Genomic DNA, 576716 nt, shown 5'->3' with positions numbered 1-576716 from the left:
TCTTGTTGTTGCTTGATTGTTCTTTTCTGGTTCTTGTGATATGCCAAAAGAGGTAAATACTAAAATAGCTGGTTTTATTTGGCTCACATCTTCAGGAGAATGGACTTTTGTTTATCTATCTATCTATCTATCTATCTATCTATCTATCTATCTATCTATCTATCTATCTATCTATCTATCTATCTATCTATCTATCTATCTATCTATCTATCCATTCCGATTCGATTCGATTTATATCCCTCCCTCCCTGCAAAAGCAGGCTCAGGGTGGCTTACGTGTTCATGAAATATTAGAATATTAGTTTGGACTAAGTAAGGTCCCAGTAAATGTTCTGGAACTCAGGAACTTCTAGATCCAAGTCTAAAACTTTAAACACTGCATTGAGCTGGCTCTTATGAAATATGGCAAGGGAGAAAAAGTCTGCCAACTGTACAAGTACAAAAGTAGAACTAAAGTCTGTTTCACTGTTGTCTTAAACAAGCTGTCTGCTGCCATCATTCCCTATTATTATCCTCTCTGCTTTTATGAGAGTCACTGCTGTGATACTTAGGGCTTCCACTTGGAAACAAAAAAAAAATTAGAATCCAATTATTGTCACATATAAAGCAACTTTGCTTTATTTTTTTTAAATGGAGTTTTATCCAAACCCAGGATTTGTCAGCCATGACTGACAAGTTAATTAATTCCTCAGACATAGAGAGGAACAAAAAAAAAAAAGCCCACCACTTTTTAAGGTAATCTGAAGGAAACAAGAACAAAGCAAATGCAACATTGCACAATTACTACAAAGGCTACAGATCTGTTAATAGTTACAGTTCCAATGTTGCCATGTCTCTCTCATGAACTTTGCTCACACTCCTATTTTCAGGGGGGGAACTCTATGTAATATCAATTATTCTGTAATTACTTAGTATTTTGTAAAAATCAAAAACAGTGTTAACTCAAAGCATGTGCAGTTAACAATTGCATGAGAAGGGTACTGTTATCTTCAGAGGTCTTTTGTAGAAAAATAGGTGGTGGAGCTCATCTAGGGATTGTTATGCAGCTGCACTGACTATTCAATGGATAAGGAGGTGGAACTCTCAGAAGAAGAAGGTGGAACTCTCAGGAGGAGGTGGAACTCTCAGAAAGGTTCAGGAGCTGCACTCCTGTGAGTTCCCACTGAATCCGAGGCTTGGTTATCTTAACTTGGGACTCTGTAAGTGGGATGGTACAGTTTTTATCATAGATTTCATGGAATCCTTTAAATGTCAACTTTAGGGCTGGCATCTGGATTTCTAAAATAGTTCTGCCGTGCAATCCTAAACAGAGTTATACTCCTTAAACTCACTGAAGTCAGTTGACTCAGATGGGTGTAACTCTGCTTAGGACTGCACCGTAATTTTTTCTCCTGTCTGAACTAGGGCTGCCAGCTCTAGGCTGGGAAATACCTGGAGATTTGGGGCCCCCTCAAGGATACACAGTTGATCATGTCCACCAAGTGTTTTTAGACAGGGGTGTTGAACTCATTTGTTATGAGGGCCAGATCTGACATAAATTAGACCTTTTTGGGCCAGGCCATGTCAAGCCAGGTCATGTGTGTTCCTTAGGGTTTGTAGAATCTTTCGGGCTCAAGTGCCGTGTTCTACTGGAGAAAGTTTTCCTTCCAGATGTTTCGTTCTCAGCTGTGGAGAACATCCTCAGTGGCGTTGCAGCCTTGGCTGCTGTGCATTGAATGGGGCCAGGGCTGCTGTACAACTGGGGATTTGTCCTAATGTGGCTACATTGGGGATGTGTCCTAATATGCAAATAAGTTCTTGCTAAAAAAAAAAGCCTGGTTATATTGAAAACCATTTAACTCCTTAGATTTTTTCTCTATACTTTTGAAGCCATTTCCAAGCCTCAGTCATTTATTGATTTGAACCCACCCTGTTAAAAAGGTTTACAAAAGGAAGAGAGAAATGGCACCAGAACTGGGACAGCACTATCCTGTGGCATACTGATACTGCAAGCTGTTTTAATGAAGTTGCTTTCAAAAGTATACGAACACATTTCTGTGATAGCAATGGATCAGTTTAACCCAGAATTCTCAGTTAGGCTGAGTGTGGTTCATCCTAAAATTACTGATAAAGAATTAATGGATGCTTTTGAATGAATATGGTGCTGTAAGCAAGTTTAAAAGAACCTGGGGTATTGAATTGCAAGACTGAGTATTTCATTATGTGAATACAGTAAAAGGTGTGTGGCTAAAATGATAAGGTCTGAATGTAAATGGTTTCAATTAAATGGCAAATGGATTGTGTTTCCTATTGCGTTAGGGAAAATACCACAGAGTGACACTGTTAACACTGGAAGGGAACCTGGTCACTGAAACAACAGCTAGTATTTTACCTACACGACATTCAGGGAGGGATGCATTTTCCCCTTCAGCACCTCAAGCTCAGTCTACATGAATCTTCACTATCCCTGAAGAGGTTCATTGAATGGTAGTTTGAAGTAATTTCACATATACCAAGGCATAAAGGTGCTGCCATTTATTGATTAGAACCCCCACTCCCCCCAATTAGAAAGGGTTATGTGAAGAAATTCATTTTGAAATGTGCAAAACCTCCACTTGGCATTTTAGACTTTTCTTGGCAGATAACAGGCAGGAGAGCGAGAAAGTGCAATTGCTTTCCAAACTTACCTCAACCCACCTTCACAAATGCTAACAGGTCTAGACAATGGGATGGTCAAGTTCTCCCTTCTCCCTCCCTTCAAGCAGGAAATAGAGATCTGGAAGAATTAAATGCTAGAGGGACTCCAGGAAGAAAATACCTAGACTTTTAAGGGAAAGCTTCTCTGCCCTGGTTCGACCTGGTCAATGGGTGGAGAAACAGATATGATTTTTAAAAATGTCTTTGCAGCAAAGAGGAAGTCTCTTTTCTTTTGGGCACTGCATCCATGAGAGCCAACAGACTTCTTCACTGAGAAGGCAGCCATTTTGGTAGGGTTGCCAATCCCCAGAAGGGGTCAGGGGATCCCCTGGTTTGGAAGCCCTCCCCCCACTTCAGGGTTATTAGGAAGCGAGGAGGGGGCAATGTCTTCCGGGCACTCCTATACTTTATAGAGACCAATTCCCATAGGCTATAATGTAGAATTGATCTGTGGGTTTCTGGAGCTTTGGAAGTGCTATTTTTTGAGGTAGAGACACCAAATTTTCAGCATAGCATCTGGTGCCTCTTCTCAAAACATTCCCCAACTTTCAAAAAAATATTGGACCAGGGTCCAATTCTATGAGCCCCAAAAGAATGTGCCCCCGTCCTTCATTATTTCCAAATAGATGGAAGGCATTTAAAATGCATAGTCCCTTTAAATTTGATTGCCAGAACCCCAGAGTTTAATCATGCTTGCCACACCCTTGCTCCTGGCTCCACTTCCAAAGACCCCAAATATTTCTTGAGTCAGACCTGGAAATCCTACATTTTTTCCATGTGCTCACCTGGAGAGCTGGAAAAAGCTTCAAGGTAATGGAGAGAGGGACAGAGGATTTGCATTTTATCCATTTCTTTTGAACCCCTTACTCAGTTTGGTGCTGTGCTAAAAGTATGCATGTGAACATTTTGATCCTGGTAGTGGTTCTCTGTACCACAAAGACCTCCACCATCTTGGACATACTATTTTAAAAGGACTGCCGGGGGGGAGAAAGTCATTGGACAAGCAGCTATTCCTCGGGAGGTGCACAAGGTGATAAATGGTCCCCATCATGACCATGTGTGGGAGACAAGCGGTTTTTCATTTTAACATGAGGCAAGGCTTCAGAATTGTGAAGGGAAGCCGGCCTAGGAGTCCTGACCCTCCCAGTGGGCAATTCCTTACAAAGGTCAGGTGGTGGTGGTGGACTACCTGAGAGTGAAAGAAAAGCCTCTCCAGGTGTTGAGAAAAACCTTGGAGAACAGGACAGATTAGAACCTGCAGACCTAAGCATACGCTTTGGGTATATCAAAATATATTCTTAAACAATATGTTGGTTCTAATGACATCCTGTTAAACGAAATTTCCACCTGAAATGTTGAAGAGTTGCTATTTGTTATGCATGACCTCACTCCTTGACATTTTGTGGTTGGCTCTGCCTGTTGTGGCAGCCATTGCACAGGCTCAGAAAAGTTTGGAACCCTTGCACTACATGGAAGTGCCCAGGGCACAGGTAAGGTAGTACATTTGTCAGCCCAGTTAATTCTAAATGTCTTTTACAGATTTAGGCTTATATAATCATTATTAAGGCTGTCAGGTCCAACTGAAGAAATACTGGGGACTTTGGGGGTGGAGCCAGGAGCCTTTCCCATTCCCTAAAATATGTAAATAAGAATACAGCAGTGCAGTTTTCCAGAAAACAGTCTTAATTTCCTCCTCCTCTTTTTTGCCTTCAAATGGTCCCCCAGTAGCTGCACTTCCATTAAATGAAAGTGAACATACACTCACAAAGCAGCTTTCATATCCTGCTGAGATTTAAAGGCACACACACATTCCAAAACACAAAGAGTTTGCAAGCTTCTTCTAAACCTGCTATGATCTAAATGTACATCATGGCTGTTGGGGTGGGGCTTCCCCCCCACTGGCCAGCTGGCTGGCAGCGGGGTGGAGCCTGCAAAAATGGGGGATCCCCCGCCCAGATCTGGGGGCTGGCAAGCCTACATTTTGTGCATTTTACTAGACATCCATATGCAGCTAGAATTAGGTGGCTCCTCCTCTCAAGATTCCCACTGTCATTTTTTGGAGGCGCTTGAACAGTTTTGCTAGTTAAAAGTGCCTTATTGATGGTTTGTGATAGCTCAGCTGGTAGCTACTAGATATACTTAAACTACTGAGTTCAAAGTGAATTAAATGGCTGGTGATTTAGAATATAGCCAGCAAGAAGAAAGGTAGCTGAATTGTCTAGATAGACGGTTCCCAAAGTATGCTGTTGCTTTTCGGGAATTGATACTGCTCTGTGGCCTGCTGGCAAAGTTTGAGTAGCTGACTGTTCCCCAGGGCTAACTTGTATATTCAAGAATTAATTCACACAAAATATAAATACATTACCCAAAGACAGCAGATTTCTGTAAAGAGGACTGTCCTGTCAAGGAAGGAAGGGAGAGAGAGAGAGAGAGATTTAATAATGCTACCTAAGAAACTCCCTAGTACCAGAGCAATAGAAAATCATAAACAAGATTCTTTTCAGAGTCAACATATAATCCCACAGATAACTGCCAATGCAAGGGACCTACTTACATCTACAGTGCAGCGTGGATAAAAGGCCCCAGAAGGCAACACCAGGGGAAGGCCTTGGGCTCTATGCCCTGTCGTTGGCCATCCAGAGGAACTGCTTGGCCACTGTGTGAGACAAGATGCTGGACTAGATGAACCACTGGCCTGATCCAGCAGGGCTCTTCTTATGTTCTGTTCTTGTGGAAGATCCTATTCTGTGAGCAGCGAGTTGCTCCTCTTCAAGCATGTCTGCTATGTTCTTCCAGGAAAGCACTTCTGTTTGTTGAACAACAACAGCAGATGCAACATCTAAACAAACTCAAAGAAAGATCTGCCCAAAGGTAAGGCATTAGGTATAGGAATCATACTGAAGCACACCCCATCTATACAATTTAATTTATAAGTCTTTGTAAATCACCACTATCCCATCTAGAGGGCTGGAAACTTGAGAGCTCTAATCCCACTCAGATCTGCATTTCCTAGGACTATCTGCACGGAATCAAAACTGTAGTTTAGGATAAAGTAACTAGGGAAACTACGATTCTTGAAAGAAATTGCAGTTTAACAATAGACACACTTTACTAAAACATGGTTGAGGCTTGGCGAAGACTTGATTCATTTCTTCATTCCAGAATTCTGCAAGAGACATAAGAGTAAAGCCGTGTTATTGTTTTAGAGCGCCTCTGATTATCTGCACATTCTACCATCTTCCACAGTTCTGCTACCTAATTCCTCTGCATATATAGACAAAGGCTCTTAATGGAGCCATGGACATAATACCATATTATCTGGTATCATCTCAAAGTCAGTATTTTTCAACTAAGTCAGTTCAGATGTTCACTTGAACTTATTCTCAGTAAGAAAGCATTCAGAGCATTGTCATACTTTGTTGTCAATGATGCCAATAGGATAATGCAAAGTGTTAAGACTACCTTCATGCACATATTATACCAGCAAGTTAATTATTTGCACCAGCAAGTGTTAGAAATGCTACCAGCCCATGCCAAATATAGACAGTTACTACAAGGCAGTGGCGTAGGGAGGGGGGGGGGGCGGGGAGGGCGGCTCGCCCCAGGTCTGGGGGGCCCCCCGCATTCCCAAGGGGGGTCCCGAAAAATGCGCTGCCTCATTTTTGGGGCAGGGGGAGAGAGAGAGAGCGAGAGCAAGAAATGTGTGAATCATTTGCTTCTCCCCGAGCCTCCTCTTCGCTGCGGCTGCTGCGTGTGAGAAAGCAGGGAGGGGGAGGAGCCGCCCGCCGAAGGAGGCCGGGCTAAGGCCAGCAGCGGCAACAGGGGACGCCTGTTACTGTCTCTTTAAGGGCTCTCCGGCTGGGGTGGCGCTTTTGCTCTCTTGCTCAGGCTCCCTTTGATATTAATAGTGTTGGTGTCTTGAAACTGACGTAATGCGAGGAGACTGAGGTCCTGACAAGCGATAACATTTCTGATAAAGCGCTGATCGCCTTGCAATCTCCCCCCCTCAAAAAAAGCCTTCTCTTCCCCCCCCTTCCCCTCTCTCTTCCTCCTCCTCTTTTGGGGGGGGCTTGTTGTTTCCACTAGAAGCCAGCCTGCTTCTCTCTGCCTCTCTCTCTCTCTCTGCCTCTTTTATAAACATAGCCGGGCACATCCAGGTCCTCCGCTCCTTCCCTCTAGCTACGCCCCTGCTCGAGAGGGGAGACCATCATGAAAAGTAGTAAGTTTGCAGTGGAGGGGGGCATCTGTGTTGTATATGCAACTTGCTGGGATGTTGGGGGGGGGGGGGATATCCCAAGTGAAGAAAGGCATTTGGTGTTTAGTGTTTTTATAAAATTGGGAAGGAGAGCGAGATTACTCTCCTGGTTGCCTTCCTTCTCTCTCTCTCCCCCCACCCCTCTTCCTGGAAGAGGTGATGTCTTGGTGGGTGATTACATCTTTTTAAAGGAGTTAAAACTTTGACTGCTGAAAGGCCGGACCCCCTGCTCAGTTCTCCAAGGGCTGCTATAACTTACTTTTGTCTAGCTTCTGACCACCCCCCCCCCTGCTTACACTTAGAATCTATGTGACAGATTTCCCCCCTCCCTGTGCCTTTTGAAAGAACTGAATGAATAGAGAGGTGAAAACTTTTCTAATACTTTTAAGGATAAGAGATTGATTGCAGGGTGCAGATAGGGACTTGTGAAAGAGAAGGAGAGGGGGGACATTGTGGTTTGTTATTAAAAACTCCAGGAAGGAGAGTTTGGTGGAGTTGGGGAGGGGGCGTGCAAACTTGACACTTTCTGCCCCATGGGTTGCCCACAAGTTCAGGGCACAAGGGGAACAGCTGGGCCAGCAGGCTGCTTGTGGCATTTCTCCCTGTCACATGGTGTGGTGGGGTAATCAGGTTATCAATCACATGACCTAGATCACGCCAGCAGTGCCATCTTGGGGGGGGGTTGCCGCCCCCAAAGTGACACCACTTCATGTTCCCCCCCCACAAGTGGTGGCCATTTTGGGGAAGTTACATCACTTCCTGTTTCCAGCAGGGCTCCCTCGCAAGTGGTGGCCATCCTGCGGAAGTGACATCACCGGAAGTGACATCATATCCTGTATCTGGCGGCGTGCACACACATAGGGGGGCCCACATAAATCTTGGGCCCCAGGCCCCCAAAGCCCTAGCTACGCCCCTGCTACAAGGATAAGCATCCTGGTGGGCCCTGGTGCGTTTAACAGCAGCTTGATAAGTTGGCAACCATTGGGATCATTTCATAGAAAAAGAAGTGCCGGAGCTCATTAGCACAACTCATTTGCATAACTCATTTGCATATACCAGACACCTGACAGCACCGGAAGGTGTACTAAATTATATTAGCTCAGCATTTACCTTAAAATGCTTCTTGAATTATAATTGTTATAACAAGACCTTACTCCTGTCATACTTTTAAAATTACTTTCTCTTATGTGGCCACAGTGGCATGATATTGGATTTATATCCCACCCTATACTCTGAATCTCACAATCTCCTTTATCTTCTTCCCCCACAACAGACACCCTGTGAGGTAGGTGAGGCTGAGAGAGCTCTTACAGCAACTGCCCTTTCAAGGACAACTCCTGCAAGAGCTACAGCTAACCCAAGGCTATTCCAGCAGCTGCAAGTGGAGGAGTGGGGAATCAAACCCAGTTCTCACAGATAAGAGTCCACACACTTAACCACTGCACCAAACTGGCTCTCAGCCTGGCCATCTGTTTGCTTGATATGTTTTAGTTATTTTCCCATTTTTTGTGGTAAAAAATATTAGAAAGGTTGTCAAATCGTAGAGTTCAGGAAAATTCTCACAGGGGGTTTGAACAATGGAGCCCAGAAGCAAGTTTTTTTTTTGGGGGGGGGGGGAAGAAAGAAAGAAAGAAAGAAAGAAAGAAAGAAAGAAAGAAAGAAAGAAAGAAAGAAAGAAAGAAAGAAAGAAAGAAAGAAAAGAAAGAAAGAAAGAAAGAAGGAAGGAAGGAAGGAAGGAAGGAAGGAAGGAAGGAAGGAAGGAAGGAAGGAAGGAAGGAAGAAGGAAGGAAGGAAGGAAGAAAGAAAGAAAAGAAAGAAAGAAAGAAAGAAAGAAAGAAAGAAAGAAAGAAAGAAAGAAAGAAAGAAAGAAATACAATAAAATGTAGAGCTTCCAGAGCTCTGCTCCTGTGAGCTGCTGCCCAAAATGAGACCCAGCAACCATATTTTTTATATCCCCACTCCATTCCTAGAGGAAGAGAAGAGGAAAAGGCCCATAAGGCTGAGATTTAAGAGACAGAGCAGTAATGATTTTGGAATTTTTCCATTCCTTAAATTAAAAGATGCGAGAACAATTAGCCAAATGAACTACAGCAATTAAAACCCAATTACACTATGCCATCACTAGCCTCTTCTAGCACATATCCAAAATAGTAGTGAGAGTGTTATCTTACCGTTTATTAAAAATATTTTTTTCTTTAAATTATTTTATGAACTATGTTCCCTAAAGGCTATCTACACAGAATTAAACCTTTAGCTTAGGATGAAGATAAATGCCAGTAGTAGAATCTTTCAATTACCACATCTTTGTTTCAAAGGCTTCACATTAATTGTGTTATAGACTCATAGAAAATGAAGCCAGTTTTTAACAAGTCATGATTTAAAAAACCCTTAATGATGGCCCTGCTATTATTCTTCAATTTCCTTGGAGCTGTGTGTGCAATTTCCCAATATAGTAAATTTTCCCTTAATATTAAGACTTCATTTTCCTTCTGGCAGTTTTCATCTTCTTATTGCAGTTTGGAAATATGATATCCAATATTATATTTAAACCGCTTGCCACATCTCTTGAAAACAATCTTCAGTTTAAGACTAGGTGTAAAAAGTAGACATGAGATACTGATAACAGTAGATTTAAATACTGGCAATGTCTATAGGAGAAGTAATCACATGCACTCTACTATACATAATAACATTCTGGCAGTTGTCTTGGGATCACATAATTTTGCCAGGTGAATGGCTTGGAACAGGACCGAGGTGGAAGCATCATTCATCTGAATCAATTCTTTCACATGGGTTGGCTCAATTTCCATGATGGCAGTAGCCAATTTTTAATACCAGTGGTAGTAACAAAGGCCAGATAGGATCTGCCCCATCCATGACGAAGATGTATTTGTTACCAAATGAATAAAAGCTTGCAAGAGCCATTATGCCACCAAGTCTATTTCAGAAAAGTATGTAATCCAAGTTAAATAGCTTACCTTTAATGTTGTATTTGGATAACACAGATATAGCCCCAGTTTTCCTCACCAATTCTGGCTAAGGGGCATTTGCTTACAGTTCATTTACAGCAGCTGTCATGGCTGATCCACACATAGAATTAGGGATGGGCACAAACCAGCTCACAAACTAAAGTTTGTGGACGCCGCAGAATCTGATTTAATGTCCACAAGATTAAGAGATGGTAATGTCCAAAAATGTCAGGAGGAATGGGACCCTATTTATAAATGGGTTAAAAGTAAAGGTTTTGGCATGGAGTAATAATATTTTCCCTTTGTTTTGCAAACCCTCTCCATCTCCTAGTGTGTTTGAGTGGGTGGTTGTATAGTTGTTAGATTTATTATTGTGTTTTGAATGTATTGCGCATTGAAGTGTCATGAATGCTCTGGTTTTTTTTCAATGTATTGCGCATTGATGTGTTCTTGAATGTTTTGTGTTTGTAATTTTGATAATGTTGATGGTATTTGTGCTTGTTCTATGTCCATTTCTTGTGTGTCAATGTGTTTTCACTTTTTGTGTGTTAATTCCTTTTCTAATAAAAACCCTTTAAAAAGTTTTTTTTTAAAAAATAAAGTTTGTGATGAATTTTGGCCAGTTCATGGTTCGCAAACTTTCTACTTTCAAGCTGTTCACAGAGGTTTGTGTTGATTTGTGAATGGTTGCATTCCAGGCAGACTATCTCCGCTCAATCTAAATGTTTATAAAACTTCAAAACAACAGGGGGCGGAACTTGGAGGGCACGTAGAAGAGCATCTGAAGGAGATCACCTGCAAGTTTGGTGTCTCTGGTTTGCACAGGATCTGTTCTATATGCTCCTGAACTGCCTGAATCTGTAAAAATGACCAACTGTCAACCTCCTGAACCTGCACCTGCCAAAATGACCACCTGCCAATGACAGGTGCAGGTTCAGGATGTTCAGGAGTGTATAGAATGGTTCCTGTGCAAGCTAGAGACACCAAATTCACAGGAGACCTCTCCCATATGCTCCTCTACATACCCACCAAGTTTGGTGTCTCTAGCTTCCACAGGAGCCATTCTACTGGGCCATGAACCTCATGAACTAAACCAGTTCATTCGGCAGCTAAATTCCATGATGGGCACACCACAAACTATCAACTGAACAGTATTTTCCTGGCTCATGCCCACCCCTATACAGAATATCTGATAGCTTCTACTTTTGTTGCTGCCTCTGATGTTATATTTGGCAACTATGCACATGAAACTGATGTTTCTTCTTTGCAGCCATCTTTAGATATTCCCTGATCAGCAGGAAAACAGCCACAAGAACTATTACAAGCATGCCTGAAAGAATTCCTAAAGGATTCTACCACCCTTACGGCTTCTAGCTGTTGCTTCCAGGAGATGGCTATGATGGCAGTACTGATAATGGAGAATTCAGTGGCAGAATATACACATGTACCTTTTATTTAGTTTGAAAGCTAGTTCTGTATTCCATTGCCTTTACATTTCACACCATTCTAGAAGGTTCAATCCTCATAGATCACTGTGGACACTAAAACCCATATGAAAGTAACATTCTGCTCATTTATAGACTTTTAAATTTTTCATGCAGCAATGAAAATGTCACCTTAACTTTCACGCACATGCTTAAATGTGTAAGATTTCATCCCTAATAATCTGCACCTTTCAGCGAAAAGATCAGGAAGCAAATCACCAAAGACTTGCTACGGCCTTTTCTCCTCAGAAATCAATGCCTTCAGCCAAAGATCCAACTGCTCGAATGGACTGCATAGAAAATCAATTTAAAACAGTTAAATTACAATATCGATTGCTTGCTGGTTAATGGTGTCCACAATTGACATTCTATTTAGCTCACTTTAACCTCGCATTATTATATTATGGGCCATTTTCTGCCTTCCTTGGTTTGCCAAGTTTAGAATGTACATTACACTTTGCAGAATGCAGCCCATGTCAGCACTGCCACTTTCAGCTAATAATTCCCATACAGTACAACTGACCCAGCAACTCACACTATAGTTACAGACACTTCCAGTCTATAACTGTAACTTCTGGCAGTTACATAAACTTCTGGCATAAACTAAATTTTAAAGTTGCCACAAGGATTTAATGTATTAAAAAGGGAGAAAGGGGAATAAAAAAGAAGAAAACAAAGCAGTTGCTCCGTGAAACTTTTTCTAACTGGACAAATTACCATAGAAACCTGGCAGGGCTTTTTGACTGATGTTCTACTGTAGTAGAATTGGGTTCCTGCAGATAAACCTGAGAGTGTCCTGGTTTATTTTCTCCCCTAAACTACAGTAAATTCTTAAGTAGATTTGAAAACCCTTGCTCTGGTAAATAGTCAGAGGCAAGCATCATAAATTTATAAGTTAAGAGACTGAAGGGAAAAAAAAATTCTGGAAAGATAGTTTTCACACACATCCCCTAAATTGCCTCAAAGTTTCACCTTAATGCGGCATTTTGAGATGAATTTGGAAATTCTTCCTCAGGCAAAAACATGTGAAGAATGCAGAAAGAAACAATTTCTCTAAGGCAGTGCTCTCCTTCCCAGCCCAGAGAGGGTGGCCCAACCAATTTAACTTAGTAGTGGCCTTCAGATGATTGCTAAAACAGTTAATTTGAAGCCTGGTGGGTGGGCATTTGGTGGCAGGTCAGCAGTTTTTCCAGATCTGAATGTGCTTTTTTTATGTGTGCACTTTTAAACTGTGTGCTGTTTTTAATCTTACAGCTGAACTATGTTGTTTCCCCCCCCCTCCCCTGGCAGAATGTTGTTGCTTTGTTAGTTGCCTTCAGTATAAGCAGATAAGGCGGGATACACATATTTTCAGTTAATTGATTTAAGGCCACCCCATCGCTATTGACTCAGAGTCCGATATAAATGCCCTGAGCTCCTTGGCAGGGTTACAAGTATGATGGATTAATTTATCAGAAGCTATGAATTATGGTTAAATGGAACTACCATGTATAAAGAGTGTAGGGATGCTTCACCAAGACTCCATGTTCTGACCACTAGCACTGCTGTGGATGTGGAATAATAGAGACCATGGATCACATTTTCTTATTTTGTGAATGGATAATACTCAGAAGCCTCTGGATTACATCTATCCCTAGAATCAGCTGCTTGTCAAATCTTGAGTGATCTCTTTTTTTCTGGCAGACAGCAATCTGGAAATAACACATTATTTTGCCAAATTCTCAGCACTTGTGGTTTCTTTATGCCTTTACAGAGGAGGTTCTTAACTTGCTATGCTGTATTCTAATGTCCACTGCCTTCTGTTTTACCTTGTATCTGTACTGATTTTGTTCAAGATCTTTTGTAAGAGGAACATAATAATCAAGGAAAGGATTTTGGCATAATCTACAAAAGGATAGCATTCATCTCAATTTTGGCATATCTACAAAAGGATAGCATTCATCTTATTCCTGATGTATGAACTTGCAGAGGTTTCTGGCAGGCTACTTATGAAAGACTACAGCAGATGAATTACTGGACTGGTTTAGCAAGACAATTCTTATGTGGAGGGGAAATGTGAAACACTGTTAAAGTGATGTTTCAAGGGTTGCCAGTTTGAACTGTTGAACTAATTGTATCGTAGAGAAAGGCTGCTTTTAGTTGCCAGGCATTTCTGTAGTAATAATGTGTTGCAGGAAGATCAAGAATTGGAAACCAATCTAAGAGGATTACAAAAAAAAGTTTCCTTCCATTATATTAAAACTTTTAGATGAAAAGTGCCATCACATTCACGGAAGTGTGACAGCTACATGAAAAGGCAGTCCTTAACAACAGATGCCACTGAGACAAAGGCAATGCCAATAGATTAAATGGTTTCCAAACTGTGCAGATTGGGAGGAAATATAATTGACATTGTCTCAAGGAAAAAGATAAAGTCCTGGCAGATTACATTTCCTGAACCTCTACTGATCTCAACCAATTGGTTTCTAAGACCATTTTTTAAAGATAAGGAATCATGTGGGGTGGGAGAGATTTTCAGCATTGTTACTAAGCAAAAGAAAGAGAAAGTGTGACACTGAATGTATCGGAGTGAAGGGAATGTATTTTTAAGCAATAGGAAAGCATTATTTAAATCTGACAGGGAAGAAAAAAGAGAAAGTTGCCTGTTGAAAGAATCTCAAATCACAGTGGTAAATGTGTTTCAATTGTTCCTGTTGATAGATGTGCCTCTTTCTTTTCAGATAGGTTAGTAGAATGGAGATAACTTTTGCCTGCATTCATTAGTCACAGGTTCAGAATGTACTGCCTGCCAGAGAGTGAGAGAAGAACAAGACTATGTGTGTGGGGGTGGAGAATTAAGCAGCTACAATTTAGCAGCTGCAATATTGGCTTGATATCAGTGGGGGAGGCGTTGCCATAGATATTTGCCCTTGGTACCCTGACCTGGATAGCCCAGGCTAGCCCATTCTTGTCAGATCTTGGAAGCTAAGCAGGGTTGTCCCTGGTCAACAGACCACCAAGGAATACCATGGTCACTATGCAGAGGCAAGCAACAGCAAACTATCCCTGAATGCCTCTTGCCTTGAAAACCCTAGAGGGTTGCCACAAATCAGCTGTGACTTGAAGGGGGCAGGGAGTGCTGATGGCTCATTTTCTTTCCTCAAATCTCACAGACCCTTTTGACTTATTTGGTTAACATATCCAACCAAAGTGAAGTCTGTGAGCCACTCTCTTAACCTATTTAATTTTTATGAACTATTTACCAACCATTGATCCAAAGATGCCCAAGGCAATGTAGAAGTTAAAATCAGACAAGAAGTTTCCACTGCATTCAAATTAACATCCCAGCAATGGAATAAAAGGAAACTCCCTCCCTCTTCAATCCAATTCAAAGGTCTTCTGGCAGAAACAAGATTTGGATTCAGAACAGAATACATGTAGAGATACCCACAGCCTCACCAACAAGGAGAGATCTATAGTTTGGGGATCAGTGGCAAAAATACCCCCTCACTCGCCCCAACCAACATAACCTCAGTGAAAGCCACTTCCCATACGAAAACACTCTTCATGGATCTCAGAACCTGCATAGGTAGATTCAGGTGGATCCCTTAGATACTCCAGGCCAGATCTGGTTAGAGCTTTAAGGGACCAAATGGGTGACCAGAATCCAGCCCACATTTCACAGATGAAGGACCATGCATATGACATCCCAGTTCTCATACCAAGGACCATTTCATAAGTCCCCACTACCATGATATTACACTTTTCTGCTGGGGTCACCATAAATCAGCTGTGACTTAACAGCAGATTACACACAAACATGAAATGGGAGATTTTGACATGGCACCTGGTTGATCATGCACAGATGCAGTTGTTTGTTTGTTTATTCAAGACCTACTTTGCCACCTTTCCACCCAGTTAGGCCCACAGGGTAATGAACATTTAAAAAAAAGATCAAATCATTTAGTCAATTAAGTAATTAAAATATGGAGAAAATTATAAAATAATTCAAGTAAAACACACAAACAACATTAGGAGGATCCGCCCCACTGCCCCTTTTTGTGCTTTTGAAAACTATTTTCTTAAAATGTATGAGTTGCTAGAATTTTAGTTCTTTATAGTTCAGTTCTTTCTCCAAAACAGCTTATCTACTGTCAATTGATAAAAAGGGGAGGGACAGTTCTTTCTGATCACCCAAAAATGTTATGTTGATGACAGGGGCAGCCCTAGGGTGCATGGTGCCCTAGGCAAAGCCCCATCCTGCTGCTCCCCTGCTGCCCACCACCTCTTCCGCAGTGCCTGCCCCACTGTCCACAGCCTTCTGCCCCCTGCAGGCTGTGAGCAAAGCCATAGGAGAGTGGGGAGAGCACCTGGCCAGCGTGTAGCCTCTGCAGTGCTCAGAGAAGTTCCAGAAAGAAGGCAAAGTGATGCATGCTGACCAGGCTCCCCCTCTACCCTCCTCCAGATTTGCACACAGCTCACGGCTCGTGGGGGGTGGAAGGGTGTGGGTGGCGGTGCAATGTGGGCTCTGCTGGGGAAACTGAATGGTGCAGTGGGACATTTGCCTATGGCACTGGGTCAGGAAGTGGGGGATGGCCAATTTGGTGTTCCCCTGGCCTGGCACCCTAAGCAAACCTAGGAGATAAGGACTGTAGTCAGGATGGGAGCTGGAAGGAGATTGAGTGGAAAATTGGATCCACCCTAGCGATTTAATAGGAATTGTTACAAATAGAAACTTTCCTTGACCAAGACTTCAAACATATAATTATATTGGAGGGGGGGGGATACCAGCATTTACCACAAAGACTCCCACTGGATGAGAGCTGCAGGTGAATGTGCACACTTTTTTTTTTAAAATTCAATTTTGCTCACATGATCTAACCACTCTGTTTTTTGTTGGGGATGCTTCACACGTACACGGTATACTTACACATACACAGGTATGGACTAGTATACCCTGTACACCAAGAAGTAGGGAGTGTGGGATTGTTCTCATACCTCATTAAATGTGAATATACACGAGAGCTGTGTGTGAACCATAAATACAGAGACCAATTCGCTAGCATTAATTGTGTCAAAAGAAAGGATACATTTTTAATTTTAAAAAGCATTTTTTTTTTTTGTAAATCATGAAAATGCCATTATGTTCTATGATGGTGCATCATTTGAGTTTCCAGAATCCCATTAATAAAACTTTAATGAACTGACATTAAAGCAAAGCACAAAACAGATAGTGCCATGGTCTGCTAAATATTAGTGCTGCGTTCGGAGTGCTAATCAGTGACATGAAAATCTCAACTGAGCACAAAGCTCCAATGATTTTCAAAAGAGAATTATTTACTGTGGCCTTTTTAATGCAACTGCAAGAAACACAGAATTTAATTTGTTGGTTATTATGTGAAATGACGTTCTTTTTATTAATGTTTACAATCTGTTTTCAGAAAGAGTCATCCATTTTTGCAGCACATAAAAATCACAAGTGCATGGTAAATACATTTGAAGCACTACTGAAATCTGGCCAGATTGTCTACTAGCTTTACTGTACAAGGAACCTCTATGGCCACATTTCACACTGTGCACAAGTGTGTTTGATCTGGTAAACAAAGGCTAACAGCTTGATATTTTATAGAGTGACTGGCCCACCTAGAGTTAATTGTATAGCCACTCAACATCAGTTAAGGAGACACCAGAGATGTGTGAAACCTTACACACAAAAGTTTGGTTTAGTTTTTGCATTGCTACAATGTGCCCTATTCTCCTGGAAAGGAGTGACACATGGAGTGCCTCAAGGATCTGTCCTGGGACCTGTTTTGTTTAATATCTTCATAAATTATTTGGATGAAGGAATAGGGAGAATGCTCATTAAATCTGCAGATGATACTAAATTGGAAGGGGTCGCAAATACAGCAGAAGAAAGAGACAGGTACAAGATGATCTTGACAGGCTGGAAAATTGGGCTGAAACAAATAAAATGAATTTTAACAGGGATAAATGTAAAGTTCTGCATTCAGATAGGAAAAAATCAAATGCATAATTATAGGATGGGGGAGACTTGTCTTATTCGTCTTATATGCAAAAAGGATCTAGGGGTCTCAGTGGACCATGCAACTGAACATGAGTCAGTGTCCAGATCACGTGAAGTGATGGTATCGCTTTATTCTGCTCTGGTAAGACCTTACCTAAAGTATAGTGTTCAGTTTTGGGCACCACAATTTAAGAAGGATATAAACAAGCTGGAATGTGCCCAGAGGAGGGCAATGAAGATGGTGAGGAGTCTGGAGACCAGGTCTTATGATGAAAGGCTGAAGGAGCTGGGTATGTTTAGCCTGAAAAGGAGACGACTGAGAGGTGATATGATCACCATCTTCAAGTACTTGAAGGGCTGTCATATAGAGCAGGGGTCCCCAACCCCCAGGCTGTGGACTGGTACCGGTCTGTAGTGTGTTGGCAACTGGGCCACACAGCCCCACTGCCCCCCCCACAGCGACACACAGCCTCGCTTTTCCACCCACCCCCATGGCACTTTCTCCTCTCTCCGTTTGTACAAGTTTGAGGCTGAGGAAGGCGCCGGTGAAGCACCACCCCTGGGTCTTTAAAGGCTGATGCCTCCCCACCCCTTGCCAATCAGGTGATCGGCAGGAAAACTGCAGCAGCAGCATGAGTGACTGGCTGAAAAAGCATCACAGGGGGGCCAAATTTGGTGCCCTCAACCTGACAGCCCTGGGGACAAAAAGGTTGGGGACCACTGATATAGAGGACAGTGTGGAGTTGTTTTCTGTTACCCCAGAAGGTTGGCCCAGAACCAATGAATTGTAATTAAATCAGAAGAGTTTTCTACTATACATTAGGAAGAACTTTCTGACAGTTAGAGCACTTCCTCAGTGGGACAGGCTCTCCTTTGGAGGTTTTAAACAGAGCCTGATTGCCATCTGACAGCAAAGTGAACTTAGTTAGAACATGGGAGGGATGGCAGGAAGGCTTGCATTGGTGCTTGGTTATTGTGGCCCTTTCTTACATGCTCAGGGAAATGCTGTTTTCCACTTTAGGGTCAGACAGCAATTTGCCCTCCTAGTCGGAATAAAGAGGCAGACACAGAATATTGGGAAATGGGCCACTTTATTTAATTAACACAATTAACACGGCAAGGGCAACCTACGGTGGGACAAGCCCTGGGGTCTTCCTCAGACCCCGCCAAGTCCCACGAAGGGCGAGTCACCCTGCCCCCAGCACGAGCCATAAGATTCTGGCTAATGCCAGGCCGGCCAGGCCAAACCCTCCTCAAAACTTCTGCCCCGATACCCAGAAGGAGGCTAATCTAGGAGGAGGCATGAATACGATACGCATTATACAGCATTGAGCCGTAAAGCCCATCTGCCGCTCCTGCGTATCGACTGCACGCACAGGTGCAGTTGCCTGGGTGCTCACCTGCAAGGTATAACCCCCTTGCACCTTCTGCCACCACCAATGCCAAGCCTCTGCTTAGGCAATGGCGCCCCACCGAGCAGCCAAGGCTGCCCGAGCCCTTGCCGAATGTCGCCAAAGAAGGCCCGATTACCCACATCGGCAGATGAATCACATCTGGCCGGCACTGTACCCCCATACCCTTCCTACCTGGGAAAGAAGGAAGGCACCCAGACCTTCGCCAAGGCCACCACAGGGCCAGATACGCCTTCTGTCAGGCCTGCTCAACCCTGCCGGGACCCGAGCGTCCAGCCAGACCAGTATAATAGGCGCCCGGTTAGTCGGACTCCAGGCCACCCCCACACGATGGCCTGGAGCTCCAAAACCAACTTAGCAAGAAAAATGGGGGGGGGGGAGCTGCCCTTCCATCCCGATCATTCCCCAAGGGGAATGCAACAGAGGAAGGTACCCAGACCATCCACCGAGGCCACTACAGGGCCAGGTAAGCCTACCGTCTGGCCCGCTTAACCCCCAGGCCAAAGCAGACAGCCAGACTCTACCGCTAAAGTGGCGGGCAGATGAGTCAGGCTCCAGGCCACCCCCACACGATGGCCCAGAGCTCCACCACCGGTTTCAGAGAAAAAAGGGGGGGAGAGGCTGTTCCGCCCACCCCGATCATTCCAACCAAGGTGAATGCGACAAGGAAGGTGCCCAGACCGACCCCAAGGCCGCCACAGGGCCAGATAACACTTCCGTCCAGCCCGCCGACCCAACCAGGCCCGAGCAGCCAGCCAGACCCCCGATAATTGAAGCCCGAGGGGCGGACGCCGGCAACCTCCGCACTATAGCCCAGAGCTCAGCTATCGCATTCACTAGCAGTGGGAGCCGCGGCCCACTCATCCCATCGGCGCCCTTGTGTTCCGCCACGGCCCGCGCACTCGGCACCGAGACTGCTGCTGGCGATCTCCTGCATAATGGGCCGCCCCAAAATCATATGGACCCCGTACGAATCAGCCTCCCTTGGTGAGACACCCACCTTTGATGGCCAGACCTGGAAAGCCCACTGGTGCAGCGGGGACGTGGCCCCCATTTGGCAAAATGGTAGCCGACCTTACACCAAGTCGCTCCCCGCTTAACCCAGGCTAGACGCCTGAAATGACTTAATGGGGGTGATTCTGTACACTCCCCCCACGAACCCACAGCGTTGACATTTTCAACGTCGGCCGCTGCCCCCGCTCAGGGACAAATAAGCAACAAGCGCCCAAAACCACTGATCCGGTGGATCGCCAACCTGCAGCCCAACTCTTCCAAATTGATGCCGCCAAATGGCGCACCGGCCTACCAATCGAACCGGGCAGCCAAAACGATCTCTGCCTGACTGATGCTGAAACAGAAGTCAGTGCGCCTGCAGAAAAATCATGCCGTCTCCTGGCCTGAACCGTCTCCAGCAAGCCCGGTCAAACCTCCTAGTATATACTGCGAGGAGGGCTTGTCATGCGCATCCCGCGCACCCAGCTCTCACCTCCCTTTTAACTACTTAGGACTCTGCATCCCCAACTGAATTGAAACGCTAATCGTCTTGCTAAGAATCTAAGGCAGCCCAACCGCGTCAGATAGGCCCCACCTTTGGGACCCATACAATTCTGATGCGCACAGAACGCCACACGAACCACCGCAACATCGGTCCAAATGTCCCAAAAGTGCATATGTCTACCCGTCTTACATAATCGAGTGACCAGCACGGCACTTTACGTGTACCTGGGGACAAGGTAACGCAATTGATCTGCCGCAATCGCCTGACGATCTATAATGACTCCCAGAATTGGTTCCAGCAGAAAATCTGCCTCCGCCACCAGCGGAATGCTCGTCTCTGCGCTAGACAATGTGTCCGTCGCCAGTTACTATCCCGCAGTATGCTTATCCTGAAAAAAAAACACAATTTACCGAGACACCGCAGCGGAAAACCATTACCGCATTCTTTACTGGCATGTAGTTAGATATCAATGACCTAACAATGGGTGCTACCGGCCAATTGGCACAACCAGCCGTACGCATTATTAGCCGTACGCACCCCCAGATCCCTACTACCACAACAATAGGAAAACACAAACTACTGGGTTCCCACAAATCCCCTGTACTGCTAATGCCGGTGCTACCGGCCAGCACTCCGGTGCCGGCGGCAAAGAACCCGAAACCGAACGACCCCGCCGCTCCAGAGGATATAAAAAGGACGCTTCACTTTATACACTCGCGCCAAACGGAACGGCCCACACCAACTGCAAAAGGTGACGCAACCTCAAGTCCCTGTGCCAACTAACTGTTACGCACACCATGATGGGAGGGGGACCGGAGGGACTGTACGGCGCCGAAAGACGCCACAACCAACTCTCCCCGAGGCCACCATTTTAACGGCGAAATTGGGCTCCCCACAAGCTTAAGGAACCAAAACCGCACTCCAAGCACTCTAGCATACCGGCTGCAAGACTAAACCACTTTTACTATCATTCATTAACCGCAAAAATGACCTGATCAGGTCCTACGGGAGGCCAGAGGCTGTGAACCTGTCAAGGTGCCAAAAGCCCTGGAAAAGGTATGTCTACACAGACCCTCTATAATGGGTACGCCGTAAATCAAACCTAGGACCCTGCACATCCAGCTGCACAGCCATTGAGAAACCGACCCCAGAAAAAAGCGGGACGGTTAGCGAAGAAGAAAGCATAAGCCAGGCGAAAGGCCAGCAGCACAACCCATCTCCGGTCGCAAGGAACGGCCAGCCTGGCAACGGCGCCCCTTCCTTGAGTGGGCAGGGGGCCACATCCACCGACCCTAGTGCACCCTGGCAGGCCGCTCCCCCAGAACCACGGAGAGGTATACTCCGCCTGCCACTTCAACGTGGACTCTGTCTTCCTTAGAGGTCTCCCATTCTAAGCTATGACCCTGACGGGCCCTGCATGGCAACCTCAGTACTAACCATAGATGACCCGTCCATCCACTGGGACTGACAGGACTAAGCCAGCCAGGACCAACCGGCTCAGGGGAACATCGTCACGGCTGGGGAAGCCCAGCCCTACCCAATGCAGTTCCCACAGCAAAACTTCCCACAGACCATAAGAGAAGCCACGTTGGATCAGGCCGACGGCCCGCCCTGTCCCTCACTCTGCATCACATAAGAACATAAGAGAAGCCAGCTGGATCAGGCCGGAGGCCCATCCGCTCTGTATCACGAAAGAACCTAAGAAAAGCCATGCTGCTTCGGCAAATGGCTCATCCACTCTGCGTCACAGAAGAATACAAGAGAAGCCATGTTGGATCAGGCCAAAAGCCCATCCAGTCCAGCACTCTGTGCCGCAGAAGAACACAAGAGAAGCCTTGTTGGATCAGGCCAATGGCCCATCCAGTCCAACACTCAGTGTCACAGAAGAACACAAGAGAAGCCATGCCAGATCAGGCCAATGTCCCATCCACTCTGTGTCACAGAACATAAAAGAAACCATGTTGGATCGGCAAATGGCCCATCCACTCCATGTCATAGAAGAACACAAAAGAAGCCATGTTGGATCAGGCAAATGGCCCCATCCCGCCCCTCTCTCAGGGTCAGGGAAGGCCGCAAAAGAAGCCATGCCGGGCCAGGTCAACGGCCCGTCCAGTCCAACACTCTATGTCACAGAAAAACAAACGAAAGGCCATGCTGGATCAGGCGAATGGCCCATCCACTCTGTGTCACAAAGAACATAAAAGAAGCCCAGTTGGATTGGCCAATGGCCCCTCCACTCTGTGTCATAGCAGAACACAAGAGAAGCCATGTTGGATCAGGCCAATGGCCCGTCCAGTCCATCACTCCGTGTCACAGAAGAACGCAAGGGGAGCCTTGCAGGACCAGGCCAACGGTCCATCCCGTCTAACACCCTGTGTCACCGAAGAACATAAGAGAAGCCCTGTAGGATCAGGCCAATGGCCCGTCCAGTCCAACACTCTGGGTCACATAAGAACATAAGAGAAGCCATGTTGGATCAGACCAATGACCCATCCAGTCCAACACTCTGCGTCACATAAGAACATAAAAGAAGCCCTGTTGGATCAGGCCAGTGGCCCATCCAGACCAACACTCTGTGTCACAGAAGAACACAAGAGAAGCCATGCTGGATCAGGCAACGGCCCATCCAGTCCAACACTCCACGCCACACAATGGCCACGAATTCCAAACAAACACCTAGCCTGTGGCTAACCGCCACCAATTAACCTGTTTCAAATCTATGTCACGACCCCGGATGCCAGGAACCTCAGCCTGGCGATGGCGCCCAGGAGGGTATAGCCCCTTCCCCCAATAAACCCCTCATTATTCAAAATTATAAACCTACCTGAAGGGAGGTGGGGGGGGGAACCTTCTTAACGAGACGCGGCCCAAGCCGCAGCTACTTGCCTGCGTCGATGGGGGGAGGGGGGGAGAGCGGGTAAAAAACCACGCCCGACCCCCCCCTGCATGCCGGCCGCCGCTCGGCTCCCGCACACTCATTCAGGGCCCCTGGCCTTCAGGCTGAACGTCTCAAAGTCCTCTCCCCCGGGCTCGCGGAGCCGGCCAGCCCGGCGCGGCCCAACAATGCTCTCGGCTCACCTACGCTCATTCAGAGGCCCCCGGCCCTCAGGCCGGATGCCTCACAGTCTACTCCACCGGGAGCTGGCGGAGCCGGCCACGCCGCAGCCGCCGCAGAGCCAGCCGGCCCGCCTCTGCTCTCAGCTCCCGCATGCTCGTTCAGAGGTCCCCGGCTTTCAGCCGGATGCCTCACAGTCAGCGCCCTCGGGAGCTGGCAAACTCGACCTAACCGGAGCCGCCGCAGAGCCGGCCGGCCCGACGCGGCCCTCCACCGCTCTCGGCTACCGCATGCTCCTCCCGGAGCCCCCGGCCTTCCGGCTGAATGCCTAACAGCTTGCTCCCCTGGGAGCCTGCGGACCCGACCTCGCTGCTGCCACCGCAGAGCCGGCCAGCCCAACGCGGCCCTCCTCCGCTCTCGGACCAGACGCCAGGAAACATCCGCCCTGGCCGAGAGCGGCAATGAGCCTGAACTGTGAGGGCGGGGTCGAGGCTCCAAATAGCCCCGACGCTCCACCCTCCTGCACTCCCGGATGGGCAGGAAGCTCATAGGCAGCCTCCCCTCCTTCCAGGGAGGCAAAAGGCGGCCCCTTGGCGCGCAGCCGCTTTGCAGCGCGGCCTGGGCGGGGCCGAATTTTCTCCAGGCCAGTTTGGAAGGTTTTTTTTTTTTTTGCCATCTTCTGGGCATGGAGCAGGGGTTACTGGGTGTGTGTGTCGGGGGAGGCATTTATTTTCCTGCATTGTGCAGGGGATTGGACTAGACGACCCTGGAGGTCCCTTCCAACTCTATGATTCTATGATTCACAATTCCAGAATCATTACTGGTTTGCTGTACCAGTTATCTTAGTTAAGAATCCTTCCCCAGACCAAAGAAGAAAACTGGTTACTGTTCATCATTCCAAAATACAGGGCTGACTTTTCTTGCACATTCACACCATTCACAGGCCTAAGACAAATCCAAATCATGCACAGTTGACTTAACTTTCCACATTCAGTTCCTCTTTTTTCTTTCAGATACTTTGAACTCCATTCACAAACATAAGCTTCTAGAGCCTTAGACTAATGTATTAATCTGACAAAACTCATTTCATCAGATAAATCTGTTTGTCTTTATGGTGTCCCAGGACTCTTTCTGAGTTGCACAGGCTTCTTGTTTTGCCACAGTAAATTAATACAGGTAATATTGTTAACTTTCAAAATAGATTACTGCTTGCTTATTGAGAAATTTCCCCAAATATGAATGTGTAGCGGGAGAGCTATACGTTACCAATTTCAGTTGGATCAATCACAGAGGCAGCGTGAGGCAAAGTCAGGAAACACAGCTTCTTTATTTAACGTGCACGGGCCCTGTACACGGGCTACAGACTCTCAGGAGAGACTGAGTAGCGAGCACAGAAAAGTCACGTTTTTTTATACAAGTCATGGTTTTTATAGCCGGACAAGTATTGCTACGTAGTACTGATACCTTCATACAATACATTGTGGCTTCCTTCCCCATTTCCAACTTCCTTATTTATCGTTAGCTCTAACAAAGGCATTTCTCCACTTTATTCATCATACCTAGTTAGGACAGTCTATTCCTCCCTTGCTTGGATGTTTGTGTTCGTGCATCGATGGGGGGTCATGTGATACTCGGATGAGGCAGTCTTTGCATTGATGGGGGGTCATGTGATACTTGGGTCTGTACTTTAAGCCATATAAAGACTTCCTATCAGCACGGGTAGGGACTTTCCACATCCCCGTGCATAGTATGAGTCTACCTCGTGCACAGGTTCTGCTTCCTTTGCAGTAAACACCTGTGGTTTGTGGTTATCATTTCAGCAATCAGTGCATAGCTTGCTAGGGTTAGTTCCTCTTTCTTGCTTCGCTGAAGCCCTGCCTGTTTATTGCTAACAAAGCCTTTTATGTTTGCCTTATCAAAGCTTGTGTTACTGCTTTCATACATGTTGATTATAGATTATCAAAGCATTTATTCTGGGGTCCCGCTATAAATGCAAAAGATATATGGCATATATAAGTTTTTTAAAAGTTTGAGCCAGATGCTATATTTTATAGACATTAATTATATCAGATATTTGAAAGGAAAATGTAGGGTTGCCAAGTCCAATTCAAGAAATATCTGGGGACTTTGGGGGTGGAGCCAGGAGACATTGGGGTGTGACAAGCATAACTGAACTCCAAAGGAGTTCTGGCCATCACATTTAAAGGGGCAGCACACCTTTTTATATGCCTTTCTTCCATAGGAAATAATGAAGGATAGGGGCACCATCTTTTGGGGCTCATAGAATTAGACCCCGTGGTCTAATCATTTTGAAACTTGGGGGGTATTTTGGGGGGAGGCACTAGATGCTATACGAAAAATTGGTGCCTCTACCTAAAAAATAGCCCCCCCCAGAGCCCCCAATACCCGTGGATCAATTCCCCATTATTCCCTATGGGAATTGTTCTCCATAGGGAATAATAGAATGCCCAGTAGACATTTCCCTCCCCCCCACACTTTCTAAAGCGGGGGGAGGGCCTCCAAACCAGGGGATCCCCTGCCCCCTCCCTCCCTCTCACACACAAATACTTACCAGGTCTTGTTCCTACAGAACTTTTCTTGATCTGAAAATGAAAGCAAAACAAAGGGAGAGGCTGTTCTTCAAAGCCCTTCCTGTTTCCTGCTTCCTGCTCAGCCTTAATGGCACATATTTGAAAAACGGACCTGCAGGAGCTCTAAAACTACTTGGTGATTGTGGGGGGTGGGGCTTCCCCCACCGGCCAGCTGGCTGGGGGTGGGGAGAAGCCTGTAAAAACGGGGGATCCCCCGCTGGGACCTGGGGATTGGGAAGCCTAGAAAAATGACCCTGAATGTAAGATGACTCCCTTGATAAATATTATACACACAATAAGTAAATATTATTGGACATAACTGTAATATGTTCCTTTTTGATGGCATACCTGGGAGAAAACCTTGTTTTGCATTTGAGTAAATGCTGAACTATCCCAGCAAGGCCTCCAATCCAACCCCGGCCCTTTATGAAAATATTATAATGCTGCACTAATATATTCTCAGGGCTTTTTTGTAGCAGGAACTCCTTTGCATATTAGGCCACACCCTCCTGTTGTAGCCAATCCTCCAAGAGATTACAGTAGGCTGTGTAGTAACAGTTTTGTAAGCTCTTGGAGGAATGGCTACATCAGAGGTGTGTGGTTTAATATGCAAAGGAGTTCCTGCTACAATAGAACCCTGTATATTCTTATTATATATCATTTTATTTGCATGCATGCATTTATATACCCAGAAAAATATATGTGGATGCAATGGACAAGAAGAAAGAACATTTTAAAAATTGAAAAATGAGACCAGTGGGAGATTTCTTCATCTTTATCAAATGGCATCTGTTCTAGAACCTCCTGCTTCCCAAGATGGAAGGTCTACTGTGCAGTAATTGTATTATTCATTGTATTAAAAGTGCATCAGGATGAAACATGGACTTCCAGTGCTGCTTCTGGGCCATATTAGCCCATTAGATGTCTCAAGGGCCCTGAGGATCAAAAGAGACAACCACATCTCCCTTACCTGTGCCAGAGGCCTCCCTTTATTTCTGGAGCAAATTGTAGTGGTGGTGGAAAGTGCCACCAAGTCACAGCCAACTTATGGTGACCACTGAGGTGTTCAGAGTGGTTCGCCATTGCCTGCCTCTCTGCAGTGACCCTGGATTTCCTTAGTGGTCTCCCAGCTCCCTGTTTAGATTTCAAGATTTGATAAGATCAGGCTAGCCTGGGCAAATTGTAGTGCCCATCAGAAAACACCATGCTTCATAATAATAATAATAATATTTCATTTGTATCCCGCCCTACCTGCCGAAGCAAGCTCAGGGCGGCTCACACAGCATAACATAAAATACAAACATTACAATAATAAAAGCACACTATTTACACAACATATTACATATTACAATTCACTTATATATACTATTACATTAAAGCCATCATCCACTCCAGAGGAAACACTCCAACTGGAAGTTATTGTTCTGTCACAGATACTTCAGTCTTCATAGCTGCTCGCATCATGCCATAATGTTCCCCTGTACCCCTATATAATAAAGAACCCTGTTGTGATCGTCTTTATTACTGACACAGTTTGACCTACAAATTCATTTAGACTTTTGTCTTTCAGTTTTGCAATGAAGTTCCTTCTCTGTCTTTATACAGTTTTTGTGTAGCAAGTAAAAGTGACAGGGATTTATATTCTATCGTGTTTTGCTGTCTGCCTCTCTCATTATCAAAGTAAAAGACTGACCTGAGTGGGAGGGAAAAAAATCCACTCGCCTGGAGCACAGAAAGAAAAATACTACATTCTAATACAGACTCTTCATCTCTGCATCACAACTGACATAATGCAATCTGCCCTTCTAGGCTCACAGCTGGAAGTACACTGGATTGTAACCATTTAAATCCTTCTTGATATTCTGAAGACAGCAATTTTTTTTTAAAGGAAGTTGCCTTAGGTATATTAAGCTTGTGCAGGCATTTCATTCACACAAGCTGGGAGCTTGCTACTTGCACATATCTTGCACCCAATAGGAGCTATTACCCAAAGAGACAGTCTCCAATTAGTTGGGGGGAAATTAACATAGGAAACTGTGCAAGAGGAGGGGCAACTGGGACATACATCTATGTATATGGGGGTCATCAATATGAGAACTCTCAGAAAAAAGGAAAGGTCCCCTGTGCAAGCACCAGTTGTTTCTGACTTTGGGGTGATGTTGCTCTCACAACGTTTTCACGGCAGATTTTTTACGGGGTGGTTTGCCATTGCCTTCCCCAGTCATCTACACTTCCCTCCCCCCCAGCAAGTTGGGTACTCATTTTACCAACCTCGGAAGGATGGAAGGCTAGTCAACCTCGAGCTGGTTACCTGAAAACCCAGCTTCCGCCGGGAATCAAACTCAGGTTGTGAGCAGAGCTTAGGACTGCAGTACTGCAGCTTTAACACTATATGCCACGGGGCTCTTTCTCAGAAAGATCCAGGTTGTTATTTATGGGAAATGTTTTTATTGGAAAAAAAGAAAACAGAATAAAACCAGGGTTCACACAGCAAGCACATATAAAGGCTAACTAGAGAAATCAGGGAGAAAATAGAGGGGGTGGGGTAATGTTGTAAGGATGGGTGATAATTACCAGTCTTGAAGAGGTCTGTGGAAGCAACATGTCAAGAAGAAATAGCCCGCATTTCGGGAAGCAAGAGAGAGGGCCCACATGCAAGTGGGAGTGTGAGGGGGATCCAAACACACACACACAAACTGCTGGGGCAGCAGGGTGGCATATTTATAAGGCAAAACATATCCTGAGACAGGTTGACTCACTGCCAGCCAACAATGAACTGATCATTCTATTGGAGATAGAAACTGGGTAGGAGAGGCATGATGACCCTACAAGCACCAGACAAGAAGGGTGATGGGGAAGATGAACAGACTTAAGCAATGCTTGAGCATTGTTTAATCAAGGATAATGGCTGAAGGAGAAGCTAGGCTTGGGTGTTTATGCGATTATTCCTGAGTGTATCAACAGATCCTGAGTGACCGATTTTCTGAGCCACGCATGTCTCCAGGGCAAGGAGAGGGAAGGAGGCAGCCAACCTCTTTGCTAACACCTTGAAACTTATTTCCCAGGCCACTGCTTGACTGGCATCTATTTTGGCACAAGCAGTACCCTACATTTATGGTTTTAGAAATTTAGAGCAATGTACAGAGGGGTGCTTTTGCCTTAAGCTGCCCCATAGTGGGGGAAAGAGTCCAAACGCTAACAGAGCAGTCTCTGTATTTTGTAACATTGCCAATGAGTAGATTTTCCATTCATGTGCTACCACTGTACACAGTCAGCACATGCATGGGAAACCCACACATTGCCCAGTTCACACTATACTGTGATTGTGCATATTGGGTGCATTGTATTCTCCTAATACAATCAGCCAGCAGGTCCCCCATTGCTTTGAATGAGACATGAAGTAGAGGCATCATCTCATACAGGGTGGGCACACATGGGTTTTGCCTTCCTATCATGAGTCAAACATGTTTGGTAGAGCAGCTTTAAAGCACTGAGAATAGGAATGGCATACTCACCACTGCCAAAATAGCTCTAATAATACCACTTTTAACCTTTTTAAAACACTCACCCGTCTCCAGACACGGTGGTCCATTTTTAATTATTATTTGCATAAAGATATGTGGAAATTCAGAAGTGAATTCTTAGCTGATGGATACTGAGAATCACCACTGAGAAAATTCCATCGGGTACACATGCAAGCTCTCACGTGTACACCAGCACTTCTCATAGCTCTCTTCCCACCAAACCTGCTTTAAGATTTCAGGATTCATAATGGCCCCACCCAGTTATCACGGACAATAACAATACAGAAACGCCAAGCATCCTTTGTGCAAATGCTGCATGCTGGCCACATCTACTGTCATGGTTTATATGGAAGGAAAATGCACATCAACAAATAGCAAAGAAAGCAAAAGCAAGAGCTAACTATGGAAAGGCAATGGCGCCTTACTAAGCTTGGACATCCAGAAAACAGACAAATAACTTTTCAGTGCTCCTTTGTGACCAAAAGATAGTTCATAGCAGGGGCCATTTTTAGAAAAAGAGGTGCTGGAGCTCATTAGCACAACTCATTTGCAGAACTAATTTGCACATGCCACACACCGCTGGCATCACTTGAAGGTGGATTAAATTATATCACCTCAGCATCTACCTTAAAATGCTTCTTGAGTTATAATTGTCATAATAAAACCTTATTCCTATCATACTTTTAAAATTACTTTCTCCTATGTGGCCATAGTGGCATGACAATGATTTCCATCCATCTGCTTCAACTGTTTTGGTTATTTTCTCATTTTTTGTGTGGGGAAATGTTAGAAAGTTTGACAAATCTTAGAGTTCAACAAAATTCTCACAGAGGGGTTGAACAATGGAGCCCAAAGCAATTATGTGGTGTGGAGTAAGAAGAAGAAGAAGATGATGATGATATTGGATTTATATCCCGCCCTAAGAAAGAAAGAGCACAATAAAATTTAGAGGTTCTGGCGCTCCTCTCCTGTGAGCTCCTGCTCAAAATATTGTTTTCTGTATTCTTCTGTTCTTGAGTTCTACAGTTGGATTTTTAAATGTTAGTATGCTTTTTAAAAAACCTTTTCTTCTCTGTTTTACAGTATAGCATGTATAGTGTTTTTTTTATTACATGCTGCTTAGATCATTTAATTTTTTAATGCTGGATCTACTGTACTGATGTGTGCTTTAATAGTTCTTTTGCTGAATGTTGATAACTGAAAAAGAATAAAAATATTTAAATGAATAACTTCATTGTCCGGCCTCTTCCATGTTGCATAAGGAGATTGCACTCTTATCTTTAATAACACAAAATCCTCTCTTTGATGCATGGTGAAATTATCAACAGTTGCCAAGGTCCTTTACACTAATTTGAGGAATGATTATGTGCAGTTAAGACATTAAAATTCTATGACCACCATAAAACGATAAAATCCTAAACATCAGCTTGACTAGGAGATTAATGCTTGTACAATGATAAAATATTTACATTCTTATCTGCAATTTTGGTGCCTTTTCTGAATTATACGATAATCTCAATACTGTGACCTTTTTTGCATCCCAGCCATGTAATTATAATTAGACTATTCTTTCTGCTGCCATTTTAAAAGTGGTAGAATAATGTCATAATTCGTTAACAAAATTCATGACCAATGAGGAGGATCTAAACGTGATGTTTCTTAATGACCCAACTCTGAGCCCCAACAGTTACAGAGCAGCTGCACGGAAACAATTTCCCAAATGCTGTAGATACCCAATGTGGATCAGAACTACAATGTGTGCAGAGGACAGGGCTGGCCCTAGAGCCAGTTTGGTGTAGTGGTCAAGTGTGCGCACTCTTATCTGGGAGAACCGGGTTTGATTCCCCACTCCTCTACTTGCACCTGCTAGCATGGCCTTGGGTCAGCCATAGCTCTGGCAGAGGTTGTCCTTGAAAGGGCAGCTGCTGTGAGAGCCCTCTCCAGCCCCACCCACCTCACAGGGTGTCTGTTGTGGGGGAGGAAGGTAAAGGAGATTGTGAGCCGCTCTGAGACTCTTAGGAGTGGAGGGCGGGATATAAATCCAATATCTTCTTCTTCTAGACTGTCTGGAACCCTAGCCAATGCTAACTTCCAGCACCCTCCCACACACACTGACAACGTCACCGAGTCACATGGGGGGGTGCCCAATTCAGTACCCACAGAAGGTCGATGCCCTAGGCAATTGCCTAGTTTGCCTAGTGGCAGGTCTGGCCCTGATGGAGAAGAGGGATCAGCCTTTTCCTGCATAGCATTTTCTCACCTGAAACAGTTCTGGGGAGAGGAGCTTTGTTTACCCCACTTACTTTTTTTAAAGCCCTGTCTAGTTTGTCAGATTGCCAAGTGTAGGTGGGGCCTGGAGTTCTGAGAATTGCAACCAATCTCCAGACTAGAGATCAATTCCCCTGGAAGAAACTGCAGCTTTGAAGAACAGACTCTATGGAATCACATTCCTACTTAGCTCTGTCCCCTTCTAAATGCCACCCTTTGCAAGCTCCACTCCTGGATCTCCAGGAATTTCCCAAGCTGCAGCTGACAATACAACTCTTTTGAGCCACTGAAAAAACACAATAGGGAAGTCAGAGAATGACAGAAAGCACCTGCATCCACCTTACAGATACTTTGAATGTGCATACAGTAAATACAGCTTAATGAATGCATATAGGTCCAGGCAGGGTCCACCACCATATACCCCTGGGCATAGCCAGTGGTACAAAACTGATTATGTGGCTATTTTGAACTAGTGCAGCTAGTGATGGATGAAACTCATCTAGGCTTAATTCAGAAGTGGACTTGAAAAATGGCTACATAGTTTCAAAGTCCAGTTCTAAAATGTGGAAGCCTGCTGGGCTGAACAAGATTTCCAAATCTTGACAGCCATTTTGATGTAGTAGTTAAGAGCACTGAATCTGGAGAACCAGGTAAGATTCTCCACTCCTCCACATGCAGCCAGCTGGGTGACCTTGGATCAGTCACAGGTCTCAGAGCCGTTCTCTCAAGAGCAGTTCTCCAAGGAACTCTCTCAGCCCCACTTACCCCATAGGGTGTCTGTTGTGCAGGACTGAATCTACATGGACTGGATTTGGACTCTGTGCTTTGGACTTGGTCTGGGAGTTCCCCCTCTGCTTTCCAACTCAGACCCCGGCTGAGACTTGGTCTCCTCCCCTGCCTGTCCCAGGGAGTGACATTTACTAGTCATCAAACCAGTCAAGAAATCTAGGATATATGGGCCTCTGAGACACACTGGATCTTCATTGCAGGATAATGTCCTTATACTGAAAAGAGGGACACATCAGAATTATCCCACACTGCCTTTACTTTTCCAGCAGTTTGCTGATCAGGAATGTTACAATAATGGAAATAATTATAATCTAAGTCATGCAAAACTCTTCCAGATCTGGATATCTGTAATAGCTAAACAACTTGGTGGGGCCATGACTCAGCAGCAGAGCATCTGCTTGTAAGAAGGTCACAGGCTCAATTCCTTGCATCTCCAGCTAAAATAACCAGGTAGCATATGATAGGATATCTATGGACACGCACTACCACTCAGATAAAGTAATACTGGTCTTTAGAAACCAACAATCTTGGAATAAGGCAGCTTCTTGTGTCTACATATAAACAATCAATAAACTAGCTGACCTTGATTTGGAAAGTTACTAGATTTTCCCCTACCCCATGCACCTACTCAAAGACTCAATCTTTTGCATTTTCCTTCAAAAAAGAGATTTGGGGTATCAGGACTCAAAAGACTATCCCTGAGGCCTTGTACAGCCTCTGTCAACAAGAGTTGTAAATAGTGAGCTAGATGTATCAGTCTTCTGTCAATAGCTGGCAACTACAGCAACAAAATAAAGTTCTATAGCTCAATGGTTTTGTTGTTCAATCGCACAGTTGAGTCTGACTCTTTGCAACCCCATGGACAGAGTCACACCAGGCCCTCCTGTTTTCCACCATCCTCCGAAGTCTGCTCAAATTTGTGTTAGTTACATCAGTAATGCTGTCCAGCCATCTCATCTAGTGCCGTCCCCTTCTTCTTTTGCCTTTTGTCTTTCCCAGCATCAGGATCTTCTCCAGTGAGTGTTCTCTTCTCATTTGGTGACCAAAGTATTTGAGCTTCAGCATCTGACCTTTCAGGAAACAGTCTGGGTTGATTTCCGTTAGGACTGACTGATTTTATCTTCTTGCAGTCCAAGGGACTCTCAAGATTCTTCTCCAGCACCGCAGCTCAAAAGCATCTATTCTTCTGCGCTCGGCCTTCCTTATGGTCCAGCTCTCACAGCCATACATTACTACTGGGAATACCATTGCTTTGACTATACGGACTTTTGTTGGCTCTACTTTTTATTATACTGACTAGGTTTGCCATAGCTGTCCCTCCCAAGGAGCAAAGGTCTTTTAATTTCATAGCTACAGTCACCATCTGCAGTGATCTTGGATCCCAGAAATGTGAAGTCTGTCACGACTTCCATGTCTTCCCCTTCTATTTGTCAAGGTGTGATGGGGCCAGATGCCATGATTTTTTAGGGTTTTTTTATGTTGAGTTTCAAGCCTACGTTTGTGCTCTCCTCTTTCACCCTCAACAAGAGGTTCTTTAGGTCCTCCTCACTTTCTGCCATTAGAGTGGTGTCATCTGCATATCTGAGGTTGTTGATGTTTTTACTGGCAATCTTAATTCCGGCTTGTGCTTCATCCAGGCCTGCATTCCACATGATTTACTCTGAATATAAATTAAATAGGCAGCGTGACAATATACATTCTTGTCAAACTCCTTTTTCAGTTCTAAACCAATCAGTTGCTCCATATCCTGGTTTCTCAGGAGACATGTGAGGTGGGCTGGTACTCCCATCTCTTTAAGGACTTGCACAGTTTGTTGTGATTCTCACAATCAAAGGCTTTAGCGTATTCAATGAAGCATAAATAGACATTTTTTTTTCTGATACTCCGTGCTTTCTCCATAATCCAGTGAATGTTGGCAATTTGATTTCTAGTTCCTCTACCTCTCTGAAGCCCAGCTTGAACTTCTGGTAGTTTCTGATCTACATAGTGCTGAAGCCTAGCTTGTAAGATCTTTAACATGACCTTGCTGGCTTGTGAAATGCTGGCATGTGTGATAGTTGGACATTCCTTGGCATTACCTTTTTTGGGGGATTGGAATATAAACTGACCTGTTCCAATCCTGTGGCCACTATTGCCTTTTCCAAATTTGCTGACATAACAGTAGAGCACACATTTTGCATGAAGTTCAATCCCTGTTACCTCCAGCTGAAGGTTCTTGGGAAAGACCATGTTGTGCCTATATAAGTCATAGGAGTAGACAATACTGGCTTAGATCAGTGGCAGATTCTGTTCATACCCTTCATTGAAAGGATATATAATAGACAGAATGCCAATAAAAAGGTAGGCACTTGCCCTACATGTGGCATTTCCTTTAAGTTTTTGGCACCCAATTGCAAACAAAACTGTGAAACTGGTATCTATAGTACATGTCAGTTTACTTATTCCAGGATGCCAGAAAAGTCCCAAATTCTTATTGTCACTAAGGGAGATATTTCTTTTCTATATGAAACAGTAATTGACATAGTTTATACCTTAATCATGATTTGTGTGCATGCCTGGTCCATTCACACTGAGAGGGGGACACATGTAAGCAAATAAAGATGGGGATTGCATTTTCGTCTTTTACAAAATGATACAATACTATGAAATTAGCCTTGCAGAGCTTGTGAAACATTAGATCATAAAGGCATTCGGTAGCATAAGTGTTCCCGCTGGGATTGTAACAACTAGAAACCCTTCAAAGTAACTGAGCTGGCAGAAAATGTTACTTTTATAGGGACAGAGTTATATAAGAAAAGAGATTTTTAAGAGTCTTGCATGATTTTTTTGTAGTATTATTCTTAACAAAACCTAGAAAACACAAGCAATGTGTCTGTATGACTCACACTCAAACACTGCCCCCACTTATCACAATAGCACAAAAATATAGTCATAACAGGCCAAACAGGAAGGCTCTGTTGGCTAGCTTGTGATGCTGAAAGGGGATTCCCTATGGATATACTGTACAATTAGGTACAGGCAAGCATGCAATTCAGGAAAACTTAAGACTAGGTACCTATTTGCAGTAAAAATAAATAAATTTATAGATAAGCTTAGATAAGCACTCATCAATATTTAACAACACTTGTTCTGGGCATAGTAAAAAAAAAAAAAGATTTACAGTGCGGTCCTAAGCAGACTCACATCCTTTAAAGGCCATTGAAGTCAATGGGCTTGAGCATAACTTTGCTTAGGACTGCACTATTAATCATTTCCCCCCCCCACCCAACTAGATAGACTGACTTCGCACATATTATATTTCAATATCTACCAACCATACTAATCATTTCCAGCTGCTACGAGAGCTTGCAAGGAGGAGGGCCAGCAGACAGAAATGGAACAGCTCCCAAATATGAAACAATACCCATATTCAGGGCTTTTTTTTTTTAGCAGGAACTCCTTTGCATATTAAGCTACACCCCCACTGATGTAGCCAATCCTCCAAGAGCTTACAGGTCTCTTCTTACTGAGCCTACTGTAAGCTCTCGGAGGATTGGCTACATCAGGGGTGTGTAGCCTAATATGCAAAGGAGTTCCTGCTACAAAAAAGCCCTCCCCAAATTTTAGGGTTGCCAAGTCCAACTCAAGAAATAACTGGGGACTTTGAGGGTGAAGCCAGGAGACATTGGGGGGTGCAGCCATAAGCAAAGTTGTGACAAACATAATTGAACTCCAAAGGGAGTTCTGGCCATCACATTTAAAGGAACTTCACACCTTTTAAATGCCTTCCCTACATTAGAAATAATGAAGGATAGCGGCACCTTCTTTTGGAGCTCATAGAATTGGACCCCCTGGTCCAATCTTTTTGAAACATGGAGAGCAATTTGAGGAGAGTCATCAGATGCTATACTGAAAATTTGGTCCCTCTACCTCAAACAACAACCCCTCCAGAGCCCCAGATACCCCCAGATCAATTCTCCATTATATCCTATGGGAATTGATCTCCACAGGGAATAATGAAGTGCCCAGCAGACATTCCCTCCCCCCTCCATTTCTGATGACTCTGAAGCAGAGGAGGGCCTGCTCCCATCTGGGGATCGGTAAAATCAGAGGATACCTGGTAAATATTTGGCAAAAAATTACAATGTATCCGAGTAGCACACACAAGATTCTTACAGAAATATTATTTAAAGACACAATGCAACAAAATTACATAAAGAATGCAAAAAGTCCCAGTGTACAAAATTCTCTGATACAGTCCAGACTCCAGTACTTAGAATACTGTTTTTCATGGAAATAAATCCTCGGGGAAGGAATAATAGGAGATTGGTTTTGGCCACGCCTTCCTCAGTCATGAGTTGCACCGCACATCACTGCACATTTCTCCTCCAATTTCATAGATGTTCATTCGCTAGTGGGGACCTGGTCCTACTCATTCTATGGGCAATGCCTCACATTGAATCTATGCTGCCGGTTGTGTCTCTACAAGATCACAGACAAGATCACCCTACAGGCAGTGTCTGTGATCTTGTAGGGATACAACCGGCAGCATAGATTCAATGTGAGGTGTTGCCCATAGAGTGAGTAGGACTGGGTCCCCACTAGCGAATGAACGTCTATGAAATTGGAGGAGAAATGCACAGTGATGTGAGGTGCAACTCGTGACTGAGGAAGGGAATTCAGTGGTAGAACATGGTATATTTGAGTGGAGTGTTGCCCCAAATGCAGGATGAAGTCCCCAGGAGGTTAACCAGGGAAATACAGGACGTCAAAATGTCTAAGAAAATTTACTGTGTGGTTCAGGATGAAGACTGATGATATATAACAAAGTGAAGCGAACTCTCAACCACAGTGCTATATCCACTTTCTGCTCGTCTTCACAATACGATACACAGATGTGCATGCCATTTATATGAACACTGATTCAGCTGTCCGTTTTGTCTTTCGCCCATCCTTTGTAAGTAGGGTGGCCAGCCCTCATGTCCCAGTGGGGTTCCCCCACTTTTGGGGGCTTCAATTCACTGACGGTCAACTGGCTGGCAGGAGAAACCACACCTGAGGATATTGCACATGGTGACATCACTTCTCAGTGACTTCATTTATCTATGGTCATTGCATGGGGACGCTCTGGTTATTTGGGCAAACTCTGTAGCTTTGAAGGCAAAAAACCCACAGAGTTTTGCCTAAAACCTAGAGTGCTGTGTGTGACATTGCTAACATGATGGCATCACTTCCAGGTGACATAATCACATCAGGGACATCACGCACAACCTCCCCCAGAACACAACCCAAATCCCCCGCCATGACAGTGAGGGGACCTGGCAATCCTATTTGTAAGGCTGCCCACTTTAAAAGACTTCTATGTATCACCTTGTGAAATTTTTTTAAAAGCACCTGTTTTTAAAAATATAACACTGCTCCCAGTGAAGGGGAGGAAAGATTATCAGTGATCTCATGAATGCCTGTTAAGCAATGCCCCATCTGTAGACAATGTCTGTCACAAGTCTGTAGAATCATTTCCTTTCACAGAAGCCCATTTTTGGATTGGCCTCTTCAAAAATGCTTCCCAGCCATCCCCATGCATCTAAAACTGTTAACATTGGTTTTGTTACTCAGTACCACCCATTGCATGGCAAGGCTGCCCATCCACTGAAGTGGCATCAATTATATGGAGTGGCAGTCTATTATATCAAGTGGCTCATCTTATTTAAATTTTCCTTCAAAGAAGAATTTTTGCTCATCATTAGGAGTTCTTTCTGAGTCTGACATGCAAAGGGTTTGATAGAATCCTAGAATCTCAGAGTTGGAAGGGGCCATACAGGCCATCTAGTCAAACTCCGTGCTCAGTGCAGGATCAGCCTAGAACATCCTGGACAAGTGTTTGATAGGATGATATCAAGTTGACTGACAGCTTATGAGATTGTCTGCCAGATCTAGGACAAATACTCTAGAAATCTCCCGCTCTGATCCCTTAGAGATACCAAACACCAGTACCTAATGTTAAACTCAACAGCTTAGACATTTACAGAGTCTAGGCTGTTCATACTCTCAAATTCTTCATGATTTTATTAGTTATTAGTATTAATAATCAAGCTGTAAAAGCAAGGTTTCAAGAAAAATTAGGGGCACTGAGCCATAAAAATACAAAAATTGTTTTCATTCTTATTGCTGTTTAGCCCATGTCATCCCTTAACCTTAATAAAAAGGTCGTTTCATGTTTTGTTTGGCAGCTCAGAGTTGCAAGTATTCACAAGAATGAGATGTTAGATGCCTGTTAATTCATCACTCATTGACAGTAACACAGAATAGTTGGTGTGTGTAAATGCACAGTCCAAGGTTATAGCTAGTTGTCTAGGGCTTACTAAAAGCAACACAGCATTTTCCTATGTGAACGGGTGACACATTCATCGGAGAGTCACCAAGGTCTGAGTGATTAAATAGCAACAGATCAAGTAATTCACATGACAACATGCATGTGGGAACCCACCCTCTTTTTAATGAATTTTTAAGGTTGCTAGTAATTGGTACATGGAAACGGATGTCATGCATAGAAGAATGAAAGGATCAGGAATCAAATCAATTGCATAAATGCTGTCCACATGTTCTTAGCATGTGTTACATGGAAGCAGGCATATACATGGATCCATACCATACTCCTGTGTGCAGGATTTGAAGGCTGAGAGTTGAAGGAATCAGTCACTAGGGATCTAAGGGTAATGACACGGCTTTTGCCATAATAATTGGTGTATTATCATTATACTCAGCCTTTCTTCCCAATGGGGGCCCAAAGTGACTGAGATCATTCTTTGCGCCTCAATTTTACCCTCCCAACACCCCTCTGAGGTAGGTTAGGTTGAGTATCTATGACTGGCCCAAGTTTACCCAGCAAGTCACCATGGCAGAGTGGAGATTCAAGCCTGGGTTGCCTAGTTCCTAGCCTCATGCTCTAATCACCCCACCAAATCAGCTATCTGTATGAAGCTGCCTGGTAATCTGCCAGAATGCTTATTCATATTAAGCCCCCGTGCATCTGTTTTGATTGGCAGTAGCTCCTTGTGATCAAAGGCAAAGGTCATTCCTAGTTTTTTTTACCAGAGAGATCACTTCTAATCTGAGATAGCAGGGATCAAACTGGGGACCTATGGCATGCAAACCATGTGCTTTTTCTTAGGCTAGTGATGGAAGCAGAAAATCAGTGTGAATTTGACAGGGGAAAGATTTATTTATTTATTTATTTGGGATTTATATCCCGCCCTTCCCACAAGTGGCTCAGGGCGGCTTCCAGTGATAGATCCAACAAAATTACAGTATTTAAACATATAAAGGGATCAGCATTTAAAACAGATAAAAACAGATAAAACCATGGTTATCAATAAATATTAATAAATATTAATAAATATATCAACTGTATATAAAAGAAAGAAATCCGGCAAGTTACATTAAAATTCTCAAGCTAGGTATAGGCTAGCCGGAAGAGGGTCGTCTTACAGGCCCTGCGGAACTGTACAAGGTCCCGCAGGGCCCTCACCTTTTCCGGCAGCTGATTCCACCATGTAGGGGCCATAACAGAGAAAGCCCTTTCTCTGGTGGATTTCAAACGGGCTTCCTTCGGCCCAGGGATAGTAAGGAGATTTTGTGTTCCCGACCTCAGTACTCTCTGGGGAACGTGCGGGGAAAGACGGTCCTTCAGGTAGACAGGTCAGCTCTCTTGACATGTGGAATATGATCTCAATGTCTTCACTTTACTACAGCAACATGACACAGAACCTGAGGATATCTGGTCATCAGGGCACTGCCATAATTGAAGAACAAGCAACCATTAAAGGTTCGATGCAAGGATTCTCTCTATAATTGCTAATTTTTATATATTTATTTCACAGCATTTCTAGTCTGCCTTTCTCAAAAAGGCTCAAGGTGGACTAAGTCTCCACCTAGGCAAACTGATATCCAGTAATGGTCCTCACGGAACAGTGTAACAAACAGAATCTTGGTTTTATTGCTCATTTGTCTAACATTCCTGTGCATATAAGGCTTTTATACCAAATATGGAATTTCATCAAGCTTTGAGATTAACAATGCAATTCTATGTAGAGTTACTCCAGGCTGTGACCATTAAAATCAATGGGTTTAGAGCAGGGTAATACCACACAGGATTGTACAGTACTAATAATTCAGGAGAAGGTTGTAGAAAGCTGTATTGATCAACAGCAAACTCCCCAAATAGAAACCATGTAATACCTTTTTATTAATACTAGCCACAATAACACAAAATAGCTGGCACATTGCTTTATCTTATTTTTCTTGGGCTTAATAAAAAGTAGTTTCTGATCCGTAATTTTTCTCCTAACCTAGTAATTGTCATCTTATTTTTCAGCACCAAGTCCAATGGATCCACACATTTTTCGATACAGTACAAGTATGGTGCAAGAGCAACTAATAAACACATGAAGCTGCCTTATAGTGGATCAGACCATCAGTTCATCAAAGTCAGTATTGTCTACTCAGACTGGTAGTGTCAGGTTGAGGATCACATCACCTACTGCCTAGCTCTTTAAACTGGTGTTACCCAAACTGGGAGAGTGGTTGTCTCCAAATTTATTGAGGAAAATTAGTACAACTGGAGATAGCACTTGTGAGAGGGGGTAACTAGCAAGATCTCCACCAATGTTTATGGTGATTTTTTCTTCTGAGAACTCTCAAAATAACCATTCTGATGAATAGCTTATTAATTAGGGTAAGTAGGAGGGAAGTGTGGCCAGGAGCAATAAGGTCATACCAGGCAATGGCATTGTTTCCTGAGAAGCCCCTTGATGAGATTAAGTATATTTTAGGGTGGGGAGAGATCTATGAACAAGTCCATCATCTAGAGTCACATTCCCAAAATATTTCTTCCCAGGCTAGTCTCTGGCCATTGTCTATTTTGTTTGCTCCAGCTCCATTTTGTTTCCACTTTTAGGCTAGGCTGTACAGTACACCCTGTGATTTGAGGGATGATAATTAAAAGGGTTGTCTTGTGCAAACTGCCCTTCTGCAGAAGGGGTGTTGTTGCTTACCCTGGGGATTGAACCCAGGACCTCCTGCATGCCAAATAGATGATCTACCACTGAGCCATGGCAGCTGTTTTACCCATAGAGGAAAATCCAATCAAGTTGCAAGTGATTGCTCTAGCAAAACTATCACATGATATCCATCTATGTGTGAATACAAACAAAAATAAGATTTTTCAACTTATAGAAAAAGTTGATGTGCTGTCTTACATTCCTTCACATGCCCTATAATTACACCTACAGTTCTGTAAACTGCCTGCATTTCTTTAGAAAAGTCCAGTTGGAATGATAAATATTGCCAACTAAGCAAAGGATGCCTCAGAGCACAATTCATTAAGGTCGATGCATGGCCAACCAAAATAAATCTGATATTTGTAGGGGTCTTTTTAGAGTTTAATGATTCACATTAATTTCTCATTCCATACGAATTAACTCCCTTTATGGATCCTGAATTGAGATTGAATCGTCACTGGACTGAAGTGAAAATTCAGCAGAGCATTCAACTGTACACATCAATTATTGGTTTACACAGTCAGAAAAGATTAATTTTCCTGAATGTGTCTTCTCACAGACCTCAATTTATAGAAAAGTAGAGATTTACTGGGGGGAGGAGATTTTGAAAATGGTAAAATAAAATCTGGGCAAACAAATAACAAAATGCTGCAAAAGTCTGTATTTGATAGTCCCTGAAGTGGGCAGTGACCTGTTAAGATCTAATAGCTACACTGAAAAAACTGGATGGGATAGGTGATATGATAGTCATTTATATGAATGTGATCACACAGTTTCTCTTAAACCCTGAAGAAATCTCAATTTCCACGGTCTTCTTTCCTCTTTGTTTTACCTTGCTGTGATCGATAGATTGAGATGGAAAGACTTCCAGGCTTCATTCTATTCTTGATGACATCATCCAGAGCGTGTTAGTACCAGGAGTTTGAAATGGTGCTGAGGTGAAAAACACTGGGACCTATTCAAATTGAGTCCTACGTCACCATAGTTTAGGAAAGGCCAATTGGCAAAGAGCCCAGGGAAGAACATGCATCAGTTGTAAGAAGCATCAGAGAACTATTTAGAGGCACCATACAACTCCAGTCCTTACTACTTCTGTCCTTTATGTAGCACTTCATGTGCTGGATTCCCTTTCCTCAGATCCTGTCCCACACATGATGAGATTGTGTGATGCATGCAGATCACTCTCTTGCTGTTTTAAAGCAGCCATGTGTTTCTCAATGCAAGTCCACTTTTCAGGCAACTATTGCAATCTTCACTCTATGGATCACAATGGAAAACACACTGTTGACTTGTGCTACAAAGGAAAGCTTTTTGTAATAGTTTTTTTTCCCCCTTTTTGAACTCATGGATTCCATGTACCTGTGTGAATGAGGCATTATCTTTTTACAGAATGGTAGTTCAAACCCAGCACTTCAGTTAAGTGGCACACTTGGAACAGTGTGTGGCAATCAGATGTAAAATGGCTGGCATAATTTAGTGGAAATGGTATGAAATTGCAAATAAGAACATAGTAGAAGATCTGGGCATTTTTTTTCTATTTCCAAGGCTGAAGCTTCTTCTATGCACTTCAATTAACTAATGCCATTCAAATAATCCAGCAACAAAATAAACAAAAAAAAAAAGATGAAAAGAGAGCTGTTAAAAGCCAAGTTAGCCCACCATTTTACATTTATAAGGCCTCTAATTAAGAAGTCAAGAGTCACAACATTGCCAGTTCTGCATTGGTCTTCTCTAATTTGCACTGCCACAGGAAACCTTGAAACCTCTTTATTTTTAAACAGGCAACTACAGAGACAAAGAGCATTCCTTAGCCTGGGACACATTAGCATTCTAGCAGTGCCACTCCCTTCTAAGTCCATTGAAGTCAATAGGTTTAGGAGGCCATATAACTGCTAAGGATTGGCCTGCATATGGGTCAATGAACTGCAGTATGGAGAGACAAGAGGATGAAACTGACCCAGAATGGACCCAGAAGGGACTGCAGGAACTCTGAGAAATGTGGAGTATTTTCCATGTGTGGATTGTTGGAGGCACGCCAGTATCCTAATGAAATCTGGTGAAGCATTCATCTCTGTCCTCCCTTCTCTGCCCTCTTAAGGGAAGAGGCTGTTTATATTAATAGCAGTATCAAGCAACAAAAAGCTCCAGAGACTTCAAAAAACCTTCAGGGCACTAGACTAAGTTCCTGACATTTATGGTGGTTCCTCATATTGGAAAATACCATGTCTGTGTACAAAGAAGAAAAGAAAACCCTGAAGGGGGTAGCAACAAGGCAATAAGATAGGATAGTGAAGGCAGTACCTTCTCTTTCCTGTTACGTGTCATTCCTTGTCTGTCTCCGGACTGCTACTCGTTGGACAATTTCCTCTTACTTCTTGGAAGTACCACACTAGGTCTCTCCCTCTCTTTCAGCTAGAGATGAAGTTGAGAACCTATCTCTGTCTTTCCTCTTTCCTATCAAGTATGCTAGTTCCTCAATAAGCCTTTATCTACTCTTTAATCAGGTTGTGCATCATTGATTTGTTAATTACTGTGCCAAGACCTCAGTGGAACAGGCTTCCCTGGGAGGTGGTGGGCTCTCCTTTTCTGGAGATTTTTAAGCAGATAGCTGTCTAACAGCAATACAGATTCTGTGAATTTAGGCAGATCATGAGAATAAGGGTGGGAAGGGATGAGGCAGTGATTGGTTATCATTGCCCTTTCTAAGGCCCGTAGCTACAAGGGGGCTGTGGGGGCACAGCCCCCTGACTGCTAGGCAGGGCCCCTTACTTGGGGCCCCTAACCAGCCTTCAGTGCCTGGGCTGCATCCTTCTCCATTCTGCCGTCATCATACACCGTTGTTTCTGATTGCTTAGGGGACATGATCATACACAGTTGCTTCTGCTTGCTTAGGGGCCGGAAGAATTCTCTGACCCCTCAGCAAGCAGAAACAATGGAGCACTTTCAGCGCCCAGGACTGAAAGTTAAGCTTCGTGTTGCTTCGGCTTGCTTACAGGCTGGAAGAAATCTCTGACCCCTCAGCAAGCAGAAACAATGGAGCACTTTCAGTGCCCAGGACTGAAAGTTAAGCTCCACGTTGGGCTGATGTTGGGTTAGAGGGCACCTGCAAGAAGAGGCTGTTCTGGCCCTCAAGTGGGGCGGCGGGGGTAGGGGGCGGATGGCTCCATTGCAGACAGGGCAGGGTAGGGTAGGCTGGTGCACACAAATGGAGGTCCCGGCTGCAGTCCGGGGCTGGGGATCAGTGGAGAGGTGATGTTCATCTGCAGGGGTTTTCTGCAGATGGCCACCCAAGTGAGGTTGGGAGCTGCGCTTGGGCAGCCTCGGCTCGCCCTCCAACAGGAAGAAATGTGAACTGGAGGTCTTGTAGCCCCAGAAGTCAGTTGTGACTTGGTGGCGCCTTCCACCCCCCCTCCCCTTGTCCTTCCGGGCTTGCCTAGCTGGATCATGCTACAGGTAAGGGCAGGAGACCATGCGGCACATATCTAAACCTCTGAGTGGGTCCCCACCAGAGCTGCTGGAAGAGGGGTGGAAAGGATCACCTTGGGGCAGCTGTGGGGAGGGGGGAGGCTATATGGCAGTGAGCTGGCAGCTTTCCTCCTTAGCAGTGGTAGGAGAGAAGGCCATGGAGGTTGGGGGCCACCATGTGCCCCCTGAAAAATATCAGGGCCCCCCAATTCTTCAAATCCTGGCTATGGGGCTGCCCTTTCTTACTCTCCCAGGGGGTAATGCCAATTTCCACTCTGAGGTTAGGGAGGAATTTTCCTCCAGGGTAGATTGGTCAGGGACAATGTCCCCTCTAGGCTGCAGAGTCCTGTGAGCAAAAATTCTACTTTGTGAGCTACTGGAATTGAAGTTGTGAGTTACTGGCACTAAAGCTGTGCACTACTACATAAATGAGTGTGCTCTGAGGTCATCCTTCCTGAGTTAAGACAAAAAATGTGTGAGCTGGAGGCTAAAAATCTGTGAGCTAGCTCATGCTAACTCAGCTTAGAGGGAACACTGGTCAGGGATCCTGGAGGGCTTTTGCCTTCCTCTAGGCACAGAGCAAAGATCACTGGGGGTGGGGTGGAGTAGATAGTTGTGAATTTCCTGTGTTGTGCAGGCTTCTCAACTAGATTACCCTTGAGGCCCCTTCCACCTCTATGTCTCTACCTTGCAAAAGAAATCAATCAACACTCTTTGCCTAAATGCATCCAGTGAATAATTTCCATCTTAGAATTTTGTAGTATCCCAGAAACCCATTTCTTCTACTCAAAGCAACATAGCCTACTCAGCAATTGTCAATTGCCTGAAAAAAGACCCCTTTGCAACACTCCCCCTAAAATCACTGCTCATGCTGGATTTAAATTCCATTGAAGTGAAGTGCCTGGCATCTGTTTTGGTTTATCATCATTATGTCGTGTCACCACATGCCCATAAACAAGAGTGGTTCATTATGTAAGACCATGAAAAGCAGGTGATAGCAGTTAGCACTTACATGGTCTTCCCACTTCCCTTTACAGGGAACAGACAGCTTGCCTAGTTAACAATCAGCATCTAGTGCTACAACAGCATTTCTGGTAACAGCACATGGGTGACCTTGCGCTACACATTTTCTGCTGAAGTGCAGATAACAAAGCAGCACTTATTTCCTGCTTTGAGACCAAACACAGATATTACAGCAACAGATGAAAAATGCTACAACAAAGTTCATTATGAGAGATACTGAAATAGGTTTGCATTCTTGTTCTCTGTCTATCTGTCCCTGTACCACTTGGGCACATTATACCTCTAGACTAGTTTCTATTTGAAGGATGCTGAAAGATATGGAACAGAATCCCGAGTAAATCTTTTACAGAGAACTCAACACAGTTAAAAAGAGGTTGATACTCTGGAAATTAATAATTTTCTTTTAAAAATATTACAATTAGGTTGCCAGCCTCCAGATGGCAGCCAGAAAGCTCCTGGGATTACAACTGATATCCAGGTGACAGAGATCAGTTCACCAAGACAAAATGGCTGCTTTGGAGGATGGACTCTATGGCATTATACCCTATTGAAGTCCCTTCCCTCCCTAAATCTGGCCATACTCAGGCTCCACCCCAAAATCTCCATGTATCTCCCAACCCAGAGCTGGGAACCCTACTTGTGGATTAAACACAGTCCGTCTTTAAATCAAGATCATAGGAAAGAAAATTGTAGCACATTATTATGAGCATGGCCAAATGGTTTTTCCAACTCAGTCCTTAGAAAGACCTTATATTTATTTCAATTGTAATACTGAAAACTTGGTTGTGTATCCCATAGCCCACCATGTATGGCAGCCTGTCATAGACTCAATAACCACACCCTCCACCATTCCACAGAACAAAACAAAGATACTTTAATTATAATACCATTCCTTGCACATCCCTCATGCTATGACCATATTTTTCTGTCTTCATTTACTCTGCAACAGGCTGACCCAGACTTAACATCAGAAACAGGTGTAAAAGGACTATGTTAAAGTAATTAAGAGAATCTCCTAGTTGATCAGATTGTGCTCATTAAAGAAGAGCTTCAATCGTAACACATTTGGTAATGTTCAAGCTCCCACAGGTTCCATGAGCCTTCAACACCCAGATTCTGGGGCAGCAGGGAGAGAAGCCCTCCAGTCTCTCCTCCCACCACATTACACTCAAATAAGAAGAAAGGACAGAATGTATCTAAATGGTGGCTTTTATTTCTTAAAAATATGCCAAATACAAACTATACAACTTTCAGACTCCAAATCACTTCAGAACTGAAGTCTCTGCCTTTTGCCATCTCTCCTACTCAGAATGCCATTGGTTTAAGTTGTAAATGGGCATAGCATATAAACGAGCCAACATAAAACATACATCAACTGTTACTTCCTGTCAAACCTGTCCTTCTCCTTTGATAGGAATGTGTTCCAAGCACTAGACCTCTATAAGATGATTTATGGACATCAGGTGCTTTGGTAAATGTACATTTCCCAGGTTTCTGTGGATGTTTGACCACAATCTGAGATGCAGAAGGAAGTGAGACTGGACTGGTTTGAAATACAGGTGCATGTTACATGCACATGAAATCTGTACTCCAAACTGGGTAATTATGAGAGACTCAGTGAAATCACTGAAACATACTCAGCAACGCTATTCAGAAATAGGCTGTCAAGAGGAAGGAGGAAAGGAAGATATTGACATTGTGTACAACTGAGCATAATTAACAAAAAGGCATCCAACCCCCCTTCCCCACAAAAAAAGACAACATTGTAATCAGGGGCTGTAGCCAAAAACATAGGGATTCTAAGTTGTAAATAAGGGTGCTTATATGGTAATAGGACCTCAGGAAAATCCTCCAAGATCCTTAGATCTCAGCCTCTCTATTAGGTGTCGTTTTGTTTTGTTGTTGCCTTCTTCATAGTGCAAAAACAAGGACATATGCAACCAATTAACAGCAAAACAGTACACTGTGCTGTATTTGGTTTCATGGCTAGGTCCAGACAACCTGTTAGCGCCAACACAGGGACAGCCCTAGATGGATTAAAAATCAAAGTTCAGACATGTACATCTGTCATTCGTCCCCTCCCATGCTCACCCCATCCCCCAGCATCTCTAGAGTGGCATAAAAAGCTACCACTTCCTAAGTGATAGCAGATCTCCTAAGCGCTTCCCTGCCACCTTTCCCGGCCGTCTGAATGGCTGGGAAGCACCTGGGAAGCGCCTCTCAAGTGCTTGAGTGGTCTGACCACCCCTCCAGAGTATGAGCAGCCCGTCCGTCTCCGGACAGCAGGGTGCACACTGTCTGACCACCCTGGGGTTTCTTTCCACAGTGTGGCTTTTTTCTGAGTCAGGACACTGCCACCTCAAGCTGCCAGTCTGGACCCAACCCATGTGTCTCAATTCGTTGGAACTTTTTAAATACAATACAGGTCTGAAGACAATACTGCTGGCCACAGGGACTGAGAATGTTATACTGCATTGAATATAAGTTTTAAAAGACCAAAAAATACCTGCAAAGAAAACGTGTTATAGCTGGAGGTGCTATTTCCTACGTTTGTTTTCACCTAATTGCAGAAAAGCAATGGCTTTTTAACAGCACTCACAATCCACTTTGAAGTCATAGCTATGGCAATGTCAGGACCACAGCAATGTTGTCAGTCTAGGTTAAATAGTCATCCTCTGTGTTCATAAAGCAAAGGAAATAAATACAGCTAGGGTTCCCATTTTCCTGCTGGGGACAGGAAATCTCTCACTTCCAGTTCTTGTTGCCTACCATCACTATGATGACCAATCGGAGGGGAGGGAATTGCTTTCAGACAATAGCATTGTATCATTTCTGTGGAAACACCAGAAGCGATACTATACCCCTCTAGGAATCACTAGAATTGATATGGTCTTACTATAGCATTTCCAGCAATTCTCAGAGGGACATGACATCACTTCTGGAAGTGACATAACACCATCACCCAATGGTACCCCATGTCCCTGCCCCCCAAGATTCCTGAAACACTACATGTAGCATTCATCTCTAATATACAGAAAATGACTGAACAGAAATAATTCTCTAGGGTTGGATCCAAAGGTTCTATTCTGTTAATGATGGAGCTTTCCTCCCACTCTTTCATCCACCAAAAGAGTTATACCAGTGAAAAGCTACTTACTGTAGGGAAAGGCTCTCCCACTAAAGAAACAGAACTTTCACATCCAATTCTATATTAGAAGTATAAGAAGATAGCGATGCTTTCTCCTGTTGCCTCCATAGTACTAATTAAAGCAGGGGTATGGGGGGTGTGTGGAAAGGAGGGTTCTATCTTTGCTACTTCTTCCATGTTTCTCTTTTGGTAGCTTAACCTCCTGGTGGTGGCTGGAGATCATCTGGGATTACAACTGATCTCCAGGTGACAGAGATCAATTCACCTAAACAAAATGGCTGCTTTGGAAGGTGGTCTCCATGACATTATACTCTATTGAAGTCCCTCCTCTCCCTAAACCCTGCCCTCCTCAGGCTCCACCCCATCCAACCCAGAACTGTCAACCCTAGTTCTAAAAGAAATATTTCCATTTCGAAGGTATTTAAATAGAACACTGGGAACTGGGGAAAGTGCACAAATGATGACAGAAGTAATACAACGGAAATAATGATCGCCTTTAATAAATATTATTAAAGGCGATCATTATTTCCGTTGTAGTGGCGCAGAGTGTTAAAGCTGCAGTACTGCAGTCATAAGCTCTGCTCACGACCTGAGTTCAATCCCTGGTGGAAGCTGGGTTTTCAGGTAGCCGGCTCGAGGTTGACTCAGCCTTCCATTCTTCCGATGTCGGTAAAATGAGTACCCAGCTTGCTGGGGGGAAAGCATAGATGACTGGGGAAGGCAATGGCTAACCACCCCGTAAAAAGTCTGCTGTGAAAACGCTGTGAAAGCAACATCACCCCAGAGTCGGAAATGACTGGTGCTTGCACAGGGGACCTTTCCTTTCCTTAATAAATATTAGTAGAAATAGCCCTATGTTTGTTGGGATGTGATTTGAGCCTTTATAAGATACTTCCTGTGGCACCCAGAATAGTACTAGTTTGTTAGTAGCAGAGGTCTTGAATAGTAACGAGAATGAAAAGGGAGAGATTCATTGTTAAAAACCCACAAGGGGAAAATGAATCCTTTTATAATACTATTTAAAGAAACACCCAATGAAATGTCATGTGTCAGAGTATTAAACAAATGAGAGTGTCCTGTTTCGAGCAATGTACATTTGCATGAAAATTATGGAAGTTTTATCTGGCTAATGAAGTAGCTTCACAACATTTGTAAGGATTTATTGCGTTTCTATGCATGGATGGAGGCAACAGCTAGAAGTTATGAGAAGATATTCTTTAATGAGGAGGTTTGAAGCAGGTACCAGGAATGTCATTGAGGAATTGGGAATGCTAATCTGAATTTAAAAAAAAATCTAATACTTGGTTGAGATGCGGGGATAAAGCCTCTGGTTTGGAAGTGAAGAGAAGGAGGAGGAGTTGGTTTTTATAGCCCACTTTTCTCTACCTTGAGGAGTTTCAAAATGTCTCCCTTCCTCTCCCTACAACAGGCACCTTGTGAGGTAGGTGGGGCTGAGAGAGTTCTGAGAGGACTGGCCCAAGGCCACCCAGTAGGCTTCATGTGGAGAAGTAGAGAAATCAAATCCACTCTTCAGGTTAGAATCCACCGCTGTTAACCACTACAGCACTCTGGCAACAGCTGTGGATAACAGCTTCACGCTAGGCTGCCAACAGCCTCAATTGTGAGTCCAGGTGGAGAGCCAAGTGATTACCGTATTTTTCAGACCATAAGACGCACTTCCCCCCCCCCAAAAAAAGTGTGGGGGGAAGTGTGTGTGTCTTATGGAGCGAAGGTACCTTCCTCCGGGGGGGCGATCCGTTGCCTCCCGGCGCTTCCCCCGCATCTGATCCCGGCGCTTCCCCCACACCTGCCTGCCTGGCTCCAGCTTCTTCCAGCAAGCGCTGGGATCGCTCCACGTTGCCCCCACCGCAAACCCAGTGCTTTGCGAGCGCCGGCTGCGGAGAGGGCAGTGTGCTTCCTCCATGCCTGTCTGCCTGGCTCCAGCTCTGACGCTTACAGCAAGCTCCAGGATCGCTCCCTCCATCCTCCGATCCCAGCGCTTGCTTTAAGCATCAGAGCTGAAGCCAGGCAGACAGGCACGGAGGAAACACCCACCCCCTCCGCAAACCCAGCGCTTTGTGAGCGCTGGCTGTGGAGGGGGCAGCGTGCTTCCTCCGTGCCTGTCTGCCTGGCTCCAGCTCTGACGCTTACAGCAAGCTCCAGGATCGCTCCCTCCATCCTCCGATCCCAGCGCTTGCTTTAAGCATCAGAGCTGAAGCCAGGCAGACAGGCACGGAGGAAACACCCACCCCCTCCGCAAACCCAGCGCTTTGTGAGCGCTGGCTGTGAAGGGGGCAGCGTGCTTCCTCCGTGCCTGTCTGCTTGGCTCCAGCTCTGACGCTTACAGCAAGCGCCAGGATCGCTCCCTTCCGCCCTCCGATCCCAGCGCTTGCTTTAAGCATCAGAGCTGAAGCCAGGCAGACAGGCACGGAGGAAGCACGCTGCCCTTTCCGCAGCCGGCACTCGCGAAGCGCTGGGTTTGCGGTGGGGACAGCGTGGAGTGATCCCAGCGCTTGCTGGAAGAAGCTGGAGCCTGGCAGGCAGGCGCGGGGGAAGCACTGGGATCGGAGGCGGAGGCAGTGTATTGCCCCCCAGGAGGAAGGTGTGTCCTATGGTCCGGAGCGCCTTATGGTCTGAAAAATACGGGTAAGTCGGAGCAAAGCTTCTCAGGCTGGACAAAAGCTTCCAGCTTAGTTGAACAGAGTGGTAAGATATGACACCAATACTTCCAGTATTCTCTTAATCCAGTTTTCTTGCTGGATTTTGGAATTCTGAGTTACCTGCTGTTTGAAATGATTAATTAGGGATTTCAACTGCTAATTTCCACCTTTAGTACATTTTAATAAATGTGCATAGGTATTTGGAAGACAAGAGACAAGCAGGCAGGCTAGAGCCGAAGGAGACAAAATGGAAGGGATCAGAGCACTAGACTAGTAGCTGGGAGACCAAGGTTTGAATCCCCATTTGTGCCATGGAAGCTCACTGGGTGAGCTGTATTCTCTTGGGTCAGCCATATTCTCTCAGCCTAACTGGATAAGCAAAAAAGTTACTACTGGAAAAAACTATTTTCTAAAATAAAATGAATAGGAAAAGAAAAAAGAAACATTAATACAACCCTATCTGGAATTGAATACAAGCTTGATTTCAGGTTTGCAAAGTACAAAGTATATTTGCACCCACTATTTGTGTAGGTAGTCTCTTTGCACAGCAGAAGCTGAAATTTCAGTTTCCCCCTCGTGTTCTACTTAGGAACACTTTTGTTGTCTCAGGTGCATTTGTCACTGAACCATTAAAGAATGAAAAAGAGACACTGCAGACTATGAAGAAATAAACCTTTTAACACAGAGATTGCATCTGTAAATTCCACAGCATGCCTAGCGTATGCTGTTTTTCCTAATATACTACATTTCAAATTAATGTTTGAGACTAAGATGGAGATCAAAGTGAATTGTCACAGCAGCTCATACTAAATTTTGTACATACAAAAATATTCATTCCATCCTTTATTTAAAAAAGGCTATTCATACTAGAACTGCTACCAAGTTTCAATTTAAACAACACTGGAGATGAATTCGGAAGATAATGCTGTTCAGGCAGTGAAACATCACTAGCAGTTTTGAAGGAAATTAATGTATCTTCACAACATTCATAAATGTTCTCAGGATATGTTTCACATATATCCATGTTATCACCATATTTTATAACATAAAACTCAAAAAGGTCTCGTGAATGCTAAATACATGTAAGGATCTATTTTAAATTAGTTTGGCATGATAAACAGAATTTCTCAGGTTACTTTGTACCTCACGTCAAATTTACTTCAACCAGGACAAAGGCTTTCCTATTGCTTTGTACTTGACCAAGTCCTCTTTCTCATATTGCACAGAAAAGTACATTTCTCACCTTAATTAGGTACAGAGGGTTGATGATTCCAGCAGCTCTTCAAAGAATTAAAAATCGACAGGTGCATGGGGGTCTGAAAATAATGGCCATCTGGCCCCTATGCCAACTGGAGGGGTGAAGGGCCAGGCTATATATCAACCTCACTGTTTGCCTCAACTTGGTCAGTAATTTCACACTCATATCCTGCTGTCTCGCCATGCATTGTGGGATTAGCTGGTCACTCTTTAGTCAAGCAAGAATTTTTCAGATCCTTTCAGATGAGCCTAAAATGGATCCTTTCCCCACCTGTTCCACAGTGTTGTGCCAGGGAGTAGGGTTGGTAGGCTTCCTGCTATTCCTGAGAGCCAGTTTGGTGTAGTGGGGTTAAGTGTGCAGACTCTTATCTGGGAGAATCAGGTTTGATTCCCCACTCTTCCACTTGCACCTGCTGGAATGGCCTTCAGTCAGCCATAGCTCTCTCAGAGGTTGTCCTAGAAAGGGCAGCTGCTGTGAGAGTCCTCTCAGCCCCACCCACCTCACAGGGTGTCTGTTGTGGGGGAGGAAAATAAAGGAGACTGTGAGCTGCTCTGAGATTCGGAGTGGAGGGCAGGATATAAATCCAATATCATCATCTTCTTCTGGTTGCTACTGTTTCCTGTTGATGCTCTGAATGGCATTTGGAGAATAATAAAAATAAAAATGCTGCCTGCCTCTGTTCTGGAACAACTAGGGATGCCAGCCTCTTGGTAGGCTCTGAGGATCCCCCGGAATTACAGCTCATCTTCTGATTACAGTTCCCCTGGAGAAAATAGATGCTTTGGAGGGTAGATGGTATAGCATAGTACCCCACTGACATCGCTGTTCTCCCCAGGCTACAACTCCAAATCTGCAGTGTTTTCCAAGCTGGACCTAGCAATCCTACTCCCCAGCCCCTGCTGGTGACCAGGAGTAGTGAAGAGGGACCTGGCAACCCTGAGTAAACTCAAAAGTGATAATGGGAATTCTAGGAACTGTTGGAAACTCTCTGGTTTTTCATAGAATTTCCAGCAAATCCTAGAACCACATTTTGTCTCTTCAGCGGTGACATGGTTATGCTGGTGATATCACATACACCCATGACCGCCCCCCAACCCTTCCTACAGGGAAGATATGCTAAGTAGACTTAGTCGGAGGGGATGATTAGTCCCCAATGGGGCTTGCTGGACTAGTGTGGAATGATGCTTGTGGGGTTTTTTTTAATTAGCAAACAACCTGAGACACCTAAATATGGGAGGAAGACACCCAAGCCAGTCAGTCAAGGCTGAATAGTACCAGGGACTTGAGAAGGGGGAATCCCGTGGTACTGTCCATTGTCTCTTGATCCCCTGTGGTGTCTAGTTTCCGGAGATGGAGTTAATGGGCAGAATCTCTCTGGGCAAGCATGGCCGTTGGCTCTGCTGAGCATTTGAACCGAGGAGGGTGCTCAAATGCAAGCAGCCCAATTCTTGGGGTTATCACTCTAAATGCCCAAGAATAGGGTTGAGTTTGCTTGTACAGTTCAGAAGTTATTAAATTTAATAAACCTTAGTTAATCCATGGGATGGAAGCCAGCATGGTATAGCCTGATCTCAGAAGCTAAGCAGAGTCAGTACTTGGATGGGAGACCACCAAGAAAGACTCTGCAGAGGAAGGCAATGGCAAACCACCTTGCTGGGAACCACCATAGGCTGGCTGAGTCTTGAGAGCATCTCACGCACACACAGAGTTAATCCATATTAAAGTGTCTTTTGAAAATATTTCAGGGCATTGATGGGAGAAAATGCAGTAGGATGGAGGAGCTGGCAAAAAATCACCCCCATTTCCATTAGCAGAATTTTACTGCAAGAGCCAAGCCTACATTCATAACTATTCTATCTAGACTGGACACAAAGAATCTAATTTGGCAGGTTTGCAGGGTCTTTGTTAGTGCAAACCATTATTATTAATTTTTGCAAGATGTTCTTTTCTTGTGATTTTCATTAGTGCAGGGCAGAGACAAAGATGCAATGCACGGAGTAATAATTACAGATATTAAGACAGCAATATTATAGATAATAAGACTGCAAAGCTAGTCCAATTTGACATCAATGGCCTTAAAATCTAGTCACTGCATAGAAAACTACACTGTCACAGTACCGTTCTATGCAAAGAAGACAGAAGAGATTGGATTTATACTCAAAAGAGCCTCAGAGTGGCATACAATCTCTTTTCCCTTCCCCTCCTCACAACAGACACCCTGTAAGGTAGATGGGGCTGAGAGCTCTCCAAGAACTGCTCTTTCCGGAGCAGTTTCTGACAGAGTTATGACTGACCCAAGATCATTCCAGCAGTTGCATGTGAAAGAGTGGGGAATCAAACTTGGTTCTCCCAGATATGAGTCCACGCACTTAACTGGCTCTCCTTTGCACCACCATTCTCTTGTATACCATTCTATCCCCATTGACGTCAGTGGACTTAGAAGGATGTAACTCTGCTTAGGACTGCATTCATACAATGTGAAGGGTTGCCAACCTACAGGTGATGGCTGAAGATCTCCTGCTATTACAAATGATCTCCAGGCAACAGAGATCAGTTCATCTGGCGAAACTGGCCACTTTGGAAGCTGGACTCTGGCATCATGACCCACTGAAGGCCCAAACTCTGCCCTACTCAGGCTCCACCTGAAAAATCTCCAAGTATTTCCCAACCCAGAGCTGGCAACCCTAACAATCTGCCTTTAGCATAAAAGTAGTTAGGAGCACTTGCAACCCTCAAGCTGTTTTACTAAATGCACCACAAACGGTGGCCTTCTATGGCATCTCACCCATTGGCCTGTGACTTTTCTTTAGAGATATTTCCTTGTTGCTTTCAATTCTGCCAAAAGAAGCATCCAGCTGACCATTCTGCCTGCGAACACAGTTCATTTATTTCTGAAAATTCAGTCTGTGAGGGCCCCCAAACAGAAGCCCATTGCTTACGCTTAAGCAGAGAACTCAATTACTCTTCACAACTTTCACCAGTGGGATGTCATTGTAATAATTAAACAAAACAGTTATATTGTCTGGTATGATCACTTCGGAGAATATCCAGCAGACCTTCCCATCTGCTCTTTCAAGCTGCCGACATCTATCCCATCCTGAGTTCTACCAGCAAGTCGCAAAGAATACATTTGTTTATGCTGACCACATGCAAAACCACTACTTGTGCCAATGTTTGGTACATGTAATTCCATAGCTTCAGTCAAGTCAAAGCCATACAGCCTACAGAAGAGTCCATTAATCTATTTGTACTGAAACAGCACTCTGCAGAAAGCAACATGCTCGTTTTCATGTAATTCTCAACATGCTGAATCTTTATACTGACTGCAAGGGACCAACGATGTGTGATCACTCTTCTCTTGAACTGAATTTGATTACAAATTACAAGCAGCAAAGTCTGAACCAAAAAGTTCACTTTTTTGTCAAATGTTAAAATGGTTTAGAATTGAACCCTAAATGTTTATGCATGCACATTTTTACCCAGCTTTCCCATGGCTGTTCCTGCTTTTGCTCAGCTTATCCAACAAAAATATGTTAATTTGCAAAAGGATCTTACTGGGAGGAAAATTGCAGGCTGAATTCTTTCTGTGGTATTTAAACCATGCCCATTTTTGCCTGAGTGATTCCTCAAACTGAGTGTGCTCACTGAGTCTTCTAATTTGGATTGCAAATATTTTGCATGTTCTTACACTGCAATTTGGGAACCATACCTTTATCCACTAAGTTCCAAGTGTGCAACAAAAACACAGGCACAGAAGAAGTACATGTTCAAAATGTAGATAATTTGACGTGGTGTATGCTATGACCATGCTGAACCAGGGGCATATGAAATCCAAACAATCCACTAAATTCTGAGCATGGACCAACAGTGGTTACCTTACTCACAGCCAAGCTGAATGCTACCAACCATGCAAATGCAATAAATAAATTAATTAATTAAAATGAGCATATGGGATTCTCATCTTGAGCAAAAATCATAACTGTGACCAGGATTACATTTAAAAATTAAACTCCCCCCCACCCCCCAAAAAAGAGAAAAGAACAAAAAGCATCACTAGATGGGACTTGGGAAACAGAAATTGACCATGTGTTCTGATGGAAATCAGTCTGTTCTAAGCTTCTGGAATGTCTTGGTGTGGGTTGAAAGACAAGTTTGAGATTTTGATTTTAGAAGAGGAAATATGCCAAAGACACACACACAAACACACACACACTTCAAAATGCAGACACAGAAAAAAAGCAGTGTGGATTTGGGTAGCAGAAACAATCTCAGTGCTTTGAAGAGTCTGCCGATGCTTTGGGACACTGTGAATCTTTCTAGCAATACTGGCCCATAAGACTACTTAATTAGTATCTGCTCACTGTGGAACCGACAAGCAAACAGAAATTTAAACCATCAAAGCAGGATCTGAAGATGGCTAACAACAAACATAATCGCAGTTTTTTATAATGTATGATTGCAGTCATTTTGGTTTAATTCTTGTTTAATCCAGGCTTTGTTTCTGGTGACACCCATCCAGGCTACAAGGAGAAAGTGCTGAAAACACTATTTGCGTGTTTGTAAACCCGGATTTGAGTGCTTGTAAAAAGTCTGCCGTGAAAATGTCATGATGCGACATTACCCCAGAGTCGGAAACAACTGGTGCTTGCACAAGGAACTACATTTACCTTTCGTTTTTTAAACTGAACCTTGGTTTCACAAACTGAGCATAGCTGAAATAAACCATGGTTTCACATTACTTCTGAACTGAGCCATAACCCTACTGAGGAATACAAGACTAATTCATTAGCACGTTATTCTTTTAATAGATGCCACATTCTGCGAATTGGCCATAGAACACAGAATAAGAAATATTCATTTCCACCAGTTATCATAATCACCTCTACTTTTATGACATTCCTGAACGGTCTTCAAAGCCCATCTAAATCCTCTCTGAATAATAAAGACAAACTACCTTACATTTTATTATTCTTATATCTGCAAAGCCACATTTTATTCCTTCCTTTTTAAGCATGAGCTTTATTTGATGTAACTTTTGAGTTTTCTTTTAATGGAACTATTTCAAGAAAATTAAATTAACATTTCTACAGTTTCCCCCCATTCTGCTCTTATTGAAGGAAAGACAGTAAACTTTTTTAAAACACAAAACCAGTATCAAGCTAACAGATCACATTTCATACATTCAATATCTTAAGTAAGTGAATTAAAAATGAATTACCCAGCCTTTGTAGTAGAACATGTTACTATTTAGCACTGAAAATGGGTATCTTAAAGCTGGTTAGACAGTATGTATATGTATATATGCATATAATATGCTCACAGAAGGGAAGCTTAAATGAGTTACATTTAAAGAGAAGAAATTCAAATATCCAAGCTTTGCTATAGAACTTGGATAACTGAGTTTCTTCTGCAACAGCAATGCACAGATTTTTCACACTGGTTATTCCAACCAATGCAAGATGGTTGAATTAGGGTCAAAGTAGATGTGACAACATTCTTGTCACATATAGAAGAAGAATTGCAGATTTATACCCTGCCCTTCTCTCTGAATCAGAGTCTCAGAGCAGCTTACAATCTCTTTTATCTTCTTCCCTCACAATAGACGCCCTGTGAGATGGGTGGGGTTGAGAGAGTTTTCCCAGAAGCTGCCCTTTCAAGGACATCTCCTACTTAGAGCTGTGGCTGACCCAATGCCATTCCAGGAGCTGCAAGTGGAGAAGTGGGGAATCAAACCTAGTTCTCCCAGATAAGAGTCCATTCACTTAAACACTACAACGAACTAGTACACAGCCATTTTAAGGTTGCCAGCGCTGAGTGAGGAAATACTTGGAGATTTTGGGGGTGGAGCAGGGGTTTTTTGGGGGGGGCAGAAAGAACCTCAGCAGGATACAGTGCCATAGAGTCCACCCTCCAAGTAAGCTGTTTTCTCCAGGGGAACTGATCTCTGTCATCTGGAGATCAACTATAATAGCAGGAGATCTCCAGGTCCCACCTGGAGAATGGCAACCGTGGGTCACTGCTGTTTAAAACCTAAAATAGGTGACTTAAAAATGCTACAAGCTTCCCCCCCCCCCACACACACACACCTTTTCAAGCACCAAAAGAGCCATGCGGTGGGGGAACAAGAGCACCTTGCCCTGTTGCACTGTGAGCTGGATCAGGATCGCTTCTCAGCTATGGCTTTACGTGTAGTTTACACTGTGTCTTAGACCAGGATTAGGTAGACTTGCCAATCCCCAGGTCCCAGTGGGGGTTCTCCTGCTTTCTCAGCCTCCTTCCCGCCCCAGTCAGCTGGCCAGGGGGGGTAAGCCCCCCCCCCAGCCATCATGTGACTTTCCACCTCCGGAGGCTTCAGTCTCTATTGGAAAGCCTTCCTCTTTGGATGCTGTGTCTGCGTCTTTAAGGCTGAAGGGGAGCGGGGTGGGAGAGGCAGAACAACATGGCTGTGAAAGAAGCTCAGACCCTCCGTTTGTTGCACAATCTTTGCAGAGGTCGTTTGCATAGTGTGAAGGTAAACTTGAACCTTTGGTTGTCCTGCGTTAGTGTGAAAAACTTGGAAGTTCAGCAACTCATGAGTAGAGGTGCCAATCCCCAGGTAGGGGCAGGGGAGCCCTGGTTTGAAGGCCCCCCAGAGCTTCAGGGTCATCAGAACAGAACCGGGGAGGGGGGGAGGGATGGAAATGTCTGCTGGGCCATAGGTTATAATGGAGAATTAATCCTGGGGTATTTGGGGCTCTGGAGGGGCGGTGTTTTGCAGTAGAGGTACCAAATTTTCAGAGTAGCATCTGATACGTCTCCTCAAAATGCTCTCTAATATTCAAAAATATTGGACCAGGGAGTCCAATTCTTCCCAAAAGAAGGTGCCCCAAATCCTTCATTATTTCTAATGTAGGGAAGGCATTAAAAAGGTATGTTGTCCCCTTAAATGTGATGGCCAGAACTCCCATTGGAGTTCAGTTGTGCTTGCTTATGGCTCCACCCCCAAAGTCTCCTGGCTCCTCCCCCAAAGTCCCCAGATATTTCTTGAATTGGACTTGGCAACCCTAGGATGAGGCCCTCATGGCACTTTTAAGTCACACATTTTAGGCTTTAAAATGGCACCAAACAAGTGAAATTCAGGATGGATTTGGAGGTCCTGTTGAAAGAGAGAAAAATAGGCATTTCCCACAATTTTGCTCAATGATCTCCCTGAGTGTGGCAGCTGAATGCTGTGAGTGAACATGAGCGAGGGACCAGTTTAAGATCCCGAAGAGATCAAGCTTGAAATAGCACCGGTAGGGTGAAGGGCCATGAGAGCAAGAACTCAGATGCAGAGTGGTATGATCAGACCAGTTCTGGGTGGGGCTGCTGTGGAAGGCAACAGGCCAAGTACATGGGCTGGTTTCAGAGCTACAGGTAGCTTGGCCCTAAAACACTGCCACAGGCTCCTTAGCCCCAGTAAAGCACTGGGCAAAACTGGATTGCTGATCTGTGGCCTGTCAGTACCAACCAGCCTCATCTTCAGTGCAGCTGTGAGGAATAAGGAATGTCAAAGGAGAAGGAAACAAAAAAGGTAGGGGTGGGATCATCTGAGAAAGCTGAGGGAAGAGTTTTCAGGATAAAAGAAGTGGCAGAGCTCAAGAGGCAAAGAAGAAAAAGTGGAGAGAAGGTCATCCCCCTTGTGAGCTACAGTGGATAATGCTAATCATGCCAGAACCTACTAGGTGGTACAGAGCTGGCTGAATTAAATGAGATCTGCTTGATTAGTGGGGTCTGCCTCTTATTTTTGTCTTAGTTATTTTAATGTTGTTGTTGTTCAGTTGCACAGTCGAGTCCGACTCTTTGCAACCCCATGGACCAAGTCACGCCAGGCCCTCCTGTCTTCCACCATCCTCTGAAGTCTGCTCAAATTCGTGTTAGTTACATCAGTAACGCTGTTCAGCCATAGGCACCCTTTTTTGCAGCCTAAGTGCCAAGGGGATCTGAAACTTGGGGAGTCTCATAAAAGCATCTGGGTACCTCCCAACCTGTACAAAAAACTGAAAGGATGCTCCTGCCCCAAGATCAATGACTATATTCTCTCTCACATACATGCACATGCACGTTCACACACACACACACACACTGCTTTGCTGAAAGAAGCCATTCAGTTCAAACGTCCATAAATATTATTCAGTAAGAGTTCTCAGAGAATTGGGAAACTTTATCTAACAACCTCAGAGGGCTGCTTAGGAATCTGAAAGAACCTGGGAGTCGTTCTGCAGGGACAAGGATGGCAGATATTTCATTTTCCCCATTAATGAACTCTTTAGGGGAAATGCATATATTTGACAGCTTGCCTGCATCTAACGAACAACATTATTCATGTCACTATGGTGTGAAAAGACTTTAAAAATCTTGAGTATAAATAAAGGAGGTTGGTTGAACAAGGGCTCGAAGGCAGGGGAGAAGAGCCTTAATTAAAGCAGTGGCAGCAGGAGGAAAACATGGTCACGTAAGAAGCTAAGGTTCTTAACAACCAATGCTTATTAACCAAAGCAAATCTAAGGTCTACCCTACAGACAAGGGGCTCAAGTAAAGCTGCCACATATTTTTACCCAATATTGTTGCTGTGCTTTTTAAAGCAAAGAAATTTAGTAAAAGCACTCCCCATACACACAAAAAATCATGCCTGGAAGCTTGCTATGTTAAATTGTGATATGATTGACTTCAAAGGACAATGAATAAGAAAGGACTTGATTACCAAGCATTCTCCTATCCCAGCACAGGTTATGACCAATCCCCAAGGAAGGACCATCACTCAGTGGCAGAGTATCTACTTTGTATACATAATGTCTCAGGTTCAATCGCTAACATCACCAGTTAAAAGAATCAGGTAATATGTGATACAAAGAAACCTCTGACTGAGCCCCTAGAGAGGTGCTGCCAGTCTGAAAAGACAATACTGACCTTGACAGAACAAGAGTCTGACTCAGTAGAAGGCAGCTTCTGCTGTTCCCAGGCTCCAACCCCAAATTCTCCAGGAATTTTCAAATCCAGAGTTGAGAACTCAAGGGCAGTTAGGTATACTACCATGGTCACGATCCTGACCATGGTAGGAAGCCCCATTGACTCTTCATTTTCTAACGCAGCCCTCTACTTCTTTCACTACTGGTATATGATACCATTAGTGTAAGGAAGCAATCAAAATGCATTATGTGCCCTCCCAATAACATGGTGCCTTCCCTAAGAACATTGTGCGGAAGCACAATTTTCCTGTTTTCTCTCTCAAATATGTTTTGCATTCAGGATTTATGTTGCCAATTACCTCAGGAATGGGAATTTCATTCAACCTTTGGGTTATTCTTAAGAGTTCTTTATCTTTGTATTATAGACATAATTTGAATTTCTTTGCTGTTTAACCACCTTTCATCTCAGGGGACAGATAGTGATGATGAGTCCAGTTTCACCCTCTTATAAATAGCTGATGAAAATGTGTTTTTAGTGGGGCTGGGGAGCTCATAATGGATCTGCAGTAAGCATTAGATCTGTTCTAATATCTATATGGCTGAAGGTTCCTTTATTTTCTTGCTCAGCTTGCTCATATGAAAAAAACTGGCAATTTCCAAAATCAACAGTCCATTCATATAAATGCTTCATTCACCCATACATTTAAATTTCCCCATTGTCTTACACCACCATTTCCGATGCATTTGTGTATGCATTCAGACATAAAACCATCTTATTAAGGTGTGCAGAAATTGTGTCAAATCAGGCATGGAATTCTGACATAAATACATGTCGAAGCCATTACAAAGGCCCAAGAACAAACTGAAATGTGAAGTAATGTTCATTGTATAACTAATAGCTAAAAGCATTTTTTAAAATGACTTGTACATTTCCAACCTGAAAAATCAGAGCCAAGCTGGAGCTACTTACCTTATTTCTCATTTGTTTTCCTGTGTGTCGAAATGTCCCTGCTCTTAAAGATTTTCTGCAAAACATTTGCAACATTTGGAAAGCATTTTTCTTCATGCCATTGACGACTTCTTCTTTGTCCTTATTGTCCTTTACCCTAGATGCCCTCGCTGCTTTCATAATTCAATGCACTGCAGCTACCAAAGTGACTTTGTCAATGGTGGTACAAGAAATCATATGGTTCATCACAGTCAATATGCTTGAATTCATTTATCAGATTATATTCTGCTCTTCTACTAAAAAAAAAAATCACCATAAACAAATATAAACAGATTAAACTGAAGACAAAAAGACAAACCAGCAGAAGGAGCCAGGAGATTTAAAAGGGCATCAAACAATACTGAAGTCACACAAGTGTTCAGCAACGTACGTTCCTCCACAAACACAGAGAATGTCTTAGACTGCATCAAAGGTGTCCTCCTAGAAAGCAAACCATTTTCAAGCGATACCATCCTGGGGATTGGATTTAACTGCAGCACAGCAAACAAGTAGAAGAAGGAAAGAGGAGGCCTGAAGCTGAACAGGATGAAGAAGCAGAGATTTGGTAAATAAGACCCTCCTAAGGCAGCTGCTAAGCAAGGAAAGCACAAAACTACTTAGAGGCCATGGAGTGTAGAAGAAACGTCTGTGGAGTGTCTTTAGCTAAGGATGAGTAGGCTTCCCCTGTTCTTTTATTGTACTGTGGATTTGCTCCAGGCTGCAATCTGCATCTCCTTAATTCTGGTTCAACAAGGAAAATGTCTTCCAGAATTGGATCATGCACAGTGTCACTGCCAGGGGTGTTAGATGGTCTCAGAGTGCACAGCTGCAACCTTGGGTACTGAGCCCACTGAGCGCTCAAATTCTGTTTTTGATACTGAGCATGTGCTTCACCAGCCATTTGTGCCATGCACACATAGGGCTCTTCCTTGACTGGTCCATCACATTCAGTATTGTCTATTCATACTGGTAGGGGCTCCTCAGAGTCTCAAACGCATTTAACTGAAGATGCCAGGGGGGACTGAAATTCTGCATGCCAAGTAGATGCTCTTCCACTGAGCCATGACACCTCTGCTGCCCTTTTACTTTATCCTGAGCACAGAGGCTGTTGTGTGACATTTCTGGATATTCAGAGTCCCCTGATTACCCAGACAGCTACCCTCAGGTCTGCTGTTGTTGCCCTAGTTCTGTGCTCCTAGGACAGAGGGCAAGAATTTGATCTTTCTTTGCCCCTTCCAGCAGCAAGGAGCACCATTATGCTATCTTGCCAGTTCTTGACTGGCTCTAGTGTCTTATGGTGCCTCTTTCCAATAGAGGGCCCTCTGTCAGATGCTTGTGTCATGAATTGTGTCCCTTCTGGTCCAGGTTGAGTCACTTTTGGTCCAAGCTGATTTGCTTCCAGTCCGTCCATTTGCTGCTCCAACTGCTTTTTCCAGGTTCAGGACATGCTGTGCTGCATTCAATTTACTGCAGATTTTCCTTCTTAATTTCATCATTTGGCGGTAGATGTAGGCATCAGGTGATGTGCTTTGGAATGGTTCAAAATCATTCCTTATAGACCAGACTCAAAGTGTTGCCACTGGGGACCAGTTGCCATTTCTGTGGGACCTGTCCTGTAGGGTTCCACAGGGCACAATCCTATCCCCCATGCTATCCAACCCCTACCTAAAGCCCCTAGGGCAAATCATTCATACCTTCAGGCTGGTTGTAATCAATATGCTGATGACACACAGCTCTGTATCTCATTTATCCAAATTTCCTGGTGATGTAGAAAAAGTCCTCCTGAATCACTGTTATGACCGCTGTGGTTAAGAGTAAATAAATTGAAACTAAATCCTGATAAAAGGGAGGTAATGCTGGTTGGAAAGGTGGAGATTTTGAATGGCATTGTACTCCTTACCTTCAGTGGAGTTTGACAGACCCTTGTGGACTCGGTTAAGAGCTTAGGGGTTTCACTGGATCCAACATTACTGCCACAGAAACATTAATACTTGCTTTCTTCCAACTTAGTTTAGCCCCCTATCTGACTTGGCTGATCTGGCCTCCTTAATACCTGCCACAGTAACATTGAGACTGTAATGTGCTCTACAAAGCTCTCCACTTGAAGTCAAAATGGAGACCCCAGTTGGTGCAGAATGCCATAGCTCAGTTATTATCAGAAACTAGGCAGAGCTTGTGTTATGACTGCCATGCTACAATCCATCAGTCACTGGGCTCCGTTCAAGGTATTTATTTATTTATTTTCTTTCATTCATATCCCACCCTCTCAACCAGGCAGGCTCAGGGAGGCTAACAGGTCACGGAATTGCGATGAGAACCAGAAATAAAGGTTTAAAAATCCAGGCATTCAAAATTCAATTCCAAGCTAAAAACCAGAGTAAAAGTTATTGGCAACAGTAATGCACAAACAGGAACCTTCTGAGCAGTGTCGTGGGAAGTTAAGCTATTAGCCACCAGGCACAGCAGACAGGATTGAGCAGAAGGTACTGGCTATCACATATATGTTATTATAGCCTTGGATCCTCATATGTGCAGGGCAGCCACTCTTCCTATGATTCGCCATGAGAGCTCCGCTCATCTGAGCAGGTGCCACACTGCAAATGAGCAAGATCAAAAACTGCCCCCCCACACACATCCATTCTCTGTTGTGGCCCCCACCATATAGAACTTCCTTACTGATGCGGTCATTCTGCAAACTATGCAGAAATGAATTATTCAAGAGGGTATTTTTTACAAAAATAATAGGGTAATACTAGTATTGGTTCAGGAAAATTCTTAAAGGAAGGGAAAGGGGCTGTGCACTATACTACTGGTACCTGCATTCTAGACCAGTTAGGTTTTCCAGTGTTCTTCAAAGATAATTCTACATGGAGCAGCACAGTAATCCAATCTGGATGTCATGAAGGGAAGAGTAACTTCAGCCAAATCCTTGTCGCTCAGGAAAGGGCACAGTTGACATACCAACTGAAGCTTGGAAAAAACACTATTGGCCACAAATTTCCACTTGAATATCCAGCAGCAGCACAGGACAAGAGAGTATAAATGATGAACCGGATGGGCATAAATAAACTGAAGCATAATCCATAGAAGGTTATAAGCAGTTTGTCTTATTGGATAGGGTTGCACTCAGCCTGAGAACCTGTGATACGAGGAAGAAAATTTTCCAATGCTATATTTTTCAGCTGAAAATTTTCCACCCCACACATGTAAATACAGTCTGTTTATCTCCAGTTGTAAGAGCTATTGTGCTGTGAATCAATCATGTTAGATGAGTAAAATGTGAGATATGGAGCATGGACAGACCCTAGTGCTTGTATATGATCCAGGCTTCTACATGTTGTATTTGCCTTCTTTTGCTAACATTATCTAAATTTTACTAACAGTATTTAAATATTTAAATTATTTACTAAAGTTTGAATTGGAAAATTGTCCAATTCAATTTTCCCCAGAAAATCCACATTACTGCAGAGGGCACATTCATGAACATAAGAACGTAAGAGAAGTCATATTGGATCAGGCCAATGGCCCATCCAGTCCAACACTCTGTATCACACAGTGGCCAAAATACACACACACACACACACACACAGAGTGGCTAATAGCCATTGATGGACCTCTGCTCCATATTTTTATCCAATTCCCTCTTGAAGCTGGCTATGCTTGTAGCTGCTACCACCTCCTGTGGCAGTGAATTCCACATGTTAATCACCCTTTGGATGAAGAAGTACTTCCTTTTATCCATTCTAACCTGACTGCTCAGCAATTTCATTGAATGCCCATGAGTTCTTGTATTGTGAGAAAGGGAGAAAAGGACTTCTTTTTCTACTTTCTCCATCCCATGCATAATCTTATAAACCTCTATCATGTCACTCCGCAGTCGACGTTTCTCCAAGCTAAAGAGCCCCAAGTGTTTTAACCTTTCTTCATAGGGAAAGTGTTCCAAACCTTTAATCATTCTAGTTGCCCTTTTTTGCACTTTTTCCAATGCTATAATATCCTTTTTGAGGTGCAGTGACCAGAATTGCACACAGTACTCCAAATGAGACCGCACCATCGATTTATACAGGTGCATTATGATACTGGCTGATTTGTTTTCAATTCCCTTCCTAATAATTCCCATGGTGTTGGCCTTCTTTATTGCAATTGCACACTGTCTTGACATTTTCAGTGAGTTATCTACCACAACCCCAAGATCTCTCTCTTGGTCAATCTCTGCCAGTTCACAACCCATCAACTTGTATTTGTAGCTGGGATTCTTGGCCCCAATGTGCATTACTTTGCACTTGGCCACATTAAACCTCATCTGCCACGTTGAAGCCCACTCACCCAGCCTCAACAGATCCCTTTGGAGTGCCTCACAATCCTCTCTGGTTCTCACCACCCTGAACAATTTAGTGTCATCTGCAAACTTGGCCACTTCACTGCTTACTCTCAACTCCAGATCATTTATGAACAAGTTAAAGAGCATGGGACCCAGTACTGAGCCCTGCGGCACCCCATTGCTTACCGTCTTCCACTGCAAAGACTGCCCATTTATACTCACTCTCTGCTTCCTATTAATTAGCCAGTTTTTGATCCACAAGAGGACCTGTCATTTTACACCATGACTCTCAAGCTTTCTAAGGAGCCTTTGATGAGGAACTTTATCAAAAGCTTTCTGGAAGTCAAGGTAAACAACATCTATTGGGTCCCCTTTGTCCACATGCTTGTTCACCCCCTCAAAGAAATGTAACAGGTTAGTGAGGCAAGATCTTCCCTTACAGAACCCATGCTGAGTCTTCCTCAATAACTTGTATTCATCAATGTGCCTACTCATTCTGTCCTTGATAATGGTTTCTACCAACTTTCCCAGTACTGAAGTCAGACTGACTGGCCTGTAATTTTCCGGATCTCCTCTGGAACCCTTTTTAAAGATGGGGGTGACATTTGCTACCTTCCAGTCCTCAGGAACGGAGGCAGATTTCAATGAAAGATTACATATTTTTGTCAGGAGATCCACAAGTTCAACTTTGAGTTCTTTCAGAACTCTTGTCCCGTTTAGGCGGTGAGCAGATTTGGGCTCGCCCGCGTAGTCAGATGGACCCGTTGCGGCTTCAAACGGCTATACGGGATCCTTGGCCCACCGGCGACTCGTTGGATGAGCTAGTGGAGACCTGGAATAACCGGCTCTCTGAGGCCATCGACGAAATTGCTCCCCGACGTCCTCTTCATCCTCGATCACGATCCGCTCCGTGGTATACCCCGGAGCTGCGATCAATGAAGCGACGATTAAGACGACTAGAGAGACAATGGCGCTACGCTCGTGATGAAGCTACAAGAACATCTTATATGTCATTTATGAGGACCTATGAGATGGCTATTCGGATTGCAAAGAAGGATTACTTTGCATCCAGAATCGCATCTGCGATCTCGCGCCCAGCACAATTGTTTAGTATAATTCGGTCATTAACAGAATTGCCGCAAGGCAAACAAAATAATAGAGAATTGGAAATAGGCTGTGAGGCTTTTGCGAGTTTTTTCGCAGATAAGGTCTCGTTGCGACCTACCCGCTATAATTAATACAGTAGATGAACTTGGGGCACCGAGCACATCTTCTGGTCCAATTTTGGACTCCTTCGGCCCACTCAGTCTGGAGGAAGTCGACAGGATCCTTGCAGCTGTGTGCCCTACGACCTGTAGGTTAGATCCGTTCCCGTCTTGGCTTATAAAGGCTAGCCAAATGTGGCTGTGTGAACCACTACAGGACATTATCAACAGGTCCCTGATTGAAGGGATCTTTCCCACACCTCTTAAAGAGGCAGTGGTCCGTCCCCTCTTAAAAAAACCATCAGCAGACCCGGCCATATTGGCGAACTATCGGCCGGTGTCAAACCTTCCCTTTCTGGGCAAGGTCATAGAGCGGGCGGTAGCAATTCAGCTGCAGGGATTCCTGGAGGACACTTCCACACTGGATCCATTCCAGTCCGGCTTCCGGCCAGGTCACGGGATGGAGACAGTTCTGGTCGCCCTCATAGATGACCTTATGCGACATCTGGACCATGGCGGTTCCACAGTGCTGTTGTTATTAGATCTGTCAGCCGCTTTTGACACGGTGGACCATCAGCTACTGACTAGCCGCCTTGCCGATGTGGGGATTCAGGGATTGGCCTTACAGTGGCTGACCTCCTTTCTCCAAGATCGGGGACAAAGGGTGGTGATAGGGGAGGAAGCATCCCAGAGGCACTCTCTTAGCTGTGGGGTGCCACAGGGAGCGGTCCTATCCCCGATGCTATTTAATATCTATATGCGCCCCCTTGCCCAGATTGTCAGGAGGTACGGACTGGGTTGCCATCAATATGCGGATGACACCCAGCTCTATCTATTGATGGGTGGCCAGTCTGACTGTACCCTGGAAAATCTAGACCTGGTGTTACAAGCCGTGGCTTCTTGGCTCAGGCTGAGTCGGCTGAAATTGAATCCGACGAAGACGGAGATTCTCTACCTGGGTCAGGGCGGTCCTGGGAGAGAGATCCAGCTGCCGGCCCTTGACGGGGTACCATTGATACCGGTCCCTAAGGTCAAGAGCTTAGGCGTGCTCCTTGAGTCCTCCCTTACAATGGAGGCTCAGGTGGCAGCCACTGTTAGATCTGCCTTTTTTCATCTTCGGCAAGCGCGGCAGCTGGCCCCTTACCTGGAGCGCAACGACTTAGCGACGGTAATCCATGCTACGGTCACCTCAAGAATAGATCACTGTAATGCTCTCTACCTGGGGCTACCCTTGACACTAACCCTAGTGCAGAACGCTGCGGCACGGCTGCTAATGGGGCTGCCGTGACGGGAGCACATTCAGCCAATGCTGAGAGAGCTGCACTGGTTGCCTGTTGTATTCCAAGTTTGCTTCAAGGTGTTGGTATTAACCTTTAAAGCCCTCTATGGTCAGGGACCTGCCTATCTACGGGACCGCCTTTCCCCATATATCCCCCAGAGAGCACTGCGATCAGGGACAAAAAATCTGTTGTCTGCCCCTGGCCCAAGAGAAGCCAGGCTATGTGTAACGAGATCCAGGGCTTTTTCGGTGGCAGCACCAGAACTTTGGAACACCCTCCCAGAAGCTATAAGGGCCCTGCGGGATTTATCTGCGTTCCGCAGGGCCTATAAGACCGAACTGTTTAAACAGGCTTTTGTGGTCTAACTGAAAAAGGGCTGCCACCAGACACCGATGGGTCTGATCATAGTTAAGAAGTCAATACCACCTATACTGGATTGAAATAGTGCTATAGAATGGTTTTAAAGTTGATATGTAAGTTATGGTTTTATATGTTTTATCGGATTGTTTTATAATGTTGTAAGCCGCCCTGAGTCCACTTGCGGAGAGGGTGGGATATAAATGAAAATAAATAAATAAATAAATAAATAAATAAATAAATAAATAAATAAATAAATAAAATGTATGCCATCCAGACCTGGTGACTTATTAGTTTTTAATTCGTCAATCAGTTGTAGGACCTCCTCTCTTGTCACCTCAATCTGACTCAGGTCTTTCAACACCCCTTCCAAAATTAGTGGTTCTACAGCGGGCAAACACTTCTCATCTTCCACAATGAAGACAGAGGCAAAAAATGCATTCAGCTTCTCAGCCATTCCCCTATCCTCCTTCAGTAATCCTTTGACCCCTTGGTCATCCAAGGGCCCCACTGCCTCCCTTTCTGGTTTCCCGCTTCTAATATATTTGAAGAAATTTTTATTGTTGTTCTTTATGTTTTTTGCTCCTCAGAGTCTGTTTTTGCCTGCCTGATCACAGTCGTGCATTTGATTTGCCACAGTCTGTGTTCCCTTTTATTAATCTCACTTGGACTAGCTTTCCACTGCTTAAAGGAGTCCTTCTTACCTTTTACAGCTTCCATTAATTTGTTTGTTAACCATGCAGGCCTTCTCTTATACCTGTCTGTGCCTTTCCTAACTTATGATATATATTTTATCTGAGCTTCTAGGATTGTAGTTTTAAATAGCCTCCAAGCTTCCCCAAGGGTTTTAACTGTATTTACCTTTCCTTTCAGTTTCCTCTTCACATGCCTCCTCATCTCAGAGAAGTTACCCCTTTTAAAGTTAAACGTGGTTGTGCTGGTCTTTTGGGGCATGCTCATGATGTGAGCATGAATCTCAAAATGGAAGCCAAAACAGGCAATCCTAAACAGGCAAGCCATTTACTTCCAACTCTGGATTCAGCTTCTGTTTTTTAAACCCCTATCCAATTCATCACTTATATAGGACATCAGTTTTGGACTTCAACTTTTGGGCCAAGATAAGGTGGGAAAAGAGTGACAAATCTGGGTACAATGTGAATATTGATAGCACCATAGTCCAAACCTCTAGATGATTCTACTCTAGAGTTTTACCATGTACTTTTTAACAACACACTCAAGAAGGAATGAAACCACCACTAAATAGTGTACTCCAGATCCATCTCAGCAAGCGAATCTGGAAGGATATCATGGCTGATGCTATCAACAGCTGCTGAGAGATGCAAGAGAAGCAATGAGAACATGCCTATTGATCTTCCTTCCAGACTATCTACTAGGGTGCCCTAACTGTGCAATCCTCAACAGTCACACACCCTTCTAAGTCCATTGACTTCAACAGATTTAGAAAGATGTAGTTCTACTTAGGATTGCACTACAAAGTGCTAAGAGTAATTTAAAATCATTGTGTTAACTTTTATAAGATCTCTCAAAAACTCCTCTATTTTGTCAGCCTATATTAGGAAAGCATTCTGGGACATTTATACCCCATGACACTTCAAGCAATAAAATGCTCCTGCAATAAATGTCAGGTTTCAATGTGGTCAAGGCAGATAGTATAACAAAAGCTCTCTTTGAGAATTTATATCTGACTCTCACGTACAATGTCAGAAAATATCCTACAGGAGATACGCCCACACGATGTAAACACACAGCCTGACAAAACAGCAACCTTTAAAAAATAGGCCATCCAAACATATTAGACAACCATTTCACAACAGAGTAGTATCAGAAATTGCATGCAATAAAATGATCATCAGGACACCATATGTAAAGAGTAAATTTAACAAAATGAAAGACCCCCTCCCCTGCATAACTGAAGAAACACAGGACAATTCAGTAGTTCTAATACAAATGTTTCCTATCCAAGACCTTCAATCATTTAATGGGCTGTTCTGCCCTAGATTTCTGCTCCAACTCACCGTCTTAACTGCATTTCCCTCATCTCCCTTACAAACACTATTGTTTGATGCCAGTTGTTGATTTGTTCATTTTTCTTTGAGTTTGTCTGTTTTTTTCCCCTTACCAGCTTTGCAGTGATTTTTTTTAAAATGGAGAAAATCCGGGGCGGGGGTGGGGCAATCAGCAATGACCAGCAAATAATAGGGGGAGGAAAAACGGGTGCAGTTAAGGTATGAGCTGCTGCAGAAACTCAGTGCAGAAAGCCAAATGAGAAAGCTCCCCAGTGCCTGCCAAGAGTTTTTAGAAAGCGAGTGGGGCCAGGTGTGGCTTTTACCCCAAAAGGATTCTGACTGGTCACCGGAAATCTAATGGGCTGTGTGGATTTTTTTTTAAAGTTGCTTTGATAGCAGCTGCCACCATAAGGCTGAGCCCATCTCGGAGGAGCAGCCATGGCGAGCGGAGAAGAGGCGGCAGCCGCGCAGCGGCGTCGCCCGCTCCAAGGCGGGGCGGCTCGCCACGCTCCCCGGCGCCGTTTCCCTCCCTCCCCCTAGCTTCACCCCAGTATCTCCTGGCTCCACCCCCAAAGTCTCCAGATATTTCTGGGATTGGACTTGGCAACCCTATATGAACATAATAAGCTTTGTAAATGCAGGACTTTCAGCATCTTTCAAAAAGGTTCTCTGTACAGTGCAAGTCCTACTAGGCAGTATTAGAGTTGCCTGTCCACAACCAGGAGCCCCCAGGAGCAAGCAACGGCCTCTTTTTTTCTTTGTCCTGCAGTTGTTGAGTGCTGGATATCCTTTCTCTGCAAAATAAACCCACATGACTTCTCTCCCCCCTGCTGCTGCCCAAACTAAATATATCTTATTTACAAGGCAGCCAACTTTAAAACCCCTTTCTTTGTAATACCCTCCTAAAAGGGAAAGTTAGAATAAGCGACTTCTCTCTGGGGCCTACCCACCAAGTACCTGCAAAGAAATTAGCAGTTCCCTCAAATCAAACTCCAGACCTTCTCCCTCCTATTAGTGGCCAGATTTCCTGGGGGAAGGGGTCACCCTTGCAACTGAAAATAAAAATGCAGTTGTATTGCTCATGCACTATGAACTTTTGTTCCCTGGGTGCATACAGAAATAAAACAACATCTTAAAGAGAGTAACGTGGATAGAAATGCCCAAGTTACAGCATTGCCTTCAAAGCCAATCTGTGGTCGATCTGCAATTTTTAAAAAGTGTCACTGGCACTAAAGGGGCATGACCAGCCTCTGCTATTTGGGAGCTGCAAAGCACATGATTTATCAGCATATTTAAAAACTAATATATTTTATGTGTATGCATACTGTAGCATTCAATTTGCTCTGTGTCAATAGACAGATGAGCCCAAATCATCCCAACTCCTCCAACTGCCATGTCATTAGAATTTTCACCTAAAAATGGGCTCTGTATATTTCCATTCATTGCTTGCTGTAAAACTTTAATTAAAATCACAGTGCAGCATGGAGGCAATTGCATTTCATTACCAACAAACTCAAATACAAATTGTGTTCCATAAACTGGCCTCTGTATAAATTTCTAGTCTGTCTCACACTGATAAATCTAACTTCTTCGAATCTGGAAAGACTGCATAGGCAGAAACTATTGACAGAACAAGCAGGCTAATCTTATATAGCAGACAACAGAAAGCACTGGATGTGTGTGAGGTGGGGATGAGGGTGGCCAGGCTTTAGAAAAATGAACTAGACTATGAAATAAAGACATTTAATCCAATTCTATTACAAGCAGTGAATGACAAGAGTAGCTACACACATGCCTTGACTTGGAGAGCTCAGGCAAGCCCACCTTGTCAGATCTCAAAAGCTAAGCAAAGTCGACTCTGGCAAGTACTTGGATGGGGGTCAATTTCCTTTGAATACCAGCAGTCAGGAGAGCAGGGGCAGGATTTATTCAGCCACCTCTCTGAAAGTCCTCCAGGCTCCCAGTAGGAGTCAGTCACCAGAGGTCACCATTACTTCCAGGTGCACATGCACGAGTGCGCACACACACACACTTTTAACAATACAAAAAGAGTGTATGTCCATTTCTTCTCACTGTTTATAAAGACCTAATGTTGCCCAGTGCTTAGTCAGGCTTATTATTTGCCTGACTAAGCACCTGTGTGGGGAACCCTGTGTGGCGAGTGGGCCTGCTCTGATCTATAGGCCCACCTGACTCTCCAACAATTTCCCAACTCATGGAGAGGCCTTTCTTTCTCAGGTAACTTGCTGCCCGCCACCTTTGTATGAAATTGTCTACTGAGAGGGTCAGGATTCCCAGCTTCCCTTCCCAATTCTGAGGCCTTGCCTCTGTTTCTCCACTGCTCAGTGCCTGGTCACCATGGGAACCATTTACTGCCCAGTGTATTCCTGAAAGGAATAGACACTTGCCAACTGCCTGCCTTCTCCCTAGAACTCCTTTTAAAACAGCATGTCCAGGATGGCAGAGGTCCATGTGGTACAGAGAACCACTACCAGTATCCAAAGTTATAAAGTATTTATTTAAAAAGATGTTCATAAGCATACTTTAGCACAGCACATGATTGAGCAAGTGATTCAAAAGAAATGGGTAAAACACAATTCCTTGGTCCTTCTCTCTATACATGCCCTATTAGATATTAAAATACAGGACAGTCTCCTTAGCATAGGATGTTGGAGATCTCTACAGAATCACTTTTACTATGAAGTTTCCTTCAGCTCCTCAGGCCAGCACATGTTTAATGGCTGCCTTCTCCAGACCTCAGTTAAGAGTTTTGCCTGCTCTGATGGACTCTGCACGAAAGGACCCTCCTCCTTGCTGCAAGGAGTTCTTATCAACTATCTCTTCCTTACACACTGAACAGGTCAGGCCAGGTCAGAGAAGCTTTACCAGAAGTCTCCAGAATTTTCCTTCCTGAAATCTTTCTAGCATTTAATTCCTCCAAACCTCTGTTTCCTGCTTGAAGGGGAGAATTTGACCATCCCATTGTTTAGACCTATTAACCTTTGTATCAAGGTGGACTGAGGTAAGTCTGGAAAGCAATTGAACTGACTTCTCCCCTTCTTGCCTGATTTTTGCCCAGGGAGAGAGGTAAAAAACTTTTTAAAATCATAGTGAAGGTTTTGCTCATTTCAAACCACCAAAGAAAAAAGGCATTTCTTCATACCCTGCCTTTCTCCCCAATGAGACCCACAGTGGCTTACATTATTTTTCCCTCCTCCATTATATCCTCACATCAACAACTCTGTGAAGTAGGCTAGGCTGAGAGTGTGTGACTAGCCCAAGGTTACTCAACCATCTTTCATGAAAGAGAGGTGATTCCAACTATGTCTCTAACTATTACATTACATCGGTTCTCTGTAGAAGTATTGTACAGTTTGAGGAAAGGAAATCATTCCAGCCCAGTTTCTGGTGGGAGACAAATAGAGTTGCCAGCTCTGGTTTGGGAAATACCTAGATAGTTTGGGAGTGGAGCCTGAGAAGGATTGGGTTTGGGGAGGGGAGGGACTTCAGTGGGGTATAATGTCACAAAGTCTACCTTCCAAAGCAGCCATTCTCTCCAGATGAACTGATCTTTGTTGCCTGGAAATCAGTTGTAATCCTAGGAGATCTCCAGACACCACCTGGAGGTTGACAATTCGAGGGACAAAATTATCATGTTAATTTTTATCTCTGGTTGGTTTCCAGATTTCTACAAGTCAAATCCTACTGTATTGTCTTTTGAATGTCCCCTCTATTGATTCTATGTAATCTGCCGAGTCCCAGTGAGACAATAGATAGATGTTAAATAGAGGGACTTCCGGGTTTTGTCGCCTTGTGCTCAGTGGGAGTCCATGGAGCTTGTCTCTTGCGGCCCCCCTGAATCGAGCAGTTGGGGGGACCCTGGAGGGGGTTTCCTTTTGGCATGGGGCTTTTATAGGAAGACAGGGATATAGCAGCAGCTGTTCTTGCTCTTCTTGTGCGCTTCAATGCTCTGCTGCCTTGATCGCCATTATGGTAGAAAGAGGTGAACACCTGACCGCTTGCTTTCTTTGCTGCTAACAAGCCTTTGATATATTGCTTTCCTATCTCAAACACAGCAATTCTACTCTGCAAGTAAGTTTGCTTTACATACCATCAGCTAATGGGTCATTTTACATAACAACAAACGGGACAGTTCAAAGGAAGGGAAAGATGTGAATTCTCCCCCCCCCCCCACTTTCCCATGAATCCAGCTTCCAAAAGATAAAAAGAACAACTTTGAATGCCTGCAACAATCTGAATTTGACTGAATATAAATACTTAAATTGACCCGGATTATGATTGAATAAGTGATAAAGAGATTATTATTCGGTTATAATTTGGTCTGAACAAATGAGATACATTCCAAAGAGATTTGTATTTGTCATCTGAGTGCAACTGAAATGGCAACAATGAAGATATACAGCTGGTGGAGATTTGAAAGGATAGACTAACTGGATCTCTGAGTTACTTTTCAACTTTGATTAATAGACTGAATTATTCTGTGGAGTAAAATGGCATCACAAAGCAAAATGTTTCATAAAAAGATACAATGGATATCATATTCTCTCTAAAGCAGGACCTTGGTTTATTAACAGAGTTGATAAAAAAGCAATGGGAGCTTTTATGTTGAAAGCTAGCAAAAACTTGAATTTACATGGGCAGAGTGACAAAGAGATCTTGGTGACATCTGTGTAGTTGGAAATGGAAAAAGATCCGTCAGGAAATGAAAAGAAGAAAACTAAAATGGAACCTTATGGCTCATTTACTAAAAAGAACCGAAAGTTAAGGTTGTTTGAAGTATTTTTGAGAGGATCTAATGGCGTGAGATTTTCACTGTCATTACTGAGAGGGGTGCTTGCATTAAGGAGGATGCACATTTCGTAAAAAAATCAAAATGTGAAAAACTTTCAGGAAGAAGGGATTTTAAACTGTTTTCTCTCTCTCTGTAGGTAACTGGATAATATGGAACTCCCAGCAAGATATGCGATTTTAAAAGGCAAAGTGAGATTTTTGGGACATAATAGGTTTGTTCCTCTCTGATTAATATGGACATAAGAACTAAAGGACTGAAAAGTTCTGAAAAGAAATTTAAATAAACAGTTAACTTGCATTCATTTTTAAAAAGACAGACGACACAATTATTTTGTAACCTGGTAAATCTGCTCTTAATATGTTTGGAGAAATTGCTTATATTGAGATAAATAAACTGATATGCTCCTTGTTTACCATTTTTTTCTTATCTCTCCACTTTATATATATATATATATATATATATATATATATATATATATATATATATATTTGCTGAAGAAGAATAGTTCAGACTTGTATTTTAAGCAATAGCTTAGTAAAAATGTATGATGGAAAATGAAGACAGTAGAATATAAGAGAAAAACTCAATACTTGCAGATAGAAAGGGTTAGGTATTTTGTTTTGAGGTAAAAATGCAACTGATATATTTGCAGCTTTCTTTGTTTCTGATCTCCCACTCTGTATTTCCCTCCCCCTTGAGGTTTCTGTACTTGTGCTTTTCCTTTTTGTAGTTAAAATTAATAAAAATGATAAAACATGAGATGTTAGACAGAGGTAGGCTTCCCAATCCCCAGGTCCCAGCGGGGGATCCCCTGGTTTTACAAGCTTCCCCCCCTCCCCCAGCCAGATGGCTGGCGGGGGAAGCTCCACCCCCACAGCCATTATGCACCTCCATGAACGATTCCCATAGGGAATGATGGGGAATTGATCTGCGGGTGTCAGGGGCTCTGGGGGGGCTGTTTTTTGAGGTAGAGGTGCCAAATTTTCCATATAGCATCTAGTGCCTCTCCCCAAAATACCTCCCAAGTTTCAAAAGGATTGGACCACAGGGTCCAATTCTATGAGCCCCAAAAGAAGGTGCCCCTATCCTTCATTATTTTCTATGGAAGGAAGGCATTCTAAAAGGTGTGCTGTCCCTTTAAATGTGATGGCCAGAACTCCCTTGGAGTTCAATTATGCTTGTCACACCCTTGCTCCTGGCTCCGCCCCAATGTCTCCTGGCTCCACTCCCAAAGTCCCCAGATATTTCTTGAATTGGACTTGGCAACCCTAGACAGAGGACAGACAGAATTTCCTAGGCCTGCTATTTTCTGGTGGGATGTGGGCTAACCCCCCCCCCCCCGCTTAAAAAAAGTGGTCTTCATGGTAGGTGGGTGATATTCTGTCTATCCGTATGCATATGAGAAAATGTGAGGGCCTTTTGGGCAACTTTTCTCTCACAGGATTATCACAGAAGTTTGGGGGAAAGCCATTTCATCTAATAGTCATTCGCAGGCCAAGAGTTTTCCAAACATCTAATTTCTCCATTAGGATCACGCTGGTTCTTCACGGTAGAATTTAAGAACCCTTGTCTCAACAGCTTGCTCCAGCTTCTTGGAAATCTCAATTACCATTATTTCAACAATCAGATGCTATTATTCAAGGGCATTATGGCTTCAGACACAACATCGATTCTTGTAAGCCTCACAATACTGAATTGAAGCAGGCTTCTGTGAAGACTTGATCTTGTGAGAGGAAGCTAAAAATACTAAGCTTTTGTCTTTGTGAAGAGGGACAAGACAAAATACCAATACAAAAATAATAGCATATATATAATGAATGTGCTTGTGGAACTACAGAAACAGGCCTCATCCCTGATCCATTTATAAGACTTTGTATTGAGTGCTGACTTTTTCAGTGTTTTCGTTCACATGGATAAACCTACATATGCCAAGTTTCTGCACTCTGTACACAACAACTATTCATTCACTTTTATGCAACATCTCTTGAAGGTGCAAACTCAAATGTTTGCTTCCACTGCAGCTGGTGCTTTCTTACCACACAGAAAATTCACACACATCTGCACCAGTTCATCTTTCTTGAACAACCCGCTTGAGCAGTGATCCACAACCTTTTTGATACAATGACCCAGATGCCAAAATTGACTTGGTATGGAGATCCACTTGTAAAAAAACAGATCATGAAAACTGCAAAAGCCTGGGACCCACTTTCACAGGTGTTGCAATCCACATTTGGGTTAGGACCCACAGGCTAGGAAACATTGTTCTCAATGGGCAGACTTCAGAACAGTAACCAAGCAGTTCCTTGAAATGTTCTAGCCACATATCTTTTTTTTTTTTTAAGTGTATTGTGTGATGAAAGGTGGTTGCCTTTTTCAGTAACAAGCACTGTGTTCCAGTCCCTGAGGAGACTACTAATGTGGTCTTCCCTCTGGAAGATCAACAGGCATGCTTAAAATTTCCGTAGTCCTTTGCCACTTAAAATGTCTGATGTCCCCCTTCCAACAACATTCATTCTCTTTGTTCACAGTCTAGCTTTATCCAGTCATGCTGAGAGAGAAAGAAGAGTGATTATGCTAATCTTCTGAGAACATTGGAACAAACAAAGCCTTTGATTACTTCAAAACCCAAATAAAGCTTGAAGGATGAATATAGTTAGCTTGAAAGACACTCTCCAGGATTATTTTCAGGTTTCTACTTGAAGGTTGTTTCCCCCTGTAACTGTTGTGCCATGCTGCAGAAGAACTCGTTGGTCTTGTTGTGGAGCTGGCTGTATTTGCTTTTAGAAAAGTTCAAGTTACATTTTCTTTAAAGGATGTTTCAAAGGCACATCATGTTGTTACCTCATGTCTGTGAGCACAGTTCACTCAAAGACCTCCTTACCAAGTACAATGAGCATGCATGATGAAGTAAGGGAGACTGAGGCGCAAGCGCCGTTGCCAATTTACATGTGTTCCCTGATTGTGTGTAGAGTCCCTATACATGTACATACTGAAGAAGAAAGAGGAGTAGAAGTTGGATTTATACCCTACCCTTCACTTGGAGTTTCAGAGTGGTTTACAATCTCCTTCCCTTCCTCTCCCTATAACAGGTACCCTATGAAGTAGGTGGGGCTGAGAGAGCTCTTTCAAGAACAGCTCTTGAGAGAACAGCTCTGAGAGAACTGTGACTGACCCAAGGTCACCCAGCTGACTGCATGTGGAGGAGTGGGGAATCAAACCATGTTCTCCAGATTAGAGTGCACCTTCTTATATTGCAATCATGGACCATAATCAAAATAATAGTTCTTCATCAAAAAGATAGAAATCCCTATCAAAATCCTTATCCAGTCAAAACAAAAATCAGTATGCCTTTTTTCTTTTGCTCTATATTGATAGTATTCAAATATTTATTTATATTTATTTTATTAATATTTTTAAGGTTTTACCTACCTCTATTTCTCTTTTGATTTCCTTACTATCGTACTAGTTTTACCACCTTTACTAGTATTACTAGTAATTACCACTATTGCCGCTATTACTACTGGTATTTATGCTGATTCCTAGTTTAATCTTGAAATTTATATCAAAATATCTTTAGTTTGATAATCTGTACTCTTCTAGTATATTAAGATTGGCAAATTTGGCGTTACAGATTGTAATGTATTATTGTTGCTGTACAGCCTGTATACTAGAAATAAACATGTTTTGATAATTAAAAAAGGGCACCCTCTAAACTGTCATATTTTATCATAGTGGAATTTTACTGAACTTAAGGGGTGTTTTATGAAAGCAGATCCAATGACAAAACAAAACAAACCAAGAAGATAGATCCAGATGGGCAGCCATGTTGGTTTGAAGCAGGACAAATTTGAGCCCAGTGTCACCTTTAAGACCAACAAAAGTTTATTCAAGGTATGAGCTTTTGTGTGCAGGGGCACTTTCTCATCTGAGGAAATGTGACTGTACACAAGAGCTCATATCTAGGGTTGTCAGGTCCTATTTTACAGCTGGTGTCAGGATCCTGGATCATTTCTGGGATTTTCTGCTGTGCACACACTGTCATCACTCAAAAGTGACATCATCATGTTGCCATGCCGAGGTGGGTGGATGACGCTCTTGTTTTTGGGCAAAACTCTACGTAGTAGATTTTATCATAGAGTTTTGCCCAAAAACTGGAGTTTAATTTCCTGACATCAGTAACATGATAACGTCACTTCTGGGTGACATCATCATGTCACCTTTCAGGTCAGTTGGAGGTGGGATTTCCCCCAGCTGGCCAGTGGTGGAGAAGTGCTGTGCAATAGCAAGGGTTCCCCTACCCCTGGCTGGAAGCTGGCAAACCTACTCATACTGTGCATAAACTTTCTTTTGTTGATCTTAAAGGTACCACTGGAGTCAACATTTGTTCTAGCACAAACCAAGCTGATCATTCAATATGGCATGTTTGAGTAGAGTACTGGAGTCTCATACGGCAATGCATAGGGAAAGGAGGAGGCTGAACTATGACAAGCAATGATGGAACTACTGCTCAACCAACCAACCAACGAGTTCAAACAGCCAGTATGATGTAATAGTTAGAAACCTGGGTTCCAATGTTTGCTCTGCCACTGAAGTTCTCTGGGTGACCTTAGGTTAGTCATACGCACTCAGCCTGCCCAACATCACAGGGATGATGAGAGAATAAAATGGAGGAGAGGAGAATGATGTAGGCTACTCTGAGTCCCCACTTGGAAAAAAGAGCAGTACAGTCAAAATAAACAAATTAACATAGTTCTACAACATCCTAATGTTGCAAGACCCTGTTGACCACTGGAGATACCCTAGAGGATGGGTCACTGCAAGGTCCTTTTCTACTTTTGCCAGCAACTGGTCCTGGGTCTAAATAAAAATGTTGGGGGCTGAATCTTAGACTACAGTTTGGTGTAGAGAGCCAGTTTGGTGTAGTGGTTAAGTGTGCGGACTCTTATCTGGGAGAACCGGGTTTGATTCCCCACTCCTCCACTTTTACCTGCTGGAATGGCCTTGGGTCAGCCATAGCTCTGGCAGAGGTTGTCCTTGAAAGGGCAGCTGCTGTGAGAGCCCTCTCCAGCCCCACCCACCTCACAGGGGTTCTGTTGTGGGGGAGGAAGGTAAAGGAGATTGTGAGCCGCTCTGAGACTCTTCGGAGTGGAGGGCGGGATATAAATCCAATATCTTCATCTACATATTTCTAATTCCTGTTTTTGCCACTGGTTGAACCATAGGGTGCCTCATAGTTCTTTAGATTTTCTACTCTTTATTTTCTCTCAATACTGCAGAGAAACACACCAACTGTCACCCTGGCCTTTATTTATTCCCTCTTATGCACTTTCATCAAGTGAAAAGTTTTTAAGTGTCTAGATTTGTTTGAGAAAAGAAATAGCCAGTGACAGATTGATAAGGAGATTTATGTGGTTAAAGATGTATTTAAGTATCTCAGAGTTCTTTATACCTCACACATAAACACACAGAGCAACAGTAAGAACTACAGGCTTTTAGAATGATGTATCACCACACTGTAGAACAGCAAGGACACAGAAGGAAAAAGCTCATTTATAAACAAGAACCGATACACAACATAAACCAATGTCATCTCTGCAGCCACCTGGCTTATGGACACAGCTGGAGTTTTGAGTAGGGTTGCCAAATTGTAGGTGGGGCCTGGAGATCTCCCAGTATTATAATGAATTTCCAGACAACAGAGATCAGTTATCCTGGAGAAAATGGGAGCCTCAGAGAGTGGATTCTATGGCATTCTACTCTTGTCCCGCCCCTCACCAAACTCCGCCCTCCCTAGGCTCCACCCCTGAAACTCCAGAAATTTCCCAGCCCATAATTTGTGGTGTCAATTCTCAGGTGTCACACTGAGCTCTCCTACTGTTGTCAGCTCTGCTGCTATGCTATCCTGATAATGCCCAGAAAGCTTCTACGGTGTGTCATCATAGTGGAAACTCCATTGTTTTCTGTAGAACTTGATTTTAACTCTGTGAATTTTAAATCCTGCTATTGTTTTATTTGTGCCCATCACAATATTACATGATTTGTAAGTTGCCTTGAGCCCACCTTGCAAGGCGGGCGGGGATATACTGGTACATTAAAGAAAATAAATAAAATAAATCTTACAATTGATCTCCAGATGATCAAGATCGGTTTGCCTGGAGAAAATGGCTGCTTTGGATGTTGGACCCTGTGGCATTACACACTGCTGAGATTCCTCCTCCCCTAAACCACACCCTCCCCAGGCTCCACACCCAAAATCTACAGGTATTTTTCCAACCCAGAGATGAAAACCCTAGATATTCACCTATCCGTCTCTGTTTTTAAGAGTCCAGTGCTTATATACGGATTTCATTTAAAATCCGGGTAGAAATTAAAAAATTGATAGCCCACAAAATGTGTTGAGGTACTATCTCTGACTTGTTCAACAAAACCATTTGTTCTGTTTGGTAAGGAGGGCAGGGAAAGACAGCCCAAGTAGAACCAAATGCTCTAGACTGGGAGGTCACAGTTACACAGGAGCTCCAAGAACCATTGGTCTGAGATTCAAGGTGTCATAATAATAATAATAATAATAAATTTATTTTTGTATCCCGCCCTCCCCTGCCAAAGGCAGGCTCAGGGCTCATGCAAAAAGAGCAGCCCAAACAGAACTGGAACTGCTCGCTGGCAAATGTCAAATTGTCCAAAGGGAGCAAGTTGCAGGGATTTGGCGATGATAAGCCCAAGGCAGCTTGCAAATAAAAATTACTACATTAAGCAGCCTTAGAACCTGCTGCAGGAAACTGTGAGGGCTACTGCAGCAAGCTAGTAGCTGCCCAGCTCCATCTGATTTGAGTTTACTCTCCTCTTCTTGGCTGCAAGCTGAAGAGCAAGAGCCAAGGGGTTCTCACAGCCTAAGTCCAGTGACTCCTGTTGATTGATCAGCCATAAATAGAAGGAGATTCTTGTTTCTGAAAGGCAACTTGCACCAGAACACAGGAGTTACCATTTACATTATAGTGGTCTCCATGAATATGCCTTATCCTTTTTGAAAGCTGTCTATACCATAGCACTTTACTACATCTTGTGGTTGCAAATGCCACAAGTCACTGATGTATTACAGGGGTAAAAAAAAAAACCCTATCCCATCCATAGCCAACCAATTTCTGTGGGTGTAGTACAGAGGGGGGCACAGACAGAGAGAGAGAGGGAGGGAGGGAGAGCTCATCTTCTCCGAGTCATCTTTTTCTAGACTTAAAAACCCCAAATGCTTTTTTTTCTCCTGGAGAAAGTACTCTAAGACAGGGGTGGCCAACGGTAGCTCTCCAGATGTTTTTTGCCTACAACTCCCATCAGCTCCAGCCATTGGCCATGCTGGCTGGGGCTGATGGGAGTTGTAGGCAAAAAACTTCTGGAGAGCTACCGATGGCCACCCCTGCTCTAAGACTTTGTTATCCCTTTTCTGTTTGTTCCCAATATTCTTTTCTGTTTGTTCCCAATGTTTCTGTTTCTTCCCAATATCCTTTTTCTGATGGGATAACCAGAACAGCAGCACCATAGATTTATACAGAAGCATTATGATGTAGGCAATTTTGTTTTCAATGCATTTCCTAATAATCTCATGCAACCGATTTGCCATTTTTGATCACAATTGCATGTTCTCCTTGATCTATACACTGCAACTCCAAGTTGTCTCATCTAGGTAATCCGTCAGTTCTAGCGTTGCCAAGTCCAATTCTTTGGGACTTTGGGGGTGGAGCCAGGAGACATTGGGGGTGGAGCCATAAGCAAAGTTGTGACAAGCACAATTGAACTCCAAAGGAAGTTCTGGCCATCACATTTAAAGGAACCACACACCTTTTAAATGCCTTCCCTACATTAAAAATAATGAAGGATAGGGGCACCTTCTTTTGGGGCTCATAGAATTGGACCCCCTGGTCCAATCTTTTTGACATTTGGAGAGCATTTTGAGGAGAGTCATCAGATGCTGAAAATTTGGTCCCTCTATCTCAAAAAACAGCCCCTCCAGAGCCCCAGACACCTTCAGATAATAATTATGTATTATATCCTATGGGAATCGATCTCTGTAGGGAATAATGAAGTGCCCAGCAGACATTTTCCTCTCCCCCCCCACCCGCTTCTGACAACTCTGAAGCTGGGGAGGGCATGTCCCCACCTGGGGATTGGCATCTGTACTCACGAGTTGAACTTCCAACTTCTTCAAAGTAACACAGCACAACCAAAGGTTCAAGTTTACCTTTCCTATGCAAACGTCCTCTGAAGAGATTATGCAACCAATGGAGGGTCTGGGCTGCTTTCACAGCCACTGGGAGCAGCCATGTTGTTCTGCCTGCTTCCCGATTCCCATTCAGCCTTAAAGACACAGGCACACAAGGAAGCCTTTCCAAGTGGAGTCTGAAGCCTCTGGAGGTGGAAAGGCACATGGTGGCTATGGGGGCAGGGCTTCTCCCTGCCAGCCAGCTGACTGGGAGCGGGAAGGAGCCTGGGAAAGTGGAAAAACCCCTGAAGGGACCTGGGGATTGGTATGCCTAGTCAGTTCTATTCCACACAAACCCACAGAACCCATCACTTTCCATCCAGTCTACTTGCTCTTAAGCAGACATTTACCACCTTTGAACAAATTGGGGGCTTGTTTAATTTTTAATGGATTGCCAAGTATCCTTGTTATAGGGACTGGAATCCCCCATCCCCAAAATTAACTTTTTAAAGATACAGCCCTTGATTCCTCCTCTTCTCTCACAAAATAACCTGCTCTTGGTTCACAAAGAACCAGAAGAGAGACAAACAGCCCAAACCCAAGGCCATTTTCTTCTACTGAAAGGTCAAAAGGGTAACAGGAATGGAACACTGAAGCCACTCTTGCCAGTGCACTGTGCTCAAGAGCGAATTTGTCCCCCACACACACTCTTTTTAAGGTCACAAATTAAACATGAGTTTAATTTCACCCAACCCAACCCCCATGGAACACACGGTCTAATCAGACCCCTAGAAATAGACTCAATCTGTTCTCATTGAGCTATACACAACCCCAAAATACCTCTTCTAGATAATCACAGTCGATTCAGTTCCCATCACTTTCTACCCCATCTACTTTCTAGCAGCCAATTCCATCAATGAACAAGATGGCTATGTTATGTATTTAAGGGACTATCAAGAGAAATTGGCTTGCTAGTGGTCAAGTTTGTAGCATTATCTTAAAAACAGACTCAATCTCAACATAGATGCACATAATAACTTTTGCTGTTGACATTTAGTATGGAACAGATTTTTCAACATTACATATAAAGCGTTCTACCTTATAGCTATTTATATGATTAAATAGCCATATGTTACCTATCATATGGCTTGAGAATTATTAGACAATTAAAGCACAGTAGACCAAGGAATGAGGGTAAGGGAAGAAAAATGTGTTCATGTTATTAAAGCTTTCAGAAAGTTTTACTCAGAGGTGAAAGTATTCTACGTTTCTTACTAATGTAGTTCCTCTCATGGGTAGGGTTGCCAGAACAAGCATGGCAACCAGAAGACTGGCAGTATGGACCAGGGTGGGAGCAACATCAGCAGTGTTGCTGCATTACTTCCAGAGAAAACTCAGATGTGACATGATGTAGCTTTAAAAATCACCAGGAACTCTATGGTAAAACCACAGTTTCCAGTGATTCCTAGAACTACCCTACATTAATTCCAGCCAGTTTGTGTGTGTGTGAAAGTGACATAATAATGCTGCCAATGTCACCTTTTAAATATTTTTCTCTTGCCACTCTCCTCATGGGAATCAAAACAGAAGACAGGAGTTACTAATTAAGTGAGTTTTTTAAAAGCAATACTCTCTTACCTTCAGTACCAGCTTACTTTTATCCCTGGTTTGATCTATATATTTGAAAATTCTTTAACAAGAAGAATTGAAACATAGTGAGGAATACAAGCAGCTCCTGCTGGCAAAACACAAATATATACTGTGTTCCCCCAAATAAGTTTGATAAGTGGCATTTTTATTCTCTTTTGGATTATATTTTCACTTCCAAACCTTTTGAATGCTCAGAAATTTGGGCTTCCTTGAAAGCCTCCTACATTATGGTAAAAAGATAAAGGTAGTCCCCTGTGCAAGCACCACTCATTTCTGACTCTGGGGTGACGTTGCTTTCACAATGTTTTCACGAAAGACTTTTTACCAGGTGGTTTGCCATTGCCTTCCCCAGTCATCTACACTTTCTCCCCAGCAAGCTGGGTACTCATTTTACTGACCTCAGAAGGATGGAAGGCTAAGTCAACCTGGAGCTGGCTACCTGAACCACCTTCCACTGGAATTGAACTCAGGTCATGAGCAGAGGGCTCCGACTGCAGTACTGCAGCTTTACCACTCTGCACCACAGTGCTCTTTCCCCTAAATTATGGTACATAAGGACATGTGTTGATTGAATGGTAATGCTGTAGAACCAAAGAATCACAGAGTTGGAAGGGGCCATACAGGCCATGTAGTCCTACTCCCTAAAAAAGCAGGATCAGAGCATCTCTGACAAGTGTCTGTCTAGCTGCTGCTTAAAGACTGCCAGTGAGGGGGAGCTCACCACCTCCCTCGGCAGCCAATTCCACTCCTACTAAAAAAAGTTTTTCCTGCTATCCAGCCAGTACCTTCCCACCCTTAATTTAAATCTATTATTACAAGTCTTCTCCTCTGCTGCCAACAGGAACAGCTCTCTGCCCTCCTTTAAGTGACAGCTCCTCAAATACTTAGAGAGCAATCATGCCCCCCAACTTCCTCTTCTCCATTCAGAACATCCCCAAATCTTTCAGCCTTTCCTCATAGGGCTTGGTCTCCAGGTCTTTGTCATGTACCATGCAATTTATATAGACTTTTATTCCATCCTTCCTCCAGGGACCTCAAGAAACTGTACAGGGTTATCTCCTTTCACCTTTTCTTATCACAACAACACTGACATAGGTGAAGACTAAAACAGAACAGTGGCCCAAGGTCGCCCTTGTCTCACATCAAGCTCAGGGGAATCCTGAATGAATAAACATTCAGCCTAAAGACTGGGGGAACTGCAAGGCAGATGAGAAAGGTAAGCTGATGCATATGTCTACTGAATATATTGTGAAGGCAGAGGAGTTAATTTGCAAGTTCCATTAAAAAACCAACAAGTTTTGATCCGTGGCAGTTTTCTTCCCTGATGAATGATAATTTCTACACCTTTTAAAACACAATCAGCTAATCAGATCATCTATATAGAAATCCCTATCCATATCATCTTGACTGTAGCACATTTCTCAGTCCTCCAGATGCCATAGGGTAAGTAAGAGCAGCCCATGGCATGTTACCTTCCTATGTCAGCACTGACCCATTTCCCAGGTAGATTGATGCTGGTATGGGAAGTAGTTACATCATGAACTTCTCCCAATGTGACAAGGTTACAGCTTGTATTTTGTACTATTGGCTCCTGGATGCATCAATTTTTTCTGACCAAGCAAGAAAGGTATACAATTAAACCATCACTATAAGAAATTGTACCTGACCATGTCAGGAAACTCTCAAGTTATGAGGCCTCTAATTAATATCCTTGCCTTTGGTCACAGACAATAATTAGCTGAAAGATTTATGCAATCTGAAGAGAAACCACAGTATGGTCAATTTATAAGAAATGACTACTGCTTGTAATGTCAGGAGCCATTCCATTATATTATTTGTTTGACCACTGAGGAAGGCTGAATGATAATAATGGTCAATAATGGTAATTTTTGGCTTGTTGTTGTTCGGTCACACAGTCGAGTCTGATTCTTTGCAACCCCATGGACAAAGTCATCCCACCGTCTTCCGAAGTCTGCTCAAATTCATGTTCGTTACATTAGTAACGCTGTCCAGCCATCTCATCTTTTGCTGTCCCCTTCTTCTTTTGCCTTCTGTCTTTCCCAGCATCAGGGTCTTCTCCAGTGAGTGCTCCCTTCTCATTTGGTCGCCGAAGTATTTGAGTGTCAGCATCTGACCTTCCAGGGAACAGTCAGGGTTGATTTCCCTTAGGATCGACTGATTTGATCTTTGCACTCCAAGGGACTCTCAAGATTCTTCTCCAGCACCACATCTCAAAAGCATCTATTCTTCTGCGCTTAACCTTCCTTATGGTTCAGCTCTCACAGCCATACATTACTACTGGGAATACCATCTCTTTGACTACACAGAACTTTTGTTGGCAGGGTGATGTCTCTTTTTGGTTGTCACTGTATAATTCTTAATTGAACCTATCACCATGGCCAATATCTTTTTTTAATCAACAAGTACATTTCTGTATAACTGCCAATTATTTAACAGGTCAAGGATTGAACATGGGACCTTCTACATTCAAAGCAAGTACGCTGCCACTGAGCCATCTTGGTTGTTTCAAAGAAGTCATTCACACCCAAGTTCTTAACCGTTTCATCTAGTTCATTATAGTTCTTTTTTAGTTCAATAAAGAACAGCCTTTCTTGTTTTCTGGTTGTTGAAAGCTATTACAGAATTCGGGTGTTTAACTTTTGACAAGAACAAAAGGGAACAATAGAAGAGAAAGGGTAGGGTATGACAATCAATGGACCTTTGATTGCTCTAACGCAGCTGGCAGCAAATAAAATGCAGGAAGAAAGAATCACAGCTTATAATGTCTTCAGCTTGAATATTCAGCAGCTCAGGAGACCTAGAGAGCTCTCTCATTGTGGCCCCGCATCACAACATGTGAGCATTTAGTGACAATCATCAGCCTAGAAGGCCGATAAGGTTTAAGTGACATTGTTTGGCTCAGTATGTAACACAGTCCCCGAAGAGGTCAATTCTTCCTGCAGACCCAAAGCGTCAGTCCCTTAAGACAAACAGGTTCAAGTCTCAGCTGGAAAAAGCAAGCATGCTGCAATTACTGCTCAAAGTGCTATGCTAATTTTCATCAGCTCCAGCATGAGAAAGCAGGCCACTTTGCAGATGGGCCTCCAGTTTTTAATCTAGAGACAGATGGGGATGGGGAAAAGGGCAAAGAAACAGGGAAACAGGGCTGCTAATTAACATTACCAACACATACACTTAGCTTCATTTATACATTTTTCATTAATGTGTCAAGTAGGATACAAACGATCTGCCAAAACAGGCCACTTATTTATCTAAACCCAATGACTGTGAATCCCTGTGAATTTGAAGGGCTATGGTTAGTACTTTGTCTCCAAACAATGACTACAACCCAGCATTCATAGCTAGCCATGGCTTTGAAGCCATACTGCCCACCCTTGGAATGCCCTAATCACCCCACCAGGATGAGGAAGGGACATGGCAACCCCAGGTCATGCTAATTTAAAAGGAACTCCCACACAAGAAGTGAAGATCTGAGAAGAGAGCAGTGATATTCAGAGGTGGACTGACATTTAACTTGCTAAGAAAGTTCCCAATGGGCTGTTGGAGGCTGAAAAAAAATCCCACTGGAGAGCTTCTGGCAGCCAAGAAGCAGCAAATCTCTACCATCATTATCAACATTTACTACAATCAAACATCAGCTAAGCTGTTTACCAGCACAGTTTACATATACCTACAAAATCAATATACAAGGATTAAAACTCATAACTTTATAGGTAATAACTGATTATAGAAAAAAAGTTATTAAAAGTTTTGGAATATCTGCTTCCTTATGTCCAAAGTCTCAGTACAGGATCTGACCACTTTAGAGATAGCTGCATTAAGCTGGTCACCAATAAGGAGATAATATATATAGAATTTATCTGATCTTCCTGGGAACTCAGAAAGAACAGGGGTGAGATATGTGGAACGAATGTCCTTGCAAAATTATATGTATAATAATGCATGTCCCAATGTTTCGACTGCATTCACTTGGCAAAAACACAGACACTGGGACTAGGGAATGGGTAAATATCCCCCTTTCAGTAGCGTTAAAGGCTAGTGATTAAAGCAGTCCAAGATAAAATCCCTACCAACACCGCAGGCACCACTTGGCTCAGGCCATTCGGCAGCAGCAATGATCAGTGCCAGCTCACCAGCTGTCTCCTCTCATATTGCTCCTGGAGGCAGTGGGCAAGCAGGTGCCCATTGCTGGCACGGCTGACTATATCTGAGCAGAGTGGCCCCTATCACACCTGCTGGCAGCACTGCAGGAGCCACTCAGCTTGGCTTGTTCATGGGCCATTTGGACTTCCCAGTCAATGCCCATGCAACAGGGACCCTGATCCTCCAAAAGCATGGTCTGCTTCACCATTTCATTATTTATACCCCACCACTCCCTTGATGAGCGAGACTTGGGGTGGCTTACAACAAAGTAAAATGCAACTCAATTAGACTATATTCTACAGAGATTAAAAATAAATAGAAATGTGTTAAAAATAGCTAGAGCCATATAGGAGTACACATACCAATTCAACTTAAAAATCTTAATCAGAGTAATTTAGGAGAAATTCACCAAGAAACTATAAAATAAAATATTGGCAAAAGTAAAAATTACCATGGATGGACGTTATAGATTTAATATGAACATTTATTTTGTCTAAATATTCTTTCTTCTTTAGGATCCTATCTACAGATATTTCCATCAGGACTTAGCAAAACACCCTGCTAAAATTCCTACAGGATGCAAAAAAACCCCCTACAATACGTTTTGACACTATGAAAACACACTAAAAATGGAGGTTCTGCACTCCCAGACTTACTATTTAATCACAATGCAGCAAAAATGCTGCATTCTGAAGAATTACCAGATTGGACTCTCATAGAACAATCTTTTTCAGATGACAGGTTACTACAAGACATTATTTGGAATAAATCAATGCCCACTAAAAAGAATTCCTTTTTAACAAGCACTCTGTGATGGACTGAAAGCAGTCTGTGTGAGTGACAGCTGAGACACTCACTGTGATTGGCTAACCACCTCTATGGTAACCAATGTAAGAAGTTAAAGGAGGCAGGGAGAGAGAAAATCTCTTGAGTTCAGAGCAGACTGAGCTAACGCTCAGTTGAGTTTCAGTTTGGCTCTGGTGGAGATCAGACCAAGAGAAGTCTGGGTGAGATGTCAGTCCAGGCAGTCTGAGACAGAGCTAGTGATTTATTAGAGTTCTTGTCTGTGAATAGTTTATTTATTAGAAGGGGGTGGGGTCATTTTGTAGGGAAAAAAGGTGGTGGAGCTCATCCAGGGAATGTTATGCAGCTGGACTTACTATTCAATGGATAAGGTGAGAAGGAGGAGGTGGAACTGTCAGAAAGATTCAGGAGCTATGCTCCTGTAAGCTCCTGCTGAATCTGAGGCCTGGAAGGGGCTAACAGTGGCTCTTTCTGAGAAGACTCTCAGAACTGTGTCACAGAGCATCACAAGGCAGAGAGAGATATTAAGGCTCTGCTGAAGAGATCTGTCAGTGCCAGAGGGCAGACTCCTGATTATAACAAAGATCACAAGAAGACACACACTGTGAGAGGGACAAAAGTTTCTTGTGGCTGTGTGAAATCCCAGAAGACAGACAGAGTTCCTAGCAGTTAAAGGGGACTTGGCACAAGTGTATGAGGTGTCAGTGTGAAGGGCCCTCAAGGGTGTCAAGAGTCCAAGGTATAACTCTTCAGTCAGGAGTATACCAAGTTTGCTGGGGGAAAGGGTCTTTGGTGAGAAGTTCTGTCACAAGTTCAGTCAGTCTTCTCAGGGAGTGAGATAGTGTGTGGAGATATATTGAGAAGTCAAATACATCTCAAAGGTCTTTCTATATTTAAGAATGTTATCCTGTGTGAGGGAAACACCGTTTGTTTTTACATTATAATACCAGCCTGCCAACACAAGAAGTGTTCTTGAGTTTTCTAATTTAATTTTCTGCCTGCCAACTGTTTTAAACTTTACAAGCCTCTGATATTATCTCCTCCCTTTCCTATCTCCTCCTATCTGTACATAATAAACCTTATTTTTTGTTTTGAACTTTAAACACTATTCTGTGCCATCAGTTATTTCTGGCAAGGTTAATTTTGGTTCTATGAGGTACAGGTTAAAAACCTGACAGGATTCAAAGTGGTCTCCTTTGCCTGCTGACCATGGCTCTCACACACACTAAAAAAATAGGAACAAATCAACACCCATAATATCACCATTATCCTATTTTACTGGATAGCATTGGTTCCCCGCAGCTTTACATGGCCACTCATTACAAGCAAAATAGATTAACAAATGTTACTAAACATGGATTAATACTATTCAAAAACCACTCAAAGATAAAGGAAACTTTGTCATCTGCTGGTACCAATACATGCAAATTAGAAATTTACTACAGACTTCCATATTAAAAGACATCTTTGTGACAATCCTACAGCATTTGAAAAGCTAATTAAAAGCTCACAGCCATCATACATTTCTCTTATTTATAAAATCTTACTGTCAACAAATCATAGATGATACCATCATATACCATATATATCATCATATAGCAAGAATTTTATTTATTTATTTTAGTACATTTGTATCCCGCCCTCCCCTGACGGGCTCAGGGTGACTAACAATTAAAACAACATAGTGCTAAAATAAAATCACAATAAAATCATTTAAAACATTTCATACAATTTTGTACAATTTAAAAACAATCCTTTCAGTTTCATTCCCTAGAGCCCAAGATGGTGTGGTTAGTTCTTATTAAGCACTACATGTAATGATGATGTTAGGTTTTGTTTAGTACTCTACATTTATATTGGGATGGGTTCAAATACCAATGCTGTGGGATGGTGGAATAGTGGTCACGTCCCCATTAGACGTTAAATGCCAGCCTAAAGAATTCTGTCTTGCAGGCCTTGCGGAATTGAGGCAAGTCCCGCAGGGCCCTGATGTTTTCAGGGAGGGTGTTCCACAAGGCAGGGGCTGCCACCTTAAAGGCTCTAGCTCTAGCAGTGGTCAGCTGAGCTTCTTTTGGCTCAGGGATCATGAGGAGATTTTGTGAAGTAATGGCACAAATACTACAAATATTCTATATTTTCAAAGCAATGAAGTTAATCTGGTGTTCTTCAACATTTAGAGCTCAAAATATATCAATCAGAAAGTTTTTTTAAAACCTTAATAAGATGATATTTAACTCTTCACTTCATGCAGAAAAAAAATTCCATTTGCTGGAAACGATGTAATGAAATAGGTAGCTATAAACACTGCTGGTACTGTAAAATTGTAAACAAATTTTGAAAACAAGTGGTAAACCAAATTTATGAGATTACACACTTCAAAATCCCTCTAAAATGGAAATATTAGTAATGAACATATGGAATATCTGTACACCATGCCCAGTGAACCTTGAACTGCTAGAAAACCTATGTGCAGCTGCTAGAGCAGCCAAGTTTTGGAAAACAACAAAAGAACTCACAATTTTGGATTGGCTCATAAGGGTACAAAAGTTTTGTATCTTAGATAAACTTACTGATTCCCTATCCTACCAGGGGTCAGATCCACACACTACAACCTTTTTTGACTGTTTGGTTTCCCATTGTAAAATAATTTGCATCAAAAGAAGATTTTATATCAATATTGAAACTATTAATGATATATATTAAGTTGCTAATTTAGCTATTATTTATCTTCTAATCATTTAATTTCAGTTAATTTTAGTTAAATGCCAGATCAGCTGTGTATCCTAGTATCCTTTTCTGTATATTTTTGATTAAGATAAAGTTTCTATTATTATTCTTATTGGAAAAACAATAACTATTAGTTAAAATAGACCATTTTAAAAGCAATAAGAATAATAAATATATCACAAGATTTAAAATCAACTATATAAATCTCCTGTTTAAACATAGCTGCACCCAACAACTCAACATCTGAACCAAGCCACCAAGCCATGATTCCAGAACCAGAAAGGCATTTCCAAATCCAATTACTTCATGGACCCCTATCCACTCTCCTGCTCCTGAAGCCCTATTGTGCTCACTTTCCAGGCTATAACTTTCTCCTTTGAAAGCCAGCATGGTGGAGTGGTCAAGAGCAGTGGACTCTAATCTGGAGAACTGGGTTTGATTCCCCATGCCTCTTCTACATGAAGCCTGCTAGGTGACCTTGGGCCAGTCACAGTTCTCTCAGAACTCTCTTAGCCCTACCTACCTCTCAAGGTGCCTGTTGTGGGGAAAGAAAAGTGATTGTAGGCCACTTTAAAACTCCTTAGGGTAGAGGAAAGCAGGGTATAAAACCCAGCTCTTCTTTCATGATGTTAGCTCGAAACATTTTTCATTCCATCATCTTTTCCAATGAGCTGCACACAGGAGAGGGGGTGACTAATGTTCTTTGCACAGTATGTCACAGTTGCCTTAACCCTGCAGTAACCTTGGCAATGGGGGCAGCCGATGCTATGGCCACAGCTTGCCTTTATCCTTGACAACCCAAACTGAAATCAAGTCACTCAATTTCACACCAAACAGTTGTTTAAAAACAAACCCAGAACTATTGCAGTTTTAAACTTGAGTCTTTTCCTCAAACTGTTTTCAAAGCTAATATACCTGTGTTATTTTTTTTAAAAAAAAATAAAACATCTTTATTTGCAACCAAATATTTAAAAAACCTAATCATCCAGCATTGGTAGAAGCCTTGATACAAATATTGTGGTGTCTAAGCTAGATAAACAAGTAATATGCGTGTTGCAAGCCTTAGCATCAACCGTGTTATTATCCTTCTGTTCTTTCTCAGAGTGGGATGCATTTTTGGGGGATAGAAGCACCTGTGCCTCCACCAACAGTATTATCTCTTTCTGAAGGATAATGAAGAAGGCACCATTTCAATGTCTCTTTAACACACACAAACACATGCTGCTGCGCTTGTTATGGAAAGGAATCCTGTCCTATGGTTTCCCCCATGCTTTCTGAATACTCTCCACATCTGCATGGTTCCAAGCAATTAGACTGGAACGGAAAGCTGTTTTAGACACTCTTCTTCATCAGTGTAGACTTCTTACAGTGCTTAGCAGAAGTCTTTGAACTTATTCCTCTGATGTTCCCAAGTTTCCACCAGACCTTTGAACAAAGAGGGGTTGGTTTGCCCATTTACTCTTCCCAGTTTCTGTGCTCCAGATTTGACCCCCAGATGCTATTCCCTCAGAAGGAAAAACAACAACTGAGCAGTATTTCCTCTAATCTGAGCTGGTGTAAACTAGCTCACAGTTTTTTAGAATCTGGCTCACACATTTATGTCTTAGCTCAGGAAAATTGACCCCAGAGCACAATAATTTATGCAGTAGCCAAATCACTTGCCAACAGCTCACAAAGTAGGAATTTTGCTCACAAGACTCTATAGCTTAGAAGGAGCATTGCAACTGAGTGAGATTTGGGGGCACAAAAGAAACAGATTTTCAACTGTGTTGCAGGGGATGGAGAGCAACTGTGAGAAGTCTAGAATGGAGATGCTTGAATGTGTTAAGCTTTCTCTCCCCTTACCATTTTTCTCTTATGAATTTCTGCCTCCAAAACATGCTTTTCTTCTTTAAAAATGTACTAGGATACTATGTTATCCTTATTGACTCTTAACACAACCAGGTAGCCTTTGCTAGAAATTTGTTTTCATTCCACCTTCCAAATCAAGTGGCATTTGCCTATTTACTTTGAAGCGCTTGACATTTAAGGTATCAACACAACTGTCACTTTTGAAAATAATATTGGTAGTTAGAGCATTAAGCAACTGCACCAAAAGGTACTTTGGTTTACCCTAATGCAACAACAGAAAAATGCTTTTTAAAAAGACAGCAGAATTCTGGAGCTTTAATAGCCCATTGATTTTAATACTAAGGACGTATGTAACCCTTTTATAGAAACTAATGGAACAAATACGTGCCTAATTGTGGCGGAAGAGTAGCCATGGCTTTATATATCCTTGTAACAGCCATAAATCCAGGAGGCTTGCTACAAGGAAATTTCAACTTCAATTCAAAATTCAATAGCTATGTTCAGATACTGCAAATTAAATTTCAATTGCTACAGTGAATCTCCAAGGAAAGTATGACTTTTAATACTGGATCAGAACCTATCTTTTCAAATTAGGGCATTCTGCTTTACAGAAAAACTAATCTCCAGAAATACATCGTGCCCCAAGTTGAAAAGCTCAGGAGATCTTCACTGCAAATAGCCCATTGTGCTATCACAAATGTCTGTTTCCTGATCATCAAAGTATTACACTTACATGTGTACTAAAAATAGGATGGAGGTAGGGAAGTAAGGTTAAGTTTTGACAATTAAAGCCTGTTTACTTATTTGATTTGCTTATGTTCATTTGGCTTCAATACTGTTATTGGAAGAGGGTATGTGCTTGCGTATTGGATTGAGACAAATAGCAAGAAAGAAAAAAGAGAGGTCATTATATTTTCACATTATAGTCAATGATAACAGCTTATTCTGTAGACAGACACATCCACACTGAATAGGAGCACTAGACGGAGAACCAATTGAGATGCTATCAGCGGTATGTTTTTTACCCTTAGCACGGAAGAATGGTAAGAGTTTGGTCAAAATTGCGAAATTACATGCCAGGCTTCCTCCTCTTTTCCTTCAGATGATACTTGAGAGATGGTGCATTAAAGAACAAGTGGAAAGAAAAGTCAGCAGAGATGAATTTTTCCTGTTTCTCCTGCATGCTGTATGACCTCAGGTTGTCAAACATACTCATTATTTCACAAGGCAATTCCTGCATGCCGTATGACCTCAGGTTGTCAGGTTGACCTCAGCCTAGGCCCTGATAAGGCAACAGGATTCCACTGTAAACCAAGCACTTCTTTCTGACTTGCATGCCTTTTGAAAGACATGAATTAAAATCCAAGCAAATTCTCAAAGCTCAAATCCCCAAATAAATTGATTCTAGCAAGCAGACGTGTCACAATATTGCTTTGTGAATGCATGTAAAACGCATTACTTTTAAGAACAAATTGTACCTGTCAGACGTGTAACTTACTGGAACTGAATTGTAAATTAGAGATGCTTGACATGACTAACGCCATGTTGTACCTTAATATGAACTCTGCTTTACTAACCCTGAGAACTGTAGCAAGTGCCCTTTCCCCAAGCATATTGTATCCGCAAAGAGTAAAAGAGTAAAATCTCACACCCAGCCGAAAAGCCATCTGCGGCTTTGAAGTCCACAGCTTCAAGGACTCTTCCTCTGAGAAAGAGATAAAGCCCTGGGAAGACCCGGCCGTCTCTGGGGGTATGAAAAGGGCTGTATTGTTTCCTGCTTTTAGAAATGTAGAAAAGGCTGGTCCCAACCTTGGGCCGGTATCAAACTCATTCTGCCTCTCTGCTGACTGTTTGTTCTCAATAAATGGATTAATTGTTACAACACTATGATCCGTCTTTACTTGAAGTTCCACGTCTTGACAGTACCCTTTAAAACTGAATTTCTTATTCCAGTTATTTCAGTGGGGGCATGAAACATCCTCTTAACCTTCTCTCATCAAGATCAATGGAATTTACAAGGGTGGAAACCTGGTTGGAATTATTCCCTGATTCCAAATGTTCCCAAATCCAGGTTTGCCAAAATAATGAAAAATGTGGAAAGGCCACTTGTATAGAAGAAATGTAGGGGAGAACTGCTGCGCTCTCTGAAACCCAATGATTCTCCACCACAAATAGCACACCTTTGCCACTTTTTCCTCCACTGGGGTTGTTTCTAGTTTCAGTACTCAAATGAAGAAAAAAGAAATCAAACACACAAAACAGAGCGAGGAGCAAGATTTGTACAGAGGAACTGGCAGCCAGATTAAGGAGCTAACATTTCTACCCACCCACCACTTCTTTCCTGTAAATGCCTTATGAAGCTGCTTTCTACTGAATCAGACCTTTGGTCCCTGAAGGTCAATACTGTCTACCCAAACTGGCAGTGGCTCTTCATGGACTCAGGCATAGGTTTGGACATCACCTACTGCCTTGTATTACTGTTATAAGAGGAATACGGAGCCAGAGACTCATTTTTTTTTTCTTTGTAATGTTGAGTTCTTTCGTCAAACTATAAAAGAATACTGACAGCATCACACTAATTTCAACTACCAGAAAAGAAATCTGGATAAGTGGTGGTAGGGTCTTTTCACACATTATGTTTTTCTATGTATCAGTAAGATATGTTCAGTGGATATACTATAACATTCCTGTTTATTAAAGATATCCCTGTTTCTTGTTATCTGTCCCTCTGATAAAACCCTTCTCTCTATAATTTTGCTTTTAGGGACATCTTGGAAACATTTGGTTAGCGGAACTTCCTAGGGTCCTTGTTCTTAGATGTGCTCTCCTCTCCCAATAGACAGCAGTTACATGAGTTGGGGAGCAGGGGCAGGAATATGATATGCATCCTGTCTTCACCTCATTGTCAAATAAAATGCACATGTGCAATGCTCCAGGTCCATAAAGTGCACAACCCACCCTTATTCAGTTGATTTTATTTACTTCATTTATACCTCACTTTTCAAAAGCGGCTTATATGGTTTTCCTCTGTCCCATTTTATTGCATTGAAATTCATGACAGGTTGTACAATAGATCACACGCACCCCACCCAGTGCTGCCTTCAGTGCCCCCCAAAATGTTGCTCTAGGGGATGGGCGCCCCCCGGGAACAGCATGAAGGGGAAGGATGCTGCAGGAGGGGAAGGGAGAATAATGAAAACTGCCCCCCTCAAATGCATGGGTCTGTTCAATGAGATCCAGCTTAGCAGATTTAGCTGTATATTTTGAACGGTGATAATACCGTTGGAAGCAAGCTGGTGCACCTGGTACACTCTACAAGCTTGGCCTGAAGCGGCATGACTGAAGAGGAGCAATGACAAACAGAATGGCAATGCTGCAGCGATGGCAGGAATCTGCTCAGTGGGCTCTAATTGTTGGAAAATGCTTCTTTCCAAGCACCCATCAGGGCTTGGACAAGGCATAATGCATGAAATGGTCCGTAAACAAGCTTTAATTCATATCCCGTCACCAGCAACAGCTAAGTACTACAGCAATTATTAGATGTCACAATATGACTACTTTAGTGCTTAATTCCACTGATGGCACAAAACTATTAGTAATTAACGCCTATACCTCCAGAGTAGTTATTTAGTCCTAACTTTTGAAATAGCACAGACATTTAGATGTAAAATTAAACACTGTTCCTTAGCTGATTAACTACGTGACTAATTGAAAAGTATGGGGGGGGGAGGCGTTAGTCATGCTTTCTGAGTCTGACCTTATTTTGTGACATTCAACAACCCCAAACAGTTTTGAAAGGCATATGCAAGAATCCTGAGGTGTCGTATCACTTTTGAGGTAATATTTAGAACGAGGATTTAGAGCTCAGACAGACATTGAAGTAGTCGTCATGAAATACACCCTGAAACAGTGAATTGCCACAGAACAGAATTCAGCCTTTGAGCATGGGAAATAGCATGAGGATTTCTGATTAGGATAGCCCAGGCTAGTCTAATCTTGTCAGATCTCGGAAGCAAAGCAGGGTCAGTTCTGGCTGGTATTTGGATGGGAGACCAGGGTTGCTATGGCAAGGAGGGCAACGGCAAAGCATCTCTGAACATCTCTTGCCTTGAAAATCCCACGGGGTCACCATAAGCTGTGACTTGATGGCAAAACAAAATGAAACAAAACAAAAATAGCATAGGGTCAAATCTTCACCACAAACCCTATGCCAAGAGGCATAGATCACTACAGAGATGGGCAGCCAGCTGAAATAGCATACTGTGGCTGCCTGGATCCTGTGACAACATAATAAAAGGCACCTTAGCACACCACTCTATTTTTTAAAAAATGTATATCCCTCCTTTCATTGAAAACACAAATCAAAGCAGCTTACGAAACAAGTACCATTTAAGAACGTCAAACCATAACAATACATTCTCATCACAAAACAATAGAAAACCAACTCAGCACTTCTAGCAGCGAGGGAAACATATCCACCAAAATGTTCTTTGAAACAAAATGAGTCTCTGAGAGGTTAGCAAAAAAGGGATTTTATGCACAGCCTCAGTCAACCCACTCCACGATATCAGAGGCAAGGCAGAAGACGGATGGGGATCACACTGAGAAAATGTGAAGCACTCAGATGGAGAGCGCTGCCAAGAGAATCTGCCCAGAAGATCTAACCAGACACACAAGGTTAACCCCTCCCCAGCTGACTACTTCATTCATGCTCACACTGTTCCAGATACAGCCCAAAAGGAAATAAATTTTTGTTTAACTCTAGAACCTGACCACGATGCTCTGAGTGAAAGGCTGTTCAAAAAGAATTCTGTTGATAGGGTTGGTTAAGAAACGACAGTTGGGAGCCAATAGTTGAAGAGACAGTTAAGCACTGACTCTGGACTGGGAAGGAGGTTAGGAGAGTGAGTGGATCAAGGAGGATGCTCATTCAACCCAAAAAAGTGAAACAGTTTCCAGTAAAGAGAAGTGATCCCTGACCAGTTAATTAGTGAAATAGCTTCTAGAAAAGAAGAGTGGTTCCTGGTTTGTGTATGAAGAAGGATTTTTGGAATCTGATTGTATATTCCTGTCTTCTAAACTTTAAGTGTCCGTGAAACTCAGAAACCTATGATTGAGCATTTAAGCAAAAACTGAAAAGAAAGTCTCCTGAAAGTTTTAAAGACATTAACAAATAGCAGAAACACCTATATCTTGGCAACAAATTATTTGGCATTTGTGTAAATACAGTTTTATTATCAGTTCACCTCAGCATCGTACACCTGATTCAACCTGACATTTTCTCCTCCAAGTTAAATAAAATGTTTTGTTCATTTTGAACTTTCAAAAGCCTCTCATGTGTCATGTCAAAAGCAGAATAGAAGAAGGAATTTTTGTTGCTGCCCTCTGTTCCCTGGGCTGGGCTAGCATCATATACATGAGCCTGCTTGCAGGAAGGGTGCAATATAAATTGAATGAATATATATTCTCTATTTTCTCTCTCCCCCCTCTCCCTCTCCCCCCCCTCTCCTCCCAATTGGTTTTATACCCTGCCCTTCACTACTCAAAGAAGTCTTAGAGCATCTTACAATCACCTTCCCTTCCTTTCTCCACAACAGACACCTGGGCTGAGAGAGCTCTGAACTGTCTCAAGGTCACCCAGCTGGCTTTATGTGAAGTGAGAAATCAAACCTAGTTCTCCAGATTATAGCCCACTGCTCTTAACCACTACACCTAACTGTATTTTATATATAAAATAAAGTGACTGGGTGAGGAAGCCATAGACAAACAAATAAGAAGAAAATAGATAAAATGGGATGCTCAGCAAGAAAGCAGAAAAAAAGAACTTCCTTTGTGTGAAAGAGAGAGAAGGGCAAGATCATAATAACAAGGGTGAAAATAATTTTGGTTGACCCACAGAACTGCACACTTGCATTATATTTGTACTTTTTCATTGATATATTGTGTTTTATTTCCTTTATTTACTTAATTATTGCATTGTTCTGTGTTTTTTATTACTCTGTCTGAAGGGTTAGAAGTTTTGTTTTGGGTTTTTTTTACTGTCCATGCACCATGTGTCTTTTGTATTATGTGTCATTGCTTCTTCTCTTTAGATGTTTACTGCTCTGGCTGGTTTGTGCACTGTGCTTAATAAACCATTTCTGTTGATTTTTATCTCCCTACTGAATGTGTGTGTTCCTTACTGGTCTGCACTTTGCCATTGGGGCAAATTAGGACTCAGATTTTCAACAGATAACTTAAGGTAAGTTACTGGTTGCCAAGTCTAATTCAGACAATACCTGGGCTAGGAGACTTTCCATAACATAAATAAAAATACAGTAGTGTAGTTCCCCTGAATGCCGTCTTCATTCCCTCATTCCCATCAGCTGTCTCTCCCTCACTCACTCACTCTCTCTCACACACACACACCAGTCAAAATAAACACAGTTTGGAAACACACATTTTACTAACCATGGTGGGAGTTGTTGAATGCTGTACGCTCAACCCAATTGGTCAGACAAACACAGGGAAACCAGGGGCTCTGTTTTACTGTGCAAATGAGTTCTGGAGGGGCTGTAAAACAAACGGAGGGAACTTCCACCCAACCGCTGCGTTGTTCTGTAGGCTCACCCCACCCGCATTCAGCCTAGCTCCAAAGGCACACAAACACCTTTCCAAAACAAAAACAAAAACCCCAAGCCCTTCCCAAGTCTTCTAAGCCTTCTGAGGGTTGAAAGCACATGGTAGCTGGGGGAAGGAAGGAGCCTGGAGAAATGGGAGAACCCTTGCTGGGACCTGGTAATTGGCAAGCCTAGTTACTGGTATGGGGAGGGAAGGCAGTCATGCTGGCCTGTCAACAAACCAGGCTCATGCATATTTGTCCTTAAGCACATGCAGCGCTTGATGGTTTTTATTAATGAATATGGGTTGCTGGCATTTATTAGTATTCATATGCGATAATTGTTTTGGTCAATGGCAACCGCAATAAAAACTTCCTTGTTCTCTAACACTATATAAAGATGTAGCAACTTGTTTTCTTCCTGCATTGTTCTGAAAAGATGCCCCTGAGAACTGAAGTTACCTGGAGATACTTAAATGCACAAAAAGGCCATCACACAATACCAATCAGAGATGTGGTTGTGCATTCTAGGGAACTCTGAACAACAATCATACTACATTTAACAAAAAAAGATCAAAAACAATCTCACTGCGTGGAACTGGTTATCTGCCTTCAATAATGATCACATCTGTGTTTCAGCGTAGTTTTTGTATATACCCTAAAGCTCTGAGCAGTTTTATTTGGTTGTTTAAAATCTTTTTGTCTACTATACATTTGGAAGCTTAGAAAGTACTGTGAGGGAGTACTAGGGAAAAAAATTACAGATGAATTTGTTTTGTATCAAGTAAATACTACTAAAGCAATCCATGGGCTCCAGATCTTTCACATCACCCTTAAAAGCTTTTATTGCAGAAGAGAAATTATAGTTTATACTAAAAGTGTGAGTGCTTGGAAAGCAGCAAGAGGGTTGGGGGTGGGAACATGGGGGGTCACAATGACAGCTGCTGCACTACATCACTTCTGCTAAAACCATAGAATTTCCAGAGATTCCTAGAGCTACCTCATGTCACTTCTGGGTTTTTACCATAAATGATATAGTGCTGCATGCTATGATTTTTTCTTCTTCTGCCACTGCTCTGGGAGCAGGGGATTCCCCACAAATGGAAGGGGATAATTTTTACCAATTTCCTCTCCCACTGCTAAGGTTGCCAAGCCTCACATACACTGGATTGGGGGACTTTGGTAGGTGTTCCGGGGTGGGTGGCATGTGGGCAAACTTTATGGGCACAAGGCATGCTCTGGCATGTGGGCAAACTTTATGGGTTTTTTGGCTTCAAAATCATAAAGTATGTCCAAATACCAGAGTGTCCCTGCGTGACATCCCTGTTAGGGGATGAGGCTTCCCTTAAATGCTTAAATGCACAAAAAGGCCATCACACAATACCAATCAGAGATGTGGTTGTGCATTCTAGAGAACTCTGAACAACAATCATAGTACATTTAAAAAAAAAGAAGATCAAAAACAATCTCACTGCGTGGAACTGGTTATCTGCTTTCAATAATGATCACATCTGTGTTTCAGCTGAAGCCCCCAAAACCAGGGGTTTCCCTGATGCCAATGGGGGAATGGCAACCCTACCCACTGCAGAGCTCTGACTCTACCTTTATGCTGGGCCATTTCAGGAGAAGCTTTGAGCTACAGCAGCAGAAGAAAGATCCTGCTCCGCTATTGGAACCAGTGGAAATACTACTGGAGGCAAGCCTTAGTAGTGCAATCACTGTTCAGGCCAAACACGCAATAAAAGAGCATCGAACTAATTTTATCAGTGCTTTAAAAATGATTTTGCTTTGCAGCCTCATTATTCAATGCCTAATTTAAAAATTGTTCAAACTCAGAGCAGCCTGTCTGGGTTGGGCCAGAGCTCTGGCAGCCACTCTGGAATTCAGACTTGAATGGAGTTCAGCTCAGGATTCCTTAGGTCTAGTATTTTCTAGAAAATGTGAAAACAGATATATACTGCTACATGGATGGTGGTAGATACCACAGCAAAACTACCAAGGTGGAGTGTGAAGGAAGTGAGGGGAACTATTTTTGTCCCTTGCCTTCCTAGTATCTATTGTATCCAGAAGACCAGATGTGACAACTGGGAGGCAGCACATGTTTAAATAGCTAAATAAAGTGATTCCTTCTCTGCCTAGAGTTAGAGCCAGAACCAAATTTACTTGATTCTGCATCTCCCTTTTTGTCCTTTAGTCCACTCTAAGTTCTGGAGTGGATTAGCACTCCAGAAAAGTTTAAAATACTAACTTGAATTTGAGTTGCCAGCATGATGGTGGAAGCACACCTCAGAGGCAATATAATGACATTGCCAGCAGCAAGCTGTGCATCATTTTGTATATGACTGGAAATAAAATCAGTGCATCACCAGCATAAGAACATAAGAGAAGCCATGCTGGATCAGGCCAATGGCCCATCCAGTCCAACACTCTGTGTCACACAGTGGCCAAAAAAAACCCCAAGTGCCATCAGGAGGTTCACAACTGGGGCTAGAAGCCCTTCCACTTTGCCCCCCCCCCCCACCCAAGGACCAAGAATACAGAGCATCACTGCCCCAGACAGTTCCAATAATCCTCTAGCAGTTAGCTAAACCCTTTGAGTTTTGAGCAAATGCTACAGCGTTGCCAGCAATGTGCTGGAATCATTTTCAATCACAGTGATGTCAGTGTTCTGAGATGCCTGAAATTGATCCCCACCACCACTCCATTATGCCACCATTCTTATTCCACTGCCCAGATGAAGGAGGGAGATATCCAACCCATCCACAGGAAAATGGCAGCTCCGTTCTGGATCAAAGAATGACATTGCCACAAACATCACAGCAACTGGTTCTAAAATCTAGCCTGAGATGAAACTAGGGTTGCCAACCTTCAGATGGTGGCTGGAGATCTCCTGGACTTTGGATTACATCTCCAGTTGAGATTTGTTCCCACAGAAAATAGTCACTTTGGAAAGTGGGCTCTGTGGCATTATACCCCACTGAAGTCCCTCCCCTTGCCAAACGCCACCCTTCCCAGACTCCACTTCCAAAATCTCCAGGAATTTCCCAACCCAGAGCTGTAAACCTATATGAAATGCAAAGAGACAACTGTTCTTTTTGACTAGTGAGAAAGTCAGGATCCTGGCACCTCTAGGGTTCCAATTACGGGAACCAACGTTGGCTGCCCCTGTTGCTCTCTGCACTGACACAACCCCTAAAGCTTGATGTTCCATTACAGTTCCATTTATCTTAACCCAGTCCTGGTTCACATTCATATTTTGTAAATTTTAAAATCTCAAATATTTTTTGATCTTCCTGCAAAGATGGAGAAAACTAAATTCAAACATGCTCCCCTGAAGTATAATTAAATCACTGTATGCTCTAATTAGAGACCTATTCCAAACTGATTAGCATAAAAGCTTCATTATTTCAGTAAGGCTATAATCCCAATACAGCAAAATAGTTAGAAAATGACAAATTCCTCCCACTTCTGTCATAGTATACAAGATTGTAAGTTGACTGAAGTCTCAAATGGAACAAATGCGCTATAATACTATTAAAATATTTATACATATATACATCTCTTAATAGCTTATGTGTCCTTTCCACCCCGGTTATATAAGCTTTTTCACAAAAAGGAGTCATTTCAACACAGAAAACAATAAGTTGTAATAAAACATTTAACACTTGATAGAGCAGCACTGGATTTTTGTATCATTGGATCACTGCAATATTTTATTTCACACAAAGAAAAAGGGCTATGACAACTGAGCCGATGTTGTGAGATCTCCATCCACCAGTGTTTTTTTTTTTTTTTTAAGGAACAATTTCACAAAGAAATGGACTTCTGCCTTGGGCTATGAAACACATAAAAGGAAAAGTTCAAAGTCCATTTTCTCTGATCTATACTCTCTTGTGTGGAGAAAGGAAGCTCAAGAGAGATGGTCAAGTGATACATGTGGGAGAAAAAGGAAATTTGGTGGTCTAGCTCTGGTTCAAAGCATATTAATGAACCTACACACACACACACACCAGCCTCTGCATAAATGACATTATTTACAAAGTGTGGGTCTTATCTACATACTTATTTTTGGGATGAGTAGTTCCAGCCACTCTGCACTAAACAAAATAATAAAAACACAAAATTACAAAGCTTAATTCACAGGTTAGTTTACTATATTGCACAGTATAAAGAAAAAATTACAAAATATAGGAATGTGGCTAAGTATTGCCATAATATGTTTAAGAGCATAATGTGAGTGTGGGAGGAGGAATGCTGTTACCCTTTTGGGTAAACCAAATAGAGGGGCCACAAACAGTAACAGATAGAGACAATAAGAGAATCTGTAGCATAGACATTAATAGTCACAATAAATAATCTTGTAAGTGATATGTATATCTTGTACAAAATAATATCCAACAAACAATCATAAAACAAAGGTTACTCAAGTACCACTTTCAGGCTAGCAAAACTCTGAATAGGAGATGGAAGAACAGTCAATACCGTCTCAGATATGCCTGTGCCTGAAGAAGGAATAAGAATGGCAAAAATCCAATACAATTTGTCATGACCAGATGGGGGTGCCACCTGACGCTGCCACCATTCCCAAGCCCCTCAGATTCCTGTGCTTTGGCCAAGAAAGTAGGTAGACCAGTCAGAATAACAAAGAAAATTTTAAATAGAAAAATCAATAAGGCAAGTGAACAGATAAGGTCCTTTAAAACTATATAGTAATGTGGGTGAAGGAAAATAAACATAAAGTCTCTAATGCGACTAGACTTAACTGTCCCTCATCTGTTAGGCCACCAAGCCTCAGCCTGCTCACTCTCTCGGATCGCTGATAAGCGGGGAAGGAGCAGTGCTTCAGACAGCGGAGGGCTGGGCTAGCCTTGGGCTTACTGTCCGGGTTTTGGGCTTCGTCGTGGATACTGAAGCTGCATTTGACAGCCTGTTCCTAATCTGTGGTTATCGCACCCTCTCCTACCCTCCCCCCGCTTTTCACGGGAATTGTGTGGTGCTGTTTTAAAGGGTAAAAGGGGGTTGGAGTGGTGATTTACTAGTGGGGGCTGGTTGGGAGCAGAGTCAGCTATATTGTGCTTCCTCTTCATTGTGTGGGATGGTGGCCATATTTGGTTCGCTTTCTTCTTGGTGGGACAGTGGCCATTTTAAGAGGATTTTGAGGGGAAGCAATTTTGTGGGTCTGCTCTAGTGGGAGACAGTGTTGCATAAGCAGGCAATTTTACAGGTTCCAGGGGGCTGCTATTTTAGTGGTGTGAGGTGGCTTTTGGGGCAATTTTGTGAAGGGCCACTAGGGTATATTGGGTGTACCATTATTGGCCTTGGGTATTGCAAAGATGTCGGGTAGAAAGGGGTCTGGAAAATCTAAAAGTAAGCAACCTGTGCCGAAGACCCCTAAGGCCCCGCCAAAAAGTCCACCACCGCAGTTATCGTCTTCCGACGATGAGTGTGAAGATGAAGTTCATGCAGAAACGCTGAGACCCATGGCACTGCCAGCGAAGTTTCCACCAGACCTGCCCTTGAGAATATATAACCTGGTTAACAAATTTGCCTGAAGCACCGTTTTAGACGCCTTTTCCCCACCTACACTCTCTGAGGGAGGAATACCCGATGCTTCCTCAAGCACCCGCAGCCTTTGTATAATCACTGCATGAACACTCAATGGGCTGCTCCGTCTCATGTGCAGCTTTTGAGTGTTTCAGCACATTTTTGGAATGGGCTGTTAGCGAATAAGTTGGTTTGCAGGATGTTGTCCATTATTTGGATGACCTGCTCTTTGTGGGTCCTGAGTGGACTGGGCATTGTGCACACCTGCTTTCTGACTTTAACAAGCTGGCTACAGAACTTGAGGTTCCATCGACTCAGGAAAAAACAGAGGGTCCGGCCCAAAAACTTACCTTTTGGGGGATTGAACTGGCGCAATTGTCCAGAATACCTTTTCAAAAAATAGCAGACTTAAGGAGTAGGATCCATTCCTTTCTTCTCAAACAAAAGGTCACTTTGCATTGTATCCTTGCATTGAGTTGCAGCAGCTGGTCGGGCATCTTAACTTTGCTTGCAAAGTGGTTGCTCCGGGATGAGCTTTTCTTCGTAGGCTATGTGAAGGTATGGCAGGCCTCTGCTTGCCTCAACATAGAACACAAGTTACCAGCAGCGTGAGGAAAGATTTGCGGGTTTGGCAGGAATTTTTGGAATCCTTTAATGGGATCTTTGGAGAGATGACCTGAGGCTTGAAGCTGAACTGCAGGTCATGTCTGATGCTCCTGGGTCTTTAGGTTTTGGGGTTTATTTCTGCAGACATTGGTGTGCGGATATTTGGCCAGAATCATGGGTTCAGGCGGGTGTGAACCAAGAACTTACGTTTCTCGAGTTCTTTCCTATTCTTGTTGCAGTTTGGCTGTGGGGGAATTGTATGGGCAATCACACAATTCATTTTTGGTGCGATAACATGGCAGTGGTCCACATCATTAATTCTCTTTCATCCAAATCTCAGCGAATTATGAGACTGGTGAGGGCCTTCACTTTGCGTTGTCTGCGGCTTAACATATTGTTTTTAGCCAAGCATGTTCCTGGGGTGAATAACGGGGTGGCCGATGCTCTCTCTCATAAACAGATGGAGAGGTTTCATCAGCTGGCCCCAGATGCCGATTGAGAACCGGCGCCAATGCCCCAGGAGCTATCGCTGATTGGAGAGCCGAGGCCTGCAGAGCAATAGGCCTAGCCATTGTGCCTAGCACCAGGAAGTCTTACAAACATGCTGTGTGGCAGTTTGGAACTTTAGGGCTGAGGTAGGGTATTGCATTGTTTGGCCCCTCCCGGTGGAGCAGTTGCTCCACTACTGTGCTTCTCTAAGAGGTAAGGGACTGGCCATGCGATCCATTAAAGGGCGCCTGTCCACATTGGCTTTTGCTAGCAAGGCGCTGGGATATAAAGAGGAAACAGCCGACTTTCATCTTCGAAAGATGCTGGAGGGGTGGGCCAGAGAGACTGGGCCTAGGCCTGACACACAGAAACCTAGGCCTGACACGCGGAAACCTATTTCCCCTTTGATTCTTAAGGGCCTGAAGGGGGTTTGGGGCGCAGTGTGTGCTTCTTATTTAGAGGCCACTCTGTTTCATGCAGTGTCCTTGGTAGACTTTTTCGGGGCCCGTAGAATCAATGAGCTAGTGGCAGGTTCCAGAAATGATGTTTCTGGTAATGCTTTGTTGCTTCAAGACCTAAGGTTAGTTGGGAAAAAGGCAGTCATTACTGTCCGTCGCTCTAAGATGGATCAGCATCAAAAAGGTACCGTGTTTGGAGTTGGGCACCTGCTCAGAGCCAGAGTTGAGCCCAGTTTCCACTTTGGCTGCTTATTTGGCAGTTTGGGGGCCCAATGAGGGGTTTTTGTTTTGTCACATTAATGGTAGCCCACTGATAAAACATCAGTTTTGGGCGGTGACGTCCCGGGCTTTAGCTAAGCTCGGGTTGTCTGGGGTGCGGTTTGGTACCCACTCCTTTAGAATTGGGGCAGCCTCTACAGCTGCTGCCCTGGGATATCCTTTTTCCTCCATTCAGAGACTGGGCTGTTGGCACTCATCGGCCTACAGATCTTATGTTCGACCCTTGCTCAGTTCCTAGCCTCGTTTGTTGGTTGAAATGTTACTGGTTCTTGTGCTAATTTGACTGTTTTTTCTTTTTAGATGCTGTTGTTCCTGGCCAGAGGAGCCGAGTTCTCGTCTGTGGACATAGCTATGTGTTTTGGGCCTCTCATCAGGCTCGAAGAACTTCGGTTGGCTCTCAGCTGGGACTCAGCCAATATGTTACTATTGAGTGGCAGGGACGACGGGGTCTTCAGTGGCCTGATCTGCCGCCTTTGTTATTCCAGGGGATTGTGGGCCCTCCTCCTCAGGTCTTAATCATTCACCTGGGAGGGAATGATCTCGGGCTGGTACAAGGCAAGGTGTTAATCTTGCAGGCCCGAGAGGATTTTTGGTACATTCGGGAGAGATGGCCTGGGACCACCATATTTTGGTCGGCCATGATTCCCCATTGTGTTTGGCATGGGGCTCGGGACCCTGCAGGTATAGAGAGGGCCCGTTATAAAGTGAACAAAGAGATTAAGAAGACATTGGAAGGGGAGTTCGGCCACTATTTGCCCCATCCGGATATTTCTATGAAATTTCCTGACCTCTACAGGGGGGATGGGGTGCATCTCTCTGAAAAGGGTAACATACTTTTCTTGAGAGATCTCCAGCAAGGGCTGCGGATAGCCTTGGGCATCCTGGTGGGTGCTAAGCCCTAAGTAGAGACTTGGCTTTAGTAGTGGCAGCTTTTACTGGGTTTATGGTACTATGCGGCTAGGGAAGGACCATGAAGCATCCTCCTTTTGGGGAGTTAGGAGTCTGGCAGAATCAACCTTTGGGTTCGATGACCTGGGATGGGAGAATGCAGACCATCTTGGAGGCTCGACTAGAGGGTGCCTTCCACTGAGATGTGCGTCTGGGGCGTGCCTCCTTGCTGGGATGGCCTGGCAGGAGCTGTGTCACACGGCTCCGGCTGGGGTACTGAGTCTCTCACCCATGAATGGCAGGGGAGCAGTCTCTTGAGACCCCTGGCCCTGACCAGGCCACAGTTCTAGGTGCCCTTGCCATTTTTAAGGTTATGATTAATAAAGTGGCCCATAGTTATACCAACATTTTGTGTCCAACTCTTCATTCCGACTTGGGGGCAAAGAACAGTGTTTGTCTCCTGAGAGCGCTTTTAAGCAATTCTCCTCAAAACCTACTTGGATACTGATAGGCTAAAATGTGCACCAAACATTCCGGGGATTGCAGGCATTCTCTTTCTACTATGACACAGGCTTTACAGGCTCCCTAGTCCCACTAGGCCTCTGTCTCACAGCACAGTACAGATCATGACACAACAACAGTCATCAGTGACACAACAACAATCATGAACTGTAAGTCCTAAGGAGGAACAAGAGGGGTAAGGGCAAAACCACATCATCAAATCCACACCGTCTCAGCAAAATTCCATCAAGATGCTGATCCTAGGCAAAGCGGGCATTTTGGTAATCTTCTTCAGCAATATTCTCACCAAATGTTAACAATGTCTAAATCTTAAGGTCCCAGTCCACAAAGTCAGACGATCAACAGCTCAATAAAATTTGGATATATATCCAACTGTAAATTGTATTGAGTTGTTGCCAGTCTGAAGATTGGGACTGTATGGCATTATATCCTACTGGACTCCCCCCCCTTCCTAAAGCCCACCCTCCCAGACTCTACTCTCAAATCTGCAGGTATTCCTGGACCCAAAGTTGACCACCTTACTGCTTGCACACTTCCTTTGTGTGCCCTCAAATGGCACAAAAGCAGGGTCTCACAACCACTTCCTATTGTCTGCTTGCAAAGCCTGTATGCTCTGTCCTCAGACCACAGAAGAAATGAATTGTAGCTTTTGTTTCTTTATTAGCTTTCCACTCAAGTTATAAATGGTTCGTTGCAAAATGATAAAACTAAAGCTTTGACTTTAGTCTTATTATATCCCTGACACCAAGAGATATCCCTGCTTCCAAAAGGTTTGGGCTTTTTCTCCTGGCTCACACTCATCCGTATGTTTGATTCAGTGGAGAATTGTTATTCACAATATACAGCATTTATAAAAATAATAGAATCAGGGTGTTAGAAAGTGGGATGGCAGAGAGCACTCTGCTGCTGGTGACAATGATAAAAGGGTAAATAAATGTTGGGCGCTCAAAGGCAAAGCAGAGGAAGGTTTTTGCAAGATGTGAATAGCCTGGCTGAGTCCAGCATGCTCAAAAGGACAGCAGCATATCAAATCGGACTCAGAAGTGAGTCATACCAGGAGCTCAGTGGGAACTGAATATTTGGGCTCAGATGATGCAGGAATCCATCCTTTGGTTCTCTTCCCATGGAAACCACCACTTGAAACTATTTATTAATGATGTTCCCTAAGAGTTGTAAGCTGCAGTACTGCAGTCCAAGCTATGCTCATGACCTGAGTTTGATCCCGGTGAAAGCTGGGTTCAGGTAGCCAGACTTCCATCTTTCCAAGGTCAGTAAAATGAGTACCTAGCTTGCTGGGGGGGGGGGGGAGGCAACAGCAAAGCACCCCATAAAGAGTTCACCAAGAAAACTTCATGTGACGTCACCCCATAGGTCGGTAATGACTCAGTGCTTGCACAGGGGACTACCTTTTCCTATTTACAAACTTACAAACTTTTTCAAACTGAGCGTTGTCTTCGATGCTACCAGCATTCCTTCTCAATCTTGCCCAGCTTCCTTCGCCTCACTAACTCCCATCCTACTCCATGAAACCTTCATCCACAGTTCTACGAACCCCAAGAGAAGAAAAAGAAAAATTGGTTTTTATACCCTGCTTTTCTCTACCCTAAGGAGTGCATCTAACAATCACCTTTCCCTTCCTCTTCCCACAGGCATCTTGTGAGGAAGATGGAGCTGAAAGAGTTCTGAGTAGGGTTACCAAGTCCTTCGTGGTCTCTGGCGGGGGACTATTTTTGTGCGCGCAAAGCGCAATGATGTCACTCGGAAGTAACGTCATCTCACTAATGATGTCGCACACCAGCTGCTCTAGGAGTGCCTGGGAAAACTGTATGGTTTTCCTGGTCACTCTAGCAATTTGGGAGGGAAAACTCTATGGGAACCTCCAGGGTGCGAGAACCCCCACTCGGTCCAGGAACTTGGCAGCCCTAGTTCTGAAAGAATTGTGATTGGCCAAGGTCAGCCAGCAAGCTTCATGTGGCGGAGGCGGGAGTCAAACCAGGTTTTCCAGTGCTCTTAACCACAACAGCCTTTCGATGATCAAAAGAGGTCCTCACTCTTTTGCCATTGGAAAAAGCTGGGATTGAGGGAAGACTGGGGTCTTTCTAGGCCATTGATATATTCAGACTTTTGTCTGCTTGATGTGATGCATCTCCACAGATGATCTGAGCACGCCTAGAAAGCAGACTGTAGGAGCTGATAAATTCTGATGCTATACAAAGCCAGATGCAGAACATTTTCTTTGCATACGGCCTCCTCCCTAGTTGTACTTGCTGCTAAGGACATATTTATACAAATAACCTCAGCTTCTTCATGAATACAGACACAACATACTCCGCCCTCCACCCCAAGGAACTGTTGCAATCACAGAAATTGGTGTCAAATCACAACCATATCTATAGAGGAGCCAAGTCACATGGAAAGTGTCTCCCTGAAAATACATTAAGAGAACATCTTAAACCTCTGAAGCAATGTAAAATTCATATTTTGCAGCACCTTTTATGAGCATGCTCAGATGGCCATAATGGCCATTCTTGAAGCTGCAGCCATAGCTGCCTACTCATACTCTGAACAAAATTGGCATCCTGAAGCATATCTTTAAAAAGGGCAGACAAAAGAGCATGCAGAGTTTTGTTAGGAAACTCCCAATTTGTTGTAAACTGAAGAAAAAGAAATCACCCAGAGATAATTGATTCAAAAATTTAAGAACACAGAGAATAGATCTGCTCTACAGCAGCTTCCTGGTGGGGCTTGGGAAACCTCCTGGAATTATAGCTCATCTCAAGACTACAGAGATTCATTCCCCTGGAGAAAATGGATGCTTAGGTGGGGGAACTCTATGGCACTGTACCCCACTGTCCTGCCCAGGCTCCACCCCCAATCTCCAGGAGTTTCCCAACTTGGACCTGGTACCCCTATGCCCCCATCACATGTCAACCCTAACCTTGCACACCTCAAGTCGGTAGTTCTGAAGGATTATGCACAAACATTATCAGATCTAAAGGTAAAAATAAACTGCCTAGCTGCTACAATACCACAGAGATGCACAACTTTCAATTATCTAGCACTGCCACAAGCCAATAATGCCACAATTTACTCAGGGCACAGACAATCTGCAACCCCGCCACCTTCACTACCACCTCCTGAGCTCTTTGGTAGGATGGCAGATCTCCTTCCCCATTTGAAGTCCTCCAATGAACTAGTCTGCAAACTGCCTGAATTGAAGATATGTTTATTATATGCATTGTGTTGTAATAAAATTAAATATATTATTCTGCAGTAGCCCTGAAATGAGCTTTTGCATTTGAGTTTGCACTTATTTATATCCCATTTGGACTGAAAAGCAGCTTTTCCCTAAATAACAAACTTTGTTACCAAACTTTGGTGAACAGGGATTCACCAGCCTTTTTGAGCCTATGGCACCTTTGGAATTGTGAATGAGGGTGATGAGCACCACCTCAAAATGACTTCCACAGGAGGCAGAGACTGCTGTAATACCTTCCTCCTTTTTTTGCAAAAGAACTGGGGGGTTTTTTGTCAGGGATTTTTTTTTAGCAGGGACATACAGGAACACAGTCCCAGCTGGCTTGGCAACAGGGGGTGTGACCTAAAATGCAAATGAGTTCCTCCTGGGCTTTTTCTACCAAAAAACCCCTTTGTGAAACAATGGTGATGTCAGGGGGTGTGACCTAATATGCAAATGAATATTGCTGGGCTTTTTCTAAAAAAAAAAAAGCCCTGATGAGAATAAAAAGAAATGAAGGAAAGCCTGAGGCGGAGAGGTCAGGAGATCAAGAAGGCAGCATAAAAAGTAAGCCTGAAAAGGAAATAGAGTTCCAATGTCAGATGCTTACCAGTCCCGATCCTCCAGTGGAAAACCCTTTTATTTCCATGAGGGGAACAAATGACAAACTTTGTCTGACAATGGCCCCACCCACTTTCTGAAAAGCTTGGTGAGCACTAGTAGTACTGGTGAGTGCCACATTAGGGAATGGCTTCATTGGAACTCTAGCCACCCATCAACTTCTGTTACAGCCATGCTATCATTTAATTCAAACCCAGAGCAATATATTTAAGGAGACCACCCTTGAGAACAAAGCCTGTCTTGCCTTACATCAATCATAGTCATGACTCCTTAGCTTAGCTTTCATTTTAAAAAGTCATTTGCTATAATCACTTACCAACGTTAATTAAAAGGTGCTATTCAGAGCCTTAAGATTGCTCAAAGCTTTGTTGAACATTCATCGATCTTTGTGCACTCTTGTTGTACCTTAGCCAGCAAGCCAAGCATATCAAAGAAGAAATGTTGCAAATCCAAATTTATCCCTCTTGTGTCATGATAGCGGAAAACAACTGCAGTATATTGTGGCTACAATAAGGGCCACAGGTAAGAATTAAGGGAGAAAACTATAGATGCAATCCAGCACAATTATGCACAAATATGTCCTATTGCCTTCGAGAGGAGTATTCTACATTCATATTAATGATTTCTCACTTACCTCACTGGACTTGACCATGTAAATTCATACTATGGTTAGCTAGAGCTAGACTACTGTAATGTACTGTACATGGATCTGCCCTTAAAGGCAACTTGGAAGCTCCGGTTAGAACAGTATACCACAACCCAGTTACTATTGGGTACCTGGCAGAACACATGTATATATTCTGCAAGCACAACACTGGTTAAGATCAGAAGCTGAGTTCAGTTCAAGGTTCTGGTTATGACCTAAAAAGCCCCAAAGGGCTTGGACCTACATACCTGCAGGATTGTGCCACCCTACAAATGGGTAAGATCAGCAACTGCCCATTCATGTGTGATCTCAATGGTAGCTCACATCTTGCAGAACAGCCTGCCTGAGGTTAGGAAGTCTCCTGTATTCTTTCATTGCACAGAAAGTGCAAAAAAGTCCAAGAGGGCATTTTAAAAAAGAGGTTAGAATTGTGGTAGAATGAACAGCCCAGGAAGACACCTTTGTAATGGAACACTCAACTTTGATGATCAAGATAGGTATCACCTGATTTTTATTGCATTGTCCTTACCTTGTAATCTACTTTGTTTTATATATAATTTACCTGTCTTCGTTTGTTGTTCACAGTGCTTTCTAATTCTGTAATCCTATTTCTCTTTCATTGTTCATTAGTTGTTTTATACTGTCCAATTACATTGTTTATATCCACCTGTAATCCACCTTGAGTCTCAGCAGGAAAAGTAGATTATAAATAATTCAATTTCAATTCCATACCTTTATTGTTATAGGATTATAAATAAATAAAATTTTAAAATCTAGCCTACAGCAGAAGGAAACCATTTTCAACATTTAGGGGTTTAATCAACTATCAGTTAGCATACAACCAAATCCATAAGAAAGCTGCAATCTCGTGTATTTGGGGACTGCATGTGAATTATACTGTCATTTTGGTAACATGGATGTTTCCAGTGTCAACTGGCATCCTTTGTCCTGGGTGGGTGCTTTTTAGGAGGCAAAATCCCATTAGATCACCACATGCAGCTCCCATCCATGTGGGATCCACCACAAAGAAGGAAGGAGTGAAAGAGGCTTAGTACTTGATAATGCTTTCTGTCTCTGCTCTATAGTAAGCAGTTAACATTTGAGATTAGTTCTCAGAAACCACTGAGAACAGGGGGTAAAAACTGTTCCTATTTCAGACTGCAATGTGAATGCATGGTTCAAACTGAATGCTGAGTGGAAAGTTTCTGTGGTCACAAATTGCTTGCCCATGAACAGAGCACTCGACATTCATGGAGGGATTAGGCAGGGATTCCAGCTCTCTGTGTGCAGGGAGATTGTTTTTCCTTAATAAAAAGGAGCATTCAGTTTAACTGTGGTATAGCTGGGAGACAATTTTACCATTTCAGCAGCTTGGATGTGAACTAGAACTAAGAACTGGAGTGGTGTTTATAAATGAATGTGCTGTGACAATGCCATATAGTCATCCACCTATCCATATAAAAAAAATGAAAAAGCTGTTTGGTTAACACTGTGATCCTAAACCTATTTATGCTAGAATAAAAACTTGATACTGGTCAGAGGTTGCCTGCTTATTCAGACTAGCATGCCCACATTTCTGGAATTATTACTCAGAAATAACTGCAAGTCTGCTTCCACATAGAGATTTAATTCTACTCCGGTTACCAAACAACAATCTCCTGTTGTATCCTTCCTTTACTGCTGAATGAAGAAATCTCAGTAATGAAATGAAAGGCTCATTCCCTCAAGGTAGGGATGCTCCCCCCCCCTTCTCCAGAATTACAAACTACAGAGATCGGTTCTCCTGGAGAAAACGGATGCTTTGGAAGGTGAACTATATGAAGTCCTGGCTTGCTCAGTACCATCACAAATCTTCCGGAGTTTCCCAACATGGATCTGGCAACCCTACTCCCCTATCTTCCACCAGTGGCCAGAAGGAACCTGGTAACTCTACTTTGAGACCATGTATAGATTTTTCTTCTAACAGTTCCTAAGAGATTTCAGGTTTTCACGGCTGGTAACATCATTAGGGTTTGTAGAATCTTTCGGGATCAAGTGCCGTGTTCTACTGGAGAAAGTTTTCCTTCCAGACGTTTCATTCTCAGCTGCGGAGAACATCCTCAGTGGAGTTGCAGCCGGAGCAGGCACTCAGACCTTCTTGGCTGCTGTGCATTGAGTGGGGCCAGGGCTGCTGGAGAGCTGCTATTTGTAGGCTGGAGGGGGTGTGATGAAAGGGCAATTGGTTTGTGGATGTGCCCATTGTTTGGTGGGGCTTCCTCCACTTTGAAAGAACTGAAGTCATTTCTACGGTCTCACATTATCATACCCGCCTGAACAGAGAAGCTATTGAGATTTACAAACACCAGCACAATTTTAACAAAAAGGAAGAAGGCATTTTCATCCACCAATCTTGGTACCCAGCTCTGCAAAACACCCTACAGACTATAAATTGCAGAAAGTCTCAGAACAACCAGCAAATTCCACAGAACAATCAGCACAGTCAACAACCATCTTCCTTATCTTCAAACCCCTTCCAACCTTCCCAGCAATTAACACAGAACAATGGTCACATTCAACAGCCAGTTCCCTTATCACTACCCTTCCAGGAAGCCCCACCAAACAATGGGCACATCCACAAACCAATTGCCCTTTCATCACACTCCCTCCAGCCTACAAATAGCAGCTCTCCAGCAGCCCTGGCCCCACTCAATGCACAGCAGCCAAGAAGGTCTGAGCGCCTGCTCCGGCTGCAACGCCACTGAGGATGTTCTCCGCAGCTGAGAATGAAACGTCTGGAAGGAAAACTTTCTGCAGTAGAACACGGCACTTGATCCTGAAAGATTCTACAAACCCTAATAGTTCCTAAGAGGTTAATTGCCACTTTAAAATTGAAAGAATGGACTGGTTCCCATGGGGTATAATGGAGAATTCATCTATGGATAGCTGGGGCTTGGGGGGGGGGAGGGCTGTTTAGAGACACCAAATTTTCAACGTAGCATCTGGTGCCTCTCCACAACACCCCCCCCCCGAAGTTTCAAGAAGGTTAGATGAGAGGGTCCAATTCTGTGTGCCCCAGAAGAAGGTGCCTCTATCCTCCATTGTTTCCAATGGAGGGAAGGCATTTAAAAGGAGCATGGTCCCTTTAAATGTGATGACCAGAACTCCCTTTGGAGTTCAATCGTGCTTGTCACAACCTTGCTTCTGGCTCCACCCCCAAAGTCTCCTGGCGTCACCTCCATAGTCCCCTATTAAAACCTGTCTCCTGGAAAACTGGGCTAAAATCAATAAAATGAATTTTAGCGGGGATAAATGTAAAGTTCTGCATTTTAAGTAGAAAAAATCCAATGCATGGTTATAGGATAGGGGAGACGTCTTAGCAATAGTATGTGTGAAAAGGATCTAGGGGTCTTAGTGGATCATACGCTGAACATGAGTCAACAGTGTGATGCGGTGGCTAAAAAGGCACATGCAATTTTGGGCTGTATCAACAGAAGTATAGTGTCCAGATCACGTGATGTGATTGTATCGCTTTACTCTGCTCTGGTAAGACCTCATCTGGAGTATTGTGTTCAGTTTTGGGCACCACATTTTAAGAAGGATATAGAAAAGCAAGAACAGGTCCAAAGAAGGGCGTTGAAGATGGTGAGGAGTCTGGAGACCAAGTCCTATGAGGAAAGGTTGAAGGAGCTGGGGATGTTTAGCCTGGAGAGGAGATGGCTGAGAGGCGATATGATCATCTTCAAGTACCTGAAGGGCTGTCATATAGAGGATGGTGTGGAATTGTTTTCCGTCGCCCTGGAAGATAGGACCAGAACCAATGGGTTGAAATTAAATCAAAAGAGTTTCCAGCTGAACATTAGGAAGAACTTCCCGACAGTTAGAGCGATTACTCAGCGGAACAGGTTTCCTCGGGAGGTGGTGGGCTCTCCTTCCTTGGAGGTTTTTAAACAGAGGCTGGATGGCCTTCTGACAGCAATGAAGATCCTGTGAATTTAGGGGGGAGGTGTTTGTGAGTTTCCTGCATTGTGCAGGGGGTTGAACTAGATGACCTTAGAGGTCCCTTCCAACTCTATGATTCTTTCAAACACTAACAAAAATGCAGAGAAACTTGTTTCCATTGGTAAAACCAAGCAGGAGTTGAAAGGATAAAGCTCTTCTATTCTTCCCTGTAGGGCTCCAATCCAAATTGTCAATACCTATAGATACAATTATCATTTCGTGACTTATTTATATATATATATAGAGAGAGAGAGAGAAAGAGGGAGTTGCTTCTAAAGCCAGAACCAGTGTGAAATGTTTCACCACTAGCAGGACTATATGGTCTAGAATTAATTCCCATAGAATTTTACATAAATTGTAGATAGCTCTAAAGAAATCTGTTGAAGAGAAACAGCTCTATGATTTTGGTGGCAAGTTAAGAAAGGGGCACCAACAGTATTGACAAAAAAAATTGAGAGGAATTTTGCACACCGCATAACAGGTGAGTTAATTGACCCAAGCACTGCAGTGGCTATTATGGGACATCCAAGTTACTACAAAGGGTAGCCACACAGTTTGTAGAACAGTTATTAGTAACAAAGAAACCAGGAATTTAATTATGTAGGTTTTCTAGTTCTGTGTGTTTGAAATTGTTCATGATTTCAATTTCTAATTTATGCATTTTTAATTGGTATTTTAACTTTGAATTTTGGACTGTTGTAATTCATTTCCTTGCAACCAGATTGTTAGTTATGTTGAACTCAAGGAGACAAGGAGGGAGATAAATGTTTTAAATTAAACAAATATATATATCAGAGGCTAGTCATTTCTACAAGCAAAAGAAAACATTTATTTCCATGATGCATAGGGGAATTCATTTTTTTATTATTTCAATTTATAGCATGAAAACAAAACATAACTAGAGTCTAGTAGATTGTAGTTAGAAATCGATTGTCACAAGATGTGGCCATGGCCACTGGCTTACATAGCTATAAAAAAGGATTAAGGAAATTTATGCAGGTCAGTTCTATTTGCTGGAAGAGTTAAATAAAATATCCATGATCAGAAGCAGTATGTCTTTGAATACCAGTTGCCTGGGGGCAGAGATATAATGGGAGAAGTTGTTTCCTTCATCTCCTGCTTTATGGGATTTCCTAAGTACTTACTTAGAGTCCAGGGAGTTACTAGGTGATTGCCTAGGGTGCCAGCCTTCTGGAGGTGCCAAAATGGGCACCCCCATGTGATTTGATGATGCTATCAGTGCGGGTGTGTGTGTCAGAAGTTAGCCTTGCCTAGGGTGCCAAACAGTTGAGAGACAGCCTTTTTAGAGTCAGAGTTGGAAACAGGATGGTAGACTAGGTGATTACTGGGTCTGATCCAACACAGGAATGGTTATATCTTTAATTTCCTCTGTATTGTGGTCCTACCAGGCAATGCTCAGCCCTGTTTTGTTTTCTGCCTGAGGCCATGGCTTATATAACATTGCATTGGCTCAGTGCTGGGTAGAATGAAGGCTAATAGAAAAGTAAATTGGTTGTTCTTGGCTCTTCCATAGATTAGGGCATGTTTTACTATGAATAAGGTATAAGACATGGAAAGAGTGGAAAAACTCTGAAACTGGCTTTTCATTTTGTTCAGTGAAATGTCAACTTCATTGATATTTTACATTTTAATTAGCAAGGGGCGGTTAGAATATTTCACTGTTCTTGACCATCTAGCAAGGTTACAATTGTCATAGTGATCTTTATCAAAGATTTCAGGTTTTCACGGCTGGTAACATCATTAGGGTTTGTAGAATCTTTCGGGCTCAAGTGCCGTGTTCTACTGGAGAAAGTTTTTCTTCCAGACATTACGTTCTCGGCTGCGGAGAACATCCTCAGTGGTGTTGCAGCCGGAGCAGGCACTCTGACCTTCTTGGCTGCTGTGCATTGAGTGAGGCCAGGGCTGCTGGAGAGCTCCTATTTCTGGGCTGGAGGGGGTGTGGTGAAAGGGCAATAGGTTTGTGGATGTGCCCATTGTTTGGTGGGGCTTCCTGGAAGGGTAGTGATAAGGAAACTGGCTGTTGAATGTGACCATTGTTCCGTGTTAATTGCTGGGAGGGTTGGAAGGGGTGTGAAGATAAGGAAGATGGTTGTTGAGTGTGCTGATTGTTCTATGGAATGTACTGGTTGTTCTGTGAATTTCTGCAATTTATAGTCTGTGCACTCAATGCACAGCAGCCAAGAAGGTCAGAGCACCTGCTCCGGCTATAACGCCACTGAGGATGTTCTCCGCAGCCGAGAACGCAACGTCTGGAAGAAAAACTTTCTTCAGTAGAACACGGCACTTGAGCCCAAAAGATTCTACAAACCCTAATAGTGATCTTTATTTGGAATTCTGCAAGAGTAACTTCAAGTTGAGTCCATCTCACTTGAAGCCAGTGGGGGTCCTGTGGTCTCCACCCTTCCCCAAGGGAAGAGGCCGTCCAGCTAGCCCAGCGTTCTCAGCTAAAGGAGATGACCTCTTCCCACTCAAGTTGCCTGGTGTCATAGTTATGAGACAGCCACAGGTTGGTTGGGAAAAGTCCAGGCCCTCTGGCTAAAGAAGTTACCTATCACTAGTCTAGGAAGTGGATTGGACTCTAGGGGTGCAGCCACACCTCACATTAAAAGCAGGTGTGTAGCGCTCAAATTTGAACAGCTGAATATTGATTCGAAGCAGGGCTGTTCAGACGAGCATCCAAGAATGCGACTCATTCTGTTGTTGAGCGATCACACATCCAAAACTATCACGCTCTTTTCTTGGAGCATGCATTATCAGATGTTGATTTCTGGGAGGGGGGGTCCATTGAACATGCACCCAACTGTTTGGAGGTGGGAAATCAAACAATGATTCAGAGGCAGGGGGGAAGGGGGGAAATTTCCGGAATTAACATTGCGGATTCAAACCAGGGAACTGCCAGGAATTAATTTCCTAGAAACTGGCAGTGACAATGATATCTGGAAATCCTCCATGTTGAAAAAAAAAAGATTTTCTTTCCTGTTCTGAAGAGTGGGATAACTCCCCCCCCCCCTCCGATCCTGTGTTGATTGGAGAAGCAGAAGCGTCACCTCAGATTCCCGGATGATCTGACAATGCACACGTCTGCTGGGCTTTTTTTAAAAAAAAAAAAAGGTGGGAGGGGAGGTAAACATTCCAAGGGGCAGTATCGCACGTGAGCTGTCCAAACAGGAAAAAGCCGATTTTGTGCCGCTGTTTTGAAAAAGGGCTGGACTTTCTGCGCTGTCAAATTAATGCGGCACTGATCCACAGCAAGTCGGAATGACCCTGAATGACACTCGATTGCCAGATGTGGATGTCTGAACGAACACATTTAATCCGTCAGCAAGACGAAGCTGTGTCGCCACTAATGGTACGTCTGGCTGCACCCTAGTATTACCAGCACAAATAAAAACAACTGGTAAAAATGAAACCATTAGTGTAGAATGAGTGTTCCAGTCCTATGCTCTTTTTAGTTCAGTGCAGTTCACGAGGTACAAGTTGCTCCCTTTCTACCTCTACAAGGGCCCTCAATGAGGCAGCTTAGCACACACAAAACTATTTCATTTGAAATGAATATGGAAGCCTGTTCACAGGAATGTTGCATGTGCCTTGAATCATAAACAAGGGTATACCAGGGCAAATATAAGTTCCCACTCCAATGGCATTTATAGACAACTAACCTTTCCCTTTCTAATGAAAAATTTACTATTTAACAACCTGGAGGGTTATTATGATTCAAGTGAACTAGTAATACCGAGTGTGCTGAACATAATGGACTTGAACCTGATAATTTTGTGTGGGTTTTTTAATACATTTATATATAGACTGTTATTTTAATAGGGGTATCAACTACAATTGCCAGGTCTGTGTTGGAAAATACCTGGAGACTCTGTGGGTGGATCTGGAAGAAGGTGGCATTGGGGAGGGGCTGCCTCAACATGGTACAATGCCACAGAGTCCATACCCAAAGCATCGATTTGTAGTCTGAAGATGAGCTGAAATTCTGGGGGAGCCCCAGGTCCCACCTGGAGACTGGCATCTCCATTTGTAACACCCCTCTATGCTGTATGTAAAATCAGGCCCCATGACTGTGCACTTCATGTATCTGAGGAAGTGAGTTCTGAATCACAAAAGCTTACACTGACAAAAATTGAGCGAGCCTTCAAGATGATACTTGATTCTTGTGTAATGTTGCTATGACAGATGGTTACCCAGATCCTCTGTAATGATTAAAGTCAAGTTAGACATTTTTTTTTAAAAAAGGTATGTGCTTGCTGGATGAGTTGCATGATGGCCTAGAACCCACTTTGGATCAGCTTTTATTAATAAAGCTCCATATAAAAAACAATAATATGATGATCTTAGCCACACAAACCACATCTTGAACAAGATGATGCTATAATGACAGTGTCCTAGTTCTTTGTAGATGAGATCTCCCTCATACTATTGATTACTATTATGAAAAAGCCTTTTGATGAAACAGGTACTGGCATCCTGTCAACAGCAAGAAATAAAATTATTACTCATACATGGTACGGCGATTAAGAATGGCAGAGTCTAATCTGGAGAAACAGGTGTGATTCCCCACACCTCCATGTGGAGCCTGCTAGGTGACCTTGGGCCAGTCACAGTTCTTTCAAAATTCTCTCAGCCCCACCTGCCTCACAAGGTGACTATTACAGGGAGAGCAAGGAAAGGGGATTGTAAGCCACTTCAAGACTACTTAGCATAGAAAAAAGTAGGGTACAAAAACCACGGCTTTTGGTAACCCAGCAGGAACTCATTTATTTATTTATTATATTTATATCCCGCCTTCCCCTGTGGGGCTAATTTGTATATTAGGTCACACACACCGACATCACCATTGTTTCTCACAGGGCTTTTCTGTAGAAAAAGCCCATCAGGAACTCACTAGCATATTAGGCCACACCCCCTGGTGCCAAGCCAGCCGGAACTCCATTCCTGTGCATTCCTGCTCAAAAAAAGGCCTAATAAAAACCAACTCTTCTACTTTGTCTCTGAATCCATAACTCTACACGTGATTGAAAGGTGACTCCTCTTCACTATGACCGATTTCGCACTCAGCTTACCCCGCGGTCACGTTACTTTTCTCTGCGCAGCATCTGTCAGATTTCCCACTATCAGTTACAGGAAGTGTTGCAGCTTTTGTGCAGTGAAGAGAAACTAGTTTTTAGCGGTTTCCATTTGCTGCGCGAAAGTCGCGATGCTTCCTGTAACTCCGGCGTAGATAGTGGGAAATCCAACGGACGCTGCAGAGAAAAGAGGAACGTGACCGTAGGGTAAGCTGAGTGCAAAATTGGTCTATCTTTCTGCAAATAATCCTGAAAAACATGAATTGCTGTGTCATATACAAATCTATTTTTCAGTATATCTATTTGTGATTTGCATACATTGCACCTTGTGATTTTTTTTCAATAGCCTTCCCTTCAGATTTTGTCATGGCAACACAGAAGCACCATGATTGCTGCCACACGGTGAATCACTCCCTCAAATAGCCCCATAAAACTAAAGTCACATTTTTATTGATCAAATGCTGAAGGACAAGACACACACTGCTCTTTATGGGTCCTGCCAGTAATAAAATATTGTTACAACCTGGTGTTATTTGAAGGATCGCAACATATTTTTTGTGGATCTCAGAAAGGTCTTGAGGTTTAACAAGTTCTTCAATAATTGGGAATACTTTTATGTAACATTGCAGTAAAAAAAAAAATCCCATAAATACGACCTCAAAAGGAATATGAAAAAAGACAAATTCTGAGCTATTCAAATACATTTGCTAAGCAGAATTAGGTAGCAAATTTTGAACTCCCATCTCCTTTTATCAAACTATTTGGTTTCTCTGCTCAATTTCAGCATTGCAACAGTAACAACTAAAACCAGGCCAATAATTCTTGAATTTCTTTCCCATTAAACTGACTCCAGCTTTCTCCTCAGCTGAGAGAATACAATGACAGATTCAGGTATAAAAAGTAGAAGCTGAAGCATTGTGCTATATTTCTTTAGAGCAACACTAAACAATTAAAACAAAAAATCAAGACCATCATTTGAGACACACATACACACACACTAAGTCTAATATATGAAATTCTGTTTTGATTCCAGAACAAGAATAAGGCTATATTCTTCTGCTTCTTTAAAAATGTTATGTATCTAAATATAATACAAATATATGTTTAATCACAATTATGCGAGGTCAAGAAAGTAGATGCTATATATTTCAATATTCTATTATACTGGAACTTAATGGTTGATAAGAGCCATCACACAGCAAGGGCCTAACAGGGTCTTCTACTGGCTGCCACCACTCTGGTAACTGTCTGCATGGGAGGGCCCAGAGCACCCCCCCACCCCTGTCTTCCTTATTAGTAAATACCTCTTAACCATGACCAAGGAGACATGAGGACACAGGCAGTTTATTTACAGTGCTCAAACAAATAAGTGGATGATAAACATTTAGTGCAATAATGATATATATACACATAGTGTATATTCCATAGTGATATATATATATATATATATACACACACACACACACACACACACACATATACAGTAAAGGTGGTTCAAAACAAAAATAAAAGCCCTAATGCAACTTGGTAAACATTCCCTGCTCTAATACCAAACTCACCCCTTGGGTAATCTTTCCTGCTGCCTTCTCTCCTGCAGTCTTTTTCTGAGAGAACACACCCTGTCTGTGCTTGGTCCTTTTATGCTTTCCTCCCATGTCCCACTCCTCTCTGGGCCAATTCTTCCTCCAAAACCTTGCCACCCAGTCAGTGGTTCACAGGGGATCCTGGGAAATGTAGACAACACAGCAAGAGCTATGAAGAAGAAAGCCCATTTACAACACTGGACCTATATATGCTATTACTCGCCTCTCATGGCCCTTTCTTACATACCCAGGGTAATGCCAATTGCCACTTTGGGGTTAGGAAGGAATTTTCCTCGAGGTCAAATTAGCCCAGGGATCCTGGAAATTTTTTTGCCTTCCTTTGAGCATCAAGTAGGGGTCACTGGGAGATGGGGGGGGGGGGGTATTGTGAATTTCTTGAATTATGCAGGGAGTTGAACTAGATGGCCCTCAAAGCCCCTTCTAGCTCTATGTTTCTAAGTAACAAATACAAACACAAGAGTACCTTGTGCAATTGTTTTTCAAAAACATTTCTTGCCTTCTGCAGCCTCATATTTACGTCTGTGCGCATATTATATCTCTATCCACTTAGTGCACCTGATGAAGTAGGGTTCTCACTGAAATCTCAGACCACAGCAAACATAATTAAGGCGCCAAAGATGTTTGAAGTTCTTGCAGCAAGAGACTGCTGTGGCTAGCTACCCTTTCAGCTCTGTGAGAAACACAGCCTTGCCATATGGTTAACTGTTATTTCAGACAGATTTCACAAGCCTGGCAAAAGTGAAGACAGAGTAAACAATAGCAACACAGTATAAACAGAAGTCTAAAAAAAGAACTGTGTCAGAAATACATATGACAAATTTACAAAAATCTATATTATATTGTGCAAAAGCATTCAAAATTCATTCCAAAGATATAAATCACATAGAGAGCATAAAGTCCCAAACAAAAACACAGTTCCCAAGGATGACTCTGGAAAATTCCAGAGTCAGACCCCTTTAAATGCTTAATCAATACCAGCTGTGACTTGTCTTTTTAGGATGCTGATTCTCTAGTGTGGTCCAGCCATCAATTGAAATATATAATATGGGCATTTGAGAGAAGCTGGTCTGAGGACCTTGTCAGGTTGTATTATGTGTTGTACTTTTATATTTTATTGATTAATTTGGATTATATTATTTATTGTATTATTGCTGTCACATTTGGTGTTATTATACAGTTGGCTTGTGAAGAAGCTGCAAATGCAGTGGAACGCAATTTAAGCCACTTTTGAGTAGTAGTACTCCTTATAGACTTTTTGGAATTTTCCAGAGTCGTCCTTGGGAACTGTGTTTTTGTTTGCGACTTTATGCTCTCTATGTGATTTATATCTTTGGAATGAATTTTGGATGCTTTTGCACAATATAATATAGATTTTTGTAAATTTGTCATAAAGCATTATGTATTTCTGACACTTGTTTTTTAGACTTCTGGCAAAAGTGAAGGGCATTTAACTCTCTCATAAAAAAGGAAGGGGAAAAAACAACAACAGACTACATAACTTCCTTTGTAGCTCTGTTGTCTGTTTGCCAGAAGCCTTTCTCAGTCCTGTCGGCTCAGTAGGCGTTTCTGAATTGGATTGTTTATTCTCAGCATGTGAAAGGATCTTTGCAGTTTAGCAATAACACTCAGAGAAAATGTTCATTCTGCACAGCATAAAAACAGTGTACATCTATTTTGGAAGCACAGGCCTCATCCCTCCCCTTCCCCCGACATCAGAGGCATCATTTAACATTAGCCAATTCACCTTTTATAAATGAGGAAGAGGGAGATGAAGCTTTATCCTGTATACCAGACAAGCTTCTGTCATAACAATGAAGGAAAAATAGATGTATGCAAGTAGCGACAGCAAGCTTCAAGCATATTTTCCTGAAAGAAGAAAAATGAGAAGATAACACTTTCAGCAGGTCAAACAGGAGGACTTGATGAACAGTGGGATTTCTTGCAGTTTTGTGAGCAGATGGTAACAGACTGTCTGCTATGCTGAACATGAAGTTTGGAGTTGGGTGGTAAATCATAACACTGTTAATAAACCATGGCAATATTTATTTGGATGACGTCTCATAACAGCTGTAATAAGGATGCCATCCTATCACACATTGGAGGAATAGTCCTGGCTCAGTAGTAGAACATCTGCTTTGCATGCAGAAGATCCTAGGGTCAATTATTGGCATTAAGTAGTGGGTTCAGATGCTATAGTGATTTCAGCATAGCTTTTTATTGGCAAACAAGCATACACGCATGTGGCAAGCCACAACTATATACACAGAAACCTAATCACAAAAAACACCCCCAGCAATAACAAACCAATCAGAATACAGGCGCTCGGAACCCTTATTTGCATGGGCATCATACTGCATATGTTACTGATTGGCCATCTTGCTAAGCCAGCCAATCTGAAAGCAGCTGTGAGGAGCCTCTCACACAATGGGTGCTCACTCGAAGCTCACAATGCACGACACCCCTCCTGCCTTAGACAGGGTTGCTCCTGTTGCAAACATAATAACAGGCATTTCCAGCAAAAATGCTTAGGTAGGGAGGTAACACAGAAGACCTCTGCTTGAGACCCTGGAGACTTACTGGTGGTTAAAGTAGACAATACTGACCATAACAGACGAACCATCTGACCCAATATAAAGCAGCTTCATGTGTGTGTATTCATTAGTTTGTACTAACTGAAGCATCAGCTGGTGGACTCCTTGCCCCAAAGGGGCTCTCCCCACAGAACAGATGGAAACGTCACTCACCATGTTTTTGGCTCACTGGCATGTTGGGATCTGTGTGGAGTTTGCCCTACTGAGAGTCCTACTAGCTAGAAGAGAGATAGGGACACCTGCAGATAATCAGGAACACGTTTTCACCAGAACTGATGGTTTGCCTGCCTGGTTCCCCAGGATGAGAAATGAAGCATATGGTCAGATGGGACAAGTGTCAGGCAGCCTGCTGAGTCAGTTACCTTAAAAGAGGCAAGGTGTTCCTAGGAAGGCAGTTTGCAGCCCTGGAGTGCCTCCAGTTGGCTGTTGTTATCTTTATCCCAGGCTTCAGGCGCTATCTAAGCGCCCTGAGCCACTTGTTGGGAAGGGCGGGATATAAATCATAAAATAAATAAAATAAATAAATAAAAAATATTTTTTAAAAATCCCTGTGCAGGAGCTGAGATCACCCATTCTAAATATCAGCAGTCTGATATTGCCTGTGGCCTGCCAAGTATAACAGTCTAGGGTGAAGTCACGGTGGCGAACCACCAGGAACCTCAGTGGATGGTGGTTCCTGACAGGAGCTAAATATGTTTGTATTTACTCAGGACTGGTCCTTTCCTACCCACTTTCTGTTATCTCATTAGGGACATGTAGATTATTGATCTTTTTTCCTAGGGAATTCTTTATAAACTGCAGGAACACCCCCCTCCCAAGTTTCCCATTAAGTACATTTTGAAAACCTATGCACTACATCTACATCATCACCATCATCATCATTAATTTCATTTATAGCCATGTTTGTTGCTACTGTGCCGTACTTCAGTTTGTTCACTAATGTAGTTTATGGCATCTTTACAGCTATTTCACAGCATGGTGAAAACAGCTAGATACAAACAGCTTTGAGGCATAGCCAGTTGCTGCACCCAAAAGACAAGAAGCTGGAGGGGGAGTGTTTAGTTCTTGATTGTCTTGGAGCTTTCAAACAGTTTTTGTAATACAGAATTTCCTGGTAAGCACAAAGGTGTCTCAAAAGTGTCTGCTGTCCCTACAATGTGTTAGCTATTATTGGAATGCTTAAGATGATCTTGCCAGATTTAGTACAGGTCTGGACAAAGCTTCTGTGACTTTCAGAACGAAGCTATAAAGGTATAGCCTTTCCTGGAACATGCAGCTCCAAGCTGCAAGTGGCAGTCTGATGGAATGCTCCACGGCACCTTGAGCTCCCTGCCTGCAGAAAACTAATATTGTCAGAGAAATGGATTCTAGTATGAATTTCCTGTCTAAAGAAGATAGGAAAGGGGAACTAACTTAGCAGAGGAACATGCCCTTAGATACAAGTCCTTAGACACAATAATAAAGATAAAGCACTCATTTACTGTCATATAATTGGTCATTTGATGGGAGGGAGAGGGACCTTCCACATCCTCAATTCCTGTACACTGCCATTCAGGTACCACCCCGAATTCTTACTGAATACAGACCTTTCTCTATTTGTTTCTGTCATAGGTGCGAAAAAGCTCCAAATTATTTCTGTAATAGCTTGTCACATTCTGACATTTGTTTCACATATTTTGAAAAAAAAACCAAGAGAGCCGTTTTTGGAGCCAGCTGTAATGACTGACACCCACATGACAGTATTTCTAGAAGATAACAATGTCAAAGAACATATACATTTCTGTGCCAAATCGATGTCAAGAAAAGTTAAGAAATGTCAAAAAATGAGGGAGCAGGGAAACCCCATTAACCACAGAAATATGCTTTTCAGCGTAAGTTATTTACAGCAGTCTCAGTATGAACATGATGATAGCTAACAAAGAACCATACAGAATCACATTCATTAAAAAAAAACAGTAAACCTGTCTGGCAGCTGGTTGGCTACTGTGAGAGTAGTCAGGGTCAGTGGGTAAAAAAGGGACCACTTTGAATTTTGTCACCTTTACCCAGTACCTCAGGAGAACCCAGAATTAACCTCGTCAGAAATAATGAAGGCACTGGCATTTTAAAGTCCAAACAAAATAATAGATTTATTAAGTACAGAAAGGCTAGGAAGGGAGGAAATAATATCTGATGAATTTGTATTAAAAACAGCTGGCAGGCAGAAAAGCAAGTAATAATAAACTCAAGAACACAAGAGATGTTGGCAGGCTGGTATTAGAAAACAAACAGTGTTTCTCTCACACTGAATAACACTCATTCACTCTAGAAAGACTTTTAAAGTTGGTTTTAGCTTTTCAAATATATTCCCACACACTTTCTCACACAGAGGATTGACTGAACTTGGACTGATATTCCCCTCACAGACCCTTTCCCCTAGCAAATTAGGCATCTTATATGCTGCAGAGCTATAACCTGGACACTAACACCCTTGAGGGATTTTCACACTAGCACCTCATTCACTTGTGTTAAGTCCCCTTTCACAGCTAGGATATGTCTGACTTCTGGGATTTCCACACAGCCACAAGAACCATTTTGTCCCTCTGTGTGTGTTGGTGTTTTTTCTTAGAACCAGGAGTCTGCCCTTTGGTCTGACAGAACTCCTCAGCAGAGTATTAGAGCCTCACTCTGCCTTGTGACACTGTGCCACAATGAGAGTTTTCTCCAGAAAGTTCTATGGTTAGCCCCTTCTCACAAATAAACTTTCATACAGACAAGAGCTCTAAATCACAACCAACTCTGTCTCAGGAACTGAACCTCCCACTCAGTCTGCTTTCAGCTCCAAACTCCCCTTAAAACTGAACACTGCGGAAATTTCTCCCTGACTGCCTCCTTCCACTTGATACATTCATTACCATGGAAGCGGCTCAGCCAATCAGAGTAAGCTTCTCAATTCTCCCTCAGACAGACTGCTTTCAGTCCATCACAGCTACGTTATGTGTTCTCTGACAATCAGAAATTGCTTTTGGTATGGTAAAGTCAAACTAAGATCTGGGATGCACAGGAACAAATCTCCACTTGGGCATACAAACTTGCTATGTGATATTGGGCCAGACACTCATTCTCAGCCTAACCCACCTCATGCAATAGTAGCTGCAAAGATAAGATGGAGGAGGGGGGAATAGGTTTGCCAAGCCCCAGGTCCTAGTAAGGGATCCCCCAGTTTGCAGGGTCCTTCCTTCCTGCCCCCAGTCAGCTGGCTAGGGGGGAAGCCCCACCTCAACAGCCACCCTGTGCCTTTCCACTTCAGAAGGCTAAAAGAAGCTTGAAAACTGCTTGTTTTTTAGAAGGTGCATGTGCTTTTAAGTCTGTAGGAGCCAAGCTCAACGGGGGCTGGGCAAGCCAGCAGAACATGGCTACTCGCAGTGAACTGCTAGAAAGGAAGGAAAACCAACACAAAAAAAATGGAGGGTTTGTTTTACATTACTTTCAAAAGTCATTTGCACAGTAAAATACAGAGTAAATAATAAACTAGAACCTTTGGTTTCCTTATGTTAGTCTGAAGAACTTGATTATACAGCAGATAGTTACATTCAACAATGCTGTGAGTAGATTGCCCCAGTACAATCACAAAAATGTGGAATTGCAAAATGTTTAATTTTGGCTGCTTTCTCTGCATGTGTGTGTGTACGTGCACACAGGTGTTTTAGGTTTGCTGGATTTTTGTCTTGATTTTATTTTTTAAAAATCTTGAGTTGACTATGAGCATGTCAAGTGCACTTATTTCTGTAACATAATTGTTTCTTAGACAAAGAGCAGGTCACCAGCTCTCTGCTGCTCCCCCCTTATTTACAACCATTGGGCAAGTAATAAATCCATCTGGCCCAAGGATGTTTATGCTACAGCCTGGCTGGTACCGCTTTCAAGTCGCCTCTCCCACAGGTTCACACAGACAACTCTTATCTTCTGCTAGAGAAGTGTGAGAATCGGAGATGTTTTTAATAGCCTAAATTCCTTAGTAATAAAAGAGATAGTGTTTGAACCCATGACTCAAGTATGCATCGGTATAGTAACCTCTGAAGATATCCTATATAGCAACTATGTAACTCTGTATACCTCATTACTCCCAAGGCTTGTGTCCTTGGTACAGCTTCTGAGTTTCTAACAATAAAACAGCTTTGATTTAAAACAAAAGACTGCTTATTGAGAAATATCGATGCTTGACAGAACACTTAGATTTGTTGCTGGGTTTATCCAGTCCACTCTGTTAATATTTCATTGTTATTGTCATTTGAATGATTTCTGAAAGTCACCTCAAAAGGAAGATGCTAGGAGGCAGGGTATAAATATTTTAAATAACAGAATAATCCATGGCAATAATTTTCTACATAGCAGTTCAGCACTGCTGGGATATGACTATTATTCTTGTGCCTCACTGTGTAGTTCCCATTTCCGAAGCAGTGAGGGGGCAGAGAAGGAAGGAAGGGAAAGATGTTGTGCAATCAGAACAGTCTGTCAGTGTTCCCATTAAACAGGATCTGCCCAAATGGCATTTGTGAGCCGCCCTAAGCCTGCTTCGACAGGGAGGGCAGGATATTAATCCAATAAACATAAATGTTTTTATGCACAGCATTTACATGACACATTCTGCCACTCACAGTGCCATCTCAATGGTTATGTTTTGGGGGGTTTTCCCCTTCCAGATTCCATATGAGCATGAGCTACTATTTATATGAATTGGCCCATTATCCATAGCTGCAACCTGCTAAAACAGGACAAAAATTGCTTATACCCTTTGGCAAGTTATGCAGATGGGAGAGATAAAAGCAGAGGTCCATATGTCAGAAAAACACATACCAGTGACAGGAAGCATGCAGGGATTAAATACACATTTCTTTGCTTGTTCTCCCTGGCAGGCAGGGTAAACATAGAGAAAGCTCTTCTCCCATAGGCAGTCTTCCTGCTTTGCATATTGAGGGAGCGTGCAAAAACAGAGACAGTAAGGTTTCACACACCTAATGTGTGTACACACATACACCCGACTCAATAGAATGTATAAGAACAGGATCAGATTTTTTGTAAAATAATACCACTAACAGAGGCTCTAAGATCTCTTGATATCTTTAAATTTATTTAAAACTACTTGGAGAGATGTTTGAGAAAGTATATGCAACTGAGGAACAAGACAAGTAGCTTCTCTTTATTTAATGCCAACTAGGTGGTGGGCTGTATCCATTTTTAGCCTAAACCAGAGTGATCAGTTCTGAGAGTTAAACCCTATCCCTTCCTATGACTTACTCTTGAAACACTTTTTAAAAAGCCAAGCTCCAATACTGGAAGTCAGCCAGGGTAGGAGAGGAATCCTGAAATCAAGGAAGTGCTTATATAGGGTTGCCAATTCCCAGTTGGGGGCAGAGGATCCCCTGGTTTGGAGGCCCTCCCCTCACTTCAGGGTCATTAGATAGTGCGGACAAGAAAATGTCCGTGGGTATCTGGGGCTCCTGGGGGGGCTGTTTTTTGAGGTTGAGATACCAAATTTTCAGCATAGCATCTGGTGCTTCTCAAAGCCATCCCCTCACAGTTTTAAAAAGATTGAGCCAGGGGGTCCAATTCTATGAGTCCCAAAAAAAGGTCCTCCCATCCTCCATTATTTCCAGTGGAGGGAAGACATTTAAATGGAGCATGATTCCTTTAAATATGATGGCCAGAACTCCCTTCAGAGTTCAATCATGTTTGGCACAACTTTGCTCCTGGCTCCACCCCCAAAGTCCCAGATATTTCTTGACTTGGACCTGGCAATCCTAGAAGCGCCTTAAGTAAAGTGCAGAGGGGACAGAGTTGAGCTGTCTTTGCCTGCCTACTCCATGTTCATTCTAACATAAAAATACCCATCCCACCCAGGCTGAGCATCCCAGGAAAGGCAGAAAAACACATGCCAGTTTTTCATATCTATCATAGCTATCATCCCTACTTGCATGAAGAAATTAAGTACTATATCTTGTACTTGCAATATAGGTCCATTCGTTGGGTGAAGAGTATAGTCCCAGATCGTTTCCTGTCAAGTGAATAGAAAACAAAAATTGGAAATTTTCAATGAAACCAACCTATGTAGATTCCTAGATTGGAGTCCATTTAGATTTCTGTACATATGGGGTGGTGGTATTCCTGATCCCCCCTTTTGTGGGGAACTATTCCTGGCAACACTTCAAGGGGTGCTTTAGCCTGCTTTAATGTTGCAAACTGCTTTGAGTTCCATTGACTGAAGTAGGATATAAATATGAGAGAGAGAGAGAAAGAGAAAGAGAGAGAGAGAAGAGAAAGAGAGAGAGAAAGAGAGAGAGAGAGAAAGAGAGAGAGAGAGAAAGAGAGAGAGGAAGAGAGAAAGAGAGAGAGAAAGAGAGAGAGAAAGAGAGAGAGAAAGAGAGAGAGAAAGAGAGAGAGAAAGAGAGAGAGAAAGAGAGAGAGAAAGAGAGAGAGAAAGAGAGAGAGAAAGAGTTATATGCAATTAATGTGGTATCTGAGGTGTAACGTACTCAAACCGGAGACGCAAGTCGGGCAACATTCTTTATTGAGAGCACGTTGCAAGACACGCACATGCGGGCCGGGCCCCGCTTATATACAAAACCCCGGTTCAGCCTACTGGACAGGTCAGGCCAATAGTGGCCTGTTGAACTTCCCGCCGCTGCTGGTGATGGGCGGGGCTCGACGTGCCTTGCGCTGGGCGTCCAGCCACCTGGTCGCCGTCGCGCAAGGCCTGACGCGCTGCCGATACACTACACCCCTCCCCTCCTAGTGAATGCACATAGTCTTGAAGATAAGCTGGGGGTCGCCGTTCCCTGGTGGACTGGCGTAGGGTTTCCGGGGGGACCCTGGCTGTCTGTGGTTCTGTTGGCAGTGGTGTGGGCCGCGGCTGCTGGTCTGATTCTGCCGGTCTATCGGTCGCTGCCGGCCCGGCCGCTTCCAGTGTCGTGATATTTGGTGGGGGGGATGCGTCCTCCGTTTGAGCCCTGGGCGGCTCCTCCCCGGGTTTCCCTTCTTCCCACCCCACGGGTTCCTCCGGTATTGTGCGGCGGCGTATTTGGTCAATGTGCCGCCTTACTACCTGGCCCCCCTCTGTGGATATGTCGTAGTGGCGGGAACCCGTGACCCTCAGTACTCGTCCCGCCACCCACTCGGGGCCCCGGGCGTAGTTCCGTGTGTACACCGGATCGCCCGCAAAGAACCCCCGGGCTGCATCCCTGACCTCGGGGTCCCCGCGGATGTCTGAAGCCCGGTCTGGGTGCAGCCTGTCGAGTCGTGTAATGAGCTTGCACCCCATTAGGAGTTCTGCGGGACTCACCCCGGTGGCGGGGTTGGGAATCACCCGGTTGTCGAATAGGAAGGCCGCTAGCCGGTGTTCCCAATCTCCCTGCACTATCCGGCTTAAGGCCTCCTTTGTAGTGCGCACCATGCGCTCGGCTTAGCCGTTGGTGGCCGGATGGAACGGGGCGGACCGTACGTGTTTGATGAGGTACCTCTGGAGGAACGCCTGGAATTCCCCCGAGGTAAACGCCGCCCCGTTATCCGAGACGATGGTGTCCGGGATGCCGTGGGTGCATAATGCCCTGCATAGGGCCCGGATGGCAGAGGCTGAGGATGTGGATGCCACGGGAAAAACCTCCAGCCATTTAGTGTAGGCGTCCACGATAATCAGGAAGATTTGCCCCTGAAAGGGCCCGGCAAAATCGAGGTGAAGCCTCGACCACGGCTTCCTGGAGGGTTCCCAACATGTGGCGGGCGCGCTAGGCGGATCGGGCCTCGACTCTTGGCAGGCCTGGCACCCCCGCACCCAGTTCTCGATTTCCCCGTCCATCCCCGGCCACCATACGTAGCTTCTGGCCAGGGCCTTCATGCGAACTATGCCGGGGTGGGTCTCATGTAAGGACTCTAGTACCCGCTTTTGTAACGGGGGCGGCACCACCACCCTGCTTCCCCATAAGAGGCACCCTTTGTGGGCTGTCAGTTCCTCCCTCCTGGTCTTGTAGGGTTTGAATTCCTCCCCCGTGTTCCCCTCCGGCCACCCCCTCACCACCCAGTCGAGCACCCGTGCCAGTATCTTGTGTTTCTGAGTGGCCTTGGCGACCTCTGCCGCGTGTAGGGGTTGTTCCGGGAGGCTTTCCATTAGCATGATATGGTGCGCGGGGGCTGGGTCTGGACCCTCCTCGGGTAGCGGCAACCTACTGAGGGCGTCTGCGTGGCCCATGGATTTGCCCGCCCGGTGGACCAGAGTGTACATGTAGGAGTTCAGGAACTGGTTCCACCTCAGTACCCTCTGGGACAGGATTTGGGGGGTTTGGCGGTCTGGCGCTAGAAGACCCAAGAGCGGTTTGTGGTTGGTGGCGATCGTAAACCTACGCCCATAAAGATAATCATTGAACTTGTGGACCCCCGCTACTATGGCCAGCGCCTCCTTATCGATCTGCGCGTAATTTCGCTCAGCCTGCGTGAGGGTGCGAGAGTAATATGCTACTGGCACCTCCCTCCCATCCGGGAGTTGGTGCCCGAGGACGGCGCCCACCCCGTATGGCGATGCGTCGCAAGCCAGTATGACCGGGAGGTTCTCGTCAAAGTGGTGGAGCACCGCATTGGAGACCAGCGTGTCCTTCACCGCCTGAAACATGGCGGCTTGGCGTTTGCCCCAGACCCAAGGGGCGTTTTTGTCTAGCAGCCTGTGTAGGGGTTCCGCCAGGGCTGCCTTGTGTGGGAGGAACGTGTGGTAAAAATTTAATAGGCCCAAGAAGCTTTGGAGTTCGGCCTTGCATTTTGGGGCTGGGGCCTGAACAATGGCTCGTGTTTTCTCCTCCGTTGGGTGGATCCCAGCAGCGTCTACAGCGAACCCCAGGAACTCCACTCGCGGGACGCCCAGTAAGCACTTTTCCCGCTTGACCTTGAGCCCCGCTGACTGGAACCGACGGAGTACTTCTCGGAGGCGGTTGCTGAATTCCTCTGGGTCCGGGGCGGCGATTAGAACATTGTCAAAAAACGGTTGGACTCCAGGGATTCCTTTAAGGAGAGCATCCATTATGCTTTGGAAAATCCCCGGAGCCACGCTCACCCCGAACTGTAGCCTCCGCACCCTGAAAGCCCCCCTGTGCGTAACTATGGTTTGGGCCTCTGCCGTTTTTTCGTCCACCGGGAGCTGTTGATAGGCCTGTGCCAGGTCCAGCTTCCCAAAGATTTTAGACCCGGCTAGGGCCGCCAGGACGTGGCTTACTACCAGGACTGGGTACGGATTGTCTTGAAGTGCCCTGTTTATGGTGCATTTGTAGTCGGCGCATATGCGCACCTCTCCGTTGGGCTTAACCGGTGTGACTATTGGGGTCTCCCACGTGGCGTACTCTACTGGCTCCAGTACCCCCTGGGCCGTTAATCGGTCCAGTTCTGCCTCAATCTTAGGCTTGAGCGCGAACGGCACCCACCTGGCCTTGAGCCTAATGGGTCGGACTGTGGGGTCCAGCGGTAGGGAGATGGCCGGCCCCTTGTAACTGCCCAGGGACCCATCGAACACATCGGGGAACTCTCGGCATACGTCCCCGACCCCGCTGGTGGATAGGATTTGCCCCACCCCCTCCAGCCGTATTCCCAGGGGTTTAAACCATGCCAGCCCCAACAGGGTGGTTAGCTGGCGCTTGACCACCAAAATGTCCAACCGCCCCTTGAAGGACCCCCGCTCTACATTCACCCGGGCCCACCCCGCGGTCTGGACCGGGTTCTTCTGGAAGTCTCTTAGAACCAAGTCCGCTGGTCTTGTCTGAAACCACCTCCCGGGGCACAGGTCTCTCAGGGTCTCCTCCGATATAATCGAAATGGAGGAACCCGAGTCCACCTCCATTTTGCATGGAGCGCCCTCGATGCGGACCGCCATTTTGATTTTGTTAGGGACGCATGGGGGCAAGTTCAGTACCTGTAGGGAGGTGGATGCGGTGGAGTGGTAGTCTGCCGACTCTTGGTGTGTGGCTGGCCTTCGACGGCCTGTCCTGGCCCGGCAGGCCCTCGCGATGTGCCCGGTCTTTCCACAGCTCCGGCAGTCCCAGGTCCTGTATTGGCAGTCCCGCCTGTCGTGGGGGCCCCCGCAACTGGCGCACTTGGGGGCAGGCGGCCTTTCCGCCGATGGGGGCCGTTCGGCCGCTCGGGGGCGCTGCGAAGCTCGGTTGGGCGGGCCGGCTGGTGGCCGGCGCAGCTGGTGGGCTTCTCCCTCCTCTGGACGATCCTGGTCCAGGTCCTCATGGTGCACGGCGTCAGGCCGACCCCTGGGAAAGGTCTTCGAGGTCCGCTCGAACGCCACAGCCTCGCTGAAGGCGCTCTGTAGGGTGAGCTCTTCCTTGGCGAAGAGCTTCTGTTGGAGCCTCTCGTCGCGGAGACCCCACGTGAAGCGATCGGCCAGGGTCTCCTCCAGCTGGGGGAAGTTGCAGTTCCCGGCGATCTTGCGGAGAGCCGCCAGGTAGTCGGCGGCCGATTCCCCCACTGCCTGGTCCCTTCTGTGGAACAGGAACCGACGAGCCACCCGCGAAGGCTGTGGCAAGAAATGGCCGGTGAGGAGCCTGATGATCTCCTCGTAGGACTTCTCCGTGAGGCGGACGGGAGCCGAGAGACCCTTAGCTATCTCGAACGTGGCTGGCCCGCAGACGCTTAGGAAAACGTCCCTCTTCGTGCCGGCGTCGGTGATCTTGTTGGCCCTGAGGTAGAACTCGACCCGCTCCGCGTAGGACTCCCAGCCCTCGGGATTGGCGGGGTCGAATGTCTCGATGTAGCCGGTGGTCCCGCTCTGGGTGGCCATGGCGGCGGTGGTGGTCGGTGGTTGCCCTCGATCTCCGTAGTAGCCGATGAGGCTAGAATCCCACCTTCGTCGCCAGTGTAACGTACTCAAACCGGAGACGCAAGTCGGGCAACATTCTTTATTGAGAGCACGTTGCAAGACACGCACATGCGGGCCGGGCCCCGCTTATATACAAAACCCCGGTTCAGCCTACTGGACAGGTCAGGCCAATAGTGGCCTGTTGAACTTCCCGCCACTGCTGGTGATGGGCGGGGCTCGTCGTGCCTTGCGCTGGGCGTCCAGCCACCTGGTCGCCGTCGCGCAAGGCCTGACGCGCTGCCGATACACTACATGAGGAAACAGATATTTGTTCATGGTTACCACTGAAAAGTCTCCTTCTCACCAGATTGCTGTTCCTCTGTGTGAAGCAGGACTTCCATACCCTTCCAATCTATTGTGTGTATGTGGGCTGTTTTTTTGGCTGCTACAAAAAATTTTTCCTCCCCAAATCAGAAGACAAAAATCTGACTTCTTAATGGCTTGATCGTTAAGTCATTCCTACTACTATGAAGACCTTAGAATCCATTTTATTTTAAATCAAAACTCTTCCTCCACAGAAAATCTGTTATTCTGTTGGATTAAAATGCAGCTTCTGGATAGGTCAAGTATCTTTACATATTCCACAATTCAAAGCTCTCGAACCTTCCTCCAAACCCTCCCTTTTATCATGTATTTTAAGCGTTGATTGTCCCATTTAAAACAGCCTGCTAATGATATTCTAGAGATTCCCAGCTGTTATTACTTAATGGCAGCCCTTGAGCCAGAACACAATGCTATCAAGCTGCTACATAAAAGGAAGCATGCTGGGAATAATTGTACAGTGATAGAAAGGGGAAATGGGGAAAAAAAGCAAAAAAAAAAAATCCCAATTCCACAGTATCTTGAGAGGAGGTTTAAGGGACTGGGTTTTCAGAATCTTTGTGTTCTTTCCAAGTTCATAAATTTTACAGTATTGCCAGATGTAGTTATACAACTCAATAAAATAGCACCATAAGCTCCCCCTCTTCTACCCAGTGTGGTAACCCATTAAGGAAGAATATGTCTTAGTTGGCTCATTGACAGATTAGACCATAAATGCACATCTGCCTTTAAAAATGGTCCCCATGCATCTAGTAGATTTACCTGATATCATGACAAGCTGCATTTCCTCACTTCCCTGCTTCATTGGGGGCAGCTGGGTGGGGAAACTTGGAATGTCCTGGTATTATGAAATAAGCTAACATCTACCAGAAGAGAGTCCAGATGAGAGAGAGATGTTTTGCCATAAGAAAGCTACTCGCTGGGCAAAAAACAAAGGCATTTCTCTGGATCCCTGGGATTCATTCCACTAATAGCAGCATCTCCTCAGGGCAAGGAGACTTCCTCTGATACATGAGGTTCTTTTACCAGCAGAAGTGCCCCTTTTAACAGGGGAAGGCTCATTGGGATGGGGAGGATGGTATCATAGCTAGCAAAATGTATTTAAAAGAATCTCACCAGCCAATGATGAGGGTTTGTCGCATTCTTATTTTATTTGTTGTTAAGTTCCTGTTTCTTCTGGTCCCTCTCCCCTCATTCGACATGTGCCTTGATCCTTCTAGAACAGGATTATTTCCAGTTTATTTCCCTGTGGTTTAAAACAGGGAAATAAAACTAGAAATACGCCTGCTTTTTATGTCAAATTGACCACTCATGGGAGCAAAACACATGCACAACAGGGAGAAAAACTTAAGAAGCAGGAACTTAACAATGAGTAAAATGAGAATGATGGAAAGTGCTAAGTAGGATCTTGTTTTGCAGATGCAGTCTGGAAGCAAACCGAAAGGGGAGTTCATGTTCTCCAGCAGCAACTACACACTATGGGTTTGTGTGTCATGATTTATTACATCACCTTTCCCATCTTAAACCATGATGCTGTTTAGATGGATACTAACATGCAGAAGTTTTAATAACTGTTTCTGTAACTAACAACCAGCACCACAGATTGCATATTATCTGTCTGGCCAGGTTTTATTTTATTTGTAGACATAGTTGGTAAGCCAATGCTGGTTAATCAAGGACTAATCCAAATGAAAAACAGAGTCATATAGTGACAGGTTCATGCTAACCATTTACAGGTGTGCTGAATATCTAAAAAGTTCATGTCCATCAAGGGTATCTCATTTCAGATCCAACTCATGAAATGATTCTTTACGTGTAACAAGCAAGCTTCCTGGGTAGTCCTCAATCTATATAGCATGACATTTTTTTCATGCTTATCTTTGTGCTAATCACCTGCTTTAACCAGAGGCCAATAGAATAGAAGTTTTGCCTAAAGTAAAAATTGTACAGTATCATACCCACAAAGTTCACAGAGCATCAGCCATGTTATCCTGTACCTGGCACTTTGTATTCAGAGGTGGTAATAGGATCTCTTCAACCATCACCAGATCCTAATGATACAGAGATGCGTGTTCCTATAACTACCAGTATAAATTTTCAAGCTGCATTTGACTGGCTATTGAAATTGAAATTAGAATATAAAAAGCAACCAGAGATGATGCACTGGACTAGATGGACCTTTTTATTGTGATCTAAAAAAACAAACAGACCACCACTTTGACCTTGAAGATGGGATACTGAAGGCAACGTGCAGCCACAAGCACACAGTGCTCCTAGATTTTTTTTTTAAAAAACTGGTCTCAGGAGCCAATTTGAATTAGCTACTCCCTCTAGTCAGCCTTCCATCCTTCCGAGGTCAGTAAAATGAGTACCCAGCTTGCTGTGGAGGGGGGATGGAGTGTAAAAGACTTGGGAAGGCAATGGCAAACCACCCCGTAAAAAGTCTGCTGTGAAAACTTTGTGAAAGCAATGTCACCCCAGAGTCAGAAATGATTGGTGCTTGCACAGGGGACCTTTCCTTTCCTTCCTAGTTAGCAACCAGGGCATGTTCAGACTTTGGATTAGTCATTATCCATAGAACACAGCTGTTGTGCTTCATCAGCCAAGAACTCCAAAGCAAGGTATCCCCTTCTAAAAAGTCTTTTAGAAAAGGAAAGCCTCCCCCCTCCCCCCGGACTGGGAAGGGGGAATAGAATTGACCTATTTGAGTGAGATGCTCCATATTCATGAATGAGTAATATAGTATTCTTCCAAGTATCAGTGCTGGTTCAGCAATTTCAATCACAGCAGAGAAGTTTAACATAATTGTATCATTAGGTTTAAGTTCCTAAACCGCCTGCATTTGGTGATGGGCTGTATCTCTGGATTTACTTTTTTAAAAGATCCATTTTGGTTAAACGTTCTAAAATGGGAACTTTCTGACTGCTGAATTACGTACCTGCATACAGGGTTGCCAGCCTCCACCCCTGATGTAATGACTGGGAACTGAACAATAGCTCTTTAAATAAGATGCCACTGGGGTTTATCATTTCTTTTTAATGTAACTGGTTTTACTGATTTAAATGTTTGTATTTTACTCTTGTGCATTGCCCAGAGCCTGGCAATGACTGAGATGGGGAAAATAATAATAATAATTGTGGGCTCTGGTGTCCTTCCAGAATTACTGAGATCAGTTTCTGTCGAGGAAATGGCAGCTTTGGAGGATGGACTGTATGGTATGCCATGCACTCTAGGAGAAATGGAAATCCGACAGTACATCACATCCCAGCTCCCATTCCCAAGCTCCATCTTCCCTAGTCCTCATCCATAAATTTCCAGGAATTTCCAGAGCTGAAGCTGGACAACTGTACTGACATGCTATTATGTTTAAGTTAGGATTGCCAGACCCTACATGTGGGGGCAATTTCCCCCGATTCTCACTCTTATTGTCCCCTCCATGGCACATTATCTACAAAGCTTTCCCACCCCCAGCATCATAAGGTGCTGCTGGTAGACGGATAAGGTGAGAAGGATCCACATCCATGTACCCCTTTTGCATGCAGCTTAGAGGCTTCAGCATGATTATTCAAAGTTAATAAAACAAACAGTAATATGATTCAACAAAGCAATCCCTATATTCTTAACATATGCACAGTGCTCACCCTAGACTCCCTTTAATGCACATTGACTCCAATGGACTTAGAAGAGTGTAGCTCTGTTTAGGACTACACTGTTAGGTTACTTGATTAATGATAAGCTTTCATATTTTTCAATGAAATATGCATTCAGAACTTGCTTATGATGAGGCAAACTAGTGAAGTTTACTGTCATCGCTGCATGTCAAAAGTATTCCTCCTTACTCATTAACATACAACATAATTTGGCTCCTCCACCTGTGGAGCCAAACAGAAGCTGCAGATTGGGGCAGCTTTGCTTCCCTAGGAGTGAAAGGCAGTGACGTGTGATGCCTAGCATCACAACACCACATGAAGGGCAGAACCGGGAGGGACTTAAAGGCTGGTTCTGCCCCACCTTGTCCTTGTCCTCTTCAACCATGTGCTGCTCAGTCCATAGTCCTGCCCTGTGTGCAGTGCAGACTTTGGCTGGTCACCTTTGGGTGCCAGCTAGGAATTTTTCACCCCTCTCTGGATTGCCATGGTATGTGTTGTCAACTACCTTGAACTATGGGCAGCGGAATATGAGAAAATTGGATGTGGTGGTTTCGTTGAGTTAGTTTTGTCATTTGGCAGGTTAATACAAAAGGAGAGAAAGGGGATCTAGTGAGCACCACAGACCACCTCCCCTGTTTCAAGTCAAGGGGTCTCTTGAACTCAGCATTCAGGTTTTATGGCCCAGAGCTGGGGAAAAGAAGACTGTCTTTAGGACCACACTGGCTGGGTTCCTACCATCTATGTTCAGCAGCTGGGGGGCAGGCATTGTGGGGCAGCTCCCAGTTTGCTATGCCAGCTGGTGGTGAGCCAGAAATATGGCTCAAAACTGGGGCAAGGGTGGCTTAATATCTGGAAAGGAGATGGTCACGGGGCAAAACCTGCACTGGCCTACTTCCACGCTCATGGTGTATCCTTGCTGCATAAGTTGTAAATAGTTAATATACTGGCCTTTAATGAAACCCAAACTTTTTTCTGACTTTGGGGGCAAACATATGGGGGCCAATGAGCTGAACAAGAAATCCTTCTAGATTTGCTAAGTCCCTTCCAAATCTTGGGAAAGTTTCATTTTATGCCTTAAAAATAGTTTAGTGGTATTACAGCATCTGGCTATTTCATGGACAAACAAAATAATTTTAAAATTCTACATCAAACATCAATTTTCAGTTCATAGGAGGTTGTTTGAGGAGCTGTTTCATTCTTTCCATAAGCCTTTCCCCAAAAAATCTGTGTCTAACAGATCTGCAAGTTTTAGGAGATAGTTTGGTATTCTTCATTTTTATCACAAAGTCCTTTTCAAACTGATTACAATATCTCCTGATGATGTGTAAATTCAATCAACTCTTGCATGATTAATTATTCATTGTGAGGGGACATTTAAAACAGACTAATAATCCAAACATTTCTAGATTGTGGTCTGAAGCTGTCATCTGTCTCCTAATTTACAATTATTGCCCAAACATTCTGAATCTTCAATGTAATAAAGAATGATGACAAGCCAGCAGACTTTTTAATAAAGCTATTTTATCTACATGTTTACTGATAGCTCAAGGAATATGAAAGGGATAATGAAGCCAAAGTTCCAGTATCAAAATCAGCTCACAAAATTTAGCCATTATGAAGTAAGATTCAGTCAAAACAGCAAGGCAGTGGAATTTGCAGGTGACAGCAAATTATTTAGATGTCAGAAAATCTAGAGCTGATTGCAAAGTGCTTTCCTTTAAACCCAGCATTTTGTGACTGTGGAGTGTGGCCTGCAGCAATTATCAGCACCATAAGAAATTAATGATTAGCCAGTCACTTAGTCCCTAAAACCTGAACAACAGGTGGCAATATCAATGTTTTCCTGCCAATGTTTTCTGTTAGTCAAACATCCTCAGCTGCTGAAGTTTCACTCACCTGAACCACAAAAAGCTCAAGCTGAATCAATGAATGTCAGACAGTCTTTTTATCTCTATTTAAATCCTAGCAACATATGGGAAGAGAGCCCAGTAGAGTACTTTGAATTACTTATAAAGATAATAGCAGATCAAATATATTGAAAGCTATGTTAATGGTAACACCATAACAACAAGACACAGGAAATTTTTAAAAAGGAAAGCTATTACAATTATGTAGTTCACATCACATTCGTTTGACATTAGATTCTGTGAAATCCTTCCTGGCGTTAGCAATCACATATGTAAGCCTTGTCATATTACATGTAGTTATACAAAACTTTCAATCAACCAATATTAAAACATATTAAGAACTGGAAAGCCTGTTTGAAAGATTTCAATCAAACAGTCCCTAAGGAAGGAGTACTAAGGTCATCATGGAGAGATTTTAACATGCGCCTGAAATCATATTAACATTGGATGAAACCAACAGCTTGGCAGCAAAGTGGATATAAAACAAATATGCCAAGAGTACGGAGGAAATGCTAAAGAAAAATGCCATTTATCTGAACTACCATGGACATTAATTTGCATAGCAAGCTGGTAACATCAACTTCACAAAACAAACCCATCAGAAAGTATAAGGACCATAAGGGCCTCCTCATATAGACATCTGAGTACCCAACAATGACAGACAGTACAGCAATTCCCACAGATTCCTTCCTGATGGTAACTGTTCGGTCTTTACTTTCTGGGTTTTGTTCTGATGATCTCCCACCAAATCTTGGCGGAGCTCTGAGGAGCAGAACCCAAGAAGTAGGGAGAAACCTCTTTTCTGGGTTCCCTGCTCTCCCCTGCCCCAGAACAGAAGAGCAATATAAATCTTTGCATATCTTGCGTAAGTATATACAATTTTCAGTAAGCAAAGGGCAAATTTTAAGGTGTGTCTGTTATTTTTGTTGCTCCACTGAAGATGACTCGAAAAAAAATATTATTCAGCAGAACCCTTCAAAAATTGCCCCCTCACTCAAACAGTGAAAAAAAAAATATTTCCACACACAACTAATTTTGAAGAGTTTGTTATGTGCTTACACTGGAATCCTTGAATCTTGAGGTCACAGAAGTTAGACCCATACTACTTAAAAAAAAATCTCTAATATTTGCAGTCTCCAAGGGCACTGGGCAGAAGTAATGGGGACTCCCTCCCACCCCCAGCACAAATCTTTCTTGGATTGTTCACTGGAATTCCCATAATCAAGTTGAAACACATTAAGCTGCTTTATACTGAATCAGGGCCCAAAAGGCCTCCTCTTGTAGCCTTGGAGGGCTGCAGGGGATGAAGTAGAAAAGACTGGACATGGTAGACCAAAGGTCTGATTCTGCCTCCTATATCTTTATGAGATAAAAAGGTAGGCTGTCAGCATGCAGTAAGGATTTTGCCAATGTGGCATATAAAATTTCTCAGCCTCGGACAGGACAAATTAAAATGAAAGTTCAACACGCAGAGCTATTTCATTTCATTAAAAGCCCTATTGTGATTCATGACCTTAACCTTCCTGAAAAATTTAATGCCAACACGAGAATGAGTATAAATATTTCACAGCATTGCAAATCTGTAGTTCAAAGTGAATTAGCATTTTGTGGAATTTGGGGGCTTTAAAGAAATTATTTGTGAAGTGCCAGCCAGTCTCACAAGATTGAAAAAATATTTCCTAATCCAACAGAAAGACAGCACTGGATCTTGGGGGTCCCTGTGGACACCAAAGACAAAGAACTGCCAAGAGAACTCAGTACTTTCTAGAAAATTCAGAAAGAATATTGACTCCAGTTTCCAGCAAGATGGCAGCCAAGTTCATTATTGTTTGGAATGCATTCATAAATTACTAGAGCATTTGCATTACATGCATCTAACTTTTATAGTTGTCTAGATGGTTTGGATGATGCACCAGAAGAGTAGGGAGAAAAGAAGGAAGGATAGAGCCTTACCTCCCAGGTAGAGTTGCCAGCTCCGGGTTGGTAAATACCTGGAGAATTTGGGGGTGGAGCTTAAGGTGGATGGGGTTTAGGGAAAGGAGGGACTGCAATGAGGTATAATTGTGTCCAACTTTCAAAGGAACCATTTTCTCCAGTTGAACTGATCTCCGTTTGCCTGGAAAATGGTTGTAATAGCAGTACATCTCCAGCCACCACCTGGAGGTTGGGAAGCCTGCTCCTAGACAGACACAAGAGACTGTCCTTTCCTACCATATGCCATGTACACATCTATGATTCAAGTTCTTTATCTCATTCTTCCTCCAAGGAGCATAGGATGGTGTATAAAATTTCCTTCATTTTATCCTCACATCAACCCAGAGAGGAGCTTCAATGGGAGAAAGGAAAGGAATCACAGACAGGAAGGAAAGGTAGTTTAGGCTGATGCCTGGTCCACGATCAGCTAGCAAACTTTATGGTAGAGTGGGGTTTGAACCCAAGTCCACTACTCTAACCACTGTATCCACTGCCTCATGTCACCATATTATCTGATATGTCACGCATACATTCAGTACATAGGACTAAATTTTATATTAAATGTAGAATTTCAAGCACAAGTACAAATCCTACCTCATAACAAGCCAGACAATAAAGCAATCCAAAACAATAGATAAAAGATCCTATTATTTACTGCAAAATAAGTCGGTGGTAATCTAACAAAGTGCCATTTATGTTGAATGAATACAATGAAAAGCAACCTGAATTAGGATGCAAAAGAGAACTAGATGGATGTGTGAGTAAGCCATTGAGACCAACACCCCACTCAGGGAAGAGAAATAGGATAATGGAAAGAACAAGAGATATGTGGGCAGGGGTTGTTTTGTAGAAAAATATATGGTGGAGCTCATTAGCATAACTCATTAGCATATGCCACCACCCCCACCAGCCAAAAACAACCCAATACAAGAAAAAAGAGCCCCGGGCGAGCGAGGCCTGCTTGGGCTGGCCAGAGATCCAGCCAGCCCAAGCAGGCCTTGCTCACCTGGGGCTCTCCCTTGAATGAGCTGGACCATTGGCTTCAAGAATAACCCAAGCTATAGTCACTTACTTTCTGTATGTTTTAGAGTTCTATTGTCATTTGTTTATTAAAGCCCAGGCTAGTTCGATCTTGTCAGATCTCAGAAGCTAAGCAAGGTCAGCCCTGGCTAGTATTTTGATGGGAGACCTCCAAGGAATACCATGGTTGTGAAATGGAGACAGGCAATGGCAAACCAGGCCTAGGAGCGTGTTAGGGTCTGCATATGCACATGGGTTCACATGAGCATGTGTATGTATGCACCATGCAGGAGACCACACATATGGGAGGTATACTGGAAGGCATCTTAATGTATCGCTCCTTGAAATCTACAGCTGGCCGTGAGAATTGCTCTGCACTGCCCACTTACGTATTAGCAGCTCCTTCCCCAATTGAACCTTGAGGTCAATAAGGTTGGCAGGAGCTAAACATCCTCCCCCCAGGCTCCTCCAGACCATGAGGGTTGCTCTAGTTAAGACCACCTTCATTAAATATATATATAAATAATGGGATGTTTTCAAGTGTGCCCCATGCATCTCCAGTCCACCATCTCATAATGAACTTGAACATTGTTACCTATCTAAGCAGGGAGGTGCCCTAGCTGTAGAGGCAACCAAACACCCTTCAAAGGCTACATACAATCATCACAGGATCCATTCCAACAATCCTTCAGTCCTGCAGAATAGTGATGGGTAGATTTCCCTCCAACTTGAATTAGAAAGGGACCAGCAGCATGTGAATAACATTGGAGAACTCTTATGGGGGGAAACATCCTTCTCGCTTCATCCGAGTTCCCGTATTGTTCATAAAAAGATTAATTTTTGGAGGGGGGGATTTTCCACATACCAAAGATAATTTTAAAGGATTTCTGAACCTTGGAGTCACAGATGCATTCAAAGGTTATGGTCTACACACAGATGCCAAAAGAAAGGGGAGAAAAAGACACCCCAAAGTGCAAAACTCTCTCAGGCTGCTCTTCATATCGCCTACAGATCAGCTTTCAATCTGAAGAGGAGTGGAAGAGGACCAAAAGAATTGTGAAATCTGCCCTGCTAGAATTTCACAACATATGGAACTTCTTGGTGGGCCAGGAGAGAACAGAGTAGGGCCGGCTCTAGACTGGCACCCTAGGCAAAGCTAACTTCTGGTGCACCCACCACCACCACACACTAATAATGTTACTGAGTCACATTGTACCCAAATGGCTCCCCGAGAAGGCCAGCGCCCTAGGCAATCACCGAGTTTGTCTAGTGGCAGGGCCAGCCCTGGAACAGAGAGCCACAAGGACAGAAGTTAGTGCTTTGTTGGAAGGATGGGATGACAATAGCAGATATTAGACCACATATTCTGTGGTTCCTATCAGTATGATCTGTATTCTGGGGGTTCCTATCAGGCCTCTACCATTTGTGAAGTATGGCAGCTCCCAAGGGGTTCAGTAAATCTACTTGTTTTGCTGTCTGCCCAGGACTGGAAAGACAAGGGGGCTGCCAGACACCTGCATGGTCAAAATACATGGCTGGTGGTTGCATCCAGCTTGGTGGGTCACATATGGAATGGACCTGGCTGAGATCTTCACATCCTGCAATGGGTTTCAGCGGAGCTCTGCTATTTCACAAGCTGGCTCAGGGAGATAAAGAGGATCCTTCTACGTGGAAAGAATACAAAGGCCAATTATATATCCAGAAGTTGCTTGCAGGTAAACATTCAGCTCTGGGAAGCCAGTTCTGACAAATGCTCTTTGAAGACTTAATCTCCTCTTCATGTACCTGCTCACTGTAGAGTGCTCTCTCTCCACTTCACCTCAGCTAGTTGCAGCATTTTTACTGCACTGCAAGTAATACTTAATTTCATGGTAAATTGGCTCATTTCTCCATGTATTATGGAAAGCCTCCTCATTTAATGCAAAATTGAAAAGACCATCTTGTCCAGCCTTGTTGCACAGGTCACCTATCCACCCCCTCCCACTAGGCCACTTGGTCTAATCTCTTGTTTCAAGGATCCACTTGTGTTCTGCACTACCACAAGGCAAGGCCCTCTGAAGAAAAATAATTTCTCTCAGAATGAAGCTTTCCCTCTAAAATAAGCATGTTGGGTTCAGATATCTACAAGGCTGGCTGTACTGCTTTTTGGAAAAGTAGCTGAGGCCAGTCTCCAAAAGACTATCGCAATACAAAAAGGTATGAAAGCAGGATTGGCAATGGTCCCGGTAAAAAATGGCCTGTCCTTTTAACAGAGGCTTAATGGGGGGAAACAGGCAAATGAAGCTTTCCACTGCATGGATGTAATAGCATCACCTGCTAAATGACATCCCATCAAGCCTCTATTAAAGAGACAGGATTTTTTTTTTCTCTTGGCAATCAGGTTTTGGGGCCAGAGAGAGGTTTGTAGGGTCAGAAAGCATAGCCAGAATATGCAATGGCAGACTGACATTGCAGTCCTAAAGATACTTTCCTGGGATTGAGTCCTGCTGAATAATATGCAACTTACATCCAAGTAGACCTGTTTAGGATTGCTCCCCAAGGAATCTAATAGGTGTGTGCAAATCCCCTCCCCCGTATTTTTCAGGCTCCAGTATATTAACCACCCCCCCCCCCCAAAAAAAAAAAAAACCTGGTATTTCCTGATATCCCTGAATCCCAATAATGGCATGGTCTTTAAATTTGGGAAATATTTTGGAAATCCATTTTTTTCTGGTCCTCTTGTGAATACTATTATAGCCAATAGTCCCCATAATGTACAATGGAAAATCAACCCAGCAGTATCTGGGGGCTCCCGCTTTCAAAACCTATTTAAAGAAAATATCCCCCTTGTTACTATTCCTTTTATGACAATTTAAAGGGAATACTCCATTTAAATGGATTTTGTACCACATTTGCAGCACAGTGGCTGACACCTCTCCTAAAAAAAAAGAGAGAAAGACAAACAGACAGACCCAAGTTTTAAAAAGACTGGACCAGGGGTCCCAGTTCTATGGGTCTTCAGAAAAGATGCCACCATCCTCCGTTGATTTTAATGGAGGGCGGGAAGACATTTAGAGGATTGTGGTCTCTGCAGCTTGGAGAACTCTGAGGAGGTTTAAAAGGCTTGCAGTCTCTTTAAACTCTTTCTGGGTGAACACCTCCAGGGTTAACTTGTTGCAGAACCATGCAGCTTGGAGAAGGTATTTAAAGGGACTACAATATTTCAAATGCCATTTAAGTTCATCTATCAAGCTTGTCCATTTTGGGTAGACCAAAGATATCCAAAATCTTTTTCCAGCTGAGTCAATACCCAAAAAATACCTATAATGTATTTTCCCAGTACTTTTTCAGTTCAGATTTAGTCAAACATAAACCCCTAGAGAGCAAGTTTGGTGTAGTGGTTAAGTGTGCAGACTCCTATCTGGGAGAACCAGGTTAAATTCCCCACTCTCCACATGCAAATGCTGGAGTGGCTTTGGGTCAGTCATAACTCTGTCAGAAGCTCTTCTGGAAAGGGCAATTCTTGGAAAACTCTCTCAGCCCCTCTTCCCTCGCAGGCTATCTATTGTGGAGAGGAGAAGGGAAAGGAGATTGTAAACCACTCTGAGACTACTTCAGGTAGCGAAGGGCAGGGTATAAATCCAATCTCTTCTTTTTCTTCTAGAACTTAACAGCCTGTACTGGTGCAGCTTTCCCAAGAGCAAGGGTTGGGGTTCAGCAAGGCAGGTCAAAGGCAAGGTTACAGAGAATAACCAGTCCAGTCCAAAAATCAGGGATTCCAAAGAGCAGGCTTACCAAAGTCCAGCCTAGGGTCAAAGAGTTCCAGGCAGCAAGTCCCAGTCCAGGGTCAGAGATTCCAGAAAAACCAGATGTCAAGTCCAGTTCAAGATTGCAGAGGTCCAGTAGCAGCAAGGTTGGTGGCTCAAAAGCAACTGTACTTATCGCATCCACAAACTGCTGTTTCTCCTGGCTGGGTTTATAGCCAAGTCTTAATGAGCTCAACTCCCAGCCAATCCCTACTCACTCATCTCTTTAACTGACAGCTGACGACAGGCCATGGGGTTTAGCACTTCTCCTCCTCTCTTGCAATTCTAAGCGCCTCTGACAGCATCAGCTCTGCAAGGATGTTGGTGATCTGGGTGGGCTCTGAGAGTGGCTTCTGAAAACATGTTTACTGCTTCAGAGCTTAAAGGTGTTGGCTCAGTTTCAGCTGTAGGCTGTGACTCCTGATCAGCTGGTAACCTGATCTCTGGTTGTTCTCCTTCTGGCTCAGAGTCAGTTACAGCTGGATGTTCAATTAATGGCTGCAGGCAGCTCTTCGTCTGATGAATCCATGCTGTCACTGAGCTCAACCTGACATGACACAGTCTGTGGCATGAATAAACAAGTGATTTGTGACAATGACAAAAGTACATTTGTACAAATATGATTAACAGAAATTCTCTTAATTCCTCACTATCCAATTTCTCCCTGAAATTCAATAATCTGTCTTTTTTCCCTCTTTTTAATAATTTGGAGTTTCTAATCAATCCATTTTGATCAAAGAGAAGAGGGGCAGGAAGAACGGTTCTGCAAAATGTCAGTCTGTAGAAGCTCAGAGGCAGGCAATATCTTCTCAGATCTTCCTGTCCATGGCTAGAGTACCTTTTAGGTGGTGCATTAAAAAAAAAAACCCTGCAAGGACAAAAGTTATAAAATAATGCACTGATTTCTCTGCAATATGAATTAAGATTTTTAGCAAGTTGTTTGGGGGCCACTAATCACACATACAGTGACTCAGTTCATCTAACCACCACCAATGGACTTTAATTGGACTTAGCAGGAGAGACACTCCAAATATACCCTCAAGCCATGGAATGCACCTATGCCAAGCATACCTGTTGTTACCTTTTACAGAATTCGGCCCTTTCCCAGCCTGGCGGTCCACAGACCGCTGAGGCTGGGGGCCGTCCATTGCCTCCCCGTGCGGAGGAGAGGCAATGGTTTGTTCTGAAGGTGGGGGCGAGGAGCGGCCTTATAAGGCTGCTCCCGCCCCCAAACACGCAGTTCCTTTTGTTGTCGGCCCGCCCGCCCACCCGTCAAGCAGTACAGGCACAGGCTGGTCGCCCGTTTTAGGGGGCCGGGTAGGAATTTTTCGCCCTCAGGCGTATTGGCTTTGTCTGGGGGTGTTTTTGCCTACCTTGCACTGCTGATGTCCGGTGCTGGCAATTGGAATGGCGGAGCCGTTATAGGTCGGTCACTGGCAGTTTGTGTTGGGATTATGTTTTGGGGATTGGTGAGCTCCCGTTGCATCGCGCCGTTTGGGCGCACGGCTTCCCTGGGGAACTGCAAGCTGTACGGCCCAAGGTTGCTCCAGGAAGTCTTGCGATCCCGGCACGCTGTGAGTGTCCGCATCCTAGGCTGCTAGGCTGTGGGGGTGGCGGAGCTCAGGTGCGGGATCATGTTGCCGGGCCGGCCAGGTCTAAGCCGTTTAGTTGGCTCATACCCGGGGCTCAGGGGGCTCGCCCAGTTTCAGGTCTAGGAGGTGGTCGCGGTGACCCCTGGCTTTACCTGTTCCCCATGTTTGCCCTTGCCGTTGTGTTTAATAAAGTGGCCCTTCAATCCAATTTTTGTGTATGTCTCGTCATTCCGCCTGGGGGGGCAATGCAGGGAGAACTATGTACTTCATGGCATAGTCTTTGCAGAGTGACAAAGATTTGACTCCTGCAAGTTTGGAATCCTTTTGCTAACTCTGCTGTTTTCACAAACTACAGGTGATAGAGCTATGTTTGTGCTGTACCACAAACTACAGACAGGGGCTCACTGACTGAATATTCCTCCAATCAGTTTGAAAACTAGCCTTGGACCAATCTCCCTTTGGCTCTGTTAACCTATGAAAATGAAATCATTACTTCTAAGGTCACCAACATCAAGGTGCAGCCAGGAGTTCTCCCAGAATTACAACTAATTGCTACCAGGCTACTGAGATCTGTTCCTTTGGAGGTTCTCAGAATGGACTATGGTATTGCAACACCATGAGTTCCCTCCCCAAACCCAAATTACACCTTTCCCAAGTATGAGCCCAAATTTACAGGAATTCACCATGCTGAAGTTTAGTCCTATGTCAGCCTGCCAGAAGAAACTGACAGTGGTTTTGCCTTTACTCTTCTGTTCTCAGACAGAGGAATTATCATTGTTGTTGTTCAGTTGCACAGTTGAGTTCAACTCTTTACGACGCCATGGACCTAGTCATGCAAGGCCCTCTTGTCTTCCACCATCCTCCGAAGTCTGCTCAAATTTATGTTAGTTATATCAGTAACGCTGTCCAGCCATTTCATCTTTCGCTGGCCCCTTCTTCTTTTGCCTTCTGCCTTTCCCAGCATCAGGATATTCTCCAGTGAGTGCTCCCTTCTCATTTGGTGGCCAAAGTATTTGAGCTTCAGCTTCAGCATCTGACCTTCCAGGGAACAGTCTGGGTTGATTTGCCTTAGGACTGATTGATTTGATCTTCTTGTAGTCCAAGGGACTCTCAAGAGTCTTCTCCAGCACCACTGCTCCAAAGGATCTATTCTTCTGCGCTCGGCCTTATGGTCCAATTCTCATAGCCATACATTACTACTGGGAATACCATCGCTTTGACTGGGGAATTATTACTCAGTCTCAACAAATACCTTAAAATACTGGCAGGAATGGATGCAAACATGACTCAGTTTAACCTTTGCTTTCTTTCACTGTTACACATGAATGAGAAAATAAGCACAGTGGATATTTTTCTCCTTTGAAAGCTACAGATCACTATAATTAAACCTGCCTTCATTTGACGGATTTGATATTACTTAATCTGGCCAAATTTAATCCTCTTTATAATCTCATTTCCTTTACATTTCTACACCAAAATAGTTTTAATTAAACTCTGTTACCACTTAGATGTGAACAGCAGTAAAGAAGGCTTGGTGAGATTTTTTTTAAAAAAAAATATTATTAATTTATCAAGCACTGGATTCTGTATGTAATGGTTCTCTCTGGCATATTTTAAGATTTAACATGTCAATGGCATTTATGAGATGCAGTGTGGTTAGGGATGCCAAGCACCCGGTGGAGGATCCTTTGCCCTGAGTTCCAATGGAATACATAAAAAAAAAAAAACATGTCGGTGTAACCCAAATGATGATGTAACTTCTGAGAAAAATCCAGAAGTGACAGCAGGTAGCTCTAGGAATCACCAGAATTTGTTTCCAGTAATTCTTAGAGTTACCTGTTGTCACTTCTTGGTTTTCCTGGAAGTGACACCATCACATTGGCAATTCCCCCAATTTGGGTAGTGGTTAGTTTGATGGATTTGGGTGGCTCAGATTCAAATATCTACACTTCCACAAAAATTGCTTGGAATCCTTGGGTCAGTCACTCTCTTTTAGTCTAATCTATCTCACAAGGTTGTTGTATGGATAAAATGGAGGGAGGGTTAAGTTGGTTTGGGCCACAGTGGGGGCAAAAAGAGAGGCATAAATAGGTAAATAAATAGACTTCATTTTGTTTGCCAGCAAAATATGGTATATGATATATTTTTTTAACAAAAAAAAATCTTTTGATCAAGAATTTCCATATGGCCTCTGATTGTTGCTTAATATTTTGCAACAATCAGAGAGCTGAGGGCTGCTGAGATGGATGGACTGGGGGGGACGACAAAATTTTGGGGCCCCAAGTCAGCTGGAAGGCCTCTGAAGCCAGCGTTATGCTGCATTCAGAATGCATCTGGATTTATTTTACCTCTAATGCAATTCTGTGCTGCAGCCACTAGAGGCGCAAGAAAGGCAAAGCACAGTAAATGCTAGTAGTTCAGACTCATGGGCCTTTCTGTGATGTTTGCAATAAAGAGGCAAAACTTGCATATCCTGCTAAATCCATCAATTAAACTGGAACAAGGCAAGACCAGTTATTACAGCTCATGGCTACTAGGATCACTACCGGAATGTAACCTCCTAACAGGGTTTTTGTTTCTAGTGGTCTGTTCTCTGAACCTTTCCCTTCATCCATTTTCATAGTCTACTCAGTCAGATTTTCCCTGTTACTGTGGCAGAGAAAATAAAACAATCTCTCCTTTCCCCTTAATGTCTCTTCCTTTTTTTCCACACTTTTCCCCATTATTCTCTCTTCCCTTCACAGTCTGTCTTTCCTTCACAATCTCCCCATCCCCTCCAAGCAGATCTTTGTTAATATTATGAACAGAAGTGTGGAGGAAGTTAATTTTTCCCCATGATCTATCATAGTAGTGAATGGGTGCTCCCCCCTTGAATGCATGGCAATAGACTGCTGTTAAACACTATTCAGACAGTGGGGTGCTGTTGTATTGGCAGGCCATTTAATATCCCTTTATAAATGCTATTTTACTACTAGAGTCACTGTGTTTGTGTGTTAAGGGCTGTCAAGTCACTTGCAATTTCTGGTGACCCTATGAATTGATGACCTCTCAAATGTCCTACTGTTAACAACCTTGCTCATGTCTTGCAGACTTAAAGCCCATAGCTTCCTTGACTGAGTCAATCCATCCCTTGTGAGTCTTCCTCTTTTCCTGCAGCCTTCAGTATTTTCCTAACATGATTGTCTTTTCCAGTGACTATTGTTTCCTCATGATATGACCAAAGTACAATAGTTTAATCATTTCAGCTTCTAGGTTGAATTCTGGCTTGATTTAATCTGGAATCAAATCAACTTTTGGCAGTTTATGGCATTGATAAAAATCTCCTCCAACACCACATTTCAAGTGAATCAACTTTCTTTCTGATAACTTTCCTCAGTGTCCAGTTTTCACACTCATACATAGTCATGGGGAATACTATGGCATGAATTAACTTGATCTTGGTCACCACTGACACATTAAGGATCTTTTCAAGCTCCTTCATAGCTTCCCTTCTTAATTTCAATCTCTTTCTGATTTCATGGGTGCAGTCCCCTTTTGGATTGATGATGAAGCCGTGGAATAGAAAATCTTGAATGATTTCAATGGCTTCATCGTCAGCCTTAAAGTTACGTGATTCCTCAGTTGTCATTACTTTGTCTTTTCGATGCTTAGCTGCAGGGCTTTTCTTTGAGCCGGAATGCACCGGAACACTGTTCCGGCCGGCCTGGGTAGCGTTCCGGCTCACTTCCCAGATGGCTGGCAGGGCTCAGGGGGCCGACCAGAGGTCGGGCAGCGTCCTGATGTAGTGCATGCCAGCAAGACTCCAGGGGCCCAGCCGCACTCGCATGGGGGCCTCCCGATGTCGTGTGCACAGTTCCACGATGTTGGGAGGTCCCTGTGAAGGTTCCAGAGGCCCAGCTGGACCTTCACAGGGACCTCCCAACATCGTGCATGCTGGCGGGACTCCGGAGGCCCAGCTGCACCTTCACAGGGGCCTCCTGACGTCACGTGTGCCGGCGGAGTTCCGGAGGACCAGCCGCGCCTTCATGGGGGCCTCTTGACGTCGCATGTGCCAGTGGAGTTCCAGAGGCCCAGCCGCACCTTCATGGGGGCCTGCTGATGTGCGTGCATGCATTCGGGACTCCGGAGGCCCAGCCGCGCCTTCATGAGGGCCTCCCAATGTCACGTGTGCCAGAAGAATTCTGGAGGTCCAGCCACACCTTCATGGGGGCCTCCCAACAACACACATGCCAGCAGGACTCCACTGGGCTTCTTGAGAGTCAGCAGTTTTACAGGTTAGTTGCTCCCATCTCCATTCTCTCTCTCCCTTTCTTTCTCTCTCTCCCCCCTTTCATTCATTCATTTTTCCTTTTTGTCAGTCTTTCTTTTCTCTGTCTGTTTGCTTTATTTTCCACTCTCCCATTCTTTCTTTCTGTCAGTCTTTCTGTCAATATTTCTTTTTTCCCTGTTTGCCTTCCCCCCTCCTCTCCCTCCCTCCCTCCCTCCCTCTCTCTCTCTCTCTTTCTTTCTTCCTTTCTTTCTGTCTGTCAGTCTTTCTGTCATTTCTTTTTCCGTTTGCCTTTTTACCCACTCTTCCTTCCTTCCTTCCTTCCTTCCTTCCTTCCTTCCTTCCTTCCTTCCTTCCTTCCTTCCTTCCTTCCTTCCTTCCTTCCTTCCTTCCTTCCTTCCTTCCTTCCTTCCTTCCAGCTTTCAAAATCTGACTTTCATGTCTTGCAGCTCTCAAACATCTGATGTCTATTCTATGATGTCTATTCTTTCTTTCTCTCCCCCCTTTCATTCATTCTTCTTCTTTGTGTCAGTCTTTCTTTTCTCTGTCTATTTGCTTTATTTTCAACTCCTCTTCTCTCTCTCTCTTTCTTTCTTTCTCTCTTTCTTTCTTTCTTTCTTTCTTTCTTTCTTTCTTTCTTTCTTTCTTTCTTTCTTTCTTTCTTTCTTTCTTTCTTTCTTTCTTTTCCCCTGTTTGCCTTATTTCCTCCTCTCCCCTTCTCTGTCTCTCTTTCTGTCAGTCAGTCTTTTCCCCTATTTGCTATAATTCTTTCTTTCTTTCTTTCTTTCTTTCTTTCTTTCTTTCTTTCTTTCTTTCTTTCTTTCTTTCTTTCTTTCTTTCTTTCTTTCTTTCTTTCTTTCTTTTTCCCTGTTTGCCTTATTTCCTCCTCTCCCCTTCTCTGTCTCTCTTTCTGTCAGTCAGTCTTTTCCCCTATTTGCTATAATTCTTTCTTTCTTTCTTTCTTTCTTTCTTTCTTTCTTTCTTTCTTTCTTTCTTTCTTTCTTTCTTTCTTTCTTTCTTTCCTACACCATGCTGGCTCTTGTGATCGAGTAGTGTGTTGAAATTTGATTTTTTTGGGGAGGGATGGCTATATACACACACACACACACACACACACATATATATATATATATTTCTGGACTTTTTCCAATGCTAGAATATCTTTTTTGAGGTGTGAGGTCACCAGTGATCAAACCCAGTGATCTCAAAAAAGATATTCTAGCACTTTTGGTGATGTCAGAGTTGTGGCCTAGTATGCAAATGATGCTGATGCCAGAGGCATGTCCTAGCATGCAAATGATGGTGATGTCAGAGGTGTGGCCTAGTATGCAAATGATAGTGATGTCAGAGGTATGGCCTCGCATACTAATAAGTTCCTGCTGGGCTTTTTCTACAAAAAAAGCCCTGCTTAGCTGTAATCTTGCTGTGGCACTTTCTGCTTTAACCTTAATAAGTAGTCATTTCAAGTCTTCATTGTTTTCAGCTGCATGTTATGTGACAAATGGCATAATTTTTTTAAGAAAACAAATGTCACCAAAATCAAACCCAGTGATCTCAGTAATGCTTATCCAACTCCACTACACGATCAATTTGCTCTTGGTTTTAGGCTAGAAAAAGGCAAAGGGACAAGGCTAAACGTAAATAGATTTCTTACTTATTTACTTGCTAAAGATTTAATGTGACTTGAAGTTTTTTCTGAACTACACAAGGTCATGCTAAAGATTTATTGTAATATGAAGTTTTTGTGACTACACCACTTCAGATATAAGACATGTGTCCTCTATTGGTACACAAATATATGTATATACAAATATAAAATTACAAAATTATGGTTTTGATCAGGGTCCGGGGGGGGGGGGAGGGGAGGTGAAATTTGTCCAGAGGCCCATGGTGGCTCTTGGCAGCCCTGTTCACAGCTATGCAACACAGGGGATCAAACAAGAGTGTCTATGAATATGCTCTGTTTATTTCCCTGATGCTCATCTGCAGGAAAAGTTGCTACTGGCCTATTCATATCTCTGTTTTGATGATTTCTCAAGCTTTGAAATGCAAAATGAGAAGCCTGGGACTCACCATCCCCAAAACGTTTATGTCACGAAGGTTTGGGTTGTTTTTAATCATGTTAGACATCTTTTTATATAGAGCTAAGTTTATATAAAGAATGCAATATTCACTTTGATTACACATAAAGAACCTTAAACGAAGCTAATCCGTTCCCTGAGCCAACAGCTAATCCTTTGGCAGTTGTAAAGATAGCTAGTAAATCCCCAAGTTTCCAGTCACTTTACTTAATTAACTGATGTACTCCTGAAATACATTTCTTTTAGCTGTCCTAATCCCTGAGCAGAACAGATGGTGGAAGTTTTATTTTAGGTTACTTCTTCATTTGAACAGTGAACATCGTTGCCACATTTTCATTTCATTGAGTTCATTTCGATAACTAAGAATGCGCTTTTTTTTTTTATTCCCTCAGTTGTGCTCAAGATAGTAAAAATATTACTAGCATTCTCTTCTAACAAACAGAATCCTGTAACCTGTTTAGGATAGCAACTAAGGGCCAAACTACAGTTTTGGCTTTTAAAAAGCTGGGTCTGGGTTGGCTGGACCCAAACTGGGTTTCCCACAGCCACACAGCAGCTGTGGGAATGACTGTTAAAAACTGAAGGAGGGCCCATTTCACCTCTGAACACCACCACAGAGTTGGGGGGGAAAGGGTTTCCGACCCCCACCACCATCACCTTCCCACACTGAAACAGTGAAGGGAAAGAGGGAGTTATTTCCCAAGCTGCAAAATAGGAAAATACCTTCCCCCAGTACTGTTTCGATAAGGAAACAATGGCTTTCTGTACCCAAACAGGCATTTCTTTATTTTTAAAAGCCATTCCTCAGAGCTACTGTGGAGCTCTGGGGAACTTGAATCCAATGGGGCAGCGATGCTCTGTATTCTTGGTGCTTGGGGGAGAAACAGTGGGATGGCTTCTAGTGTCCTGGCCCCACTGATGGAACTCCTGATGGCACCTGGGGTTTTTTTGGCCACTGTGTGACACAGAGTGTTGGACTGGATGGGCCATTGGCCTAATTCAACATGGCTTCTCTTATGTTCTTAAGCATGAATAATTTTGTCTTAAGGCACACACTGACATTGCTTGGAAATATGTTGCATATCTAGAGATACAAGGGTATAGTGCTTTGCTGGCACAGTGACCAGAAATGGGTAGCACTAGATGCTGGGGGGAAACATTTAGAATGCTCTAATTGCCACCCTCAACCCACATCCTCTTTCCTGTGTATGTTTAATATTACACCAGTAATATCATTTGTGAAAATATAGGTACCTCCCTGAACTCAACGGGAGTGGAAAACAAATCCCCTTCTGCCACAAGTATACTGCCATAGCACTCCTAGAAATACCAACTAAGTTCACAGTCAATCACAAGCCACATCAGCACTCTGTAAAACAATGCCTATACCTCAGATCACACAGCATAGGGTCCCATTTCTCAGTTTTCATGTTGGGCACCCTCACAACGCATGGGGGGAGGTTTAATGAAAGCATTCTTTCCACAAAAACACCAAATGGCCAAGGAAGCAAACAAATATTGCTGTAGCATATGATAGTCACTGCTCTGCTTAGCCCCCTTATAGTATTCCATGAAAGGACACAAATATCAGAATGGACCCTTCCTCTCCTCCAACAGAATTCAAGGATCATGCAATCCATACCAACACACAAGGGAAGAGGATCTCCTGACTCAGCCTTTGATTGTTGGAAACTTAGTCCCCTCCCACCCAGGAGCATACATTTACTGAGTATTGGCTTGACAAACCTTCCTCCAGGGCCGGCCCTACACTGTCTGGTACTCTAGGCAAGGCTAACTTCTGATGCCCTCCCTGCACTGATAACATCACCAAGTCACATGGGGGGGGGCACCCAATTTGGAACCCCAAGAAGGCTGGCACCCTAGGCAACTGCCTAGTTTGCCTAGTGTCAATCAGCCCTGCCATCCTCACTCAACAAGTGTTAGTAGTGCCTCCCACAAAGGGGGTACAGAGTAAATGTATACAATGCAGAAATCAAAAGCTCCCTTGAAGGCAAGCTGCCAGAGAAGCTTATTACAAGGACTATTCCAATAGAACCCCGGAGAGCACAGACAAAACCCAGAGAGCACATTTTTGTGTTGAAGTGGGAACTTTTGTCTGAAGGCTCATGGTGGCTCTCAGCAGACCTGGTTGTATGACTAATGGTGCTCTCCTAAGCAGAACACCACTCTTCTAAGCCCATTGACCAATTGTAGTGTAGCAGTTAGGATATCTGACTAGAAACTGGGACAACCAGGTTTGAAAGCCCATTCTGCCCTGGAAGTTTGCTGTGCGATCATGGGCCTGTCATAAACTCTCAGCCTAATTTGCCTCACAGAGAGAAGAAGAAGAAGAAGATATTAGATTTATATCCTGCCCTTCACTCCGAATCTAAGAGCAATTCACAATCTCCTTTATCTTCTTCTTCCACAACAGACACTCTGTAAGGTGGGTGGAGCTGAGAGAGCTCTCTTAGAAGCTGCCCTTTCAAGGACAACTGCTGCAAGGGCCAGGGCTGACCCAAGGCAATTCCAGCAGCTACAAGTGGAGGAGGAGTGGGGAATCAAACCCAGGTCTCCCAGATAAGAGTCCAAGCACTTAACCACTACACCAAACTGGGGGAGAAAACTATGTAACACACTGTTGAGTTCTCACTGGGGGGCGGGGAGATGGAATACAACTGAAGTAAGTAAGAAGTGTATAATTGTTTAGGATGACACTGTTTATTTGGCCATAAATCCTAGTTTATGTGACTTCATCAGAGCAAATATGCATAGGGCTGTACTGCAAAGCAGAAGTCAATATACAGAATCCATGAAAGAGTAGAAGAAAACAGGCTAACAATAAGATGCTATGGAGTTAAGAAACATGCTTTTGAATATACTACCAATATTTGTTTGGTTTCCTTGAAAAAACAAAAAGAAATCAGGGATTTTCATACTCAGCACTGCCAAACGGGACTGTTAATTTAATAATAATTATTAGAATCTCTTAAACATTATAGGCAAAAAAGGGAACTGAATTAGACATGATGGTGTTCTTGATGCCCCTAGGAGGACATGGTTATCATTTTAAAGTGATTTTAAAAGTCTGGAACTGCATGGTGCTGGTTTCCCCCTCCCACAGCTTTTAAAATGCTAAAACAGCTGTGGAGGGGGGTGCTAGGGGAGGGAAACAAGTTCCTCAGCTTATTATACCATGATATTTTAAAATCACTTCATAATGGTGATGGTGTCCTCATGATGGCCACAAGGATGCCATCATGTCTAGTTTAGCACAAGTACACCACTAGACACAAAGCAGATTTCAGTTCTATGAATACAATGAGAATTTGAGATGAGACTCTGGGATGGAATCAGAGCTAGGGTTGCCAGGTTTCCCCTGGCAACCAGCAGAGGATGGTTGTTGTTTTTTTGCTAGATCCAGGTTGTGAAACTCCTGGAAATTTGGATATGGAACCTAGGGAGGACAGGGACCTTAATGGGGTAAAATGCCATAGAGTCCACCTTCCAAAGCATCCTTTTTTCCAGGGGAAATGATCTCTGTAATCTGAAGATAAACTGCAATTCTGGGGCATCTCCAGGTCTCACCTGGAGGTGGGCATCCCTAAAAATTTCCAATGGAAAAAAATGGAATTTTCCTGCTTCTCTTTTTCCACTGCAGTTCACTGACCTCCATGAAATGCTGCTCCTCAGGGAGAGGGGACCCTGAGGAATAACGTGGTGGGGTCTGCAGTGTGGAAGAGGGATCTATGGAAATTGTTAGTTTAGCGTAACTCCAACCAAATGTCTTTTGAGGACAGTGCTAAATATCCCCTAATTTTGAAAAGTCACACATTAATGGCTTAAAAATATCTTGTAGGACATTTTGCACTTTTGCTTTGGTGCCCTTTGGTTCCCCTGATCATTGCTTCTTTACTGTTCCGTTCAATTGGCTGTGACAACCTACTTGAACATGCATAGAGGAGTCCATGACACAATCACATCAAGAGTGATGTTATCCAGAAAATTCTGTATGTTACCATAGCCAAACTCAGTGATGCAAATTGAGCTCTCTGCATTGTAGGACCTATGTTTTTACAGCTATCACATTATGGCTTTAGATGTATATCAGCTAGGGTTTTCTGCAGTTGTAATATCTGTCCTGACTACCAGGGATGTGCAGGAAAAACTAAATTAAGCTCATTTTTATCAGCACATTGTTGTTATTGTACTTGGTGGTGTTTACACTGTTTTCAATGTTAACTCCACTCCCCAAATTGAGATGACATTCTCAACAGATTGATGAACACGGGTTATTGAGGAAGACTCAGCATGGGTTCTGTAAGCGAAGATCTTGCCTCACTAACCTGTTACATTTCTGTTAAAAGCAGGACCAGTAAAATGGTGCCAGGTTCATAGTACCATCTCTTCCAGTGCTGTTGAGATATACAGCAGTAATCTCCAATAATCTCTTTCTGCCCCACACCTCTTACACTCACTCACACAGAAATCTCATAGAAGACCACCTGGCTACAACTGGGGGTGCCAACTTTTCATTGGCAGAGCTTCTATGTCTGCAACAACAGTATGATGAACAGAAAAGTTTCATCCAGCAAAAATGGAAGGAAAGAAAGGGAAAGAAAGAGAGGGAAAGAATGAAAAGGAAGGAAAGGAAAGGAAAGGAAAGGAAAGGAAAGGAAAGGAAAAGAAAAGAAAAGAAAAAAAAAAAAAAAAGAAAAGAAAAGAAAAGAAAAGAAAAGAAAAGAAAAGAAAAGAAAAGAAAAGAAAAGAAAGACATGGAAAGAAAGAACATAAACATAAGAGGAGTCATGTTGGATCAGGCCAGTGGACTATCCAGTCCAAAATTCCCTCATACAATGCCCCAAAAGCACCAGAATGTCCACCAGTGGGACCAGGGCATTAGAAGCCCTCCCACTAGCTTCCCCACCTCCCCAGCACCAAGAATACAGTCAGAGCATCACTTGCAGGGAGAGAAAGAAATAAGGGGGGGGGCAAAGAAAAAAAAGCCTTCTTCACCATCAGATGACCCCAGCCAGCAAAAATTCTGCCCAGGGGTCGTTTGGTAAAAAAACAACTATTGGAATGCTCACTCCTTGCTCCTCCCAGCTGAAAAAAAACCACACCACCCTTCTTTGCCACCCAGGCCTTCTGGGGAAATCTCCCCAAAAGAACATACTGCAAGGCACATGAAAGCTCATACCTTAAAGAACACTTCATGGGTCTAAAGTGCCAATGGATGCCAGCTTTTCTCTCAAACACTGGGAGCGAGGGAGAAGGAAGGAGAGGCAGCCCAGCTCCTCTCTGCACAACACAGAGATGGGGTGGGGCTAGCTTTGCTGGGGGCGGGGCTAGCTTTGGCTTTTCTTGTGACCTGGTAGTGAGGCTTCCGTGGCCTGATACCGGGTCATGACCCTGCAAATGGGAAACACTGCTATAAACTAAGCAGGGTCAATTCTGGTTAGTACTTGGATGGGAGACCTCCAAGAAAGACTCTGCAGAGGAAGGCAACAGAAAACCACCTCTGCTTCTCACTTGAAAAGTTTGCTGGGATCACCATATGTCAGCTGCGATTTATTGACAGTTTACAGATAAATACAGAGGGTTAGGTGGACATTAGGCTGCCACCAGAAAACAACAGTCAGATCTAGCATAATTAGTCTAGACCCTATCCCAGGAGGAAATTTCAATTCCTGAGGAGATCAGAGCATTATGGAAAAGGATTTAGATTGGTTACTTTTGGAAAGCAAATGCATGCTCAGTGCTTGAACATCAAGGGGTTTAATGTAAAATTTGAGAGAACAGGAGTCACAAAAGCTTTTAAAAAGTTTACTTGTCAAATGGACCGCTACAAATAAGCCTTTGATTTAAGATTAAAGTATCAGCTATTAAAACTTAATTACAGTTAATGGGGGAAAAAACTTTTGTACTTGAGTAAGCAAAGTATTCCTTCTCTCCTTATAGTTATCTTTGAATTAAACAGGCAATAGGGTTGAGTGTTTTATGATTTTAAAATTGATAGGTTTAATGATAATGCTGGGAAATAAACAGCCAATCACTAATTCGTATTATATGCTTCATAAGAACTAGTTATCAAAGTTCTATTCTCGTAAACCCTTTGCTGGAAATCAACCCAGCACAAGCCAATGGGGCATGCTGTATTTTGCAGTAAGAATAACTCACCAAGAAGATCGGCCCCTTCCCAGCCAGGCCGGCATTGCCGGCTAGAGGCTGGAGACTGCTGTTGCCCTCCCGGAAGGAGGGAAGGCTCGCTCCGTCCCCTACAGCAGCCGGGAAGGTGCACTGGGCGTGGCGGTGGGGCTATAAAGGCCCTGGCCCTGCCCAGCACTGCACACTTGCTTTTGGCTCTCGGAGGGAGAGCATCGTCAAAGCTCCGGTGTTCTTGCATGGCTTGGCTTAGGCGTGGTGGAACGTGCGAGGGGCATCGTCGGAGATACTGGGTGAGGCTCCTTTGCGTGAGCAGCAGTTTGAGCGCTGGGGCTTTCTTCCTTCTAACAGGGAGCTTGTTCAGAGGGCAAAAGGGGTTGCAGCTGGAAAAGGGGGCTCGTAGGGCGTGGGGGCCAGGCTGGCGGCCCATTCATCCCCCCTCCCCCTCATTTTGTGTGGGCCGCAGTGGGTACTCACACCCACACCCCACACACACACACCTGGTTGGTTACTCGGGTGGTGGGTGTTAAAGCCAATTTGCTGCCAATGTTACACCCCCACCCCCCCTGCTCCCCCCCCCCCAAAAAAACACATATTCACTTGCAGACCCCGAGTTGCCCGGGGGTGTTGTGTCAAACAGGGGGAGCCAAGTTACCCATGGAGTGGTTTTGTTTAAGGGGGGTTAATAGGTAAGGTTATGGCCCCCAAGAAGGGTCAGCGCCCCTCTAAAGGAAAGCAGCCCACAAAAAAAAGAGGGCAGCAATCCAGGCCACCCGGTGACTTGGATGAGGAGGCCCAGTTAAGGCAGGCTATCATTGGCCAGCTGGACATTTTGGAAGAACAGGGAGGTGCTGCGGGGGCTCCCACATGGGAGGGGCGCCGCAGGGCAACAGGCCGGTCCTCTAGGTTGACGTTTGAAAAGGAGGTTCTGGCTCATCTTTTTGCATTACAGGGCAGTGCCGTTGGCGCGGACATGCAGCAGGAATCAGATCAGGAAGCAGATGTGGATACAGAAGAGGCCCCCAGTGGGGAGCCCGTGGATTCCGGCACAGTGAGGGCAGTGGTGGAGACAACCCCGGCGGTGGTGGTTGCTGTTACCCCCTTGGGGGTAGTGGGTAAGTCCCTATTGCAACACCAGCTTCCAACTTGGCCATGGGGCTTCCCTCAGCTGTCAGTTCTTCACAACACACTGGGTAGGCGGTTTCACCGCCTGGGCATCTGTCTCCTTTTGGGCAATACGGTCAGGCGGGGCCATCTTGGGTGTGGAGTGCACCTTGCATGCCGATTCAGAGCCCCAATACGGTTGTTCCTGCCTCGCAGCCCCCTTTGCAGATAGCGGCTACGCCATCATTGCAAGGCGCCTCTACTTCTCAGTCAGCGCTGGGCGTGCTGCCGTGGGGCGGGCAGCAGCAGTTGCTACAACAAGGGGCGTGGCCAGGTCATCAGTGGGGTGTGTGGCATTACCCCCCCTAATCCTTATGGCTCTTTACTGTTTCATGTCCTGCCCTACAGTGACACTGCATTGCCTCTGGGTGATAATATGGCGGTGGCCACCCGGGAAAAAATATTGAGGGGTGAATATGTGGACGTCTTCAGTCTCCTCTTTAGAGAATTAGACAAAAAAGGACAAGGAGGAGCTAGATGATAAGGAAAAGGAGAAACTGAAACATAGAAAGGTGGACAGGACTTGGTCAAATTGGCTCCCAGGTTTTCTGATTTATGCGGGGGTGATAGCAAGGGCACAGCCTTTACGGGCCGCAGCCCTTTTTCAATATTGTGACATAGTGCACCATGCATATACAGACTTCGTTGTGACTGCATGGTTGCAATATGACGAGGCCTTCAGAATGAGGGCTGCGGTCAACCCTGGTTTGCCCTGGGATCAAATCAATCAGCAGCTCTGGCTGAAGTTGATGTCCCCGGTGAAGCCCAACATGGGTGATAGGGCTGATAGCGGGCACTTGGTCCACAGGCAACAGAATTCTGTAGGTGCCCGCAGTACGGTGGGCCAGTGGGTTCAACCCCGGCTGTTATGCTGGGAATTTACCTCCAATGGCATGTGTGCTAGAAAAGCCTGTAAATTTAAGCACGAGTGCCCGCTATGTGGAGGGTCGCATGCCTTTTCAGCCTGCAGTAGGTAAAAAACCAAGGGCAATGCCAAGTGCCCTGGTGGTGGGAGCAATCAGCAACCACCTGGAAAAGGGACCTAGCCCCATACATCTGAAGGTACTTAGGCAGTTGTTGGGTAATTACCCCCTGGTGGCTGATAGGGCCTATTTACTGGGGGATTTAGTTTTGGATTTAGAATTCCGTATCAGGGACCTAGGTTGGATTTAGAATTCCGTATCAGGGACCTCGTTCAGTTGTTGGGATGGAACACGTGGTTAGGGCAAAAATAGCAAAGGAGTGTAAGGAGAGGCGGGTCATTGGCCCCTTTGATGCTCCGCCAGTACCTAATCTAAGGGTGTCTCCCTTAGGAGTGGTGCCTAAAAAGGCACCCAGGGAATACCATTTGATACACCACTTGTCCTACCCCAAGAGCGGTTCAGTGAATGATTCCATTCTGGATGTTCTCTGTTTGGTCAAGTATACTTCCTTAGACCAAGCGGTCAAAGTGGTGAGGGGTTGTGGCGTGGGGGTTGAAATGGCAAAATGTGACATTAAGTCGACATTTCGCTTGTTGCCAGTACACCCCAAAGATTTTGATCTTCTGGGTTTCTCCTTTGAAGGAAAATACTACATGGATAGGCCCTACCCATGGGATGCTCAGTGTCTTCTGCCGCTTTTGAGCAGTTTAGTTCCTTTGTGGAATGGGCGCTTTGGACCAAGTCTGGGTTGAACACTATGGTTCATTACTTAGATGACTACCTTTTCATGGGCCCTGTGGGGTCTGGGCAATGCACCAAGTTATTACAGCTGTTTGAGGACCTGAAGAGAGAGCTCGGGGTCCCATTGGCCCATGAAAAAACAGAGGGGCCCAGCTCATTGATTACCTTTTGGGGCATCGAGCAGGACACTACGCGGCAAGCTTTACGGCTGCCTGCGGAAAAAGTAGAGGGGCTGAGGGATCATTTAGCTTCTCTCAAAAAGCAGCACAAGGTGTCACTTTTGGAGTTACAACAGCTGCTGGGGCACCTCAACTTTGCGTACAAGGTTGTTGCGCAAGGGAGGGCCTTTTTGAGGCGGCTATGTGACGCCATGGGGTCCCTGCAGCTTCCTCATCACAGAGTTCGGATGACCTCAGGCATGTGAAGGGACCTGGAGGTGCGGGAGGAATTCTTGAAATCCTTTAATGGAATTTCATTTTGGTGGGAGGATTTAAGGATAGAAGCTGAGCTTCAAATTTCCTCTGATGTGGCGGGCGCCACAGGTTTCGGAGTATATTTCCGGGGCCACACGTGTGCTGAGCAGTGGCCTGCTGTGTGGGTGGCCAGGGGTCTATGTCGTGACCTCACCTTTTTGGAGTTCTTTCCTATTGTAGTGGTGGTATGGATCTGGGGAGAGCAGCTGGCCAACCATACTGTCCATTTCTGGTGTGACAACATGGCTGTTGTGCAGGTTATCAACTCCTTGTCATCCAAGTCCACAGTAGTTATAAACTTGGTGCAGGCATTCACATTGCGATGCCTTCATTTGAACATTTTATTCCTGGCAAGGCATGTTTCGGTAGTGTGCAATAGTGCATCAACAGATCGAGCACTTTCACCAGCTTGCTCCAGAAGCGGATCTGCAGCCAGCGTGAATGCCATTGGATCTTTGGCAGCTTGGGAAGCCGAAGCTGGTAGGGCAATTCAATTAGCTTTGGCACCGAGCACTCGGAAAGCTTATGATTGGGCGGTTAGGCAATTCCGGGTCTTTAGGAGGGAGGCCAGGCTTCTGGACAGTTAGCCGGTCCCGGTGGGGCACATATTGCAATTCTGCATTCATCAGAAGGGCAGAGGGTTGGGGCTTAAGTCTATTAGGGGACAACTGGCTGCCCTTTTATTTATAAGTAAATCCCAGGGCCTTGCAGAGGGCACTGGTGACTTTAGAGTCAGGAAGATGCTGGAAGGTTGGGCAAGGGAACAGGGGCCGCGGGTGGATGCACGGCAGCCCATATCTCCTTCAGTGTTGAAGGGGCTTTTCAGGGTCTGGCCTGACTTATGTTCATCTTCCTTTGAGGCTGCACTTTTTCATGCTGCCTCTTTGGTGGCCTTTTTCAGCGCACTGAGGATTAGTTAGTTGGTAGTGCAGTCGAAAAAGGATACCTCTGACCGGGCACTTCGTGCCGAGGACGTCAAATTTGTAGGGGGGCAAGCTCGGCTAACAGTAAGGAGGTCCAAGATGGACCAACATCAGAGAGGCACAGTCATTACAATTGGTTGGTGTGGATCGCCAGAGCTGTGCCCTGTCACTGCACTGGAGCGGTATATACTGTCACGACCCAGACCTGCAGGCAGCGACGGCAGCTTCTGTTGCCCTGGCAATCGGCCAGGACGCGGGCTGCCGTCTGTAGTGCTTGCAAAGGGAGCTCAAGCGTTATCTTAACAGTCCTAATTGGTCTTCACCATAAATCAGTCCAGCCGAAGGGAGCAGCAAAGCATGGTGTCAGGAATGCAAAGGGTCAATAACCGGGGAAAGCAAGCCGAATATATCCAAAGTACTTAGCCAAGTCGCAGAGTCAAAGCAGGGTCCAGTGTCCAGTCCAAAAGTCAAGCCGGGTCGGGAACAGACAGGTTTGCTCAGCAGGCAAGAGGGTGCAGGGCGCGGTCACGTCCGAGGGTGATCATTTGTTGCCAGCACAGTTTGTACTGAGGCCAGGATTCCAGATATACTGTGCTGGCTAATTAGCTTGTTAGTATTCTGGGCTCAGATCCCTCCTAGCACGCCTGCGTGCCTCTCTACGCCTGTTCCTGAACTCCAGCCGTCTCCTCTCGCGTAGCCGGTCTCCAGGTGGTGGTGATTCAGGAGGGGATGAGCTAGTGCTTGGTGTAGCCTGATCGGTTCCAGGTGGCCCCTGCTGCTGGCTTGCTCCTTCGGGACTTACGTCCGATGTTGGTAAAGGCATCTGCACAGCAGGGGCTGGGTCTGAAGCAGGCACCTGCTCCGAGTCAGCAGGGGCAGGCATGACACTATCCCCCCCCCTCAGGCCCCCCCTCATCCAAGCCGCCTGGCTTATCTGGGTAGGCCTCGTGGAATTGCCGGAGCAGGTCAGGGGTATGCAGGTGGGTAGCCGGTTCCCAGGAACGATCCTCGGGAGGGTAGCCTTCCCAGTCCACCAGGTACTGGAGCTGTCCTCGGTGCAGCCGGGAATCTAGGATCTGACGGACCTCGAACTCTTCCTCATCGTCCACCACAACCGGTGGCGGAGGCGGTGGTGGTTCGTCCCTGTTCGGGTCCGGCGTTGCCACTGGTTGGAGGAGGGAACGGTGGAACACTGGGTGGATCCGAAGGTGGGCGGGGAGGCGTAGGCGGAACGCCACTGGGTTGATTTGCGCCTCGATGGGGAATGGGCCGATGAAGCGAGCGGTCAGCTTGGCGGATCGGCCAGGAGTCCGGAGGTACCGGGTCGAGAGCCAGACGGAATCCCCGACCTTGAGGGGGGCTCCGCCCTGGCGATGCCGATCTGCGGCCAGTTTGTAGGCGTCTTTGGCGCATTGGAGCTGGGTGCGCAGGAGATCGTGGAGTGCGTGGAGTTCCTCGATCCGGTTGTCGGCCGCGGGGACATTGGCGGGTGGGCCGAGCGGAGGGAAGAACCGGGGGTGCAGTCCGTAGTTGGCCGCAAACGGTGTGGTTTGCGTGGAGCTGTGTACTGCGTTGTTATACGCGAACTCTGCCAGGGGTAGCAGAGAGGCCCAGTTGTCCTGTTGATAGCTGGTATAACAGCGCAAGTACTGCTCCAGGGTGGCGTTGGTCCGCTCTGTCTGCCCGTCGGTCTGGGGATGGTAGGCGGAAGACAAGTGAAGCTCCGTCCCCAAACCGTGCTGGAAGGCTTGCCAAAAGCGGGAGGTAAATTGCGGGCCCCGATCCGAGATGACCTGCGTGGGCAACCCGTGCAGGCGGAAGACGTGGTTTAGGTATAGCTGGGCAGTTTCCAGCCCTGACGGTACTTTGGCGCAGGGGACGAAGTGGGCCATTTTGGTGAACAGGTCCACCACAACGAAAATGCAGGTATGGCCCTGGGATCGTGGTAGGTCTACGATGAAGTCCATGGACACCACGTCCCAGGGGCCGGCGGGAGTAGGCAGAGGCTGTAGGAGACCGGAGGGCTTGGCCGGTACGCTTTTGGCTCGGCGGCAGACCTCACAAGAAGCCACGTACCGACTAACGTCTGCTCGGACGCGAGGCCACCAGAAGTCTCGGGTTAGTAGGTGAGCTGTCTTGTGTTGCCCGAAGTGGCCAGCCGGGGGTGCATCGTGGGCAAGACGGAGGATGCGGGAACGGAGGGGCCCGGGAGGGACGTACAACTGCTCCCGATGGTAGAGCAGCCCATCCCGGGTGGATAGTTCTCCGGCAGGGTCTTGCTGCAGTTCCTGCAGGTGTTTCTGAGCCCAAGGGTCGGTGTCTTGACTGGCCTGTATCTCCGCCACCAAGGCGGGTGCGGTCAGAGTGGCAGCAAAGACCGAAGGTGGCAGGATGCTTGCCTTGGGGGCTTCGGTAGCACTAGAGGTGCTATAGTCCGGCCGACGGGACAGAGCGTCGGCTTTTTGGTTGTGAGAGTGCGGGACGTAGGCAATGGTAAAGTTGAACCATGAAAAGAACAGGGACCACCGGATCTGCTGCTGGTTCAGCCGGCGGGTGGTCTGCAAGTGTTCCAAGTTGCGGTGGTCTGTGAAGACTTGGACCGGATGTCTGGCTCCCTCAAGGTGCTGACGCCACACCTCAAAAGCCACCTTGATAGCCAAGAGCTCCCTCTCCCATATGGTGTAGTTGCGTTCGGCGGCGGAGAGCTGCCGGGAGTAGTAGGCGCAGGGTTGCCACGGCTGGCTGGAATCGTCCCGCTGGGAGAGCACGGCTCCGAGGGCCACATTGGAGGCGTCTGCTTCTACCATGAAGGGCAAGCAGGGGTCAGGGTACCGCAGGAGGGGACTTGAGGAAAAACTATGCTTGAGGTGGCGGAAAGCCTGGTCGGCTTCTGGGGTCCACCGAAAGGGCTCCTTAGGTCGGAGGAGTCTGGTCAAGGGCTTGGTCAGGTCGGCGTAGCCTGCGATGAATTGCCTGTAATAATTGGCGAAGCCCAGGAGGCGCTGGACGTCCTTCCGATTTTGCGGGGCCTGCCACTGAAGGATGGCGTCAACTTTCCGCGGATCCATCTGGGTTCCTTGGGGGGAAATGATGTGCCCCAGGAACTCGACGGACTGGAGGTGGAAGGCGCATTTCTCCAGCTTGGCATACAGGCGATGGGCTCGGAGTCGCTGTAGCACCTGGCGGACGTGTTGGACGTGCTCCTGCTCGGAAGTGGAGTAGACTAAAATGTCATCCAGGTAAATGATCAGGAACCGGTCTAGTAGGTCGCGGAACACGTCATTCATGAATCGTTGGAACACGGCAGGGGCACTGGTGAGCCCAAAGGGCATAACCAGGTGTTCGTACTGGCCATACCTGGTGCCAAAGGCGGTCTTCCACTCATCCCCGGCTTTGATACGAACCAAGTTGTAGGCCCCTCGAAGGTCGAGCTTGGTGTAGATCGTGGCCCCTTTGACGCGGTCGAGGAGCTCTGGGATCAGTGGAAGCGGGTAGTGGTTCCGAATGGTAATCTTGTTGAGGGCTCTGTAGTCGTTGCAGAGCCGCAAGTCCCCGGTCTTCTTTTTGACGAATAGGACAGGTGAGGACAAGGGCGAGGTGGAGGGTCGAATGAACCCTCGGGCCAAGTTCTTTTCCAAGTACTCCCGGAGGGCAGCCAGTTCCGGGTCCGCCATAGGGTAAAGGCGGCCTGCTGGTAGCGGGGCGCCGGGTATCAGGTCGATGGCGCAATCGTAGGGCCGATGTGGGGGAAGCTGGTCTGCTTCCTTCTCGTTGAAGACGTCCGCGAACTCCTGATAGGGAGCTGGTAGTGCGGTGGCGGCCCCCAGGAGGCTGGTGGTGAGTGGGGAGCCATGTTGATTGGCAGACGGCACAGGAGCCAAGACAGGTGGTAGCGTGGAGCAGGGCGCGAGGGCACCCGAAAAGCTCAGTTCGCGTTGCACCCAGTCCACACGGGGGTTGTGGGCCTGCAGCCAGGACAGGCCTAGGATGACAGGGAAACGGGGCATGCGGGCCAAGTCAAAAGTCTGTTTCCCTTGGTGCTGCTGGACCCATAAAACGAGTGGTAGAGTCTCGTGGCAGACGGGTCCAGAGCGCAGCAGACGGCCATCCACTGCCTCGACCAGTGTAGGAGTCTTCTTTTCCCGGACAGGGACGCCATGCTCCTTGGCAAAGTGGTTGTCCATGTAGCAGCAGGCAGCCCCTGAGTCCAACATGGCATGGACGAAGATCCACCGGTCGTCAGGGAGTTGCAGACGAATCGGGACCAGGAACGGGGTGGGTGGTGGGTGGACGGAGCTGGAGGACCTCAGGAAGTGCCCCAGGTCAGGCGATCCAACTAGACCTGGGGCTGGCCTTTTACCGAGGCAGCGGAGCTTGTGGGGCGCTTCGGTTTGGCCGGACAGGAGCTTGCAAAATGCCCGTCTCCACCACAATACAGGCACAGGTTGTGGGTGCGCCGTCGGTTCTTTTCCTCGGGTGTCAGGCGAGGGCGGGCGACGCCCAGCTGCATGGGTTCTACAGCCGGCGGTAGAGCTGGGGTGCCTGAAACGGGAGCCGCCGTGGGAACTCTGGTTGGAGTAGCGCCCCTCTTCTGCCTCTGGCGTCGACCTTGCAGCCGCCCATCGATGCGTAGGCACAACAGGATCAGGTCTTGGAGGGCAGCTGGGCGGTCACTGCGTGCTAGTTCATCCAGGACAGCATCAGAGAGACCCTCAGTATATTGGTCCACCAAGGCAGCTTCATTCCAGGCCAGGTCTTGAGCCAACAACTGGAACTCTGTGGTATAATGAGACACAGAGTTTTGGCCTTGGTGCAAAGCCCGTATCTTGCGATTAGCCATCTCAGCACGCACAGGGTTGGCATAGGCAGCCGTGAAGTGTGCCTTGAACCGGTTATAGTCTGCTAGCAGCGGTGAGGGCTCGAGTAGCAGAGGAGTGGCCCATTTGGCCGCTGGCCCTTTAAGCAGGCTCAAGATAAAGCAGACTTTGGTCTTGTCTGTAGGGAAGTCGTCCTGCCTTATCTCCATGTACAGTTCACACTGGGCGAGGAAGGCAGGGAACTCCTCCAGGCTTCCAGCAAATTTCTCAGGGACGCTCACCGGGCAGCGAGAGCGGGGAGCGGCGGCAGCAGCCAAGGCCATGGCATTGGACGCAGTCTGTTGCTGGAGGGTAATTACAGCCTGTGTCAGCTGCTGCACCTGGTCTAGGAGCCCCGGCAGGGGGTCCGCGCCTCCTGCCGCTGGGTCAGTCATGGGTGTGCCTGGTGAGTTTTGGGTGCTGGCAAGCTGTCACGACCCAGACCTGCAGGCAGCGACGGGCAGCTTCTGTTGCCCTGGCAATCGGCCAGGACGTGGGCTGCCGTCTGTAGTGCTTGCAAAGGGAGCTCAAGCGTTATCTTAACAGTCCTAATTGGTCTTCACCATAAATCAGTCCAGCCGAAGGGAGTAGCAAAGCACGGTGTCAGGAATGCAAAGGGTCAATAACCGGGGAAAGCAAGCTGAATATATCCAAAGTACTTAGCCAAGTCGCAGAGTCAAAGCAGGGTCCAGTGTCCAGTCCAAAAGTCAAGCCGGGTCGGGAACAGACAGGTTTGCTCAGCAGGCAAGAGGGTGCAGGGCGCGGTCACGTCCGAGGGTGATCATTTGTTGCCAGCACAGTTTGTACTGAGGCCAGGATTCCAGATATACTGTGCTGGCTAATTAGCTTGTTAGTATTCTTGTTAGATCCCTCCTAGCACGCCTGCGTGCCTCTCTACGCCTGTTCCTGAACTCCAGCCGTCTCCTCTCGCGTAGCCGGTCTCCAGGTGGTGGTGATTCAGGAGGGGATGAGCTAGTGCTTGGTGTAGCCTGATCGGTTCCAGGTGGCCCCTGCTGCTGGCTTGCTCCTTCGGGACTTACGTCCGATGTTGGTAAAGGCATCTGCACAGCAGGGGCTGGGTCTGAAGCAGGCACCTGCTCCGAGTCAGCAGGGGCAGGCATGACATATACTGCTCAGAGGAGAGGGCGATGGCCCATTGTTTCACCATAGTGGGGGCCCCCCCTAACGAAATATCAATTTTGGACAGTGACCGGTAAGACACTGGAGAAGTTGGGGTTAGGGGGGGGTTAAGTTCGCCACACATTCATTTCAAATTGGTGCCGCATCCACAGGGCAGTTATGGGATACACCCCACTGGCCATACAGTGGATGGGCCATTGGCGGTCGGCTGCCTACAAGTCATATGTGAGTCCATTGGTATTTCAGTAAGGCCGCGGGGGGGGGGGGGCATGTTGTATTTAGTGCCCATTGGCATGTGTTTTCTGGGTTGTGACTCTTTTCTGTTTTTCAGGTGCTATGGCTCATAGGGAGAGGCGTCGAATCCTCATCTGCGGGCACAGTATGGTTTTCTGGGCTGCCCACCAGGCCAGGAGATCGCCAGTTGGCACCCAGTTGGGGCTCAGTGAGTGGGCAACGGTGAAGTGGTTGGGTCGCCATGGCCTGCGTTGGCCAGGGATCATGCCACTTTTGCTCTGTGGGAGGCAGGCACCTCCTCCACACATCCTGGTCATCCACCTTGGTGGTAATGATCTCGGACTTATGAAAGGAAAGGCCCTTTCATTGCAGGCGCGGGAGGATTTACAGGCCATTAAGCACAGATGGCCAGGAGTTCTTTGGGTGTGGTCAGCAATCCTGCCACACAGAGTCTGGCGATACGCGTTATCCCCTGCAGGAATAGAACGCGCTAGGCGCAAGGCCAATCATGCCTTGCAGAAGGTCATGGAGGGGGGCTTAGGGATGTTTCTTCCCCATCCGGCTATTCAAGTCAAGAATGCTGACTTGTATAGGCTGGACGGGGTCCATTTATCTGAGCTTGGTAACCGGGCCTTTTTGAAAAAGATTAGGCAGGAGTTGTGGTCGGCTCTGGGCCGTCCGGTGGGCGCTAATGCCTAAGCAGAGGCTTGGCATTGGCGGTGGCAGGATGAGGTATAGGCTACAGTGTTTGTTCAGGGAAGCACCTATGGCCCTGCACCAGTAGGTGCAAGTGGTCTATATGAACTGCAGATGGGCTGTAGGGCTCAATGCTGGGAGTACAGATCACGGCAAAGCCTCACCGGGGCAGATCTTTCCAGAGGGATTGATGCTGGCCTAGATGGAGGTGGAGTTGGAGCCTGGCCAATCAGCACGAGCCAGAGTATTGGGGTCGTGCTGGGGGCAGGGTGGCTCGCCTTCTAAGGACAAGGCAGGGTCCTGCGGTTGACCCCAGGGCTTGTCCTATTAGGCCTATACCCCTGCCTTTCTAGTTGAGTAAGTTATCTTTAATAAAGCGGCCCGGTTTATCCAACATACTGTGTCAGCCTCTTCATTCCAACTGCGGGGGCAACCACAATTTAACTATTTTAAAACTAACATCTTGTGGCTCATACAGGGAAATTTTTTTGAGTGCGTGGAACATTCTACTTGAAAAAAAATTGGAATTTGACTTGGAGAATGAATATACCCTGGAGGAGCATATTTTGTAGACAGCAGCCATGCCATTTCTTTTAACACTGGTTAGTACTAGGAATGTTCATTTGGCTCTATCTGAATAGAAACAAAAGCCAGAAAATAACTTATTGGCATCTATTAGCTATTCTTTCAGCCAGATACAGAGGAGGATGTATTTTCAGCTATCAAGTATAACCAGTCCTGGATAATCTGAGGGAGCGGGGGATTAGGAATAACCAGGAAAACAGGATAGCTGCAATTAAATGGCATTTAAAGAGATTGCACTCCCTTTAAACACTTTTCCAGGTAAAGCTGCAGTTTTCAAAATGCATTTAAAAGGACTGGAACATCTTTAAATGCCTTTGGCTCCATTATAGCCTATGAGGACTGTGGTGGAACCTGCTTGATTTTCCTTGCAGATCCAGTTCTGCCCACTCTTTATTCTGCTTCCTGCCACTATGGCATACTGTCACCACCTGCTCAATTTAGGAGGCTTGACTGACAATCCCCCTGCCAGTTCTGAGGCCTGACCTCAAGGTCCTCTCCTACTCAGCACCTGGTTACCACAATGACCAAAGTCCTTCTTTTGGGGGCTCCTGGAGGATTGGCACCTGTGCCTTGCCTTCTTGCCTTTCCCCTTCCTGGGACTCCCCCGTTACCATAGTGTGGTCTAAGGCAGCTGGGGAACTATATGGCCTAGAGAACACTGCCAGATTCAAAGGGTAATAATATTCATTGAAAAGAAAAAGTCTACATATACACCCTTAACTGAGCACCAGATCAGCAAAATGGTAACAAAAGAAATTTGGAATAAACACATTCCTTCTTTCCCATCGGTAACACATACTCTAGCTAGTTGTTTTGAGCAGAGTAGTCATAATAAAGCTTTAAAAGTTGTCAGTTTGGTCTGTAGCCCTTTACATCACCAGAGAGAGGGGTTGCAAGCCTAGCACAGCCAGTGTATGTACAGAGTACCCAGCAGAACTGATGCCGATCTTTTTTGTATGCACACCCCTAGTTAGTATGATGCAGAATAAGACAATGATAAACCACTTCTGATCATCTCTTACCTCAAAAACTCTATGATGATTAATTCACAGGGTCCCCCTAAGTTGGAAGAAACTTGATGGCACTTAATACATACACAAACATGAATATACCCCATTAATACATCTTGTCCAAACTCCCCCCCCACAAGCATGTTAATAGTATTGGCATACTAGACATTAGCACAGTAAACAATATGGATGTCATGAAGGTGCTAGCAGAATGCCAGCATCATGGAATTATTGTATGGCTCTTTTGGTACATTTTAACAGTATACCTTCTAATGGCTATCATGCATAACCTAGTCATAGTTTCCTACCTGAAAACAATATTCCTATTTATTACATGCTAGAATGGCTTATGTTCAATTATTAGCTCAGGAGCCTTAATTCATTTATCCAGCAATAGAAAACACATTTAAACGTTTTCCTGAATGCTAAGACATTTCCATCTAGTAATCAACAGAACTCAGCACTTTGTTTGGAAATCCTAGTGCCAATGACAGCTGAACTTTTTTCTTCCTTTTTTGCAATGTATGTGTGTCTGTGTGAAACACTTTATACCTTGAAAATGGACCTCAACAGACTGCAGCATCCACAGTTTTCTCCAGTACGCAAACACAGTGAAGTACTTTCAGTGCAGCCATTCTGGCAGCTGAAGAAACAAGCCTTTTTTTAATAATAAAAAAAATCAGAATACTCTAATACTTCAGCAGTTGAACTACTTCAGTAAAATCATTTTGGGGGAGGGATCCCTCTTGTGTGCCTGGTTTTTCACTTGGGGCCAGAAGATTTATATTCATGAAGAAAGAGCATCCATCCAGGAAAAGGCAAAATGTTTCACTGCCATTTTTTTAAATGCAGTGTTCTCAGCAGCTGCCTTTCCCAAAAGATAATCAAAATATGAGTCTTTGGTGTCTTTAATTTCATTGGGTACTTGTTTTTGTGTACATAACTACTTTTATTTTTAATTTGCCTGTTCCCAAGATCTCAGGAAGGATATACAACTGAAACTGAATAACATACATGCATGCATGCACCAATAAAGGTTTTTATTTTATCCATAAGACCTGCAGGGCAAAATCACACTCAGAAAGAAAAATGGCACCTCTTCAACCTGTTCCTTTTTGTATTTATCTTTATGGCCTTTCTTTTTGCGAGGCTATTGCCTTGAGTTCTTTTATGGAGTTATCCTTGTTAACGTTCAGCTATGTCTTTTCTGGCCTTCCCTCTGCAAATGCTCATTGCGGCCTTTTTATTGCACTGAGATTGGTAGCAGCACCTCTAGCTACACAACGTAATTCTGAAAATACCTTGTCCCTCCCTTTGCATGGCCAGATTCCAGGTGGTGTGATTTGTGCCTCCTTTTTCCACCTAGATTTTCATAAGATCCTCTCTCCAGATCCACTGCAACACATCTGCCCTTTGGTCTCCCTGAGCTTCTGGGTCTCTCTGAATAATTCCATTCCTTAGCAAGACTTTCTTGATAGACAGATGTTCTGTTTTCTGGAGGAAGATAAACTCTCCCCTTGGAACCAGTCATCGTATTTGGATGGTATAATCTGGGTTCACCAGCCTTTCGACGCAAGAATTCTTCATACCTGTATCTTTCATAGTCTTGTTTATAGTAAAGGTATCTCCAGCTTGGTTCACTGGCAAGACTGTTCCTTAAATAATCATAGTCTTTGTTCCTTAGTTTTTTTAAATGATGACTATGCTGAGACCTTGATTTGTTAATATTCCTAGCTACAGTGTTCTCACTTTTGAATGGCAAAATAATTTTGTTCCTTTGAAATAAGCTAACATCTTTAGATCTTGATTTCCCTTCCTCTGTTCTAGGCCTCCTATTTCTAACTCTCACATAATTTGAATTTTGCCTTCTTTCATGTTGGTTTCTTGTTCTACCTTGACTTCCATGACCTTCTTCTAAATATTCTGTATTCCTTGATCCACCCTTTTTGAACCCACTCTTCCTGCCAGGGGATATTGTTGCACCTCTTCCTGAGGAGGAGCTTCTTGAGTTGTTTGTGCGTACATCTGGTTGCTGCAACTGAATTGTTTCTCCTTTTGGGACATTTTTCTTATTGGAGATTGCCACAGCATCTCCATGATTCAAATTAGATACAGTACAGTCACCTGATGCTAATAAATTTGAGGAATCCTCAAAAGGTTCAATGTTCTTTGAGCTGTAAGTCTGAACAGGATTCAGTTCTTCCACCTGTTCATTTTCATTCTTACATGGAAGTGCCTGATTTTGTAAAAGTGATGGTTGTACTAAGTTTGATGGTATCTTAACCAGCTGGTTTTGAATACAGTTGTCTGATGTATGTTCATCTTTTTCAGTACCGGTACCGGACAAGTCTTCCAAAGTATTTTCATCTTTGTTAGGAGATTGTGTGCCATCTGCCACACCAAACACAGAAGACAGATCCTTTTCTGAACTAACATGTGAGCTCCCTACATTTCCACCATCTAAATTAGTGTCAGCTTGGGGTGCCTGATCATTGTCAGGAAGCTGGGAAAGCTCATCATCGGAAGTTGCAGAAGAGATGAAAGAATCAGAATCTTCTCTTGGAAGAACTGGGCATTCATATAAAGCATTCCAGTCATACCTCTTGATAGGGAATGGTGATTGTACAAAACTGATGAGTTCATGCAAGAAGTGATCTGTGAAATGGCGGAAGTGAGGCCGTAAGAGAGCTTCAAACTCCTTGCTCTGTAGATCATGCTGAGTCATGTTATTTAGAATGAAACTCTGCAAAGTGTGAATCAACGACATTTGATTCCCACACAACACTTTTAATTCTCGTTTCAGCCATGGAATTAATCTATCAAAGCTACCTGGGTTTCTGCTGAAATATTCTGCTGAAGAATTTTGGTAGAAATCTGGATAGTGAGCTTTTTGAACAAAGATGCCAGCATGATACAGAGCTCTCCTAAATTGAATAACAGCATAGGCTTTAAATTTCCCAAGAGTTATTACATCTATATTACCAGGTGTCTTTGTTACTGCAAACTGTCTCATCAGCTGATAAATATCCTTCTCTGTTTGACTGAGAGTTCCTCTAATTTCATCATGCACTATCCCATTGTCAGGTGGTGATGTCGTTCTTTGAGTGGCAGTTGATGTGTGACTTCTGCTTTCCGAGTGAGGAAAGGAGTCATCACTCAAAGGAAGAACATATTCACAAAATGCGCCTTTTGTGTTCACAATGTGAAAGAATGAATGGAACCTTTGCTTGCAGAGTGGACATATTACTTTCTTTTTAGACCACTTCTGTATACAAACAAAGCAGAATCGGTGGTTGCACGGGTTCAGATAAGTAGCATCTTGGATTCTTTCTAAACAAATGGCACATTTTGAATTCTTAGCTGTATCTAGCACAATTGCCTTTGCTAAGGAACCTCTACTGGCAGATCTACAGCCAATCCTTGATCTACTTTCCCTGTGCAAGGACTTCATCATCTGAAAGAAAGCACAAGGAAGACTTAGCTTAATTAGTTGACCTCTTTAGACTGTTGCCACTGTATGATCATTCCATGCTACTGAAGAACAAAAGGATCACATGGATTATATCAGGACTTGAGAACAAATGATGAGCCTATCTATCGAGGCTGGAGAGGACACTTTCATGTATGTCCAAACCTACTATTATACAAGCTGTTTCTCCTCTGATCTGATCTGAGTCTGTACTCATGGAGCTATGTTTAAAGAGCTACAATCCCACCAGCAGCCTAATAACCCAGCCTAACTCCATCTTGTTAGAGTTTGGAAGGTAAGAAGTGTTGGCCATAGTAAGCATTTGGGTGGAAGACCACCAAGGAAGACCAAGGTTGCTATGCAGAGGAAGACCATGACAAACCACCTCTGCTCCTCTCATCTTGAATATCTCCACTGAACATCTCCATGAGCCAGTTGCTGCTTGATGACACACAATAATTATTAAATAATTATTAAAATTCTAGCAGGACAAGGACATGATTCAGTTTCATTGTAGTCTTTAAAAAATATTAATAGCACTTCACACATTGGAGCAGTAATAGTAGTAGAAATAATTGATCAGAAACTAAATTAATTGGTAGGTAAAAAGGTAAAGGTAGTCCCCTGTGCAAGTACCAGTCGTTTTCGACTCTGCAGTGATGTTGCTTTCACAACATTTTCATGGCAGACTTTTTATGGGGTGGTTTGCCATTGCCAGAGAGCCCCGTGGTGCAGAATGTTAAAGCTGCAGTACTGCAGTCCTAAGCTCTGCTCACGGCCTGAGTTCGATCCCCAGTGGAAGCTGGGTTTTCAGGTAGCCGGCTCGAGGTTGACTCAGCCTTCCATCCTTCCGAGGTGAGTAAAATGTGTACCCAGCTTGCTGGGGGGAAAGTGTAGGTGACTAGGGAAGGCAATGGCAAACCACCCTGTAAAAAGTCTGCCATGAAAACATTGCGAAAACAACATCACCCCAGAGTCGGAAACTCTGCACAGAGGACCTTTCCTTTTCTTGCCATTGCCTTCCCCAGTCATCTACACTTTCCCCCCCAGCAAGCTGGGTACTCATTTTACCAACCTTGGAAGGTTGAAAGGCTGAGTCAACCTGGATCCGGCTACCTGAATCAGCTTCCACTGGGATCGAACTCAGGTTGTGAGCAGAGGGCTCCAAATGCAGTTCTGCAACTTTACCACTCTGCGCCACGGGGCTCTTATAATTAGTAGGTAGCCATGTTTTAAAATTCATAACTTTAAGAAAACAGTATACAAAATCAATATCAGTAACATTCTGAAATAAAATGTACAATTTTGGGAACCACTATAAATTGCATTTAAAAACGTATTAGTTATCACCACTATTGTAAAATATGGCCATAGATCTGTGTTCCCTCCTCATTTTCCTTGGCTACATCTAACATAATTGTTCTTGCTTTAGGAAGTTTGTTGCCACATATAAGTTAACTTCAGTGGAACTTACATCCAAGTAAATTATTTAGGATACTGTTCAAGGTTCACTACAGGGTTAAATAAGTATCTGATGGAACACAGCTTAGCTCAGTTAACAAAGATGCAATTTACAGATAAATCATTTGGCTTTATGGAATTTTAGAGGCATGAAAAAGGGTCTGCAGCTGAAAATCAAAGCACAGTATTATATTCCCCTCTTCCTTTCCATTATATCCAGTAGTGTTTACCTCACATCCTGATGTCATTACACAGATTATTTTCCCTGCCCCATTCCAAAGCATTTGCAGCTGCTGAGACAGACAAGGAAATACTTTGATCAAGTTATTGGGCATTTTGGGGAGGAAAAACTCAACACAGGGCTGCTATTTTCAGTGGCAGACCCCCACTTTGTAATTTTCCTTCATGTTTCTATATTTTATAGCTGTTAGTGACTACTGACATATTTTAAACCTCATAGCTTACACCACCTATGAGCAGAGAAGGATATTTATCCAGAATTAATAAATAAACAAGTAGAAATGATACTTTCATATTATGTTTCTCCCTGTAGGATCACAAGCTTCCACTTCCTCTATTTACACATTATTTCCAGTTCCTGTTTACCTCTTCTGAGTTTTTCTTTCTAAAAGGGTACCTAACTGTGGCTTTCAACATACGGTCCTCTCTTTCCATAGAGACAAGCCTCAAAGTGAGTAAACAGAACTCAGTGAATGTTCTAACACTGACCTCACTATGGGGATATAGAACATGAGTTCCTGATTGGCATCATGGTCCTTCTTCCAAGATTTAACTATTGTGTGGAAATTTTACCATATACATAGCATCATTCGCTCTAGCAGAGAAGCTGGTAACCCTACACCAATCAGAAAAACCTATAGGAGAAAAATAGGATCGCTCATGAAAAAAAGGGCTCCCAGATACCTGAGGGAAATCTCATGAATACTGGGAAAATATGGCTTTCCATGCCCCCCCACCCCCACCCCCACCCACAGCACAGTAAATGGATTGTGGATTGTGTGTGCATGTTGCTATGGAACCCTGGCCTGGCTGCATGGGTAGAAGGTCCAAATCCACACTCTGCTCAGTGGTCATCAAAATGAAGAAAACCAAGTAGCTGGTTCCTTGATTTCTTTCAGCCTAAAGAGGGGGAAAGAAACTGAAGTCTCCCACCTCAGCCAAAATTCTGAGACACACCCACCCATGACTTAGCATCTTGATAATGGAACTTCCATGTTCAGAAGCAGTATACCAGAAGCGTACCAGATACTGGAAACAGATAATGAGCAAGCTGTAAGAAGCTTCTTAAGACAATTGTCTGACTGTTGTGAAAATAAAATGTTGGACCACATGTACATTTGATCTGATCTAATGAGGTAATCCCTTGATGTTCTCATACTGAAATTATTCTGAATTCTAAAAGCAGTACTACACATCTCAGTTCCTTGGCTCTGTATAATTGCTGAGCTATTATCAGTCATTTATCTGAATGAAAAATATTATTCTTGGTATAAGCATTTGTGAGCATGCACAATTCTTCAGATACACTGAAAGATGCCACCAACCTTTCCATATAGGGTAGTGGGTGAGGAGGATGTTGCCAACAAGGTCCACCTGTATATAAAGGTTGGTGAGTTTTGTTCCAATGCACCTGAAGAAGTGTGCATGAACACCACATCTTATACCAAGAATAGAACTTTGTTGATCTTAAAGTTGCTATTGGACTCAAACTTTGTTCTGCTGTTTCAGAGCAACATAGCTATTCACCTGAATCTGCCTTTATTTGGCTCCTTTTTGCTCCAGCTCTTGAGGGATAGATAATTTCTCTACAAAGCACTAATGGGATATTTGCTGCTTCAACTATGATGGATTTTCCCGATCAGGTTGGTTTCACTTCTAATACATAGGTCTAACAAAAGCAGTCCTCTGACTTGATTTCAAAGCTGACATATTTTTTATTTGAGAAACCTTGAAATCTTAATAATGCTTGTTTCCAAATCAAATTGTATCCCTCTACGATAATTTGCAATGAAGTGTTTGCAAGGTATGTCAAAATAACCCTGCTCTACAACCAAATACTTAGAAGTTTCTTATATGCCTGGCAAATCACTCCAGTCATTGCTCTGATCATATAACAGCTCCCCTTCTATAGAGCTGTGTTTTCTTTTTTGGCCTTGTACAATTCCCCCCACCCCCTACAAGTCTTTAGTTCACTTCTCAACTTCACAATACGCGTGTGTGACACAAGTCAGGACAAGAATCTCCCAACCAGAGACATGTCATACATATTGGGGAAATTAACATTCTCAAGTCTTGTGAGGCTAGATTTAGTTTCCTGTGACATCTTCCCAAGCTGAAGCAGCTACCAGAGGGTCTATTTTCCCCACTGTGAAGCTCCACATATACTGACTGAAACACATGTTGCCTGATAGCAAGGCAAATAGCCTTCCCCCTGGCTCAGGAAAGTGGCATATAAGGGAAGCCTGAAGCTCTTCTATGCTCACAAGCTGGCCCTGACTCTGCAGTGCTTGGGAACATAAATTCCCTGATGTTATGTATGACACAAATCAAGTCAGGGAATCCCCAACCTCTCATATGTATTATCTAGCTTAGCCCTTTGTTTGCTGGTGTTTTGCTTCAGATAAATACCAGATGTTTGTTATCATACATTCAACACAATTTTTCATATATATGAATTTATTGGATTGAGTGTAACATGAATAACCTCAATAAGAGAACGATTTAACAGGGTTCCCTTGCGGGTTATGGTATTGGCTTTGATGATGTGCTAATCAGGGTCTTCTGACACATGAAAAGCATCCACCTTCCCACTGGTTAGGTGAACCACATGGTACGCCTTCCGTGGAGGACGGCAGTCCTGCAGATCTAGCAATTTCTTCGCCTTGCCATAGCTGCTGTTCTGGTCTGTTCGTTTCTCTTGTTTTCAGTTCAATTTGCTCAATAACCAAAACATCTTCTGCTTTGGGCTGCAGCATCTCAATGAAAATAATCTCATCCCCTGTGTGAGGGATCAGCTTTGTGCTCACTGGGTCTTTTTCTTGTGATGTCCGATCTGCACTATCTTTTTTTTGCTGCTGAGATGGAGTCTGCAAAGGCTCAGGCACTTGGTTACTGCAGGCAAGGTGGTCAACATGAGTGACAGCTGAAGCTCTACTACCAGTGCCAACTCCAAAGCTATGACTTCTTAAACCCTTCTCTTCTGCATTCACTTCTTCTTCATCAGCATTTTCAATGTTGAGTTGTGAATTCTCCATGCAACTGGGGATAGATTTGCATAGCATTGGTGTACTATCTTCTATCTGATTGACGACACATTTGTGCAACGGGCAGTGTCTGTCGTGTGCACCTAAATGTGAATCAGCTTGAAAAGATGCATGCATGTTTTCTTCACTTCTAACAAGTTCTCCATCTGAAATTCCAAAAGGCAGAAAATACTCCTCCACACTCTCATCTGAACCTAAACTGACTGAACCTAAAATTTCTTCATCCCATGATGCTTCCTCATAACTTGTTGCTGATTCATCATCTTCCTCCTCCTCTTCCTCCTCCTCCTCAGACTCTTCAGTTTCCACTTCTTCCTCTTCCTCTTCTTCTGAAGATGATGTAGTAAGTGATGAATAAGATTGGAAACTGTCATCATGCATTGGAAAGGGAATGTCATAAGTGGCTCGCCAGTCATAGGCCTTAATGTTGAAAGGGGAACGGGCAAAATTAATGAACTCATGCAAGAAATGACTGGTGTAATGCAGCAAATAAGGATGTATAGTATCAGCAAATGCTTGGCTGTCTAGATCATAGATAGTTATGTTATTCAAAATGATGCGCTGTGTATTGTTGATTAAGGATGAATGTGTACCCCAGAGCACTTTCAGCTCACGTTTCAGCCAAGGAACTAGTCTGTTGAGACGGACTGGGTTCCTCTGGAAAAAATTTGCTGATATATCTCTATAAAATCCTCCACTTTGGACATTTCTGACACGCACTCCAGACTGATAAAGCGCCCTCCTGAACTTAATAGTAACTTGTTCTCGAACCTGACCAAGGGATATTCCTGCAGGGTGAGATGACCTCCTTATTCCCAGATGTCTCATCAGCTTATCAAGTGTTCCCATCCTAGTTTGAGTGTGGAGACCTGGGTTTCCTTCATACAAGATCCCAGTATCTAGCAGTGACTCAAGTCCTTCAGCCATTTCTGACCTCTCCCCGCACGTGCCATAGGATGAATTTTCAAAGCGTATAATGTATTCTTCAAAATCAGTGTCAGACCTGATGGTGTGAAAGAATGAGAGGAATCGCTGCTTACAAAGTGGGCACTCAGCTTTCCTGTCTGACCACTCTAGGATACAACCAAAACAAAATCTATGGAAGCAGGGATTTAAGAATGCCACATTTCGGATTCTTTCCAAACAGATAGGACACCTTGAGTCTGAAGGCCCATCTGCTGCCATGGCCATGTTCTCATTTCCTGTCTCAGTCTCAGATGAAAAGCTGTGGTCAGAACTAAGCTCTTCATTGGATGATGCCATAATCTAACAAATAAGAAAAAAAGATGAGTCCTGTCAATATAAACACTTAGATGTAAACATTCTCTTTGGTGATATTTCTTAATAACCAAAATAGGTTCATATTCTTATTATTGAAAATGTGCTATCTTTGTAATGGCTTTGTGGGACTGAACAATTAAAATAAATGTTGAATGTATTATTTCTGCAACATAACTTTAGTCCTGGGGAGGAAGGAGGAGAGAGATCGTTAACTTGCAGCACAATTCTATATAATTAAATGATGAAAACCTGTTTTACAATGGCAACTTAGGAAAGCACAGGAAAGAGACCATATAGTGGTGGCGGGGATAGTATTCAGCAGATACACAATTTAATGTGAAAAAAAATCAAATCTGCCAGACAGCCTTATCTCCTATATTGCTTTTAGCTGCAATAACTACAGTAGTAACTTGCTGTGCTGCAGCTATATTTTAAGGAATCACTCACACAAACTTTGTCCCACATGTTAAGATAAGACTATTACATGACCCATCTCACAGTGTGACTGCCACCAGAAAATGCGTAGCAAGCATAGACCAAGGGAATATGACTGTCAGGATCATATACTACGGGCTGGTCGAACCAGAAATTCCACCATAGTTTAACACAGTTATTTAAGTGGTATATATATTTATTTAATGGGAAACATGGATATCTTGCCCCTCAACTAGAAAGCTAGTTCTTAATCCGGCTAACAAAAGTAATTCAAATAGATCCAGGTGGGCAGTCATGTTGGTCTGAAGCAATAAAACAAAGCTGGAGTCCAGTGGCACCTTTAAAACCAACAAAGTTTTATTGAGAATGTAAGCTTTCATCTGCTAAAAGCACACTTCATTGAACAATGGTATGGGATGGAATTAGCAGTCCTACATATAGAGAGAGTGGGCAGTGAATTAGTATGTAAAATAGTGAAAATATTTTAGCAGATTAAAAGAATGACAAGTTGGGTTCATCAGTTTGGGTTGACTAGACCAGAATTGGAGACAGTAGTCTCTACAGAAAGCTACTGTTAGGACAGAATACCGAGAAAAAGAATAATTTCCAACTAGTAAAGGGGTCAGACAAAGATATACTTTATCTCCCTCTCTCTGCTGTCTGTATGCACAACATAACATAAGGAAAGCTGGATTAAATTTAGATGAAGATATTGTGAAAATTAGTGGAACATTAACAATCTGAGATGTGCAGATGATACCACATAGTGGCAGAAAACAGTGAAGACTTGAAATGACTACTGATGAAGGTTAAAGCAGAAAGTGCCAAAGCAAGATTACATCTGAACATCAAGAAGACAAAAAGTAATGACTACTGAGGAACTGTGCAACTTTAAGGCTGATGATGAAGAAACTGAAATTATTCAAGATTTTCTCTTCTTTGGCTCCATCATCAACCAACAGGGAGACTGCAACCAAGACATCAGAAGAAGAAGAAAAAGAAAAAGAAGAATGGCAGATTTATACCCCACTCTTTTCCCTGAATCAGAGATTCAGAGCGGCTTACAATCTCCTATGTCTTCTCCCCCCACAACAGACACCCTGTGAGGTGGGTGGGGCTGAGAGGGCTCTCACAGCAGCTGCCCTTTCAAGGACAAGTCCTGCAATAGCTATGGCTAACCTAAGGCCATTCCAGCAGGTGCAAGTGGAGGAGTGGGGAATCAAACCCGGTTCTCCCAGATAAGAGTCCGCACACTTAATCACTACACCAAACTGGCTCACTTAACCACTACACCAAACTTTTCTCTTCTTTGGCTCCATCAACAACCAACAGGGAGACTTCAACCAAGACATCAGAAGAAGACTGAGACAGGAAAGGCAGCCATGAAGGAACAAGAAAAAAATCCTTAAGTGTAAGGATTTGTTGTTGGTAACCAAGGTTAAGGTTATTAATACTAATGTATTCCCCATTACCATGTATGGATGTGAAAGTTGGACAGTGAAGAAAGCTGTCAGGAAAAAAGTTGGTTCATTTGAAATGTGGTGTTGGAGAAAGGTTTTACAGATCCTATGGACTGCCAAAATAGAAATAAGTGGGTTCTAGATCAAATCAATCCTTAACTCTCCCCTAGAAGCTAAAATGATTAAACTGAGGCAATCGTACTTCAGTCGCATCATGAGAACACAAGACTCAATGGAAAATGCAATTGTGCTAAAAAAGCTGAAGGCAGTAGGAAAAAAGGAAGACACAACATGAGATGGACTTACTCAATCAAGAAATAATAGGACATTTTGGAGGGCATTAATTTGCAGGGTAACCATAAGTCAGAAGTTGACTTGACAGCACATAACACGCAAACATGCACACAAAGTAATTCTAGGATTAGGGACTGCACTGATAACAACAATAGGGTGACCAATATGTATCTACACATAATAAAGGGACAAACTGTCTTACACAAAAAAGTGAAAATATATCTAAGTATGGTACAGTAGCAATGCTGAACATCACAATGAGTATATAACAAGCATTAATAATGCTTGTCAATCAAATGTTGCAATCAAATCTCATGTTCTTCATTCAAATAACTATTCTTAAAAAAAAATCACTGAATGTATATGAGTAATTCCTCTGAAAGAGTCAATCATTGTGATTTTACATTTTAAATCTGACACCAAGCTAAAGTGAGCTCAATAACTATTTGGAAAATGCCAAAGAATATTGGAGTATGAAATAGAGAACCATCATTGCTTGTACACCGTGACCAGTTCCAGTGCACCCTACTTGGTGTACTGAACATAAAACTTTGTTTCAAATAGTAACTCTACTACAAATTCACAGGACCACCATGGACAAGTCACAAAGGTTTTTTTGTTTGTTTCTGTGGACAAGAAATCCACTCGAACACAGCATATTACACTACCAGCACCATTCTAAGAAAAAATACCTCTTTGAAGTTCCCTAAAGTCAAGGAGCTTCTGCTTAGGATGGCACTGCAGATATGGAAGCTATTACTTGGATAGAAAGCCTCCTAATCCATCTCATAAATAAAATAACACATGACTAAATTAGACATCATTGCTAAGGCTTCTTATTGGGCTGCCATACCACCGATTCCCTAAGCAGCAGAGCAGAGAACTGAAATATAGCTTAGGCAGGCAGGAAAAAGGGCTGAAAACTTATTTCTGTGCCCACTTTTCAACTCAAAAGTACTTTTCTCCTGCAGTTGTCCTTCAACTGGGACAACATTAAGTCCTCTTGGGAAAAAAGTAGCTTGAAGAAGCAATGGGGGAAGGTCGAAACACAATGGCTCCAGCCTCCAGACTCCCTCTGTGCCCCCACCACCACTCAGACCCAATCAAATCCAAAGATCATATGACTTGCCTGGCTTCACCCCAGGATCCCCAGAAATGCATCCTCAGAGTCTCGCATCTTGGTGCCCCTGATGTCTTACCTGAGGCCACCCAGTGAGTTCAGAGCTGAGGCAAGAGTTGAACAAAGGACTTCCTGATTCAAAATGCTTACCCATTATATACAAATTCTCAGCCATGCTTCATATTTACTATAGGATGGGGTTCACCATACAGGACTCGCCAACATAAAGAGAGCTAAGCAACACCAAAAGTTTTACCTAGAGATATTTGTTAATATTTTGTTTTCTTCTTCTCTAGTATCTCATTCCTCTCTGAGGTTATCCCCTGCCTCTTTTTCTCCTCATGTCCCTGTCCTTCCCTTAAGGGTCCATGTCGCCTCAGCTGCTTCAGTTAAGCAACCTTCTGACTGAACATTTTGATGATGTCATAATCGCACATGCAGAAATACCCAGCTCATAATGGCTACCATTACAGATGGGTCTTAAACACTGAAATGGTAAATTAAAGCTACTATTCTAGTAGTTGTGAGGAAAGAGTGTAAAGATAAGAGAGTGAAAGGAAGCAAGCATGTCAGTAGCTTGTCAATACAATATATATTTCAAACTATAAATCATCAATGGGCACAATACCAGTTTCTCTGAATGTGTAACACTGCATATACCAAACTAGTACCTATTCCTGGAACATATTTTCCAAAAGTATATTTATCTGTTACAGTATCAGATTTCTTTTGTCTCAGAATGAGATCTAATAAGACTTGGTGATCTAATAAGGAGGCCTGGAGATCTCTTGCAATTAAACTGATCTCCAGATTATGGAAATCAGTTCCTCTGGAGAAAATGGGTGCACTGTACCCTGTTGAGGATCTTCCCCTCTTCAAATCCTACCCTCCCCAGGTTTTAACCCTCAACATCTCCAGCAAGTTACAGTCCTAAGATCTATCAATATTACCTGTTTGTACTAAATAATAAATATGTCCTCCCTGAAAAACAGCTTTAATCATTTGTGTTAGTCTGATTTAGTGTTGTTAGCCACCTTGAATGCTGATGTAAAAGGTGACAGACAACAATGAGAAAAAGCAGTCCAGGATTCTTTAGGATCCAGAGTGGTCCCATGGTCATATATTAGTATTTTGTGCCTCTCAAGACACAAGGACTATATCAGTCACCAAACTTCTCCAATTCAGTTGCCTGTGGCCTATCAGAAGTAAGAAGAAATACAATTTTAAAAAATGGAGTAATGCTCCCAGCATGCTGCTTTATTCTTCTTGTGGTATATGTAGGGATGCCAACTCTTGGTTGAGAAATATCTGGAGATTTTGGGGGTGAAGCCTAGGGAGAGCAGGGTATGGGAATGGTAGGGACCTCAGCAGGGTACAATGCCACAGTCCAACTTCCAAAGTAATCATTTTCTTCATGGAAACGGATCTCTGCTGTCTGTAGATCAGTTGTAATATCTCCAGGCCCCACCTGGAGGTTGGCAACCATATGGAGGATTTTTTCGTGAAAGAGCTGCCTTCCTGCTTGTTCCAGCAGGATCAGATCTGGTCTGTTTACAGTACCAATATTGCATGGCCAGAAGTCTGCAGCAGTTCCAGATTAAACCCTGTGGAGGCTCCTAAGCAGTCAAAATCTTGGGAGCTTCCTCACAAATTATCTTAGAGTCTGAACACGCACCCCACCATCCGTGACCCTCACTGAAGCCTGCAGGCATCTTTTTAAAAAACCCTTTTACTAAGCTGTGGGGGAGAGGCAGAGAGAGGCAAACTTGGCAACAAAGCCAGTAGCAGCACCACCACCAGGCAAAGAGCAACTCAGTTGTTGCCTGCGTGTGCAGGCTGGAAGGGCTGCAAGCAGGGGGGAAACCAGGTGGAAAGCCACCCCAGGGCCCCTAAAGGTGTGGGGGCCCACAGGCCAGTACCTAATGGGACTAATTGTTAATCCAGCTCTGGTTTGAAGACTTGTTCAATTGTGTTGTGCATTCTTAGATCTTTCCTACCCTCACTCCCAAATAAGGTTTCTCTGGAGTTCATTATGCCTCTTGTGTGAAGCCTTCTTCTGCATTACAGTTATCAAATTCCCAGTTTGCATCTTCCCATGCTTTGATAAGACACTTAACCACTACACCAAACTAGTTCTCCACAGCAAACTGGCTCTCCAGTGGGTGCTGGGAAAGACTTCTGCTTGAGATCATGGACTTCTACTGTCAATCGGAGGAGATAATATTGATCTTGATCGACCAACAGTCTGACTCAGTAAAAGGCAGTTTAATAAGTTCAGAATTCAACAAAGTGTGAACACACAGCAACTGGTGTCAGGGCTTTTTTTTGTGTAGAAAAAACGCAGCAGGAACTCATTTGTATATTAGGCCACATCCCCTGACATTACCATTGTTCCGCACAAGGCTTTTTTGTAGGAAAAACCCCAGCAGGGACATATTTGCATATTAGGCCACAACCCCTAATGGCAAGCCAGCCAGAACTATATTTTTATGCATTCCTGCTCAAATAAAAGCCCTGACTGGTATAATATGCTCACACATTTAAATCATACCTAATAAATCCTGTTCACACATGTAGTCTAGGGATGTGCAAAAAAAAAAAAAAGAAATTCGGAAAAAATCGGATTCGGAAATATACGGGACAAAAAAAATGGGAATACCATATATTTCCGAATACCGGTACTCGGAATAGCCGTATATGTGGTAGATGCACGGCTATTTACGAATATACAGCCCCATTATACCCTATGGCCATTGAAATCAATAGCAAAATAGGGTATATTGGAAGCCGCCTGGAGGGGAGGGGGTTTGAGGGAGAGCCCCCAAATTTGCAGGGGACCTGAAGCTCTCCCCTACAAACCCTCCAAGTCCCAAAAAGATTGGGCCAGGGGGTCCCTGTCTTTGGGCTCCCCGAAAGGCCCATTGCCACCAATGCTGGGGAAAGCCCAATTAGCCACTTCCTCCACTATAATTGCTGTGGGGAAAGTGGCTCTGGCCAGAGAGGGGTTTGAGGGAGAGGCCCCAAAACTGCAGGGCAGCTTCAGGGGACTCCCCCGCACTCAACCCCCCTGGCCCAAAAAGACTGCACCCATCTGTGGGCACCCCAAAAGGAACACTGTTCCCAATGGTGAGAAAAAACCAATTAGAGCCACTTCCCCCACTGTAATTGTCATGGGAAAAGTGGCTCTGGGGAGCAGGGGGTTTTGAGGAGAGCCCCCCAAACTGCTGTGCAGCTTCAGGGCACTGTCCCACACAAAACCCACAATGCTAAAAAAAAAAAAAAAAATTGGACCAGGGGGTCCAATTCCTGGGGCACCCAAAGCCAAACCTAACTTCACACCAGAGAATCTCTATAGCACACAAATGCACTACATCCATCTATCTACTCTATGAACCCTGCTGGCCTGGAACCAATATAAACCCAGTTGCCAACATCACTGCCACACAAACACAATCTGCTCAGCAGCAACACACCAGCTATCACAGTTCTGCAGCAAACCCAGATGCCAGTTCTCCAGCCCTGCCCCAAACAACACAGGGAGAGCTGGCCAAGCACAACAAGCATGCTGGTTCTGGGTCTCTCACCCAGATGCCAGCTTCCCTGCCACAGAACACACAATCTATAGATGCCAGCTCTCCAGTCCTGCCCCAAGCAACGCGGGGAGAGCTGGCCAAGCACAACAAGCATGCTGGTTCTGGGTCTCTCACCCAGATGCCAGCTTCCCTGCCACAGAACACACAATCTACAGATGCCAGCTCTCCAACCCTGCCCCAAACAACACAACTCTCAAACAAGAGAAGCGGTGGACCACACCTAGCGCCACATCATTCTGTATCCTACACAAAGCAAGAAGCATTTAGACTTACCTTGAGTGATGGATGGTTGGCTGGTCCAGGCTCTTTTGCGTTACCCAGGATGCACCATGAGGAGGCAAGCCAGAGTTGCACCCCAAATGAGAAAGATCACTGGGAGGGCCTCAGATTGTGTAAGAGGAAGGGAACCATTCCTTCTCTCTCAGTTCAGCAGCAACACACCAGCTATCACTGTCCCATTAGAGGGTCCTCAGCATTGGTATGGCTGTTGGCTGCCTGTCATCATCACTGGCACCTCCCTCTTTCTTCCTCCTGCCCCTGAAAAAAAAAAACTGGGTTATCCTGGCTGGGCCTGTGAGTGCTGTCGGTTACAGTTTGGGGCTGCAATGGCCCTTTCAGTATTATTAGGCATCTGTGGATGGGGACTGAGGAAATTTGGATTGCTTTGCGGATTTTAAACCAGCATTCACTTTTGGTTTAGGGATGGATGATGGGTGGGAGAGATGCACTGCCAATCAATTTGTGAGTAAGTTTTTGGGCTATCTTTGGATTCTAGTCTATGTTTAGTGGGAGAGAGTTTTACAAGCACCTTCCAAGCATGGGCCAAGAGAGGATGCAGGCACAAGTAGGTGCTCACTTCATTCACTCTCAAAGTCTACATTCAGGGAGCTGAACAGAGGCAAGCTGACCGTCAGGAAGACCAACTGCTCAACTGTCCAGGGTTGCAGGTGATTGCAATGTGGGCAGACAACGTTGCCCATATGCAAAAAGACGTGCTTGCTCTGCACGCTCATCGGTGGGCATGAGAGGAACGCCTTGGCCACGGAGGAGAGGGCCGGCCAGACCCCCTCCTTCATGACCCAGTAGTCCAAAGCAGATATTTCCTGCAACTCTTTGGGCTCTGAAAAATAGTTCCTCACCGTACCAGCACCCGTCTCCGCTTTCAGGGGCCTACCACTCCCAGAGGGGCCAACGAGCCGCCCGATGAGTGTCATCTCGGGACTCTTCGTGGCATAAGTCTGGTGGGAAACACTGCCTAGCCGGGAAGGTTGGGGATGAACAGCAGTGGAAGTGGCAGATGAGCTGCTTCCACCCCCCCCCTCCTCCTCAGCTACCAGCACTGGGCCCACCCTGACCCTGCAGAGCTGGGAGAGCTTGTCTCGCCAGCGATCGAGGTCGTTGGCCCGCTCGGCGATCGTGCCCTTAAGGCGCGGGTTTAACATGGTCGTCATCATGTAGACCTTATCCTGGGTGAAAGTCTGAAAGTGGGCCTCAAGCCCTTCTTGCAGCCTAACAACCAGGGCATGCACCGCTGGAAGAACGTCTGCATGGCCTTGAGCTGGCACTAGAAACGAGGCCAGGTCCTCATGGGCCATGTGGACCATGGGGACGACCAGTGCTATGCTTGCCGTGTCAGACGAGAGCATTTCTGTGTGGGTCTTGAAGGGCCCAAGAACCTCCACAGTCTGAGAAATGACCACTCAATCCTCTTGGGTGAGACAGTTCTCATCCCGAAAGACCCTGGTCTCAGAGACAAAGGCATCCAGGGCTGCTCTCTGTTCCACCATGCGCTCCAGCATGGCAGAGGTGGAGTTCCAGCGTCACCGATCAGGCGGTGCCCTGGCATGCCTGTCAATGTCTGTTTCTCATGCAGCAGATACGAGTCCTTATTGCTGCGTGAGAAGTGACCCGTGATGTGCCAACACTTCTGGAGCAGAAGTTGGTACTTATGGGTCATGGCTATCCTGATGATCCTGGCTTTTCGTCTGGCCCAATGCGTCCTTAACCATGAGATGGAGAAGGTGGGCCACGCAAGGAAGGCATTTTAGGCCCTGACGCTGGACAGCCGCTATAGCAGCGTGCCTCGCAGTCTCACTGGATTGCTTCTATATGTGGCTTATGGCTACCCCAGCCCCCTCTTCCGCCTCAGTTCTTCCTTTTGAATTTTACCTCACAACTATGAAACGCAAGGGGTGGGTGTAATATGGATTTCTCACTATTAGTCTCTTTGGGGTTTTTGTTTTGCTTTCAGATGGATATAAACTCAGTTTGTAGGGGACCACAGCAATTTTGATAGTTTTCCCAATATACTGGCACCAGAGAACTTTAAAGTAAACCACAGAAATTTATTAACATACACACACCGTCTTCAACTGGGGAATGGGAAATATATACATGGGCTATATTGTATCTCAGGCTTTATAATATCAATTTCACTTAGGTCTCTCAGGTTTAACAGATCATACAGCTTTCACTCTCCAACACTATTTTGGGTTGGCCTCTTGGGTATAATGTGCCAAGTCCCTTAAATCGACTGGGGTCTCTTCTCCCAGCTCTTCAGACTTCTAGACCCACATCTTTCCTTCAACCACCTCTTTAGCTCTTAAGAGAAGTGTCTCTGTGTCTGTGACCTCTCAAGTCTTTTACTGTTACTCTTCTCTAATCACACACAGCCTCGTGGCTGTCTTTATAGAGTGAACAGTGAGCTTTGCTTCTCTCGAAGACTCTCCTCAGCTCCTGTCTCAGCTCCTTCTCAGACCAACTGCTCTCTTCAGCAGTCTCCCTCAGACTCTGTCCGTCACTAACTGCCCTCAGCCATTAGCTGTCAATCACCTCTGAGAGTTCCGAGCACTCTGGCCCCCACCCTCAGATCACCTGACGCAGGCCCTATGCGTCCTTAGTTTTCTTGTTAACCCTTTAATTACCGTCACAGCCACCTTGATGTTGGAGCCACCATCAGTCATCACGAAGCCCGTGGCAACGTCCCCGCTACCTACCCAGCCCTCTAACTGCCATGAGAGGATGGCTCTGAGAGTGTCTGCCATGTGCGGCACATCGACTGCTTCGGCGTGCAGCAAGGCCCAGTGATAGCCGGCCTGACAGCCCCGACCCTACCTGCTGCTACTGCCACCCCCACCCTGCAGCTCACTGGATTGCCACCAATGCACAGTCAGGGAGAGATACCCCTCGAAAGCATGTTGGGAGCTCCAGATATCTGCGGTGAAATGAACAGTCCCCCCGGCAGCACAGGACAAATGCGCCTTCACCACAGATCTGGTCTCCCTGAAAACAGATGGCACAATGGCCCTGCTAATGGTGGTTCTAGCAGAAACTTTGTACCAGGGCGCCAGGTACTCAAGCAACCCTAGCACCCCAGGATTCTCAACCACTGAAAATGGAAGCCCATGGGTGACTGACCTGGCAAGGTTCCAGGCAATCACCCTCCTGCCATACCTGATTCCCCCTCTTGGCACACAGGTGCCACCCCCACCAAACATCTCAGGCAGAGATGGCTGGTGTTCCTGCACTGCCATGGAACTCCCCTGGAGAGCATTGGAGGTAGTCACGATGGGATGGACCTCCTGGCTGGGTGGTGTTGGCCGCTCGGACACCCCAGCACCAGCCTGCTTCTCCCCCTTAAGAAGCACCGCCTGATGGTGCTTCTGCAGGTGGTTCCGCATCCCCCCCTGAGTCAGGCGGGCAGGGTCCCACCCATGACTGATCCGGGCCCTGCACAGCTGGCACTGTGCATAGCGTGGATCCTCCATAAGTCGTAACTGCTTCCAGACTTCAGAGGTGTACGGATGCCCAAGCTGATTGGCAGCTTGGGTGTCCGGAGCAACCTCCTGTGAGGTGCTCGGGGCAGACACATCGTGTCTTGGGGTGGCAGGAGGGGCTGGCTGCCGGGGGGGAAGTGGGCGGAGATGGAGGCACCTCGTGTGTCTCCATTTCTTCCCCCTCCACCCCATGTGGCCTCCCCTCCTGGTCATCCCCCGAAGGACTGCTGGTGCCCAAAGGAACCGAAGAAGGGGGCTGGTCCTCCTCAACCAGCTTCTCCTCCAGCTCCTGCACAACACTCTGCACCCTCCTTGGGGTGATCGTTTTGCACAGAAAACTGTCCCCAAAGCTCATCTCCAAGAAGGGATGCTCTTGCTGCTGAGGCCGAGCAACATCAGCTGGAGGAGAGACTGCCCAAGCAGCAGACCACTGCTCAGTGCTAGCAGCTAATGGCACCTCTGCTGGGGGCGCCCCAGCAGCAGCCTCAATGAAGGACCCAAGACAGGCCTTCTTCTTCATCACACTCCGGCTAGAGGTCGGAGTGCTGGAAGGCGGCTGCGGAGTGGCCCTACGCACAGGTGGGAGGGAAACCTTGGTCCTCCCCCTCCCCTCCACTCCTCTAGTCTTCTCCTTGGCCTTGCCCCCAGGGCCCCTCTTCTGCTGCCTGTCACTCATGTCACCCTTGGCCAGTCTCACACAACCTGAAAAGAGAATGTTTTTTTTTAACCAACCTAACTCACTGCACTGTACCCTGAACTAACAGGTGCCCTGACCTCTTTTTAAAAACCCTCCCACCAGAACTTGTTTGTTTGGTTTTTTGGTCCCTAACCTGTCCTTCTTTGGGTTGGGGTAGTATGGTAGTAGTCTGGTAAAGTTTAGGAGACTAAGTGATCCTGCCTCTACCTGGCTACAGTTTTTAAAAGGTTACCTTGAGATGAAGGCAATCCTTGTTGTATCCTCCTAGTTAAATTTCTCCTAACTAGATCCTGGGACAAACCAGATTTCCTTGCAAAGTAGAAATCAGGTGTCCCCTATAACTTGAGAGAAGCTGTGGTTTACCCTATGGAAATCTAAGGATGCCCCAGCTTTCAGTGGCTGAAAGCAAGATGCACTGCAACCGTAGTCTCTTTAAAAGGGAGCCTGATGTGGCCTAGTAGTCACACTGCCTTTTATGAGAAACATAAAATCTTTTAAAATCACCCCTATCTGGCCTAGTTGAATTATGAAAGAAGATAAAGCCCTAAACTGGATTATTTTTTTTTAATTTCAAAAAAAAAAAACCCTAATACACCCTTATTAGTGGGGCAGCCAATTTAATGGCCCTAGCCAAACCGAAAGCACCCTCAGACCAAAAATAACTATAAAAACATGAAAGTGACCCAGCTCACACACCAACCAGAGGTAATTTTAAAAAACAAAACAAAATGTGACACAAAGAAACTTAACTTTTAATGCCCCCACCCCAAAACCAGAACCAGGAAAAGGGACAACAGGACAGGATGCCTCGGTCTTTTTTGCGTCAGTCTACACTGTGGAAGATGAGAAGTGTTTGCCCGCTCCAGAACCACTAATTTTGGAAGGGGTGTTGAAAGACCTGAGTCAAATTGAGGTGACAAGAGAGGAGGTCCTACAACTGATTGTAAGTAAGTAAGTAAGTAAAATTTTATTTATATCCCGCCCTCCCCCGCCGAAGTGGGCTCAGGGCGGCTAACATCAATAAAATACCATACATTAATAAAACATTACATTAGTAGGCATTAATTTGCCTTAAAACCAATTAATTCATTAATTAAAACAATTATTAATCCAATTACCTTAAATTAAAACAACCATAATGTTATCATTGACGCTATACCTATCGGTTGGTGTTGATGGCGAATATTCTTCATTATGCACTTGCAGTTCAGCTATTCATAAATGCCAGTTTGAAGAGGGTGGTCTTGCAGGCCCTGCGGAACTGATTGACGAATTAAAAACTAATAAGTCACCAGGTCCTGATGGCATATATCCAAGAGTTCTGAAAGAACTCAAAGTTGAACTTGTGGATCTCTTGACAAAAATATGTAATCTTTCATTGAAATCTGCCTCCGTTCCTAAGGACTGGAAGGTAGCAAATGTCACCCCCATCTTTAAAAAGGGTTCCAGAGGAGATCTGGGAAATTACAAGCCAGTCAGTCTGACTTCAATACCGGGAAAGTTGGTAGAAAGCATTATCAAGGACAGAATGAGTAGGCACATTGATGAACACAAGTTATTGAGGAAGACTCAGCATGGGTTCTGTAAGGGAAGATCTTGCCTCACTAACCTGTTACAGTTCTTTGAGGGGGTGAACAAACATGTGGATAAAGAGAACCCAATAGATGTTGTTTGCCTTGACTTCCAGAAAGCTTGTGATAAAGTTCCTCATCAAAGGCTCCTTAGTAAGCTCGAGAGTCATGGAGTAAAAGGACAGGTCCTCTTGTGGATCAAAAACTGGCTAATTAATAGGAAGTATAAATGGGCAGTCTTCACAGTGGAGGACGGTAAGCAATGGGATGCCGCAGGGCTCAGTACTGGGTCCCATGCTCTTTAACTTGTTCATTAATGATCTGGAGTTGGGAGTAAGCAGTGAAGTGGCCAAGTTTGCAGATGACACTAAATTGTTCAAGGTGGTGAGAACCAGAGAGGATTGTGAGGCTGGGTGAATGGGCTTCAACATGGCAGATGAGGTTCAATGTGGCCAAGTGCAAAGTAATGCACATTGGGGCCAAGAATCCCAGCTACAAATACAAATTGATGGGGTGTGAACTGGCAGAGACTGACCAAGAGAGAGATCTTGGGGTTGTGGTAGATAACTCACTGAAAATGTCAAGACAGTGTGTGATTGCAATAAAAAAGGCTAATGCCATGCTGGGAATTATTAGGAAGGGAACTGAAAACAAATCAGCCAGTATCATAATGCCGCTGTATAAATCGATGGTGCGGTCTCATTTGGAATACTGTGTACAATTCCAATTTGCCCATATCTTACCTCAAAAAGGATATTATAGCATTGGAAAAAGTGCAGAAAGGGGCAACTAGAATGATTAAAGGTTTGGAACACTTTCCCTATGAAGAAAGGTTAAAACGCTTGGGGCTCTTTAGCTTGGAGAAATGTCGACTGCGGGGTGACATGATAGAGGTTTACAAGATTATGCATGGGATGGAGAAAGTAGAGAAAGAAGTACTTTTCTCCCTTTCTCACAATACAAGTACTCGTGGGCATTCAATGAAATTGCTGAGCAGTCAGGTTAAAATGGATAAAAGGAAGTACTTCTTCACCCAAAGGGTGATTAACATGTGGAATTCACTGCCACAGGAGGTGGTGGCGGCTACAAGCATAGCCAGCTTCAAGAGGGAATTGGATAAAAATATGGAGCAGAGGTCCATCAGGGGCTATTAGCCATACACACACACACACACATATATTGGCCACTGTGACACAGAGTGTTAGACTAGATGGGCCATTGGCCTGATCCAACATGGCTTCTCTTATGTTCTTATGCAAAACCAGCAACAACAGAGAATAGATCAAAACAGATCACTGAGAAAAGGCCAACAAACTCAACTGTTAAAAAAGTGACCTTTTCAACAATAAAAAACCTCAGGCCAAATCAGTCAACAACACCCTCCCCCCCTCTCTTAAAAAAACAGAACCAGGAAAAGGGATCACAGGACAGGAGGCAAAACCAGCAACAGAGAATAGATCCAAACAAATCACTGAGAAAAAGCCAATGAACTCAACTGTTAAAAAAGTGATCTTTTTAACAATGAAAATTAGGCCAAACAAAAGAGAAAAGGAACAGCAGCAGCACAACACAGCAGCAACAAATCAAACACAGACTCCTTTTAAAACAGTAAAAAAAATGACTTTTAACAATACAGGAACTTTACCAACCCTTCTCCCCCCAAAAAACCTTCACCCTAACCCCAAGAAATCCAAGCCATCCAAATCAGGAAAAGTAAAATGACACTGCACTTTTAAAAGTCCTCTCACTAAAGTAAGATATGGGCAAATTGGCAACCCCACCACCCCAGGCCCCCACCCCCAGAAGAACCCCCTAACCCCAAATAAGCTACCCAGTACTCACCCACCCAAATCTGGATAAGTAAAGGGACTCTGAGTCTTAAAAAGTCCTTTTACTAACTAAAATAAAAACAAGAACCCCAAGACTATCTTACCTTAGATATCTTCTCTTCTCCAGGCAGGTCAGGCAAGGCTGAAAGAGAGCAGCAGCAGCTGAGGCCAAGGGCACAATCTCTCTCACACACCAACACACCAGCACAGCAGCAATGGAATAGAGTCCAGCCAGGCAAACTTCTTGAAAAGGTTCTCTGGCCCTATACAGAGCAGTTTCAAAAAATACCACTGCTCTGTGATTGGCCAGAGAACACTGTTTACTTGGATACCCAAGTAAGCAAAAGAACAATAATGTTGCTGATGGCTGGCGGATTAGCCCAGCCATCAGCTACACAACAGCCCTGCAAAGCATGCATTTGCAATGCATTTTGCAAATGCATGCTTTGGATTGGCTGCTGGGGCTCCTCTCCTCCTGCCCCTCCCTCCCTCCCTGATCCCAGGGAGGCTATGGGAGAGGCGGGAAAAGGCTTCCAAAGGCAGGAAAGGAGGCAAGTAGCTGCCCTGAGGCTGCAGAAGCTCCTTTCCCGTCTTTTCTATGGATTTCCATATACTTCCGAATATTGATAATATGGCTCCCGTATTATGGCTGCAAATTGGATTTGGAAGTATACGGCGCCGTATACTTCTGAATCAGGGGTGATTCAGAGGTTTCTTCAGTTCGGGTGAACCGAATGCACACCCCTAATGTAGTCCCCTGCATGCAGGGAAGAGGCCTGAAGCAGCATCTCAACCATTGCAACAAAATATAATTTTAGTCTCTAAACATTCTGCAAGCATCTCCATCCATATATCATGGGATTCAAAAGGAAACAATATGAGGCCTAGGCATTTGGGTGTGATAGGATCATATTTTCTAGGAAACACACTAAATTCAAATCAAAATGGCAGAGGAAAAAAAATGCACCGGATTAATCCAATGTAATTTAAACCTTCTGAGGAGATTGGCTTCCATCCCTGACAGTGATAAATGGGTCTTGCTACAGCTTATGGCCACATCACACCTAAACAAATCTTTCATCCTGTTTTCACCTCTCCTTAATTCCAATAATCAGTTTACATGGTTGAGTACAAAGGGGTAAATGTACAGGGTATTTTCAAACTCATTCAAAATGTACAAGCTGTTTCTCTGAAACGAGCATGGGAGGTTATCTAACTTATCCTCCTGGATTGTATTTTGTAATAAGTTGTCTTTCTGAGATCCTCAGCAGCAGCAGAGTAAACTTCAGATCGATGTTTTTCATTTTCTTTCCTAAAAATGGCTAGCTGCTTTGTGAATATATCAAGAGCTTTTAAAATAAAAGTTGTCTTTTTGCACGTTCTGCACTGACTCTCCACAATTAGGTTTGGAACAATTTGAAATTTTAAAATAGCATATCAATAATGTCAATCTGTTAAAGCACAATTCACAAAACATATTAAATGTTGGATTTGGAGAAGTGTTATCCCATTCAACTAAACCGACTTACATCTGCAGGGCACGCTAAACATGTTTCCACCATATCAGCACTATTGTTTCCACTAAACTGAGTTATTTTTTTAGCCTCTAGCTCCCACATTTTAGTCATAGGCATAGCTCAGGAAAAATGGTCCCAGCACAAACTAATTTATGCAGTAGCTCACAAAGTAGAATTTTTGCTCACAAAACTCCAGTTTAGAGGCAGTATTGATCAGCACCATGATCCCAAATAAAACAGTGTAGATCTAGCCATTGTGATGTAGACAAAATCGGTTGTATACAAACAAACATCACATGCAAGAGCTTGCAGATGTAGTTTTTTTTCCTGTATTCCCATTTTGATCCTCAGAAAGGAGATGAATGCAGTTGCAATACCCATATGGACAAAAGAACTACCTGGGTGGGAGGATTGCAATGAGGAGGAGACAATGTCACTCCTCCTTTCTTTACTCAATAGAACTCCCCCCCAAAAAGAGGGAGTGATTTTTGCTGAGTTTTTCTTTCTCACTGCAGTCCTCCAACCAATATGTTTTTTGTCCACATGACTATAGGCATTATCTTTCCTGAAGGCCAACAGGGAACTCTCTTTGGAGAGGGTTGGCTTTCAGAAGAATGTTCAGTGAAAATCTAGAGGCATTCACTGGTAGTTGGTTGGATTTAGCATTTCCCTTGTTCACTGTTGTTCACTGAAATACTTGCATCACTGGGGAAAGACTGCTATCTTAGTGAAAGGGAACCATAGGATTCAATACTTACATTATGCTAATATAACTGGGGATCTCACCCCTGACAAATTAGCTTTGACTGCAACGATTGAACAACTTGGTTTTGGAGAACCACTTTCTGCATAATTGACAAATAGAATCTAGAATTCTGTAGCTCTGCAAACTTTCAATTCTGCAATACTCAAAGCCAGATGTGCCCATGATCCAGCTGTTAAAGGGCTAACACTTTCTTCCTCCTGTTACCTTTTTATACCAACAATGGCCACTTGTAAGCAAAATCGTTCCCAAGGTAAAAAAACCCACTACTATTGTTCATCTTTTGTAAGCACATAGTCTTCAGACACATTCACATTTATTTTCCATCACACTGTATCTATGCTGCTGCTTTTCTCAATTTATCACCAGTATTTTTCCCAACCCTTTCATCAACCGGCTGACTCATTCTCCTTGTAAGTCTTGTTTGAACACGAATTTTATAATCCATAATTCACCCTTTTCTTAGGCATCTATCCCGTATGCATCATCAAGCTGTCATAATTTCAGTACTTTGTTTTCAGAGGCAATGGACAGATTCTGCTAATACATATCCATGGCACAGCATAGCCTTCATTATTTCATAGATGAAAATACATAAAGTCCTGTGCCCAAGTAGCTGGATGGCTCTCAGGTGTGGCTTCTTCATGATGGGACTTCAAGGGGTGAAGTCTAGGAGATCAGGAAATTGTTTCCAATATAATCCAGATTATGAATGTACCAGGATCCAAATCTGAATCATAACTTTAATATGATTTCCTTTTTAAAGTGTGTTCAATAAATCTCTGTTGTGATCTCAAAAACAACCTAAAATAGGGGGGGGTGGTGCTATTTCGATGCCTCAAGCAGCAGATAATGAACATTTTCAATATCAGGGATATTTTCCCCTGAGCTGTGTTAATAAAGGAGTCAAATTTGCATTAGTTATTGAAAGAACAGAAGAGCCTGGCTGTGAAGTATTTATTTTTAAATTCGTTCTGACTTGAAAAGAATGCTCCCTCACTGTGTCTAGGTCATTTCTCCTTAATACCAGAATAAAGTGTCATTGCAACTTGCATGACAAAAAAAGTTTACAGACCAATCCTATGCATATTTACTCAAATATAAATCCCATGGAGATCTATAGGTCTTACCTGTGCACATAGGGTTGCATTCTATTTTCTTGTAATTTTGACGTGCATCAGTTTGGCTCAGTTGATGGCACTAGTTTAGGGCTTAATTTCACATACCAAGTCCCTTATGCAGTGTCCAAATCTGCCATAACGACTTCCAATTAGACATGCATTGCAAGTTCCCAACCAGGAACTCAGTTCCCAGGTTCATGGGATGGAGTGGAGTTTAGATCATGACTACAGCACATGGGGAAAGGATCCTTGTGCTTTCTACTTTGAATTGTTTTTCCAACCTGAAATAGCTCCAAAGGGTTCAGTTCCCCACACTGGGGAAATCTATGGGTACTCCATCAGTGTACACAGAGTTCCCATGGGGCAAACATAACCCCCATAGGCAGGACTGGATCTACATGTTTTTTGAGGGGGGGGGGGGCAAAATTAAAAAATGGCGCCCCTTTATGGGCCATTCTATCTTACAGTCCCATAGAATATAATGGACTCCATACCCAATTTGGTGCCCCCCTCCTTCAGCACCTGGGGCAAGCACCCCCTCTGCCCTCCCCCTAGATCCGGCCCTGCCCATAGGGTCATTTCAGGCTGGGAAAACTGCATGGTTCTCCCCATGCAGTCCTTTCTACATGTGCCCAATCTGCATTAGGCTGTCCTCACCAGGGAACTAAATTCCCAGCGAGGAATTTGTACCATGTGTCTGATTGAAAGTGCTTATGGCAGACCCAGATGTGACATGACGGCTTTGAACAGGGTAGTTAGGTCCTTAATCTTCCTCACCAGGACAGCTTTAAAATGACGTTTCTTTAAAACAAAGTCTCTTTAAAACAATGTCTCTTTAAAATGACCTCCAGTCTCTCCTTCATCAATCAGTGTGACTCCAAATCATCTGTCTTTCTTCACTGCTTAGTGGTTCAATAGCCTCTTCCCTCCTAATTTCTTCTCTGTTGGGCAGAGGCGTCTGTGAGCGTCATGGGACTATGAGTGTCACATTGGGGGGACCTAGTCCTGCACATTAAGCACTCTAGAACACTTACACTTAGTTCAATGCTGTCTTGTCTCTTGCAGAAAAGAAAAGAGCAAGTTCTTTTTACTCCCTGAAAAGCAAAGGCCAAATGAGAGGAAAGGATGCTCCTTGCTCCATCTTCTTCAGCTTTAGATGCTGCTGACACCAGGGAGGGAGGAAATACTTGTTTAGAACTCTCCTTTGTTCCACATTTTGACAGTAATAGGGAAAACCATATTTTCCAACTCATGCTTCCTGATCTCACTGTCGAACTTCCCAAGTTAATGATGATTTAGCAGTCCAGAATTTTTGTATATTTGCATAATGGTCTTTATATGGTGTTGAGGCTTTTAATTCCAGAATTGCCACATGTCCATCAACAATACAGAACACTTTAAGATTAATTTTATTTATTTATTAGATTAGATTTCTGAGAAGAGTGATATATCTCAGATAGCCAGTAAAACACAGAAGATATTCTGTGACTTGGCTCGGCCAAACAGGCTGCAGAAGGCTACATTAATGATGTCGGTCTTAATTTCCCCCCTGCTTCCTAAGAATCTAAAAACCTAAAGTGGCTACAGAGCTAGAAGGGTTTAATTTTGAATTACAACTGGGCTTGTACACAATACAAACTGAATTCTCTAACTGGCCAATTAATTAACTGCATTCCTGTGTCATCCTGACAGATGAGGTTTCGCTGCTCTCTGCATTTTCTATTTCACTGTGTTTGAGACATTTTAGTAACAGAAATTTAGGGGGGGAAACCTGCAAAAAACAATATCCTGCAATTTTAACATTTCACACCATCCTTCTAAAGGTGACAAGAGAATTTTCTAGAACAATTTGCTGTTAATACTCAGTGGGTAATGGAATCAGAGGGAAATAATGTGAGAATATTTTTTAAACAACTTTTCAGACAGTTTATGGTAAATTCTAGTGAGAGCCCCTTTAGACTATGCTTGGTATTTCAAGCCTGTAGTTTTCATTTAGGGAAATCAGGAGGAGGAAGAGAAGGAGAGGAGGAGGAGTTGGTTTTATACCTTGCCCTTCACTACCTGAAGGAGTCCTGGAGTGACTTACTATTACCTCCCCTTCCTCTCCCCACCATAGGCACCCTGTGAGGTAGATGGGGCTGAGAGAGCTCTGAGAGAGCTGTTACTAACCCCAGGTCACCCAGCTGGCTTTATGTGGAAGAGGGGGGAATTAAATCCAGATTAGAGCCTACCACTCTCAGACTGGAGAGAGGTCAAAACAGAATTTAAGCAGCAATTTATTTCTTCCACAATCTTGACATTTTGCCATTTTGTTTAAACTTAGAAACTAACTATATCACGCTGCAATAGAAAAAAAATTGTCCAAAGGTCAGACTTCATTTCTTACTCTGTGCACTCAATCATGTAATCTTTGATAGCCTAATTGTCCATATTAATGAGATCTTCCACCAGGGTTCCATGAGGATGCCAAATGAGTGCACAAGAGACCAAAGTCAGACTACCTCTCTCTCTTTCTCTGTGTGTGTGTAAGAGAGAGAGAGAGAGAGATCTTCTGATACTCTGAAAACTCTCTCTCACACACACATACACACACAGAGAGAAAGAGAGTGTGTGTGTGTTTTTAGAGTATCACAAGATTCGTATCAATAAGCAATGTCATGCTGTTCTCTCATGCTAAGAAACATGGGAGGAACCAAGATAAACAGAAAAAGCCCCTCGTTTGCATGGCAGAGGGCCCCAGGTTCAAGCCCCACAGCAGGTAGTAGGTGATGTGAAAGACCTCTCCCTGAGGCCCTGGAGCACAACTCTCCATCAAATTAGACAACACTGATTTTGAGAGACCAATGGTCTGAATCAGTGAGACAGCTTTATGCATTCTGCTCCAAACAAATTTCTTTAAGAACCTGAATGAATTCTTGGAAGACAAACAGCTCTCCATCTGATTCTCTCAAGGCATTTTTTCTTCAATAGTTAGAAAATGCTTCTGCTTCTATATAAAGGTTTGGCGAACACAATAAAGTGATATGATAAATAATCACATTTTGTGAAATTTGCACCAGTATGTCATTCCTGGTTGCAGTTGTTTTTTTAAATACTTCCACCCTCAAGTGCCCACAGTTACTGTCTGGAAAATGAGAAGCCTAATTATTTTGCTCTGTCACTGGTACTCGCAAACTGGATTGGACTGGAAGAGCGCCAAGGGCAAAGCAGGGATATTTGTGTCTTTCCCGATTAAGCATTTTGCCTGGAGTTATTTGTGTGTGGGGTTGAACACAAGCCATGCTACAAGAAATAAATATAGCCGGTGCTTTCAAGTCTGACTGATAAGTGGTAACATTTTCAGCACTAGAGATTTCCAGCTGTCTATAAATTTGCCTGCCATAAGCATCGTACACAAATATTTTACTGGAGAAAAAAAGCAGCATTCTGGTGTTTTGAGCAAAGCTCCAGTTGCAATGTTTGGCTCAGTACTGCTGTGTATGACATAATAGACCCAGCTTAGTGTATTTTGAATGTGGGACATGCATGAAAGGTGATGATAGCTTGGGACCAGGGTACTTGAATGACCACCTCTTCCCAAAGCAGTTAGGGGACTGGCATCTCCCTGGCAAGCTGATCTCACCAGAAGCAAAACCCAGAAGTGACATCATGGGATGATCTAGGATTTGCAAAAAACTCTACAGTAAAACTATATAATGGGAGTTGTGAAAACTCTACATACTGTCCACCCTGCCAGCTAAGATCCTCTTCTCAAGCCCTGCTCTGTGTGCCCCAAATTCAGATGTGAGACACGTGGCAACCAAAGACAGGGCCTGTTCAATAGTGGCCCCTCCCTTTGAGGCCTGGTTAGAGCCTATGTTACTTTCTTTTACGCACTAGGTCCAAACATTTCTGTTTACTCAGGAGTTTAATTAAGAGGCTGATTTTTTAACATGTTTTATAATCTGATTTTAGCCTAAAAATGTTTACAACCCATCTTAATGCTCTGTATGTATTTTATGTATTTATTATGTTTCATTTTGTAATATGCCCCTGGAGAAGCAGCCTAGAAATTTTCAAATTAATAAATCATAGAATTGAAAGGGGCCATCAGACTATCTGGTCCAGTTCCCTGCTTGATGCCCCAAGATGGCTTCAATAGGGGAAGGGCCTTCTCAGTTGTGGCCCCTACCCTGTGGAATGCACTAGCATACCTAATTAGACAGTCTTAAGCCCTGAGTGTCCTTTGATGCATAACCATAACTGAAGTCTTTATTCCTTGTCTTCAAGAGATCGTGGGTCACAAAAATGGCAGGTGAGGGGAAAATGCTCCAGTTGTGATGAAAAGGCTAATATGGTGAGAGACACGTATGAGAGACAGCAACACTGGCATGTGAGACCTACCTGTTACAATTTGCTCACTTCAGAATGTCCCATGGCTGCTACGATGCAGCTAACCATCTTTGAAATCTGCCAGGCACACATTCATACTGGGGATCGCTAAGGGAATAGCTTATTTCCTTAAATGTCAGCAAGTAATTCCTCCAGACTTCATTCAACAATTCAATATGATTGTACCATGCTTTGTACTAGTTTTTACTATGAAAGAAAGAAAGAAAAAATGTAAACCCCAACACAACACCCTAATTTGAATGTGCTATTAACCACTGCCCTCGACTGGATAGCCCAGGCTAGCCTAATCTCATCAGATCTTGTAAACTAAGCAGGGTTGACACTGGTTAGAACCTGGATGGGAGGCCACCAAGGAAGTCCAGGGTTGCTACACAGAGGCAGGCAACAGGAAACCAGCTCTGTTCATCTCTAGCCTTGAAAGCCCTATGTGGTCACCATAAATTGGCAGCAACTTCACAGCACTTTCCACCACCACCAGTAACAATTAGACTAAATAGATAATGGGTTCTCAGCTATTGTAAAGCAGATTCTCAGCCAACACTGGTTCACTGTTGCAACATATCTAAGCTGTCGTCTCCCACTGAAGCACAAAGGAGTGTTCATGACACAACTCTGTGGAGATGCTAATTATACGAACCGGTGAGGGCTGTTGATGTGATCTCTGCCTTCCCCACATAAATGTGATTAGAGATGTAGACACAGTTCACAAATAATGAGCTCATGATATGAATTTACTCTGCTCATAAAACTTGCTTTTATTACAATTCAGGCACTTCCACTCTCTGACCCCATCTATAATTAGTAACAAGATATGTTTCCAGAAGATATCGTAATTTTGCACTCATGCAGTGATAGTAATCAGATTAGGCAGTCAAAACGAACCCATTCTTAGTTTATGCTCAGAATATCCATAATGAGTTTGAGTCTCACTTTGGTCTCATTTTTTAAAAGTTGTTCTTTAGAGAACAAAGGTCTGGCTAGTGGTCTGGAAGGGAATTTCTTTACAGAAATTTACTTTTTAAAATATCGCCATTGATTAATCTCATTTCTCTCTCTCTTATTTCTCTTTGCAGAGAAATTAATATGTCTCTTTGTAACTTTACCCTTGCAGTTGTTTTGTTACACACCACAGAGAGGCACTCCACCAGGAGGAGAGGAAGGTGTGGAAAGACACTGTCTGCCTCTGAGCATCTACAAAGTGATTTTTTTAAATTCTGCAGCACCTTTCTTCCTGTCCCTCTTCTCTTCGAAATTATCTTTGATCAAAACAGGATTGATTAGAAACTGAATTCAAATTCCTGGAAAGGGGATAGAAATGGATTGTTGAATTTCAGGGAGAAATTGGGTAAAGAGGAACTAAGTGAATGTCTCTTAACAACCCCCAACCTGGTTCCATCTCCAGTCCAGTAATCTAATCAGGAAGACCAGGCTTGAGAGGAGGAGGGAGTAAGGCAAAACAGCTCTGCCTCCCTCTTTGACTGGCAGCTAGATGCACCAACCTCTGTGGCATGTCTTTCTCCTATATTTAGCAATGTGTGCATTTGTGACAATTGTAGGAGTCCTGCAAATTGCAGTGTTTCCCACATTTCCTAGCAATACCCTCTTATTGGCATGTAGATGGTAGAAGGTTTTCTGAGACTGGAGTTAATGGCTGAAGAATAGTTAATGGCTGCAGAAGCTGCAATATCACTTGGGAGGAGCAAAGAAGCAGGAAGAAAAGCATAACACATGGCAGCGGGGGCTGGGGGGGAGAGTTTTGCCATATAGCTTGGAATTGTGCAGGCAAGAAGTAGAAGATATATAACTGGAAAGAAAACGGGGGGGGGGGGGGACCCACAGATGCTCCCTTTTACCTATAGGGTTGCCAAGTCTAACTAAGAAAATATCTGGGGACTTTGGGGGTGTGGCTGGGAGACTTTGGGGGTGTGGCCAGGGGACGTTCCCATTCCCTAATATAAAAAAATAAATCCAAATAGGCAGCCAAGTTGGTCTGAAGTAGTAGAACAAAATAGGAGTCAATTGCACCTTTAAGACCAACTTAGTTTTATTCAGAACGTAAGCTTTTGTGTGCATGCACACTTCTTCAGACAAGGAATGAGGTATAGTAAGCAGAGTCACATATAGCTGGTGGGGTTTGGAATGCCAAGTGATACAAAGTTAAAAACCAATAGCAGAATAGTAAAATTAACAAATTCAGAAAACCTTTGATCTGGGTTGAATTAGCGGGGGAAACCATAAAACAGTAACGTCAGAATCTGAGAATGCCTGTTAATTATTCTATTGCTAATAAATTTGGGACTAAAAGAAGGCATTTCTTTCCCAGAAGTTTTTCCTGTCCAACTAATTTACCTCTTGACATGTAACATAAATATACTTTGCCATTAGGAAAAAATACATTAAAATATAGTAGAAGATGGGTTTAATATATGTAATGAGATAAACAGCCAATATCCCTAGTTTGAGTATGTTAATACAAAAGCATTATTCTGATACACTATCCTAAAAGAGAAATACATTGGAATACTGTGGATATATCACCCTACTTGGTGAAAGTGGGTTTAGCATACATAATGAGATAAAAAAAATAAAACATCTCTGTTCATTCCTGGGGAGGTGTTTGTTCCAAGTTTCATAACAGTTTGTAATTCAGCAATTCCCCTCTCCATTCTGTTCTTGAAGTTCTGAGAGTGGTTTTAGCATCTGTAATGAGATAAAAAAACAATATCCCTTTTCAGTCCTGGGGAGGTGCTTGTTCCAAGTTTCATAATAATTTGTAATTCAGCAATTTCTCTCTCCATTCTATTCTTGAAGTTCCTTTGCAGTAAAACAGCTACTTTGAGGTCACCCATTGAATGCTTTGGAAGGTTAAAGTGTTCCCACACAGGTTTCTCAGTTCTGTAATTCCTGATGTCAGATTTGTGTCCGTTTATCCTTTGGTGGAGGGCTTGTCCTGTTTGCCCTATGTAGAGAACTGAAGGGCATTGTTGGCATTTAATGGCATATATAATGTTGGAAGATGAGCAAGTGAATGAGCCTGAGATGGTGTAGTTACTGCTGTTAGGTCCAGTGATTGTGTTGTCTGGGTGTATGTGGCAGCAAAGTTGGCTCTTGGGTTTACTGCAAGCTCTGGTACCAGTGTCCATGCTCAGATGAGATGTTGTATTGTTGTGGGTGAGGAGTTGGTTGAGATTTGGGGGCTGTCTGTGTGCAAGAAAAGGTTTAACCCCCAGTACTTTTGAAAGAGAGCTGTCACTATTCGATAGAGGTTGTAAGTTGTTGATGATGCGTTGAACTGTTTTCAGTTGAGAGTGTGTGTGACCACTAGTGGTGTTCTGTTATTGTCTTTTTGGGGTTTGTCTTGTAACATGTTTTCTCTGGGTATCATTCTGGCTTTGTTAATGTTTCCTGATTTCATCAGGTGGGTACTTTAGTTCCCAAAAGGTTTGTTGTAGATCCCTCAGGTGAGAATCTCCGTCAGAAGGATTGGAGCAAATGCGGCTGTAGCGTAGAGCCTGGCTGTATACAATGGATCATTTGGTATGTTTGGGATGGTAACTGGAGGCATGCAGGTATGTTTGTCAGTCAGTATAAGGTATAAGGTAGTGTCTATGCATCCACTGGGTATTTTAACAGTGGTGTCCAAAAAATGTATTTCTTGCATAGACTGGTTCATTGCCAGGTTGATGGTGGGCTGGAAGTCATTGGATGCCTGGTGAAATGTATCCAGGGCTTCTTTACCATGTGTCCAGACTAGGCTTCCCAATCCCCAGGTCCCAGCGGGGGATCCCCCGGTTTTACAGGCTTCCCCCCTCCCCCAGCCAGCTGGCCGTTGGGGGAAGCCCCACCCCCACAGCCATTATGCTTCCCCACTCAAATGGCTGCTCTGGGGCAGCACTTCCGGTTTTTCGAGCCCCTTCCGGTTTTACTGGAAATGGCCGAAAAAGTCATTTTGGGGTGGGGTTTCCCACACTAGCCAGCTGGCCAGCAGCAGGAGAGCCCTCCCCAAATCGGGGGATCCCCTGCTGGGACCGGGGGATTGGGATCCCTATCCACCTAAGAGCCAGCATGGGTAGAATGTCAGATTAGGTGATTTGGGTCTGAATTCTTATTCAGCCATGGAAGGTACACTCAGCCTTACCTAGATCACAGGGTTGTTATGAAAAATGGAGGATGGAGAGAATCATGTTGTGATCTGCCTCAGTGGGGAGCAAAGCAGGGTATAAATAAATAAATACCCATTTGTACAACTGCCCAAAGCCCTAATTATACATGAATGCAGGGCTCTAGTGATACCAGTCTGACAATCCATCTGGACCCAGGCCTCAGATTCAGCAGGAGCTCACAGGAGCACAGCTCCTGAACTTTTCTGAGGGTTCCTCCTCTTCCTCCCCACCTATCTTGTCAGTAGGTGCAGCTGCATAACAATCCCTGAATTAGGAAAGCGGGCAGCCAGCCAGCCACCAGGGGCCTTGCCATGCCCCCAGCAGCCTTTATTAACCCCTGAAGAAGCCTGCACCACTTTTTATCCACTTCTTATTTGTTTTTGGGCTGTAAGCAAAGCAGAGACTGCACCAGAGACATGGCTCCCTCCCCTGGAGGGGCTAATTCTTTCTCAGCCTAACCTACTTCCCAAGGCTCTGTAAGGATAATATGGAGGAGGGGAGAACTACACTACCCTGAGCTATTGGAATAAGGCATACCAATACTTAACTTAAGCTGTTTCTAGAGCTCTAGGTCAGGATTGTCCAGGCCTAGTTCTGTAGGTTCTTAATAGGCCCACCCAGCAATCCTGCAGGTCGCTAGCAGGAAGACCAGGAAGTAGTGAGTCCCTCCTACTCTCTTGCTGGTTCTGAGTCATACTGGGATAGTCCCTTAAAGTGGCAGAACACAACAATAAGAAAAGCCAAACAGTATTAAAAACTGGACCAATGCAAGAGAACTGATGCAACAAATCAGGGACTTGTAACCAACCTAGGGTTGCCAATCCCCAGGTGGGAGCAGGGGATCCCCCGGTTTGGAGACCCTCCCCCCGCTTCAGCGTTGTCAGAAAGCGGGGTGAGGGGGGGAGGGAAATGTCTGCTGGGAACTCTATTATTCCCTATGGAGATTTATTCCCATAGAAAATCATGGAGAATTGATCTGTGGGTATCCGGGGCTCTGGGGGGGGCTGTTTTTTGGGGTAGAGGCACCAAATTTTCTGTATAGCATCTAGTGCCTCTCCCCAAAATACCCCCCCAAGTTTCAAAAAAGATTGGACCATGGGGTCCAATTCTATGAGCCCCAAAAGAAGGTGCCCCTATCCTTCATTATTTCCTATGGAAGGAAAGCATTGAAAAGGTGTGCCGTCCCTTTAAATGTGATGGCCGGAACTCCCTTTGGAGTTCAATTATGCTTGTCACAGCCTTGATCTTGACTCCACCCCTAATGTCTCCTGGCTCCACCCCCAAAGTCCCCAGATATTTCTTGAATTGGACTTGGCGACCCTAAACCAACCATCAAAGTTTAATTCAGAATAAAAGATTCTTTGTGCATGCACACTTCATCAGACAATGACGTGTTGCATGCACACAAAAGCTTTCATTCTGAATAAAACTTTGTTGGTCTTAAAGGTGCTACTGGACTCCAACTTTGTTCTATTGCTTCAGACAAACATGGCTGCTCACCTAAATCAGGGTTGTTCTTTGGGCTGTTACAAAAGAGGTCTTGCTCCTTCTAGCCACAATTCCAGCTCTCTACAGAGCTGTTTTCTACCACCTTACTCTTTTACAGCCAGAACTTGATCCAGAGTAGTAAGGCATTAAAGTCAAAACAGCTGAGCACAAAATATTACAAATTATAATATAGCAAGAAAGGCATTTCAGAAATTGGATGGATTTTAATGGGGCCACATACAGCTACATAATACAAATTTATTGTGGGCGCAAACAATAGAAAATGTCGTTCAAAACCTGTTTATTAAGAGCAAATGCTCAGCTCATCAAAACTCTCACACGTAAGTTTAGCTCACTCATAAAACAGGCCTATTTAAAATCCTTGGAAAGTAGCCAAAGGTATAGATAATATACAGGCATGCTGGCACTCTGAAAATCCAGTTGCTGGGTGAATTTCTAGTTCTTGTTCTCCTCTCCCTTCTCTTTTTTAAATCAGGCTGTCAGTGACCCTTTAAAAAAATTAAACGAGGCAGCTTAGAGAATGCTGAGTATACAATAAAACACACCCAGCTCATCTGTAAAGGATTTAGGTCTCATGAGAATTATTCAAAGCACATAAAAAATAGACCATCCTAAGGCGAGGTACAGTTAAGCATACTAAGAAATGGACTGGAAAGGATGTCCAGTTAAGCTGTGGTCTGCATGGGCATCACTTTCGAGAGTTTTAGTGATGCAAAGGATATTTCACGGTCACTGGCTAAGGAAATGCCTCTTAAAGTTTTTGCAGGCATCTGTATGGAGTTGTGTCAAAGTACTTACAGTGCACTTTAGGAAATATAGTAATGGCTGGGAAAGAGTTGTATTTAAAACATTTGCAGAAACACTTCTTGACCAGGGTTTTTGTGTTCACTCATCTTGAGACATGACCACAGTGGGGACGGGGGGGGGGGGGGAGAGATGTATAATCTATTACAGTAGCAATGCTGTCATCTTCCCACTACTGTGGCTGTGGACACTGGCATCCCAAACATGCATGTCATGCATCAGATGTGAACTAAACATTCATATTTTACTGATATAGCATGGGAGCCAGCCATGGCAAAGATTCTGCACAGGCAACTTTCTACATCCAAAAATAATGTGTTAACTGATTTTGATGATTTCATTTATTTATGTGATATCTAGCCTGCCCTTCCTGCAAACTGGCTCAGGGCGGGTTACAACATAGTAATAAACAATTAAATTTACCTTTAAGTATATTTAAAACTATCACAATTAAAACTACTACTCTATGTTTAAAAATGATAGCACCCAGAATTAATTCCATTGTGTTCCAGGTGATCCAATAAACCATAAATAATAAACTGGGTTTCACTATGGATCAGATAAGGGCAGTGTGCCATTTCCTAGAGCAAGTCTTTTTTATAATAAATTTGCCTCCTCAGACATCACCTCAAGCTTTGTCACTTCCCTGCCTTCCCCAATGCACCACATATCCCAGCAGGAATAACTTTCTGTGATGGAATTCTGGGTTGGATATATAACCCATCAAAGCCTGTGGATGATAACAGAAGAGTAAGGTAACCTGAATGAAGACAAGATTTCTTTTCTTTTTTAAAAAGGAACAAGGGCAAAGTTTGTTCAATGCACTTAAACTGAGGAAAATAATATCAGATAGATATGGGGGTTCCAGCTGTATCGGCCAGGGGAAAAAGCCCATGCCCCCACACCTTTCCAGGCAAACTTAAATACCATTGTTATAAACAGGGCTTTTTTGTGCAGGAACACAGTTCCGGCTGGCTTGGCATCAGGGGGTGTGGCCCAATATGCCAATGAGATCATGCTGGGCTTTTTCTACAGAAAAACCCTGTGTGAAACAATGGTGACACCAGGGGGTGTGGCCTAATATGCCAATGAGCTCCTGCTGGGCTTTTCCTACAAAAAAGCCCTGGTATTAAATAAACACAGCAACTTAGTAACACAAAGAAAACTTCAAAGGAAGAATCCAGAGTGAAAGTTGGGATCCATCAAGAGATTCAATACTATCTCTGCCCTTGGCTTGAGCGAGGACTCACTCACTACAGGTGCATGAGCCACTCTTTCTGGGTGTTACTTAGTTCTTGTTATCATGTCTCACGTTAGCCATCATTTCTTTTGGGTAGTTCCCACTGGCTACCCTGCACCAGCTAAATTACTGACCTCTCTGTGGTGTATTTGTGTGTGTGTGAAGGATCTTATCAAATCACTTCAAAACTCTTGCTAACCTGAACATTTAGCAGACCGTACACATGAAGCAGCCTTAAACCAAATCAGACTCTTGGTCCATCGAAGTCAGTATTGTCTACTCAGACTGGCAGCAGTACTCTAAAGTCTCAGGACATCACTACTGCCAGATCCTTTTAACTGGAGGTGCCAGGGATTGAATTTAGAACTTTCTGTAAGCAAAGCAGAGACTGCACCACTGAGACATGGCTCCCTCCCCTGGAGGGGCTAATTCTTTCTCAGCCTAACCTACTCCCCAAGGCTCTGTAAGGATAATATGGAGGAGGGGAGAACTACACTACCCTGAGCTGTTAAGAAGGAGGGTGAAATAAACATTTGATCTTATCAACCCAGAATGGTTATTCATATATGCATTGCAGTACCTAACAGTGGAGTCATGTTTTCCCAATGAGAGCCGCACCAAACTGCTTTTTGGGCTCTCCAGCAATTCATTCAGGCAGGAGGCAAGTCTATTATCTGACGCTGCATTTTCCACTGACTCCTCATCATTAAGCCCTGGTTATCAATCTTGGCACTTTCTTTTCATATAGGCCACTGAATGGCATAATGAGCAGAAAATTATATATACAAGAGTGCTTCCTCCATTACTGAGACCTTCATTAATAGAGGAACCCTCAAGGGTGACTACAGGAAGAGATAATAAAGAGAGAGATGAAGGATGTTCTCAGGGCATAATTCAGGAACACAGAGCACTTGAAAGGATTATATAAGGGAGAAAATTAACTTTAGATATTCATGGACTGAACATAAAGAACTACATGTGCCATGTCAATTTTGCTCCTGAGACTTGTGGCAGTGGTCGGGAAGGGGGACAACTGTTTCAGTTGCAGGCCTGGTTTACGTACACAGTCATGTAAGGTAGTAATGAGATGGCAGGATGCAGAGATTGCAAAACAGACTATACCACTTCTAGCTGCTGGTGGATGTTCATGGTGGTCATATTTTGATATAGGGATGCCAGCTATTGACTGGAATGCAACAGGAGACTGGAGAACTGGTATATGGGGAACACTGTCAGAGTGATGAAGTGACATCAGTTCTGGGGTGAACGTGGAAATGGCATCATTCGACTGAAGGGACGCTCGAGGATTCAGTGGGAACACTATGATTTTACCATCGTGAATCCCACAGTGATGCTCTGAGTAAAATTAGTTGCGTTGATGCAATAATATCACTTTTCAGTTCACCCGTGATGACCTACAGACCTACAGCAGGAGACCTGGCAGCCTTATTTGGAAATGCTCCACTCTGTTAAGAATGCCTTTAAAATAGAAAACAAGCACTACCAGCAAAGTAGGGATGCCAGACCCCCTGGTGGGAGCAGGGACCCCTGCTGCCAGACCCCACCTCTCTACCATGGATCATCAGACCAGTGGAGGGGAATTATTTGAGATTTCAGTGATGTGCTTATGTGACTTCACCATGACCTGGAAGTGACCTCGGGATGACACTGGTTTTTGGGCAAAAACTCTAGGGTAGAAACTAATTTTACTCAAAGCATCACCCCATCATCTTCACATCACTTCCAGGTCACATTGGAAGTCACAAGGTCAGGTCCTTGAAATGTGCAAAGAAACCTCCAGTTGCCAGTAAGCTCACTCCCCATCCTCCACTGGCTACCCGGAGGGATCTGACAACCCTACATCAAAGCTAGAGAGAAGAAACATACTATGATAGTTTTCTATTTTCAAGGAGTTCATTCAGTGAAAGAATGTGCAACACTGGAACTCACTCGCTGCAGTCCAAGGTTGTACAGACCACCATACTACATCAGCACTTTACTACGACATTTCTTAACAGAGCTACATGAATGAATCATACCTCAGAGCTATTCTTTGCAACAGGCAGAATGCAACAGTGGAATTCTGGATTGCATTGCTTTACACTGCAAGTGGAAAAACATGTTTCCCCATAATAAACCAGTACATCCAGGAGAGAACCATGCTGAATGCTTGCATTCTTCTGTGATTTTTTTAGAAAGCTTTTTTCCTCTTTTCCAAATGCAACCACTGGGGGTGTTTTTGCCATATACAACAGAAAACGGAGAGATAACTTTAAAAATTGCTTTGTTTGTTTCAGTGAAAAAAAGTTCCTTCTATTCCCATTGGGTACTTGTACATTTTCCCAACTAAGGTAAAAGTAACTTGAGGATGACTCTTTTTCATTGCGGAAATAGACGATTCTGACCATAGGTGTAAGATGGCTGCTTACACTGGTAGTGTCCCCAAAAACATTTTGTTGCATTGTGGCTCAAATGTATATGCAGCCTTCCCAAAGACCTGCTTGAAGTGGCTCGAAATATATGATACAATCACAAAAAAAGCACAAATTCATTACAACTAACAAACCATAAAAAATAGCCAGAGCATCAAAACAGCATAAAACATTTAGCAGTCTAAAGTGACCTGTGTAAAATAGTCCTCAGACTATTTTATTTATTTATACCTCACTTTTCTCTCCACTGAGTACACAAAGTGGCTTACAATATCATTCTCTCCCTCTTCCACTTTACTTTGGTATAGTGGTTAAGTATGTGACCTCTAATCTAGGAGAACTGGGTTTGATTCCCTATTCCTCCACTTGAAGCCAGCTGGATGACCTAGGGTCAGGCACAGTTCTTGCAGAGCTGTTCGTCCAAGAGCAGTTCTCTGAGAGCTCTCTCTCAGGCCCATCTACCTCACAGGGTGTCTGTTGTGGGAAGAGGAAGGGAGGGAGACTATAAACTGCTCTGAGACTCCAAGTGAAAGTCAGGGTACAAATCCAATCTCCTCCTTCTCAATAACCCCACTGTGAGATAGATTAATCTGACAGAATGACTGGCCCAAAGTTACCTAGTGAGTGTTTGTAGCAAACTAGGGATTGAAATCTGGATCTCCTATCCTAGTCTGATGCTCTAACCAGTACACATGCTGACTTTCAAGCTGAAACCACATAGTTAAAAGCCTGAGTAAAAAGAAATATTTTGGGATTTGTAGAGTCTTTCGGGATCAAGTGCCGTGTTCTACTGGAGAAAGTTTTCCTTCCAGACGTTTCATTCTCAGCTGCGGAGAACATCCTCAGTGGCGTTGCAGCCGGAGCAGGCGCTCAGAGCTTCTTGGCTGCTGTGCATTGAGTGGGGCCAGGGCTGCTGGAGAGCTGCTATTTCTAGGCTGGAGGGGGTGTGATGAAAGGGCAATTGGTTTGTGGATGTGCCCATTGTTTGGTGGGGCTTCCTGGAAGGGTAGTGATAAGAAAACTGGCTGTTGAATGTGACCATTGTTCTGTGTTAATTGCTGGGAGGGTTGGAAGGGGTTTGAAGATAAGGAAGAAATATTTTGGTTTGGCACTTGAAAATTAGGGTAGGAGATAAGCAAGTCCTTAGTCCTTTGGGAAGAGGTGAAGATGTCCACACCTAGTGACCTGCTTTCTGCCAATGACAGATGGTCTTGAGTTCTGAGCTAAGTTAAGATGCAGAACATGGGAAAGAACGTAGATACAGAAATATTAGAGCAGGGGTGGCCAAACTTGCATAATGTAAGAGCTACATAGAATAAATGTCATATGTTGGAGAGCTGCAAGACATGAACAAATATCTTTATTAATCTTATTACTCTTAATCCTTTTTTTGCACAGAAAGATATAATACATATGTATGCACTTCACAACATAACTATGCTAGGAGGAGACTTTTTTTATATAAAACAAAAGCTGGGAATAACAGTCCAAATAAAATTAGCATAGGGAAACCTTTGGGAATTATTTTTGGCACCAGTAGGAGGACACACACGTACCATATAAATCATTGGCCATGGTTTGCATTATTATGCATCTCTTTTTGCCTTCACACCAAGGTTAGTAAATACAGCTCCTACAAGAGCTATGAAGCTAAAGGGGAACTCTACACCACCCTCTTTAATTCCATCCCTCCTTCCAGTGGCTCCCTTGGCTCTTGCACTCTCTTTCCCTCTAGGTCCTTTTCCCTTTTCTGCTCTAGGTCTCTGGGTGACCTCTGTGGTAGAAGAGCTTGCAAGCCTGCCTATTTCCTCCTCTTTCCCCACTTCACACACAGCAGAAATAGTTGCCTACCTGTGGATCAGCACTCAGAGACTGACTGAGGACCCAACGCTAAAAGCATGTTTACTTGACAGTAAGCTTGCATTAAGTTCCTCCTCTACTTCTAGGAGCCACACAATGTGTGTGAAAGAGCCATGTGCGGCTCCCGAGCCACAGTCTGGCCACCCCTGTACTAGAGTAACAATTGTCCCTTGTTTTCCTGTTTGATTTGGGACATTCATTGATCTCTGATTACTGGATAGGGTAGGGTTGCCAGGTTGGTATTGGAAAATACATGAAGACTTTGGGGTGGATCCAGGAGAGGGTGGGGTTTGAGGAGAGGAGAAGCCTAAACATGGTACAATGCCATAGAGTTCACCCTTCAAAGCAGCCATTTTCTCCAGGGGAGTTGATCTCTGCCAGCTGGACATCAGCTGTAAAAATGGGAGATCTCCAGGCCCCGTTTGGACGCTGGCAACCCTAGGTGAGAGTGGCCCTGTTTCCAGCATTAAAAAAAAATGCAAGCTGTGTGGGGTCAGCCATGATTGGTAGTGCATGCTGTAAACTTGGCAATGCAAGCCACACACTACTGATGTTATGCCTATGCACCCTACAAGAAGAACAAAAGTATGGTTAGCCTATACTGAACAGCTACATAGAGGCCTGTGACTGTTTGAGGAAATGAACCGTGGAACTCCACAGTTCAAATGCAGCAGCAAGTCATTTCTTTTGGTCAATGTATTTCAAAGCAGTTGTGAAAAAAATTATATAGCATGGAATAAAACCCAGGAGAGATTGTAAAACAAAAGTAAGTCTCAAGTAGAACAGTGTGTATCCCAATACTGATGTACGGTTAATAATTAAAAGTGATCCTTGCAGTAGGAATATATATTTTTGGAAAATGCTGAAGACAGCAGGTACTTGGTACCCAAATTAATTCTGACTGCCTTCTTGAAATGGAACAGAGTTAGTCCGGAGAGAGATATAGCCCAAGAACTACCTAAAGGCAATATACACTTCTGCGTTATATTCTAGCTTTGATATATTGATATATATCTGTATTAAATGTGAATTATGTGCATATCAAAAGAAAAGGGTAGCCTAAGGATTCATGTAATTGGTCACCAGGTACAGCTTTTGTTATGTAAATTGCTACATACTGAAGTATTGTAGTGCAAACTACAAACTCTAGATTTTGATCAAGAGGGTTTCCCTTCTTTAATTGGGCACCCACGGAAACGCAGAACACTCTGATGTTCAGGCACTCTTATGTTCCCAGTGCACATGAACTGGGAAAAGGCAACAGAGCTAAATATTTCTGCTAGTGCTACATGAATGGAATACTATTAAGGAAAGACAATTCAGAGTTGTGCTGATTACAAATTCCTTCCCTGCTCATTTCTCAGAATAATAAGCCTCTGCCTCTCTCCTTTCCTGCCAACTCCGGCATTTATATGCCCCTTTTTCAAAATATTACCAACTCCAACATGAACCCTAAAGTTGCCACCAAACTTCATCCATCTCAGAAATTTTATAGTTTTAAAAAACCTACCAACAGTGACATCTCAAGCTGAGAGACACCATTCTAAGCCTGTTGACTTCAATCGACTTTCATGTAATTCTGTTTAGGATAGCTCTATACAAACATGCAACATTTCTCAGGGTGGGATTGTGCATTATTCCTATCTGGGACCCCAGGAAACATAACTGTAGATTTCTTGTCAAGCAACTGCTCTGGGTATCATCTGTCATTTACCAATATTGAGTAATTGTATAGGTCAGGCGAGAAATGTTCTTTACTATTTATTTATTTAAGTCTCTTTGGGCTGCATTTCATCTCAGAAAGGCCCAATGTGACTTACTAAACACACCCACACCTTTTAGCTTACAAACAGAAATAGACAAAACACACACACAAATTGGGGTTGGTCCAGGTCCCCTAAGCTGACTCTTACAGGACCAAGGCTGTGAAACCCAGGCAAAGAGCCAAGAGACCTTTGACTCCTGACCCAAAGCTAAATATCTGAAGAAAAAGGAGGGGTGGGGGAGTCAACCCAAATAGACCTCAGCTCTGCTAGATTGCTGCCAGCAAGCCTGAAGGATCTTTCTCATTTCCTTCCTCTACTGATAGAGCAAGGGGGCAAACTACCTCCTTATCATGGGATTCAAATGCTAGATCCTGTGCACTGTTACCTCAGCTAAAGGGAGCAATGAATTGGGCCATCAGACAACCTATACCAAAAATCAACACAATTTAGACTCCCTTCAATTGCACCTACAGTGGCGTGGAAAAGCCACTTCCCTATGGTGAAATAAGTTAGACTGAATAATTTGCAAACAGAGCCAAAAAAGTGAGGCAGCTGATATGGACCTTTTGTATCTAATAATTGGCCAGCTGGAAGAAAAGGCGATGAATTTCAGGGTGATATGGACACCATTATCTGTTTATTTGCACTGATCTCTTTGCCATTAAATATATTTGTTATAACATCATTTATTTCTCAGTAAATTAGCATTATATGTATACACATAAATTTATTTATTTATTTTTTTCGTATTTATATCCCGCCCTCCCTGCCGAAGCAGGCTCAGGGTGGCTGAATGACATACATCCTACGTAAAGACACCATACAATTGTTTACTTAACAACCATGCAGCATGCATATACAATGCAAACAAATCAGCCACGCTAACAGCCAAATGCAGAGACCCTAAAACCCTTGATGAAAATATACAGGTGTATTTTAAAAAACAAAAACAAAAAAACCCTAAGAATAATGTGCTCATTCCTAGAGATAATCTAATGGAAAAGACAAACCACATTCACCTGAGATGCATGTGCTGGGATGCAGGTGAAGTGGACCTCAAGGCAGATGAGATGGTGTAAAATAATGCGGTCTTATTCTCATCTCCTAGACCTCAGTCCAACACACCACCCACAACACTACACTGGCTCCTCAAGTAGAGACTTTGGATTGACAGTTGGCACACTATTTGTCATGGGCTTCAATCACCTGTCAATTAACATGGCCCTTCCACAAAAAGGCATTTCAACTTTTCCCTTTCTTCCCATATAAATCATGCCAATTTGCTGCTGCCTGTTCCACTTTAATCAATGTGCCTTTCCTCAAGCTAGTTTAGAAATCAATCTTTACATTCAGTTCCAAATTACCTACAAGGTAGTTAGATGGAACACTATGTTCCCGCTGAATAAGATGCTACCGCATTCCACTACACTCATACTTGGAATGATGTATGTATGTCCTGTTCAAAAGGCTGTGCACTCTGAATGTATTTAAGAAAATGCTCAGTGGTTTTACCCATTCAGGATCACTGCATAGTTAAGAGGGCAAAGAAAAGGAATAGATTCTCCAAGTCAGAAAAGCCATCATTTGATTATGAGAACATAAGACACTTCAAGTGCCATTAAAGATCAGGCAGTCTCTTACATCAGCATGATGATTAAAAGTTTGAATTCAGATGCTAACACTCATCCCACTGCAAGGAGGGGAAAAGGACATAAAATTGCCCTCCCAATCAATTCAAGTATTATAGTATCCCTATCCTGTGTTTTGTGAAGGTTTTCATTAGGAATGCGGTTCCTGACTTGGTAGATGTGGCAAAGAAACCTCCCCCTCTTTCCTGACCTGGAACAAAGTGTGTGTGTGTGTATGTGTGTGTGTGTGTATGTGTACGGGGACTATTTGGCCTGTTCTTAAAACCCACAATGGTATATGTTGGTTCTCCAATGGACCAAATACTATGCAGGATAGACGTCTGAAGCCCCTTCTCCATGCATGCCACAGTCACCATTCCAATCAGGCACTGCAGGCTTGGGAATTGAGGAGAACTTGCAAGTCAAATGGAACTGTTATGCAGGGATGTGGAGAAATGTCTTATACCCCAGAATTCATGCTAAAATTTGCAGCCCCAAAGGATGATTATTGGGTTTGTGCTCTGTAACAGGCATAGAGCCTATGAAAGATTCTGCTGACTAGCAGGAGGAAAGCAGAGAAATTAGATGGATGCTTTGGAGGGTGGAGTCTATGGCACTGTACCTCACTGAGATCCCTGTTCTCCCCAGGCTCCACCCTCAAATATCCAGGAGTTTCCAATTGGATCTGGCAACCCTATCCCCACTCATCCCCTGCCAGTGGCTGGGGGAACCTGGTAACCCTATTTGCTGGTGTGATGGTGGGAATAAGAGAACACAGCCTTCTAGGAGCCCTTTGATCTCTTCCAGTAACGCAGTAACAGACCAGAGGGCCCTCCCTCTGATGCCTGAAGCCCTTCAGTATTTACTGTGTTTTTCTACTTGTTCTTAAGGTATGAATTTGCAGCAGTGGTTGTATGTTCAGCAGTGGTTGCATGCTGATCCCAGTAAGAGGCAAGGTATTCTGTCATATTGAGCCCAATGGTTCACTGTTTTATAAAACAAACTGAGAACTTTCAGTTGTCTCCCAGCCACAAAAAAGCTGTAGAACCAATGTTGCTTTACAAGTATATCTATGTTACTAGTAATGGACATTTGTCAGAAGGGGAATACTTACCCATTTGGGGCTTGGAGCTGATACTACACTGAAGAGGCAACAAGCAGAGAGCCTACAAGGAATTATGGGTGGGAGGAACAGTCAGAAAGCCCTGCCCTTCAGTCTCTGTCAGATAGTGATATGGTGTTTGTCTGGCACTGATCTTTTCTTGACTTTATTAGGTGTGCACTGTAACTTCAGTCATGCATCAAGCAAATAAGTCAAGAGTGAGTCCATGTCAGAGGAACTGGAAGATATGAGAATATATGGCATAATCAGTGCTTTTTTTGAGCAGGAACACACAGGAATGCAATTCTGGCTAGCTTGGTGTCAGGGGGTGTGGCCTAATATACAAATGAGCTCCTGCTGGGCTTTTTATTTAAAAAAAAGAAAGAAAAAAGCCCTGCATATGGTAGGGATTGGCAATAGAAGGTGGATGGTGTGCAGATGTTCTTTGATACCTGGTTTGTTTGCTTGCAGACAGGGGGGAAATGGAGTTTAAGGGTGGCAGATATTAGGTTTTAAATTCACAGTTCAACTAGACCAGTTTGCCATTTCCCTTCATAAAATCTAATTAAAAGCCAGTTTGGTGTAGTAGTTAAATGCGTGGACTCTAATCTGGGAGAACCGGGTTTGATTCCCCACTCCTCCACCTGCACCTGCTGGAATGACCTTGGGTTAGCCATAGCTCTGGCAGAGGTTGTCCTTGAAAGGGCAGCTGCTGTGAGAGTCCTTTCAGCCCCACCTACCTCACAGGGTGTCTGTTGTGGGGAGAAGATATGGGAGATTATAAACCGCTCTGAGTCTCTGATTCAGAGAGAAGGGTGGGGAATAAATCTGTAATTCTTCTTCTAAAAAGACATCGTGCAGTCAGTAGAATATAGTAGAATATAGTTACATTTTTAATAATTTGCTATCCATTATGGGTATGAGTATAATAGTGATACAATTGTCTTCCTTGGCCATCTATATTTTTTTCCTTCATTGAAGGTTGAAAGTTTTGATGGTTTACCTGTACTTGGATGGGCTAGTTCATGTAGTATTGTCTTGTGCTCAGTAAATAAAAATTAAAATTAAAAAAATAGTGATGCAAACCTTTGGTTTTTATATACAAGTTCTAAGCACAGAGGATAGAGAAATATGTCTGTTTGATGTAGCAATTCTGGGTTAATCCTGTTCATAAAAATGTGTATATGGAGCCAGATTTGCTTCCGTTCATAAGGGTTATGATTTCCAGAGTAGGTTAAATTTTATGTATTGAAACATTCACATCCATTGAATAGTTTTCCCTTGAACACTAATTACAAATTCACTGTCAGAAATGTAAACTCTCCTGACTGATATAAATTCTTCTCATGTTGTCTCTCTTTGTCTCCTGGTGATTAAATTGCATATTAATTAGCCTCCTGTTGAACAGACAGCTTTAAACAAATGCTTGTGACTGATTGACTCACATGGGATTATAGCCATCATTTTACCAGGTCTTCTCTTTTATTGTGTAGCCTCTCTCTGCCTAGATCTTTCTCTTAAAATAGCTTGCAGTACAGTCCTGTGTAATGATGTCTTTTTGTCTACTGAAATGAAGCAGCTTGGAAGGGTGTAATTCTGCCTGCCATTGCTCTGCTTGTGGGACATCCTTCCCCATGATCTACAGCAGGGGTGTCAAACTCATTTGCTATGACAGCCATCTGACATAAATGAGACCATATTGGGCAGTGTCAGGGCCCGGGTTGCAGATAAGGAACGACGGCTGCCAACGTCCGGCAGCTGGCCAGAACTCTGTCAGCCGGCTGGGGAGGAACGCAGGAGTGGTCGTTAAACAGTCCAATTATTTCAACACCGTAAATCAATCCGGCCGAAGGAGGAGACAGAAAGCTTGGTCGCAGGAATGCCGGGGGTCGGAAGCCAGAGAAAACAACGCCAATTACCTAGGTCAGTCCACAAAGCAAGGTCAGAGTCCAGAAGTTCAAGTCCAAGGTTCAGGCCGGGTCAGGAGTTACACGGGTTCTCGCAGCAAGCAAGAGGGTGCAAAGCGTAGTCACGACCCAGGAGGTTCGTTCGTTGCCAGCACAGTTTGCCTTGAGGGCAGGGTTACAGATATACTGTGCTGGCTTGTTAACTTGTTAGTACTCCGGGCTGAGATCTCTCCTCCCACGCATGCGTGCATCTCTCCGTCTGTTTCTGAACTCCTGTCGCCTCCTCTCACGTAGCCGGCTTACAGGAGGTGGTGATTCAGGAGGGGATGTGCTAGGGCCTGGTGTGGCCTGATCGGTTTCAGGTGGCTCCTGCTCTGAGTTAGCAAGGGCGGGGGCTGAGCTAGGGCCCGGTGTGGCCTGATCAGTTTCAGGTGGCTCCTGCTCTGCATTAGCAAGGGCTGGGTCTGGGGCAGGCACGACAGGCAGGGCCATGTGTGCCATAAAATGTAATGTCAAGTTGCAGAGACACAAACACAAACATTTTGAAATAAATAAATAAATAAAACATGCTTAAAAGATTAGCACTCCTGCAATATTTTATTTAACAGTCACTGACAACTGAAGGAAGCAAGAGAGAGGGAGAAGGAAGCAGACTTGCTCGCGGGCCTGATAGGAGCCCACCGAGGACCTGATTCATCCTGAGCCACACATTTGACACCCCTGTCTTAAACATATTTAGTCTCATTTTGTTGGATCCAACAAGCTACAAGTGACACTGTCTCTCTCTGCAGACATGAGATTGCCTGCCTTTCCTGGCCTGCACCACCTGAAAGGCTGTGGAACGTCAGGAGTTGTACAAGATGCAACACAGCAGAATGTAACTGAAGCTGGAAATCTAAAAGAACTCCCTTCCCTTACATGAGTGGAGGTCTCCTTAGGGTACCTGCTCTCTGCATTTGGTCCCTAGGTGAAGCAGAGGAGGTTCTTGGTTGTTTTGAGACTTTAAGATGGGATATAAGAGATGAGACATTACATAGAGCTCAGACTAATGATTTTGTTATTAAAGTTCACTGGGATCTAAGTCATTGCTTAAGCCTATAGGAAGACCTATGAACTAGGAAGACAAAAAAAAATTGTAAGTTGCTTCTCAATGTCTTTTTCCTGCCTTTAAAAATGGACTTGTATTCTGCAGGCACAGCATGCCTGTGAAAAGCTAAGTCCTTCTACACAGCTCCAGTTTTGAAGAGAGCTTTACCTAATTAACTTATGATTGAGGATAGGCAACCACAAGGAATTTAGCAACATGTCTTTTCTCATGTCGAGGGAAGCATCAAAAGTGAAATCTCTGCAGGGTGCCCTGCTTATTTGCTAAGCTCCAAACTGCACAAAGATCACGAATTCCTCGTAAATTGGGCTCCAGATCTGTTGACTCTGAAATCCCTTATGCTTTTAAACTATTTTTAAAATCTGTTTCTTTCACCTGCATCTGCATGAATAAGGATTCATTTTCTCCTTCTCTATTTCCATTCCCATAGCCACACTGATAAAAGAATACCATTATTACTGGAGCTAACGCCCCGCTGTAGTACAGCATTTAAAGAAAATTGCCATGAGCTCATAAACAACAGAAGACAGGAGGGGGCAGAGAGATTGAATTTGGTACTTAATTTAAATTTCAAAACAGCTTTATGGGGAAAGCTTGCTGCGATGCAATATCTCATTAGCCCAACTGTCATGTGGGTTGGAATATATCTCGATAAACAGCAGATTGATTTAGCAAAACATATGAAGTACAAGACTTCTTCCTAGGTTCTTGAAAAGATTAAGTTTATTTTCCTGATTGTCTATAGCTAGGTGAAGCTGTGCCATCTCTATCTGCACCCTAGATAACAGCTTTTTTCCGTTGTGCTATTTCAAAATCACCTGGATCGACTTGGCTTGAGGTGAGGGGAAGGGACAGACACAATTATAAACATAGGTTATGGCAGATACCACCACCAATATATTAGCCATTGAGGGAAGATTGGGCATATCTCTCCCAGTTTTTCTTGGCAATTTAGTAAGCGGGCAACCTACTCACAGGAAGTACCCCAAAGCCAGTGAGAGATGGGAAGTAGCAGGTAAGAATTGCTGCATGGCAGCTCCCACCAGCACCGGGACCCATTCCGTTTGTACCATAAGACCCTTTTGATTTTCAGATGTCTTAGGTGCATGGAAATATATTTCATCTGCATTCCTTTGACCTTGAGACGCAGCTAGTCTGATATTAAAGTAGGATCTTTTGATTAAAGGCAAGAAGTTTTCTAATTCTTCCGAGGGAAGTAGCCAAGTGTCAGAAGAACATCGGTCACGCATCCTTTATATGAATGCCCAGAGCACCTCTCATCCTTTTGGCCATGATCTACATTCAGGGACAATAATAAAAGCTGTTGCCATAAGATTTATTCATAACTCTGTGCATGTCCATCCAATTAGAGGTGGCAGGTTAGAGTCAAGATTGCTGCCTGGCCCTGCTGGAAACAATGCTCTTCTATTGGATCCTACTTTCATTCTTGGTGGTCGTGTCCCAAATTACAACCCTTCTGACATTTGGTTCATACACATACTCAGCTGATAGTCAACCATAATTTCCCCTTTACTTATGAAATTTTGCTTTTTAATTTGGCAAGATTCTGCTACCCCTGACACTCGCAGAACTTTGGTAGCCTTTTTTTGCGCAGCAGCTAAGGCGATCACTGCCTCTGCTTGGAAGGACCCTACCCCTCAATCTCTTTTTTCGTGGCACAAGAAAATCTGAGATTTTCTATTGATGGAAAAAAATCACTTCTTCGCTATGTCTCTCCACTTCAACCCTAAATCACGACTCGTTCATCTCCATTTGGTTTCCTCTCATTGAACACATTTCTCACAACCCCTCTCTATTTAACGTTTCTTCCCCTATGATATTCTGGTTTCATAATCTTCCTCTTCCTTCTCTATCCTCTACTCTCTTCTTCCTGTTTACTTTTGTTATCGTTTGCTTTTTTTTCTAACCGTTATTTTACATGTGGTTAGCTTACAATATAAATGTTGTCATTGCTTCCTTGTTACTGCTGTTATGACTTATTGTTATTATTATCTTTCTGATGCTTATTTAACTGCTTAATCCTCATTTTACTGCCACCTCTTCATGATGGTATTAACTCAATCTGCAACCTACTGAGGCACTGTTTTAGTTCCTATCTGTAAATCACATTTGCCATTAATCCTACATGCAACTGTTAAAATTTTTGTTATTATTCTCATTGACTCCTGTAACCTGATCACGATACGGTACTATGTATGGTTTTGCATTTTTTCAATAAAGTTGTAAAGATTAAAAAAAAAAAGATTGCTGTTTGGCCTGATTTAGCCACCTAACATATTTCCTTTGATCTGAAGGTGTTCTCATTGATAGGATGTATGAGCCTAACACAGGCTGGATCCTAGCTCACACCAATCACAATGCAACCAAGTCCACCAATAAGTAGACAAGTTCCAAAACTTTGGCCGAGTACCCACTTGGATCCTAGTTCTACACCATGCTAAACCAATAATGCTCCTCTATTGCAACCCAGGTAAACTCAGGTGCATAAGGAGGGCATCCCAAGTCCTCCATGTTCATAGCATATTCCCATCTAGAATCCTTTATTTGTATTTATGTTTGTAACCTGCCCTGAGCCTGTCTTAGTGGGATGGGCAGGATAGAAATCCCACCAAATAAATAAAAAAATTCAGAATATGGCCCCATGAGAATCCACAGTACATTAATGTAGCACATGCCCTGTATGCACAGGATCCAAAATTCATTTTCTAGCCTTCCATTCCCAACCAACAAACAGGGTTCCATCATAGTAACAGATTTTTAATACATTTTGTGAAGAGGATATTATACATACTGGACTCTTATCTGGTGCACTGTGTTTGATTCACCATCCCTCCTCCACATGAAGCCTGTTGGATGACCTTGAGCCAGTTTAGGTTTGCCAAGCTCCAGTTGGGGGTAGAGGATCCCCCAGTTTGGGAGCCCTCCCCCTGCTTCAGGGTTATCAAAAAGCAGGGCAGGGGGAGGGAAATGTCTGCTGGGCACTCCATTATCTCCTGTGGTGACTGATCTCCATAGGGTATAATGGAGAATCAATCTGTGAGTATCTGGGGTCCTGGAGGGGCTGTTTTTTTGAGGTAGAGGAGCCAGATTTTCAACATAGTATCTGGTGTCTCTCCTCAAAACTCTCCCCAAGTTTCAAAGGGGGTTCAATTCTATGAGCCCCTAAAGAAGGCACCCCACTCTCCATTATTTCCAATGGAAGGAAGGCATTTAAAGGGAGTGTGATGGCCAGAACTCCCCTCAGAGTTCAATCATGCTTGTCACAACTTTGCTCCTGGCTCCACCCTCAAAGTCCCCAGATATTTCTTGAGTCGGACCTGGCAACCCTAGGCCAGTCACAGTTCTCACAGAACTCTCTCAGCCCCACCTACCTCAAAAGAGAAAAGCAATTGTAAGCCACTTTGAGACTTTTTAAGATGGAGAAAGCAGGGTATAAATACCTACTCTTGTCTTCTTCTGAAACATTGTAAAGAATTATTTCAATTTTTTTTCAAATGAGGTCTTGGCAACAACCCTCCAAAAACTTGTTCAAGGTCACATTTCCCATAAAATAGGTACTTACACTTGTCCTCACAGCATTAGATTAACTCTACTGACAATAATTAAGGTCTAATTTTGAAGCTCACAATCCCTTTCACAACTTGCCTAGATTTAGCCCTGCACTTCCCTTTCACAAAGGTACCTTACTGGGAAAATGTGCATGTTTGTTTAAATTGAATTGATGAATTAGACAGTAGGTGATATAGCCCTATTTTATCTTCTTATGTGGAGATTCCAGAGTGGTCAATGAGTGAACTGACAGAGCAACATGGGCCTTCAGTCTTCTTTGCAACATCAGTTACCATCAGTGCATTCTCAGTGCAAATTCTAGGATAGCTGGAAGGTCTCTGTTTACTGTCCCAGAGGTTTAGCTGTGCCACTTTGGCTCTAGCTTTCCATTTCCATACCACTTCACTAAAGCACAGTGAGACGTTCTCAGTGACCCATCAAAATTAATGTATTAGGTCACCCCTGCAGGTGTTCACCCAGCACAATATTATTATCAGAAATGTCAGCCCCCTGTTTCATTCATCAGATGCTTCTGGCTATGGTCTTAAATCACTTTACCATACAGCAGTCTCACATAGGTCAACGGGGTTAATTGACATAGGAATGATATGGGAGTTTTGAGCTTTGTTGAGCACAGAATGGAAAAGCTTCCTGAGGAATGCCACTCAAATAACAAGCAAGATGAAGAGGCATGGCTGGAAATATGTCAGGCTCCCTGATGATACTTCTGAACACCTGAGTAGTATTTTTCACATAGCAGCATCTCATAAGTACTCCATGGTAAAGGGGCTTCAAAAGTAGGGAGTAGCCAGTAAGACATTTCCACTGGCACAAGATGAGGCCTTGGAATGGCAATAAGAGGAAAAGAAGCTGGGAGCCCTGGCCCTCTCACTGGGTAATTCCTACAAAGGCCAGATGGTAACAGTGGGTGAACTGACAGATGGAGAGAAAAGCCCCTCCAATGATTGGGAAAGGCAGGTGGGTAGCATGTGCCAGGCAGAAACTTGGACAGCTATTAGTGCCCAGATGCATCAGAGGACAAGATAAAACAGTACTCTTCAGTCAGTGGGGCTGTTCTGCCACAGGAACAATCATCATTTTAAAATGTTAATGGAGGCAGAGGATCTCCAAAAAATGATAGCATTCCAAATGCCTCCAAGGTGACTCACTGCATCTGTCCATCTAGGATTACTCTTGCTTTCTAAGTAGCATTCCCACCAATTGAGGACTATGGCCCCAGTTTGCATTATCTACAAAATATTTTGACTTTAATGGCTTCCCCACAATGAATCTTGGGTATTCACTTTCCATGAGAAAGACTGCGGATGTTAGACAGAATTTAACTAGAAAACAAACTAGAAAGCCCAGGGATTCCTGGGTGAATCGGTGGGAGTCAAACCAGTTTACAACTAATTTCAGTTTATAAATTCAAATGTGACCATATTAGCAGCAACATGGTTCCCCCCTCCCCGCAACTGTTCACAGCAGATGACCAAATCAGTCATGTGGTAAATATATATATTTATGTTTTAAAAACCTAACTTGTACATATGCCGATGGTATTTTTAAAAAATGTAGTGTAAATATGTATTAAATAAATGGAGTTAGATACTGTGAAAAATACCATTATGATGAATAAATATGATTTGTTAAAGATGATCAGCTCATAAACTGAACAGATGTGAGCAAGACATTACAACAGGAACAGAGCAATGTGAGATGAAGATTGTTTACATATCATTAAAGAGGGGAGGACAACAAAATATAGTCAACCCCCATATAGGCAGTCAATATACCTGACTGGCCTCTCCATCAAGGCCAGAGGCAACATGGCAGAAAGATATGCAAATTCATAACCATCTCAAGCAACCAAAACCACTGCTCAAAATCTCAAAAGATAGGGGAATATTGTGAGAGTTCAGTGAGATCTACTGGGCTTGCTCAACTTGTTAATCATTACTGAAAGAAGGATGAGAAATGGTCAACAAGGATGCATCCTGGTTCTTTTTCAAAGGGCAGTGGATGGGAGTGAATCAAAAAGATGGAAGGAGGTACGTATGGCAGGGCAGGGTCCTTTGTTTGCAGCAACAAGTACCTTGAAATAGCCCTGACAAAAGATTGACATTTTGCCATCCCTGATTAAGACCATATCCCTTTCACTATGCATTACATTTCCAAAGTTGATCTGAGAAGAAGAAGGTGATGATGACTATATTGGATTTATATCCCACCCTCCACTCTGAATCTCAGAGAACAGTTCACAATCTTCTTTATCTTCGTCCCCCACAACAGACACCCTGTGAGGTAGGTGGGGCCAAGAGAGCTTTCACAGAAGCTGCCCTTTCAAGGGCAGCTCTGCAAGAGCCATGGCTGACCCAAGGCCATTTCAGCAGCTGTAAGTGGAGGAGTGGGGAATCAAACCCAGTTCTCCCAGATAAGAGTCCACAAACTTAACCACTACACCAAACTGGCTCTCTGTATAAATGTAACAAAGGCTATTTCTAGAAAGCCGCATGCTATGTGCTCAGGACTCAGTAATCTGAAATAGTTACAAACTGATTTTATCGAAGTCAATCTTTTTTGCATAGGATAAAGGCATGGCCAGACAGGTAGGTTGCCATAGCATTATCTTGGCTTTAAATAAGCCAAGTGAGTTTGGGGCAGTTTGTTGATCAGACAGTATTCCCTATGCCAGCATCATAATGCTGTGGGCATTATGTCATCCACATCACTAATGTGCTGCAACCATGGACCTGTGGCTGGGTTTGTTATTTGTTTCTTCAAATTCTTGCTGTGCGTGTGCATAAGCAGACAAGTGCACACGTGCTCCTAGTCAGTTCTGCAGGGGCTCTGAAGTGCACATCAGAGTGGGTTGACGGGGGAGGATGTGCCAGAAATGGAAAGGAACGAGCACACCACTCATGCGTTTCCATGGCTGGAATCCACCATGGAAGCGCTTCGCCAGGAAAGTCACCGGAATTTGCCGGTGGCTATTTAATCAGTGGGGGAGTCATTTTAGTGCAAGGTAAGGATGAGAGGGGCATGGGAGCCAGATGTGCACATGTGATTGCACCCATTTAATCCAGAGAGGAGAGGTGGCTCTTTCAAGCCAAACTGCTCATGTGATCTCACCCTAAGTGACTATGAAGGACCTTTCAAAGATCAGCAACTTAATAACATTAAATTTAAAAGGAAAGAGATAAATCTCTAAGAGATTTTTAATATTATAGTTGGCAGTGAATTAAGTTTCTCCAGTGAGTGCTGCAAGATGCCCCATTAGGAGAGCAATTATTTTGCTCCTCTTGAATTCACCAAAATTTTGGTTTGGAACAAGTGTAGGTGTGGAAGATCATGGGGGAATTTCTATGCATGATCCATTTCTGGTTTATAAGAATCTACGAGGGATTAAAAAAAAAAATAAGGATTCTGTTTTATCTACAATCTAGGTTGAAAACCTGGGGTTTGAATGGGGTGAAATGGGTTTCAGAATGGGTCTCATCCTGCCACATTCTGCCAGGCTCTGGATTGAGTTTGGAAACAGCATGCAGGTATAGCACAGAGCTGTGACAGTGGGAGTTCTGCAGACAGAATTCCTAGTATTCATTAGAATCTACATTTTCAAGCATGTTGGCCTGATTCAGACCAGGTTTACTGTGTGGGTGTATATGTGGGGGGGGGGTGGAGTTAAGCCTTATTACCTGTGCCATTTTTCCCCTATCTGAAACACCCCTGAAAGTAACCATTTGCCCCACTGGAACTCCTAATGCCTTGTGTACTTGTCTCCAATCAATTTTGCTCTACGTGCCCAAGCTTCTGGCAGAACAATTATTGGATGGTGTGCACCAGTGTTAGATATGAAAAAACTACAACTGGGAGGGGGGAAATCATTAAACCTTTTTTGAACTTTTAAAGAACTACATTTCTGAGGTACATCAATCATAGGAAGAGAGCACTGTGTTGTGATGTACCACCATCCCACTATGATCACTCTGTATTTTCAGCTTTAAGATCAATCTTATTTCTCACATTAACTGGAGCTGACTTTGATTCCCCAGATGGTCATGTGTTGGTTATTAAGAGATATAGAATATCACTGTACAGGTGGGCATATTTGTGGCAGTTATAGCACAGTGCATTTAAAGAGCTATCTGCCTAGTTTGTTTTACTTGTTGGTGGTGGATTTGCAACAAACACCAGGAAAGGAAGTGTGTATGAAGTGAGCAGAGTACATCAACCATGAGCGAGCTCAGTGATGAAGAAACACTCAAACTGCATTAAAAATCCAGAAAGTTTGTTGGTGGGGGGAAGAGTATTCAGACCTATTATTACCTAATTGGTTTGAATGGGCAGAACCAATAGAGGTCACTGGATGACATTAATTTATTTTTATATCACGACTCTGTGTTGGTGGCGGGGGGGGAGAGAAGCACTTGTGTCTTATTTCTAGGGGTACTCAGAACTCATCAGAACTCTCAGCAAAGGCAGACATCTTTAATTGCAGCTGCTTTTTAAGGGGGGGGAATCCTAATTATCAAACATCTCTTTGCCTTAAAACTGTAGACTCTTGTGGCTGTAAACAGCTTTCGCATTTAATACTTCCATCCATATTTGTTCCGCTTCTCTTTGCACAGTGGAAATGTTTTCTAATTTCAACTAATTAGGAGTTATCTGGATTTAGCTGACACATGCAAAAACAAGAGCATGGAGAAATATTTTTGTGACCTGTGTACCTTGCCTTGCTCGGCTTTGCAACGGATGTGCAGCCAAGCCAACAAATCGGAAACAGGCTTTCCTCCAGAGTTATGCACGGTAACAAATGCCAGGAAAGGTCTGATCACGGAAACAGCTGCAGTGTTGACACCAGCTCTGCTACCTTGAGCAGAAAAGCATCCCAGCTGAGAAGGCCATGTTTTATTCATGTGCTAAGAGACTGTGTTCCATTACAGAATCTGAGTAAGCCTGTGTGACGGTGGCTTCCGGCCACTGGGCATTAATCTTGATAAAATCAAGATTGTGATGCCCAGCAAACTGGAGGCTGCAAACTAGCCGGCTGATCTCGGTAACTACAGGTAGCCATATCTGCCAAAAATTCAAAAGGGCAAAATGACCCTGGCTTAGTCTGGACATAACACAAAACCATAATTTCTTTTAACTGTGGTTAGTTTATGAAACAAGAATTCAGCTCTCTGATAATCAGATCCTTGCTTGCTTCGATGCTTGCTGGATTAATTTCCTTCTATTTCTTGTCTGGGAGGGCATTGCCAGGATTAAACCAGGAAAAAACTAGGTTGGCTTCATTCATACATCACACAAAATCTTAGTTAGGATTAACTTCAGTTAAACCAGCTTCAGAACTTGGCTTGATAGACACTAGCTAACCATAATTAGTGGAGTGGCTGGCATTCAGACAAATCGCACTATCCATAGTGAGTTTAAATAAACCATGGTATCATGCAATGTCTGAACCAAGCCCCTGAACTGTAGCCTCCAATGATTCAGGTAAAAGCTAAAGGCTCAGTTTCTTATAGGGTTGTCAAGTCCAACTCAGAAAATACTTGAGGACTTTGGGGGAGAGGCCGGGAGAATCTGGGAGTGAAGCCAGGAGACTTTCCCATTCCCTAAAATAAATAAATAAATAAAATACAGCAGTGCAGTTCCCCTGAATACAGTTTTCATTCCCTCACCTCCCAGCAGTTTGCTGCACTTCCATTCCCCCCCCCTCTCTCACACACACAGCAGCCAAAATAAACATAGTTTGGAAGCACACACTTTGGGTGTTTTCGCACTCACGTTTTACTGGCGCCACGACCCTCCTCACGCCGGCGGATCTGCAGTGATTTCGCACTAGAAGCGCCGGCGCAGCCCATTGCGCCGGCTACTTCCGTCGCTAAGCCAGCGCAAATATTTTCCTGCTTCTTGGCGGTTTCCGTTTGCGCTGGCTTAGCGACGGAAGTAGCCGGCGCAATGGGCTGCGCCGGCGCTTCTAGTGCGAAATCACTGCAGATCCGCCGGCGTGAGGAGGGTCGTGGCGCCAGTAAAACGTGAGTGCGAAAACACCCTTTGTGGTCTCACTGGGGCAATTTACTCACCATGGGAGTTGTTGACTGCTTTATTGAGTATAGAGCAGTCAACAACTCCCATGGTGAGTAAATCGCCCCGGTGAGACCACAAAATGTGTGCTTCCAAACTGTATTTATTTTGGCTGCTTAGTTCATCAGACTAACACAGGGAAACCAGAGGTTCTCTCTACTTTACTGTGCAAACTAATTCTGGAGGGGCTATAAAACAAACAGAGGGAGTGGGCTCCTTCCCTTCCTCCTAACAGCCACGTTGTTCTGCAGGCTCACCCTGCCCCCATTCAGCCTAGCTCCAAAGTTTTAGAGGCACACACACCTTTAAAAAAACCAAGCCCTTCCCAAGTGTACTAAGCCTTTCCAGGTGGAAAGGCACATAGTGGCTGTGGGGGCAGGTCTCCCCTCCATCGGCCAGCTAACTGGGAGTGCGAAGGAGCCTGCAAAAGTGGGCGAACTCCTGTTGGGACCTGGGGATTGGCAAGCCTAGTTTCCTACCTGATGGGGTGGGGGAAATATGGGTATAAATGACTCTGAAAGCAGTAAACCTTAAGAAGCTTGTCTTCTCTTACTGGCCTGACTCAGAGCTAGGAGATGATTACTGAACCTTTGATTTTTATTCCATGCCTTCTTTAAGCAGCCTAGGGCAATGCACAACATTTGTCATCACAACAGCCCCATGAAGGAGGTTAGGCTAAAAGGACCAGATGATCTAGTGAACTTCAAGGCAGAGAGGCCATTTGAGCCCAGGTACACCCAGTTCTAGTCCGACACACTAACCAATCCACCATATAACAAGTGTGTATATGTATGATTGAAGTGGCCCATACTTACCAGCACAGATATCCATCTAAAGCTCTACCCTTGCCTGCCTTTTTTATATTTTATACCCTTAAAAAACTAATATTATTAAAATGCACTACTTTCTGGCAGAACAGGTAATGACGAGAAGACACAGGGGCAAAAGACACTAAGGTACAAACAAATGCCAATGTGTAGTATCTGAAGCAGGGTGTTCTTTTTGTAGAAAAAGCCCAGCAGAAACTCATTTGCATATTAGGCCACAACCCCTGACATCGAGCCAGTTGGAACTGCATTTCTGTGTGTTCCTGCTCAAAAAAGCCCTGATCTGAAGTGCCAAAAGAACACTTTTCTAAACTGTGGCATAAATATTTTCTTATTTATTTGATTCATTTGTACCCTGCCTCTCTCCCCAGTGAGGATCCAAAGTGGCTTATGTCATTCTCCTCTTTTCCATTTTATACTCACAACAACTTTATGAGGTACGTTAAGCTAAGAGAATGTGGCTGGCCCAAGGTCCCCCAGAGAACTTCTAGTCTGGCAGTCTTAACCCCTACGCCACCCTAGCTCTCAGAATGCAGTTTGGAGGCACAAACTCCCAGAATACATGTGTCACTCTGATCTGGGGACTCACTCTGGGCAAAATGCATCCTATGATCATGTGGTTAGTCCTCAAAAGGCAGGGGGCATTCATAAGCCTGATACTCAATCTGCACTGTGAAGTGGTATGGTCTATTAAAGCACTGCACCGCACGATTTCCTGATCAGACAGTACATTTCTGTACATGTTGCATAGAAATAAATGTCATAGGGCAGGAAGATTAATTTTTGTAAAAAGAAAAGGAGCTTTGGGAAAAAGGATGGTTAGCAGAGAAGATGAGGTGTGCTTAACCGTTTAATCAAACAGCACTCCATCACTCTATAACACTACCACCACCACCACCACCACCCCCCACACACATGTGGCTTGGGACCATGGATCTGGAAGAACCATTGTAAGCAATTATTTGAACAGTAGAAATGGTGGGCAGGAAAGGGAGAGCTTTTCTTCTTCTCGTCTTTGTTCTCCACACCCTTCTTCTAAAGTTAACTTTCATCCTTTTTTAAACACACATTTGGATTCCATCACACACGTTTATGGACAATATGTTGTTAGTCCCCCTCCCCTCAATCCTTTCCAGAGTACCTTCCTTTGTCTTCCATGGAGACCCTCTTTATATACATTGAAAAGCATTAAGAGAGGGGTTCACAATGAAATACTGAGCCATTGTGTTGGTAACATATACTAATTCCTGCATGCTAGCAGGGAGGGAATGGAAATTATTTATAAAATGCTTTTCATATGGATGGTTAGCATTAACAATATGACATGCTAAATTACAATGGAGAACATGCTACTAATACCCTAATGGGTCACTTGGGTCTCAACTAGTTTTGTTTCATGGCAATAAATTCTTTTAATTTGGCTCAGCTCTGTTCCAGCAGAATTGTTCAGTTTTATAGGGCTAATTTAGAAACCTAAGAAGTAAGCCAATTACACTTGTCTATTTGCTTCCTAATTAACTGGCAACACACAAGCAAATAACCCAAAACACAGTTATGATACTTAGAACAAAAAATGAAGATAAAGTGGGGAGAAGTTAAATATTTATATATGCACTATTTATACAGATACACACCATGATATGGTGTGTACATATGAGTATATATCTCTGTGTATGTGTGCATAAAATATTTTTGGTCCAGCTCATGTTCCCCTCATCAGCTGTGAGCAGGAAACTTAATATTTTGATGGGCAGCTCCACTGTTTGTATTGGGCTTGATCCTGCTCAGCAACTTAACTTTTCATCTACTAAAATAGCACTGTGCAACTTTATGCATCTCCATTCATACACAATCCAAAAGGAGTCTTTGTTTCCTTCACTCCACCACAGACTTTGGGTCACTGTTGGCCACTTGGCACACAATCAAAACAACAATGAGCAAATTGTGGCTGCTATCACACACACTAAATGATGCATTTTCAATCTACTTTCTAACTGGATTTCACTATGTGAACTGGCAAAATCCAGTTAGAAGGTGCATCAAAAGTGGATTGAAAGTGCATTGTTTAGTGTGTATGATCGCAGCCTGTGATTATAAATTATACTATATGTTTTTTAAAAGTCTTACCTTTCTTCATTCATTTAAGTACAGATTGTTGTTATTTCACATTCTTGCACAGCTTGAAATCATGGTACCCCCACCATATAATTGAATTACTATGACCCTGGAGGAATATCAGTTTCTTTTGCTGCATAGCCACAAAGTCAGATTGAAAGGCAGAGGGTAATGAAACAAACACCACAGGTGGGAGAAGCAGCTGCTGCCATCCCCATGTGATCTAAATGGAGGGGGAGGCTGGCCCGGGTACTCCCACATGATTGGGAGAGTGCCCAGGAGCAGGAGCCAGCCACCCAGGCGATTTAAAGGCCCTGACAATCAGCTGATCAGTGCAACCTTTCCCAATGTGGGAAGGGCAGTGGCTGCTCCTAGGTGCCCTCCCACATGCCTAATGGGCACACTGGCACTGGGCACACTGTGGCTGTTGGGACACTGCTGATCAGTTGGCTGGTGGCGGGGAGGAGCCTGCAAAACCAGGAGATCCCCTGCCAGGACCTGGGGGCTGACAAGCCTAATTTCCACAAAGAGAAGTCCTGCCTCACCCACCTTTTGGAGTTCTTTGAAAAAGTGAACAGGCATGTAGACAACAGTGACCTGGTAGACATTATATACCTGGATTATTTGACAAGCTATGTCACCAAAGAGTAAATTTAGCAATCATAGGATAAAGAGGGCAATTTGTTTTATGGATTAAAATTGGTTAAATGATAGGAAGCAAAGAGTAGGAAAAGAATAAATGTACAATTCTCACAATGGAGGGCAGCAAGCATTGAGGTGCCACAAGGATCTGTTCTGGGGCCAGTATTGTTCAATTCATTCTTAAGTTGGGGAGAGTAGTGTAGTGACCAAGTTTGCAGATGACACAAAATTATTCAGTATGGTGAAAACCAAGAGTAACCATAAAGAGCTTCAGGAGAATCTCTACAAATTGAGTAAGTGGTTGACAATATTTATTTATTTATTTATTTGGGATTTATATCCCGCCCTTCCCACAAGTGGCTCAGGGCCAGGAATTAAGTTCAATGTTAATAATAATTGCAGGGTGATGCACACTGGGACAAAAATCCCAGGTTCAAGTATAGGCTAATGGGGCCTGAGCTTAATAGGGAGGAAGAATCTTGACATCATATTGGATAATTCAATGAAAGTGTCAACCCAGTGTCCTGTAGCAATGGAAAAGGCACAATCTATTGTAGGGATTATTAGGAAAAGGATTGACAGTAAAATGGTGATATTATAATGCCCATAGTACAGCCGCATCTGGAATACTGTGTACAGTTCTGGTCGCTGTATCTCAAAAAGGACATTGCAGAGGTGGAAAAAGTACAAAATAGGGCAACAAAAATGACTAGGGGGTTGGAGCACCTTTCCTATGAAGAAAGGCTGAAGAGTCTGGGATTTTTCAGTTTAGAAAAGGGATGACTAAGAAGAAACATGATATAGGTTTATGATATTTTGCACAGGGTAGAGAGAATTAGAGAGAAGTAGTGACAGACTTCACATTTCTGGGATCCAAGATCACTGCAGATGGTGACTGTAGCCATGAAATTAAAAGACGTTTGCTCCTTGGGGGGACAGCTATGGCGAACCTAGGCAGTATAATAAAAAGTAGAGACATCACCCTGTCAGCAAAAGTCCATATAGTCAAAGCGATGGTATTCCCAGTAGTAATGTATGGCTGTGAGAACTGGACCATAAGGAAGGCTGAGCGCAGAAGAATAGATGCTTTTGAGCTGTGGTGCTGGAGAAGACTCTTGAGAGTCCCTTGGACTGCAAGAAGATACAATCAGTCAGTTCTAAGGGAAATCAACCCAGACTGTTCCCTGGAAGGTCAGATGCTGAAGCTGAAATACTTTGGCCACCAAATGAGAAGAGAACACTCACTGGAGAAAATCCTGATGCAAGGAAAGACAGAAGGCAAAAGAAGAAGGGGACAGCATTACTGATGTCACAAACACAATTTTGAGCAGACTTTGGAGGATGGTTGAAGACAGGAGGGCCTGGCGTGACTTTGTCCATGGGGTCGCAAAGAGTCGGACTCGACTGTGCAACTGAACAACAAAAGAGAGAATTGCAGGGGGGGGGGATTCTTCCTCTCCCAGAATACTAGAAATCAAGGGCATGCAGAGAAGCTGATGGATAGTAGATTCAGGATGGATAAAAGGAAATTTTTCTTTAGACGAGTGATTAAAATGTAGAATTCACTGCCAGAGGATGTAGTAGTGGCCACAGTCATATACAGCTTTAAAAGGGAATTAGATTAATAGAGGATAGATGCATCAGCAGCTACTAACCATGATGTCTAAAGAGAACCTCCACATTCAGAGGCAGTCAACATATGAATCCCAGTGCCAGCAGGCAATATCAGGGGAAGGCTTTGGTCTCTATGCCCTGTTGTTGGCTCTCCAGAGGAGCTGGCTAGCCACTGTGTGAGACAGGATTCTAAACTAGATGGACCACTTGGTCTGATCCAGTAGAGTTGTGAACTGCCATAACTACAATGCTGTTAAATCACTTCTGTAGCAAACCCAAAAGTAATAACTGTGTTGATACAATGATCTAGGATTCATTGGAAATATCATGGTAAATCCATAGAGTTTCTGGTGAACCTAGAGTGTCACACCAACACAATGATATTACTTCCAGGTTTGCCCAATCACACCATTGGAGAGATGCAACCCTATGTCCCTGCCCTAAGTCTCCTGAAGGTGCCATTGGCTGGCAGCCCTAATAGCCAGTTCCCCACAGTTTGGATCCTGTGGGAAATGTCCATTGATGAAAGAGATCTTTACCCACATAACCGGTCTTTTTTGTATCCCTCCTCCCACTGGAGCCCAAAATGTTCCCTGGGATTGCCAGGCATTGGGAAAGGGAGTAGGGGGTCTGCAATGTGAGGGGCAAACGGATGTCAATCACCTCCCCTTTCCATTACCAGGTTTTATTTTAAGGGCACCAAAATGGAAACCAGGAACATTCTAGGCTGCTTTACTCATCCAAGATTAAAGTAAATTTGAATTTTAAGAAGCACCCCATGGGGCACCTGGCAATAACTCTCTCCAATCTGGAAAAGGGGCATCTGTGCTTTGTTAAAGGGTGTTATTGATTCTTTGTTTCACACTAACTGTCTTGATAATGAAAACAGGGAGAGATTATTGTATATCTTATTTCTCCGTGTTTTGTATATATGATTCCTACATATTTGTATTATATAATGATAAATCATTTTTTTTTTTTTTAAAAAAAATGTCCTCCATTGTAATCTATTCACTTTAGGGTCACAAGGTTGGTCAGATCAGAGGGCAGGGGATGGGGTTTACTTTTCCTAGAGCAAGGATGGAGAAGCAGGAAATAAATGCAACGTGCTTATGTCACCAGGAAGTGTTGTAGGTGTGTTGGTGATGTGGGGGTAGGCAGTGATACTCTGGTTTTTGGGCAAAACTCTACAATAGGGTTTTGCCCAAAAACCAGAGTGTTGCCGCAATGTCACTGACATGCCTACATCATTTCCTGGTAATGTAGGCATGTTCAGACCTCATTTTGGGCAGGAGCTCACAAGAGTGGAACTCTGGAACCTCTAAATTTTATTGGGCTTTCATTCTTTTTTATCCTCCCCCCCCAAAAAAAAATACTTGCTTCTGGGCTCCATTGTTCAACCCCACTGTGAGAATTTTGCTGAACTCTAAGATTTGACAAACTTTCTAATATTTTTTGCCACAAAAATGGGGAAATAACCACAACATATAAAGCAGACAGATGGAAATCTTCATCATGCCACTGTGGCCACACAGGAGAAAGTAATTTAAAAAGTATTATTATTATGACAATTATAATTCAGGAAGCATTTTAAGGTAAATGCCAAGCTGATATAATTTAGTCCACCTTCCAGTGATGTCAGGGGTGTGTGACATATGTAAATGAGTTATGCAAAAGAGTTGTGCTAATGAGCTCCAGCACCTCTTTTTCCATGAAATGACCCCTGGGCATGTTGCATTTATTTCCTGCTTCTTGCCTGTTGGGAGGATAATTCCCACCACAGAGAGCAGCATCCCAGGGCCATTTCCCCTTGCTTCCAGATAGCTCTGAAGCAGGGGAGAGGCTCCAAACTGGGGGTCCCCTCCTCCCAACTGGGGATTGGCATTGGCAACCCTAATTCTCGCACAGTACGACTTTACATGACTTAACTATTCTTGCTTCATTGAGAAGATGATATTTTAAAAGAGGGAGATCTGCAAGTATGAAATGAGAAGATTAAAAAACAAGGCAAAGAGGAATTAGGCAATTTCTTTTGGAATAGAAGATGTCATTTGGAAGAGCTATTTCCTGTGTGGCACTGATGACACAAGTGAGAGAATAAAATAGACACCACCTAGGAAAATAAATCAGGGCTAGGCACATGAAAGTGGCTTTTTTGTGGAGCCAGTAATGAATGTGGGGAGCCGCTCATCAGTGCACAAAGTATGCTGGGGTCATTCAATAAACAATTACGGAAGATGACATCCTTAGGCAATGGAGCCATAAAAAAGGAAGAGACCAGCATCTCCAAATGTGGCGCCTCAGTCATTTGTCGGAGACGGGAGGAAAAAATTCTTATGATCTCAGAAGAGAGTAGATTTGGCAATTTGCTGCTCATATGCAATTTTATGTTTTCAGCAGAGCCACACCAAATTATGCCTACAAAGAAACTTTTAGGTATAATTTAATCTCTTGTGTAATGCATTCTTTGACATAAGCAAACCAATCATTCTGAAGTTCTCATATGCCGTGTCTAGTTGCCAGTAGGATGGACTAGGATGTTGGTTCTGCAGAAGATAATTTACTGACTCGAAAAACATATGCTTTCTTATAAGATTTTTAGGCTGATATATTTTAGCTACTTCCAGGAACAGAGATGTTGGAAATTGCTACCCTTTCTATTCCCAAGTGGTGTTAAAGCCAAACCACACTGGTGTATAGTTGGGTTGTTGTTTTGTTTGTCAAATATAGCAATATAATATGACCGTATGGAGACTGTAAACTTGATCTGAGGACTAAGCAGGGAGGAACTGTCTTCTGAACCATCTCTCCTTGCTTTCTGCTAACATTCGCCCAAATTACTTCTCTCTCTACAGTTAAAATATATTGGTACCTACCAGAAGGGAAAGGCCTAAGAAGCTCATTGTCAATCAACAGTAGGGTTGCCAATCTCCAGTTGGGAGCAGGGGATGCTCCAGTTTGGAGGCCCTCCCCCTGCTTCCGAGTTATGAGAAAGCGGGGGGGGGGGGGAGTGAGGGAAATGTCTGCTAGGCACTTCATTATACCCTATGGAGACTGATTCCCATAGGGTATAATGGAAAATTGATCTGTGGGTATCTGAGGTATTAGGGGGGTTGTTTCTTGAAGTAGAGGCATCAAATTTTCAGCATAGCATCTGGTTCCTCTCCTCAAAACACCCCCCAAAATTGGGCCAGGGGGTCCAATTCTATGAGCCCCAAAACAAGTTGCCCCTATCCATCATTATTTCCAACTGAGAGAAAGCATTCAAAAGGTGTGTGGTCCCTTTAAATTGCCAGAGCTCCCTTTGGAGTTCATTTGTGCTTGTCACACTCTTGCTTCTGGCTTCACCCCCAAAGTCCCCAGATATTTCTTGAGTCAGGCTTGGCAACCCTAATCAACTGGAAGACATATTTTTATGGGGGGGGGGGGGGATGGGGGAATCAGGAAAAATTACAGAAGACTGTAAGTACTCCATACTTCTTTTACCACCTGATCCTTGAAAGGTACTTTCTGTCATTCCCTATGTAGTTTCCAAATGAAGAAATTATTTACAGCTCATTGGTTAGAGAGTGGGGCTATAGCTCAAGATGGATGGCTACCAAACAAGGTTAAAACAACAAAGCTCACTTTAAGGTGGGAAGGAGGAGGTGGAACTCTCAGAAGGGTTCAGGAGCTGTGCTCCTGTGAGTTCCTGCTGAATCCGAAGCCTGAACCCAACTACCATTGCTAAGACTATAGGTTGGGTAGACCTGCCTGGATCCAGAACAGTTGAGAATTCTCTCTACAAGGGACATTTTGTATAATACTTTAATTATTATTTTTGTTTAATTTGGATACCTTTGCACTACTGCATCTGTCGCAGCTTTTTGTCATTATGTATTTTCTTATTTTCTCCATCAATGGATACTTGATCATGAGAGAATTTGCAAATATTTTTGATATTAAAAAGGAGTCCGCATATGGTTAGGAACCTCTGGTTAAAAAGCAAAGAAACTACCTACGTGTAACAGTGAACAGGAGTCATGTTGGGAGTCCCCAAACACACAACTACAGGTGCACTGTAGTAAGTGCTCTGCCACTTTGTGTGACTCCAAGTGCTGAGAGGGTAGAGTAGAAGCCCCCCCCTATGGCTGTTTCTACTTGCAAAAATGTCACCAAAGGAAAACTCCTCCAACCCTCTAGCAGCTTTCAGAGCTGCACCAAGCAGTGGGCTGCTTTGTAATGGTCAGTTCCCCATTGCTCATGTTGTTGTGAGTCATGTTGGGGGACTCCTGACATGGCTGCAGTCCATTGTAACATGCAGATAAGGCCAAAGATCAGTCCTTGTAGCCCTCCAGGGGCTGCTCTCACAGAGAATCTCTTGTACCTTCTATTCCTTCCCCTACCCAGATTTGGCTAGGGCTGTTGCACAGCAAAGATGCTTAGAGAACGAAGGCTATATAAGCCTTCCTGGGAAATGAAGGCAGCTGAAACCCAAATGCTGAAAACACTTTTAAAAACACCCTTAAGGAAACTTTAAAGCAACTATTATTTCTTGCTAATTGCGTTGCTCTTCTAAAATTATCCTTTCCAGATTGTTTGCAAGTTGAGAAAAGAGTTTTTCACAGTGTGCTACAGGCTTCTGAGCACAACTTTCCAAATTGGAGAGAAATTTAATGTCAGCAGGAATTCATTTCAAAGCCCTGTTGGTACACATGAATGCACACGGCCGGTTTGCTCTGGGCAACAGCCCCACATCAGAACAGACTGTATCAGTGTTCAATGCAATCTGCCAAGCACTGCTACCAATCACAAGAGAGGGAGTCCAGGTGACAGCTAAGAGCCACAAGTCTCAAATCTTGTTGAAGTCAATGTTTTTAGAATAGACGCTAGACAGCCACCATCGTGCACAAAGAAGGAGCATAACCTGTCAGAATTTTTTTTTTTTTGGAAATTGCTTTAATGTTCCCATTTATTCCATAATCTGTAAATGACATATTTCCAAGCTGGGTATTTAGAAGGCACATCTATATCCAACCCAGTAATTACGACGGAGGTTTTGCATGCAGTCAACTCGATAAACAGAAATGCTTTATGGATAAGCCTTGGGGGAATGGAGAAAAGATGCAGTGAGCATCCAAGAAAAGTCTAGCAGCTGGCTTGGAAGCAGGGTTGGAGTGCTGCAGCATCTCAGTTCACCAGGCAAAGCCCAGAGCAGGAGGCTGCACCCATTTATAGGTGTGGCTAACTCAGAGGTGTACTGCTTGCCAATAAAAGAGGGTGATGTTAAGCATATCAGTTCTGCCAGGTCTAAAATAGTTCTGAGGCTTATTGTAGTCCCAGATTGTTCACCAGCTTAAACTCAGCTATAGCCTCTGAGGGGATACCCACACAATGTTGTTCTGCTTGTTGGTGGCAACACAAGGACTTTGTATCAGACACACAATGGGTGTTTTGTGTCTCCTAGACACACATCAGCCCTTTGCTGCTCATGAGTGCAACACATGGGGAGAAGTGGTTTCAGCCTCCCCCCTGCATTATTTTCATGATTTTAATGCCCTCCAACCACCCCATGGAGCCCCTTTTGGCCCACATACATCTGGGAGGCATAAAATGCCCATCAGACACCTGATACAAAGTTCTAAAGTAACACAAACACTACTCAGTTTCCAGTTTGAGAAATCTTTCTACCTCTGTCTCATATTCCTTCTGGGCCAAGATAGCCCTGCTCTCAGCAGCAGCAGAAATTGAAGCACAATATGGTAAGTGACACTAACCATGATTGGTACATGCCATAACTTTGGTAATGAAAGGTCGCTAATACTACACCTAGGCAAAGCATCATCATTTTAATAGTTCCCAGTTCAGATGGTAGAATGTACAACTTAGCTGCCCAATGCTTCTCTGCTCTCCATGAGGCATCTAGAGACCTAGATCCACCATAAGGCTTTGTAGGATGCTTGACAGCATCCAGCTGTGAGTGCCTGCAAATTCCAGGCCATTGCTACAATAGCAGGTATCTGCTTCTATAAATAGCCTCAGTTCAGCTCTGGCTGCTGTGGCATCAACAGCTCTGATAATGCTTGGCTTGGCACAGCATGACATGACATGACACCTGCCTGCCTGCCTGGGGTCCCTAAGTGCAAACACGACAGTATCACTAATCAATGATTAAACCCAACATATCTCCAGGCAGTCACATTGGCAAAAACAAATTTAAAGAGCTATACAAGGAAAAACACTTCCTTTCAGGATTTTATGTATCTATCTATGCTTCTAAATAATTTCAGCAAGCAATCGAGAAATAGCTTAATAAAAGCTTAAGCATATGAAATATATAATGTTTAGAAAACAGAAATCAACATCCAAATCTGAATTTTTAAATGTTAATCGCCTTTGAGAGCCATTTCGGTGCAGTGGTTAAGTGCACATACTCTAATCTGGGAGAACTGGGTTTGATCCCCCACTCCTCCACCTCCAACTGCTGGTTTGACCTTGGGTCAGTCATACCTCTCTCAGAGCTGTTCTCTCAAGAGCAGTTTCTGTCAGAGCTCTCAACCCCACCTATCTCAAAGGGTGTCTGTTGTGGGGAGGGGGAGGGGCCAAATCTTGTAAACCACTCTGAGATTTTGAGTGAAGGGTGGGTATAAATCCAATCTCCTCCTCCTCCTCTTTTTCTTGCTTTTACTTTCAGTTTTAGTCCACCTTTGGGCCCTCCTGTTTGTCAAACATATACAGTACAATCCTAAACCGAGTTACTCCAGTCTAACCCCATTCGTTTCAATGGATTTAGACTGGAGTAACTCTTCTATAATTGCACTGATAGTGCACTGATTGCACTGGTAGTCTCTCTCTCTCATGTATACACACACACACAAATCAATTTCTCAAAGACTTTTTAAACTCATAGAAGTTAATTAAGCCCATTTTCCTCTCTTCCTGTTTTCCCTCCCCCTACTTTTAATTTAATTTTTGAATGTTAACTACTCTCAATGTTCTGTTCCTCCAGAACCATTCTCTCTGTGTGTGGGGGGGAAGGTCTCCTCAGACCTGGGTCCCCTTTTCCTCATTACAGCTTGACAAGCTGGTGGAGCTGAGGGGGGAAATGGGGGAAGCTCTTCAGTGTCATTCCAATGTGTCACGTCCTTTCCAGTGCAAAATCAGAAGTGATGTCATTATGTCATCATGATGCTCTAGGATATTCTAGGTTTCACCATATAGCTTTAGATGAATCCTAGAGCATTATCCCAACACAATGACATCATTTCCAGTTTTGTGCCAGAAGTGACATGGCACATTGCTGAACAGATTGTCCCCCCCCCCAACTTTTTCCACCAGGTAGCCATCTATGGTTAGCAACCATAATGCTCAGTCTTCATCACAGTGTGTATGGGGGGAGTATTACAATGTTTTATTTGGCGTTTTGGGGGAGGCTCTCAAATATGTAGGAACCACTCCTAACCCAGTCTAGAAGATGGAGGGCAATAATGACTGTTGCTTACTGTAAACCCAGAAGAACAGAAATACCATGCTGCTAACAAATCAGATTTTAATGCAGAGTATTAAGCAAGAAGAGGACAAAGCTCCTAGCTTGAAAGATGAATTAATAATCTCTGTGTCATCAAGAGAAAGCAACACGACAGAGTGAAGGATGATCAAGTAAACAGAACGAAAGCAATAGAAACAGGACACAGATAAGCCACTGGTTTAGAAAGATATAAATGATGGCAGCTCCTTCGTTTTTAAAACTGATTTGTGATCAGAAAATGATCAGAGGACCTTATGCTCATGTTTTTATTTGTCAGAGACACTCTGAGCATTCAAGAGCATGGGAATGCCTCTCAGGCTCATTTATTTTCAGAAAGACCCAGCTTTCCTGAAAATGTTTGTATAAATAATGGCTTAAAAATCTCTTGGCTATGTCAATGCTAATCTGACACCCCCATTAAATGCTCTTCTATTACTGCCAAATGTCGGCTCCTTCTGGAATAGTTCTAAGAGACATAATGCTAATTTAATGCATTTATTGATGCCTTTTCAGTGCTCTTTGTTTCCAGTGCTCACAACTACACATCAAACATTTCTACAGAAAGGAAATTTTTAAATCACCCTCTTTGCCCTTTTCTGTCTCATCTGAGATCAAAACCAAAAGCCCATGTTCAATTTTAAGAAGTCACCCTAAATCAAGGGCTCTTAACCTTTTTTGTACCATGGACTCCTTTGGCATTCTGGCAAAGCCTATGGACCCCTTCTCAGAATAATGTTTTAAAGGCATAACATCAAATACATAGGATTACATGGAGAACCAATTATATTGAAATACTGTTATAGTAATATTAAGATTACCATAAATTTGTGATTTAGTAATATATGTGTTTCTTTAATGCATTAAATTTAGCACATTTGAACTTGTTTAAACTTGCCTGGTCTACACTCATAGCCTGCATGCTTATCCATGTTACAACAGATTGTGCTGCCTTACAGAAAGATAAGAATTCTCATTTGAACTGTCCAGTTTTGCAAAACTTTAACCATGAAAACAACTAATTTCTTTCCACATATTGATCAACAAACAATTGTAGATAGGGAATGCTAGAAAGCAACACAGATGTCTATGTCACCAATGTGAGAACACATGACTTTACTATTGGTGGCTGAACGACCCCTAGGTGTAAAGTTGGCCAATACTTGGCCAGCTACATCACACAAGTGTCTGTAGACAGCAACTGTGCAACCGCATGAGATCTACCTATCATATTTTCAAAGTAGTAATGAGCATCAATGATATTTCAAGATATCTGCAACAATTGTAATATGATATGGAAATATCTATGATTTCTATTGGTGACAAAGTCAGAAGTACTAATAATACTATGATAGTTCATTGCCTGCATTCATAATTGAAGAAAATGCTAGATTTCAGTTAGAGGTTGGTGAAAATAAAGATGTAATTTTCCCCCCATCCAAGTTCATGGACTCCAGGTTAACAAACCCTGTTGTGATATATAAGATCTCTTTCTTCAGGGTACATTCATGCTTCCTGTGGCTTCCTGTGAATGGCTTGGAATTATGTAGAAAACTCTGCCTGGTGACCAAACTACATGAGTGTTAACCTTCCTTCCCCGCCCCCGGTGGCCCCCTAGCACACTACTTTTTTAAAGGCTACCAGGGGCATGATTTTTGTATGATTAATAAAGTTTAGCATACACTGGCTCCCATATTTACATTGGCTTCCACAATTAAAGTCTCCCATAATAAGAGTATCATTGTTGCTGGGTTCACAGCATGGCAGTGCTCACGTGGAAAGAAAGAGCCATTAGAGGACTGGACTAGGACTTGGGAGACCTAGGTTCCAATCCCCACCACCATGGAAGCTTGGTGGGTGACCTTGGGCCAGTCACTTACTCCCAGCCTAACCTACCTCACAGGGTTGTTGCAAGGAGAAAATGGAGGAGAAGAGAACAATCTAAGCCACTTTGGGTTTTCATTGAGGAGGAAGGTGGGATATGAATGATGTAGATGTCAGGGGGCAGTGGAGACAGCACCATGTCTCCTCCTCCTCAGCCCACCATAGGGTCTAGCCCAGCAGCCGACAGACCCAGTGGGGTGAGTGAGGCACCTTATAAAGAGCTACATATCAGCCAAATGATCAATGACAACTGGCCTTTTAAGACTCAGGAACCTACTGGCAGCTGGCCTGTTGACAGCCTGTTGTCTGACAATCAGTTGTTGGAAAGCTCCACCCGGGAGGGTGACAAAGGAGATTTATGAAGTAGAAATGGCTCACGAGGTGCTACTGGTCCCACACAGGCTAGACCATACCCCCATAAGGCTTCTGGTAAAGGAAAACCACTGGGCATGCCCCAGAATAGGCACGGCCTTTCAAAGGCTTGCGGAGGGAGGCCAAGGAGGACAGATGAGCTCTGGCTCTCAGCTCAGAAGGGAATAGAGATAGGGAAGAGGTGGATTAGTGTGGTACCTAGCCCCCACCCTTCTCTATCTGAAGCCAAGGGAAGGCCCGCTAATCAAATTAAACCCTGGTACATGATGGCTGAGGCTGGGATTTCTACAGTAAATAAGTAAATAGACACTGTTTGCAAGAAGCCAAGTGCTTCCCCATAGGTACTATAAACAGAGCTACCAGGGTCTGTATAATCATAGCAGCCTTTTTCAAGCCACAGTGATCATTAAAAATTGCAGTCCCTCCCTAAAGAGAGGCACTGGTCCTCAAATAAAGCCTTTCCACATGAATGCTACATAGGGTTGTCAGGTCCTGGAGACACTCTGAGAGTCTTCTGCCACATGGGCTTTGCACTCTGTGTGATGATGTCACCTGGAAGTGACATCATCATGTCACCAACATCACACATGGTGGTCTAGGTTTTCAGCAAAAACTCTATGGTGTTTTTGCTACAAAACCATAGAGTTTTCCCAAGAATCAGAGCATCATTGCACAACGATGTCCTTGTTTGGGGATGGGGTTTCCTCCACCAGCCAGCTGGCCGGCAGCAGATTGGAGCACACTGTGACCTGGGGGTTGGCAACCCTAACTGTTACATACTCCTGGGGTATTTGCATAAGCAGAGTCAGCTCCAGCTACTGAGCTGTCCCAAGAAAAGCTCAGAAGCTGAGTAGCTAAAGGCCCCATGCTGAAAAAGCCACTCTGCCACCCACCTTGGACTCCAGGAGTCAGAAGTACTTTTGAAGAAGGACAAGTGGGAGCCACACTTGTTGCCTGCTTCCACCTCACAAACTCCCACCACTTTGGCACCCCAAGTAAAGTAAACATGCATTTGCCAGCAGAATGTGGAATCAAGGGGAGATTATTTCCCCTGCTGAGTAGATGTAATTAGTCCAGTCTATTTCAGTCACTCTAATTATGGTCTTTTGCTAGGCTACCAGTCATGGGCATTGTAAACAGTTATGATGCCCTATTCATTCCATTTAGAATTTTTAAAAAGTGTCACATTGGGAAAGTTGAACTCCAAGTTCATTTTAAGTGGAAAACACCATAGATAGATGAGGGAGAGATTAAATAATGTCTCTGGCCTGGTTCTCACTGAGATGGCATAGTAGGATCATTGATCTCCAGGTGGTGGCTGGAGATTTCTTGGAATTACAACTCATCTCCAGACTACAGATCAGTTCCCCTGGGAAAAACGGAAGTTTTGAAGGGTTGACTCTATGGCATTATACTCCTGCCATGACGTCCCTCTGCAGGCTCTACCCTCCAAATTTTCAGGGATTTCCCAACCTGATGTTGGCATTTCTATGGCAAATCCAGGCCTGGGCTGTACCACTTCAAACTACATATGGGGGCTCACATGGGCTATGATCACACACACTAAATAATGCACTTTCATTCCACTTGCAATGCACTTTCCAACTGAATTTTGCCAGTTCAAACAGTAAAATCCAGTTGGAAAATGCATTGAAGGTGGATTGAGAGTGCATTATTTAGTGTGTGTGACTGTAGCCATGATGACACAATTCACATTTCATCTAAAATTAGCAGGAAGAAGAGCTAAAGTAGAATGTCTCAAATGATCATCTAATATTATTTGTGTTTATAATGGATAAACAATGAATCATGTGATCATTGCACACTGAACTACCAGCTCTGGGTGGGGAAATACCTGGATTTTTTGGGGGGGGGCATGCCTCTAGGGTTGCCAATCCCCAGTTGGGAGCAGTGGATTCCCTGGCTTGGAGGCCCTCCCCTACTTCAAAGTTATCAGAAAGAGGGGGCAGGAAATGTCTGCTGGGCACTCCATTACACCCTATGGAGACTGGTTCCCATAGGGTTTAATAGAAAATCTATCCATGGGTATTTGGGGCTCTAAGGGGCTGTTTTTTGAGGTAGAGGCACCACATTTGCAGCATAGCTGTTGATGCTTCTCCTCAAAAGAACCCCACAAGTTTTTAAAAGATTGGATTAGGGGGTTCAATTTTATGAGCCTCCAAAGAAGGTGCCCCCATTATTTCCAGTGATGGGAAGGCATTTAATAGGAGTGGAATCCCTTTAAATATGATGGCCAGAACTCCCTTTGGAGTTCAATCATGCTTGTCACAACCTTGCTCTTGGTTCCACCCCTAAAGTCTCCTGGGGCGTTTTCGCACTGACCTTAATCGGCAGCGACGCCCCTCTTCAGCGCGCAGGATCTGCCCGGATTTCGCACCAATTGCCACGGAGCACCCGGAAGAGCTGGAAAGTCCCGCGGCTTTTGCGGCGCAAATGGAAACTGGTTTTTGGCGGTTTCCATTTGTGCCGCAAAAGCTGCGGGACTTTCCGGCTCTTCCGGGTGCTCCGCAGCAATTGGTGCGAAATCCGGGCAGATCCTGCGCGCTGAAGAGGGGCGTCGCTGCCGATTAAGGTCAGTGTGAAAACGCCCCTGGCTTCATCCCCCAAGTTGCCAGGTATGTCCTGTGTTGGACCTGGCAATGCTAGAAAGGTTGAAAGGTTGAAGGAGCTGGGTATGTTTAGCCTGGAGAGGAGATGGCTGAGAGGTGATATGATCACCATCTTCAAGTATTTGAAGGGCTGTCATATAGAGGATGGTGTGGAATTGTTTTCTGTGGCCCCAGGAAGTAGAACCAGAACCAATGGGTTGAAATTAAATCAAAAGAGCTTCCGGCTCAACATTAGGAAGAACTTCCTGACTGTTAGAGCAGTTCCTCAGTGGAACAGGCTTCCTCAGGAGATGGTGCGTTCTCCTTGGAGGTGTTTAAACAGAGGCTAAATGGTTATCTGACAGCAATGAAGATTTTGTGAAATTAGGGGGAGATATTTGTGAGTTTCCTGCATTGTGCAGGGGGTTGGACTAGATGACCCTAAAGGTCCCTTCCAACTCTATGATTCTAAATACTGAACTTGAAAAATATAATGCAGGGTATTTCATTGTTATCTGAGGAAGATTTCTGTGTAGGGGAGGGGAAGAGGTTTCTTTTTTTCTGACTGAGTCCCTAAAAGTACAGCAAATTTTAAAATGAATCATCCCTTCAAAAAGTCTGAGAACCAGCAGACTACAGGATTAAGGTCTCAACAACCAACATTCTTTTTCCTTTTAAAAAAGGCATAATTTGGTCATCATGTCCCACTCTCTTTTGCTAAAGTGGCCTTTACCTTCACAGCCTTATGTCTTCATAAATCACTCCTCAGTCCATAGTGTGATCCAGTACCAAAGTCTTACAGGCTAAGCCTATGGATTTCTATGGGTTTAGACTTGACCAACTCTATACAGCAGTAAACAGTTCCAACTTCCAAGATCTGTCAGGCACACTTACAATAGTCTTCTAAACTAGTGTTATATTGCAAACTGTCAATATTATTTCCATCCAAAAAGATAATTTAGCTTCCAACTCCATTTTTTTTTGTCAGCCATGAACAGTTTTTTTTGGGGGGATGCCACTAACTTCAGCTATATTTATAACAGGCTTTGGGGCATTATTGCCACAGTGATGGGCATTTCCTGCACATCTATGAAAGTTTCATTTCCTCTCCTTTGGGGAACTTTTTCCTTGGGTAGAACACAACAGATGTTACATTTCAACTCTTCAACTCCCACAAAATAAGTTATTAAAAAATTCAATGGATACGGCACTCTGAAAGTTAAATTATCTTCACAAAATAAGCATATGCTGTCAGACACAATGGCCTCACTTTATAGCAGTTCTAGCAATAAACGTTTTTGACTGTGTTCCATTGTTCGTTTGCATACCTATCACACTGTTCCTGGTTTATGCAACTGCAGATCTTTACGCATGTGACTGAACTCTCTCCAGAGTGTTGAATATCCCCTTCAATGTGCACATTGGTGTATGAGTAAGGACATGAAATGGAGGCTTTCATTTAGTCGGCATGCTGACTGGAGGCAGCAAAATGTTTGTGTGGCGTATACTCAGGAGAGCTCTTCGTACAAAAGCCTCACATATCCTTACTTTGTAGTTTGTACAGCACAGACTAGGGGCAGGGCCTACAAAAATTATGTAAAGAGAATTTAAGTTGGTTACATAGGGGTGCCAGTCTCCAGGTGAGACCTGGGAATCCCTCAGCATCACAGCTTATCTCCAGACTATAGAGATTAGTTCCCCTGGAGAAAATGGCTGCTCTGGCTCTATGGCACTGTACATGCCAACTTCCAGGTGCTAAAGCTCTCCTGCGATTACAATTGTTTTCCAGACAACAGAGAGAAAATGGCTGCTTTGGAAGGTAGCTTCTGTGGCATTTTATCCCACTGCAGTGCCTCCCCTCTCCAAACTCCATCTTACTCAGGCTCCATGCCCAAAATCTCCAGGTATTTCCCAACCCAGAGCTGGCAACCCTAATTGTATGCCGCTGAGGTCCCTGTCCTCTGCAGGCTCTACACCCCCCCCCCCCCACAATCTCCAGGAGTTTCCCAGCTGAGATCTGACAACACTACCCACCCATCCCCCACCAGTGGCCTGTGGAGACCTGGCAACTCTAGTTGGGAACATAGGCACAGGCTAACTATAAGACTGCTCTGGAGCCTATGGGGACTATTTCACATGCTGTCTGAACCAGGGCTTTTTTTCCCTTCTTTTTTTGACAGGCACACAGGACTGCAATTCCGGCTGGCTTGGCACCAGGGTATTTGGCCTAATGTGCAAATGAGTTCCTGCTGGGCTTTTTCTACAAAACAGTCCTGTGCAAAACAATGGTGATGTCAGGGATGTGTGGCCTAGTATGCAAATGAGTTCCTGCTGGGCTTTTTCTAAAAAACCCCCCCTCTGAACTATTGTTTAAAAAGGAGTCCAGATGAAAACAAATACCTTTTGAAATTTTTTTGTGCACTTTGCTAATCCTTTTGCTACAGATATGATTGAGCAAATGCTAACACAAAAATCAAAGCTCATAAAATTTCACCTGCTAGCTGGCAACTCATCAGTTTCAGAAATGCTGAACAAAGTGTAAGGAGTGCAGTGACTAAGTGCCAACCCTTCTCTGCAAACAGTGCTGAATCAAGCGCAAACATGCCAATCTGCAAAAAATTCTGAGTCATGCTCAAAATGTGCACTTTCACCCACAGCACAACTCAGCAGTTTTTGTTTGTTTTCCGAAGAAGACATTACTTATCTGCAGAGGATAGTCAGAATTGATGCATTATAGGCAGAGCATTTTCATTATGCAAATTTATTTCATAGAGAGATTTTGATGAGTAACTGGAAGATCATGATAAATTAAGCAGCTCAAACAAAAGAAGATTAGGGGGAAATGCAGGGAAAATACCAAGAAATTTAACTAGTGGCTGTAATAGGGTTGCCAGGTCTGTGTTGGAAAATACCTGGAGTTTTGGGGGGTGGGATTTGAGGAGGGCACAATGCCATAGAGTTGGATGACACCCAGCTCTATCTATTGATGGGTGGCTGATCTGGCTGCATCCCAGACAACTTAGACCTGGCATTATAAGCCGTGCCATCCTGGTTCAGGCTGAGTCGACTGAAGTTGAATCCGACCAAGACAGAAGTTCTCTATCTGAGCCATGGTGGCCCAGGAAGGGAGATCCCCTTGCCGGCTTTTGATGGGGTGCCACTAATTTCAGCCCCGAAGGTCAATAGCCTGGGAGTGTTCCTGGAGACCTTCTTCTCTATGGAGGCCCAGGTAGCAACCACTGTCGAGTCTGCCTTTTTCCATCTGCGGCAGGTATGACACTTGACCCCTTTTCTGGAGCACTGCGACTTAGCAATGGTGATCCATGCTACGGTCACCTCGAGAAGAGACTACTGTAATGCGCTCTACATGGGGCTGTCCTTGACTCTGACTCGGAGACTACAGCTAGTGCAGAATGCTGCAGCATGGTTGTTAATGGGACTCCCGAGCACATTCAACCAGTGCTGAAAGAGCTGCACTGGCTGCCTATTGTGTTCCGAGTTCGTTTCAAAGTGCTCTTATTGACCTTTAAAGCCCTATATGGCCGAGGAACTGTCTATCTAAAAGATTGCCTTTCCCCATATGTTCCCCAGAGAGCACTGCATTCAGGAACCAAAAATCTATTGTCCATCCCTGGATCAAGGGATATGCCAAACTGGGCGTTACATGGGCCAGGGCCTTCTCAGTGGCAGCACCAATGCTGTGGAATGCGCTCCCTGAGGCTATAAGACCTCTGCGGGATCTCTTCCAATTCCACAGAGCTTGTAAAACTGAATTTTTTAAACAGGCCTATAACAACTAGGGGAGAAGGCTGCCGCTTTTATGCTACTGGGCAACTCCACCAGAAGGACCACCAACAGATAAATTGTATACTCTGTATAGCACCAATACTTTGTTTTAAATTGTTTTAAATTATAATTGACTGTCTTATTGTTTTATATCTGAAATTGAGATGTTGGTTTTTATATGATAGTTATCCACCCTGAGTCCGTTTGGAATGGGCGGGATATAAATGGGAAGTAAATAAAATAAATAAATAAATAAAAGAGTCCACCCTTTCAAGCAGCCATCTTCTTCAGGGGAGCTGATATCTGCCAGCTGGAGATCAGTTGTAAAAGTGGAAGATTTCCAGGCCCCACCTGGAGGCTGGCAACCCTAAGGCATTGGGAAGCTTTCTATAAGTAAGAGGAAATTTAGGGATTGCATAGCTTCTCCCCCTATCCTCAGTGGCATTGCAACATCCTTGGGTTTGCCCACCATGCTGCAGAGAACTTAAAATCCCTGCTGGATTTTGCTTAAGTCTGCAGAAGTTGTAATTACTGTCCATGATTCAGGCTGAAAAGAGGCTCAAATACAGTAAATTAAACACCTTAAATACCATAAATTTGACTTTTTCTTTCTTTCTTTTTTTCTTTCTTTTCTTTTCGACTTAAAATATCATACATTCAGCACAAGTGCAGAATGTCAATTGGCGGTGCAAGTTAATTTGGAAGTCTCAATTAAAAGTGAGTGTGATGGACAGCTGTCCTTCTCTTCTTCAAGTCAAGCATCATCAATCCTCTGTCACCAACTTTTGAATGTGTAGATCCAAAGCAACATCCAGTCTGGAGGTATAGAAAGTTAGAAAGCTCAAGGGAGGATGAAAATTGAGAGTGAACTGACCACTTGAATTATTCTTCTCGAGGAGTGGGGAATCTAACTGCTGAGGAGATCAGTGTGTTTTACAGTCTGGTTCAGGTAGAGTAGGCTAGTTATTTGATTAAGGTTACTGAGGAAAAGTGATCTTAATCAACAGTGAGTCTATTTTTGGAGGGAAGTAGACCGCAGGCCTCTGTATTGTGACTGTGTGGTCTGCTTGATTTGAAGAACTCCTGAAACTGAAGCTGTCATAATGTTGTTTGACTGAAGCAATTGTCAGTCAGGGTTAAAAGTATACTTAATCTCTGAAGGGATTTGAGTTCTCATGTATTTAAACTCACGAGTAACAGTAATTCTCTGAAAAGGAAAAGATTTATCTCCGCTAAAAGCTGCAAAGCTATGTTGTTTCAGTAATATTCATACTGCAGCTGTTTTTAAATGTTAAACCCTCCTAAGAAAGTGAACAAAATACGGTTCTCCTGTAACACTGCCTCCTTCATCTCAGTCGTGTTCACAAATAAATTCAGAATTCCTCACAATAGTGAACTCTCATTAATATAGCAATTGAAATAAAAGCTAAATCACATTAGCTTAAAACTCATCAAGGGAAATTTCTGTCATGAAAAGGGACTGTCATAATGAGCTTATCTTGAACATTTCAGACTTGTGAATTAGCCAAATTACATTTTGAGATGAGAGGAGTTACCATCTCTCACTCAACATTCTGTTCACTGCAAAAAAGCACTGCAAGAGATGTGTGTCAAAAGCTGCTGCACTGGAAAAGTGCTGAATCATTCTGTATAACCCCCCTCCCCCACATCATGTGGTGTTGAGACAAGTGTTATCACATTATTTAATACTTTGAGTCATCTTACAAAAGATTTGCATAATCATTGTCATAGATGGAATTTTCTAAAAATTCAGAATCAGGATTGTCCACCCATGCTTTTCAAACATATAAGTAATATGAAGCTGCCTCATACTGAATCAGACCATTGGTCTATCAAAATCAGTATGGTCTAATCAGACTGGCAGCAGCTGTCCAGGCTCTTAGACAGAGAAAGGTCTTTCACATCATCTATAACCATTATAAATTAAATTACTATGCAATTACTATACCACCATATCTTTTTAACTGAAGTAGCTGTGCACTAAGCCTGGGACCTTTTGCAAGATAAGCAGATGCACTAGCACTGAGTCAACACCCCTCCTCAAATAGATCCTTGGCCCACCAGTATTGTCTACTTTGACTGGCCACCACTCTCCAGGTTTCAGACAGAAATCTTGAGCAGCACATACTGCCTGGTCCTTTCAACTGGAGATGCCAGGGGTTGAACCTAGGACCCTCTGCATGCCAAGCAGATGTTCTATCATTGAGCCATGGTTCCTCTCCTGTCACATATATATTATCATAATGTACTGTCATGCATGAAAAAAACAGTCAAATCATACTCGGTGGGAACTGAGTTGCAACCAGAATCTTCTGATTCATTCTCTGAAAAAATGCCAAGTGATTGTACTGCAGATACATCAAGTCACCCTCTGCAAAAGTGTTGTCAGTGACTCGTGAAAGTTCACTGCACAATAGTTCTTACCAGTTCTTATCAGTGCCTTAGAAAAATGAAGTGATGCTAAAAAGGGGCTCATTCACATTCTAGCAAAGTGCAAAGTTGTGTACTGCTGCAATAACTGTGCTGGATTGTGCTAAATGTTACTTACAAGCAATGGTTGTCACCATTTGTTAATCAAGCTAAATATGCAGATTTTCCGTTACTGCTTCTATAGAAGGATATGGCAAATGTTGTGCAGAATAGCTTTCTGAATAGCAAACATTGTGTTTTATATAACTTTTTCTGAGACATGCTGAGGTGGGTACCTAGCCTGATCCCCAATGAGAAGAATGGAGGCAAGTCAGGAATTTAATGAATGTTTACCCTTAATCTTACTCTAGGAAGTTAATCACTAGGTTATTCTCTCTCTCCTATCTCCTAACCTTACTAACGGGATTTCTCTGCATTCCCTCTCACGTCATCTCCATTTTGTCTAACAATAATAGCGCCTCTTTGTTACCTCTAGCTGGGATTCATTTCATTTAAGACTTTGGGGATTATTAAGCCTATTATGAAGCAACATCACATAATCTAACCACAGTGTCTGAGTGATTGCCAAGTCAAAATACAAGCTGCAATTAAGCAAGAGATATTCAACAGCAGCAGGGGAGAATGAAAAGTGCCAGCACACCACGATCAATGGACAAAAGTCTCAAGTTAAATAGTGGCCTGTTAATTAGTTCTCAACAAGTTAAACTAGGGGGTGGTTTATCAATAGTCTCATAGCTTCTAATAAAAGGAATGACCTTGATGGTGAAATTTGGGTTCTTGACTATTCCATGGCTTGATCTGCTTTTGCCACAGGCCTCGTTCAATATTTTAGCATTTTATACTTGAGTAAAAATTCATGACACACATAGTGAAGGAAGAGGTTCCCATGGCTCAGTTCAGAACAAGATCAATTTAAATGAGTCATTGTCCCAAAACATTGGAAAACCACCCATCTGTTTCCAGATCCAAATCTGAAAATAGATCTGGTCTCTTTTTCAAAGACATCAAAGAACATAAAAGATTCCTGAACAGTCCTTAGGAACTACACTTCAAAGGGTTCTTGACATCTTGGAGAATGCCGTTTCAGTACTCCAGATGCTAGGGAGGAACAGAGGCAGAGGGAAGACAGGTTGGAAGGGAAAGAGGCAACTGGGATGCTAGTGGTACTTGTGATGACAGTGCTGCACTAATTATGAGTTGGGCTCAATCTTTGTAAGAATCTGGGGACAGACTCATAAGAGGTTCAATTCAAATTACAAGAGCAGCAAATCTGTGGATCAGACTGTCCACCCTCTTGCTGAGATCTACTTGAGTATCCCAAACCTGCTCTTAGTGTAAAGAATCCTCCCCCCCCCCAATGAAAAAGCTGTAAGAGTCTGCAGTGGGCAGGAGTAATTGGCGAATATTGTGTGAACTAATAAAAAACTGCTGTAATATTGGTAGAATGGTAACTTCAAATCCAGTCCAAGGAATTCAAGCGGATCATTAATTACTTCATTATTGGTCCCAAATTCTGCACTTTGGTGTCATCATCATGAGATACAAGATATCCTAGAAAAAGATCCTAGTAACTATAGAAGAAGGCTGGAATACATTACAGAGGAGAATGCATTATAGATCAGATTTAGAAGCAACACAGGAGCTTCTACCCAAAACAGTATCCTTGTGTTGAGCTCAATATTCTCTGTTATAAAGCACAGAAGTTCTTACAGTGTATGTGCCTCGATATCATTATGTTAGTTATTTAATGCCTATTATATATATATATGTGTGTGTGTGTGTGTGTGTGCGCGCACATACACATACATACTGCCCATTCAGATAGGGTTGCCAGGTCTCAGTAGGGGGATTTTCTTAGTGGACAGAGGCATCCCTGCCACTTGGCAAATTAGGCATTTGCCCAGGGCACAGACCGAGGGGTACCAAATTGGGCCCTCCCCCACCTCCTGGTCCCCTAGGCAAATGCCCTAGCTACCGCCTGCCACACTGTCCTCCTCCATGGTGCCGCCACACTGTGCCCCACCGCCCACACACTTCTGCCCCCCTGCCCCCAGGGGCATGCACAGTGAAGTAGGGCTGGGAAGGTTCCCAGGCAGCTCTCGGTCTCGGTTCTGTGGTGCTCTGTTTAAGCACCATAGACAGCTTGCATGTTGGCCTACTGGCTTCACTCCACCTCCCTCCTGGAACCAGAATAGAGGAGAAGCCAGCCTGCCAGCACACAACTTCTCTGTGGCCAGAGGCCAGGAGTTGCCCCGGCATCCTCCCCACTCTACTTCACCACACACACCCCTGCAACCCACACCCGGAGGGAAAATCTTGCCTCTGAGGGAAAGAAGTAGAAGAGGTCATCATAGCTGCTTGGACAGCAGCTGCCTCCACAGCACAGGAATTGTCATTGTGCAGCTGAATGTAAGCTGTAGTAGCCATTTTGTGCCTGCACCCACTATATTGTGTCAGAATCCCACAGGTGCCTGCAGGCTCAAAAAGGCTGAGGATTCCATGTTTATGATATCATTTTTAAAATATGGGAATTAGAATACATGTCTCTGAAGAGGTGGCCATATACATTCTTGACATAAATAATATAAATAGGCATTATATTTGAAATGTTGCCACTTCATAGTGCTAGCAAAAGACATTATGATACTGTCTGTTTTGTTTTTCCTCCCTTGTACAGAGATTTCCTTTTTAAATATTAATTACTCCCACAAACTGACATTTTCATTGAGCTGTCATATTACAATTGACATTACACAAAGCTGACCTGCTACCAATATGGCCTTAGTCTGCCTTCTTGTAGCTGGTTTTAGGTCACTGGGAAACTAGTTCTGTTATAGGAATCTAGGAATCCTGAAATTAGGAATTCAGAGTGGGAGTCCTGAAGTCATACTTACTACAAAGTTTCCTCAGAAAAAATATACTGTGTGAGACTGTGTGAGACATTTGATAAGCATTTCATAATCCATGAAGTCTCCTGAATCAAGCCAACTAAGCTTTGCTGATAATATCTACAGTGCCTATACTTGTCTGTTGGCTGTTCCATGAGGAGAAAATCTGGTGTTGTGTTGGAACAGACTCCCACCCTAGAGACTGTAAAAGTGCACTTCAGATTTCCAATATGCAATAGTGCTGAATAAGTCTTACTCCTTTTTGTATGACTGTTCACCAAAATATGAGGCTTCTAGCTCTGGATAAATGTTCAAATAAAGAATTTAGCAGAATCAAATCTGAAACTCTAAAAGGTAAAGGTGGTCCCCTGTGCAAGCACCAGTCGTTTTCGACTGGGGTGATGTTGCTTTCACGTTTTCACGGCAGACATTCTACGGGGTAGTTTGCCATTGCCTTCTGTCATCTACACTTTCCTCCCAGAAAGCTGGGTACTAATTTTACCGACCTTGGAAGGATGGAAGGTTGAGTCAACCTGGAGCCAGCTATCTGAACCACCCTTCACTGAGATCAAACTCAGGTCATGAGCAGAGGGCTCCAACTGCAGTACTGAAGCGTTACCACTCTGCCCCATGGGGCTCTTTCTGAAACTCTAGAGGAATGATAACACTCTATTCTCAATTTAGAATACAAAGTTTCAACTAGATTTGCGTGTTTGCCTCCCAAGTCAGAATGAAGAGTCGGACACAGGAAGTTGGTAAAATTAAGGGCCATTTTATTAAACGAACACACAAAACGGCAAGGGCAACATGAACTACGGCCAGGTCAGGGCCAGGGGTCTCCACAGACTGCTCCCCTGCCATTAACAGGCGAGAGACCCGGCCCCCCAGCTGGAGCTGTGCATCACAGCTCCCGTCAGGCAGGCCCAGCAGGGAGGCATGCTCCGGAGGGCCCAGGCACCAGACATTTAGAACCATAAACCCAGTAAAACCTGCCCACAAAAGTGACCAACCTATTTAAAGGCACCTACCCATAGCTAAATCCACAATCCACTGATAAGCTTTGCAGGGTAGGAAAAAAAAAAAACACCCCAGTCATCAGTCAATCAGCTGGGGAGTAAAAAATTCCTACCCAGCCCCCCAAAAATGAGGCGACCAGCACTTGCCTACATAACAAACAGGGCGGGCAGGAGGGCCGAGCATCCACGAGGGACTGAAGAGAGGTGGAGGCTTGGCCGTTAGAATGCCCAAGCCGCGCCCCCATGAAAGCACACCTAAACAGGCCCGCAACTTCCACTCTTCCCTCCAGGGCAGCAAACGGATCCCCAGCAGCCGAGCCAAAATGCGGCCGGCTGCCGGAATTTCCTTGCCCCCCAAGTAGGAATGAAGAGTCAGACACAGGAAGTTGGTAAAACTAAGGGCCACTTTATTAAACGAACACACAAAATGGCAAGGGCAACACGAACTGCGGCCAGGTCAGGGCCAGGGGTCTCCACAGACTGCTCCCCTGCCATTAGCGGGTGAGAAACCCGGCCCCCCAGCCGGAGCTGAATGTCACAGCTCCTGTCAGGCAGGCCCAGCAGGGAGACACGCCCTGGAGGGCCCAGGCACCAGAATTGCGTCTCAGTGGAAGGCACCCTCCGATCGAGTCTCCAGGACAGTCTGCATTCTCCCACCTCGGGTCACACTATCCAAAGGTTGATCCTGCAAGACCCCTAACTCCCCAAAAGAAGGAGGCTTTCCGGTCCTCCCCAAGCCGCTTAGAACCATAAACCCAGTAAAACCTGCCATAACTAAGGCCAAGTCTCTACTTAGGGCTTAGCACCCACCGGAAGGCACAGAGCCAACTGCAGCCCTTGCCGAAGATCCCTCAAGAAAATCATATTACCCTTCTCTGAGAGATGCACCCCATCTCCTCTGTAGAGGTTAGAATATTTCATAGAAATATCCGGATGGGGCAAATAGAGGCCCAACCCTCCCTCCAATGCCTTATGAATCTTCTTATTTGCTCTGTAATGAGCCCTCTCAATCTCTGCTGGATTCCAAGCTCTGCGCCACACCAACTGGGGAATCATGGTCGACCAAATTATAATGGTCCCTGGCCATCTCTTCCTAATATACTTAAAATCATCTCGCGCCTGCATGATCATAGCCTTGCCTTTTATCAGCCCGAGATCATTCCCCCCAAGTGAACAATTAAAACCTGAGGGGGAGGGCCCACATTCCCATGAAACAACAGCAATAGCAACCCAGGCCACTGCAGACCCCAGTACCCCCGCCATTCAACTGTAACATATTGGCTGAGTCCCAGCTGAGAGCCAACAGAAGTTCTCCGAGCCTGATGTGCGGCCCAAAACACATAACTGTGCCCACAGACGAGAACTCGGCTCCTCTGGCCAGGAACAACAGCATCTAAAAAGAGAAACAGACAAGTTGTAACTCATACCAGAACTAACCCAGCTCCAGGAAAAAACAAAGCTAAGAATGGAGCAAAGGGCAAACATAAGATTTGCAAGCCCATGACTGCCAATGACCAAGGCGCTGAATGGATGAAGAAGAATATCCCAAGGCAGTGGCCGTAGAGGCCGCACCAATTCTAAAGGAGTGGGTACCAAACCTCACTCCAGACAACCCCAACAGAGCTAAGGCCCTAGACGTCATCCAAAACTGATGTCTTGTCAAAGGGCTGCCTCCAAAATGACAAAACAACAACCCCTCGCAGCCTCCCCGCACCGCCAAATAATCAGCCAATGTGGAAACAGAGCAAAGTTCAACCTCTGAACACGGACCCAACTCCACTACAGTCAAATTGCTGCGTTGGTCCATCTTGGAGCGCCGGACGGTAAGAGTCACCTTACCCTCTGTTAACCTAACATCCCTAAGTGACAAGGCCCTACTAGAAACATCATTCCTGGAACTTGCCACTAACTCACTGATCCTAAGTGCCCAAAAAAAGGCCACCAAAGATGCTGCATGAAACAAAACAGCCTCAAAGTGAGATGCACAAACCGTACTCCAACCCCCCTTCAAACCTCTAAGAATCCTGGGGGATATAGGGTTCCTGGTGTCAGGATTAGGCCCAACCTCTCTGGACCACCCCTCCAGCATCTTTTGAAGATGAAAGTCTGCTGTTTCCTCCTTATACCTTAACGCCTTGCTAGCAAAAGCCAGCGCAGACAGGCGTCTTCTGATAATTCACATGGCCAATCCCTTACCTTTTAAGGAAACACAATAATGGAGCAACTGCTCCACCAGGAGGAGCCAAACAATGCGATACCCTACCTCAGCCCTAAAGTCTTCAAACTGCTGCACAGCATGTTCGTAAGACTTCCTGGTGCTAGGCGCAATGGCTAGGCCTATCGCTCTGCAGGCCTCTGTTCTCCAATCAGCCATAGCTCCTGGGGCACTGGCGCTGCCTCTCGATTGGCTTCTGGGGCCTGCTGACGAAACCTCTCCATCTGTTTATGAGAGAGAGCGTCAGCCACCCCGTTATTCACCCCAGGAACATGTTTGGCCAAAAACAAAATGTTAAGCCGCAGACAACGCAGAGTGAAGGCCCTCACCAACCTCATAACCCGTTGCAATTTGAATGAAAGGGAGTTAATGACATGAACGACAGCCATGTTATCGCACCAAAAATGTACAGTGCAATCGGCCATATAATTCCCCCATAGCCAAACTGCAACCAAAATGGGAAAGAACTCTAGAAAAGTGAGATCCCAACTCAACCCGGCCTGCGCCTATGAATCTGGCCAAACATCCACGCACCAGTGTCCACGGAAATCCCAAAACCTAAAGACCCAGCAGCATCAGACATGATCTGCAGCTCCGCTTCAAGTCTCATGTCCTCTCTCCAGAAGGAAATCCCATTAAAGGACTCCAAAAACTCCTGCCATACCTCCCTCATGCTGCTGGTAACCCTAGTCCTATGTTGAGGTAAGCGCAGGCCTGCCATAGCGTCACAAAACCTGCGAAGAAAAGTCCGTCCGGGGGCAACCACTTTGCAAGCAAAATTAAGATGTCCAACTAACTGCTGGAGCTCCAGAAATGTAACCTTCCTCTTAAGAAGGAAAGTACTAATCCTATTCCTTAGATCCTCCACCTTCTGAAACGGTATTCTGGACAATTGCACTAGGGTGTCCAATTCTATTCCCAAAAAGACCAGACTTTGAGCAGGGCCCTCAGTTTTCTCTTCAGCCAACGGCACCCCCAACTCTGCAGCCAGCTCAATAAAGCCGGACAACAACTGAGCGCAGCGCCCAGTCCCCGTAGGACCTACAAAAAGATAGTCATCCAGGTAATGGGCAACATCCTGAAAACCCACTTTTTCATGCACAGCCCATTCAAGAAATGTGCTGAAACACTCAAAAGCTGCACATGATACAGAGCAGCCCATAGGCAAAGCCCTGTCCATGTAAAATTGTCCTGCAAAGGAAAAACCTAAAAGCTCAAAATCATCCGAATGGACAGGGAGAAGACGAAATGCAGATTTGATATCGCATTTAGCCAACTCAGCCCCCTGACCAGTGTCAAACGATGCCCACGGCTTGATCAAAGCTCGTATACCTAACTGATTATAGTTCCCCCGGAATCCCATCATTCAGAGAAGAACCTTTGGGGTAAGAAAGGTGGTGAATCAAACGAAATTCACCAGGCGCCTTCTTAGGTACCACCCCCAAAGGGGAAACCCTAAGGTTAACCACCGGAGGATTAGGAAAAGGGCCCAAAATCCTACCCTCCGCCAGTTCCTTAGCGATCTTGCCCTCCACCACATGCTCTAAACCGTTAACAGAACTAAGGTTCCGAGACCAAGCTGGGACCTGGGAACCCTGAAAAGGAATTCTAAAACCGAATGTAAAACCGTTTAACAAATGTAAACTATCGGCCCTGCGCGGGTATATATGTAACAACCGCTCAAGAGGTCCCACCTTTATCGGGCTGGGCCCCTTTTCTAGCTTGGGAAGCACCCCCACACCCGCCCTGTCTCTTTTGGCCCTTCCGTGGCCGAACTCTGGGGCAGTTGCTAAAGGAGTGGGGACCGGCACACATGGGGAATTCATGCTTGAACTGACAAGTTTTCCCGTTGCACACCCCCTGTGAACCGAACTCCCAACACAGCAAGCGAGGTTGAACCGCCTGCCCTGCTGAACTGCGGGAAGATGATGACGTAGCTGAAAGAGAAGTGGAAGCCTTAGCAACCAAATGACTGCTGTCAGAGCGGTCCCCCAAATTAGGCCAAGCCGGTGACATAACTTGGAGCCACAACTGCTGGTGGATACAATCCCAAGGGAGGGAAGGGTACAAAGCGGCCCTCATCCTGAATTTCTCATCATATTGAATCTAGGCCGGGCCACTAAACATCGTGTACCCTTTTTAAATAATGTCCATATAATGTATTAGCGCTGCCACCCACCAAGGCTGAGCATGCGCTATCACTCCAGCATACACAAAAAAACCCTTTTCAACTTCTCCTCCTTGTCATCAAGATCCTCCTTATCTTTTTTTTCCAACTCCCTAAACAAAAGGGAGAAAATATCTACATATTCTCCCTTAAGGATCTTGTCCTTTGTGGCCGGCAATAAATGGTCACCTATAGGTAAGGCAACATCACCAAAAAACATGGCTGTAAAAGGCACCGCCCCATAGGCAGATGGGAATCCCCATCCCCCAGTTAAAGAAGGTGTGACCCCCTGCTGCCCCACCCCAGGCCAACTCCCATATGGGCCAAACTGGCCATGCGACCACACCCAGTTGTTCTGATGCCCCACACCCAAAGTTGAAGGAGTCCCAGAAGCCAAACCAGAACCATTAGTTGAGGCAGGTCCCCAAGTCCCCCAGGGCCAAACAAGCCCAGTATAGGCCAATGAGCTATCCCCAGACTTACCAGGTACTCCAGCAGGCACCAAGGCTGTACCTGCACTGATGACACCAGAAGATGGGCCAGATCCAGCATCTGGAGCACCCAGACCCACGGCTCCTCCAGTGGCATTAGCAGCAGACCTGCCTTCTAAAATAGACAATTTGGTCAATATGTCGGCCTGCAAAGCCAATTTGGAAACCTGCCCTTTTTTTGAAACCTGCGAAGGTGGGAACCCGGACACCTGCTCAAGGGCCCGCAGCCTCTGAAGGATAGCTGCGTTCACCTCATCCTCCCCCTCCTCATCCGAAGATGTAGGGGGCAGAGGATGCTTCTGCGGAGGCTTAGGAACCTTACGCACAGGCTGCTTACCCTTTGACTTTCCTGCACCTTTCCACCCAGACATTCTCTCAGTACTGAGGAATGACAAACCAACCGTCGATAACTAAAGCAATACCTAACAATAAAGACCCAACTCTCAGCACATAAAATGGCTGCCTAAGATGCACACCTAAAATGGCCTCCAAACTAACTCCTAAAATGGCCGCCGCCTAAGAAAATGAAATAAAAATGGCCACCAAGCCCCACGAGGCGAGGAAGGTGGTGGTGGTTGGTAAGCATGAAAGCCTACAACGTAGGACAGTCCCCAAATGCCCCCTAACACTCCCACAAATCCCAACCCAGCTATACTCAGCAAAAACTGCCAAGTGGGCCGGTGAAAAGAACCCCGCTGCGCCACAACCCCCCCAAAAGTTTTTTTATATATATAACAAACTGAGAGTCCCACAACGCGATTTCTGCATGACCGACGCTCCGGATCCCAGGCTGACCGACAGGCCCAACGAGAGAACCAGTAAGGGCACCCCATGGCCTCAACCAGGTCTAATCTGTTGGAACTCAGTCCCAAAATGGCTGACTGACTCCATCTTAGTAACAGTAATGTTGTTTCTGCAATGTCATGCTGAGTCATGCTGCATCATGATCCAGCTGTTACCTGTTACTGAGGTAAGGTGGGATGACCTCACCTGTAATTAGGCTTTTTGCTGACTCACAAAGCTGATGCAACCTTCTGGTAAGGTTGCATGATTGGTACGTGTACTTAGGGAAGCTCAGTGAGCCTGCTCAGTCTGCCTGTAAGGATTGTGGGTACTGTGCGGCCCACTGTCTGGGTGGCAGCAGAACACTGCTGGTGTTGGATCCTATGCTACTGTGCTTGGATTGTGCTGTGTATACTTACTGCTGTATACTGTTATCTACTGAAGTGTGTACTGATTACTGTGTATGACCTTGGCCTGGCAACGACTCTGAATATTGGATACTATCACTGGTAAATATATCTACCATTGAATACTCTAACATAATCTTTCAATGCCGGCTCACAGCGACACAAGCACACTCCTTCTCAGCCGAGCATCCACGAGGGACTGAAGAGAGGCAGAGGCTTGGCCATTAGAATGCCCAAGCTCCGCCCCCGTGGAAGCATGCTTAAACATGCCCACAACTTCCGCTCTTCCCTCCAGGGTGGCAAACAGATCCCCGGCAACCGAGCCGCAATGCAGTCGGCTGCCGGAAATTCCTTGTGGGGGGTGGTGCACATTATACTATGTTTCTATCCTTAACATAGTCTCAACATAGGATCAACATAGTCTCTTCGAGGTCCTATATATTAGGACAAAGGTTCAAATATATGCCAAAATGTTTTCTTCCCTAGATAAAATAAATAAATAAATTAAAGTGAAAAAGTCTGTTGCTTTGTGGTGGAACCTGGTTAATCAAATGATTGATGGAATTCGGCCCCTTCCCGGCCGAGCAGTCCATTGACTGCTGAGGCTGGGGGCCGCCCATTGCTTCCCCGCGCGGTGGAGAGGCAATGAGATCTTCCTGAGGGAGGGGGCTGGGGGCAGCCTTAAAAGGCTGCCTCCGCCCCTTAGCACGCAGTAGAAATTCGCTTCCAGTCGGTTCAGTCACCTACCGGTTGACTGTAGGCCGTTGGGAGCGAGGCGTCCTCGGCGTGCTCCGCGCCTGGGAAGGGGTTTCTTTGAAGAAACAGCTGATCGGCGGTTTGACGCTGCAGCTCCCGGCGGTCGGTATCTCTTCTGGGCGATCGGAGGAGCGGACGTCGTCGCAGGAGCGGTTTGACTGTCCCCTTCCCTGGGTCAGGCCTTTTTTCCTCTGCTTCCCGCGCCTGTTCAGGCACGGTCGGACTGAGCGGCTGGTTGCGGCGGCGCGCGTCGCCTTAAACGGAGGGGGTAGCTCTTTTAGCTGACGGGTAGCTGAGTCCCTGGGCTATTTTTGGTGCGGCGCGGCAGGGTCTTGGGCGCCCACCCCCCCCTCTCTCTTTCTGGCCTGACTTCAGGCCTAGACAACGACGCAGCTGCGTTAGCGTCGGGTTGGTGGCGTTTGCCTAGGCTGCTGTTAATAACGCCCCTCCCATTTTCCTTGTTTGCAGGCCTGAGCAGGCCAGTTAGAGTGGGGTTAGGGTGTGCAGTGTGTGGCTTGTGTACGGGCATCGGTGGGGCCTGTTTCACCCCCTCCCCTCTTTCTAGGGGGTAGTTGTGGTTTGCCCCTCCTCTGCTATATATTTAAAAAAAAAAAAAAAAAAAAGAGGGAAGAGAGAGGAAGAAAGGGAAAAATGGGTCCTAAGAAGGGGCAGGGCAACAAGAAAGGGAAGCAGCCTGCTAAAAAGCCTGCCAAGAGGCCGCTCCCAGAAGCGCCCCCGCAGGACGATGGGGACGAGGCCCAGACGAGGCAGGCCATTATGGCTCAACTTGAGGCATTGGAGGAGGCCCGGGGTCTGGCTGGCCCTTCCCGGAGGACCACCGGCTTGTTGGGATCCGGTAGAGCGGCCACCATTTCCTTCCAGAAAGAGGTGCTGGCTCGGCTTTCTGTGTTGCAGGAAGCTGGAGGAAGCAGTGGTGAGGCGAAGGATGGTGCGCCTCGGGAAGAGCAGCAGAGTGAGGAGCCCGATGCTGTGGTGGTTGTGCCTCCATTGAGTGAAGGTAAGTCACCCGTGTCTCAGCAGGGGATGACGTGGCCTTGGGGCCCATGGGGGCCCAATGTAGCTTCAACATCCAAGCCTGCGGGCGTACCCCAGGCTTCAGGTGCCAATTATGCGACAGCGCCACTTTTTGGGCAGCAGGGCGCCCCTACTCTTATGCCGCAGGCTGGTACTTCTTCTGCAGGGTCGGCCTCTCAGAGTCCTTGTTTCCCTTGGGGGTTAGCGCCTGGAAATGAAGGTTGTGGGGGCGGTTTTGGAACTGGTAGTCAGGGCCCGGCTTTGAGTGTGCTGCCATGGGGATGGCAGCAGATCCCGGCGGTGCCTTCACCGTGGTCCGGGCATCATGGTGCTATCTGGGGGTTCCCATCTCACCCGCCTGTTCCATACGGTTCCTTGGATTTTCATGCTTTGCCCTTTGGGGATCCAGCCATGCCTCTGGGCGACCATTTAACTGCGGCGACCAGGGAAAAAATCCTTAAAGGCGAATACGTGGATGTATTCAGCTTGTTGTATAGGGAATTGGAGAAGAAATCGAAAGATGAGCTTGACGAGAAAGATAAGGAGAAGCTCAAGCGTCGTAAGGTAGATAGAACGTGGGCAAATTGGCTGCCCGGGTTTCTCATTTATGCGGGCGTTATTGCCAGGGCCCAGCCGTGGAGAGCAGCTCCACTTTTTCAGTATTGTGATATAATATATCGGGCGTATAACGATTTTGCTGGCGGGGCTTGGCTTCAATATGATGAGCAGTTCCGCATGCGCGCGGCGGTTAACCCTTTCCTTCAGTGGAATCAAATTAACCAGCAGCTTTGGCTGCAGCTCATGGCACCCGCGAAACCGAATGTTGGGGAGCGATCCGACAGCGGTCATTTAGTGCAAAAGTCAGCAGTATCAACCTTTCCTGGGGCCCGCGCAGCCGCGGGGCAGTCGGTTCAGCCACGGCTGCTTTGCTGGGAGTTCACCTCCCAAGGTTCCTGCTCCAGGAAGGCCTGCAAATATAGGCATGAGTGCCCGATTTGCTCGGGCCCCCACGCCTTCACGGCATGCACCCGATCTAAACAGAGATGGCCCAATAAGCGGACCGGTGGTGGTACCGGGCAACACCCTCCAAAAGGGCCCCAGCCCCATTCGTCTGAGGGCCCTTAGGCGGTGGTTGCAATTTTATCCCCATAGGGATGATGCGCGTTACCTGGCGGAAGGGTTTTTAGTTGGCTTTCGAATTCCATACGATGGCCCTCGTATTTCATTTTTCTCTTCCAATTTGCGTTCAGTCAAGGGGTTGGAAAGTGTTGTTAGGAAAAAGATTAGTAAAGAGTGTGCTGAAGGCCGTGTTTTAGGTCCGTTTGAGTCTCCTCCCCTGCCGAACTTGCGGGTGTCCCCCTTGGGAGTGGTACCCAAGAAAGCAGCAGGTGAATACCGGTTGATTCACCATCTTTCTTACCCTAGGGGTCGATCTGTGAATGATTCTATCCCACCTGAGCTGTGTTCGGTAAAATATACTTCTTTTGACCGAGCGGTCCAGATAGTTCGGCGGTGCGGGCTGGGTGCTGAGTTGGCAAAGTGCGATATAAAATCAGCCTTTCGCCTCCTCCCAGTGCACCCGAGAGACTTTGAATTACTAGGTTTTGCGTTTGAGGGATGTTATTATGTAGACAGGGCTCTTCCTATGGGGTGCTCAATTTCTTGTTCTGCGTTCGAGCGTTTTAGTTCTTTTTTGGAGTGGGCCTTACGGTTTAAGACGGGAATTCGGGACACCGTTCATTATTTAGACGATTTTCTCTTTGTGGGCCCCGCGGACTCGGGGCAGTGCCTGTTTTTGTTAACGGCTTTCGAGGATTTGGCTACGGAATTGGGGGTTCCGTTGGCTCCTGAGAAAACCGAGGGTCCTACCACGGTGCTTACTTTTCTGGGCATTGAGCTTGATACGGTACGCCAGTTTTCTAGGCTACCTGAGGACAAGCGGGTGAGCCTTTTGACACGGATCCGAGCGGTTTTGGTTAAGCGCAAGGTCACCCTGCTGGAGCTACAGCAGCTCGTAGGCCACTTGAATTTTGCCTGTAAAGTGGTGGCCCCGGGCAGGGCCTTTTTGCGGCAATTTTGTGAAGGCATGGTTAACCTTCGCTTACCGCATCATGTTACCCGTGTCACTAGGAATATGCGGGAAGACCTTCAGGTTTGGGTAACATTTTTACAGGATTTCAACGGCATTTCCTTTTGGCGGAGGGATATGCAGCTGGAAGCCGAGCTGCAGATAGTTTCTGATGCTGCCGGTTCTATTGGTTTCGGGGTATATTTTAGGGGGCACTGGTGTGCCGAGCACTGGCCGCAGGAGTGGTTGGGTACGGAGTTGTGTCGGAACTTAACGTTCCTGGAGTTTTTTCCGATTGTCATTGCCGTATTTCTTTGGGGCGAAGCTCTGGCCAATTGCTCGGTTCATTTCTGGTGTGACAACCTGGCTGTCGTCCATGTTGTCAATAGGTTGACCTCTAAGTCCCCGGCAGTTATGCGGCTAGTTAGGGTTTACCTTACGTTGTTTGAAATTAAATATTTTGTTTCTGGCTAAGCATGTTCCTGGCATTTGTAACGGGGTGGCGGACGCTCTGTCTCGCCAACAGATGGACCGTTTCCGTCAGTTAGCCCCGGAGGCCGACCTGTTGCCCCAGCGCATCCCGGCGGAGTTATGGCTGATTGGAGGAAAGAAGTGAGCCGGGCGATTCATATGGCCATAGCGCCCAGCACGAAGAGGTCATATGACCGGGCGGCCAGCCAGTTTGTGTCTTTCAGGAAAGGGGCAGGTTTACCGGATGCGTGGCCCGTTCCGGTCGAACAGTTGTTGCAATTCTGCGTGCACCAAAAACAGCGGGGTTTGTCGGTCAGGTCTATAAAAGGCCAGATGGCGGCCCTGGCTTTCATGAGTAAGGCCGGTGGTTATTGCGATGCCACTAAGGATTTTCGCATCCAAAAAATGTTTGAGGGTTGGTCTCGGGAGGCGGGGCCTCGGGTCGACGGGAGGCAGCCTATTTCGCCTTTGATCTTGCGGGGGCTTCGTGCTTCTTGGGCCCGGGTTTGTGGGTCAGCGTATGAGGAGGCCCTTTTCCATGGTGCCTCACTGACGGCCTTTTTTGGAGCCTTTAGGGTATCCGAGCTGGTTACACTTTCCCGTAGTGACGTTTCCGCGAGGGCCCTGCAGTTTAGGGATGTCACCTTGTTCAGTGACCGGGTGGAGTTTAAGGTCCGCCGTTCAAAGACGGATCAGAGACAGCAGGGCTGTACCGTTAGGATTGGAACCTGCGCTGAAAGTGAATTATGTCCAGTTACAGCGCTCAAACATTACATGGAATGGCGGGGCGGATCTGATGGGCCGCTTTTTCGCCATGCAGACGAGGCCCCCTTGACAAAGTACCAATTTTGGGCTGTCACCAGCCGTGCCTTGCAGTTGCTGGGCCTCGGTGATCAAAAATTCGGTACTCATTCCTTCAGGATCGGCGCTGCTTCTACAGCTGCGGCGCTCGGATACGGGGGTGAGGATATTCGCAGAGTCGGTCGGTGGAGGTCAGGGGCTTATCGTACTTATATAAGACCTCTCAGGTCATAAGGCCGGCGTGTGCTACTTCCTTAGTCTCAGGTAACTGTGATGTGTTAAGTGTTATTTCTCGTTTCAGTTCTAATAGTTTTTTCTTCTAGGGGCGGTGGCTGGCGATTCAAGGAGGAGGATTCTGATTTGTGGCCACAGCATTGTCTTTTGGGCGGCTCACCAGGCCCGTCGGACTCCGATTGGTTCACAACTGGGCCTGAGCGACAGAGCGGTGATCACCTGGCAAGGCCGCCGTGGAATGAGGTGGCCTGGGCTCCTGCCTCTGTTGTTCAGGGAGCTAGTCGGCCCTCCTCCGCAGATTCTTGTAATTCATCTGGGAGAGAACGACTTGGGTTTGGTCAAGGGCAAGGCCCTTTCGATTCAGGCCCAGTCGGACCTAGCTTTGATTAAAAAGCGTTGGCCTGGTGTCCTTATTCTGTGGTCGGCCATGTTGCCGCGCCGCGTTTGGCGGTCAGCATGGGACCCTGAAGGTTTGGAGCGGGCGAGAATAAAGGCCAACCGGGCCTTGCGTAAGGCCCTGGTTGGGGGGCTTGGAGATTATGTGCCCCATCCTTTGATTCTTTCGAGTTTGCCCGAATTGTACCGGGATGATGGGGTACACCTGTCGGAAAAGGGCAATCATTTGTTTTTGAATGACTTGCGGCAAGGGCTGGATCGAGTCTTGTAGTTGGGGTACAGCGGCCTAAGCTGAGGCTTGGCTCTGTCCTTGGCAGTTTGTGGTTGGCATTATGTTTTGGGGATTGGTGAGCTCCCGTAGCATCACGCCATTTGGTGCATGACTCTCCTGGGGAACCGCAAGCTGTACGGCCCAAGGTTGGCTCCAGGGAGTCCGAGGATCCCGGCAAGTGCTGAGTGTCTGCATCCCAGGCTGCTGTCTGTGGGGATGGCGGAGCTCAGGTGAGCGGTGATCAAGTTGCCGGGCCGGCCGGGTCTGAGCCGTTTTGGTTGGCTCACACCCGGGGCTTAGGGGGCTCGCCCAGTTTCGGGTCAAGGAGGTGGTCGCGGTTGACCCCTGGCTTGACCTGTCCCCATGTTTGCCCTTGCCGTTAAGTTAATAAAGTGGCCCTTTAACCCAACTTTGTGTCTGCCTCGTTATTCCGCCTGGGGGGGCAATTCGGCCCCTTCCCGGCCGAGCAGTCCATTGACTGCTGAGGCTGGGGGCCGCCCATTGCTTCCCCGCGCGGTGGAGAGGCAATGAGATCTTCCTGAGGGAGGGGGCTGGGGGCAGCCTTAAAAGGCTGCCTCCGCCCCTTAGCACGCAGTAGAAATTCGCTTCCAGCCTGCCCGCCCGCCCTTCAAGCAGTACAAGCACAGGCTGGTCGCCTGTTTTAGGGGCCGGGTAGGAATTTTTCGCCCTCGAATGATTGGCCTGGGTTCGGGGGTGTTTTTGCCTACCCTGTACTGCTGTTGTTGGTGTTGGCATTTGGAACGGCGGTGCTGTTTATGTAGGTTGGTCACTGGCAGTTTGTGGTTGGCATTATGTTTTGGGGATTGGTGAGCTCCCGTAGCATCGCGCCATTTGGTGCATGACTCTCCTGGGGAACCGCAAGCTGTACGGCCCAAGGTTGGCTCCAGGGAGTCCGAGGATCCCGGCAAGTGCTGAGTGTCTGCATCCCAGGCTGCTGTCTGTGGGGATGGCGGAGCTCAGGTGAGCGGTGATCAAGTTGCCGGGCCGGCCGGGTCTGAGCCGTTTTGGTTGGCTCACACCCGGGGCTTAGGGGGCTCGCCCAGTTTCGGGTCAAGGAGGTGGTCGCGGTTGACCCCTGGCTTGACCTGTCCCCATGTTTGCCCTTGCCGTTAAGTTAATAAAGTGGCCCTTTAACCCAACTTTGTGTCTGCCTCGTTATTCCGCCTGGGGGGGCAATGTTACATTTCTTTTCTGCTTGATTGTCCACTGCAAAACAGTTTCTCTTAGAATGAAAGAATGAAGCTTAATTTCGGTAACTGGGGTTGACACAGAGGTCAATTGACTGTTCTAATATTGACAACCGACTAGTAGTATGTTGAATGCTGTTTAAAATCACTGTCAAATATTGCTCATGAAGCCACTGTGATGGTGGACAGCTTACCTTTTAAAGTTCATTTATTGGATTGTTTGTTAGCAAGACAGGAACAAGGACTGACTGCTCCATAACCATTCAGCACAGTCAAGACCAAACCCTGCAAAGCCTGCCCTTGTGGCCATATGCTACATCTGCAAGAATATCTATTATTATCTTATTTTAAATAGTTGCTGCTTTTACTCTGAATTATGCCTGTTCTAAGAGCCCCATGGTGCAGAGTGGTAAAGCTTCAGTACTGCAGTCTAAGCTCTCTGCTCATGCCCTGAGTTTGATCCTGGCGAAAGCTGGGTACAGGCAGCTGGCTCAAGGTTGACTCAGCCTTCAATCCTTCTGAGGTTAGTAGAATGAGTACCCAGCTTGCTGGGGGGAAAGTGTAGATTACTGGGGAAGACAATGGCAAACCACCCATAAAAAGTCTGCCATGATAATGTCGTGATGCGACATCACCCCAGAGTCGGAAATGACTGGTGCTTGCACAGGGAACTACCTTTACCTTTTATGCCTGTTCTGTCTTGGTTATGTTTTTTCCTAACTTCATATCTGTAGGCTGACCCTCAGGATGCATGAGAAAAATCAACAAGAAAGACACGTTGCTTAGCTGTAACTAGGGTTGCCAGCTCTGGATTGAGAAATACCTGGAGATTTGAGGGGTGGAGCATGAGGAGAGCAGGGTCTGAGGAGAGCAGGGACCTTAGCAGGGTATAATCATACAGTCCACCTTCCAAAGCAGCCATTTTCTCCAGGGGATCTCTGTCCCCTGGAGACCATTTGTAATTCTAGGAGATCTCCAGTCAGCACATGGCGGTTGACAACCCTATTTGTCACTATTGATCTTCAAGAGTTCTCAGTTCATTCTCATAAGTAGACTTTGTGTGTGCAGAGCTCAATTTCAGAAAGTTCTAGAGTAGGTACAAAAATCCCCTTCCCCAGGGATGTAGACTCGGGCCAGGCATGATCCAAGGGGAGGAACTGCACCTTTTCTGCTTAGTTCCTCTTTGTCTGTTTTAGAAGTTCTCTGGAGCTTTTTCTCTCCTCAGAGCTACTACAACTGACTTCTTAGAAGAGCTCCGGGGAGTTCCCCTTTGGGCTCCTCAGCACCTTTTCTTTCTTCTCTGATCCCCTCATGGTTAAGACTACATTATTCAAAAACTGCTGTGAAATGCTCTTCCACAGATGGGCACAACTGCTGTTTCTTGTCTCTGAGTGAAGAAGTCAAGGAAGAACTATTTGTTGAAGTCCTCAGTTCACAGTATCATCCATGTTGAATTCAATAGGGATACATAGGGAGGGAGGAATAACATTCCAGCTGCCCCAGGTCCACATGATCACATGCTTGTGAGCACGGGGCCTATGCATGTAGGAACTGGATGTGCATCGGATCTCCCTCCCCACAATCAGGAACATTTTAAAAAATTAATGTTACCAGATCATGGGGAAGAAATTTATGCAAAGGAGGCTATGTGCTCATGCATTGACAGGGGTGGGCCTGTGCTCATGCATTGACAGAGGTGGGGCTGACACACTCATGTCATCTACATTACTGACTCAGTTACATATAGAGCGATTCCCCACTAGCCTTGTTCCAGTCTTGTTGCTCCTTTTCCCAAGGAGCTTCTGCTGAATTTCACACAAGCTGCCCTGGGGCAGAGAGCTGCCCCACCTCTTTTCATGTTCCCTTCACAGCAGGCAGGATCCTCTGAAAACTGGTTTCTGCCTGCCATGGAGGGAACTTCACCGTCCCGGGGCAGCTTGTGTGAAATCCAGCAGAAGTGCTGTGGGGAAAGGAGCAACGAAACCAGAACAAGGCTAGTGGGGAATCAGTCATAGGCCCTTTCTGCTTTTGTGTTTACTACAGCTCTCGCCTCCCACCTCTGTCACTTCAAAAACCTGCTTCCATATTCACTTGCACACTCACCTCACTCTCCTATCAGATTTTTTAATTCCTTCCACATCCTTTCCCTAGCATTCTGCTGTCACTCCGCTATATCTCTATAGTTTCCAAGAATAATTTTTCAGAGCAGTATTTTCCCCTCCTCCTCTTAATTCACTTCCAAGCCTTTAAAAGCAGAAACATTTCCATAGACTTTCCCCCTCCCCTGACAAGGTAATTGATCAATTCTTATTGATCAGTTTCACACTATGCATGTCTTTGGAAATAAGAGATTAGGAAAGTAATTGCCTTTGTCTGACTCATTTGCAGGAACATCAAGTTAGCTTGGTTGGTTAAGATGATGAGCTATTGCATCCAAGGTTTTGGAGTTTGATTCCTCTTTTGGGCAATTTAGTATTTTGGGGGAGAAAGGTTTCCTTTTTAATTGACTCTGACCACAAACATTTCAAACACGAGAATAATGCTGCGGAACCTACTTTGTAGCAGCAGCCTGTTGTTTTTTTTAAAAAGTCTGGTCCATTTCAATATCTCGTCTTCCCCATTTGTCATCTCATTTCTAAATAACAATGGGGGGGGAGGAGAGAAATCAGGCTGCAAAGCACTGATGTCTCCCCCTCCCCCCTCATGAACTGCCTCCTCTCCAGCCAAGTGATCAGCATTGACTCTCACTAATTTTTTAAAGCAGAACCTGCCAGTGTATTTTTTCCTCCAGCAAATTCCTTGACTACTGATAAGTTGGGGTGGGGGGGGACACTAATGGAGACCCCACAGTAAATTCAGCTGGAAGAATCTCCTGTTTCAAAAGGCACATTCAGTGTGAAAACTAACCAATCAGGAGAAACCAACCCCAGAACAGTACCCAGGTTTTCTCATACCCAGGTATGTAGAATATATTTCTAGAACCACTAGAAATCGCTTTGGGAATATTTTGTTTTAGATAAATTGGCTGATACTACTGTTACTGTGAAAAAATCTGAAACATATTCACTATTAGATAAATGGTTGCCCTTCTTGAATTACACATTGGGCAAGGAGTTTGTGTCTGGCCATGATGTGCATTTAGATAATAATGTGTTATCACTATTGGCATTTCATTAATTGTCAATTTTGGGCTGTTAATTGTTTTGTCTGCAATTTCAATGTGATAACTCTGTAATTATTTATTTAATTTTTAATAAATGTTTAAACTGAAAAAAAATTTTTTTAAAAAACCATTCTTAAAAAAAAAAAACTTCAATGAAAATCAGATGTGTATGCAGAATGGACCATAGTGTTACATGTCAACCATGAATATCATTTCTGTTTATAGAACTCTTAATGCAAATTGTTAAGTTATAATAAATATCAATCCTTTACCCCAAAGTTTACTTGTTGGTTAACAGTAGTCCATGTATATTCTTTGGGGATTTAATATTTATATTGAGGTATCTCTATTCTGTAATTTCTATCAGACTTTTATTTCTTTGTACTGGCATTGGTTTCTGTATAACAATTATTGTTGTTGTATTATTGATACTTTAATACACCTTATTATAATTCAAAAAGTTATAATAAATATATCTATTTTAAAAGAAAGATTTCATTCTTACGTAATAAAAAAAAGATGTCCTTGTAATTAGCAACAGCATCCAGCCAACTGACAACTACAGTACTGTTGTTGTTCAGAATAAAGTTAATGTCGCCTTAGTGCTTAACAATGAAACACATGCACAGATGGTATTTCATGCATGTGCCTTCCATTGCTCTCTGAGAATTGTAGTTCAAGGCACCAGTAATGGAACAAGGATGTATAAGTATGAACTATTCATTTCTCTTTTCATATGTTGTAATCATAAGCCCATTTTGTTGCTATTGTTCCTGACCGGTTGGTTTAATGCATATCCCTTTAATACTTTTGTAATGTAATTGATGGCCTTTATAGTCTCTGTAGCATTTATAAGAAACTGATGGATAAATAGCATTGAAATTGCACACATTTAATATGTTGCAGAACAGAAGATAATATGGAACTAAAGATCAGTGCATCTGATCTTCAGGAAGGAAAAACAAAAACATGACATGGATTTGAAGATGGTAGCAACAAGGCTGCAAAATTTTGGGGCATCTCTAGTTAAGAGCCATTTGAAACTTCAACTCCCCCCCCCCCAAAAAAAAACAAACAACTATATCCAGGAATAAGAGTGTGTATCACAGCCCAGGTGCCAGCACATCACCAACACTAGCATGCCACCAAGTACTCCTAATCAGTACCCTATTCTCACTCAGAAGAGGGGAAGTACACACACACAGAGGGAGAGAGAGCTTTTTGTGTATTAGGCCACACACCTTTGATGTAGCCAATTCTCCAAGAGCTTACAGGGCTCTTAGTGCAGGGCCTACTGTAAGCTTCAGGACGACTGGCTACATCAGGGATGTGTGGCCTAATATGCAAAGGAGTTCCAGCTGCAAAAAAAGCCGTGCATGCACACATCCCAAAAAACAACAACCAACAACTAAAAGGTGCGGAGCACACAGCAATTGTGTTGGGGTTTAAGGCAACCCAGCAATCATAGAACAACACAACAACATGACAACCAAAGGTGGAAATGGCCAGTCAAAGTTTTCCAAGGCTGAGACACCTTCCTGATGTCACCACCCCAGCACAAAACACATGAGGGGGAACAAAGCTAACACAGCATTCTCTGTTATATTGTGGGGCTGGCTGTGGTGAAATCAGTAGGAGCCTTGGGATAAAACGCTCCAGGGAGCTCTGCAGATTCTGGTTTAATTCTTCTCAGTCAGGTAAAAGAGAAGGAATTGGAGCCACTGGGACTGTACTGGCCATCTACTTACATACCAACCAAGCCTCCCACCTACTTGGGCATGTCTTTGCCAGAATTTATATTGGCCCTGTGCCTGGGTGGTAGCAGCACATCTTGGCACTGGCATATCTCCAAATACGCCAGTGTATTTTTGAGTTACTTTGAGCTGGCATATCTGAGTTCACCCTCCTCTGCTTTTTCTCCCAGGTGTTACAAGGATTCATGGTTTACAGCTGCTATTCCAAACTGTCCTGCTTGAGTACACAGCGCCAAGAACTATTTAAAAACAAAACCACAGTATAATATAGTGGGTTCTATGCATGGCAGAGTCTCAGAGCAAGTGATAACAAGCTCTTTAATAGGAATCACATAGTAAAAGGTTACAGTACAAGACTGGGATGGGGCCTGCCGACCCAACTTATATACATCTCTGGATTCCTGCGCTAGCACATCATTGGGCCATTCAAACCGGTGGGGACCTGTGATTGGTCTAGGGCTGCTGGGGTTTGAATCCTGCAGCCCTTTGTTCCCAAGTCCCCAAGCTTAGTCCACTTGGCTCCAATTAGCCCAGAGGGAACATCCAAAATCTTCCCTTGAGTCCACATACATAACATCCCCCCCCCCTTAGTTTGCAAGCCCTAGTGAACATAGTATTTAAGGTACGCGGGCATCGACCGCCTGAGCACTGGAGTTGGTGGCGATGCGGTTTCTGCGCCTGGCATTCCTGGCGGAGGTTCTGGTTCCAAGGGGAATTCTGCCGGCTGGACTGGGTCCTCCAAGGTCTCTGGCGCTGAGGGTGGTCCCGTCTGTTCTGCTGGAGCTGGCACAGTTGTAGCTGCGGGCTCTTCTGCTTCCTCCAGCTCAGGGGTTTTTCATTTAGAGCAGGTGCTGGGCTGGTTGCATTCTTGTCGTCTCCCCCCCTGAGTGCCTCTTGCGCATGTAATTGGTCAATTTGCCGCCTTATTGTGAATCCCCCTTCTGAGATGGCTTCGTACATGACGGCCTCTAGTACATGGGATACTCGTGCTGGAATCCATGATGGCCCTCCCCCAAAGTTTTTGACAAACACCAAGTCCCCAGTGTTGAACTCCCAGGGGGGCCTGGACCACCTCTGGCACCTCTTGCAGATCAGCCGCGCGGTTTGGGTGCATGCGATCCAGGAGGGTTGTCAGCTGCCTGCCCATGAGGCACTCTGCTGGGTTGCAGCCGGTGACCATACTGGGGGTGGTATGTTGTGCCAGGAGGCACTTGGAGAGGCGCGCTTCCGACTCCCCATATATGATGCAGTGGAGCATTTCCTTCATAGCCCACACCATTCTTTCCGCTTGGCCATTTGTGGCTGTGTGGAAGGGGGCCGACCTTATGTGTTTTATTAAATTCCAGCCGCAGAAATCCTGAAACTCGGCCGAGGTGAAGGCTGTCCTGTGATCAGATACCAATGTGTCTGGGAGGGCCATGTATGGCAAAAATCCTGCAGAGCACCCCTAAAGCCGCCCGAGAAGAGGTGGAGGCTACTGGCACTACCTCTAACGATTTGGAGTAGGAGTCCACAATGAGGGGAATATATGCCCCTGGAAGAGTGGTTACGAGTGGACTCCCACTGTTGGGCCGGGGCGTGGGGTGGTGCTGGACATGTCTCCTGGCATGGCTGACATTGGGCCACCCAGGAGTCAATGGCGTCGTCAATTCCTGGCCACCATACATAGCTGCAGGCCAGTGCTTTTATGCGTACAATCTCCGAATGGGTTTTGTGCAGTGCTATTAGGACTCACTGATGCAGTACCGGGGGCACCACCATCTTACTTCCCCACAACAGGCACCCCTTATGCACAGACAGTTCATCCCAGTGGGATGCAAACGCCGAAAATTCTGAGCCCACCCGTCCTTCTGGTCACCCCCTCCACGCCCAGTTCAGAACTCGGGAGAGGGTTTTATCTTCGGAAGAGCAGCGGGCAATGTCCTTTGCATGTACCGGGTGGTCCAGGAGGGCTTCCAGTGACATGATCTGGAATGTCAGGGCCGGGCCAGGGTCCATGGAGGGCAGCGGCAGGCAGCTCAGAGCATCAGCGTGACCCATTGCTTTCCCTGGTGGTACTTAAAGTCATACTGATAACCCGCCAGAAAATGGACCACCTCAACACCCGTGGTGAAAGCATTTGGGGCGTCTATCAGTCAGGGGTGAACAAGCCCAGCAGGGGCTTGTGGTCCGTTAAGATTGTAAAGGGCCGGCCGTAAAGCTAATGGTGGAATTTTTTTACTCCAGTCATGATAGCCAGGTCTTCTTTGTCTATCTGAGCGTAGTTTTGCTCTGGTTTCTGTAATGTCCTGGAATAATATGCTACCGGAACCTCATGACCATCTGGTAGTCTGTGGGCCAACATGGCACTGACCCCAAAAGGCGAGGCGTCGCATGCGAGCACAGTGGGTAGCCACTTGTCGAAGTGTGCCAACAAGCTGTTTGAATTTAGAATGTCTTTTACTGCCTGGAAAGAGGCAGCTTGCCAACGACCCCAAACCCACGGTGCCCTTTTGTCCAGCAGTCTGTGTAAGGGCTCTGCTCCCGCCACCTTGTGGGGGAGAAAGGCATGGTAGAAATTAAAGATTCCCAAGAATGATTGTAGTTCTGCCTTGTTGGTGAGAGCCGGCGCATCACAAATGGCCTTTATTTTGTCCTGGGCCAGATGAATGCCACTCGTGTCCATCGTATACCCCAGAAAGTCTATGGCGGGCACCCCCAATACACATTTCTCCCATTTTACCTTTAACCCTGCCCCCTCGAAATGCTGCAACACCATTCAGAGGCGGTCAGCAAATTCGTCCTCGGCTGCTGCAATCAGCTCATCGTTGAAGAACGGCTGGACCCCCAGAATGCCTTTAAGAAGGGAGTCCATCAAATTCTGAAACAGTCCTGAGGCCATGCTGACCCCAAACTGTAAGTGTCTAATTCTGAAGGTGCGTCACGATGGTTTAAGCTTCTGCTGTGGTGGCATCCACGGGGAGCTGTTGGTATGCCTGCGCCAAATCTAGTTTTCCAAAAAATTTTGCTCCCATTAAGGATGCTAACACATAGCTAACCACTGGGATGGGGCATGGCCTTGTAATGCCTTATTAATTGTGCATTTATAGTCAGCGCAGATGCATACGCTGCCATTGGGTTTGATCAGGGTTATTATGGGAGTCTCCCACTTTGCATTAGCAACTGGTTCCAGAACCCCTTGGGCCATGAGGTGGTCAAGCTCCTCTTCGATCTTGGGCCTAAGAGCTAGTGGCACCTGCCTGGACTTCAGCCATATGAGCTGCACGTTGGGGTCCAGTTGTAAGGCTACGGGGGCCCCGATGTATGTCCCCAGAGTCCCGTTGAAAACTGCGGGGAACTCTTTGCACACCTTTTGAAAATCCCTTTGAACGGGGGTGTAATGGATCCCTGTCACTTGGATGCCCAGGGCCTGGAACCAGGACCGACCTAGAAGGCTGCACAGATCGCCCTCCACTATGATGAGGGGGAGCTCGCCCTTGAACTTTCTGTACCTAATATGGACCAGGCCCACTCCCCAGACTGCAATCTCCCACTTTTGAAAGTCCTGGACAATGAATGAGGTTGGTTTTAACTGAGCTTCCCCCCCCCCGGGGATATCTCCCTGAACGTGCGGGCCAAAATGACCATCTGGCCTGCCCCGGAGTCTACCTCCATTTTGCAGGGCTTGCCTTCCATGAACGCAGTCACGTAATATTTATCCGGGAAGGGAATGGGCAACTGGCATACCTGGGTCCCCGAAGTGGTGAGTGCCTGGATGTCATCCACTAATGCGTCCTCATGGCGGCAGCCATTCTGTTGACAAGGAAGTTTTCCTTGGTGCAGCGCTGTCAACTGGCACACCCGAGCTATGTGCCCAGCCTTCCCGCATGTATGGCAGGTCGTACTCCTGAACTTGCACGTGCGCAACTGATGTGGCTCCCCACAGCTGGTGCAAGTCTTGGGGGTGGTCAATTCTATTGCTCATGGCCTAGGCTTTTGTTGGGTCACCTGATGCAGCTTGAGGGCATCGTCCCCGTTGTCTGATTCTGCAGCTGGTCGCAGCTAGTGAGCGCTGGTCCCTGGGTGGCGGGACTTCTCTTTGTGCGCATCCTCGGCGGCAGTGGCTATTTGTAGGGCCTTCTCCAAGGTTGGCTTTGATTCCACCATGATTTTCCGGCATGCCTTCCTGTCCCTGAGTGAACTTCACGAGCAGGGTCTCTTCCAATTGTGCGCCGTACTCCGCCTTCCTGCCCAAGTCTTACAGGCAGGCTAGGAAGGTCACTACGGTGTTGTTCGGTTTCTGGAAGCTGTCGAGGAACTGTAGCTTCCGGGTGAAGAGAGTAGGCTTCAGGACAAAATGGCCGGTCAGTGCCTCGATGATCTTGTCAAAGGAAGATGCCTTGAGTGACTCTGGCGCAACCAGGCTCTCCGCTAGCTGTAGCGTGGCGATGCCGCAGTTGCTCAGCAGGATGGCCTTCTTGATTTCGGGTTCATTATCCTTGATTCGCTGTGCCACAAGGTGGTACTTGAGTCTTTTGACCCAGGCTTCCCAGGCCTCAGGCTGTGCCATGTTGAACTCCGGAATGATTTTTAGCCTCCAGCTCACACATTTTTGTCTTAGCCCAGGAAGGATGACCCCAGAAAACACTAATTTATACAGTAGCTCACAACTTTAATGCCAGTAGCTCACAAAGTGGAATTTTTGCTCACAAGACTCTGCAGCTTAGAGGGAACATTGATCAGAAGGAACATTTGAGGTAATAATCGATATTGTACGTCTTCTGTCTGAGACTGTGAAAGTCATTAGACCTTGAACAAATATTGTAGAACTTGATGTACATGCAACTTTATCACATATCTCTGGAATACTTTTGCTTCAGTAAATAGATCGCATTAAAAACATCCAATTAACTGATGTATTTTGTTCTGCACTCAAGTCTTTTTTTAAAAAAAAAAATCACTAGGAATTTCTTCTTCAGCATAAAAGCACTCTGAAATCTCCTGTTGAATACAAAGACAAACTGTCCTCTTCCTCCTCTTCCTCTAATCAATAATCTAAAGTATAGTTTTAATATCTTTCAAGTTTCTTTGTCTCATCTTTAGAATTCCTAGTTGCCGACAGAAACCTATAGCAAAATATTCTCCAAATATTTTTCTCTAATCCAGAATTATGTTATTTAACATATGAGTTCCATCATTGTTTAGACCTGACATCTTGATCTTTTGAGGATTCTGGTGTGGGACTTCCTAGGGATCTCACGAATCTTCCAGAGGAGCCACTCCCAAGGGAATTCACACAGCAAAGCTGCACACTTGTAATCGTGCACAAACTAATTAGTTACTACTTTGCCACACCACTCTGGTTTCAAGGCAAATTAAGAGGAGTTGGTTGGTTTTTATACCCCACTTTTCTCTACCCTAAGGAGTTTCACCATGGCTGACAACCCCCTTACCCTCCTCTCCCCACAGCAATCTCCTTGTGAGACAGGTGGTGCTGAGAGTTCTGAGAGAACTGTGACTGGCCCAAGGTCACCCAGTGGGCTTCATGAGGAGGAGTAGGGAATCAAACTCGGTTCTCTAGTTTAAAATCTACTACTCTTGACCACTTTTGCCACACTGGAACTTATGAAAGAGCACTTCTACTTTGTGAAGTGCAAGCTAAAGAACTATGCATTTTAAATATTTCCAATCTGCTCTCTGAGATGAATTTCTGACTTGTGGCTTGGAACTTGCCTAGAATTTCCATGTGTGGGGCTGGGGCAATTTGTGCCAATTCCACCTTTCTACTAGAAAACTCAGATTCCCCCTTTTAAGCTATTGCTGAGGGTTATTAATCTCCCGGAACCAACATTTAAAGGGGCTTTTGGAGGGCTGATGCAGGAGAGTAGAATTGGTGAAAAATCAACCCCTTTTGCACATATGGAAATTCTAGGTGGATTCCAAGCATGTCTATCCCCCAAAAATTCATCACAGACACTCAGGTTGTTCACACACATATTTCCAGACTGAGAATTGCATGTCAAGGATTTGATGAAGCAGACTCTAGTCTATTAAAGTATGTGCATAATAAATTGGCTACTCTCTAAGGTGCCACAAGACTTCTGGCTTGATTTTAAAATCACTTTGTTCTTTGAAAAACTTGTAAATTTTGTTAAGCCGTACAGTACTTTAAATCTGAAGCAAGCTCATAAATAAACTCAAGGGTCTCTTAATCCCGCCCCCCCTATTTATAACTCAGAACTGTGATTTCACAGGTATATTATCAGAACAGTTTGCTTTCCTAGATTAAGAGAAGTTATATGGCTAACTTTATCTTAACAAGGATACACACTCCCTTGTGTCACATATCCTAGTCTAAAAAGAAATCTTAATTGCTTGGAACCACAAGAGGTTTCCACAAAGAAAAGGGGGTCTCTTTGGAGTGGTACACTCCCCCAATGCAGCCCAAAAAGCTATGCCTGGGAAAAGGAGCCTCCAGGAACGGGGGGCGGGGGGGGCAGGAGGAGTCAGAGGTCTCTACAGTAGGAGAGAAGCAGCAAAAATCCCATCCCATCCACCCCATTCATGGAAATCCCCCCTGCTGGATCCAAGTCAGTGTGTTTTTGAGTTCTTCAAAGCTGGATATTTGTTAAAACTGTGTAGTAAATAATATTTTCCCCTATGCTTCAATATGACACAGTTTAAGAGAAGTGACCTGCCTTCTACCTTTTTGTATGTTATGTTACTATTGCACTGAACTATGACTCCAGTACAGACAAAATATTTATGCCTTGGTCCATAAATTAAACATTGGTAAACCATCTCACATGTATTCTTACCCATGCCTAGTACAAAGACTGCATAATTATCTTCCTCGGTCCATGTTCCAGTGACAGAAGTACCAAAAAGCCACTACTGCTGTTTCAAACAGCATCCCATCTTTTTTTCTGACCAGTCTTTTTTTGGTAAGCAGCAGCAAATAATTTTTCTTTCTGGATGGGACTGCTCTTCTTTATTAGACTAAAGAAGCAATTCCAGGTATAAGTGTGCCGCGTTGCTTATCCAGAGCTAGGTTGCTATGGCTGCCAGCCAGATTAAAAAAAGAATCAAGGGCCCTGTTCACACAGTGTGTTGAGTCCGTGTTAAACTGACTCAGTTCTGTTCCGAATATCCTTGTTCTGGATATTATCAGTCAGACTGCCATACTGCAATTCGAATCACTCCATGGTGAAACCGTCTTCTGCTGTCCACATGACGGCACCATGCAGTTCTTTTTTTCTTCCACTATTATGCGCATGTGCACATTATGTGCATGCACACAGGTTAAAACATGACGTGGTTATGCGGTTATGCACATATCGCTAAGTAGTAAAAAATATGGCGACCGTAAACCAGATGTCTGAGACTCCTTTTGCTCTGGGACAGCCTTCAGACATCCAGAAGTTGGTTAATATCGCAGCAGAACTATCCAGATGGAGAAAATTACGAGGTGAAACCGGAGAACTCAAAAAAGGAGCAGGTAACAAAACAATCTGGTTCTGAGAAGGATTGGGGGGGGGGGGGGTACCATGAATTAATACCAGGAGGCAGATGTTGCTGTCTGATCAGCCACTTTAAATCCAGAAGGAAACAGCAGTGGCATCCGATTATACTGAACAGGGCCAAGGTATCTTTTACAGGAGGGACACTGACCTACAAATATGTGGTTCCATTTTTGTTTTGTTTTGTAGGCTATTGAAAGACTCCATTTTGTTCAGGTTTATTGTTGATATATCTGATTTTTCTGACTTGTTTTAAGATACTGTAATATTATTTTTATATCATTTATACATTATACACAATGGGTGCACAAATAACATTAACCTTGCATCCATTTAGCATGAAAATTTGCTATGAATAAACTGAAAATGGCAGAAAAATTAATGTTAAAACTATCATATGACATCCTAGGATTGTCTGGCAGCCTGAATCTCAAAAGAGCTAGAGTTAAAAAGCATTATGCAGGTGAGCTAGGCTTATTTTTTTTGGGGGGGGGAGAGCTGGGAGAGCTGTGACTGACCCAAGGTCAGCCATCTTATCTTCATGTGGAGGAGCACAGAACTGAACCCGATTCTCCAGATCAGAGTCCCTTGCTCTTAACCACAATACCATGCAGGCTTCCAATGACACAAAAATAAAACTTCATGGGTTCAATATGTACAAGGAAAAAGTTGATACTGAAACAATGATTTTCAAGTCAAAGCAGTGGAACTGCAAAATTAGCATCTCTAAAGGGACGGTGGAAACAGCTTATTTTCCTCCCCAGGGTCCACCAAGTAAGAGTTAAATAAGAATACTTGCAAGCCTTTTGCTTGTACTGGACTATTTTTAATAAAATTATTCAGATATTTATTCTTAGCTTATTCCCCCCTCCCCAGTGCAGGCTCAAAGTGGCTCACAAAATCTTTAGTCTCTCCTCCATTTTATCCTCGTAGGGCTGCCACCCTCCAGGTTGGAGTTCTCCCTGGATTACAACTGATCTCCAGGCAAAAGAGACAAAAAAGATCAGCTCACCTGAAGGAAAACGGCCACTTTGGAAGGTGGAGTTCATGGCATCATACCCTCCCCTCTCCATACTCCATCCTCCTCAGGTTCCACCCCCAAATATCCAGGTGTTTCTGAATTCAAAGCTGGCAAGCCTACTTGTGAGGTACGTTTGGCTGAGAACAACTCTGACTTGCTGAAGGGCACCCAACAAGCTTCATAAAAGAGAGCAAATCTGAATCTGGATTTCCAAGATCCTAGTCCAACATTCTAACCACTACACAACCTTACTAAAATGGATGGTTTTAAAAAGAGTGAGAGGATTGTAGAGCTGAAATGAATCTGCTCTCTGAAATTCTCCAGATTGTGAATACTGATGCAAATATTCCTCAGCTGTACTTTGAATGAGTTTCAAAATTCCTACCACCCTCAGTATTTTTTCATCAGCTTCTCTGATGAAATTCCTGAGAATGGCAAAGGAGAGGCAATATCTTTGCCAACTGCGTGACATCTTGGTTGAGGGCTGCTTTCCCCTTTCATGTCTCATGAACCTTGGAAAGTTTGGGTATAACCAAAGAAGCAAACCAAGGGGTGCTTTGGATTGGGTCTTTAGCTCTTTTCCCATAGCCCTTAGCCTCTCTTGTTTGCTCTAATTCATTTATGCAACATTCGCATATGCCTTTGAGAAGGAAGGAAGGAAGGAAGGAAGGAAGGAAGGAAGGAAGGAAGGAAGGAAGGAAGGAAGGAAGGAAGGAAGGAAGGAAGGAAGGAAGGAAGGAAGGAAGGAAGGAAGGAAGGGAGGGAGGGAGGGAGGGAGGGAGGGAGGGAGGGAGGGCCTGATCTCAGAAGCTAAACAGGGTCAGTACTTGGATGGGAATTCACCAAAGAAAGTTCTGAAGAGGAAGGCAATGCAAGCCACCTCTATTTCTACTTGCTTGAAAACCCTTTGCAGGGGTTAGCATAGGTTAGTTGCAACTTAAGGGAACTTATATTGTATACCCTTTTTTTAAAAAAAAATTAAAACTTTATTGAGTAATACACAAGATACAATACAATAAGAATAAAATAAAATTCAAATATGAGGGATCATAACTATGTATACACATTTACATAACAAAAGAGCTAAGGTTCATTGCAACCGTACAGTTTCAGCACAAATTGGTAAATCACCGATGCTAATACTCAAATATTCGGAAATTAAAATGATAGTATAAGCTGATATAGCACTTCTACAACAACAGAAAGACCTATGACAATTTATTGTCATAACACGTTAATCTAGTCGTGTCTATGGGTTAATTGTTTAATGATATCATAATAACGATAAATCATCAAATTGACTGGGCGGCATTGAAGTACAGGAGAGATTCAGTCTCCAACACAAGTATGGCATCCATTTTTCTCTTAATGTGCTCCGATACATGGGTTTTGATTAGGTCTTTTGATTTTCTGAGATTTTTTCTAATAGAAAGTATTCCCAGAGTTTGTTGTTCCAATAAAGCAAAGAGGGAGGGTCCTGTACAGACCATTTAAGGGCAATGGCACATTTTGCTGCCGTCAGCATTAATAATATTAATTCCCATTTAAGTGTATGGATCCCACAGTCTTCCCAGACATTTAAAAGGATAAGCTGGGATGTAAGAGGCACGTTGATCTTTGTAATATCCTTAACATTGATCAGAATAGTTTTCCAAAAATCTTCTATAATTGGACATGCCCGCCAATTATGATAGGATGTGTCTACATTTCCACATGCTTTAATGCAATTTGGAGAAATTCCTGGAATCATGTGAGATTGTTTGGAAGGCGGGAGATACCACCTTGATATAACTATATTCTTGGAGCTGGATATTTAGAGAACTTGGGGTCAGTGTGGGTGAGTGCCAGGCCTGGGACCATTGTTCTTTTGTTGGGGGGTCCTTCATGTCTTTATTCCATAGGGACTGGCATGCAGGAGGAGAGCCTGAGTGTTGTCCTAGCAGCAATTTGTAAATTACAAAGATATACCTTTAATTGAATCAAAATACAGTAATTTTTCAAACGAAAAAAGTTTTAAATGCAATCGTGGTTTTATTGAGTTTGAATTGATATAGCTACGTAGCTGGAAATATTCAAACCATGGGAGGCTGCATCTTGATTCCTGTTCCAGTTGGAGTTTAGGTTTAATATACCCTTTTGAGGTAACATCAGTGAGCCTCGTGAGTTTTGCCTTTTCCCATGCTTTAAATCTGTTTCCCTCGCTACCTGGCAAGAAATCTTTCTGGTGCTTGAAGCTAGTTAACCAAGAGATTGGGGGAGATACGTGTTTCCGTATTCTATACCATGTTCTAAACATTGTTTGCAGAAAGGGGTTCATACGACTTAGTTGAAGCTTATTACTAGTATGCCACAGCCTGTGGGTAAAGGGAACTGGAGAGAGGTTAGTTTCATCTAGCGCTTTCCATTCTGCTATGTGTGAGGGTCTGTATAATTTGATAAGGTTTGTTAAAAGGATTGCCTCATAGTAACATTTTAAGTCAGGTGCAGCTAGTCCTCCTGCTTTATAAGGCCTTTGGATCATACTAAATTGTAGTCTGGGTTTATAATTAGACCAGATAAAGGAATTGACAGCCTTTTGCCATTTCTTTATTAAGGATAAAGGAAGGTCTATTGGAAGGGTTCTAAAATAAAAAAATAACTTTTGGCAGTAGTACCATTTCCACAAGTAAAATTTGTTCTAGAAGAGAGAGTTTTTGATGACCAATGCCTGGTGAGGGATGTTATAAGTGATGTTATTTCCAAGTGGTTATATTTTAAGAGATTATCTAGGTTAAGGTGTACCTGAATACCAAGGTATTTCCATTTGGTAGTAACCCATTTGCATTTAAAGGTTGTTTTAATATAATTTACTGCTTCAGGTGCTAGATTAATTGAGTGTAGTGATGTTTTATCCTGGTTAATTGCTAAGCCTGCTACTTTGCTAAAACACGATAGTATTTGGTGGATATGGGAGAGAGAGGTAGCTTACAGGGGGTGTTTACAGGGGGTGTTGTTTGTTTATCTAAATTCAAGTCCATCACATAGTTAAGATCCGTGTCCATTATAAGTGGGCTTTCCTGAAATTGCTGTAATTTAAGTAGATCTCTGATGTAACCTATTTGGCCAGAATTGGGGATATAAACTGAGGCTATTGTTGTAAGAGTCCCATTAAGCATGCCTTTTAAAAATATATATCTCCCTGAGGGGTCTGAAATAGCTTCAATCACAACAAATTGTACTGACTCGGACATCAATATTGCCACCCCACGGGCATGCGATGACCCAGGGCAACTATAAGAGGGAGGAAAATAAGATGATTTAAACAAATAATTCTTATCATTCCGTAGATGCATTTCTTGTAAAAGAATGATGTCAGCCTTACTGTGCCTTAAATATGAATGAATACATTTGGTCTTAATAATATTATTAACTCCCCTACAATTTAGGGAGAGAACCTTAAGGTCAGCCATCCTTATAGTAGTAGTCAAGAATACTCACAGGCTTAAGAACATAACATAAGAACATAAGAACATAAGAACATAAGAGAAGCCATGTTGGATCAGGCCAGCGGCCCATCAAGTCCAACACTCTGTGTCACACAGTGGCAAAAAATGTTATATACACACATACACTGTGGCTAATAGCCACTGATGGACCTGTGCTCCATATTTTTATCTAAACCCATCTTGAAGGTGGCTATACTTGTGGCCGCCACCACCTCCTGTGGCAGTGAATTCCACATGTTAATCACCCTTTGGGTGAAGAAGTACTTCCTTTTATCCGTCTTAACCTGTCTGCTCAGCAATTTCATCGAATGCCCACGAGTTCTTGTATTGTGAGAAAGGGAGAAAAGTACTTCTTTCTCTACTTTCTCCATTCCATGCATTATCTTGTAAACCTCTATCATGTCACCCCGCAGTCGACGTTTCTCCAAGCTAAAGAGTCCCAAGCGTTTCAACCTTTCTTCATAGGGAAAGTGCTCCAGCCCTTTAATCATTCTAGTTGCCCTTCTCTGCACCTTCTCTAAAGCTATAATATCCTTTTTGAGGTGCGGCGACCAGAACTGCACACAGTACTCCAAATGAGACCGCACCATCGATTTATACAGGGGCATTATGATACTGGCTGATTTGTTTTCAATTCCCTTCCTAATAATTCCCAGCATGGCATTGGCCTTTTTTATTGCAAACGCACACTGTCTTGACACTTTCAGTGAGTTATCTATCATGACCCCAAGATCTCTCTCTTGATCAGTCTCTGCCAGTTCACACCCCATCAACTTGTATTTGTAGCTGGGATTCTTAGCCCCAATGTGCATTACTTTGCACTTGGCCACATTGAACCGCATCTGCCACGTTGACGCCCACTCACCCAGCCTCAACAGATCCCTTTGGAGTTCCTCACAATCCTCTCTGGTTCTCACCACCCTGAACAATTTAGTGTCATCCGCAAACTTGGCCACTTCACTGCTCACTCCCAACTCTAAATCATTTATGAACAAGTTAAAGAGCATGGGACCCAGTACCGAGCCCTGCGGCACCCCACTGCTTACCGTCCTCCACTGCGAAGACTGCCCATTTATACTCACTCTCTGCTTCCTATTACTCAGCCAGTTTTTGATCCACAAGAGGACCTGTCCTTTTACTCCATGATTCTCAAGCTTTCTAAGGATGATTCTCAATGATACTCCATGATTCTCAAGCTTTCTAAGGCTTAACCTGAGCTTCTCCCTTCAGAGCCACCCATCTAATGTGGAAGCAACAATTCACTTGCCAGGCCTTTGGGATCCTAGTTATGCAAGAGGAAAAGCTGAGTTTAAAAATAGGAACCTTCCATATCATCACAAGAAAACCAAGGTTAAAGCAAAGTTGTTTTAAGATAAACTTTTCATAGGTGCTGTAGCTAACTAGCATAAAAGTCATGAATATTGGGTTCCTTATTATATATAAAAAACTTAAATTGCATTGGGACTTACCAAGTGTGCCCCTGCTATGGAAGGGGGCCGTGGGGGCAGTCAGATACATTTGGGCCTATGGCCAATAGCCAATCTGCAGTGTTTACTAATCCTCAGCCTTGGGCTTGGGATTTTAATTCAGCTAACCCTCTAGCATCTTGGGGTGGCCTGCCTGGCTAGTTTCCTGGACTATCCTTGGCCCCTTATGGTGGCTGGGATTTCCCTTATCCCTGGGGCCCATCTTACTCTTCGGTGCCTGCTAAGGCCTTACCTTTTGGTGATCTGGCTCTTCTCTTAGGGGATCACTTGTTGCCAGCCACCAAGGATAAAATATTAAAGGGTGAATTTGTGGACCTTTTTTCTCTACTCTACAGGGAGCTTGAGAAAAAGGATAAGGAGGACCTTGATGATAGGGAAAAGGAGAAAATCAAGCAGCGTAAAGTTGATAGGACCTGGGCAAATTGGGTGCCCGGTTTCATTATTTACACCGGAATAATTTTCAGGTCTCATCCATGGAGGGCCACTTCCCTTTTCTAGTATTTTGATATCATATACAAGAGCTACACCAACTTTAGTGGCCCTGCCTGGCTTCAGTACGATGAGGAATTCAGGATGAGGGCCACCTTGAACCCATCCCATCAATGGGATCAAATTCAGCCACAGTTGTGGCTGCAGGTTATGTCTCCAGTGAGACCTAATCTCGGAGATAGGTCAGACAGTGGCCATGTTATGCAGTGCACAGCTGCTGCTTCTGGTTCCTGTGGTAATGCGGGGCAGGCAGTTCAACCCTGCTTGCTCTGCGGGGAGTTTGGGTCGCAGGGGGTGTGTGAAAGGAAAAATTCCCCATTTAAGCACGAGTGCCCTCTGTGTGGAGGGTCTCACTCCTTTACGAATTGTTCCTGGGGTAAACCCAGGAGGAGGCTGTGCAGGCGGGGCTCTGGTGGGACAAATAAGCCTTTTGGAAAAGGGCCCCAGCCCAATAAGGGTGACAGTGCTTGAGGCCTGCCTCCATAATTATCCTAAGGTTGCGGATAGAGTTTACTTGTTCAACGGTTTTAAGTTCGGTTTCAGAATTCCTTGTCAGGGACCCAGAAGGCTGTTTTTGGCCAATAACCTAAAGTCAGTTACAGGTATGGAGCGTATAGTTCAACAAAAAATAGGGAAAGAATTGGCTGAGGGCAAGGTTGTTGGTGTAATGAATCTATCTGCACCCAGTCTGACAGCTATGTTTTGACAGCTGGTGATCTAGCAGGCATGCTAGGTCACAATGACCTTATCAGCAGGCCGGTTTGAGCCGGCAGAAGCCAAGAGAAGAAACCTGCTGAGTCAGCATGACAGTGCACAGCCTTGATTGGCTAGTAGAACTATAAGAAGACTGTGTGTGGACCACACAGGTCTCTCTTTGAGAGTTGGTGTGTAGGCGGAGCATTTTGTCTGTTGAAGTAAGATATTGGACTGCACTAGTGAGCACTTATTGTATATACTTGTAAATACACTATTTTGGCACTAGTTGCAGGTGTCTGGCTGATTTCTTTCCTGAAGCCCTGAGTGGGGCAGGTCACCAAGCTCACTCTGCTAACTCCCGCACCGACAAAGGTGATTGGTCCATTTCCTGCACCTCCTGTGAGTTCTCTGCGGATCTCTCTTTGGGCATTGTGCCTAAAAAGCCCCCAAGGGAGTTTAGATTGATCCACCATTTATCTTACTCTCGTGGGGAGTCAGTGAATGATGCCAAACTTGAGGTATTGTGTACCATGCAGTACACATCTTTTGATGCAGCGATTCACATGGTGAGGCGCTGTGGGGTGGGTGCTGAGTTGGCAAAATGCGATATAAAATCTGCCTTTAGCCTTCTCCCTGTTCATCCTTTGGATTTTGAATTGCTGGGTTTCCAATTTGATGGGCAGTTTTACATGGATAGGGCCTTGCTCATGGGGTGCTCTGTTTCTTGTGCTGCGTTCGAGCGCTTTAGCTCTTTTTTTAGAATGGGGTGTGTGCTGTAGGGCTGTTTTAAGCAATGCGGTGCATTACCTTGATGACTTTTTGTTTGCCGCCGCCTTGGGCTCTGGCCAGTGTGCCCCCTTGCTGGCGACCTTTACAGCGCAGTCTGAGGAGTTGGGCGTTCCCCTAGCCCATGAGAAGACAGAGGGCCCTACCCAGCAATTGACATTCTTAGGTGTTGAACCAGATTCCTTGCAGCAAACCTCTTGCCTCCCAGGAGAAAAAATTTTGAGACTCCAGGGGCTGATTGCCCAGTTTTTGTTGCGGCGAAAGGCAACCTTGAAGGAGTTGCAGTAGTTAGTGGGACACCTAAACTTTGCTTGTAAGGTGGTCACTCCTGGTCGCCCTTTCTTGAGGAGGCTGTGTGATGCAATGGCTGGTCTACGCCAGCCGCATCACAGAATTAGGATTTCTGGATGCATATGAGAGGACCTCTTCTCGTGGCAGGAGTTTTTGACCTCATTTAATGGTGTCTCCTTTTGGAGGGAGGATTTGAGGTTGGAAGCCAAGCTTCAAATTACATCCGATGCTGCAGGGTCCTTGGGATTTGGCATCTATTTTCGCGAACACTGGTGCGCGGAGGACTGACCTTTGGAATGACCTATGGACTGACCTATATTACAATTTTGCTTTTTAATCCAATGAAATGTTGCCCTTCTTTTTTGTGGAGAATTTAGTCCATTAACATTCCAAGACAATAATTTGTAATCCATCATGGTGCAAACTCTTTATTTTCTTCAAAAAATCTACGCAACTCCTGCACATTTGTAATTGTGACTCTCTTCCCCTGGAGTTCAAAGCTCAAGCCTTCAGGTATTATCCATCTAAACCTTGTGCCATTGTCTCTCAATTTTTCTGTCAGCTTTTTATATGTTCTTCTATCATTTATCACTTGCCTTGGCAACTCCTTCATGATTCTCACTTTACTGCCTCCCACTATCAATGTCTTTTCAAAAATTTTATTCATGATCCTTCCCACCATTTCCTTTGTCATATATCTTATAATAATATCTCTTGGTAAGTTGTTTTCTTGGCAAAAAGTGAGTTCACTCTGTACATATAGTCATACATATTTTTGGTCTCATCAGGATCTTCTTCTAAGAATTCTGCAATTATTTTTATTATATATCTTTTCAAATCACCATCCTCTACTTCAAGTACTCCTCTCAGACGTATCTGAGTTTCCATCAATTTGCAGTCATGAATTGTCACTTTTTCTTGAATTTTCAACAAGGTGGTATCATACACTTTCATTTTTCCTTCTACCTCCTGCACTTTCTTAGCTGTTTCCCCAGGTTTTTTTTTCTGAGATCTTCCATGTCTTTTTTAATCTCTGCAATAATTTCTTCTTTTGATTCATCTATTATCTTTCTAACTCCTTTCATTATTCTGGCTTCCATTGCATCCAATTGTTCCTGCATTTTCTCTAATGAAAGAGCCCTTTGTCAGGTCTGCTCGGCTTCAGACATTTAGAGAGAGGGGAAAAAAATAAAAATACCAAAAAATTTTATCTCACAAATTTCAAATTTAGCTGTCAGGTTCAAAAGATTTGGGCCTGCTTTTTATGATAAGCTTTATTTCATCTTCCTCTGAGCTTCCTAGGCCAAGATATGAATTTTTAAAAAATTTAAAACCTTCAAAAATGACAAAATTTTTGACCTCACCAATTTTCAATCTAACAATCAGATTCAAGAGATTAGGACTTGCCCTTTATGGCAAGCCTAATTTCACTGTCCTCTGAGCCCCCAAAGTCCAGATATTTACTTTAAAAGTCTTTAAAATTTCCAAAATGGCAGCCGCGACTTTTTACTATTTCTTCAAATTTCTCTTTCCTTTTAAAAATTTCCTAGGCGCCCACCAAAGATATGACCAATAGTACTTATCTTCTTACCCCCTTTTCAGTTGATTCCGATAATTTTTAATGTCCCGAATTCTTTTAAAAACAGTATTTTTAGTTTAGCCTCCCAGCAATGGCTGCCGATGTTTCTCTATGGTATATATTGCTAAAGTAGGTTTTTTTTCTTACTGCTTCCTGTTATTGTTGCCACCAACTCACATGGAGATCTCACGATACTTGACGTACTTCCTGTCTTGCTCAGATGTGCTGCAGGTCTGTTCCAGTGTGATGATGTTGCTTTTACTTCCAAACCATAGGTAGACAAAACAATAAATTCCTTTTCACTTTTTAGCAGTTTTAACACTGTCCTTTGTATTTATAAAATCCAAATTTCACCTCTTCCTTCCCTCTTCTTTCAAGCTTTCTATACTTTCTTTTCCCACCTTTTAATTTTGTCCCTTTAAGCTATAAATAGCTCCGGAATGAAAAAAAAAAAAAAAACTTCTGTACCTTTTCTTCCAATTATCCAAGTTTCCACTGGCCTTTCAAAGCTTTAAATGTTTAGCAATGTCCAAGAAGGTTAGGATCCTGACGAGCTTATGTCAAATAAATGACTCTGGGCATTTCTGCAGACGATGACTATGAAACTTTCTGAGACCCCTCAAAGCCTCAAAGAAGACCCCCTTCAGGGCTCCCTTTAAGCCAAGGTAAATCTCTTTTCAAAGTTTTCTGTGCATGTCTTGGACTATTCTCTAACTGAGAAAAGTAGGCAGTAGGCATTAATTTGCCTTCCACTACCCCAAACAGAAGTTCCAACCTGCTCCCGTTATGAGAGACAGCTCAGCTCGACATTTTCCTCCCCCAGAAGTCCAGGAAGCTTGCATGATTTGGGACCCTTCTGCGGTGAAGCCAGGTTCCTCTTCCGCTTCTGTGTGAGTTTGCTGATATCCATTGGTATGTCCAGGTCGAGGACTTGCAGGAGGTGACGTCCAGCATCCACATTCTCTATGGACCAGGATGTTCCATTATGATGCACTAAGGGAACCCGTCGTGGTTCACCAATATCAAATTTCTGCCTCTGAAAGTTGCCTTGCCACCGATTTAAGCATTTTATGGTTCTAGAGAGTCTCAACAGCCAGATCAGGGAACACCAAGATCGTATGGTCTTTAAAAGGTAGGCCTCTTTTTACTCGGGCGATATCCATTATCTTTTTCTTTAGCTTGAGATCTGATAGCTCAACAATGATGTCTCTGCCACCTCCTGTTTGTAGTGAGAATTGCAGTCCAACCCGATATACTCTCAATATGTATGGCGATAGATCTTCCTCTGGTTGGAGGATTAAAGATAGCCATTTTGTTATAAAGGCGGGAAGGGGCTCCGTGCCTTCATCCTTAATATCAAACACTCTCAGCTTCAGGTTTTTCCTCCTTCACTTTATTTTCCAAAGTCATTATACGATCCCTAGCCCACTTTTCATGGGTCTGAAAGCTCTGGATTCCATCAGTATTAGCTAGAGTTGCTTCCATTGCTGCTTCGGCTGTCCCTGAAGACTCTTTTAATGAGAGTTGAAGGCTCTCAATTTGATCTATTACAGGGCATAGGAAGTCCTGAAGGTCTGATATAATATCATTATTAAGAGAAATTATTGTAGCATGAAAAATCACTTCTGTGAGAGGTGTACCAGGCATGCTATTCTGAGAAGCCCCGGTGGCCATGTTTGTCTCTTGTGGCTGTACAGGAGGGTTAGGCCTCGGGATTTCTTTGGGCTGCAAAAGACTTCTTAGGGTCCCTGGACTGGTTTTATTTAGTTTAAATTTAAGCTCCTCAGACTTACCCATTATTTGCAAGGCAGCAGTTGATGAAAAAAGTGCTCTAACTGCAAAATAGGAGAGAAGAGGAGAGGAGCTTAGCCCTCACATGTCTTTCCTCATTGAGGACAAGGCCCCACCCCCCATATCGTATACCCTTGACCGAAGAATGGTACACTCCTTCTATCTGGGATGGTTGTCCTCTTCCACTGAGCGTGAAGCTTCGGGAGGGACGCACACAGAGTGGTGAAGGAGGTAGGGGACACCCGCCTAGCCAGCCAGATCAGCCAAATCAACCCTGGCGATCAATGGGTGACAGATGTTGCAGCCAGTTCGCCCTCACATACAGGAACTTATATATGAAATAAACAGACAAACAAATAAATCCGGGCCAAATTCCAGGGTCCTCCTTGGATCATGTGAGGTACTGTTTTGTGATGTATCTATGAGGGAAGATCAGTAATACCATGCAAGGTGTATTTAGGGAAGCTTCTCCCCCATTATTGGTTTTTCTTATTGATGAATCATACTAGATTTCAGATATTCCCCAGACCACTGATACATCCAAGCAGGGTTATTTTGTAGAAAAATAGGTGGTGGAGCTCATCCAGGGATTGTTATGCAGCTGCACCTACTATTCAATGGGCAAGGTGGGGAGAAGGAGGGGGAACCATAAGAAAGGTTCAGGAGCTGTGCTCCTGGAAGCTCCTGCTGAATTCAAGGCCTTTTTTTGAGCAGGAATGCAAAGGCACACAGTTCTGGCTGGCTTGGTATCAGGGGGTGTGGCCCAATATGCAAATGAGCTCCTGCTGGGCTTTTTCAACAAAAAAGCCCTGGATATGTCCTATTCTAAACTTCCAAGAAGGCTTTCCAACTAGGTCAGCTTCTGAACTCAGTCTATAGCTGTGGCTGCAAAAAGGTTCTGCCCCCTCCTTACAAGAAAACAAAGGTTAAGAACAAAAGCAGATGAAAATACCTCAAGTTTTCCAAACAACAAAACACTTCAACAGATTTACAAAGTGTGGAATCACTTGAGCTCCGCTTGCTGCAAATCAATTCAGCACTCTTCAGGCACTCCATGATGTTTGTTTGAATTTTAATGCCGAACAAAATTCATTGTCAGATGTAAGGATTATTACCAGCTTTCAGTTTAATTGCTACCTTTCATTTCCATGAGGTTTTTTTTTAAAGCACTGGGCTGTTCGTAGGAAACAAAAAACCTGAGTTCTGGCCAATAATTAAAACAAACATTAAAGGTTACAGTGACATCAAGTGGTGAAATCATAATCTCTGTTCCAAGGAAGTAAGAGTAAGCTATAGATCTTACACGTCCCTTAACAAACACACACTTCTTTTCCTTGACACACTGTTTTAAACCCCCCTACCTCAATTTCTTGCCACCTCTCCATCAGGACAAAGTTTTAGGGTTTGTCCAGCAATATAAAACTACACACTCAGATTTACAAAAATCCACTTGAGGAATGATTAATATTTCAAATCCCCATCGAACTTTATGTCAGAGCTTGACAAATTCCAGGTGCCAGGTACCCATGGTTCCCAGAACATTAACTGAGCCACAGAGTATTTTTTAGCAATCGTTTTATTGTATCATTTCACATCCAAATATGTTTTTGCTGTATGGTATAAAAATCCATGTACATGAAGTTCTTGTCATTGCTTGTTTATATATCAGCTTTACACCATATGACAGTAGTGGATGAATTCATTTTTAATCAGTTTTTTTCTATACTGTCTCCAATATTAATTTAAATGCAACGAATGTAGCAATGTAATGATCAAAAATATGGGAGAAGTTAGGGGTTAGCTTTTTGCTGTAGCAATGACAACCAGGGCTATTGCTATATTTATTTACATACTATACTTTTGTCATAATTTTAATAAAATTATGAGAAACCGGGTATTGATTAGTATTAGGATTTGTGGTAGCAATAATTAGAAGATATGGTAATTAATACACAAAAACTCTGACAACTGAAAAATGATCCCAGCTCCTAAATTTTGGGGCTGGCTAAATTTTGGCTTGTTAGCGTTCTGCATTGAACAAAAACTCTCAGTAAAAGAGACTTCAGAGACAGCCAAAGCGGCAATGGAAGCATCATAAATAAAAATAATTTTTTTACATGTACATCAAGCTACCACCTGCAATTTTAAATAGTGGTCTGATTAAGAGCTCCAGGAGACTATGAGAGGTGGAGACTGATTGGAATGATGTCCCATGGCATCATGATGTCATTTTCAGCCACATAACCAGAAGTAATGCCACCAAGTCACTGGGTGCTCTATAGCAAAACCATAGAGTTTTGTGTGAATCCTGGAGTGTTCAGTGACAAAGTGATATCATTTCTGGTTACATGGTTGGGAATGATCGCTTGATGTCATAGCACACATTCAGCCCCTACTTTCCTTCCCATCCACAGCTCTCCAGAGCAAGGGCAGGCAACAAGGGGCAGGAGCAGGACCTCCCCTACCCCCATCTGGGAAAGGGCAACTCTATTTAAAGCACTGGAGAGTTGCATGAGCAGTATGGATGCATGCCAGACAAAACTGGAGGAAAGAGAAGGTTACAGCCAAAAACATTTTTGCAACTGAAACCAGTGGAGATGAAAATAAAATCTAATAAAGACTGCAAACTTTGGATAACAGCTATAATTAATAAGAATAAAATATTTCACAGAGAGAGAGAGAACATGAACAAACGAACACCCAATCCAGAGAAAAATTGTGTACATCTTGAGTAGGCAGGGGTGCTGACTCTTATGATCCTCTGTCCATCCCTGAAGACCTTTGCCCTTCAGCCAGTAGTGAGCCTGGCTAGAAGAACATTCAGCCTTTAACTGAAAGGCAGTGGTCAGGAGAAGCATTCACCATCTTCTTACCCATGTAACCCCTTTGATGCCATAAAGTTGACACACTCCCACAGTTGTAAATGTGCTTGTAGTAGACCCATATTTGAAGATACAGCTCTGCTTCCCTTCAGGCAACAGGATTGATGGAGCTGTCAAACAATATATTACCAAGCAGTACCATCCTATAGCTCATTGGCATCAATAGTCTTAGAAAAGTGTAATTCTGCTTAGGACTACAGTAATAATATACTGTCTTTCAAATAAACAGAGGACCTGTTACATAATGGACACTCCAGTTACTTAATCAACCAGCTGTTTTGTACACTGGGGCAGAAGATGAAAACAAAATGAAAAAAATAAAGCTCAGAACCAACAGGGAAGTTGAATCAAATGCAATATTTCATGGTCAACAAATTCACAGAGGAATCCAAAACAAATACATTGCTGGTGATATTTGCCAGGTTCCTCTTCAGATGGCATTTCAGCATCAAGAACATATGCTACTTGCGTACATAGATTTTTAATGTCTATTAAATTAGCTCAAATAGAATTTCAGATGTTTCACTGAAAGGAATCATGGAGTGCACTTGTATCTGTCACTTTCTATAGCAGGGGTTCCCAATGTGATCCCTGTGGACACCTTTCCTGGCACCTGCCAAATGTGAGTGGGCCATGTGGTATTTTTACCCAGCAAGGCTTCTGATTGGCCATTAGAAATTTCATTGGCTGTACAGATTAAAGCACACACACACACAAACACTGCTTTGGTAGGCAGCTGCCACCATAGCACAATGATCTGTGTGGCTGTGTGAGCTGCAGCAGCCATTTTGTGGCTGTGCCCATCACTTGTTTCAGAACTCCAAAAGGTTGGAGACTCCTTCTCTACAGAATGAGAAGGGACTTCTTTGAAACACTAGACAATAAACATTGTTAAAGGCACTGCAATACACACCCAGGGTAACACTTCCTGCAGGAGTTTAATAAAAGGTTTTACTTGGCTTTTGATTTGGAGTTCATTGTAGACCAGGGGTCCCCAACCCCCGGGTCATGGACCGGTCCCGGTCCATGGCCTGTTAGCAATCAGGCTGTGGAGTGAGGCAGAGACCTTCACCTACTCCTTATTTAAAGACCCCCTGGGGGGGCAGGGATCAGGTGTTGGCTTGGGGGCAGCCTGGGGCAGCAAAAACCCCAGCACTCCCAATCCCACCAGTCCAAGGAAAAATTGTCTTCCACAAAACTGGTCCCTGGTGCCAAAAAGGTTGGGGGCCACTGTTGTAGACTAACACATCTACATACCTCCATCCACACCCCTGGGAATACCTGGATGTAGCAGATGAAAAGAAGGATTCTCCAGTTACATAGGGTGGAGGAACCTGAGAATGCTTACCAGGTGGTTACATCAACTAAAATTAATATGCATATTGTGTTGGTGTAGCCCTGACCTGTATAGCCCAAGCTAGCACTACCTTGTCAAATCTCAGAAGCTAAACAGGGTCGGCTCTGGCTTGTATTTGGATGGGAGGCCACCAAGGAATACCAGGGTTGTGACGTGGAAGCAGGCAGTGGCAAACCACCCCTGGATATCTCTTGCCTTGAAAACCCTATGGGGTTGCCATAAGTCAACTGTGACCTGACAGTACTTTCCACTACTATTACAGGTGTAAGGGACCGTCTGTTTCCTCCCTGTTTTTAGCCTTTTAAGGGCTACTATTTGGCATTAGACATTTGATCAAACACTGATCATAGTTTCAACCGGATGGCTTCCATGATGTGCTTCTTTTCAGAAGTCCAACCCTGCACCCGTTGTGTCAACAAAGCAGCAAATACAGGATGCAAGTAAGGTTGCCAACCTCCAGGTGGGTCCTGGAGCACTTCTGGAAGTATAACTGATTCCCCAGACTTCAGAGATCAGTTCCTGCGGAGAAAATGGCTGCTTTGGAGGTTGGGCTTGATATTCTGCAGAGGTCCCCCCCTCCCCAAATCCTGTCCTCCTCTGATTCTACTCTAAAATTTCCAGGAATTTCCCATCCCAAAGTTGACAATCCTAGATGCAAGTAAGAGCCATAAAGATAATAGCCTGAAAGATGTTTTGTTTTTTGCCCCTCCCTGCTTTAACACCCACTGTGATGAGGCATTCTGGAGATTTCAAAGCCTTGCATACTGAATTGGGCCATTTGGATTGTCCCTATTAAGAGGTATTATACAGCTTTTGGTTTTGGATTTTGCTATGACTGAGTACAGCTATTACATTCTTTGTCCACTGTCATATTTACTAATAAATGCTAATAAGATATGTCTAATTTGGAAATACTGGGGGAGGCGGTATTTTTCCAAATGCTTCTGCTCCCATGGACAATAACTTCCCATTAATTTCTGTAGCAGAAGCTCATAATCTGTTCTTATCAAGCCATCACCTAATAAGCTAATAGTAATTAGTACTTCAGTACTTTTTAAAACAAAAACACATAACCTGGATACCTTCCTTGGTAGCCTGGACTTTAAAGAGTTCATTTAAACTAGTTACAGGGAAGAGAAGGAGCATGATATAGCTTAATCTCATCAGATCTTTGAAACTAAGCAGAGTTGGTACTTGGAAGGGAGCCTACCAAGGAAGACTCTGGAGAGGAAGGTAAGGGCAAACCACCTCTGCTTCACACTTGCCTTGAAAGCCCCTTGCTGGGATCACCATAAATCAGATGTGAGATAACAGCACTTTAAACACACACAACTTGGTTCAGACTAACTATAAGACTAATGTTACTTGTCTGGGAGTAAACACCAATGAGTAGACATGGATTCTGAGTACATCTTCTTAAGATTGAACTGTTAGCTTTCGTGAAACCATATAAATGCAACTTAAAACCATTTCTTCAGCTTCCAGACACTTTCCTAGACTATGTTATTCATTAATGTGGCAAATTTTGCTGTTTCACAATATTATATGATACTAGGCACCCCATAACTCTCCTGGCTTTTACTGTTATATTTGAAGTTCATCTTGCCAAGAAAAAAAAATACTTTCACGCCTTGTACAATTTGGTAAAATAAATAAATATTTATAAAAATAAATTTTATAAATCTAGTATTGTTTTCATTTTAAGAGCATAAAAACATTTCAACCAAGTCAAAGAAAGAGTATACCAGAAATTCTTAATTCTAGAAATTTAGAGTCACAATTTTACATCAAGAGATGTCTTCTGTATTAAAAATTCAGCAAGAAAATGGAATGTAGAACAAAACAGGTAAGAGAGTTAAAAGAAAATAAAAAGGGAAAGGGAATATAGCTTATTTCTATGTTGATTTTCTGTCATACACTCAAAATATTTATTCATTTTATTTACATTATATAGTTACTCCCCCATCAATATTTTGCCCAATGGCATAATAAATTTTACAGTACCCAAGAGAAAAACTGTCTAAAACAATTAAATACAAGCCCAACAACATCAAAAACATGAAGCAAAAATCAGTTCTAAATCAATCAAAAACAGTACCACCTTTGGAACACAGAACTGATTTTATGTCCAGGATCAGTCAATATCTATCAGCTCCTTTATCCACTTCCATAAAGTTAGAAAATAATTGGCATCATGACACCTCGTTCGGTTGAGGGAGTTCCGTATAGTTGACCTTGGAAGGCAAGGTCACACCAATATTTTAAAGTAGGAAGGAACCTCAATTTTCCTAGGATAAACTTTCTTAAAAACTTTAATGGTGGCTGCCATGAAAAATTAACAGCAGACCTGGATGACTGCTGTTTTTACTATTCTTTCAAATTAGGAATGGCATCCATCCAATATATATGTATAGATCAAAGAGACAGCAAGCAGCAGGGCATTTATAATCTTTTGATAGAAACTGAGATGTGATGGTTGGCTGGCATCTTTGGCACACAGTCAGACATTCCTTAAGTAAACATACCACAGCTAGAAGCATCAACATCCAGTCATGCTATCTGTGGAACACGCCCCAATTGAGGATTAAACTTCAGAAGAACCAGAAAGGAGGGAAGCTGTCAGATCACAGGGCAGTAGAGAGTCCTCCATGATCATTCTACACGTAATCATCCGGGCACAGGAATATTGAGAGATTCCATCCTATTTATTGCCAAACCTGACTTATTGTTGACTGCAGGTAAAATCAGCAAACTAACAACTCAGTTTGATCCACCAAAATTGCTCAATAACTACCCCGTGAACTCTGTATCTTCTAGGGTAGTCCATAACAATAACGGACTAGCCTGCTGCCAGACAGGATGAACTCAACAGCATCTTTCTGATACAATCAAAACCGGTGGGTGCCATACAGCAGCCACAGAGATTGACCACACCCCATTTCCTCAAATGAAACCACAAGGGGTTAAATGAGCCTATTCAGATACGGCGTGGGAGATCTAGCCAATCTGGGAGGTGACTGGCTGGCCAGGTAAGGTGGCAAATGCCATTATTGGATCAGTCTCTCCCAAATGCCCACTTTTACAACTAAGCACCAACTGGCAAGGGTTGGCTCTGCTGGAGAAGCTGGATGCTTTGGTGGGGAGACCTTGGAGAATGGTACCCAGCTGAGGACCCTCACCTCCACAAACCCCACCTGCTCCTGAATTTACCCCACAAGTCCCCAGCAATGTTCCCTCCAAGAGAGTCTTATGAGCAAAATTCTACTTTGTGAGTTACTAGTATTAAGGTTGTGAGACAAGGTGGCAAGACTGGTGACACTGTTTGAACAGGCTTGTTCATGGAAGAGCATGACCCTTAGGGAACGGCAGGTGCTGCTTGGATTTTGTCTGCAGAGTAGTGGCCCCAGGGCAGACATTCATGCGGAGGGCATGTGGTGCCCTAAAAGGGGTCTCTAACCCTCAGCACAGAGTGCGAGTCTCTGGAGGGATCAAGGCTGACCTATAAATGTCTTTTTCCAAGGAAGATGGTGCGCATGGCACTGGCCACAAAACTGGGCAGTATCTGGCCTCACAAGGGATTTGACTTTTCTTGAATTCTTCACCATGGTGGTGGCGGTACACTTATGGCATATCCAGCTTCAGAACAAGGTGATTAAGTTCTGGTGCGACAACCAGGCAGTGGTGCAGGTGGTTAACAAGCTCATCTCGAGGTCTCCTTTAGTCATGAGACTGGTAAGAGCATTTGTGTTGCAATTCCTACAGTTTAATATCCTGTTTGTGGCTGAACATGTGCCAGGCGTTCATAACAACATCGCTGATGCCTTGTCTCGCTTTCAGGGGGAACGGTTCAGGTAGCTGGGCCCAAATGCAAACAAGGACCCAGAGTCATTGCCAGAGGAATTGTGGAGTCTTGGCAGGGTGAAGTCAAAAGGGTGGTTGCAGCATCGCTAGCCCCAGGTACAAGAGTGACATACAAGGAATATCAGGATTCCTTTAAGGAGTTCCAAAATAGTCAAGGGCTTGGGCAGCAGTGGCCAGTGCCAGTGGAACATTTGATGCAGTTTGTGGTTTTCTTGTGGAACAGGGGCTTGGCTGTCCGAACCATTAAGGGCCATCTGGCAGCAATAGCCTTTTAATTGAAAGCCAGGGCCTTGGAAGAATGGACAGGAGACTTCAGGTTAAGGCGTATGCTAGAAGGCTGGGTCAGGGAAGCACCACCAGTGCCGGATAATAGGCAGACCTTTACCCCAGAGATTATACAAACACTGCTGCGGTTATTTGGGAACATTTGTACATCACAGTGGGAGGTTGAACTGTTTAAGGTGGCCACATTGGTGGCATTCATCGGGGCACTGTGAATAAGTGAGCTGGTGGTTAGGTCACGGTGGGACAACAGAGACAGGGCCTTATTGATAACGGATGTGAGGCTGGGGGTGGACATGGTCACGCTGAGGGTACATCGGTCCAAGATGGACCAGAGAGGGGTGGGGCAGACAGTTACCCTTCACATGAACATGGAGGAGAGGCTATGCCCAGTGTGTAAGCTTGAGCATTGGCTGCGGGTGATGGACCAGAGGTCGGGTCTGCTCTTTCAACATGAAAGTGGCCTTCCGCTGACACAGTATCAGTTCTGGGCGGTGGCACGATGGGCCTTAAGCTAGGCTGGTCTGACTGCAAGGGACTTTGGTATCCACTTTTTTCATACTGGAGCTGCTTCTTCAGCTGCCAGGCTGTGGTTTAGCCCCATGAAGGTCCAGCGAGTGGGGCGCTGGAGGTCCCAGGCATATTGGGTTTATGTGAGGAAACAGTAACAGCTGATTCTGGGTTTCCTTGCAGGATGCGGCACAAGGATGGAGAACACCAGTATATTGATTTGCAGGCATTCCATCGTGTATTGGGCAGGCAGAAGAGCCAGAAGCTCCAGCATTGGTACCCAGCTAAACATTGGAGATAGCACCATGATTAAATGTGCTGGGGCAAGCTGTTGCCCCTCATCCATGCCTATCTCTCGATGGGAGTGGCTCCCTGGATCATGGTCATACATTTGGGCGAAAATGATCTGGGCACTAGGACGGCTGTCTCCTTGTTGGCCGAGGTCTTGAAGGATTTTGAGACTCTGCGACTGTGGTCCTGATACAGTATGGGTCTGGTCCAACATGTTGCCACGGAGGGTTTGGAGGGGGGGGTGCATAACCCGGCCCACGTGGACAAAGCATGATGCTGGCTGAACAATGTCATAGGTAGGTCAGTGATTTTTGGGTGGTGGAAGCATTATTCCACATACCAGGATCCATTTCTTGTTGCTGCATCTTTTCAGAGCTGATGGAGTGCACCTTTCTGAGGTGGGGACATACATTTTCTTAGCTGATCTGCAGGGTGGTCTGTGTGACCTGGTGGTTCCTGGTTGGTGGGAGGGGAGTTAAGCCAAGGCTTACCCCCTCTGTGGTGGGAAAAGCACGGGTTAAAAGGATTTGGAACTGGCAAGCACCCCGAGATATCAGCTATGGAGGGGGGGGTCCTCAATTGGGCTATCTAGAGGCTTGGCAGTCCAGGTGGCTTGGTTGGGGGCCTCTTTGGGATTGGGGGAGCATATGACCGGCCCTAAGGCTTCATAGTTGTGGACTGGGGGTATGTGCGCCCATCCCCTCTATGCACTGGTGTGCGGGCCATAACAGGTAGGGTCCAGAAGTTTCCGGACCTGGCCCTGAGCCGGGGTGGATTTGCCCTGTCAGAAAGCTTGCTTTGAAGCTCAAGGCAACCTGTGCTTTATGATGTATGTAATGATGCAGATCAGCTTTTGTGTAAATAAAGTCCCAGTTTAACCATAACTTGTGTGGTGTTTCATTTGTGGGTGGGCAAAACCGGTGGGTGCCATAGAGCAGCCACAGAGATTGACCACACCCCATTTCCTCAAATGAAACCACAAGGAGTTGAATGAGCCTATTCAGATACGGCGTGGGAGATCTAGCCAATCAGAGAGGTGACTGGCTAGCCAGGTAGATTGGCAAACGCCATTACCGGATCAGTCTCTCCTGAAGCAAGCTTCTCAGCCACCCACCCTCTTGGTAAGACCATGTGAGATTAGCTAGTTGCCAGTTATGGGGCTGAGCAGGAATTTTTTGGGCCTCACTCTGATTGGCCATAGAGGGGACCTTTTTTCGCCTGCTCCACATAGTCAAAGGGGGTGAAGCATAAATAGAACTGGTGTCACTGTTTAGGCCCTGACTGGGAAGGCGGGAAAAACATAGGTTAAAAGGATTTGGAACTGCCAAGCACTCTGAGATATCAGCTATGGAAGGGGGTCCTCAATTGGGCTACCAAGAGGCTTGGCAGTCCGGATGGCTTGGTTGGGGGCCTCTTTAGGGTTGGGGGAGCATACGACTGGCCCTAAGGCTTTGCAGTCGTGGACTGGGGGTATGTGCGTCCATCCCCTCTATGCACTGGTGTGCAGGCCGTGATGGGTAGGGTCCAGAAATTTCTGGACCTGGCCCAAGCTGGGGTGGATTTTCCCTGTCAGAAAGCTTGCTTTGCAAGCTCAAGGCAACCCGTGCTTGGTGCAGATCAGCTTTTGTGTAAATAAAGTCCCAGTTTAACTCATAACTTGTGTGGTGTTTCATTTGAGGGGTGGGCAAACACTGATGGATTATGGGCCAAACTAGGCCTGTGTTCTGATGAATTTTGTGGGGTATTTCTTGTCCAATGTAGCAATCCTGAGTCGGCACATGATAATGAACATGCCTCATATCTTGCCTAGATAAATAAAATATGCTTTCACTTCCTTAACATTTCATACATCTTGTATTTTGCATGTGGAACAGTGATGTTATAAAGCTCCCAAAATTACCCAATGGCACTAAAACCTCTGATTCTTTATGCCTGGTTTTTACACATTCAATCAGTTTTGATAGGTAGCAGTGGCGTTATAAGCAAGATGTTTCAGATGCATCAGTATTTTAAAGGGATATATAAAGCTAGAGAATGAATGAGATTTTGCTTTTTAAAAGTACAGAAGATGTGAAGAAACAGGTTTTAAAGTGTAATTACACCACAGTTATGACCGTCAGAAAAAAATATTTTAAGGTGTTGTAATTGTACTATATTTATGACCTACAGGAAAAAAAGTATTTTTAGTTACAATGATTCTTTCTGGTTTCCCCTTAATATATATCCACAAAATCAAAAAAATGTGGGGACTAGTGTTGCACTAATTATTAATACATTTCATTAATATATAATATGTTATATTTCAGAAGACTTCCAGTTTCCAAAAGACCCCATTCTTCTGAAAATATTTTTTCATTTTTTATGCTTGTTGAAAAGCCAATTTCTCCTCAAACCTGCTGCTGTTTTTGTGATTTTTTTTAATTTAGACAATAAAGATCACATAATAAATGCAGTGGTATTGCAATACTATGCAGTCAATCAGATCTGGCCATGTGTTAGTGTCCCAGGTGGCATACAAAACTATCTTGAATTAAAAAAAATATACTGGAATTCTAGTCAATCAGGAAAGTACAGGGAAACAGTGGCATTTCCCAGCCTGTAGCCACCTTCTGGATTTTCATGGGTTTGTGGAGGTTCTTATAATCACATGATCAGTGGAATCAGTTCACAGTTATATAATTTGTTTGTTTTTTCATTTTTCCCTCTCATGGTTTTGTCTGTTCATATTTACATTGAGGATTGTTTTTTCCATGGGTTCTTCCTCAGGGTTTTTTTGTTTGTTTGCAGATATGCTGAAGCATTGCAATATTTCAGCAGTCGCAAAGGGGCTGCACAAGCCCCATTAAAGTACATTCCCTGCCCATCACACACCATCGCACTTTCAGGACAAGCCTGCTCTGGTCTCCAGCACTTGTGCTTTTTTTTTTTTGGTGGGGGGGAGAGAGAGTCCATGAAAGCCCCGTCTTCTCTCCAGTTCCCTTGACTAGGCCTTACTTTGGAGTTAAGTGGTGTGACTTGATGAAGCAGTCAGCATTGCCCAAGCCTGTCTCAGAACACATGGGCAGGGTGTGATCCCCTTACACGAGAGTAACCCTACTAGCTTCAGTACATCAAAAAAGGTAAAGGTAGTTCCCTGTGCAAGCACCAGTCGTTTCTGACTCTGGAGTGACGTTGCTTTCACAACATTTTTACGGCAGACTTTTTACGGGGTGGTTTGCCATTGCTTTCCCCAGTCATCTACACTTCCCCCACCCCAGCAAACTGGGTACACATTTTACCGGCCTCAGAATGATGGAAGGCTGAGTCAACCTTGGGCCGGCTACCTGAAACCAGCTTTCGCTGAGATCGAACTCAAGTTGTGAGCAGGGAGCTCTGACTGCAGCACTGCAGTTTTACCACTCTGTGCCACGGAGCTCTTTCAATACATCTACTCAGGTGTAAAACAAGCGGTAGGGACAAGATCCAGGTCATTTGAAGTAGCCAGAACAGTAGCTCTGCCTTTGGCTTCCCCCTCACTTCTCCTGCCAGGGCTTATGCATATTATGCATATCTTCTTTAGTCTCTCTGCACTGTTCTGGTAAACACCTCAAAAACTACTTTTTAAGGAACCAGAAAAGTCAGCTTCCCATATAAACAGAGCTGCAGGAGCTGGTGCCAGGCCACCCAATGGGACTGACTGACTGTTTCAGCACAGGTGCTGAATGTATCTTCCTCTCTCTCTCAGTAACATCTGGATCGAGGCAGCTCAGTGGTACTGATGCTGTTTGACCTATCGGCTGCGTTCGATACGGTCGACCATCAGTTGCTGACCTGCCGCCTCACCGATGCAGGGATACAGGGGTTGGCCTTGCAATGGCTTTCCTCTTTCCTTGATGGTCGGGGACAAAGGATGGTGATTGGGGGAGAATTGCCCCGGAGGCACGCGCTTAATTGTGGGGTGCTTTAGGGGGCAGTGCTCTCCTCGATGTTGTTTAACATCTATATGCGCCCCCTTGCTCAGATTGTCCAGAGGTATGGGTTGCGTTGCCACCAATATGCTGATGACACCCAGCTATCTACTGATGGATGGCCAGCCTGACTGTGTCCCAGAAAATCTGGATCTAGTGCTGCAAGCTGTGGCAGGTTGGCTCAGGCTGAGTCAATTGAAGTTGAATCCAGTGAAGACAGAGGTCCTTTGCCTGAGTCGTGGCGGTCTGGGCAGGGAAATTCCCTTACCAGCATTTGACGGTGTGCCACTGACAACGGCACACAAGTTCAAGAGCTTGGGGGTGCTGCTGGAGGCTGCCCTGACAATGGAGGCCCAGATAGCAGCTGTAGTGTATCAGTAAATAATATGCGACCGGGCGCAGAAGCCCCAGCTGGGCCGTCAGTTGCTGGGCCGTCCCAGAAGCCCCAGCGCAGGGCGCGAATCTCCCCGCCCATCAACAGCTGTGGCGGGAAGTTCAACGGGTCAGGATTGGCCTGACCAACCCTGTAGGCTGTACCGGGGATTGTATATAAGTGGGACCCGGCCCGCGTGCTCTCTCTCTTGCAACGTGCTCCTAATAAACAATGTTGCCCTACTCTCGTCTCCGCTTCGAGTACGTTACACTGGCGACGAAGGTGGGATCCTAGCCTTATCGGCTACGACGGAGATCTTGGGCAACGAACGACCGGTCACGACCGCCGCCGCCACCATGGCCAACCAGGGCGGAATCACCGGCTACCTCGAGCCCTTCGACCCTGCAAATCCAGAGGGCTGGGAGTCCTACTCGGAACGGGTCGAGTTCTACCTCCGGGCCAACAAGATCACCGACGCCGGAGCAAAGAGGGATGTTCTCCTGAGCGTATGCGGGCCTGCCACGTTCGAGATCGCAAAGGGTCTCTCGGCGCCCGCCCGCCTGGCGGAGAAATCCTACGAGGAGATCATCAGACTCCTCACGGGCCACTTCTTGCCGCAGCCCTCACGGGTGGCTCGCAGATTCCTGTTCCACAGGAGGGACCAGGCGGCAGGAGAATCAGCCGCCGACTATCTGGCAGCCCTCCGCAAGATCGCCGGGAACTGCAACTTCCCCCAGCTGGAAGACACCCTGGCCGACCGATTCACGTGGGGCCTCCACGACGAGAGGCTCCAGCAGAAGCTCTTCGCCAAAGAAGAGCTCACCCTCCAGAGCGCCTTCAGCGAAGCGGTGGCGTTCGAGAGGACCTCCAGGACCTTTCCCAAGGCCCGGTCAGACGCCGTCCACCACGAGGAGCTGGACCACGACCGCATGGAGGAGAGAGAAGCCTACCAGCTGCGTCGCCCCGCCAGCCCACCCAACAGAGCGGCCCAACGCCCCCGAGCGGCCGATCGACCACCGGCGTCGGAGAGGGTTCCGGCCACCAAGTGCGCCAGCTGCGGCGACTCCCACGATCGGAGAGACTGCCAGTACCAGACCTGGGACTGCCGGAGCTGCGGGAAGACCGGCCACATCGCCAGGGCTTGCCGGGCCAAGCCCAACCGCCGGAGGCCGACCACGCACCACGAGTCAGCGGAGTCCCACTCAGCAGACTCCACGTCCCTACAGGTACTGAGCTTGCCCCTCGCCACCCGCGATAAAATTAAAGTGGCAGTCCTCATCGAAGGGAACCCCTGCCAAATGGAGGTGGACTCAGGTTCCTCCATTTCCCTCATAGCGGAGGAGACCCTGAGGGAACTGTGCCCCCGGCAGCGGCTGCGACTACGGCCGGCGAACTTCATACTCCGGGACTTTCAGAAGAACCCGGTGCAAATTGCGGGGTGGGCGCGGGTACAAGTCGAGAGGGGGTCCTTCTACGGGCCGCTGGACATCCTGGTGGTAAAGCGCCAACTTGCCACCCTGCTAGGGCTGGCTTGGTTCAAACCCTTGGGGATACGCGTGGAGGGGGTGGGGCAAACCTTAACGCCCAGCGGGTTCAGGGAGATTTGCAAAGAGTTCCCCGAAGTATTCGACGGGTCCCTGGGAAGCTACAAGGGGCCGGCCATCTCCCTGCCCCTAGACCCCACGGTCAGGCCGATTCGGCTCAAGGCAAGGAGGGTTCCGTTCGCCTTGAAGCCCAAAATAGAGGCCGAACTAGACCGCCTCACAGCCCAGGGAGTCCTGGAGCCAGTGGACTACGCCCCCTGGGAGACCCCCATCGTAACCCCACTGAAGCCAAACGGGGAGGTGTGGATCTGTGCAGACTACAAATGCACAATAAACCGGGCACTGCAGGATAACCCCTACCCAGTGCCGGTGGTGAGCCACGTCCTGGCTGCCCTCGCGGGGTCTAAAATCTTCGGGAAGCTGGATCTGGCCCAGGCCTACCAACAGCTCCCGGTAGACAATAAGACGGCCGAGGCCCAGACGATAGTAACGCACAGGGGGGCCTTCCGGGTGAGGAGGCTACAGTTCGGGGTAAGCGTCGCTCCGGGGATCTTCCAGAGTATAATGGACGCTCTCCTTAAAGGGATCCCCGGAGTCCAGCCGTTCTTCGATGACGTTTTAGTCGCCGCCCCGGACCCCGAAGAATTCGGCAACCGCCTAAGAGAGGTGCTCCGCCGGTTCCAGGCTGCGGGGCTCAAAGTCAAGAGGGAGAAGTGCCTGCTGGGGGTTCCGCGGGTGGAGTTCCTGGGGTTCGCCGTGGACGCAGCGGGAATCCACCCCACGGAAGAAAAGACACGGGCCATCGTGCAAGCTCCGGCCCCCACCTGCAAAGCGGAGCTACAAAGCTTCTTGGGGGTCCTTAACTTTTATCACTCATTCCTCCCCCACAAGGCAGCCCTAGCAGAGCCCCTTCACCGCCTACTGGATAAAAAAGCCCCTTGGGTTTGGGGCAAACGACAAGCCGCCGCGTTTCAGGCGGTCAAGGACGTTCTGGTGTCCAATGCGGTGCTCCACCATTTTGACGAGGGCCTCCCCGTCATCTTGGCTTGCGATGCGTCGCCGTATGGGGTGGGAGCAGTCCTGGGGCACCAACTCCCGGACGGGAGGGAGGTGCCGGTAGCGTACTACTCCCGCACACTGACACCGGCAGAGCGCAATTACGCGCAGATAGACAAGGAGGCTCTGGCGATCGTGGCGGGGGTCCGCAAGTTCCACGAGTATCTGTACGGGCGGAGGTTCACCATAGCCACGGACCACAAGCCCCTCTTAGGTCTGCTGGCCCCAGATCGACAAACCCCCCAAATCCTGTCACAGCGCGTGTTGAGGTGGAATCAATTCCTCAACTCCTACACTTACACACTGGTACACCGGGCCGGCAAGGCTATGGGTCACGCAGACGCGCTCAGCCGCTTGCCGCTTCCGGAAATGGGTCCAGACCCCGCCCCCGCACACCAGGTCATGCTGATGGAAAGCCTCCCAGAGCCCCCCCTTCACGCAGCGGAGGTCGCCAAGGCCACCCAGAAACATAAGACACTTGCACGGGTGCTCGACTGGGTGGTGAGGGGGTGGCCAGAGGGGAACATGGGGGAAGATTTCAAACCCTATAAGGTCAGGAGGGAGGAACTAGCGGCCCACAAGGGGTGCCTACTATGGGGAAGTAGGGTGGTGATTCCGCCCCCGCTGCAAAGGCGTGTTCTAGAATCCCTCCATGAGACCCACCCCGGCATAGTTCGTATGAAGGCCCTGGCCAGAAGCTACGTCTGGTGGCTGGGAATGGACGGGGAAATAGAGAGTTGGGTCCGCAGGTGCCAGACGTGCCAGGAGTCGCGGCCCGAGCCTCCCAGCGCCCCCGCCACTAGGTGGGAGTCCACCAGGAAACCATGGTCGAGACTCCACCTCGACTTCGCGGGGCCATTCCAGGGGCAGATCTTCATGATAATTGTGGACGCCTACACCAAGTGGCTCGAGGTCATCCCCGTAGGGTCCACCTCGTCCGCAGCCGCAATCCGAGCATTATGCAGGGTCTTAAGCACACACGGTATCCCGGACACCATAGTCTCGGACAATGGGGCCGCTTTCACGTCCGCAGACTTCCAGGCGTTCCTCCAGCGATACCTTATTAGGCACATAAGTCGGCCCCCTTCCACCCAGCCACCAACGGTCAGGCAGAGCGGATGGTCCGCACCACCAAGGAAGCCCTGGGCCGTATTGTACAGGGAGACTGGGACCACCGATTAGCGGCATTCCTATTCGACAATAGGATCACCCCCAACCCGGTCACAGGGGTTAGCCCGGCCGAGCTCCTCATGGGACGAAAGCTCATAACCCGGCTGGACAGACTACACCCTGACCGGGCGTCAGACACCCGCGAGAGCCCCGAGGTCCGGGACGCAGTCAGGGGTTTCTTCGCGGGCGACCCGGTTTACGCCCGGAACTACGCAAGGGGGCCCAACTGGGTGGCGGGCCGAGTGCTACGAGTCACCGGGTCCCGCCACTACGACATATCAACTGAGGGGGGCCAGGTACTACGGCGGCACATAGACCAATTGCGGCGCCGCACGCTACCAGAGGAACTGGCGGACACAGAAGAGGCAAGAGCCGGAGAGGAGCTCATCGGGGACCGACCGGAGGACGCGGCCCCATCACCCCTAACGCTGGCCCAGGTAGCGCCAGAACCGCCAGAGCCCGAAGGTACCGAAGAACCAGTCCGTCCGCCACCGTCCGCACCAGGGTCCCCCGCAGCATCAGATGCGGTGGCGGCACCTCCCCCACAGGACCTCCCCAGACGGTCCACCAGAGAGCGCCGACCTCCCGCATATCTGCAAGACTATGTTCATTAACCAGGGGGGGAGGGGTGTAGTGTATCAGTAAATAATATGCGACCGGGCGCAGGGGCAACTGGGCCGTCCCAGAAGCCCCAGCGCAGGGCGCGAATCTCCCCGCCCATCAACAGCTGTGGCGGGAAGTTCAACGGGTCAGGATTGGCCTGACCAACCCTGTAGGCTGTACCGGGGATTGTATATAAGTGGGACCCGGCCCGCGTGCTCTCTCTCTTGCAACGTGCTCCTAATAAACAATGTTGCCCTACTCTCGTCTCCGCTTCGAGTACGTTACAGCAGCCACTGCTAAATCTGCATTCTTCCATCTAAGGCAGATGAGGCAGTTGGTCCCCTTCCTGGAGTGCGGCGACCTGGCAACAGTGATCCATGCTAAGGTCACCGCAAGGTTGGACTACTGTAATGCCCTCTACTTGGGGTTGCCCCTGTGCCAAACCCGGAAACTACAGCTAGTGCAGAACAAGGCAGCCAGGCTGCTATTGGGGCTTCCCAGGTGGGAGCACATACAGCCGGGGCTGCAGGAACTACACTGGCTGCCAATAGTGTACCAGATTCATTACAAGGTGTTGGTTATAACCTTTAAAGCCCTACATGGCCTGGGACCTGCCTACCTTAGGGGCCATCTCTCCCCAGAGGGTACTTCGATCTAGATCGCAAAATCTCTTAGTAATCCCTGGGCTGAAGGAGGCCAAACTAAAGACCACCAGAGAGAGGGCCTTCTCGGTTGCAGCCCCGCACTGGTGGAACCAACTGTCAGAGAAGGTGAGGGCCTTGCGGAACCTTGCTCATTTCCGCAAGGCCTGCAAGACTGCTCTCTTCTGGCTGGCTTTTAACTGACGCGCAGCCTACATCATAGGAATAGGAGAAATGCCGTCACCACCAGAAATATACAACATCTGATGAGATTAGCACCAAACCTATTTGAATTGTTTTAAACTGTAGAATTTGTGATTTTATAATATAATTGTTTTAATTGTTATTATGATTTTATGTTGTGAGCCGCACTGCGCCTGCCTTGGCGGGGAGGGTGGGATATAAATCAAATAAAATAAAATAAATAATAAATAAATATCTACAAAAGTTTACCACCCATACCCACCATTTTATTATTTTATTTCATTTTGGGATTTTTATCAGTTTCAAACAATTTTATTAGTAACATATGGTAATAAATTTCAATTTCTTACATCATTAATAATTACTTTTTTATCTATCCCATATATTACTTTATTTTGTAGTAAATCTTCATTTAATCTCCATCGTCTTGACTTTTTTGACAGTTTTGTAATCCACATTATTGGGTTATGATCAGCTCCTATTTTAGGTAATATCTCTATCTTCTTTGTTATAAGTCCCAAATCTTTAGTATCCCACAACATGTCAATTCTAGAGAAAGAGCTATGTCTAGCTGAAAAGAAGGCATAGTCCCATACTTCAGGATTAAACTTCCTCCATATATCTTCCAAACTCTCCTGTTTAACCAATTCAAAAAAAAGACTTTGGCAATTTCCCTTCTTTATCAATTTTTTTCTTCCCAGATCTATCGTATTCTGAATTGTTCCATTAAAGTCCCCCATCAATAAAATTTGCTCATAGGTCACTTCATCAAGATATTGCGTAATATTTTTAAAGAAAATGTCTTTACCACCATTTGGAGCATAAAGTCCCAACAACGTTTTTTTGGCATTCAAAGTAATTTCTACCACTATATATCTTCCCTCTTTATTTTAAATACCAATTTCGGGTCTAATTCTTGTTTAATATAAAAGACTACTCCTCTCTTCTTCTGTTCAGCCAATGTAAAAAATTCTACTCCCAATTGTTTATTCCATAGAAATTTATAATCCTTTTGTCTAATATGCACTTCTTGTAAACATATTATATTACAATTTTGTTTTTTTATCCAATGAAACGTTGCCTTTCTTTTTTGTGGTGAATTTAGTTTATTTAAATTCCAAGATATCAATTTATAATCCATCATGGTGCAAATTCTTTATTTTCTTCATGAAATCTACGCAGTTCCTGTGTATTTGTGATTGTAATCCTTTTCCCTTGAAGTTCAAAGCTCAAACCGTCAGGTATTATTCATCTGTATCTCATTCCATTGTCACATAGTTTTTCTGTCAATTTTGTATATGCCTTTCTGTCAGTTAGCCCTTGTCTTGGCAGTTCTTTCATAATTCTTACTCTACTGCCTCCCACTGTCAATGACTTTTCAAAGTTTTTATTCATGATCTTTCCCACCATTTCTTTTGTCATAAATCTTATGACCACATCTCTTGGCAGATTGTTCTTTTTTGCATAGAGTGAATTTACTCTATACATATAGTCATACATATTTCTATTCCCTTCAGGATCTTCCTCCAAAAATTCTGCAATTATTTTTATGTATTTTTTCAGGTCTGATTCTTCATCTTCAGGTACACCTCTCAGACGGATCTGAGTTTCCATCAGTTTGCAGTCATGAATTGTCACTTTTTCTTGTAATTTTAACAAGGTGGAGTCATGTGTTTTCACTCTCTCTTCCACGCTTGTACTTTCTTTGTTATTACCACAGTGTCATTTCTGAGATTCTCTATTTCTTTTTTAGAGGCAGTTATCATTTCTTTCACCCCCTTCATTATCCTAGCTTCCATTGCATCTAATTGGGCTTGCATTTTCTCTATTGAAGCAGACCTAGCACAAGTTTGTATCAGGTCTGACATGTAAAAAAAAGATCAAAAATTTTGATCTCACCAAATTAAATTTGAACCATCAGGTTTGATAAAGTGAAGCTTGTCCTTTCCAATGCACCCAATTTCGCTGTCCTCTGAGCCTCCCAGGCTCAGATATTAATGTTTAAAGTTTTATTTCTCCCAAAATGGCAGTTGCAACTTTTGCTTCACTTTAAAAAAAAAAAAAAATCTTTTTTCCCTTTTACCAGTTCAAATCTTGTTATCTACTATCCAACAATAGTAATTTTTTAATTCCTAAATCTGTTAACTCCACCAATTTTTAATGTCCCAATCACTTTAAAAACGATGTTAAAACTTAGCCCTCCCAACAACAATGGCCACCGATGTTTCTCTCTGGTATTATAATCCTAGAGTAGGCTGTTTACTTTGTTGACTTCCTTCTTCTTCCTCCAATACTACCTGCTTTTATTGCCTTCAAATCTCGTTTCACTGGTAGAGAAATCTCACAATATCGGACATATTTCCTGTGTTGACTGTGAACCTTGTAGATCTGTGACGATGGGGCTGCCTCCTCAACCACAGATAGACTAAACAATAAATTCCTTTCTTCTTTTAACACTGTCTTTTAAGTTTACAAAGTTCAAATGTAGCCCCTTATCTTCTTCTCCTTTCAGGCTTTCAGTATTTCCAACTCCCACCTTTTACTTTACTTTTGTTTTGTTTAACTTTAATTCATGCCAGAGTGAAGAGATAGCAATCAGTACCTTTTTTCCGTAGTTTATCCAAATCAACACCAGTCCTTTGTAGATTAGATGTTTAAAATTGTAAAAGAAGGTTTGGATCCTGTCGAGCTTATGTCAAATTAATGACTCTGAAAACTTCTGCAGATAATGAATATGCAACTTCTCTCTGGAGATCCCTCAAAGCCTCACAAAAGCCCCCCCCCCGGGACTCCCTTTCAGCCAAGGTAAGTCTCCTCAAAGTATCTGTGCATATCTTGGACAATTCTCTAGCTGAGAAATGTAGGCAGAAGGCATTAATTTGCCTTTTACTACCCTGAACAGAAGTGCCAGCCTGCCCCCGTTAGGGAAAGCAACTCAGCTCGCCATTTTCCAACACCGGAAGTCTTCATTTTGGGATTTTTACTCACCCTACCCTGCAAGGAAGCTTTTCTGGGGTTGGGGGCAGCAATCCACAAGATGGAATAAAATGTTCAGATTTCAAGCAAGAGGCTATCTTGAGAAATCATTCCTCAATGGGGAAAAATATATGAGGAAAACTAGTTTTGGAAAGAACGGAGGGGAGGGGGGATGTGGAAAGACTAGGATAGCACAAGAATGTTAACAAAGTTGCCTGGATACAAGAAAATAAACTAGTAACACAGGGGAATGAAAATGGAACATAATGGAACATAAAGGCAATCTGGAAAACCCCAGTCTGTTTAAGTAATAATTCCTAAATATGTGCACTCTTCTGTTCTGTTAGCTGCCTTGAGTTTGTGGAGATAAGCCAGGATATAAATATTTTAAATGGATAAATTTCTTCCACATTGATCCATGAAAGACTGAAAATAAATGCTCTGCCCTTTGGCTCAGCCTGACTCAGGACATATGGATTCCTACCACAAGGAAGGAAACTGTTCCACATAACAAGCAGATTTCAGTGGGGTTCAAGAAGGATGAGGAGGAGGAGATTGGATTTATACCTCACCCTTAGCTACCAGAAGGAGTCTCAGAGTGGTTTACAATCTCCTTTTCCTTCCCCTCCCTACAACATCCACCTGTGAGATAGGTGGGACTGAGAGAGCTGCTCTTGAGATAACAGCTCTGAAAACTGTGACGGACCCAAGGTCACTCAAACAGCTGCATGTGGAGGAGTGAGAATCAAACCTGGTTCTCCCATATAAGAGTCTGCACACTTAATCACTACACCAAACTGGATATCTACACCAAACCACACCAAACTACCAGAAATCTCTGCACTGCAGCTAGAAAAATCACTGGAACTACAGAGCAACTCTCCTCATATGAATGGCATACCTTCCACAAAGAAGCCCCAATGATGTCCCAACAAAATCCATTTTCTGCAATATGTAAACTCCGCAAAGTTGCATAATTTCTTTTTATTATATACTAGAACATAAGAACATAAGAGAAGCCATGTTGGATCAGGCCAATGGCCCATCCAGTCCAACACTCTGTGTCACACAGTGGCAAATATATGTGTGTGTACACACACACACACACATATATATATATATGGCTAATAGCCATTGATGGACCTCTGCTCCATATTTGTATCCCATGCATAATCTTGTAAACCTCTATCATGTCACCCTGCAGTCGACGTTTCTCCAAGCTAAAGAGCCCCAAGCGTTTTAACCTTTCTTCATAGGAAAAGTGTTCCAAACCTGTAATCATTCTAGTTGCCCTTTTCTGCACTTTTTCCAATACTATAATATCCTTTTTGAGGTGCGGTGACCAGAATTGCACACAGTACTCCAAATGAGACCGCACCATCGATTTATACAGGGGCATTATGACACTGGCTAATTTGTTTTCAATTCCCTTCCTAATAATTCCCAGCATGGCGTTGGCCTTTTTTATTGTAATCGCACACTCTCTTGACATTTTCAGTGAGTTAGATACCACACCCCCAAGATCTCTCTCTTGGTCAGTCTCTGCCAGTTCATACCCCATCAACTTGTATTTGTAGCTGGGATTCTTGGCCCCAATGTGCATTACTTTGCACTTGGCCACATTGAACCTCATCTGCCATGTTGACGCCCATTCACCCAGCTTCAACAGATCCCTTTGGAGTGCCTCACAATCCTCTCTGGTTCTCACCACCCTGAACAATTTAGTGTCATCTGCAAACTTGGCCACTTCACTGCTTACTCCCAACTCCAGATCATTAATGAAGAAGTTAAAGAGCATGGGACCCAGTACTGAGCCCTGCAGCGCCCCTCTGCTTACTGTCCTCCACTGCGAAGACTGCCCATTTACTGATTTGAAAGCTTTGTTCCCCTCCAAAAAAATAAATAAATCTTATTTAGACTTTCCTCTGGTATGTAACAGTTGCCTAGTCATTGCCCCTACAGCCTTGCAAACATATATCACAATCATAAGCGTTAAATTATTATTTCTAGCAATGTTTAGATTTGTTTTTAATAAATGAAGGCTGAGGTCCATAGACAACTAACTTTTGTGCCCAGTGCCAGATTCTACAGTTTCTTTGACATGTAGCCACATAAACTAGCACCATGCTATATAAATATATACAACTATGAATTCGGCTTCTGTGCTGGTAACCATTAGGAATGTTATCAAGTTTCTCCCCAATATACATTCTCCTTTCAATACAAGGTTCAAGTTGTTCATATCACAGAATAGAACTACAGATCTACTGTTTTCACCTACTTTTTGTTGCAGTGAAATGGAAGTGGTAGGAGGTTACTGTACTAGAGTGGGGGAAAGCTGTCTCAGTGATAGATCATCTGCTTGGCAAGCAAACATCCCAAATTCAATCCCTGGCATTTCTTGTCAAAATAATTTGATATTAAGTGCAGTCAAATATCCCTACCACAGACCCTGTGAGAGCCACTACCAGTCAACACGGAGAATACTGATCTTGATAGATCAAAGTTGTGAGTCTCTACAATGCAGCTTCATATGTTCAAGGATACACATTATCATTATACTGGCAGATGTACTATGAAAATACACAATTGTACTGCTATCACAATTGTACTGCTATCACATTAGTGTAAAGCACAAGTAAAATATTATCCAAATACACACTATGTGCACATCCTTACAAATGAATGTATAGAATTTTACAGGGAATTGCTGGAAAGATACCAACAGGAAACCGGTGCTTCAAAACAATTACTCATAGCACAATCCTAAACAGAGTTAGCACCCTTTTTTACATCTGCAGACAGACTAAACACAGCTACCCATTTTATCAGCAGTGTTTCCAATCCTAGCAAAAGTATACCTTATTGAAATATGGGGTCTGCAACACCACTTTAGCTGAAAAAGTGGCCTTGCTGTGGTCTTCCTCAAACGTGTCCAGATTCTAACTTCCATTTGACTCACAGGCTGGTGCAGGCTCTGGGATGCAGAGAAATGCCAGACCAACAAACTGATTGAAGTTCTTTTATGATTCTTACTACCTATATAGTTACTCATAGTGTGTCTCAGATACTTGTGTATGAGGAGCAGCCCTTGCCATGTCACAGTGCCCATTGGGTCATAGATGTACTTCATGAAGATAGCAGAACAACTCAACAAATTACTATCATATCCCTCTAATTACTGCCAGCACCAGTGCTTGACTGCTTATTTATCTACTGAAGTCTATTTGTCTACTGTCTATTAGTAGAAAGCATCAGGATGTATGGCACTTTACGTAAAATAATATGACAAATGTCTACATTTGGATTTACCCATTCTTCAATTCAGTGTACTCGAAGTTTGACGCCCCCACAAAAAGGGATGCCTAATTCAAATCAGTATAATAGGCAGTATAATAAAAAGTAGAGACATCACCCTGCCAACAAAAGTCCATATAGTCAAAGCTATGGTATTCCCAGTAGTGATGTACGGCTGTGAGAGTTGGACCATAAGGAAGGCCGAGTGCAGAAGAATAGATGCTTTCAAGCTGTGGTGGCTGGAGAAGACTCTTGAGAGACCCTTGGACTGCAAGAAGATCAAATCAATCAGTCCTGAGGGAAATCAACCCAGACTGTTCCCTGGAAGATCAGATGCTGAAGCTGAAGCTCAAATACTTTGGCCGCCAAATGAGAAGGGAGCACTCACTGGAGAAGACACTGATGCTGGGAAAGACAGAAAGCAAAAGAAGAAGGGGACGGCAAAAGATGAGATGGCTGGACGCTGTTGATGTAACTAACACAAATTTGAGCAGACTTCAGAAGATGGTGGGAGACAGTAGGGCCTGGTGTGACTTTGTCCAAGGGGTCGCAAAGAGTCGAACTTGACTGTGCAACTGAACTACAAAATTCAAATCAATGCAGTTTCCTGCCTACTCTTTGTTGTTGTTGTCTTGTCCCTTTAGAGATTGCAGATAACAATTTTCTCAGGCCAAGAAAAATTCTCTTGTTAGGGTCTAGACCTAGCAGCTGCTTCTTGTAGCAATTCAATGCTCTTCAAAACAAACAAACGAAGAAACATAGGGTATAAATAATAAAACATTATATAAAACAAATCTAAATGAAAAATGAAAAAAAATGTAATGACAAATGTTATTAAAATATTATAATATTCACTGAATACCCCAAGCACTCCCACTTCAAAACTCCTGCTACAGTTACAAACTATTGTTCTTTTAGGTAAACCTCCATCTTATTTTTTAAATTATTTATTCTTGATCTTTCTGTCAATAGAAACAGTTTTATATCATCACAGCAGAGTACATTAGACTGTACGATGGGTTTCTCTTCCTGGGTCAGAGTGAATAGAGAAGACTGCATTCTAAGAGGGAGAGAAAGAGATATTTTACAATGTTATAACCAACTTCTTTCTGAATGCAGAACACCTCTGAATCTGCCTTCGGAATGGGTCTCAAACTGAAACACCATATAAAAGTTCATTGGAGGTGTTTGTTAACTCTGCTAGGCATGTTTCAAATTGATAAATCCAAAAAGACTTCTCAAAACAGCAACCAAACTTCCTGCCTGGTAGAACCTTTTCCTTGCTTTCTTCAAAACTCCAGAGATATTTATCCTTACCCTTGAAGAAACTCCAGTTGCAGCACATCTAGTGCCAGATTAAATTGATTTTGCTGGCTGCAAACTGAGTCACATCACTAGGGTGGATTCTGCATTAGCCTTTGCTCCGGCTCCAGCGCTGTGTTTCCCCCGGGGCAGGTGTTGATTTCTGCATATCTTGACCCGGGGCAGCAGTTTGACCCGCCTCCAAAGCAGTGTCGCCCCACATTTAGGAGATCGGCAAAATGCGAGAAGTTTATTTTTTATGTGGTTTTGGGGCTCAAAATTTATGTGCGGAACTCATGCCAATAAGCTGTCAAACTTCTCGCATCAGTAGAACACACCCACATAACTCCACGCCCATGATTCCGCCCAGTTATTTTGTCATACTTGCTTAATTTTACTCCCTTTGAAAATTATCCAATATTTTCCTGAAATAGAGTAAGTTTTTTAAAAAACAAATCATGTTTCGTGTTACAATGCGAAAAATATATAACAATGTAACGCGATTTTCTTTACTGAATACATCCCTTGCTTTCACCTGCCCCCATTCTTTATGGTATTTCACGTAATTTTGATAATGTGTCATTGTACTGTGATTACTTTCTTCCCCCCTCCGATAAAAATCACTCCTGACTATTATAATTTTTTTTCAAATAAGATTGTTACAATGCAACTAAATAAATAGCGATGTTACACAAACTACTTTAAAGATGCGCGATTGCCACCTTTATTGATCCCCCCCACCTGTATGGCCTCAAACGGGAACGGGAATTTGATTATGTTTATGGGGGGGGGGTTGATAGGTTGGGGAAACTTTCTCCCTTAACCCCTCTGCATAAATCCCCCCCCACTTTCATGCATCTGTTTGTAATTTGTTATAGCTTTTAATGGAAAACTGTGTGCTTAACATTCAGCGTATGTGGATAAGAATGGTGGATCACCGACTCAGATTTCCCGGGGCTTAGATAACCTGCCAATGGCAGGGCGAAAGGAAAACATGTGACTTCGCCAGTATTATGCCTCTGCCATTATGTTGTAACACAAAGACGATCGCGTTGTAACGTGAACACGCATGCATGTTAAAAAAAAAAAAAGGGAAACATATGAGGGAGGGGAAAATTGCTACGATTGTGGGGGAAACTCCGGGAGCAGCAGTAATGTGGAATCAGAACACATGGAACAGATTGGGATTTGAATCCGGGAGAAATCCTCTAGTGCGGGAAATCGGGAAATCACACCCGCATGGAACAACCTCGGAGTGAAAGGGAGGCAAACACCAAATGAGGAATCAGCCTAGGTGTAGATTCTCAACTTGGTATCAAGTACTTGATAAGGTTGGATGATACCCACAGCACAGTTCACTAAACAACCTGTATTGAGGTCTTCTTTACCTGGGTAAAAATGACTTATGATTCTTTTGAAAAATTAAGTCTGAACTCTAAATTTTTCTGCAGTTTTGCCTAAACAGAAGCCTTCGAATTCATTTCAGAAATTTATTTTAAGAACTAAGTTGGTGGAAATTATAGATAAAGGAAAAACTGAAGAGCTACAGACTGATTTCTGGTTTTCTTCACTGGGTTGATGGGTCACACAGTGAGAAGTCTAGGCTATAAATATCAGAGGGCTAAACTGGATTATATGCACAGTAGGGAATATAACTAGGATCTCTGGTGTGGCAATTGCTTTCTGAAATACACTGCCTAAGTAGCTCTGGTTTCTTAATCTACCAATAAGTAAATACTTTTAATCATGTATGTACAAGAATACAAACAATGAATATTGAATTGTGATACTGCTGCTGTTCAAAGTCTGCATAACTTTACTGGCTTCTCATAATTGTTCTCCATATTAACACTTCCCTAAAAGTGGACTAGATTACCCTGGAGGTCCCTTTCAAATCTGTGATTCTGATTCTCAGGGCTTTTTTTATATATATAAAAAAAAGCCCAGCAGGAACTCAGTATGCAAGGCCACACCTCTGACATCCCCATCATTTGCATACTAGGCCACACCTCTGACACCATCATCATTTGCATACTAGGCCACATCTCTGACATCACCAAAAGTACTATAATATTTTTCTTGATGTGTGGTAATCATCACAACACCTCAAAAAAGATATAGCATTGGAAAAAGTCCAGAAATATATAGTCATATATATGTATAGCCATCCCAGAAAAAAAAAATCAAATTCCATCACACTACTCAATCACAATTACCAGCATGGTGTAGTGCTTAAAGGGAAATAAAGCAAAGTGACAGGGGGAAAAAATGACTGAGAGAGAGAGAGAGAGACTGGGGGAGTGGGAAATAAGGCAAACAGGGAAAAAGAAATGTTGGCAGAAAGAAAGAAAGAGTGGAAGAGTGAAAAAGAAAAGAAATAGAGAAAAAGAAAAATTGACAGAAAGAATAAATGAAAGAAAGAGAGAGAGAGAGAGAGAGAGAGGAGGAAGAGAGAGGAGGAAGAAAGAAAGAAAAAGGGGGAAGAAAGGGGATGGAAGCAACTCACCTGAACTCAGTGCAGTTTGGCCTCCTGAACCCCGCCATCGTCGGGAGGCTGCCACGCTAGTGCGGCTGGACCCCCTGAGTCCTGCAATCCAGTGCAAGGTTTGGAGGCTGCCGCGCAAGCGCAGCTGGGTCTCCTGACCCCCGCTGGCCAGTGCGACATTGGGAGGCTGCTGCGCAAGCGCAGCTGGGCCTCCTGACCCCCGCAGGCCAGCACAATGTCAGGAGGCTGCTGCAGAAGCGCGGCTGAGTCTTCTGAAACTCCCTGGGCTGAGCCAGAATGCTGACTAAAACAGCCAGAACGCTAGCCATGCCAGCTGGAATGGCGTTCCAGTGCGTTCTGACTCAAAAAAAGCCCTGCTGATTCTTCATTCATACACATACAGAGTTGAACTCATGAGTCTGCCTTATACTGTTTAAGAAGAGGAAGAATTACAATAATTGATAATCGACTAAGAATAAGGCCCATTGTGAAGAAAAATACAACAGAGAAATAGGCTCTGGGTGAGTGCTCCCCCAACATTGCCGTCTTCCCCTCACCCAAGTGAAGTCATTCACTTCCCCCCACTTCAAGGGGTGCTGGTCACTGCCACCTAGAGAGCAGTTGTAATTCTGAGTGATCTGCAGCTCTCACCTGGAGATTGGTAACAGTGGTTCCCCAGGAGAAAATGGCTAGTTTGGAGAGTGGAGTCTATGGTATTGTACCTGTTTGAGGTCGCACCCTTCCTTAAAGCCCACCCTCTCCAGGCTCCATTCTTCAAATCTCCAGGAATTTGCCAACCTGGGGTTGGCAACTGCTAAATCACACTGGCTGCTATGGGGAGGGGGCTGTCAGAGGCCCCTAGTTAACCAGGTGACATCAAGTCACCAAGAGGGTGCTTCCAGGTCTAGGGTAGGCAACCTCCAGGAGGAGCATGAAGATCTCCTGGGATCACAACTGAACTTCAGACAACAGATCTCTCACCCCGTCCTGGAGAAAAGAACTACTTTGGAGGGTGGACTGTATGACATTCTATTCACCTGAGGCTTCTCCCTTTACTGACAGAAGCAGCCTTGTTTGTCTAGCAATGGCCTCTAGCTAGGGGTGAGGCCAAGGGGTGAAGGAAGAGAGGGAGTGACAGAAAAGAGGTGGCAGCCATGGCCTCTGAGGAAATGCTCCCAGCAGGGTCAGGCCTTGCCACCTAGTTGCATTACGGCGGTAGCTCCCTGGCTAGATCTACAGCCTTTGGAGGCTGTATGTTCTGGGAGGCCGTTTGTGTGCGTGGCTGTTTGTGTAGGGTGGCGGAGCTCTGTTGCCAGCAACGCCTTTCATGAGGCCAGTTGACAGAGGACACAGAGAAGAGTTGGAGATGTGGCTGTCTCTGACTGTTTTGGTGGTTTTTTCAACATTCTTGGGCCTGCAGTAGGTGGGGGCAGGGGAGTCAGTCAATGGAAGGCCAGAGACATTGTGTGAGCTGTGATGGGCCCACTATTTGTTGAGTGCATGGAATGCATCTCTAAGCCAATGGGAGAGCTCCATTTGGCCACCACCTTAGGGGAATTATATAGATATCATACTTCATCTCTCTCTCTCCTTTTCTCTTCGTTCCCTGGGAAAACATCATAAGAAGACTGTTGTATCAGACCAGTGGTCCATCTGGTCCAATGTCACATTCTGAGAATCCTGTTTCACATAGTGGAGAACTAGTTGCCCATGGAGGAGCAATAAACAAAGCACAGAGATGTTGCCTCCTAGCACTGGTATTTAGAGGCTTATTGCTTCTGGATATGAAGCTTCCCTTTAGTAGCCATTAATGGATCCACCCTCCATCAATTTATCTAATGTTCTTTTAAAGCAATCTCTTCACATGGCCATCATGACATCCTCTAGCAGTGAATTCTGCAATGTTATTCATTGTTAGTTTTGGATCACTGGACACAAATTTAGGTGGGCGGCCATGTTGGTCTGAAGCAGCAGAACAGATTGTTGGTCTTAAAGGTGCCTCTGGACTCAAAACCTGTTCTATTGGATCACTGAAGTGAGTGGAAGGAGCTCATTTCTACCTGAACTCTTTGGTGAGGTTTGATTCCATTGAGAATCTCTGTAGTACCATTTTTTGCCAACGGAGCCTATGAGAACTCAGTATTCCAGAGTGAGCAATATGAACTAGAGAGCCTGAAATAAACAAAACACTATAAAACCAGCTTTACTCTCATTCCCTATAGTCCTCTTGCACCAGCAAGCTTTCATTACGGCATCTGTTGGCTGCCTGAGACTTAATATACTTGGCTCCCAAGGACGGCATTATCGCAAAATGAGCTGTTCATGCATGAACAGCCTAACCAAAATAATTTATGCAGTTACAATTTGCAAAACATTGGGAGCAATTATTTCTCTGCCGAAGAGCTGGCACGCTACCTGAAATTCTTAAACTTACTCAAGGGTGGTGGTGGTGGGGGGGGGAAACACACCTGTCTCCAAGGTTGGAACTGCACATTACATAAAGTGCACAGTTGCTGCAGAAAATGGCAGCTGTATCTTGGTCACCTTCTCTTTTGTAAAGTTTAATTAAATTTACAGTATTTAATCAAACTCAAGACTAGGGTTTTTTTTCCCCATAGGCATACCATAAAGGGGGGGGGGTAATCTTAGATTTGCATTCAAGTCACAGTTATGTCCAATGATAATTTTTTGTGTGGAACATCTTAAACACCTTACCTTCAAGGTCATTTTCCTTTCAACTAAACTGTGATTGTCACGAAGAGTTGCTGTCAGGTGGCCTAATATGCCAAGGAGCTCCTGCTACAAAAAAAGTCCTGATTGCTGTATGAATTATTGCACATGATGCAACTAGGCAGTTTCTTAGGAGAGCCCTGTTATGACGAATTTTAACCCTTTAAGCTTTGGATGTCTTTTTCCAGTCAGCTGGTCATCAAAGCTGCGAATCTGTCAGGAAGAATCTCTTTTCTCCAGAAACAACACTTTGTTCTAGTCTCCAACGACATCAACCTTGTTATCATGATCGGAGATCTACCTCCCAAGTGTCTACTGCTGCCAGAGTTGTGGCAAGAGCTCCAGCTAGGGCTAAGGGAGACCAGCTGCACATGCTTGAAAGAACTTTTGCCCAGAAGAAAGGATTGTGGCACACTTGATCCATAGCCAGTAAGATTTTAAATGCTGTTAATTGTACAGTAGTGATAATTTAGAATGACTTTTATTGTAAGCCACCTTGGGACCTCCTTGGGGGAGACAAGCAGGATAAAAGCATTTTTTAAAAAATAGCAATGCCTTTCTATAGAGCGTCACCCCCCCCCCAAAAAAAGCAAAAAGTAAGTACAGAAATATGTAAACTGAGGAAAGGGGGACATGGCTTTTGAAATCAAACCATTTATGATCTAGCAGCATTTCTGGGCAAATATTGGAAAGCAATGAGCAGCCTTCTAGAAATGATCCTTTTCCAAAAGCTCAGGACTACAGCCTCCCCAGAATCATGTGGGTTACAAAGGCTTAGAGTGCTGTGCAAAGAGCTGTTAAAATCTGGACAAATCTCCCTGTAATGGGCCATTAATGTCAATAGGTTATCCCATCATTCTCTTCCAAGGTATAAGCAACAGAGTACATGTCAGCTGTCTTCCAGCATTGAAACTTACAATTTGGAACGTGTGTGTGTGTGTGTGTGTGTCTATCTGTAATCATTCCAACATATGGCTGGCACCCAAATTCTGTCTTCCCTAACAGCTGTGTCTGCTGGTTCTATGAACATCCCGAATAAATGCTTGGAGAAGATAACGGGATGTGCTGAAGTGGCCTTTTGTGATACTTGCAAATAAAAATGCATACATACAACATGCACAAACAGACTACAACCTCACTTATTCAGCAGCGGTAACTGCTGGTATCTTCAAAGTGCAACACCAAATCCATTGCCTAATGCACTGTAGTGACTACAAACGCAAGATTCTTTAAATTGATTTTGTTTTCTTTCATAGTGTGAGGGGAAGTGGCAGCCTTTGCAACCTTAATGGAGCAGCCTGAATTAAGATGTTAAAGTCACAGCAGTGCACACCAGGTGAAATGTGCAAACAACATCCCATTACAATTTCTTTAAAAAAAATAATAATGTGGATGATGAATTATTATGCACTTTCCAAACTCCATCCACACAGCCATTGATCAGGAGTGGCTTAGGAAACATACACCATTGTGACATCATCACAAATTAAATTAGATGTTGCATATAAAAAGAAGATGAGATATGCAGTTGCTCATTGTGGTGATGTCCAGGTAATGTGTCGTTCTAACCTGAAACAAAACTTTCCAATTGTGTAAGTATATCTAATTTAAAGATTATATTAATTGTATGTACCAGAAGCAAAATCAGCCAAACAACCTGGGGGAATGGGGCTGCAGTACTAAGAAGGAACCAGGAAATACCCCTAATCCCCCCTCTTCTGCAGGCACAAGCAGCAAACAGAAGAAAGGAAAAGAGGATGTTGTAATTGATTCCTTTGTCAGATTGGCTCTCTGTTTTCACTTCCATTAACTGTGTGGGAAACAGATCTATGAATAAGCACAGTGTCACAAATGTTACTAATTCTGCAAATGCTTTCTTAGAATACAATCAAATATGAAATGCACAATAATAAAGTATTTTTGCCCCCAGATGGCGCTCCTGAGCTACAAAGTGAACCACTTCCTAAGCACTACTGATATGCTGAATGTACTTGGAATACCATCCTTGTATTTTAGACTATTTACATTTTGTAAAAATCCAGCCGCTTTGTGTTTATTTCCTCTGACAAACTGGCATATTTAAGGTGTGAGAGCTAGGCTGGCTAATTTGAAATCTGTTCAAGTAAGGTTTAAAAACCACAAAGGCAATCTCATCTAGCTGGGGATGTTATCTAGAAAATTTATTTGCTTTGCAGGGGGAGGGGGGAGCCAGTTAATTCCAGTAAATTTATGTGCTAGATGCCATTCCTCATTTAATTACAAAAAAAGTTAGTTTTCATCAGGAACTTGCCTCCATGTAGAACAAATTTTGATTCCAGCAGCACCTTTTAAAACCAACAAAGTTTTATTCAAGGTGTTAGCTTTTACATTCATGTACACTTCCTCAGACACGTTGGAATTGAGGTTAATAGTTCACATATATAGATATATGCATCTACAAATGTGAATAGCAAATTAGCATACAACTTAATGAAAATGTTTTGACATACGCAAAGGCTAAACAGCAATAACAAGCTAATGGGGGGGGGGCGGGGGGAGAAGAGCAAAGCAATATCTGAATAGGAGACAACTGTGTAAAAGTGCCCATCTTAGTTGTTATGCTCCATTTGTCTCCTCTCAAGCATTGAGTTAATTAACAGCATCCTTTTCTTAGGGGTCAAGGAATACATTCCAATATGTTGCATTGCAATGTACTCACTATTCCATTAAGCTAAAATACAGAGGAAGTATAGTCCTTCTTGATGGGAATACATATGTAAGGACTGAATGAGTTTAGCATTTGTAATGAGATAAGAAACCAGTATCCCTGTTGAGTCCTGGGGGGTGCTTGTTCTGGGTGTTGTAATAACTTGTATTTCAGCAATTTTCCTTTCCATTCTGTTCCTGAAGTTCCTTTTCAATAAAACAGCTACGCTGAATGTCCTGGAAGGTTGAAGTGTTCTCTTACAGGCTTCTCAGTCTGGTGATTCCTGATGTCAGATTTGAGTCCATTTATCCTTTGGCATAGGATTTGTCCTGTTTGCCCTATGTAGAGAACCAAAGGGCACTGTTGGAATTTAATGGCGTATACACTGTTAGAAGATGAGTATGTGAATAAGCCTGAGAAGATGTAGCTGATATAGTTAGGTCCGGTGGTTGTGTGGTCTGGGTGTATTTGGCAATAAAGTTGGCATTTGGGTTTATTGCAAGCTCTAGTATCAGTGTCCATGTTCAAATTAGATGATGTATTATTGTGGGTGAGACTACTCCAGGTACTCCAAGACCAAAGGTAAGGGGCAGTTAAAAGGTAACATCCCTTTAACCAAACTCAGGACTCAAACTGAATCCATATCCTGGAATATGAGTACCTGGTAAAGGACTTTCTGGCCTGGACTAGGATATCATGCACATCAGAAAAGAACTGCAAGTTAAGGACATATTGTCCACACCATAACATGTAAGTGAGTTATACTATAGTGCAGAACAGGCCCTCTTACATGTAAATCTGGGAAAGGACGATTTATTCTGAATTACGTAGGCAGAGAACCTTGGAAAACCAAATTTGGCATAGAAAAATTGGGTTATCTTGATACAATCTGATCCCTCTGCTGTAACCTTCCCTATAACTCTGCTCAGGAGAAGAAAGGGAGGGAAGGCAGAGAACAGAGTCCCTGACCAAGGAATTTGGAATGCGTTTCCCAATGAAGGTGGATCTCTGCCTGCTAGGGAACAAAATGCTAGTACCTTTTTCGTCTCATACATGGCAGAGAGGGCTGCTTGGAAGGGGGCACCTCTCAAAAACTCGCTGAAGATTATTTGGGTTGGACAGACTATTCATGGTTGGTAAGACAGAACCTGCTTAAGCTGTCTTTCATGGAGTTCAGGGTTTCTACTATGTGAGTAGACTCAGCTCTCTCAGTCTGCCTGTCTGAGTCCCAAGACTCAACATTTTTGTGTGTGTGTGTGTGTTAATCAAGTGCTCTCAATTAAGTCACAATAGTTAGCGTAACAAAAGAATGGCTACAGGGTCACAGTTCCCAAACTATTTACACTGGTTTAAAAAAAAAACTGCAAGCAAATCACCAATGTTTATTAGAGAGACTCTATCAAATCATTTCAACAGAAATGGCTATTGAGAATAAGGTAAGTTCTCTCTTCAAGTATCCACATAAAAAATCACAGCTTCCCTATTTGTATATTTTTCTGTGAGATCCTTGACCTGCAGGATCAATCAAAAGGTGAGTCCCGTTTGTATTCTGTTGTGAAATTACCCATAAAACAAATTTCATATTTGGTCACTGTATGAATTGTAGCTATCTAGAGGGGGGAGGGGGGGGGAGATAGCTCTCCAAAGTTCATACTGTTTCTTTCTCCCAAGGGCTAGATGGATCTTTATCATCTGTCTTTTTACATATCAGAAGTATGACAGAGTTGAATTGTCTCTAACTTATTTGGTTTATGGGCAGAATTTGTCAGGAAGGAAGTAATACCATACCTGGAGGCTGGCCAGTGGGGGGTTTTTTTTGGGGGGGGAGGGGGGGTCTTTTAATTTGATACTTCACCGCTTGTTTTGACATTTGTATTGACAGGTAATAACAACAAGCGATTGCCATCTGTGTTCTCAGGTGAAGAATCAGACACGGGGGGCGTGGCGTCGCACGCATAGGGAATGGACGCCTGAAAGCAGAGCTCCTTACTTACCCCTGCCAAATCCACTTAAGCAAGCGCCCAGCGTTGTTGTTTGTTTTCTTTTCTTTCTTTAATTAGTATGGGAACAGTAGATGGTCAAAAGCCCAGATCAAAAAGAAATTCAAGGAACTCTGTTAAAGACTATTTTCCAAAAAAGCCCAAGGCTAAGGCCTCAGGAAAAGCAAGCAGCCCTGCAAGCAAGATGGCGTCGGAAGGAGGGGAAAACACAGCAGCAGACCTAGCTTCATTTCGTTCTGAGGTAATGGAGGCTTTTCAAAAACTGGAACAAAATATGACTGACAAAATATCTGCCATGATCCAGCCCCTTTCTGCTCAATTGGAGGGTTTCAAAACGTCCTTAGAGAAGGTGGCAGAGACGGCAGATTCTGCTTTTAACATGGCAAGTGCTGTGCAGGAGGACTCTCAGTATTTTTATAAAAGAGATGAATGGGCCACTGATAAAATTATTGCACTTGAGAACCAACTGAAATTGGGGAATGTTAAAATTCGTGGGCTCCCCGAGAATTCTGCCTCCCCCTCTGATTTAAAAACTCTTATAGTCTCCTGGTTATCGAAGGCATTGGGTTTTTCTGACTCTGATCTCTGTGCCCTGGAAACAGTATATAGAATTGGCCCATTGCGCAGACAGAAAACTTCGTTGCCTAGGGACATTTTAGTCCGTTTCTCTTCTGCCTCAGTGAAATCCAAGTTGCTGCAAAAAGCCCGGGCTATAAATCCTCTTCTGCTAGGAGATTACAACGTCCAAATTCTACAGGATTTGTCTTCTGAAACCTTGCAAAGGCGGAAAAATTTGAAGCCAATTATAGAAATCCTGAACAGGGAAAACATCAGATATCGATGGGTTGCTTCGTACAAGCTGCAAGTTACAGTGCAGGATCAGTCATTTGTAGCTGCAGATCTCGACTCAGGCCTATGCATGCTCCGCGATATGAATCTTCCTGTTCCCACCGGCCTTCTGGAAGCAGCCTCACATGTTCATTCAATAACTTCAGATACTAGATGGCGTCGTGTGCCTTTGAACCATCCTGATCGGCCTGTTTCTTCTAGAAGCTAAATGCTGGAACTGTTGCTATGCAGAAATCTCCCCCCCCCTTTTTTTTTTTTTTTTGTTGAGGATTCCTGGCGTCCTTTTCCCCCTGACATATAAGCTTTGCCTACCGAACTGCTGACTTATAAGCTTTGCCTACGTGGTGCTTATGAAGCAGTGTTTATATATGAAATTGGGGGGTTCCCCCCCCTTTTTTTCCCCCTTGTTATTTATATTTTTTTGAAAGCAATGTTATGAATGTGAGGGAGTTATTAATTTAAATCAACTCATTAAAGGAAATCTTCTTGGTTGATTGGGTATGCATGATTGGAAGAGTGGAGTGACTTGGAATATATGGTTTAAAAAGTAAGTGGAAGTAGGTGTTTGAATGGGGAGGCTGGGTGACGAGAGAGGGTGTGGGAGTGAGTGAGAGAGAGTGAGAGGGGGGGTAGATCTGAGTGAGAAACTTGAATAGTATGATCAGGGCTTTATATCAATATATTTCTTTCTACTGTGAGTTAATGAAGTGTCAGGTCCTTTTCCCTTCCTTTGTGAATTCTTGAATGGAAATGAGTGTGTGAGACAGAGGGTTGGTAGGGAATGTATGTGTGTGTCAGTTTGTGCCGTATGATATTATGAGGGTTTGGAAATTTGTTTCCCTTACTATCACATCTCCCTACATAGGCTTATAAGAGGCTGAAGGATAGTTGGTGGGGAGTGTTTGGGGAGATCAGTATTTAATAGTGTTCACAATTCTGTTTAAAGTTTCATTGTATTTTTATCATAGTGTCTTAAGTCTCACTATAACTTTGTGATCGAGATCCGATGCTGTTACACATGGTATATTAGTTTGCCTGTACTTATCTTTAATTCACTAATCTGAGTTGATAAAAGGCACAGATTTTATTATATGTAGCTTTCTAGGCATTTTAGCCTTGATTCAATCAGCTTTGTGTGGCCTTTCATTATAAAACTCTCTATACATTCGGCTCTGTTATTTTGTTTATAAATTTTAATTTTGCTGGGTTGATATTGTTAAATATAAGCATTTTTGGCAGAGAGGGAGAATGGAGAACTTCGGGTTTTTTTAAATAGCTCCATTTGGTAGTTGTTGCTAGTTGTGTGGTGTCTTCAGCAAGGAAGACTTCCGCTTCAAATTTAACCTTTTAAGTAAGTAGTTGTTGTTTTCCCAAGTTTGGGTTAACAGAGTTGGAGGGTGAGTTAGTGGCTAGTGTCTGTTAATGCTAGACCACTGGTGTTGGTTATGGTTTTTTGTTTTTGTTATGGGCAGCATAACTGTATTGAATTATTATGGTTTTAGCTGGAAGTTTTTTAAAGCCTTTGATTTGAAATCTGTCCTCATACCTTTGAAATTTGATCTACAGGATTCATCTCGAGCTATCCTGGTGGCACCTGGGTTAAATGCTATAAATTGTAATAATTTTGATAACCTTGGTTTTTTCCTCTTTCAATTATGGCAGAGTGCCACTTGAAATTTCTTTCTCTAAACTGTAACGGGCTAAATAATTTAATTAAGAAAAAACGGGTTGCCTCTGCCATCTCTCGTCAGAAACCAGATATAATTTTTTTGCAAGAAACTCACCTTAAGGGTAACCAGCCCAGGGTCTTCCAGTCCAAATTTTTTGCTCATCAATTTCAAGCTTATGGGTCTTCCAAAGCAAGAGGTGTGGCCATCCTAATAGGTAAATCAGTCCAATTCACTTTTGAAAATTCCTCAATTGACCCTAGGGGTCGGTATATTTTTATCAATGGGGTCTTTAATGGTAGCCCTTATACTCTGGCATCGGTGTATGCTCCAAATGATGGGCAAATTGCATTTATTAAAGATACGTTGTCACAACTTCAAACCTTTCATACAGGGCCCATTATCTTGGGAGGAGATCTCAACTATGTTGTTAATCCTTCTTTAGATAGATCTCAAAAAAGCCTGCTACCTATATCTGCCAATAAACGGTCTCAATCAAAAGATTTGAATGGCCAAAATGATTTAGCTCAAGTTTTTCAATCCTATAATCTGTCAGACATTTGGAGAAGCAGACATCCAAATGAAAGAGATTATACCTTTTTTTCTTCTCGTCATCAAACTTATTCCAGAATAGATTTTCTTTTAGTTTCAGATTCTATTTCTAATCTTTTTTCTAAAGTAGAAATTGGCCCAATGATTTGGTCTGATCATGCATGGTTGGAAGGGTATATGTCAGGCGTTACTGACAGATCTTTTTCTTTTAATTGGAGATTGGATAGTAAACTTCTGTCTATGAAATCGGTTACAGATTCCATTGAAAAAGACATTAAAGAATTTTTTCAATTCAATATGGAGTGTGGAGTACCCCAGCATATAGTTTGGGATTCTTTTAAAGCTGTAATTCGTGGCAGATTTATGGCTATTGCCTCTTCGTATAAAAAAGAAAAAGAAAAAATTAGATCTGATTTGGTTGCTAACATTACCAAATTGGAAGAGAAATTTAAAAAATTTGGTAGCAAAAAAACTTATTCAAAACTTCTTATAGAAAGAAAAAAATTAGAATCTCTTGACGTCTCCAAGATTCAAAAACAAATGGCTTTTATAAAACAAAAATATTGGTTTCGAACTCCTCAATCTCTTAAACTCCTATCATGGAAGGTTAAAAAGAGAGTATCCTCAATGGCTATTTCTTCCATTCGTTCTAAAACTGGTACCTTGAAACATTCCACTAAGGATATTGTAGGAGTGTTTAAAAAGTACTATTCATCTCTATATTCCTCCCAGCATCCATCAGCAGACCTTATTTCATCTTTCTTAGACACTCACTCAGTTATTAAGCCTGTCTCTCCTGAGGTTAAATCCTTTTTGGACAAACCTTTTACTGCACTTGAAATACAGGAGACTATCAAGTCTATGAAATCCAATAAATCTCCAGGCCGAGATGGCTTTATACCAGAATTTTATAAATTTTTTAACATTTTGTTGGCTCCCATCTTGGCAGACGCCTGTAATCAGTTTGTACAGTCTGGTTCTTTCCCTGTTACTTGGTCACAGGCAAAAATCATACTTCTTCCAAAGAAGGACAAAGACTTACTAGACCCTAGTTCATACAGGCCGATATCGCTCCTTAATTGTGATTATAAGATTTTTACAGCAGCTCTGGTGGCTAGGCTTAATACCTTTATAGGGAACTGCATTCATCCTGACCAATCAGGCTTTATCCCACACCGTGAGTTAACGGACAATACTAGAATGGTCCTTGATGTTATTCAATACTGCCGGAAATTTAATATTGAGTCTTCTTTTATCTTGTCTATTGATTTTGAAAAAGCCTTTGATTCCGTGGAAGTTCCTTATCTTACAACCTTACTGCAGAAAATGAACTTTGGCCCGAATTTTCTGAAGATAATCCATTCTTTATATAAATCGCCTTCTGCTATTCTTTCTATTAATAATTTGGATTCTGAAGAATTTAATCTTTTCAGAGGGACGAGGCAAGGTTGCCCATTGTCTCCTCTGCTTTTTGCGATCGCAATAGAACCTCTTGCTAATGCTATCCGTGATACCAATATTATCACTGGTATCCCTATTAGAAAGAAACAAATTAAGGTGTCTTTGTTTGCAGATGACCTAGTGCTTTTTGTTACAAAACCTAAGTCTTCTTTACCGGCTGTCTTTGATTTATTATCTGTATTTTCTTCTATATCAGGCCTTCGAGTAAACCCATCCAAAACCATTCTTTATCCCATCACAATTTCGGATGCTCTCCAAGACTCCATCTACTCTAATTATCACTTTAAAAAAATTGATAGATATTGGACATATTTGGGGATCAATATACCTTTGAAATTGGGAGATATTTTTAAAGTTAATCATCATTTATTGATTAAGGACATTCTTACCCTGCAAAAGAATAAAAATTCTTCACTCATTCCCTGGAATGAAAAAATTCAGATTATTAAATCTTTTATTTTCCCCAAATTTCTGTTTTTATTTCGAGCCATTCCTATTCTTATTCCTGAGGATTTATTTGTGGGTTGGCGTCGTTCGTTCTTAAGATATATTTGGAACAAGGGCTTGTCTAGAATAGGGTATGCAACTCTTATTCGTTCTAAATCCTCAGGGGGTCTGGCTCTTCCGGATCTCCATAAATTTTATGAAGCTGCCATTTTAGGTGGTCTTATTAGATACCATGATGCTGACTTAAATTCAGGTTGGAAGGCCCTAGAAGATACCTATCTAAATAACAAATCGTTTCACTCTATATTATGGGAATTTCCGAAGAATAGACCTCCTATTATCTCCTCCAACCTTTTTCTTAAAGCTATTTTTCAGATTTGGGACAAACGTCGCCTCTCTTTAGCCCCTCCAATATCTCCACTATCTCATTTTGTGGATGTTTCTTGGTTTCAACCGGGGTTTTTTTACAAGTCTTTTCCAATTTGGAAAAAATATAACCTTTCTAGGTTTGTGGATATTTTGTCCAATGGAAAAATGCTCGACAAAAAATCTTTGGAAGAGAAAACTGGTGGGACAAAAATCCCATGGTTTGAATACTTGCAAACTAACAACTTGGTGACATCACTCTTAAAGAAATACAATTTCAATCGACCTCTTACTTTCTTTGAACACTTGCTATATTCTCCTTTTTTAAAGCGGAAGGGACTGATTTCATTTATTTATAAGGGTTTGCTAGACACTGATGCTGTTGATTTGTTATCCTATCAAGAAATTTGGCAAAGGAATAGTTCAATTAATTTTCAGGAGGATGTTTGGCAACAAATCTGGTCATCTCCTTCGTATGTTTCAAAATCATTGAATATACAATTACAAACTCAAAAAATTTTGTTTCGGTGGTATTTAACACCTCAGAGATTAAGCCATATGGCGATAAATCAATCCTCCAAATGTTGGAAAAATTGTGGAGAGGTGGGCACATTTACACACTGCTGGTGGTCTTGCCCGAGGGTGCAGTCGTTTTGGGCAGTAATTGTGGCAAAAATCAAGGATATCACGGGCTATAGTTTACCCTTAAGATTGGAACTCATTTTGCTTGACTGTTGGAAAGATATTTCTATTACTTCTCTCAATAAATCCCTGATATCCCTTTTACTAGCTGCTGCTAAAATGGTGTTAGCCCAATTTTGGAAATCTCCCAATATTCCTCCAGTTAAAGCCTGGTATGCTAAAATCTGGGAGGTCTATGCGATGGACAAGATAGCAGATAGTTTATGCAATATAAACAATTCAGAAAGTAATGAATCTCTGATGTACAAGTGGCTTCCATTTCTTAAATTTTCTTTTGGTCCTGTAGATCAGATGCGTACATGTATACCTGGTAGATATTATGACATTATTAATTTGATGTAATTAATATATGGACAGAGTATTTATTTTTTAATTCAGCTGCCAATTTTGTATGTGTGTGTGAATGTATGTATGTGTTGTTTTGTTTGTATTTTGTATATATATATATATTTTGTGTTCTGCTGGTATGCTATGCTTATACACAAAGAATGATTGCAGATACAGTCATTGATTGCTTTATTTGTATGTTTATTAAATTCAATAAAAAAGAAAAAAAAAAAAAAAAAAAAAGAATCAGACACTGTGTGAACTCCACAATGTATTTCTTTTAAACAAATGACAGATAGAGATGGATTATTTGCAGACAGTTGGCCAGTAAAAGTGAAAGCATTAACTGTTTCTTACAGTCTCAAAACATTCTTTCTCTTAAAGTCTTAATTGGCAAAGCCTCTGTTCTGTTAATTACTAACCAGCTTCATAGTTCAAAGTGTTTTATAAGAAGATGCAGTTATACATGAAAAACAAATGCAAATGTGTTTTGCCCTGACCACTTTTTAAAACAATACTCAAAGTGTTATAAGCTCCTGGTAACACTACTCTCTCTCATTAGCCCAATGGTTAAGATCCTTCTCACAAATCCAGCAGCCTGTGCCTCCATATATAGAGATGAGGGAGATGGTGACCAGAGACAGGGACTGATTTCGCACTTACCCTATGCTACTCTGATATTCCTCTTTTCAGCGCAACGTCCTTCTGATTTCCCAGTATCTGCCCCGGGGCTTCAGCCTGCATCGCCGTTTCTGTGTGGCAAAGAGAAACCACTAAAACCCAGTTTCTCTTTGCTGTGCAGAAACAGCAACACAGGCTGAAGCCCCAGGGCAGATAGTGGGAAATTGGAAGGACACCGCTCTGAAAAGAGGAACGTCACAGCAGCACATGGTGAGTGGGAAATCGGTCAGGATTTTTTCAGTGGTGACACCTCACCTGTGGAATCCTCTCCCCTTTGAGACTCACTTGGAGCCTACCCTATCCTAAGTGTATATGTGTGTGTGTATGGCAGTTTTTATGTTCTGGTTTGTGTCTGACCTGTTTTAATGTTCTATCTTATTTCAACAGCTGTGCAGTTTTATAGCACACCTTGAGCCAGTCTCTGGAGAAGCAGCACATATATTTTCTAAATAAATTTGCAAGTGATAGGCAAATGAATAGGAACAGAAACAGAACTAGAAATCCAGCATATAAAATAATCTAATGTCAATAGCAAAATCTTGACATAATGCATATATGTTGTCATGTATACATCAAGTGTCAATTGTGGGTATATCACCTGTAAAATAGTAAGACAATCAACTGTCGGTATTAAGAGCAGTGGAAACCCAGCCAAAATCAATTTCAATCAATATATTTCTCCAAGGCAGAACCAACAGTTGTAATTCACATGAAAAGTTTTCCTAAATCACACTACAGTATGTTTCCTTCTAATTCCAGCAAATATTTCATCATATACAAGCCATGAGAGACAATAGAACCATTCATCCTGTACAGCAGGGAGATAAATATTTGTAGAAGTTGAACCTGAGAGTTCCCTGAGCCAACATCCCACTGTTTTACTAGAGTACAATGCAATGTTCCAAACTCTTCTCTCCCTTCCTTGACAAACAGAGCATTCCAACTCTATGCTTCAAAATGTCCAGATTTACTGAGGAATTATAATAATGCAGAGCTAGACTTTTTATAGTATAATTATATGTTTTATAGCTAAGAATGTGTGAAACCCAACTAAGAAATGTTGTCAGGCCATGAGAAAGGCAGTCAAGAGCTTGCATTACACAGTGGTGGTTACAATTTCAAACTCATATGTGGGACCTGGTTTCATAGACTTGCTGGGTAACTTTGGGTCAGACACACTCTCAGCTTACCCTGCCCCACAGAGTTGTTGTAAAGATAAAATGGAGGTGTGTTAGGGTTGCCAGATCCTAGTCTCTCACTGGAGGGAGATTTCCAGGAGTGGTGGGGTGACATTGCCATATGCAATGTCCCCGATGTGATTACATCAGTGACATCATCATGCTGGGGACATCACACCAGGTCATTGTCAGAACTTAAGAACTTCAAACGGATCCCATACTTGGTTACAAAGTTAGGATTTTATTGAAGAGAACTAAGCACTGGAAGAGGCAAGATAACAGTGATGGCGAGAGCCAGCACCAGCACAATTTTATACACGTAAAACAAACATCTCACAAAGCCCCAATTCACACCGTTACAGGCACATCTGTCTTCTCACCATCGCTATCAGTAGAGAGGATGCCTCCCTACTTCGAAGGCCATGCTGCTCGGCTTCAAAGGGTCCCAGGGTGAGAATGTGCAGAGACATAACATAACTCATTCTACAACCCCAAATATTTTGGATACCAGTGGGGCAAGGTTAATTACTATTCAAGCATTCTGGGTCAAGCAAGGGTTACAACATGAAGTCAGTTTGGTTCAGTAACAAAGCAGTTCTAAGTCATAGTAAAAATACATTGCAGCATTGGTCACATTATAGGGGACCAGCAGTAAAGATACAAGTTCTGACATACTGCCCCCCCTAAGCACCCCCTCCCGCGGGGCCTGCCTTGGGCTTGTGCGGGTACAGTAGGTGAAACTTTTTCAGCAGTTGCGGAGCGGCTACATTCTGAGATTCGACCCACTCGTCACAGCTCGGGGGGAAGTGTTTCCACCTGATCAAATAATACAGTTTCCCCCGTTTGACTCTGGAGTCCAGGATCTCCTGGACCTCATGGTGACTCTGACCCCTCACTGTCGTTGGAGGGGGCGGTGGGGCCCTGGGATGGAAGGACGTAGCACCAGGGTCTTTCCGAAGCAAGCTGCAATGAAAAACAGGATGGATCTTACTTAGAGATTTGGGCAGTTCGAGTTCCACGGTCACTTTGTTTATTACCCTTTTTATTTTAAATGGGCCCAGGAACTTCAGTGCGAGTTTGCGACAGGCCTGGGGAAGGGGGAGGTTTTTTGTGGACAGAAAAACTGTATCCCCCACCTTCAAGTCCCACTCTTGGGAGTGCTTTTTGTCAAACTGCTTTTTGTAGGCCTTTTTCGCTTCCTCCAGGTTTTCCTGAATACCCTTCCAGCCTTCACGGAGGCCCTCCCACCATTGCTGACAGGAAGTGGGTTCGGCCGGGCTGGCGGGGAGGGCGAGAGTGGGAAACGGTTTGCCCTCGTAACCATTGATAATTTGAAAAGGGGAGGTTTTGGTTGAGCTATGGAGGCTGTTGTTGTAGCCATATTCTGCAAAAGGGAGGAGGTCCACCCAGTTGGACTGTTGGAAGTTAATGAAGCAGCGGAGGTACTGTTCCAGAAGACCATTAACCCTCTCCGTCTCTCCGTCCGACTGGGGGTGGTAGGCAGAGCTTAGCCCCTGCTCGATGCCAGCCAGTTTGCAGAACTCCCGTCAGAAGTTGGCAACGAACTGCGTCCCGCGGTCACTAATGACCTTGTCCGGGAATGAGTGTAGGCGTACAATGTGGGTGAAAAAGAGCTGGGCGAGTTTTTTGGCCGTGGGTAGTTTTTTGCATGGGATGAAATGGGCTTGCTTAGAAAATGTGTCGACTACGACCAGGATGACTGTTTTGCCTTGTGAGGGTGGGAGTTCGACGATGAAATCCATGGAGACTACCGACCAAGGTCTGGTGGCTGTAGGGAGTGGAACCAGGTGGCCTGGGGGTTTACCCCCCCTTCTTTTTGCCATGAGGCAGGTGGGGCATGAAAGAACAAATTCAGAGACATCTTTCTTAATTTTTGGCCACCAGAACTGGCGGGTGAGTAAGTTGAGGGTTTTGACATAGCCAAAGTGGCCGGCCAGGCGACTTGAGTGACAGCGCTCCAAGACCTCTTTTCTGAGGGGGTCGGGCACATAGATTTTTTCATTGTGCAGCCAGAGCCCGTTTTCGGCTTCAACCAAGTTGGGTGGGCGGTCGGTTTCTTGGTTGTATTCTGAGAGGAATCTAGGCAGCAGCTCTGAATCCGGAGGGCTGGTCTGCCTGCCTGAGCGGGTAGTGACCGCCCCCGAGATGGCTGAGGGGGAAATTAATGAGTCCACTACCTCCTCCCGGAGACTGTCGTGTTGTGGCATGCGAGAGAGGGCGTCTGCTAAAAAGTTCTTTGAGCCCGGGATGTGTTTCAGCACAAAGTCAAATTTAGCAAAGAAACCTGCCCACCGGATTTGTTTTGCAGTCATTTTGCGGCGCCCGGTGAGGGCTTCAAGGTTTTTATGATCGGTCCAGATTTCAAAGGGCACTCTCGCTCCTTCGAGCCAGGAGCGCCAGGTTTTCAGGGCAAACATGACTGCAAACGCCTCCTTGTCCCAGACTGACCAATTTCTTTGTTCGTTGGAAAATTTTCTTGAGATATAGGCACATGGACGGAGCACCCCATTTTCCCCCCTCTGCATTAGTATGGCTCCCACTGCGGCGTCGGAGGCGTCGCATTGGACCACGAAGGGTTTCCGCTCGTCAGGATGAGCCAACACGGGTTCGGAGGTGAAGAGGCGTTTTAGTTCATTGAAAGCTTTTTGGCATTCAGGCGTCCACGTTAGGCGTGCGCCCGGTTTTTTCGCCTCTTCACCCTTCCCTTTGGTTTTGAGAAGTTCTGTGAGGGGGAGCATGACGGTGGCAAACCCCTTAATGAAATCGCGGTAAAAGTTAGCGAACCCGATAAAACTTTGTAACTGCTTGCGGGTTCGAGGGGGCTCCCAGTCTAGTACCGCTTGGACCTTTGCGGGGTCCATGGCCAATCCCTCCCCCGACACCCGGAAACCCAAATAGTCCAATTCGGTCTTGTGGAACTCGCATTTTGACAATTTAGCGTACAGTTTGTGTTTGCAAAGGGTGCGTAACACTTTTCGGACCAGGGGCACATGAGACTTTAGATCTTGTGAATAGATAATGATGTCATCAAGGTACACCACCACCCCCTTAAACAGGAATTCCCGTAGCACTTCATTGATAAAGTTCATGAAAACACCAGGGGCTCCCTGCAGTCCGAAGGGCATGACTAGGTACTCAAATTGTCCCAGGGGGGTGTTGAATGCCGTCTTCCACTCATCCCCCTCTTTGATGCGGACGCGGAAGTACGCGTCTCTGAGATCAAGCTTAGTAAATACTTTGCCCTTTGCTACGGTGTTCAACAAATCCTTTATCAACGGGATCGGGTAGGCGTTGGACATGGAAATCCCGTTTATAGCACGAAAATCTGTGCAAAGCCTAAGAGACCCGTCCTTTTTCTTTCGGAAGAGGACGGGGGCGGCATGGGGGGCAGTGGCCGGCCGTATGAAGCCGCGCTTAAGGTTCTTGTCCAAAAACTTTCGGAGTTCAGCTTTTTCCGCCCAACCCATGGAGTACAGTTTCGCCTTGGGAAGCTGTTGCCCTGGGATCAGCTCGATGGCACAGTCCGTAGGGCGGTGGGGCGGTAGCTCGTCCGCTTCCTTCTCGCTAAACGCTAATCTTAGATCTTGGTATTCCTTGGGGATCGAGGCGACTTCCTCGAGAGTGAGGCAAGCCCGCATGTTCTGGGGAGGAGCGTGCGGCCCCCATTCGGGGCGCCAGTGGTGATGCTCACACCTCCAATCCGGGAACCGGACGATCTGTTCCTCCCACCTTATGTCTGGTTGGTGGCGGGCGAGCCAAGACGAGCCCATCACCACGTCAAAAGAGCAAGAGGGGGCAATTACAAAAGTTTCAATCCCCCAATGCTCCTCGGTTCCCACCGGGACTGCCTGAGTCTCTAACGCACATGGTTCCCCTCTCATGGGCCCCCCGTCCATCTGCTGGAACTGCATCGGCTGTGGTAGGGGGGAAGTGGCTAATCCCAACGCCTCAACTAGGCGGGGGGTGATCAGTTCCCTGTTACACCCGGAGTCGATCAGCGCTCGGGCGTGCATGAATCTCTTTAGGTTAGGGTTGAGGAGGGTAACGGCCATAAAAAGTAAACCCCCTGTTGCTCTCACCGTGAGGAGTGCCGGCTGTTGCTGGACCTGCTTTGCGGCACCCATTAAAGCAGGTCGCTGTCGTTTCCCGCCGACTCGGTGTCGTCCGATTCCTCGGTCGATTCTTCCACGGTAGCCAATTCGGTGGTAAAATCCTCGTCAGTCGCCAGGGAAGTGGCGACAGAGCCCCGGCTGGGCTCCTTCGAGCGGCCGCTCTTTTTCTTCTTCGGCCCCGGGGTAGTTGTCTTCGCCGTGGGTGGGGCGGCACCCACTTTCACTGGGAAGTTGGCAGCGAGATGATTTGGGTCTCCGCATTTGAAGCACTTGCGAGCCGGAGACGGGGTGGAGGTCGCCGGTGTCTTCCTCCCTTCGGATTTAGTCGGTGTGAGTTTCGCCGCCTTCTTTGCCAGCTGCTGCCGTCGCATCCCCACATGTTGGAGGTTGGTCTCCACCTCTCCGGCCAGCTGGATCCATCCGACCAACGTGTCGGGTCTCCCCTGACTGTAACAGCGGTCGAGGATTGTCGGGTTCAGACCATTGATGAACGCGGTATATTTCATGACCTCGTTCCATCCCCTTGCCGCCGCGCAGTACCCCAGGAACTCGGTGGCATACTCGCGGGTGGAGCGGTTGCCTTGCTCTATGCGCTGAAGGGCGGCGACAGCCTTCTCCTCCCGTAGGGGATCGCCATACTGGCGGAGCATCGCGTGCAGGAACCCCGCCACCGTAGCTAGTTCGGGTTTTCTTCCCATAAAAAGCCCGACGTACCACTTGCGGGCCGCGCCTCTCAGTCGGGACGCGATGTGGTACACTCGGCTGGCTTCGGTCGGGTAATCCGCACCCCAGTGGGTGAAGAACGTGTCGCACTGAATGGTGAAGTACTCCACGTCCTCCGGATTCCCATCGAAAGTAATCTTCAATTCTCTTCCTCGACCCTCGGCCCCTCCCGGGGCTCGCGGCGCCCCCGGCGGCGGCGCGGGGCCCGGTAGAGCCGGCAGGATCGGGGCGGGTGGCGCCGGGGCCCCTGGAGCGGGCAGGGCCGGCAGCGCCGGGGCCAGCGGGGCTGGTGGTGCCGGGGCAGGTGGAGCCGGCGGCGCCGGGGCGGCCGGAGCTTGCGGCGCTGGGGCGGCCGGAGCTGGTGGGGCCGGGGCGGCCGGAGCCTGCGGCGCTGGGGCCGGCGGAGCCGGCAGGGCTACGGGCGGTTGCCCCAGCGGTAGCCCTCCTATCGGGACTCCCAGGACCGCAGTTTGCAAGGTGCGGAGCTGGTCGTAGATCGCGCCCAGGTTCTGCTGCAACTCCTCGGCCATCGTCACGCGGGATCGATGCACGTCGTCGTGTATCTCCCGGACCCAGTCGAATAAGTCGTTGCGAAGGGTCCGGATCTGGTCGTCTCCCCCTCGGGGCGCCGGACCCTCCTCTTGGTCGCCGTCGCCGTCTCCGGCTCCCCCTTCGCCCAGCATGCTTCGGTACCGCTGCTCCGCGGCGTCGATTGCTGCCGTGGACTTCCGCGGGCTCCAGGTTCGCGGGGCTGGGAACGCGGCGTCGACCGAGAAAGGCGCTGGGACCTTAATCTTGCGCCGGACTCCCGTCACATTAGGGTCGAGCGGCGGGTCCTCTGTTGGGGTGGTGGGCTCTCCGTCGTCTGGTACTTTTGCCGCCATCGGGCCAAGCCTCCAGTACAGATAAGCCACTAACAATGGGATCACTGTTATAATGTCAGAACTTAAGAACTTCAAACGGATCCCATACTTGGTTACAAAGTTAGGATTTTATTGAAGAGAACTAAGCACTGGAAGAGGCAAGATAACAGTGATGGCGAGAGCCAGCACCAGCACAATTTTATACACGTAAAACAAACATCTCACAAAGCCCCAATTCACACCGTTACAGGCACATCTGTCTTCTCACCATCGCTATCAGTAGAGAGGATGCCTCCCTACTTCGAAGGCCATGCTGCTCGGCTTCAAAGGGTCCCAGGGTGAGAATGTGCAGAGACATAACATAACTCATTCTACAACCCCAAATATTTTGGATACCAGTGGGGCAAGGTTAATTACTATTCAAGCATTCTGGGTCAAGCAAGGGTTACAACATGGAGTCAGTTTGGTTCAGTAACAAAGCAGTTCTAAGTCATAGTAAAAATACATTGCAGCATTGGTCACATTATAGGGGACCAGCAGTAAAGATACAAGTTCTGACAGTCATAGCTGGTGGGGGTGGGGCTTCCCCCACTGGCCAGCTGGCTAGTGGCAAGCAGGAGCCCGCAAAATTGGGGGATTCCCTCTTCCCACCTGGAGGCTGGCAACCTTAAAAATGTTGTAATCTAAGAAGAAAGGTGGAGTATAAATGAAGTTTTAAAAAATTAAAACTTTGAAGCGACCAATGGTTTAGTATACATTCTGCCCCCACACCAGTCCCACAACCATATACTCTGTAGCTTACTATGAGGGCTCAGTTGGACAGAAAATGGCAAAGAAAAAGCCTGTGTGCATGCCTTTCTCTCTCTGTCTCTTACATACTCAGAAAGTATACATCTGTATATGTCTCAGTTAGACATGATACCAGCAACACTGACACAGAGTGGCCTGGGATATGAAATTCCAGGGTCCCAGGGATTGAGGTCTGAGAAACCAGGCAGTGCAACTGACATTTTTTGTTCTTACCAGCATGGTGCCTGAAATCCCAGGGATTCCGCAATTCTAAAAACTCCGAATAGCTTATTATAATCTTTGGTTCAATTTGAAATCAGCAAGAGTGTCCTCCAGCAGAATGCTATGAATTTAAATCAAATGAAGGGTTAGTATAAGTGACCAGTGATTCCTAGAAAGTATTTATGTATTCAGTGTTGATGAATTCCCTCCGTCCCCTGAGTGTGTCTGTTTTCCTCAAATGGGGGGGACAGGGTTTCCCATGCCCTCCCGAGCCACTGGCTGGAGATAGGGGGTAGGGTTAGTACATCCAGGTTGAGAAACTCCTGGAGATTTGGGGTAGAGTCTGGGGAGGCCAGTGACCTCAGTGGGGTACAATGTCACAGAATCCACCCTCCAAAGCATTCACTTTCTTCAGGGGAACTGATCTCTTCAGTCTACAGATGAACTTTAATTCAAGGGGATATTTAGGTCTCATCTGGAGGCTGCCATTCCTAGAGGGGCCCAGGGGGAATCTTCTACACCAGCACCCCAAAATAAGTACACAAGTATACAGGTTTACAGTTTAACAACTGTTTACGTCAGTTAAACATCCCTGAATTAGTGTGAGCTTGTGCAGCTTACTGTGGCTAGTAACAGGCAGCTTACTGTGGCTAGTAGAGTTTGGTGCAAGTCTACCCTGGCTTCAAGCTTAGAGAGCATTACCATGGGCTTTGTTTATTCTCACCTGCATATAAAACAGTCCTTAGAGATGTCAAACCTCTTCCCTACATGCTGCACCAGCAATTAAAGGCTCAGTTGATACTGCTGAGCTACCCAAGGTGTTCTCTCCCCAGACCTCCAGGCCCCTTAAGCCAATGATAGACTAGCTCGGGAACAACTTCATTGGGTATCTCCATGTTTTAGTATCATGAGAGTAGGGGAAACATTCTCTCCATTCAGTTTCTCTAATTTTATAACCCTCTGTCATACCTGCCCTGAAAAGCCCCAGATACTGAAAGTATATTTCTAAAATAATTTTTTTTTAAGTTTACCTTATAACAGAGTTTCTGCTGCTGCAACAAGTTAAACTGAAATGTCCCACTGTTTTTGCATCAAGCTAACATTTTTGCTATGTCTAGCCCTGAATGTTGATACTTCTGTGTTAGGGAGAACAAAATAATAGTGCTGTGCCGCACAAGGCCAGAACAAACCCATAAACTCAACAATTCCTCCTATGGAATATGTTGTCCCAACATGTAACAGTTTCTGCAGATGGCTCCTGAGGTGCATGCTGTTTTTAGATGGAGGTATGAAAGCATAAATAGCATTTTCCATGCTGGCTCTGAAGAGGCAGAATGATGCAGGTACTAACCACAGAAAGGCCAAGTGAGGCCTTAGAACTGCTAAGTTCCAAATAAATAGAAACATTCTCTTCTCTGGTTTTCTCCTACTTATTTCCACCAACACCAGAAGAAACATTCTACAAGGCACCAAAAGCATTTAGAAAGATGCTTCAGAAATATATTACAGCAAACAAAGGACTCCTGAGGACTTCTAGAGGGAGAAATCTAATTTGCCTTCCTATTGGTGGTCTTCCTCCCCACACTTTTTTCACTTGTCCTTGCTTCCCTGTCCCCATTTGCTCTGGCTCCAGCTACCCCCCTTGCTGGTTCCCATTCCCCCTTCCTTCCCAGCCATCTTTTCCAGTTCCCTTCAGATGCTGCTTTCTCTCCTGTTGACTACCACCATGGTCTCTCCTGCCCACCCAGAAAGCCCAGTCACTGGGTCAACTGATTGCAGGAAAATGCCAGAAGCACTTTCAACTCCAAACCTCTTCTGATCAACTGGCAGGGGCTAGCTAAGGAAGTGCCCCACCAGTGTCCCCTCTAAGTTGAGTTAGTGTGAGCTAGTTCACAGTAATTTGCCTTTGATTCACACATTTTTGTCCTAGCTCAGGAAAAATGGCCTCAGAGCAAACTAATGTATGCAGTAGCTCACAACTTTAATGCCAGTAGCTCATGAAGGAGAATTTTTGCTCATAAGACTCGATAGTTTAGAGGGAGTATTGTGCCCCACCCCACTGATCACCAGGTGGGAGAGAGCTTTGGCAAAGCTGACCACCTGCATGGTGTGGCAGCCCCAGCCCCAGTAGTGCTGGCACTGATAGGGTTGCCAGCTCTGCCTTGGGAGATACCTGGCGATTTGAGGGTGGAGCCTGAGGACAGTGGGGTTTGGGGAGGGAAGGGGCTTCAATGATGTATAAAGCCATAGAGTCCACCTTCCAAAGCAGCCATTTTCTCCAGGGGAACTGATCTCTATTGCCTGGGGATCTGTTGTAATCACAGGAGATTACTGATCTCTAGCACCTGGAGATCAGTTGTAATCACAGGAGGTTGGCAGCCCTGGTCACTGCGTCTGAGACCCCTCCCCTTCAGCCAAGATGTGGGGTACAGGATATGCCGACCAAGTGTTTTACTTCTGTGATGTCTGAACATGCACAGGCAACCTTTACATTTTTTTGAGGGGGAAGAGTTTTAAACTCGGCCAAATTCCTTTCCCTTCGATTTCAACACCCATATACAATTTATTCTTACAGCAAAATGAAAATTAAGCACATTTGAGTTGTAATAATGTCATCACTTACCCACTCCCCATTTTGGAAATTGACTTGAATAAACTGAGGCATGTGAAGATAGGTATTATTATGTATTTTTATGTTAATTCTACTTTTTACTCTTATATCGTAAATGTTGATCTAACTTTTGCATTCCTGTATTTTAAAAGAAAATAATAATAAAAAATATCTTTATGAAGGAAAAAGAATAAACTGAGGTATTCGCCAATAAATCAACAGTTCCCAGGATGTCTGATAGAAAACATCTGATGCAGCCAGCAGATTTCTGGAGAAGGGAGCATATAAATAAAAATCTTATGGTGCAGAGTGCATGCCTGAGACAGTATTCAGTCAGTGTCCAAGATATGGAGTGTGTGTGTGTGGTGGGGGGGGGGAGAAGCTAGGATGCTTCTGTCCTTTGACTTGAGGACTGGCTGGGCAGCCAGAATTGTGTATGGTCCCAGTGCTGCCTCAACACCGGAAGCAACAAGCAAACTGAGGTGTGTGTTTGTGTGTGTCAGGCGGGGGGGGGGTGGATGGAGGAGGAAGGGAAAAAAGTTCTTCTCTGGCTGAGATTTACAACAGCAGGACTTTTTTGTGGCAGGAACTCCTTTGCATATTTGGCCACACACCCCTGATGTAGCCAATCCTCCAAGAGCTTTCAGGGCTCTTAGTACAGGGCCTACTGTAAGCTACATCAGGACCTTCATATTGAAGGAGAATATCCTGAACCACTTAAACTCACATCCCAAGTACAGGGAATATGAGTTTCAGCTTCATCTCTAAATTTGTATTCCACAGGCAGAAAAGTTAAGTGCATATTTAAATAAACAGGTTTCTTACCTGTAACTGATGATCTTCGAGTGGTCATCTGTGCAGTCACACTGATGGGATTAGGCGCCTGCGCCGATCACGATCGGTAACTTCAAAAGCTGCGGATTTCCGCGCCCTAGGCCCGGCGCGCATGCGCACAGCCCCACTGCGCATGCTCACCGAGCCCGGGGCGGACATCCCGCCAGTTCCTTCTGACCGCTGCATAATCCAATGATGGACCGGCAGCAGAGGGGAAGGAGGGCGGGTAGTGTGACTGCACAGATGACCACTCGAAGATCATCAGTTACAGGTAAGAAACCTGTTTATCTTCTTCGTGGTCTCTGTGCATCACACTGATGGGAGACTAGCAAGCCAATGTCCTACCTGGAGGAGGGTGCTCCGGTTCATCAGTAAGACAGCGACTGCAGTACCGCCTGGCCCACCGAGGTGCCTTGATGCCATCTCAGGTCCAACGCATAGTGTTTCACGAAGGTATGCGGTGAAGACCACGTGGCTGCTGCACAAATGTCACCCAGGGGCACTCCTTTCATAAAGGCTGCTGAAGTGGCCATCGCCCTCGTGGAGTGCGCTTTAATGGGGCCAGGCAAAGGTCTCTTATTTATCAAGTAACAGAGCTTTATGGTCTCTGAGATCCATTTTGAAATCCTCTGAGCTGAGGCCTTCTTTCCTTGAGATGCCCTGGCATAGGACAGAAAAAGTCTGGAGTCCTTACGGAAAGGTCCCATTCTGTGTAGGTAGAAGGATAATGCCCTCTTGACATCAAGTGCATGGAGTCTGCGCTCCCCTTCCGTCGCAGGATTGGGGAAATACACCGGTAGGTATATTTCTTTATTTAAGTGGAATGAGGATATCACCTTGGGGAGGAATCTGATATCTGGCCTCAACCAGACACCTTCAGCACTAAAGCGTAAGTATGGGTTGTCACAGCGGAGAGCGGCTAGTTCCCCTACTCTCCTGGCCGACGTAATGGCTAAGAGAAAAGCTGTCTTCCACGTTAGCAACTGCAAAGGACATGACGCCATAGGCTCAAATGGTTTCCCCGATAAGGCGTGTAGGACTCCAGGGAGGTCCCAAGCGGGGGCTGGGACTCTTACTGCAGGGTACAGTCTGGCAAGTCCACGAAGGAACTTCTTAGAGTCTGGGTGTGAAAACACCGAGTGGCCTTCAATGCTTGCGTGATTGGCTGATATGGCAGCCAAGTATACCCTAGCTGATGACACTGCTAATCCCTTGTCGATAAGGGTGAGGATGAAATCTAACACCTTGGAAAGGCCCGCTGTAGCTGGGTTTGCTCCCTCCGATGAAGCAAACTCCACAAACTTAGACCACTTGTACTCATAGGACTTTCGTGTGGATAGTTTTCTACAGTTCAAGATAACGTCTTGCGCTCTGGCTGATAAAGGGGGAGTTATAGCCGCCACGCTGTTAATTTCAGGTGCGGTGCATCGTGATGAGTCACCTTCCCTTGATGCGACACTAGCAGGTCCGCGGCTGGTGGGAACTGATGGTAAACCCCCTCGGATATGCGTAGGATTGGGGCAAACCAATGTTGTCTCGGCCACCACGGGGTGACTAGGATCCCCCGTGGCCTTTCGCTGTGAATCTTGTGGATCACTCTGGTTATGAGCGGGATGGGAGGGAACAAGTACACGTGTTGTCCCTTCCATGGCAATATCAGGCCGTCCCCCAGTGATCTCGGATCTGCTCCCCCCCTGCAGCAGAATTCCTTGCACTTTGAATTCTTGCGCGTCGCAAACACGTCTATTTCCGGTGTTCCCCACCTCTGAAAAACTGGACGAAGGAATTTCCAGTTCATTTCCCATTCGTGGAGTACGGCACCCCCTCTGCTTAGAGAGTCCGCACAAGAGTTGAGAGTGCCCGGAAGATGTGCTGCAGTCAAGGTCGTCCGTGTTTCTCTGCACATCTCCCAGATGCGTAAAGCTAGTAGACAAAGCTTCCGGGACACCGTGCCCCCTTGTCTGTTTATGTATGCTAGGGCTGTTGTGTTGTCTGTAAGGATTGCCACCGATCTGTTGGCAAGTAGTTTTCGGAATGAGATGATGGCATGATGGATTGCCAGCAGTTCTAAAAAGTTTATGTGAAATTCTAGGTGACATGGAGGCCATCTGTCCCCAACACACATGCCGTCCAGATGTGCACCCCAGCCCCATAGGGATGCATCTGTGGTTATCGTCAAAGATGGGGCCTCCCTGTGAAATGGGGCACCTTCCATTAGATGTTGTCTCTGGTGCCACCACCTTAGAGAGAATAGGACTGGTTCTGGAATGTGCATTCTGCGCGACGGGGGGTCCCTCAGGTAGTTGAATGCATTGATGAACCATAATTGGAGCATCCGCATATGAAGCTTGGCAAATGTAATGACTGCTGTCGTTGCGGCCATCAGGCCTAGGAGGCGCTGTATCTGTTTCGCTCTCACCGTTGGGTTGTGGAGAAATTCTGACACAAGCGAGATGATGTCGTTTGCTCTGTCCGGTGGGAGAAACGCCTTGCACTTTCTTGTATCTAAGATTGCTCCTATGAATTTTGTCCTTTGGCATGGTTGAAGATGAGACTTTTTGTTGTTGACCTGTAGTCCCAATTTCTGTAGGAGGGTCAAGGTTATCTGGATGTGATGTAGAAGACGATGTTCGGAGTCTGCCACCAGTAGCCAATCGTCTATATAGGGAAACACCATTATCCCTTGCAGCCTGAGGTGTGCTGCTACTACTGCCATGGTCTTCGTAAAGACCCTCGGGGCTGTCGAAAGTCCGAACGGCAATGCCCGGTACTGGAAGTGGGATTTCCCGATAGTAAACCTGAGGAACTTCCGATGGTCTGGGTGGATACTTATATGGAAGTATGCGTCCTGCAGGTCTAACGTGGCCATCCAGTCTCCCTGATTGAGTAGGGGTAGAATGTTTTGCAGTGACGTCATCCTGAACCTGTGAGCGGTGATGAAAATGTTTAGAGCTCTCAAGTCCATGATAGGCCGGAGGCCACCATCCCGCTTGGGGATTATAAAATACCGGGAGTAGAATCCCTGTCTTTCTTGATGCTGAGGGACTGCCTCTATTGCATTTTTGTTTAGTAGGGCTTGTACCTCTTCCTTCAATATCGGAGAGTGCGTGGTGTGGACGATTGTAGGGACAGTAGGGTGTTGTTGAAATTCTATTTGGTAGCCCCATAGAATAATAGAGAGGACCCATTTGTCGGTAGTGATTTTGGTCCAAGCTGGAAAGAAAGGGTATAGTCTTGTCTGGTTCCCAGGGGATGGGGATGGGTAAGAATACAGGGGGAGACAGTCAAAGGCCCTGTTTGGGCTGCCGATTTCCCTTTTGGCGAGGGGTCTGAGTAGAGGGTGGTGAGTATTTTGACTTTGTACCATACTGGGGCTTAGAGAAAGATCCCGAACCTTTGGGTCTCCACTGCTGGTCCCCCTGCTGTTTTGAGAACGGTTTCTTGTTCCAATTTTTCGACCAAGGTCTCTTGGTCTGTGTTTTCGATGAGGTGGATACCCCTAGGTTTCTTGACGTTTTAATACTTTTATCTAACTCTTGTAAAGCGGTGTCGGTGGTTGCACTGAACAAACCGGTACCATCGAATGGCAAATCTTCTATATACGATTGTGTATCCGGTTGGAGGGCCGTCGACCTTAACCACGAGTGTCTTCTGAGTGTCACGGCCGAGGAGATGGTTTTTGCCCCTATATCGCCAACGTGCTTTGCGGAACTGATTTGTTGTTTCGCTAGTAGGATTCCTTCTTTTTGCAGCTTCCTGACAGCTGTCTTTGTTTGTTCTGGGAGAGTAGGTAAAATGGAGGAGAGTTGGTCCCATAGGGCATATTGGTAGCGTCCCATGCACGCTGTGTAGTTCGCCATTTTTACGCCCAGTGAGCCCGCTGTATAGAACCGCCGACCCAGGTTGTCCAACTTCTTGCCCTCCCTGTCAGGGGGGGTTGAATGGGTCTTCCTAGCCTTGGAAGAAGAGGCGACGACCACCGAGTTCGGCTTAGGGTGGTTAAATAGAAATTCAGCAGTCGACTCCTGAATCCTATACATGTGGTCAAGCCTACGAGACGATATTGGTGTCGACGCAGGTTTGTCCCATGCGGACTTGGCTGTGTGTAACATGACCGACGTTAGAGGGAGTGCCACTGCCGTGGAGGTGTCCAGTTGTACTACATCGAATACATTGTCCGTTACTACTGGTTGAGGCTGGACCGTAGTCAGGGCCAGTGTCTGGGCCATGCGTTTAATAAGGTCCCCATAAGATTTTAGATCTTCAGATGGAGATATCGGTTGTTGTTCCTCGACCTTCTCCGAAGGGGATGGTTGCTCCGGGGAGGAAGGGGTGCCTTGGTCTTCTGAGGCAGACTCTTCCCCCGACTTAGAATCGTCTGGCGACTCTGAGTGCTCTGACCTAGGACGGGGTTCCGGGGTCTTGTCTGGTTCTGGGGATACTTTCCCTTGTCCTCGGGGTCGAGGAGAGCCTTGCTTTGGTGGCTTTTCGGTAGTCGGGGCCTTTGCCAGCGATGCCGATGGTGTATGCCTCGGTGTATGGTAGGAGGTTCTGGATCTCACCGACGCCTCAGATAGCTGATCCCAGTCCATTTGTCTGGGGGGTATCCAAGGAAAAACTGAGGGCATCTGGCAAGATCCGTATAAGTACTGCCACTGTCTCTGGTCCCATGGTATCGGAGGTGGTGGCTTCCGGAGAGGTGAGCTGTCTCTGGGCTTCGATCTCGGTGAACGATCGACCGGTGATCTGGTCTTTGTCGATTCACGCGATCGGTGCCGACGTCTAGGGCTCCTAGAGCGGCTATGTGATCGGTCCCGAGGTCTGCTTCGGGAGCGATGGCGGGGGGTGAGAGGTCTACGTGGGCTTCGAGACCGACCCCTTGGGGGAGTCACCCGGTCGTCTCCCTTAGGTTGCGGGGATGGGGTTCGAGGGCGACGTTCGTCCGTCGGACTCTGCTCCGTTCCCGAGCGTTGGGTAAGTTCGATATCGGAGTCCGATGAAATCGCTATCTGTGTCGACATGGCTGAGAGTGTCGGTAGACTATGGCGACGGTTCGGCGAGGCGAACAGCTTAAGCGGTGGGATCTTCTCGATCGTCTGTACCGATGGCGACGTCGGGGTCGAGGAAGCAGAATGCCCACTGGATTTGGGTTTGTCTGCCTTCCTTTTCTTCGTTTCGGTGTGGGCGACCTTCTCCTCCCTAGGCCGTTTTGCGGGCGTAGAGGAGTCCGACTTTTGTGCCGAGCCCGCTTTCTTGTTGGGGCGATCGGCGTCGGTAAGGGCCCCGTCGGTATCGACCGACTCGGATGTCGACGGTTTTGGTGTGGTCGACATCTTCTTCGGTGAAAGCGCTCTCTCCAATAGCGCGGCAGCCAGCCGGGCTGCACGGTTTTTCCTCGTTTGTTTTGAAAACCTCGAACAATATATGCACGAGTCCGGAATATGGGATTCCCCAAGGCAGAGCAAGCAGAGAGAATGACCGTCTGGAGGGGCTATCTTGCTGCCACACCTCGTGCACCTCCGAAAAAATCCCCAGCGCCTTTCCATGCGTGGCGGGAAAGGGTAAGGGGGAGGGGAGGGATAAGGAAAGGAAAAGTGGGAACTGGAAGGGAGTTTCCAGACGTCGTTCCCTCTTCTTAAAACGAAAATAATAAACTAAAACAAGAAAACTTTGAAATCCACAGTCTAATAGATATAGGAAAATTTTTACCGACCGTAGCGAAAAAGATCGACTGATCCGAGCGGCGGTCAGAAGAGAACTGGCGGGATGTCCGCCCCGGGCTCGGTGAGCATGCGCAGTGGGGCTGTGCGCATGCGCGCCGGGCCTAGGGCGCGGAAATCCGCAGCTTTTGAAGTTACCGATCGTGATCGGCGCAGGCGCCTAATCCCATCAGTGTGATGCACAGAGACCACGAAGAAGATCTCTTCTGTCATACCAATGTTCTGGATGTTTGCCAGATAGTCAACATTACAATCTAAAGAAAATATTAAAGGGGAAATGCAACCCTGAGCAGCTTTTAAGAAACTGTTTGCATGTTACTGCCAATTTATGTCAGTCAAAATGAAAGGGAAGGGTTTTTTTTTGCATACCTTGCCATTTCACTCAAATCTGCATCCCATTCCCTTTCACTGGCTCCTTCATGATCTATAAATGATTCTGAATAAAATTCTTGTTGCTGTATGTTGCCTTAAATTAAAAAAAATATTCCTTTTAAAGCAGCTGTATAACAAATCCACCTACGCTCTAGAAGTCTGTTCATTCCAATGTAGACTGCAGCAGAGCTAATAAAAGTCGCAACCCGGAAGTGACAGTGAGTAGCTCTAGGAATTGCCAGTTTTATCATGCAGCTTCAAGCAATTCCTAGAGCTACAGTTTGTATGTGGAAGTGATGTCAGAAACATCAACATCACACATCCCTCCTCCAATGCCCCCCTGCACCCTTATGCTTGTTTCTAAGTTCAATCTGACAACTCTATGAATGCATATTCTTGCACAGTCCAACGGTACTCCTGGTACTCCTCTTCCCCACAGACCCATTATCACTGCTTGCTACCCAATTGTGAGTGTTTTATTTGTCATATATTTGAACAGTGCAGTGCAATTAGCAGTATTTCACATATGTGCATTCTTACAAGATGAATGGTAGTCCTAGTTTTTAACAACTATTTATGGTTGTTTTAATAACATGTTGTTACTCTCCCTGTGGCTTGCTATAGCAGGGGAGAGCAAGTTAGAAATCAAATAAATAAATTGCACAAAAGTAAAAACTCTGAGAATGCTAACACTATTATCTGGCTGGTTTTGCCAGCTGTTAAGGAAGATTTTAGCAGTGGCAAATCCAAAGGTTAAAGTGACTGGGTAGGGCCCTTCCCCACCATTAACTTTAAGACGTCATTCCTCTGCCCATAATGCAGGGACACAAACTTCTGTAGTTTGTAAATTCTGTAAAGGAAGTTTTCAGCCACCAGAGGGTAGTCTTATCACACATAAACATAGTCCTCCACCAATCTGAATTCCCAAAACTGTGGCTGAGTAATATTAGATGTGCAGGGTTCTTAATTATCCCTGCTCTAGGATGCTGTAAACAGATCCTAAACATATACAAATTCAGAGCGTGGACTGCTGGTCTTGTGACCAGTGGAGCAGAGGGGGAAATCCCAAGAGAACATGCAATTCACATTTGGCGTGTTTACAACAGTGCAGTTCTTGTGACAGAACAGCTACAACAGTGCAGTTCTTGTGACAGAACAGCATTCTCGTTCAGGGAAGAGGGGGTGGCAATTCCCATTTCCTACTGTAGACACCCCCATTTTGCCTCCTGTTCTATTACCAGCAGTCTGCTAATGCCCAGGAAGAAAAGGAGGGTTTCAGTGGGCTGCAATAGGAAGAAGAACCAAGGACATTCTGCCTCATGAAATCCAGGGATTGTTGCAAACATATTACTTTCCAAGCACCACCAGAATGGTTAGGACACATACCTAAACACAGACATGATTTTCATACCTCATGACCTAGGCAGGAGGCCCAGCTGCCTCTATGTCTGTTTCTCTAAGAAACTTAGATGAGAAGTTTCCATAGACAATCGCTTTTCTGCCTCATGAGACAAACAGATACCCAAACTGGTTCTTTATAGCAATGGGAAACATTACCCTCACTTCATTCTAATCAGCTTTCACTTTCTGTGAGCTTTTATCATGTGCATGAAGAAAACACCTTTGAGTTTTCAAAGGACTTAATAGACACTCAAAACACAGATGTAAAACCACAGCCATCCATTGTACAAAGAAACTCCGTAGAATTATATCACACAGGTCCTCTTCAGTTCAGAATGCTGTCTTGCAGAATTTGTAAGAAAATCCTACCACCTCTGTTCCACTACAAACTACATACATTTCCTTATGATGAAAAAGGTTTTTAGACCCCACTTTTCTCTACTTTAAGGTGTAATAATTATGTAACTCTTATAATTCAGTCCTGAAAGAATTGTGACTGGCCCAAGATTACCCAGCAGGCTTCATGCGGAGGAGCAGGGAATCAATCCTGGTTTTCCACATTAGAGTCCACTGCTCCTAACCACTGGCTTTCTAGGCCAGAGGTACATTAGGCTGAGAGTGTAGACATTTGAACCTGAGTCTCCTATAATTCTAGGTTGACACTTGAACCTAGGGATGGGCATGTACAAGCTCACAAATTAAAGTTAGTGACAAATTTTGGCCAGTTTGTGGTTCACAAACTGAAGTTTATGGCAGGTCAACTGGCAAGAACTTCGATGTCTCTGTAGGCCCATAGTGCCCATAGGGCCCAGCCTCCTTGTTGATTTTATGTGGCCCCTCCCCAAGCCTTGGCTCCCCCTCCCCCTGGGGACCCCTCACTCCAATCACCTCAGCACATGAAGAAGGTAGCAGTACTGGCAAGCACTCCCCTGAAGCACTCTGAGCAGAGTTGGGTGGGTGGGCAGGCAGATTCTGAAAGTTGGGTGGGTAGGTGGGCAGCCAGCCTCACCCCCTGCTCCCAGCAGTCCTTAGTCCGGCCATGAAGAGTTGGGGGTTCCATGAGCTGCCTTGTTTTCCACTGCCATGAACCTAAACAGTAAGTTCTTGGGTGGATGGGAGGAAAGGCCCCTACACTGCACAGGCTGCAAGGGCAGCTAGAGTCCTTTCAAGGTGGGGAGGGAGGGAGGGGGCGGCCAGGACACATCTCCCCCAGCCAGCATGTACAAGCTGCGTGCGTTCCCTGCTGGGAAAATGTGTTCCCCGATTGGGGAAGGGCACAGGAAAGCGGGGAAATGGGGAGGGAGCGCATATCAGCCTTCTTTTGAACTTTGGAATTGAAAGTTAATCACTGTAGGCTGAGCTCCAGGAAAGGTAGAAGGGGAATCAGAGCTTACTTGCAATTTAAATCACACTGAAGGGGGAAGGGAGAGGGGTGGCCCCCAGCCTCTCCAGCTTCACGCTCTCACCCCCATGCAGCCCTCCTACAGCCCCCTGTGGCCCCCTCCCCCCGTGATTCTTAGCTGTCTCTGGCTTGCACAGGATTCATTCTATACACGCCTGAACCTCTTGAACCCCCTCCTGTCATTCCCCCAGAAAGTGCTTTCCTTGGGGCACCTTCTTTGGGAGGCTTTAACTCACACCCTGTAAATTCAATCCTCACCAAACTTGAAGGGCAGATAGAGAAGAGTCAGCCAGAGATCCCCTACAAGTTTGGTGTCTCTAGAATGCCAGGGGGGCATTCTACTGCATCACAAAATCAGTTATTTTGATGGCTAAAATGCTGTGGCTGTTCGTGGTTCATGAACTGGGCATACCATTGACCAAGAACCCAACCACATTTCCCCAGTTCATTCCCATCCCTACCTGAACCACTAGATCATATTAGCTTTCCATTTAGATGTTTCTGATCTCACAAAGCATCTATTTTGATATAAAAAAGTCAAAACTTTTCAATAACAGTACTTAAATTCTCAGGAGCATTTTCATGTAATTCTAATGTTATGAGCTCAGACAATGCACTCTGCTGCAAGTAAAGCCACAATCCAATGGAACATATGCTCACACAATGGATATGGAACTATTCAATTCACAAAATACTTCTTCCATTTAAATTTTTATCAACATTTCCAGCAAAAAAAAAACCTCTTATTAAAGATTTTTGAATCCAGTTGTGACTTCACAGGACACACACATGTTCACAAAGCTGCTAAGACCATTGTTCCGTCTAGCATGGTATGGTCTACTTTGACAGGCAATGGCTCTGAAGTATCAGGCAGAGAAAAAATCTTCCCAACACCTGCTGCTAGAGACTTGCATGCAACACTGCTGAGCCATAGTCTTTCCACACTGGAAGATCCCCTGGTTTTATATCAGCCCTTCCCGGAATGTTCAGAATCATATCGGCTACATTTGCGCATCGCACATGATAAGAAATGAACTTGACTTCTCAACCAGTTCCACCAATGGCTTTGTTAAACAGACTTGAGCCTTGTGATTTCAGACGTGCAAGGAGAAGAATGGTATTTGTTGCCCTACAGAGAACTCTTGTTTCTCAGTGTCTATAGAATCCAGGTATGACTCATCCTTGAAACAAACATTACCTGCTCATCTCAGGAACCATTCCAACTGATAGAGTAAATACAGAATGTTTTAGAAGTACACATGACTGTTAATAACAAGATATACAATAAATATTTTAAATAAGCCAATATTTGAGCAGTTAAACTAGCACATGCAGTATTACCTGACATAAAGCACTCATATAGTCATGGCCTTTGCTTTTCTGTTTCCATAACAGGAGCATGCATGAAGAAGGCAGGTGTGAAAGATGGAGGGTTCAGAGAAATCTGTTGCATTCATCATCAAAAGGTTAAAATGGTAAAGTGCTGTACAGCAAAAAGTGGTGTTGTAGTTTGCTTGTTTTTTCCAAACTACAGGCAAGCTTATAGATATACAATTTCTGGACATTTTGAAGGCTTGGGGGGCAAATTTTCCCCCAGGAAAACAAACACCAAATTGGGGGGCAGGGATTGCAACAGATGTAATACATACTTCATTATCAAACTGAAATTTATTCCACTGTTTTCACAGCACAGAATGTGCAACTTAAGACTGAGCATACAAAAATCTCGTATTCAGCATACTTGTGACATTTGAACATACAGACACCTTCATTTTCAGTAAGCAAAGTTTCAGAATAGGCATGCAGAAAAAAAGCTGCAATCTGCTGCAATCTACTTCTTTCCCTTTTGCTACCTGAGAGATAGCAAAAGAAGCTGAACACTTCAATTAAGCAAAAGGAAGTATGCATCTACATGGATTTTTTTCTGCTTTGGCTTTCAATCTTCAGTAGTTTGGGGGAGGGGGGCGATTATCCATGCAATGTCATCTACTTTGCAAACTTTCCCTGTCCTCAGTATGATCCCTCTCAAACTTGGCTTGGTACAGTCATTCCAGAAAACAAGCAGTCCAAATGTGTTAGGAAGCCATCTGGATGGGAAGGGGTGCATTTTAGAAGGATCCGCCTACATTAACACTGTTTTCCTTCCCTTTTTTCCTCCTGCACCATCAGAGGGATTGGGGTGGGGGGGCAGGGGCGAGTAGCATCATGAAGTCAATTCCTATTGAGCTACAACACTATACAATCAGAATGATACAGTGCCACAGACTGCTAGTTCCTCTGAGTTCCCAGCTCTCATTTTTTAGGAAAGTATATCACTAGTCTTTCTCATCACAAAACTATATCTCCACACCAAAAATGGCTAGATAGGACATTACAACCATAACTATGTTTCCCAGCAACATGAACAACTATTGGTTTGATACCCTAGTACAACTAAGTTTTGATTTTACTATTAAAGATTCTTATTCAAGACTCCAAAGGGATGTCTGAAGTAACTGAATCCAAATGTGACCTTTTTTGCACACTCCTAGTTTGTGCACCAGCAAAATACATTCCTTCTTACATGGAGACTTTCCAAGTGACAGAAGGTGGTGAAGAGGGAAATCTATATGATGATTAGATGTCAGATTTTATGTCACCATTCAGAAGTATTTCCAAAGATATGATGATATAAAACTCATCCATGTGGACACTATTTGGCTCCTATTTGGATAATTTTTTTAGACAAGGAAGAAATTGAGCTTTACAGCTTATTTAAAACTCAGAGTGTAGTATCTGGTTCAGTTGCAGTAAGGAATTATTGAAAGCAGCTTTAAGAGACAGATAAAAGAGAATGTCCAGTTCACCTCTTCTTCCACCCAGCTTCAAACAGGCAACAAAGAAAAAGTCTGCATTCCATTCCATACATTAACCTTAGCAAACTGAACAAACATTAATCTAACTATAGCTATTCAGTTATGCTATGCTATGTAAGTAACCGAAAGTTCCAGTACATGCATTCCTTTATGTTACAGAAATCTTTATGTTTAAATGAGCAGAATTTGCCAAAGTAATAAATACAAATATATTAAAAAGGAGTTCTCTCATGAGAAAGAAACAATAAATCGTCATACTCATCAAAGATATAAAAACAAATTTAATGGTAGTAAGCATTTAAAATATACTACTTGGCTGCACAGGCCCTTTTGCAGCTTCCATGCACCCACCAATAACTGGATGAAGAATCAAATAAAATCAAACAATCATAAATAAAACAAAGTAATTGCAAGCACAATTCTCCTTCCCAATTCAGCAGTTCCAATCAGATACTCTAAACACTGCTCTGATCAGCTACTTGGTTCGATAAATCAGGGCTGGATTTAGCAACTGTTCCTCTTGTCATTCCCTGATGAACAACTGATCAAAAGTATTCAGAATATCTGTTTATGATTGGACTTGGATCAGAGACAAATATTACTTCGCTTTGCATTGTATTTAATTTTCTGGGGACTCTATGAACAAATACTTAAAAAAAAATGGACAGAATTTCTACTTGTCCCAAAGTTCATCTTCCTTATTAAAGTACATGCAGGGTATACTGATGTTAACTTGAATAATTTACAGAAGTGGAGATTTAACTCGCAATAACCATACCTCATCCATCTTAATGATGTCAACCAGTTCTACAACTTTTTCATGATACTAGGCATGGCAGTCCTTTTTCTGTATTTCCACTTGTGCAAAGTTCTAGATTGTCTCATGTTGGTACAACAAAGGATTGAAGAACACGTTTGTCTTTCAGTGATGATCTGATTAGACAAGAACACTGGGAACTAAGAGAAGTGAGAGATCTGGATCATAATCACTGAGCATGTTGATGACAAAGCTGGAAGGGAAATGAAAGACAAACAGCACACAGATTTTATCAAGTTTCCTCTCCTAAACAACTGGAAAATTTAGGAGAATTCAGGATGTCCTGTAATGAGTTTGAACCAATTAGATTTTGCCTAACACCCAACCCTAATGAAGTGCTGGTAAGTATTTCTGACTTCTAAACAAAATCTGAGTGTGTGATTCCACTTTGCCTCAAGCAAATGAATAATATGCAATCCATTGTTTCCCTACACAGAGCAATATGCAGTGCATATTTTGCAATGCAGCCATGCTTCCTTTTCTGATTTTTTTTCCTTGATTGGAATTTAATTAGTGATGTGTAATCACTTCTCCATGTGAATTAAACTTTGATTGAAAATTACGAATAGCACCATCAGACAATTTTTTAAACATTTTATTAAGCATTCAAAATTGTTCTAAATTGCACTGCAATTTTTTTTTGCATGACATCAGTGCATTGCTTTCTTATGGCTGTCCCCTCCCCTGTGTGCCATTTGTCCATCTCATCAGAAAGAAAGAAAAAAAGAGTTGTTTTCTTTGGCAGTCTCAAGCATGCTGAAAGTGTGTGTATAAGTGAGGGGGAGGCCTGTACAGCTTGTACCTTTAAAATTGCAGCCTTGCTGATTGACTCCCAATGATAAGTATGTTTGTGTTACATGAATGTTCTAAATAAGATCACAGATACTTTGCACATTCTTGCCCTGCTTGCTGCCTGATGGAAACTGTAGATTGATTGGATAAGTTTTGAGCATGTGTCAGCATTATCAATGTCACTGATTGTGCTGGTATTAGGCAGGCAACTAGTGGGAGACTCACTGGGAGGGCCTTGCCAGTAATATTGTGACATTGCTGGTGAGATCACTTCTGGCATGACATGGAAGCAACATCATCACATAGGGTGATGCTCTAGCATTTGCCCAAAATTCTATAGTCTAACTACAGAGTTTGGGATACATGCTGGAGTGTTACCCTATGCAATGATGTCATTTTCAGATCATGTTAGATGTGGTGTCATGTCATCATCTGCACAATGCCAATCACCCACCCACATTTCCCCCAACATTTTCCCCTGCAGCCCTGGTTAGCAGCAGAGGGAATAGCCTGTAGGAGGTAGGAGGCCTTCTGCCAAAGTGGGTGATCTGCTGATTTTAGATCATTCTTGATCTGTCCATGATGACCTAGGGATATACCTGATCCTAGCAATCCAGTGCATTGCAAGCATCTACCAATAGCTGCTCCCAAGTTAGGTGCCATGTTAAATGCTACCAATGACACAGTTTGAAACCACTTCATGGACATGTCCTGCTCCTGTCTCCACCTGTGGCTGCTTCTTCATTGCCTGGAAAGCATTGCTTCTCACCTTTGCTCCCATGGGGGCTCCTGTTTCACCTCTCTGTTCTATTTTCAAGCATCCTTCAGGGGAAGCCCATCTGGGTCTCCACTCATCCAGGGTGCCATCAGGTTGACTTTCAGGTCAAAACAGCTATGACGTTTTTGAAAGAAGAAAGTCCTAGCCTTAAAATGGTGGTGCATTCCTATGGTGAACATGGGGATGCTGCAATGTCTAGTTAGGCTCCAATGTATTACAGATGTTGATTGCCTGGACTGTGCCAAGTACACAGAGACAAATCTTTTGTCAGATCAATGGGACATAATTATGATCAATTGCAGACTAGTTTCCCAAATTTAACAACAACAGAGTGAATGCACTGTCCTCAATTGGCTCCTCTCTTTTCAGAATGAAATCTTTCTTAAACTTTCATTATATCTTTGGAATGGGGAAGAACATGGTTTGCAAGCCATTCAACCCTCATACACGCAATAAGTATATATAGTATACTGACCTAATACATTTTTACTCCACCCTTTCTCCAAGAAGCTCAGGGTTGGATATTCTGTTCTACCTTCCCCAGTTTATCTTCACAAAAATCTGATGCTGGTTAGACAGAGAAAGGGTGACTGACCTGAGGTCACCCAGTAAGCATCATGGGCTGAACGGAGATTTGACCCCAGTCTCTCACGTCCTAGTCAGAGGCTCTAACCACCACACCATCCTGGGCAAACAAGGTTGCTACATGGGAGGGGATGGGGAGAAAAAGAGTCTGGTGAAAGAGAGTTGGGGGGGACATGTAGATGTGCTAGTCACCAGCATTGGTTATATAGGTCCAGAAATGGACATACCATTGAATCTGTTGCAGCAATAACAAACAGGAGTCTTGTGCAGGGGCTCACCAAGATTTCATTTAATGAAAACTACTTCTCAGTAATGAAAATATCCTCAGCTACTACAGTGTGTGGGTTAATTTTACAATTGCTCTCCCCTCCTCACTAAAAGCAAGGCTCTTTTCAGTTCCTTTCACACAGGGAGACACAAGTCAGTTGATCAAACTCTCTCAGGTCCTTGACTCTAGCAAAAACACTCTCTTGACTTTCCAAGGGTGTTCTAAGGGCTGCACGAACTGCTTTTCAACAGCTGATAAGCTACCAGTAGGTCTCAAGCTACTTGTTGGAGGTCTCTAGTCTAGAGGCATGTTAAAGTCTTACAAGATTTTTTTTTCAACATAAACTTTCATGGCCTGCTTTATCCAGTACATTGCACCTGACTGAGTCCTAGTCCAGGAAAGCTCATGGTGGAATAAAATCTTTGAAGCGCCACTAGGCTGCTGTTTATTTATATTGGACTATCTCATGCAAACCGGTTTCTATTTCTTTCGCATGGCCAGTTACCTGGCACACAAGTCTTCAAGTTTACCACCCATTAAAGAATAAACTTGGCATCCAATGCAATGGCAAGGAGGGGGAGGGGGAGTTCCTTCAGCAAATGAATCCCTGGTATAGCTATTTCCAAATAACAACACCTTCCCAGCCCTCTTGCTCCAGCTCCATCTATTATGCTGCACTATTACTTGAAAGAGCTCACTGTTTTGACACTTGGTCATCCTCAGGAGACATGATATTCTCACCAGTTTCACTCCAAATACAATGGCACATATTGTTAAGTCACAGTCAATTAAACACCATGGTAACGGGCTACTTTTAATTATCTCTCATAACAGCTGCAAAATGTTCAGGGAGCAGGCAACTCTACATTGAAATGCTGTGACACCCTCAGGTCCAATAGTACATTGCCAAGTGTTTATTTTATTTTTTTTAAAAAACATGTATAACTTGCTTGACATTTCAGTCCACTCACCTATTTGTTTCCTTCTAGAAACACCCACTTTAATAGGACAGAGTTTCTGGCATATATTAAAATATGGAAGCATATATTTTTTCTCTGACTCCCTCTATTCCTGTGATTAGCTCAATACACATAGACAGCATGAGAATATTCCCTCTGGGCAACAGTATTAATTATAGACCTTTCAGCTACTAATTTGAACCAAAAATCCATTGTACAGTAGAGGACTGATTCGAATTTTATGAAGTCTTATCTTCTATTTGGCTTTCATTGGGTGTTTCTGCTGAGCAGGAACCTTCAGTAGAAAAGTTTGACAAATCTAAAAAGCAATTTCATTAAAAGGCAGATCCATTTTTAATAACCTAATGCTAAATATTTTACAGGTGTATTTATTTGCATTATTTATATAGTAATCCACTGAGAAGCATCCCTGATTCCAGGGGTTGTTTTGTAGAAAAATAGGTGGTGGAGCTCATTAGCATAACTCATTAGCATATACGCCCCCCAGCCAAAAGCAACCCAATGCAAGAAAAAAGAGTCCTGGGTGAGCGAGGCCTGCTTGGGCTGGCTAGAGATCCAGCTAGTCCAAGCAGGCAAATACGCTCTGCCAATCAAGATCTGTGGCGGGAAGTTTAACTGGCCAGGATTGGACCTGGCCAGACTGAGGGTTGTTCCGGGGTATGTATATAATTGGAACCCGGCCCGCGTTGCCTCGCCTTGTGATGTACTCGCTAATAAAGCATGTTGCCTTCAACACGTCTCATCACTCAGTACATTACAGGAAGTTACACCATGAGTAGGTTTGCCAGCCATGGGTTGAAAAACAGCAGGAGAGGGAGATGGAGGGGCAGGGATGTGGGGAATGACATCACGCCAATGGTGAAGTGACTTCACATTGCTGGCATGGTGTTGATGCAGCATTTTAGCATTTAGATAAACTATAAATTCGCAAAGCAATGAGACATGATATCATTTCTGGGTATTTGCTGGAAGTGACATTACACTATTGGTGCAACACAACTTCTTAACCTTCCCCCATCACCCTGCTACTCCGGGGGGGGGGGGGCGGGCAACAGAGATGGAGGCTTATTTTCTCCAACTGTGAGTTCCATGAGCTCCTAAACTATATTTATTTTGAATAGCAGGAACTCAGAATAACAAGCTCGATAAGCACCGCAGCACAGGAACATTAAACCTTTCCTTCCACATTTTTTTCCAAACTCAAATGGCCCCACTGAGCTGCTGTTTGCCCACTGGAGACAGAAGGAGGAGGAGGCAGCCACATATGGAGTGTCTGTATGTTTGTCCTAACATGGCAACTAGCAGGTTTGTGGGGCCACCAGGTTTGGGAAATTGAGCAGAAGAAAAGGCTTGACCTCTTCGCACTTCACTGTGGTCTCAATCAGAAATCAGCATTCGTATACTTGCAATCAGGCAGAGAACTCCCATGTCACATCTATGTGGATCTTGAATCTAATTTTACCCAGATTTTATGGACACTTTCACTCAATGACAGTTTTGTATGCTGTCAGCATTATTTTTAATAATAATATTGTATGTTACGGTTTTATGGTATTGCTTTTACTTATAAGCTGACTCAAGCAGGTTTCTGGAGATGCAACACAAAATTCTCTGAACAAATAAATAATTGAGGGAGGGGAACCTGGAGTGTGTCAGAAACCTGAAATGAAAACCCTGCTTTAGGGTTCTTTTCCCATCACATATTTTTGAGAATAACTTTACAAAACAATGTTATAAATTCAAGGCTTGCCCTCCCCCCCTCCCCCCGTTGCCCTCATTTTCTGAAGTTGCATTTCCATCTTCTTCGACTTACAATCCATACTTCTGTAGAATGGACAGTCTGACAGCTGTGCTGAATGTTCTGCAGTTTGGTTTAAATTGGGAATCCCTTCAGCTGCAGAATTTCATACTCTGTTAAGTTGTTCAAATGGTATGAGTTAGCTGACATACAGAACAGGTGTAGGCTGACAAAGTCATATTTGATCAACAGGTATTTCATGTGGGGTATTTTTGTTCTTGGCTGTAAAAACTATTTAGTCAAAAGATAACATAGCCTATTGGGTGCATGCCAGCAACTATTGTATTGCAACCAAGGCCAGAAACCAATGGAATGGGGCTTGGTCTTGACTAACTTGTTTTCTCTGGGATTCAGCTCCAGCTAACTTTTGCTAGATAGAGATTTTATACATCAAGATCCAACAAAGACTTTGGTGTTGCTGTGTCAGACAAATGAAGGATGTTCAACACATCAAGATAGCAAAAGTCTTATTTTTGACTGGATTAAATACCTGAATGAAAGACTGATAAAACTAGAAGCAGCAGATTTATTGGATGGCTTACACAGACATCTCTGAATTAAAACAATTGGGGAAACAAGCTATTATTCATATACTCTTTTTATACATAAATGTATTTTGATCAAGAAATGTCCTTGATATCCATTAAATTGCACTTATATTGTGTTTTTGGTAAGTATACTTACAGAATAAAAAAGGGAATAGGGGGAACACATAGTATTTCCTTAAAAGTTTAAATAAAATTTATTAAAAATAAAAGACAGCAAGTCTTTTTCAGAGGTTACAATCAAATGTACCTGGAGGCCAACACAGAGAGCACACGTTACCCATAATGCTCACAATATGCACCATTGCCATTTTGTGTGAATGAGGTAACATGCTTGTACAGTTTTGGCATGTACAAAACAGAATACTTTAGGTTTGGTGCAATCTTTGACAAGCAGTTCTCCTTCTGTAGAGCCAACTCCTCCCTATGAATTGTGTACCGCTTTATAGTCTGCTCTATGAGATGAAGTTTCACCTGTGTGTTTCATCCTATGCCACTTATCTAGATTTTTTAAAAAAAATTATGTTCAAGAGGATTTGCAGTGGGTGGGGAAGAGTGTGAAAACCTTCCCCTTCTTCCTCTCCCATCACTGGTGGAACTCTGCTAGCACCCTCTTCCTTCTTTCCACTGCAACTTCTTAACCTATACGATTGTTACTCCTATAGTAATCCCATGATCCTGAGAATAAACCTTGCATGGGTCAGAAAAGACTGCTGTGAGTGGGGGGAGGATTGGTGACCATCAGCACCTTCCACTGACAGTTCATGGGATCCATCCCAATGGATGCAACCATTCAATGTTAAGTGCATTTTGAAATTTCATAGGTTTACATAGAATTAGCAAATCACATGTTTAATTATGTAATTGAAAGGAGTAAGACTTAAAAGATTGCTAACTTATTTTTGGTGAGTATATGTGTCATGGTTGACTTCTGGCAACCCCTGTGGGACTTGGACATTTCAGAGTGATGGCTTGCTATTGCCAGTCTCTGAGTCCCGGTCCTGGTATTCTTTCAAGGTCTCCCCAACCAAGTACTTGCCAGGGTCAGCCCTTCTTAGCTTCCAAAATCTGATGTGATCAGGCTTGCCTGGCTACCTTTGGCTAAAGTGGCTAACTTTGAACAGAATATAATTTTCACTCTGGTGTAGATGGTATTTATGTATGGAATTATAACTTCGTAATTCAGTTTGTAACAATTAAGACTAAGCTGAAATTTTTGTACATGCTTTAAGCAGTGGAAACAAGTACTTCTTTTCAGTTTTAGTAATATTTCAGGGGCTAAATTGGAAGTGTACATAAAGATGTTCATAAACAGAAAGCAACAACAATCAATAACTGAACTGTTGGAGTCACCCATATGTCCTAACCAGAAAGCATTTGCCTCTATCTTAATTAGCATCGTTTGAACTAAATTACATCATCACACAGCTATATTTCATTGCCTATGCAGTGCCATGATAGCATCTTGTTCACTATGAGATTCCTGGTTGGCTAGGATTGTGCAGACAAGAAGACAGATGCCCTAAGCAAGGAAGAGGGGGGAGAAAGATTGAAGCAGAAGCAGATTTGGTGAACAGTACTTTTTAATAGACAAAAAAGATCATTGTTAGCAGTTTTTCAAGGAATATTTTGGGCCTTTCCAGGCTCTTTCAATCAAAAATCAGAATGGGTAAATATTTCACACAGCACTGCACTCCCTTCTGCTGTACTTGAAGGGAAATATAAAAACATTCATTCCATAGAAAGGCTCTCTACTTGCCTGTTAAGGGAGGTTGAGACTACAAAACACATGTTTTTCATGTGCCCATATTATAAGAAATTGGAAGGAGATCATCATCCCACTGACTGAAAAAATTTCAGGTCTTCCAGAAAAAGCTAAACTTCAGCTCCTCCTATCTGATATATACCCCAAGATTACCTATCAAGTAGCCAGTTTTTGTACAGTGATTCTCAGATTATGGAAATTGCATGGTAGTTAGATAGTGGGCAGTAGCTAGATATTAATGTTTCATTTAAGTTTATTCATTAAGGGAGTTCCCAAGGGGGGCAGTGGACATACAGGCCCATCTTCCCCCAAAAGGATCTGCCCAGATGTGCAAAATTGCCAGCTGTCTGGAAGTAGAAAGAATACATTCCCAGAAAAAGGGGTGAGGATCCTATAAGAATCCACATGGCAGTGTGGTTGAAATTGCACTGGAAAGGCTCTACATTACTGTTGTGTAGAGCCCACCAAAACTCGAAACATCCAACAGGGCCAGCCTCACCCAGATGACATGGGGCCAACCAGTACAGTCACCCAAGACCCCTCCCTTCACTGACTGTTCTGCTCTAGATCTCTCTTGGGGTCACACTGCAATCCAGCCCTCTTTAGGTAAGTCTCGGCTGTATATATTACAGTGAACAGCTAGTAAGTAAAGCAGTAAGAAACCTGTTTAAGTTTACCCTTGTACCTTGACCTAGAGCAAAAGTAAGGGCAAAAAGGGTTATGAGGTGATGCTGGGTGAAAAGTACTGGGATCACTGGATTGATTTTGTTGACTTAAAAAAAAAAAGATTACATAGTTTATTATAATAGGAGTCAATTGCACCTTTAAGACCAACTTAGTTTTATTCAGAACGTAAACTTTTGTGTGCTCTCTAAGCACACTTCATCAGATGAGGAATCTGGCACAGTGAAATGCATTAAAAGAATTGCATAAATGAGCCCTGACCTGGATAGCCCAGCAAGCCTGGGTTGGAAACTAAGCAGGGTCGACTCTGGCAAATACTTGGATGGGAGATTCCTTGGATTACCTGCAGGGGCAGGTTTTATTCAGCCACTCTCTAAACATCCTCCATGTCCCCAACAGAGGTCAGTCACCAGAGATCACCATGACTTCCACGTGCACACAAACATACAATAAAAATAACAGCATAAATTACATACCTGTTGATTAGAATTGGCTTTGTGAATCTAACTTGATCTTAGTCTGTAGAAATTTTAAAACTAAACAGTGTCATTTAGCTTCTTTGCAGCTACCCTGGCTTGATAAAATTAATGTTATTAAAATGCTTCCTATGGTACCCTTTTTCTTCCAAAACTTTCCAGTTAATATACCTGATTCTGATTATTAAAATGTCAAAAACTGATTTATTTATTTTTTTACTTTGTGTGGGCAAAGAGAGTGCTGAGGATTGATTGGAAACACCTACAGCAGAATTGGAAATGTGGTGGACTTATATTCCCTACCTATTAGGAAATAATATGGCTGCCTTATTGGTTTACTGAATAATTAGATCCTGCAATGCAGATTGAACAAGTATTGATATCTCTACTTCCAAGAGTCTGGGTTTTTTGTTTGTTTTAAGTTGATAAACTGAGGTTTTATTTACAAAAATCCCGACTAATAAGTACTGTAATGGCAGTTTAGGATAAATGGCAAAGGAAATCGGTCCCCCGTTGCTCTCCTTTGGCTCCAGCAAGTAAAGAACTGTACCAGCCAGAGAAATTGTGGAGACGATGGTCAGAAAAATTGTTGGACTAGTGTTCTGGTTATATAATAATTTTGTTGTGAAAAGTGATAATTGGTGGAAACAGCTGCATACAGACGAAAGAGCTATAGAGAAGCCCTTGCTGATGAAGATGTGTAACATCGAAACCGGACCCCCTATGGATTGCGGGCTCGCCGTTTGACTGTTTACTAAAGATTAAGGAGTGGAAGACTAGTGCCTGATGAACACACTCAGAGTCTTTTTGACAATTAACTTTGGATATTTATTTGGTATAGATACATTAACGTGATTAGAATATATCGCATTGTGCCACACAGTTTCTTTGTTTGATGTTTGCCTCCTTTGGCTCCAGACATGACTGAATTCAGATTTAAGATTGGCTGGACAAGACACCTGTATAAATATTTGATGGATGCAAATTTAGATTACTTTAATCAGATAACTGAGAATAAAAATGTTGGGCTGTATAAGTAGTAAGTTATCACAGTAATTATACCATTCCTCTATTTCAATGCTTACAGTTGTGCAGTTTCATAAAGCAACTATTACATAATGAAGACTTAAGGGCTGAGATTAATACATCATAATTCTGTTGATTACAAAATCAAGGCAAAATATCAACCTATTATGCCCACTGCAGAAAAAATACTGATGATTTGATCCCTAGTTATGTTAAGAAATGGTTATAAAATAGGTTATAAAATAGACTCAAGAGTTTGGTCTTATTTATTCACTTACAGTTCCTCTTTTTCAGTTTCAACCTTGTTTAAGGAGAATATCTGTAAGATGTTGCATTAATGGCATCTCTCCCCAGTTCAGATTATAAGAATTTATAGAAGCAGTGATTGTTGATTTTGTTAGTAGCTGAATACTAATTTTCTGCATGTGAAGTGACACTGTAACAGAGCAGAGTTCTTTTGGAACCTGATAATTAGATAAATGTCTGTGACCTTTGGAATGAATTAAAAACCTAAGAACATAACAGAAGCCATGTTGGATCAGGCCAATGGCCCAGCCAAGAATTTACACACACACACACACACACACACTGTGGCTAATAGCCACTGATGGACTTCTGCTCCATATTTTTATCTAACCCCCTCTTGAAGCTGCCTATGCTTGTAGCTGCCACCACCTCCTGTGGCAGTGAATTCCACATGTTAATCACCCTTTGGGTGAAGAAGTACCTCCTTTTATCCATTCTAACCCGACTGCTCAGCAATTTCATTGAATGCCCACGAGTTCTTGTATTGTGAGAAAGGGAGAAAAGTACTTCTTTCTCTACCTTCTCCATCCCATGCATAATCTTGTAAACCTCTATCATGTCACCCCACAGTCGACGTTTCTCCAAGCTAAAGAGCCCCAAGCGTTTTAACCTTTCTTCATAGGGAAAGTGTTCCAAACCTGTAATCATTTTAGTTGCCCTTTTCTGCACTTTTTCCAATGCTATAATATCCTTTTTGCGGTGTGGTGACCAGAATTGCACTCAGTATTCCAAATGAGACTGCACCATCGATTTATACAGGGGCATTATGATACTGGCTGATTTGTTTTCAATTCCCTTCCTAATAATTCCCAGCATGGCGTTGCCCTTTTTTATTGCAAACGCACACTGTCTTGACATTTTCACTGAGTTATCTACCATGACCCCAAGATCTCTCTCTTGGTCAGTCTCTGCCAGTTCACACCCCATCAACTTGTATTTGTAGCTGGGATTCTTGGCCCCAATGTGCATTACTTTGCACTTGGCCACATTGAACCGCATCTGCCACGTTGACGCCCACTCACCCAGCCTCAACAGATCCCTTTGGAGTCCCTCACAATCCTCTCTGGTTCTTACCAACCTGAACAATTTAGTGTCATTCGCAAACTTGGCCACTTGGTTAGTTAGGCAAGATATTCCCTTACAGAACCCATGCTGAGTTATGACTCAGACTGACTGAAGTCAGACTGACTGGCCTGTAGTTACCCGGATCTCCTCTGGAACACTTTTTAAAGATGGGGGTGACATTTGCTACCTTCCAGTCCTCAGGAACGGAGGCAGATTTCAATGAAAGATTACATATTTTTGTCAGAAGATCCACAAGTTCAACTTTGAGTTCTTTCAGAACTCTTTGATGTATGCCATCCAGACCTGGTGACTTATTATCATCTTCTTATTAGTTTTTAATTCGTCCATCAGTTGTAGGACCTCCTCTCTTGTCACCTCAATCTGGCTCAGGTCTTTCAACACCCCTTCCAATAGAAGTGGTTCCGGAGCAGGCAAACACTTCTCATCTTCCACAGTGAAGACGGAGGCAAAAAATTCATTTAGCTTCTCAGCCATTTCCCTATCCTCCTTCAGTAATCCTTTGACCCCTTGGTCATCCAAGGGCTCCACTGTCTCCCTAGCTGGTTTCTCACTTCTAATATATTTAAAGAAATTGTTATTGTTGGTCTTTATGTTTTTTGCAATATGCTCCTCATAGTCCCTTTTTGCCTGCCTGATCACAGTCTTGCATTTGATTTGCCATTGCCTGTGTTCCGTTTTAATAATTTCACTTGGACTAGCTTTCCACCGCTTAAAGGAGTCCTCCTTACCTTTTGCAGCTTCCATTACTTTGTTTGTTAACCATGCAGGCCTTCTCTTATACCTGTTTGTACCTTTCCTAACTTGTGATATATATTTTATCTGTGCTTCTAGGATTGTAGTTTTAAATAGCCTCCAAGCTTCCCCAAGGGTTTTGACTGTACTTACCTTTCCTTTCAGTTTCCTCTTCACATGCCTCCGCATCTCAGAGAATTTACCCCTTTTAAGGTTAAACGTGGTTGTGCTGGTCTTTTGGGGCAACTCCCTATTTATACAAATAGTGAAATCAATAACGTTGTGGTCACTGCTCCCAAGCGGTTCGATCACTTTTACATCTCTCACCAGGTCTTGGGCATTACTTAGGATCAAATCCAGGATCGCCCCACCCCTGGTAGGTTCTGTGACCATCTGCTCCATAGCACAGTCATTGAGAGCATCTAGAAAATCTCTTTCTCTCGACCAGAACACATATTGCCCCAATCAATCTGCGGGTAGTTAAATTGGAGGAAATCTATTTAATTTGTAGGGTTGGTAACATCTAGGTAGTGGCTGGCGACCTTCTGCTATTGCAAGTGATCTCAAGATGACAAAGATCAGTTCACCTGGAAAAAATGGCTACTTTGGAAGATAAACCTATGGTTTTGTACCTCATTGAAGTCCCTCTACCCCGAACCCAGCCTTCCTCAGACTCCATCCCCAAAATCTCCAGGTATTTCCCAACCTGGGGCTGGCAGCCCTATGAACTTTTGTGCTTAGCAGTGTTTATTCCAAGACAGCAGGGCTTTTTTTGAGCAGGAATGTGGTTCCTTCTGGCTTGGCCAAGGCTCTGGCTCACAAAAAGGTCTCTGGCAGAGGGAGGACAATAGGCAGCCACATGCTCCCAGACCATGTGCTCCATCCTCTTTGCCTCCTCCAGCCTCCAACAGGCTTGTGAAGAAAACAAGGGACACAGAACAACCCACAAGCGTCCCCTCTTGGGAGAAGCTGGGCCTGCCACTGCCTTCTCCACCACATAATGCCGGATCAAACTCTGCAGAGGCCCCTAGGAAGTTGAAATCTTGGAGGGCCCCTTGCAAATTATTTCAGAGTCGGAGCACCTGCCCTGCCACCCACGTCCCCCCTGCAGCCACCTTCTCAAAAACCCCTTTGACAAAACTGCGGGGGAGAGACAGAGGGGGAGATGACGCCGCCAGCAGCAGCTGCACCAGGCAAGTCAGGCAAAGACCTGCTCAGTTGCTGGCTGCACGTGCAGGCTGGGAGGGCTGCAAGCATGGGCCCACTAAAGACACGGGGGCCCATAGGCCAGTGCCTACTTGACCTAATTGTTAATCCAGTCCCACCACCACATGGGCCTCCCTCTCTTTGGCTGTGTTTTTTGGGGGGGCAAACAAAGTCTCTCATTGGGCTGTGTGAGAACACACATCTATGAAATGCACACATCTATGAAATGCAGCTGATGTCAATATGGGGAAAGTGAACTACTGAAAGGGTGATGTCACTTCTGGCGAGAACAGGTGTGTGGCCTAATGTGCAAATGAGTTCCTGCTTGACTTTTTCTACAAAAAAAGCTCTGAAAGACAATATCAGACTATTCCACTATACTTATTAACAACATCCAGGCTGGTATTCACAAAAATCTGGAAATAAAAGCTTAGACCACCTAAGAGTGATTAGTTAAATGAAGAATATATACCATATAACATATGTTTGTGTCTGTGTTTCTGTGTGTTATAATGTGTATTTGTGTGTTATTAACATTAAAATTTATTGGGGGGGAATCACAAGATATTGAAGAGTCATGAGAATTTGGGATTCCATGATTTTGAAAATGACTATATCATGAATAATTAATGAATAATTACCAATGATTTTTGGTAATATCGGATTTTCTCAATTTTCTTTTTATAAAGTATTATAGATCTTCTGTGATTTAACCAAATAATTTAAATACATAAATCAATATAAATACACTTACATAAAGACACCCCCATGGGATATTAATGGCTCTAAATAGGTATCACAATATCTGTCCTGCCTGTGGAAGAGCATGTTTTTTTTTTTGAAGCATGGGCTCAAAAACCACCTTGAGCATAAGGAACTGCTACTGAACTGTTATTAGGATTCCCTCTGTAGTACTTTAATGTGGAAGCTAATATAGAATGGAATTATTTTAAAGATATTTATGACCTGTTCTGGTACTGTGGGGGAAAAACTAAAATATATTCTGAGATACTATATCAGTCAGAATATTTCAACTTTTAATGCTCAAGTGAGTGAGCTGTTGAGTGAAGGCAAGTAATACTGTGTGTTGCTAAGGCTGAAGCATTTCCTCAAAAGAGGAAACTGAAACAGAATGTATGACTAAATTTATGACAGATACTGACACAGAACAGATAAATCCACACAAAATACAGCTGTGATTTCATTTTCTCCAGTGCTCTATAAGGTTCCCTAACAATGATACTGCTGGTTTAGAATAATGAAGGTTAATTTTGAGTGCTGTGTTTTAGTTCAACAATGCTTAGCTCTGAAAAATCAGCTTAAGGATAACAAAGAGCCCTGCTGTTAGCTGTACTAAAATCTATCAGATTTCACTTGTGTGGAATTCAACTTTCCGCATGTATCCTTTGGACCAGGCAGCATGTGCTGTTATTATTTATGATATATTTTAATCATGTTCATGAATGTATTACTTCAGCGCTTCCTACAGAGAGATGGCTTCACATCAAAATGTTTGGCATGACTAAAGAGGATAAAATTTCATCTGTAGTGGTCTTGGGAAAATTAGTTTTGTTCTTGGAACTTTTGCTCTCCCCTCCCCCCCCAATATATCAAGGATCAAAATTGTCACTGGAGATAACACTTGGTGTTTATACAGCAATATTAAATATTTCTTTTTCAAGGAAATTTGAAGCTGCATAGTAATATGTGGTTTACACATGTGGTATTTGCCACTACAGACCTGTACACTTTCCTCAAAGGCACATCCCATGACATTTGGAAGCCTACACAGAGTGCAAGCAAATCCTCAGAACTGAGAATTTAATGGCACTGATGAAAAATACTGTTATATTTGAGAGCCAGCATGGCTATAGTGTTGGGCTACAACCTGTGACAGCCAGGTTCAAACCTCTATTCTCCCATGGAAGTTCACAAAATCACCTTGGGCCTATCAGAGACTCAACCTGAGCTGCATCATAAAATTATTGTTGTGAGGATAGGTTGGAGAAGAGGAGATTGATGTAATAAGCCACTTTGGGTCTCAAATAGGGGGAAAGTGGGAGAGAAATAAATATTTAACCTTTACACAAATGGAATCATGAATTCTAACAAAATCATATGTGGAGTGAGAGTATTTTTTTTAAAGGAAAGGAGGGAAAAGAGACACAACTATTATAGCGGTGTCATTTTATATGGTAATGATGCCATATTCAATATTTTCTGCCACCCTTACTATAGCATTGACAATTTCACATAAAACAGGCAAGAAAACTATGTAAGCTGCTCTGTGTCCCCAGAGGGGGAGAGAGTTGAGGTATAAATGAAGTAAATAAATGACCAGGAAAGAGGATGAAAAACAGGTACATTTGATCAGATTCTGTCTAGGTATGACATCCTGATATCCTCACTTTCATGATGTGGCTCATCTCTAAAAGATGAAGACATAACTGTTTCTGCCATAGAGGGAAATGGATTAGGACTGTTCACAGAGAGGGTGACACATAATATTGACTGCCTGACAATGTCTAGAGGCTACAGGAGGAAGGTTGTAGGCATAACTTTTCTGGGGAATTATAGGTTTTTATATGCAAATGCTAAAAGTATCTGAGGTAAAATGGAGATGAGCCATCATGAATAGCACTGCCAATCCCCAGATGGGGGCAGGGGATCCCCCAGTTTGGAGGCCCTCCCACCGCTTCATGGTCATCAGAAAGTGTGGTGGGGGGGAATGTCTGTTGGATGCTCCATTATTCCCTATGGAATAATAGATGCAGCTGTATAACAATCCTTAGATGAGCTCCACCACCTATTTTTCTACAAAACAACCCCTGGTCCTAAGTAATACTCAAGACGGTGAGAGATGTAAGTGTAATAGCACTGATTGGGAATAGTAACCATAATGCTATTAAGTTTAGCATTTATGTAAATAGTTGCCCAAAAAGACCAACACAACCATATTTAATGTTAGAAAGGTTCACTTCACTCAAATGAGGGGGCTTGTGAAAACAAAACTGAAAGGAAACATAAGAAGGGTCAGATCCCTTTTGGAAGCTTAGGGTCTATTTAAAAATACAATACTGGCAGTTCAGATAAAATGTATACTGCAGATTAGGTAAAATATGAATAGGTATTAAAAATGTCTGCATGGTTAACAAAGTAATGGAAGCAGTAAAAGGTAAGGATTCCTTTAAGCAGTGGAGGGCTAGTTCAAGTGAGGTAAAGAAAAAGGAATCACAGGCTTTGGCAAATAAAATACAACGTAGCGATCAGAGAGGCAAAAAAAAAAGACTATGAGAAACATATTGCAAAAAACATAAAGTCCAACAATAAAATAAAATCTTCAAATACATTAGAAGCAGAAAATCAGCTAGGGAGGCAGCAGGGCCCTTGGATGACCAAGGGGTAAAAGGATTACTAAAGGATGATAGGAAAATGGCAGAGAAGCTGAATGCATTTTTGGCTTCTGTCTTCACTGTGGAAGATGGGAGGTGCTTGCCCACTCCAGAATCACCAATTTCAGGAGGGGCATTGAAAGACCTGAGAGATGAGAGAGGAGGTCCTATGACTGATGGACAAATTAAAAACTGACCACCACATCCAGATGGCATATATCCAAGAGTTCTGAAAGAACTCAAGTGTGAACTTGTGAATCTCCTGATAAAAATATGCAATATATCATGAAAATTTGCCTCCATTCCCAATGACTGTAAGGTAGCTAATATAACCCCCATTAAAAAAAAAAAGTTCCAGAGGAGACCCAGGAAATTACAGGCCAGACAGTCTAACACATATCAGATAAGTAGGCAAGATCTATTATTAAAGGCAGAATTAGTAGGCACATTGATGAACAAAAGCTATTGAGAAAGAATCAGCATGGATTCTGTAAGGGAAGATCATGCCTCACTAACTTTTTAGAGTGTGCGTGGTGGGGGGGGGGGTGGTAAACAAACTTGTGGACATGCGTGACCCAGTAGATGTTGTTTTACCTTGACTTCCAAAAAGCTTTTGATAAAGTTCCTCATCAGAGGCCTCTAAGTAAACTCAGCAGTCATGGGATAAGAGAAGTCCTCTTGTTTATTAAAAACTGGTTAATTAACTGGAAACTGAGGGCGTTTTCGCACTGGCCTTCAAGTGGCGCGACCACCCTCTTCACACTGGAGGATCTGCCCGGATTTCGCACAAGAAGCGCCGGCGCACCCAAAAGAGCCGGCTACTTCCGTCGCGAAACCCGCTCAAACGTTTTCCTGCTTCTTGGCGGTTTCCGTTTGAGTGGGTTTCGCGACAGAAGTAGCCGGCTCTTTTGGGTGCGCCGGCACTTCTTGTGCGAAATCCGGGCAGATCCTCCGGTGTGAAGAGGGTGGTCGCGCTACTTGAAGGTCAGTGCGAAAACGCCCTGAGAGTTAGTATAAATGGACAGTTTTCACAATGGAATGTGACAGGCAGTGTGGTACCACAAAGCTCAGTGCTAGGTATGGTGCTTTTTAACTCATTAATTAATGACTTAGGGTTTGGAATAAGTACTGAAGTGACTACATTTAAGGATAAAGCAGAACTTTTATTCAGAATGAGTAGGCACATTGATGAACACGGGTTATTGAGGAAGACTCAGCATGAGTTCTGTAAGGGAAGATCTTGCCTCACTAACCTGTTACATTTCTTTGAGGGGGTGAACAAACATGTGGACAAAGGAGACCCGATAGATGTTGTTTACCTTGACTTCCAGAAAGCTTTTGATAAAGTTCCTCATCAAAGGCTCCTTAGAAAGCTTGAGAGTCATTGAGTAAAAGAACAGGTCCTCTTGTGGATCAAAAACTGGCTGAGTAATAGGAAGCAGAGAGTGAGTATAAATGGGCAGTCTTCACAGTGGAGGATGGTAAGCAGTGGGGTCTTTAATTTGTTCATAAATGATTTAGAGTTGGGAGTGAGCAGTGAAGTGGCCAAGTTTGTGGATGACACTAAATTGTTCAGGGTGGTGAGAACCAGAGAGGAATTTGAGGAACTCCAAAGGGATCTGTTGAGGCTGGGTGAGTGGGCATCAACATGGCAGATGAGGTTCAATGTGGCCAAGTGCAAAGTAATGCACATTGGGGCCAAGAATCCCAGCTACAAATACAAGTTGATGGGGTGTGAACTGGCAGAGACTGACCAAGAGAGAGATCTTAGGGTCATGGTAAATAACTCACTGAAAATGTCAAAACAGTGTGCGTTTGCAATAAAAAAGGCCAACGCCATGCTGGGAATTATTAGGAAGAGAACTGAAAACAAATCAGCCAGTATCATAATGCCCCTGTATAAATCGATGGTGCGGTCTCATTTGGAGTATTGTGTGCAGTTCTGGTCGCCGCACCTCAAAAAGGATATTAAAGCATTGGGAAAAGTCCAGAAAAGGGCTATTAGAATGATTAAAGGGCTGGAACACTTTCCCTATGAAGAAAGGTTGAAATGCTTGGGACTCTTTAGCTTGGAGAAACGTCAACTGCGGGGTGACATGATAGAGGTTTACAAGATAATGCATGGGATGGAGAAAGTAGAGAAAGAAGTACTTTTCTCCCTTTCTCACAATACAAGAACTCATGGGCATTCGATGAAATTGCTGAGCAGACAGGTTAAAACGGATAAAAGGAAGTACTTCTTCACCCAAAGGGTGATTAACATGTGGAATTCACTGCCACAGGAGATGGTGGTGGCCCCAAGCATAGCCACCTTCAAGAGGGGTTTAGATAAAAATATGGAGCAGAGGTCCATCAGTGGCTATTAGCTACAGTGTGTGTGTGTGTGTGTGTGTGTGTGTGTGTATAAATTTTGCCACTGTGTGACACAGAGTGTTGGACTGGATGGGCCATTGGCCTGATCTAACATGGCTTCTCTTATGTTCTTATGTTGGTCTTAACTCCTGCTTTCTTCTACTGCTTCAGACTAACACTGCTGTCCACTTGGATCTAAGTTTGAGGATGGCACTACATTGTTCAATGTTGTGATAACCAGAGAGGATAGTGAGGTGCTCCAGAGGGATCTGTCAAGGCTGGGTGAGTAGGTGTCAACTATGGATGGCCATTGGCTTGATCCAACATGGCTTCTCTTACGTTCTTAAAGCTCAAGCCCAAGTAAAACCGTTCCTCTGACCTTTGTGTCTAGTTCCACATTTTACAGAGCCCTTCATGACAAAGTTTTCAAGGCACTTCTCTCAGTAATTTTTAGAATAACCCTGTAGAATTATTATCTCCATACTTATGATTGCCAACTCTAGGTTGGGAAATACCTAGACATTTTGGAGATCATGTTGGAGTTTTGGGGAGGGGAGGAATCTCTGAAGGGTTTATTGTCATAGTGTTTACCCTTCAAAACAGCCATTTCTCTAGGGCAAGTGATCTCTCTAGTCCAGATACCAGTTGAAATTCCAGGAGATCTATAGGCACACCTGGGAATTGCCTACTGCTGATAAGGGACTGAATTCACAAAAGTCTAGTTTGTTAGTTAATTAATAAGGCAAGATTTGAAGTGGGTGACATCCTGGTGCTCTGCTCAAATCGCTTAACCTTTGTGCTACATTGGCCGATAGCTCAGGGTGAAAGAAACAGGCCATCTTATTTAAGGATGTCTGAATGAGGTTCATAGTGTAGATTATGGATATGCATCCACATGAACTACATGCACAAAAAGCTGTGTCCATGCCAATGTTTCCCTTGTTGGATTGATGCAAAGATCTTCAAATGAACTTCATTCATGGAAACATGCATTCTCCTCACCAACAAAATAATGCATACCTCATCCTTGATGGTAAGACATTATACATAACACTGTTTAGAACAGAGGACTGCAAAGATTTATAACAGTATAAGATGCTCTACGGAAAAATATACTTTGAAAGAAATGCCACGTGTTTGTAATTAACCTTTTAGGAACATTTCTGAACTGACTGAATGACCTAATACTACTGGCCCTTTGTGCTGCTGGATTTGGTAAGAACACAAGCTGCAGCAGAGTTTTTTGGGGATTACAGCACCTAATTGCCATCAGTGACATCTTACATTCCATGATATAATACATGGAAGCCCTGCAAAAAAAGGTTGCAAAAATATTTCCATATTAGTCAGCACTGATGTCAATCCAGGAGGATGAAAAAAATAAGTTACATGGTGGGGGGAATGTAACCAGATTATTTGTATATGCCGAGAATTTCAGGAACCATTCAAGACATAGCTTGGATTTATTGGGTCCAGTGTGGCTTATTCAGAACAGGAAAACTGAAACAGAAATGGCAATACAAATGCAAGTACAGACATACCTGGAAGAACCTGATGGAACTCATTATTGGGAACAATGTTGGATAGAGATTTATGATTCACCAGCATAATATTTCTTGTGATAACATGCGGAATGTGTGTGGAAGAACTGCTTGTATTGGTGCAATGCTCACTCAAGGATGGATTGCATATCTGTTCATGTCTGCACACAGATATAACTGCAGATACATACAAGCAAGTGGACCCTAGCAAGAGAACAGGAGACCCTGGGTCAGGATGTGTGGTTTGTCATGCCCTTCCCCAGCACCTTTTAAGTCCCCCGGACTGTTGGCAACAGGTTTGTTTGTGTACTCCTAGAGCTTTTTGACCCCAATGATCACCAAGGCTTACTTTTGCCTTCTGTGCTACTTTGCAGACTGCTCAAAAAGGAAGTGGTCTTGCACTTGGGTGAGCATTTTTCATGTAACCATGTGTCTGTTTCCAATCTCCCGTCTGAGATTTTTTTCTAACTTTCTCCAAACCGTTTTTTTTTTTTTTGTTTGTTTCCCTGGTAATGGTTTTGGTTAAAGAGAAACTTCTGCATTCATTTCATTTTTTTCTGAGAGCAAATCTTTGTGGCAACTCTATGCCAAGTGAAAAAATCAGAACCCAAAGCCTCATTTGGGACCTTGTAAATCTAGATGCATCACAAACTTTGATTTGTGGTTATTATATAAATCAACATAGTTCTGATGAGAATGAAAAGTGTTTTGTTTTAAAATCAGTATTGCTGCAGCAAAGACAACTGTAGAAGCCAGAAATTACATTTTGCTGATTTTAGTTTATATAATTTGATTTAATTTAAGAAATGCATAGCCAGTTCTTTGAAGATATACACAGTCTGAGATGACAGTCTGTATGATTACAATTGGAGGGGGGGGGGAAGGGGGGAGAGGAGGATTCTGCGCTGTTTTTTCAATGCCATCATGAAACTGACACAATTTGCCTTGTAAACCTTGACAATGGAATGATGTAAGGGATTAAAGCCCAACCTCAAAAGACCATTAAACACAGTTTAATTATGCACCTTCCATTAAGCTCTATTTACGCACAGTGCTTTGGGTGGGGTCTGGAACAGGCGGAAATGATGTCTTGAGAACTGCAGGCAAATGAATGGCTATCCAGCAGATTTGAATATTTATCTGTGCTCCAGAGCCAAATTGGATGACTCATGGACTCTAAAAAATAAGTCATCAGATAATTTCTTCCCAAGCTAATATTTAATTTCCATCTGTAAACATTTTGCAGGAAAGCTTCAGATGACCTGTTTCACCCTAGAAGGTACTTTAAGTGGAAACCATATTAATAACATTTTTAAAAAAGTTATGTATATTTTATTTCTTTCCACCACTAAATTCACCCAATTCACAGCTGGTGCCTATTTTGATGAAAACAATTCTTCATACATTTCAAGTGAGGAATGATTTTGTAAACTACTTAAAAGTGAGATCTGAAGCCAAGTTAACCTTATTTGGGCCTCTAATTCAAATACCATCACTGGAAAGGAGCACTCCCACTCTATGCTGACACCTTTTCCACAGCACCTGTCTCAGCTGCATAACACAGCAGCCATACTCAAAAATTCTAATATGCAGGAATGTACATGCAAAGCAGCTAAATGTGTTACAACACTATTCCAAACACATTTATTTACATGCTTAAAGGCACTAAGAGAGATAAGAATCCAGGGCACAAAATGATTCGTGTAAATGGTTAGGAGATGGCCTGACCTTTTTATATGAACTACTATATCTATATAAATTAGTCACTGTTTTGTTAACTAAGAGTTTTCATCATGTTTCATTAACTTTAATTGGGATCTCAGTGACCACCATATTACTTTACTCAAATTAAAAAAGGGAACATAATAACACCACAAAACCATAAAGTGTTTATTGTACGATAATATAATGACAATCCAGCAGCAGATATCTGTTGTTACCCAAATCCTCCTGACACATGGGATCACAACGTTGGATGAACAGTGGCAGCGCAAATATTTACCATGCACAAATAACCGTGGTTGTCATGCATGCAAACCTGAAAAATCCTGCTTGTACAAACCAAAGATGTACATGTATTGCACATATACATATTGCCCATGTTCACACAACATGGCATTCACATGTATTGTATATGGAGGACTGCATATGGCACATGCTCCCATTACACACAATTTGTAGGCTCCTTGTAGTGTCTATAACAACTGAAAATGATGAATGGTTGCAACTGAAAATGTCTAGTGATAACATCTGAAAAAAAGAAACTAAGGCATATCTACACACCATTCGCTTTATGCACCATTCTATCAATGAAGAGGCATGTGCAAGACAGCCTTCCATGCATGATGCCAAAGCACATCTGGAACCATCAATTTTCAGAACATAAGTCTGTCTGCTCATTACTGCCGCTGTATTGGAGCTTGCTGAGTCAATAAAGTGTTTAAATTCACATGATACATGAAGACATGTTACATCAAGACAAGGGAGTCCATCTACAGACTATTTTCCTTTGTGTTCACCACCACATAGTCTTTCCTGAAAACAAGATCATTGAAACTAGAGTAGGACACATTCTTTCTTTCACTGATAAAAACAAACACTGGCTGTAAATAAGAAAAAAAAAAGATCTCAACAGAGACATACTCTCCTCCTTTTTATAATTTATTGACACAACATGTTGTTTTGGCAACTGTTTTCTTCTACTAATAAAAAGTTTAATTAAAAAAAATTAAACTTTTTTCAGAGCATGCCTTTGTCCTTCCGGAGAACAAGGGATACAATGCTTGTGCATACACCCAATCAGATTGCAGCAGAAAAGGATAACCTAGCAACAGAAATATAAACAAGGATTCCCTCTGTGGGAGTTCTGCTGGCATGCGTGATTCAGTTTAGGTAACTGTTTGCAGGTTGTGGTTGGCAGTTACCATGGAGACTAATAGCTCAGTAAGGGAAACCCTTATGACTGATGCTGCCAACATCTGTTTACTCCTCACCGCCTTGCACGCAAGACTTTTTTTCACACTCTGTATTTGAAGGAAGGAGTGGAGGAAAGCACAGGTGAACACTAAGCTATGGAATTACAAGAGAAAGTTCCACTTCTAAAATATATTAGCTACCGTTGTATTCTATGGTTTTGGTTTCCGTCTCAGTCTCTTCTGCTTCTACTCTTCCCAATAATGACTGGGAGTGGGGCTGTTTTTGGGGTTTTAATGGAAAGTATGACAAAAAGATCCCATTGTAATGTCCTTCAACAGTGTTTTGAAAGGTAGCAGCAGGGCTTTTTCTTAGCAGGAATGCAGTTCTGGCTGGCTTGGTATATGACGGTGTAGCCTTATATGCAAATAGGTTCCTGCTGAGCTTTTCCCACATAAAAGCCCTGTGTGAAACAATGGTGATGTAAGAGGTGTGGCCTAATATGCAAATGAGTTCCTACTGGGCTTTTTCTACAAAAAAAAAGCCCTGGGTAGCAACATTTGGTCAGTCCCAGAGATTCTTTAGATGCCCTCAAGTCATAAAAGCATATGGAATTTTATTTTCTTATAGATTCCATTATGTCCTCTGAATACAATTATGTAAATGCCTGAAGGGACAAGCTGAGAAATAAACACTATTCAGGCTCAATTATTCACATCAGAATTATTCAGATACCTAATCTACCCTACCTCAAAAGCACAGAATGGATACTAATAAGAACATTATCACCACACCCAGTTGCAAAGTCCTTCTGAACAAATGCCGTGATCCAGCTGAGCTTCCATTCATTTGAGCAGGACTGGCACAGGAGACTTTCTCATTGGAATGTACATTAAGAATTCTGGTCCTGCACCCAGTTATTTACATGATAAACTTCACTGAAGCCAAGGGATACATCTTGCGGCAGAAGAATAGCACTCAGTCACATGTCTGAATTAAACTCAATTTTATATGAAAATATTACATTTAAAAATAATTTATTCTAGTCACTTATGTACTTAAAAATTCCACCAAAGTTTGCTTCAATCAATTTGATTAAGCAGTAGCCAAAATCAGTAGAGACCTAGGAAGGAGCCACTGTGGAAAAACCATAACCCCACCCCACTGATGGCCTGATTGGATGCAAGCCATTCTAAAATACACATTCTGCAAATTCTGCACATATTTCTTTGGCTAAACTTAGTCCATGAAAAATAAAGGGAAGCCAGCTGAAAATTTGCCACTTCATATTACCATTCATATTCTCATCTAGGATGATCTTATACATCTTACATATCTGAGGAAGTGTGTCTGCACACAAAAGCTCATACTTTGAATAAACCTTTGTTGGTCTTAAAGTTGCCACTAGACTCAAAGTCTGATCTTACACATGTATGAATACTGGAAAGCTATATGTATCTGCATTAGTTTTAAAAAGTTTAAAATGAACAGTTTCCTATGACTCCATTGTAGTATATCCTCAACTTTACTTAGGGTGTACTATGTACAAAACAGTTAGTTTGTTGCATTCTGTTTTCAATAATCTTGCTATATATTTGATACAAATCTGCCCTCTAAATTATTATATGCATAAAATTGAAAGGCATTTTGCTTGTGTTACTGAGAGACTAATTCCCCACAGTAACTAAATTGCCTGCCTTGAAAAAAAGCATTCAGCGCAACATCAGTCTTTATATTTACAAGTACAGTTCTGTGCTTTGAAATTAAAATTGGCACTCTTCCATTTTAAAAACCATGCATGTTAAGAGAAACCAAGACTTATCAGTTCCTGATTGCAGAAACTCTTGGTTTCGGATTGCAAACCAGTATCTACCTGATTAAATTCTGCTTTCCAATTCAAATGGATGGCATCAGCGTTAAATGACTCAATCAATTGTATAAAAACACAAATGAAGCAGCTTAAAAACTATTTCATTATTGCTGATATTGAACTTCTGGATACTGGCATTATTTCAAGACACTTGTTTTAAATTGACTATGCAGCCACCTTTACCAAAATCTCTAAAATTGCCAGGTCAGATTTAAAAAAAAAATACCTTGTTTGTTCCATTAGAAAGTGCCGCAATAAAAACTGGATCCAAGCTACTAGACTAATCATGATCGCATGTTTCCCAATCTCCCCAGCTTTCTGAGCTCATCGCTGTTTCAAATATAATTTGAATATTACCTACATAGCTGAAACTGCTTGGTACCATTCAGGAGCCAGCACTTGATGAAATCATGAGGTATGGTTCAGCAATGGGAATCAGATTGGTGCAACATGCCCCTACATGAAGCAGAACAACTCACTGAAGCTTCCAGAGATACTATTTTGAAAGGGTCCTTAGGCAACACTTCAGACTACATTTTACTTTGGGGTACTTCTAAAGCACTTTTCTCCACTCAATATAGACTCAAAGAGGCTTACAATGCCCTCCATCCTAAACAACAGCATAATATGTTCTCCAGAAGTTCACTTAATGGCTCCATACACCAGCTGATGGTTCGAAACAAACAGAACTTAACAGCTATGGAAACCAACGTAATAATTATTAGCTAACAAACAGCAATCAATGAACTGTATAGGTCAATAAGTGAATCTTTTTTTTTCACTTATTGACCTATACAGTTCATTGATTGCTGTTTGCTTAAAATTAATCTTGTATAGACAGGATTGTTCTGCTACAATTTATTTTTTTGGCTTTCTAATTGACACTCTAGGCAGATTACAGAGTACAGAGGGTTAATCATACCACTTAGGATGCCAGATGGATAATGCAATAGGACTAAACAAGGAACAATGCAATAGAACCATGAATTCAAAAGGGCAGCCAACTGCTCAGACCAGCATAGTGTGAGTATAGTGAGATTACAAAGGTAAAGGCAATGCAATAGCCACTCCTGGCTCCCATAAGAAGGCACCTTTCTGGACCATTCTGGACCACTGCAAATCAATTCCTAAACATACCTGTTTTGCACATTTTGCAGAATGTTAGTACTGTAGGAACTTTCCTTCAGATGGGCCTCTATCCATACCATACCAGCAAATGAACATGGTTAAACTACAGGATATAGTTACATGCTTGATTATCTGTCATTTTGGTTCCATATTGCGCTCTATGGTCACGATCAGGAAGTCAATCCTTTGTCATGAGGCAAATTCAGAGATGTCTGCAAAAACTGAAGGCACCAAATAATGGCTACAAAATGTGCATATTAAAGATTCTGTTTGTGTAAATCATTCTTTAGGTAAGGCCATGAACTGAATAGTGTCAAAATAAATATTAGTACATAAACTAGATATAGCACCCACTGTTTCATTACAATTCAGAGGGCCAACTTTCTCAACACTCACTGTTCATAGTTAAGCAAGCTTACTGGGAGTTAGAAAGCAGTCAATCCTGAATGAGGGGCACTAGGTGAGATGGGTAGAGGTTAACCTTTCTCTGATATGCCTAGCTGGATTATCCAGTATAAAATCAAGATAGGCTCAGTGGGTTTTAAGTGCTTAAAGCAGTAAACAGGATAGATTAGGTATTCTGTTCGTGTACTGTTCATTCCTTCTACACAGATTCTCACCGGAGGCAACAGAAGTAACCTCAGAACTGGCACTGAAGACCCTCAGACATTCAGCACTTGGAGACTTCAATTTCCATGCCAAGGTGCCTTCACTGTTACAGTTTAGGGTTCCATAACCTACATGACAAACACAGGGCTATCCCCAAAAACCACTGTTCCCCATATATACTGTAGGTCACAGCCTACATTCCATTTTTGACATCTCACAATTTTAATCGCTGTGTGATGTATTCTGGAATTCATTCAGAAGCATCTGGCTAGGAGCACTTGTTATTCAGTGTAGTCTTTTGCAGGATAAATTATAATCCCACACAAAAGATTCTATCAGCTTTCTATCATATTAAAACTTTAACTATTCAACGCTGCTAAAGTCAGTACATAAAGTGTGCTGTTGAATACTACAAGAGAGAGAAAACTATTTTGCAGCATCTAGAAGCATGATAAAATGTGTCTGCTTGTGCTTAATTATAGAAATATGTCTAACAATTTCCTACCACCAAAGGCATGGTGGGAAAGTAGACAGAGTGCAAAGCAAACCTGTCCTGATTCTATGCTGGATCTCTCAGAGATGGAATGCTGCCACTTCTTTGACTCTTTATCCCTAGCATACCTAAGTAAATAAATAACTTATTCCTAGTTTCACCTCTTGTCCAACACAATAAAAAATATTCTAAACACCAAGAATCTTGACTCAGACAGTGTCCAAGTTATTCTGCCCAGCCCTGAGAACTGGGGCCACCATGGCTTATCAGGGATTCAGTTCAATAGAAGCAGGAAACAATGAGCTCTCTCTTATTTTTAAAGAAAAAGTTAACAGAGGAATAAATAAATGAACTATAGTAAGACCTAAGGCTTGCTGTGCCTTCTTCTTTTATTCAATACAGCTTGTGTATAAAGCCCTACACCTCTATATTTACTAGATTTACCAGCTCATGCTTGGCAATCAGCAGGAGCTTGTGAGGCTAGAGATAGGAAGGGCATGCTTCATTGCATACACCATGAGCCTATGTCCAGGAGATCCCAGATATGATGCTGGGTAGCTCTAGAAATTGCTAGAAAGTGTGGTTGCAACAGAGGTTCGAGCAATTCCTAGAGCAATTCCTAGAAAAACTTCCAGGTTTTCCCAAAAAGCGACATCATGGTGCACTTGATACTAACTTTTTTAAAAAAGTTCTTTCACCACTGCTTGGAACAGCAGCAGACAACACAGCTTAGGTTCTAGAGTAATTTTGAGTCATGAAAAATATCCCAAGGTACTCTTTCTCCCTGGCATGCTTCAAAGTTTGTTATGCTCTGCTCTAGAGGCAGAACAGAGACTATGAGGAGCACCAGAAATTAAGCTAAACAGCATCAATTTTTTTTAAAAAAGGCTGTTTGTGATTGTTTTCTTGGTCTCTAGGAGATCCACGAGATACTCAAAAGCAACCAGTGAACAACCAGTAGCTCATGGCTTCAATTCTTAGGTCAATTATTCCCATCAGGGCCTTTTTTGCAAAAAAAGCCCAGCAGGAACTCATTAGCACATTAGGCCATGCCCCCAGACATCACCATTGTTCCACACAGGGCTTTTTTGTAGAAAAAGCCCAGCAGGAACTCATTTGCATATTAGGCCACACACCCTGACACCAAGCCAGCCGGAACTGTGTTCCTGTGCATTCCAGCTAAAAAAAAAAAAAAAAAGCCCTGCTTCCCATCAATAGCAGCTCCATTTTGTCAGTATTGTTTCATCTGATTATCCCTCATCCAGCCCAAAACTGCCTCCAGACACAAGTGTATGGTTTCCATGGCCTCCCTGGGATCTGCTAGAAGAGTGAGACAGAAGTGACTATCATTTGTGTATTAGCAACAACCCATTTAATATCTCCAGATGACCCTTCCCAGAGGCCTCATGTAGATGTTGCATTCCGTGTGCTTTGTTGTGTTTTTGTGTGTGTATTTTAGCTTGGTTTTAATTGTTTTACTGACATGTTTTGTTTGGTTTTGATGGTTTTCAAGACACATTTTATTATGTTCATTATGAACCTGTTAGCTACCTTGGTGGCCCTGATAAGGGCAGAAAGGCAGGGTACAAATTTGGCAAATGAAGAGATTAAAATATAGCATTTGAGATTATGACTATCAGAACAGATGATATCGCATCTAGGAAAACAATATGTAAACCAACCCTGAATATTTTTCATTTGGGGAGGGAGTATCTGTTGATGCTGAGAAAACTCTCATTAATCCCATTGATTTTATTCATTGCCAAAAAATCTTCAACGCCAGAGGATACAGGCCCATAAAACACTGTGGAATGCAAGTGCTCAGCACCAGAAAGGATAGGATACAGCCGCTGTTAATACAGGTGTTTTTACTGAGATGACACTTCTGACAGATTTTACACAGGTGATTAATAGCATAGACAGGTGCATAATGAGCCTTCCACTCTGGGAAGGTGTCTAATTGAAGCCGGTGGGGGGGGGGAGGTAATGGGTACATTCAAGAAGAATTAGCTTGTCAAGGGAAATGAGGAGCTATTAAATATGGTAGTGCTCATGAAACCTGGTTGTAAATTGCATTCATAATTGTCCACATTATGCAACTGAGTTTCATCAAAGGGATGAAACCCAAAAGGCGCTTGTGTGTCAATTCACTTTTTTTCCTAGTCATCAACTTGTTGACTGCATTTTAATCATCTCTGAAGTAGAGAAAGAAAAAGCTGACTGTCTCAGGTGTGTGCAACCATCCAGCCCACACATGCCATAAAAGACACCTGCGCTGTGGTGAAAAAAGTCATGCTAGGTCAAGGTTTCCAACAGCATAGTGCCTGTCTGCGGAGGCAAGGAAGGACAGGTCAAGAAGTGAGGAATAGCTAAAGAAGCTAAAACTCCCTAGGGTCCCCTACATGACCTGGTTAGAGCACACTGGTGTCTGAAACTGGGGACAAAACCTAGTGAGTTACCATGGAATGAGTCCTCAGCATTGCTAGCTCTGGGTTGGGAAATACCTGGAGATTTTGGGGGTGGAGCCTGGGGAGGGTGGTGTATGGAGTGTGGAGGGACTTCAGCAGTACAATGCCATAGAGTGAGTCTACCCACAAAAGCAGCCAGTTTCTCCAGGGGAACTGATTTTGATCATCTGGAGATCAGTTGTGATAACAGGAGATCTTGAGGTACCACTTGGAGGTTGGCAATCCTGAGCCATCTTCTCAAATGGAACCGAAGTATGAACATCAGCTGACAGTATGGATTTCTCGGACTGACAAAGCCTGATACAGAGAATTTGGCTTTCTGTTCTATGTTGGTCAACAGAACAGTATTTTCTGCCTGCTTGTCTTGCTTCAAGCATCTCCAAACTGCAGAAGGAATGTCCATCCAGGCCCCTGAGCTGGAGAAAACACCTTCTATATGCTTAGGTCTGACTGCACACAGCTTTGGCCTAGACCTGACACCTCAAAGAACTGAGAGGAAGAGCTCATAAAGGCTTAAACCCCCAGCTGTGAATGCTGAGCAAATACACAGTCCAATTAGTAGATGTAATTAGCAGATGAACCAAAATACACTTTTCAAGACTGTACTTGTTCAACTGAAGTGGAAGCAGTGACTCTATGACTATTTAATAACATGAATTTGACCTCACACTTTTCCGGAAGGCTCAAGGTTGGCTGTAAAGTTTTAAAAGCCACCATGTAATTTTGGACGGCTACAAAGTTTGATCTGCAGTGTGAAAAAGATCTACCTCTACTCTGATTCATTTATATGCTGTGAATATGCAATAACAGTATGCTAATGAATGAATGCCTGTGGAAGGGCCATGTTTTTCTTCATCTCTAGAATCCTTCTCCATTATAAAAAAAGCAAGCTTTCCCAACTCCATGCCTGCCAACTCTGCCTCTCTCCCATGGGAACTGAAATGTACATTGCTTATTCATAATCACCCAAGTCTCAATTATGGGATACATTCACCTTAGTCTGAACCACAGGCTGGATCAATGAGATTGTTGACCAACATGTCTTTTGTTTCCTATAAGTCATTTTCAGTGTTCCAGGGAAAGCAATACAAGTGGCAAGTACAGGCAACAAATCCTCAAACCCCAGCACAACTGATATCCCATCTCCTCCTTCTCCTTCATCCAATATGCTCCAAGCACAGTCAACCAATCTGATAACACCTTATAAATCCGTTGATCATATGCAACATACTCCAAGGAGATCTCATTACCAAAATAGAGCAGTTTGGACAGAAATTAAAGTTTTGCTTCCAAGTGTATCAATAAAAGGTTTAACACTATTCTATATATTTTAATTGCATATTTTGATTAGAAAGGAGTTACGTTGCCCATCAAAAAGTGCACATGAACAGGGCATATTCTGCTTGTAAATGCCAACTCCTTGTTTTTAAGTCCCAATACAGAATTTCTGTGACTTATAAAATTCAAGATTCCATGATTCATTTCCATGGCTTGGTTTTGGTATAATTTTGATCTGCAGTGTAGTATAGTATTTCTTGCCTTGTGTTTGAACAAATACGTCAGGGTTTTTAAAAAGTCGAATTAAGTAACATGGTATGGTTGCCAGCTTCCAGGTGGGGCCTGAAGTTCTCCTAGCATCATAACAACAGAGAGAAGTTTCCTTGGAGGAAACAGGAGCTTCAGGGTGCCGACATTATAGTACGCCACATAACATGCACTATCAGGGCTTTTTTTTTTTTAGCAGGAATGCCCAGGAACACAGTTACGGATGACTTTGCTTCAAGGGGTGTGGCCTAATATGCAAATTAGTTACTGCTGGACTTTTTCTACAAAAAAAGTCCTGTGTGAACAATGGTGATGTCAGGGGATGTGATCAAATTATTTGCTGTTGGGTTTTTTCTACCAAAAAACAACAACTCCCTGTGTACTATAATGGGATTTTGCCTAGAATCCCAGTAGGCAAAATCCCTCTCCAAATTCTCCCCTCCTTAGGCACCACTCCCATATCTCCTGGAATTTCTAAGGCCAGAGTCAGGAACCCTGTCCATCAATTTAAACAACTCTAAATTCAACATGTGGTTGATTTCATAGGCCTCTCTGTGTATGCTTTTTCTAAAGTATCAATATGAATCTGGTATCTATTCTCTCTTACTTTTAAAGAAAGTAAGCCATGTGAATTTCACAAGTCAGATAAGGAATGCCACAGGGATACTTCCTATTTAGATGTTACATACTTTTGACTATAAATGTTGCAGCTTGTCAGAAGCACCTGCAGGGCCAAGACTTCAAAGGGTTTGTCTCTGTTAAGGGCATATAAACCTTGCACACATGTTTATTTGTTCTTGTGAGAGGTACAGGGTGCACACAGTAACAAGAATATTTCCAGCGACAGCAATGATCAAGCCATAAACTTTGTCGTCTTCTAATGCGGGGGTGTTATACTTTCAATGTTGCTTTTTATGTAATCAAATGGTTCTCTTTGATTGAATTACTTGGAACATCTGGACACTAAAACCCTTTTGCAAGCCATGTAAGCCAAACAATTGTTAAGCATTTCACTCTCTGCAGATGGAAGGATTCAACCAGTAGGTGGTCTTTTCCCACTGAGCTCAACAGGGAAATACAAGAAGATTGAGTGTATTAACATCCCCCTCCCCCAATAATCAATATTCCCAGTACACATGTTTGGAACTGTTTTAAAGCAATTTATTTTGTATTTGTGTTTAGGGACATCTAAAAATCTGGATTATGTTGATAACATTTTTTTAAATTGAAAAATTCTGGGTTATATACGTTAATAACCAAATGGATCCAACTATATAGAAGTGAAGAAAAGGAACAAGTCCCACAAGACTTTATATAATTGATGAGTGGGTGGCAGAATGGAAACAGATGCAACAACTTTGCTTCCTCTGCCTAATTGGACCATGAAACTATCAAAGATAGTGCCAGGTCTTCTTGAGGCCAGACTCAGTGAGCCTTCAAGAAAATCACTAGATGTTCATTTCCTATTGGAAAGATGAAATGATGATTTTAAGCTACAGAATCACTAGAAATTGTCAGCATACATTCACTAAGAGAAGACTCCAGATAGTTTGCATGTTGTTTTTTTAAAGTGAGAAGTGCATGTTCACATAACATTTTGTTGCTGGTTGGTGTGTTTTCAGGGTACCGTGTAAAAGGGCAACTTTGTCATTTTCCCTATAGGCAGTAATACCTAAGCATCATTTCTCTGGACACACTATCATCTTGTAGATAGTGGATCCACTATCAACCAGCAGAACAGCTGTGGATGGAAGGTGCAATGCTGAGTGCAGTGACACATCACCTCCAGCAAATAACCAGAAGTAACACAGGTAACTATAGGAATAGCTGGAAATTCTGTCGTAAAACCGTAAGAGTTTCTGGTGATTCCTAGAGCTACCTGGAAGTGAGGAACGGAACAGGTAGCTTTAGGATTTGCTGAAAATGCTATGGTATTTTTTATTTTAAAAATCCCCTGTGCCACAATGGGAACTAGGGGGAATCCCCTACCGAATTGCAGGCTTGGCAGCCTTGTTGTAGATCCTCAGAGCCGAGTAAAGTGGACCTACTTCACCCACCAGCCATCCTAACTGGGAGATTTCCAAACTGTTCTTACTTCTACAACATGCATGTTTCCTTGAGGAAAGATGTAGGAATCCATCCTTTCACACATATATTAAAGTCTGAGGACTTTAAAGGGATGTTAACAATTTAATGAATGGAATTAATCAAGGGGCTTTCACATTTTTCTAAGGTTGTTAATCAAATGTTTGCTAAAGGAAACAAAGGTACAGATTCCTTCCACAATGAAACACTTCAAGGGTTGCAAAAAATAATGTTAAAGACTAAGAAATTTTCTCACACATCCCTATTACAGTAAGCATTAATACATGTTTTTATTTCTTATGCTATAGATATCAATCATGTTGCTGGCTTAACACCAGCTCTCAATATTGTTGGGCTCTGGTGAAGAATGCTGTCAGAACAGTGAAAGTTGACAAGCTGTGGGACTAGAAATGACTTTGATTTGGGATGAAAAAAAAGATACGTAATTCTAAAGATCCTGCTCAGGAAAATCAAGCAAAGCCTTTTAAACGAAACAAGAAGAGTTCCAAGTAAAAAATAAATTTCTGGAGGGGAATCTTATTCTTGCTGGGTATCTGACCTTACCATTTATATTATTTTCTCCTTTTCAAACTTTGCTTTCAGGAAACCCTTTCCATATTAACTGATCTAGTAAGGAACCTTTGCACGTTAAAATCAACTCATTGTGTAACTGACGATTCAGATTATGGCTATGTGTTCTATGGTACATAATTCATTTGAAGACCTGCCTGGGTTTGTTGTTTCTCAGGGTTGCCCTACATGAACTAAAAATGCACCCTAGAACACACCCAACATTTTACATTAGAAGCATCTCACAAGGAAAGAGTGGTATTCATTGACAGGAGGTCGTTCAGAGAAACCCTCAACCATCTCCTGCCTTCTCATTGAGGAGCACTGAGTTTTCAAGGAACTTTCACCAAAGTCAGAATTTCTAAAGGGATCTCAAAATATTGATCTAGGGGGGATTCTTTAGAAACTGACACACGTTTTCTTTTTCAACCACCCTCTCCCCTTGGAGACATTTTGCCAGCTCATATTCCACAGCAATTTTGCCTGAGTAGGAAATTCCTAATATCATTTAATTTTTCCCCTTCCAGCACAATTTGATGACAGATCAAGATTCCTACCTCTAGAAAAAGGGGAGAAATTTTTTTTGTTGAACCTTTCACCACCACTTGACCTGACCTAAGAATTAAAATAAAGCTTTTCCTGTTATATCATCATGAGAGAGACTTCACAGACTAATCTGCAATGGCCAACCTTTTACGAAGGAAGGTCTAATACTTGGTAGAAACTGGTTTAGAAATTTTGGGCTGTTTATGGAAAGACTGAGTCACTGCTTCTAAAGCCAACAAGAAGTCTCTTCTAGAAACAGTGACTCAGGTGTGATGAGGGACACAGCCTTGCCTAAAAGGAAAAGTAACCAAACAGGCAAATATATATTGATCCTTTAGCATAGCAGAAGAATTAAAAGTGCTACATTAATATATAACCTAAAGAGTCACATGTGACTGATCCCTATCCTCTGGCGCCATGGAAAGAAAAAAAATGTTATGAAAATATCCCACAATTGAACTAATGCCAGATAGCTACATTGATGAGAGACACTACATAAGAACAGAAGAACAGAAGAACAGAAGCCATGTTAGATCAGGCCAATGGCCCATCCAATCCAACACTCTGTGTCACACAGCGGCAAAAATTTTTTATATATATACACACACACTGTGGCTAATAGCCACTGATGGACCTCTGCTCCATATTTTTATCTAAACCCCTCTTGAAGGTGGCTATGCTTGTGGCCGCCACCACCTCCTGTGGCAGTGAATTAATCACCTTTGGGTGAAGAAGTACATCCTTTTATCCGTTTTAACCTGTCTGCTCAGCAATTTCATCAAATGCCGACGAGTTTTTGTATTGTGAGAAAGGGAGAAAAGTACTTCTTTCTCTACTTTCTCCATCTCATGCATTATCTTGTAAACCTCTATCATGTCACCCCACAGTCGACGTTTCTCCAAGCTAAAGAGTCCCAAGCGTTTCAACCTTTCTTCATACGGAAAGTGTTCCAGCCCTTTAATCATTCTAGTTGCCGTTTTCTGGACTTTCTACAATGCTATAATATCCTTTTTGAGGTGCGGCGACCAGAACTGCACACAGTACTCCAAATGAGACCGCACCATCCTCTTTAACTTGTTCATAAATGATTTAGAGTTGGGAGTGAGCAGTGAAGTGGCCAAATTTGCGGATGACACTAAATTGTTCAGGGTGGTGAGAACCAGAGAGGATTGTGAGGAACTCCAAAGGGATCTGTTGAGGCTGGGTGAGTGGGCGTCAACGTGGCAGATGCGGTTCAATGTGGCCAAGTGCAAAGTAATGCACATTGGGGCCAAGAATCCCAGCTACAAATACAAGTTGATGGGGTGTGAACTGGCAGAGACTGACCAAGAGAGAGATCTTGGGGTCATGGTAGATAATTCACTGAAAATGTCAAGACAGTGTGCATTTGCAATAAAAAAGGCCAACGCCATGCTGGGAATTATTAGGAAGGGAATTGAAAACAAATCAGCCAGTATCATAATGCCTCTGTATAAATCGATGGTGCGGTCTCATTTGGAGTACTGTGTGCAGTTCTGGTCGCCGCACCTCAAAAAGGATATTATAGCATTGGAGAAAGTTCAGAAAAGGGCAACTAAAATGATTAAAGGGCTGGAACACCTTCCCTATGAAGAAAGGTTGAAACGCTTAGGGCTCTTTAGCTTGGAGAAACGTCGACTGAGGGGTGACATGATAGAAGTTTACAAGATAATGCATGGGATGGAGAAAGTAGAGAAAGAAGTACTTTTCTCCCTTTCTCACAATACAAGAACTCGTGGGCATTCGATGAAATTGCTGAGCAGACAGGTTAAAACGGATAAAAGGAAGTACTTCTTCACCCAAAGGGTGATTAACATGTGGAATTCACTGCCACAGGAGGTCGTGGCGTCCACAAGCATAGCCACCTTCAAGAAGGGGTTAGATAAAAATATGGAGCAGAGGTCCATCAGTGGCTATTAGCCACAGTGTGTGTGTGTATGTATATATATATATATTTGGCCGCTGTGTGACACAGAATGTTGGACTGGATGGGCCATTGGCCTGATCTAACATGGCTTCTCTTATGTTCTTATGTTCTTATGTTCTTACCATCGATTTATACAGGGGCATTATGATACTGGCTGATTTGTTTTCAATTCCCTTCCTAATAATTCCCAGCATGGCGTTGGCCTTTTTTATTGCACTGTCTTGACATTTTCAGTGAGTTATCTACCACGACCCCAAGATCTCTCTCTTGGTCAGTCTCTGTCAGTTCACACCCCATCAACTTGTATTTGTAGCTGGGATTCTTGGCCCCAATGTGCATTACTTTGCACTTGGCCACATTGAACCGCATCTGCCATGTTGACGCCCACTCACCCAGCCTCAACAGATCCCTTTGGAGTTCCTCAAATTCCTCTCTGGTTCTCACCACCCTGAACAATTTAGTGTCATCCGCAAACTTGGCCACTTCACTGCTCACTCCCAACTCTAAATCATTTATGAACAAGTTAAAGAGCATGGGACCCAGTACCGAGCCCTGTGGCACCCCACTGCATACCGTCCTCCACTGTGAAGACTGCCCATTTATACTCACTCTCTGCTTCCTATTACTCAGCCAGTTTTTGATCCACAAGAGGACCTGTCCTTTTACTCCATGACTCTCAAGCTTTCTAAGGAGCCTTTGATGAGGAACTTTATCAATAGCTTTCTGGAAGTCAAGGTAAACAACATCTATCGGGTCTCCTTTGTCCACATGTTTGTTCACCCCCTCAAAGAAATGTAACAGGTTAGTGAGGCAAGATCTTCCCTTACAGAACCCATGCTGAGTCTTCCTCAATAACCCGGGTTCATCAATGTGCCTACTCATTCTGTCCTTGATAATGCTTTCTACGAACTTTCCTGGTATTGAAGTCAGACTGACTGGCCTGTAATTTCCTAGATCTCCTCTGGAACCCTTTTTAAAGATGGGGGTGACATTTGCTACCTTCCAGTCCTCAAGAACGGAGGCAGATTCCAATGAAAGATTACAGATTTTTGTTAGAAGATCCACAAGTTCAACTTTGAGTTCTTTCAGAACTCTCGGATGTATGCCATCCGGACCCGGTGACTTATTAGTTTTTAATTTGTCTATCAGTTGTAGGACCTCCTCTTTTGTCACCTCAATCTGACTCAGGTCTTTCAACACCCCTTCCAAAATTAGTGGTTCTGGGGCGGGCAAAAAGTTCTCATCTTCCACAGTGAAGACAGAGGCAAAAAATTTGTTCAGCTTCTCAGCTATTTCCTTATCCTCCTTCAGTAATCCTTTTACCCCATGGTCATCCAAGGGCCCCACTGCCTCCCTGGCTGGTTTCCTACTTCTAATATATTTGAAGAAATTTTTATTGTTGGTCTTTATGTTTTTTGCAATATGCTCCTCATAGTCCCTTTTTGCCTGCCTGATCACAGTCTTGCATTTGATTTGCCACAGCCTGTGTTCCCTTTTACTAATCTCACTTGGACTGGTTTTCCGACGCTTAAAGGAGTCCTTCTTACCTTTTACAGCTTCCATTACTTTGTTTGTTAACCATGCTGGCCTTTTCTTATGCCTGTTTGTGCCTTTCCTAACTTGTGGTATGTATTTTATCTGAGCTTCTAGGATTATAGTTTTAAATAGCTTCCCCAGGGGTTTTGACCGTATTCACCTTTCCTTTCAGTTTCCTCCTCACATGCCTCCTCATCTCAGTGTATTTACCCCTTTTAAAGTTAAACGTGGTTGTGGCGGTCTTTTGGGGCAACTCCCTATTTATACAAACGGTGAAATCAATAACATTATGGTCACTGCTCCCAAGCGGTGCCATCACTTTTACATGTCTCACCAAGTCTTGGGCATTACTTAGAACCAAATCCAGGATCGCCCCACCCCTGGTAGGTTCTGAGACCATCTGCTCCATAGCACAGTCATTGAGAGCATCAAGAAACTCAATCTCTTTCTCTCGACCAGAACTCATATTGACCCAATCAATCTGCGGGTAGTTAAAATCACCTATTACGACACAGTTTTTACGTTTAGCCGCTATCTTTAAGCCTTCCATCATATTATAATCGTCCTCTCTCTTTTGATTTGGTGGGCGATAACAAACTCCCATAGTTAAATTTCCTTTTGGGCCCTCTATTTCGACCCAAAGCATTTCTAAAAGTGAATCTAATTATCTGACCTCAGTCTTTCTGGACCGTATATCCTCTCTGACATACAGAGCCACCCCACCTCCAACCCTTCCGATATAACTTATATCCCGGAATCACCGTGTCCCACTGATTCTCCTCATTCCACCAAGTTTCTGAAATTCCCACAATGTCTATGTTTTCTCCCAATACTAAACATTCCAATTCACCCATTTTACTTCGAACACTTCTAGCATTTGCGTACAAACATCTATAATTTCCCAGGCAAGCTAGGCCTGCCACCTTCCTCCTGCCACCTTGAGACTCTGGCAGACAGTCCATACTGTTTGTCACCATCACAGTGGACAACTCTGGTCCGTTACCCGGTAGAAAAATAGCAGCCAACCCTTCTTCTCTTTGAGACGAGTCCTCCCGAACCAGAGACATTTCATCTCCTGTCAGCTTTCCCCCAAGATTTAGTTTAAAAACTGCTCTGCCACCTTTTTGATTTTAAGCACCAGCAGCCTGGTTCCATCCAGGGACAAGTGGAGACCATCTCTTTTGTACAGCTCCTGCTTGTTCCAGAAAGCATCCCAGTGCCTAACAAACTTAAACCCTTCCTCCTTACACTATCATCTCATCCACACATTGAGACTTCTAATTTGTGCCTGTCTCTCCTGCCCTGCACGTGGAACAGGTAGCACTTCTGAGAAGGCTACCTTGGAGGTCCTGGTCTTAAGTCTCCCGCCTAGCAGCCTAAATTTTTCCTCCAGGACCTCACGACTGCATTTCCCCACATCGTTGGGGCCAACATGCACCACGACCACAGGCTCCTCCCCAGCACTATCAGCCTATCTACTACACGCGTAATGTCCGCTACCTTCGCACCAGGCAGGCAAGTCACCATACGGTCAGTACGCGGTTTCACCACCCAGCTGTCTACTTGCCTAAGGATCGAATCACCAACTACCAACCCCCCCCCCTCCCCCTGCCCAGGGATGGTTCCTTGGCGTGAAAGGATTCCCGCTCACCAATCGAAGAAGAGGTCCCTTCTGAGGGCGCATTCCCCTTATCCTCAGCATGGTGCCCTGTTCCCTCTCAACTCTCACACTCTCTGGCAGCAACGGGGCTGCCTCATACCTCTATGGATGGTGAAACCCTCTGAGAGTTGTCCCTTGGCACCTCAGCAGACCCGACCAGTAGTATTGGTGTATAGGATCTTGCTTAGCCATAGTAATCTTTTATCAATGGAGACGCTCACCAGTTTCTTCCAGAGCTTCCAGAGCTTGCTTCACCTGACTGAATCAAATGCTCCCTTAAAGTCCATAAAGGCCACATAAATCTTTCTGCCAGGACTAGCAGTATGTTTTCTGCTAGATAAAAGATATGAGTCCTCGTAAATCACTTTAACCAGTATAGCAGGGGTGTCAAATGTCCATTCCGCGGGCCAGAACCAGCCCACCAAGGGCTTTAATCAGGCCCACTAGGCTCTTTTCTTTCCCCTCTCCCTCCTGCTTTCACCCTTCAAAAGACTGCAGAAGTTCCCTTTTCTTTCTTTGTCTGGGTGCCACAGGAATAGGGTTGCCAAGTCCAATTCAAGAAATATCTGGGGACTTTGGGGGTAGAGCCAAGAGACTTTGGAAGTGGAGCCAGGAGACATTGGGGGCGGAGCCAGGAGCAAGGGTGTGACAAGCATAACTGAACTCCAAGGGAGTTCTGCCCATCACATTTAAAGGGACAGCATGCCTTTTTAAATGCCTTCCTTCCATAGGAAATAATGAAGGATAGGGGCACCTTCTTTTGGGACTCATAGAATTGGACCTCCTGGTCCAATCGTTTATAAACTTGTGGGGTACTTTGGGAAGAGGCACTAGATGCTATATTGAAAATTTGGTGCCTCTACCTCAAAAACAGCCCGCCCCCAGAGCTCCCGATACCTCCAGATCAATTCCCCATTATACCCTATGAGAATCAATCTCCACATAGGAAATAATGAAGTGCCCAGCAGACATTTCCCTCCCCCTCCCCCCATTTCTGGCAACTCTGAAGCGAGGGATTGGTGTCTCTACTCATGAGTTGCTGCCAACTTCTTCAAAGTAACACAGACACAACATCTCAAGAGGAAGCCTTTCAATCGGAGATCGAAGCCTCTGGAGGTGGAAAGTCACATGGTGGCTGTGGGGGCGAAGCTTCCCCCTGTTAGCTAGCTGACTGGGGGCAGGAAGGAGCCTGGGAAAGTGGGAGAATCCATGCTGGGACCTGGGGATTGGCAAGCCTACGCAGGAAACAAAGTTGCAAAGAAAATACAGAGTGGATTTTCCATTAAGGTCTCTGTGCCAGATAGACAGGGCCCAGAGATCTTAATGGAAAATCTATTTCATGTTTTCCTTGCAATTTTGTCCATGCTGTTACAGTGTTCTTATAGCCCAGATGACCCAGTGGAACTTTCTGTTGAATGATATCAGGGCCCTGTGGGACTTGTTACAGTTCCACTGGGCCTGCAAGGCAGAGATATTCCACCAAGCATATGATTGAGCACAGCAATAATTTTTAATAGCTTTTAGCCAACTTGCTGCCTTCTCACTCTTTCCCCCACCATCAGGGGTTCAAATTTATACTTTGACACCATTTGGGTTTTAGGTTTTTGTTTTGCTTTATGCAGGGGTCATTTAGTAGAAAAAGTGGTGCCAGAGCATATTTGCATAACTCATTTGCATATGCCACACACCCGACATCACTGGAAAGTGTCCTAAATTATATCATCTCAGCATCTACCTTAAGATGCTTCTTGAATTAGAATGGTCAGAATAAAGCCTTACTCCTATCATACTTTTTAAATTACTTTCTCCTATATGGCCACAGTGGCATGAGAAAGATTTCCATCTGTCTGCTTTATATGTTTTGGTTATTTTCCCATTTTTGTGGGGGAAAATATTAGACAGTTTGTCGAATTTTAGAGTTCAGCAAAATTCTCACAGGGGGTTTGAACAATGGACCCCAGAAGGAAGTATTTTTTTTGGGGGGGGGGTGTAAGAAAGAAAAAGCACAAAATTTAGAGGCTCTGGAGCTCCACTTCTGTGAGCTCCTATCCAAAATGAGGTCAGTTTTTATGACTTTTGAATTTTATTTGTACACTTAGATGATCTTAATGTTTTTTTTCCTGATGTAAATGCTGTAAACCATTCCAAGTCTGCTCTGCAGTGAGGATGGTATAAATAATACCTTTTATTATTATTATTACTACTACTACTACTATTACAGGGGAGAAGAGCCCTGTTTGATCAGACTGGTCACCCATAAATATAGTCTACATCCTGTCTCACTTGGTAGCCAAATGCTTTCAGAGGTTTATTGCCTCTGAATATGGAAGTTCCCATTTACTCATCATGGCTAGTAGCTATTGATGGGTCTATCCTCCATGAGCTAACTCAACATATATTCTTATGGGAGAAGAACTGTTGGGAGCAACTCTGTTAGACTGATGAAATCTGTGATGAGTTTATGTTTTCTCTGTCCATTACAAGCATTTATCAGGTTATGTATAAACACTGAGCAGCCCTCTGGATCTGACTTGCCACATAAAGTATGGAAGACAGCTAACAGAATATGAACAGGCTTTGGAAGTTGTGTAGACCAGTTGTTCAAATGGGGCAAAATACCAGGACCCGAATGTGATTGTGGTGCAGCCCGTTGAACTATTTCCTTTCTGTGAGTGACATGCTTTCCAGGGATATGTGATGGAGTTCTTTGAACTCTCTCCAGCTGCGAGTGAGTGGACTGAAAATGTAGAGATTAGTATTTAGGGGGATTGCCCAGTTGTATCAACCTGGTTACATATTTTATATTATATGCTTCCTGTGTGTAACTCTGCCACATGATAAATAAATATAAACATTTAAACCTCAGTGCAGCCAAAGTCACAGTGCTTTTGATGAGAGCCAAAGGCCTCTTACCCTGTTGCTTGTTACCTATGGCCCTGAATGAGCCAACCCAACAGATCCAGACCCAGACCCAGCACAAGCTGTAGTTTATAGTACTCTTATTTACATTGTATTCTTGTAAGCTGATTTCAGTCCTCCATCCCCAAGTACGTCCACTTGCCACAAGGTTACTATTCCCCATTATATCAGATAGAGGGCACTGTTGTACACTCCTATTCAAAATGGAGCAGGAGATGTAGGGAGCAAGGCTCAGAGTTAAGCCTTGTGCAGTCAACAAAAGGGTAACTTTTAAGTCTGCTCCGTATGTGGGAGCTATTGCATTTGCACCCGTCATCCTACCTCACCCTCCCAATCATCTATAATACATAATTTATAATACCCTGGTTAACTTTACAAGGTGAGCAATGTGGGTCCGTCCATGACCCATTTCAGTCCGGCTTTCGCCCGGGACATGGGACGGAGACAGTGTTGGTTGCCCTGGTGGATGACCTTCAACGGCACCTGGATCGGGGTGGCTCAGCGGTGCTGATGTTGTTGGACCTGTCGGCTGCGTTCGACACGGTCGACCATCGGCTACTGACGTGCCGCCTCGCCGACGCAGGGATTCAGGGGTTGGCCTTACAGTGGCTTTCCTCTTTCCTGGAAGGTCGGGGACAAAGGGTCGCAATTGGGGGGGAGCTATCCCGGAGGCGCACACTCGATTGTGGTGTGCCCCAGGGGGCGGTTCTCTCCCCGATGTTATTTAACATCTACATGCGGCCTCTTGCCCAGATTGCCCGAAGGTATGGGCTGGGATGTCACCAGTATGCTGATGACACCCAGTTCTATCTACTGATGGATGGCCAGCCTGTCTGCGCCCCGGAAAATCTTGACCAGGCATTACGGGCCGTGGCTGAGTGGCTCAGACTGAGTGGGCTGAAGCTAAATCCTACGAAGACAGAGGTCCTTTGCTTGGGTCGCCGCGGCCCGGGGAGGGGGATCTCCCTACCGGCTTTTGACGGTGCGCCACTGATGGCGGCGGACAGGGTCAAGAGCTTGGGGGTGCTGTTGGAGCCTTCCTTAAAGATGGAGGCTCAGATAGCAGCCGCTGCCAAGTCCGCATTTTTTCATCTTAGGCGGGCAAGGCAGCTGGCCCCCTTTCTGGAACGCGACGACCTAGCAACAGTGATCCATGCTACGGTCACCTCAAGGTTGGACTACTGCAATGCCCTCTACATGGGGCTGCCCTTGTCCCGGACCCGGAAACTGCAGCTGGTGCAGAATGCCGCGGCCCGGCTGCTATTGGGTCTCCCAAAGTGGGGACACATCCGGCCGGGTCTCCGGACTCTGCACTGGCTTCCAGTGATATACCGAGTCCGGTACAAGGTGCTGGTTATTACCTTTAAAGCCCTATATGGCCTGGGACCTGCCTACCTGAAGGACCGTCTTTCCCCACATGTTCCCCAGAGAGCACTGAGGTCAGGAACACAAAATCTCCTCACTATCCCCGGGCCAAAAGAAGCCCGTCTGAAAGCCACCAGAGAAAGGGCTTTCTCCGTTATGGCCCCCGTATGGTGGAATCAGCTGCCGGAAGAGGTGAGGGCCCTGCGGGACTTGGCGCAGTTCCGCAGGGCCTGTAAGACGACCCTCTTCCGGCTAGCCTACACCTAGCTATGATGACAACTGATGTAACTGGCCAGCCATCTGTTTACAGGAAATTGAAATATTCTGTTTTAAAGTTTTAACTGTTTAAATATTTAATTGTTTTATACTTAATATTGTTTAAATTTTATGTTTGATTAAATTGTTGGAAGACGCCCTGAGCCATTCGTGGGAAGGGCAGGATATAAATCTCAAATAAATAAATAAATAAAAATGTGGGGGGCGGGGTTTTGGGGGGGACTTCCTTCTGATTGATCAAATGAGGTTCTTTTTTGCCTCCTTTGCATTACAATGGAGTTTTTAACTAATCAGGGTCTTATTAGTTGTACAGGAGTTATGTGGACTACTACCATATAGACACCAGGGATAACTGGTGAGCTTCCCAGCACATCTGAATATGAAGGCTGGTTTTACCAGGCCATCCACTCATTCATTTTATTTATTTAATTTTATTTATATCTTGCCCTCTTCGCAAGTTGGCTCAGGGCAGGTTATACAAGTCAACTCAGCAAATGCAGTGACGGCAATATACAGTAAACAGATCAAAATAGTTACAACAGGATTTAAACAATTTAAAGCCCTCTTGGTTAGAGCATCAGATTACTAAATATGATTGCTTTGTAGACAATGCTATGGTGAGAAACTCATTCAGTGGAGTCTCGAGATGTTTGATCACTGAAGACATTACATTGTGGGGTGGATGTGGACTTCCTTGGCACTGAGCACCATCAGTCCATTTACTGGGGGGGGGGGGGGGAGATGAAGCCTGACATCTGTAGGCACAGATTTGTACACAGATGAGGGTGAACAAGGCCGCAGGCTGGAAATGTTGGCAGCCAGCTGACCCACCACAGCCAAGACCAAACTAAAAAGTAAATGCTTAAATGTGCAAATCAGCTATTAATTAACATAATCCTAATTTGACTTCTCATGTCAGCATATTGCATTGCAGGGGCAATCTGGAACTCTGGGCCAAAGTACACAATACAACTTTTACCCAGCTGTGTATGGGTTCCCTAGACCCAACTCACTGCAGTCCTGAGCCAAATCAGGCCTCATCAGACTTTTTAAAAATTGTTAGGTAAAAATCATGTTGTATCATTTGGCCTTAAATTCTGTCATTCTCTTCAGGTGACAGCAGCAGAAGACCATCAAAAACAACCAGTATAAGCAGATGTTCCCAGAAAGGGAGAGGTTAATATTTTTTTACACTTTGTGAAATGATTATTTTCACAGTCAAACATGAACCTCTTGAATCTTCAACATACTATTGGTAACGAAATCTCTTGAATGTGTATGAAACATCCTCCAAGTGAAATATTAATGGTCTTATACATAAAAAAAGGCTATAACAGCCAAACTGGAAATTGCAGCATATGACATAAGTACAGGTCCAGCTGAATTTAATACAAACTGCTCCCACTTTTATTATTTTAAATTATGGCATGTTGTAAATGGAGCATCTGTGGGTACTATCAAAATATACAGTAATATTAGGAACTCTATTTCTACATATTCATCCAATTTATGACTCAAAGAGGGAAACTACGATTGCCATGAGGTAAACTGGTCCTAAAGCAAATTGATTCAAAGGCAAAGTGAACCTTTGGCATTGAATCAGGCATCTATAAGGCTTACGGTTAAGAGAGATGCTTTAAATCTGCAGCCAACATGGAATGTTAATCTTTCTGTATAAGAATGCCGAGGATAGCAGACAGGGAGGTGGTAGCAGCGAGGGAGGGGAACATGCTCAATCAACTTCGAGTATGATCAATCACATTCGCTCATGCATAATTGGCTTTTTAGTATAATCAATGGTGTTTCAATGTAGGCAAACTACTGGAACATTCAAGCCATGCTGATGGCAACTTTCATATAAGATGGTGAACAGAACTAATGGGAGAGTATCCCTGGTTTCAACTCTTTCCTGTGAAGGGGGGTGGGTGGGTTGGGATGAATCGAGGAGGTCAGGATGAACATCCCCTTGCCAGTTTCCTACCTGCAGAAAGGGTTTTCCCCAAACGCTCAACTTAAAACACTTAACTGCTCTTCTCTGTAGCCTCACAATAGCCCTGGACAGCTGCTTTCTCTTGATCCTAGTGATCTAGCCAGGCTCTGCTTCTTGCAGGTACTGTTTATTTCCTCTCTACCCATCTTATTCATTTTCCCCACAATCCAACCCCACACAAGAATTCGCTTGATGTGACAGCATGACGGCTTCCCAAGCTCGCCTCCAGTGTCAGCGTGGCCTGCCAAGAAGAAAATACCTTTCCCCCACGTGACTTGCTTCCTCCTTGGCAAGAGCCAGGCTTAATTGCAGGCTGCATCTGGCCTTTACACAGCCCCAGCGATTAACAAGAGTAAGTCCTGGCTTGAGCTTCTGCCTCCAGGGCCCGTATCAATTATCATCTGGCACCCACTAGTCTTGCCAACTTTAAAGAAAATGTTTGTCTCTCCAAACGCGTCATGACCATACTAAATCACTTTTTTTAAAGAAAAAAAGGCACTGTTGTTTCCGTCATCGACTTTGCCATGGTAACACCTTTTACTGTCATGCCCACTCATCATAAAAAGTAGAAATTCCAGGAGTGATCCTTACAACATGATTGCTTAATGGGCTCCTTTGAAGGTTTGATGCAACATTCAGTTTGCAGTTTACATTACTCAAAGACCAGTCTTAGGAGCCAATGACCAAAACTAGGTTGGGAATCAGTTGATCAGTGCTTTGGGCTTTGGGTTACCAAAAAACTCAAATTTTAAACCTGAATTTTAAAAGTGAGATCAGTGGTTTTAAATCTGGATAGTCAATATTAATTTGCACAACTTAGTCATGATTAGCCTGGATAGCCTAGGCTAGCCTGATCTTGTTGAATCTTGGAAACTAAGCAGAGTCAGACCTGGTTAATATTTGGATGAGATACCACCAAGTTTGTGACACATAGGCAGGTAATGGAGAACCACCTCTGAATATCTCTTGCCTTGGAAATTCCATAGGGTCTCCATAAATCAGCTGTGAATTGATTGGAGGGGGCGGGAGAGAGAATCTGTCCTATTGCTTTCAGCATGGCTTAAGTGCAATATATTTTCGTTAGAGTAGGGAGTTCTGTCCTTAATTTTAAATACATTTTTAATTTACAACAATCTCTACAAAAGGAATGGAGTAGGAAGAGTCAACATTCGCTTATTCAGGAGAAATGCATTCACTGTTTGCATACCAGGCTCACTTTGGACATAACGCCTGCTTGCTGTTGAGCTGAGCATATTATATGAGCACTTCAGCAGTTTGCTCACAATTAATGACAAGGAGCATTGCAAGCAGCTTTGCATTAAGCAGTGGTGCATTCAGCCTAGGAGGTAGCCAGGCAGCCACTGCTGACACATGACTCCCATTTGTTTGAATTTATATATGCCCCTGGGTCATCACAAATAGGTTACTCATTTGACATCTACTGTATTAGAGCATATTTGCTGCTTTTGCATCTTTGCAGCTGGTGGCATTCATCGGCCAGCTGGCACATGCTCAGAGTATATAGGATCAAACTACAACTCCTAAGTGGTAGTGTAAAAAGTGTAAATGTGGTAGCCAGGTAGGCAAAATAAGCAAAACCAGAACATTAGAGAGGAAAACCATGCAGCTTCTCTACATCCAGGACCAAGACACCTATAGCCCAACTAAATGTGACAGCTAACTCATGGCCACCATGAGTTCAGCCTCACTATTTTACAGTAAGTTTTAAATGATGTGAGGTCCCAATCCAGGACAGGTCTGTGGTGCAGAGCATTTTCTCCCCTCCCCCATATCTTTTCAAGTGCCAAACCAGTCACAGGGTTTGTGTGGCCCCACTGCAGCTATTCTGTCACCTGATAAGGTATGGGGTCAGAGGAAGAGCTCCATACCACAGACTCCTGCTATTTCAGGTCCTCACGCCATTTTAAAATCACTGTAAAATGGTGACACTGAAGTTGTGGTAGCCTCAAATTCACCATCATGTTTAGCTGGGATTTAAGAAAAACATTTTTTTCTAAATTATTATTTCCACTGTACATCGCTTTGGTTGGAATGGAAATAAATGGGACAGCAGCTGCAAAGCAGCAAAGAACATGTGCATGCAGAAAACCTGTGTCCTAGACCTGAATGTTCTTAGGAACAAAGATAGGGTCAGGCAGGCAAAACAGTGTGGGGACAGAACATAGGGACAGGCCGCACAGCTTCTTCCCCAACCCTAGCAGCATTTTTAATTTAATTATTTTTAAAGTCTGTATGGCTGCATCCAGTAAGTTTTTTCACTCCATCTTACCTAATTCTCCTCCTTACTACACCCTCCATTCCCCATAGCTGTTGTCCAGACAGTTCCCACAAACCTTATTATGGCTTTATTAGTGTTCAGCCTCTTCCTCCTTCCTTCAACAGTATATGAAGGGGAATTCTTCCCCTTCCCCAAAATTCACTTGTTCAGATATAGTCATTGTTCCACTTATTATTTTTTTCCCTTTAAACAAGGGAGTTTGTTTTCATTTCTCTTCTATTTCTTTGTTTAAAAAAAAATCAATGCACCCTCTTGTAACATCAGCTGATACTGTTGTTTTATGTTATGGACCACTGAGTGGAGCTCTAGCAGGACCACAGGAAAGTTTGGAGAGACACTGCCTGCCTTTGAGTATCTAAATTTGGATATTTTGCAGAACCTTCTATCCCGCCTCCTCCTCTGTTCTGAATGCTCTTTGATCAAGATGAGATTGATTAGACTCTGATTCCAAATTCCTAAAAGAGGGAGGAATTGAGCGAAGAAGAAGAATTAAGAGATATTTTCTTAACAATACCAGTTGAATCCAGTCTCATACAAAGATCACAGAAAGACAATGAGGGAATAAGACAACATGGTGAGATACATATGCTCACAGCTGTTACAATTTAATCTTTATGAATTTCAAGCATACAAAATAAAAATTATCAAATTGCAATCTGAAAAGAGGGTGATCATGCTTGTCTGTTTGTAGTATGAACTTTATATATTCACTGTAGGTCATATGCCACCACAAACACGTAAAAAAACAACAACCATATGAACATTAGCATAACATCCCCCCACCAATGGATGAGCAGGATGGCAGTACACAGTATGAGTTTTGCACAACAATTTTAGTCTGTATTATACTAGTTACAAAGCTGTCCGGCATTCATAGACGAGGAGGGAATATAGTAGACAATTCAGTCAACTATAGATAATAACATGGATGGAATATGGACAATGATTCAGATCTGAATTGAAGAGGGGGGAAAATCCTGCATATCTCTCTTGGATAAAAGCTGTCCTGAATAAATAATGCCAGAAAAAGGAAGTATCTGGAGAAATAAAGGAAGAGGTTTCACAAATCTCCACATAACATAGTTCAAAAGAAGCATTAGGAACGGAGATTGCTCTGTTTAAGACCGCTATCAGCTGTAGTGAAACAAAGCTTCAGAATATATTATCTTTTTACAAGAAAAAATACAGCAGAGTCTCTATGGAAACTTGCAGACACACCAGGCTTTTAAAGAGATTCATTCCACTTTAAAACACATACATAGACAGCACAGCTAATCAGACAGCTGGTAATGCAAGGAAACACTGATCTGAATTCCCCTCTGTTAGGACATATCTGGACAGATATTTCTTAGTTTAAAAACAGCTCGATGGAATGTTTAAAAGGGCCATAAAACGAGTACAAAATCGCTAAAACAATCCCCAAACCACAGTAGCGGTTTTGGCTCATTTCTGGTTATGATTGTGTAACCACTTCAGGTTGACTTGTACATGCCTGCACATCATATCACGCAGTGTCCTACAATTTGATGACCTACTACTCAAGGGCTTGGTGCACTGAAAAAATAGGCTGCTTCAATGGAAAATGGATGGCCCCAACCCAGCAAAAGCTCTGTACTTAAGCCTCATTGAAACTGATGGGACAAGTTAGCCACAATTAACATCAAGTCCATTAATCTACATGGATTTTAATGGTGACTAACTTTCTTTGGACTGGAGCCACTGGCCCAGGGTTTTCTTGGAGAAAACATGATATAGCAATCTTGTTAATACTGAGCATTTATGGACCAGGATAGTGCCTGGATGGGAATTCTATGTAACCTTAATGGAAGAAATTAGTGTAAATAAAATAAATACATTATTTGCTTATTTAGATTTAAAATATCCTTCTTTTCTCCCCAGTGGGGACTCAAAGTGGCAGACATTGTTCTCTTCTCCTCCATTTTATCCCCACTACAGCCATCAGACTGTAATGGGTGGGGGGGGGAGGTAAGAGAGAGAGTCACTGGCTCAAAGTCATCCAATGAACTTCCAAGACAGAATGGGGATTCAAAGCTGTTCACAGCCTTGGACCCACACACTTGAAGGACCATCTCCTTCCAATATGTCCCTGTGTGCCAACTACAATTTTCAGGCAGCCATTTGTTGGCTATTCCACTAATAAGAGTAGCCCATCTGGCATCAATCACAGCCTAGGCCTCTCCCATCAAGGCTCCAGGATCTGTGGAATGAGCTCCCTGAAGGAGTGATGGGAGCCCCCTCCTTGGAGATCTTTATGAGGTGCTGTAAGGCCTGTCTGTTTGTCAGGGCTTTTGAGGAGGGTTGAATCACAAACATCTTTGAGAGCCAGTTGGGTGTAGCGTTTAAGTGCACAAACTCTTATCTGGGAGAACCGAATTTGATTCCCCACTCCTCCACTAGCAGCTGTTAGAATGGCCTTGGGTCAGTTTCTGGGGGAGCTCTCTCAGCCCCACCTACCTCACAGGGTGTTTGTTGTGGGGGAGGAAGGAGATTGTGAGCCACTCTGAGATCTGGAGTGGAGGGCGGGATATAAATCCAATATCATCATCATCATCATCCTCTTCTTCTTCGATTTCATGCACTGCACAGAGCTCTTACTTAAACATTTGGAGCTACTTCTAAACAAGTTAGTGAAGAACTGCAGTCATCATAACTTCTAATGGCATGGCACTTTGGGTTTATTGAAATGTATATGTAAATTACACCAAGTATTTTAATGTGGCAAATTCTGACAAATCCATCACAAAGCAGTACAATAACCTCTAAAGATCAAGCTAACAGCCTCCTTTGGGAGAAAACTGACCTGACTTCATTGCACAACATACAAGGCAAGGATGAAATCAGTCATCCCATGACAGCTCAGTAATGAAAGCTTGAAGTTGCTGAGAGTAGAAAGTGAAACATTCACCTCATTATCTGAAAGCACCAGAGTACAGTGCAGGAGAGGGCAGGGCTTAACACCCCTTGCTTGCATGCACCAATGTGGTATAAAAATAGACTTTTACATTCAAGATATCTGACTGAGAGGGAGATCTCAGATCATTCCTTAGCAGAGATCTCTTGACATGTTGTTTGAGTACCTGAAGCTGTCTGATAGTTGCCATGTTCAGATGTTTTAGTAACTTAGACATCCTGTCGAGGTTTAAATGTGTGATTTAAATCAATTGTACATGCACTGAATGTTACCCAATAATTATGCAGTGCCCATGTAAAGAAGGGTACGCTGTACATGAACAGTACATGTGTTCCCTGGAATCCATGAACAGGGACTGAGTCAAGCTATTGGTTTTTTTCCAAGTTCATTACTGCTATCCTTACTGCTAAACTCTATCAGGGTCTCAGGTAGTCTTTGAAATCTAGTAAAACTTCATTATTTTAACTGATTGAACCTGAGACTTCCTGCTGCAAAACACGTGCTCTGCCACTGACCATACCCCCAACCTTTTGGGAGGGCTGGGAGGATTTATGTCTCTATATCCCACATCTTTTCCATTTTCTCTGCACTGTCAGTTTACTGCCTATTGTCGGAGTAGGGAAATGAAGAACAGTTTAACTCCTGTATCTGTTTTTGTCTCCTTTTAGTCTGCAGGTCCCTGTTTTTGAAGAAACCAAGCATGTTTTTCTCCTTGTCCTTTGTATGGATAGTGTTTACAATAGCGGAGAGGGCTAGTGTCTCACCTTGGCACTTGCATGCAAATGAAGGGTTGGTTGGGCAATGGCTGGCAGGCAGTGAAGAATGGAATGGCATGGGAGTGTCTGGTTGGGAGCTAAGAATGGAATGACATGGGAATAGGAATTTTTTCTTTTATATGGAACCAAGGCAAACTGGCTGAAAGCCACTGAGACAAAGTACTACTGGCAGACAGAAAAATGCTGCACAAAGAAATGTTTCTCAGGGTGACTCTTTGAGGGCACATTTGCAAAATCTTCTAGTTCGAATGAGCCCCAGTCAGTTTCAGAGATGTCAAACTCATTTGTTATGAAGGATGGATCTGACATAAATGTCACTTTATCATGCAGGGTCATGTGTGCCATAAAATATAACAACAGGTACCGGAGATATAAACTTTATAAAGGACACAAGCCAACCCAATTAACAATATGGTTTTTTACTCAAAATACCAACATGCTTAAAACATCAACACTTTTACAGTATTTCCTTACAGTATCACACATTAGAACTAAGACAGTAATACAGGGACATTGCTCACGAGCCAGATAAGAGCCCTGGATGGACCAATTCAGGCCCATGGACTGTATATTTGACATCTGAGTTAGATTAGTCAGCCCCCTCCCAGCCGGACTGGCAACGCCAGTTACAGGCTGGGGGCTGTGTTTGCCCTCCTGGAAAGAGGGGAGGCTGGTGTCAATTCCCTGGCCTTCCGGGGACTAAAAAGGGGGCGTGGCATTGGGGCTATAAAGCCCCGGCCCCGCCCTGAAGCATGCAGTTTGTTTGCGGCTCTCGGCAAGGAGAGCTGCGTTCTGTTTGTCTGCTTCTGGGGGGGAGCCAAGGCGCGCGTGCGACAAGCGGGCGTGGTGCAAGAGAGGCTGAGCCGGCTGGAGAGTGGGCAGCACAAGCGCTGGGCAAAAGGCGGACGTCGTTGGACCAGCTGTCGGTGGCCGTCCTGCACAGCGTGGGGAGGTCGCAAGCGGCGGTAGTGGGAGCGGTTCCTCCATTCAGCAGGCACAGCCCTGGGAAGCTGGGCTTTATTTAGGGGGCCGTGAGCACCTGTGGCTGGGAGCATTAGGGGGAATTTAGTCCGGAGGGCCCCCCCCCTTTTCACCCCCTTTTTCATAGGATGGTGTGGCTGGTAGGGGCAGGCAGGGGGTGCTGGGTCCTTCTCACCCTCCTTCCCCTCATCTTTCATTGGATTATAGGGGGGGTAGGGGGGTAGTGGGTCACTCCCCCCCTCTTTGCTCTGTTATTGAATCTCTGTTAGGCTTACCCAGGGTTCAGGTGGGGTGCTAGCTCACCTCTGAGGGGCGTCTTTTTTCTGAGGGTGGAACGTAGTTAGGCCATGGCGCCCAAGAAGGGTCAGGGCACTCCTAAAGGGAAGCAGCCTGCAAAGAAGCGTTCTCAGCAGCCTACTTCCCCTGGGGCCCCAGGTGTGGAGGCCCAGCTTAGGCAGGCCATTATCTGTCAACTGAATGGTCTAGAACAGCAGAGGGGTACTACTGGGGCTCCCACTTGGGAGGGGCATCGCCAGGCACTCCGTCGGTCATCCGTGTTAACTTTTGAAAGAAAGGTTCGGGCTCGCCTTTCTGCTGTGCAGGGCGGGGCAGTTAGTGCGGATATGAGGCAGAAACCGGACCTGGAGGATGATGCGGATATGGGGGAGGTATCCGGCAGGGAGCTTGTCACCCACTGAACAGTGGGGGAAGTAGTGCAGCTGGCTCCGGCTGTGGCAGTGGCTGTCTGCCCCTCAGGGGTAACTGTTGCAACCCGGGATAAGATTGTGAGGGGCAAATACATGGATGTGTTCAGCTTTCTCTTCAGAGAGCTCGAAAAGAAAGACAAGGAGGACCTCGATGATAATGAGAAAGAGCAGCTGAAATGGCAAAAAGTGGATAGGACCTGGTCCAATCTGGCTGCTGGGTTTCTTGATCTATGCAGGGGTAATAGCAAGGGTGCAGCCTTTATAGGCCGCGGCGCTGTTTCAATATTGTGGCAGTGCACTGCGTGTATAGGGATTTTGTTGGGCGGCGTGGTTGCAATATGATGAGGCCTTTAGGATGAGGGCCACAGTCAACCCAGGGCTCCCTTGGGATCAGATCAACCAACAGCTCTGGCTCCAGTTGATGTCCCTGGCGAAGCCCAATACAGGGGACAGGGCTGATAGCGGCCACCTGGTACATAAACAACAGAGCAGCGCAGGTGCCCGCAGTGTGGCGGGCCAGTTGGTCAGACCCGGCTGCTCTGCTGGGAATTTATGTCTAAGGGCGTGTGTTCCAGGAAGGCCTGCAAATTCAAACATGAGTGCCCACTGTGAGGCCTGCAAATTCAAACATGAGTGCCCACTGTGTGGGGGGCCTCATGCCTTTTCAGCCTGCAGTAAATCAAAAGCAAAGGTTGGCCCCAGATGCCGGGGGGGGGAGGGTGGTAACCGGCAGCCGCCTGGAAAAGGGACCCAGTCCCATTCGTCTGAAGGCATTTAGGCGGCTGTTGTGTGATTACCCCCTGATGGCTGATGGGGCCTGTCTTATGGATGGTTTTACTCATGGATGTGGGATTCCGTATCAGGGACCTAGGGTTCCTTGTTTGGCCCCCAGCCTTCGTTTGGTGGTAGAGATGGAACACGTGGTAGGGCAAAAATAGCCAGAGAGTGCCATTCCGGAAGTTCTCTGTTCCATCAGGTACACCTATTTTGACCAGGTGGTCAAAGTGGTTCGGGGTTACGGTGTGGGGGCTGAAATGGCAAAATGTGACATAAAGTCAGCGTTTCGTCTTCTGCCAGTGCACCCAGGGGATTTCGATTTGCAGGGCTTCACCTTTGACGGGAAGTATTATATGGATAGGGCTCCACCCATGGGCTGCTCAGTGTCCTGCACCGCTTTTGAGCAGTTTAGTTCCTTTATGGAATGGGCACTTTGGGCTAGGTTGGGGTTGAGTGACACTATTCATTGCCTGGATGGGTCCTGCCAGGTCTGGACAAGGTGCCAGGTTATTGCGGTCATTTGAGGGCTTGACTCGAGAGCTTGGGGTGCCGCTGGCCCACAAAAAGACTGAGGGCCCCAGCTCAGTGCTTACCTTTTTAGGCACTGAGCTGGATACCACACAACAAGCTTCATGGCTGTCTGCTGATAAAGTGGCGGGCCTCAGGGTTCGATTTGCTTCTCTTAAATGGTAGCGTAAAGTGTCGCTGTTGGAGCTTCAGCAGTTGGTGGGGGCATCTCAATTCTGCATGTAGCTCCAGGTAGGACCTTCTTGGAGCCTATGTGACGCCATGGGGTCCCTGCAGCTCCCTCACCACAGAGTGCAAATGACCACAGACATGCGGATGGATCTGGAGGTAGGGGAGGAATTTTTGCATTCCTTCAATGGAATTTCATTTTGGCACGAGGTCTTGAAGGTAGAAGCAGAGCTCCAGATATCTTCGGATGTGGCAGAGGCTACTGGTTTTGGAGTATACTTTGGGGGCATTGGTGCGCGGAGCAATGGCCCGCAGTGTGGTTAGACAGCGGGTTATGCCGGGCTTAACCTTTTTGGAGTTTTTTCCCATTGTGGTAGCTGTCTGACTTTGGGGGAAAATGTTGGCCAACCACACAGTGCACTTCTGGTATGATAACATGGCAGTTATACATGTTATCAACTCATTGTCATCAAAATCAGCTGTGGTGATGTTGGTGGGATCTTTTACATTGCATTGCCTTTGGCTGAACATCCTATTTCTTGCACGGCACGTTCTGGGAGTTTGCAATGGGGTGGGGAACGCTCTATCTCGCCGACCGATGGAGCATTTTCACCAGCTTGCTCCAGAAGCGGACCCGCGACCAGCACGAATGCCGCTGGAACTTTGGCAGATTGGGATGCGGAAGCCGGTAGGGCAATGCAACTAGCTTTGGCACCTAGTACCTGAAAAGCCTATGAGTGGATGGAGTTCCGGGTTTTTTAGAAGGGCGGCTGGGCTTCCGGACAGCTGGCCGGACCCGGTGGCACACATTATTCAATTTTGCATTTATCAGAAGGACAGAGGGTCAGGGCTTAAGTCCTTCAAGGGTCATTTTGCCGCGCTGGCCTTTGTTAGTAAAGCACAGGGCCTTTTGAGGGCCCTGGTGATTTCAAGGTAAGGAGATGCTGAAGGCTGGGCAAGAGGACGGGGGCCGAGGGTGGATGCTCGGCAACCAATATCCCCTTCGGTACTGCTGGAGCTTTATAGGGTCTGGCCTGAGGTAGGTTCCTCTTCTTTTGAGGCATTTCTTTTTCACGCGGCCCCTTTGGTTGCTTTTTTCGGGGCACTGTGGATCAGTGAGCTGGTGGTGCAGTCAAAGCAGAGCTGTGCCCAGTCAAGGCCCTGGAGCAGTATATATCGCTCAAAGGTGAGGGTGATGGCCCTTTGTTTTTGGGCGATGACAGGTAAGGCGCTGGCAGAGCTGGGATTAGGGGGTGTCGAATTTGGAACCCATTCATTCAGAATTGGAGCCGTGTCCATAGCAGCAGCAATGGGTTACACCCCCCCTGCTATACAGCGGATGGGCCAGTGGTGGTCATCAGCGTATAGGTTATACATGCGCCTGTTGGTCTTTAAATGAGGGTTTCGGGGGGGGGGCATATTAGCAGTTTGGTTGCCCGTTGGCATGTTTTCCAAGTTGTGACCTCTATTCTGTTTTTCAGGTGCTGTGGCTCGTAGTGAGAGGCATCGAATCCTCATCTGCGGACACAGTATGGTGCTCTAGGCAGCTCACCAGGCTAAGAGATCGCCAGTTGGCACACAGCTGGGTCTCAGCGAGTGGGCAACAGTGGAGTGGCTTGGTCGCTGTGGCCTGCAGTGGCCTGGTATCATGCCGCTGTTGTTTCGTGGGAGGGTGGCGTCTCCTCCACACATCCTGGTCATCCACCTGGGTGGTAATGACCTTGGTTTTATGAAGGGGAAGGCCCTTTCCTTGCAGGCACAGGAGGATCTCCAAGCCATTAAGCAGAGATGGCCGAGGATCCCTTTTGGTATGGCTGGCAATTCTGCCATGTAGGGTCTGGCGGTCTGCCCTTGTATCCTGGGGGAATTGAACGCGCCAGATGCAAGGCCAACCAGGCCTTGCAAAAGGCCATGGAAAGGGGCTTGGGTATATTCCTTTCCCATCCGTCCATACGGGTCGAGAATGCCAACCTGTATAGGTTGGATGGGGTTCATTTATCTGAACTGGGAAACCGGGCCTTTTTGGACGAGCTGAGGAGGGGGTTGTGGTTGGCTCTGGGCTGCCCAGTGGGCGCGAATGCCTAAGCAGAGGCTTGGCATTGGCAGTGTAAGGATGAGGTATTGGCTACAGTCTTTTAGGGGAGCACCTATGGCTCTGCGCTGGTTGGTACTGGTGATCTGTACGAACTGCAGATGGGTTTTACGGCTCAATGCTGGGAGTGCAAATCACAACAAAGCCTCACCGGGGCGGATCCTTCCAGTGGGTTGGATGCCAGCCTAGGTGGAGGTGGAGTTTGGGCCTGGCTGCTCGGCACCATCCAAATGATATTGGGCTTGTGCTGGGGGCAGGGTGGCTCACCCTCCCAGGACAAGGCGGGGTTCTGGGTTTGACCCCAGGGCTTGTCCTGTTAGGCCTAGATCTCTTGCCATTCTAGCTCATTCAAGTTATGTTTAATAAAGCAGCCCGGTTTTTATCCAACACTGTCAGCCTCTACACTCTGACTGGGGAGGGCAATCTGCTGAGTCACTTGGTCCCCTCACTGCAAGTAGAAGGGACATTGGAATACAGATTATTTTCAAATATTTACATCTGTCATTATTTGCAGATTTAGTAAGTTAATTATATTAATAAGTAGAGATGATTTTTATTTGGATTTTAATTTGTTAATTTCTGATTATCTCATCTCTTCTACACTCAGCAGGAAACTGTATTTGAGGTAAACAATACACACAGAGATTAAGGGTGATTGTGCTTTTCCTTAAGACTGTCTTGCCCTAGGGCCTTTTGTATGGTAGAAAAATGCAGTAGGATCTGTCGATAGCTGTATTTATATTCTCTACACATAAGAACTGAATGAGAAAGAAGTGAATTAGTCTTGCCAATAGTTATATAAAAATAAGATCATTTAACAATGAGTAAGCAATACAGTTAAAACTTGAAAGGTAACAAGAATTGACACTTTTACTGGTAGGCAAGACTTCACTGATCTTATCTAAACTTCTCAGAATTCCTCAGCTGTTTGGTCTGGGGATGAACACTTCAAATTTCGCTTTTGGCAAAAATTTGGCAGCAACTCAGGGCAGTGCAAAATCCACCCATGCTATTTAACTAGCCTTACCAAAACCTTGCTTCTGTCACAGTTTCTTAGAAATTTCCCCTGAGCAAGAATGTTTAAATAAATCTTGGGGCTGTGGCTCAGTGGTAGGGCATCTGTTTGTTTCAATATCTGGCATGTCCAGTTAAAAGGATCAGGTAGTGGGAGACATGTGAGACCTCTGCCTGAGACTCTGGAGAGCTGCAGCACTCTGAGTAGACACTACTGACCTTGATGGACCAAACGGTCGATTCAGTATAAGGCAGCTTCACATGTACATATATGTTTTTGCTTCAAGCAGATTCATTTGTAGCTCTAGTGATAACAGCCTCAACTTGTGTGCCAAAGGATTTCATTGCTTCCATTTTACAGCAGGCTTTAGCCAATTCTGTCTTAACTTATACCCTTGGGGCAGACCTATTCTGAGATGGGAAATTCCTGGAGATTTGAGGGTGGAACCTGAGGAAGGAGGAGTTTGGTGAGGGGAAGGAGCGCGGCAGGGATGTGATGCCAAAGAGTCCACTTGCCAAAGCTGCCATTTTCTCCAGGGAAACTGATCCATGTTGTCTGGAAATCCATTGTAACTTCAGAAGATTTCCAGGCCCCATCCAGAGGCTGACAACCCTAGCCAGACCTCAGCATTTTGTTTGTGGCACCAGAACTTTCCTTTTCCTCTATCTGGCAGTTAAGTCTATTCCAGGAAAGGAGGAGTGTATCTCCAGAGGTTTCTCTGGGTCTCAATTCACTGAATACACTGTTTTCTTTTAACAAGATTCCTTCCAATGACCTTCTATATAAAATGAAAGAATGGTGATCTTTAATTTGACAAATATTTGATAAACACCACTCAACGGGCTTCAAACGTGGTACACTCATGGGGATGGAAAGGTGGTAATTGACATGAAATCCACAAAGGTCTGCCACTGAAGAGGGCACTTTTCCAAAATAATAGGGGGGAATGCTGTTTGCATAATGAATCACTTTGATGAATACCTGCTTAAGACCTAAGAGCTGTAGCTCTGGACATCAGACATGGAAAGTAACATCATGAAGTTTCATTTTCTTTCTAGTAGACAAAAGGATGGAGCTTTCGGAAAGAGACCAAAGAGAATGATTTGAGCTAGTGCAGGCCTCAGCATTGGCTGAGGTGGGGCAGAAGCCAAGGCCCACCTCTGCTGTGAAATAATTGCACAGGAAAGGAGAGAATGTCAGCTTTATTAATTTATGGTGATTGGTTATTTGAGAAAGCAAGTATCCGTTAAGGTCTCACCAAGTTGCCAAGGGACAATTTGCCTACTCTAATCATATGCACTTCTCTATGTTAACAGCATCAAGATGAATTTTGGCATTTCTGCACATCACAGACATGAAAAGAAAAGGTCTTCCATGTGCTGTTAGGCAGGGTAAAAGAAAAAAAATGGATTGTTGGTGTCTAATATTTGTGGCCAATTTCATGATAATGATGCCAAAGGAGCATAAGCCATTGTTCTGGGTTTGGGGGTGGAAATCCTTGGTGTTCTTTGGACTTTGATCTCCCTACAAGTGGAATCTTGTAATGGTGCACAGTGCAGATAATTCTGGCCAAGCAAAGGCATTTTGGGGGCGAATATTAAATCACACCTATTCATTTTTCACAAAGAGCAGTAAGCAACTGTTTCCTGTGAAAAAGCAGAAAGCAGAGAGTTAAACCCGATTTCTGCTTTTCACAAACTGCCACCAACTGTGCCAAAATTTAGAATAAAGTAGGAGTCAAGTGCACCTTTTAACACCAATGAGGTTTTATTCAGAACGTAAGCTTTCATGTGTTCCAAGCACACTTCATCAGACGAGGAATCAGGTACAGTGAGCAGAGCTACATATAGCTGGTAGGCAGTGGTTTAGAATGCAAAATGGTACAAATTTATGATCCAATGACAGAATAATAAAACAAACTGAGCAAACCTTTGATCTGGGTAGCATGAGCATGCGAAAGCAATAAAACAGTAATATGCCAAAATGTGAGAATGTCTGTCAATCACCCTATTATATAAGCCTGGGTCAAAAAGAGGACACCATCTTTTTGACCCAGGCTTATATAATAGAGTGATTGATAGAATAAAACTTTGTTGGTCTTAAAGGTACACTTGACTCCTACTTTGTTCTACTGCTTCAGACCAGCACAGCTGCCCACTCAGATCTATCTGCATCAAAATTTGTGAGTTTGTGGTGGTTCTTCAGTTTTTGAACATTGCTTTATGAACTGCCCAAAATTTCTGATGAATTTTAATACATCAACCAGTCTGTACCCAACCCTAGTGATACACTGATCATGGCCTTTCTCAGGGGATATTTTGTAGAAAAATAGGTGGTGGAGCTAGTTAGAATAATTCATTAGCATATACTGCCCCCCTCCAGTCAAAAGCAACCTGATGCAAGAAAGGAGAGCCCTGGGTGAGCAAGGCCTGCTTGGGCTGGCTAGAGATCCAGCCAGCCCAAGCAGGCCTCATTTGCCTGGGGCTATCCTGTACTGCCCCCCCCCCCCAGTCAAAAGGCCAGCAAGCCACCAGCCACCCAAAATCACATAAGAAGTGGAGAAAGAGTTGCATGGGCTTTCCAGGGGTTAATGAGGGCTGCTGGGTGTATGGCAAAGCCCCTGGTGGCTGGCTGCCTGCTCTCCTACTCCAGGAATTGTTATGCAGCTGCATCTACTATTCAATGGACAAGGTAGGTGGGGAGGGAGAGGGGGGGACCCTCCTAAAGGTTCAGGAGCTGAGCTTCTGCGAGGCCTGGCCTTTCTATTGCTTTTAGTGTATTTGGTTTTAATTCTGGTGCAATTAGCTAAGAGATTATTTTATTTAATGCAATGCATAGCTTCCTTCATCCTTTAATGGGAGACGGAAAGTGCTGGGAATATTGCAGGATGCTTGGCTGAGGAAAACAGAATGGTCATAAGATTAATTATGAATGGCATAATTTAAGAATCATCTCCAGACTTGGGATAATGGAAAATGAAAATGGTGATTTAAGGACTGCATAATACACTCCTTGGACTCTTCACATTTTCTCAGGCTCTGCAGGTATGAAAACTAGGGAAAAGTCATTAATAGATAATATACAGTGGTTTTTGAAGAAGTGAGGCTGAATATTGCAAAAGTCTGTGGTTTTTAGAAAAGGGTAAGCAAAATAATCATGAAGCTGGAACATTTCCCCATGAGAAAAGAATAAAACACTTGAAGCTTTATCATGTGTTTTTTTTTAATGCCTAAAGGATATGGGTTGGATCCCATGGAAGTTTTTATAGATGAGAGGGATGTCTGTATGACCTTGTGTTTGTCTAAGCTAGCCCAACCTCTACAGATCTTGGCTGCTAAACAGAGTTAATCCTGGTTAGTATTTGGATGGGAGACCACCAATGAAGTCCGGAGCTGTGATGCAGAGGCAGGCAATGGTAACATATCTCTGTTTGTCTCTTGCCTCAACATCCCTATGGGGTCATCACAATTTAACTGTGACTTGACAGCACTTTATACACAATCAAAAATTAACAAAGATCAGTGCTGAGGCTACAGAAACTGTATGGATTATTCACCAGTGTGTCAATTATCAGTGATACAAAGCTGTATTTTTTATTATGCAAGTGGACTTTCTTATACTGGTAACTTCTTAATTTTGTCCTCTGAATTTTGATGAAATTTGGCTACTTGTAAAAGTATGATGACCCCTGTTCTGGTACATGGAATCTTCCTTTGACCCTCTTGTGTCTGGGGAAGGCTTCTTGCATTGGAGGAATGCACTACTGTTAGCAGAAGATGTCTGCACGATCCAACTGGGATACTAATGTGGGGGCTTTTGTTTGGAGGAGGTAGGCTAAGGAGGATTGTTTGGCCTCCATTTTGCAAAAATATGCGAAATGTAAATGAAATTGAATTGGGGGAATAATTCAGGTTGGCACATTAGGTAAGAATGACTCCCTTGAATGTAAATAAACAGAGGCAGGAAGGGATTTGTGGATTAGAAGTCAGAACACAGTACGATATTTTATCTTTAAAGGAATAGTCTCTTAATTGAAGAAATAATGAATTAAAATACCAGACTTTCTTACAGTGGGCCCCAGTAACCAAAGCAAACATAGGAATAGAGTAATGAATTTCAGAACCCATTACCTCTGAAAGATGATCAGGTGGTTCTTTTGATGAAAAGGGAAAATCACCCCAAATCAAGCGTGCCTGTACACAGTTCATCACATCTTCAGGCTGAGCATTCGCATGTTTTGCTTTAGGCACATTCAAATGTAACCTGGTTTGACAAGTTGCACTGGACGAACGCCAGGTCAGCAAATCTACATCTCTTAATCTACTCAGCTAATATAAACATATTTTTACACAACCTTATTTTTCATTAAACCTTGTCTCTTCTCTGCTCCCCGTTTGTTGGCATGCTCATCCTCCCTTCCCAGTTTTTCTAAGATACTGATGTCCAATTTCTGTGTTCCGTGGGAATGCTGTATTCACCAGATAGTGTTCCAAACAGAAAAGTGCAAGCATATATTAATTGATCAAGGCCTGAACCAAATTTCATCTTTCCTTTAACAATGCTAAACTAACTATATCCAAACTAAAAATATAACACTATTTGGTAATCTCTGAAAAGTTATTTGAAAATAAGTTATTTTAGTAACTTCTAATTGCACAAGAGAAGGGGGGGGGGAAATGGAGAGGCAAGGGAGGGGGGAAGAGAGAGTAATTCAATAATAGCTTAAATGACCGGGGCTTCTTCCAACCAGATGAGTTAGCAAAAGCTTCCACTAAAGGGGATCATCCTCAGAAGCATTTCTGACTATAGTCTTTCCAATTTCTGCCAGTCACTTTACTGTATCAGCAGTAGGGATGGGCACAAACTGGCTCATAAACTAAAGTTCATGACAAATTTTGGGTGGTTCATGGTTTGCAAACTGAAGTTCATGAGGTTTGCACTTTTGAACCTGTACCTGATATTTCTCCCAAAAGCACATTCCTGGTGGCATCTTCATTGGAGGGAGACATAACAGGAACCCTCTAAGTTGAATTCTCAACAAACCTGGAGGGCACATAGAGGAGCATCAGGGTGGAGGTCCCTTGCAAGTCTCTAGCTTGCACAGGTTCCACTTTATACACTCCTGAACCTCCTGAACTTGTGCCTCTCATTTTCCCAGAAAGCACTTTCCTGGAGGCACCATCTTTGGGGGACTGTAACTCAGGCCTCATAAATCAAATCCTCACCAAACTTGGAGGACAGGTAGAGGAGAGTCAGCCAGAGATTCCCTGTGAGTTTGGGGTCTCTAGAATGCCAGGGAGGCATTCTACCACATCATGAACCTCATGAACCAAATTGGGTCATTTGACATCTAAAAGTTTGTGACAGTTAATGGTTCGCAAACCTGGCATGCTGTGAACCATGAACCAACCTGCATTTTCCTGGTCCGTGTCCATCCCTAGACAGTAGCTTCAGGAAGCCTTTTGGGAGGTAAAGAGAGGTGTGTGACAGGAAAGCTTTAGCAAGAGTAAAAAAGTATACTGGTACCTAAAGCAACCTAAACAAAAAAGTAATCAATATTAAAACAGTGGAAGCAGAATTTCGCATTCCGTGTTTGCATTTCAAATTAGAAATACATCTTATATTTGAAATGTAAGCCGTGAATATAGGCAAAATGTAGGCCAAATGGACATATGATGCTCTAGGGTTCTGTCCCATATTTCTACAGCACTGTTTTACTTCCAAAACCCACACTCATTTATATTAGAAGGTAGGTACTCGGAACTCTGCATTGTATGGTGGTCTTTGTGACAATAAACAAAGAAGTGACTCCAGTTAAAAGAGATAGAGCTATCTGCATATGACAATATATGCAGAATACATCTTATTGTGACCTGTGCATGCAAATGTCACATGTCACCTGCATATTAAATGTACAGAGAAGCTAGAGACAAGACCTTTCCCAGACTTCCCCTGTATTTTAAAGAGGAGAAATCATAAATAATATAAACACATGACCTTCACGCAGTCACCTGCCTGCTTCTGAAGTGGTACTATGCTCTGTGCCACTTCCTTCCTTTCCCAGGTATGGTTACCAACTGTTGACTGGCACCAGGCAGAAAACTCAGGAGGTGGGGAAATGGAGGGCGCTGCTACTGCACCACTGCCTTGTCATCATTTCCACGGTGAAACTGGAAAATGGAAACTGGTTTTTGGCAGTTTCCGTTTGCGCCGCAAAAGCCGCGGGACTTTCCGGCTCTTCCGGGTGCTCCGCGGCAATTAGTGCGAAATCTGCGCCGATCCTGCGCGGTGAAGAGGGGCGTCGCTGCTGATTAAGGTCAGTGCGAAAACAGCCATCATTTCCACGGTGAACCAAGAAGTGATGTCACATCACTCTTGGAATCAGCAAAAGACTATCATTTTAACATAGGCTTTTCATTGAATCCTATGGCAGCATGACATCACTTCCAGGTTTAATCTGGAAATGATATCATACTGCTGATGTACTACCAATTTTTGTAATGGTGACTGGTGTTGGGGAGGCCTCATTAGAAGCTGGATAGGCATATTGTTGGGTCTCTCCTTAACTGGCAATACTGGTTATGTGCTCCTTAATCTGCTGTAAATTATGGGCATTCTGGTTTCTTTCTGCCTCCCAATTTGATTGAGGTGGCACAACTATCCCCAGCAGGAAATGATGGCCTGGAATCTGTACTGTAAGTCATAAGGTCCTGTAAGTCATGTAGTCTTGTATCATGCTCTTGCTACCACCATTTCTTCCCCTGATGCTTTGTTAATTTCTGCTGCTTGGATAGGGAAGGTGGACTGGCTCAGGGCAGATGGTAGCCCTGGAGGCTCATTTTAAGTCAGACCTGTATACAGTTCAAACCCAGGGGTGGGGAGTGAGCGAGCCTTTCTGAAAAAGGGTGGTTGGGGTGTGAGCTCTCCCATGAACAAAATTTGGCAGCCTCGCTACTTACTTTACACTTATATGCTAGCAAGTGCATTCTTTGATGACAGCCCATGAGCTGGAATCCTGCCAGTCACGTTTCAGAACAAGAAGTCTTGCAAGGCCAAAACAATCCTTCTAACCAGGTGGCAGATGTGGGGTGGGGGGAGGCTGGTAAATGGGGACAGGCTGAGATGGGATGTGAAATATGCAAGTAGGCCTGTACATACAGATCTTGAATCGTGCACAAGTTTGGCAAGAAGATGGAGACCACTCGTGTGGAGGGGGCTGTTCAAAAGGAAGGTTTGTGAAAGCTAACCCACCACTGTACAGACAGAAGGAAACCTCTCAAACATGACAATATCCCATTTCCTCCTCACTGGATGTACCAGAACCTCTTGCCTCCTGGCACCTCAATACCACCAACAGCACAGAACTCTCTTCTCTAGCTTGGAGCCACACCACACTTTTCCCTCGTAAATAAACTTTGTTCAGGTACTTCCAAAAAATCATAAATATCACAGTTAAAATACAGGGTTTGAAGGCAGGTTACCAAAGTGATGAGAAAGAAGATGGGAAAACAAAGCCTAGAAGACGTTTTGATTGAAAACACATTTTTTGTTGTTGTTTTCTTGGCTCTGCAATATATTTTCCCCCTGGCATTGGCTGATGCATTCTAAATATTATTTCAGTATGTGACTAATGGAGGAGTACGATTCAGGTTTCATTCTTTCTTCCTTTAAATAAACACAAACCAAACTTTGATTCTACACTGAGTAAATAAAAAGAGATGGTATGTACCCATCAGCGGTGGCTCTGAGCTACGCAGGGTTTTTGTGGTGGCAAGTGGGAAGAGAATGACAAACGATTGGCATATGCACAGACACCAGCTCTGAGTCAAGACTGGACACAGTTTTTGCTGCCTTTCTCCTTGTCAGTGAACTGAGTGTGCAAACTGAGGAAAACACAAACTTACACAAATTTGGGAAGTAATACTGGAGAACCGGAAGTGGTCTGGAAGTGGTTGTCTGATCCAACCTCCCCCCCCCCCCCTCCGCCACCCACACACATGCTCTAGGCAAGAAATTGCAAGAAAGTGCTTCATTGACAGATGGCTGTCCAGCCTCTGTTTGAAAATTTCCAGAAACAGAAAACACCCACAACCGCTACTACTTAGTGTAATCGTTGAATCACTTGTTACTGTTATGAAGTTTCTCTTCGTATTTTGTTTGAAATCTGTCTTCCTGTAATTTATGTCTATTAGATTTAGTCTTGCCTGAAGAGCAGGTGAGAAAAAGTATTTTTTTTCTACACTCATAGTGGTCTGCATCTAATGGCATTCTTGATGGAATGGCATTCCTGTTTACAGAAGAGGCATTTTCTGTCAGTTCCTTCCCTCTCACTGCAGATGCCCACTTCACCCTCTGTGCTGTTCCTGAGGGTCCAATGACACCCCCCCAGGAAAAAAAAATCTGGAGGCTCAGTGGAGGAGGGGAGGGGGGAAGTGGGGAGAAGGCAGGAGTGGGAAGTGAGGATACTCTGCAAAATCCACAGAAGATTTACATGCTCCCATATTGTAGATGTGCTGTCAGATACAAACCAAGAAAAACCTGAATCAAATCTTCCCCCATTCTTTAACAGTATACTTTAATCAATCCAAATTTAGAACAGTTAATGAGAATGCGAAACATCCTGATCAACCCATTATTTTGGCACCTGGCTGTCTACTCTGAAGTTCAGGAAGGTCAAAGGAAATGGAGAAAGTGGGGGGGGGGGGGGATGACCCAGTTGACACGTAAGTGACAGGACCAATTAGTAAACAGCAGAGCTACACACATATCTCATCATCAAGGAGGATTACATCATAATTCTGTACCTTCAAAGTGAAATTTACACCATCAAATCATAGTCTTGATGGCATGAGGGGAGGGTTTGCTCCTAAGTGCTACAACTGCAGTGTGGGTTTGCTATACCAGCCAGTGTTGTGCAGAAGAAAGAGTTGGACTAGGATCTGGGACATCTGAATCCCTACTCTGTTGTAGAAACTCATTGGGTGACCTTGGGCCAGTCAGTCTCCTTCAGTCTAACCTATCTCACAGCATGGTTTTTATGAGGATAGAGGAGATGTGAATAATCTTAGGTCTCCACTGGAGCAAAAAACAGGGTATAAATCTCTAAATAAATGAACAACATTCTATTTTTTATTGGGCTATGCCTGCTAGGCAAAGGAGAAGATATTCTGCTTTTTTACATGATAGAAGTTTACAAGATAATGCATGGGATGGAGAAAGTAGAGAAAGAAGTACTTTTCTCCCTTTCTCACAATACAAGAACTCGTGGGCATTCGATGAAATTGCTGAGCAGACAGGTTAAAACGGATAAAAGGAAGTACTTCTTCACCCAAAGGGTGATTAACATGTGGAATTCACTGCCACAGGAGGTGGTGGCGTCCACAAGCATAGCCACCTTCAAGAAGGGGTTAGATAAAAATATGGAGCAGAGGTCCATCAGTGGCTATTAGCCACAGTGTGTGTGTGTGTATATATATATATATGTGTATATATACACACACACACACATATATATATATATTTGGCCGCTGTGTGACACAGAATGTTGGACTGGATGGGCCATTGGCCTGATCTAACATGGCTTCTCTTATGTTCTTATGTTCTTACACTGTCTTATAGAGTGGGGAGGTTGGGGAATGCCAAGCATAACTATCTGAAACATTTTTTCTTCCCAGCATGCTTTGCAACTTAGAATATTAAATGCCTGTAGAACACAGATGTGCAAATATGCCCTACATTGTTTTTTTTGTTTGTTTTCGTATTCAGGGAGCCTTTTCATTCTCTCTCTTCCTCGCCTCCCTTTTGGATGATGGTGATCCAATTAGCTTTTTTATTGCATTTTATACTTATTTATATGCAACTGATGCACAAATAAATGTTGAAAAATGCATACATTTTATGAGAAGCCCAGCATGAGGAAAACAGAAAATGGCACACACAAAAGACTTATGAGTTTGATTCATGCAGGAAAAAATAAACAAAACTGAAATAGGATTTATGAGCAAACTGTTTGGGATGAGAAATTCAATAGTATCCCTACTCTGGAAAGAGAAAGCATTCTCTTATCTGGTGAAAATTGAGGAAAATGATCAGTACATGTGAGTTCTTTGCAACAAAATTTCCTGCTGAATTTGAATCTTGCATCATTGGCATATGAACATATGAAGCTGCCTTATACTGAATCAGACCCTTGGTCCATCAAAGTCAGTATTGTCTTCTCAGACTGGCAGCGGCTCTCCAGGGTCTCAAGCTGAGGATTTTCACACCTATTTGCCTGAACCCTTTTTTGGAGATGCCAGGGATTGAACCTGGGACCTTCTGCTTCCCAAGCAGATGCTCAACCACTGAGCCACCATCCCTCCCCTGAAGAACTGTTGAGGATGAACATATGAACATATGAAGCTGCCTTATACTGAATCAGACCTTTGGTCCATCAAAGTCAGTATTGTCTTCTCAGACTGGCAGCGGCTCTCCAGGGTCTCAAGCTGAGGTTTTTCACACCTATTTGCCTGGATCCTTTTTTGGAGATGCCAGGGATTGAACCTGGGACCTTCTGCTTCCCAAGCAGATGCTCTACCACTGAGCCACCGTCCCTCCCCATAGAGATGATATAGAATGTAAAAACAGCATTACAAGGCTATCAAAGAAACAAGTGAATTAGGAACATCAGTAATAACGAATTAGGAACACCAACCACAGCCCCATCTTGGTGGAATGCCCTTTGAGATTATACTTGGGACCTGTGTGACCTACATAGGTTCCGCAGGGCCTGTAAAGATGGACTTTTCTGTTGAGCTTATTTCTGGGGCTTAATGTTGGATCCTGTGTTATCAGTTGTTTGCTTTTTATACTTTGCATCTGTATACTGTTTTAACTATATGTATTATGTTTCTTCTATATTGTTGCAAACCAACTGAATAATAAACGAATAAATAATGAAAAGGAGCAAAACAAAAAGGTTCGCAATGACAACATCCACAGTGAAGTAAAGCAAAAAAGGATGCATTTGTACATCCTGTGTGTATGAATACATGTGTGTTTTTTCTTGAGGATCCCAAAACTGTGAAAGATGGGTTCTGGATCCTAGGGTCCACATCTGGTTTTTGGTTCTTACCCTTTTCACCTGCAGCATGGCAGCATATAGTAAAAAAAAAAAGTTTAACTAAAGATTTTTATTTTTAAAAATTCTTTGAATTATTCCAAGTTTTGATTTAACTTGCTTGACTTAGTTTTTCTTTGGAAAATAGAGGTCTATTTTTTAGATGACAGACAGACAGACATATAGACAGAGATGATGATGATAGATAGACAGACAGACAGACAGACTACATTACACTTAGCCATGTTAAAAAAGCCAGTGCTTGAAGCCAGTTCATTGGTTGATGCACATTATTTCCCCTTGCTCACAGAATCACACTTAAAAACTACCTCTGTCTATCCATGATGTATGATTGCAGGCATGCACAGTAACCAGCATTAGTATTCTCCCAGTTTGCATCTTTGGGACAGTTAAGTGACCAGGTAATAATGAAGAAGGCATGAGAGAGAATAAGTAAAAGGAGCAAAAATAACTGAGAGGAGGATTCAGGGAATGGATACAAAAGTAACTTGATGGACCAACTGAATAAATCTCATGGTAACTAGGCAGGAAAGATAGCTCCTGAGTTAGAAAAAATGTGATGGGGAGGAGGGACTGTATCCAAGTGGAAATATAGTTAACAATTCATCCAGTAATCCGTTGTCATCATTTAGGACTGCCAACTTTAGAGATGTGGAGGCGGTACCTGGGGAGGAGCTTCGGTTTCTTCTAGACACTCTGGTATACCACAGAGTCAACCTTCTGAACCTGCCAGCTTCTCCTGGGGGGGGGGGGATGATCTGTGCAGCCTATGGATCAGTTGTAATTTTGGAAGAACTCCAGGCCCCACCTGGAGGTTGTTAACCCAGTCTCCATAACTATCTCCCCTTTGTTGCACTATAGAAGGGTGGCCAAACTGTGGCTCTGGAGCCACATGTAGCTCTTTCACACATAGTGTGTGGCTCTTGAAGCCCTCACCATTCTGTTGGTCAGCTTGGAGAAGGCATTTGTCTCTTTAAATCACTTCTCCAAGACAAGCCAGCCAGCAGCTTGGAGAATGCATTTAAAGGTAAAGTAGCTTTCTATCTACCTCTCTCCCCCTCCTCCATCCTCCCTCCCCCATCTATTTCTCTCCCTCCCTCCCTCCCTCCCTCCCTCCCTCCCTCCCTTCCTTCCTTCCTTCCTTCCTTCCTTCCTTCCTTCCTTCCTTCCTTCCTTCCTTCCTTCCTTCCTCCCTCCCTCCCATCCATCTTGCAGCTTTCAAAGATCTGACATTTATTCTCTGTGGCTTTTACATTAAGCAAGTTTGGCCACCCCCGAACTATAGATTCCCTTGCCCCAGTTACCTACTATCTCTGTCTTCTCATTCAGCATCCAGTATGGAAGCTGGGAACTGGAATTTCTTCCTTGGTTTGTAGGGGAGAAGTCCCTGAACTCTCACTGTTTTGCAGAAGCTGAAAAGCAGATGAAGCTAGCCCACACAACCCGGATGCTTGGTAGCAGCCTTTGGTTTTTGGTTATCTTTATGACTTAAACATTATTAAACAAAACCAAACTGTGGTTTGCAGGCAAACTGGATGAGGGAGAAGCTGCAGGTCTTGATGACTTGGCGAAGGAAGAAAAAATGATACCCACTACACATGCCCACTTGACAGCTGCACAGCAAGAGAGCTGCATCTGATTTCTGAAATCAGGCTGTCTAGTGCACATCAACAAAGAGATCTTCCCTGTCAGGTGATATAGTGAGAGAACAAATCACTTCTCTTTAATAAGGAACAATGTTTGCATGATCTGTTAAGAGAATGCAACTCACCTTCCCTGCAGAGCAGCTCCCAAGGCTGTATCATAAACACCTTCACCCTCTCTATTCACTGAAGACTCCAGAACAGATTTTAAAAAGTGAAATGAAATGCACTTCTCAATGTCACACTCAGGGTTTTTGTTTTTTAACATTTGCATCTATGGACACATGCATTTATACTGTGCTGCCTATTCAAGAACAAACAATTGCAGGATGCACTTAGGGGAGAAAAAAATCCCTCCTTGTGGTTCCAACTATGAACCCAATACAACAAAGTCATGTAAATGAATTCTCTGAAAACTGCAGCATTTGCCCAAGTGCTCTTCCACACCAAATTTCATAGCAACGGCACCCACCCCATAAAGGGAAGCATTGCAGGCCAGAACGATGGGTAGCCACTCATCAGAATGTGCCAGCAAGCTGTTTGACGTCAATATGTCCTTTACTGCCTGAAAAGCGGCGGCTTGCCAGCCACCCCAAATCCATGGAACCCCTTTGTGCAGAAGTCTGTGAAGGGGCTCCACTACCGCCGCCTTGTAGTGGAGGAAGGCATGGTAGAAATTCAAGAGGCCCAAGAAAGCCTGTAATTCCTGTTTGTTTGTGGGGACTGGTACCTCAAAAATAGCCCTGATTTTGTCCTTAGCTGTGTGGGTTCCATTTGCATCCACCGTGTACCCCAAGAAATCGATGCTGGAAACCCCTAACACGCACTTCTCCCTTTTGACTTTGAGACCCGCCCCATTGAAACGCTGTAGTACTGCCCGGAGGCGGAGGGCAAATTCCCCTTCGGTGGCTGCGGAGATCAGCACATCATTGAAGAACAGCTTTCCTAAGAAGTGACCATATTTAACATGGACCTTTCCCACCCCCAACACCAGAACCTCCCTCTTCTGTAAAGGGAGCAGGATGTAGCCTAGCCTCTCCCTCAGGGCACAGCCACTGGAACGTGCGGGCTGAGATGACCATCTGGACTGCCCCAGAGTCTACCTCCATGAGGCATGGCTTGCCTTCTAAAAGCACAGTTACTTTGATTTTATCTGGGGTGTCCTGGGGCAGATGCAGTACCTGAAGTGAGTGGAGTGATTCGGTGTGGAGCTCCATCTTCTGAATCACCTCTTGGTGCGCATGTTGGTGTCTCTGGGCCCCCTTGGAGTGACAGACTCTGGCGATGTGGCCAATTTTTCCACAGCTCTGACAAGTTGCCTCACGGAACCTGCAGGACCTCCGCTCATGTGGATCTCCACAGCTGGTGCAGGGATGCGGTGAGGAGATGGAAGGACCCAAGTTTTGAGGGTGTGTGGTTTGGCGAGTCAGTCAGGGCACCTGCAGAACCTCTTTGACCTCGTCTGATGGTTCCACGTGGTGTGTTGCAGTAGTTGGCCACCAGGAAGTTGGTGCGCTTGGTCCTTGGCGGACTTCAACGGTGAACCGGTTATAAAGTCCATATGCTTTGCTATTTGTTATGTGTGTGAACACATGTATGTGATTAGCTTGGAAAAATATGGGGGGGGGAGAAAAAGCCCAGCAGATACCCATCTGACTGTTGCATGCAAAAATCATCTATCTGGTACATATTGATCTCATTTGTCCTCCATGAAACTCAGATTGGTGCATACAGTTATCCCATCATCATTATATCCTCATAACAACCCTATGAAGTAGGCTGGCCCTAGATGATTGGCCCAAAGTCACCCAGCAAACTTATGATAGAAGTGGGATTTGAACCCTGGTTTCCCAGATCTCAGTTGGCTATGCTAACTATGACACTGTAATTCACTATCTGAACTTTATGTTTGGAAAATTATTGCATACTGTTGGCAAATTACTTCTAGCAAATCCAGTCTTCTCTCACTTCTAGCAAAATACATATATTATATACTAAATTATGCAAGAAAAACCTAGACTTAATCCCTGATTGTAACATGTGATGGAGAAAACAACCCTGACAATTAACCCCATTCAAGCTGTCACTGAATGTCACAGTTGTTCTTACTCCTTCCAACTTCCTCTATAAATCCATCTTGGATAGTAACTTTCAGTCCCACGATTGCAAATATCATTTCTACAGGCCTTTCCAGCTGCCTGTGGAATTTTTGTCTATGGCAGCAATTGTTCTCAGGTCCCCATCAAATTCACATCCTTCGTCTCCTGGCAGGTTATGCTTTGAGTGACAGGAAGAGCTTTGTTGTGGTTGGTGAGTCACTGCACTTCTCCCCCTGCCACTCCTTGGGTGTGTGTTTTATACCCATTGGGGCCATTTCACAATTGTAGTCGGTGCGACTCTGAAACAATACCACAATGCATACAATGTCAAGGAAATCGAGTGATTCAGAGACTTTGATATGAGGCCAAGGATCCACGGCGTTTCAAGACTTTGAGCCACAACTGGCATTGAGAAAGTGACTGACGTGCCAGTTACATGGCTTCTACTCAAAAGGATGGTGCTCCCTTGAGTTCTGGTGTTACCTATGTATCAAATCCTTCCTTGATAACACTTCTCAAAATTTCTGTTGCACACACTTATGACTCATTCCTTCTGACAGGTTCAAAGAAAGTAAATTATTCTTGCTCTGCCAAGGAATAAAGAACCCCCAGATGGGCTCAAATCCAGTTGTTCCATTAACAAAAATCCTGGCATGCTATCAAGATAACCTGGAGTCACTCTTCTCCCCTCCCCCCTCCCCAAGCTTCTTCAGAAGCATCAGGGAAGGTACCTGGCCTGTAGTAGAAGTGGCCTAGCCAATAATAACACTCACTGTCACTTCTGTATCATGACTTTTCTTGACTGACTTTTCCTTTCAGAAATGCTGTGGTTTTGCCTATACCCACCTCTCTCCCAGCACTGCCAGAGCAAGAAAAACTACAGCAAAACTTGGTGACTCTGAGGCAGAAGCTAAAGGAATTTGGCAGGTCATGCACAAAGCCAGAATAGGATCTAGTAATTCTTTAGAGCCAAGATGAAACTTTGTAGGCTGCAGAGTTCCAAAATATGGAAGGCAATGACTCCACAGAATACAGAGTCACCAGTTGGATCAGTACAGTTGAGATCCCTGCTGGGACCAGACAGATACCAACAGATTTGCTTATGCACGCTGTTAAAATACCTGTTTGAATTCAGATCTGAAGCATCTACTGATCAATGGCAAAATATTTGAAAGACTACCAGTTTTAATATTCCTCATCCAAAATGACATGCCCGCTATTGAGTAAAATATTTATCCTTAGTCTGAAGTTTAATTTACAAATCATTAACCCCTCTCATAGCTCCTTTGCAATTTTCTTTCTAACTAGTGACCTGGAAAGGGGGTCAGGATTGCCTTTTCCTCAGGACTTTTTGTTGTTGAAAAAGCCCAGAATGAGCTTATTTGCATATTAGGCCAGGCTTCTTGACAGCATCATTGTTTCCCACAGGGCTTTTTTTTGCAGAAAAAGCCCAGCAGGATCTTGTTTGCATATTAGGCCACACATCCTGACAACAAGCCAGTCGGAACTGTGTTCCTACTCCCCCCACCAAAAAAAAGTGCCCTGCTTTTCCTTAAGTACATAGCATGGTTTGTGGGATAACAATGTGACAAAATTACAGCCAGTCAACCACAGTTGGATAGTCTTAAATGGTCCAGATGATCGTGTCAAATGTCAGCACCTAAGCAGAGTGGACCCTGGTTAGTCCTTGGATGGGAGACCACCAAGACAGACCAGGATAAGCAAAGACGGGCAAAGGCAAACCACCTCGGGTCATCTCTTGCTTTGAAAACCTCATGGGTTCACTATAAGTTGGCTACAATTTGATAGCACTTTACACACACACACAACAAAAGTTGGATGGAAGTAGGAACAAAAGTTGGATGGAAGTAGGAGCAGATATTGGGTGTGTGTGTGAAAATTCATTAGTATATTTGAAGGTAGCTGTTTATCCATTCCAAAATGATATACCAGCATCTGCCCAAGGCAGCTTACTACACTATCAATATGAATACACCAGTATAAACTATAAATTATACAACAGATTATTATTTTTTATTTATAACCCACCCTTCCCAAAATGTGTTTATTGCACAAATTAATTAGATCAACAATTCACTATCTCACTCAACCCAAGAGAAGATCTAATTCACCCAACATCAGAGACAATTCAAACATCCTTGAAAATCAAGCAGTTCTACAGGCTATTTTTATCCCAGATAGAGACTGGGCTTCATGAGTCTCTTCACAGTTAAAAAGCCTATTCATTTCAAGCCTTTTTTTAAACCTGCACTTTTCATCACAATGGGACTCAAAGCAATTCCACAGAAAAGGGTTAGGGATACAAATCTCCATTTCTTGAAGATGCCAAGCAAACAAGACTAGAAGAAGGGGCAGACAAAAAGGCCTGTCGGAGTGACAAAGTGGCTTCCCCAGGTTTACCTAGGGAGTTCACTGTAGAAGCAAGATTCAGTCCACGAACTTCCCACTTTGTAGCTCAGTCTCTGTCAGGCCTCAGATTCAGTGGGAGCTCACAGGAGCACAGCTTCTGAACCTTTCTGAGAGTTCCACCTCCTCCTCCTGAGAGTTCTACCTCCTTGCCTATTGAATAGTATGTACAGCTGCATAACAATCCCTGGATGAGCTCCACCACCTATTTTTCTACAAAATGACCGCTGGTCTCTGTCAATATGTTACATCAGAGAAAAGAGTTTGGGCATGGAGGGCAGTATCCTACCATCTGTGTACAGAAGACTGATGGGATTTTCCCATATTCCTCTCCATCACGGCAGTTTCCTCTGCTCTCCAGAAAAAAAATCACTCCAAGGTCAGAGGAGTCAACAGAAGAACAGCCATGAGGATCAGTAGCCTAGAGCGAGGAGAGACAAAGGCATGGAATTGTCCCCTCCCTCAGTGCATGCAGAGAAGGAAGGAGGAGCAATTTCAACTCTTTGTCTCCCCACCACCTCAACCCACAGGACTTGTCCTCCATATGAGACTCACAACCCCAGGACTGATCTCTTCGAGGGTCAAAAACAGCCACAATGATGAAATGGAATGCAGGAAAATGACACCTTCTGCACACCAAGAGATGGGATCCTGCCCAATGTAGTAGAGGGGTTTCTTTTTTTCATTGAGGAGTACTCATACCGAGGAGCCCCCTGCCTGCAATCTGAAGTGGTGGAACCAGAGAGGAGGTTTACCACATTGGTGAGAGACTGTCTTATCCAGTGAGGTCTTCAAGGATGACAACTTACAACCTATAGACAACCTAATGAGTGACCCTTGGGCAGTCATTCTCTCAGTCCAACCTGCCTCACAGGGCTATTGTACAGAAAAACCAGAAGAAGGAGAGAACAATGTTGTAACCTGCTTTGAAACCCAAAATAAAACTATTAATATCAATCTTTACAGCAAACTCCGGTAAAAAAAAATGTTGTTGTTAAAACTGATGCTCTTTTTGCGCAAATTGCATAAAATGGTATATAACATAATTGACATAAAGTAGGAAGAGGGTAAAAGTGAAATTTATAACAGACAAAATAGGTGGGAATCTCAGGGCTTTTTTGTGGCAGGAACTCCTTTGCATATGAGACTACACCTCCCTGATGTAGCCAATCCTCCTGGAGTTTGCAGAGCTCTTCTTACAGGACCTACTGTAAGCTCTTCAAGGATTGGCTACATCTGGGGGGTGTAGCCTAATATGCAAAAGAGTTCCCGCCACAAAAAAAGCCCTGGATGGATTTGACAAGGTCTGCTTGACCACACAAGAAAGTTTAAAGAAACCAACCCCCACCTCCTTTATATATCCCTGCTATTAGAACTGCCCTTGCCTCAGCTAGTCCAATCCCATCAAATCTCAGAAGCTAAGCAAGGTTGACCCTGGTTAGCATTTGGATGGGAGACCACCAAGGAAGTGCTGGGTTGCCTTGCTGAGGGAGGCAATGGCAAACCACCTCTGAATGCTTTTTGCCTTGAAAATTCCATGAGGGGTCACCATAAGTTGGCTGGGGTCACCATAAGTTGGAACTTGATGGCACATTCCACTGCCAATTTTTTTTAATTGCATTGCTCGGGGGGGGGTGTTCCTCCCCTTGCTTGGTTTATAAATTGGTTATGTTTTATTTTAAACTGAAAATGGATTACTTGGAAACTCTGCTAGCAAAACTCTGAGCCTGCTACGGTGGGGAGGGCGAGATATAAATAAAACATTATATTATTATTGTTGTTGTTGTTGTTGGCTGGATCCCACAGAAAATATCTGCTAATTGGAGGTATTTCTGTCAGCAGACTAACCCTTCCTGACTCCCCCTCCCACTGCAACCTAAAATGCCCCCCTTTACATCAGCAGGAGCTGACTCTTGATCCAACCCTACATTTGTTCAGTGAAATATACTAAAGTCTTGGCTGCTTCCAAAAGAATGCCCATTCTGGCAAGAAAATGCAGCTGATCTAAGAGTATAGCTGTGTAAACCATAAATGTTTGTGCTGAAAGAGGTATTTTAAGATACTAGTGGACCTTAGAGTGATAAGTTAGTGATGTGACAGCCAGTGAGCTGTCTTGGATAAAGTGCTGGATTTGGACCAGAGAAGCCAGGGTCAAAAGCTCCAGGGTGTCTTATTCTATCTTGCAGGCTTGTAATAAGGGAGAAATGGAGAGTCCATGCATACTCCTCTGAGCTCTTTGGAAGGACAGGCAGAAAAGCATAAAACAATATTAATATTGAACCCAGCGAAGACAGAGGTCCTATGCGTGGGTCGCGGCGCTCTGGGAAGGGAAATAGCTCTCCCGGCCTTCGATGGTGCGCCATTGAAAGCAGCGCGCCAGGTAAAGAGTCTGGGTGTTTTACTGGAGCCTTCATTATCGATGGAGGCCCAGATAGCAGCCACTGCCAAGTCAGCATTCTTCCATCTGAAGCGGGCAAGGCAGTTGGCCCCTTTCCTTGAGCGCCGGGACCTCGCAACAGTGATCCACGCAACGGTCACCTCAAGACTAGACTACTGTAATGCCCTCTACTTGGGGCTACCTCTGTGCCGGACCCAGAAATTGCAGCTAGTGCAGAACGCGGCGGCCAGGCTGTTGTTGGGACTCCCGAAATGGGAGCATATACGGCCGGGACTACGTGAACTGCACTGGCTGCCGATTATATACCGGGTCCAGTACAAAGTGTTGGTCGTTACCTTTAAAGCCTTATATGGCCGAGGACCTGCCTACCTGAGGGACCGTCTTTCCCCATATGAACCCCAGAGAGCACTGAGGTCAACGGGGAAAAACCTAATGACTATCCCTGGGCCGAAGGAAGTTAAATATCAGAGCACCAGAATACGGGCCTTTTCGATCGCGGCCCCTACCCTATGGAACCGACTCCCCGAGGAGGTGCGGGCCCTGCGGAGCCTTGAACAGTTCCGCAGGGCCTGCAAGACCATCCTTTTTAAATCAGCATATTCGGACTGCTAAGAAAAATGGTAATTAAAGATCCGCCAATGCGGCCTAAAGATCTATACCGCAGTATAATTGTATTTACTAGACTGGTTTTTATTTTAATGTTTTATTGTTCTATATTGTAATTCTAATGTTTTATTTATTATGGTGTGTTTTTATGGATTGTTGTTAGCCGCCCTGAGCCTGCCAAGGTGGGGGAGGGCGGGATATAAATGAAATAAATAAATAAATAAATAAATAAATAAATAAATAAATAAATAAATAAATATAACTTTACATTTGTACTGGGGGGGGGGGACACATGAATATATGTGAGTTCAACTGCACTGGCCAGGCTCATTTTATATGCTATAGTGAGACAAACCCCAGTATGCCATCAGATAAACTGTCAACAGGCAGCTATAGTCCATAAGAGCATCCTGATGTGCACATGGGTTTGTGGGTGGGAACACATTTGTCGTGTTCAAATTCTGAATATTCGAGGACACACTAAAAACATCTTGGGTGTAGGTGTATTCCGCCCCCGCCCCCCAGCCTATCAAAACTGTCAGAAGAAATATTAAGCACAAAAAAGCTCTTCCCTTCAACTGAAAGGGCTGTTATGTCTATGCTTTGAGCACTAGGTGGCAGTACTGGATGAACAATACTGGGAAGGACGTTCTTTCTTTAGGTCATCTGTTTATAAGGCAAATTGGATGGTCCTTACAAATTAAAATGCTGGCAAAATAACTACATCTGAAGAGCAAATAGTGACCATGATGTTAAGGCCAGCCCCTTCTGCACCATTAGCAAAGACTTTCAATTAAGGGTTGCTGGTTGGGAGGAGGATAAATATAGTGAGTTCAGAAACAGGATGCATTCTGATACCAGTTAACAAACTGCTTTGAGTGCAAACAGAAGAGCAATCAAGAGTTGAGCCAGAATTACTCACAGTTTTTCAATGTCATATTGCCTTACATCAGACCCAGCTTCATTTTTGGCAACAACAAAAAAAATTGGCACCTATCTCAAATAATTTTATCCATGTTTTGAATTGCACTGCAACAAATTTATGGGTAGTGACATCTAGCATACAGAGATGTTACTGGCTCTGTTAAACTGTACTAAAGGCCAGTGATGTAAGGGGTAACAAGCAAATATCATGCTCCTTCCTATGAGGTATGTGGAATCTGAAAATTCAGCCCCATTGGAAATACATATTTTGTGGCAAAAATGGAAATTGCCAAAAATTGGATTAGCCAAGAATAGGCTAGATGGCCATAATGCAAACCACTCACTTTCATTCCCACAACTGCAAAACTGGAATTATAATACTTAGCACCTAAATATCATTTTAATCTAATGTTTTTATACAGTTGTTTTATTATTGTGACTTCTGAGCTGCCCTGTGCCTGCTTTGGCGGGAAGGGTGGGATATAACTCAAATAAGCTAACCAACTAACTAAGCTATCTGAGGACCAAACTAAATGTGTAGGTCCCCCCCCCCCCGACCCAACTCAATCAATCAATCAATCATTTTATTTATATCCCACCCTCCCTGCCGAAGCAGGCTCAGGGCGGCAACTCACATTCTCTGTAGCCCCACAGCAGCTGTGTTAATTGGAAGTCAAAAATTAAAGGAGAGCCCATTTGGGATTGGAACACTGCCATGGCAGGAGAAAGGACCTCTCCCCTGCATAGAAGGATGTCTTCCATGTGGTAAGAGCATTTTCAACGGGGTATTTCACCATTCCTGCTTCTTTATGTAGAGCAGCAAAATGGGGAAATAACTCCTGCCACTGTTATTTTGGCATGCGGAAACATCATGGAAAAAGTCAAAAGCCCCTCCTCCTGCAGTGGTATTCCAAGCCCAAACAGGCTCTCCTTTTTTCTTTTTCTTTTTTAACACTCAGTGCCCACAGCTGTTGTGTGGATCTGGGGAACACAGACCCAACTTTTTAAAAACTCACACATCTAGTTTGGCTCTTAGAGCTGTTGTAAGGAAAATAACTACTGAGAGCCAGTTAGACTGGGGATTTGTAACTGGATCTTCAAACATTCAAAAAGCTATCTGGATGGGTTTTCCCCCCAGTACAAATCACATCCCCTGAGTTGTTATTAGCTCAGGTGGGAGGAAAGACAGGTAAACATATGATACCTGTATTTTTCTTTGCATGGTACATTTGCCTGTCTTTTTCTCCGATCAGGACTAATACCAAATTGAGAAAGGAAAACAAATTCCTAAGAAAATAATGCAGGGGGTCTAGTGCTATAGCCACAACCTTAAATACCCACCCTAGATACTTTTCATCTGGATATCCGCTCAGGGATCCAAAATAATGTATATGAAGACTGTCAGATAATAACTGTGAAGTACTCAGAATGTAAGATGGAAATATGAAATGGCGTTTCACTCAAAATGGGTTTTGTGAGCCAGTGTACAATGTATTCACTGTGAGCACATTCAGATGGTGATAGATAAGTCTCAATCTGAGAAAAAGTAAGTTGGGTTATGACTGAATGCAAGTGGGGACAGGAACAGAAAATGCCAGTACCTTTTGAAATGTGGGGGTTTTACTATGTAATACTATCTTCAAATTAGTGGCACAACGATATAACCAGCCAACAAACCAATTGACTAAATAGAGAATATACCCCAGTAAATACCAGTCTGCATTGGCCACTTCTATATATTTATAGAAGTGCTTGTCCCAGAAATAAGAAAAATAACAGGATGGTATCTCAGTACAAATGAGTGGGAAACTATAAAATGAGATTAAACTAGAGCCTTTTCTTTAACAAACACAAGAAATATAAAAAGTAATACAGAGAATGAACAGCTGAGATGATGGAGGGGAAGAGCTCTGTCTGGGAAATGTTGGAAATATTATAAAATACCAAGAATTTCTAAATGATCTGAGAAAGTGTGTGTGGGAGTGGATTATGCTCCAATATCTAAAATCACACATTTCAAATAAAGGAGGTAAGCTGAAGTGAAATATTATCAAAACTGGTCTTCAGTTCCAGATTTTAGTAACTGTAATTTAAGTATCAGCAGAAACTCATTAAATATGCTGTGCTTAAGACTGTGCTCTGTCCAATTGCCCCATTCTATAAACAAGACCAAATGTAGATAAGAAGGCAGGGAAACAACTTCTGCAGCAAGTCCTGCAAAAACCTGGCCTAGCTTTACCACCTTCTGGAGCCAAACCTGAAGGATGCTTTCCCACATCCCAGCTCTCTCAAAGCTGACACACCATCTGACTTGGGAGGAGTGGGTGCCTGCCCTAGCAACGTTTGCCTTTTCTTAAGAAGGCCCTTTTAACACACTTCTATTTGGCCCAATTGGATACCAAGACTTATTGGATCATTTTAGCATGTAAACCAAACAAGAAACTGCAGTACAAACAAGACCTGCTGCTGGTATCAGGCTTTCCAACATGGGGATTAACTGCATACCTGGTGCATGCATACTTCAATATAGGCTGCACAGAACTGAATTCAGCGCTATAAACGTCCCACACATGCATGGACAGGCTACAAGTGTCGTATAAGCCATCCTCCAGGCCTTCATTTATGACCACTCTACAGAAAACAGGCTTCTGTGTATGCGGGGCAGGGAGGGGTGGAAATTAACCCAAAGGGAGCGCTTTGTAGTGTCTGGCATGTAAAGGATCCAATCCCCTTCCGTTTTTATTGGCACGACACTTCAAATAGTTTTGTGTCCAGCCGCAAGTATAAAGAAGTTAGTTTCTTTTCTGTTCCTCTTCCAAAGAAAAGACAAACCATGAAACAGTTTTAAAAAAGAGATTATCTGATGGGGAGAATGGAATCTACCTGTCCCTGGAATAAACATGGGAACTGGAGCAATGCTTCTGCTTTTGGGTACAAGCCACAAATTCTTCCTCAGCTGCTTGAAGACCAAATGGCTGACATGTCACTTGGCTACAACCAAGGTGGTTTTCACTTGTGGGCTGGGTGGCGAGAAATCCAGATTATAACATATCCCTAGTGTTTTGGGGTTTTTTAATAGGAAGCAACACACATTGCCCTCAAGAGGTTCCACGGTAACAGTTTTCCAAAATGTTCTTGCTCTGGAGGTAGTCCAACACAGATGAACGAGTCAGCAGGAAAGCATTCAGTGCAAAGCTCCATCCCTGGCAAAGGGCTAATTCAGCAAGAATTCATTCCTCAAAAAATGGCTAATAGGAAGAGATATTTTATCGGATGCTCTGATCTTTTTTTGGCTGGGAGAATATGTTGCAGCAATCATGCCGGATTTAGGAAAGCCCATAACAAACAATAGCAAGGAACAAGCACAGCAGGCCATCTGGTGTCTAATACTCATAATGATGATGCGATAATCACAGGGCAAAAAGGGATTGTGCACCACAGAAGAGGGAGAGAGGCACTGCTTTAATCATAATCATATTGCTCTCATTTGATGACCAGCCCACCACCAGGGAAAGAGACTCAGGGTCAAAGAGCAACCTACAATTTATTGGGCATCAAGAGTTAGTGTAGTATGGTAGCTAAGTGACTGAGCTACAACTGAGGAAAATCCCTGATTCACACCTCACATTTGCCATTAACTCACTCAGCTAAAAGGAATTCTCAGCCTTTATCTGCACATCATTGGATAATGCACTCTTGTTGTGCTGTAGCAATCATTTGAAACTGTATTGGCTTGTCCACACGGAGTAATCCAGTTACAAGGAAGGAGAGTACAACCAGGACTAGGTCCTAGACTGTTTGACACCCTAGTATCTCCTTTGCCTCGGCTCACCCCCCATCCCCGCACTGACAACCAATTCTATCCTATGGGCCCATAGAATTGACATTGTATCTTATGGGCCCACAGGACAGAATGAAGAGATCAAGCCACTGCTATGGCACGACACTAGAGGAGGGGTTTAATCTGATCTTTCCATTCTCTCCTAGGGGCCCACAAGATAGAATGGGTCCTTAGGATAGAATGGAGAGATCGGGCTATCACAGCGGCCTGACCCAAGAAAAGGAGTTTCCTCACCAGCCCATGCCTCTCAGAGACTCTGAGAGGCACACAGTGAGGGAGATATTTTTTCCTGCTTTTGCAGGAAGAGGTGTGGGAGGGAAATCTTTTTTGTGCTTTTGCACCCTGGAGTGCAAAAGCAGAAAGAAAGCTCCCCTAGCCCAGGTGTCCAATTCTGCACACCTGAACCAGTGGCACCCTAGGCAATCACATAAATCACCAAGTGGGAGGTCCAGCCTTGAGTACAATATCTGGCAATGTTTGGATTCAGCTGTAGTATCCCATCCCCAATACTGGGATAACAGTACTGATCTACATTACCAGAGGCACTTCATATCCTCTAAGTACTATATAAATACAGAATATTAAGATTACATGGAAATGAGAGGAATTGCAGGAGTGAATCCATCTACACATATACCAAATGTAAAAAATATGAGAGACCAAGATGTGTAAAATTAGGCACATATGTCTAAAGCATTTAAAGCAACTTGCATCTCACTGTAAACAAATGTGTTCTTTAATGCACATGCAGTTGATAACACCACCGCCATACTTTACCCCTTTTCAGCACTTTGTGCCCAGTTACATCTGAACTCCACCCCAACAAAAGTCTCTCTGGGATATGCCATTCCAAACTGAGCTTCCACATTGCAGATGGAAGTGCACGCACATTCTTTTTACTTATTTTCCATCACTATGTTCTGGATTTTTTTTGGGGGGGGGGGGGGGAGTACAAATTTGTATACACAGCACCATGATAGAAATACAGACTAAAATATATACAGATAAAACTCAACATGTGCATTGTATGAACATCTACACACATTCTTAAAAGAGAAACTTACAAGGGATTTTTGGTGGATATGAGACAGAACACCTTCCACAGCGTCACTATGGTACTACTATGGAAGAGAATGAGTGACATTTATTCAGCTCTACTTTTGTGTGATGTTCAATATGCCAAAATAAACATGGAAACAGGAGCCTAATCTTTTCTCACTGTACATTGCCATGTTCTTCATGGGAAGTCTGGCCATTTAATGCTTGTAGCCACTCCCAAATGACAATGCCACACGTTTATTTCCCCCTGTAATTTCAAGTCCTTCTTGTATGCAAATTGAAGCATACTGTTCTTTGATGCTTTTGGTCTGAAAACTTCTTTCCACAACTCAACATTTCTTGAGCCTCCAAACTGATGTACAGTACAACTTTGATTTCCAGCTCGTATAGGACACATTGCAGATGCTTCAGTTTTTACCGCCCATGTATTAGGGTGATGCAACAGCCATGGAAATCTTTGTAATGTTGTTTGGCTTCTAGAAAAAAAGGCTTAAAGGAAACTACAGGGGCTTAAGCAATGCATTTCTAAAACTCAGCAGACATGTCATAATTGGCTGAGTGGGTTTAGTTCTAATGAAATCTACAGATTATAACCATCAGGCACAAAAGGATGCCAAAAGCAGAGACTGCAACAACAGAAAGACCACCATGATCCAACACAGAGCTAAGTGCCAGGAGCAGAAATGTTTTCCCTTAATTGAAATAAATGTTAGTTCATTACATGCACTGTTGTTTAAAGTCAAACTGGCTCATCTTCCCGTGGCTCGGCTCATGTATCTCCTCCTCAAGGAAATTCGACAGATCATTGCTATGCATTGAAGCTGACTTAACTGTTATGCCAAGAATGCAAACAGAATTTCATGTTGTGTACAAAAACAGCTGATTCGGTACATCTCACGTTTGCAGTATGCAGGTGTTTCACCCAGTATCTGACAAAATGGAAAAGAGTTAAGACCCAAAATAAAGCCCGGGAATGGGGGGGGGGGGATGATTAAAAGGATGGGTATGGCTTGCATATTTGCATAGGATGCTGCATGAAACTAGAAGTTATGTGGAAATATAAGAATAAACTACTTTTTTTTCCCAAAGATGTAGAACATTTTGATGCAGATCAGTACTGAGAATGAGAACCATTTTTTCCAGGGTTTCCTGAATGACACATCTGCCCTTGACCCTTTTCAATCTGGCTCCAGGTCTAGGTTTGGTGCTGAGATGGCTCTAGTAGCACTGGTGGACAATCTTCATTTAAAAGTTGGACAGAGGACAATCTTCAGACCTGGGGGACCCCTGCCTTACACATAATGGCAGCCATAAATTCACATGGAGGACAGCCACATGGAGGACAGCTGCAAAGATATATGCCAGGCCAGACAAATGATATTTCTTTGTTGTACCTGCTAAGTAGCACAGAAGTGATTAATGGCCTGTAAAATTTATAGAGCTGTTCTTTAGTAGGAGAGTACATGTGTAGGTAATTGCCTAAATGAAAGAAGAGTGACTGTTGTCAAACTTTTTTTTTTTAAAAAGGCCACTGTCATTATCAGTGCAAGACTGAACTTGACAAAGAATCTATTTTAATGCTCAATTGCTTAAAGTTTGGTACCATTCCTCATGCTGTTGGCATTTTCCAAGGAACTCTTTTTGAAGAGGAAAGAAAGTTTGCAAAGAGCAGTAAAGAAAACCTGAATTCCCAAAGACAGTCTTGCCTTTTTATTCTTCTTCAAGATTCATCACCTGTACCTGCCACCTCCTTGGAGGTTTGCTAAATCAGTTCTGGAAGCTAGAAGGAATTTTTGGGGGTGTGGGAATATGTTGATCAATGTTCCTTTGACACCATGATATCACTTTTGGAAGTGATATTGCATAGGGGCACCAAGTACTGGTGGAGTCTGAAAAGTTGCCCCAGTGCCCCAACATCATTGTTGGGTTTGTGTTGGAAGTGATGCTGTGCAACAGTGTGATGTTGATCCCTTCCCCCCTCCATATCTTCTGTGCTGCCCTATCAATTGGTGGTAGGAAACAAAGGTAAATGGGGGAGCCATCCTACCTCCTTGGCATATGGGAAGCAAAAAATGGGAATCCAGTTAACACACAGCACAATTTAAGTTTTCTTAAAGAGCGAGATTAGCAGTTTCCAGCAACTCCCCCTCCAACTGCAGCCATTTGTTCCCATATTGCCTTGGGAGTCAGTGGACCCTTAGGAAAAGCACAGGGAGGGAAGTGGGGGCCAGGGGTGGTCAGGAGTAATCAACAGAAATCCCTAAGCTCTCATCAGAAAATGAAAATATCCTTAAGACATCAGAAGATATGGTCAGATACAGACCACTGTGTTTGCTGGTTGATCATTCAAGGGCCAAACTAGATAAGATGCTGGAAGATTTGTGCAAGGATTCCCAGATATTTTAATTAGCAATGAGAAGTTATGGGGTCTCTTGTTCTAATATGGGGCATGGTGCCAGTGAATTTTACCTCCAATAATAGAGATTTAACCCTCTATTATTGGAGTGGTTTCTGGAATTTTAATGACACTCCCCTCTACCCCATTTTGGTATTTGTCCCATGGTAAGGGAAACACACACGTTAGTGAAATAGTGTTGTTCCCAAATCACAAATAGTTGAGAGAAGAAGGGCTAAGCTGAACCTCACCCCAGGGAGTGAGTCCATGACAGATGTATAGCTTGAACAAAAGACCTTTTAGCTAGTTTGTTGTATGGGCTGTGCGTATTCCAAGATGTTCTGCTAAGGCCCCTTCTCTGGGTGCCCCATTTTCATAAGTGAGAGAGTGGTGTTCATTTAAAAAAACCCAGCCTTTTCCATGTTACTTCAGGCTGTGGATACCCTTTTCAGGCTTTTTTTTTTTCTTGACAGGTGCCTACTTCTCTTTTAAGCACCAGTTTGGAAACATTTTTATTCCTCCAAGCCTTTCAGAAACATCAAATCGATTTTTTTTTTTTTTAGAATTCCATCTCCCACCACTGTGATTTTTTTCTTCTTTGTTTTTATTATATAACTTGTTATGATGACTGTGTTTAACCTTGTTTATAAGCCCCCTTGGAAATTTGGACTAGGTAGGATATACAGATTCTAATGAATAACAAAATAGGTAAATATACAAGTTATATGCGTAGGGATGGGAGACAAGAAAAATCAGTTTGCTTCAATTCGTGGGACCACACGATCTATGAACCACAAACCTTCCCAGTTACAAAACTGGTCAGAGATGCCAAACTTGCAGTCTCCAACTGACTCTCCTCTACCTGCTCTCCAAGTTTGGTGAGGATTGGATTTAGGAAGTCTGAGTTATGCCCACCCCAACAGGTGCCTCTAGGAAAGCATTCTCTGAGGAAATCAAGTTCAGGAGAGTGTTGAATGGCCCCGTTGCAAGCTAGAAGCATGAACCTCACCAGGATGCCCTTCTACCTGCCCTCCAAGTTTGGTGAGAATTGGCATTGGGAGATAGAGTAGCAGCCCCTCCCCCCCCCAAAAAAAGTAGGTGCACCCCGGAAAGTGATCTTTGGGGAAATCACAACCACAGGTCCAGGAGTATATAGAATGGAACCCCCACAAGCCAGAGGCACCAAATTTGCAGCAGACCTCCCCAGGATACCCCTGCACATGCCCCCCATAGAGCAGAATAGAAACTCTCTTATTGGCAGCCAATGCTGCCTGTCCAACTTTGGAGCAGCACTATTGGTGTTTCCAGAGATGCAGAAGTCCATCCTTCCCCATTGCTTTGACAATCATAATTGATCTACATCAGCATTTCTGCCAAAGACACTGCCAGCACACACCACCATGAAAGCACCCAAACCTCTGAAAACCAAATGGAGGGTTGTCGGAGATCTAGCTCCCAAACCACAAACCAGGTGATTTGTCACAAATTTAGGTTCATGAGCCAGTCTGCGTCCATCCCTATATAACAGTCTCTGTTATTTGATGGTTTCTATTTTTACAGGATAAATAGTGTTGTTAAAAAAGGTAAAGGTAGTCCCCTGTGCAAGCACCAGTCGTTTTCGATTCTGGGGTGACGTTGCTTTCACAATGTTTTCACGGCAGACTTTTTATGGGGTGGTTAGCCATTGCCTTCCCCAGTCATCTACAATTTCCCCCCCAGCAAGCTGGGTACTCATTTTACCGACCCCGGAAGGATGGAAGGCTGAGTCAATCTGGAGCCAGCTACATGAACCAGCTTCCGCTAGGATTGAACTCAGGGCATGAGCAGAGGGCTCTGACTGCAGTACTGCAGCTTTACCACTCTGCGCCACGGGGCTCTTTGTTGTTCTCACATCACAAATAAGATGCTGGAAGATTTGTGCAAGGATTCCCAGATATTTTTATTAGCAATGAGAAGTTATGGGGTCTCTTGTTCTAATATGGGGCATGGTGCCAGTGAATTTTACCTCCAATAATAGAGATTTAACCCTCTATTATCGGAGTGGTTTCTGGAACTTTAATGACACTCCCCTCTACTCCATTTTGGTATTTGTCCCATGGTAAGGGAAACACATACGTAAGGGAAATAGTGTTGTTCCCACATCACAAATAGTTGAGAGAAGAGGGGCTAAGCTGAACCCCACCCCAGGGAGTGAGTCCATGGCAGATGCAAAGTTTGAGCAAAAGACCTTTTAGCTAGTTTACCATTTTTTTCCTGTAACCTCAGACCATGTGAGTTCACCATGATGCTTTGCTGATGTGACTGCATCACACCTATATCACCCAACAGATCACAGCAGCCAGCATAATAAAAAATGCTTCTGGATTCTCATAGATTGTATTCTAAATTTTAACAGCAAAACACAAAAACAGGATATGTTAAAGACTAACTGATTTATGAATTTCATTTCTTTCATGCATTTGACAAAGTGGGTTCTAAATGTAATTGCTTACTGTTCAATAAATCTTAGTCATTAAAGTGCCATGAGATGACACCCAGCTCTATCTATTGATGGACGGCCAGCCGGTCTGCACCCCGGAAAATCTTGATCGGGCACTACAGGCTGTGGCTGAGTGGCTCAGACTGAGTGGGCTGAAGCTAAATCCTGCGAAGACAGAGGTCCTTTGCTTGGGTCGCCGCAGCCCGGGAGGAGGAATCCCCCTACCAGTTTTTGACGGTGCGCCGCTGACAGCGGCGGACAGGGTCAGGAGCTTGAAGGTGCTATTGGAGCCTTCCCTAAAGATGGAGGCTCAAATAGCAGCCGCTGCCAAGTCCGCATTTTTTCATCTTAGGTGGGCAAGGCAGCTGGCCCCCTTCCTGGAGCGCAACGACCTAGCAACAGTGATCCATGCTACGGTCACCTCGAGGTTGGACTACTGCAATGCCCTCTACATGGGGCTGCCCCTGTCCCGAACTCGGAAATTGCAGCTGGTGCAGAATGCCGTGGCCCGGCTGTTATTGGGTCTCCCAAAGTGGGGACACATTTGGCCGGGTCTTCGGACTCTGCACTGGCTTCCAGTGATATACCAAGTCCGGTACAAGGTGCTGGTTATCACCTTTAAAGCCCTATATAGCCTGGGACCTGCCTACCTGAAGGACCGTCTCTCCCCACATGTTCCCCAGAGAGTACTGAGGTTGGGAACACAAAATCTCCTCACTATCCCTGGGCCAAAAGAAGCCTGCTTGAAATCCACCAGAGAAAGGGCTTTCTCCGTTATGGCCCCTACATAGTGGAATCAGCTGCCGGAGGAGGTGAGGGCCCTGCAGGACCTTGTTCAGTTCCGCAGGGCCTGTAAGACGACCCTCTTCCAGCTAGCCTACACCTAGCTAAGATGAGAACTCAATGTAGCTTGGCCAGACGTCTGTTCTATATGTAATTGGAATGTTTACTGGTTTTTAAGGTTTTAACTGTTTTAAATGTTTAATTGTTTATATATTTAAAATTGTTTAATTTTTATGTTTGACCAATTTCTGGAAGCCACCCTGAGCCACTTGTGGGAAGGGCGGGATACAAATCATGAATAAATAAATAAATAAAAAACAACTACATGCTAAACTGTATAAACAGATATATCACTCAGTGTGCATAATGTAGACAGACTATAGTAACCATATGGAAAGAGCATGCACCAAATTATAACTGGGGAAGCCTCAGCATGGCTAGATGGGTCACTTCCTGCTTACCTATTTTAAGCAAGGAGCCAATTATTTGGCTGGTGACTCAGGTTGCTTGCAAGAAGCTCAAATTTAATTCACATAACACACATTTACACCCTTCACCTGTTTTTGGTTTGTGTTGGCCAGATTAATTTTCAAGGCTCCCCATCCTTTGCACAACTTCCCATATGACCACATGTGTATTTTGTTATTTTCCACCACCACCCAGCATCACACAGTTACTTCGTCCAACCTGCGGGGTGGGGGAGGGGACTGATTTCATCTATTTTGCAGATACAAAAAGTGCCACAAAGCATAAGGAAATGAAAACTCTACCACCACAGCAACTGCAAAGCTGCTTGGTACACTATTCGAGACAGGTACAAACACTGAAAGTAAGCTGGGCTGGTGCCCATGGCTGTTAGTGTATGTTCACCTGTTGAACATGTTTGTTCTGGAGTTGTCAGGATGCCAATAGTCTTGTCTTGTCTCTTCTATCACTGTAGACATACAATAGTCTTTTCAAGAGATTTGTCAGTAGTTTGATAAAGCCACCATAGTTCATGGTATACCGTATATAGCACTTTCCTTTGTTACCCATGGTCTCTGATTAGAGCTTCTGTATGATGAAAATGCAATACAACACCTGCTACCCCAACTTCACCACAGATTGTAGTGGTGTAGCAAAAAAAAAAAAAAAAAAAAAGAGTTTGTACACTGTATGCAACAATGACCTTACCATGGCATTTTCAGCCCTCTTAAAATAACATCCTGTGTCCAGCTGTGACTAAATTAATGCAAGAGAAAACTGGCATTCTGGCTTTTCATGCACATTACAAACCCAGCTGGATCAGCCTCCTATGTAAAAACACCCAATGAATATAGCTGTCTTTAGTGGGAGAGGAGTAAGGCATATACAGTACAATTTTATCAACCATACATTGAATAATACTAAATCTACAGCACATAGTTTACTCGGAGCCAGGTCTTTCCTGGCAATTTCAACTCTAAATTCCTTTGCATTGTCTATTGCAAAAATGTCCACCATATGATAAGATAAAAATTAATATATTTTTCATATATGGCACATACAGCAAATTCTTAAACTAGCATCAATCTTCCTCCACCCTGGAAAAAATAAGAGGCGGTTGACATATCTTCTGTTGCTTTTGGAGACATGGATGGAGGACAATCTTTCTTCCTCCCTCTTCTTTACATGTTGGCATGTTATTTCAGCCTGACATCTTTGTGTTTGTCATATACCAACCAGCTGAAGGATTAATCCTAAAGATTTAACGTTTTCAGTCAACAGTGTACAGGACATTTTGATGGGGTTCTTTAATCTTGCCTCGAATCTGAATCATAAATGCACAAATACAGTGTAGGGAGGGCAGTTCATTCCTTGCACATGGACTTGGCAACCAGGTTCACTATAAACAAAAGAAACTACATAGGAACAGCCAATCCAAAGAGTCATTAGTGTCCCCTCCAAAGGTGATGGTAAATTTCTACCATGGAAGGTTGAAAGGGGAGGGAAAGAGGGCATAATTACCATACCTCTCGCTAGGACTATCAGGGCCTGAAATCACACATTTGCTCTTTCAGAGCATGCCAACATCTTTTGCTTTTATATTCTTTCCGATGAGAAATGTATCCATTAAATAAAAGACAAAACGGGGAGAAGGTTATTAATGACAGCAAGCAACTTACTGCAACAGCTAATAGCCAGCATAGTAGACTTGGGACAGCAGCTTTCAAACCATTTTAAGAATACAAGGCTTCACTGAAATTTGATATAGAATTTCTCAGTGGAAACATTAACCTTTGCTAAATACTTTGCCCAACATTTCAGTCCTTATATACTGTACAATCACAAACTTGTATTTGGTAGCACTGGAGAAAATTCTCCAGGCTTATTACAAACAACTGGAGAATTCTTGGAGAAAATTAGTTTTACTCTGAGCCTTCTAAAATGGCTTGTAACTGTTGGCCAAGGATACCTTTCAGCTCCCATACAACTCAGGAGCTGCATACATAGGTAAGTGCCATCAAGTTGTGACTGACTTATGGCTATCCCAGCAATGGACTTTCAAAGCAAGTGAGAAGCAAAGGTGGTTTATCATTGTCTTCCTCTGCAGAGCCTTCCTTGGTTTTTCCCATTCAAGTACTGACCCTGTTTAGTTTCTGACAATAATAATAATAATAGATTTTATTTATATCCCGCCCTCCCCGCCTAGGCGGCTCAGGGCGGCTAACAACATTTCATACAATTAACATAAATAGACAAAAGTTTAAATTTAACAATTAAAAAGAAGTTAAACATAAAAACCAGTTAATTAAGTTAAAATACATAATTCAAATTACATTAAATATATCTGGCAGCAATAAAATTGTTTGGCGCTGGTTCTGCCAGTTTAGATAGTTCCATGATCGTATTATAGATGGCGGTTCTTTATTCTTAGTAACTCAGCAGTCAATATTGGCATAGGCTTGTCTAAAAAGGGTGGTCTTGCAGGCCCTGCGGAACTGGTCAAGGTTCCGCAGGGCCCGCACTTCCTCCGGAAGTTGATTCCACAGTGCCGGAGCCGTGGCTGAAAAGGCCCGTGTTCTGGTGTTTTGGAGTTTGACCTCTCTCGGCCCAGGGATGGTCACTTTATTTTTACCCATTGACCTCAGTGCCCTCTGGGGTTCATATGGGGAGAGACGGTCCCTTAGGTAGGCTGGTCCTTGGCCATATAGGGCTTTAAAGGTAATAACCAACACTTTGTACTGGACTCGGTAGGTAATTGGCAGCCAGTGCAGTTCGCGCAGCCCTGGCCGTATGTGCTCCCATTTCGAGAGCCCCAATAGTAGCCTGGCCGACGCGTTCTGCACCAGCTGCAACTTCCGGGTCCGGCACAGAGGTAGCCCCAAGTAGAGGGCATTACAGTAGTCCAATCTTGAGGTGACCGTTGCATGGATCACTGTTGCGAGGTCGCGGCGTTCCAGAAAGGGGGCCAACTGCCTCGCCTGCTTCAGGTGGAAGAATGCTGACTTGGCAGTGGCTGCTATCTGGGCCTCCATTGATAATGAATACCAGGCTATACCATGCCGCCTTTTCTACCCAAGAACTGTATAAACACCTCAAATTTCCTTACCTTAGGGCAAGGGTCCCCAACCCTCAGGCTGGGGACCACTACCGAGCCGTGGCCTGTCTGCAAGTGGGCCATGAAGCCTGTTGCCCCTCCACCACCACCATGGAGTTTAGCTTCGTTACCCCCCCTGCCACTGCCCTCCCTTTCTCCACGGTGCTGCAATGCAGTGCGGCGCTCCGTCGTTTCCCTTCTCCCCCCCTCCCTCCGATTGCACCAAGCTGAAACCGAGCCTTACCAGTTTTGATGGGGCCAGCACGCTGTCTAACACTTTGAAGTATATGCGAGAAAATGCTTCTCCCCCCCCCCCACCTCCTTCCTGAAACCGGAAGTGAGGGAAAGAGAGAAGCATTCTCTCGCACGTACTTCAAAGTGTTAGACAGCGCACTGGCCCCATTGAAACTGATAAGGCCCAGTTTCGACTCTGCTCTGCTCTATCTGAGGGAGGAGGGAGGGAGGAGGGCGATGACGGAGCGCCATGCTGCATTGCAGCACCGGAGAAAGAGGGAAGGTGGCAGGAAGGGGGACTCAAGCCTCATGACGCAGGGTGGGGGGCGATGGAGCTAAACTCCGGCAGGCTGCTTCCCACCACTGCAGAGGCACTGTGAGGGGTGGCCAGCGAGGCTGGGTGGCACTGCGAGGGGAGGGGGGCAGGGCGGTGAGGTTGCATGGCATGGGAGGTGGCGAGGCTGCGCAGCGCCGCAGGGGGAAATTCAGTGCCCCCACCCTGCCAGCCCTGGAGCTGTGGTGGGCAGGCCAGCCCTGGTGCCGGTCCCCGGTACCAAGAAGGTTGGGGACCACTGCTTTAGAGGGTTGCTTCTTGAGAGACAGTGGTGGCGACTGTAGGCTCCATGGGTGGCACAGAGAGCCAAATCTGAGCATGAACTAGGCTGGTTTGTGGTCCAAGAACCAGGGGTTCAGGAGAATGTGCTTCCAACAATCTACCCACGGACCTGCATGGCAGTTTGTGGGAGGGTTTGTGAGGACTCTAAAGGCATTTAAATACCTTTAGAGCTTACTTCTGGGTTCATTTCATGCAATGGCAATTGGAGGTTTATGGTTCAGGATTTATACAAATGGTGAACCTCCATTTTCCCAGTTTGTGCCCATCCCTAATCAAAGCCTAGCGGTGTTGGCTTCAATATCAACAGAAAATTAAGCGAAAGACTCTCCAGTTGTTTTGTCTCCCCCCATCCCCTTCCTGGCACCCTGAACACTGCTATGGACAACATTCAAGGCACTGCTAGGGAGCCTGGGAAATTCAGTTTACCTATGAGTTCCTGTTCAGTTCCTTCAACACTACTGTGGCAGTGTTCATTATATGATGAGGTGAGGAAAAGAGGGACTTTCTCTGACCTGTTGCTATCACTACCTCCACCACAACACAGGGAGGCGAGAAAGCTGACATTGCCCCTTCCATACTGCTGCTGTTAGAACAGCATCAGCCATCATTAGGTTAAGACAGCAAGAGGGAAGAGTTCTCAGTCATGGATTAAAATCTCAAGGTCTTTGAACGTTTCTTGGTAATCACACATCCAGGCTATATAATCAAAGCTTCCCCATGATTCCAGCCAGATCACAAACACACAGATAGCTTGCACACCCAAAGTATATCATAGCAGGTCTGTAAATATCTCCACCAGCATTTCCATCATTAATCACAATGTACAAGGTACTGGTGACTTTGTGGGAAAGAGGAAGAACTTCATTATGTAAGATCAACTGACAGAAAACTGCACAAATTCACCATGTTCTTGCATTAACAAGGTCATGTGCTTTTGAATTTTGGCATACGTGCCTTTCGTCACTCTGAATACATTCTTGTTTGATATCTCACCCATCTGATTTATTACTTTAGAGCTTTCTAAAACTCAAGTCTCTTATATCTACAGAAACTATGTATACCACATACGCTTCTGGCATCTCCATTGAAATCATAGGTCATGATGAACTGATTTCTACTGATACAGTTTTAAGTACAAGAAAGTGTTCATTATCTAACCTTTAGAAAATATTTACTCAAGCTGAGTGTGGAAGAGTCTGACCTAAAACAATTTAAATTCTGAGGAGCTATTGGGAAGAGCTATTTCTTCCCAATATAGTAGATTCTTCAAGTTAAATTTATGTTTTTAAATGTATATCTTTTCCCATTGTATAAGATCCTGGTAGGAAACATAAGGAGAATGTAGGGAAGTACAATAAACTATTTAAATTGAGCTTATTCTCCAACTATTCTCAATTTAATCCTGAGCTTGTAAAACTAGCTTTACCTTGGTATCAAGAACTGAAATCTTTCCAAAATTTTATACTATCTCTTGAGGTCCAAATCTTAATTGCACTGTTAAGATTTGCACTTTCAGGGAATTAGGTTTCTGAATATGAGCGCCTTCTACAAGCATTTAGTACAGCAGCCAAGGGGTAAATTGTAACATGTGCAAGACAGAGATTGGAGCCATCTATAAAACATCCCTTTTGACATGTTTGACTTTATTCAAAGGAGAGAGAGAGAGAGAACTCGGGAATGAGGATACAAATCTGATGTCTTATGAGTCATCCAACTCCCAGAAGATTCCCTATACAGCAGTAAATCAGCATTGGCCAACACAAAAAAGAACTATTGGGGACAATTAGCATGAAGAACAATGTAATTAATGTGGTATTTATACATGACAATGCAAAAAAAGGGGGTAAGCCAGAGACCAGAAGAGTATGAACTGAAAATAACCCATTATGGAATTTTCCAGGCATTGCTTGTCAACAGAGCAACTGGAGGGGGATTAGAAGCCCACTTGGGAGTCATCTTCTGAGTCTCCCAGCAAAACATTTTTACCTTTTTTAAAAAACCCTATTTTGATGTACACTTTTACTTTGTTTTAGTACATATACATAATGCCACTGTTCTGGGTCATCACCACTGCCCTATGTTTCATAGTTCAACTGGTACTTCCAGTTCAAAACATCCAGACTGACTGGCAGTCCAAGAACATTAAGTACAGCCAGCAGCCCCATCAAATCCCAAGTGTGTCTCAGACATACAACAGATTCTTGGTGGATAGCCAAATCAAAGGTAAAGCTTGCTCAGATCCTGGTGTCATTCAGAAGATTGTGAGTACCACATCCTGATAGTCAAGGCTTGAGCTGCAGAATCAAATTTCAGGCCTGCATGGTGGAGTGCCTACCATGGTCGAGTGCATGGTAGGGTGCCTAACCATACGAGAAGCAGAGGCCACGTGGCACAGACCATTTTTAAAAGAAGCTGAGTGCTTCAGGTGGGGTAAACATACAAGCAAAATGGGTTTTGGTAAGGCTGGAAAAATTATTTGGGTGATCTGTAAAATCCCATCTTTTGAAAAGGAATACTATTGTTAAAGTGACAGAAAAGTCAGGTGAACTGAGCAAAGAGCTTTTTTAACTGTTATCTAAAGTGCCTTCCAAGTGAAGAGCAAGAGAGGACAAGTCTGCCTAAGGTTTTCAACAAGGACAACCTCCTACAATATCAACCTGCAAAGTATATTTTAAATCAAAAGCAGCTTCAATTTCACGCCTATTGAGATTAGCAATCTGCCAACAGTCTTTGGTTTAGCTTACCTTCTGATAGCCAGTGGCAACCAGGTATCCAGATTTTTGACTGGCTATTTTTATTTCTTCATGTCTGAGTCTAAGGCTTGTTGGGAATTAAGAAGAAGTTTCTGAGAAAGAGAACCTCGCCTGTCAGCTTCTCCCAGAGCCAATGTCTAGCACAAAAGACACTTCTTGTGAGGAGAAAGTAAGCTAACTTCAGCTCTGTTCCCCACCTGGGAGGGGGAGGGATTTGTGATTAGCTTCTCACCTCCCATGTTGAGTGTGGACATGACAAGCTGATCATTTGTGCTCTCCCTCTTCCAATTCATGATAAAACAGAAGCATTCAGTGTGGTGTAATGCAGGGCTTTTATTTTCTGGGGGGGACCCAGCAGAACAGTTCCAGAAACTCTTTGTGGAAACAATTTCCAAAAGATGTTTAAAAGTTATTAAAGGGCACCCATTTGTTTCTCCTTCATTCCCCTCTTCAGAGTTCTGGAATCTTTTTTTCCAGAAAAAAAAAAAGTATGGTTAATGTTGGGCTAGGATATCGGAGACCTAGGACAGAATCCCCATTCCCCACTCTGCATGGAAGCTTGCTGGGTAAGCTTGGTGCTAGTCCGACACTCTCAGGCTGCTCTACTTCACAGTTAATGGTGGATCAGAATTCTACTTGGCAAGACCTGGACACAACAAAGTTGGAGATCATAAACTTCAGTCTGAGGGACAGAGCAACTGGAGGGGGATTAGAAGCCCACTTGGGAGTCATCTTCTGAGTCTCCCAGCAAAACATTAAAAAAACCCCTGCTTTGCTCTGTCCCAGCAAGCGTGGCAAATAACAAACTTTGAGGGCCCAGAAGTCAGAATCTGACGTTTAGTTAATCTTTGCATTCAGGTGGGTTGGCTTTGATTTCCTCCTTGCAAGGCTGGGACTACAGATGCCAGTCTGCAGGTGGATTTTAAAATGCTCCCAGAATTACAGCATCTCCAACTCCAGAGGTCAATTCCTGGGGGAAAAATGGCAGCTTCAGAGGATGGATGGATGACATCATCCCTGCAGAACTCCCTCCTCAGGCTATTGCCCCAATCTCTTGGAATTTCCCAACTTGGAGTTCATAACCCTAGCTGGGACACAGCAAAATTTCCAAGGAAGGAGATCAGAAGCAACTCCTGCTGATCCTTCTATCAAGAGAGAGTCAGCTTCTAAGCAGTCCTTTTTGGGTGCAGATCAATTTGTTCAGCCTGACCATAATTAATCTTTGTTCCTTACATCGTCTGTGCATTAAACAGGTTCACTGTGAAGTTTGTGGCATCCCTACCTGTAATGTGCATAGTCACTAGAAACATGTCAACCACCACTCAAATATTATGTGACTTTCCCCATAAGTTTTATATTATATCCCCCCCCCCCCGAATCCTTATAATGCTACCATTATTATAGCTATGTTGTACATATGGGGAAGCTTTGAGATTTTTGTTTTAACAGTTGCAGACATTTCTTCCATTTGAACCATCTGTGAGTACCCTGCCCCTTCCTACATATAAGACCCCCTTGGATACTAGGGTCCTCCTTTTTTTTTTACTTAGCTTTTTAAAATAGGCATCCTCTTTTAGAGCTTAAGTGCCAAGGAATCTTAAGCTTGGGTAGTCACCTGGGTACACCTGGGTACAGCCATGGCATTTCCCTAGAAAGAAGAAGGGCATGCTGGAATTAGAAACTGATTAAGTGCAATCTCTCACAGCTCTATGGCATATCATTCTCAATAAGACTTCTCAACACTGGAGACATCACCCAGTATCCTGACACACCCTGGAGGTGTCTGCCCAGCCCATGTCTAATACAATCAAATCCCTTGCTCCAAGGGATATTTCATCAAGGCAATGTGAACCATTTTGAACTATCAGTAGCTGGGCAGCCTTTAAATATCACAAATCCAATCCATACATTGGTAAAGGCGGCCTAATATCTGATCCATCCAGGATGGGCCATCAAAAGGATCTTTAAACCCATCATTCATTGCTAGTTCTTTGTCAGTATGCTAAAACCATCCATCAATAGCTCCACCTTGGAATGTCAGGTCCCTGCTAATCTTCCTGCTAGATGTTTGACAGCAGTTACCTTAAAACTGCTCAGTCAAATTCAGCCTTCATATCTTGGACTGATCACGTTCCTGGGAAAGTAGGTTCCATGTCTAACTATGGGACCCTTCTCCATAAAAGGACCATTCCATGACTGTGGAAAGTATACCATCTTCTCCCAGTACCTAGATACCTGTGCAACCACTTTGCAGGCTCTCCTTTCCCTCTTGATACTCCACTGCTTGGACCTCGACTGCATCTACCCCTGGACCTCTTCAGACCTCAAGCCCTGGATTTAGTTATATGTCTCTTCTCCCAAACTTCCCAATTTCCTCCCTTCTACCTTTTATAAGTGCACCCTCTTGCTAGTGTCTGTGCGCTTAGGAAATCAATTCTCAAATCACATTTTTACTCTTTTTTGTGTTGTTTTGTATAAAATAAAACTATTTGTGTTTACAATCACTCTCTTCATAATTTTGGGGTACACCTACTGAGACACAGACTATAAGGTGTTATGCTATTCCTTTCTGGTACCCTTCTTAAAGCTATTTTCCCCTTCTCTGGTTTGAGTAACACAGCAATCCTTCTACTCACAACAATGGCCCATAATGTCATGTTGTTTGGTGTGTTCTCCCTTCCCAGTATTTGCTGTTTCAGTCCTGTGTTGTTTTAAGTAGTACTAAATAGGAAACTTTTATGTGTTCGTTTGTTTAAACATTATGTCCCGTCCCACAGCCTGAAGGCTCTATGGGTGCCTCACAACATAATACAAATATTAAACACATTGAGACTCCACCAAGCAGAAAAAAATCTGAGGTGATGCAGCCCCACTAAAACAATTAAGAACTTAAGAACTAACCCCACAGACCATATATAATAAGCATGTAAATGAAGCCACCATTAACAAAAACAAAACACAGATCCCCCAGTTCCCCAATATGTCAGTTAACAACTGAATGCCAGAAAATATATGGATTAACTAACCAACACATTGTGCAACCACAAATAAACCAACAAAAGAAATCATGGCTCAACCATTCAAAGAGAAAACTGGGCAAACAAGAAGAGCCTTGTGCAGTCTTAATGGTTTTGGTGATTCAGCCATGCATATGGGGAGATTGTGCCAAGCATGAACCTGTTGATACACATGGGGTGTGTTCAGATGTACCATTAGTGGTGACACAGCTCCGTCTCACTGATGGATTAAAAATGTTCGTCCAGACATCCACATCTGGCAATCGAGCGTCATCCGGGGTTATCCCGGCTTGCTGCGGATCAATGCCGCATTAATTTGATAGTGCAGAAAGTCCGGCCCTTTTTTCACAGAAGCGGCACACAATCGTTTTTTTTTTTTTTCATGTTTGGACACCTCACGCGCAATACTGCCCCTTGGAATGTTTACCATCCCTCCCACCTTTAAAAAAAAAAAAAAAGCCCCAGAAGACTTGCGCATTGCCAGATCATCCGGGAATCTGATGTGACGCTTCTGCTTCTCCGATCAACACAGGATCAGAGGGGGGGTGGAACGTTATCCCACTATTCAGAACAGGAAAAAAAATGTTTTTTTTCCAATGTGAAGGATTTCCAGATATCATTGTCACTGCCAATTTCTAGGAAAGTAGTTCCTGGCGGTTCCCTGGTTTGAATCGGCAATGTTAATTCCGGAAACTTCCCCCCCCCTTACCTCTGAAGCAACGTTTGATTTCCCACCTCCAAACAGTTGCACGCATGTTCAATGGAGGCCCCCCCCCCCTCCAGGAATCACCATCTGATCAGGCAAGAAAAGAGTGTGATAGTATTGGATGTCTGATCGCTCAACAACAGGATGAGTTGCATTCTTGGATGCTCGTCTGATTGGCCCTGCATTGAATCAATATTCAGCAGTTCAAATTTGAGTACTACACACTCGCTTTTAATGTGACATGTGACTGCACCCTCGGTCACTATTTTGTGTGAAAAGAGTAATGCATGTTATTTTCCAGGTTTGGTACATACAATTAGATTTTTGAGCATTTGCTTTCTCATGTATGAAAGATGTAAAATACAAGCATTGCCATGTTCACACAAAATAGTGATAGATCGTATCAAGAAGCTTATCAAACTCTGCATGGGGCCTGGAGATCTCCTGGAATTACAACTAATCTCCAGCCTGCAGAGATCTGTTTCTAGAGAAAATGGAAGCTTTGGAGGATGCGACTGTATGGCATCATACTCCATTGGGGTCCCTCTCCTGTCCAAGTCCCAGCTTTCCCAGGATCCACCCCCTAATCTCCATGAATTTCCCAACCCTAGATAGTGCACTCTCCTGCTACATGAAGTTGGAATGCCACAATTATAGCAACTGAACAGCTCTAATGTTTTTACCCACTCCTGGAAACTAGGGTTGCCAGGTCAAATTCAAGAAACATCTGGGGACTTCGGGGGTCGAGCCAGAAGCAAAGTTGAGACAAGCATAACTGAACTCCAAAGGGAGTTCTGGCCATCAAATTTAAGGGACCACACACCTTTTAAATGCCTTCCCTCCGTTGGAAATAATAGATAGGGGCACCTTCTTATGAGGCTCATAGAATCGGACCCCCTAGTCAAATCTTTTTGAAACTTGGAGGGTGGTTTGAGGAGAGACACCGTATGGTATGCTGCAAATGTGCTGCCTTTATCTCAAAAAACAGCCCCCCTCCCGAGGCTCAGATACCCATGGATCAATTCTCCATTATACCCTATGGAAATCAGTCTCCATAGGGAATATAATGGAGTGCCCAGCAGACATTTCCCTCCCCCCTGCTTTCTGATGATCCTGAACTGAGAGAGTGGGGCTTCCAAACTGGGGGATCCCTTGCCCCCACATGGGGATTTTGCAACCAAAATAAGACTCACGGATGGAGGTGGTAGGCAAAAGAAGCAATACTTCCAAACAATACTATTAAAAAAAACACCACCAATAACAACCACTTAAAAAACCACTTAGAAAACTGCCTCAAATTCCTTAATAGTACATAACAAAGCATACACTTATAAAGGACAGAACAAAATATTACATTTAAACAGGAAGGGGGACAATCAATTCCCAAAACCTAACAGTTCAACAGGTAAGTTTATTTTTCTTTCTTTTTTAGGTTGACTGTCCACTCCTCCCATGGTGTAGATACTGAAAGGACAGGCCTCAGGATGCAAGGAGAACAGTGAACTGCATTGGAGAGATTCTTTGATGTTTAGTGATATTTTAATCCTTATACAAGCTGAACGGGCTCTCCTGGGAATTTTGAACCTCATTTTCACCTGCAGGGCTTCGTCCACGCTTCAGTACATGACAAGGCACTTCCAACCAATCTAGTACTTCACATTCTTACACTTCCCAGAAAGGTTATTTTTTAAATGGTATTGTTTGGATATTTTACATGGAAGCATTACTTCTTTTGCCTACCACCTACCTGGAGATTGGCAACTCTACTGAAAACTCAAGTCCAATGCCTCATGAGTAACTTAACTTGGGGAGGGCTATTCACAGTTGTGATGCCATGACATGAGTTCCCAGGCCTCTCCAGTCACTAGTGGGGGATGGGGTTGCCAAATCCAAGTTGGGAAACTTCTGGAGATTTGGGGATGGAGTCTGAGGAGGATGGGGCCTCAGTGGGGTACAATGCTATAGAATTCACCTTCCAAAGCAGTCATTTTCTCCAAAGGAACTGATCTCTGTAGTCTGGAGATGAGGTATAACTCTCCTATTTCCCATCTGGAGGCTGGCATCATAAGAACATAAGCCATGTTGGATCAGGTCAATGGCCCATCCAGTCCAACACTCTGTGTCACACAGTGGCCAAATACACACACACACTCTGGCTAATAGCCACTGAAGGACCTCTGCTCCATATTTTTATCTAAACCCCTCTTGAAGCTGGCTATGCTTGTAGCTGCCACCACCTCCTGTGGCAGTGAATTCCACATGTTAATCACCCTTTGGGTGAAGAAGTACTTCCTTTTATCCGTTTTAACCTGACTGCTCAGCAATTTCACCAAATGCCCACGAGTTCTTGTATTGTGAGAAAGGGAGAAAAGTACTTCTTTCTCTACTTTCTCCATCCCATGCATAATCTTGTAAACCTCTATCATGGCACCCTGCAGTCGACGTTTCTCCAAGCTAAAGAGCCCCAAGCGTTTTAACCTTTCTTCATAGGGAAAGTGTTCCAAACCTTTAATCATTCTAGTTGCCCTTTTCTGCACTTTCTCCAATGCTATAATATCCTTTTTGAGGTGCGGTGACCAGAATTGAGGTGTGGTGACCTAGCCATGATTTTAAAAAAGCCCTGCTTCTTGTATGAATCAGCCTTGTTTTCACTGAGAGGTGAAGCAGAGCCTCTGTGAAAGGTAGTTACCAGCTTCCCAGTACATGGAAGTATGCTGTGACTAGGCCAGGGATGACCAAACTGCAGCTCGGGAGCCACGTGCAGCTCTTTCACACATATTGTGTGGCTCCCAGAGGTCAAGGAGGAACTTAATGCAGGCTTACTCTTACACTCAGGATATCAGTCAGTCTCTGAGTGCCGACCCGTAAGTAGGCAACTATTTCCACTGTGTGCGAACCAGGGAACAAGAGGGAAATAAGCAGGGCTTGCAAGCTATTCTCCTCCACCACAGAGGTTTCCTGGAGACCTAGAGTGGAGAAAGAGAGGGCAACAGCCAAGGGAGCCACTGGAAGGAGGGATGGAATTAAAAAGAGTGGGGCAGGGTTCCCCTTTTGTTTCATAGCTCTTGTAGGTGCTGTATTTACTAACTTTGGTATCAAGGCAAAGAGAGATGAATAATGATGCAAATAGTTGTCAGTGATTTATATGGTAGATGTGTATTTCCTTCTCCCACTGGTGCCCAAAAATAATTCCCTAATTTTTCTCTATGCTGGTTTTATGGGGACTGTTATTCCCAGTTTTTTTTTTTTAAGTATCCTTCTAGCATGACCATATTGTAAAGTGCAACATATGTATTTTACTTTTTTGTGCGCAGTAAGTATTAAGAGTTTTAATAAAGACATATGTGTAATATTTGTTCATGTCTTGGGGCTCTCAAACATCTGATGTTTATTCCTTTACTTTGGCTACCCCTGAACTAGGTCCTTAGACCTCTGTAATGGGGACCCTAAACAAGACACATCTGCCCTAAAGATTTCACATTCTAAATCCACAAGTCATAATAGCTGCATAGAAACTCCAGACAGGTTTGTAAAAGGAGATGGAACATACCCAAAGCATTAAAAGAAAAGTCATTATGGCCTGGGAAAATCTTTTGCCTCGCTAGATAAATTAGGTGTTTTAACCATTAAATTGGTTTGAATTTCACATATGAATTTTTGGCAAGACAAATTAAAGAAGTAAAGAAAGAAGTGAATTAGAAACATCAATTATATGGCATCCCAACTAAATGAAGAGGAATTAAATTAAAATAAATTAAAACTCTTAGAACTACGAGGCAGAGAGGTAAAAGGCAGAGAATCCAATTTCAAATATTTATGAAAAGAAATAAATATTTGATTCATTAACTGAAGTGGACCTGTTTGTTTTAGCCTTTCTGGCTGTGGTTAGGCCTGCCATATGCAATGAACAAGAACATCAGCTGTGTTTGAGTGTAACTGTGGTTCGCATAACCACCTTCTGGAAGACGCTGCCCTTGACTTCAAAAGTAAGCATGCTGCACAGAAAAGGCAGGACATAAACTGCTGTTTGCCTAGCTAATCCTGCTCACTATCTTGGTACAATTAGTGGTTACAGCAAAAAGCTTGGAGATTATCCACAATAAACTTTTATGGAGTCAAACAGGGAGTATAAATAAGATGGGCTTGCTTGCAAGACACTGAAACTGAAACGGTCCATTAATTTAAACTGTTACATACAGAAACCGAGAGATCAATGCAATGAAGCATACCCATTCAATATTTCCTCCCCACTCATTTTAATCCGGGCAGTAGTTTTCTAAAGCTCATTCCATTTGTTTCCTCTGCCCCTGCCATTTCTCTGACTCTCCTCTTGTGTGTCACATGGGAGAGTCCGGTTTTAATCCTTCTGAAGTTCAAGAACACAGTGTTCCAGTGTACAGTTTCCAAATACAGGCACACACACACAATTACAAATTAAAAATGAACTGATACGTCAGAACCAGCAGTAGTCAAAGTGCTGGACTAGTATCCAGGAGACCCAGTTTCAAATCACCACCATGCCATGATGCTCATCCCATAACCATAAACCAGTCACTCTCTCAGCCTAATCTACTTCATAGGCTTGTTCTCAGCACAAAATGGAAGGGAAAAAATCATGTGTGCTACTCTTAACTCCTGGGGTGAAGAGCGAAATAAAACTGTACTAGATAGTTTTACATTATCCTTATCCTCTGTAAGACAGGCCAATAGTAGCACTCCCACATAGTTGCAGTGGGGCACTGAAGCAGAAAGAAAATGGTTTGCCTGGTTCATGACAAAGGTGAGACTTCCAACAATTCCCTAATTTTGGGGGCACCTTTTCACAACCAGTCAGCCAGGGAACACTTTATATTGGAATCTGAGGCATCTTCAAACTCCACACAGGGCACTGAGTGTTTTTTTATTAGCAAACAGCAGTCTGGGGCTTTGGCATGGGGGTGGGGGGAGTTAACACAACTCCCCTCCCATTTCCCCAATCACAAATGTCTCTCTGGAGCTGATATCTGAATTACTGAAATGAACATACATAGAACCTTATGTATTCCTTCCTGGGACAAATAGAAGTTCTGGGAAATCTCTGACATCAAGATAATAGTGCTGTAGGTCAGGATTCGCTCCTACTTCTTGCAATGACACCACCACTTCTAAGCCTGAAATTTACCATAAAACAGGCCCAGGAGTTTCATTTGAGAATCCTCCTGTGTCTAGAGTTTCTAACCTCCAGGTAATGAATGGCTAGAGATCTCCTGGGATTTCAACTTATCTCCAGGTAATAAAACCAGTTCACCTGGAGGCTCCACCCCCAAAAACCTCTAGGTATGTCCCAATCCATAGCTGGCAACTCTAACTGTATCTTATCCATTTTAATTTTACAAATTTCAGGTCACCTTTCAATTTTCACTTAAATGTAGAGTCGCCAACTCCAGGTTGAGAAAAACCTGGAGATTTGGGGGTAAAGCCTAGAAACAGCAGAGTCTGAAGAGAGGAAGTTCAGCAGGATGCTATACCACAAAGTCCACCTTCTGGACCTGCAGTTTTCTCCAGGGAAACTGATTTTTGTAGTCTGCAGTTCAGCCAAAATTCCAGGGGATCCCCAGACCCCACCTGGAGGTTGGAAACCCTACTCTGTGTGTGTGTGTGTGTGTGCGCACACATGCACGCTCTCTTACAGTACTCAGTAATTGCCCTTTTGGGCTGTGTCCTAGTTAAGGACACAAGTTCAGTTACTCCTCCTGGGAAATTCTTCCTTCTTCCCCTTTTTATTTTATTTTCTCTCTTTTTTCTTTGCTTCAGTGTTTTAACGATGCTCTGCAAACAATTTCTCATGGGAGCCAATTGTCTTAGGTTTAAAAGAACAGTCTCATCTTTCATCTTTCTGCTAAAAGGTGCATGACACATCACTAAGTTTTTCTAAGACGTCAGTCACAGAAGATCATCTTGATGTCAGAGAAACAGTTTCTTTCACTAAAAGGGTTTAAGCAAGAGTTGTCTGGAGCCAGGCTCATTATTTGAAGTTGCCTGAATGGCACCTTAATGATTTGTATTTGAAAGCTTTTGATGAATTTTCAGGGGCTTGGTGCCAGTGCAAAGAAAGAAGTGATCTTCACATGTTTGCAAGCGCAGCCGCAGAGCACAGCTATCACGTCTCTTCAAGAACCGGAATTCTTTCAGCCTTTTCCAGTTGTTATAATCAACCACACATGCAGCAAAGGTTGTGCATATCAGGATCCTCTCCATACACAAAGCCACTATATTGTATGAACAGGGCAACATGCAAATATTGCTGCTTCAGATCTGACTAGGTACTCTAAAATATCTGGGTTTTCTGAATGGATGCATCAAACCACCAAAATATGTGCAGTGTTGCTGTGTTCGCAAAATACTATGTAACAAGAAAAAGGGATCACAGTTAATGGGACAGGCAATGGAAGTTAAACAACTACTGTGATGATAAATTTTATAGTAACTATTTAAAAACCTTCACATATTTTAAAATGTTAAATTTTACATACTTCATGTTATAATAAAAATTCAATTTAAATATCCATTCATATATTTCATATTGTAAATTTTGCATACTTCATGTTGTAACAGAGTTCCAATATTAACATTTCCATATTGCAAAAAAAGTCTTTGAGCACCCGGATATAGGTCCATTTCATCAGGAGACTTCCTCGGGAGTAATGCCTTTCTATATTTTTTCCAGGTGTAACAGCCACTAGTACTGACCAATGTTTAGGATTCTTCTTACCACATCTTTTCTCTCAATCTGGAATAAACCAAGATAATGACAGCACAAGGCCAGCAAACTCCAGAAGGCTTAAGCATCTGGTTAAATGAATCAGTTTGAACTGGCTCTAGCTCCTATATGAAAAAATGTACACACTTAAGTGTCGTGGAATGGTAAGTTTTTTACTGAAACACAAACTTTTGAATTTTTAGTTCCAGCTGTGTGCTATCTTGAGCTGTCATTATCTTGGTTTATTCCAGATTGAGAGAAAAGATGTGGTAAGAAGAATCATGAACATTGGTCAGTACTAGTGGCTGTTACACCTCGGAAAAACATAGAAAGGCATTACTCCTGAGGAAGTCTACAGATGAAATGGGCCTATATCTGGGCGCTCATAGACTTTTTTGCAATATGGAAACGTTAATATTGGACCTCTGTTACAACATGAAGTATGCAAAATTTATGATATGAAATCTATGAATGGATATTTAGTTCAGTTCAGTTCAGTTTGCTTTATTATGGTCCATGACCAAATACACAGCACAATGCAGGCCAACAACAACCACATAAAAATTGTAAAAATCAAGATGGACCTAAACAGGTGAAACGTAAGCTATTTAAAAAATAAATGTGAAAATAAAATATAGGACATTAGTATGAATAATGAGATATGACAAATAATACAGTAGTGGTCAAACATCTTCTAGCTTAATAAATATAGTACATATAATAAAAAATTTAAAAATTACAGCTCCAGAAAAATATTAACTAGAATACACTGGTTAAAAATACAATCTGTTACCTCGACATTAACTTGTAAGAACCATAAAATGCAATTTGATTGCATGGGAACAAATTTAAATTGGATTTTAATTATAACATGAAGTATGTAAAATTTAAAATGTAGAGCATTATAATATATGAAGGTTTTTAAATGGTTACTATAAACTTTGTTTATCATCACAGTAGTTGTTTAACTTCCATTGCGTGTTCGCAAAATGCAGCAACCATATTTATCAACAGGATATTAATGATGACCAATTACTGCAAAGGGTTTTTATCTAAGGTAACGTGTTCAGGATAGGGGTGCAATTGATTTTTTTTTTTAAGTTGATTGATCCTCTACATTTTAACTGATTTATTCATATATCAAGTGTACATGCAGTAGTTGTGTATGATCCGAATCACAACAAAAGTGTCTTATCAACATACTGAATGAAGCATATGACTATGGCCCTGTTAATTCTCCTAGACCTCCCAGCAGTTTTCGATATCATCTATTATGGTATCCTTCTGGGCTGCCTTTCAGGGTTGGGAGTCTGGGGCACCATTTTTTGATGGTTTCAGTCCTACCTCAAAGATCGGTTACAGAGTATGGGTCTGGGGGATTTCTATTTGGCTTCTTGGTCTCTGCAAGATTCCATCTTGTTCCTCATGCTTTTTAACATCTAAAACTAATAGTGGCAAACACGCTGTGGGGGATTGGAGTTTCTAACCTCACAGAACCAGCCAGTAAGTGCTATCCACAGTGAGTCTTTCTCAGTATAATCAGGCTTGCAAAGTCTTTTACTTTCAAAGAGCTCTCATCAGAGTGGAATGCATCCACAGCAGTGACAATGACTTTCCACTCTCAACTTGCTACATTTATACACAGTCTGTATCAAACAAAGGACAGTGTTTCTAATGAAAAAAAGAGGTCATCTCTGGCATTTTCAGTTACTTGTTACAGTAACACACTAAACACACCAAAACAGCCTTAAAAACGAACTGTAAACGTTTCAGTTAATTAAGCAAAATAAAAACACAAGGACATAAGAGATGAGATCCCTGATGGATCAAACTAAAAGGTCCAGGATTTTTGTTAGCTAGCAGAAAAGGGCTGTTGTAGGGTGGGGTTATCTTCCCAGGAGACATGCAGAACTGGTAGTCTCCCTTACCCCCAGTCCTTTTCTGCTATCAAAAGTGTGCAGGGTGGAAGGGAAGAAATGATGAAGCCTCTCCTGCCACACCAATTTGCCCCCCTCCCACTATTTTAAGGTGAGCCCCAGGTCACATGTTAAAATGTGAGTTGGTTTCCCCAACCCAACTCACATTTAATGCATTGTCTAACACACACACACCGTGAGCATGCCAGCTTTAGGAATCAGGTTATCAAAATTGGCAGGGTTGGATTATTAGAAACAATAGTTCAAAGGAGCATTTGAATATCACTGACTAGCATATAGGATTAAAAAGTGGAAACTGAAAATGAGCTGAGGAGCCAATACTAACCATAAATATCATGACTAGTTTCAGAGTTAATATGACAAGCTGAACTTGTTTTTGTTGATGGTATTCCTGGGGAAAACCCAAGTCTTCCTTTCTGGTAAATCTACTTACTTCAAATTAATTGGCAATATTCTATATGCTGCTTGTGAAACATTCTAGTTTCTGATTGCATGAAACTCCATCTAGGTAATGGAAATTAGTTCACATTAAGTCAGCTGCTTATCACTGGATTCTTTAGATCAAAGCAGCTGTACGCAAGCACTTTGGGTGCAATATGCTAGAACTGCCTCCAACAGAAGTCCTTGTGACCCCAATGGCAGTGGTCTGGTAGAATTCCCATTTATTTCCATGGGACTTATGCTGCACAACTGAAAGAACTTTGCCCTTCATTAATTCCTACTTTGGCACTTCAGGTTAGCCTACAACATATGAAAGTCGTTAACTAGTTGTTGACTTATTTTTAAAAAGGCACATAATAAAAAGACAGAGGAAAAATATGAAACACCTGAGTGTCCTTATTGCAAATTTTGAGAAGTATTTTTAATATGTATAGAAATCCAGACTGCAAACACAATCAAAGAAAAACTGACCTCTATCTCTAAAGTGGAGAGTATTTTCTGCTCAAAGGAAGAGGAAGCTTAAACATTTATCAAAACAATTCAGACTTGCTTTGAAAACGTAAAATGCACACTTTATGAATGCAAGAATCCTTGGAGGAAAAGTTTAACTATTCAAAAGAAGGCAAACTCTTATATACCAAGTATAACCTTATTCACATTACAGAACAAAAGGACCATATTGTTTGGCAAAACAAAGTTTTCATGGGAAAAGAACAAGTCTTTCCATATAGATTTGTTGCTGTTGTTGTAAAAGGCATTTGGACACCCGCAGCTAGCAGACTACTCAGTAAGTATAGTAGAAGCAGTGCAAACTTAAGCAGAGTTACATCCTTTGAAGCCCAGCTTGCCAACCTCCAGGTGAGGCCTGGAGTTCTTCTAGAATTATAATTGATATCAAGACTACAGAGATCAGCTCCCCTGGAGAAAATGACAGCCTTTGAGAGTGGACTGCATGGCATCATATCCCAGCTGAGCTCTCTTCCCAAACTTCACCCTCTCCCATATCTCCAGGAATTTCCCAGCCCACAATTAGCAGCCTTCAGATGGAAGGGGTGCTTTTAAAAAGTAGTGTTATGTCATTTTTTTTTACACTAGGGCCATGCAGGAGCAGGGAACTAGCATCTTTACCACTTAGCTCTAGCTCTGCTGTTGTAGTAAGACACTTGAGGAGGCGGAGCTTAGAAGGAGTATAGCTATTGTTCAGAGTATGAGGCTTTTGGATTGGTCAGGCTTGTCATCTACACTGACATATGGAGGGCCTCTTCTTGTTGTCCAATGAGAAGTTGATGGTCTGGGTGAGGAGAAAAGAGTTGTACTGCTGGGTGATGTGAACGATGCCCTCTAGCTTCATGGTGTAAGTCACAATGAATGAACTCCTGTAGCGCAAAGCTTTCTACCGCCTCCAGTATGGGCTTATCCTTGTCAATGGCAGAGGGGGCAGCTGATGGTCATGGGGGCTTTTTTGCAGACAAAGCCCAGCAGGAATTCATTTGCATATTAGGCCACACCCCATGATGTCACCATTGTTTTGTACATGGCTTTTTAAAATAAAAAGTCCATCAGGAACTCATTTGCATATTAAGTCACACCCCTTGATGCCAAGCCAGCTGGAACGTCATTCCTGTGCATTCCTGCTCAAAAAAAGCCTTGGTGGTTGTCATGGGGTTGATCTTGAAGGACATCTTGGGTAGGGGATTGGCGAAGGCCATGGCATTGGCATGGCTTCATACTTTAACCAATATCAGATGCTGAGAAGCACACTGATAGGACAATTCAGCAAAACCTGTTCTCTGCTTTTGTCCATATTCGCTGGTGTTCACAGCTGTACTGCTTCAGAATATGGCTAAGAGTCTCTGATAGAAATATCCTCCAAGAATTACTCTAATGTTTTTAAACTACTGGCCTTCTCCATATCTTGAGGTGGGAAATTCTGTTATTTAATTATGCATCTGGAAGTACCTCCTTTTAGTCTATCCTGAACCTTCAACCAACCAATTTCACTGGGTGATCCCACATTTTAGAATGCAAAGTACATGCATGCTGCTATTACAGCACATTTGTTTTAGTATCCTACTACTTTTCCATGTCTGCAATGGCCAATTAAGTTTTTCCCGTGATATGTTAATATATATGTTTTATATATATTTAAAAGGCCCCAACTTCTCTGCTTTGTTTCTCTTCCCACCTGTCAAATGGGCCAAGGTATTCTACACTCAATTGGAACATATACCTTTGGAACGGAAGCCAAGGCTGCTCTTTTGTGTTAATAACACCTTCCTAGCCTCAGTTTGTGTCTCCTGATGCACTTCTTGGCTCCACACAACAGTTTCTTTTGCTGATCCAGTTGTTGAAATGAATCTGTTTTAGTCATGCATGGTGTTTTGTACCCAGCTGTGCTCAGCTTTTGAAAATTCAAGGCCTAGCTCCCTTCCTCTCCACACTAATGTGAATTGGGAATAAGGACTTTGAAGTCAATGAAACATTACTGCTCTAAGTCAGAACTGGAACAAATTGGCCATTTCTTCTTTCTGAACCAACATCAGGTATTTCAATGAACACATGAATATGAATTTGCCATCTTTGTAAGCATGATTCAGTTCACCTTCCTTTGTTACCATGGGGCACAATCAACCACGAAGCTCTTCTTCAGGAGCAAAAATGAAATGAAAGAAAGCCAGAGAAGATCTCAGCTGGTGAATTTCAGCTTGTTTTGCATCAGATAAAGTTGAAAGAGAGGGAAAATCACGTTACTCAAGCCCAGATTTAAAGGATGGTGTGCACATTATTAGTGGAGTGGGTTTACTCCTCTATGCAGGTTACATAATTTCTGTAAGAATTCCCCAACCATGTATGTTGTACCTGTGCACAGTTCAGCAGTATGTGATCTTATTAACAACATATGCATCAGGCAGACCCAGCAAACAAACACTGGTATATACACTGATGATATGCACATGCCATGTCTCCACAGTCTTTAGGTATCTTTCAAAATCAAAGTATTATCTTTTTACTGAAACAGACCTGATACCTGCAGCTTCTGATACTTACGCATTCTGCCATGAAATTCCATAACTAAGTTACTACCATGATGTGTTTTAAGCGTTCAAACTCCTGCAAATGAAGCAAACTGAAAGGGGGCCTTGGGCAGAGCTACTATTGCTCAGCCTAGTCTTCCTCACAGGTCTGTTGTGAGAATAAAAGGTGACTAACTTTGACTTGTCTTAAGTTGTTGCTGGACAGGTACAATCTAGGTTGGACAAACAAGCAGCGCTGGAAAAGTAATGCTCTGAATCACTTGGAGCACACAACCATGAGTCATAGACAGTCTCAGAGCGTACATAAGACATGCAACCTAAAATCTATCCAAATGAACTTCACAGGGAAAATATGCAAGTAAACTAATCATGCCTGCCCCCCCTCCAAAATGCTAATGCTGGAGAAGGGAAAAAGGCTTGCAACTTCCTCTTTACCAAAAGCAAATATTGTTTCTATGTAAAAACAGTTTCTCACCAAGCTGACTCATCTTCTAAGGCATGTGTCTACAGATCCAGTTTCACACGCAAATACTAGGTGGCTTGACTAGCAAGAATCTGGCACACCAAGTCATCCTTTTCTAGCTAACATCTCAAGAAACCAAATTAACCCTGCTTGTAACCCACAGAATGCCACATGCGAGTATCTGCATATTAAATGGTGTACACAACAAATGCAGTAGTAGAAATTGTAAGGATAAGCGACTGGCATTCTTCCTGCTCCTAATCCACTATGATCCACTAGAGCTCATGAAAAGGTTCTTAAGTGGCAGACTGCACAGTATATACAGCTGTTCATCTCCAGGTGGGGCCTGGAGATCTCCTGCTATTACAACTGATCTCCAGACATCAGTTCTCCTGGAGAAAATGGCTACTTTGGAGGGTGAGCCAAGGTCTCTCCCCTCTCAAACCCCATCTTCCCCAGGCTCCATCTCCAAAATCTCCAGGGATTTATCAACCCAGAGCTGGCAAGCCTACAGCAGGCAGTATTCCTTCTAAGTACTTTGGCTCCAAGCATTCAACTGTTTCTCTGACCCCTCTTGCAGAAGCCCACTGACCATGATACTGTTAGTATACTGAACAGCCCTTGTGAGCAAAGGAAATTTTTAAAAAAAACACATTCTAAGCAGACAAGGCATGGGATACTTTAGCAAAATAACAGGAGAAGCAGCAAATGGAAAGTCCTTGAGGAAGAGAAAGGTAAACAGAATCCCACCATTTACTGCAAGAACAGAATGGATTCCCATTATCCACTGCTCTTTCGACTTCCATTCTTCTGCCACTAAGAACATAAGAAAAGCCATGTTGGATCAGGCCAATGACCCATTCAGTCCAACACTCTTTGTCACACGGTGGCTAAAAAAGCCAGGTGCCATCAGGAGGTCCACCAGTGGGGCTAGAAGCCCTCCCACTGTGCCTCCCCCAAGCACCAAGAATACAGAGCATCATTGCCCCAGACAGAGAGTTCCAACAAAATGCTGTGGCTAGTAGCCATTGATGGACCTCTGCTCCACATGCTTATCCAGTCCCCTCTTGAAGCTGTCTATGCTCCACCTCCTCCTGTGGCAGCGAATTCCACGTGTTAATCACCCTTTGGGTGAAGCAGTACTTCCTTTTATCCGTTCTAACCTGACTGCTTAGCAATTTCATTGAATGCCCATGAGTTCTTGTATTGTGAGAAAGGGAGAAAAGTACTTCTTTCTCTACCTTCTCTATCCTATGCATAACCTTGTAAGCCTCTATCATGTCACCCTGCAGCTGACGTTTCTCCAAACTAAAGAGCCCCAAACATTTTAACCTTTCTTCCTAGAGAAAGTGTTCAAACCCTTTAATCATTCGAGTTGCCCTTTACCCAATGCTATAATATCTTCTTTGAGGTGCGGTGACCAGAATTGTACACAGTACTCCAAATGAGGCTGCACCATCGATTTATACAGAGGCATTATGATACTGGCTGATTTGTTTTCAATTTCCTTCCTAATAATTCCCAGCTTGGCATTGACCATTTTTATTGCAATCGCACATTGTCTCGACATCTACCACAACCCCAAGATCTCTCTCTTGGTCAGTCTCTGCCAGTTCACATCCCATTAACTTGTATTTATAGCTAAGATTTTTGGCCCCAATGTGCATTACTTTGCACTTGGCCACACTGAACCTCATCTGCCACATTGACGCCCACTCACACAGCCTCAACAGATCCTTTTGGAGTGCTCTTGGCTGCTTCCACACTTGGCAAGTGTCTAATTTGCTTCCTTCCTTTTGCCATGCCTGCTTTCTTCTGCCACCCTTCCCTTAGCCCAAGTGCCCATCAGTTCTTCTTGACCCCCAGAACCCCTTTCCCAGCTGACCCGGTCTGCTCCCTCCACTCACAGAAGTTACATTTCTGCATCATTCTATCATAACTTCTTTTGTGATGTAGGTGAAAAGGACAAATGTATAAAAGATAATAAAATAGTAATTCAAAGATATAATCACATTTTTAATTATCATTCATTGGCAGCTCTTCCTTGAGGAAATCCCCACTCCCAAGATCTCTCCCTCTGGGATCAGTTGTCTGATTTCTCCAACCGCACACAGACACACACTCACATCACTGTCTGACAGTCAACGGCTCACAACATTATGAGACTCCTTGGGCCATTTTCTGGGGTTTTCTAGTTTTTCAGTTAATTTACAAAGGCATGTCTTTTCTACATGCCTGAATGTTCTCTGATAATGTAGAGCAGGGGTGGCCAATGGTAGATCTCCAGATGTTTTTTGCCTACAACTTCCATCAGCACCAGCCAGCATGGCCAATGGCTGGGGCTGATGGGAGTTGTAGGCAAAAAAATCTGGAGAGCTACCATTGACCACCCCTGATGTAGAGGATCATACCTTGTCTGCGGGTGGCCCAGTTTTATCGTTTTTATGATTGGCAGCGAGATTATTTACTTAACTATTACATATAGTGAAAACAATGAATAATAAGATATGAAAACCAGTGTTCTTGCCATCTGCCTCATCCACTTAGGATGCCCCAATGAGAACTATTAGTGAGATGTGATTAACTTTTTACAGCTGTTCAAAGCATTCCACTAATCATCTCCAATAGTGTTATTATGAGAAGTGGAATTTATTTTTCTGAAATTCACTTTTATAGCTATATCCACGGATTTCTCTTTTTAGGAATTTGGAGTCTGATTCAAACCCTTCCTTTTTGATTAAAGGAGAAATTTGAAGTAAGATCAAAGAGAAATTAAAGAGAAATTCCTTTTTTGGGAAAAGGAATTTTCTTTCAGTTTATTAAATTGTGGGTTCAATGCATGAGGAGACTTAGTTGCAGTTGATCACACTTCTTTATCCATGATTACAGACTGGTAACAGGCAGACTAAGACTACTGAACGGCCCAATGGGGCCAACTATATACAGTCCAAAGTGCTAATAAGTAATGGGTGGTGGAAATGGGCATCAGGGAAATATTTTAAGGAAATACCGTTAAGAGTGTTAATGTTTTGAGCATCTTTGTATTTTGAGTAAAATATTATACTGTTAATTGGGTTTGCCTGTGTACTTTATAAAGTTTGTATCTCCCATATAGGTATTACATTTTATGGCACACATAGCCCAGCCCCACAAAGTGACATTGATGTCAGATCTGGCCCTCTTGACAAATGAGCTCAACAGCTCCAACAAACAATATGCAAGCAATTATCTCTCCCTCCCCACCTTCTAGCGAAACAGGCTTGCAAGCACAAGGAGCATGAGAAATCCAGAAGGCCTGGATGTCCATCCAAAGATAATAGGGACACCAGTCTGGTTCAGATGACAGAAAAGATGAGAAGACAAGATGACAAAAGGGACTTTCAGCTCCAAAACCATATCTGAATTTATAAATGTGAAAACTGAACCAATCTTCTCTGTTATCTTTTAGTTAACAGAGACTAAAGGAATACAATCTGGTGTCTGAGCCCTTGTTTATGGACAGACATCTCAAATCAGCCATTTTTAGTCAGCACATAACACCCATCTGCCACACTGCATTTTCTTCAAGGAATCAAATATTTCACTTGCTTATCTCACTTTTTAGGTGTCTTCTTGATCATCATAAAACAGAGGCAATATTATGCTGACTTGCCACTGCTTATGGTCAATGGGTTGAATCCTACAATTCTCTTCTGCTAAGTGAGGAATCTTGCTCTGAATGGGAAAAAAACCCTCTTCCTATAGAGAAAGACTCCTCACTTAGCAGAAGGGAGACCTAGGATCCAACCCTTCAGCTCTTTGTTCCAGAAAAAAGACTATTAATAAGTACATATTTGAATAATTTGTTTCCAGTTACTAGCATGTATAACACCATGTCTCATAATGAATCTATTTCTTTCTCTCTTTTCTGGATGCTGAGACCCCTTTTCCATTGAAACTGTCACCAGCACCAAATATATATTTAGTTACCTAGTAGCTTTGGCCAATTCCTCTGTGCAAGTTGGCTTGGTATCAGAAGTATTTTAAGAGATTGACCCCTTAGGCATACAGAATACTACAAGTACTGCTCTTTTTGTTCCTGTGCTCTATTTTTTGACCTTGTCAGCATAGCTGTTAAGTGAACCCTGTGGTGGTGCCAGCTCAAAGGACTAAATCAATGGATGGTTGCTTGGGGATATATTACTGTATCCATGATCCAGTGAAAGAGACACTACATGGAAAAAAAGACATATCCAGGTATAACTGTGCAATGGTTTCAGCTGCTTAGCTGGTGACACAATACTGTGCCATGATTATAGAAGTTATTGCACAGTGTCAGGGGTCACTTTGTAGAAAAACAGTTGGTGGAGCTCAACCAGGAATTGTTATGCAGCTGCACATACTATTCAATGGACAAGGAGGTGGAACTCTCAGAAGGAGCAGGTGGAACTCTCAGAAAGTTTCATTTCATTTTATTCGATTTATATCCCGCCCTCCCCACCGAGGCGGCTCAGGAGCTATGCTCCTGTGAGCTTCCACTGAATCTGAGACCTGCACAGCGTACCACTGATTTTCATTGTATTTTTACGTTCTAACTGTAGTTGAATGTTAGAGGATAATCATGTAGATGCAGTTCACTGGCTAAAACACTACAAAAATCAGTTGTGGTGGTTAGAAGTAGATTTATAAATATATGAACATATATGAAGCTGCCTTATACTGAATCAGACCTTTGGTCCTTCAAAGTCAGTATTGTCTTCTCAGACTGGCAGCGGCTCTCCAGGGCCTCAAGCTGAGGTTTTTCATACCTATTTGCCTGGACCCTTTTTTTGGAGATGCCAGGGATTGAACCTGGGACCTTCTGCTTCCCAAGCAGATGCTTTACCACGGAGCCACAGTCCCTCCCCAGCTAATAGGGCTATTAGTTTGGAATAACAACAACAGGGCACAGAAGGGTACTAAAAGATCCCTGATTGAAGAATGGGGGTGGTACATCTTTTAAAACAAAGAGGAAAGTTAGTGCTGCCAAATACTATTTTCTCCCTTTTATATATACATCTAGTGGCATGGTTGTAGGGCTGCCAAGTTCCTTCTGGCAATCAAGTGGGGGATGGGGGGGACTTACCTAGAGAAAGAGAAAGGCCTAGTCCTTGTCACCATTGTTGCTTAGGAAGTGACATTATCACACTGCAATGTCACCATGATGCTCTGGTATTTTGGCAAAAATTCTGCGGTAAAACTACTTTTGCCATACAGTTTGTGCTCAATACCAGAGCATTGCCTGGATCTGGTTGGCATGATGACATCATTTCCTGAGCAATGCTGGTGACGAGGTCTGGGCCTTTCTCCTGTTCCCTCACCATTCAGCTGATCAGAGGCTAGGATGATTTCATCCTACTTCACAGGATTTCTTTTTATCTTTTTTTTTGGCTGAGCAGCCCTTTTTTCCTTTTCTTCTTTGTTTTTCTCTGGCTGTCCCATTTAGTCACTTGAATGTATATTGGTAAAAACTGGCCCAGCCTAGGGAACTGAGGGGGGAAACTAAAATCCTTCTTATGTCCTGGTTTGATAATAGCACACTAGAGACTGATAGTAGGGTTGTTGTTTTTTTTGGGGGGGGGGACTCTGTTTTATTTAACTTTGAGGGGAAATGGTCAGGTAGGAATCTGGTATAGGACATATGAGGTGAACAAGTAACAGCAATGAGGCAACACATACACACACACACACACGTGAATGACATAACTTAGTATAAAAATAAATGCAGAAAATTTGACATAAACAAGTAACTGATATTTAAAACTTGAAGAAACAGATTTCTTGGCAGCCTTGCTTACAAAAACAAGCATAAGATTTTTGGTATCACAGACCCTAAAGTTGGTGAAGGCAGGAACATTCAAACAAGTTCCAGTTCCCCTTCTTAATTACCTAATAGGGATCACCTCTGTTCTCTAGGAGCTATTTCCCTCAGACTGAATAGGGATCATCCCCTTTTTCTATGAACTGTTTCCCTCAAGCTTGAATGGGGATCCTTCTTGATCCTCTCATTTCTTTGGCTTTCTTTCCCAGTGCACTTAACTGCCACTTTTAACTGAACCTCTCAGCTGAATTCTATTTGTATCCCCCAACACTCAAAGTTCTTGACTGGGTTACAGCATGAACCATTTCCATCACAGTGGTTAGGGTCTGGCAAGTTACCACTTGTGTGATATAGCAAATATATTGCCTGTGGAGAGTGACAAATGTCTGGTTCCTAGATGGCTGAGGATAAGCATGTGGGACAGTAGAGGCCAGTCCCTGGGACAGTTCTGGCCAGATACTCAAAGGGGCTGCTTAGCAGTATCAGCAACTTTGGGAGGTAGTGGCACCACATTAGACAAGGCAGCTGGGGAAGATCACTGAGAGGGCAAGTCCATCTCCAGAGGCAGGTACAGTTATTAGGTGAGCATTAAAGAATATGGTACATTGCACCTGGGAAGTTTCCAGCGGAGACAGAAAGGGCAACAGCATGGGCTGCAGAGGGGTGAAGGAGTGGCATTGAACTCCGCTACATGGAAGACTTTGTATAAGCACTGCAATCAATAAAGAGGCATTTGTTACTGATGTAGCCCTTGCAACCCTTCTTTGGGTGCATGGACAGGATTTTATTTATTTATTTATTTATTTGGGATTTATATCCCGCCCTTCCCACGAATGGCTCAGGGCGGCTTCCAACAATTAATCAAACTTAAAATTAAACAATTTCAAATATAAAACAGTTAAATAGTTAAACAGTTAAAAACATTAAAACAGAGTAATTCAGTTTCCTGTAAACAGATGGCTGGCCAGTTACCTCAAGTTGTTATCCTAGCTAGATGTAGGCTAGGTATAGGCTAGCCGGAAGAGGGTCGTCTTACAGGCCCTGCGGAACTGCGCCAAGTCCCGCAGGGCCCTCACCTCTTCCGGCAGCTGATTCCACCATACGGGGGCCATAACGGAGAAAGCCCTTTCCCTGGTGGCTTTCAGACGGGCTTCTTTTGGCCCGGGGATAGTGAGGAGATTTTGTGTTCCTGACCTCAGTGCTCTCTGGGGAACATGTGGGGAGAGACGGTCCTTCAGGTAGGCAGGTCCCAGGCCATATAGGGCTTTAAAGGTAATAACCAGCACCTTGTACCGGACTCGGTATATCACTGGAAGCCAGTGCAGAGTCCGGAGACCCGGCTGAATGTGTTCCCACTTTGGGAGACCCAATAACAGCCGGGCCGCGGCATTCTGCACCAGCTGCAGTTTCCGGGTCCGAGACAAGGGCAGCCCCATGTAGAGGGCGTTGCAGGATGGAATGTCTACCACAGGAGGTGCTCCAGGCAATGTGGGCAGTATTCACAGCCACAGCTGGGACCACAGCAGTTCACAAAACAACAGGGTACAATAAAATCATAAAATCTTTATGCCATTGAAGGTTTTGAATCCTGAATCTTGAAAAAAAAATCTCACCATAAAAACCAACCATTTACAACACAGCATAACAATAACATATTACTTCTAAAGCATCTATTAAAATACTAAAATCTACTGAATAGCAATAGGCTTATAAAGGACAAACCAAGTATTCAAGCTGAAAATCTGAAAGGACAGGGACATAAGGGAGACAAGCAACAAAGAAACGGGAAGGGAGAAGAAGAAATAAAGAGATCAACATTTTACAGGCTAACTGAACAGCTACAAACACGGAGAAGCACAAGGAGACATAAAGCAAGAGAGAAAAGAAGGTAGTGTAAAGAAGAAGGAGGAGAATCTTAGAGATGGTTCTGAATTCTCCTCAAGCACACTGCACCCCAGGTTTGCTAATTCTGATTTATCCAGTGTTGTTTTTAAAATGCAACTGATAAGATTCCTCTACCGTTTCATTTTTTTAATTTCAAATTTTGAACACAGTGATTTGGCATGTCTTGATTGCTCTCAGTTCCTTCAATTTGTTTGCATCACTAACCTTCTCTACATTACCAATAAATTTGTATGGATTGATGAAACAAGAGAAAAGAAAAAGATGAAATCATACAAGCAATTGCATCAAGATTCTTTTAATGTAGTGTGGACTGCCAATTTGGGAATGGGTGACATTTTGTCCTATTAAGAATGCTTATCCATGGTTGCAGAATAATAGAGCAATATTTTTGGAGATTCAGTTCAGTGACCAAGCTTCCAGTGAAATGTGACTTTAATTGAAGCTAGCCAGTCCACCTTGAACCGACTTCAAAGGAACTGATTTAACATTGAATGGACATTTGAAGTTGGACTTGTTTCTCTGTCTTCTAGTGAAAGTGACATGCTAAAATGGTGGAACATTATTTAGGTATACAATTTGAGTTTCTATTGATATATTAGATTTTCTACATATTTCTTTGTGTGTTTTCACACTTAGCAAAGATATAGTGTTTATACAATTTGTAACTTTGTCTTTTGCATTGGTTTATACACAGTTTTTGCTTTCTTTGCCTTCATTACTGTGTATCTCACCTTATTGTTGCTTAACCTCCATTTCATAGCTAGAGATCCTCTGGGATTACAACTGATCTCCAGCTGACAAAGATCAGTTCACCTGGAGAAAACAGTAGCTTTGGATGGTGGACTCTATGATATTATACCTCACTGATATCCCTCCCCTTCCCAAACCCTCCCCTCCTCAGGCCACATACCCCAAATCTCCAGGTATTTCCCAACCTGCAGCTGGTACAATATTCCCTCTAAACTGTGGAGTCCTGTGAGCAAAAATTCGACTTCATGAGCTACTGGCTTTAAAGTTGTGAACGAGCAATTTGGCTACTGTATAAACTAGTTTGCTCTGGTGCGATTCTTCCTGAGCTAAGACAAAAATGTATGAGCTGGAGGCTAAAAAAACATGTGAGCTAGCTCACACTATCTCAGTTTAGAAGGAACACTGAACCCTAAACAACATCAAGATTGGCTGTTTGAGAAATTGGTTTATCAATGCATATGACAGATGCATTGGGGAAGAGAGATGGCAATGAAGTCACATAACTGAAAAGTGCAGCAAAATTGTGCATGATCAAATTCCAGACCTAAATAAATTTTCCTTGTTAAACCAAAGCTGAGGAGGAACTGAGCACAGCCCAGATAGAAATTCTGAAATAATAAAGGAAAAGAATTGAGGAAATCCACTCATAATTAGTTGCAAGGTTGGCCAACAAAAATACTGGCAAGAACAGTGGGGGTGCGAAAGCATCCAGAGAGATAAGATTAAAAGGAGCCAAAAGCTAAAAAATAAAAAGTAATAACTTGAACAGTATCTAACAGGGAAACAGAAACCAATGGAGGAAGTGTAATGGAAGAGAAAAATGTGGTATAGAAGACCAAATGAGAAGCACAAGTTAAGGACAAAAGAGGAAATAAGAGAATTTGTAGGCCTTTTCAGACACTTCAGCTCATAACTGCAGTGTACAAGGACTGGAAAATTCCTGGAGATTTGGGGTGGAGTATGGGATGGGTTTGCCAGGTCTGTGTTGGAAAATACCTGGAGACTTTGGGGGTGAATCTGGGAGAGGGCAGGGTTTGGGGAGGGGAGCGGCCTTAGCATGGTACAATGCCATGGAGTCCACCCTTCAAACAGCCATTTTCTTCAGGGGTGTTGATCTCTGCCAGCTGGAGATCAGTTGGAAAAGGGGGAAATCACTAGGACCCACCTGGAGGCTGGCAACCCTAAATTAGGGTTTGAAGGGGAGGGACCTCAGTAAAGAGATGATTCCATAGATTCCATCCTCCAAAACAGCCATTTTCTTCAGAAGAACTGATTTCTGTTGTCAGTAGTAATTCTGGGAGATCTCTAAGCCCCACATGCAGTTTGGTAAACCTACATTAGTCATAATCCTCCCACTAGGAATGGTTGCCATTTTGTGTGAGTAAGGCAGTGCACATATTTTCCAGCTTTAGCACATGTAAACATCTATGCTGGAAAATCCAGTCAGTTTACATGCACCAAAGCTGGAAAATGTGCATTCACATAAAATAGAAAGCACACATATCACATTTCTGTTACATACAGTGGGACTGCCAAACTGAGCAGGAAAGTAAAGCAGGAAAGAGTAAGCCAACAACTTGGCAGCATAGGAAGATAAAATTAATGTTAGTAATATTAACAAAAAGGATATGGAAAAGCTCTGCAGGACTTTGCAATGTTTTCTAAAATTCCACCCCTCAAGATACTGAACCATTGCCAAAATAGAATAAAGAGAATGGCAGGGGGGAGTGATAGCACTTACAATTTCAAGATGTTCCCTTGTATTAGTCTAGTATTTGAAGACCTTCCCTAAGGTCACATGTTCATGTAGACAGTTCTGCTAGTGGAGAGTGCTTGCATAAACCTGTTACTCCTTAGATTAAAACTGTTTGAACTACTCCCCATTCTTCTGGTCTCTATTTTTGAACCCAGAAACATTATAGAGGGTGATTTGACAGGTAGTCAAATACAAAATTTCAGTTGAAGACAAATCAATATGAAAACAATAGAGTTTGCCTTCCAAATGAACTATGTCGAATAAGACGTGTCTCAAAGTTACAGAACTTTACAAATGGAGCAGCGGATTAAGAAACCAACAACACATCTAAAAGAAAGAAATATGATCAGCCATGTGTTTTTAAAACGAACATTCTGTTGGTAAAAGCACCAAACTTGCAAGGTGTGCACATGGTCTGCAACAGCTTTATACTTCTGTTTTAATAAAGACTACAGAAAAGTTTTTGAACTTCCAAGGAGGAAAGATTAAAGAACCAGCCTAATTATGACTATGTTCTACTATAACACTGTTGGTTTTATTACATAAATAGAGGCCTTACACGCAATCCTCCCCACAAACACTTTTTTTTAAAAAAAATTCCCCAATATATCACATATGTCAGCTAACAACTGGTTGCCAGATAAACCATTATGCCAAGTAAATTACTGATTGGGACCTTTATCTAATATAGATTCTTGATGTAGAATAATTCTCCTGTGGGCAAATATGGAATCTTAAGAATTACAGGGTTTGTTTTTATAAAAGGAAGAGCCTCCAGGCAGAGGGAGAAAAGCTTTAAAATATGAGAGTAGTGGCAGAGATCCAACAGCCATGATGTACCCATGCAAAGGTTTCCCAGCTCTTTTCTATGACCAGGAGAACATTCCATGCACGCAATGGGAAATCTCAGCGCATATAAAGCATTTCCTTTAACAGAGGAGAACTTGCCTTCCACTTCTGAGCCTTTGGGTCTAGTCCAGTATCAAATAAAGAGTAAAGGAGGAACCTATGTGAACAGAGCATTCCGTCTCTTTATTAAGTCCCTTCAACTGACCCCTCTGCAACTTAACACAGGCCACTCACCTATATGCACTATATAATCCATATGTTACAAGCTTCCTATTCCTGTTAGGAATTCAGAGAAACACATAGGTTGTGTAGTGGTTAAGAGCAATGGATTCTAACTTGGAGAACCAGGTTTGATTCCTCATTCCTCCACACAAAGTCTGCAGGGTGGCCTTGGGCCAGTCACAGTTCTCTCAGAACTCTCTCTGCTCCACCTACCTCACAAGGTGCCTGTTGTGGGGAAAAGAAGGGAAGGTGATTGTAAACTGCTTCAAGACTCCTAAGGGTAGAGAAAAGTGGGGTATAAAAACTGACTCTTCTTTATAGGATCAGGTCCACAGAGTCCAGAATCTAACAAACCATATGTCCTAACGAAGTTCACAAGCAGGATTTGAAGTCAAAAGCCCTATCCTATTGTTTTCCTGTCTCTGTAAAAAGAGCAATCATGGCTCATAATCAGGGCTTTTTTTGAGCAGGAACACACAGAAACACCCTGTGTGAAACAACAGTGATGTCAGGGGGTGTGGCCTAATATACAAATAAGTCCCTGTTGGGCTTTTTCAACAACAAAAAAAACCCTGCTCATAATCACAGATCAACATATCTTCCAAGGACTTTTATAACCTTCTGGTGATCATCACCTTATCTCATGACACTTTTGAATGCACGGGGAGCTTTCACGAAGGAACATTCAAACTCCTCCCCCATATATATTCTTAAGTGGTGCAGTCCAGGAATGGTTTTACTACCGGTATGTGACCTTGATGTAGACCAGCCTTAAAGTGTTATCAAGCAATACCTCGAACCAGATTTGCTGATTATATTAGGTCATTCATTTATACCCTTAAGTTTGCCTGGCATTTGTTTCACTCTTATCTCAACTAGCACAGAGTTCACAGCGCTGAAGAACACTTGAAAAATTGGAAGAGTTTGAGGAGCATCATTAAACTGCTATTGTTAAGAAGCAGAGTACAGAAGCCATTTCAGAATACACTGAAATGATTTCCCAAGGAATTGGCAGCTAGCTCTCTCATACATTTGCAGACATTGCCTATTTCTGTTAAATCATGCTATCTTGCATCACTAGAGGTCACTGTTTCCAGGTTCCAGGGACCACACATCTCTGCAATGCAGCACCTAGTTTTATAGGAAGCAAGGAAAGGAATATGAACAGCTTGTCATTTCCAAATGCATTTTCCCCAAAGTACATATAAACGGTACTCTCTAGTTTGTTGGTAATGTTAAAGTACTAACCAGATGGTGTTAACTGCAGCAAGACAATGTGTAACACTCTGTTGGAGATCCTCTGTAGTCTCCCATATTAATTACTGGATTCCCTTTTATAATTTGTTATTGGTTTTAACTACAAAGAAAAGAAGCACAAGCATAGATAGAGTATGAAGGGGGAAGGGTAGGTACAGAATAAGAAAAACAGAAACAAAGAAAAATACAAATATATGTTACAGTTCTACTCCAGATGAAATACCCAATACTTTTTACCCACAAGTATAAAATTCTCCATATATACTTTACCATCTTTATCTTCCATTATATCTTTTTTACTAAACTACTACTTAAAATATGAGTCTAAATTCTTCTTCAACACATAAAAGCCTAAAAAAAGAGGAAAAAAACCAGAGCAGTCAACACAAAGCTGGATGGCTGAACTAAACCATATTGAAAACACAAGACTAATATTAATTTAACAGTATCAACATTAGAGTAAATATATAAAATATCGTGCAGGCACAAACAAACTTATTAATTTAATAGTATCATACTAGAATAAACATATGAAGCCCATATCTTTATCCTTAACAGGCTAAGAATAAAATATAATAATTTATCTGTCTCAGTATGAGCAGTTTCTTCAAACAAACATACTAAGAGCAGATCTGCCAAATACAAAAAGAATTGTATTGCCTACCCTCCTAACCTATTGATCCGAATTAACTGTATATTTATCTAACATTTTAACAAAACCTTTCCATCCTTAGAATCTCCCTTGACCTTTTAGAATCACATATCAGTTCTTATTAACAATTCCATATTTAATTACCCACAGAGGAAACCACAACTCAGAACCCCTTCTTCCCGGGGAAGTTTTTGCATCTTGATTTTTACTACTTAACTCAACCATATAAAAAGTACAAACTCGTTTATTAGTTTAACAATATCATCATTACAGTGAGGATAAGAGACAAATATCTTTATCTGTTAAATGCAAATAAAAACAAATTATGTTATCTACCTTCTTAAGTATGTAGCCCAGAGGTCCCACCTAACCTTTTAAAATCATATAAATTCTTACTGTGAGTTCCATATTCAGCTATTACATTATCTATCTTCTTAAACTTTAAAGACTTTTCATTTATTTAGCTTTTATATCCATATCACTCCATAAAAGACAACTTAATATAACCCAAAGATCACACTTTGTCTTTTAAACTCGCATGTCAGTTCTTATTGAGAGTTCCATATCCGACTATCCGTAAAAAGTGAGAGTTCAAAAGTCCTTCTTCCTGAAGAATTTCCACATCTTGATTTGTTGGCTGGAATGTACCTTCTCTCTTCTCAATGCGGTTGTCTCTCTCAGTAACGATGGAAAGAATTATACGCCATTTGTTCCTCTCTGCAGAACTTTACTCAGTCCCAATTTTTGGTCTTGATTTTAACTGCGCCATAAGGTTCCATTTTGGTTTTCTTTTGTTCATTTTGCTGTGGATCACTTTCCCCTTCTAATTCCACAGACATCACCAGAAACTCTTTAGCACTCTGCTCATGTAGATTTGAAATCTCGCTAGCTTTCAGCATAAAAGCTCCCATTTGCTTTCTAATCAACTCCGTTAAAAAACCAAGATCCTGTTTCAGAAAACCAATATTCCATAGTATTATTTGTAAAATAATAGTATGTTTTGTAAAACATTTCACTTGGCAGTGCCATTTTCTCTGTCTCTTAATCCAGGTTGAAAAATAGCTTAAAGATCCGGTTAGTCTGTCATTCCAAATCTCCTCCAGCTGTGATTTTAAAAGTTATCATTTCAGTTGTAATCCGACGGCAGGGACAAATCTCTTTAAAATATATCTTGTTTATGTTCAGACCATATTACAGTCAAATAATGGTCTCTTTAACATATATCCAATTATAATCCGGGTCGATTTAAGTATTTACATTCAGTCCAATTCGGATTGTTACCAATACTTAAAGTTGCTTTTTAACTTTTTGAGGCCTCATTCACAGGAAAGGTAGGTGTGTAACTGACCTCTTTCCTTTCCTTTGAACTGCCTGCTTGTTGTTATGTAAAACGACCCATTAGCCAATGGTATTGGAAGCACACTTACTTGCCAGGTAGAGTTGTCATGCTTGGGGTAGAGAGGCGATACATCAAAAGCTTACTGAAAGAAGCGAAAGAAAGCAGTCAGGCGTTCACCTTTTTCTGCTGCATTAGCTATCATGGCGACAGAGCCTCGGGACATGCAAAAAGGACAGGAGCAGCCACCATTGTGCCCCTTCCTACAAAAGTCCCACTCCGAAGGAAAACCCCTCCAGGATCTCCCTATGATCCACCAGATTCAAGGGTTCCACAGGAGGATGATTTGTGGACACCCCTGAGCTCAAAGTGACGTAACTTGGAAGCCATTAATGACTGGATTATGAGAGTATGAAAATTGCTCCCCAGTCTAAATTGACACATCAAAACAGTATTATAAACCAAGAAGTTATAAGAGCTAATAGATTCATGGAAAGATGGGCTTTGTATTGTCATGGAATTATAAAGTTAATAGTTTTGTTTTTTCCTTTTGTGTTTCTTGAAACTTTGTTATAAATGTGATTTTAGTGATTTCTTTCCCCTTTTACTTTTTCACTATTGTTAACTATAATAAAAAGCTATTAGACAATGCAACAGAAAATCAGGAGGAAAATGGGGATTGAATAGCTGAAAAATAGAGATCTAGCCCTTCACTCTATATGAACCAAGAAGCATCCAGTTGACGTCTTGTCTTTACCATGAACTTTACCATTTGCCATTTATCTGATTGTAAGTAAGTAAAGTAAGTAAAATTTTATTTATATCCCGCCCTCCCCCGCCAAGCAGGCTCAGGGCGGCTAACAACAATAAAACAACAATACATTTAACAAAACATTAAATTAACCCCAAACCGATTAATACATTAGTTAAAACAGTTACTAAGTCTAAAAACATTAAGTTAGATCTGACAGTACCGTTATTAATCGACGCTATGCCTGTCAGTTTGTGTAATGATGGCGGATCTCCAGACTGGACCATTTTGATGTTTCTTTGTGGACTTGGTCAGCCGTTCATGAATGCCTGTTTGAAAAGGGTGGTCTTGCAGGCCCTGCGGAACTGATCAAGGTTCCGCAGGGCCCGCACCTCCTCTGATTGATTTATTGTTTTAATATTGATTTATTGTTTTAATATTGCTTTTGTTTACTGTCTATTTTATGTTGTTAGCGGCCTTGAGTCTGTATGGAATGGGCAGGATATAAATATAACATAAATAAATAAACAAACGAACAAACAAGAATGTGCATTCAGAATGCAACTAAATAAATACTATATTGAATATGAACATTCATTACAGTATTTTATCAATGAGATTTCACCCAACTTTCAGAGTTGAGCTGATTAAGCCAAAATTTACCCCTTCCCCTCCTGGCATCACTATGGCATCTACAGCTAAATTCTGCTTTTAATTTTCATCCCCCTTTGCCATCTTTGAATTCCCATGGATGGTAAGGGCAACAGTGTATGTGAGAGAGTATGCCTCAGCACGCGTATGCCTATAATATCTGGCCATCTAATCCATCTAGTCCAGCATCCTGTTGCACACAGTGGATGTCCAGCTGCCCTGGGTAGGCCAAACAAGCAGGACTTAGGCCATTAATGGTACCTCCCAGCATCAGGGTTCAATTATAAAAAATAAGAGCAGCTCTGAACAACATATTGTTTTGGGATACCAGGAAGATATTGTCCAGACGTAGTTTTCTAGTCTCCTTGGTGCCAAAGTAAAAAAAAAAAGAGAGAAGAAAATTGTCTCTGTCTCTACCTCTAACGAGTGGGGTGCCACCATGGTGCTGCCCCTGCCCAAGAGAAATACAGAAAAGGTCAGGAGAAAGGCAGGTTTGGAAGCGGCCTTTCATTTAGTAGCAGCAGTTTTCATTTTTAAACTAGAAACAGCCTTTTCTGTTTAAGGTCCTCCTGCTTTGAGGATATCTTGAGGCCTCCATTTAAGGGGGGGGGGGGGCTCACTGTAAGAATCCTTTCATGATAGGACCAGTTCAGAATAGCGATACTCTAAAATTTGTCCACACTCAGAACATCTATGCTGCTTCTGAATCACTGATTTTTATGCCTTGAAATTCAGATCTAGGGAATGGGTCGGATTATGCATAAATCCATAAACATTTCAGTTGGTACACCACAGTGCATTCCCTCTTTTTCTGTTTAACTGTTGTGTTTCACTTGCCTTTCATAAGTGCTAATGGTCTCCTGTTTGCAGCACTGGATAACTGTGGACTAAGGCACAGCTTTAAAAAGCAGCTTCAGCCTTTTGCCACTCTTTGCCTAAACAAAAATTCCTGTATGATATTAGCATACAACACCTCTGGCTTGGATTCATAAGCAGTAGTATAGCATTATCATCTTATGTATGCCACTGAAGTTGTGAAGCTATAAGGCCCATTCTGCACACTCACCTACCCTGGCACAGACCATCACAGTAATTTGGACATTGTGACTGGTTCCTCACATGATGCTGCGGGGCAAAGTTTTGGCCCATATTTACAGCTTCTCCCCCATGGTTTCTGCATTCCTGTTTTTTGCATTGTTCTCTTTTTTTGCCTTGGCTCTGAACTTGCCATTGCGGAATTCTGCCACTCACGGCAAGCATTCCCACCCTGCTCTTCATCATCATCGTTTTCCAGGCCCACTATTCCCCATTCCAGCCCACTGAGGTGACAAGCTTTGACATCACAATCCCCCAGCCCACCACATTTCTATTTCTTTTAATTAAGAGGACCGATTGTGGTACATGCAAGGCAGACATTGTTGTGTCTGTGGCATGTTGCTCTCCCTTCTGCTTATGCTGCCATGTCACCAGGATTGTTTAGGCTTTTCAAAAAAAAATCAGGAGGCACTTGAATTTTTAAAAAGCACCCCCCCCCCCAAAAAAAAAAGTGGAGCCAGCAGGTCTTTCTGCTTTTTGTGGCCAGCTGGCTGCAAAAAGCAGGGAAACCAATGCAACTTCTCTCCTCTCCTGCTCCTGAGCAGAAAGGGAAACAGAGGCGGAGCCAGTAGGCTGGCTCTTAACATTTCTAGCAGCCAGCTGGCTGCAAGAAGCACAGATAACCACAGCTTCCCACTTTCCTTCCTGCTTGATTGAGCAAGACAGGAAAGAGGCAGGGCCGACAGGTTGGCTCTCCAACCATGGCTTCCCGCTTTCCCCTCTTGCTCAACTGAGCAAAAGGGGAAAGAGTCAGGCTCAATCCTTATTATTAATTAATTATTATTGTGATGTCATGATCCTTATTATTAATGTTCCTTCTGTCTGCTATCAAAGCATCTATTCTAGCAAAATAGGAGAATGGAGCAGTATTTATCCCTTTTGTGATTTGTGTAGCGCTGAACATACTGCGAACTGAGTTTTGTTCATAGAATTAAATACATTTTCATTTTGATCACCCTGATACTCCACTGAAGAATCCCCATGTTGCATCACATGATGCACCAATAATCTGTTCCAAAAAAAACCAAGCTTGTCAATGAGAGGTGTCACTGCCTGCTGGCAGGTAAACATGAACTTTGTGCAGAGAATTTTGGGAAGGGAAAATACAGTAATGAAACTGTGCATGCACATAAAACATTGGGGAAGTGGGTGAATGGCTGGGCTACCAAACGGGGATGCGGATGAGTCAGTGGTTGAAGCAGAACCAACACAACAGAAATGCAGAACACAAGTGAAGAAAAGAAAAATAAGCTGCTAAAAAAGGCAGGCGCATGCAGAACTCATGAAACAGACTTGAGGCAGAACAACGTGGGGAGAAAGAAAGGCAAGCCAATAATGCAGAAATACCCTAAGAGAAACACTTCTACCACAGCATATGTCTTCAGAACACTCTGAACACCTTGTCTTCACAACTGGTCTCTATAACAGGAGCAATTTCTCTGCCACTAAAAAAGACTGAAATGTCAAAATGACCATATTGAACAATCTCTTACAATAAGCAGAGAGAAGATGACTCATTGCTTAAAAGTCTAATTCTCTTCTAATGCACACATAACTATGTGCACATGAATTAAATAAGGGGTTAAGATCAATTAATATAGATACTCTCCATTTAAATAAAAAAATCAGTGACATATTATCCGTGAATGGGTAACAAGACCAGCTGGGAGTATCAGTTTAGGAATCTCACCAAACAGACAGAATATTCCAAAATAAACCGAACATTCCACAGCTGTGTATATACTAAGTAGTTCATACAACAAACAATGTAATGTTCAACAACAGATTGGCCTATTTAAAAAAATATATAAAACTTAGAAATCATCTCACAAAGAATGGTTACCCTCAAGCTTGCCAATTTTTTTTTAATGGGGACAATCACATTATGTCATGATTCTGGAAGCTAAGAAATTACAGAGAAGAGCAACCCCCAAAATCACAGTCCAACACAAAGCTGAGCTGAAATGATTCCCCAGTCTCCATTTCCACTAATCCCTACTTCTTGGCATTTATCTTGGCACATTTTCATTGTGAAACTTCTCTGGATTGCAAATATCTGGTACTAAATGGCAGCAATGTTGCAGAAGCAAAATCTGTCATGTAGTCTTTCAGAATTTGCAATAACTGTCATCTGCCATGCAGTAGCAATCAACCAATGTAACAGCTAGCACCAGTTACAGTCATCATCACTTACAGTCTATCGACTCCAGCACGAGACTGCTTCCCAATCCTATGGTATGCAGACTAGACCTAATTTAATGTGCTTGCTGTCTGAATTCTGCACTCTTTCCAGTTAGGCATTAGGTTAGTCTGCACATACACAAAAGCTTTCGATATATATTTCAGAGCATTGGTTCGCAGACTATGGCCCGAAAACGATCATGACCCTTTACAGGAGAGTTCTAAAGCCAGGAGGAAAGAAATGAAGTAGAGTAAGCTGAAAGAAGATGCTCTAGGAGGCATGACAACAAATTTGGTCTTGCCTCTCTGTGATGTGCGAACAGCTATGAAATGCAGTCTCTATCTCAAACAAGCTATATAAAAATGAAAAAAAAATCTGGTTATATTGACTGAATTATATTCAGCCAGTTGGTCCTGAAAAGTGGAATGGATTCCACTTCACAAAGTTGTGGTCCACAGCTGTAGAGTATGAATGGAGAGAAATCTTCTAGTGCAAGTTTACTGACAAACTAAATGGGTCTAAGGAGACTCTCAAGATTGCCAGTGCTGGGTTGGGAAATACCTGGAGATTTTTTTTGGTGGGGGGGGAGGGGAATGAAACTTAGGGAGGATGGGGTTTGGGAAGGAGAGGGACTCAGGGACCCCAGCAGAGCACAATGCCATAGTATCCTCCCTCCAAAGGAACCATTTTCTCCAGGAGAACGTATCTCTGTTGTCTGAAGATCAGTTGTAATACATTTCCAGGCCTCACTTGGAGGTTGGCAACCCTAGAGACTCTTGTTTTGCTGCCCTGTGTGAACAAGAGCTGTCAAGCACCCAGCATGCTACACCCCTGATAAGCACCACAGCTTGTTAAACCACACATAGTTCAAGGCCGATGAACGATTCCTGTGGCAGACCTAAAGGGTAGGGATACAGTTGAATTTCTCAGCCTATGCACTTTGACCCCCGAACCTTCACCTTGAATCTCTCTGAGTAAATAACAGCTTTGAAACTGGAATCATAGCAATCTAAACTCCAAAAGCATACTGAAATAAAATGATTTTGCTATCCTCCTGCAAGGATGCATTTGTGGCATGTGCAGCAGTGAATACAGTGGGATGCTGCATTCAGCTGGCTCAGTGATATGTTAAGACTAATAAATAGTTATCTGAAAGAAAAACATTGTTATAAGATATGTTCTTTGCCTGTAACTCTTCCAGCTCAGCCTAATCCACATGGGGGCATGAAAGTGTGCCCTTGCCAAAGTAGGGCAGAACAAAGGAGGGCAGAATTAGAGTCTGTATGCACCTGTTATCACCCCATTCCTGACTGTTGCCCCTCTCCTGCCTGTCATGCCATTATAAACCTGCAGATGCAACAGGTATCCTAACAAGAGCCCTGCAACCTCAACCCCCTTACCTGTTTCGACTTCAGAATGCCTATGTACCCTGAAGTATTCTGGCGAAACTAATAAAACAACAGCCCTGCTAACACTTAACTAAAGGTATGGAACACCACACAAAGTTGCATGTCATCCTTGCCCACACTGGTCTTCTCCGCATTGTTCCAATGTTAATCAACAAGCTGCTTAAGTGAGCATGAACCTACCACCCTTTCCACTCAGAGCTATGCTGGAAGACTACAGTGTTACAATGGCAGGGAAAGGAAGAAATGGGCTAAAAGGGGAGAGGGCAACAGAATGCTGCCCAGGATCATTTTCGAAGCAAGGCTCCTCCACCCCATCATCCCTTTAGGAAAAGCATATGGAGCGATGCTTCACCAGCAGCCACCCTGCACTTTGTCCTTTACACATAATACTGGAGAAAGTGAGGTTTATGTTTTCTCTGCAACAAATGGGGGAGGGGGGGAGAGAGATACCACGTTAAGTATACCACTGCCTTGTCACTCCCATTTTTTGAGGGGGCTTCCTGCTGTCAGATGGGGACAAATCTCTGCACAGAAGCAGCCAGTCATATATTTTCCCCAATTACCTTAATTAACACGCACTAGCTTTACAAGTTACTTATAACCATTTATCTTTTATCTAGGAGGGGAAAAATAAAACCCTCTTCAAATATTTTATTATTGCCTATGGCACGTGTCAACAAGAAAACAGTGCAACGGAAAGTTCTGCAGTAACCATAACAATCTCAACATTTTGAAGGGGATATGATAAATCAACATTCCTATTAAACTTGGAAGTGGCGGGATTAATTACATTTACCATCTCTATTTGTCTTTTCATTTCGATCCCAGCCATTCCAAGACAGCAGGTTCCCTTGTTCTGCTTTCAAGAACTTAACCTCACCTCGCCTTCAGAAAGCCACATCCATTCATTCCTGCGCGCGCACAAACACACACAAGCAAATGCTTAATGAAAGGGGTTAGGTGCAGAAAGTGTACTGAAGGAGACTGCCCTACAGCACAACCCAGACTTCCACATCCCAGGATGCACTGGGGCAGACAGCAGCTTCAAAGGGAAAAACGCTTTCCCTGAAGGGTTAGGGTAAAATTGGAGTTGGGCGAACCTCAAAGAAACTTCCCCTCTTCCAAACATGACTGTTGTTTGGATTTCAAACTGCATTTGGCTCTCTCGCCAGGCATTCCTGCCACATGCTGCAAGTTACACTAGCCACAAAGGAGGTATGGAGGAGGGGGTGGGGGAAGCGAGTGGAAAAAAACTGAGAAGTGAGCAGAAATATTTGAGAGAGCAAAAGAGAGAATGTGATTAGAGCACTATTTTTCTGTTTCTTTTGAGATGTACTCCCCACCTCCCTGTTTTGAATGCTGCATTCCAGCTCTCTGTCTCTCACATCTCCAAGCAGGGCCAGTTCCAGGTTTTGAGAGGACCTGGGATGGCAGTGCCCAGGAGCCACATTTACCCACTACCAGGGTCCCCCTCATGCCTTCCATTCTACCTGCACACCACCTGTATGCCCCTGACCTGCCCATGCACACTTCACCTGCTTGCAAGTCCTCTCACCATCCATGCTCCATTGTCCACACCACTTGCCATGGCCACCAGGAGTGCCCTCACTGTGCCACCCACATGCTCCTCCTTAATGACTCTGGGCAGTTCAGAACAGATACAGACAGGTGGCAGGGAAGGTGTGGGGAGGTTAGTGGCAGTGAGCCCCACCTAAAGCCCTGGCCTATGGAAGCTGCCCCATCTCAGGGTATGCTGATGTTGGCCCTTTCTCCTAGCCACAAAGATTTTACTCTTCTAAGCCTGCGTGTGGGGCCTGGAGATCTCCCGCTTTTACAACTAATCTCCAGCTGGCAGAGATCAGCTCCCCTGGAGAAAATGGCTGCTTTGAAGGGTGGACTCCATGGCATTGAACCCTGCTGAGGCCCCTCCCCAAACCCCACCCTCTCCTGAATTCACCCCAAAAATCTTCAGCTATTTTTCAACACAGATCTGGCAACCCTATTTTAGGGACACAAATGCTGTGGAAGGGACATTCAACAGCAGCCGCAGTGGAGGTTCCATAATCCGCATGAAAGAAACTCAGGTGTCAGGAATAATAGGAAACAGGAGATGTGCTAATTATTAAGGTGTGCTCCTCAGTCTCAGCCACCAGGTTTAAAAATCCTGCATGGCCTTCAGCAAACTACTTAATCTCCCATAATGATGTCTGCAAGGAGATAACTTACTGGGCATTCTAGGTTTAATGGGCAGATTAATCAAGACTAGCCTGTTTGCTGCACTCTCCCCAAAAGGATCAGCATACATTTAGTGAGTTCGCTATGCATCCATTTCGAGGAGTATAACACTCAGCAGCACAAGTAAGGGTGATCACGCTGCGCCTTTCCCTGAAAGTGACACAGTACTCGTTTTATGAAGAACCATAACCTGCAGTAACTTGTACTGAACAAATATCAGTTAAGGCTTGGAAATTCACTAGAGGGTGCTGACTCCCCTGTGTTACAGACAAATGATCTTTCAGCATTTTTCAGCTCTAATACACCAAGCTTTGAAAACTCCTATCAATTGCCTCTATTGTTTGGCCATGATAAATCTGTTTGTGACAATTATCAAGGCTGAGCTCAGCTGTGTAAGTGATAAACTACACATTCAAGTGTAATTTCTCTTGACAGCCAAAGTGATGTAACAGTTACAGTGTTAGGTTAGGATCTGGGACACCAAGGTTCAGATTTCCTGTCTGCCACAGAAGCTTGCTGAGTGACCTTTAAGGCTGGTCACTCCTGCAGTGTCCATGTGGAGGAAGAACCAGTTTAAGCCCTGGATGGAGATCTGGGCTTAAACCTCTGCCCATTCATGAAGCCTACTGGAAGACTTTGGGCCTACTTGCTTCAATTTGCATCACAGGGTTTTTGTGGCGACAAAATAGGGCACCTCAAACAGCTGGAAGGAGGACAGGATATATAAACACCTGGCCACTCTTCTGGGCTACATCTCAGCCTACTGAAACACAAACCTGCCTTTGGATTACCAGCCCTTTGCTGTTGCTGTCAATCCTACATTAAGCTGTGTTAGTCTGTCTGCAGCAGCAGAAAAAAGTAAGAGTCCAGTAGCACCTTAAAGACTTAACTTTTCTAGTCCTGCATTAATTAGCTTTTCCTGAAATGGAAGATACACTTTGGCAGAGTTTAACAGGGACAGTGGATATTCATATTGTAAAATAAATTAAAATTAAATGAGAGATAAAGGTGTGAACAGAGGCCTCCTGAGAGTCAGTTTGATGTAGTGGTTAAGAGCGGCAAACTGATCTGGAGAACCAGGTTTGACTCCCCACTTCTCTACATGCAGCTGCTGGGTGACCTTGGGTCAGTCACAGTTATCTCAGAGTTGTTATCTCAAGAACAGTAGTTGAAAGAGCTCTCCCAAACCCAACTCCCTCACAGGGTGTCTTTGTGACTCTGAGACTCCAAGGGTGCGGTCACACTCACCATTAAATCCATCTGCAACGTGCATCTATTATAAGCCGCACAACCAATTTCCCGATCAGACAACAGCCAGGCTCCCATTCTATCCCATGTGGGTCTCGTCACTGGTCGATCAGAGCGCTCTACCAGACCTCATTTCATGATACGTCAATCCGCATTAGCGCAGGCGTAGTGATGCCTGCTATCTGCGCTATTGAGCTGATCCAGCATCTCCTCCCTTCTCCACGAGAGACCTCGCACACCCGCCATGACCTCGTTCTCGAGGGCGGGGATGCGCGTTGCTTTTTAATGGGTCGGATCACTAACAGTTTTGCTAGTCCGTTGGCACTACTCTTCCAGCACGAGCACTACATGTGCAGAAAAAAACCCAGGAATTCAAATCAGTTCACATCTAGTTTCAAAAGTGAGTTTTGTTTCCGGACATAGGGGCGGGTAAACAATTTATCGAGCCAACATTCACTCACTCATTCACTGGCGCAGTGATATCACTTGCAGGGGGCTTTGGGCGGGAAGCGGTGGTACGCTTCCGACAAGTCACCAACGATGGACCGTTCAAGCAGAGAAATTCCGCTCAGGAACCGTCAGAAGAATTTTGTTCCGGATTTAAAGCAGTATCAAATTAATCTGCGCCCCAGTCGTCTCAACGCGGGACTTGAACGAGCTAATAACCATTCACAGATGCTGACGTTTGGACAACCACTTAAAATCCAACATACTTCCGGACTCCACGCATGCCTGTAGCAGGATTTTCTGAACATCTGACCTCACCCCAAATGAAGGGCAGGGTATAAAACCAACTCTTCTCCTCATCCAACAACAACTCAACTTTGACTATGCCTTTATTGAACAGAGAGACTGGTTGGTTATAATGCATGTGTGTGTTCAGTTCTGCCTGGGAATCCAAGGGTCAAGAAAGCAGTATCAATTTTATTCTCCTTCAGGACAAAAGTGCCTCACCAGAATTGCTGTCACAGAAGTCCATCTGTTGTATTCTGTGGTCACTGACATTAGAGGTAATCCACCAGGATAAAACCAAGTGTGACAGCACCTTCAGATTTTATCTATCTCCCACCCTGTATAGTTTCAGAAATATATTTTTGAGATTCTAACTGGCCACAAACGTAGGCCTAGCCTAGATGATACAGTTGTCACAGGGAGATTTCTATTTTCACATGACAGATCTGTTAATTTATTGAGTAGTTAGCTTGCTACCTTAGGAAACAACTCCAAAAGCATGGCTTTCAATATCTGTTGGCTTTCAAAACAATGGCTTTTCAACTTCCTTGAAATAGCTTGCAATGACTCATGACATATGGAACCTCCAGAGTTCTGAGAGAAGAGAAGGGAGAGCACATTATGGTGGAAAACATTGTTTCAAAAAATTCTTTATACCACAAGTACATATTATTGTTTGCAGTGATCAACACTCATAACAAGCAGTCCTGCTAGACATCATGTCACCAGTCAGGAACTATGTGAACTGTATCATGGAGACCAAGTTTTAGCTGTGATCCTACAAGCAAAACCAATTTTTCTGCTTTCCCTACCGCAAGTGCTCAAGATAGCTTGCAGACACTTGAAAACTAAAATTTAAAATTCCAGCATGAAATAATTACATATTGAAGTAACGCTGAAAAAAAATGTAAGTTAACAGTTGTGGGAGAACAAATACCTCTTTAGCTGCCATTGAAAATTTAGCACACTCAGCACCAGCCAATTAGCTCTAGGGTAGAAGTAACACCACAGGGGGGGGGGCGGGGAGAGAAACCCTGCCTAGTATGGCCACTAGCCTTTCAGTTATATATGAAAAGGTAGTAGGGATTCCAAATTACCCCCAGTCACCACTGGGGGCTGGTGGGGGGTAGGGCTTCCAGATCCTGATTGGAAAATCCCAGGAGTCTGAGGGTTAACGCCTGGGGAGGACAGAGACCTCAATGGGGTCCACCCTACAAAGCATCCATTTTCCCCTGGGGGACTCATCTTTGTAGTCTGGCAATGAGGTGTAATTCCAGGGGATTCCCATCCCCCACCTGGAAGCTCCATCCCTAGAAAGTGGTCCTCCAAATGTCCTGGTTCCAGGACATGTAAAGGACATAGAAAGCATTCTGAACAGTGCTCAAAAGAGACACACTGTCCAACACAAATCCTTAGCACAGCTAAAATGTACATTCTCTGATTTATAAGAATTTTGTAGTGGATGGCCAGCATGAAATATGCATTCTAGTATTTACTATACATAAATATGGCTAAAACTCTTGATCTTTAGTACATACCAGCTAATTCTAATATACTGTTTCTCACTGTGTTAATCCTTGCTATTTGGCAATATATTCCATAGTAATCTGAATTGTTGTGTTGTACGTCCTGTTCTCCTGGACCACAAAAGTAAAGTAAGAAGGGTTATTTTTGCCTATGTTGGTTTGTATTATCATGAAGCAAAATGTCCCAACACTGGATCTCCTGACCTATATGTGTATTCAGGAAGAATACCACCCCGAAATATTGTCATGTGCACTGGCAAGGCCATACAAAACTGTAGAGCCAATATTAACTGGAAAACAAAACCAAGCCTAAGGGAGAAGGCAAAGTCACAGAGGAAAAATCTATTTCTCAGTTTCATAGACAAAAGTATCAAATTCTTCAACTGTCCTATTGTAAACTGGCTCTCCAAAAATACCTTCTTGTAAAGGTGAAAAAACATCTAATAACATATTCAAAAAATCCACATAACATTACTAGTGTGGGTGACCACATCCAGTGCTCGGAGAGCAAATGATGCATAAGAAATTCTTGTGCAGGTGGACATGTATCACCTGCATTCAGGTTTCATTTTTATTCTCAGGGATCATCCCATATACCAAATAGGATTACTTAAAAAACTTTTGACAAAGGTAGAATTATTTTCTCTAATGTAAGGCTTTAGGAAAATAAGGGATGCACAACGCTAGCTAAGCATAATTCAGTCCAGGCATAATTTCAAAAGGGATTAGAACTAATGCAAGTTAAGGCAACATTCCTCAAATGATGTACACGCCGTTCTCTCTACACACTGTTCTCTCTGCAAATTATGAAGAAAGCCCTGATTCACAAAAGTTTATGAAGAAGAAGAATTGCAGATTTATACCCCACCCTTCTCTCTGAATCAGAGACTCAGAGTGGCTTACAATCTCCCATATCTTCTCCCAGCACAACAGACACCCTGTGAGGTGGGTGGGACTGAGAGGGCTCTCACAGCAGCTGCCCTTTCAAGGACAACCTCTGCCAGAGCTATGGCTAACCCAAGGCCATTCTAGCAGCTGCAAGTGGAGGAGTGGGGAATCAAACCCGGTTCTCCCAGATAAGAGTCCACGTGCTTAACCACTACACCAAACTGGCTCCCTGGAATATGCTGGAATAAATTTTACATTAATCTTTAAAAAAAAAAAAAAACAAAGTTTTTAATTGATTTTTAAGAAAAAAACTTACAAACATACAGACTATAAAACCAACTATAATACATAACAGCACGAATTTGTTCATATGCTATATCAATATTACCTTATTAAAGGTAAATGTAGTCCCCTGTGCAAGCACCAGTCATTTCCAACTTTGAGATGACATCGCATCACGACGTCTTCCCGGCAGAATTTTTACAGGGTGGCTTGTCATTGCCTTCCCCAGTTATCTACAGTTTACCTCCAGCAAGCTGGGTACTCATTTTACTGACTTCAGAACGATGGAAGGCTGAGTCAACCGTGAGCCGGCTACCTGAACCCAGCTACCACAGGGATCAAACTCAGGTCATGAGCAGAGCTTGGACTGCACTACTGCAGCTTACCACTCTGTGCCTTATTAATTAATATATAACAAAATCCAAGTATTTCAATGGCAGAATAAAAAGTTCCACTGGGCTGGCTTCAGTCTTAGACCCTGACCCCAAACCACCGAGCTCCTTCTTGCCAAGTACACGATAGGCCCCGAGGCTTACATCTCTCCATCCCAGGAACCACAATACTTTTATTTCCAGAGTTGGCAATCTTATTTTGCAAACATGCAAGCCTCAGGCCATGAAGATAAGCAACAGCACTGTGACAGACCAATCTGTCGTTACAGAAGTAGAGGAAATCCCCTCATTATCTTCGAATATGGTCCATCGCATTCTGAAATCAATAACATGGACTAAATGTCCCATAAAATTGAGTAGGCTGCAAGGTTTTCATTAAGTTCAAATAAAATTAAAGTTTAGTATGACCATACAAACTAACATGGATAAATGGTAACTCATTCTGATGTATTATGTAATTTTCTAAACTTTGTTGGCAATGCTTGTTAAGAACTAGAAACTGACTGGCTGGTTTCAATAATATATACTCTTAGGCCCTACAGTTTTGAGCAACAAATGTCCGAATTTATGAACTTCTTCAGCACTTAGCAAATTTCCATGGAATTATATATGAAACACAAAGATTTAATCACAACAGTGTCAAACAAGACAATCAGAAATAAATGGTTACACATACTAGCTATTTGGGGAACAACTTAACTTAGAAATGAACCCACTTGAATAAAATCCATTAAGAGATAGTATCAATCACAATGTGGTATACAAACATCAATTTAACTATTCCCAAGTTTAACATTTTTTTTTTTTTTACAAAAGAAGCCCCTCTAGGTCAGGGACATCATCTGAAACAAACAATATCCCATCTACCAGGGCTTTTTTTTTTGTAGCAGGAACACCTTTGCATATTAGGCCACACACCCCTGGTGTAGCCAATCCTCCAAGAGCTTACAGAGCTCTTAGTACAGGGCCTACTGTAAATTCCAGGATGACTGGCTACATCAGGAGGGTGTGGCATAATATGAAAAGGCGTTCCTGCAACAAAAAAAGCCCTGCCATCTAACAGACTGAGTAACCAGCTACTATACCTAGTGCATTTTCTACTTTCAGTTTGCCTTGTTGGGAGACGAAGTTCTTTGCCAGCTCCCATTACCCACCAGCACTTTGACAGCTGGCAGGATGGGAAAAAATCACCATCAGGAGATGGAACAATGTCACTTCCAGGTTTTACCCAGAAGTAGTGTCAGGCTGTCAAACTGACATACCCCCTGCCCCACACAATCTACCGCTGGTTGCCTGCTAAGCCTGCCAATCGTATGCTATGGTAATATAAGATCCATTCCAGTAGTATAGAGTGCATTCCTCACATCTCCCTACCAGGCACACAGGGTATTGCGCACAACTTCAAATACAAGTCAAACATATCCAATCAACAGTTGGTGAAACCCTTGTACATGCTGGGCAATGAAAGGCCATTTACTTCCTTTTTTTTTCCCCTGCAGAAAGAGAGCTTGAAGCAAGGGACACACATGATTCCATCTCTCAGGTCCTTCCAACAAGGCCAAGGCATGACACATTTGGCACAGCACAACAGAGGCAAGAGTGACAGCAGGTCAAGACTGCAGCAGTGTCAAGACCTTAGAAGGAAAGACAGAGTTGTCCAGGCCTCAGCTCATTTCAGACTGGTTGCTTCTAGCAGCTCTCCTCATTCCAGCTGTGAGGCTTCCCCCCCCCCCTGCTCCTTGCTAAAGGAACAAGAGAGTTATGCTGAACTGACTGGCCCTCAATAGAGGACTGGGCTTGAGAGGGAGAGTCATTTACTCCTTTAGTTAGAATCAAAACAAATAACATATGCAAGAAATTTGGTCTTCCATTAAAGGAGGGCATTTTTGTTAGGAATAGTGCCACCATTTTAATAGTCTGCTTCTAGCCTGCGAACTGTTTTGAGACTAATTTTATGCTGTTTTTATACTCTGGCTGGGTTTTTAATGCAGGTTTTGTGGCATTTTATACCTTGATTATATTTAACTTTGTAAGCTGCCTTGAGCAGGTTCTCTGGAGAGGCAGCATGGAAATTTCCTCAGTAAATAAACATGAAACCAAGGGAAAAAATCCATAAGCACCAAATTGTGTCCTCAGGATGTTACAATACTACAGAGAGCGAGAGAGCTTTGTTAAGATGTTTGAGCATTAAGAATGGGTCCTGAGAAAGCCAAGGGGAAGGAGGGGGAAGGGGACACAGTCTTATCCACTATGAGGCAAAACGGTATAGAATTAGCTCCAAATGATAGAGTTTTGCCTCCAAACCAGAGCATTCCTCTCCCCATCACCAATGTGCCCACATCACTTCCTGGTGACGTAAGCCCATCACTTTTCCTGCTCCTCTTTCCTTGCTTCCGGAACAGTAAGCCCAAAAGTAAGTCCACACCCAACTGATCTGGCAACCCTAGAAGCATCTAACCCTAAAAATGCTCTTCCATTAAATTATCATCCTCTAGCAAGGGAAAAGTAGTTCAGGTTTCTACATTATTGCCTCATATAGAGAGGGTTACTTAGCAGAAAGCTGTCTCAATTAAACACAATGCTCTAGGAAATGCACTAGGGCAAAGGGTAAAATTAAGCAATTTTCTGATCTCTCTCTTGAGGAGCAGAAGGATAAAGAAATGCCACACACATCGGGTGTCAATCTCTGGTGGGAAATTGGCCTGAGGAGTATCCTGGCAAGCCGCCTTATACACCTACACTTGCTCAAGCTCAGAGGGGTTAATTCTGTGGCTTAACTCTCAGGCTGCACTGGGTGGTTCATCATCAACACATTATCCTCATTTCAGGCACACATATCTCCTCAGTTCTGCATGTACTCAGGTTTGGCAGAATCAGTGGGCTAGTGCTCAGACCCTCCTTGGGGCCAGACTTCTACTTCTCAGCTTATTTTCTAAGTTATGAATAGGGAAGTCTATCTGTACATGGAGATTTCCCTTGTTCTAGGCTTTTACCTTCTACAACAAAGGAGAAAATATGGTGCAAATAATATGTATGTGCATTTTCCAAAGTGTTTAGGGAACCAGAAAGGGGTAAGGTTAAGGAGCAATAGAAGATCAAGCACATCAGGGCACACGGGTTGCAGGTACTTTTGTAAGTGTTTGCTACAAGTCCAGCCCTGGTGGGAGTCAGCATAGCTATAATATCTGGACATCCTTCAGTTTTCTTTTACTGAGCACTCCATTATACTGAAACGTTTCATATTTGGGCTGTTACCAACCCATTCATTCATTGCGATGAAACAAAAATCATTGCATTGTATGACTCCCACCAGACTCGTAGAAGGTGTGTCTTCTGGTCACTTACAGAGTCTCAGGCTGACTTCCCCCATGAGAGGTACCCTGCCAAAAGGGGGGGTTTTTTGTCTTCTTTTGGAGGATTTTCCATGAAGCAATTCACTTACACCAAGGCTTTATTTACTATTTTATTTATACTCTTCCTTTCTCACAGGGACTCAAGGCTGATTACAAACAGCAAGCCAGTACAATCACAAGAATGGAGTATTCAATAACCAATGCATTAGGATTGTAGAAGTTTTGAACTAGGATTTTAAAGTCTATTTAGTGACAACCTTGAGTACATAGGATATCCAATAATCTGAAGTTTGCTCCAGAGCAGGTTGTTTAATAAAGCTGTGGCCCAATTACTATACCATATGATATGCTTCTGGCCTCTGTATTTTTTGTGTGTGCATAGCACTTTTGTTTTCATTCAAAAATGAAAACAATTAAGTGTTTGTGTGTTTCCTGAAAGAAACCATCGTTTCTCTGCCTCACATTGGCATTTACCCAAGGCACAGTTTCAATTCAATTATTCTGCAAACAACCTCTTTTTCTTACCACCTTAAGACTGAAACAATCTGCAGACACATCCTTTGCCAGAATCATCTTTTCCCCCCTTTCTCTTATAGTTCTTATATCCCCAGAACATTCAACCTGAAGAAGAGAACTATATAACTCAAAAGCTCACATGCCACATTGGAATGGAGTTTTGTCATTTTTTACAACTAACCAGAAGAATTCCTACAGGTTATTCCATTTATAATGCCTGCTTGCAGTGCCATTCCTTTATTAGATTTGCTGTCTGACATTTGGCAAAATGGAACAAAGGTCCAAAACAGTACTGAAATAATGCTTTGAATCTTTCTCAAAATGAAGACAGACACATATTGAAACCATTTTTTTAAAGAAAGAAAGAAATGAAAGCCAAGTTTTTAAAAAGAAGGATTTTAATCACAGCCTTTTTATCAATGATTGTAACACTAAAAATGTGACCTGTGCACCAAGAATGTGGAATTTTCAAAGTTAAGGCTTATATATAATGATACAGAGAATGTTCATAAATGATTTCTATCCAGATTTTAATTTAAACAAGTGCCACCACATATAATAAATATTAAAGTAACTCTGACAAGCCTTAACAGCTAATCTCTCATTTGTTCTGATATAATGAACAACAATTCATCTGGGGTTTTTTTGTAGGACATGAGATTGCTGAATCAGCATAGCCAGTTGTGGTTCCAGGTGTCAAACAGTTACCATTGTCACTTCCTTGCCTACCACTTCTGCAGCGACCCATACCTAGGCCAAAAGCCAGAGAAAATAACCTCTCTTAATCACCACTGCTTGGGGGTTGCCAAGCATAGCCAGGAGTCCAGAATTCTAGATGAGAACACTGTCAGCAACAAGTGAAACTGGAAGTGACATCACACCTCTCTAGGAATTTCTAGTGATTCCTAGAGAGGCATGGCACCAACCCAATGATGGAGGTTTTAAAATTACTCTGAATTGAAATGCAGGTTAGGCTGAGAGAGAATGACTGGACCATGAACCCCCAACAAGCTTCCATGGTAAAGTGCACATTTGAACCTGGGTCTCCAAGACCCTAATCTGACACTCTAGCTACCATGCCTTGGCTCCAGATATTATGTATACATGCTAGATTGACATATGCACAGAATCAACTTAGTGGATGAGGGTGAAGTTTTTAAAGGTTAAATCACATGTGGCTGCTGAACATGTGTTTCCGTTTTCATTTCCCAAAGCTCAGTATCTGAGGGACAGTGCTTGCCAAACCAATAATTAACACATTGTTTTTTTGTCATGGCAAGTAAGACAGTCTTTAATATTGAGGCATATTTTTAGAAATCTTGAACCAGTAAAAGAAAACAGCGCTTGATCTTTAGTGAGGGACACCAAACCAAGGCCATATGGGGCTGTGTGGCAGAATTTGTTCAGCAAAACCACACTATGTGTTAGCTCGAAACCAGACCTAAGAGTCTGCAGGAGCATCACTCTCTACAGTTCTTCTAAAAATCTGTTTGAGTCCAAGGATCTGCAGACTCCCTGATGATTCCCTCCCAATTTCCACTTTGAAGCTTCTGTATTTTTCTCCTCTCTCCTCCACAATTTGAGATTTCCTTCCCATCCATATCAGTCATGACTCCAGAAAAATAATTGTGGAATATGGCTGTATCACGCTCCTTTTTCATTATATTGACAATGAAAGAACTAAAGGAATCACACTTCTTAGCCATGAGTCCACAGCCATGAGGAAAGGGGCAATTTCCCCAGTGCAACCTGCGATCCAATATTTTTGAAAATGGGGAGTTTTTTTGAGGAGAGGCACCAGATGCTATTCTGGAAATCTGGTACCCCTATCTCAGAAAACAGCCCATCCAGAGCCCCAAGATGCCCACAGATCAATTCTCCATTATACCCTACGAGGACCAGTCTCCTTAGGACATAATGGAGTCCAGTGGACATTCAACCCTCCCCACACTTTCTAATAACCCTGAAGTGGGGGAAGGGCCTCCAAACCAGGAGATTTCCCTGCCCCCAACTGGGGGTTACAATAGGAAAACCACAGTGTGCAGGTGAGTAAACCAGACAGAGAAACTTGACTTCTAATTGACAGCATAATACTTCCATGGCAGAAAAGTGGCAACACACTTCCTAGGTTAGATTCATGTTTCCATGTAGTACCTTTCTCTGCCTGCAAACTTAAGTTGAAACGCGTGCTGCAGGCTACATCTCTTGCAGTTTTTTTTCCTGACAGATCTGCCAGCATGCTTAGCCTGGAGCACGGGTTCCAATTTAAGTTCCAATTTAAGGTTGTGACCAGAGGAAGATGTCACCTGTTGTGTGTTGGTTGTTTTGACTGCTGGTCTGTTATGTCTGTTACTTGACCTTGAAGTATATTTCATTGCCTTCCAGGACCCTGATGCCTACATTCTGATTGGCTGTTCTTTTAGAACCAGCCAATGAAGACAAAAAGCATTTCTCTCAGTAAATGCAAATGAAGGATCCTGGAGAGACCAATAGAGTGGATTGCTGCCCACATAAGGGGGCGTGTTTAACTCAGCCCAAATGCATATGAGGAGTGGTGTTGCCCGTTTGTGTTCAGTTCTGCTCTTGTTCAATAAATGTTCTTGCTTACCTCAAGCTGGCTGAACTATGTAATCACCTGCAACCCTCAGGACAGCATCAACAGGCATTTAGTGGGTTGGATACCAGTATGATGCTTCAGCATCTGGATATAAAGGACTATCTCTTTAAGTACTGATTGATCGCGTAGTAGAGTATTTGAAGTTGTTTAAATGGATTATGTGTGATTTAAGAACAGGCTTATGTATGAAAGTAAATAACTGAAAATATATAAAAAGCTCTTTGATGAATGGTTTATTTGTGTACAAGAATATTACCACACAGTGATTGTAAGTTTTGCCCAACTGGGGACTGGCAACACTATAATGACATATCAACCTAACCCAAATATTTCAAGAGCCACAAAAAATAAAAATGTGATCTATTTTTCACAACAAGCAAAAATAAACATGCAAACAGTTTAAAATTCAGAACATCATAGTCACCCACCTGGTTGCCAGGGTGCCTGGAGACTGAACTCACACACATCTGCTAGGAGAACGTGCGTTTGGCTGCCAGACTGGAAAGGACTTATGAGTACTAACAGCCACAATGCTAAAGCAGCACTCCGTGTTTCTGGAGGAGTGCTAGCAAGAAGAACGGATGGTTTCCAGTCGCTTTGAGCGAACACCATCTCTATCATTGGAGCGGAAGAAAGTGTGCCATTAGGAGATACCCAGGCTATGTGGTTTTCAGCCTTGACCTTAGAATCCACTTTGGGAGGCTAACACCAGTTATCTTCCAGCAGTGCCAAGACTCCATTTCAGCAAAGTGGGAGGCTCACGTACTCAACAGATGTCACCCATCCATGAGGCCACCAAGCTTAGGCGTGGCCCCTGCCAGAACGCCTAAGCCTTTGTCCAACAGAACTAAGGACAAAGACTGGTGTCAAGAAGAACACTGAAGATGACCATCTTCAGCCAGAGCCAAGTTCCTTTGTGTAAACCGGGTGTTACCTTAGGTAGTAATTTGGCCCTCTATTGTCACCTTTTTAGATAAGTTTAATAGTCCTAAGCACCCCTCCACCCAGTGATTTCCCCCATTCTTCTCCCCAACGGTCATCTTGGAGCATCCCCACCTTGGTCCATTGTTACCTGAAGATCCAATCAGGTAACCAGGACTCAAGCTTGTTCATTAATCAGTTATGGGCATCCAATTAGGGGCCACCAATTAACTTGCTATTGGCTATTGCAGAAGCCCAGCCCTTATGGTCACTGCAGAGCCTCCCCTTTTTCCACCCCTGTACCTCCCATCCCCTGAGGGTCTAAGGTAGTCTATTTAACCTGTGACCCAACTCCCCACATGTGTGCATCTAGCAGTACCCTATCTCTGCTGTATAGATCCACCCCCAATTCCTGATCAGTTGAGGGTCCTATTTCCCCCGTCCTCTTACATCGCCATCGGAGCCTTCCTGGAAGAATACGATCGGTAATTATCACCCTATTTGTCCATCCATGTGTTGTCTCTATCTCATTCTCTATTTTTCCTAGGACTGTATGTATGTTTCATGAGCACATTGCCTTGTATGTATGCCTATCTTTTTTCTGGAATAAATTTTTAATTGTTTTACCTAATTAGAGTCCTTGATAAATTTAAGCATTAATTTCTGGATGTGGATCCTGTATACACAGATAAAAGATCCTTATTAAGCCAGGTGCCCACCTGACAATTCCCCATCCTCTTTTTGAGGGCATTTTGGCTTACACAACCCTTCTTTAAATATGTTTATAGGTATTGTGAGTCCTTGTTCCTGCCTAAAGTCACCTTGTAAGTGACTACAACTTTAAGTGCTTCCCTTATACAATTTTGATTGAACAGGGAAGTAAGCAATTACCCTTGTGCTCAGGTTCTCAGTATTTTGAGGTTTATGAGAACATTGTGCAAAGGCAAGGAAAGTCTTCTTCTCCATCCAGCAGTGCCTACCATATCAAGTTCCAATTGGTAGCAGTGCAATTTAATTAATTAATTAATTCAATTTCTATCCCACCTTTTGTACATGCGGACTCAGGGCAGTTACAACATGTAAAACATACAGCAATAAAACCAGTTCAAATACGCTAAACCCATTAACCCTTAAAACAAGATGACATTCTGAACAATAATTTTAGTGTCCTGGCACAATATGACAATAAAAAGAAAGAGACCAAGCCTATAAAGTTTTTTGAATGGTACAGTTCTTGCTCTCAGATGTATCAGTTGAGTTCTTGCTCTCAGATAGAACAGTTGTTTTATGACTTGTTTACTATTGGTTGTTTTATGAGCTGAGTACACATTTTTGTTTTACTGACACAATTCTCATCTTCAACATGCTAAAATAGGTTGTGCAGACTGTCCTTCATTTTGTTTAGATCACCTAAGCCCTCTTTCATTAACAGCAAATTTGGCTGATTTTGAACATGCCCTAGCTTTCTAAACCTGAGTCATAAGTTATAATAATGTAAAAACTACTTCCTGGTCATTTGTTATATTACAAAAACAATTCTCACAGGTCATACTGCCCCAAAGATTACATTCCAATTTGTTTAAAGCCATCCACAACCAATGATTTTTATCATTTATACAAGCACTAGCATGGTTTCCCCCAAACTGTTTATGTTCTATCAAAGATCCCATCAAAAGATGTCTGTCTGTTCATGACACTGGTATAAAACTACGCTGTGACTCATGTCTTCTAACGATCTTCAGTTGAAACAATGAAGTATGATGAAAAGGAGGAAGGGACTCCAGAGGCTTGGCAGTTTGTTTATTTAGGACAACCTACTTAAATTTGAGTTTGCTTTTTAAGAAAAGTATTGCTGCAGCTCCTTTCCATCAGCACTTCAGCAACTGTGTTAACATTGGCATGGCAGAAGCTCTCACATGGGCTCTCTAGTCACACAATTCACACAGGAAGGTGTGGCCCAGGTAAGCTCCCACACTACTGTAGTGCCAGAGAAGCCTAGTCAATGCTTCAGGTTTGGCCCATGTTGTATTTATAATCAGGGGTCTTTTGTAGAAAAACAGGTGGTGGAGCTTATTCAGGGATTGTTATGCAGCTGCACCTACTATTCAATGGACAAGGAGGTGGAACTCTTAGAAAGGTTCAGGTGCTGTGCTCCTGTGAGCTCCCATTGAATCTGAAGCCTGTTTATAACACAGAGATGGAAAAATGTAAGGCTCATATAATGCCTTAATGTAAGGAACAATTGCAGACAACCAGTTATTAACAAAAGTAAATATTGGAGATGTTCATATAGCCTTGTAGTGTTCATAGGTAGGGTTGCCAACCCCCTGGTGGTAGCTGGAGATCTCTGCCTATTACAACTGATCTCCAGGCAGCAGAGATCAGTTCACCTGGAGAAAATGGCTTTTGAAAGTGGCTCTGTGGTATTATTTATTTTATTCAATTTATATCCTGCAAGCAGGCTCAGGGCGGCTCAGAACATATGATAAAGCAATAAATAATAATTCATAAAAACAAATCATTTAATCTAGAATAAGTTTTGTTAAAATAAATGCTCCCTCTGAACTATGGAGTCTTGTGAGCAAACAATCTACTTTGTGAGATACTGGCATTAAAGTGGTGAGCTACTACATAAATTAGTTTACTCCGGAGCCATCCTTCCTGAGCTGAGACAAAAATGTGTGAATGGACGACTAAAACCTGTGAGCTAGCTCACACTAACATTTTACTCTCACTTTTGGGGGGATAGATGCCTTAGCCTCCTCATGCAGCCTACCATGAGTGGGAGACATTGAAAATACTTGAGGACTGCCCTCTGGCTCTTTGGCTGCCCCCTCCAAAAGCATGGCAACTTTTTCTGAGAAGAGAAGCAAAAGCTTTGCCTCTTTCCTGCCCAGGGTTCCCAAATTGGGGCTGGAAAATTCATGGAAAATTTTGGCGTGGAGTCTGGGAAGTAAAAGGTTTGGAGAGGGGTGAGATTGCAGCAAGGTATAGTGCCATAGCATCCACCTTCCAAAGCAGCCATTTTTTTTCCAGGGGAATTTATCTCTGTAGCCTGGATTTGGTTGTGATTCACTACCTGGAGAATGGTAACCTCCTCCTGCAAGATCCACAAAGGTGGAGGATTAAACAAGACCAACACCCTCTGTCTTGTAATTCCCCACCTTGTTATTTCCCAGAACAAGAACAACCCACTCTTGCAGAGAGCACAATCCCAGAGGGCTGAAATGGTTTGGCCAAAGAGTGCTCTACTTGTTCAGAATGTAGAGTCCCCTGGAGCCTCCGGTGGGGGACTGCTTTCGCATGGCACAATGATGTCACTCACAAGTGACATCATTGTGCCGGTGACATAGCATGCCAGCTGTTCTAGGAGTTTCTGGGAAAACTCAATAGGTACCATAGAGCTTTCCCTCCCAAATTCCTAGAGCATCTAGGAAAGCCATAGAGTTTTCCCAAAAGCTCCTAGAGCAGCCGGTCCGCGATGTTGCCAGCATGGTGACATCATTGTGAGTGATGTCATCACATCAGCGACGTCGGGGGAGGATTCCCCCACCGGCCGGAAACCACATGGGAGTTTGGAATCAGATCTACAGTGGGTGTTTTATGCCTCCCAGCCTTTTCTCCTGGCAACTGGGGCATGCATGCAGAAGAGGCTATTGCCCTCCCCTTTTGTGAAGGTTTGTCCTCCTTAAACCATCCCAGCACTGGTACTGGCCCCATTTGTGACATTGTGTTGGTTACACAGCCCTGATTGGGGAATGCTATGTACCACAAAGCCCTAGAACAAAGTTGAAGTCCAGTAGCAGCTTTAAGACCAACAAAGTTTTACAGAAAAGCCGTCATGGATGATGCTGTGTAATACAAACACGATCAAAGTGCTCTGGTTCTCTGGCATGCCTGTCTAGCACTTATCTTTTGAGGGCCTAGCTATACAATAAAGGCAGCATGAACTGGGTCAGAAGCACCCTGATCCAACATGCAGTTGCAAAGGAACGCTAGGAGATGTCAGAGGGCTGAAAGAGGAAAGAAAAGGCTTCTGCCATCCCTCCCATCCATGACCCACCCTCAGCCATTCCCTCTCCAGAAGATGGCACAGAAGAGAAGGCAGAATCCTCTCCTTTCCTTCGCAGCACTCTGAGCCATTCCAAACGATGGAGCGGTTTGAAAGTTGAGTTTCCCGATGGTACATGTTATCAGGTCAGGTCAACGCAACCCTGACTTGGGTGGCTTGCATTATATCTCCATTGTATAACTAGATCCAGTCTCATCTCCCCTCCTTCTTCCAGTGAACTAGAAGTTACATTGTTGTGGCATTCAGGTTGAGGTGCTAGTCTAGGATCTGGAAGAACTGGGTTCAAATCCCCACTTTTCATGAAGCTTCCTGGATGTCATTGAACCAGGAGTTCTGTCTCCACCTAACCCAATTCATAAAAAAATAAAATGGAGGAGGGGAGCTCCATATATACAACCATGTGCTTCTTTGAAGAAAAGCAAAATAAAACACACCAAATAAAGAAAGCACAGTATGATGGAAACAGTACAGAAAGAAGAAACATTGTGGCGCTGTCTCAAAAATGGCCAGATTTAGCCTAGTGGGTCTGAAAGCCAGAGGAAACTTCATCTGGATTAGTTACCCTTCTGAGATCAACGAAGTGGGTATATTCAAATCAGGTTTTGATTAGTTACTTTTCAAACATCCATCTCTAATAAAAATCCATATAAAACCATAATTAGTTGCTGCTCTGGGTGTCAGGGGTACCAAACAAAGCAGTATTCTAACACTGAGAATGTGAAATTTGGAGCCATCCATAGACATGACCAGGGCTTTTTTTTGTAGAAAAAGCCCAGCAGGAACTAATTTGCATATTCTGCCACACCACCTGACATCTCCATTGTTTTACACAGGGCTTTTTTTGTAGAAAAAGCTCAGCATATTAGGCCACACCCCCTGATGCCAAGCCAGCCGGAACTACATTTTTGCTCAAAAAAAGCCTTGGACATGACAGCCTTTTGCTACATAATAATAATGGCTGCTGGCCTGTTTTTAATGTTAAAGAGCAAAAACCTTATTTGGAATAAAAAAAGCAGAATTTTTAGGAAAAACAGGATTTTTTCATTCTTTGGATCAGCTTGTTCTTCTTAATAACAGGTGAGTCAATATGAGAAGCAGGTATATTTATGCCTTTTTATGGTTCTTCAATTCCATTATATATTAAAAAAATCCCCCTTTACATTATATATAAATTATCTTTAAAAGCATGGACATGCTTTTCTTGCCAAGGGCTTGAGTAGGAATCATTTCACCTATGGCTTTATTTTAGACTGAATAGAAAACCATGGCCAAAACCTTCTGATGAGCATCACTTCAGCTATTTTCAGATTAAAGGGAGAGTGGTTCTCGCTGGCAGGTGTATTGCAGCTGAATAAATGTTACCCTTTCCCCAGAAACTATGAAAGCCTGAGTCAAATGCATTTCAACTGAAATCCGAGGCTCATGAAACACATTAGGACCTGTGACTGGAGAGTGAAAGAATAATGTATTTTACTTTCCTCTTTGCATTATGCACAACAGAAAAAAATGACATTTCTTCAACTTACAAATATTTTCCAGTTAAAAAAAAAAGGCAAAAGAAAAACAAGACACCAGGCATCAAACTAGAGGTTACTTTGAACACCCAGTTGCTATAGGAGAAGGCAGCCATGTGTTCAGTTTCCCACTCCAGAACATGTCATAGACTTTGACTCAAGGCATGATATCACAAGTTTCTGCAATTTCCCATCTCCACTACACAACATTGGTTGCTGCTAGAGGAAGTAAGGAACTCTGACATTACAACACAAATTAATTTGTAGTAGACATTACACAAGAGAAAGGGGACTAAAATGTGTGGCTGTTGTTGGCAACAACAAAAAATTTAGTGTAATATCTAGTATTGCCTGGAAACACAGCGACTGTATAATACATACACACTTATGAACGTCACACACTAAAATAAACAGTTAAGGATGACTCTCACAACCACAAAACCACCTTTTTCTCCATTTTGCCAAGTTATTTTGCTAACTAGACTAGATATGCATAGTGTGTTAGTCACATAAATCCGGAGTCATAAGACATGTGGCTAATTTGTATATAATGAACAGTGGGACTGGGGAGGGGGAATTGTTTCTGGGCAAGTAAGTCTTGACTCCCTGTCATAATTGGTGCTCAAATTATACCTGACTTCACCTAAAACCATCAGATTTTTTTTAATCCTACCCCACCCCTTCCAACACAGCTCAAGGTGACTTCCAGGAGATCATGACAGCAGCCTTTCATGCCTTCCCCAGTAAGGAAGTATAATTTGCATTCAGGAAAAATGGAAGAAGAACAGAAAATGAAAACAAGTGATCCTGACAAATCAGTTATCACCCAAAGTGCAGCACAATGAAAGGTGTTGTGTCTGAATATTTCTGTAGAATGGTTTATGCCTTTATTTGGACTTCTATTCTACCATTTCTCAACTAGGGTTACCACCTACAGATTGGAAGATGCCTGGAGATATGGGAGGGTGAAGTTTGGGGACCTTAGCAGTGTAAATGCCACAGAGGCCACCACCCAAGCAGCCATTTTCTGAAGGGGGAACTGATCTTTTTCATCTGGAGATCAATCATAACTCCAGGAGATCTCAGGTCTCTCCTGGAACTTGGCAACCTATTCTCAAGGAGCTGAGGTAGGCAATCACACTGGAAAAAGTAACACAACTGAAAAACAAAACACTCTGATAAAAATTTATCCACTAAAAGGATGAGGAGGGATTTGAAAGCCCTCTGCTTGAGACCTTGGAGAGCCATTGTCCATCAGAGGAGACAACAGTAATCCTGTCAATGGACTGGTCATGTGTTCATTTGTATTAATTTGCTCACATTTAAATGTTTTTTCAATGCTCTCTAGGAACTGTAGTTTTGATCCACTAGATTCTGAGGAAGCACTAACCATGGAAAAGGTTGCCAGCCAATTAATGTTGCCAATTGTACAGGCACAAGAGCAACATACACAGTTTAACGTTGAGAGTGCTGCTCAACAACTGGCCATGCTGAATGCCAATACTATGCAGACACAAAATGTCGCTCATTTTGAATTGCATCCTTAGATGATGTTTGACTTAAAAGTGAACTCACTTAATTATTCTATTGCTAATAAACCTGGGTCAAAAAGAAGGCATTTCTTTCCCAGAAGTTTCCCAGGCTGCATCAACAGCTCACACAATGTGATGGTATCACTTTATTCTGCTCTGATTAGACCTCACTTGGCGTATTGTGCTCAGTTTTGAAGTTTAAGAAGGATGTTGAATAGCCGGAACAGGTCCAGAAGAAGACAACAAAGATGGTGAGGGATCTGGAGACAAAGTCCTATGAGAAAAGATTGAAGGAGCTGGGTATATTTCGCCTGGAGATATGACTAAGAGGTGAAATGATAGCCATCTTTAAGTATTTCAAGGGCTGTCATATAGAGGATGGAGAGTTCTGTTGCCCCAGAAGGTCAATTCAAAACCAATGTATTGAAATGAAATCAAAAGAGTTTTCAGCTAAACATTAGGAAGAACTTCCTAGCAGTTAGAACAGTTCCTCAGTGGAACAGGCTTTCTCGGGAGGTGCTAGGTTCTCTTTGAAGATATTAAAGCAGATAGCCATCTCACAGCAATACTTATTCTGTGAAAAAGGCCTATCATGAGAGAGAGCAGGAAGAGATGAGATAGTGCTCACTTTGTGTGACCTTTTCTTATATGGCCAGGATAATGCCAACCACCACTTTGGGGCTATGAAGCAATCTCCCTCCAGGCCAGAATAGCCAGGGATGCCGGAGGTTTTTTGCCTTCCTCTGGGCACAGGGCAGGGGTACTAGGGGAGTTGGGTAGGGGTAGTTGTAAATTTCCAGGGGGTTGGACTGGATGATCCTTGAGATCCCTTCCAACTCTGTTTCTAATCAATTTGAAGTTCAAAGGCATATTACCAAGGGTAAGGCAATAAGCTTTTATAACATGCAACAAGAATACCACACAAAACTAGTAATCACTGAGGACCAGGAGTATTACCAACTATTCACAAAAATATAACAACAAATTCTCTTGGATGCATTCAAATACATAAGGGGGGGGGGGGTTGGTAGAAAAAGCCCAGCAGGAACTTATTTGAATATTAGGCATCACCCCCTGACATCATCATTGTTTCACACAGGGCTTTTTGTAGAAAAAGCCCAGCAGGAACTTATTTGCATATTAGGCCATACTCCTTGCCACCAAGCCAGCTGAAACTGCATCCCTGTGCATCCCTGAACAACACCCCTCCACCCCCCCCCCCCCCGCATAACACTGAAGACCTAGTGCCATCTGCACCACCCTGAACCTATGAGATCCATCCTGGTTGTTGCTTATCATCATGGCTCTCCCCGTCAAGAGGGAAATGAAGGAGAAACACATAGGAGCCACTAATGAACTTTTGAACACTTGTTGAGAATTTTGGTTCCATGAAGATGTTCTGGAACTCCATTCCACTATGTTCTCCCCGAGAGGGAAAGCCCAGTTTATCATGATGTTCTAATCCAAGAGTATTAGTACTTCCTTAAGGAATGGCATATTTCTATATGTGCTATAGTAAGCATGGCTAGACCATGGACAAAACTAGAAACAGTTCATTCTCCCTTATGCCCATGTTTTGGACTGAGGCTGTTTTGATTAATTTAATTTACCAAGAAGGATGTCCTTTTCTAGCGGTCATGATTTTATTAACTGTTCAGGACTACTCAGCAGTAATCAGCATTATCAACTATGGAATCCTGTGAGACGGATTGCAAGGGCTGAGAATACAGTGCATATGTTGCTGTAGTGCTGCTCCTAACTAGAAGGTGTGATGCCTTGGGGGTTAAAGCTCAAATACCACAGCAGTTGTTTTGTGGTATTAAAAATTAATAAGATGACTTCAAGGGAAGCTTGTCCACCATTACTGAAGGAAAGGAAACCCTGGGCTGATACCAAACAGCCAGCTTCAAGCTGCCCCAAAGACAGACAGCCAGAAATTGAGTGCCCCAGAGCTTCCGAATGGCATTCGGAAAAAGGGCAGGCTGTGGGCATCTGGGGAGCATCTAGAACACTCACGCATCCCGTCTGTGGCTCCTCAGGCACTCTCCAGGTGCTTCCTGTCCTTCCAGATGGCCAGGGAAGCGCCTCGGAGGCGCCCCAGCAAAAAGGCAGCACTTTCAAATGGTGACTTTTCAAGCCAGCTCCCGGCAAGCCAGGGGCAGGCTGCAGTCGGGACTGGAGGCAGATGTGCACATGTGGATGTGCTTTTTTGGTCCGCTGCCCCCCCCCCCCAGCAGCTTTAAAAGCCCCACTATTATCAGCCCTGGTGGACACCCAGTATGGGTACTTGTCCAAGCAACCTCAAGATTCAAACTCTATACCCAGTGTGATGCAAAATATTGAAGACATTGATTGAGTAAAAATAAGGGCAACCTTTCCATATGATGGTCTTGCATTCAAGGGATGATTTGCTGATGAATGGCTTATAATAAATGTGTGTGGGGGGGGCAACTTGGTACAGGCATGAACCACCTAAAAAGTTGTGTGAATACTTCTCAGCTATGAGAGTTTTCAATGACACAATTCTCTCAAGTGAATAAAGAAAAAATGCAGCACTTTTAAACTTGAGCTGACATGGATTGTAAAAGGATTACACTTAATTACTCATATTAAGAACATGCAATTTTAGGAGTATATTAAATAATTTTGTCCTAAGAGTTTGTAATAACTGCAGCTCCTTTCACAGTGAAACCTACCTGCACTACCAGTTTAATCCTCCTACAGCTTTCTGATGATAACAAAGGTAGGAAAATGGCCCAGTTGTTTGCATTTTCAGTCTATAAGCTGCAGCTTGTTCCCACTGAGAGCAGCCATTCAACAACACACACAAAATCACTTAACTCATACACCTCACAGTGACACAATAACTGAAATGAGCCTCGGCAAGTTAAGAACACGTCGTAGAAAAGAAATTTATCTCAAAGGAAAAGGTTAATTAAAGGTGAACTCAAAAGAACTTTTAAAATGATTACCTTTCTTTACAGTGAAAATCCATGACAACGTAACAAATTTCTGGCAACCTCTGTTAGCATGTGAGATTATGTCTGTGGAGAGTTTATGTTTTCATAACATGAGAGACCCAGGAGCAGGCATAATTCATAATTCACCATGTGCTAGGCAAAGGCAAAGAGCCTGGAACATATCTTAATGCTGTAATTGCATAGAACATGGGTGAAGGAGAAAGATCCAGTATAGTACAGGGGGTCACAGTTTTGGACCAGGACCTGGGAGACACAGGTTCATATCTCCAATCTGCCTTGAAGCCCACTGGGTAAATTTAGGCCAGCCACACTCTAAAGCCTGACCTAGGTAGAATTCTAAGCTAGAATTTAGGTCATCTTCATGTCTATTGGGGGACACACCACCATTTGAAGGCTAGAATCTTATTTCACAAATGTTGCAGGGGCAATCCTGAAAGCTCTGGTGGGGCAGAGGAAGTGGAAGATGATATTGGATTTATACCCTGTCATTCACTCTGAATCTCAGAGTGGCCTACAATCTCCTTTTACCTTCCTCCTCCACAACAGACACCCTGTGACATAGGTGGGGCTGAGAGAGCTCTCACAGAAGCTGCCCTTTCAAGGACAGCTCTGCGAGAGCTATTGCTGACCCAAGGCCATTCCAGCAGTTGCAATTGAAGGAGTAGGGAATCAAACCCGGTCCTCCCATATAAGAGTCCACACACTTAACCACTACACCAAACTGGCTCTCCTCTGGTTGAGGAGACTTGAAAATAGCATGGCAGGGTAGAGATAGGAGCACCAGTAGCATGAGGGAGCAGCCGGGGACATCTCCATTGCCTTGCAAGTACTGCCTCACACCTCTGCTGCCAGTGTGGGGCTTGTCTTCCCTCCCTCCAACACTTTCTTTTTTTAAGAAGGAAATCTGGCCTTTAAATGGTGGGGCAAAACATAGTGTATTGTCTAGTTAGGCTCATAATCTCATATCAAAGGGTGTGGGTGTGTGTAGGTAGGACAGACACAGCTCACATCTCTTTTGGTTCCATGTTGTGGTAGCCATACCAGTCAGTGTTGGGAGTCAGTCAAGTATAGTGCCTTACTTTTTGTCCATAGAAATGACCATAGAAATGGCAGCCATCCATTTAAATACTCTGAGGGATCCAATGTGAATGTGACCTCCAGTTTCTTTTCCCCACCTTGTTCCTCTAGCATAATTCTATTTAACCTTAAAAATTCAGTGGAAACCAGAAGGAAATGAGCCATCTACACCACAGATTGTGTTTCTGTGTGCCAGAGAGTGATGTCTATGTTTCACAAACTGCAACAGCTAGATTTATAACCACACTGATTTCTAGCAATTTATACTGCACAGTTACTACTAAGGCTGTAATTCTCCAAAGATGGGGCCAGAAAGTAGCTGCCAATGATTTTGTTCATAAATAGACAAGAAGTGACTGATTAGTACTGACAGTAACTGGTTAATAAAACACATGCTCTAAGCCCCTCAGAGCTGTTCTTGGATGATAACTGCAATCTAGGGGACAGATCAAAGAGAAGAAACATTTTATCTGGGAAAGTGTTCCTCAGAAAGGTAACTGCACTCCCCAATATGACATGCAAAACACTGTTTTGCAGAATTTAGAGAGACATACTGAAGAAGGATTTCCTAAACTTCAGGAAGAAATTACTTCTATTTTCTGACCATTCCTTCCTTTCTGTCATACACTGTCTGGGTGACATGTGCTTGGTTTGCAGTAAGCCAGTGAGTCATCACAAGTTCCAGCGCAACACATTAGAGCCTTTTTCTTCTGTTTGCAAAGAGTTGCATCAGTGTTTTCATGTGGTTATGGACACAACCACATGATTATGCTGCTAATGAGAGCCACACGTAACTAACCATCATATTAAGAGGGAAATCATGGATGCATTCTGCAAAAGTTACCAAGGAAAATTCGGACAACACCACATCCAGTTGCACTTTTCAACATATGCTAATAATGTTCAAAAAGTGGTTATGATTGAGATAAGCAGAAAAGGGGAACTGTTTCATATGCCTTTCTACAACACAGCCATCCAGAGAGCCAGTTTGGTGTAGTGGTTAAGAGTAGCAGGGCTCTGATTTGGAAAACGGTTTGATTCTGCACTCCTCCACAAGAATCCAGCTGAGTGACCTTGAGTAAGTCACAGCTTTCTTAGAGCTCTGTCAGCCCCAACTACCTCACAGGGTGTCTGTTGTGGGGAGGCGAAGGGAAGGTGATTATAAGCTGCTCCAAGATGCCTTTGGATACTGAAGGGTGGGCTATAAAACCAACTTTCCTCCTCCTCTTCCATTGTTATCATCATGTGTTTTGAAAGACCATCAGCTGCATATAATGGGAATGCAAACTACCCACGAGCCTTCTAATCCACACTCACCATGTTGGGCGAATAGGGCCAATGCATATATTTATGATGCATGTACAGCCTTACTATGCATGAACATAAGCCCTGAAAAATCCAGTGGTCAGTTTGTATATATGTATATAGCAAAGACATACATTGTCCCTGTTCACACAACATGGCAGCCCCATGTATCTGGATAATCATGGTCAATGTGCCCATTACATTCAGTTAATATGTTCCCAGTATGGAAGATCTGATGTGCACTCCTCTACCTATGTGCTTTATGTCTTTGGAAGAGCAGAAAGAAGTGTTAGTTTGGTCTTGAAACTGAAACATAAGCCAACGTAGAACACAATTGGAGTCCAATAGCACTTTTAAGACCAACAAAGTTTTATTCACAGCCAAGGTGTTTAAAAAACCAGATTCACAAGTTTTCTGTTTCAATTACTTTTCCTGCTATGCCACTGAACAATATTATCTGTAAGACTGCTAACAGAGTAACAATGGAACAGAGAACTGAGATGTTGATAAACCACCTATGTTATAAAATCTTTTTGTAGCACCAATATTTGGTTTTTAAATTGCTTATATGTGTTTTATTTTTATAATTGTAATTTAAATTGTTTTATCATGACTGTTAGCCGCCCAGAGTCCGCTTGTGGAGTGGGCAGCATATAAATCTATAGTAAATAAAAATAAATAAATAAATTTAATTATTTAGCTTATAAAATCTGTGAGCTACAGGAGCAAAAAGCAGGGACATGAAATGACATCACAACTTCACTTACAGTTTGTACTTGAAAGTGATATCACGATGCCTAGAAATTCTCTCATATCTGTGGTAAAGATCGTAGAGATGTGTGAAGTTCCAGTTACAAACCATAAATGATACCTCACAATGTCACTCTCTACCCACAAAATATTCCCACTAGTTGACAGCACTCAGTGGAGGGGTGTAAAGGCTTTGAAAAAACAGTGTGCTATCATTGGGCATTTGGTCACAAAAGGTTTTCAATTCAGTTTTTTCTTCCCTTCCTTCTTCCATGAGAAAGAAGAAAGATTGACAGGCCTGGTCAATGGATTCTTATGGATCCATTGATCATTCAGGGATGCAGAGAGAGTCATGAAGATGCCCAATAAACAAATGTATCACCATGGATGGGCCAGAGGAAAAAAGCCCTCTGTCTCTTTTAGAAAGGACTTGCTTTTGTTAAATGCAGAGATAAATTATCTGATGGCCTGCAGCCCTCTGAACTATCTGCTAAGGATACTATGGAGACAGAAAGGAAGGGGCTGAATGGATGGGACACTGCCCACTTACTCTAGTGGATCAGCCCCACTGACAATAGTCCTGAAATATATTTAGCCCATATTTCAAATGTGTCTTTTGTAAGGGGATGGGCTACACACTAAGAGGCAGCACCCTATTTAGGATCACCAAATGCTGGAGCCAGTTTGGTGTAGTGGTTAAGTGTGCGGACTCTTTGATTCCTCACTCCTCCAACTGCAGCTGCTGGAATGACCTTGGGTCAGCCATAGCTCTCTCAGAGCTGTCCTTGAAAGGGCAGCTTCTGGGAGAGCTTTCTTATCCCCACCCACCTCACAGGGTGTCTGTTGTAGGGGAGGAAGGTAAAGGAGATTGTGAGCTGCTCTGAGATTCAGAGTGAATGGTGGGGTATAAATCCAATATCATCATCATCATGATGATGTCCTTCTGGATCCTACGTCACACTCTTATCCACTGTACTACAGTCACTCTTCCATGTTGTTTCAATACATTTTATCAATTAGTCATCGTGAACAATTTAGAAAGGTTGTCTGCAGTTTTATTAAAAAGCCAAATAGGTCTTTTTAAAAATGGTATTCAAAACAGAAAATGTAGCAGTTTCCCAGCTCCAAGAAAAGACACGCTCGAGGAAATCTTATTCCCATCAAAATAATAGATTTTAAAAACAAATACCTGAGACAGATCACAGAGAGACATGATCTGTCATGAACTAAGTGATATTTCCAAATCCCACCTTCCTTGTATGAGGAGAAGTCAAGCTTCTGTCACTTGCAAATGCTACCCAAAGGTGCATTTCAGTCTGATGCACCAGGAAACGGGTCAGGACATGAGAGGGAAAAAATAGCTAATGCCAAATATTACAGTAGGTACGTTGCTCTTATGTTCTTAGAAATTATGACTATTAATGTCTATCTCACTCTGCTCTAAGCGCTGGCTTGTCCCTAGCTGCTCATTGTCCGCATAAAGACTATGATTCACACAACCTCCAGGACAAGTTATAGGCATGCGTACTGACATTCACAGAGGTGTACAAAACAGCTGTACTTAAGGCATGGAACACATATCCGTGACTTTAATTACCAAAGTGCAAACTATTTTCCCCTAACTATGATCATGGATCACCTGACATTTTCTTTAAGATTAAAGAGCAACCGGGGAAGGGGATAAGGTGACAGTAGCCCTTTTTGTTCCTGGGCTAGCACAGTTAGTGGGAAACAGCAGAGGCTTATATTGATATATATATAAGTCAGTAAGTACTGACTACACAACAGAAGACTCAAACAGCATAACATTATCACAGAGCGTCATTACTGGGTTATTTGCAATCGAAACACCTAGCATCTCAAAAAAACAGAGGCTGTGGAGTGTCTTTATTTTGACCAGTTGGGAAGCCTGGGAGGGAAGGGGAAGAATGATTTTTCAGTTACAACATTTGTTGCACCAAACATGAGGCTTGCATTGAGTGTGGCTCTCAGCAGAGTTGTACTGAGGATGTGATGGAGCTCTTGTGTGGAATTCTGCCATGAAAACAAACTTTTCAGAGGTGCTCCATACCTGTTAGCCTCACAAAGTTCCACCTGCTTATCTCTTTGCTTTTGGAAATCAGAAGGGACTCCTGAGATCTGACCCTCTTTGTATTCAGGGCTCATGTACTGACTCAAATATAAAGCTCATGTTACTCTTGTCCTGGGGATTTCCTATGTCGCTAGTCATCATTCATTCCTTTTATGGCATAGACATCTTGTGCAATGTTCCTAGACTGGCTCGAGGAGTGTTTGTTTATACAGAGCTGCCACTGTGATTTATTCACCATCAAATTATAATTAGTAGCAACAGATTGTAAATTGTCCTTTTTGCCTACCTGATAATTATGCCTTGGGTTTCGTTGGGTGAGGCCTTCAAGCTTAAACTGAAATTGGGTGGTTCGCAGCAGAATTCACATCCACATTAATCTTCATTTGCTCTGCGAGAAAGAAAACGTGTACACAGGTAAGGAGAAGGTACACTGCTTTCCCCTGGAAATGAGTGAAGTTTCAGCAGTAAAAGTCCAAGCATTACATCTAATGCATTAAAGGTGTTTTGGGTGACAGCTGAAGCTATTTCCCCTCATTAGCAAAGCACAGTAACCCATGAAAGGACTGAGTGACACAACAGAACATGCCACAGGGCTGTCAACTTTTCCATCAATCCCGCTCCTGTGATTTGTACTGTAGTATGATTTGCAACATATATTTCCATGCCATGTAAAGGATCACCTGATAATACCTCCTATAAATCTGTTTCATAATAGCACTCTTCAGTATAGGTATAATTTTTTTTACATAAAATGTGAATTAAGGGGTTGGATAGTGTCCATGATCAGTCCATTATGGCTGAGCTGAAAGTGATGAGAGGCTGCTGTAGATGGGACACCCCAACCACATTGGAGATCTATAAATTTTTTATATTTTATTTAAGACAAGGAAATACTGTAAACACCATTAGAACCAGTGGTATGAACATCTGCCAGTTGGGCTCACATCCTGTTTGCCAGTTACAAACAAGGAGCTGATATTTCAATGATAGGTTTAATACTTTGTTTTCCCATCTGTGACTGTTGAGCAGGATGCCTCAATGTATTCCTCCCTAACAATGCAATTTATCTTTCTCTGCATATGTATTCTCACACAGCTCAATTTAAGTTCTGCCATCCCCCCACCCTTGCCATGTTAACTGTTCCAGTCAACAGGGAACTGTTTCAATAGGCAATTAAATTAGTCATGCATCTTATAAATTACTCAAACTAAACAAATTGTATGTTTTAATGAAACCCTCTTCTTTGGGGTTTGTTTAAGAAGTCCCTAGCCATGGTAATGGCTGCCAATCAGTTTGAATCAGCAGCATTATTGCACATGTGCAGTTTTGAAAGGTCAGATGCAAACCTGTTCCCAGGCTTTGCAGCTGTTCAGCACAAAACAAACAGGCTGCTCAATAGCTTCAAATCTGGCCTACACCTTTTAAAGTGGTAGATTCAACTGTCAATCATGTTCACGGTGAAATCTGCAATTGTGCCTCAATATTTCTTCCAGAGCCATTTCAGTTAGCAATCTCTTTTCAGGAATGTAACCACAGGATTAAAAGAGGTGTTACTGTACTGTAACTGCTCTCAAAAAGGCACAGCTACAGATCAGGCCATTTTCAACCCAATAAGCAATTTCAATTTACCTTCTCAAAACAAGACAGAAGACTACACTTCAGTATATTTTGGGTTCTAACCACTAGGACTAGCATGAGTGGGACACTGTAGTTCAGAACTGCAAGAGCTCTGAATGGACCTCACCAGATAACAAATCTCATGTACTATTACAATCCTAGAATTTAAATTTTGACCCAGATCTTTTACCTTATCTGTTTCCTAGACATCTCTACAATTCTTGCCCCATGCATAAACAAAACCCCAAAAATAAAAGTAGATTTCTCCCGAGCGAACATTATTATCTGAAGTAGTAAGCTGTTGCTAAATACATGGATGAAATATAAGAAATATGGAGATGAGAGAAAACGATTATGGATAGTGCCAGCCGGGTGAAGAAAAGTGGTTGTCATATAATCAACTATTAAAAATACAAAGTGGCAAAATAGAATTGAAAACTGCTGAAGAGCTGAATAATAAATATGATTGCTTTCAAATGCAACAAATAAAGAGCTTGGTGGAGAATGACATTAAAACTGAAGGAATAAGAAAAGAGCAAGCAGAAATGGAAAAAGTTCTGCTTGGAGACAACGAAAAATTAATTTCAAAATTATATAAATTACTTTTAAAATGGTCTACAGAAGATGAAGTAGTGAAATCTCAAATGATTAAGTGGGCAATTAATGTAAATAAAGAAATACAGATGGAAACCTGGGGATATTTGTGGAAGAACTCTATGAAGCTTTCGACGTGTCATAGTATTAAAAAGAACCATTTTAAAATGATATATAGATGGTATATGACTCCTAAGAAATTGGCAAAGATGAATAATAAGATGCCAGATAGATGTTGGAAATGTAAAAAACAGGAAGGTTCTTTCTACCATATGTGGTGGACTTGTGAAAGAGCAAAAAAGTATTGACAAATGATTCAACAAGAAATTTCTAGGATCTTGGGATATGAATTTTAAAAAGTTGCAGAGACTTTTCTGTTGGGATTACAAATGTAAAAAATTCCAAAAGAAGATAGAACTATAATTTGGTAATTGCTTTCAGCTGCTAGGACATTATATGCGCAGTTGTGGAAGCAAGAAAAAATACCAGAGAAATGGGATTGGATTGTAAAAGTTATGACATGGAGTGAAATGGACAAATTAACAAGAATTTTAGGAGACTATGATTTAGAAGTTTTTAAGATGGAGTGGAAAAAGTTCAGAAGATACATAGAAAAAGAGTGGAAAATAAAAGGACACTGGACGATTTTTGATAATGATTAAGACTTAGAAAAAAGAAGAATATTAATTTAAACATTACCTTTAAACATTAGTACTTTACGTAAATAACACCAGCGGGGGTCAAGTAACGGGGAGAGGGGTGGGTAGAAAGTAATATATGGGATAGATAAAAGAAGTTATTAATGATGCAAGAAATATAATTTGTTACCATATGTTACCAAATAAAACAGTTTTAACATGAAATAGTAAGCTGTGACTCATGAAAGCTCATACCCTGCCACAAATTTTGTTAGTCTTTAAGGTACAACTGGACTTTTGCTCTTTTCTATTATTATCTATTATTTGAATTAGTATACATAATTTTTTTTAAAAATGCAGCAACACAATTCAGGTTCTCAGACAACACATTAAAAACCAGCTATTTGATTATGGCATGCCTTTTCACAGAGACCTTTTAATGCAATAGCTGGCCCATGACAATGAAGTAGGGTTGCAAAGTCCAACTCAAGAAATATCTGGGGACTTTGGGGGTGGAGCCAGGAGACATTGGGGGCGGAGCCAGGAACAAGGGTGTGACAAGCATAGTTGAACTCCAAGAGAGTTCTGGCCATCACATTTAAAGGGACAGCACACCTTTTTAAATGCCTTCCTTCCATAGGAAATAATGGATAGAGGCACCTTCTTTTGGGGCTCATAGAATTGGACCCCTTGGTCCAATCGTTTTGAAACTTGGGGGGTACTTTGGGGAGAGGCACTAGATACTATATTGAAAATTTGGTGCCTCTACCTCAAAAAACAGCTCCCCCAGAGCCCCCAAAACATCCAGATCAATTCCCCATTATACCCTATGAGAATCGATCTCCACATAGGGAATAATGAAGACGTTTCCCTCTCCCCCCCCCCCCCCGTTTCTGGCAAATCTGATGCAGGGGATTGGCCTCTCTACTCACGAGTTGCTGCCAGCTTCTTCACAGTAACACAGACACACCATCCCAAATTTCAAGCCTTTCAAGTCAAGCCTCTGGAGGTGCAAAGGCACATGGTCCTTTGCGGGCGGGGCTTCCTCCCCCGCCAGCCAGCTGACTGGGGATGGGAAGCAGCAGCCTGGGAAAACAGAAGAATGGCTGCTGCGATCGAGGCTGGGTGGGAAGGGAAGGGCAAGGAGAAGCTGCTGCGATCCAGGGTGGGAAGGGAAGGGACGAGGAGAAGCATCGGAAATCGGTGGGAAGGGGCGAGGAAAAGCTGCTGGGATCAGGGCTGGGTGGGAAGGGCCGCCATCCCCCCTCCCCCCCCTTTCCGGATTTTTTGCGAGCGGGGGGAGGAGGCTCCAAATCGGGGGTCCCCCGCCCAGGCGGGGGATTTGGGAAACCTGCAATGAAGGCCACACCAGGCTACCAACCTCCAGGTGCTGTCTGAAGATCTCCAACTATCACAACTGAACCCCAGACAACAGAAATCAGTTCCCCTAGAGAGAATGGTTGCTTTGGAGGGTGGACCATATGAAATTGTATACCAACAAGGTCCCTCCCCTCCCCAAACTCCACCTTCCCTAGGCTCCACCCCCAAAATCTCCAGGTATTTCCCAACCCAGAGTTGACAACAATAAAGCCAGAAATTTCTAGTAGAAGAAATATGGGCAGGATTAAAAACGAAATACTATCTTTAGCTGGTTGATACATGGAATTAAAGTTCAACTGGATTAACACAGACACTGTTATGTATAATCATCTACTGTCTGTAGTGACCATTTGATGGAGAACTTTACAAAGCCAATTCAAGCTCAAAACAGTGTGTTTGATCAGTCAAGGAACTCAGTGTACAAGCCTCCCTCTATAGCAATGTTCCTTAACATGGCATCTATGAGTTTCCTGGTGCCCATTTGCTTCTTTGACAAAGCATTTCTTCCTCAAAGCAAAAAGCCAGTCCTGGTTTCTACCTACACCTCAGTGGACCCCCAGAAGAATGATGTGTAAACAGTTTTGTTACTGTTTTGCACAGTTTGAAATGCCAACTCAGATACTTTTTGCATTGTTTTTGATTTTTGTAACCCTAATCCTACTCCAATGTCTTCTGGATGTCTTGTGCTGCTTGATTGCATAATTTTAGACCATGTAATAGTTACAGTTATGGCTCTTAACCTGCCTTTAGTGTCAATGAGAAAAGGGAGCTATAAAGCAGCTCAATAATAAAAGCAGCCATTCTAAAATAAACAATAAAAGAAGCAGTCATTCAGAAACAGCCATCTCCTTTTTTAGGAGGGCAATTGGCTTGAAACTTCCCCACAGTGTGTGTGTGTGTGTATGGATATGCAGGTAAAAAATGAAATCCCCTGTTTACCCACCAGTTTTCACATATTGTCCATTATAGCATTCTGATCAGGCCTCGGATTCAGCAGGAGCTCACAGGGGCCCACCTCCTCCTCCCCACCTTGTCCATTGAATACTAGGTGCATCTGCATAACAATCCACCACCTATTTGTCTACAAAACGACCCCTGATTCTGATAATCTCACAGAAACACTCACAGAGAAAGCCAGTCTGATGTAGTGATTAAGAGCATGGACTCTAATCTGGAAGAACTGGGTTTGATTCCCCACTTCTCCACATACAGCTGCTGGCGTGATCATGGGTCAGCCACAAGTTCTCTCAGAGCTTTTCTCTCAAGATCAGTTCTCAAAAGAGCTCACTTGAGACTCAGTTACCTCACAAGGTGTCTGTTGTGGGGAGGGGGAGAGGAAGGAGATTGTAAACTGCTCTAAGACTCCAAGCGAAGGGTGAGGTATAAATCCAGTCTCTTCTTCTCTCTTCTTCACAGAGAAAGGAAATTTACTACCCAAACTGGAATCATTAGCACTGTCTAGCATGGTAGCTTTACATGGGAGATCTTTCCCATACACTGTTCATATTTTATGGTAATATATATACATATCCTTAGTGTAGTAATATTGTACTAAATCCAGGATATGTAGGTTCCCATCCCAACTTGTTAGGTGATCTTGGGCCAGTCACTCACTCTCAGCCTAACCTAGCATCACAGCATTGTTAAATGGATAAAATGGAAGAAGGAAGATCAATATATGCTAACCTTTCTTTAGGGAAAGTGTAATGAATGCATAACAAATAAAATGAAACAGTGTAGAATGTACTACTCACACCATTAGGCAATTTATCTGTTTGATATATTCCTATCCCACCTTTCTCAGGGTCCAAAATGTATCTAATGAACAATCATAAATTCAACAACAAATAAAAAGCAACAACAGCTAAAAACAACAGTGTAGCATCCACTGAAGAACCAACAACTATCAATAAGAACTCATAAATTTAAACCTTGAAAAAGGCTTAGTAGTCCAGTAAACCCAAACCTATACGGCTTGCAAAGGAAGGACCCAGATAGGCCTCCCTAGAAAATGAACACCATAACCTGAATGCCACAACTAAAAAGTTCTGTCTTATGGAGTCAATTACTGCACTTGTACTGGTGAACATGTAGCAGAGCCTCTGTAGATGAACTGAGTACACAGGTAAGTCAATATACTGGTAGACCTTAAGTTGCCTGGCACCAGAGTATTTAGAGCTTGGTCAACTAGAACTTTCAACTGTCAGTAGGGTTGCCAGGTCACTATGGCAGTGGAAGGGAGCCTTCTGGGGGTGACATCACCACATCACATCATGGACAGAGAAGCAGTGTTACTATAGAACTGCATATAATAGCTTCCATTAATATAAAATTTGGGGAACGAGCAACTTGCTTGGTCAATGTCTCCCACCTGGTACACAGCTTCCAAAATGAGGTCATCTGTGACCGACTATGATCTACTTTTGTTTGAAAACACTTACTTATGATCAAACATTGATGGAATGGATATCATTGAACAACCTTTAACAACACATCATTGAACAACCTTTAACAACACAACAGGTGGTAATTTGGCATTCTCACTTTTGGCATTCACACATTTTGTACTGCAGTTCAAAGATGCCTAGTGACTTCTGAAGCACCATCTGAATCTGAGCAGACCCTCACTGAAATGTCATCTCATGCAAAGCCATCTCTGTGGGTACTTCTTGAGCCCCTTCCCTTTATCTCTCTAGAAATCACTCACTGCAATAAATTGAAACTGAAACTGAGAACTTCCCATAAAGCAAGGACATCTGCCAAATTTACCACTCTCCCCCCTAAAAAAAATTTCAATGTGCTTCAAAAGTTTAAAGTTACATATTTTGGTTGCCTAGCAACTGGCTTCCCAGGTTTCCTTTCATGTTTTATCTCTCTGTGTTTCCCATGTTTATAGTATAATTATTGCTATGACATCATAATCCCACCATTCAGCAGCTGTCAGGGGCCCCCAACACAGAATAAATACTCTCTGACAGTCTCCACTACTACAGGTTAGTTTACTAAATAGATCAATATTTGAGATGTATAGTCAGAAGGATTAGGAGATGGAAGTGACTTTTCAAAAGCTTCCTTATCATGCCAGGGTCTTGGAACACCTGAGAATGTTGTAAAGAAAAGCCATTTCAGAAATAATAAAAGGCCATATAAAAAGCTACTCAAGGCTCTTGCAAACAGGTTTACAAGGGAAAGCCTGCTTTAAAAGATGGACGTTTTATTCTGGAATCAGTAACATATTTAAACATTTATGGATTTCACAAAACCCACCTTTTGTTTGCAGAGTATTCACTGAGGGCATCCATCTTCCCCTTCTGGTTAATTGGTTTAATGGATCAGAACCTGTAGGGGGTGCCCTATTACCTAAGCACTGCCAACCATCTGACTCCTCTAATTTTATGGAATGTTCTGTTTTGCCTTGTCTAATAAATACATTCCATAATTCTTTAACAGAAAAAGTACACAGTTGCTAACGATGCCCACAAAAATGGATTTCAACCATTCTATAGAAATCATTTAACCCACAATTGGATTTTATTACAAAACCTTCTACATGCCAGATGTGGTCTTTTATAGAAGGAAGTTACTTTATGTATCTATATACCTATATTACAAAACTGTTACATTTCTGTTTTGTGTACCTGATGTGGCATGGGTGCCACCATCACTTCAGGAAATACAGAAAAGCTTCTTGTTCACTTGGTCATTCTCATGTGTTTACACAAGATCTCAGCCACGTATTTCCCAGGGGACAGAAACAACTTGCATGCTATGTTATGTGAACAAGCAAAGAAGTCCAGTCAGACATGTAAGAATTGGGCGTGTTCCTATGAATGCAGAATCAATTACAGAGATGGTAGCAAAAGCCACATCTCCTCAGGCATATGAAAAGAGGATTTACAGCTTGAAACTAAATGTACTTACAAGTAATTCCAAGTCAGTTTAATTGGGTTTACTCCAAAGGAATGAGCATAGGATTGCAAACAGTCCAGTCAATTCAAATATAATATTCCCAATCCTCTAAAATATGATTGGGAAGACAGAGACCATGCCACAGGCTTGCACACTCCCTCCTTCCAGGCATATTCAAGCAAATGGACATTCAGTCTGCTGTGATGCAGCCCAAAAGAGCTCCACCATATGACAAATCCGTTGAATCTGCAGTCCTGAATCCTGTCCTACTCACCAGGCCGAATCAAGTCCCAGGACACAAGGGTGCTAGGGTTCCAATCCAAAGTTGAAGCCTAGGGCTCAGTAGCACAGTCCAGATAATCAGTCAGTTCAGGTAGCAAGGTTCCAAGAGCTTAAACAAGGCAGCTAAAAGGTAGGCTCATCAATACAGTTGAAGACAAGCTGAACCTGCATCTTCTTCAGCCTTACAGAAGGAGTTTCCCTACAGGTGCCAAAGGGTTTCATGTTAGGCTTCTCTACAGAAGCTGAGTCAGCTCCTTGCCTCTTGAGTACTGGGCTCAGATCCTGTGGTGACTTATCTGTCTCTCCTAGCATCTCTTTAGCAAAGAAGAGGCCAAAGGCCATCAGACATGTAATTCTGCACCTGTCCTATGTTTTAGACCTAGCCTTTCATCTCCTCTGCTTCTGGGGTGCTTCAGAAGACCATGGTGGTTCTGGTCATGGGTGAGTCCCATGATGGGATCTCCAGGCCAGAGGCTGGTGCCAGTGCTCCCTCAGAGTCCCCTTGGAGAGGCATTGGAAGTAGGGTTGCCAGCTCCATGCTGGGAAATATCTGGAGATTTGGGGGATGGAGCCTGAGAAAGGCAGGGTTTGAGGTATAATGCCATAGAGTCCAACTTCCAAAGGAGCCATTTTCTGCAGCGAACCTGATCTGTCACCTGGAGATCAGCTGTAATAGCAGATCTCCAGCTACCACCTGGAGATTGGCAACCTGAACTGGAAGGTCACTTGTACTGCACTTCAGATTGGCAACCTGAACTGGAAAGTCACTTGTACTGCACTTGCACTCCTCCTCACGGGAGGAGTCTGCCAAGGTGGGGTTTGGGGGCAGTGTGTTCTCCTCCAGGACTACTTTTCCCATGCTAACCCACATAACAGGTCCTTTAAGAATATCTGTCCCTACAATAGAAGCTGAACAGCTAAGTATATCATTTCCTTAAGTATACATCTGTAGTCATGGACCAAAAAACAATGTACCAAGAAGACTTTATTTCAAAGGATATGATGGAATATTAGGTACTCCGATGTAAAATATTAATGATGGGAAAGATATTCTGCTCATGTAAGCTAATACAACCTATTATTTTCCAAAGCCTTTGGGGCTGCGCACTAAGTTAATCCATTTTAGTAGGTCTTATATATGGGCTTCTAGGATTTTATGAGCCTACGACTGCGTTTAACAGCAATGATATTAAGGATGGATTTCATGACATCAACCAACATGAAAGAGAAAAAGTGTTTGGTTTCCATATTAATAAGAGTTCAGTTTTATATGAAAACTCCTATTACGCTGTAGGAGAAAGTCATTCAAAAGATAAGGATACCATTTAAAAAGGCACACTTTACTACTAACACATGAAGCCGTGTAATAAAATATCAGTTGTGTCATTCACACAGTAAGAACATGTACATTACTATTCTGAACTGCAAAAGGGGAAACAAGTGAAGAAAAAGATGAGCCTTTTTAATACAGTCAGAAATATTGAATCATAGAATCATAGAGTTGGAAGGGACTTCTAGGGTCATCTAGTCCAACCCCCTGCACAATGCAGGAAACTCACAAACACTTCCCCCTAAATTCACAGAATCGTCATTGCTGTCAGATGGTCATCTAGCCTCTGATTAAAAACCTCCAAGAAAGGAGACCCCACCACCTCCCGAGAAAGCCTGTTCCACTGAGGAATCGCTCTAATGGTCAGGAAGTTCTTCCTAATGTTGAGCCAGAAACTCTTTTGATTTAATTTCAACGTATTGGTTCTGGTCCTACCTTCCGGGGCCACGGAAAACAATTCCACATCATCCTCTATATGACAGCCCTTCAAGTACTTGAAGATGGTGATCATATCACCCCTCAGTCACCTCTTCTCCAGGCTAAACATCCCCAGCTCCTTCAACCTTTCCCCATAGGACTTGGTCTCCAGACCCCTCACCATCTTCATCGCCCTCCTCTGGACCCATTCCAGCTTGTCTATAACCTTCTTAAAATGTAGTGACCAAAACTGAACACAATACTCCAGGTGAGGTCTTACCAGAGCAGAGTAAAGTGATATCATCACATCATGTGATCTGGACACTATACGTCTGTTGATACAGTTCAAAACTGCATTTGCCTTTTTAGCCACCGCATCACACTGTTGACTCATGTTCAGCATATGATCCACTAAGACCCCTAGATCCTTTTCACACATACTACTGCTAAGACAAGTCTCCCCCATCCTATAACCATGCATTGGATTGTTCCTACCTAAATGCAGAACTTTACATTTATCCCAGTTAAAATTCATTTTATTGGTTTAAGCCCAGTTTTCCAGACTGTCAAGGTCATCCTGTATAATGTTTCTGTTTTCTTCTGTGTTTGCAACCCCTCCCAATTTAGTATCATCTGCAAATGTAATAAGCATTCCCTCGATTCCTTCATCCAAATCATTTATAGAGATGTTGAACAATACAGGTCCCAGGACAGATCCTTGAGGCACTCCACTTGTCACTCCCCTCCAAGAGGATGCGGAACTATTCACAAGCACTCTTTGGGTGCGATCTGTCAACCAGTTACAGATTCACCTAACGATAACAGGATCCAAACCACATTTTACCAACTTATCAACAAAGACAGTATGAGGAACTTTATCAAAAACCTTACTGAAATCAAGATAAACAATCACTACAGATCCTTAAGCGTAAGGAAGTATCTGGAGACCATGAGCATTCATACTATCCACATTACTAGGTATGGATGCAAAAGTTTGACAGTGCAGAAAACTGATAGGAAGAAAATTGTTTCATGTAAAATATGGTGTTGGAGGAGAATCAATGACAAGCCCCAAAACATCATGTAATTAACAGACTTGCTCAGATCTTGCAAACTGAAGGCTGTGCATTTGTAAAACTCTCTTCTTATACCACATTTCAAACAAATCAGTTTGAAATGTCTGAGTAAGGCTGTTAATGATTGAATGTTTGAAGAGAAAAGAAAAGAGCAACAAAGTGCAAGGCTGAACAGTTTTATTTGATAACATAATAATAATAATAATAATAATAATAATAATAATTATTATTATTATTATTATTATTATTATTATTATTATTATTATTATTATTTTTGTATCCCACCCTCCCCCACCAAACAACATAAGAACATAAGAGAAGCCATGTTGGATCAGGCCAATGGCCCATCCAGTCCAACACTGTGTCACACAGTGGCCAAAGTTTTTTTATATATACACACATATATATATACACACTGTGGCTAATAGCCACTGATGGATCTCTGCTTCATATTTTTATCAAACCCCCTCTTGAATGCTTGTAGCTGCTACCACCTCCTGTGGCAGAGAAGTCCGCATGTTAATCACTTTGGGTGAAGAAGTACCTCCTCTTATCCATTCTAACCCGACTGCTCAGCAATTTCATCGAATGCCCAGGAGTTCTTGCATTGTGAGAAAGGGAGAATAGTACTTCTTTCTCTACCTTCTCCATCCCATGCATAATCTTGTAAACCTCCATCATGTCATCCCGCAGTCAACGTTTCTCCAAGCTAAAGAGCCCCAACCTTTCTTCATAGGGAAAGTGTTCCAAATCTTTAATCATTCTAGTTGCCCTATTCTGCACTTTTTCCAATGCTATAATATCCTTTTTGAAGTGCGGTGACCAGAATTGCACACAGTATTCCAAATGAGACCACACCATTGATTTATACAGGAGTATTATGATACTGGCTGATTTGTTTTCAATTCCCTTCCTAATAATTCCCAGCATTGTGTTGGCCTTTATTGCAATCGCACACTGTCTTGACATTTTCAGTGAGTTATCTACCACGACCCCAAGATCTCTCTCTTGGTCAGTCTCTGCCAGTTCACACCCCATCAACTTGTATTTGTAGCTGGGATTCTTGGCCGCAATGTGCATTACTTTGCACTTGGCCACATTGAACCTCATCTGCCACGTTGACGCCCACTCACTCAGCCTCAACAGATCCCTTTGGAGTTCCTCACAATCCTCTCTGGTTCTCACCACCATAAACAATTTAGTGTCATCTGCAAACTTGGCCACTTGCGGCTGGGGCCACTTGACTACTTGCGGCTGGGGCCGGGTCAGGCAAAGTCCAGGGGCAGTCCAAGGTCTGTAGCCAGCAAGCAGGAGGGTCCGAGGTGCCAAATCCGAATCACTGTACAAGTATCGCAGGTCCGAGGTCCAGAAGCCGAGGTCAGGGAGTCCAGAAGTCACAAGCCAAAGTCAAGGAGTCCAGAAACCAAAGTCAAGCCGGAGTGGACGCTAGAATGTCAGGGAGATGACTAGTTGCTTCCACAAAGCCTCCTCCCAAAGCCTACAGCTATATAGCCCTCTGCTGGCTGTTGCCCATTTGGGCTAATTGCTGGCTCAGAGAGGCAGCCAGGATCCTGTTACAACTCAAGCATCCTTGCTCTTAGAAGGGCCAGAATCCTCTCAAAACTCAGGGCTCAGGGAGCGTCTTGCTTGTGAGCGTGCCACCCTCCTCCGATCCCTGAGGTCCTGATGGAGGCGGTCACGCACACGCACTACCCGAGAGGGCGAGGCAGGGAGGCTGGGATCTTCTCCAGCAGGAGGCAGGGGCACTGGTGCAGGTGGCAGGGGCACAGTTTCGTCTGCAGGCTCCACTTCCTCTGCAGGGTCCCCAGCACCCATGACACTATCCCCCCCCAGGGCCCCCCCTCCGTCGAGGGGCCTGGGAGGTCGGGGTGGTCGTTGTGGAACCGTTGCACCAAGTCCAGGGCATGAAGATTGTCCACGGTCTCCCAAGTCTGGCCTTCTCGGCCGTATCCCTCCCAGTCCACAAGGTACTGGAGGCCTCCACGATGGTACCGGGAGTCCAGGATCTGGCGCACCTCATATTCTTCTTCATCATCCACCAACACCGGTGGTGGCGGCGGTGGGCAAGGAGGCCGAGCTGGGTCAGGGGGTGCAGCTGGAACAAGGAGGGAGCGATGGAGCATGGGGTGAATGCGGAGGTGGGGTGGCAACTGGAGCCTGAAGGCGACGGGGTTTATTTGTTCTATGACGGGGTAGGGTCCAATGAACCGCGCATCCAGCTTGTGAGACCGACCAGGCCAGCGCAGGTAGCGAGTTGAGAGCCACACCTGATCCCCCGGCTGGATTGGGGGGCCTTCCTGCCTCTTCCGGTCCGCAGCCAGTTTATAGGCTTCCTTGGCCCGCTGTAGCTGCTCTCGGAGCAAGTCTTGGCTGGCGTTCTTGTAGGTAGGCCTCGGCGGCGGGGACATTCGTGGGTGGCAGGATCGCCAGGAAGAACCGAGGGTGGTACCCGTAGGTTGCAGCAAACGGGGTCATTTGGGTGGAGGAATGGACCACGTTGTTGTATGCAAACTCCGCTAGAGGCAACAGAGTGGTCCAGTCGTCCTGCTGGTAGCAGGTGTAACAGCAGAGATATTGCTCTAGCGTGGCATTGGTGCGCTCTGTCTGACCATCTGTCTGTGGGTGGTAGGCTGAGGACAGGTGCACTCGAGTCCCCAGGCTGGAATGGAGGGCTTGCCAGAACCGAGAGGAGAACTAGGGGCCCCGGTCTGAGATCAGGTGGGCTGGGAGTCCGTGCAGACGAAAGATGTGTTGCAGGTAAAGCTAGGCTGTCTCCTGAGCTGTGGGAAGTTTCGGGCATGGAATGAAGTAGGCCATCTTGGTAAATAGGTCGACGACCACCAAGATGCAAGTCTGACCCTTGGATCGCGGAAGTTCTGTGATGAAGTCCATCGAGATGGTATCCCAGGGTCCTGAGGGTGTGGGCAAGGGCTGTAACAACCCCGAGGGTTTGGCCAGGATGTCTTTGGCCCGTTGGCAGACGTCACAGGAGCTGACATAACGAGCAACATCGGAGCGAACTCGTGGCCACCAGAATTCTCGCGTCAGCAAGTGGGTGGTCTTATGCTGTCCAAAGTGCCCTGTGGGTAACGAGTCGTGGGTCAGGCGTAGCACTTCTGCCCGCAAGGGCCCGGGCGGCACACAGAGGCGTTCGCGGTGTAGCAAGAGGCCGCCTCGAGTCATGAACTCGCCTGCCGAGTCATCTTAGAGTGCCTGGAGGTGTTGCTGGACCCAGGGATCGTTGGCCTGGCTAGCACGAATGTCCTCCACGAGCGTGGGTGAAGTGGAGGTGGCTGCAAACACTGAGGGTGGCAGGATGGGAGCAGCGGGCGCGGTCTCAGTTGAAGCAGGGTTGTATTCCGGTTTCCGGGAGAGCGCATCTGCTTTCCGGTTCTGGGTATGGGGGATGTAGGAGATCTGGAAGTCAAAGCGGGAGAAGAAGAGGGACCACCAGATCTGGCACTGGTTGAGACGGCGGGTGGTCTGGAGGTGCTCTAAGTTCCGGTGGTCAGTGAGCACTTGAACAGGGTGGCGAGCCCCTTCGAGGTAATGCCTCCAAACCTCAAAAGCCGCCTTGATCGCGAGCAACTCCCTCTCCCAGATGGTATAGTTCCTCTCCGCAGCAGTAAGCTGGCGTGAGTAATAGGCGCAGGGCTGGAGTGGCTGAGACGGCTCCTCGCGCTGGGACAGCACTGCTCCCGGGGCCACGTTGGAGGCATCAGCTTCCACCGTAAAGGGGAGCTGGGGGTCAGGGTATCTCAGGAGTGGCCCGGTGGCGAAGCGGATCTTCAGGGTGGAGAAGGCGTTATCGGCCTCTGGGGACCAGCGGAAGGGTTCTTTGGGGCGGAGTAGTTGAGTCAGGGGTGTTGTCAGGGATGCATAGGCCGGGATGAATTGCCGACAGTAGTTGGCAAAACCAAGGAATCGCTGCAGGTCTTTGCGATTCTGAGGAGCCTGCCAGGTCAGGACCGCTTCCACTTTTTTCGGGTCCATGAGGATCCCCTGTGGTGACACAATGTGACCGAGGAACTCGACAGAGCGCAGGTCGAAGTCGCACTTCTCCAGCTTGGCATAGAGGCCATGGGTTCGTAGGCGCTGCAGGACCTGGCGGACGTGCTCGGCGTGCTGGGCAGGATCGCAGGAGTAAATTAGGATGTCATCTAGGTATATGATTGTGAAGCGGTCGAGCAGGTCCCGGAAGATGTCATTCATGAACCTCTGGAAGACAGCGGGGGCGTTGGTCAATCCGAAGGGCATCACCAGGTGCTCGTACTGCCCGTATCGGGTCCCAAATGCGGTCTTCCACTCGTCTCTGGGCCGTATGCGCACCAAATTGTACGCTCCACGGAGGTCCAGCTTGGTGTAGATTTGGGCCCCCTTTAAGCGATCCAAGAGTTCAGGGATCAGTGGTAGAGGGTACCGGTCGCGGATGGTGATCTTGTTCAGGGCCCGGTAATCATTGCACAGCCAGAGCTCCCCACTTTTCTTCTTCACGAAGAGGACTGGAGCAGACAGGGGAGAGGTCGAGGGTCGTATGAACCCGCGTTTCAGGTTCTTGTCCAGGAAGTCTCGCAGAGCTGCAAACTCAGGCTCCAACATCGGGTACAGACACCCCACCGGGAGTGGTGCCCCAGGTACCAAGTCAATGGCACAGTCATAGGGCCGGTGAGGGGGAAGCTGATCCGCTCCTGTCTCCTCAAAGACATCGGCGAAATCCGCATACTTCTGAGGGAGCTGAGGACCACCACTCGGGATGCCGGCTGCTAGAGTGGTGGGAGGAGTCAGATGAGGACAGGGGTCTCGGAAACATAGTTCCTGCTGGGCCCAGTCCATGATGGGGTTGTGCAGCTGCAGCCAGGAAAGGCCCAGAATCAGTGGGAAGCGAGGCATGCGGGCGACATTAAACTGCAGCTGTTCTTGGTGCTGCTGGACGTGGAAGGTGATGGGACAGGTCTCCTGGGTGACGGGCCCAGAACGGAGGAGGCGCCCGTCAATAGCCTCCACCAGCGTCGGAATCTCTTTTGTCTGCACCGGGATCTGGTGCTGCTTTACGAAGGCGGCGTCTATGAAACAGTGGGCCGCTCCCGAGTCCAGCATGGCATACACGAACAGCCAGCGTTCGTCAGGCAGACGGAGTTTGACTGGTAGCAGGAAAGGCCCCGGGGTATCAGCCCACTGTTCGGAGGACCCAGCTAGTCGCCCCAGGCTGGGGGGTTCACTTATGCCTGGGGCTGCCCTTTTGGCGGCGGTGGCAGCGAAGGTCCGGGGATCCGATGCTTAGCAGGGCAGCCAGAGGCATAGTGGCCTGGCGTGCCGTAGTAAAGGCACAGATTCTGCGTGCGGCATCTAGTCTTTTCCTCCTGGGTCAGGCGGGGTCGAGCAGCTCCAAGCCGCATAGGCTCATCCTCGGTGCTGGTACTAGCTGGGGATGGGCGAGGAGCCAAGTGGCACGGCGCAGGGAGCTGGCGCCCTCTGGTCTTGGCTTGGCGGCGACTTTCCAGGCGGCCATCGATGCGGAGGCAGAGGGTGATAAATTGTTGGAGCATGGGTGGTTGCTCTACCCTGGCCAGTTCATCCAGGACTTCCTCTGCCAACCCCTCAGTAAACTGGTCCATCTGGGCAGCCTCATTCCACGCCAAGTCTTGGGCCAGGAGCTTGAATTTGGTGGCATATTGAGCCACCGAGGAGTTGCCTTGTTTCAGCGCCCTGATCTTCCGGTTGGCTGTGGCTGCTTGGGCTGGGTTTGAGAAGGCAGCAGACAGGTAGGCCTCAAACCCCTGGTAATCAGTCAGTAGGGGAGAGGACACAACCAGCAAGGGTGTGGCCCATTTGGCCGCCTGCCCCTTTAACAGACTGATGATGAAACACACCTTTGTTTGGTCATCTAGGAAGTCCCATGCTCTCAGTTCGAAGTACAGCCGACACTGTGCTAGGAAAGCAGGAAATTCTTCCACGGCACCCCCAAAACTGTCAGGTGGGGGAACTGGGCACTTGGCTGGAGCACTGGCCGCAGGTTGTTGCTGCAAGTGCACCACTGCCTGTGTTAGCTGCTGTACCTGGGCTTGGAGCGCAGCAGTAGTCCTGTGGTTTCACTTGCTTCAGCATCCATCCTGTGGAGTGGGTGTTTGTCGGGTGGAAGCAATCTGTCACGGCTGGGGCCGGGTCAGGCAAAGTCCAGGGGCAGTCCAAGGTCTGTAGCCAGCAAGCAGGAGGGTCCGAGGCGCCAAATCCGAATCACTGTACAAGTATCGCAGGTCCGAGGTCCAGAAGCCGAGGTCAGGGAGTCCAGAAGTCACAAGCCAAAGTCAGGGAGTCCAGAAACCAAAGTCAAGCCGGAGTGGACACTAGAACGTCAGGGAGATGACTAGTTGCTTCCACAAAGCCTCCTCCCAAAGCCTACAGCTATATAGCCCTCTGCTGGCTGTTGCCCATTTGGGCTAATTGCTGGCTCAGAGAGGCAGCCAGGATCCTGTTACAACTCAAGCATCCTTGCTCTTAGAAGGGCCAGAATCCTCTCAAAACTCAGGGCTCAGGGAGCATCTTGCTTGTGAGCGTGCCGCCCTCCTCCGATCCCTGAGGTCCTGACGGAGGTGGTCACGCACACGCGCCACCCGAGAGGGCGAGGCAGGGGGGCTGGGATCTTCTCCAGCAGGAGGCAGGGGCACTGGTGCAGGTGGCAGGGGCACAGTTTCTTCTGCAGGCTCCACTTCCTCTGCAGGGTCCCCAGCACCCATGACACCTTTTTAAAGATGGGGGTGACATTTGCTACCTTCCAGTCCTCAGGAATGGAGGCAGATTCCAATGAAAGATTACATATTTTTGTCAGAAGATCCACAAGTTCAACTTTGAGTTCTTTTAGAACTTTTGGGTGTATGCCATACGGACCCGGTGACTTATTAGTTTTTAATTTGTCTATCAGTTGTAGGACCTCCTCTCTTGTCACCTCAATCTGACTCAGGTCTTTCAACACCCCTTCCAAAACTAGTGGTTCTGGAGCAGGCAAACACTTCTCATCTTCCACAGTGAAGATGGAGGCAAAAAATGCATTCAGCTTCTCAGCCATTTCCCTATCCTCCTTCAGTAATCCTTTGATCCCTTGGTCATCCAAGGGCCCCACTGCCTCCCTGGCTGGTTTCCCGCTTCTAATATATTTGAAGAAATTGTTATTGTTGGTCTTTATGTTTTTTGCAATATGCTCCTCATAGTCCCTTTTTGCCTGCCTGATCAGAGTCTTGCATTTGATTTGCCACAGCCTGTTTTCCCTTTTATTAATCTCACTTGGACTAGCTTTCCACCGCTTAAAGGAGTCCTTCTTACCTTTTACAGCTTCCATTACTTTGTTTGTTAACCATGCAGGCCTTCTCTTATACCTGTCTGTGCCTTTCCTAACTCGTGGTATATATTTTATCTGAGCTTCTAGGATTGAAGTTTTAAATAGCCTCCAAGCTTCCCCATGGGTTTTGACTGTATTTACCTTTCCTTTCAGTTTCCTCTTCACATGCCTCCTCATCTCAGAGAATTTACCCATTTTAAAGTTAAATGTGTTTGTGCTGTTCTTTTGGGGCAACTCTCTGTTTATACAAATGGTGAAATCAATAACGTTATGGTCACTGCTCCCAAGTGGTGCAATCACTTTCATCTCTCACCAAGTCTTGGGCATTACTTAGAACCAAATCCAGGATCGCCCCACCCCTGGTAGGTTCAGAGACCATCTGTTCCATAGCACAGTCATTGAGAGAATCTAGAAATCTCTTTCTCTCGACCAGAACACATATTGACCCAATCAATCTGCGGGTAGTTAAAATCACCTTGCATTGAGCACACACCCAAGACTTCTGTCCTGTGGGCAGATAGTCATACAAGTGACACAGTGCAAAACACTGGAAAGCCCCCACCCCTCTGCTGGCATTCTACCTTCATGATAGCTTTCTAAAAATATACAGGCTCTCTAGATCTTCTAGATCCCTACATGTTTTTCTATGTGCTTTGTCAGGGGATCTAATACAAATTACTTGCAAAATGGATTTTATTTTTTAAAGAATATCTTAAATTATTATTCTGTATGTACATTTTAATTGAATTTATGAATGTATATTTTACTTTGTCTTACATCCCCTGATGACGCATATAGTGAAATGTGCAAGGATCCATAAGATCTAATAAAACCGCTCAATCTTGAACCTTGCTCCTCTTTTCTACCTATCAGTTTGGCCTTATCTTCTTTCTGCAGGATGTTTTGAAGGTCATTAATTGAAAGGGTCACCATAAATTGGAAGTGATTGGATGGCACATAGCACACTAACAGAAAAGAAGTTGTTGTGATAATCATAACAGTATTAAAACCAGGCCACACACACAGACACGTAAGGTCTCTTTATACCTGGAAGATTTTGATATGCAGAAAAATCTGACCTGGTTAAATTAAGAAAAAGCAGAGGCCCCTCCCCTCAAAATCCTACAAGCTTGTCCTACATGCACTGAGTATTAAGAAAATTTGAGAGTCAAAGGAAATTTGTCTCAATAACTGTCACAGAAGACCATCATTTGGGTTATTTTTTTTTAATTAAAACTTTCCAGCACCATGAAACAATGTTAAAATTATCACATGGTAATACAGCATTATTCACTTGTGGATTAACTTCCTCCTTCTTTGATTAATTTCATGGGTCTGCACATGGCTTTTTGTTAGAAAAAGCCCAGCAGGAATTCATTTGCATATTAGGCCACACCCCCTGATGCCAAGCTAGCTGGAACTACATTCCTGCTCAAAAAAAGCCCTGGGTCTGCAAAATATGCATAGTGTTGAGGTATTTGCTACTGAAGGTGTACAGCACAAGTTAGAGATGTCAGCCTTCAAGTGGAACCTGGGGATCCGCTGGAATTACAGCTCACCTCTAGACTACAGAGATTAGTTCTCTTGGAAAAAATGGCTGCTTTGGAGGGTGGAGTTTAGGGCATTGTACCCAGCCAGTGGTGGTGGTGGTTTTTGTTGTTGTTTTTTAAAAATTCTGAGTTATAAAAATAAATTAAACAGAATCTAAGATCTAATGCAAATATCTTATTAATAAGATCTAACGCAGATAGCCTATAAAGAAGGCACATGAGAGCAGATTAAGTTTCTGGTAGTGGGTTTTTCTACTCTGTTTTTCCTCCTATGCTGCATTTTCATCACATGCACAAATGGCAGTCCTCTGTGCATGAAGTTCAGTCATTGGTCCACTCAGGTTGGATTTCTGCAAAGGAATGGGTCCAATCATTATACCTACTGTGCTAACATACATTGTTCACAGCTTTAATCTTTTAAGTATTGTATATACTTTTGTAATTGCTGTTATAAATAGTACCATTATTTTAATAAAATAAGCCTTAGATCCCTCATCCTGATAAGAGTTTAAGAGCAGACAGAATATTTGAAAGGATCATATTTCTTTTTTGGGGGGTGGGGGTGGGGTGGAAATCTGTTCATTCTAATTGAGCTACCTTTGACGGCTCGGTCTTGCAGGATTGCATTCCTGTAGAACACAGAAAAGCTTGGCTTCTTCCCTTAGTCTTTAAATATAGAACTTAATGACACCTAGTGTAGAAAGACACATTTAGGGCAGCTTGCCAGCCAGCCAAGCCACCAGATACTATCAGTTGAGCAGACCAGCGTAACTACCTTATTCTCCAAATCAAAGTCTACATCATATTTAGGCTGCATTCACACAACATAGACATCACAACTGCAGGTAAGGAAAAATGTTCACAATCCCAACTCCTCCTTCTGAGAGTTCCACTTCCTTGTCCATTGAATGGTACGTGCAGCTGCATAACAATCCCTGGATGATGATGAAGAAGAAGATATTGGATTTATATTCCGACCTCCACTCCGAAGAGTCTCAGAGCGGCTCACAATCTCCTTTACCTTCCTCCCCCACAACAGACACCCTGTGAGGTGGGTGGGGCTGGAGAGGGCTCTCACAGCAGCTGCCCTTTCAAGGACAACCTCTGCCAGAGCTATAGCTGACCCAAAGCCATTCTAGCAGGTGGAAGTGGAGGAGTGGGGAATCAAACCCGGTTCTCCCAGATAAGAGTCCGCACACTTAACCACTACACCAAACTGGACGAGCTCCACCATCTATTTTTCTACAAAATGATGGCTGGCCATGGTCATGTGTGAGACTTCCCTCTCCTCTCCTTTCTTCTTAAACCCAGAACCACAGTTAATCACCAACTCTTGTAACCATGGCATATAAATACAGGCAGGAAGATTAAGTGGAATCCCTCATACCTTCCATCCCCTAAGGGCTCAAGAAAGTCCTTATAATCTGTGGACTAGCTACCCACAGGAGTGCTTCGATCAGTATCCCAACTTCCGCTGCATAGATCCATCCCCGATTCCTGATCAGTTTCGGGTCCCTTCTCCCACTTCCTCGCTTGTCGCCACTGGAGCCTTTCTCGAAGACTACAATAGGTAAATATCACCCTGTTTGTCTACCCATGTGTTCCTCTATCTATCTATCTATCTATCTATCTATCTATCTATCTATCTATCTATCTATCTATCTATCTATCTATCTATCTATCTATTTTTCTTAGGACTGAATGTGTGTTTTGATGAGTATTTTATCTTGTATGGAAGCCTATATTTTTCTTAATAAATTATAATTGCTTTACTTAAATAGAGTCCCTAATATTTTAAGCATTACTTTTCTGGACGTGGAATCCTGTATACACAGGTAAAAAGATCCTGAGTGAGCCAGGTGCCCATCTGACAATTCCCCAACCTCGTTTTGAGGGCATTTTGCCTTACACAATCCTCCAAGATCTTATAGGGCTCTTAGTACAGAGCCTACTGTAAGCTCCAGGAGAATTGGCTACAATAAGGAGTGTGTGGCCTAATATGCAAAGGAGTTCCTGCTACAAAAAAGCCCTGATTATGACCATACATAGGGACAAAAGGAAGAAGACAGTTTCTCAGGCAGGGGGTTTTCTTTTTGTAGAAAAAGCCCAGCAGGAACTTATTTGCATAGCAGATCACACTCCCTGATGCTAAGCTAGCCAGAACTGTGTTCCTGCTCAAAAAAACCCCTGTTCTCAGGTATACTGGCCTTCTTCCTTCTGTCCTAGTGCGAGAAAAATAAAATAATACAAAACTAAATATACTGCATGAGCCTGCACAAACTAAGGGCTGACCTTTGTAGAACTGTTTTTTTCTGTAAAATGGTTTGATTGCTTGTAGCACATCTGATTATTAGAAGTGAGAATATCAAAGAAATGTTACTGATTCCAGAGAGGTAGACATCTCAGCCTGTTACAGTAAATTAAGCGAATAGTCCAATGGCACCTTTACGAATAGCAAAAAGTATTCTAGTTAGGGTTGCCAAGTCCAATTCAAGATTGGTGATCAAATTTAAAAATCAAAATCTGAAGTCAATTGTTGCCTCTTATCCCCCCTTTTTAATAAACAGGGGATGAGAAGAAGAACTTATGCAGGTGGCAGAGAAATATGGACTGATCTCCACAACAAGACATGACAGTTATAATACTGCTTGTACAGTTTTTTTCGTAATGAGCTCTCTCAAAGTCTGCCAAGATCTTAAGTTTCGCAAAGTTGCCAAAAGTAAATATTTTGCACATTGCCATCACTTGATCCATTTCTCAAAAGAAAAATTATATTGCTGTCTCCCAAGATCTTTATTTTTTTTCACTTTGTAAATGCAAAACAGAAAAATAAAGGCTGTGTGAGTGCTTGGATCCTCTTTTTTAGAGTGAGTATGTAAATACTGTTATTTGGGAAGGGAAAGAATTCTGCTGAAGATCTACACAAGTCATGAGCAGCATGCTTTTCAGGGCAAGGTGTTGGGACAAAACAATGTCTTAGGCATCTGTCATGAATGCTTTCAAGTTCCAGTCTCTAGGAGCCCCAGCCAATCACGTTCAAATGTTGAAAAAAAGGGAAGCATTTGGTGGTTTAACTGCTTGCAAACTGACAGAGTTGAGGGTTATTGGATTTTAGTTGGAGAAGGATTAGGAAAAAGCTAGGCAGGAAATCCATTAGGGACTTTAGGGATGATAACAGACATGCAGTTTGGGGCGACTCAGAGACGCCTCAGAAACCAACCCAAAAAATCCTTACAAATATTAACATCTGCCATCCATTCCCACCTGTACTCACCCTGTCCTCTAGTGTCCTCAAAGCAGCTCAAAAAGCTACCACTGGCGTCTGGATGCAGAAGTGTGAACTCGCCAAGCCGCCCCAAGCGGCTTCTGGGTTTTTTCCCCTTAAAAACTGCCCAGAGAACGTGAGCGCACAAGCATTTGAGTACTTAACTTGTGTTTTGGTTTTTTTTTGGGGGGGGGGGAGCATTCTGGCTTCTGAGGCACACCCCTGTCTGATCACACCAAGCCGCCTAGCAGACAGGATAGGGCCGCTTCACCAGGGACCAAGTGGAGGCTTCCAGATAGCTCTTTTTGAGCCATACCGATTTGGGATGCCTCCAGTCTGCCCCTAAATGCCTGTCTGTTATCATTCTGATTTTCTGTTTTTGAGGTCTGAAGACAGAGTGTTGTTATAGTATGAAAAGTATAATCTGCACAAGAACTTCCAGGTTTTACCAACAAGTGTATTAAAGAAGAGGAAAGATTTTGACTTGCTGAGATAGATTTTGCAAAATAAATAAATAAAATACTACCGGAAAATGCCATCTGCAATAGAGGTATATTTATCAAAAGGAAGCAAAGTAATCAAAACAGAAGAACAAGCTGTTATGTCTCATGAATAGCTACTGGCTAAAAAACTGCAACCAAAGGATCTAATAGAGGAACTGAAGGAAAATTGTCAAGCAACTCAAAGCAACTTTTACTAAGAGCTCAAAAGTAGAAATAGAGGTGACATCAATATCAGGACAAATGGATAAATTAAAAATAGTATCAGTAAATATTAATGGACTGAACTCCCCACAAAACATACCAACATACCATAACCAATTAAAAAACAAAACACAGATATAGTATGCCTAGAAGAAATATAAAGAAGAAATAAACGTATTTTAATTAGTAAAAATTAGGTAAAGTATATCTTGCTTCAGCACAAAACGAAGTGTGGAGAAGCAGTTCAAAAAATGTACACAAATGTATTGAAATGTAGAAAAAGAATAAGTTTAAATCAAACATCTTGAATAATCTATATAAAGAAGTGGATCCTGAGCAGAAATATCCTCTGCTTTCTTATTATGAGATATATAATGGATTTTCTATCTGTACTACTACTCTGATATATTACTTATTGTTAAAAGTTAAAAAGAAGATAGATATGGTAAAATATGTACCAAATATGTAGTAAAGATCAAATCAATAATATAGATGCAAAACAAATTAGTTATGGAATTAGAAATCCAAAATGTTGAATATAAATGTACCCCAACAGGGAAAAAAAATATAACCTGAATGCCAGGAAATGGTACAAAATATCCAGTAAGCCAGGCCACAAGAATATAACCCTCAGATGTTGGGGGAGGGGGGGAATCACTTCAAAACATAAACCTTAATTTTTTTTAACTTGTCCAGTTCCTGAAAATGTTTCAGCTGAGGATGTGATTGGTTTAAGAATATGAGAGACTACAGCAGGTTCATATCAAAGTGCTCTCACTATGAACCAAGGCCTCTGTGTAAACATTTTGCATGCCACCATCACTCTGTCCCACACCAATTACAAAAAGTGTTGAAGTTACTTTACAATCAAACAAATTGCCACCAATTAGAGAACTATAGTGACTATCTAAACACCACCTCAGTTTCAGTAACTGGTCATGCAAGCAGTGCTTCCACAAAAGTCTAGCGGTAACTATGCAATTACATGAGAACAACTCCATACAGATGTGTGATGCTCCAACTCTCTAATGTTTTCCGAATTCTTTGCCTTCTTTCAGAATTTCTGCAGGTATTGTGGTTGAGCAGGACAATCACAGCTGTAAAATTTGTGGCTCCTATAAGATTGATTAACTCAGCAAAACTTCAGGCATTATGAAAGGTGATGAGTGGATCTCTAAGTGATCACACTTCTCTGCCAGTGTCACTAGAACACTGAGAGAAAAATTCACACAAGGGACATGGATATGCTTCTGGTGCACATCTACCAAACACATTTTTGAACATCTGCTTGCTGGTTCCAGTCCAAAGACAAACAGTACAGATGGGTATACTGAAGTACTGCTTGAATCTCACTGTTTTTACATTATGGTTTCCAATGTTCACAGTTTGTTTTTGCTCTGTTCAAAACGATTTCTTTCTAATTCGGAAGTTTTCAACACACTATTAATCCCCCATTATTAATCCCTTTTTACTGAACGTTATGATTTCATTCATTCAGTATTTCTCTCCATGGAAACTGGATTTTAGTGGGACAATAATGTGAAAAATCTGTGTACTTGTTGCCTCTGTATCTTGTAGAAAACCTTAGAACAAGGCAAATTTTGCTGAACTTCAGGGTTTATTGCAAATTGTTTCACAATTGCTGCCTTTGATTCTCTATACCAGGTCTGCTTTTAATAAAACATTACAAAGAAACATTTAATACTGTATTAAAATGCAATAATTAAGCACATTCTATACTTATGAATCATAATGAACAAAGCTTTAGATAACATGAAATGCTTGAACAAGGGTACTCAACATTTTATGGTGGCTGATGTTTGTTTTCTGGTTGAAAATTAGTCTGAGTGAATCTGTAGCATGAAATAATGGCCCAACGAACTCACTGACAAAGTTCTGAGGTCAGCAAAGACATTTGTTGCTTTGTCAACAAAGTCATTTTTCTACAAAGGGATGAGGTCCTGCTGATGTCAACCAAGTCATATACATAACCATGAGTTCCTTGAGCATTGTTTGTTTGTCACCATGGTTATACAGTGGTATCATCCGATATACTGCTTCCATTCCCCCTCCCTTTAAAGCAGTTTCTGGCATGCTGAGAACTTCACAATGAACATGCTGGTGTTCTCTTTGTATGGAGTAAATACATTATATCAAACATCTACTAGTTCAGAACGTAAAGCAAGCTACAAAGAATACTCTAAAATGGCTGACAATTATGTAAGTCATATAAAGCTTTTTTTGAAGTTAACTACCATGAGCCCTGTTCCACAGGGGAGGGAAATCTAAAAACTGAATTGAATAACTAATACATAAATTATAAAATATAATAAGAATAAATCATAAATAAATTTTAGGTAAATGTTGCAACATATACAGCTATGATTAATTACCTTTCCGTAATCACAATCTGAAATAAACTACAAGATAAGAAATGTGAAAGAATAAGCTCTAAAAATGTTTAAATACATATAGTGCTAAAACTGACTGCTCAGATAGCCAGAAAGGAGATCAGAAAGGACACACAGTCCTCCCTTCTTGCATTTTACCTTCACAACAAACCTAAGTGGAAGGTTAGAATGATAGAGAATGGCTGGTGAAAAGTCACCCAGTGATATTCATGGCGGGTGGGAATTTAGATTCTGAATACCCCAGTCCTAGTCCAACACTCTGACCACTACACCACAATGGCCCCCAATATTTATTACATTGACTATGATTGACAGATGATAGATTGACCCCACAGTCACACTAATCCACTCAGCAAACCCTACAATCAACCGATCAGCTAGTCTGCATTTCAGGCAATAATGCTAGTGCTAAATATGTGTGTTTTTTCAAGACCCCAATAGAATGGAACTTATATAGTTCTTTCCAGGAAAATATTTACTCTTGGTTTTCCTTAGCTTCCCAGTTTGGCTTCACACAAACTTTTAAAGCTATTAACCAATTGGTAAATGTCTGAAAGAGGAGATGGGGAGGAGAACTGGAGGGGTAGGCAGGACCGACTAAGAAACTTAGACATATTTCCTTAGTTTAAAAAAAAAAAAAAGAGAAAATGAACATAAAAATGTAGTCTATCATAAAGGAATGGGTTTTTCTCAATGCTTGCTAGCAGTGCCAGTTGAAGAAACCAGACACGCACAACACAGCATGTGTTTCTGCACTCAGTTCTTCTTCTCCATCTGCACTTACACTCTTGGTTGGTGAAAGTATCAGACAAGCTCTGGGTACAGCCTTCAGGAAAAGGAAGTCTCTAGCCTCCATAGTGGCCTTCCACAATCACTGGCAGTTATAGGCAGAGGGATAAAACAAAATAGTCCTCATAAAACATTGCAAGAGGCTCTAAAATATTTATGAAATCATATTATGGCACCATTTCAAGTATATCTTACATATGCTCAGTGGCGTAGTTTTCTGTAAAGCATTTACTGGTACTAGATTAAGATGCCTGCATCATGCAGTCATCCCAAGTTAACACATGAGCCATTTCAAAACACTTCCAGGCTGCTATCATTAGCCCTCCTGAATCCCAAAGCAGCAGTTACAGTTGACTTGAAAGGGGAAGGAGAGATGAAGGGTAGCCCTGATGATGCCTTTCTGGGTCTTTCCATCCTGTCTTCACTGCATGGTTATAATGCAAGAGCACCTATATCTCTCTCCCATCGACTGATGACTGCTTCTTACATCATGTAAGGGAACAACCCGGGTTACATATACCATTGCTGCCAAAGCTGCTGCTTAGCTTTGGCATTTTACCTATAGTTGGCTACCTAAACACAGAGACCTCCCATCTATAAGAAATACACAACCGCCTTGGAAAATCAATCATTTGTAGACACCAGGAAACTGGAAGTTTTTTATATGTATGCGGACAACCATGGTGGTAGAGGTATGTTGATAGTAAATATGTTCTGGAGTCTGTTTTTCCTAGTCTTGGTGTGTTCACTAGCTACATTCTCTGCAAGAAGTAGGGTTGCCAGCTCTGGGTTGGGAAATATCTGGAGCTTCAGGGTATAATGCTACAGAGTTCACCCTCCAATCAATTGTAATAGCAGGTTATTCTAACTAGAAGACCAAATTAATTTCAGGTGTAAGCCAATTTTAGCATATCTGTGCTGAAATACAGCTACAATGGCTACCAATTTGTTTCCAAGCCCAATTCAAAGCGGCCTCTAAAACCCTAAATTGCCCTAGTCCACAGTGTATCAGGGAGTACCTACACAGGAGGGTACTTCTATAAAGGGAAGAACTGCTTATGGTATACAACATCTAGTTTACTTTGCTGTGTTCTAATTGTCGTAAGCCAGTTTTTGCACTGTTTTGCACTGTTTATGGAGCGCCAGGTCTTACCCTGTTATATTAGCAGTGTTTTCAGTACTATTTTCAGTCTTTTTGCATTGTTTACCAGTCTTATTGCATTGTATATCAGATGTCATAACAATTTTACTGCATTGTTTTTATATGGCTCATAATCCGCTTTGAGTCTCAGTGAGAAAGGCAGATGATGAACAAAGTAAATAAATATTCCCATATATATCTCACCCAAATTTGGAGAAATTTAGCATCAGATACCTCATGTATATAGGCATGATTGACCTGCACTATAAACAGAGAATTCTCATTAGTTCTTCCTGAGCTTGGAAACACTCTTTCCTGGAGAGATTCATCTGGTCATGATAACATTCTGAAGAAAGGCTAAAACATATTTATATCAGGCATTTGATACATCACTGGCTACCTACTCCAGGTGAATGAGGCCTGCCCCAGGTGAATGAGGCCAGCCCAAACAGGCCTCGCTCGGAGACTTCCGGTTTCAGCGATGCAGGGTTGAGAGCAGCTCGGACCGATGTGTCCTGAGCCACTCTCAAATTGGCACTTTTGAGGGGTCGCCCATGAAGGACAACTCGATTCTGGGGGCCAGGAAGGCTTCCAGAAGGCAGTAGGATTGAGCGGTAGATCAGGGAGACCAGCAGAGGCGGCTGCTCCCACTATCCCGCTTTCCTCAAGCCTCTTTGTGCTGATCGCCATTTTTAAATGGCAAAAGGGTCAGCCACCGGCTTCTTCCTTTACTTTCCACCACTCTGCATTCTGGACTTCCAAGTTTCATAAAGGACATGAGCTTCTTACTACTGTAAGTGTTTTTTCCCCACATTTTATTTATGACTGGTAGCATTGGCAGGGGGAAAAGAGAATCAGGAGCAGATTTTGAGTAAAGCAAGAGACTGAGAGTGAGGAGGGGCTTGAAAAAGTTTGCACAACCTGATATATGGAGAGCACCTGCATGTAAGAGACCTCATCAATTTATAGTAGATGACTGAACTTAAATGGCTTCTTCTAAACTCCTTGTGGGCGATGAAAGTGCTTTGCTTCAGGGGAAAAAGATCTTTGCTGACAGATATGAGAGCTGGATGGTTTAGACATGCTTTGAAGAACTAGTTCAAGTGTTCTGATGGAATTTATAATCACATAAAGAACAATTAAAAGTTGGTGGGCATTTGATATTGACTATAAGAGACAACAGTATCTCTGGTGATAACAAGAGTACTCTGAATTTTTTTAAAGTAACAACTGGGGTTTTTTAACCTTTCCTGTGGATATATATTATTTTATTTGGTATTTTACCGTTTTCTTTTTTGGCTTTGTGTATACTTGTGGTTGAATTATTTTTTTAATACGGTTGCAAAGACTTTTGGTTTGGGATTTTCTTTTTTTGTGCACCTGTATGTTTTTACGTTTGGATTTGTGGGTTTTTCTTCCTTTTCGTTTGGATTACTGACTTTTTGTTTATTTTGGGGGCATGTGTTTGGATTACAAATAGGGCATTCAGCCCTGGATTACAAATTCATGGCTTCTTTACCTGGATTACTGAATTTTTGTTGGATGCATCTGGGGGGGTTTTTGCCTTTATTTTTGGATGTTGATTCTTCTCTAATGTGGTCTGGATTATTGGTTTATAATTTAAAATTTGGGTCTCACCTTTGAATTACAAATAGGGTAATTAGCCCTGGATTACACATCTATATTTTGCATCTTTTATACCTGAAATTTAGCTGGAAGATTGGTTGGTGATTTGGATTACAATTGAACTAGTTTTGCTTTATACAATAGGCAATGTCTGCATCTTCAGAGAACTGAACAGAACTGTTTTCCCTACTGACTATCTATTGTGGTGAACTGAAAAGAGGTGTTTATTATTAGTATTGCTTGGGCTAACGCAAATTGTTGATAGAAACCAGAAAGTTGCTTTCATTCTTGAACTGTTTGATAATAAGGATACCCTTGGGCACAGTTTAGTTTATCTGATACAAACAAGAACAAAGAGTTTTAAAAAAAACGTGGAAGAGGCGGTATTGGACTTTTGTCTGTGAGTGTTTTCATTTTCAGCAAGAATGAGTGGGCCTAAAGACTCTGTAAAAAAAAAGGACAACAAAGAAGGAAAACAAACATTTCCTTCACCTAATCCCCCATCTGGACCAGGTAAATTTACGACTATGCAAGGAGATATGAAAGACATGCAAGCTGCTTTAATGACTGCTATAGTACAACTAACTAGCAAAGTAGACAACACTGGTGAGCAGATGACAGAGATTAAAAAAGAGCTTGCAGAGAATACCAGACAGACAACTGAGACTAACAAGGCCTTAAAAATACTGGAGGGTCAAATGACAGAGGATACCCAAAAGGTGGAACATGTGGAAAAAGAACAGAATCTACAAGACTCTAGACTCCTACAACTGGAAGTAGATATGTTGAGGTTTCAAAACATACCAGAAGAGTAAATGAAGATTTACAGAAAATTTTAAGTGAAGCCTTGGCTGAAATTTTGAAGGTGACTCCTGAGAGGATGGAAGAAGAATTTGATCAAGTTAGATGAGTACCCTCGAGCTATACAAGAAGAAACAAGCTGCCTAGTGAAGTCCATTTGAAATTTACAAGAAAGAGGATCAAAGATGATATTCTAGAACAAGTAAGAGACAGGCCAATGATGATTGCTGCAAATATGGTGAAAATTCTGTGGGAGGTTCCCTGGCCTGTGACACAAAAGAGGAGAAAATACCAAGACTTAACAGACTTTCTGAGAAGAAGAGAAATATCTTACATGTGGTTAATGCCAGAGGGCCTTCTTTTTACATACCAGGAGACCAGATATAGGATTAATTCCATCTTCAAAGCGCAGCATTTTCTGGAAAGAATGAAGGGAAAAGAAGGCAAAGAAAAGAAGGATGAAGAGGAGGAGGGAGAATCTTCTGGGGAAGAAAATTCAAATGAACCACGGAGATATCATATAAGGCAATATTCCAAAAAGGATAAAAAAGATAATGATAATTCAAATCCATAATGGCCTCAATAGCTTCAATTAATGTGAATGGACTCAATTCTTCTGCTAAAAGGAGGAAGACATTTAGATATTTGGCAAAATTAGAAATGGATATAATTTGTTTACAAGAAACTCATATTCTAACAAAAGATCAACATTTCTTGAAAAACAAAAAAATAGGTAACTTATTCACAGCAACAGATAAGTATAAGAAGAAAAGGGGAGTGGCAACATACATTAAAGATAAATTCAATTCACAATTGCAATTTGCCTCTGAAGATGGAAGAATCTTACTAGTAGAAATCACTGTGAACAATAAGAAAATCTTATTGGCAAATATTTATGCCCCAAACGATCACCAAGAGAATTTTTTCCAAGATCTGCATTTTAAATTAACAAATTTGGAATATGCAGAATATTGTTTAATAGGAGACTTTAACGCAGTTCCGGATAGACAATTGGACAAAAAAATGCCTGAACAGAAGAAATGTAAAGGTTCTCAGTTGCCAGAAAGTTTTTGGAAATTAGCAGAAGAAATGGATTGAGTAGATGTATGGAGAACAAGACATCCTAATTCTAAAGATTTTACCTATTATTCTGCCAGTCACCAAACCTGGTCAAGAATTGACATGTGTTGGTTTTCAGCAAGTCTGATTAAAGATCTAGTTGACACAGAAATTCAAAAAAGAGTTATTTCAGATCATAGTCCAGTAATGATAAAGTTAAAAGGTTTACAGAAGAGAAAAATATGGAATTTAAATACTTCAATTTTGAAAGATGAAGAATTTCTTAAAGAATCTAAGGCTTAAATGGAGTATTTCTTTAAACAAAATATAACACAAGAAGTAAAGATGCAGGTAGTTTGGGACACTGCTAAAGCTTGCTATAGGGGCCTTGCAATTAGATATAGTAGTAAGAAGAAAAGAGAGAACTGAAAATTTTCAAAATTTAATGTCACAAGCTGGAGAAGCTGAAAGGAACCTTAAAAAACAACCAACAAAAGGTGAATTCCAAAAAAAGGTGAAAGTGTTGGAGCAAGAATCTACATAAACCCAGTCTGACAGCTACAGTATGACAGCTGGTGATCTAGCTGCCAGGCTAGGTCACAGTGACCTGATCAGCAGACCGGCTTGAGCCGGCAGAAGCCAAGTGATGCAATCTGCTGAGTCAGCACGGCCAGGATTGGCTGCTTGGACTATATATGATCTGTGTGTGCATCACACAGGTCTCTCCCTGTGAGATGGTGGTTAGGCGAAGCACTTTGTCCGTGGAGGTGATATTGTATAGACTGCACAAGAGAGCACTTGTTGTGTATATATGTTAATACACCTTTTGGCACTAGTTGCACGTGTCTGCCTGATTTTCTTTCCTGAAGCCCTGTGTCGGGCAAGTCATCTCCCTCACTCTGCTACTCCCGCTCCGACAGGGTTATGGGCCCAGGGCGGTTCCGCTGCGCGGAGGAGAGAGTTGAGAGTTGAGCTGACTGTGAGTTTGGAAAGAGCCGGAGGCGAGGAACGCCGGTGAAGGACACAGAAGCACCACCGTTCTCTGTTTGAGAGCCAGAGGGACGTCGGCAGCCAGCTGTGAGGAGGAGTCGGCACGATGGCTCAGCAACAGCTTGGAGTAGCCGTTGAGAAGCTCACCTCAGCCAACTACGCGGTGTGGAGCCTGAGAATGCAACACTACCTCAAGCGTGAAGGGCAATGGCTGTTCGTGAGTAACCCCCCTGCTGACTTATCTCCTGCCGAGACTGTGTTATCGGATAAGGCACTGGCCAACATAGTGCTATCTATAGGAGATGACCAGCTGGTTTATGTGCGAGGGAAGGACACTCCCAAGGCTGCCTGGGACGCGTTGAGTGCGGTGCATGTTAGCACCACTGCTGGTTCCCTCATGGCCTTGACAAGGAGGATGTTCCGCACCGTTATGCCGGCTGGAGGGTGTGTGAAAGATCACATCAAACGGCTAACGGACTGTTTCGTTGAGCTGGAGGCAAGAGGCAAGACTGTAGCTCCAGACGACAGAGTGTACATTTTGCTGTCGTCGTTGCCACCTGAGTACACTCCCCTGATAACTTCTCTGGAGACGGTGGACGTAGCGACCCTGACCATGGAATACGTCTGTGCCCACCTGCTTGACTTCCAAGAGAGAATTGCGGCCGTGAGCTGTCCGGGGGTGTCGGCCGGGCAGCGTGCTGTTATCGGTGTGTCCGGGAAGACAGCCAAGAATGAGCCAGCTTTTGCTGCTGGCAGGCGTCCGAAGGTGGAGGAAGTGGAGCCGACTGCGTTTGCAGTCCGTCGCTGCTATGGATGCGGGTCGTCGCAGCACCTGCTCCGAGCTTGCCCTGAGAGGGAGAAGAGGCGGGGGCGTGTGCGGCGAGAGCGGAGGACCGCCAGCCCGTGTGAGGAAGCAACCCGGCTGGTCACGTCTGCAGTAGAGAGCACAGGGTCTGCTTGGATTTTAGACTCCGGGGCAACGAGCCATCTCTGCTGCGAGAAGGAGTTGTTGAAAAACATTGACAGTCCTGAGCATAAGTATGTGAGATTGGCTGATGGGACCACTGCCAATTCTGTTTGCTCAGGCAATGTGGAATTTCCTGCACTGAAATGTATGTTGCAAAATGTGTTGTATGTACCCTCACTGCAGTCTAACCTGTTGAGTGTTAGCACACTGTTTGACCAGGGATACCAGGTGAGATTTGAGAAAACCTGCTGCAAAATCCTGGGAGGTGGGGGAAAGTTGCTTGTGACAGGAAAGAGGGAAGGTAAACTGTATGTGGTCCAGAGTGATTGTGCCCAGGTGGCTCAGGTGTCGAATGAGCCTGTGCACAATAATTGTATACATTTGCTCCATAGGAGACTTGGGCACTGCGGATTTAGGGCGTTAAAGAAAACCCTAGAGCTTGTGCCTAGTTTGAAAGTAAATCCTTGCAAATGTTACTTGGATTGCCAGGTCTGCAAGAAGACCAAAAGCAAGGCGTGTGCTGTTGCTAAAGAAAGCTCAAGGGAAAGCACACGAGCCCTGGAACTAGTCCATTTAGACGTTATTGGCCCATTGCCAAAGAGTCTGTCGGGGAGGAGATACTGCTTGGTGGCCACCGACGACCACACGAGGTACGCGTGGGTTTTCACCATGGTGCATAAGTCTGAGGTGTATAAGACATTCACCAAGTGGGTCAAAGCAGTGGAGAGACAATTAGGGGTTAATCTCCTGGCTGTACAAACCGACAGAGGGGGGGAATTCTTATCTAACCAGATGAAACGTTGGCTGGAGAACAAGGGCATTGCCCACCGTCTGACGAACCCAGCAACGCCCCAAGAACATGGGCTATCCGAGCGAACAGGCGCCGTGTTACAAACATTAATGCACAGCATGCTCGAGGATGCAAAGCTGCCAATTCGTTATTGGGCGGAAGCGATGCATTGCTCGGCATACGTACATAATAGGGTTTGGTGTAAGCCTGTAAATGATTTGCCTTATAAGCGGCTATATAACCACTGCCCAGATTTGAGCTTTCTGAGGGTATTTGGAACCCAAGCCTGGGTGAATATTCCTCTGAAACATAGAAGGAAAGGAGGTGACCGGGCAGTGAGCCTAACCTTTCTGGGCTACCAGCCAGAAACCAAATCATATCGCTTTTGTGATAAGCGGGCGAAGCTAACCTTTAGTAGGTCCGCTGGATTTAGTGAGTCCAGCTGGGCAAGATTGCACTCTACGGAAAGAGACCTGGGAATGCTGCCAAGTACTGATAAGAATGTTGGAGCGCAGCCCAGAAGCCCAGCCCAGGAGGTGGCACCCAGTGGGGCTGGAGAAGGTGAGCCGAATCCTGGCACAGGGCCACGGGTGTCGGCTAGAGCCACAAAAGGCATCCCTCCTGCTAGATACGGGTTCCCAAGTGCAAACCAAGTCAGCACCCCTGAACCTGAAACATACGAGGAGGTGCTGAAGCTAGATAGTAAAGAAAGGCTAGCATGGTTTGCCGCAATGCAGAAGGAATATGATTCCTTGCTGAAAAACAGAGTGTTTACTGAGGTGCTAAGGCCGGGCAACCGGAACATTATCTCCTGTAGGTGGACCTACCGGTTAAAGAAAGACGCAAATGGAGCCGTGCAACGAAAGGCCAGGTTAGTGGCCAGAGGGTTCAGCCAAAGGAAGGGATTGGATTATCAGCAAGTGTTTGCCCCCACTTTAAAAGCTGAAACCCTCAGGGCAGCATTGTGTAAGGCTGGAAGTACGGGGCAACAAGCCCATCACTTTGACTTCGAGACAGCCTATTTGAACTCCCCCTTAGACCAGGAGCTGTTTATGGAACAAATCCCCGGTTTTGATGGTGGGAGTGGTGTGTTAAAACTGAACAAAGCCTTGTATGGTTTGAAACAAGCCGGACACGCATGGTACAAGTGTTTGAAGTCAGCATTAATGAAAGTAGGATTCAACCAGCATCTGGCAGACCCTTGCATGTTTAGCAGGGTGGTGGGAGAGTCCAGAATGATAGTCCTCATCTTTGTGGACGATCTGATTGTCTTAGTGGACTCCAACCAACAATTAGCATGGTTTCAAGAAACAGCCAGTAAGCTGTTCACTATCAAGCACCTGGGGCCAGTGAGCTACTACCTAGGGGTGGAAATAGCGAGGAGGGCCGATGGTTGTTTTGAACTGTCCCAGAGCAACAAAGTGAGAGCGCTGCTAGCTCAGTATGGTATGAACGAAGCTAGCAGTGTGCAAACACCCATGACCACAGGTTATAGCAAGGAACCTGAAGGTGAGATATTCAAGAATGTACCATTATACCAGTCCCTGATCGGGTCCTTATTGCACCTAGCGTGCTGGACCAGGCCAGATATCAGCTATGCGGTACATATATTGTGCCAGAAGAATGCTGAACCCCACCACAAAGATTGGGTGGCGGCTAAAAGAGTACTACGTTACCTCAGCGGCACAATAGAACGTAAGCTATCCCTCAGAGTAGGAGAAAAACCTGAACTACGCGCCTATGCTGACGCAAGCTGGGGGGACCGGCCCAAGGCAAAATCAACCACAGGAATTGGAATATTTCTGGGAGATGCCCTAGTAGTATGGAAAGCCACCAAGCAGACCCTGGTGGCATGTAGCACGTGTGAGGCAGAGTACGGTGCCATAAACGAATGTGTACTTAACCTAGAGTGGGCAGTACAACTGATGAGGGACTTTAGCATACCTGTAAATTTGCCAGTTTCAGTATATACTGACAACTCAGCAGCCAAAGAACTGACGGAGAACCAAGCTGCTCGAGGGAAAAGCAAGCATATACTTATCAGGTACCAAAATGTGAAGGAAGCAGCGGCTAAAAACCTCATAAAAATAATAAAGTGTACATCGGATGAGAATGCCGCTGATATATTCACGAAATGTTTAACTGCAAGTGAACATGAAAACTGTGTAAAGTGTTTGGGTATACTGGGTTTAAATAGATTAGGAGGTGTGTTGGAGCAAGAATCTACATAAACCCAGTCTGACAGCTACAGTATGACAGCTGGTGATCTAGCTGCCAGGCTAGGTCACAGTGACCTGATCAGCAGACCGGCTTGAGCCGGCAGAAGCCAAGTGATGCAATCTGCTGAGTCAGCACGGCCAGGATTGGCTGCTTGGACTATATATGATCTGTGTGTGCATCACACAGGTCTCTCCCTGTGAGATGGTGGTTAGGCGAAGCACTTTGTCCGTGGAGGTGATATTGTATAGACTGCACAAGAGAGCACTTGTTGTGTATATATGTTAATACACCTTTTGGCACTAGTTGCACGTGTCTGCCTGATTTTCTTTCCTGAAGCCCTGTGTCGGGCAAGTCATCTCCCTCACTCTGCTACTCCCGCTCCGACAGAAAGAAACGCAACATAAATTGAATTTAATGCTTATGGAAGAGAGAGATTAAACTGAGATACGCTAGACAAAAATTTTTTGAACATGCCAATAAACCTGGAAGGTGGCTGGCTTATAGGATGAGAAAAGAGAAGACAAAAATAATAATTATGTCATTGAAAGATGAGAACATTGAAGAGAAAAGGCAAAAACAAAAAATATGTCAAATTGTGGAGCAGTTTTATAAAAAATTATATGAAGAAAAGCAAGTTCAGAAAATAGAGTTAGAAGAATACATCAAACAAAATAATCTTAATAAATTTACAGAGGAACAACAAAAAAAATTTAAATTAGCCAATAACAATAAGGGAGCTTGGAGAGGCAATGACATCTCAAAAGAATGGTAAAGCTCCTGGTCCAGATGGTCTACCTGCAGAATTTTATAAAGCTTATGAAGACTCTTTGCTTCTACCTTTCAAGTGTCTCATCGAAAAGATTCAAGAAGGTCAAATACCAGCTTCATGGCAAGAAGCCACAATATCTTTGATTCCAAAAGAAAACAATGACCTGAAAGACATTAAAAATTATCGTCCAATTCCCCTTTTAAATGTGGATTATAATTTTTTTGCTGCAATATTGGCACGTTTGAAAAAAAGTTTTACAATCTATAATACACTATGATCAAGCAGGATTTCTTCCTAAAAGATATTTAAAAGACAATGTAAGGACAGTTTGCAACGTTTTGGAATATTATGAGAGACATCCAGAGAAACAATTGGTTCTAATTTGCTTGGATGCTGAGAAAGCTTTTGACAATGTTTGTTGGTATTTTATGTTACAACAGTTGAAAGACATGGAGTGCAGTGAAAATTTCCTGAGAGTGAACATATATGAACATATGAAGCTGCCTTGTACTGAATCAGACCTTTGGTCCATCAAAATCAGTATTGTCTTCTCAGACTGGCAGCGGCTCTCCAGGGTCTCAAGCTGAGGTTTTTCACACCTATTTGCCTGGACCCTTTTATGGAGATGCCAGGGATTGAACCTGGGACCTTCTGCTTCCCAAGCAGATGCTCTACCACTGAGCCACCGTCCCTCCCCTAAAGAGAGTAGTAAAAGCAATGTATTCCTCACAAAATGCAAGGGTGACAGTGAATGGCAAACTAACAGATGTTATTAAAATCCAGAAAGGTACAAGACAAGGCTGTCCATTGTCACCTTTGCTTTTCATCTTATCTCTAGAGATGTTGAACAACCAAATAAGGAAAGATTCAAATATAAAGGGAGCTGTCATAAACGATGAACAATACAAGTTCAGAGCTTTTGCAGATGATCTAGTCTTCATATTAGAACAACCGATGGACTCAATTGACTGCCTTATAAATAAGATTAAACAATTTGGCCAATATTCAGGATTAAAGATTTATAACCACAAAACTAAATTCTTGACAAAGAACATGACAATGGAACAAATTCAATCCTTCCAGCAGCAATCAGAATTTTTGTATGAAGAAAAAATTAAATATTTAGGCATTGTTATTTCAAACAAATGCAGCA

General features: G+C 43.8%; 2 protein-coding genes across 5 annotated transcripts; one reads left to right on the top strand and one right to left on the bottom strand.

The window, feature by feature from the left end:
• Window positions 1-187587: 187587 nt before the first annotated feature.
• LOC132570483 (E3 ubiquitin-protein ligase Topors-like) lies at window positions 187588-546539 on the bottom strand. Of its 4 annotated transcripts, none has more exons than XM_060237125.1 (3): window positions 546297-546539; window positions 538171-538272; window positions 187588-189439 (listed from the first exon to the last, which is right to left on the bottom strand). In XM_060237125.1, exon 3 carries the CDS (start codon window positions 189434-189436, stop codon window positions 187682-187684), a length of 1755 nt encoding a protein of 584 aa, XP_060093108.1. In that variant the 5' UTR covers window positions 189437-189439; window positions 538171-538272; window positions 546297-546539; the 3' UTR covers window positions 187588-187681. The 4 variants fall into 4 exon arrangements, with proteins under 4 accessions (XP_060093108.1, XP_060093109.1, XP_060093106.1 ...); XM_060237126.1 differs by having other exon boundaries at window positions 546035-546514; XM_060237123.1 differs by lacking the exons at window positions 538171-538272; window positions 546297-546539 and adding an exon at window positions 193020-193151.
• Window positions 314093-323642, top strand: LOC132570094 (uncharacterized; the record flags this gene model as incomplete). The annotated part of the gene is made up of 4 exons (XM_060236530.1): window positions 314093-314221; window positions 320143-320601; window positions 322936-323408; window positions 323534-323642. Coding segments are annotated over exons 1-4 (1170 nt in total), but the record flags the coding sequence as incomplete, so codon positions are not given.
• Window positions 546540-576716: the final 30177 nt, after the last annotated feature.

This window comes from Heteronotia binoei, chromosome 4 (genome assembly GCF_032191835.1).
Source record: "Heteronotia binoei isolate CCM8104 ecotype False Entrance Well chromosome 4, APGP_CSIRO_Hbin_v1, whole genome shotgun sequence".
Lineage (NCBI taxonomy): Eukaryota > Metazoa > Chordata > Lepidosauria > Squamata > Gekkonidae > Heteronotia > Heteronotia binoei.
This window is presented reverse-complemented; position numbering and strand designations above follow the sequence as displayed.

Excerpts from the sequence above, each read along its gene's own strand:
- LOC132570483 (XM_060237125.1), bottom strand. The coding sequence starts at position 189,436 with ATGGCATCATCCAATGAAGAGCTTAGTTCTGACCACAGCTTTTCATCT.